This window comes from Nipponia nippon, unplaced genomic scaffold (genome assembly GCF_047370975.1).
Source record: "Nipponia nippon isolate SJK-2023a ecotype South Korea unplaced genomic scaffold, ASM4737097v1 scaffold_2, whole genome shotgun sequence".
Lineage (NCBI taxonomy): Eukaryota > Metazoa > Chordata > Aves > Pelecaniformes > Threskiornithidae > Nipponia > Nipponia nippon.
This window is the reverse complement of record NW_028262336.1, coordinates 49,939,550-50,485,096: the sequence shown is the minus strand read 5'-3', so window position 1 is coordinate 50,485,096 and position 545,547 is coordinate 49,939,550. Positions and strand designations below refer to the sequence as shown.

The window sequence follows — 545,547 nt, the reverse complement described above, 5'->3', positions numbered from 1 at the left end:
TTGACCCCTTTTTCTTTTACTTTTATCATCTATTATCTTAAGGGGGCTTATTCTGCCCTGGTCCAATTTTTTCCGCTGGCATAACAAATTCTTATTTTTTCTGTACCCCCCATTCCTGTGGCCAGCTAGTATTCTTCCCAGTAACACTTTCAGAGACTTGAAATACCTTGACAGTTTGACTTTATCAAAGTTACACAATGGGTGATGGTAGCTATTTGAGCTTGTGCTTCCAGATGGCATGGGATCAATAGATGGGATGTGACTCACAGCTAACTAGATATTTGGCCTTTGAAGCGCGATGTTGCAGGTCCTTAGTAAGTGTTCCATGCCTTATTGTTTTGAAGGGAACTGCATGCTGATATTTGGTGAGGGAGGAATGCAAACCATCACAGCTGAAGAACATTTGGGCTGAGGTTTGCTGTTTGAGTCCTGAATTTGTCACTATCTCCCACTACATTTTATAGTTCCAGCATCTAGATGTGCTATGACTTATACAGATGTCTCAGCTCCCATTAGCATCAGTGGAGTTTTAGAGAGTGATTCAGAGACTTTTGGGAAAGACAAACAGTTATTCAGATACCACTGACCATGGGAACTACATCTCCACTACATATATTTGGGCCTTAGACAAGCAACACCTACCTGGGGACACCTATATTGTAGACAGGTAAAATTAGGTCAGCTCTGTTGTATACAGGTATAAAAATCTAACTACACACAACAGTTGCATGAAAAATACACTTTCATGGAGAACTGAGAAAATATTTTCCAGCACACGGAGGATCCCTCAACTATTTGGGTAATGTTTTCTAGACATATGGTTAGCCCTCATTTTTTTGCCAGTTGAACATTATGGAGTTTTTCAGATTTAGTAACTCATTCACAAAAATATACAGCAACAAAATAATATTGCTCTCTGGGACAAAGCCCAGTTTTATTAGTAAGTAATTCAGGTTTGTGATAGAAAGCATACCGCTTCATGTGAAGACAGTGTCTCTGGCCACCAGTGGCTTCCAACAGGAACAGGGAGAGGGCTGTGATACCCGTGGCAGTCAATAGTGCAAGAGCATTTCGGATTTTAGGGAGTACTAACGAAAGGATTTTTCCATGCACATTGCTTTATTTTTGTCTAATTTTCTAAATCTTGGTTTTGTGTGTGGCAGAAATGTCCCTTGTTTAGATGTTCCTCTGTAAAAAATAAATAATCTCTGTTTTCTGTACTCGTCAAAGTGTTTCTTAAAGTGTAAAGTAATAGATGACAGTATCTATGATGCTAGATTTCTGAGGAGGACATAAGCTCTTAGTAATATTTAGTAGTTAGTGTTGGCAGTGGGACTTCAGGCAGCTGTACTACAAGGTCTGGCATCCCTGAATGGCAGGATGAGGCCAGGCCGGTGAGAGGGCGGCCAAAGGAAGAACAAGTCCCTGTGCCTGAAGGTCCACCTGCCTTAACTTCGACAGGAGGACAAGTAAGATCTCACCCAGCATTGTAACAGTTATGTTGAAAGAAATATTAATGATTGTAACGTTAAATCAAATTAAGCAAAGTCTTAGGTATTCAGCAGTTATGGAGAATTAAGAATACTGACTGAAAATCTGAAAGCTGAATTCAAATGGTTCAAGACATTTTAAATCAGTTAACACACTGACCAGCAGTTAACAGATACTCGGCACTCCATACCACAGGAGTGAAACTTTGTTATAGTTAACAGTGGTAATTACGATTGCTCTTCCGGCGCGTAACTATGCAATTATTACACTTCATTAATCACATTCAATGAAGAGGTAGTGCTATTTATTAGTACTGGCTGGGAAACCTTAACAGCTCCACTCTTCAGAGATTATTCGTATCCCCAAAAGCATTATTATTACCCTTTTTACTCCAGGCTCTTACCAAAGCAGGAAACCTCAGGTTTAATGTTTTGTAGTTACACTACCAATTACTAGATGTGCCAAGCAAACTCTCCAGTATTTTTTAGTACCCAATATTGCAAACTGTTTATACATAAAGCTAATAGTTATGATTATGTTTATTGCTCATTCTACATTCAGCAAAACTTACAGAAATGAGGAGAGAATCACTTTGTGTGAAACCTACTGGCCAAAAGCTACAGGCAGCTCTATTTAAAAAGCTTGTTGCTGAATCCTATTTTCTAATCAAGAACAGGACGTTAAATTTGCACAGTAAACGTACCGAAGCATAAAGAACTGGTTATTTAGATCAGTCTTCTGTTTAGAAAGGGAGGGAAGTCAAATTGTGTGTATCTACAAAATGCAATTTTTATGAGGGTTGAGCATTAATCCTGGATCCTGCCACTTTGCAGTTTAAATGTATTAAAAAAGCTGTTAGATAAGTCTGGTGGTTGCCAAAGCAAATTAATCAAGAAAGAAAACTATAATATCTTACTTGTTTCTGGTAAAATAGCATGAAGTTATCAAGTGAACACTGAAAGAATTTCCCCTCCCCCCTAATCCTCATTCATTTTCGTGAAGATTAATGATGAAAGATCTAACAGAGCCTCATTAGGTGCCAAAAGAAATGGCATCTATGTTAACATCCCTCCAGGAGCCGTGGCTATGACTCCAGGAAATTAATTTATAATTCATTCTAATATGGTTAAGACTTCTTAGTGTTTCTTCCTGGATGTTACAAGACAGGCTCTAAATACCAGAACTTGCAAAAACTATACAATAAATAAGATCAAGCTGTTCCTTGCACCAGAGAACTAGTATAGAAGCTGGGTTTTTTTCTCTGCTTTCTTCTGTCATCTTCATCTTGCTTAAAATACACAGTAAGAGCTCTGCCAGTTGGGATGTAAAATGACTTCTTGATTGTAGCATATAATTAAAACTTCCCTTTCTGCTTTTTTTCCACATCAGTTTATAAAGGATCTACTTGAATTTGAGGGAAAAAAAAAAAAAAAAAGACATCTGGCTTCATGGCTTTGTGTGGGCTGAAGCTAGTTATATTCCTTTTTTTAATATATATTTGTACTGAGTGAAGCCTGAAATAATGAACACTCCTTACCCACTAGAATATATTCCTTCATGCTGAGAGGTGAAATAAATTCTGCCATGATCAGTGAAAACATGCCAGAACCATTATTGCACATTGCGCTACTTTGGCCGATGACCGAAAAGATTATAGTCCTACACAAAAAACCAGCTTTTCAATATGAAAAAAAATCAACCACCCCAAACCCTTTTCTTCCAGGTCCTGCTAGTGGCTTTACTTAAAAAAATAAAACAGGTTAAGACCACTACTACTGCTACTGCTACTGCAGCATGTTGTAGAAGAGACAGAGTTTGTAATAAAACCCTGCCTATTTTTCTAGAGCATGCCAGAACTACAGGTTTTAAAGTGATGAAAACATTTTTGCTGGGTCAACATCATCACAGCCGTGCATTTATACAGTGCCCTTGTGAAGAGTCACAAGGGTGCTTTACAATGAGGTTCATTAAAAATGATCAATATTTAAGAACCGTTAAAAGGAGCAGCAAACATATTTCTTTGATGTAGTTTTAAATGCTGGAAGAGACCAGGCAGTTTTTAAACAGTGGTGGAAAGTTTAAAAATCAAATGGTGTAATTAGAAAAATTTATGAGTTCTTAATGTCTTAAGGTCACAAGGAGGGCAAACAAAGCAGCTATCTGATTCTGGTGGCAAAAGCAAGGTGTAAAACACGGCCGGTGAGAGCTGACGAGGTAAACTGGAAGATAGCTCTCCTCGCAGCGCCGCGTGAAGGAGCGGGCGGCGGGGACGAAGGGGACTCCCTCGCCTGCCATTACGCCACGCCAGCGGTGGAGCAGCTCCTTGTGCTCAGCGGTCATGCAGCGTGTGCAGTATTTGAGAGGGATCCGGTTTATTCTAAATCAATTTCCCAGAGTAAAATAAAAGGAAATGAGAAGGTTTTACAGTCTGTTTCAAAGATGGTTGTGCTTTAAGTCTGTCAAGCCTTGGTGAGCATTGGTCTGGACTGGGTGAATTTCGTTGCTTGGCAAAACATCCAGGTTTTGCCAAGCAATAAACTCAATCTTTCAGCAGCCTTTCTAAACTGTTGGGATTGGGATTATGATCTCTCAAAATATCTAGGCTGGCTCCTCCGCCTCGACTGTGCTGTACCCAGTTCCTCCGCTGCCTCTGTGGCGCAGCAGCAGCTTATCCTGTGCAGGAGCTGTTAGGGTTGAGACACTTGAGGGATTCACTCGCTAGTACCTTGCAGCTGTGAGAACGGGCTTTGAGCTGCTTTTGAAACAGAAAGAGAAGAGACATCTGTTGGGCAGCATCATGTACGGCTCTTGAGGAGGGAGGAACATGTCAAACCTTGAACGAGCTCTGAAAGCAGCTGGGATGGGGCCTGTTCAGCGCTCCAGCACACGGCAGCTGGCAGTGGTCCCTGAGGGACCACACACCCCAGAGAGAGCTCAGGAGCTCCCCTGACACCCCACCAGTGCCACGGCTGTAGTGGGGAGAGGTTTAGGAGCCGACTGTAATGAACCCATACACACCCCAGTAGCTCCCTTTGCCCTGGGGGAAATAACTTTTTTTAGAGAAAGGGTTATATTTCTGTTCCTTTACCAACTTTTCACTCTTATGTAGAGTTGTCGGTAACAGCAGTGTTACTAATTGCTAAATAAGCACATGTAAAACAGCCAGATTAATACTCTCTTAAACTGGAACGCTTGCAACAGCTACACTGTGTTGCCAGGCAGCTGCCGGGTGCCGGGCCATGCAAGGACATCGATCTCTAACAAGCAAAGTGGTTTCACTTGTACCCTGTGCATTTTGTTCACTGGCAATGCCGAACGGCAACCCAGCTATGACAGGAGGTTTGCCCCCTCAGTGGCAGAGCTCCCCCAGCCCAGTGGCCCGCAGAGCTCGAGCCACATCTGCAACTCCAGCCCCACAGGAACAAGCGTTCCTTACTGTCGCAAAATGAAACTCCGTTAAAAGAAAAACTACTGTTTGCCATGTGGAGAGGGGAGGAATAAAGGAGGAAGAGAGGGAAAAAAAAGATTACTTTCTCCCAGGCAGTAAGGTAAAATAAATGACAGCAGATGCATCTCCCTAGAGCAGCGGCACTCAGAAGTGATTGCAGCTAGACCTCCCTGCCGCGGCGTGCCGTCCCGTGCTGTGCCATGCCATTCCTCCATCAGCCAAACAGCGAGCAGGCTGTAGCACGTGTTTCTGCGCCACGTGGCCAGATTTCCCTTGCATGGGGAGGGGACAGGGCTTGGGCATGGTTGGGGCTTTCCAAGACGTGGAGTCAGGAGATGGCCAGAGCATTCTGTAGGGAAGTCTCCCTGACTGGCAGCACAAACAGCAAATCAACCCCAATGCATTGCAAGCACACAGCTTAAAAAAATCTGGGACCGAGGTAACAACAAACACACCAGTCTTTATTTCAGTCTGTGTGAGGAGGAGAGCAATATAAGCTATACTGAATGATTGTAATTTTAAGCACCTCGTGAACTTTTTAAAACTCCTCTGGCTCCTGTCTTGAAGGACATGTTAAGTGGAGAGCTTTTCTGAGCTCTTTATAGATTACCACATACAGTAAACCTTTAAATAACTGAGTGTCTCAAGCACATGGAATCGCTATATTTTGCAGAGGCTTGGGCCTTTACCAAATGTATTCCTCCGTCAGGTGGGGGACAGTTTATAAAAGCTAACACACTTTTAAAAAAGATTTGAAGTGACAGCTTTTTGCATGCCCATTATCCAACAGCTCTGACCGCTCTCTCCTGCGGTGAGACTGACAGACTGCGTGCGGCAGGGAGGAGAACGAGCAGGGAAAGCCCGCGAGAGCTTTATTACCAGTTCTATTCTACGTGTGCATAGCTGGCTTTCCTCTGCAAACAAGGGATGATTTCCTTTTAATCTATCAACGCATTTTCAAAGGGTTTCTTTTCTGCTTGAAATGTGACTGCGAAAAAATGTCAAGTTTTGCTGAACAAATTCACTCCCTGTGTGGATCCAGTCACATCTGCTAACCACAGTGATGATGCATTAGCTAGTTCTCAGCTGAAATGTTCTGGCCTTCATCCAAAGTATTTTGGTTTTCAGCCTAAAACCAATAATGTTCACTTCTAGAATGTAGTTTTTAAATAAAAAGAAGACAACCCCCCACCCCCTGTTTTTTTGTAACGAAAGCAAACACTTTTGGCTCTCCATTTTTGTTCAGTAACAAATACGATTTTTTGTCAGAAGGTGGTTTCTGTAGAAAATTTTACCAAGCTTATCACGTACCAGCTCTACTTACAGCCAGCGAAGCAGTGCAAGCTATTAAAGCTATTAAAAGGAAATATTTTTTTTGGCTATTCGGAATTTTGGTGTTAGTTACTACTGCATCTAAGTAGTCTTTAGCTGACTGGCATGAGGGACGGGAAGAAGTGTTAGAGGCTGAGAGGGAGAGTTGGCACACATCACAGGGAAGAGCTCTAATAGGGGGTTGCCATCTTGGGCAGCAGGATGATCTTGTGAGGAGGCAGCTATTGTATCGCAGAAGCCATTGCAAGGCTCGCTGCTTATTTAGCAGAAATTAAGGCCTAGAAGGAATGGGAAAAGTGATGTCCAACAGCTAGTGCCTGTTTATTGCCCACCTGTCTGGCTGCCTGTCTTTTAGGGTGTTACTGCCAATAATCAGTTGTCTCTGCACATTCATCCTGTCTTGGGTAGCAAGGTTTTCCTGTAGGAATGATAAGGAGCCTTGAATGTTTCCCATAACATTCACAATTTCTACCTTGGCATTTCAATATGCCTAAGAAGCTTTTTGTCATCAACTCTGATGAGCATAAGTTGGAGTGTTAGCATTTCCCTTGGACACAGACACATCTCCTCCCGATCGCCACACTACTTGAGGAGTGTGAAGCAAGCAGTAGAGTTCCTCACACGACAACAGATCTTGGTACTAATGCTTAGAGGAAGATTTATATCTCTTCACAAGACCTCTTAACAGCCTGCAGATTTGAAGAAGAGGAACAGAGGCAATAGCATCTTTTGTAGAGAAAGAAATACCATCCTTCTCTGTGGAAGAATCATCTCATGAACAACAGCCAACATAGCATGTTCTGCTTCCAGTCCATATCTTATCAGCTTGGCAGATTGCAGATTGCCCGCAGACATCATGTCTGGACACACCAGGGAACATGGTAATCGTCTTATTGCATTCAAGCATGCAGCATCTTGAAGTATGTGGCTCTGCCCATGCTGGAGGTCAGGCTTAGAAACTTGCTGGCTAAACAGCAGGTAAGCTGAACAGCCCTGCGACTGCCATATATGCACAGTATGTATGCATCCATCATTGCAAATTAGGAGATCCTGCATTCTCACACTGAATCTTGGGAGAGCTAGCAGGTGTATCTGCTACTTATGGAAGGCAGAGAAGTAAAACTCAGATACAGTGACCCCCCAAAAAACGAGAGAGGATACCAGCAAGAGAAAATCAATGTTAATAAGAAATAAGGAATAAGGAATACAGAAAAACAAAGTGCTGGTTTGCAAAGGAGAGGGAACTGTGGTTAGGCAAAGAAGATAGCTAGGTCAAGGACAAGTTAATTTAGACCTTGTATTGGACAAGTTAATTTAGACCTTGTATTGGACATTACTTTCCTGCCACAGCAGTTCTGCAACAAGTAGCAGTTCAAGGAGGAGGAGAGTTCAGACACACTCTTTTTTAGCTGCTGCCATGATTGGAGGTCACAGCATTAGCACCCTGCCTCAGGGAGAAACCTGGCTCATGACAGTGCAGGGGAGATACAGAGCTGGCTTTCGGGTATGCTTCCTTTCTGAATCTTCTTTGGAAAGCTAAGGAGAGGTAGATTGGAATATCTGAAAAAATGTTTCTAATACAGTTTAACAATTTGAACTTCTGAGATCGCTGATGATGTGGACATAAAGTTTTATAAGCAATTCTCTGACATTTTTTTAAGCAATTCCGTGTCATTGGAATAATACACTAGTAATTTATATAGTTTGCTCTAGCAAATAAGGCTCAAGAAAGGATTCCACAGAATGATCTGTAAAATTGTCATTTTGAAACTTGAGAACATTTTTATTCTTCCATCTAACATTTATTTCACACCATAAAAGTAGCTTATGTTCCTCTGATGTGTTTTGCATACTAGAGACATCATATTGCATGTGGATACTTTCTTAAAAATATTAACGTAGCTCTGACTTCTGGAGTATTCTCAGCTCTGGGATTCAAGCTTCTGCCAAATTTCTAGCCATCTAGCAGTTTTGGTTGGTTGTATTTACAACCAAATGGGACCATAGATTTGTCATTGGCATCAGTAGGAGCATGGTCAGTCAGACCTTGGATTATCGTAGAACAGAACGCTCATTTGTAAACGGATGCAGACTGACTTTGATTTGACTTTGGATCAGACCTCTGTGGAAAAATATATTCAGCAAGTGAAAGAAATTCACCATTATAGTAAAGTCATTTGCTCACCAGCTGTTAAAAATAAATAGCTATACAAATGATGTGCCATAAACTAAGACTACCGTTATGCATAAGAATGTGTCTCTCTTTGACGATTGCTCTTTGTTTCGTGATAAGGTGGTGAATGTTGCATGTCCTTAGGAAGGTTTTATCATTGTCGGTCACATTCTTTAGTTGTGCTTTTATGCGACACTAGTGCCACCCAAAATGCTCTCAGGTCTTCAGTAAAGGGTAACTGTCATTCTTCTTCCTGGAATACTTCTCCCAACTAGAACAAGAGGCATGCAGTTTTATGCAGCACTCCCACCACTTCCCAGGGAAACAAAGAAGTTTATCACTGAGGCAGCATTCACGTTCTGCCAAAGCACACATAACCTAATGGAAAATGTGAAATAAGCTGAATGACATGTAAGTGAAAAGCTGCATTGTCTTGTCTGGATATGGAGAGTTTTAAGTAAGATAAAAAATAATGGTGCTGACCACTTACTTTGTGTCTTTTGATGAAATTCCTTGAAATAAATCTTTATATATTTTACCTTTGTGAGATACGGCAGGTGTGTGTGTGTTTCCATTTTGTGGAGAAACAAACTGAAACACACCGAAGTTGGGAGCTATCCAGCTATGTACTGAAGTACTTGCACAGAGGTGTGACTGGAAGGCAAGACTTCCTTTGCTCTGATTCAGTAAGCACTATTCTCCTTCATCTCACCCAGTTTCCAATAAGAAGTTGTTCAGTAGAGTGACTTACAGAGCCTTCTGTTTGAATTATTTGACAGTCATCTTTGATATTTAAGGTGTGATATGTGACTCTTCATGATTTTCATTCGTATGCAAAATACTAAGTAGCAGAGCTGAAAAAGAGAAATTTTAAAAACAAAAACATCCTACTTTTCAATATTCAAGCACATTGATTTTTTTCCTTAAATCATTGACTGCAAAAACTTTTCTATGTCAAGAGCTGAAGGAAGATAGAAGAGGAGGCATTCATCACTGAGCTTTATATACAGACCTAAATTTCAGCAAGGCCCTTGATAAACGCCACTTGATTGCGGGTTTCTGCCTACCTTACTGTATGGGCTAAGAGAAATGCAGTGTAACAAATTAAATAGGAAGATGAACAACTTAGCGAATGGGAAGCATCCATATGAGAAGCTGTGTCATGCTGAATAGAAATATTAAGTGGAATCCCATAGATTGTTGGTCAGCGCTTGTACCTCTGACGCACGCAATACATATGAGAGATCCCAGGGAAGGCATGAACTGTGAACTGGTTCATCCTCTGAACAGCACAGAAACGAGAAAACTAATGAGCTTCAGGTGACATGTGAAGGGATTTCAATCAGATGTATAACTCGTGTGGCATAAGACTACTGTCGTTTCACTGACAGATTGGAAGCAATAAAAAATTACTAGTGCAATATAAAAGGAGTTCAAACAGAAAGCAGAGCACTGTGTGAAAAACCTGGCAATAGAGTACATAGCATTTCTACTTGGGGAAAAAATAAACTCACTCGGGTTTCTTCTCTCTCCTGTTAAAAGGACTAGTTATTTGTGAAGCCAAAACAGAGAATCTTGGCTTCAGAGGCATTCGAGCTGATGCCAGGCTGTAATGATCTATGCTTACTGTATGTACACACAGCATTAAGAGAAGGCAATGCTATTCAAATGAGCCTGTGGTTTACTAGATGAATTTAATTATTTCTGGTTTGGTTTTGCCCCTAGGGGCTAGTTTTTGATGGGAAAAATTCAATATTAGTACTTAGATGACTTGCAGTATACAAGCAACACTGCTGAGAGCATACCAAAAGCGGTGTTCAATTATAGCTCAGTGAAGTCAGTAAGGACAATGAGGTTACATCTGTTATTCACAACCTTCAGTGGAGAAAACTGGGTTGCACATAAACTGAATATATAGGAAAATAGAAGATGCTGAGATCAAGCATGGGTACAATTTTGAGTGGAGACCTACAGCCTCAGAGTAGTTTTTCCCTACAATAATTTCTCACAATAATAAAGAGAGAAAGTTCACAATCTCAGCAAAGTCTGTAATTCCAGACTTCTCACATCTAAGGTATTCACAGCCAGCTGTTTCAGTGGGAATGATTTTTGGAAGGAACCACTGCAAAAGTTTTGTAAAGGAGACTTTTTCCTGCATTCCACATTAAAGCTCCTCAAATTGTTAACTGCTTTTGAAAATCAGCCCTATCAGCAGAAAGCAGAGGGAGATACTTTGTGGTTTAATAGAGTGATAGGTAGTGATTCAAAGATAAGTAAATCTTTGTACAGTTATGAATCCCAGGTTAAAAAAAGCTAAAACATTTTCAAGTTTAGCCAAAGGAAAAAGCAGTATTTATATAGATGAGGTCTGGCAAGTGAGCTTTACTTAGGCTAAAGAGCATTGAGGTCAGTGCTCATGTAGATTTACAATAGTACATCTCTACTGGTACATGCAGTTGTTAGTAATTAAAAAAAAGATTATGTTTCAGCTGCTGCTTTGCCTGAATAGCTTCCCAGGCAAGCACAGGAATGAGTGGGAGAAGGAGGTGTGCAGCAGAGGGCTTTTAGCGCTGGTGGGAGATGGTCCAGCTAACGTGTGTGCACTTGTGTTGTTACCTAAAATAGCAACCAACCCAATGGAGCTAATATGAAAATGCTCTACTGAAAGGTTAGAGCGTTAGAGTGGAGCAATGTGCAAAAAAGGTCCCCTCCTTCCTCCACAGAAGGTGCTGCCACATACAGATGTGTGAGAGAAAATGCCGATGCTGTCTCTTGGTTGCCCTGGGATGGGAAAGAGATGAAGGAGATAAAGTGAGAAATGCATCTCTTATCCTCTGCCATGTTTTGTTATAATGGAGCATCTTCACATTTGGAGGACCCTTTGTGACTGAGGCACTGACCAAAAAGCCATGTGGAAGAAGAAGCACTGGGCAGTGAAGACCAACTTGTGGCCAGTATGTGTCCCCTGTGCCACCAGGTCACCAGGCAGCCATGTGGGCTTGTTGCTCTCTCAGTCATCTTGTAGATGGCTCCGGGAATGGTCAGTGAGCCCACCGCCCATGCTTCGGAGCACCTCCCTCATGAAAATGGGGTGGCATTTTCTGACATTGCCTTTATACTAAAAAAAAAGCATAAGGAGCAAAAATGGTATTAAAATGAAAGACATGAGAAATTAGCCACTCCATTAAAAGTAAAGTACAGAGAAGTTAAATACTTGTCCAAGATGTATTTTGCTACCGATGATTTTTGTCTAACTTTGAAGTGTTTTCTGATTAGTAGATTGATCTGTCAAATTGAGTGCCAAAATACCCTCCACAGCCCTCCAGCATGGGAAGCATCTCCGTTAACAAATCTATCCTGAAATTTTCCTTCCTTGGAGTTGAGACTGACTTGGAAGTGAATTTTCTCCTTCACCTTACTCAGTTTTTGGTTGCAAGTGAATTGGCCTATGGGACTTTTCACAAACCCTTATAAGTAATTAAATTAGTGCGGTTCTTCAACTGATCACCGCCTTTCTTCACATTCATCTTTGTTTGATATGGTTTCCCTTTTGTTACTTAATGATGCTTTTGGAATCTCCCATCCCGGTGGGAGGACAACACTTGTCTGGATATCTATCTTAGTTGCTACAAACCCCGTCATATTTACAAAATAGAAATATGCCTTTTTCTGGCAGACAGAGGGACAGTCCTGAGTTACATCACTCTGAATATGCATGAGTTTAAGAACATAATTTTTAATGCTATATAACTTCCACAGTAGTCATTATTCTGACATCTGAACGAGAATGATGAATGTGGCTCACTGGAAGTTCTTGATAGAAATTAGGTATACTCATAAATAAATAAGCTTGGGGTATTGCTATGTCTGGATCAGGTGATCTTTAATTACGGCTTGTTGGGTTACTGGAACTCCAAAGTATAATTTCTATGCATATCACCTTTAGCCCGATTACTCTTTGTAAGAAGTGTTCGCAATTTGACTGGGTTGTTCATTAGCCATTTTCAAAAAAAGAATGTTGCTTGTCACCGCTGATGTAACATGTCCGTGCTCGGGCTCTGTGCACTGCAGTCAACAAGGTGCGGGCCTATGTGGCGGTCCTGCAGCACAGGAGAACTGGACATTTGCCTCCTCAGTGCCACAGCAGCTCAGTCACTGGAAGGAGCTAGTAGCCACTGAAAAGGACAGACAGTGACTGGCCCCAGCTTTATTTTGAACAGACTGGCCTTGTCAGTTATCATTGGAAAACCATCTGTGAGCTGCTTAACCTTGATCATAATCTGTTTCTCCCAGTTGCTAAGGCAACTTTGTGCCAAAATGTGTTGGGGTGGATATAAATCTTCTGGTGGGACGTGACTTCTTGGGTCACAGTCCCAGCTCACTTACAGTAGGGTGTCAGTTTCTGTTTGTTCAAGGCAGTAAGGAATGTGTCTAAGTTAATTATTACTTGGGATTTCTGTACGTCTAAGACTCTAAAACAGAAAAACATTGCTAAACACTTCCGGCAGCACCAAGGCTTCTGTCATTTTTCTTTACGTAGCCCAGATTGATTCTGCCATGCATATTCACAATGAGTTGTATCTAAGTCTGCACATGGGATTATGTCATAGGATTTTATTTGGCAGGTGCAAGGTTGGAAAAATACAATTTAAATTTTTGCCCTGATTTTACATTTCCCAGGAACTAAAGGAATGTGTATAGCAATAACACTTGTTGAAACTCTGTAGTGCACCTGGAAATCAGTCTTGTTTGCTTGTTTTACTGATCTATTTACTGGTTTTAAGATGATAAATAGTAGCATATGAAGAATTTTTGTAAGGATGTCAAGTGCTTTATATAGCTTTGTTGATATAACATGAGTGCAGAAAAAAATACTTGATTTAATGCAAACATCAATAAATACAAGTCAAACATAAGCTGAATGTTAAACAAACACACTGCAATTCCAAACAAATCATAGATATGAGATTAGCTCCATCACTGCTCTCCTCCAGCTTTGCCCACTCTTTTCAGTGAGCCTGGGACATGCCCACAACTCCAGCACTGTCAGTCTGCCCACAGTTACTCATCCCTGTCTTTTCCACATCTCAGTTCCTTTCACTGACGGCCAGGGCTGGAGGTGAGCTTGGAAGGAGAGGAAGGACCCACTTTGCAAATGAAAAACACTGTATAAAAAGTTTTGACACGGGCTGTAAATATGATAAGCAATGGGAAGAGGACTCTTGCTGAACACAGTCAACATCATGGTCTACTTGAAATATCAGATTATGCCCAAACTCAGTGTGTGGGTCTTAATCATAGAATCACAGAATCGTTAAGGTTGTAATGTGTTGGGGTTTGTGGGGAGGGGGGCTGTTGGGCTTCTTTTTAAAAATTATATTCTATTATCCTATTGCCAGAGCATGTTTTTCACACAATCGCTGGTAAGACCATACTTTCTAAGACGTGAAAGGTTTTCTTCAAAAAACTTCTTTCCAAACCTCTCAAAAGCCAGTTTCAGTCACACTGGCAAGCATAATTTTATGGAGTGCTGCATCAGGACAGCAAGTTTTGGTACTGGCAGCTCGGCAGACCAATGTAACACCAAAGACCAGTTTACATCTTGCTTTCATGCAATTTTAACATAGAGACTCAGAGGAGGCTCTGAGACACAGGCCTTCATTTGAAATATGAAGTTCAGGATTCCTCCTCCAGCTCCAGCTCTTCTTTATTGCACACAAAGTATTGCCATCTGCAGGACCACACACTGAATAGCTGAGATAGATAGAAAATGGTAAAGACACCATTTTGGGGTCCACCTGATTCAGTGCAGACATCTGACTCCCAGCTTGTCACTGTGAGTTCCTTTTGTAGTCATGGAGAGAAATGGACACTTCTAGGCATTATTCATCTTATCTGTAAAGCAGCCGGCTGAATTAGGTCAGATGAATCACATCCTAGAAGCCGCTGTGGAAGCAAGCGATGGGTGACTAGCACAGACAGCCAACTGCACCGTAGACGTCTGACGTTAGCTGAGATGAGTCCTATTTATGAGGGTTGTTGCCAAGATCAAGTGAAGCTATAGATCAAAAGAATGTCTGGGTTAGCTATTGTGGAGAAAAATTCACCCCTTTCTTACCCTTAAATAGGGTTCTCAATATTTCTGTTTTTTTCCAAACTGAATTTGCCTATCATGCTACTTAGTAATTGTCCTATGGTATTGTCACCATACATGACCCACTGATTACTTAAATAGAAACTTCTGCGTATTGAAATGTCATCAGACCTGAGTCACTGACAAGACGTGCAAAGTTCTCATTTTTTAATAATTGCTATAAAGCAGTAGTAAATCTTTCTAGCAGCACAGTCAAATGGGCAACTTATCAGCAATATTCTGTGTGTTCATTTATTTAGTAAGCATGCCTTTGGCTTTACAAAATGGTATTGACACCTTACCCTTAGAAACCATGTTGCAGCCAGTGGAGTGAAACTGATGTAGAGTAAAATGAAGTGCTTGGCTCAACTGTAAAGTAACCAGCCCTAGGGACAAGGATGAAGCTTCACCTCGCCTCAGTTTTGATGGCTATCCCTACTCTTATGATGGGATTCATTGGACTCAAACATATCACTATGAAATCCAGATGCATTACATCCTATAGGTCCCTTAGTCTGTTCTTTGATGATTTAGGAGACTTGCGTGAGGGTATTAAATGTCTGCATTTGGTAAGATGGGTCCCAATTTTGCAGTTTAAATGGAAAAATGTTGGACATCGTGACAGTCAGGGAGGAATTCGGTTTTTTGCGAGTTCTAGGAACACTGTTATTGCCGGTTTAGTTGATTTTTGTCCTTTTTTTTTTTTTTTTGAATAGCATGGCGTCTTTTCCAAGGTTAATGTTATAGATGTGTTCATCCTGACAAAGTCAATCGTATTAAAAACAAATCCTATACTGGAATTACCAGTTACATAACCAATGAAAGCCTTTATTAAGGACCAGTTGTCGTCACTTCTAGTGTATATAAATCATCATTGCTCTACTGGTTTCAATGTGTGTGCATCAATTCATGCCAGATGAGCATCTGGCCCTAAATGTTCAGTACATGCTTCTCAAGATGCTATTAAGAGTGTAGTGAGAGGAAAGGGTTATGTTAAATGCTGGTTTATTTCTGTATTGGTTCATTCACAAGAGATGCACTGAGAAAAGCAAATAAATTAACATACGTCCCTTTTTTTTTTTCTCCCTAGTTCTTTCAATGTTCCTCTTGCTGGGATTTTAGAACAGGGAAGTCCAGCATGGGGAAACTGCTTGTGATGAAGGTTGGCTTCTGGGACCTATCTCCTTTTGTATCATGTTATTTCTAAAAGGATCTACTGAATTCCTTCAATGAGTTTGAACTCAGTGTCTAAAGGTACATGAATAATGTCAGCAGCATGCCTTACACAGCGTGGAGGAACAGCGAGGCTGCTATGCAGAATAGTAGAGAATCTGAAACATGAGTAAGGAAAAGATCCAGTTAAAACACATGCAGCGAGGAGAAAACATGAGAGTGTAAGTGATCAGATTATCTAGCTTAATTGCACATGAGAGGAAACCATATGGGGATCATCATCCCTCAAACTACTCCACAAATATTCCCTGATTAATCTTTTAGATATGTAAGCTTTTACCCCTATTTTGGAGATGTGAAAACTAACACAGCCTAAATAGCTGCTTGAAAGCCTGTTGAATTAGTGGGAAATCTCCAAAAAGCACTTGCTGAGTTTGAGATGAAAACTTGTATTTTCAGAATTGGCTGCTGGTTACAGAAGTCCAATTAGTGATAGGTTGTACCTGAGCTTTAAAGAAAATTATCATCTGTAGCTAACCCTTCAGGATGATGCTCACTTTGAAAATACAGCCCTGCATGTCTCAAGCTAAATACTGAATACCAGTAGCTATGTTTGAAGAGTTGTATCTCCAAGGTCTGTTAGCAATTTGCCCATCACCAGAAATCAAATTAGTTTCAGTGCTAGGATCTGAATACAGAAATGATACCCAGCCACATATTTATACCATACTGCACTTGGAGTTTTTCACTATCCTGAAGTTTTTTTACTCTTAGATCATGTATTCAAACCAACCTTGCAATTACGCTTGTGATAGGTCTGCTTAGTCTGAGTCAAAGCTTATCTTAGGAAAAAATCCTGTCTGCTCTTTGCACAAGTGGAGATGTTCACCTCTCTTGTGATCCCCAAGAGAAAGGCCAAAACATAAATTTGCAAATAGACCAGAGTGTCCTGTTGGTGTGTAACAGGCCCTGCAGACACTGGCATTTCAACAAGGCTGGTGCTGGGTTGTGCTCAGCCTCTGTCCTGAAAGTTAAGACTCTGGATCTCCATTGGCACTTTTTAATGGAAATATTCAGAATGGTCTCCATTTCTTTTCTCCACCTTGTGAAAATATGAGTTGGGCAGTACAATAAAAACCCAGCAGGCTGTCAGCTTTGCATTTGCAATGAGGCTCTGCAGCCCTGGCATGGATTTTCCAGGTGTGCCCTCCATCTGCTGCAGCCACTGCGCTCCCTTCTCTCTTCTGATGTCTTGGTCTTCTTGGGGCCTGCAATGAAACATCCTTGGCCTTGGTCATTAGAGTTTAGTTGAAATGATCTTTGCTAATCATTATCTTCAGCAATGCTAGCAGTGTTTACGATCCAGCTGTCAACCCTTCTATTCTGGAGAAGTTTTTCCCCTTGTCGGGAGAGACCACACTTTGTAGTTTGGTCTGGCCAAGGTGAGAGCCGTGGGAGAGCAGATGGGTTGAGCTTGTTAGAAATGCGGGTGCCATTTAACTAACTGCTTTCACCACATCCATTTCCATGGTGACTGCCTTTTATACCAAAGACCCACATCACTGTCACTCAGCTCAATGACCAGATCCACCGCTTTTCCCTCTCATTTTGCTTCTCTTCATCTATTTGGACACAGCGGTTCCTGTCACCCACCGCAGTCCGGGGGTAAGGGCTGGTGCGCTCTGCCACAGCTTCCCACGAGCCTGTTGCCCAGCCTTACTGTACCATCTGGCCTTGCTCCTTCCCTGAACAAAGCCGTGCTCGGTGCTGCGCTCCTGGAGTGGGGGCATCGGGGGGCTGGAAGGAGGAAGGAGAGGGAGTACTCCCTTTGATGTGCTCAGCTGTCATTAGACTTACTCAGCTGAAGGTTTTCTTCATGCAGGATCACTGGGGAATAATTTGTTATTCCTTCAGCAACTGTCTTACTACAGTTGTGTTTAAAGTGCAGTGCAGATTGGTAAGGAAAAGTTGCCTCTTTACATAAAGAAACTGTGTTTCTCACAGATGTTTGTAAGATGCTTGAGGTGTAGGATCTTTAAAAAGACCTGCTTTTCAAAAACTAGAGGCCTCCTCCTCTGAAAATCAGAGGTCTTCACTTGGGCAGAGGAAAATTGAGGTACTGAAAATGATTATATTGTTGCTTTTGAACACCTCGTTGGGTTCAGTGGACTGGTTTGTACTGTTCATCTTGTGATACTTAGTTGACAAAGAGTCTTTCTCTTACTGTCACTTCTTTTTTGCATAAGTAGAAGAAAACTTTATTTCATTACAAACCCAAAATTCGTATTCTATTATATGAATACTAATCCCAGCAAACACAAGGAAAATGAAGCACAACTCTGCCTGTCCCTCCTTACACCAGAAGACACTGACACATCGTTAACATTAGGCTGAAATCACATGTCACACTTGCTGTATTTTACAACAGGCTGCATAAAAATACTTTTTTATATTTGTTAAGGTTAATCTCAAGGCTTGTTTCAAGGTGAAGCTGCACAACAGTTTTAAAAATTGTCATTAAATCATTGCAGCCCAGACCATGGGACTGCAATCTTCACATTGATCCTCCCCTGTCAGCGGCATCGACATGGACTGGCATGTGGGAACGTCACTGCAGCAGAACCCTGCTGTGTCCCCAGCCGCTGGCCAGTGCCTCTGGTAGCTCTTAACCAACAGCAACATTAGCAGTTTAATAGCTGATCTGACGTGGAGAGCTGAAGCGGGTGAAGCCGAGCAAGACATACAGAAGAGGGTTGTATGCGTGTATGTATGTATGTATGTAAAGGGTAGAGCAAGAGAAGAGGCACAGATTCGCTGACCAAGACTACTGAGTCCCAGGAGCAGTTCTCTTTGCCAGCTGCTTCCAACGACTTTAAATACAATGGACATTTATGATAATCCATTGGGAATCTTTACCGTGATTCAGTGAGTAAACTAATCCATCTGTACTTCATATTTTAAGTTAATGGGAATATAAATATTTAAAAATATGCATACTTTGCAAGGGCAATATGGTTTTAAATACTCACACTTCTGTGCCCTTAATGATAAGACATGTTTTGAAATGACTTAGTTAAACATTGAAAATAGTTTGACCTTTGAATTAGACTAATCTAAGTAGCATTTCAACAAATGGTAACACAGACATCCTAGATAATTTATTGAAAATGCCATAGAACTGCAGTGAACTTCAGAAAATGAAGAAAGGAATTGGGCATTTTCTTTCTCCAAAGAATGCTGACACTCTGAGAAGTTTTAAGAATCCTTAGCTGTTTTAGCAAGCATGTATTCATTTCACAAATGCATTTGAAAGATCCTGAAAGTTATGAAGCTAATTTCCCATTACACTGTGTGGTACGTTTATCTTTAAAGAATGAACTCAGATAAATTATTCAAGATTTCACTGTATTGTACGTATGTTGGGTTATAGCACAGGAAATGTTTGTTTAAAGTGTATCTCACTGCATTTGTTTGCCAAAAGAGGCTATCTAAAACATAGGAGGGCTGGGAGTTGGTAAGCCTGGATTCTGCTTCCAGTTCCACCAAAAAGACAACTCTTCAGCCAAATACACATTAGGTAATTTTTTTTTAGTCTGTGTTTCTTCATCTCTGAAATGGGTGTAAAACTAGAACTTACTGAATAGCATTGTGGAAGGAAACTTAAAATTTGCATTATCCAAATCTTCAAGAATTGTAAAGCTTTGGACTCAGCTGGTTCCTTTTTACTCAAATAGATGTGTCTTTTCCTGTGGAACTGGACTGTAGCTGCAACAATCTTCTCTGGGTCTTTCTGTAATGGTTTTTTTTTTTTTTTGTGAATTATTCAACTTTTTTTGCCTCTATTTGATCTTCCATAAATGAGACAAAATAAGATAAGCCCGAAGATATCTGTACATTTTTGTTAACCATATGACCATAAGGTTTATGTATCTTTTCCTTCTGCATTGTTTCCTTTTCATTACGCTTTGTCATTGTCATTTATCAAGGCAAGTTTTAAATTTATGCTAGAAATCCTTTTGAATAGGGACCTTGTCTTTGCAGGTCTCCAATGAAAAGGCTAGCATATTCTGGAGCACATTAAAATAAATGCTAGAATTCTGGATAGTTTCTTTATCAACCTAAAGTCCATCCTTCCTCCTCTCCTTGCACTCAAAGGCAGATGGGCTACTGCTGTGGGGTCAGCTTGCCCCTTCATTCTGGATGCTGCAGATGAATGGAACTGGGCAGACTGAAAAAAGAGAGAACAGAAACAGAGACACAAAAAAGATAGCAAATACAGAACCATATTCATAAATACTTCCCTTTCCCCACCTTCCCCTCTCCAAAGACAGGAAAACAAAACCCGAGCCTGGAATAGACAATGCAGCTGGAATCCAAACTGGCACATTCCCAGGAGCAGTGGAAGGATGGCCGCTTCAGCTCCATGCACCAAGGGGTACCTGCTTGGGGTAATTGTCCTTGGTCTCCCAGAGGCCACGGACACTTTGCCTTTGAGGCCTGTTGAGCTGCTATGTAAGGCAAGGTAACTGCTGCCAGTTCAATGGGGCATAGCAACTGAACCCCTGCAGGAAGATTTTCCAAATAAATTGATGGAAAGATAGGATTATCTTACTATATGCTCCTTCACGTTTCAGTGGGGCTGAAGTGTGTTTGCAAATTCATATTTTTTCAGTAAGGGTTTAGGGCACTCTAACCCCAAAGACCGTGTACAATGGGTACAGTTATTAAAGCTCATATGCAGCAGAGTTATGCTCAGCGGGCTTAGAACTTCTCATTAAATGTTTTTTTTCAAGTGTAATTCTTTGAGCACATTACGTCAGAACAAAAGATGCTTGGAATGAGTGGGCAGTGCTTGTGCAGGCTCTACAATAGAGCCATGAGTAAGAAGGAGAGCTCTCTATTATGCACATTCCCCTTAAAACATGAAGAAAGCTGGCAAGTCCTGCACAAGCATAAGTAATACCGATGAGGAATTTGGAAGCTTAAAAAGAAAGGATATATTCAGACACAGTCATTACAGTTTCAGTTCTTTGATTATGTGGACCAGGAGTGCCAGGGATAAAAAAGGGATACACAGTGAATTAAATGCGGACTCTTGTATAGTCATTAAACCCCTGTATTATCTGTTGCAGGACCAGAATTCCGTCACCAGAGAGTTAGGCTGAGCTTTTTCCAGAGAACCCAGCTATCTCCCTGGAAGTCAGTAATATAGCTCCCTAACTGCTTGTGAAAAACCTACCAACAAAGCTTGATTAGGCATATGCTCCTTGATATAAATGGCTGAGTCTTCATCTCTGTAAAAGCCATTTATCTCTATAAACAACTGTGCTTCATTGTGTTCAGAATGGAGACAAGGAAAAAAAAACAAAACAACCCAAAGAAAGCAGTATATCTCATCATCTTCCTCGCAACAGTTGAGCAGTGAGGGTCACACCTATACATCGGGGGTTTTTCTGATTCTGTTTCTGACATGCTGTTCTCTGAATGCCCATCAAGCTGACTGTGGAGTGAGCTTGCAGGAATTTAAACAGAGGAGTCAGCTTTCTGGAAAACAGTGCTTGTGGTTTCTGTGATTTGGCAGCAATAAACATCTCCCCTACGCAGCCGCGCAGTGCTGTCCCCAGAGCACCACTCCTGACTCATGAAGCGTCATAAGAACAGACATCCCTCCATGGACATGCTTGGAAGATGACAATCTGGCAGCCACGGCCTGAGCCGAATACACTTTAGGAGCCCGTTAGTACCAATGTGTGACAGAAAAGGCTCGTAATGTCAAAAGGCTTCAAAATCAGTGATTTGTACTGCTCATTTTTAAACTTTCAAATTACAGAAATTATTTCCTAATTTGAATCTCTTTGAGAGACTCAACTAGGTAACAGAAAAGCAGGCTGTAGCCCTACCTTTTCCAATAAAGAAGGAAAAAAAAATTCCCTAGCTGTCATACTGGTTCATCAAACTTAACAGTCTTGTGTTTAACCCTGTACTGACAGTGTGAGCAGCGAATGATGCTTTTATTAACTCTACAGTCAGAATCTCTTCCTACACAAAGGATGTCCCTGGACCAAGACCACTCCCAAGAGATCCAAAGACGTGTTTGCATTAGCAGTTTAGTTCAGATCGGGGGTGTACTCGGGAAGCAAATATCCTGTCCCATGTACTGTACTTGCATTCTCAGTGTGAAGTGGTCTTGGAGCACACAAACTGGATGCCCCTCTGATAAAACCAGAAGAGGGGGTCCAGCAAGGCACCTACTATACCGCAGCCAGCGGGCATTCTGTGTAGGGCCCAAACAAGAGCTAGTCTGAAGTAAAATCCTGAAAATGTGTACAGGGTGGCCCTCAGCTCCTCTGCACCCACTGTTTCGCTCTATAGATCCACTCCAATTACGCTGTGCTACTTGCTAATGCAGAGATGCCCTAGACTTCTAAAGGGGACAGTCAAAATCAGGCTGGCATTGAGCCAGATCAGCTATTAGCTTGCCAGCCTTTGCAGTAGTTTGCATTGAGATTATGGAGAGGTGCCGAGCAGGAAATCTATGACTGCAATGTGGGTGGTGTTTAAAGCAGTTTTTAGCTTTAGGTTTCCAAAAGAGTGGTCTTAGTGACTTTTTTTGCTGCTAGATAAGATGTGTTGTTCTCTCTTTTTTTTTTTTTTTTTACACTGTGCTCATCATCGTTATGTGGAAGGCTGTGTCAGGATAGAGCAAGTTCTAGACAATGCCAGCAGAAAACAGCAGTAAAAACCGCTGTCACAAGCCATCCACATTGAAACAGAGGCAAGGTAGAGCAAGTGTTACAAACAGAGAGATCATCTGGGTGATGTAACTGGATCTGTGACCTTCCTTAACTCACAGGGGATCTTTTCTGCTCGATAGGGCCCTGAAATAGCTGACTTCTGGCTAGATTTAAATAAGCCACTTGTAAATAATTTTGTCATGTGTACTGGGAGGGAAAAATTCTGGCTGCAATTGATTTTGTTCCTGTACTTTCACAGCCTTTTGCCACAAGCCTTTGGTATTGACAGTCTTCCCAGACCTACAGTGAATTCACAGTGGCTGCCCTAAATGTCTCATGTCTGCTGTTTTCTCTTTTTCTGCATGTTGATGTTCAATAAACATCAAAACCATTCCTATCCCTGAAATATTTGCATACTGTGGAAAGTCTCTGAAAAGGCAAATGGATAAGATTGTTCTGTGACCACCTTTGTAAAAGACACTTTACTGAGAAGGTACAGTTGGGAATGAAAACCAGCTCACTATTAATCTGAGTTTATGCTGTTTGTATCTACTGGAAAGCTTATATTCATTTTAAATGGTTGGATATTGAGATTATGGAATCTTTTGCTTCAGTCAGCAGTTCCAATCTAGCTAAGAGTACTGTAAGTGATCATGGTTATCATCTCATATTAGACCATTAGCCTGTCTTCGTGGAAGGACCTCAGACATAGGCCACTGAGCTCTTGTTGGATAGGAACACAATGGTAGTCTTCGAGCTGGTGACCTATGACTGAAAGCCAAATAAATCATTATGACAAGTGCTGCTTCTCTTGAAAAAGGCCAAGGACTGATAGCGTTTGAAGAAGGCCACCTGGCAAGGTGTTCAGTGTTGGCCCTGCTTTGAGCAGGAGGTTGGATGAGAGACGTCTCGAAGTTCCTTCCACTCTGAATGACTCTGTGATGATGGTGACAAGACAGTGGAGAGGAAATATGCTAGAAGTAGCTTATAGAAAATAAGTTTATATGTGACTCTCAGAAGTCCTAGATGTGTCATTTAAATGTAAGCCAAATACTGGTTTATGATGCTGATGAAATCAAGAGAGCTGCAGGCAATTACAGTACAAGCGTGAAAGATTGTATTAGTGAATCAGATACATGGTTAAATTGGCAAAAACACATTTTGGCTCCTTCCTCTGTGATGTCCTTCCTTCCCCCTTAATACCCCATACTTGACAGCTGCAGAGAATGTAGTGATGACTTAGGTCTTGACAAAGTTGGTAAACAGAAAAGGCATTTTTTTCTTCCATACTGAGAGTGGCCAGCTATTTGTTCATCTCTCAAATGAGGAGACCCAACTGAAACACTTTTCAGTGGTCTGGAGTGTTTAAACATGCTTAATTGGCGCAGCTGCAGAAGAATATCCTCAGTTTGTTCAGTTTCAGTTTGCAATAAAACCTCAGTATCAAAGCTTGCCCAAAACAAGCCAGCTCAGGCTTGCAAGGGTCTGGATGTGGCAGAGAGGAGCTTAGTGTGGGCTGAGACATGCTGGTCTTCAGCACGACAAACTAGAGCTCACTCAGAGCAAGCGGGGGTAACTCTCCTCTGCAGTCCACCCTGTAAACATATTCTCGCTCCCCTTCAAGTCAATAGCAGGTAGGTATTTTTTTTTTAAAGAGTTGTCTGGCACCTACCTGCACCATGAGTCACCTTTGATAATGTGCCTCTTTGAGCCCAGTTTTCAGAAGTATTGATTGCTGGTGCTTCCACTGACAGTGAGTCTGGAATGGAGGGCTCTTATCTGGAGCTCTGCAAATTGAGCATCAGATGTTTCTAGTGTTTGACAGCAGAATTGGTGGTCATTTTAAAGGGTTCTTGTGTCTATTTCTGTGATTTCATGATGTTTTTACTGCAGAGCTGCTGAGAAAGGAAAATATTCATTTGCATGCTGCAAAGCATAGGCAAGGAGCCAGCTCCGTGCTATTACAATATCTGATCTCTGTAACGCAAACATCCTTCTGAAAGGAGCTAATGTTTCTGTCTATTCAATTCTGATTCACAGTTCAGCACTTTCTTCACTCAAACACCCTGGGGAAGATTGTTAACTGTATTTTTCTCTTCTCCTTTTATCTTTATTCCTGGATTAAGTGAAGAAATTATTGGTTCATGTTACAGTCCTTTTTTCCCCTTGCAGTAAATCTTCTGCAATATTTTTTGCTATTGGTATGCTGCATGTCACTTATACCCCTGTTAATTTCAGGCTGAAATTGTGAATTATTTGCATGAAGAACACTCATGTTGCATGGTATGAATCGTACCATAGGGGGTACATGTTCTTGACTGATGCACACATAGACGTATCTTCAAAGGCATTAGGATGTGCTTTTCATCAAAACCAAAGAATTGCTCTAAAACCTTTCATAACAAATGTACTCGGTTAATTTTTTCCTTCTGTTTATGAACACAGATCATAATATTTAATATAGTCATTAGTAAAATCTCAGCAGTAATTTTTTATCTGCTGTTCACTTGCTGCCTATGCATCGCAAACACTACAAAAATCAAGTGACATGGGTCACGAGGTGTGGTTTCTTCTTTCTGAGAGGGTATGAGTGGCTATTAAAAGGGACTTTTCTTCTGTGAATACAAACTGGAAAATTATTTTTCTATAAATACTATGCAAAACAAAATTCATATTTATCACTTGCATTCCCGCCAGGAAATTTAATTGCTGTTCACAGAGAACAAGTACGGAGAAGCAATTTCATTTAAATATTTAAACCTTTCCAGTACGTGCTTTATCCAGAAAAAAAAGAAAGTCACAAAACTCTTATAATTGGAAGAAACTTTGTATTTATCAGCACAAAAGCTAGTCATGTCCTTTTTATCAGTCAGTCTGCTTATGCTTTCTCTAACACAGCAGTTGCCCTCTACACCTGTAGTGTCCGTATGGACCCCTTGCCTTTCCAGATGAACAGACACAGGAGCTAATTATTCTTGCGATGATCCTCCAGGTAAAGTCTGGGGAGCATTTTGAAAGCACAGCACAAGCCTCTCCCTGCTGAACCAACACGCCTGGTGTTCTGAAATGCTGAATAAATAACTTCCCTCCAAAATCAATGCATGTTATATATTACTCCTCCGTTTAAATAACATCCTGTTTATCTCAGGGCTTCAGGGTTAGAGCTGCGCAATGTGAAGGCAAGTTATCCCTGCGTGGTTTCAGGCTTCATTTGCAGCCCGGCTAGGGCAGCACAGGTTATTCAGCAATCTTATTCTTCCAAACGCTTCTGCTTGGTCCCACTGTGGCTTTACTGACAAATTCACTCTGCTGTGAGTGACAGTCCACAGCAGCTTCAGGCAGGGCACGTAAGGCCTTGCCAGCCAGTCCTTCCTTCCAAGGGGAGGTCAAAGCCCCCGCGGCTGGTCTAGAGCCTCTCTACTGCAACCACCTCGTGGAGCTGTATCGGCTGATGTACCACCACGCTCAGTCTGGGGAGGATGGGGTTAAGGAGGCTCGGAGCTCCTGGTTTGGGGCTGCTGCTGCAGATGTGGCTGCCCAAGCAAAGGCATCTGAGCCTGTGTGGGTTCGTCTGTTCTTACCCCACTCTCGGTCACATCTTTCAGCACTGCTAGAGGGAGCTTGTACAACAGCTGTGCCTTGCAAGCTCAGCTTCCCAGGGTAGGAACTGCCAGATTAAAAGCTTCGACAGTTCTTTCATGGCGCTACAGCAAGAGCCTGTTGCAGGAGGGACAGCCACTTCTAAATACCTGTGCTTCCACAGACACATTTTAGCAAAGAGGTCAGAGCTGCACAGCTTGCCTGGGGTCTTACTAAGATCCTGCCATCAGTCCCTGCGATCTGGAGTGGGGGCAACGGGCTGCATTTCATTACATGTTTGTATTTCAAATAAGATTCAGTTTTCTTTTATGGCAAAATTCCAGCATTTATATTTCATTAACATTGATATATTGAAGCTGGAACAGCTTAATGGATGCTAATGGTCTTTGTATAAGTAGAAAAGACATATGGGTGCTCATCTAGTTCCAGCCTTGACCAGTTGCACCCGGTAGTGCAGGGGTGGTGCGCTTATGGGATACGAACAGGTAGCATCGGCCCTCTCCAGAGACAGTGCTCAACACCCCTGCTCATGCTGACACAGGAAAACATCTCTCCAGCTGTCAGTCCTTCAGCCTTCTACAAGAGGAAAAAATTCCTGTGGTTTATTGTGACTACATATCAGTTTAACTGGTGTTTATAACCAAATATTTTACCCACATAGAAAATAAATTTCAACAGTCAAATATAACATTGAATTGAAAAAAATGCAAATGGCACTAGGAAAATTGTATCCTTTTCTGTGTAAAAGCAGCAGCAACAGCAGGGAGAAAAATGTCTCATGCAAATTTTTATTTTGAAAGTTGCTATTTACTTATTTCTAAACAGTTAAGCTTGCTTTGAAAGGATACCTTAAAACATGAGGAAGGAGTGCATTCCTTTCAAGATTTGCAGTTTTATTCCTTGCTGAAGGTCATGAATTTTGGCTCTGCAACTCATTGACCTAGTCAGGAAGAGACTCTAAAAAAAATTAAGCAGTACTGAGCAGTCAATGTATCCCTGAGCATCTACATAGGAGGGAAGGTTTCTTACAAATTAATTTTCCTTGTCTCTAAGAAGCTTTCTCTCTGATTCATATGGGTCAAAAAAGTTCCTCTCATGAAAACAATTTAGAAAATTCAAAGGTAATCCAATTCTAGGCTCTCTGCCATCCAGGTGCTTGTACCCAGCAGGAAAAAAATATCTCCTTAATCCTTTTTTGTTTTTATAATTACTTGTTTTTCTGCTTCCCAGCAGTTCTTCTGTTCAGTACAGAAGTTACCATATCCAATTATACCTTTTTGTCCTTGCTTTTAAAATCTTCGCATCTTCTCAGTTATCTATTAACACAAGATTAATCACTTGATTAATCTCAGATTTTTTTCTCATCTTGCACAATGACAGCCACCAGCCATTTCGTGGCATGTTCTTTTAGATTTCTGTGCAGCCAATATATATGTGTGACTGCATAGGGAAAAAAAGAGGGTAAACTAGAGAGAAAGCAAGAGAGAGAACATTAGTATTACATTTAGCATGGTAAATGCCACGGCATTTTGGAGACCAGCTTCCACATGTGATCATCTAATAGCTTCTGATCTACGTTTCTTTGTATTTCATTTTTATGTAACAGAGGCTGACAGGAAGGGCACTTCTTGGCAGTTAATGATCACTGTCATTGACCCAGCCAATCAGTCAGTAACTGGAAATATCTGACCTTCATGTCTTCCTTCCTCTGACAATTCTCTTTAATCATATATTTTTTTAACCTTTCCTGTTGGATCTAAAACTGTGTGCTTTGATATTAATGCAATGTGCCATACTACAATGAAGAGATTTTTTTTTCCAGACTGTTCCTGACAGTTATTGTAACCAAAAGGAAAGCAAGATTTCATTCTGAAAACTCCATCGTATTTACACTGTCTTCTAATGGTTTCTCTTTCCCTCTCCTACCTTTGCTGGAGCTGCTATCACTTCGTACTGTCCACAGCATCTAATCTTCAGAGTTCAGTTCAGAAGAAGTCCTGGATTTGTCAATGATGATTGTTTGCTTAAAGTCTGCTACAATAGGGGTATTTTAATCTAGGGAATTTAAAGGTGTCCAAACCTGACTTTCTCTGACAAAAATACACCGGTTGATGAATATTGTAGCCTTTCTTTGGGAAAACGTTATTAACAAAAGTTCAGTTTTCAGATTACTTGGGTTTTATTTTTAAGCCATTATGAGTTTAAATGTTGGCATGAACATTTGTGATGTTCATAAAAGAACTTTGGTTTCTAAGCCATTTTTTGAATAGCTGCATTTATTAGAGTAAATATTTATAAACTTCTCGTCAGGGAGAAATGTTCTGATTTATTTAGGCACATTATGAATACAAAATGGAATCTCAAATTTACTAAAAGTGTGTTATCATCTAATAGGTTTCTTTAAAATCATATCTAGTCAGTAAAGCGCTGATGGCCATGCTTAACTTGTTAGCCCTCAGCGTTGAAGCACAGAGCTCAAGTCAAGCATGGGTGCTACTGCTCTGACCTGCCAGAGCCTTGGAGTGACAGCTTTGCTCCCCATGACTGAGGCTTGGAAACATATTAGCTGTGCAGCCAAGCACAACGGACATGGGGCAAGTTCAACTCAGTGACCAAATTGATTTCCATGGTCATATTTTGTTTTGTCTTCTGGTTAAACCTGTAATACTATTTCATATATAGCATAACATACACTGTAATCCACAAGAAAAAACAGGCCAGTCCAAGGGCACTGAACCAGGCCCTTTGTAAATGAAAAGTAGCACAAGTCCAATGATTTAATGGCCAGCAGTCTCTGGCATTCCCATTAATGTAGTGCCTCTAGCTGGAAAGATGCAGAAAGGTTAATGTTTGTTAACAAATTCTGGTCTTCTTTTGATAACACACAGAGCTACTCTGTCCTGCCCAGTGCGGAATCCCTGTGTTTGACTCAAGCATCACAGAAAAGGTTAGAGTTGTTTATGAACCGTATCTTTAAGCAATAGACTTTATGTATTATAGCATTCAGGTAGGTCTGGACAATATTTCTAAACTGATATGAAACTTACTTGATGCCTTTTGAATTATTGCTTGTGAAGTGTTTGTTGAAATTACTATGCTTCAGTGAATCAGTGAAAAATCATCTATCGCTGAAAAACCTGAACACCTGAGATACTACAGTAATTTTCTATACTGAAAACAAATATTGGTATAGTACTCTATGAGCATTGTGCTTGATTATCTATAATAAGATTTTGCCCTCTCCAAAGCACCACTAAGTCTGCCCATTAGCATTGTGAAAAGAATGATTAACTCATTTGCATGAGTTTTATTATGACTCTCATTCCCTCATAGGAAAAAAACTTGATAACAAACTCTACTTAGTAAAATAGTCAAAAAAGCATCTCAAGATTTTATAACTCACATTTATTAAAGTTTATTATATTTTCATATTATTTCCTGTTGTTGGCATTAGAGATCTAACTGCCTATTGTATTGGTTTCTGGGCTAGCACATTTTTCCAGCTTTCCAGTAAGTCAAGACTTCTTTGAGCATCATATCAAAATTTTGTTTATGTTTTATATCTAGACAACTAATTATTCAGGTATATCAGTGTTAATTACTGTATACATAAAAAACAGGAGGGAGATATATATTCATGTATATAAAACCAGATTTTTTTGAATGCTGATTAATCTATTGAAGTCTTGTGTTTTTTAACACTAACACTGGCAATTTTTTTTTACCTTGTAAGTTTTTTAAAAATTAAATAGCCTTTTTTTGACCTCACATTCATCCATCTGCCTGAGATTCTGCTGAACCACTCAGACTTCGACTGTGGTCTTCGTCACTATCTGTTATATAGATGACACTGGTGAATAAACGGCTGTCACAGCTGGGTTAATGTAGAATGCAGCATGCACTTACATTTTATTGTCTGAGATATTCATAAATATTTGTACTTGGTCAATATCATTATCTTTAATAAATCTGTACTGCAGGCTGTACATCAGTACATTTAGAAAAACAGGATTAAAATATATGGGGTAAATAAATATTACAATACGCCTGTTTATATTCATATCACAACGCTGAAGTTATACCTACTTTCTGAAGAACAGGATGTCTCAGCCAGGCTTCCTCAGAAATATCTTGGTTTAGAGAGGGGGATCACAGCATTTGTAGAGTGGGAGAAGATGGATAACCAAGAACAAGGATTTTCTGGGGGAGGAATATAGCTGGGATACGGTCTTTAAAGAATGAGCACAGCAGAACAAAACCGACTGCAATTTATTAAAAATAAGAGTGGTGTATGAGGGGACTGTGTAGCTAGGAAACTCTCGGTGGTCACTTCTACGTCACCTTTCAAGCTAAACTCAGCTTTGCACAGACTAAAATTCATGTATGCAAGGTGAGCTGGCCAACCTGGGCTTTGCTTGCTGTGTGGAGATGCGTTGGACCCTGGAAGGGCTCGCCCAGCACATCAGGAAGATGTCTGGAGAAAAATGAGCCTTTGCTTCTTCCCTGCAGACCTTACTCATGTAAAACTCACTACTGGATAAAACCAGGGTGTCCAGACTAGTTCATCCTGACAGTAGACCGTTTTCTGCCTCTGTGCTAACAGTGGTGGGTAAAAATCCATAGGCACCTCAGAGAACATTTAGTTGGCAGGCCTGCCTGTGAGAATGGGCTCTCATTTCTGGCACCCGGCAGCCAGTGAGCAAAATGAACTGATGTTCAAAATACCCAGCCTCCTCTCACCTCTAGAAATTCGGGGAACACGGTCTAGTATCTTGTTCACCACACAGATCCCTGCCTTGATTTGCTTGGTAACCCTAAGCAAGATGCTTATCCCCTGTCTTCAGTGGTGACAGTTACAACGATAACTTCATGAAGTGCCTTGAGACTGGCTGACAAGAAATGCCACCCATGAGCTGCCGCTAGATAACCACACCAAAGCCTGCCTCTCCCCTCGCGCGGGGGAGCGGTATGCACCGTGCCGGGCTGAGGGAACACCAGGGAGCGAGCTCCAGTTTGCAACTCAGCTAATTAAATATTAATGAAATCCTTTCAAAATAGGGAGTTTTGCCTCACACTTCCGTACGTTTAAATCCAATCTGTAAATGTTTGTTTTCCCCATTTTAGCTCTTTAATTTATTCCTCAATTTCCTAGCCTTCAAAATGATAATAAAATGTACTAGATTTGAAATAGAAGTCTCCAAACAGTATTTTGGCAATCTGTTAGGAGTTGCAATACCTATGGATTACCCCGTAAATCTAAATTATTGGCACTCATGAGAGATTATTTCCATTTACTTTGTTTTATTGTGTAATATTTTGCAGCTATGGCTGCAGTGCTGTTATTAACTTGTGATAGTTCTAAACCCTGGTAGGTGATTAGATCATTTACTATGTAAAATTCGGGGCTCCAAAGTAAGATGGTGCAAAGCAGTGGAGTCATTCATAGGAGTCCCGGCTGCTCAGCCTCTCCAAGGATTTGACTCTTACCTTGTTGGATAAATCTCAACAGAATTTTTGTTCGCTACTGGAAACTAACCATTGGTTACTAGCATTTCTTTTTTATTGACCTGCTATAACAGGGATAAGATACAGAAAACATTGCCACAACACAGGATGATTTTAATTTATACAAGGAACTTAAGGACAGGAAAACAGTCTTTCCAGCTACAAAGGTAGTTTACTCACTGCAAATGTGCTTTTAACCATTTGGAAGGGAAGTATTTTTCCCTGTTGAAGTTGATTTCTTTTCATATTAGCATGAATCACCTATGTATCTTAAAAAATAAGATACCTTTATATATTAAAATGACAACTGGCATTGGTGAAGGATAATCTTGCAACTCAGTCATTCAGGAGATATGGTACTGCCACAGATTCACTGCTGATCCTCAGGCAAGTCATTCAGTTACATTTCTTGCCTGTAAAGTGAGATAACTCATCCGGCATAGCTAAGGTAGGATTTGTCTTCTTTTTTTTCTCTCCATATTCTTGCGCATTAGATGGATTGGAATTTCTTCACTTAGGAAAAAAAGTAAAACAATACATTTGCTCACGAAGCATCCAAACAGACTTAATAAAAAAATTTTGAGAATTGCAAAGTCCAGCACACCAGTTTCCACAGGGAGGAGAAGAGGACAGATAGAAACTCAGTTACTCATTGCAGGTTGTGAAGATTTTTTTTCTGGGCAGCTGGAGCATGGCTGAGATACGCCTGCTACCAAAGCCTTTCTAAGCCCAGCTGCAGACACCGCTAATGTAGGCCATACTCATTGTTCCGGACATCTTCAGTACTGATTGGGGTTGGTAGTAGCTTGAGGGTCATGTCTTTGCAGGGTTTTATAAATGCAGATGGCCACTGTAACCACACACACAACCAACACCAGCTTTTTCAGTTAAGTCAGTGACAAAAATGGAAGAAGACTCCAGAATTCCTGGTTCCAAGTCCTGCATTTAGCAGAAGATAAAACCTCTTCCCCTAGACACTCACAATATTTGATTAGAAATTATAAAAATGTATTACTCCTGCTGTGTTATGTCTATTCGGGGCTCATTTAATGCATTTTTACTGTCCTAGCCCAATTGATCCGGACATAACTGAAATAAAAAAGCTATTTAGAGAGGCAGGTAAATGTTATGTAAAACCAGAAGCATGCCATCAAGAATTTCAGTTCCTACTAACCTACCCAAAAACGCTGGAGGGAGCATTCAGCTTTTTTTCCCAAACTATCACTTCTGGCTTAGGTTTCTGACCAGAAGTCAATGACAGCAGTTAATTCAAGTAACAATTTGAATAACAATTTAGAGGAGATGTGAATTTAACTCCCCGCCGCCCATACATCTTATGCTAGCAGAATGTGCAATGGAGGAACTTCTCTCTTCAAACAGTAAGTATTCTTATTTGGTGGGTATGCTTACAGACTGATGTAAGTGATTATCTTAGTACCTTTTTTTTGCTGGTAAGCCAAAGCAATAAATAAAAATGCCTATAAGCTATACACGTACAACTGCTATTCTAGGAGCTGTAAACAGAAAACTCGAAAAGTGCAGTTAATTCCCCTCACCAGACTCACCGGTAGCAGCCAAATATTTCAAAAGTAAGTGATCACAGGGCTTAGTTTTCTGTATTTTAAGGAAGCCAGTTTAAGCTATATTTAAATAAAGAATGTAACTTAAGGATTTTAGCAAAGAATCCTTAAACCACTAGTCCTTTTGAACATCTCATCTGATCATTTGCTCCTTCTGCATTTTAATGGCCACTTGCCAGAAATTTAGACAATTGCCCCCTTCACTACCTTTGTGGCTTATTAAGTTCTTTTTCATCCTCGTTATTCTAATAGGGCAGTGAGGTTACTACTCATCTATGGGAACACTCAATTTACCTACATACCCCACAATGGCTAATTGTATGCAACTACTCTCACCAGGGTTGACTCAAGGCTTCTAAGTCATGTATGCAATGGGATGCCTCAAGGGAGCCAATGGGATGACACATGTTGGCAAAGAAAAGTGACAGTGGGTATGAAGGAGACTCCTCATGAAATGGCGTTGCAGCTTCTGCTGCCACCAAAGATGGGAAATGTGGGAGAGCCAATTTGCGATATTGAAGTTGTTTCTTTTTTTGTCCCCTCACAGTACCTACTTGTCCACATGCCCTTTGCTGCCTTTGGCAACTCTCTGTTTTGCCTTGACCTACAGCTAGCATCAGATGTCTTTTAGAGACTGAACCTGTGAAGAAGCGTATATCTCTAAAGCCCGGTTTTTCTTTTTCTATTAAGGAAGTCTTTAATACTAATAGGTGTTTGGGAAGAGATGAGATGCAGGTTGTTAAAAATATTTATGACTGGAGATATTGTGATTTATAAGCTCTATGGCTAAAGGACTCTCTTCTTTGCATTCCTTTTTCATCTTGATAATGTTCTTTGAATGCATCCTACCCAGAAGGTCTATGTCCTTTCTGCTGTCACCTCCTGGGTGTCTGATCTACAGCCCCTGTTCTGCCCAAATTTGCCAACACAGCTCATGAGAGCAGTTGTTGGCAGGCCTTGAAACAGAAACTTTCTGTACTCTTGGACATGCCATTATCATTGTTTTTGTGGTAAAGAGAGAGTCTTTTGGAACTATCATTTGGAAGTTTTTATTTGTCCAGTAAAAAACATGTTTTCACTTTGATTTCTCTTACGTAGCAACACAGACTTAAATATCTTTGGATTATTGTATTTTTTTTTTCCCAAGGAGGACTCTAGTTATGTTTCTCATTGGTTTTATTGTTTAATTGAGTAATCTAAAGAAGCTTATTTACTTATTATATGGCGTGGTCTAATCATATCACTGGAAAGATTGAGTTAAAAAAAAAGCTGATTTCTCATTATATGAACTTCACATCTTTGTAAGGAAAAAGAAGAAAAATATAGAACATGAATTGCAACAGAAGAGCAACTGACCTTAAGAAAAATACAGGAGGTCAGCACAGGGACACTTTCACATACTTAAAGCAACAAAGGGTGACTCGTTCAAGAATTCTGTCTGCTCTTCAAAATAAAATTCATATGATCAGACATCCATGCATGGTGTGGTATGTATCCTTTGCACATTTTTGTCAGTCTCATCAAATGAGTAGCTTGCTCAACAAAGACCAATCAAAAAAAAAAAAAAAAGAAAATTTCCTTATGCTTCTGATTAGGGTGTTACATTACCAACATTTGCATCAACATTGCACCAGGTTGAGATCTCGTCAGAGCTCACAAAACTAGCTGAGCCGGGTCTTATTGGCAGGGAGATGGCAAACTTCCAGCAGCTCCCAGGTGCCGCAGAGTTTAGCAGTGATTAAAGACGTGCCACTCTTCCCCTCCGAGCCAAGACCATGACAGCTTGTAAAGCTCCAGAACTAAGCTAGGAATATAATGTCAGCTTTTGGACACAATGTAAAACTGAAGTCCTGCCCACATGTGGTTGTTAAAAATCCCTTCAAGCCCTTGGAAGACATAGTGTGATAACTCCTTTGTCCTGGACAGATGCCACTTGGGTTTACTCTCTCATCCGACAGCCGATATTCCTTCTGCAGCCTCCAGTGAGTGTGGTGGTCTGGTTTTGTGGACAGGGCTGGTGGGTGGGAGCTCTGCCTCATGCATGGCTTTCATTCTCTGTGTGCCCAGCGTGATAGCGTGCTCTTCAGCTTTCAGGCTTGCTAGAGAATCCTAGCAATGAGAGCATGCGGTTAGAGTTTAACGAGGAAAATAGATAACCTCATTACTTGAGAAGCAGAGCCACATAGGAGGTTTGTGGATTATCCTAAGCTTTTGCATATAAAATCTGTTGTACCATTCCACTCAACCACTTCAGTACTGACTACCTCTTACTGTTATGACCCTTAGTTTGTTTCAGAGATTGATTTAAAATACGTGAGGTTAACTATCCTTTGAGCATGCTAAAGTTCCTACCCCCTGCAGACTGGACTTAAAACATTACAAATCAAATGGTAGAAGAGCATGCATAGTTTGCATTGATGTAAATAGCATTCACAGTCATAGAAATGAAGTACTTTTTATCTCCCGACTGCCAAACTGGATAACTGAATAGTTCAGCTCTATAGTTACAGCATGGAAAGTAAAAGCTGTGAATGGTAAATGCTCTGAGGTCTCTAAATTACCTAAAGCAGTCTTTTAGTAGCTGTAAGATGGTTATGGTCTCACCAACTGCATTACAACCAACACTGTGTATCCAATTGAAAAATTGGGGTTTGGCAGTTGCTTGCGCAATATAGCTTCAGTTTGCTGGCCCTATTGGATTTTGGATAACACAATAAAGCTGTCACTGGTTTAGGAATATATATTGCCCGTTCAGAGCTCCAGGACAGTATACATTAGGTAAAACAGAGGAAAGCTTTGTGGACTGGCTGCACTGTTGGAAAAAAATATTTAAAAGAGCAGCAATTCAAAGCTATACAACTGTTTAAGATGTTACAAAAAATGTGATGGAGGTCAAGCAGTCAGCAAAGTGATTCTGAAATCATCCAAGGTATAAAAAAAAACCCAACAAAACTATCACCATGATCTATCTGCACTTCATCATTTGGATATCACCACTGAATTCACAGTCTGTTGCTAGAAGGTCCAAGAGTAATGTGATAAAATAAGACAAGGAATGAAGGTTTGGATTGGAATACAAATAATTTTTTTCTAAGTTCTTTTGAAGCTGATGTGGAACAAATTGCTACCTGCATTCTCTCCAGCCTTACCAATAACAAACTCATAACAGAAATAAACAATAGAAAAACTAAGTAAGTAGAGCACTGCTTTCCAGAACTCCTGCCCTTGATCCCTGCAAACAGCAGGAATCACTGTACTTCTCTTCCACAGGGTCTGATTAAAAGTTTTTTTGAAATTCTATTTCACAGCTTCAGTGTTTTGAAAATGTTGTTACCCTCAGTTCCTTTCAATAGACAGAAACAGAGATCTCCAGACAGCCATTCATCTCGTCCTAAGATAGGCATCTAAGACAGGTCAGCAAATGGTCTTCTGAAGATGATTTTATTAACTATAAAGGGAGAGTAGACTTAGACATCTAACTTTTAGAAGTCTTTAATTAGACAAGATGATTTTCTCCCATCCAGCTACTTTTAGACAACATACACTCTTTTTTTCTCTCTATTATGATATAAAATCTCACTTTTTTTTCAGTTAGAAATATACACTACACCCCTGCTAATTTTATAATCCTGCATATAGTAAGATGGACGTCATTCTTATTCAAACTAGACTGAGCTTTAAGTTAAACTGTGATATACAAAACGAGTCTTTCCTTTTCCCCCCACTGGAAATGCCAGAATAATACAGGGGCTCTGTATTTCCAGGTGTAACTCAAAGCAAAAGCATCTGATAACTCATGAAAAACACTGTACTTGTCACATTTCCAGCTCAGGTTCAGAGATTTCCAGTTCATGTCTGATTCAAAGAATCATCTAAATATTAGGATGCTCATCCAAACTAAAATGAAATTTCAGCTTCTTGAGATTCAGCTGCCATTGATGATAATGATGCCATGAAGAAAAACCCAATTATCCTGCTAGAGATGAAATACTGAGAGAAACAGTAGTAAGAATGGCACTTACAGGATTTGCAGTGATGCAAAGCTATGAGCTACCAGGGAGATGAGCAAGGAATGTGGGAGACATTGCCCACTATTCATACCAGGAGCTATACTCTGCTCCTTGCTGAAAGCATACCCCTACTCTGCAGTATGGAGAAAGTCAGATACTGTCCACCCCAAACAATTGCAGGTGTCAGTTCAAATTGCTCATCGAACGGTGATACCCCACTCATTTCATGCTCCTCACCCTTTTCTCTGTATCGCTCCTTTGTTGTGACCCTTTCTGTCAGAGATGTTAGTTTTAAAGCCAGCATGAGATTAACTACATAATGCTTCCCTTTCAAGCCTGCCTTCTCTTTATCTCTGTCCAGCCGAGCTCAACAGCGGGATGCGCCAAGCCTCCCCTGGGGACGGCAGCAACTCCCTGTAGCCTGTTTGCATAACAGCTCACTTCTCTTTCTAACATGGCCACAATAAAAAGAGGGGCCACATTGTTTCCAGAAATAAAACAGATTACTTTAATCCTAAACCTACTGCAGTGCCAGCATAATAATTCCCCTTTTTTACCACATGTTTAACCATTTATAAGGAGGTTAAAATAGCTAGTCATTTGTTTACATGTGATTACTGTTTAAGGAACAGTCCTCAGCTGGGTCTATTAAAGGTTTGGTTTTTTCCCCCCAGTTTGAACAAATACCTTCATAAAAAAAAAGAAGTCAGAAGACTACACAACTATTTGCTAGTCTCCTTAAAACACCTGTCTTTAGAGTTTTCTCTCAGTCTGCCCACTGGTTCTCCAGTCAACCATTACTCAGAGGTATGTGCACCTTCTTTCAAGGGACTCTTATTACTACATTTTTCCATGAAAGCCTACATCTGCACTCTTTTCTGGTTAACCAGCTAATTGACACCTTCTATGAGGAGGCTTTTCCCCATGTTTTTTCCCTGTATTTTTTCTCTCTGCACAATACATTGATTTACTCGTGTTTCCATTATCCCATGCATTTTTTACTTCTTCCTTTCAAGCTACACTGTAGTAAAACAGGACAAATGCTGCAGTATTGTGTCCTTAAAATAGAATAACATGGATGCCATTTACAAGTTAAATCCACCTCTCTTAACATTTCACCTCTATTACATAAGTCTCTAGTAATCTAGGGTCTCTGTAAACTAACTGTTTACATTCTGTATAGTCAACAGGGATAGGTACTTCCAGAGGGTAATTTATCCTGAAGGCAGGTGCTCAAGGCAGGCACCTGCAGAAGATACTTGGTCCTACCTCATTCATTGAGTAAACTCAGAACCTTGATGAACTGGCTTAAACTTGACATGTGACGTTTGGCACGCTCAAGTTGCAGGAGATGAGATTTACCCAGTGTGTCTGAATACTGTTAAGAACTTCTAGTCTTAAAAAAACCCAGCTGTTTTCAGATAATCTGAAATCATCTTCAAGTGAAATGAGGAGCGCTGGATCATTTATCACGTTTTTAAATGAAAATGAAAGCAATTACTGAGGAATGAGTTCCCAGTGATTACAGAATTTTGTTTCCATTTCTGTGTCCTGTGTGAAAGATAATTGCTCAGACATTGGAACAATGATTTAGTAGTAGCTTTGATTGTGCATCACCCAACGATACGCTGTTTATATACAGAAGAAATACATATATTTATTATGGTGATAAGGTGTTGCTAAGTACTGCTCAAGCTTCATGACTTGCTGAGGAGGGAGAGAAGAAGAAAAAGACTTGGTTTATCTCACACTTAAATCTACTTCTATGTATCAATTTTATCCTTTCTCAAATAGATTTTAAAATGTCAACTTTCCCAAAGTTTGGAACTGCAAGCATGCAAAAGCAATGTTTCACATGATACATGCAGAGATATCAAAATTAGTTATAAATATCAATTCACCTAAAAAGTCACCTGCTAAAGCACGTTGAACATGAAAGTATCAGTAGATGCAGGAATTAAAACTTGGAATGAATTCCATAAGCCTGTTCTAAACATAAGCTTATTTCTACTTTTGCAGAATAACGTAAACTTGTATAGATGAGAAGTATGCGACATGAGTTAGGTGATTTTCATTTGCCACATACATTTACTGCACTGAGTTTTCTTGATGGTTTCCTCCCTCTGCCTCTCACTCTAGACCTAGAGCAGGTGCTGCTAACCTAAATGCCACCCAAACCAGAATTACTTTTGACAGCAGGATCCTGCTTATGCACTGTACTTGCTGTGCCTTCCTATGACATTGTTGGAACGTTTCCTTATCTCCACCCCTGTTGCCTTTTCACACGTGTATGCAAGATTAGAGCTAAGAGAAGGAAAATATCATCTAGGGAATATTAGCGTGTGTAACTTTTGGACTGTTTGAGTAAAGGGATATCCTTACTTTCAGGTCAGCAAGCAAGGAATATAGTGGTTTTAGGATGCAGAGTTTTCAAAAATTTAACTAACAACTCTTGCATTTGACAATTGAATGGTTGTAGTACAGCATGTAAATACTGAGGGAAGTCTTGCTCCGTTAATGAAATATGCCGTGGCTCATGCCAGTGACCTGTATATGGAGTATAACATGAGGAAAATTATTTTGGAATTAATCTGGTATTATACGGGGAAAGAGCCAGGACTCAACAGGACAACAGATGCCTCTGGTTGTCTCCCCAAAATGGCTTCTGCATTTTTAACTAGTGGTGAGCTCCTTTTCAAGTTAGTGTTTTATCCCCAGGAAACCTGATTTATGATGAACCAACCTAAAGATCATGAAGTCTCAGACCACTGTAACCATGTTTGTTATCCATAAGTAGCAATTTAGGCTTCCTGCTACTCAGAGATAAAAGAACATTTTTATCAGCTTGTGCACAGAATTTGCAAAGCACATAGGAAAAGTCCCAGGTCACAACATTATTTACTTAGTGTTGCAAGTGGAGTCCCCTGGCAGCAAAAAGAGCTATGATATGGCATGCTTTTAATATTCCTCTCTTCCCATCCTTGTTATGTCCCCCACAGCACTATAGGGGAAGCTCTCATTCCCTTTATATAAACATATAAATATATTTATATATAAATAAGCATGGCTGGGTGCCTCCCTAGAGTGCCCGTATGCTAATGCCTGCAGCATGGGGAACAAATAGGAGGAATTAGAGGTGTGGATGCAACTGCAGGGCTATGATCTCATGGGATCACAGAGACATGGTGGGATTGTTCACCCAACTGAACAGTTGTGATGGATAGATACAGGTTCTTTGGAAAGGATGGCAAGAAGGATGAATTACTCTGTATGTAAGAGAGCAGCACAAATGCATGGAGCTCTGCTGTGAGATGAGTGACAAGTGATCTGAGAGCCTGAGGGTCAGGATTAGGGGGCAAACCAACATAGGTGATGTTGTGGGTGTCTGCTACAGACTGCCTGGCCAGAAAGAAGTGGTTGAGCTCTTCTTCAGACAACTGGAAAAAGCCTCACGTTCACTGGCCCTGGTCCTCATGGGGTCTTAAACCACAGTGCTATCTGCTGGTGTGTATTGACAACAGTTGATCGAGAAGCTGATGATGGGAGGTGCTTTGCTGGATGTCATACACACAAGGAAGGGCTGGCTGGGGGTGTGAATCATAGAATCATAGAGTGTCCTGAGTTGGAAGGGACCCACAAGGTTCATCGAGTCCAACTCCTGTCCCTGCATAGGACAACCTCAAAATTCACACCATATGCTTGAGGGCATTGTCCAAATGCTTCTTGAATGTTGTCAGGCTTGGCGCTGTGACTACCTCCCGGGGGAGCTTGTTCCACCATCCTTTGGGTGAAGAACCTTTTCCTAATGTCCAACCTAAACCTCCCCTGGCATATCTTCCTCCCGTTCCCTCGGGTCCTATCATTGGTCATCAGGGAGAAGAGATCAGCACCTGCCCCTCCTCCTTCCCTCTTGAGGAAGCTGTAAACCACGATGAGGTCTCCCCTCAGCCTCCTCTTCTCCAGGCTGAACAGACCAAGTGACTTCAGCCGCTCCTCGTACAGCTTCCCCTCTAAACCCTTCACCATCTTCGTGGCTCTCCTCTGGACACTCTCTGGTAGCTTTGTATCCTTTTTGTACTGTGGTGCCCAAAACTGCACACAGTACTCAAGATGAGTGAAGGCTGGGAGCAACCTTGACTGCAGTGACCATGATAGTAGAGTTCAGGAGCTTGAGGGGAGGAAACAAGGCAAAAAACAGGATTACAACCCTGAATTTCAGCAGAGCAAGCTTTGGTGTTTTTTTAGAGACCTGCTTGGAATAATCGCTGGAGAGAAGAGAGATCCAGGAGAGCTGGTTGATTCTCAAGGATCACCTTCTCCATGCTCAAGAGTGGTCCATCCTAATGAGCTGAAAATCAAGCAAAGGCAGTAGGAGGCCTGCATGGATAAACAAGGAGCTCCTGACTCAACTCAGACATAAAAAGGAAACGTACAAGAGGGAGAAGCAGGGTCAGGTGACCAGGAGGAATAAAGAGACACTGACCGAGCATGCAGGGATTAGGTTAGGAAAGCCAAAGCCCACCTGGTGTTGAATTTGGCAAGTGATGTGAAGAGCAACAACAAGGGCTTCTACAAGTACACCAGCAAGAAAGAAAAACTAGGGAAAATGTGGGCCCACTACTGAATGCAGCCAGGGATTTGGAGAAGAAAAGAAAAGTGGAGAAGGCTGAGGTACTCAATGCCTTCTTCCCTTCAGGCACAAATTGAAATAAAAAAACTTTTTTACTGTGAGGGTGGTCAAACACTGGCTGCCCACAGAGGTTGTAGAGTCTCCATCCTTGGAGATATTCAAAACTTGACTGGACACAGCCCTGAGCAGCCTTGTTGACCTTATTTTGACCAGCAGGCTTGGACTAGATGCTCTCCAGAGGTGCTTTCTAACCTCAGTGATTCCATGATGCTGTGACTCCGTCATTTAAAACTTTTGTTTGGTTTCAGTCAACTGCTATTCACGAATCTTCTGAGTTGGTGAAGCATTCAGTCTTTTTGCTTTGTGGAGAAAGAATGGGAGAGGACAATGAAGAAAGCCTAAAACCCAAGTCAGACATGTTTTGGGAAGAGACAGACACAGTTCAGGGTGAGTCTAAAAGAGACTTCAATGGCAGTTAAAAGAAAACTTGTTAAATATCAACAGTCTCACAGTTTCCTAAAGAAAGCCTGGTAGGGGACCGGGGAAGGAATTTTAGCTAAAAAGAGTAGAAAAAATAATGCAGCCTATGCATTTCATGTGGCATTACCCATGGATCTGAGCAGGTTTCATTCTGACTTGGGACCTAGCTGACAGAAGGTAACTTTTACAGAATAAGAGACTTACCATCCATTGGGACAGAAAGTGATCCATGTTGTTGGTATTTTAGATGATGTCTCATAATTTTCCCCAGTGCCTTTATATGGATATTGAAAAGAAAGCATGATTGATGTAGAACCTGGAGGGTCTTCATATCTTTGGCAAGTAAGACAAAGCAGGCCATCAGTACTCTGATTGTATTTTGTATAGAGGATGTTTTCCAGCTCAGTGCTTAACCATTAACTTCCTCAAGGTAAAATAACTACTCAGCATGGTGAATATATTGAATGTTGTAGAAAGGCAGAGGAATCTTTAAATGGCCAAGAGTAGATCATCCATCACTGCAGCCAATGGTGTGTCTATTCCAAATCCTGTCCTGAAATTTGACTGGAAGGAGTCCGTGAGCCAGGTGGTGAATAAGTTGGTTATGCACAAACACAAATCAAAAGTGGTGGGAGTGCAGAGGTGATAGAAGAATGGTAAATAGCATCTAAAAAAGTTTCAGAAATTTGCATTACTAAGTCTGCATTCTCAAAGTGCTCATTTTTTTTCCCAAGTTTTTTTAATAAAGAACTTAATGTCTACTACTGAACGGATGCCTGGGGCCAGATAACTATGGAGAGAATCTGGCACTCAAAATATAAAAAACGTATCTCCATTTTGCAAAGTTTTTGACTAGACACAGTGGAAAATAGCAAATATAGTCAATAAAAAATACATATACTTTAGCACTTCCTTGGCCTGCAAGGATAATTTATGGGCTTCAGTACGAAAATATGGTGTAGAAGACTTTCTTGGACTATAAAGCTTTAAAAAGGGGATTTTTTTATATGTTTGGTGGAGAGATAACCACTTCTGTTGCACATAAATATATATACCTACATACATATACATATATACATACACACACACAATGATGTATGAAGGTGATATTATAGTTAGGTGATATTACAGTAAGGAGCAGTGATCAATGCACCACAAAGACATAAAGGTATGCCGCTAATGTTGTTTTGAAGTTGATGGAAAAGAAACAGAAATGGTAATGCTAATCAGCCAGATGATTCAAAACATATAATAAAAATAACATAAATGAAAGGTCAAAGCTTTGCAAAAAGAACATTACGAAGCTCTTGAAAAGACCTCTGGGACTCTCAAGGCCTCAACTGATTCTTGGGAGATAATCAGGAAGGACCAGTTTTACCATATTTGAGTATGCCAAATGAATAAGCCAGCTTTGTTATCTACATTCACAGTATATTTTTTAAGGTCAAGTGGAATTGGAAAAAGTTAGGGGGTGCCAGAAAAGTATCCTCCAAAACAGATTTAAGAGTTTCCAGATTTCAAAGTTGTTATCAACAGCAACATTCACCATGTTAAAAATCACGATTACAACCACTGTATTCCTTACTTTCTGACCTACTGTGGCCAGAATAGGTAAATTCATCTCACAGCTATCAATACATAGAGTTCTTAAAACTAATAAACTGATCTCCATAATATACATCTAATATGCTGAATGTTCTTATATTTTTTTTCAGCAGCAAATTCACATCAAGCATCACACCTTTCATCCACTGTGATTTATCTATCTCACACTACTATCAGATTACTAAATCTATATGGATTAAGATCCAATACAAACTAATGCCAGCATATAACAAAGGATAAACCAACAAAGGAACTAATTGGAATTGCTGGAGTAGCTACTTTGCTGTCTCTACACTAAAATTAATCCAAACCCTAGCTTAGAAGCACAATCTTAGAATAAAATAATTGTGTAGTGACTGCACTCTTATCCCTGTTACAGCGATCTTATTACAGTGCTCCTTTAGGTGGCATTTATTTAAATTATTTGACAGTAAATATGAAGAGGGATAATGGGTAGAAAGTATTCACAAAGTATTTTCTCACAATATTACTCTCCTTTGATGTCTGTCTCTCTGGTGAATTTAGAACTTCACTTTTAATATTATTTTAATTAATTTAGAGAAAGCTCTTTGGTCTACTATAATACACTTAAAATTCTCTCAATATTACAATACTAAACTTCCTTCTAAAGGGTATTGTATTTTCAGTGTTTTCAAATCACGTTGGTCTAAAACAAATCCGCAGTGAAGCATCTGTCTAATCATGTTCTTATAGTCACATAGAGAAAAATAAAAATAATCCCCATGGCTCCAATTGCTCTTCTAACAAACTATCCAATACTTAAAAAAAAAAAAAAAAGACACTTTACAGAAAGTCAGTTTTAATGGGATTCTGGAAATTTTGGTGTTCTTACTAAGAATATTGACTATCAAAGCCAACTACTGAAACTGTGCATTGTTCAGTAAATGTTTATTTTATTTACAATAGGATGGTGTGAAAAATATCAGCCATGGAAAAAAAGAGTCAGAGTCTACAGAGATCTTATTACAATGTCAAAACAAAACATCTTTCATGTAAATTATGCTAGCATCAAAACATAAATTATGACATAGGAGTGGAGAAACTCTTAATCAACGAATGTAGAAATCTGGATTTCTTTGTCTCTGTAGCAGCATATAGCTTTAATAATAGCTATGTCTATCCTTGAATTGGCATGCAATTACCAGTTGACTGCTTCTGGAACAAATAAGCTCCAGAAGATTACCTGTGATGGTTGAAATCCAGGCTGGGTATTTCAGGAGGCAGACTGACTTGGATCCTTCAGCTCAAAAGTCTTATTTTATTCTTGCAAGTTGCAGAACAATTCAGCATTCAGGGTGATAAAATGAGTGAAATCTCATTTTCCTGAATGCTTTTACTGTTCTTATTGTGTAAAGAAGGTGTGTTTTGAAGTTAAATTGTAAATTGGAAAGTTTACATCTAGATGCCAAGGATGTCTGCACAGGACCAAGCATGGCAGCATACGTTCCTGTTGGTGAACCTTGCATACATCAGACATGCAATTAATTTAGACTATGCAGTCTCATAAAATCTACAGATTAAATTACTGCAGTCCCAAAATCAATTACAGAATAACAGCATAATTTTTTCTCCTTTTTTAAAAACTTCTGGCCTTACCTTTACCCTTCCCGCTGTCTTGAGATAATTCTTATACTACAACATCCTCAGCACCTCAAAGACTACTATACTTAATAAAAAAAATACAAAAAATCTGTTTCTTATTGCTTCCTTGAATTGTTGAATTTCTGTCCACCTCAGTGGCCTAAAATCTCTGACTGACAGATTCGAAACTCTGTATAGTGATTGCTTATGATCTGAGTAACTTAGAACTAGGAACAGGTGCTGTATCTCAAATAGGATGTAAAATTGTGTAAAACGTTTGTGCCTAGTTCTGGCAAATTGTGAGATATCAGACTATATGCCTGCAATACCCTGATTTATAGACAAGCCATTGTTGATATCTGGGGGGGGCTTTCAACTTGTATGAATAATATTTTCCCTGTCATCCCAAGGACTCTGCTTTGTAACTAGGCAACCATGCTATAGAGAGCAGCATTATAGTATAATTTTTTAAATTCTCTAAAAATGCTATAGTTATTTCTCCACATTGTTATCTAAATTTCTCTAAAATGCTGCATAAACAAACAAGTCACTGGTTTGTGCCTTTGGACTATATTGTCCATACTGACTATATTTACCGCTATTGTGGGTGATCTTCATAGCTTACTTCTGCCTTCAATCCTTGTTAGCTATTACCAGTCATTCCTTTTTCCACTTTGTGGGAGTAGATCCAAACAAAAAATATGATCAGTTGTTCTTCTGCCTCAATGATTCTTTTGTGTAGGACGCCATGGAGCTCAGCTTGGTCACCACTCCTTTTCATCTGAGAGGTCATGAGTGTTTTGAGCTGTATTGGCACTACTGGGCTAATGACTCTTAACTTGGTGATTTCTCATCTAAACAGTATTAAGGTCTTTCAGTTTTCCCACTGAGTGGACCAAAATTGGGATTTCAGTGGGAAGTTCTGTAACATATTTATTGCAAAAGATGATAGAGAAAAAGACACTGGCAGGCTGCTGATAATAGAATTTGTATCTGTTCCTCTACTGTATGAATTTCATTATCAAGCACTGGCTTTCTTACCTCTGAATTGGATTAGACCAACATAAATCTCTCAAAGTTACTACTCTTGTTTACTACCCAGAAGCCTCCACTGGAGAAGTATGGCTGCCCACTTATTTCTGTGGATGGACTTGGGAAGAGTGTGACTTCAACTTTGCACTGCGCACTCTTACGTGAAATGTCTGTCCCTAGATTAAATTCACAGCATTACATTTGACATAAAGAATCATTTAATGACCGAATCCTGGTGATGAGTCTTTTTAATTACATGAGAATCAAATTATACAGAATTACAATTAAATGCAGTACATAATTTGCAATGGATACTGTTAAACCTTGTGCTTCAGGGTTTAAGTCCATCTTTTTTCGGGTACTGGGACGAGACTTGTGTGTGTGTTTTTGCATGTGTGCACAGACATCTCCCATTTGCTATTACGGGGTTCCTTTGAAGTGTAATATTGGAACTGCCAGAGAGAGGATACTGGGTCTGGAGTCCAGCCCAGCACATCAGTTGCTGACTTCCCAGGCTTCCCCAATTCCTCTGCTTTTAAAGCAGAGGTATTAGCAGTGCTACCACAGGGGTCTTCACTCCCCTCCCCAGGTAAGATCAATGTAATGTGGTGATGAAATCTTTATCAGCTGCTTGAGATTACTCTGCGTTAAGCTTCTGCCACTGTTTCTGCGGAGGAACTTTCTCATTTGTAGCACTGGCAAAACACTAGTTTGCACAGAAGTATTGAATAGACAGTGCTTTAACCAACACACGGTAGTAACATCATGAAGTAACGAAAGGACAGTTGTCCAAGAAGCCAATTTACTGTAGTAAGAAGAGATAGATGAGTGCACAGAAATTTGTACTGGATGCATAAGGTGGATTTAGTTGGCTTCATAATGGAGATTTAGGCAATATTTTATTTACTTCTTTACACGTTGTATGTATTCATTTTGAAGATGATTGACTAGTAGATATCAGAAAACTCACTCACTTTGTTTCCTAAATACTGAAAGGGAATAAAAGAAGTACTTCTTTACCCTGAAAGTGTTCTGAGAATTATCATGTATTTGTAAACCTGGTTAAAATATAAAGTTTCCCATATTATTGTACCCAATGTTGCCAGCTCACTTGTTTATTTTTAATCTCACAATATTTTGTGGGTCTTTTCCTTAGAACCTTAATTTCTTGTTAAGTGTGATTGCCTGAAAGCTTCGATACCACTAAATGCAAGTTTCCAGCCCTGAGATTTGCAGACGAAACCTTGAAAGCATTAAATGAGAGCGCTTTACAAGCTTAGAGACCAGAAGAGAAACAAATTACAATGTACCCCTTTTTAAAATCTTGCTTTAAAGTCAGTCTCATGATGCTCTGGACTCTGATCCATCATTTCTGAATGCTTGAGCTGATAAGATCTGCATGCTGAAGTGTATAGACACAAAGAATCTGAGTTAATGGTTTGTGCCTAGGCTTCCTTTATTCTAGGTTTTCCCTCACACACATTTCCTATTTGATTTTGTTGGATATTTTGCCTGAATCAGACCATTGGATCATAAACTCTTCAGGTCAGATATCTTAGCAATCTCTGCAGTCTTTTGACCACATAGTCCTTCCATGCTCCAATTACAATTTAAGTTACAATGTAAGTAATAACCTTAATAAACTTGGCAGAACTCCTTAGGAGCTCTTTCATCTGTATTTAGCTTTCCATGTAAAACTATATCTCCATTTAAATAAGGCAAGATGTTTTGATTTGAATTCAGTGGCAAATCATTCCAGTTTGCCCAGCTATGTCTAGACTTCAAATGACTGCAGTCTTGTTACTGTACACTGTATCTCCTTTGCAAACAGGGCTGCAATTATTTTAATCCTAAAAAGAAAGAATGAAAAGGTGAAGAAAAATGTATCAATCCAGAGGACTGGACTCAAATGGATACAATGCTTACAAAGGTGTAACAGCATGCAGGAAGCCAGATAAAAGTGCAATAATGAGCAAGTGCCAAGAGGTTGGGAATCTCTTTGGTAGGATAGACTGTCTCAAGGAGGTACTGAGGAATGACGGTAAAATTGCATATGACGGTGTGCACCAACAGCTGAGTGGGGATTCAACTGTGGAAGGGCCTGTATTTGGTGTAACAGGTACTTCTCTTAACACAGCTTACAAGACCATAGTCCTCTGTTCCTGTCCTTTTACTCTTCAGTTGACTCTGGTTGTCAAACTGATGAATGGTGCCAGCTTACCTCAGCATAGACACTACCTGAGACAAGCAACTTAGCAGCACAACCAGTGTTGGAGAGATGAAGACCCACTCCTATCCCTGCCCCGCCCCCTCCCCCCCCCCAAAAAAAAAACCAACCAAAAAAACCAAACCCCAAAACAACCAGTCAGCCTTTAGATGAACAGAATTTCCCTCAGGAAATGCTTGTAGTCAGTCTCCACCGGCTTCATAGGGACCTGGAGGGAACCGCAGTTATAAGGTGACTTTCAGGTAAGTAGAGTTTGTTCCTCATAAATAGGTGGCAAACATCTTAAGCAGGAAGTTGATGTGGGTAGTCGTGACCCCTACTGCTTGATTCTAATTCATCTTCGTACTGCAAGGGCTTTTTGACAATTTGGCCATTTATCTGGCAGAGACATAAGAGGAATGGGCCCTGGAGGATGACCAGCATTACTGAATTGGCCTGACGGATAACCAAAATAATCATTCAAGTGGATGGTCTGATACAACTAAAGATATGTTTTTAATTTTGTATGCTTAAAAACCCCCAGTCTTTTGACATGTTCTTAAACCATACTAAACCAATTTAATCCTGAGGCAGTGTTAAACCAGATGTCATACACCTCCCTCACAGATGTGTTTCTTTAGGCAGTCTTAAACTGTGACACTTGGAACTCAAAGGCTGGGGCAGACTTAGCTTGGACTTTCATGGGCATCTGATTTATTTCTCCAAAGCATGCGTTGTGCTCTTTTTAGGAAGAGAGGCCTCTCGGAGGAAGGGGAGACTGTTTCTTCCCTTAGGGCTACTGAGAGCCCTCAAAAAGAGAAGGCTCAAGAGACTGCAGGACAGAGTGAGCAAGACAGTTATAGCAGGGGGCCTGGAGCACATGCATGGTTTGAAAGACTACAGTGAGGATGAGAGAGCAGCCCAGCAGGCTTTAGAGGTGAAGGGGAGAATTTCTTGAGGACCAGAGCAGACAAAGCAAGCTGTTAAGTTAGCTGCAGTCATGGACTACCCTTCAAAACACACCGGACTTGGAAGAACTCTGTAGAAAATTTAATTTCTCTATATGACTTCTTTTGGCTCCCTTTTAAAAAGCTAAGATTTAGGTTTTAGTTTTCTTTGAGGAACTCATAGTAGAAGGCCTTGGCACTTCCACCTCAGTGATTTGACCAAATTGGGGTCCTGTCGTGAATGCATGGCTAATTCCTGGCTCAATATGAGTAGAGTTTTGGCCCATATTTTGAAAGAAAGACTTTCCAGATAAACACAAAGATGGGTTGACCAAGCTGTCAAAACTACTTTTCATATAATAATGCTACAACATATTACATACGCAAAAAGTTGTTGAATCTTAAAAATCTTTTGGAGACCTGCTTTCTCTTGCATGCTTGTTGTCTATATTCCCTGACTAATATTCTTAATTAATTGTCACAGCAATGGTTTATTCTCATTCAGTGTCTTGAACTGAGGAAAACAAGTCATTATGCAAATTCTGTTAGTATCAGCCCCTCTGTAGACTGTAAAAGGATTTGAGGTTGGTTGTGAATATTAGAAAAAAGTTAATTTAAAAAGAAAAAAAAACACCTTTAAAATAAAAATAAATATGGTAATTATTAGAAATGCATATTCAAATTGTACAATATTAGATCTGCAAAATGTACCCACTGTTTAGATCTTTGAACATTACATAAAAAACAAACAAAAAGGGATTGCACATTCAAAAAGTTTGAACTAGATGATCCCTAAAACCAGCAGATTACTCTGCTGTGTCATAAAGATATCAAATACTACACACTAAGATCCAGACTTTTACAGCTATGTTTATAATTTGTTTTTCTATGCCCTGCCACAAGAAGCAAAGAACATAGTCCTAGTAGGGTATATTACCGAATTTTGAGAAACATAGGGCTTGCCCTGTCAGATCAATTACCAGTTAAATCCTGTAGCAAAAGTGGGGTTTAGCGTTTCAAAAGTAATCTGGAGGGGTTTTTTTTAGGGTTTTATCTTTTTATCCTATGGGTAAATACCTCATGGACCAGTAAAACGTGAGTGTTTGCCCATGTAAAGTAACAAAATGCAGACGTGCACTAACGTAACTTTGAAAGAATTGTCCAGGAAAAAAAAAAACGCTATTGGCATATTGTAAACATATAGTTGTACTAATCTCAGCAGAGAAACACAAGAAGCCTTTAATAGAACATTTATATGATCTTAAAACCTCATAAAGCACTCAGTGGATTGATTCAAATCTACAGCCACGTTGTAGTTCAGGGAAAATAAAGTGAGCAGCTCCTTTACCCACCACCTTCCTTACTGCTCCTCTGCAAGAAAAAAAAAAGGAAAAATCTCATTTAGATATGTGTTCCTTGCTGCATGAAGCAGCAAGCTTCTTGGCAATTTCACTGATACTTTCCTGGCTGCTAAGCTTCAAAACAGTTCTGAACCTCAGCCATTTTATGGGGCCAGCAGTGATCTGAAAATACCAATGCCTGTCATTTACATGGAACAAGTCCTGATTTCTTGGACCCTACTGAAAATCCATTCACCTGTAACTACTGAAACTAAAGAGAAAGGGCAGGCACTGGGAACTTGTGTATTGATGTATGACCATTTTTCCATGGGCTTTGTGGAAATTTGTGTTAGGTGTCTTTTTGCAAGAGCTAGGAGTATCTGGTAAGTATGTCACTGCTCTTCCATGAAACAGATCCACTTTAATTCCTTTTATTATTACATTTGGATGTAAAATGCTTATCAGTAGAAGATCTGGCTGCACATCACAAAATTTAGATCAGAATTAGGCAACCATTTCTGTGACAACCCCCACGTAGCACCAAAATAGCTACTCTGAAAAGGAGTGATATGAGGCAGATGATTAAATGTCAGTGAATTCTAAAGACTGTTTCTACTAGGGAGCACAAAGAAAGTGATCTTGCATTGTGCTCCAAAATGTCTCTACCCTGTTAAGCTGATCTGCACAGACTGATGATTCTTACGCTGTGCACTGGCTCTTTGACTCCCCCTTGACTCCAGAAGGTGCGCACGTCCACCCGTGTGATCCAGGTGCATGATCTAGGCTGAAATGGCCTCCCCTGGGGAATGCTCCGCTGCTGACCTCCCTGCTTTCAACTTCAGGACGTAGAGTGCTGCAAAGGGGTAAGGGTAAGACAGGTCTGAGATAAGGAGCATGGAGACAATACAGGTCTTTAAATTTCACCCAGACTGGAACTCGTAGCCAAAGGAGAGAGTACAGGTGTGAAACACTCTTGTCAATGTTTCTTAATGAGCTGGGTAAACAGATTTCAGTTAGCAGAAAACATGGCATAAGTGCCTTCACCTGCAGATTACTCAGCCGTGTCATAGGCCACTTGCTGATGGGTATTAGAATGCTAGTTTTCTATTTCCTCCTAACTGAAAGCATTAGGCTTGTACAATGCTGTAAATAAATAGTTTACTAATCACACTGTATTTTACAGAATACCTCTTATCAACTGCGATGCATTTCTAAAAATTGCACACACTTTCCTACGAAAACTCTGTGAACTTTATGGCATGTTATTGTCCCTTTCAGCTTTGCAGCTCCCACTGATTCCCATGATAATTCTTCTCCGGTATTTATTGTTAAGCCACATTAGGGACTTTTAGTTTCTGTTCTAGAAGCACTACATAGCCTGAACAAAATCAAAATCTGCAATGATTCTCACCAGTGGTCACTTGAATAAACAGAAGTGCCTGGAGCACACAAGACTCCTTATTGTGTCACTCAGTATGCTGAACGAGTAACTGCCTTACCGTATTTTATTCTGCAGATTTGCAGTCTTCTCTTCTACCTGGAAGAAACAGCATTCCTAATGCAAGCCACATGATATACTTGCCTGTACACATCTTGAATACACACAGTTACGCTGAAGACAAACCCTGATCCACACAGACTGGCGATTCTGTTGGTGCTATGGTCAGGAATAGCAGCTGCAGTGCGCTATAACTTGCCTAAGCTAAGAGTAATTACCCACTGCCTGAGACCTCGCATATAATTCATGGGTCTAGATTTATTAAACCTGCATTAAGATCAAAAGAACACATTTCAGTGGATAAAATATGGTGTGTATGATCTTTAAAAATATAGGCTGAAAATTTCAAAACTACAGGCTGAAGTTTAGCTCTTCAGATACTCAGGCAATTTTGTATAAGCTGCTTGGTTTTTAGAAGTAACTAGCAATTTCTTTTTCATTTGTGAATGTTTAGTATTACTGACAAGTAGGCCACCTATCTGCAAGTGCCTAAATATGGACTGAGAAAACTAGGTTTTGGCACCCAGATACAAACACTGCGTCTGTGAAGTTTCTATTCATTGTGAAAATTTGCTTTTTTTTTTTTTTCTCCTCTGAGTGTAAGCTATTTTGCTCTCATGAAATTGCTTTTTTCCCCCTCAGCTCAGATGGTTGCAGATATTTCCCAGGAAAATCCACACAGAACAAAAGTTTGCAACGTTTCTTGAGTTTCATGGCAAAGTCCTATTCTGACAGGGAAAACAAAACAAATACTTTGTGTTCACAGACAGACAAGGTGGCAAATTTAAAAGCCATAACTGAAATCATATTCTGGTACTGGCAAATAATAAGAATTAAAAAATATTTCTGAAGATTTTAAACTACGGACTATTAACAAAAATAAAGGCTCCCCATGCCAATATGTTTCTAATATAACCGTCTTGTCCTTGGTTTGTTTCAATGATGTCTTAATACAAAATAGAATATGCCTCTGTTTTTTAAAATTCACCGCACATTTGATCTCTTTAATCCCAACTGAATAACATAGTACATAATACTGGGAAGAATTCAGTGGTAGTCCTGATTTTTAATATTTTATTTGTTTTAAAATGCATACTTTGATCATTTTCTCTAAAGTTGCCACAAAATTTTCAGTCTGCAGACTATTTTGGTTAAGGTATGAAAAAAACTGATGTCAGAATTCAGATTTGCCTTGAGAAAGGGTGGATGAGGTTTTACTTTTCCCTCAATTTTCCCTTTGTTGTAAATACATTTTTCGCACGCTTACTTGCACATTAACATTTCGCATTTATTTTTTCTGATCCATCTTCATAAATTTTCTTATGATTCGTGAAATCATATTTATTCAAACAATACTTAAACACACGCTTAACTGTGCAGTTGTTTCAAGTTCTATTTTAGACTAAGTGATGCCTTGAATAGGGCTGATCTTATGTCTTAAAGATCTTCTTGATTTGGGTCTTTTGTCAGTAAAAGAGCCACTGTAGATAACTCCGCTCTTTCCATATTCTGCTTTGAGTATTACATACATATCTGTTATAGAAAAGTGAATCCTTTTTTATGAAGACCAGTTTATTTTAAAATAACTAATGCGTTAGTATTGTCTTACTCATTGAAGCAGAAAATGTTACTCTCTTTATGTTGCCTAAGGTCCCGTTCCTTATCTTGGTCTCATCTGCATATTGCAACATATGAAAACATTTTTTTGTTAAGTGTCTTTTTAACCAACCTGCTATAGGTTTGACTATGTATGTCTGGCTTCAGCAGAATTGTTGCACCCGTTGCAATATCCTTGCTTATTTTGTTCCATGTGATTCAGCATCCTTTAGGCTTCTAGATGTATTTGTTTCTTAACTGGCAAGAAAGAAAATCTTATCTGCTATTAAAATTTTCAACCATTGATGATTTAATTTTGTGTTTGTATGTGACTTGTCATGTCTACCACACTAAATTATACAGCAAAATTGAAAACATTTAGTGCTTTACAGTCTGCATGGGTCAACAAAAAAATATGCCTGATAAAACTCTATTTGATAAAGGTGCCAAAAATGATGTGTAGAAGCTGGGTGTATAGATTCGAGGTAAGCAGAGGGATTTCTTGATAATGCTGTAAATGTGGACACAGAGAAAATCTGTAACAGTTGCAGTGTTTTTAGATGGACTTGTATACAGACAGTAAGCACGAGGATAAAGAAATGGATTCTAAAAAATGTGTGTTTTGAGGCTTCAAGGCTGAAAAAAAGAATGTAATGGTTTAAAACACAAGTAGCCCACAGTACTACAGTGACATAGTCATAAGCAACTATCTTTAGAAATAACATTCAGTAAGTACCAGATCACAATGACAAAATATCTTCCTCTTGAAACTTCACATCACCAGCGATGCATTAACACCTTATTACTCAATGGATTTTATTACCACATTCCTCTAAACATTGTTGCCATTTGGATATGAGTAATATCATCAAGCACTGCAGAAAAATCATAGAACCTTCAGCTGTTATCTCAGGGGGTAAAAAAATCATTCCCACTTGATGAATTTAAAACCATCTTGAAGGTGAGATACAGCACTTGTAAGTATCTTTTTAAGATTCCAAATCATTAAAAAAAACACTTGACTAGCCTTAAAAAAAACTATAGAGATGGATTTCTAATTTACATGAGAGGAAAACTTGTGAGACCTCCAGAAGTATTAAAACAAAAACTGGACCTCAGCCATTTCCAGGGGTTTCATATTATGTCTTTGGTTTAGGATTCTACCTGTCTTCATTTAAATTATCTAGGACCAAATTTTACTCATCTTGTAAGTAATAGAACAGATATTATTGGTCCAGCTGCAGGAAAGCCCAAAGCATATTCTTCTGGTGAGCATTCAGCGTCTCAGAAGGAAAAATGAAAAACTTTAAAACCAAGGAACACAAAAGTAAATGTTTCTTCATGTCATTGATAAAGATATTTACATTGATCTTCATAGCAGTTTCCCTAGGACCAAAACAACTAGGGTATTCAAAAAAATTAAGTCTTTACAGTGACCTAACTGGTTTTAAAGTTAACATGGCATAGCATTCCTATGCACATTACATATGTCTGTCGTTTCCATTAGAACATGGAGCGTTATGAGACAAAGACTCCCTTCTCTATAAATGCATATGAAACTGCCATACTATATGAAGTTAAGGCTTTTACTGGCTCACAGTCTACACTAGGAAATCTACGATTACACAAAACATTAGTATTAAGTGTCCTAATTGGATTACTTTGGGCAAAAGTAATAAAAAGGGAATAGTAGACGGTACCAAAGCATCCTCAAAAAGTAATATTTACTATGCTGTTCTAAAAAAAGCCAGCTAAGAATTCAGCCAGGAATTGATGTCAGATTCCTGCTTTAAGATTAGGAACTTCATGTTCAATTATTGTTTGTCACTGAGATACTAAATACATGTTGTTTTGCTGGCTTTGGCTGTCTGTTCTCATTCAGCATTTACACGTACCTTTGTCATCTTCAAACGGGTTTTATTTCACCTAACTTTAGACACCTCGAAGACAGTCCTCTAGTCAACAGTAGGCACCCAGGCTTCCTCTCACTGGAGCTGACAGAGAAAATAAAGCACCTGCAAAATGCTACTTATGTCACTTTTTCTAGGAGGTTGTTTGGAGTGACGGGTGCCTGTCCACCACAGCGGGAGGGTATGACTAGCTGAGGTTGGATCCCTGACTTTTGGTAGTGACTGAGAAGAATCCCACTGTAGTAACTCAAAGGTAGAAATGTACGTGCAAGAGTTCAATCATGACATTGTCTAGTTGATGTTCCTGCAAATGAAGATGTAATACCAAAATATGATTTCAATGTACGGGTGATGGCTCCAAAGCCAGTCCAAACTACATATATCAACATTTACTCTTGAAATAGAACAATGTCTACCACCTTGCTTCTTTGGGTAGGCAAATTTTAATCTTTTCCTATGGCTCTGACATAGTTTTATATCCAGTCGCTGTGACACCAGAACCCAAAGAACCATGAACTGAAGCACTCACTCTCATACCCCAGTCTCCTCCCCCATGTGTGATTCTCACATAGCAGAGCTCCAAAAAGCTACCAGTATTTAGCACAGTTGGAAGAAGCACGCTTGTCCAGGTTCTCTGTTCATGTCTGCACATCTGGGACTAAGACTCCTGTGATACTGCTGTTAATGGACCTCCAGGACGTCGGCTATTCCAACAGTATCGCCAGAGCCATTCTGGAAAATTTGTACTGTTGCAGTAGCTTCTGCCTAGGAAAACAAAAATATAAAAGTAGCTATAAAAATAGCAATACTTCATCTATCTATTTGGAATGCCAATGAAAGAGAAGATAATTTCAGCTTCGTTTAAAATGTTAATGACTTTCCATAAAGCCCTATCATTTTGGGTACACACCCTGTGTTTACCATACTGATGTATTTATCTTTTTTACCTCTTAGTCTTTGTTTTGCTAGGCAAAGCTCTTCCAGCCTCCTCTCGTAAGACCAACTCTTCATTGCCTTTAACACTCTTTTAGCATCCTCCTGCACCTGCTCTCATTTTTATCAAATGTACTTTTCGAGTAAGCTGAGTACGGCATTTCTGATCAGATCTTATGCTTTCTGCTTTTCCATATATCTCTGCTGGAAATACCTCAGTCAATATATCCTACGACCACGTTTGCCTTTCCACCGAAAGACCCTGAAACCACAGAAATTCTAGGGACCTCTTAGACTTTCCTCACTTCTCTGGCTCTCACCACTATGCTTGAAGGCACCTTCATGTGACAAGCCTTGGAGCAGAAAATGCTCAAGACAGGAGCTTTGTTTGATATAGAACATATGTGCTTAATTTTATATATGGTATATTATTTCATCAGCTTCAGTTAGCTTTGTAGGGTCTTGGCCTATCTCCTCAGTCTATAAATAAATAATGAGAGTTTTATAAATAAATCAGTTTCTAACCAGCTGAAACTGTGTTATCTTTGTAACTTACCAATCAATAGAGCAGCGTGAATGACAGGCACAGGTTCTGCAGTTTTAAAAAAATCTGGTGGAACAATAAATAAATATAGTTACTTGTAAGAACCACATAAATATTTTGATGCACTAGCATAGAATACCTCATACAGCATTTCAGAATATGCCCAAACCATTTACATCCATGCTTGGCCAGTGTTATTTAGCTGGTGGTTCAATGCTCTCCCAGTGTAAATAGATGATCAATCATTCTTTGTTGTTATTGTTTCAAAGAATAGTTTGAAACCCAATTCACAGTGAGTGCTCGTACTGCCTGTTCTTTTTGTTCTCTTATCAATACAAGTTTTAGTATTAAAAAAGTGCATTGTATTCATCTGGCTGCTGGAGTCTACATGTTGGGGTCTACCGCCATTTCTGAACTTCTTGGTTGGTGGGAGAGTGCAGGTGCAAGCCCGCAGAAGAGACCGAAACTCTGTAAAGGCAGAAAGTAAAGAGCGTATCAATCTATTCCGTGAACAAAAACACAAATAAAAACACTGAGGTGGAGAAAATCCACTCCCATGCTGAGAATTACTGTATTGCAGTGTAGAGCTTGCGTGAAGACGAATTTGAATTTCACCTGCCTTCCTGTTCTGCTCGCTCACAGGAAGCGTGTGGATAGCTGAACTCCAGTGTCTCTTCTGAAGCCTGACAGAGGGCAAAAGTCTAAGGCAGCGTGTCTCTACTGTTCTTGCGTCAGGACATCTGGGCGTATCATTTTCCCACAAGACGTGATATGAAGAATGCTTGATTTTAATGACGTTGCCACGAACCGGCCTTGCCATGCTCCTGTCACAACCAGGAGGACTCCGATCCTCCAAGTCTCTTTTCTGGCACGGGTTGAGAGGCCACAGGACGGTGACAACGGCCAGGCAGTAGGTTTGAGAGCTGCTGCCCCTCAGGTGCCCACCACTGATGAGCACCCAGGGCGAGGGCTGAAGGCCCAGGGGCCCTTCCCCACCCTGGGGGGAAGCGTGGAGCAGGGTGATCGCTGAGGGGAGACGGCCGCAGGGAAGAGGGCTCTCTGCTTTCCCCAGTTTGGGCTTTGGAGGAGGACTCTGCGCTAATGCCTCTTGCAAGGCCCGGGGTGCTGCTCCCCGGCTGGCGAGAAGCCGCCTGCTGCTCCGCAGGGGTGCCCTCCCGCCTCCCGGGCGTGCCTCCCCCTGCCCCGCGGGAAGCGCAGCCGTGCCCAGGGAGGCCACCCGCTCAGGCCCCGACCCCTCGCCCGCCGTCCCCGCCGCCGCGGCTCCGGGGGGCCCTCCGGGGAGCCCCGCGGCGGCGGGCGGCCAGGCCCCTCGGCCCGGCCCGCTCCCGGCGGCCGCGGCGCCGCCGCGGGCTGGAGCCAGCGGGCGGCGCCCGCCCGGGCCGCCACCGCCTGCGCCCTCCGCTCCCCCACGGGAGGGGGAGACCTTGCCGGCGAGAGGAGGAACTCCCCCTTCGGCACCCTCCACCTTCCTCGGGCCCCCCCGCCTTCCTCCTCTGGGGACACTGCAAAGAGGCAGCGGAGCGCTGCCGCCTCCCCCCTCAGCCTCCCGGGGCGCGGCGCGGCGGGGGCCCGGGCTGAGGGCAGCCGGGCTGAGGGCAGCCCTCCCGCCGGGCAGCCCCAGCGCCCTCCCAGTGCCGAGGGCAGCCCTCCCGCCGGGCAGCCCCGGCGCCCTGCCGGTGCCGGAGGTACCCCAGGGCGGGCGCAAGGCAGGCGGAGAGCGGGGCGGGGGGGAGCGGAGGGGCAGGGCTGCGCGCAGATGAACGCCGCTCCTGCGAGATGCTGCACGCCCCGCTCCCTGCCGGAGGCGGGTAGCAGCCTCTGCCTCCGCCGGCGCCTGCCTTTGCAAGGGCTGTTGCTGCCGCTGGACGCAACCTTCTCCCGAGATGGAGCTGCTGCTGCCGCTGCTGCTGCCGCTGCTGCTGGAGTGAGCGAGTGCGAGGGGCAGAGCTAGTCGGCTGCATGGATGGATGTGTTTAGCTTTGTGAAGATTGGGAAGCTCTCCGGGTAGGTGTTTGCTGCCGCCGCTGCTCCGCGACCCGCGGGCGTCCCGCGGCTGCGGCCGCTGCCCCTGCCCCTGCCCGGCGGGGGCGGGAAGGGCGGGGGGCTGCCCGGCGTGGGGAGCGCCGCCGCCGCGCTCAACTTCCCCGGCAGCGGGGCGGGGGTCTGGGGGCCGGGGTGGGGCGCCGGGCGCTCGCTGCCCCTGGCAGTGGCGGGGGCCGCGCTGGTGGCTCTGCGCGGGATGGGTCGTCGCCCTCTCCCTTCCCGAGGGACGGGGAAGGCGTCCCGCGGTACGGCGAGAGCGGTGCCCGCCTCGAAACGCCGGCGTGAAGGGGCGAGCAGAACTGTTCTGCCACCGCCAGAGCGGCGAGGGGAGCCGGCGGCGGGGCGGGGGCGGCCGGGCCGCCTCCGCGGGCGCGGGGCGCCTGGCGGCCGGGGAGCGGGGGCGAACTTCTGAGGGAGCGGGGCCCCGCCCGGCCCGGCCGCGCCGCGGGGAAGGCGCAGGGGCAGGGGCTGGGCTGCCCCCCGCTCCGCTCCCCCCGGCCGCGCCGGCCCCTCCGGGAGCGATATTTTTAGAGAGGTGGTGAAATCATCGCCAGATCCCGAGCGCTGCCCCTCTGCCGTTTCACACCGTGATGGGTGCCGGGGCGCGAGTGGGCTTGGCGTCTGCTGTCCCCTGCTCGTAAGGCGTGTACTTCTCGTTGTTTAAATGGGTGCTTCATCAGGGTTATTTTTCTTTTTTCTTTGCTTTCCGAATAAACCTTCCTTTTAAGGGCCTCGGAGTTGTGGTCTCTGTCCGTAGACTCTTGCGTTCGCAGCTAGTTGCCAGGCCTGAAGCTGCATGGATGGATCAAGAAGCACAACAGCCCCTGCTAAAATGTTCTCACCGTAGTTAAATTTAACTGGAGGTGGCCCTTCTCACTAACGGGGGAAATCGTGCTTTATCTCAAAGATGCAGTGTAAAAGTACTCAAGTCGCAGGATTTTTTTGAGGCTTCTGGTGCAGATAATCTTCCTAAAGGATTTAGCTTTGATCACAGTAACGAGGAGTGTTTCGAATTCTTACGATTCAGTGGTTCCTACACCATAGTTACCATATCCCTTTCTGTTTATGAAGCGCATGCGAGGCTGAAAGCGGCTGTTGTACAGAAGGGAGAAAGGCCTTGTTAAGGAAATACAAAAGGTAGCTTGCTCCAGTGACGCTCAGGTAGGGAGCTTGTCAAAATGACAGATGGTCTTTAAAAAACAAATATTGCGTGGCTGGAAGTTACAGACTGCCACAGGTGCAGGCGTAGCCTTTGTCCCCCAAAATTCCTACCATCGCACCTGGCTGTGATTACAGCTCTGCTTGCGGAGATGCCAGCACAGAACAGCTGCTATCATTCAAGCACATCATTGTCTCATCCTGCTCGCAGCAATTTTACACGATGTGACGGCTACAACGCTAGCAGCCTGCTCCGCTTTCCTTGGGTCGCGTTCCCAGCTGATACCACTAGAGCTGCAGCAGCAGTAGCTACAGTGGAAACTTTGAGGAGAGGGAAAATATGCTTACATAGATAAGGAGCAGGTAATGTAGTATGGTAGTTCTTTCCAGGTAACTGAATTGCTTGACCTCTTCTATTTGTCTGGAAACGGTGTTTTAGAAAAGCTCCCAGATCTTCATGTCACACTTGAGCTAGAATCAAAGGGAGAGAAAGGGATACGCCGGTTGGAAATGTTATTAAGTCAGGTACATGGCAGTCTATATATATATAGAGAGAGAGAGAGTGAGCTTCCGTCTTTGTTGGTCTGTTCAAAATCTGTAGCTTTCTGCATACTTGAAGACACAGCTGTTGCCAATGCTGAGATTTGCATTTAAGTAAAGGCAGATCATAGCATTTTTCCAGAAGAACCTGAAAGTTCTTACTGAAATGAAAGCCCAAGTTTCAAAGCTTGTATCTGGCTTTGCTTGGTTCAAGGATATGAAGTGCTTAGGGACTGAGTTCGTCTTGTAGATTGCAGTAAATCATTTCTGTACTGAGTTACTCTTTTCGTTTCTAATTTTCTGGTTGTTAAACAACCTAATAGTTTACACAGGACTTTACTTGCTGTTTCCTAGGTAACAGCTAGGTATCTGTTCCAATTTTAGGAGAGCTTCACGGAGCAGACAGGTTCCAGTGTAAACCCCATTTTTAATCCCCCTGTGCATTTGGGTTGAAAAACTAGTTTGCCTGAAAATTCCAGTTCTTTCTTTGCTGTTAGAAGTGAAGGCCTTTCTGAAAGAAAGCAGTGAGATGATAAAAGAGTGTTTAACTGAGAGTGTGATCTTGCAGGCAGATTACCTACAGAAAGTTGTGTTGAACTTGGCTGGTACTGAACTTGTTTATGACTTTTTTTTTTTATTTTATTTTCCTGTGCGTTCAGATCTCATTTTAGGTTGCAAGTCAGCTATTACAGTTGTAGTGGGCAGCCTTGATTCTGCAGGCGGTGGCGTGGATAAGCTCTGTTATGCACGGCTATTGGGAGGGATACTTGTTAAAGTCACGGTATAATTTTAATAGATGTGGTGAGAATTTAAATTTTGCCTTGATCAATTAATGTGCAGGACTTTTTATCTAGAATAAGCTTAAGATGGGGTATAAACTGTTAGAAAGGTGGCTACTGGATATAAAATTTTACATAGCATACATAAAACATTATTATGTTTTAATTATCTGTGCAGTTTTTTTATGTGGTACCTGTGTGTGTAGGGTCTTTTAGAGGCTCTCACGTCTGCAGCTGCTTCAACAGTCGCCCACAGCTGCTGGGTGAGTGGGGAACAGGGGCATAATCTGGAAAAGGGATGTGTGCAGAAATGGAAGAGAACGCCAAACTGGTCTTACGACAGATGTGATCTCTGGTAATCTTTTTCTTTCCTTGCCTTTTCAGCTCTGTCGTGTTGTGTACTGTGCATCAAATGTAGATGCTTCACAGTAAAGTTTCTGTTGATTTCTGAAGACTGGAGATAGCCATCTGACATTAAAAACAAAAATATCATGTAGAAATACCGATCTCACTTTCATTGATGTAGCTTCTCTCCCACCCCCCTTTTGGAAATTCACCGATTTAGTAATGGTCTGGAATAATTGTTTTGGTATAAATCTTGTGGTGTCATTCCCTGGAGAGAAAAAAAAGTAAAATCCTTTTCTTGTAATGACTTTCCAAGTGTAGAGAATGATTGACAAGCCTTGTTTAATGGATCAGTACTCCGATGAGGAGCTGTACAAGGCAAGTGAATATTTCTGTAGTGTAGGCTGCATAAGCGTGCATGGTGTGGTAGTGTCTGTAATTTGGGAGGGAGGATTAGTAGGATAGATAAGGTGCACATAAAAATTGCCAGATTAGGTTGGATCAGAAGTCCGTCTTGCTTGGTATTCTCTCTTAATTGCTTTTAGCAGCTGCTTGGGGAAGGAGTAGAACGAGCACAAGTATGGAGCAGTGATTCTTGAGCATAGGTATCGGGAGTGGAGGAATGATGGTGCTGCTGTGCTGAATATGAAATGGAGCATTTTCAGATCTAGGTAAATCTGAGTAACAGGCTGAGTGTCAAGTTTCTAGCTGGTACTGGACAGATGATCTATGAAACAATAGGTCAGAATAGCTAATGGAGGTTAGCCAGACTTTAAGCCTGTATTTGTAGAATATATTTTTAGTTAGAAAACCCGTTTATTGGGAGTGACTGTTTTTGTGATGTCTGTAGAGGTTAGTTCTATTTCAAAGCTTTCATAGCAGGATATAAAACTTCCATATGGGAAGATGGCTGGCTGGATACCACCTGAATGTGATTGAGCGGGGTTGTGACCCTCCAGAATTGGGACACATAGCTCCCATGCCCCTGCTACTGTTTGTAGCTCTGCCAAATAACACTAGATGGAAAATAACATGATTGTCCCCGTGAGTGGCCATCAGTCTGTAAGCTGTGGCAATACTGGTAAGGGTGGGTTGGATGTCTCTGTCACACAGTTATCTTTGTGGGAGAAGTTCTGAGTTCACGCGAGCCATTTGTCACCAGAAACGAAGCCTCCCAAAAGTAAGGCTGCAGTATAGGGGAAGAAAGTAGACATCTGCACTGTCTCATTGTGGCTGTTAAAAGTATAATTAACGGAGAGTTAACTCCATATAACAAACAGGAGGATACCAGCAAGACTTGGACCTGTCCTTACCAGCGATACTCATTTGTGGTAGGTAAATCGATCATACCTGAATCTTTACTTCTCTGCTCAAGTTTTGCATTGCCATCCATTCTTGTTGAGTTTAGATTTGTTCCATTAAAAACTGGATGTGAATAGCCATATCTCTGCTGTACCCTTTGGAATTGGCTTTAAAGCAACAACAAAACAATCCCGTAACCCTGCAAGCTCTTTTTTCAGAGAGCGCTCAAATATGGCTTTTTTTTCCTGTGATTATGCTAAACCTAAGGCTGGGTTTCTCACTGAGGAGCAACCTCTTACAAAGTCCTTTTTCATTGGGATGGATAAATCTCGCATTCTCACCTTTTGTGCTTGTCTTTCCATAGCTGGGTATCTCTAATCAGGGAGATTGACTTGGTACCTGCACAAATGTTTGGGCTTTTGGGTTCTTACTGCTTATAAAAGTGAAGCAAGTCTAAACAGACTCTCAGTCTTATATTTGTTGTCTCGTTTTTCAGCCTTTGCAGCCCTGTTTGGTCCTGTTCTCTCCAGATACTGTCTTTAGATGTCCTGCCAAACTGGTGTGAAAGGTCCTTTCCTACAGCTGTCTTAAAATCTAACAAACCAGAAGCTGTTTGTAGATTCTGTATGGTAGGCTCTGGTTTTTACAGGGGAGAAGGTTGCTTCGCTTTAAGGTTTAGTTATTTTTATGTGGCCAAGCGGATGTATGTTTTTCAGATTTAAGGTTCTGAGATTAGCTGGTCTGTTGTTTGATTTTTTTTTTTTTTTATTTATTAAGGAATTTGAGAAGATTTTTGTATGATTATCTATCTTTTCTTTAGTTTATCAGAATTACATCTTTCTTTACCTGTGATTTTCCTCATTGTGTTTTTAGTTTGCTGTGATGTTTAAAAAGCCACCTTAATGGAGAGACAATTAAAAGTGTACTTAAGTTACTGATGCTATTTTACATACAATTTTTGGAAAAATTTTTCCATGAGTACTCTTTGAGATGACAATATCATAGCTTGTAAGTTATTTTCAGTATTTACAAAAGACTGTGTCAGTAAGAAAGCCTATAATTATCCTTTTTATGCTCAAAGGAGGTAATTTAATTCTAAAAAGGATTTTATTGTACTGTATGATAATTCAAATAACCATGAATTCATTTCACCTTTTTTTCTTGAGAACTGCATTACATTTAGTGAAATATTTGTTTATTCACATTACCTTATATTTTATTATTTGTCTGTTTTGTTAGCTGACACACATGATAAAGACATGCTTTAATGTCTGTGATGTTAGTAATGTTGTATGTCATAACAGCTTCAGCAGTTTAGAGATTTATTAAAACCACTCCTAATATTATGAACTGTTGTAAACTTGTCAAGTGGCCAGTGAATGATGATGCAACTCTGCTAAATATGTATGTTCTCTAAATACTGTTTGCGTAGTGATACAGTGCTTAAAAGATGTAACCAGAAGTAACCTCTGGAAATTTTTGAGAAAGAAAAAAAAACCGGAAAACAAACTCCACAAGTAATGCTTTTATTTCTCCTTCTTCTACTACTTCCTAAAGAAGACAGAATGAGAAATTTGAGAACGGATGCTCTGATTTAAGAACAATCGAAGCATGTGCAAATTCAGTATAATATTTTCATTTCTAGGAAGACTGGTCTTCCTTTTTTTTTTTTTGTTGTTTTTTTTTTTTGGAGGACTTCAATCTGTGATGTCAAATCCTTAGTGACATGGTCGAATCAAGAATCTTGGGATAGTTTCTCTTATAATTGCAGCTTGCACCGATGTTCTTGCGTGTGCATGTTTAAGTCAATCTGTTAATATTCTCATATGGTTTGAGAAGACAGAAAAAGTTGAGTTTTTTCTTTCCTCTGTATTTGCTGGTACCAGGAAAAGCCTGAGGTGTTTTATATTTGTTGTTTAGGTTTTGGGGCTTTTTTTCTTGTTTGTTTGTGTTTTTTTGTTTGGTTGTTTGTTTTTTTTTGAGAAGTCTGCTTATCTTTTCAGTCTGACAGACTCGTGTGTGAAATTTCAGTTACATTGAAAAAAATTCCTTAACCATAACAATAATACAAAGTGAGGATATGTTTCCATATTTTACAACATTCTAGGTCATTATGGAAGTGCACCAAGCTGTTAGTAGAAAATACAAACCGTGACCTGAAATAATGAGTGGATAATACATGCTCTCAGCTCTGCTGGTAACGTGGCAGAGAAGGGGTATTTTACTGCTTTTGACAGCATTTTCAAGTAGTTATGTCAGTGCATCACAACTTAGTATCTGACTGATGTGAGGAAGAATTGAGTAAAGTCATGTAGGAGCTACCATCTCCTATAAAATGAACTTTCATCTGGGAAGGATCTGTAACTGTTGAAGACAAATAATGCACAAAATCAAATGTGAAGAACGGAGAAGTAATTTTGGTTTCAAGTCCTACATACTGTGTCACGCACAAGTAGCTCTATTAAAGCAGGCGAGACCATCTGAGTATATGAATTACTCATTTTTATGACTGTTTGCACATAACCTATTTGGATCTACCACAGGATGGAAACTTTTGGTGCTGATAAGATATAAGTGTTTCAATATTGTAGGGACATGTCTTGTATTATCAGAAGTCCCTTCCTATTCCAAAGTGTACCTAAAGCTGCTTTTTATAATCATGAGTAATTGTGATTAAAATTTTCTGAAGTATCTTGAAGAAATTTGTGAACTCAAAAGGTTGTACGTTTATTGAAGGTATGTTTGAAGACTTAAAAGAATCTGTGGGACTCTGTTTCTGATAATTATTCCATTGACTGGAAATGAAGCAAGTAACAGTGCCAATAGTATAAATTTCAGTAATTAATTGCATGTTCAAATCCTACTGCTTAAAATCTAAACATGTGAAAGTACATTGGAGCTAGAAATGTGAAATACTCTGGGACTCAAAAGTCTCTCTGACCTAAATCAGGACCTGGTGTTGTAGAAGTCTCTACCAGTATTGCTTTAGTGTGGAGTCTGTAGAAACTCCCTTTTATAGGTTGATTATTGGGTATAAAACCAGGAATTTATTTTTGTTAGTTTTAATAATCAAAAAAGAAGAATTTCAGGGAGGAAAAAAAAAGTTTTGAATGAGTAAGAACACTGTGAAGAAGTAGAATGAGTGTGGTAGAGGGTAATGCAATGCTGCGTCCTGTTAAATATTTTTCATTGGTGACTTAAAATAGGAGAGGGAAGTGATAAAAAGCTGGTTAGTATCTTTCAAGAAAAGTCCCTTGTTAGATTTATTGCTTGGACAAATATAACTTTTGTTGATAGTAAGGAAGACGATTGCTGATTGACTTGGGTATTTTCACAACTATGTTAATAGCTTTAAATGAAACACTTGCTTTTCGTTTTCAAAGAATTCTATTATAAAAGCATTGTCAGTGGGTACCGAATGCAAGCTCTTTCATTTTAATTATTATAAACTTAATGAGGGGAATTCCCTAATATCAGTTTTAGCTATGGGAGTTTGGGGAGATAAGGTTCTGGAGAATAGATGGACATCTTGCAAGATTTTTGGGAGCCATTGGTAAAAAGGAGATTTATACAGAGAGTAAAAAGGTGGTGAAGACAAAGAAGGAATATTTGTGTTCTAAAGTCCAGTGTTGAGAATGAATTCTTTTATGATCTTCTGGTTCTTGATAGAGTTTATTTTTGGGTTCTGCTTGAAATTTTTGAAACTTTAAAAACCCACAAAAAGTCATAATACATTCCAATATCCCAAGTCTCTTTTCCTTAAAGATATCTATAGATACAAAAGGTATGTATGTGTGGATTGATGAAAACTACTTAATGATTTCCATTAACAATCAAAAAGTCCAACAAAGCATGCCTTCTGTTCTTCAGAATTTATTTCTGTATATGTGCTTTTTTGTTTGGTTTTGGGGGGTGGTGGGGGAGAAGACATAATTGTTGAAAATAACCTTGTTTGGGAAGAAAGTGTAAAATCAGTATTTGTAAAATTTTGTAGTAGTGATTAGTACTGATCCCTGTTTAGGATGAAGATCTTCCAGAGTTTTTTTGCATGATTTAGTTTTAGTTGTTCAGGTGAACTGTCAGTCTTTCTCATGTAAGTGCCTACAAACTTATATAAAATACTTTTTCAGCATTATGTAGCCCGTAAGGTTTTGCTTACTTTGCTTATAGATTTTGCAGTTTCATTGTTTGTTTTTAATCTTGAATTTGTGATTATATTGCTCTGGATTTGGCAGTACTCATATGTTTAGAGAGCAAAATGCCCGTTATTCTATGGTAGTAAATGCTACCAGAAGCACTTAGAGTTGCACCAACCATCTAGAACAACCTGGGCATGTGTTACAAGTCCGAGCTGCGTGTATTTCACTTGTGCTCTGTATTTGACTGAAATAGAGCAGTAGAGAACTGGAGAAGAAACCTGGAAATAGTCGGTATCTAAGAAGAGTAGTAGAGCCAGGATGCTTCATATTCTCCTGAATGCCTGAACAATGGTACTGACTTTGGCTTGCTCTAAATGAGACTATCACAAGCCTGATTTTCTTGAAGCGTCCATAACAGGAGCTATAAGAGAGCGGAGACTGCAGTTGCACAGAAGAGCCTGCCCCAGTGGTGCTAAAGTTCATATTTTTCTGTTTATGACGTTAGGCCTTTATCCCACAAAAAATGAAAAATTACTACAGCGCTACCTTCAAGGCCTTGCCTACTCTAGAAAGAATTGGGCTGTTTGTTTAACACTGCAATGCATAACAGGTTGTGCAACTTCAGCACAGAGAAGACAAGTGTCACTTGTTTTGACTGTGCGACGTGACTAATCAAGTCAAAATGTAGCTTATGTGTTCAGGTAGAAAGGATCAAAATTCACATGCTTTTTTTTTTTTTTTAAATGACATTAGGTTATGAATCATATGAAAATTGTAATTTAAAGGCATCTGCTTTTCTTGATTTTTATTTTTTGCTTGTTGAAAACCTCAGATGATGTTAACCAAAATGTTAATTTTTATCTTTGAAGAAAAATCATTTTTTTCCAGGGAGAGAAGCAGACAGTTTTCTCATGAAGTTGGCTATCTTATCTGCCCAGGTTTTTACTTTGCATTATGTATTGTACGTTACCTGTCATGTTTACAAGGGGTGCAGTCTCCTCTGCCAGAGCATAGAGTGAAGAGGGATGGAGAAGAACCACGCATGGGGAATGATCTGCACTTGACTGTTCTGCTTTGAGGGCAGGGAGAATAAGGGCTACAGCATGTAATAGGGGAGGAACAGCAGAGGTAGGAAGAGAGAAGAAACTGGAAAAAGAAAGTTAATGAATGTTGTATTGAACGAGGGCTTATTTGCTGTGAGTGAATTGAAGTAATTGTTCAAGACTAGCAGATGTTTATGTGAAGATGAACTTGAATTGTTGCCTGGGCAGGAGTTTATTTGCTTCATAAGGCTTGTTGAATTAATTGCTTAGATGTGCTGTAATCTGCGTGACTGCTATTGAAAAAAAGGAAGAATTCACTCCAGCATTGCAACAGAAAGAACTATCTTCTTTTTTTTTGTTGAGTTTCTTCTTGAAACTCTTTCTTTCTCTAAGGGGTTTCTGGTGGCTGAACTTGAACTAGCTCAACACGTGAAATAACAAGGTGGTCCCTATCTCCCTGTGTATCTGCTGCTTAAGAGACACTAATCGGGATGGTGGGTTTTCTCAGGGTGAAGCTCATCCCCTGCACTTGATGATGGCGAGCCCTGTGACGTATTTTCCCCTTCAAATGCAGGTAACTTGACTGCAAAAATCTATCGTAATTTGAGAACGTGCTTATGTTTTATTGTGGCTTAAAAAAAAATTCCCCAAAACCAGAAAGCTTTTTTTTTTTTTCATTGGTATGGGGAAGAATTAGGAGTAGGCCCTGAAGTGCTCAGAGGTGGCACTTCTGTAGTATGGTCAACCTGATGTAACTGCTCATGGCAGGAGGCCTGACAAGACTGTGGGGTCTGATCTCTGCTTTCTTCCGTTTTTGTTTTTTTGTTCCCCTCCCCCCCCCCCCCCCCCCCCCATCTTATTCCCTGCAGCCCTTTATGTACATCTTACACCATGGTGAGCTACTTCAGGGACTAAAACCACTAGAAAACTGGGCAGCAAGGTGGAAGGGGAGGAGGGAAAGCAGGGCTTTTGGCATCTGATCAGCTCTGTTACATTGCACCACAGTTGGTGGTGGGAGATGCTGTGGGAGACTGTGGAGACAGGGACCTCCATTCGGTTGCCTCTGGGAACTGAGAAGTGGGGAGGTGGTACGAGAACCCCACACCTGAGAGAATTTGGGGAGAGGGGGGTATCCTGGAAAAGATGGGTTGGAGGGGAGAGAAACTGCTTCAGCCCCTCGGAAATTTGTCAGGCCTCCTCTGGCTTCCCTGTCTCCCAGCTTCTCCTGCCTTCGGAGCCTGTTCTGCTGCCTTTGCGTGACTCGGCTTTGCCTGGGCACCTGCGAAACCAAGTGCAGGTTCTGAGCGCTAAATGCAGCTATTCTGTATCGTGCACATCCTGATGTATCGAGGTATTCCACCTCTGCTCCCATGCCATACAGTCTAAAGACACTGGCTTCCTATTAGTGTGAATTGTTTTAAAAAGCAGATTTCTCTTCATAGCTTTACCTTACTAGGCAGGAGAGGAGAGCAGTTGTCCAAGGGATTAATTTTCCTACATTGCTTGTAGAAGATGAACTGTCCAGGACAAATGAGAGGTTGTTTAATTTTTTTTATTTTATTTTTTAAATAATGAACATGTGTTCATTCATAGCAGTAAGTTTGTGGTTATATCTTTTTCATGTACATGTTTTCCAGGTTCTGGAAGCTGTCTGAAGAGATCAAAGGTTTCTTTTCGAATGCTCTATTTCTGAACTTGGAAAGAACATCTTACAGAAGCTAGTGTAGTGTGTCTGTGCTGCTTCTGAAACCACAAAAAATAATTGGAGACTATTAATGGCTTGCTTTTCAAATGCTCTTAATTTCTAAGCTGGAAATGGAAGTTTTATAGGTGCATTAATTAGCCTGAATTTTTAATTCCACTTTGAATAATATGGCTTTCTCTTTTTTAAAACAAACAGGAGTAAACTGCAAGGAGTTTCCATACAGCCGTTTTTCAGTTCCTGCTATATCTTCTGTCATTCCTTATACATATATGGCACTTCAGCAGCTCCTTCCTTGTCCATCACTTTCATGCTTTGCGATGTTTACCTATCAACCCTATCACATCATTGAAAATGTGGGCTAGAGAAAGTGGTGGTTACAGGGATCTTAAAGGATACATCTAAAGGATCAGTTTTAAAAAAAACCCAAACACAACAAATTATTCTATTGAAAGTTTTTGATTAAGAACTACTTAATCTCTTTTGGCTTGTTTTTTTTAATTGTCTAAAAATATAGTATATCAAGGGAAGTACTGTCAGGATGCACAATTAAAAATATTGTGGTTTTTACTCTTTTCCTAGATGGCTAACTTTGTGAATCTGGATGACTAATATTTAGTATGTCTTAAAGAAGACCAGTTTATAAGTAATATTCTCCGAATACGAACAGTACAATACAAGCCTGTGTTGCTTTAGTTGACATGCTTGGATAAAAAAATTCCAACATCTTTATTTTTCATGCTGAATGTATTGCATATTTGTTTACTGAAAACAAAGGGTTTTTTTTCAAAGCAAAACATTGATTCTTCTTCTCTTTTGATGCCTTTAGTAGGCGTTAAGGTACTGTGACAGGCCTTGTTGAGAAAGGGATATTCCAAAAGGGCAGTGGAAATGGCAGTGTGGAAAGCTGGCAGATTCTGTGCCCCTGCAAATTGTTTCTGTACTTGCCCTACTGGATTCAAGTTGTCCACGGTGCCTGGGTGTGCAACCTGTCGCAGTGATTGCTTAATAGATTTAATGGTAGCCTGCTACGTAAAGGGTAAGGGAGGAAGCTTTGCTCTTCCAGATGTCAGTGCAAGCTTCGTCCTTCATCTCAACAAAAGTACTTTGTATTTATTTAATGGTAGAATGTTGAATTGCTTTTTGTTGTGTTTTCTAAAGCTCATCTCGACCTCATAGTGTTCTGTGGCTTTGAAACGAATAGACAAGTGCATGCTTGTGGAAGTGTTTCCCTTTCCTTTGTGTTCATTAGCCGTTATTCTCAGAGTTTATCCTGTTTTCTCATGTTACGTGCTGCTTCTCAAAAACAGAAATTCTTTTTTCATGTTAAATGTTTAAAATGTTTCTTTCATAGGACAGGATAAAGCAGTATTAGTTTGATTTTTTTCAAAATGGTTCATAGTTCAGTGCTGCAATGAGGAGCTTTCTAATTAGAGGACACAATATCTATCCTACTGGGCGTTATCTCAAAATGGCTGAAATTGATTTTAGCTGCATAAAGAATTACTGGATCAACACGTGTTTACCAAGCTGTAATGGTAACAACTGACATTTATTCTATGCAGTGTTCAAAATACTCTTTTTTTTCCATTTCTAAATGTGGTGGTAAGCAGAAAAGAGTTTGCCTCTTAATTTCTGTGGTATGGTGTGCTGCTTTATTTCCTTTCCCCCTTTCCCCCACCCCCCTCCAATTAGTTTTCCACTCAAGCAGCTTTCTTATGCTAGATCCCCCTTTTCACGATGAGTACGTAATGCTGCCTCACAAGTTGTCATGATTGCTTGGCAGTATCGGCAGGGATGCGTGCACGCGCGTGTGGGTACTCTGACCACAGAAAGACACCTTCTTGCACCGGCTTTTTTTTGGTGTTAATTAGTTCAATATTCTGGCTTTTTAAAGGTGTTGGGGGGGAATGGGTGGTTTGTGCTTTCCTTTATACTTACGTTCAGGGGAAAGCAGTTTTGAGCATTAGCCAGCAAATTCGCTGTTGGTTCTGCCTTTAGTGTTTAGTGGCAGGAAGGCTTAAAGTTTGTGTAGTGTTATGTGAAATGATAAGGAAACTTCACTCTTGTTTTTGTGATCTTTGCAGAAGTTTGCTAAGTAAGGACAGCATGGCTACTTTGTGTTTCAAATACGTATCGTCATTTTATTCCCTCTTCACTTGCTCACTTTTACTTTGTGAACTGAGTGATACAACCTTTATAACTAAAATGCGGTGGTGTTTTTTTCTTTTTTTTCTTCCTTCCAGCCAAACTGTATGCACGCTGCATAGGCCAAATAACCCTGTGTACAGTGTCTCTTTATTCACTAAGTAAATAACAGTGTAACTTGAATCGCAGCCAAAACTTTCTTTGCAGGCTTAACTGTTGCTCTGATTTCATCTGGTAGGACCTGCTTGTCCCAGATGCCGGTTCTCTTTGTCCAGTCAACCACAACTGGCCCCACATACCCTGAGTGGAGTTAATGAATTGCCGTCAGCGCAGTGCTGCAGTAGCTACTGCTGTCAGGTTGGTTGAGGGAAGGAAACCTGCTATACATTTTTAGGTCTGCTTCCCTGTGCTGATGGAGTGCTTCTGAATGTGACAGTTCCCAGGCTTGGCAGACCCTTCAGCTGGGATGTAAAATCTGCATTACATTTCCAGATAACATGATCTACTCTCCAAACTGGCAAGCTTAGTCCAGCAACAGTTTTGAATAATTTGCTGAATAACCAGCGTTAATAATGACAAAGGAGTTCCATGTTTGGGGTTATAGGGGTGTGTAAATGCACCAATGTGCGCACACGCCCACTCAGCTTACTGTACAGCTCCTATAAAATATGTATTGAGAATCTTTGCTATATAAATGTAACAGTCATTTGAAAGGTAAAGACCATGTGTTTCCATTCTCAAGTTAGACTTTCCTATCTCATGCCTGTTGTGTTGAAAGTTATGGTTGTTCCACAGTAGAAGAAAGAAAAATACTACTTAATCTCTGCAAGTAAGTTATTTTTACAGTTTAGTGTATGGTGACTTGTTTAGTATTTTTTGACATTTATCGACACATGCAGAAAACACAGATAATCGGACAGTGATAATGATGGTGGTCAACTGGATGGAAAACTTACCCCTGTAATCATCAAGCACTGATTCTGCTTGGGCTCAATGTAAAGATCAAATCACAGAATTCATCTGTCACCTGGTAAAACATGGGAGAGAATTGTTATTCCAGAAGAAGCCACTAGTTCTGATTACCTAGTTGTTGTGTAGTTCTTTTGATGTCCTGATTAGGGGCAGGGGGGAATCAGTTAGAGACAATTTTTTCTGTTTTATTTTCCTCTTAGAAAGAACTGTGTGTTTGTCGTCTGGTTGTCTACAAGCTAATGAATGCTGACTTCCAAATGAGGATGCCAAATCATCAGCTGGTTTTGAAATTTAAGACTGCCTTTGGCATTACGTTATACCAGTTATGTATTGGGCCTTATTTAAGAATTTTCTAAAGGACACTCTATTTCCATGTGGAATTGTCTTAAAATATGCTTTTCTAGTGCATAATTAAAAATACTTACACTAAAATTAAAAATATACTTTACCTTTTGGTTTTAAAACTGTCTGCTTTCCTCTGTCCCGTGTCCCTGTAGTGATTCTGATTGATTGCAGTGGCACTTGGTGGTGACAGAAGAGTGGATCACCTGCAGTCTGCTCAGCTTGCTTCTGGATTTAGCCAAGAGTCTGCTCCCTTGGATGGGAACTGCATAAGCATTGCCGATAGCCTTTTTTTTTTTTTTTTCCCCCTTTCTTTTTTTTTTTTCCTTCTGATTTTATCTTAAACAGGTCAGAAAACCTGGGGAAATGCTTTTGCTAAGAATGTTTAGTGTGACACATCTGTTAGTTATTTGCAAGGAACTTTTCATGCATGTTGCTTAACCGCTTGCAAAATAAACCCTCGTATTTTCCTGTGTTGTGGAAAAACCTGTCAGCATTCAATGGCAGCATCTAAAAAACAGAGTGTTCATCCACTAGGTAAGGAATGGACTTGGCAGTATTTTTTAAAGAATTACTTTGTTTCCATTGTAATGAGGAATATATTACAAGATCCAGTGAGATAATCCACTCTCATCTGGAACATTGTGCTTAGTTTGAGGTACTGTTTAAAACAAAAAAAAACTGGAGGAGAGGAAAAACTTCCATATGCTTGTGAATTATAATATTTGGGAACTGATGAAAAGAAGGGGACTTTCTTAGACATATACAAACCTAAATTTTCAGATGAGGTAAAGTGGGGGATTTTTTTTTTTTTACTGTTTTTTCATCAAAAACTTTGGACCTCCAGAGCACTTAAAAAAAAAAAAAAAAAAAAAAAAAAGGCAAAACAGACTTGAGAGAGAGAAGTTTTATAGAACAGTGTATCCAACAAAAATGAACCCCTGTTCAGTAGTTCTGCTCTTCGCAAGCCTTAGATACAATCAAGAGTCGGATCTTTTTGGAACTTTATAGTCTGATCTAGCATAAAATGTATTAAATATACATTTTTGTGGCATGTAATTTAACTTCTAGCTGATGAAATTAGGCAAAAAGGTTGAAAGGTCAGTCTACTACAGATTTCAGCTGTGTTTGGTCTTAGTACGAATGCGTGGATGAGGCGTCATGGGGAAAAATCTTTAAAACACTTGCGTTTTTGCAAGTGTTCTATTCTGTTTGGGGGTGTAACATATTACTACTGCAAAGAAAACATAAGCCTTACAGCTTTCATATGCTTCATTGGGAAAAGTGTCTTCTCATCCATTTTCCACAGGCTGCAGTGCCTAACACTTAATTCTTAATATAAACTGTAATTTAGAAAGGTTTACAGACTGTAGCAGTCTGTATATGTTGGTAAAAACAAAACTGAATTTTATCACCATTTTTCCACTCAGACAGGGTAAACAGTAAGTAAAGTGTTGAGAATCTGGAAGACATGCTGTTGGTCGGCTGAGAAGTGTTTGTTGGTAAATTATATTACGATGACTTATGTTTAGATTTCTCCAGGATTTTTTCTGCAGTTTAAATGTTTGTTTGTTTACAGGAATTGCAGAGTAAATCATAAAACATGGAGGGCAAGAGGTAAGCTACCTACTCTGGAGTGTCCCTACAGTTGCTATTTGGTATGTAAAAGTGAGCTGCTGTTAGCTAGTTTCATGTATGTTATCTTGCCTTCTGTGCAGTTTTATGAGCACTGTTTCTGGAGCTGTCTACAGACCATGCAGAATCATTTGCTTTTGAACAAATCTCTTCAGAAGCTAAAATGGCTGTATGCTAAATAAGATTTTTGACAGGTGGTGAGGCAAGTGTGTAGGTGAACTCTAGAGCCCATTTGCCATGACGTGTGGTATCTTCTAAAATTTTGGTGACCTCCTAAGCTTCAGAAAAGTCAAGTACCTTTGTTACCACAAAAAAGCATCTTAAGGTATGAGAATTTACACCATGTTCCTGAGGTTATTGAGTGTTCCAGCCCAGTTCATGTTGGCTAATGCAGAATACCAGATGTCCCTGATGAGCAGATCTGGGAAACCATTTGGCAGTGGCTAGTAGAAAAATATTATCAGGCACAGTGGTGTTGCAGAATTTCTGCCCTTTGGAGTTTGTGCATTTCATATCCTCTCTGAAGGCTGGAGGTCTGAGCCAACATCTGTCGCTCCTGACTACCAGGCATTTGGATATTCCAGGGAGAAGAACTTTAGTTGCAAATGCAAGAATGAAAATGGAGCTGTGAAAAATATAATGTCTGACTGTTAAGTAGTTGTAATTAGCTGGGGCACCTGCCTAGGAAAGGGAGTCCTTGGTTTCCAGCCCTGTTCCCTGGGTTTAGCCGTGGCTTTTATTCTCTCACATTCTCACACAGTCATGCAGAGCGGAGACGGGACTTAGGGTTCCCAGCAGCCAGCAGCTTCTGCAGCTTCTCTCCAACACTGCCTCATTCCGTTAACAATTCCCAAGTCATTCTCGTGGACAAAGGTGCCTGAATTATGTTCCTCCCTCCCTTCCTCACCCTTTGCCTCTGTCTAGTCCCACTTTGTAGCATATATCCCATGTGTTCCAGAGAAAACCGTAGGTGATTTCACCTGCTCTTTTCCCACCCAGACTTAACATTTCCCCAAATATGTTTATTAGAGGATAGTCACAAATTTCCATTTGGTTGTAAATAAAGCCAGATAAAGTGTTCCAAATCCAGCAAGACTCCAAAGAACATATATTTTGACAGCTTCTACCACAATGACTTAAGAAGGCTATGCTACTGGCAACTATGGTTTTCTCAAAATAGACCTCCACTGCAGTACAACATTATGCTGGAAAAGCAAGCTACCGTGCAATTGGCTTTTTTTCCCCCCTTCCTTTTCCTCTTGTTCTTTGATGCCAAAGTCGGTACAGATAAAGGACCTAAGTTCTTGGTTTTATTATGAAAATACATATAAAAATGATTAAAATGCATTCTAAGATTGAAAATGAAGGCCTCTTATGCCAGACATATCCAAATACGAACCTTTAACGTTACTGCTTTTTTTTTTCCTTATGGAATGCGCCAGTCTGTTTGTTCTGTTACATGTGATGGTTTTCCAGAGCTAAAATTAACATTAGGATGGGCTTAAAAAATTTGCTGGAAGCTATTTTTGTGCTGTACTTGGAAGTTGAGTACTTGGTCTTTTGTGTTGAGCAGTGAAATAAGATAAATCACTCTCATGAGTACTGATCTGGGTTATTTCTATAGTGTGTTCCACTGCAGCAAGCAGTAACGTGCGGGTCGGGAACACTGTCTTTATGGCTCTGTGTTGTTTTTTGGGGATGGGGGACTGCGAACTGTGTTGGCTGTGTTCGGGTGGTCTCCCTGTCACCCTACTGTGTTTGTGCTGTGTGCTCGTAAAGCCAGAAGAGGGAGCACAAATGAAGACCTTGTATCTAAGGTGCAATGGTTAGATCCATGAGGCTGATGTGGACCCGTGGAAATACTGAGGTCACACATGTTAAGTCGGAGTGCCTTACTCTGCTAGACGCGTGTGCATAAGGAGCAGGATATAATGAGCCTGGTGTTGGTTCAAAAAGAGAGTAAATGGGCATGGTGGAAGAAGCGAAAAGACTAGGAAAAACTGTGCTTGGTGTAAGGACTTCTAAAGCAAAAGCAAATTATTATGTCTTAAATGTTTTACTAAGCCTGTTATTTGAAGTTAAGTCCAGTGTATTTGGTTTGTAAGATGAGCAGTGTTTCTCATGAATAAAGAACGATTTCTGTGTCGTTGTGCAGACCAAATACAGTGAACATGTGAGACCTTTATGCCTGATAGAGCTTATTCAAATGTGGTTTATTAAATATAGCTGTTGGGTCTTATTGTAGGTCCTATACCATGTTTGTAAGGACTTTTTTGCTTTTCATAAGCATGCTGATTTTTAGGGTTGCTAGTTTTCAAATATATATTTTTATATGTACTTTCACAAATTATGTATTTTCTTATTATAATCTGCAAACATTGTGTGATCAGCATAGGTAGTATTGAAACTAATCACTAATGACAAATATGTAAGGACACTGAGGTGCTGATTAAACTTTGCAAATTGATCTCCTTGATGTAGGCAATTGGTATTTTGGTTGTAAAGACCTGTTGACAGATACACAAACTGCTTCCTACTCAAATTAGGAGACCTTTCAAGAGTATAGTCTTCTCCTGAGTGTTTTCTGAGACTTTTAACTTTGGCTTATTCAAGGAGTGCGATATAGCTGTGTGATATTTTTGAAAAGAATAATTAAAAAAGCAGAGCCACAATCTTATTAGCCTCTTGCATTCTTTTTGTTTGTTTGTTTGTTTGTTTGTTTTCCCCTGTTTATTGTTGGGGTAGAACTCCAAATTTCATGTCTGCAGCTATTTGCTTTATTACCTTAGATGTGCCATTTCCAATGTTATGCTCGTAGACTTAACAAGCTAATCCGGGAGACTAAAGCAGAACTGTCATTTTGAAGCTACTCAGCTGAAGGCTCTTTGAAATCAGTTTAGAAAGCTCCAAGATTATTTTTGTTCCCTTTTTAATTTTTAGCGAAGATGTGTTGACATGTTATGCTGTTTGTGGTCCCTAGAAGGGATGTTATGGAAAGGTTGCCTCTCAAGTCCACTGGAGGTTAGACCCCAAATGGACGTGATTTATATTTAGGAACTATGCCAGTCTGAGGCAGACTGAGGATGACTTAAGGATGTCCCTTCTCCTGAGACATATTTTTCTTAAACTCTATAATACTGAATTTAGTGCTTAAGTGAGGAAAGATGATCCATTAGAACTGCAGTCCATGCTGACATTGCATGATATACCAGAAAGGCACCATTAAATTAGGAGTGCTAGAATAATTCTTGTCGCTTCATACAGCTTGCTTACTGTCACTCACAGAGGCTTCCAGGACTGCAGAGTATTTACATGTGCTGTGCTCTATAAAAGCTGCACTCCTACAGTGTGATCATCTCCTTCCTGTCTACTTGGGTTGCTCTGTGAGAGATTAAGGAGGAGGTGATTGAAGCATAAATGTGAAACCATTTCTGTTTGTTTGTTTTTCCCTTTTCCCTTGAAGAGGACTGAGGCTATGAAAGATCTGTGGTGAGCTGCCAAGCCATGTATCAGTGGCCCAAGGATGGGCCACTCCTCCCTCAGGATTTCTATATCCCATGGCCCTCGTCCTATAAGCACTTTGAGGTTCACATGTCAGGAAGCATTTGATCATCCCTATAGCAAGATAGTGCTGGGCTAATGACAGCAAATGGTGGTCACACAGGTTAATTTCACATCCTTTAGCAAGTAAATGAAATAGCTTATAAATCAGATTATTGTCACATTGGTTGTGCTTATGCTATATATTATGTTTTAGAATCATAGAATTATAGAATAGTTTGGGTTGGAAGGAGCCTTTAAAAGTCATCTAGTCCAATCCCCCCTGCAATGAGCAGGGACCTCTTCAACTAGATCAAGTTGCTCAGAGCCCCGTCCAACCTGACCATGAATGTTTCCTTGAATTTTGTCTTAGAAGATCCAGAAGACACTTTCAAGTTTGTGCAACATGATGGTACCTTCGAACTACCAACTTACAAGTAACTGTAGTTAGTAATAAAACGTTTTGTTTATGAGAATTTATAGCTGTCAAGGTTGGTTGGATTAGAAGGGATAATCGATGGGCTGCCAGCTTTAGAGTGAGCTTTGGCTCCCATCAGGTCAAAATGCAATTGCAACTCCAAGTGCTTCTTGAGGGATCTTGGAGAAAAATCCTGGTGTTTCTCAAGCCAAAAGATAAGAATGATACATGACGGAGGTATTAGATCTTCTACACTCTTTTTCTCTTTTCTTTCCAGTGTTTTCTGAGAGGAGGGAGTTACCAGTCGTCTTGTTCTTAAGGCATCCGAGTGAGGATCCTCTGAGGAGTAGTAGGTTGTGTGGATAACGCAACTATTCTTGCAGCTCTGGGTATAGGAGCAAATTCTGTGAACTTTTGTTGTCTCTGCTTGAATATATATTGATTTGAAGGGGTTGTGGAAGCTGACTAATCTGTAAACTGGGAATGTACTACTTGAACAAAGAAAGGTGTGTAGTGTAGTATCTGGGCAATGTGTTCATGCTCTTTCCTGTCTTGATTTATTCCATTAGTCTGCCGGCAACCTTGTACCTGTTTGTTTTGATGGCCTCTATTGATCACCTCCTTTTTTTTAGATGGCAGGTTCTTGGATTTTCTAAAGATCAGCATGCAGGTAAGTTCAGCTGTTCTGGAGTCGCTGCTTTTCTATTATGCTGTATGTTTGATAAAGCAGTTCTAACAGAGTGATGTGTTCCTGAAGCAAGTTAACACGAAGTTGTTCAGTGGTTGCTGGACATCGTCTTCCAGTTGCAGCTGAAGAAGGCACTGGTGCCTGTGTGGCCCCAAATTGCTTGAGCTTGCTCGGCCCGTATAATCAGTGCCTGTGTCGCTTGTGTGCCCTTTCCCTTTGTCCTCTGTAGGTCAAAATGATCTGGGTCATTTTACACTATTTGAAAAGTAAGTATTTTCTTACTTAATTACTACAATGAACCAGCAGACTTGGAGGGATTTTCTAGAGCATGAGGATGCAGAAAGATGTGGTAAGATTTTGTAGATCTCCTTTGCAGAGACAGATCTGGTAGGATCTTGTAGGGAAGGAGTGAGTTGGATTGTTATTCTTCTCAGCTGGTGCAGCTTGAAGCTGAAGAAGAGCTTTTGTCTGCAGTCCTGCTGTAGGCTAGTAAAGCAGCACTATTGTTTTAATAAAATGGTTTGCCTGAGAATTTGCAGCATTGCTTTACTTTCATTCTCATCTTCGCACAAGAACAGCCAAGCTTCTGTGCTCTCAATTTAAATTCTGCATTTTCTCCAGCTTTGAGTTGGAAGTAGAATGTGTGCCTTAAGCATCCATTCTTTGCTTCTCAATCTTATTTTGCAGAATTAATATCACTTAGTTAAAAATGATTCAGACCTTGCCTGGAAAAATAGCTTCATGTTCTGAAAATGGCCAGGAGTCCACTGGAGATCTTGATGAAACAGCAACTGGGAAAGAATACTGAAGACAATAGAAAAGGCATTAATTTAGTGCATGCAGAAAATCCTGTGGTTTTTTGGATTAGTATTCAAGGCACAACTTGCAGTGTCTCTTTTTTGATCCTGAATATATATAGTAGCAACATCAGCTATAAGCACATAGAAATTGGAGTTTAAGACTGAATTAGTAAGATAGCTGAGAAGGAAATAGCGAAGCAAGTGGAAATGATGAGACAGAGGAAAATGACCAGTGGGGAGAAAAATGAAATCACTTATCCTTAGAAAGAGTACACCTGTTCTTGTCCTGCTTGTACTCACTGGTAGCAGCCTCTTAAAAGTAATGGCTATAAATCACCTGAACTGCAATAGGTTATGCTAAATCGCTCTAGCTTTTACAAACCTTTCTTGTGAGATCTTGCCTCAAAAGCGTTCCTAGGCAGAGTACTGGTGAGATGTGCTTGTTTGTACACATTTTTACTACCACTTTAAAAAGAGATGTTGGCAAGCCCTGAAAGAAGACTAATTACAGCTTTGCAGTGGAGATCTTATTACAGTTGTGGATGACATTGCCTTTTGTTTTTGGAGCAAAAAATAGAAATTAGTGTGAAACTGTTAAGCAGGAAGCAGGGACTGCATTGTGGCAACGGCTCTTAAATTATTACTTCAAGAATGTCACTTGCTGGTGATTCAGGATACAGCGATGACAGGGGAGGGTTATTCCAGATGGATGCAAAAGATTAAACAGCATGCAGAAGAAATGAGAGAAATAAATGCTTGTTTGGGAGAGAAATAGCAGGGACAGAATGAGTGTTTAAAGAGAATGAGATAAAAATCAACCCGTTCCTCTGTTTTGAGGCCAAGTTGGCACCCCCCTGACTCATTAAACTGTTCTTTTGAATCCAGAAATTGGCTCTACAAAATGTCACCTCATCAAACAGCAAAGGGACCTTAAGAGAGGGTCAAAGCCAACAAATTATAAGCAAAAGCTCTAGCTATTTTAGTTCTGCCTGTTCAGTGTAGCTTTAAGTTGGAGACTTAATTAAGCGTCCTTGTGTTTGCTGATGTTTGTATATGTGCTGTACTTCCATTCTTGTTTGGGATCAAGCAGGGTGGTCATTTAATCTTAATGTATACAGAAACACGGAATGGTTGAGGCTGGAAGGGTACCTCTGGGAGGTCATCAGGTCCGACCCCCTTCTCAGAGCAGGGTGAACACACAGTAGGTTCTTCAGGACCGTGTCCAGTTGGGTTTAAAATATCTCCAAGGGTAGAGACTCCACAGCCTCTGTGGGCAACCTGAGCCAGTGTTCAACCACCCTTGTTGTAAGAAAATATTTTCTTTGTTCAAATGAAATTTCCTGTATTTAAACTTGTGTCCATTGCCCTTTGCCCTGTCACTGGGCACCACTGAGGAGAGCCTGGCTCATCTTCTTTACTCTCCCCATCAGGTATTTATGCACAGGGATACATGCCCTCGAGCCTTCTCTTCTCCAGGCTGAGCAGTCCCAGCTCTCTTAGCCTCTCCTTGTTCGTCAGATGCTCGTAATCATCTTTGTGGCCTTTTGCTGGACTTGCTCCAGTATGCCCGTATCTATCCTGTGCTGGGGAGCCAAGAACTGGACCTAGCACTCCAGGTGTGCCTCACCAGCACCAAGTGTCAGGGCAGGATCCCCTCCCTCAACCTGCTGGTGTCAGTCTTCCTAATTTAGCTGGAATGTAGATATTTCTGTAAACTGAAGTATTTTACGAGGCACGCCAGTGCTTCTTGAGAGCTCTCACCTCAGAGTTGTCATGCCATAAATCAGGCGGCGCTGTGTGAGCCAGCAGTTTCCCCTGGGTTGCCCTGCTGCTCTCATGCCACGTGTTGACTCTTCAGGTAGCTGAGAGAAAGCAGCAACTTGTGGTTTCAGCTTCTGCATGTCCTCGGCTGCCTACAGGGCAACAGCAGCACTTGGACCTGTTCTTTGGAAGAGGGTACCGGAGGGTGTGAAGTGGAGGGATGTCAGGGATCTGGGGGAGGCGAAGCACTGATGCAGCTCAGCACAGGTGACAGTGCTGTGGAGGGAAGGATTTGCCTGACTTTGTAATTTAAAATTCTAATGGCCTGTGAACTTATTTTGAGCAGTCCTGGCCTGCCTGTGAGCAAATTTTTACTTATCTTAAAGTACTTGGAAAAGACTTGAAAAATGCTTATTCATTTGTGATTTATTGCAGTATCAAGGCTTATATCCTAAGAGTGTCCCTCTGGGCCAGACCAGTCCATTAACTCATAGTGTATTTGCTATATGCTTTTGTATTTTTTTTTTTGTTTAATTTTTATTCATAGCTGGTATGCTTTCCCTCTTAACTCCTATCTTCATTGGGACTTAATAATGTATTTTAGTCTTTATTTTGATTTTTCTTTTTATTAGTCAGAGTTCTGTTTTTTTGCTTTAAACCCATCCCAGCAAAAAAATCCCCCAGGGAAATAGTTGAGGGATTTACAGAAGTTATCACTCAGGTTTGCTTAGAATTGGGAGTTGGGTAAGAAATTTGTCCAAAATATTTGTTTTTACATCTGGAAGACAAAGATGCTTCTGCCACTCCCTTCCTGGTTTACTGAAGGATCTATGTGTTTGATAGTTGCCAAATGCTTCCATTATGATGTTGGTGATCTAAATCATGGAAAGAAATATTACTATTGATGAATTAGCAAAGATTATTGGAAGCAAGAGGTAGATTTTTTTTTTTTTAAATCTATATGAATTTCGTAGAAACTACTAAACTTGTAAAGTGTTGGCTCACTAACTTCTGAATGATACTACCTTTCAAAGGATGATATTTAGGAAATCCAGCATATTTCAGTGGAAATTTAAGAAAAGCAGTTTATTGAGGTATGTACATTTTGATAAAAAACAGATTTTACTTTTCCCATTGTAATCTGCGCCTGTTTTTCTCACACTGATATTGGCATTTTGAGAAATAACTAGGAACTTCAGGAGAAAGCCTGTGATATTTAAGCTCCATCATACAATGCTTAAACAACTTTGTCAGTCTGAGTAAATCAGGTGTAAGATTTGTTCTCTGGCTCGCAGTTAAAATGAGTTAATGAAATACAAATATTTTGTTTTGCTATAGTTGAGGTTCTTGTAAATTATATCAGCATCTTAAAGTACTGGGGTTGGTTTTACAATTAAAATGAAGGTGTCACCTTAGCATAGGAAAAACCTGACAGAAAACTTGTTAAAGTGATATGAGATCTAATAGCCTAGAAGAGTGCAGTTTTGGCTGCATTAACCAAATCTGGGTAGAAGTGAACACCAACACATTAAGAATGTGATATGATAAACCATTTCTTTAAAAAGGTTTGTCTAATAGTGTTAATAACGTTTGTATCTAACAGAAGAAACTCAAACTGATACGAAATAGAAGATCTGATACTGGTACATAATGAAGCCTTAGCCTCTTTTTACCCAAAGACAGGCAGTATTTGGCAAAGGTCTTAAAGTCCAGAGTATAAAATATCTAGCACTGAAATATGACTTTTTTTTTTTTCAGACTCTCATTTTTCAATAAGAAAAAAATAGACTTGGTGGGGAAATCTGGAAGTGGTGAATGATAAGAATGTCCATTTTTTTCTAACTATTAAAAACATTTTCTGCAGTGCTCAGTGAAAACTAGATTTACTCTGAATGAAGACTGAGCAGTTTCTGCATATGTTATGTCAAAACTGGCAAATAACAATGCAGAGCAAAATGTTGACAGAGCAACTTTGTCTTTACTTGCACAGTCTTTGTGTCTTTTTTTTTTTATGGCACTGCTGTATTTCTGTGTGTGCAGGTGGGATAGTGCTCTGACAAAGATCAGCTGCTCAATATTTCATTTTGCCCATGCCACCTCTGGTTCAGATTACCTGTGTCCATATTCTGCAGCGTGCGCAGAATTGCTTGTTTCCTCAAAGCTGCTCTGTGGCACTCTTATCCTTGTATCTGCATAATTAAAACTATAATGGATTTATTTTACACTGCTGCTGTAAGATTAGACAGCTTTTTATTATCTGTTTACAGAAGGGGAATTGAGGTATGAAATGATTAAGGCTAAACCACTTGAACATCTAGGTCTTCATATGCAATATGGGACACAGATCTGATTTTTTCATGGTGCTGGACATTTTTGTAGCCCTCTCCAAATAATGAGGACAAACCTGTTTGTTTGATTGTTTTTTTTTTCCTCAAGTCTGGTCTGAAATTTATTTTAAAAATATTTATTTTCCATTATCATAGGCAAATGCCAGAATCCTTCTTTCTGCCAGAGACGGTTTTGTGCCAGCATTTGGCCATCTTCCCTTTATGTGATCAGCACGTTGTTACCTCTGTAGTAGTTGCACCTGCTTAGCACCTCTGCAAGAAAAAGCCTCAATTCAGCATCTGCAAAGGACAAGCCCCACAGCTGTAGCTTGTAGACACTTTGGCTTAAGTGATTGGGGAGATCCTATACAGTAGTTCTGCTTATTCTGTGGACCTAGATTTTTTTTTTTTTTTCTTTTCTTCTTTAAACCTGTACGTCTGGGAAATGCTGGCATTTCATATTTTGTGTCTGTACAGTTATTGTATATACATTCCTTGTTCTGGGTGGTAGGTTTGTTTATGTTATTAAACACATCATCCATTATATGGAATAACAGTAATCTTTTCATATGTCATATATTGAATCTTAAGATCCAAAATGTTAGCAGTTGGCTGTTACCTTCTGTATCTATGATTGAGAGAGAAAATGCAGGAGTCTGGTGGACTTCACAGCTGTTCACGATTGCATCTTTTGACTCCAGGCTTCTCCCAGCTTTAGTTTATTTCCAGCTTCTGCCACCACTAGAGTTCTTCTGTCCCGTCCTTCCCCCTCAGCAGTTATCTGTTTCCCTGACACTTCCACGCTACTTTTCTCTAACCCCCATTTGTGTTGGCTGCCTCTGCCATCTCGTCTCATCTCTGTGCGCCAGCGAGCCGCTGTTGCAGCACTGCGTGCTCAGTTCTTGTGCCATTCGCTGCAATGGCTCCCAGTCAAGAGGATGAGCGCCCATAAGTGAAATCCTGCTCAGCTGCTCCAGCTTACAGGTGGAGCACCCTCAGCGGCTCTCTGGAACTAGTGCATGCTTTCTTCAACGGATGCATGGACGGCAGGTAAGGAAGAGTTCCCTTTGTTTGCCGTCAGGAGAAAATAGTGCTGCAGGCCTCCCCAGAAGGATGCCTATCAGTAAGATCCTTCCCTGCCAACTCTTTTTTTTGTTTTAAAAAGGCTGCTAACTTAATTACATTTTTTCAGGAGAACAGCAGCCATGCTGGTTAGATCAATGAGACTGGTTAGCCTAGTTAAAAAACCCTGTATTTACCTTAGATGGAATTAAAAGTCTATAAACTAAGCTGTGTGCAGTGAAATGCTAAAGTACTTACTGGAAAGGGCGAGGAGTATGGAAAAGCACAAAAGTATTTCTTGCTTCCAAAAATCAAACCTGGAAGAAGGTGGTATACGGTAAGGATGGAGAGAAGCCTGATGTATTTTGATGTATGTATGATGGAAATCTGCAGTAAAATACAGGCTCTGCTAAACATGAAAAACACTGCATGGACCCTCTCTGCTTGATTTGTTGTTGTTGTTGTTGTTGTTTTTGTTTTTTTTTATTTTTTGTTCCTTTCTGAGATGCTTAGCACCTCTGCAAGAAAAAGCCTCAATTCAGCATCTGCAAAGGACAAGCCCCACAGCTGTAGCTTGTAGACACTTTGGCTTAAGTGATTGGGGAGATCCTATACAGTAGTTCTGCTTATTCTGTGGAATTGAATATTGCCGGGGGGTGGCGGTTACTGGCCCAACCATAGTAAAATGGCTGACGAAAGAAATAAGATTATTCTGCTGCACTTTCAGTCCATCTCTTGTTTTCTGTTTCCATGGATATTTTAGATTCAGGGAGGGGGGTAATGTAGAATTAGCATTTCCCAATGTATGAATAACTATACCAGAAAATTCCTATTGAGCTTGGCAATTCCTTTTAAGGTATCTGCATTTGTAGCTTCAATACCATGTCATTAGCAGTAGGACTACAGTGATTTATTATCCCTAATGTTTTGCAGTGTACAGTAATATGATTTAATAGCACACTATTCTGAATTACAATACAAAAGTTACCGGTAGCATCCTTTATAGGGCAAAACTTAGTCAAGGCATTTGGCTTTGAGTTCAGCTGGTTGCAGTACTTAATTGTGGCGATCACTGTACTTCCTCTCATACCTGTTACTGGAAAAATATTGCAGCACATACAATGATGGTTGTGTTGTTATACATGTTTAAAATCTTGTTGAAGTTGAAAACTATAATTACTCAGTTTTATTTACAGAAGCAGGTTTTATCTTTTATTGCATAAGTATCCATGGATCTCAGAGTATGTTTTGTGACCTTATGGGGTTATTTATCTTGTTTCTTGCATGCACTAGAGCTTGTGTGCTTTAATCTGTGTTTGCTGAGAAGCTGCCAAATTGCCTCTTCTCTTCTGTGCCAATCTATCTTTTTTTTTTGTGTAATCCATGTTCTGAATGATGTATTAAAGGTTTGGTAGAAAAAAAAAAGTCAGCCATCTGTATCGGTATTTGCTTATGAATCATATTTTATGGTATATTCATTAAATATATGTTAAGACCTTATAAACACTCAGCTGCTGTATATAAGAATATATACTTAACTGAGTGTTTAAATGTACTTTAACATGTTAGGATGGGTGAGATGTGGTGCCTTTTTCATGTGTGTGTTCTCTTGGTTTGTTAATCTGAGGCTTTCAGGTCCAACTACGCAAAGCGTTGACAAATTGATGGAGATTAAATAAATCTGATTTATTAAATTTTCTTGTGTATGTAAGTAGGTCTGAAGGACTGAGACAACAAGGAAGTTTCTTGTGGTACAGAAAAAGTCTTCTGAAACACTCAAATAACTAACTGTCACTGATACAAGATCTGATTCTGCACCAGAGGACTGGATGAAAAAAACCCATTGACTTTAGCATCACTAGGGCTTGTGTGAATGAAGTCAGTGCCAAGACTTGATGACAAAACGGTGCATCCAAATTGCACTTTCAGATCTTAAGTACTGATGTAAAATCAGAAGTTCACAATTAAAAAAATTAACGGGAGGCAGACTTCTTTCCACAATTACATCAATAGCAGTTTCAAAACTGTTTTGCTGCTTAAGGTTGCACATTCTGCTGTCTTTCCCTATATGAACACTAGTGACAAAAAAACCCCGGCAATTTTATCCTGAGTTTGTGAAACATTTGCATAGGCAATTTTGAAGCCAGTATTGCTGGAATATAGCTGTCTAGGTCAGGAAGGAAAGATAGTAGGACAGACCAAGTGGAAGACGTCATGTAGAACAGCAGTACATTAATTTATGATGAATTATTTCGAAGTGCAGTCTGGTTGTTAGTTAAGACTTTGCTTCAAACTTTTGTGAGAGGCAAAATGTTTTATTCTTTGTTAAAATGTATGTTTTGAGAACTATTGAAATTAGCGGAAGTATTTACTGTGCATATACACATATGTAAATGATTTCCCCTTTCTTTCTTTATTTATAATGTATGTAGAGAGTCTTCCTCATTGGTGTAGTTTATTATGGTGTAAGCCTCAGGTATAATCACAGCTCTTTTTTTTATCATGCTGTACCAATAAATTCATATTTAGAATACAGCAAAAATAAGTCAGTAGACTAAAATATTGATATAAAAACCTGCACGTAGTTGGGAACAACATTACTTTTCCCCTAGAATCTTGGTGTCTCTGATCTCCTGTAATGTGCTTGTTTTTCTTTTACTGCTTTCTCGACCCTTGATTTTGTGCAGGTTGTGTGAGGATGTACTCCAGTTAAGTGCAGTCTGTTCATGAAAACATGATAGTGTTTCGGCCCCATACACTGGTGTGGGCAAGGCACTGGGATTCAAGAAAGATGTGGACCAGTTGGCTTAAGGGAAGGAAACAGCTCATGAGACATCTAAGAAAAAGTGACCTTTTGAGAAGTCTGAACGAATCGTGCTTATTTACCAATGGGAGGAACAAATTTTCAATTATGTAAAAGACTGATGCCAGGAGAGAGGCAATAATCTGCTTTCTAATCATAGTGGATAGGACAAGAAGCTTAAACTGCAGCTAAAATGTGGGTTAGACATAAAAAAAAAAAAAGGCAAACAGAAAACAAACAAAGAAAAGGCAAAAAACTTTCAAGTGGCAAGAATTGTGAGCACTGGAATAGATTGCCTGGAGACTCTGAGGAACAAATTGGACAAATCTCTGTCTGGATTGTCTTGGAACAGGGCTTGGACTGCCTGACCTCTTCAGGTCCTCTCCTATGCCTTTTTTTTTTTTTTTTAGGTTAGGACTTGTATTCCTTAAGGATCCATACTGTCTGTAAGTCCAAATCTCGTATGAATATATGATACTCTGAAGTTCCTAGTTCTTTATTTGCAATAAAATTTTGCAGGCCAGTAAGCCCTGCTGTCCCATAGCTGTTTGTATTTTGGTATTTACACTCTCCAAATTGGGATCATTTTTGTGCTGCTTCTGCTTATTTATGCTGGAGTAGTAGCTGTTTACCTAATGGAACGGTTTCCTACAAAGCAATCAAGAAACAATTCCGTTTCAGAGGCCAGTTCTGCTTCTTCACTTAATCTCTTTTCAGATGCACCCTCGGAGTATGGGTGGTCTTAAGAAGGAGATGAATATCTGGAAAATGCCAATTTAGGGGCAAAAGATGCATTTACATTCAGTCTGGGTATATACTTGCCGCCTGTGAGTCAGCAGTGTCAAACAACTATGCAGTAGAAGAGAAAATGATAAAATAAAAAGGACAGAAGTGACAAAATGAGTGCAAATTATGTAATCAATGTTTCTTCTTTTATCTAAATAGTTATTTCAAACCTTAATGAGCTTTGCCAGCCAGCGCTAACATTTTGAAGTATTATATTAGTAAGCTTTCATTGAATTTTGTTAGTTTTGATATAGCGTTAATTTTCAGTAACACGGTGTTAATATCTAGATGACATCACAGCTACTAAATAGTAGAAGTACTGAAAAAGGTTAAATATGGATTTTAAGGTGTGCATGAAAAGAAAAGCCTTTTTATTATATGAAATGAGATAATATCAGGGAAATATGTTGTTGTTACAAGATGGAGATGCCTTGGTCCCATGTAGAAAGGCTGAGTGACTTACTGAAAATGGGGTATCTGTTTGTAATGGAGCTGTGTGATCCTGTGTGGTTTATTACTGCTAATTTATTTATCTTGGCACTGATTCATATGCCCTAGCAATTTTAAGGTCTCACAGGACCATTACATCATATAGGTTAAACTCTGTGTGATATGGGCTCTTTCGGACTTTATGCATCTACCTTTGTATTAAGCTAGTACTTGCCATAGAGTGCATCTTCTGGAAGTGTTTGGTCTTCATTTACAGACATGGAAGGACAAAGAAGCCACATTTCACTCTAACTTCATCAGTAGTTAATGATCCTCATTGCTGAAAAATGTAATTAAGCTCTATTTCTAATATGAATTTGTCTGGCTTCAGTTTCCAGGCATTGCCTCTGGTTTCTGCTTCAGAGCTCCAATACTTTATTCTTAGTGAGATGTTCATACTCTCTAATGAAGTCACCTTTCAATTCTCTTGTTCTAAACTAATCAGACAGCTCTTTAACTCTTGCTGTAAGGCATTTTCTCTAGCCCTTTGTTATTACTGTATCTATATGAATTGTTTTGGTTGTATTTTTTAAAAATATTTAAAGGAGAACCGCACATACAGTGTTAACATCTGCCTCCCCAGTGCAATACAACATACTAAAATCAATACTCTTGCTGGTTTCCTGTTGATTTATTGAAGGATTGCTCTGTACCTCTTCGTTTCTGTGTCATCCTCCTAGGAGCGCAGGTTCACCTACTTGCCCACTGGGAATTTTTTAGAGATGTTCCTCTTCAGAACGTGCATAGACATATCTACAGAATAGGTTAGAATATTTTATGTCCAGCCAAGAACTTTATATTTGCCGGAATAAATTAATTTTGCCTGAATAAACCCAAGTCATTAAATGATTACTCTGAGTGCTACTCTTGCTGGACAGAATTTTTCAGATTTTCTTTCTGTATTTGTTGACAGATCAGTGGTGAAAATGCTGATTATGATTGGATCTGCATCTTGAGTAGAAATGCACTTTCACAATGGCAGTTATTTTTCTGAGTTTACATGCTTAATATGATTTGTGTAGTGCTTTTTAATCAAACTGTTGAAAATGAAGCCTCCTCCAACCCCCTCCTATATTTCCTTTTTAGAAAGAAAATAGCAGATGATTGTTTGAGAGAGCTTGCCTTCCATAATACATCTGTGACTTTCCTGAAACCTTTCATGCAAATTTAGTGAAATACAAGGGAATATGATAGGTGCAATGCCCAAGAGCATGGGCTTTCTTTGTTAAAAAAAAAAAAAATTGTAAATTGCTACTTGTTGGGGTTCTCCTGTATTTGGTAGTATTAGCCATGCCGTGACTGCTGATGACCAGACGACCAGCCTCCGGTTCTGCAATTAGTTCATGTTTAACTGTAGTAATGAGATGACAAGCAGATACCTGGGATATAGAATGCAGCAATGTTTGTATTTAAAAGGTGATGATGATCTATTTTCATGAGTAACATCATTAGATGTTTTCACTGCTGATTGCTGGAGATCTCTTGCAGGTATCTTCCAAACTGAAGTTCCCTCTGATCAGTTTTTATTTCCAGATTTTATTTATGCATATTATCCTGTTTTCTGGTTTGACTTGGTTACGTGCAGCATGTTGCTGTTGGTAACAAGCATGGTGATCCATATGATTTTAGGTTCAGAGTTATTAATAACTTCAGCAATTGTGATTGGAGACAATCATGTTTTGGGGTTGCATCATCTGATGGCTGTTGCTATAAATATGTTTGGTCACCTGCATCATACTTAGATGCAATTTACGTGGATTTTATGGCAATAAGATGCCTCAGTACTTGGGGAAGACGGTGGCCCTTGTGTATTTTAACTTCTGGTTTAGCGTAGGTGTTTCTAAGCACAGATTTATTGTATGGTTTGGTGAGCTGGAGTCTGCACTGTCACTGTATTTCTTGATCATAAGGAAAGAGGAAATTTGTAATATTCTAATGGGTATAAAACATGCAGAATACTTCCCTGCATTACTGCGTGCATCAGAGCTCATATTTAAGAAAGCCAGCTGAAGCTGCTTTTAAAAATTGGCCTGCGATCATTGTAATGGCTAACTGCCCTTGCTTTAAGAACAAAAAACCCATGAACTATCTTCTCTTCTGAATTTGTCTAGCTTCAACTTCCAGCTACTAGGTCTTGTTTGACCTTTGGCTGCTCTATTGAAGAGTGAGTTTGAAGCTTTTGTTCCCATAGGTACATACAGGCAAGGACTGAGCTACTCAGTAACTTCCTCTTTGCTATAATAAACAAATTTAGTGTTTTGACTTGGTAGTAAGAGATGTTATTTTTAGTCTTAGTAATTCTTGAAGTTCTTTTTTGGACTTCTAACATTTTGAATTGTGAATGTTGGTAGGGACATATGATCTGTCATACTGGTGCCAAATAGAGACATACAGTGATCTCTATTTTTAACCCTCTTTCTGTCTAGACATCTAGTAAGTTATGACAGTCTTCATGCCTATCTAATTACACACCATAATTCCCTGAAATTCCAACACCTTTATACAAAATTCTCCTGTATTTGTTCCTAAATAAGTAGCTTTTCGTTATCTTTGTTGCCTGTGGTGATGTCCTTCAAATGCGTGATCCAGATCTGTCCGTCAGTGGCGTACCCTCTTTCTGTTTACCATTTCCCCCAGTCCCCCTGCCAGCTGTGGCTTGTATCAGCAGCAACTGTTCGTCTTCTGGGTCATAGGTAAACTGTTAAATAGCAAAGGGCCGAGAGCTGTCCGTGGTGGGTCCTGCTTAGTTACGATTTTGTGTTAAATAGTGTCTTTTTATAAGATTAATTTTATTATGTTTGTAAATGATTTGGATTTTTTTTAATCAAAATGATGAGTGGACAAATCATTTGTCTTTGCAAATGCCAGATATATTGCATCAACACTCTTTTCGCATTTAGTATTGCATTCACCTTTTTTTTTTAAACTGTGTACTTCCTGTGTACATACATCAATTTTAATGCTGGTAGTCACATATTCTGATTTGTTCATGTAAATAATTTTTTAAGAATTTAGCGTCTAAAACTGCTGTGTCTCAAAACTAAGATTAATGAGGAAATCCTCATTCCACTGATGCTCAGAGCAAAATTGCCATTGACTTTTGTGGGACTCATATTTTACATATGTAGGCCTATGTATGTGGAGCCTGCATATCTGGAGATTCTAAATAGCATATATCCCGCTTCATTGCTATACTTCATATAATTTATTGAACTGTTTATCTAATACTAATCTAGGAAAATAATAAGTCTCTGCCTTTCATGCTGGCCAGCTAACGAATAGTTTCTTAAGAAATACTTTGCTGTTTTAAGTATTTGAACGTGCTGTCTGAAATTAGGAGACTTGGAAAAACTGTTTGCATTTCCCTTCTGTGCTGAAAGGTACCTCGTCAGTCCTTTCGTGCAAACAAGAGCAAATGGGATTGTGTTAGTAATGACCAATATAAGGGCATTCTCAGTGGGGTGCGTAACTTACTGTCAGTGCCTAATTGGGTGTTACAGTCCCTAAAAAGTTGGACTTGGCAGGCTGATTCAGGGTAAAGCCCTGCCTGTACTGCCGCGGGGGTTCAGCCCTTACGAAGGGCTGTTTGGCATTCCCGGGTGAGCTGCCCGGAGCTGTCAGGGAGACGGGTGATGCCAGGGATGTGTCTGCTGCCCACCCTTCACGGGAGGTGGAGGAAGGAGGAACTGCGCTTGACGTACCTCTAGAGGGTGGGGGCCACTCCTTGATGGCCACTTATTGGAGCCTGTTTCTTGATGGTAAGTACACTGGTTGTGGTTTGGTCTTTTTACAATGTGTTTAGGATGGTTTCCCCTACTTTGTGTGGCAGCCTACAAATTGGGAGGCTAGGGTTCAGCTCTTCCTTCAGCACAAACGGATTCAAACCCACATGTCCTTCTTGCAGAGGAGACCCTGCTGTTGTTTGTGGGCAGATGGAGGAGGGAGGGAAGGAGGATGCCTTCTGTTCCTTCCTCTGCAGCTGGAAAATGGGCAATCAGAAAGGCAGGTCTTGGAGTCAAAGGGAGAGCAAACCCATTTTTGGCATGCAGAATATGCTGATAGTTTATTCAGTGTATGTGTAATATGTTTATTTAACAACCGGTTTTAGTTTATGTCTTTGACTATTAAATCACTTAAGGTTTGTTATTATATTATAGTTCTGCTTTATTGCGGTAGTTGCTCTTCAACTGTAAAATGCAAAAGCATTTTCCCATTTTACAGCATTTTATGATGGTCACGCCTTTTTTGGCCCCACATGTGAGTAGAAAGGCTTTTTGAGTTTTAGGGTTATCTTCTCTTTTCTTTCAGCATCCCTGTGGATAATCATCACTCTTAAGATACAAAATTATATTAAACTCAGAACGCTCTTTCTTCCTCTGCTTTTTAAAAATAATTTTTACATGTTTTTATTACTTAACTTGCTATTTACAATATTTCCTATAGATTTGTTATTGATACACTTCATCACTTTTTAAATTTCATAATTGCTTATTTGTAAGTCACTACCATTAATTTCCCAGTTGTGTTGTGTTGGAAAAAATGTTATCTTCCTACTCTTATGAAGAACTTAAAGCAATAGGTACAAAATATGTGAAGCCTCTCCACTCATCTTTTGTTTCTCATATTTAATTTTTTTTACCTGTTTTACAGTTTACTTGTAATTATACTCCATATTAATACTTCACTACTAATTGCTTTACTAGTGGGAGTCACTTTGGTGCTTCCATTTGGATCGACGCTGACTACTGTGATGGGTTTATTGTGCAGAAAGTAGATGTTTAAGTTGTGCCGCTCTCCCTTAAATGCCTCTGCCTGCAGAAAAGAGGTAGAATAGGGAAACACATTTCATTCAGTTAACCCCAAACCTCATTTTTTCCCTTGGTGTCACAACTTTGTCCATACCTGTCTTTGGGATGCCATCGGTCCCATTTGCACCTACAGCTCGGCTTTTACGGTCATGTATTTTGTGCTCTTCCCCCACGTTTGGACGTGAAGTAATGCATTATCAACATGCAGCAGCATATGAATATTAAGAAGTTGGAAGCACGAGTGAACATTAGTATAAAATGAAAGCCACCAGAAATGTTTGGCTCTCTAGTTTTCGTTTTCTTTATCCTTTTTTCAATTGGCCCCACTATTAAGCGTATTGAAACGTGTTACCGAATTCAGCATTTGATTTCTGTGAAAGACTGTTTGCCTCAGGATTCAGCTGTAGCTTGCTGCTGGAGATGTGTGCTCTGAATGCCTGTATTTGGGTCATTCTTAAGTACGCTGGAAAAGCCCAGGGAATGAGAAAGCTTCAGTATTGTCTCAGAATAACTTTTACTCTATGGGTTCTCTTCCCACCCTACAATAAGTATGGATATTTCTGTCACCCTGGTTTTTTTTGTTTTTTGGTTTTTGGGTTTTTTTTTTTTGTTGCGATGTGGGTTTCTTTGTGGGTTTTTTGGTTGTGGAGTGTTTTTGTTTGTTTTGTTTTAAACTTTTGTGCTGTCATTATCTGTGATATCTGGAGGATGAAAAAAAACCTTCCAGTTGGGAGCAAAAAGTCTGGTACATGCAATCCAATATTGTTCATAAACTTTCACAGAAAGATCTCTTAGCCCATTGTTTATGAACTCTGGCATTAGAATTGTGTTTAAAGGAACAGTGTTTAAATTCTTATTTCTCAGATAATTATGATCCTGAATGTATTTCCAAAGCTCAGGCTTTGTCCATAACATGCACACAATATTAGAGCATAATATTTATTATGTTTTTGTAGGCCCAGAGGGTGGAAGAAAGATGCAAAGTAAATGTAGTGAAGGCTCTCTAACTGATTTCAGCAGTTGAGGGATGAAGGAACATTTTCATCTTAGAGGCCGTGGGTTGAGTTTGTGAGGAATGTTTCTGGGAGGAGAGTAAGTATAGACTAAGATACCTAATGATTCGAGGTTTGTTAGTAAAAACCATGTGGAGAAATTGCTAATTTTGGGCTGGTAGGTCAGTTCTGGCAGTTCTTTCCAACGTGACAAACTTGTTTCTTGCTAATTGTACATGTTCCAATTATGTTAGAAGGAAATTTAATTGGAATCGTTCTAGAAATCTCATCCAGTAAGGAAGAGTTAGCAAATACAGAATTTTAAAATTGATATGTAGCAGCAAAAGATAAAGCAGGGAATACGACTCTAGGGCAGTTTTAAGTGATACAGTGTTATGCCAATGGAGGCAATCTGGGCACGGTAACTTCTCTCCGGTCTCTGCTGGACTCTGTACGTATGCAAACCCGCTGTGCCTTTTCTGGGCGTCAGGAGCAGTGTGGGGGTTTTTGTTTGTTTTTTAATTTTTTAAAATTTGCAAGTTCTTCCTGAGTTCAGCTGATGAAATTGGTTATGCTTCCACGATGCCAGGAAGGCTTGCAGGGTTGTACGGGTATAGGTGAGGCTGTGTTTTGGCTTGCTGTGTTCGAGCAGTGATATGGAAAGAGAGGACCCAGGCTGACTTTTGGATTAATGTGTTTGTGGGAGGAGATTTTTAGAGGAAAGAAAACATTATTTGCAGTAAATCTCTTTGTACACTTTGGGTCAGTGAGGCAGTAGAACCTCCAACACCATTAAATCTAAAAATAATTTATCAGAAAAGTTGTGTATCTCATGGTTTCAGTAGTCTGGGTGCTGAGGTGTTTTGCTTTCCTATTTAGAAAGGAGAGCACAAAACAGCTTTGTAGAGGTGTGACAGAGGTACAGGATACCAACCCTATGCTAAGCAGAAGTTGATTTGATTTTATTAATGTAAGGGAAAACATTTTTAAATGCATTGTTTGAATCCCCTGTCTTGGTTTTTGATTTTTATAAGATCGGTTAAAAATTAATGACAATAGATAATTCAAACTCCCTTGGGTTAATGCCTTTTTCAGAAGTTATCACCCATTAGCTAGGAGGCATAGGAGTGTGTCCATGCTTGCCTACTACAGTGCTGAAGACGAGTTCCCTTAAATCAGAGGTGAGCAGCCTAAGTGCTATGATAAACTGCCTCTTGGTGTAGCAGGAGTTTGTGTGCCCCTAAAGGACGGTGACCCATGTTGAGAGGGTGACTGTTCAGTCTGGGCAGTCTTGCCTCTTGGAAAAGGCAAGTATCACCAGCTGGCTCATCTGTAGTCCTCCCAAACTATAGGAAGTTGGTAGCAGGTTCATCGCAAGCTGTGGTTCACAGTTCCTTCCTCTGAATGGCACATGGTGGGGATTGGGAACAGTCTATCGCAATATGCGACTTGGAATACGTGTTTTCAATTACTGACCCATAATTTAAATCTCCCTGAAGCCAAGTGTAGAGCTTCATAGCTATGCAATTTTCTCTTTATATAAGTACCTTGCTTTCTCCTTTCCCCTTCCTCCTTGCAAACAAAATAGAGAATGATGAACACAATTGAAATAAATGTGCTTTGGGAAATGGAAAGCAGGAGAAGTAGATAGAAAGCTGTTTTAAAAAAAAGATCAGTATTATACGTGAAACATTGGAGTAAAATATTAACTTGTTTTTGGAAAACACTGTCTTAAAGTTGGCTGCTTATCCAGGAGCAGAATAAGGAGCTACCCTTTTTAGACCGTAAGTCATCTAATAAAACAGACATATATGACATACTGCTTTTAACTGATAAATTGGATAAGCAGTTATAGTTTGTCTTGGGATTTAAGTAAGATTTATATCACAAATGTTATCACTAGTAAATATGTATTAAGGAGACGTTTGTTTTGATGCTGTGTAATGCAGTGATTTGCATGGCGTGCTTCCTCCATTACTGCTTCTTTTACCCGTTCTTTTACTGAATTATTATCCCTCAGGTTTTGTTACTTCTATTCATTCAGGATCATGAAACTCATTAAAAGAAATACATGTGCATACATCACAGTTAAGAGTGAAGGCTCTTATGCTTATATTCCTTATACCCTTTTTGTCATATATTTTAAAGAAGCAAGCAGGAGAAAAGAGATCAAAATGAAAATTGGGAAGCAAGCAGCTAAAATACTTTTAATGAGAAAATCTGAATTAATAAACATACTGTTTAACTGAATTATTGTTTAACACCAACCTCTATTTAAGTGTAGTTTAAATGTTAAGAATAGGTAAATAAGTGAGACTAAAAGGGAGTATGTTTCATAAATGTAGATGAGAATATAGTGAATGTATTAAGTGCGGAGGAAGATAAATTAGAAAAAATTAATTGAATATAATTTTTTTGTACAATGAAACTCTTAAGTAAATATTTGAAGCAAAGAATAAAATTTGAAGTCTTAAAAAAAAAAAATAATCAAGTGCTGGTGGTCTATGAGTGTAAGAGCACTAATATACCCAAGAGAAGGCAAGACAGGAGGGGCTATTTAAAAGAAATGAGGAGTTACTACACTAATATTAATTCAGATATATCTAATGCTGGGAGTGTAACAAAACAAAAGTTAACTCTGGAAAGCTTGTTTGCTAGAGGAAGCCTTTACTACTAAAGGCAGTAGTAGAGGAGAACTTCAACAAACACATTAAAGATGAGCTAGCGAATGTTCAGATTTAGCCAGGTACATCTCATCTCAATGCAAGGATTGTATAAAGGAGAGGAAGATACCTTTGCCTCTTTGCCGAGGGGGCTTGAATCTTTACCTCAAACTGCTATTGCAAAGCTGATAGTAATTTTTAATTATTGTATTTTTTTTTTAGTCATTAGTCAGATGCATCAAAAACTTGCTATCTCTCTTACAGCCTGTGTCAATAGTTTGAACACTTTACCGCAAGCAGGATGTTTTCACTTTCCATTCTAAAACCTAAATTTTGTGCACATTTTAGCTCTACCTACTACAACTGCATTATATGGTAAGTAGTACATTTGACAGCTTTCAAATTTTGGCCCTAGTAAATTTGATCTCATCTTGACAAGCCTAGAAGTTTGAATGCCCTGTGTGTCTGTGGTCAAGGCTTGTTAGGTGTTTCATGTATATGCATCTGTGTAAAGCTGTGAATTCTTTGACCTCAGTAATGCTCTTGTGCCAAGTGGCTGCCCATTAAATTATGAAATGCTGTGTGGCATGTTTCTCTGAGGAAATGCGTTGCCTCGCTTCTGAGTGTATTTATTCTTTTTATATGAATAGCATCAGAAGCTTTAGTAATAAATAGCCAATTTAATTTGCTCATTGATGCACCTCTAGACAGATGGCATTGCTCTTCTTTTGACCAATACATTATAGGAACTGTAAGACCTAGTGATTAATTACTATCAGAAGTAATTTAGTCTAGTTATCTATCGATAAATCCTGACATGTGGACTTTTTTCCTGGTACTTACATTATGGTGTGGCAGTGGAGGATCTTTTTTCTTGTGCATAAGTAGCTTTCTGTCTTGACTCCCATTTCATAACGGATATTTGTATCTATTTTACTTTTTTTTTTTTTTTTTAGCAATTCAAACTGATGCCAAGGTACTGAATATATGTATCTGATTTTTCTGAGTGGCTTTGTTTCTGTAGTGTTTGGAACATAATTAAAAAAATTCTCACATGTGGGGCTTGTGTATGTGACCATTTGTTGTCATGTTTCTGAACAAATAGTGAACTTACAGAATTTATTAAAAAATTCTTCTACATTTCTGGAAAAAAAAATGCCAGTATAAAGTTTGTCAACACTGATTATTGCAAGATGACAGTTCAGCTTTGGTTGCATTTTTTCTGAGTATAAATGAAAAATTAGGTGTCTTAATTGTGTAAGAGAATGATAACAATAACTATTCCTTATGTTAGCCAACCCCCCCAACAACTACTAGTGCATAGCCATAAGAAAAGGAAAATGCTGGTTAATGCAGGACCTAATTCTTTTCCCACTGTGCCAAATTTCTAAGGCATATTTTTTTTAGAAACTTAGAGAAATCAGTACAAATTATTCTCTTCTATGGCATGTGTGCATGAAATAAAAAAAATCATGCTTTTTCATGTTAAGTATTTCATGTTACATTCAAAGTTGGAGGAATAAGAGGATGAGATCTCCTCTACAAAGAGGATGAGTACGTTCACAGCAAGAAGTGAGCTATGTATATGGCAGATCACTAATGTTGTTGTTAAAAATAACATAGGACTCTCGTGTGGCAGTTTTTGTATTGTTTGCTTCATATCTCTTACTAAAAACAGAAGTGAAGTATGATTTTGTTTTCCTCCTATAAACTTGCATAAGATAGAGCAGGAGAAAACATTTTCAGGTAAGTTGTTATTACTTTTGCTTTCATCAAGGTAATATTTACAGATGTTGCCTTAAATGCTTATGGAATTTGGAATGTGTATCAGAAATAGGGCAGTAAACATGTTTTTATATATAAATATATGTAAAATATATATGTGCAATTTCATCGAAATCAAAATACAGACAATTTGCTGAGCTGAGGTAATGCTTTAAGTATTTTTAATAATGCAATTATTAAGCATTTTACAAAACTAGATAGAATTTAGATATTAATTGCCAGATGACCAGATCATAAAGTTGCCAGATGGTATAGGGAATTAGAATAAAATATACCATCCGTACCTGCAGAACAATCAAACTGTCTTGACATACAGATGCAATTATCTTTAGGAGATACTTGAATTAACTTGTGCTGCATTACTGGGCTTGAAGGGAGGTTGTGTTGGGTAAAACTGTACCTTGTCTTGTTTCAGATTAGAAGATAACTCTGCTTCCATTTGGTGTTTTTTTTTCTACCAATTCACATCTACTGAAATCTCCCCCCTGCTTCTAAAATAAGGTTTCCAAACTGACTAGAGAATTTTGAGTGCCCAACTTGCATTAAGATCTGATTTTTGAGAAGGAATAGCTATTTTCTGAAAATTGAGCTTGTTTAAAGTGAGGTAAGTTGAGTACTTGGACTTTTTTTTTTTTTTTTAAAGTCTTTCCCTTGCCTGTCAATGTATAAAAAACCCAAAACGTTTCTACACCCAGATTTAGTACTTCCAAATTAATTAATTTCTGAAAAGGTTTGTGAAGTACACGTGAACACGGTCATCGTAAAGTAAGCACCAGGCGGTGTTCAGTGTGAACGCTTCTCCTTACGCCGTTGTGCTCGGGGTGTGGACATGGAGGCGCGCGCGTGGCAGTGCCCTCTGCTCTGCGGTCTGATTGCCCGGCAAAGAGCAAAACCACCTTGTTCCGCCCCGCCAATGCCCAGCGTGTAGCGCCTGTTGTGTGACAACAAACCGTACGTCATTCGGTTTGCCTAAACCTGTGGGTGCTTCCTGATCCCAAAAGATGGCTGTGGTGCTGTGTGAGCCTCTTATCTGGAGCCATTCGGTGTCACAAGAGCCAGACTGGGACAGTATTTAGGGACTCTTTTACGCTGTAAAGAAGGTTCAGAAGTCCTCAGGAAACATCGCAGTCTTAGCCCTTATATAACATAGACATTGTCCGGACTCTTACTTTTCCTGTTTCGGGGCTCTTGGAAGCCCTGGGGAGTAAGAGATCATTGGCAGTCCTTCAGTGGAAAAACAGGGTGGACCTTTGGTCAGCATAATGATGTCTGCTTAGCAAAACATTAAATAGCAGTGAAGGCCAGCTGTGTAGTCTGCTCTTCTCCCATCAATGTCTTTTGGATGCAGACTCAGGTGGGTGCCAGGGGCATGGGGATGTGTTGGCTTGGGGAGAGGGCTGTGCTGCCAGATCACAGCCCGCTGGGCAGCAGGAGGTGCTCAGCCTTTTGCTGCCCGGTGCGGTTGTGTGAAGTTGGTCCTGCTGGCCCTGCCCCAGCCCGCCTGCCCTCACCACATCACCTTCCTATGACAGGAGGTCCCATGCATGCAGCCAGAGCCCCACACAGGGTCTGGAGGCTTGGGGAAGAAAGCAGGGATGGGCATGGAAACAAACCCTGGCTCCTGTTTCGGGAGTTGACATCAGCGGTGGTTACCAGCCATCCCTACGTGACCTGCCTTCTCTGCGAACGTGCCTGTGACTGCCTCTGCCTCCTCTGCAGCTCTGTGTACCTATGCCAAGCCTTATCAACACACAGCCAAAGCGTGCTCCAGAACGACATAAAATAATGTGCATGAGTTGCCCTGGTTGACCTTACCAGGTAGATAAGTTAAACCTTATGGAGATGCTTATTCCCTTTCACCATTAGATGGAGCAAAGAGCTGTTCTCCCCTTCTGAGCCTCAGAGCTGAAGCTTAAGCTCCTCCTGGGAGCAAATGAAGCCTTACAACTTCCAAGGGCTGTGTGTTTGCTTCAGTTCAGAAAAATAAAAGTGCCCAATGCAGAATCCCAGTGTGTTTTACCATCTATTTAAAGTTGCAAAACTAAGTATGTGATAAATAAATACTGTCTGTAGTGAAGCAGCTTTTACACACAAGCTCAGTCTTTCATGCATGATTTCTACTTTAGCCCTCTCAACTCACCTGAAAAATTCAGCCAAAATGATCAAAGGAATAAATAATCAAATAGTTCTTTTTAAGATGTGACTTTTTGCCATCAGGAGGTGAGTATAACTGATGCCCAAGACTTAAATTATTAGCCTACTATGCTGAGAAATGTAGTTCTTGTGATTTCTAAATCATTTTCCATTGGAGCATCTTTACATGCTGTGAGGCTATACTTGATATCTTGTTTTGTGTGATAGCTGCTTTTAAAAATGTACTTATATCTCCATTTACCCTTGCTATTCTTTGTTTGGGTGTTTGTAAGGGGGGAGGGAATGAACGTGGAAAGGAGCAGGAAGAAAGCCCGCTTGTGCTTGGCTGTGGTTGAAGTAGTCTGTGTTTTTCTGTATGTGTGTACATGTCCCAGTGCATTGTGTTCATTTTGCAAGGACAGTTGCTTGATCAAAATCGTATTTCTTTGTGGTTATTTTTTTCCCCTGAAGCTTGAGTTGCATCTGGTAGGCACGGAGTTGTTTATGCTTTCAGTTTGGGACTGAGAGCCAAGTTTGGTACCTGGCTCCTGGCTAAGCCTTTCCACTCTTGGTACCTGGCAGTATGTGGTTAGTTCCTTCCAGTGCTTGTTTTTTTCCTGTTTGTGTGTGTGGTTTTTTGGTTTTGGTGTTTGTTTTTTTTTTTTCCTGCGCTGACCAAGTATTTGACAATGAATATTTGATTCTGAAATAGCTATTCATTTGCAAAGCCACTGGAGTCCCATACCTATAGCATATCCTGCAGATGGACTACTGTAAAACTGACTTTAGGTATTCAGTGTATGAATAATGGGTGAAAGTAAATCTTGCTGCGTTCAGTTTGTCATACCTTATTTGCAAGTGCGTAGTCACACTGTATTGTAATAATTCGCTAGCATATTTTTCTGTTCATGTTACACAGCATTTCTTGAGATTGTATTACATCAGACGTTCTGCATTTTTTATGAGGTAAAAGGGTTATGCCTTGTAACAAGGCATTAGATACAATTTTAGGATGACCTGCCTTAATATATAGGTCGCCATTCTTGGCTGTTTAGTTAGTTCAGTAAGAAAGGGCATAATTACTTACAGTTTTCCTTTGAGTAAAAAAGAGATGAGTTGTCTTTTCTTTGCAGTCTTAATGGTGCTTGAACCTCTTTAGGGTTGTCAGACGTCTGTGGCAAGGTGGGATCTTGTTCTGTGGAGGAGACGAAGCTGCTTGGCGAGCTTGCAGCTAATGCACAAAGCTCTGCAAATTTGTGCAAAGCAATTGCAGGAGAGGGGGTCTTCGGAGAATGAAACAAAGATGATGGGATTTTGTGCATAGTTCAGTGCTTGGACATAATCTAGTTCATTATTGCATTGACTGTAAGTAGTGTAGAAAGATCACTTCAGGCTTACTAAAAGTAATGCGATCTGTGGATAGCTCTCTTAAATAGAAGCTTCCATTGCAAACTCAGATTTTAAGTGATTTATCATTCTGCAGAGATTATTAGAGCTGCAACTCCTCCAGCTTTTTACAATACCAAACATTTAAAGAACATTCAGGTTATTTGCTTATTCATAGGAAAGAGTCAGTTGCCTATGATTCACTGTGGTGAATATTCAATCTAGTCCTTCTCTCCCTCTCTTTGTCCTCTCTTGGAGTCTAATGGGTGGTTTATTTCATTTCAAAGTCTTCGTGGATCACCTCTACATCTGTAGCTGGCCTCTCATAAGTAGCAGGAACATCTATTTGGTGATGCAAACAGAATATTATAGTATAGTTATGTAAAATTAATGAACGTGTTTTTGGTCCGGTCTTTTTATAAACAAAAAGTATAGTCCACTACTAAAAACTGAAGGAAATAAAACATTGAACTAGATTAGCAAACACCAGTAATTCAGACACCTCTCCTTTCTGTAGTAAGAGCTATGCAAGAATTCTTTTGGTTTGGCAGGTGAACTGAAGAACCTGATTTTATACAGTTTAAAGCCAGAATTGAATTTTTTTTTTTTTTTTTTTTTCCCTCCCATCTGTGACTATTTCAGACATTTCATGCTGCGGAAACAGCTCTTCCTCCATGCACAGTATGGTGCAGTGGCCAAGGCCCTCATTTAGGAACTCCAAATTCACATTTGTTCTCTAACATGTTTTGAGCAGAAATTTCATAAACAGTTATCCAGTGGGTTTTTTGGGGTGAGTGGGGTGGGGTTTCTTGTTCGGTTGGTTTTTTTTGGTGTTGTTTTTGTTTGGTTTGGTTTGTTTGGTTTTGGAATTGTGTTTTGGGAGAGGGGGGGGAAATTAAGATGAAGGTATTTGGACAACTTGATCTGGATTCATGAAAGTTTTTTAGAGTGACTGAAACTGCATATTTCTTCCAATGTATTTGTCAAATAATAAAATGACCTTTCTATCATTAAAAATAAGTGTGTTCCCCAGGTAGCGGAGAACTCTTTACCTTGTGGAAATACCCCTGAGAATGCCAAAAATATTTGGCATGGTATCTCTGTTTAAAATACAAACAATCCTTTTAAAACTTGTGTGTTTTACTTATAGGGACATGTTAGTTTCCAGTCATATTTTTGTTTATACATCTTTATTTATGTAATAAAAGCACTACTACATCCACAAGCTGTCTGTGCCCTATGTGCACGCTGTGCACCTGTTGAACTGAAAGTAGTGGAAATTTTAAAGACTTACACACTTAGGGTAATGTAACAGGGCTCTTATGAAAGGGATAACCTGATGTGAAACATTATTAGGCCATTTGTTATAACTAGCGGTGAGCTGGGGAGATGTGTTACTGCTGAAGTAAAGGCTTCTGACATGATGGGTGCTTGCTAAAGGCTCCCAGTAGCCACTGGCCTCGTGGAGTCTGCGGAGTGAGGCTTGCCAGTAAGTACAAGCACATGGTCACTGGGAGGAGGCAGTGTCTCTGGTAGAGCCAAATTGGCTTCATTTTATTCATAGGAGGAGATGTTCAGATGGCGGAGAACAGTTTTTGAATAGTCAGATTTAGTGTTCATTTTGATTTTGAGTTTAGGTAAAAGCTAATCTCATTAGTGCTTGTGACTGAACAGTGAAATGATTGTGAAATGTTCAGCTGTTTAATGGGCATTTTCTAGCTGCATTCAAAAACTCAATATATTGTGCTTTTCTCTGTATGTTTCCTCTATTAAAAATTGGAAAAAATTCTTAGCTCTCTCATTTCCTCATTTGTTCTGTAAAAAAAGCCCCTGACTTCTGCAAAACATCCTGGTAAAAACACTAACCATGATTTTTATTGAGAATTCCAGAATTCGACACTTCTTTGCATAATAAGTACCCTTGGTTGCTTTAATGCAATAACCTGAAAAATCCCTGAGTTTTGAATAACAGCGTAGAAGGACTCTTCTGGGTTTCTGCTAGCCTTAACAAACCGATGCGGGTGAAAGAATGGAGGCAGTGTCAGGTAGAGATGTCCAGACTGACAGCAGCGTATCTCTGTTGACTACTGTCGATGACAGCAGTGGATTAACTGCACGGGCTTTACCCACTGATAGAAGCTGGGTCTTTCCGATTTTATGATACGTAGAGGTTATGTACACTGAGAACACTACTGTAAAAGAATGAGCATGGCTATGATAAGAATGATAAGCATGAGTACCTTTTATTAAAATTACCTTTTTACCTCATTTGTTACTTGTTTTGGGCCCTATTGGAAATCTCCACGCCAGAGGCTGCCAATATATATGTTTCCAGTAGGATTTGATAGATCTCAGTATTTTGTGATTCTTTGTTTCTAGTAACTATGCTGTAGAATGTACGCATTTTATCCCCAGGAATTCAATCTAGTTTGCACAAAGCTACAAAAAATCCCACCTTCCTTAAAGTGAAGGAAACTGAACATAAAATGCCGCCTTATCTGTTTATTAAAATACTTATTTATCTTTTTTTAAAAAGATACGTAAGGAATTAATGATATTGGTTAAGTGTAGGAGCTTTTGTGTACACATTTCTGTAAGGATCTCCACAGGGTGAATGGCCTTTATCCACAAGTAGTAGACCTGTTGGGTGCTTGTGTGTTGAGTGCTTGTGTTTTTAATCAGATGGCCCTCTGAGCTGTTGCTAATGGTTTGAACACAAGGTAGGTCTCAACATCAAGAATCTCAACATGTCCTTTCTGCCTTCAGACTTTGGTGTATGAGTGAGGGGAAACAGGAGCTATTATTTTATGCTGGTGTCAGAATGAATTCATCTGAAATGTGCTGAACGGGTAAAATTATCTATTAGCTTGCCTCTGTTGGTATTTCCTATGAGAGCTGTTGCCTACAGCTGGGCAGAGAGGTGCAGAGGGAGGGGAAAGACTACTGATGTAACAGAAACATAGGTTTACTCTGCAGCTGACCTGAATTTTAACATGTTTTCTGTGTCCTTGTCCCCTCACCCCTGTTCCTAGTGATGTTGCTGCATGGGGAGTTGCACACCATATATGTCTGCAGAGGAGGCATTGGCTCTTAAATACCTGTAAATAGAGAGCAGCCTCTTGGATTATAGCGCAGCTGGATTAGCTGTGGAGCATTGAGGAACTGCAAAACAATACTAAGCTGCAAAACCAGGATTTTTTTGTCTGTTATCAAAGAAGCAAAAAGGGTTGGTTTGGTTTTGTTTTGGTTTTTTTTTTTTTTGGTTTGGTTTGGGTGGGTTGGTTGGTTGGTTTGTTTAAATGCATCTGTCATCATGGAGAGAGGGCAAAAAACCTTCCAAAACATCTGCAATCGCTGGTATGTGCCATTTGTCAGCTTGCTCATTAATGCAGTAGAGAAGGACTGAGCTTTTAGGTGGGGGGAGAGGGAAGGTCTTGACACTGAAATTGGAAAAGCCATTAATATTGTGACATAAGTGACCTCCGTTCATAATGGCTTCCATACCTAAGAGATGTAGTCAATGGAAGAAGCAATAGATTTTTAATGTGTACGAGCATAACCATCTACTATAGATCTAAACACCTGTAGGAGATTTTTATCACTGGCCCCAAAAGTAAGTCGTGGAGCACTACTGCAAATTACTGTAGTGGTGCCTAATCAAAGAAATCCTTCTGAGCCACAAAGTGCTTGGAAACGTTGGGAATTTTTTTGTTGTTGTTGCTTTCTTTCCAGGGGCTTTAAATGTGTCTGTGCCTTTGCAGAACAGCCACAAGCACCTTCCAGACCTGAAACAGTTGTGCTCTTTAGGATGAGCTAATCTCGGAAACAGAAAAAACGAGTAGGCTCCTCGCGAGAGGAAGATTTTGAATGGCCGGGCTGGAGCTGGTGTGCAGCCCTGGCGCTGGCAGGGCTGGCTCAGCCCCGTGCCCTGCGCTGGGGTATTCATCACACGGCGAGGGAGCAGGAGCTGGAGCGCTGCCAGCCAGGGCTTTTTGGAGAGAACAACGGCCTTGTGAGTAAGTGGGAACACCAAGGAGGAGTTGTTTATTTTCCCTTTACCTCGTCGAACCTTTACCTCGTCGAACCTTTACCTCCATTGAACTCTCTCTGTATCTGGCCCAGCTGTGGAGATGCAAGCTGTTGGCAATGTGCTGGTCTTGAAAGGAAAGAGCGAGGCAGGCAACAGCGCTGGTTATGATTTGCATGTTACATTAATTTGTTTATAATATTCCCTTCTGAAGGTCTGGGCACATGTACAGGCTGCATTAACAATGTGTGAACAAAATGTACCTGGGAATACGTAAGCTTTCTTTGGTCCACTTGTAGCAAAAGCAGTCTAAAGAGAATGAGGCAGTGGTGAAATGAAGATAAGGGAGCTCAGGGTCAGAGCAGTGAAGCTGTCGGTGAGGTCAGCTGGTGCCCAGGCTTTGTGTTCAAAACGGCCATGTCCTTTGTGATGATTTCACTTTGCTCTGCTGGGGATATACACTATATTTATGCACACAGAAGCACGCGTTGTAGCTTTTGAGTCTTTTTCATGATGGGTAATGACAGCACATAAGATAGGGTGAACTTTAGGGTTCCTCCTGAGGTTTGTAAATGCTCCCTTAGGAATTTGTATCTAAGATTTCTGTTCAAGCTGTCTTAATTTTTCATGACGTGACGATCAGTGTCTTAAGTTTGTTTCTAGTAAACTTAAAGCTTTATCTTCTACCTGAAACTTATTGTGGGCATTCCTTTTAAGGACACAGTGATTCTAGGTTGGTAACTCTTGAAGTGCAGGTTGTGTTGAGAATATTTAGAATTTCTTCAAGAAAGAAAAGAAGTAGGCCTTGGCTTACAAAGTCATTCTTGTTGTCAAAGCCCTCTTATTGTCTCCTTTGTCCGACCTTCACCTGTACAGCCAACCTCGTTATTTCGCATTTCTTGGCTTGATGAGTTCCAGTTTCATTATTTGCGCAGCTCAGGGCTGGCACTCTTCCACTGCCATTAAGAAGGTTATTTGTAGACCTGCAAGCACAAAACTTTCTGTTTTGAGGACAGCCTTGCATTTAGTTTACTCCTATTTTCTGTAAGTCAAATCCTTCATGAGATGGATGTGTAATATCTGTAATTAAAGTGTCTTCTCTACTGCTTTTTCATGTTTATCAATTTTGTGCTTGGTTTTCATCAGGTTTCTCATCTGTTACTTAATCTTAGATGTTTCAGCCTTCAACATCAAGAGCACGGCTTTTTCTTAATTGTCCTTTTTTTAAAAAAACAAACAAAAACACCAACCAACCAAAAAAAACACCTAACAGAAAAACTAGGTTGGTTACTAGTAAGACAAGGAAGGTCCTCATCCTAACTGTGACATTGGGAGGTGAAGAACAGTTTTGCTGGTAGAAGCGGTAGAAGCTTCACGTTCACGTAGAAGCGGTCTACGTGAACCAAGGCCAGTCCTATGTGATCAGCTGTCAGTGTTAGCTCTGACAATAGTAATTCTGGGTTTTTTTTGTTTGCTTGTTTGTTTTTTAAGGGCATTGCTGTCTAAGAAACATCAGTAATTGCTCCTTCTTTCCATTGTTCGTAGTCCTTGTGTGATGAATCACAAGAATTGTACATCACTGAACATGCAGAAACTCTCTGAATTTTTGGTTGTGAAATCTGGCAGTTGAATTGGTCTAGATTTGTCTGCAAATCGCGATCATGACTAAAATTAACTTCTGAGAATGTAATGAAACAGACTGAAGTCTAACTTAAGTTAGAAGTAACAAGCCAAACGTCAGAATCACATCTAAAAGTGATTTGTGTAAGGTCTGTATAGGCTGGGAATAAAAATGTTGCAATATTTCTTAAAATTTCCCAATCTCCAGTTGTTACATCTTCTCAAGAAATTGAAAATCTCATTTTTTTTGATAGCAGAGTTACAACTTTTGTTTCCCTATCAGAAGGTATCGTGTGATCTGCATGATCAGGCCTGAATCCTATATGTTCCAGGAATGGGAAATAACTGTGTTTTCACGAGTTCCCTGCCATCTCAGACATTAAATAAACCTTGCACTTTTTCCCAATTATAAGGCTTGGGAAATTAAAAAAAAAAAAAAAAAAAAAAGTAAGAGGCCATGACATCCTTTCTTTGTAATCCATGATCTTAAACTTTTAAGATAAATGCCAAATTATCATCAGATCTATAATAATGCTGCAATAACTCTGAATTGAAACTACTTTTGATTCTTAATTTCTGCTGTTCTTTCCACCAAGGTTTTTTTACATTACAAAATGAATGGCTTTCATTTTCTTCTTTTCATTTGGCACATCATTTGGTTTATTAGTAAATCAGCTGAACTGCAGAATCATAGGAAAAATATCTAAGCCGTGCTTTAAAAAGACAAGTTTTCTCAAAGTAAAAAAAAAAAAGAAAAAGCAGCCATATTTCACATTTACTCCTTTGTCTAGGGCTTGCCAGATGTCACACAGAGCTTAGGAAAAAAATATGCAAAGAATAAAATGCGTACTGATGTACCTGGGGAACGAAATAATTGCTTCATGTTATTATGGCTGTTTACTTAATCAATATGTTTGTCTCAGTGATTTTCTTGATATTCTTTTGATGGATGCTCACTAGATTCAAATGACAGCTGGCAGGTATTTTTCCCAGAAGAACCGACCAGGTTTTTTGGCAAGGGGGAAAAAAAAAATAAAAAAAATCAAATAGTTGACTCCAGCCAGTGCCAGTTGCCTTCATCAAAGACTGTTAATCAAAGTGCCAAATTTAGTTCTCTGCCATTGTTGTGAGCTATTGCTTCTGTACAGCAGATTTCACCCAACTATCCCAATTCAAAGTCGGAGTCATTGGTAGTCACTATTAAAATGTAATTATCTGCTGTAGTTCTGAGTATTTATGTTCTTCAGTTTAGGAGTTTGTGGTGCAGTTAGATAGGCATAATGGATTAATCAAATATTCTGTTTTTCATGGACATCTTCTTGTAAGGCGTCTGTGCAGAGGGATGTGTTGTTTTGTTTAGGGAGGATGTGTGCGTACACACAGAATCCTAAATAGAGATTTGAAGAAAAGTGTCATGTGCCTAGCGTGACTCAGACTGTCATTAAGTGTGTAAAAGCTTCTTTCATAATCTCTGTTTAGGTATGAAGTTTATTTTTTTGAGTATTTTTTTTTTCCCTCTAGCGTAAGCATATATGTTAGAAAACGTACTTTTATGTCTATGAGTTACTCTTTATGATCCACAGTCTTCCCTTAGAAAAGTAGGTTGTATAGCAATGACTCCTCTACAGGAATGCATTTTAATATACTGTTAATGAATACTTTTATATAGAAACTTAGGAATAGAAATTTATTAGTTCCTTCCTTTGATAATTATGGAGATAGATCTTTCTAATCTAGTTTCCTGTTACATGAATATACCACCTTCACCATTTCCTCTGGAAATTGTTACCCTCTAGCTGACTGTTCTAATTATACATCACAGTTATGTATAGTCATTTTACTTCACATCATACTCATCCTCTTTAGAACGACACTCATGGCTTGTTCACATCTAGACCATTTATATAGTTGCAGCAATGTTGCCATTAAGTAGAAATCAAATTTGTGTTTTTTCTTGAGTTGTGCACATACAAATAGCATGTTAAGTTTTCTTATTCCTTTTTCAGGTTTAGTGTGCAGAGTTGCATGTTTTGTTGTATTGTGGTGTCTTGCACAAAGGATTGTTACAAAATATAGAAAAGAAAATTATTTTCACAGGGCAATGCTTTTAAAACCCATGAGTTCATATTGTAAAGCCTGAGAACTATGTGAAATTTTCAAGAAAAGTAAGTGTGATGAAAGGAACATAAAAAAAAGTTGAGGGATATCAAGGAAAGCATCTTAAATAGTGTGGGACCATGCAAAGTAGGGGTATAAAAGCATTTACAAAATGAGCAAAATTCGGGTAGTGGTATTTAGAGAAACAGTTAATTAAAAATCCCTTTTCTTATATGAAATGGAGGACCTCAAATCAAGCGATAACTTCTTAAAACTTTAAATATGTGTACTAAATTACTTGCTATTAGACCATTTATCTGAGGTAGGGTCTTGTGAGATATGAAGTGTTAGGTTCAAGTTTTGCTCTGCTGAAACAGGTGGCACATCCCAAGTGGTGGGACACCAGTCATGGTACAAGGGCAGAGCAGAAAGCTGCTGGTGTTTTGGAATGCAAACGTATTATCCAAATGATGTTCCCATCACATGAACACGCTTGCTTTCTCTTGGAGGTCCCAAGAATTATAATTAACAAAGAATGTCAAGGAAAGAAAAAGAATTCTTATTCACTATTAAAAGTATTTGGAAATCTTATTTTTCAGTCTTCCTTTCTAGCTGTTTGCACAGATTCATCATCTCGAGTACCTATCCATTCCTCTCCCAGTATGCAAGTAAGTACAGGTAATGTAGTTAATTGCAGTGTTCCCAAGGAGAGGATTAATTTTCTGTTCTTGGTCCTTGGCTCTTTTTATTTTTATTTTTTAGTGTTGCCAGCTAGCCTGTGTCAGATCATATATCTGTTTTTCTCACCCATCCTAGCCTCCTACGCTGTAGATCAGGCTCTTCTGCTTCCTCTGATTGCCACTTCTGCCATCTGCATCTCATGCATCATGGGTTTACATGGGCAGAGGAAGGGATGAGACAGGATTCCATAATACGGTGAGGAATTAGAATATTCTTTATGCTTAGTAAAAAGCAAACATCCTGCAGGGAGGTGTAACAAGATGATAGTTTTATAGATTTTGTAGGAGTAGTTTGATTTATGCCTTCAACCACAGGAAAAAACCTAAGTGAATGTAATAGCAGAAGAATCTTACTGATATGCAGCTCCGTCTCTTGCATACCATGTTATTTCTCAATATTTGTGAGAAATTAAACTGTTAAATACTTTCAATGAAGAATTTATATATCAATACTCGATCATATGAGTCTTTGGTTTAAAACATTCCAAAAGAAAAGATTTGGGAACTGCCAAGCTTCAAATGAACAGTCAGGACTTGGGGAAAGGTGGGAGGGACGGTAATAGGAAAATGGAATGAAGAATGTGATGCTCAACCATTTGGGCCTACTCTCCCTTTCTATAAAAGGAAAAATAAGCAAAGATAGTTGATTGTCTTCTAGTATGGATAGTTGATTGTCTTCTAGTATGGTGGTGAGTAAAATACTGTAAAATGAAAAAATGTTGGAGAGAAAGAATGTGTGCTTTAACAGGAGCATTTTGAACGTAATGGTAACATACTGCTGGAAGCCTTGGTAGTTTTATAAGTGCCAGCTAGTTATTAGAGGAAGAAGAGGGGCATTTTCTTTCATGTGTGCACTTTCAGCAAAAAGAAGAATGTGAAGAAGAACCCTTTTTCTTTCCTTGACTTTCTTTGTTAAGCAAAGTTCTTGGGACTTCCAAAAGAAAGCAAGCATGTTTATGTGATGGGAGCAGCATTTGGATAATACAATTATATCATCCTCCTGCAAATCCTGAATGTTTATTTTACAGTTTTTTGGTCTTATCTAAAGACATTAGTTTTTCATATATTAAAAAAAAAATCAAACACAACAAAAATGTTTAATATATATTATATATAATATACATATATATCAAAATTAATAACTAAAATAGAAACACCAATGAGTTAAAGCAGTGTTTAAAACCTAGTTAGTGGTGCTTCTTTTTCTACGAGAAGTCAGTCCCACTGCTCAGACCTTGACTCCACCTAGAAGTCGATCTGGAGTTCCCTGGAGGTCATATATGCCAGTTCAGGGTGAAATGGCTTTGAGATCCTTTCTTTGAATTCTGCTTTGCTTTTTGTGCAGCACTGGAGTCTTATGGTTTGCTTCGCAATGATTTCTTTTGTTTTTTTGTTTGTTTTTTTTTTTCTTTCTTTGGGGTGGTTTTTTTTTTTTTGAGTTGTAGGACAGCTGCAATATGTAATTTCCCGCCCATCCTCCAAAGAAACCGGAAGTCTGAAAAATATTAATATATAAATTGTGCTGTGTCCCACTATCTTCAAGTAATTTCCCCACCCCAAGTTAGTATTAGAGAATATAGAATGGTTTCATAACTTATAGGAAAGACTTAAGTTTCAACTCCTCGTCATCATGATCTCATCTTTGTAGAGAAGAAGCAAGTAGTATTTGCTTGCTCTAGAAATAAAGGGGCTAGCAATTTCTTTGCTCCTTCTTCCCATATAGCTGCTAGCAACAGTAGTTAAGGCAAGAAGCTTTTTCTTCTGGCTTCTAAGAAGATCCAGACGAGAGGAGAAACACCATTGTGAGGTCCTTACCAGGAATAAGGGATTTAACTACTGTTTTCAGTATTATTTTTTTTAGCTGAAGGAATTAGGAGTCAACAGCTTTGCTAGTATTGACAGAATGTTCTTTGAGCTCTGAATGCTGTTATGAAACTTAAACGTTATGAAAAGATCGTAAGCTTTTGGGGCCAAGGCTAAACCAACTTGCTGGAAGCCTGGTGAGGCTGGTGCTGTATCCTTTGTTCTCTAAGCCTATTTTGTTACAAAAGCACACAATGGCCTCCAAACACTGTGATGTAATTGGATGCTGTTGCCTTGCTTGACACCATCACTGAGTTTGTTCCCCTCACGTCTTTGTATTTTTTTGTATTTTCTGGCAAGTCTAAGTCTGCAAGCTGTGCTAGGTTCTTGTAAAATAATTAGTCTTTGCATTTGAACTGCACGTATGAGTATGGGAAACACCAAAGAGTAACGTAACGCTTCCTGTCCTATCAGGAATTGTTCTTTAGCTGTGTTGGCCAACGGTATCAGAGCCTCCCTCCAGATTATCTGTATTTCATTGCCCTTAGTTAAAGCTAGTCTCACAAATAAGGAAGTCAGTGAAGATAACGATGGTACAATCAGCCTTTAACTTTATAAAAGCAGATTGGTGGCTAGATGACATACTATCTGCCACGTCTTGTATTAAGGGAAGCTGAATTAGCTATACCCTCCTTTGTTTCCCAAATGTCAACTTTTGGGTATTTGTTCTTTTTTTTATTAGTGACAGACTTCATCCTCAGACTTCAGTGCTGTCATTCTTGCTTCTCTCTGTAAGATGAAGTATCAGTAGAGAATGTAGTCCTTCAGGTTTGACCGAACTTATTTTGCATATAAAAATAATCTTCAGACACAGGGAGCCACAACATTGCATGACTTGCCAAGAAGTTCAGGAGCTGGGAATCCTGCAAAGGGCTGCATCTGTCACAGGATCTCCCGTGGCTGGTGGGAGCCGAGTTCCCAGGGACATGTAATGCCGTATCGCTCACAGCAGTTCTTCCTTGCTTCCCAAAGTAGGATCCCCCATTTGCATCTGCAGGTTTGGGGCAGCTTTCAACAGCTCATGACCACCTCTAATAGTGCGTTTATATGTTTATTATTCACAGTATGTTGCATTTCAAAATGCGAATCTGTGTAACAGAGCTCGAAACTCTCCAGTTATGTCTCAATAAGAAGACACAGCTGAAAACATGTATAAAATTAAATGGGACTGTCAAAAAACATCTGTGTCTTACAATTCTGGATTCTAGGGGAAATTCATATGGTTTGGCAGTTAACTATACAGCACACTAATGCAGCAGAATTAAACCTGAGAAAAATAGTGGAGTCAGACATACAAGAGAAAAATGACTTTCAACAGCACTGCAATGCAGATGACAGTTTTTCTGGAAATTTGAGTGCAGAGGCTGTTGTGGTGATAATCATGTGTTGTCAAGCTTACTATCCTGTCACCTGGTTTTTTGTTTTGGCTTGCTTGGTTGGTTTTTTTTTCTCTAGGAGTTTGCATTTGTTGCTCCTCTTCATGCTTTTGTTAACTTTTATGTGTCATTTTTGAAGGCATTTAGCAGCTTGAGCAAGCAATAGTGTGATTGGGAGAGGTTTGTTGAGATGCCTAGGTCGTTAATCTGAATTTAATACAGTACGAAAGAGAATAACCTTAAGAGCTGTAAATAGTCGAGAGAGATTATGTTCAAAGAGAGACTGCATTTTTTTGCTTACATGTAAAAAGTGTTTTCTGGGAAACATTTTGTAAGGTTATTCAGATACTTATTTTTCAGGTAGTAAGTTAGAACAGAACCAGATCCTTGCTTATGTTTCTTTGGCTTATGTTTCTTTGGCTTATGTAAGCAAATTCAAGCGTTACCTAATATATTTTTTTATACTTTTGAAAGCTATCAGTTGAAAAATGTGAGGACAAAATAAAAAAAAAGCCAGAGAACTGCTCTGGTACTCTGATTAGCTTTTAATAAAGGCTATGCTCAACTGTCTTTGCAGAAGTATTACTGTCACTTCATATGACAGACTGAAAACATTAAAATATATCAAGTTTGAAGTAATAACAAATCATATATGGTGCTGAGGAAAGGCAGTTAGTACTGTAGTAAATTCCTACCAATGCACAGGGAAATCTGACCAGCGACTCCAGAACTGAGACTCCTTTTTCCTTTATGCAATCTCTTTTTGTTGGAGGGGAGGAAGAGAATGGGGGAAGAAGAAGAAAAGCCTGGGGACTGTAAAGTCCATACAAAGCAAATGATTTTTTTTTTTTTCTCCTTTCTAAAAAGCATCATTCAGATAGTGGGAGTGAGAGGTATGAAAAGTCTTTGTACCTGGCAGCCGTTTGATGAACAGGCTGTCATTATTTCTGTTAAACTGTTGCAAATTTTCTGCTGGAATCTGAATGTGTAATTTTCAGCCTTTGGCAAGAGAAGGTGGCAGTACCCCTTTTGCTTTGCAATTCAGACAGTGAATGCGAGCATTCGGAAAGTTTTGCTGTATTATGTCAGTGCTCTGTTACACTGTCTATACAGACTCCCTGTCCTTTCAAATTAGTTGAGAAAATACTGGCAATGCCTATTTAAAAAAAAAAAAAAAAAAAAAAAAAAGGCAAACCGGAAAAAAACATCAAACCAAACAAAAAGTCCACCCAGAAACCAGAACAAACATATTCATACATGCAAGTGGTGAGACATGGACTACATGATTTTTCTTCTCATGTTAGTGGTTTTTGTGTTCATATGTGGAGACATGCTTAAAAACGTCATCAGCCTATGTGCAGCGATCAAGTTTGAACTTGTACCTCCTTGCGTAGCAGAAGGCCTTGGTGTAGACAAGGCTGAAGATACCTGTTGTTCAGGGATGATGTTTTTAGGTTTTTGGTGGGGGTTTTTTGGTTGTGTTGGTTTTTTTTTTTTTCCCCCCTCTTCTCTTTAAGGTGGGCATGTCCTACATGGTGTGGTACTCCCATATTCTTTTTTTCTTTACATCTCTATACATCTCCAGTATTTTTCTACTGTACTGCATATTCTGAACCCAAGAAGTTGAACATAATCAGTAGGAAAATCTGCTCGCTACTCAACTGTGAAACACTTCAACTTGTGTTGCAGACGCAGTAGGCATGTGGGACATGTGTAATGATTCCTGTAGCATAAATCATTATGAGTAAGATAGAAATGTGGAGGCCAGCTTGTCTTTCAGTGTGGTGCCTGCTAGGTAGCACCTCCCCACCTCACCCCTTGTAATCAGATGGATGATAGTGCAGTGACTTGTCACTGTTCCAGGTCACAGAAAGAGATTCTTTAAATTAGGAATTTAGGGTTCTAAACAACCAGTGGGTTAAAAACTTGTGTCCTTAAATTGGATTAAAGAGATATATACTTTCTAAAAATCACTCTTGTGTGATCTGAAAATCTTCTCAGTTCTGGAGTTCAGGTGTACTGTAGGTTCTCCACACTGTTTTCGGTAGCTGCTGTTCTACATGCAGCCTGGCTTTGTGGACTGGGACAGAAAATATGTGATATTTGATGGCAGGGTTGCCTATATGCTGAAGGCTGGCCTTTTTCTTATCAGTGGAAGCGTGCTCGGCTGGCTTAATTCCTCCTTAAGCCCTAACAATGCACACGGTCAGGACCTGAAATTTGGTTTAACAGCGACAAAGGTGCATTGATGTTGACATCTATTTCCATGGTTGTGTCAGCACTAAGATCTCTCTTGTATTCTAATGTTGTAAGAGAGAATCTTTTTTTGAAGGTTTTCTTTAGCCATCCTAAATGATGGTTCATTTGTAGCTGAACATTTGTTGTGATGTGATCGTAGTCATTTAAAAAAGCTTTAAGAAACCTTCCTCTTTTCCCCATCTATTCTGAATATTGCTGTAGGATATTGAATGCTGTTCCTGTTGCCTTAGTAAATATGTTTTGAGGAGGTTTTGATCAATCATATCACTGCTTTCTGGTTGTCCTCCAGCTGCTCACTATGTTTTGGAAATCTCTCACTTCTATGCTTGTTTATTTTGAAAACTAGAAATAAAGGCCACTTAAATTCCATTAGCAGTGTCCTATTTTGCTCTCCATTTCCCTTTTGGTATGTTTACTTTGCCTGAGGATGTCTGAAAAAAATAATTTTGTAACATTTAACTCTTGCATTGCTATTGCACACAATACAACTCTCTTTTCAATGCACATGCTCTCCTTGTGGGGCATTTGTGCTGCATTGCCAGGTGGCGCTGAGCTCCAGCCTTATGAGAGCCACGTCCTCTTTATGTGCACAGGATGTTTATCCTTACTTTTTTCCTTTCTTTTTTCCTTCTGAGTAATACTTAGAGCTATATTTTATTTGCAGACTGCTATTGAGAAAAGCATGTGTAACTGAACAGTGCAGTCTAAATGGTTAGAAGTGCAAAAGTTATTTTTAAGCATCTGTTTTGCAACTCAGTTCGTACTTAATGATATCTGAAGCATGTTTTTCAGAAGGACTCTGTTAGGATGGTTTGCTGTGTGGAAAGACTGATCATAATCTATTGAAGAGGAAGATCCCTTTCTCATAACTTTTTCTATTCAGCAGTGTGGTGAATTATGTAAAAAATTATATAATGCTCTATTAAAAAAATTGCTGGTTTGTTATTTTGCAGTTTTCTTCCCCTCCTAAGATTTGAAGAAGTGTTCTTCCTTGACTGAATTAGTTAGAGACACTCAGGCAACCGTTGTTTGGACACCATTGTTTAATGGGAACAGTAATAGAACGAAAAAAGAAAGCTGCTCCCTTGTTTTAAAAACAAACAAAAACCCCCCCAAATTAGTATGAGATCACTTGATTGTGCAGTTGATTGTCAGACATAAGAAGTGTCTGACTTGTTTATTACTGCAAGTTAAAATAACGAATGAATTTCAGTTTTGCAAATTTGCTTTTCCATAATTATTTTCTAGATTTTTGTCAAAGCTTCCCTAGATCTGTCATTTAATGAAGTTCACAGTAAACTTGCATAGCAGGAATTGCATGAAAGCTGTATGTTGATGGTTTTTCAAAGATTTACACCTGGCTAACTGTGTAGTAGCAAGAATGTTGTGACTGGTACAAAATTTCTAAAAGGAAAAAAAGTAACAATACATCTTGAAAAATTTGGATTTTCAGTTTTGGACATGTCTTTTTTTTTGTCCAAGATTCAAGGAGAAACCTGTGTTCACTGAACTGGCTAAGTAAGTAAAAAATACATATCAATAACTGCAGAGTCTAAGACTATATTTCCCCCCAGGGTGAGCATTTTTTTTGTACAGTTAAAAAGTTCAGAGAACCAACATAGTATAGTATGAATATATAGTATATAAGAGCAATATATACTATAAAAGAGCAATTAAGTAAATTTTCCTAGACTTTTCTACATACGATCAGGATACCTAATCAATTTTTCCTCAAAATGAAAGTTTTATGGAGATTATAAACAAATGTAGCTTCCATTTGGAGACAGTCTAGAAACTTTTACAGTTTGAGTTTTACCTCATTTTGACAAGTGACAGCATTTGGTTTTTACTCTCCTCAGCTTTGCTCATGTGAACGCTCAGAGCAAGCTGATGTTGTGGCGGCTGAGTGGTTCATTGCTGTTACTCTGTTCAGTGTTAGCAAGTAGAGAGCAAGGTGCCTCGCACAACCCACCTTGCTGATGTCTCCCCAGCTGCCCCTCTGCCACCCCAGGGGCCGTGCAGCCATCGTCCCATAGGTGCTGTGGAGGAGGAGGAGTGCAAGGGCAGTGGGTGTAGCGAGGCCCTGAACTGGCCCGCATCGTCCCCTTTGGGGGACTGTTGATAAGCTGTGTGGACACAGCCCAGCCTGGCTTCCCAGTGGCAGGCAGTGCCTGCGGTGGGGCTGGGTAGGAAAAGCCCCCTTTGGTTTTTTAAATTAGTTGGGCTGCTTGGTGAAGTTTGGCAAATGAGACTTGGGAGACCGTGCTGGATACCTGGTGAGGCATGCTGGCTGTTCTCAGCTTTCTGCTGCTTCAGGGGTCAAAGATGATGCACATCTTACTTGGCCAGCCTTCTTCTGTTAACACCTTTTTATTATAGGATCGTACAATCATTTAGGTTGGAAACGACCTTAAGATCATTAATTCCAACTGTTAACCTAGCACTGCCAAGTCCACCACTAAACCATGTCCCTACATTAAGACTGTAGTGTATTGTTTGCCATGCTAAATGTATTTGTAATTCAGAAAATGAAACATTTATATAAACTTTGTGTGCTAACACATGATCTAGGAGCAATGTGGACTGCTTTCATAGTGAAGTAGTTCTGCATCTTGTTTGTTTTTCTTCTAGGATGAGAATGCTTGTGAGAAATAACATCTCATTTCTTTAATTCATTTGAATGTAAGCTGCTTTGGAAGAAGGAGGATAACAATAACCAGCGATTGCTGAAGAAAAAGGGAAAAAATGTAAAAGAAATATGTTTTTAAGAAGAATTGAGGGGTTTAATACATTTCTCTAAAAAATAGGTTAGATAAAGTATGTCATTCTGGTCTATTTCAGTCACATCAGTTTGTTTCATAGGTTTGTTTTTAGTCTCAGTTCCTTCAGGCAGAGAAATTTAAGAAACATGAGATCATTGCATCTCTGAAGGTAGGCTACCGTGAGCCTTACAGAGCCTTGCAAACTCCGTTACCATAATACCTGTATCATCCAAAGGAAGACTTTTGGGTGGTTGAACTAAAACGACCTGTGACATGGAATATTGTTCTTTACTCTCTTAGGAAGTTAATATGAAGGTGGAAAGAGGTAGTGGCATGGGACAATGGGCTAAACCCTAAACCTGCCAAAGAAAGGTTAGACCAGCCCCACTGATTTCAGTGGGGGGAAAAAGGTAGAATAAAGCTGAAGTAGCTACAAAACTTTCTGTATTTGCTTTCATAAATTAGAATCATAGAATCAAAAAACAGCTCAGGTTGGAAGGGACCTTGAGAGATGATCTGGTCCAAACTTCCATAGGAATAGGAGCCTAGATGAGATAATCTAGCATGCTGTCTAATCCAATCTTGAAAACCTCCGGTGATGGGGACTCTACCACATCCCTGGGGAGGTTGTTCCAGTGAATAATAGTTCTCACTGTAAAAAATGTCTATCTTGTGTTGCGATGAAACCTCTCCTGGTGCAACTTGTACCCATTGCCCCTTGTCTTCTCTATGCGGCTCCTTGTGAAGAGAGAGCCTCTGTCCTCTCTGTAGCCACCCTTTAAGTACTGGAATATTGTCATGAGGTCCTCCCTGAGCCTTCTCTTCTCCAGGGAGAAAAGATCTAAGTCCTTCAGTCTTTCCTCACAGGGCAGGTTCTCTAGCCCATTGGTCATCTTCGTGGCCCTCTGTTGGACCCTCTCCAGTCTGTCCACATCTTTCCTGAATTGTGGGGACCAGAATTGGACATGGTACTCCAGATGCGGCCTGAAAAGTGCCACGGAGAGTGGGATGATCACATCCCTATCTCTGCTAATAATGCCCCTGCGGATGCAGCCCAGGATCTGATTTACCTTTGTTGCTGCAGCAGTGCACTGTTGACTCATGTTCAGCTTGTTGTCTACCAGGACTCCAGGTCTTTTTCAGCAAGGCTGCTCCCCAGCCACACAGATCCTAGCCTGTACTGGACTCTCTGGTTAAGTTGTCCCAGGTGCAGGACCTTGCACTTGTCTGTTAAACTTCATACTGTTCTTGCTAGTCTGCTCTTCCAGGCTGTCCACGTCTCTCTGTAAGATGGCTCTCCCTTCTGACGTGTCATCAGCAAACTTGGTGAGGGTGCTTTTAATCCCATCGTCCAAATCGTTTATGTAGATGTTGAACAGTGTGGGGCCCAGTATTGATCCCTGGGGGACAACTTGTGACAGGCTGTGAAGCCTGACTAAAACCCATTGATCACCACCCTCTGAGTGCGACCTGTGAGCCCATTTCCTACCCATCTCGCAGACCGCCCATACCGCCTGTATATTGCCAGTTTGTCCAGGGGAAGGCTGTGGCAAACAGCATCGAATGCTTTGCTGAAGTCCAGGTAAACAATGTCCACTGCTCTCCCGATGTCGACAGAAGATGTTATTTTGTTGTGGAAGGTAATTACGTTAGTTGGCGTGATTTGCCCTTGGTAAATCCGTGCTGGTTTTTCCCAGTCACCTGCTTCATTTGGTTCATTACATCTAGTTGTTTTGTGAGCAAGCTGAAAGCCCTCAGGTTGCACAATTTTAACAGCAGAGAGGCGATTAAGAAAAGTTACCTCAGAAATTGTTCTGTGAAAGTTGAAATGGTTCAGTGTTGGTAGGGCTCTCTAACCTTCCCTCCAGTTCGTTTTTTCTTTTTGAAATGTCCTTTGTAAAAATAAAAAGAAGCTTTCCAGTCTGTGCTTGATACATCAAATAGACTGGCTAACCATGGAGTAATGCTGCGTGGCACCTGCTGAGCAGGAAATAATTATGTTTTAATATATCACAGGAAAAAATACCTAGGTGTTAAAAGCAGAATATATGACATCTGTTCAGTAAACAAAAGACACAATTACAATATTTTAGAAAAATACCAAGGTGATAGCCAAAAAATAATTTTTATTTATTATAAAAAACAATTGTGTAGTACACAAGGTAATTTGGCATTCAAATCAGAGTACTTTTGAGAGAAGCACATGCATAAGAAATAGCAGGATTTTTTTTAAATCTCTTAAGGCAAAGAGAAGCTACTTTAAAGATGAAAGCATGAACCAAAGTACCTGTCCATAGTGGATATAAGATTTTCTTCCTTTTCTTCTTACGTGTTTTCATCTTGCAGAAATGAAATCCTTTTAAAAGTTACCATGCTTTAGTATAAATACAGTGATATATACTAGTTTATTAGTAGTTATATCTTGGGGTGTTTTTGTTTTTTTTTTTCTTTTCTTTGTTCTGTCCCAGGGCATTGGCAAGAATACTTTTTAGTGAGTAGATGAGGGACTAAATGAACACAAACTGTAGTTCTCTTTTTTTAAGCAAGCTTATTTTCTTGGCAGATTTACTAGATTCCATATGGGAGTGAAACAAACCTCATTGTTTTGCATTTGGTTGAGACATAATTCTTGTAGGATAATCGGTAGCTTTTGAATAAGTCTTGTGCAGAGGAGTTTGCTTTTCAGGCAGAGGAAAATTGCAAAGCACATTTCCAAATATCATATGAGTTTAAGAAGTTGAGTAGTTTTCTTTAACTTCTAAAGCAAACCACATGCATGTGACCTAGGTACATGGTTATGAAGAATTTTATGCAACTGGGTTTCTCAAAAATTGGTCTGGTGTCCTAAGACCCTACTGTGTTTTTTGGGGAGGGAGGGAATTCTCTCCACACCCATTTTCCACATGGTTCTATGTTGCACTGGAAATATTGATTTATTTTCTTCGAGGTGTACATAAAGATGCCAATAATAAGAAATATAAATCTATGGTTGAGAATGTGATGCTGGTAACATTTTGGATTTTGTTACCTCCATTCAGAAAGTCCTTTAAAAATTTTTTCTCAGCCTTGTGCTTATTCTTTCTAGGTGAGCTAGAGAAATTCTTTTTTGTTTATAAACCTTCAGTAATCGAATGGACAATGGTAAGTATTCTGCTGCTCCTCTTCGCAGAGACTTTTTCTAGTGAGAAACTAGACTAGTAAGTGAAGCAACTGGGGCTGGCAGATAAGAAGTCCCAGAGTCGGTTAAATTGACTAGCGACTTTTTTCTTTGTACTACCTGAAATGTCATGGTTTTTTACTGAAGAATTGTCCCTAAAGAAATAAAAACCACAGAATATTCTCACTGTTTGAACTGTGGAAGGCATCTGGGGGAGGGGGCAACACTCTCCTTGCTGCTGCTTCACTGTAAACCTGCAACAGAAAGGCTAACTAATTTTCCTGTGATTTTTTTCAACAAGTTTTTGTAGCTACGTCTTTTTCTGGGAACGATGGGAAGGATCCCCAGGCCAGAACAAGTTAAGTTCCTAGTTCGTGTAGAAATTAGCTCTGTGCTCTTGAAGATTACTTTGAAAATCTCTTTCCTAACATTAAGAAAAATCTGCATCCATTTACTTCCATATGCACGTATCGTTTAATTTCCAGTTGTTGTAATGTTTTATGCTGTATGACTAATATTGTAGTTCCAAAAATAGGAAGAAAACAAGCTTATTAGAAATCGCATATTTTCTAGAGCCTAAAATGAGTGACCCTTGTTTTCCCTCCAAGCTTCTGAAAAGGTCTGCAGTGACTCATCTTTGTGTGACAAAATTAATAATCATCCCGCAACTTAAACTAAGATGCAAAAGAATCTGAACTAAGATCATACATGGGATCAAATTTTAATCCCCCTCCCCACTTCAGTCCAGAAAGCAGGTACTTCAGTGCATATATTTCTTCTGTGCAGTTAATGATATCAAGCTTGCAAAGCTTAACATTCTATTGGTGATAATGGGCCGCTTCCTTGAAAAGGTGAAGTGCGTGAAACCAAAACCTGTCGTACGCTACAGAGAATAAATATGTGAGTGATGCTGGTCTTTGAAATGACGAGGAACTCTATGTTAACAGAGTCTTACTGTCATTTTTATTGAGCTTTGTTTGATGGATTTGCCCCTGCTTGAATACAAAAAGTAGTTTTGCATTCGCAATGAATTTTGTTTTACACAATCCCTGTTGTGGCAGGTTCCCTTTAAATGCTATACAACACATGGATTATAATATATTATTACTTACTGCACAGTATTTTGGTGTATGCCAAAGTCCTGCACTGCTGAGTTACATTTTGAGAAAATACCTGATATTATTGTAAGATTACTACTATTGTGATTGTGGAGTGCTTTGCCTTTTTAATGGTCCTCCTGTATTTACTCTTCTAAATCATTCTCTTTCTCTCGTCATGTGCATGTGCTCTTCCAAATTAACTCAAGGGTACTTACGAGAACTTAATTATGAGATGAATAAACTCTGAAGCATAGACTACACTAGCAGAATTGTCAGTAGCTAATAGCACTGCAATGCACGTGCCCAGGACTGGCTGAGCAGCACTTCCCTGCAAGCGCTTCACAAGCTGGGATGCCTGAGCCTGATGACCGATCAAGGTTGCTGCATTTCCTTGGCTTTAGGTGGGCTCCAGCACTCCTGCTTCCCACGTTTCTTGGTCTCTGTTGCCCATTCACAGACACGGGGCCTTACAGTGTAGGCAGCCTTTTCTCACCTGTGCCCAGCTCTTCAGACTCTCACGTGCTGAAGCACATCCTTACCTGGAGCTCAAGCATTTTACAAACAGACTGAGAACAAACAAGAACTTAGCATCTAGTCTGAGGTAGTTTGGCTAGTTTTGCATAGTAATCTGTTTAGTGAGGCATTAGCAAAGGATGATTTGTTGCTTTTTCTATGTCCAGTGCCCATTTCTGTCTCTTCCTTTATTCTAAAATGGAGTGCAGGCAGTTAGGTTAGGCAAAGTGAATCCCAGCCCCTTTGTTCATACTTCTGTGCTCCTTCAGCAACGTGTGTTACCTTGCAGAAACAGTCAGTCCTTACCTTCAGTGGTGTCAGAGAAATACAGGTGCAGATACAGTCATAAAATAGGAATGAGAATAGGACAAGGGTAAGTCTGAATTTGTAATTTGACACACATACAAAATCCTTTCAGTGGTTTGCAGAAAAATGACTTCTGCCTCAAAGAGGCATGATAAAAAACTTAGTTAAATTAATTGCATTCACCAATTCTGTCCTGGCTCATTCTTTGCTAGCCTTTGGACTAACCGGACAGTTCCTGGATCTGTTTTTTTTTTTTGTCTGTGGTTGTTTTTAAGACTGAAATCATATCACGTAGCTGGGGCTGTAGTTTTTGTTGTTGCTTGCTGTTTTTAAATCTCTTGTTTATAATAAACACTTTAATAATCTGAAAGATGGCAGTTATCCAGTGTTGGATTTGGGTGTTGGGTACTTGTGAAGGGAAAACAGGAGCAAATTATTTTTAGCTTGGGATTTTCTGATGAGCCGGTGAAATAGAAGATGAAAAGAACCAGGATCTATATAAAAGTGGGAGAACATGGGGAATGTGCAAGGGGAGGAGAGATGGGAGGAAAGGTGGTGAAACAGCACAGTCCTCAAGAAAACGATTACAATTGCCTGCTGTTCAGGCTTTCTGCTGCATAAAGCCATGGGAGCTGGCAGAGCAGCTGCTTGGCAGTCTGGGGGGCATGAGGCTGGGTGGCAGTTCTGCACAGAAATAGAAAGGTGCTTTTCGCTTTGGCGATGTGCTCTGTGAAACTGCTCTCCAGCAAAAGATCTAAAAGAGGATAAATACGTCATGTGTGGCTGGAAGTGACAGCGTGCTTTTAGCATGAGCTGCAAAAGTTATCTGAGGAAGAGAAACTTGCCAAGGTACCTGGACTTTCTACTGCAGTCAGTTGATATATCAAATATTATGTACTGTTATCATGGGAGGAGAGTCAGCAGAGTCCAGACTGGTTTTGACTGAAATGAGCAGTCATAATCATTCAGGGTGGAGAGGGAACTCAGGAGAACTCTAGTTCAGCCTCTTTCTCAAAGCAAGGTCAGTACTGAATTTGAGATGCTCCGGGCTCTGCTCCAATTTAGGTCTTTGGGCAACCTGTCCCAATGCTTGACCGCCCTTGTAATGAATCTTTTTTTTTTTTTTTTTTTTTTTTTTAGAGTGGCAGTAAGGAATAATGTTGTGGTGCACGCGTAGATGTTGGCAATAGCAGGCAGTCCATAGCAATAGCAGAAGAGTGTATGTAACTGTTGTAGCTCCGACTGTAGAACTACGAGGCAGTTGACATGGTAAATTGTAAGATCCCCCCTGAGATCATGTTACAGAGCAGTTTCACAAAATAAAGGTTGATGTCTTAACAATGCTGAAGTAAAAAGCTTGCCTCTCGGAACGCAGACTTCATGTGCATAAAGATTTTGAGGTAACAGTGTCCTAGTAGAAAAGTCTCAAAAAATCTGTATGGACTGACATGGGTGCCACCACCTGGCTTGGCTCATGGGCTGGGGTTTGCTGCTGCCTGCCTGGCAAGGAGCAGAATGAGCCAGGGTGCCTTCAGTGCTGGGTGCTGATTTGGGACAGAAACCTACATCTGGAAAAGTGATAACATCTGCTGGGCTTTTTTTGCTAAATATAATTTTCAGAGGAAAAAAATATAAATATTCATTTAAATATGCATCTCAAAGGGTTGTGTAGAGAATCACAGCTGGCCTAATGCCTTCAGGAAAAAAGTCTATTGCCATTGGTTTCTGTACATTCATCTTTTAGCTGACTTCTTTAAAAAAAAAAAAAAAAAAAAGCTTTAATATGCAACCAGTTGTGTAAATACTGTTTGAAATGTTGCTGTCATCAGTATATTTGCATATCATCTTTATTTATACTGTGTGATTGCTGACAGCTTCATTTTTATTTCTGATAACTCCAGCGGGTTAGCTAAGGCATCTTCATGTAACAAAGCTTTTCTTCTGTTTGATCGAGCTGTCACCCTAGCTCTTTTGGTCGGCTATAGCACAGGTAACACAGGGCAGGCAGGCAGAGAAGTCTGTGTTAGTGCTCTTTCCATTCCTTTTGCTGTTTCATGTTCTAAATATTTCTCTTGAAAAACAATGCTGCCTTTTGGCCTTTGATTTTCCTCTTCTGAGTAGTTCCAAAGGGCAGTGAGTTTCACAGCTTTTTTCTTTTTCTTTTTTTTAACTGCATGGTGACCTTTTCTAGTCTGAGACAGCATGGCTACAATTCTTGATTTAGAGAGCTCTTTATTCTCAATTTGTATTAACGCGCCTCTTAGCTTTCTCTCTGACAAGCTAATGAGGTTATATGTTTTGGTGTGCTTATTGTAAAACATGCTTTTCAGTCCATTCAGTCATTCTCGTGGCTCTTTTCTGAACTCACTTCAATATGTGGGCACTCAAATTGGATATTATTCTCTGATACTGTCTTGGGGGACCTACCACAACAACAGAGGTCAAACAATCTCTTTAGAATTCCAGAGTATAGATTCAAGATTAATTTTACAAATTTCCCTGAAGGTTTTCGTAGGAAGTTTTGCTTAGTTTGTTAGCTCTTGTGAGCCCTAAATCTTGTTTAGAGGTTTTTCAGACTGAAGTTCATCAATCTTTAAGTGCAGCCTTTTATTTTTAAAATTTTTGGTAAATCTGTGGCTGTTTACTTGAGCCTTGTTTACTGAAGTCTAATTACTGTCTTCAGTGATCCATATAACTGATTTTTGGGGGGCTTAATTATTACCTGGTTTTGCATCATCAGATGGCCAAGTAGTCACTTTTTTTTTTTTTTTCCCCAAGTAATTTAATGAAAACAGTGGAGATCCTAGGAAGGTGGTGTGTTGGTAACCACCACTGGAGAACTATTATCAATCAAATTTCTAATCTTGCAAAAAATGATTTGGAATTGGATTGACATAACATTTTTCCTTCAATCCATACTGTATTAAATATATTCTCCTTGGATAGCCTTTTTTAAAATTATTTGGTGATAGTTGCTTTAGCTAATAATTGTAATACATTAATACTGTGTTTTCAAAGTAAAAAAAAAAAAAAAGGGCACCTAAATGTAGGAAAGTACTACTTTTAGATTTGTATTTTCTGTGTTATTATTGTAGCTCCATCACTTACTAGCGAATCAGCATACTAGCGTTGTTTTTTGTAAAAAACCACACCCTTCCTCCCATATTTTTAGCCTCACTATCAGTAGGTTTCTCTTTTGGCCTCTTGAATGCTTTTGAACTTAAAATTTTATATATAACAGAAGGACATGTTGATGAGGAATCTGTTTATAGATGTCATGCTTGACTGAGCACATAATTATTTTAAGTTGAGCAAAATTAGTCATTTTTAAAGTACAAAGGAAACCTTTTTTTCCCCCAAGATGAATTCTAGTACAAATCCCTTTTAATACCTTTTGCGTTAGTGTTCTTATTTTTTAACGCTATAGTTGATGAATTAAACTTTTTTATTTTTTCTTTTTCAAAATGGCCTTAGGGGTATTAGAATACAAGTCGCTCTCCTTAAGTCTTCCCACTTTCAATACCCAAAAGTGCTGTAACTTTTAAGAGTAATGCTTAAAGTGCCCTGTTGTTTAGTGTAGTCTTTGTTGTTTGCAATAAACGTGAGCTATGTTGAATTCTTACTTTGTAAGCAGTTCAGGTAATTTGTTTCAGAGTTGTTAATTACTGTGGAAAAGACAGTGATATTCTGACAAAGTTCCCTACCACTTGTGCACAGCTGATCCTTCATAATTAGGCTGTAGGCATTGACTTCGCTTTCCAAACATGAATATTCTTTAGAAAATTTATACTAAAAAATATCCAATTCCAGTTCTACTTATGCATTATGCAGCCCCTCAGTGTAGGCTTTTATGTAATAAAATAATTTCTTCTTCATGAGTCCTGTGAATGCCTTTAATGGTATTTTCTCTTTTTGGTAAGTAACAGAGTTCCATGTTGAGAGAACATGGTTGGGTAGGGTTTTCCTTTCAGTAACCTCTGCCTTTTGCCTTCCTCCTTTGGCTTACAGTATGAAATGCATTTCAGAGTGTGAAATGGATTTCAGAGTAACACAGCTGGAGGTTTGTGTTTTTGTTTTTGTTTGTTTTTTTTTTTTCTTTTCCATTCAGGAGTGTTTTGAGTTTGCTGTGAGGCAGATGATGGAGCTGTGCAGTTAGAATCCAGAAAGATGGTCACTGAGGGGTGGGCTGACCTTGCTACTTCCTGGGTCTTAGCTGCAAGAAAGAAAAAAGGTCCCAGGGCAGGATTAAGTTTCAGAAACTGAAGGCCTTTGGGGTGATGCTCTGGTTAGCCTATTGTCTGCTCTCCAGCTGAGTCGGGGTCTAGCGGTCTAGCTTTCTCAATGAGGCATTTCTTGCCTTCATGTCTTGAGGGCATCTGCTGCCTCTTACCACCTTGTAGATCAGTCACAAGTGCATGGATGTCTTCTTCAGAAGGCTTACAGGACTGTGCTTTGTGTTTTGTGGAGACAAGGGATCCCATCCCACAGGCATGTAGAAAATTCATCTTTTCTTAATGTAAATGGTATAATTTGTTATCTAGTTACAAGGAAGTGAGTAGAATAAAAAATGTCTATTGAATGTTCTTTAGGTTAATGTTTTAATTTTGATGTCCTGACCTTTTGGCTTTAATTTCATTTTGCATTAATGATGTTCAGGGAAAATGTATTGAATATACAGAATGGCTGAATTTGGTTGCTATTCCTACGTCATTTTGCCATATTAAAAGTCCATTTTCAGTCTCTTCATCAACAGGTATTGAATGTGTCTTTTGGCAATTTCAGTAATGAATAAATAGTTTTTGAATCCTCAGAGGGTAAAATTCTGTCTTGCTGAGATAAGTGTGAGTTTTATATTGAGTGTGTCACCTTTGAGCAGTGTGCGTCATCATCGTAGCTTGGCCATATATAGCACATGAAGGCAGCAAGCATGTTACCTCTGTTCCACGGAGACTCAAACAGGAGGTGGTTTGCTGAAGGTCACCTGGCAAGCTGTTGGGCAAGAGAGAAAACAGCCCACAGGTTTTCTGCTCAGCCACATTGTCTGACTTCGTGGAGAGCACTTCCACAGCAAGTGGCAAATAGGCAATTTGACAAGAAGCAAATAAATGCTGTCCTACATTGTTAGACTTTTGAGTACTAAGGTGTCAGTTGTTACAGTTATGATGTAGTTAGCAAAACCTGAATTTTTAGCCAAGCAGTGTGAATCCAGCAAGACCAAAATGCAATAGAAAGCATCCTTGCACATGAAGTCCTAAAAATATAGATATTCTGATACTGACATAACCAGAGGAATGACTGATAAGCTGATAGTTTTTTTAAAATCCTGATCATTCAGGTTATCTGCAACCATCTCGGCATAACTTGAAGCTATGATAGATCTGGTTAGATTCTTTTGTACTTGATAATAGATCTGAAGCCCAAAATGATCCAGAAGAACGTAAAGTTAAAATAAAAAGTACAAATGTATTCTTCCAGACTTGCTTTTTGAAGAATCTTTTAAGCAGGGGCAATTATAAGCATGCGGGAATGATGCTGGTGACTGTTACAGCTTAATTTAAAGTCTGTTTTGAAGAACTGAATGGTGTGATTGACACTGCAGATAATATACTGAGCTATAATTCACTTCGTTGTATTTAAATAATGATTTCTGCTGTTTAAAAGGAGTTATTCATTTCATTAATCTACATGGATTGACTGTGATGTCATGGCTGTGAATGTAAGTTATGTAGCACATTTATTATTAGGAGCTTTGTCATTTTTATTGTGACAATGGGAATGAGGAAGAAGACTGAAGAGGTCAGGATAAAAAACATAACGAAGTCTCCAAAGACTGCTTGTGCATGGCGTGGGAGTGCTCTTCAGCCAGACACCCCGTTGGCTTTGTCATATTTATTATGACTTTTGTTTCTTTTTCTCCTATCAAATTCAGTCTCTCTGAACTGTTGGGGAAAAATTGCCTGCTGTGGTGATAATAAAGTCTTTGCATATTAACTGTCCTTAAGGTAAATGATTTATGAACTTTTGGAACAAATCAAATGAGTTGTTTGATATAGGGGGAAATGGGTCTGTGTGAATACAATAAAAAATACGAAGTCAGTGTCAAAGACCCCAAATGAAGTGGAATGTTTCTGTTAGCACTCTGTATTTGCTGTATCTGGGACCAGATGTATCATGAAGCTGAGGCCACAGAAAAGTCACAGCAAGAGCTTTCAAGTTCTGTAGCGTCAGCTCTGCCTGTCACTTTTTTGGAGCTGATTAGTACACATCAGGAGGAGGCAGTGGGAGGGGAATCAGGGTTCTGTGAAGGTCTGTGTTCAATGTAGTTGGCCAAGGAAAAAAGTAAGTATGGAAATCAGGCACTCTGTGAGGATGTCATGTAATTACAAAGTGTAAACATCACACTAAGTTTAAGCAGGGCTTTATGTAAGACATGAAAAGTAATTATTTTGTTCTATTCAGGTTTGGTAAGATGTTGTACAAAAGATGTGGACCAATTTCAATCCAGAAGGAAACAAGAAAAGCAAGCTGGGATCTGAGAAACACTACCTTAAATTGGATATCATGATAGGGGATTAGCATTATTAAGCCTAGGGAGGAGAAGACTGAGGAGCAATGTAAGTTTTCAAATGTATAAAAAAGCCATTGCATAATGGATGTGCATTTTGCCTTTACTGTGAACATCCAACTTAATATGGCCAGTATAAAAAAAAAAAAAAGACTTCAGCAGCTCAGTGTTTCAGAGATGCATCTTGTTACTGAGAAGAACTGCCCCTGCTGGAGCGTGGACAGGGAAGAGATTATTGTCAGGGAAATTGGACCTATTGCATGGCAACAGGCAGAGACTTTGGGCATCTGCTCTCCAGCGAGGCCTCTTTGAGCTCAGGGGTCTACTGGAGGGGTTCCTTGGTCCTCTTCCCGTGGTGCACGCGTGCTGGCCTTTCAATCTCACCTGCCTTCTGTGCAGTCAGCAGCTCTCGCTGGCCTGTTTTCTGCTATGTGGGATTATGGAGCAGGAGGGAAACTGGGGTCTTCAGTTATTTGAAGAGGACAGCTATACCTGTCCTGACAGGTCCTGATTTCAAGCCTCAACCCCACCTCGGTGACTTGCTGTGGCAGAGCACAGGCAGAGCCGTATGGCAGGACAGAGATTGTGGAGGTGGATAGTTTGCATGCTGGGAGTGGGGCAGGTGTGGGAAAGTTGGTGGCACAAGTCATGGGATAACAGGATGGAGGACTAAGGAAAGATCCTGATTTGGAAAAAATGGAGGAAACTGGAGTATGGTAGAAGTAACAGAAATAAGGTATTGATGTATTAATGTACTGGTTGGAAGTGATTTAAAAGGGAAGGTAAGAGAGGAGGTGACAAATGCAGCTCTTCTGGTGGAAGGAACAAGGCTACTTAGACAAGGAGACTGGGTTGTGGGGGACCTGGCAGCTGGGAACTGGTATCTGCTGGCTAGTGAGAGTGTGAGTGGATACGGAGCTTGCTCCTACAGAACTGAAATTGGGGCAATACCGGAGCTTGGATACACATTTGCTGAATCCCTTGACAGATTCTCTTGCAAAATTGTTTATACTTTATTTCATAGAGGTATTTGCTCAGATTGGAGCAGGTTATTAGTCCTCTTGTTGGCAGGTCTATGAAAATATATGCCTTCTACTTTGATTTCTACTTTGGTATTGTTCACTCAGATTACCTGAACTACTCTGAGCCTTCTAATATGCTGGGATTGTGATGGATAAAATGGTTTGGAGAAGGGAGACTACAAAAAACAGGTCTGTAACAGGCATTAGTAGCTGAGTATCTCTGTTCATCTGCCTTCTCCCTTTAGGAGAAAAATGTACCAGCATTCCTCAAACAACTAATGCTCAAAGAGAAATGTTTCTGGGATAGATATTTTCTGAGCAGAATGAAGAGCAAAGAGCAGGGGTTGGTTTCTTCTACCAGGTAGCAAGCAACAGGATGAGAGGAAATGGCCTCAAGTTGTGCTAGGGGAGATTTAGATTAGATATCAGGAAAAATTTCTTCACGGAGGGAGTGATTAGGCATTGGAACAGACTGCCCAGGGAAGTGGTGCGATCACAGTCCCTGGAAGTGTTCAAAAAAAGTGTGGATGTGGTGCTTAGGGACATGGTTTAGAGGTGGACCTGGCAGTTAGGTTAACGGTTGGACTCTATGATCTCAGAGGTCTTTTCCAACCTTAATGATTCTATGTTTCTATGATAATTATATATACATTATATATATATTTTTTTTAACTTTGTAATGTCTGGACCACTCCTTTCTGGCCAGCTGTGATCCATTTCAGCTTTCATATGATCTCTTTCTTTCTTTTCTTACTTAAGTCAGTGTGGGAGCTCTGTGTGTGTGTGTGTGAGTGTTTTAGATGATTGACATTATTGCCTACCTGGGGTTTGTTGCTGTTTAGTGATGAAAGCATTCCATTTCATTTTCTTTTGAGTCTATAAGATGTTTTGACTAACATTCGCACTGTGTGTCTTATTTTTCTGTAGCTAGTTAGTATACAGAAGTATACAGACAGGGTGTGTAAAACTGAAAGAACCACCCTTAAAATCACTAAGAATTAATTGAGAAGTTCATAGCCTTATGGGTTTTGCAGCTTAACCTACTCTACTGTTCCCTTAATTTGAAACTGTTTTCTCCATCTAATGAAAAATATTACAGATTCATGAGACATACAGTATCGTGCATGTTTTTTGATGCTCCCTTCCTTCATGTTCTCAGTCTCCAATGCACTGACTGCCATTGTCTGTTAATGGTGATTTTACCCCAATACAAATGCAGGACACTAAGGTCTACTATGAGTAAGTTACGTGTTGTACATTACTTGTAAGGAATAGTGGAAAGTAACTTTTATTTGAAATGCAGCCTCATTCTGCTTTTCACTGCATGTTTCCATGGGCACACGTAGGGCTGTGCCTAAACACGGGAGCAGCAGTAGTAGTGCTTAGAGAAGTACAAATACCTTGTTAATAGGAGGTCTAATTGTAAAAGTTCAACCTCACTTAAGAAAAAGGAAAGAAGAAAAACTAAGAACCCAATAATATAGAATTAAATGGAGAGTGTTGACTGACAATTAGTATGCATCTGTCTCCAAATTTCAAGCTTACCCTTGTAACAAGCAACACTTAAAATGACTATAATAGTGCCAAATTGGAGGAAGATAATGCTTCTATCTTTGTTCGTTTATATTCTGCTTTTGCAGCACTTTGGATATAGCCATCCTGTCCTTTTATACACAGACAGTTTGCCTGTTATTGGTTGTGGGAGATTTTTTTTTTTCCTTGTGGAAAAGCAGGACATAATGTTTTCAGATGAGAGAGGGAATATGTATATATTTTTTTAAACCATCACAAATCATCAGGGGACTTGGGGGTGTTTGGTGCCTTGAAGTTGTTTATGAATTGCTGTCTTTCAAAATTGAAAGGTTTTGCAGGCAGACCACGATTATCCGAAGCATTCTATTTACTGAAATACAGAGCAGGTGAAGCAGAATGTGGAAAATTAGAGGTCCTAAATTCTGTGGAGCTACTAAACATTGCATAGCTGAAATCTCTTTTTACTTTCTTGTACAGCTGACTTCATGTATCTGGAAAAGCTGCAGGACAGAAGTCTGCAGGTGACATGAACTGAATTGGTCTCACCAGTTGAAGCAGTTCAGATAAACTGATTTGGATTTTATCTTTAGGAACAGCTGTTTGCGTGAGCAGAATGGATTGAAACCTGCACAAGTGTTGAACAGACTTTGTTAGAGTATGTATTTAAGGTAATAAATGCTGTTATTTGTCACATATTAGAGAAGGAAGAGGAATCCTCTAAGTGATGAAACTGTAAGTTAGTGTTAGAAATACTAAATAAATAAATTAATAAGGCCTCTTACTTTCTGGAGGTTCTGATCAGCTACAACATGTGGGGTGTGTGTGTGCTCGTTTGATACATTTTTACTGATTGAATGTCTGTGTTCTGTGTCTAATTTTATGTGTGTGTGTGTTTCTAGCCTTTTTACCTGCACTCGCCTTTTTACCTGCACTCACCTTTTTGTGTGAGAACAACGAGATAAATATTGCTAATTGCTTAATACTTACATCTGCTAAAAGACTTTCTTAAGCTGTCAGCAGCGCACACACATCAGGGAAAGTTCAAATATTAAAGTGCTGGAACAGATTTGGCAGAAATCAAAGCCTTTTTCTGGTAAGACTTTTTTTTTAACTTCACATTAAATAAAATAGGCCAGAATATAGCCAGAAAAGTTTGGGAGCTCTCTCTTTAGTATGAGTGAATCTTTAACCTAATATTTATATCTTTCTAGCAACATAAGTTATTATGATGGTACACATTTTTCCTGAAACTTTAATTGCATATTCATCAAGGAACTGATTTGACAAAGCACTTAAAAATAAGCTTAATTATAAGTTTGTGAATAGACACATTGTCATTAGTTTTATTTTAAGATTATGTATTTGTTGTGCTCAGTCATTTTGTTGAATTGGAGTCACGAAAAAGACTTTTGCTTTCCTACTGTACTTCATTGTGTTTTCTTCTGGGGAGAAAAATTCATGGACATGAACCTTTTTTTGCTTGGGACTAATTTTGTGTGGATTCTACTCATTTGCCTGTTTTTCAGTTTTTCTGTAACAGTGGTGTGACTGAGCTGGTGGGGAGTGCAGAGGGGACAGACGCCACGCTCCTGAGCGAACAGGACACTTAAAAGCTGAATGTGCCAATTTGATACCGTGCTTTTAGCATTAGAGGCAATTTGGCAAGATCTTGTAAACAATTCTGTTGTGGGATAGATTTTCAGTTGCAAACACTTTGCCTCTAAAATCTCAACAGTTTTTTTGTTTGGTTGGTTTTTTGTTTGTTTTCTTTTTTAAACAAGCTAACTTCAGTCACCTTAAATGAACCTTGTCAGGGCAAGGGGCACCATTTTCAGTAAGCTCACAGTAACAGCAGTAAAGACTAGGTAGTCTGAAATCAGTTCATGACTCTGGTATTCTCAGCTGGAGAATAAAAACGTGTGGTAAAGCGAATATGTCTTCAGAGTCGAAATGAGATTTTAGTTCTGAATTAATCTTTGCTACAGAAAGAGAGGCTTGGCTCTTGATCTTCCTAAGGGACCTCTTTAGAAGTAAGAGAGCTTTGAATTCTGACAGGTGACTGACAGTGAAGAAGAGGCATGATGAAGCTTATGTTCTAGAGAAACCTAGTCATCTGAAAGGTCAGTTGAATTGAGTGTGGGAATAAACATTTTCCTGCTAATGCATTTTTAAAACATAAGGGATGTCAGCAAACAGTGCTAGAGAAATGGATTATAGATGTCTCAAGTTGACTTAAGAGTCATTACCTGATGGCTCTTTCGAAGACACAGAGCCAAGAAAAAGAAATGATGCTACTTGCCATATTCTAAAATTCAGAAGGTTAGATGATGCCAGGGAAATGGCGCACACACTGATTGCAGCAAATTTTTTTTTCCTCTCTTTTCTTTAGATAACTGGAAATGTTGCTTGAGAAGTTTTGGCATGTTCGTTGTCAGAGATGTTGTAGAGATGATGAGTTTGCAGATGCTGTATGACAGGGTGCTAGCAGGTGAACCGCAACACCTAGACTGGACGGTTTGAGATGGAAAGTTTCGTGTGGCATCTAGGACAGTGATTCTTATCTCCTTCCCCACCATCCGCAAGTATCTTAGGATGTCAGATAATCCAGCCTGTCATATGCTTTCATGAGGCTTTTATGTCACTTCTGCATCTAAATTGATTTCAACATATACTTATGGTAAAACAAATGCTCTATTATAAGGAGTTTTAATTGTAAAACTTTGGCATGAAATGTTTAGAGAGTATTATAAACCCAGCCCAGTGTAAAGTCTTCCTGTGGATGAGAGCAAATTCTGTCTGTTTTCCATCTGGAGCACTCGGATTCGAGAGGTTAAGCAAGTTGGCCAGTGTGATGGCTATGTGAAAGAGGGAATAAAATAAGGGAAAGAAAGGAATGGATCTCCAACTCCTTGAAATCTTGCATCTAAAACAAAGCATGATTTTCTTTTGCAGATTATAGTTTGTAGCCTGTATCCCTTCTGTATCTCACACATTCCTATACTTCTGGTTATGTTATTCCAGCTATCTGTTATAGTGTAGGCTGAAGAAAAATGTTTTCCTTCTCTTATCTGTGCTCTCAAATTCGGTATCGGTCCGTTGGGATAATTATACTCAAGTAGCTTTGATGGTTGTGCAGCTTCTTGTTTTGGCTATTTTTAAAGCCCGATACCTTGTTCTTTTTGCAGGCTTCACGACTACTCCGCTTTACACAAAAGAGCCTGTGTTTCTTTGTGATGCTGCTGCTGATCCCTGACAGATTGTGTATGTGTTTGTGGCCAAGTTTAGCTGAGTGAAAACCTGGCCTACTTTCTAAAGATTTTTTTCAGGCTGTAACAAATGTGGCAAATTTGGAAGCAGAGAAGATTGTTCAGGATGCCTTATTTGGATGCCAATACTTAGAGTGTATTCACAGATCATTAGTGCTTCTTAGCAGTGCTGGAGTGCGCTGGGTGGCTTTGGTGCTGTACCTGAGTATCCTACTTCAACCTCACCCACTGCTTCGTGAGAGTATGTGTCATAAGGGAACTGCAAAGGCTTTCCTCATAACTCTTTGCGCTTCAGAAACCGATAAATCATTGTCTTTTACCATACTTCCTTGCAGGGCAAAAAAGTGGAACGTAATATGCTTTTGTTCATAGATTTTTAAAATTTTTTGAAAACATTTCTTTTGCTCAAAAAACACAAGTAATTTTGGTTTGTCTTAAAGCAGTTAAGAAACACTTCTGCTTCAGATCAGATGACTAAAAGGCTAGAAATGTCCTAGGCCAGATCCCTAATTCATGTAAGTTACTACAGTTTGAATAAAGTAAATGAAGTGATAATAGATTAGACTGACTGTGAATCTGAATTGCTCAATAGTCTGTGCATATTTTTTTAGTTACATGAAGTCCAACAAGTCTGTTTATTCCGTTATCACTCTCAACATGGGGGATGAATGAAATCTTTCAAACTCCTGCAAAGGATTCTTCTGGTGTTGAAAGCTTTTTAGCTTCATCTGTGATGGATATTGTGATAGGATAATGCCTAATTGCACATTAAATACTAACTCTGCAGTCCTGCTCTTTTAAGGAAATAGGACAGACCTACTTCTTGTTCTTAAATGGTGCTGAAGGGCCTCTAAAGGTTCTTCACAGGTTTTTAGAAGAATTTCAAAATTCTCAGGTACAGCCCATTTTAAAAGACTTTTTGCTAAAAAAAGAGATGTTTTCATCTTTATGAGGTATATCTAATGCACTTTGTAAGGAAGATGCAATCTACCCTGAAGAAGCATACAGCTTTTATAAGCTTTGGTTGCATTATGGGTTTGATATTGATTTTAAGTATAGATTCTCAAGCTGCATTGTAACTTCTTGGCATGTAAGTTACTCTTTCTTTCAGGGTTGAGTATTTTACTATATTAATCCTTAATTTAGGATTTTTCCTCTGTAATTATTTCTTTTTCTGCTTGAATTCAAGATTTTCGTGTCAGGTACCTTGATGAATTCTGTCAAAATATCCAGTAAAATAAAATAGTGCCACATCACAAAAAATAACTTACTTGAGATTTGATAGAAGTACATATGATGATAAAAATTTGACCTCAACTCATTTTATAGGTAAGTGTAGATGGACGGGTTGTATTGGCAATGTTATAAGTGACTGTAGCTGTCAGTATGTAAGCTATGCTAGAGGGGATAGCTGGCTGTGTCCTAAGTTTATGGTTGCCATCTGGTAGCTATTCTCCTTTGTTGTTTTCCCTACAGCTTCATCGTGTGCCCTGCAGCATCACAACAGCAGATCCAGCTCCTTGCGACATGCTTTCCTGCTACAATACAAAGTCGCAAGAGCATGCCGCCGGGCCTCAAAATTGTTTTGGATTTAGTTAAAGAAATAAGTGTTCTAACATTTGCACTTGACAACGATACTGTTTTCTGTGCTCAGGTATAAGAATTAGTGCATGTAAGAAATTGTTTTCCCACGCTTTTTAGATCTTGTGTGGAACCCTACTTTAAGCAGGTGTATAGCTTAGTATATCTTCTGCTTGTGTTAAAATAAATCTCAAAAGGATGAAATGTATCAGTAAGGTCCATCTGAAAACTGTCATTATTTCTGCCTTGAGATTTGCCAGGAGGTTGGATAATAGGATGGTTGGAGTAGCAGATGGGAACTTTACAAGGCTGGCGTTGCTGGTGTACTGACTGTAGTAGGAAGGAGCTCGACCTTAAAACAGTACGAGCTCTCAGAACGGTGTCTGACAGATGTGTAAAAGATGCTGATTGATATGGAGCACAGCGCGCCCGGCTGCTGCTTGATTGGGAGCTGTCTGAACTAGTGCTAGTTCAACAGAGCAGGTATTGTGCAACACGCAGAGTCAGTCTACTTTAACACAGAAAACGTGTTTCTATAATCTGACTGTATAAATAGTAAGAGTACATATAGAGGTTTATAAAGATTTCTAAAAAATATGCTTCACTTATTACTGTGTTGAGAAAACATACTTCCAAATGAAAAAAAAACCACAAAAATGTTTATTGTATACTGTTTGTTAGACTATTGTGTCTGGTTCTTGGTTTCCTTTTCCTTGAAGTGTGAGCTGTTTTTTTTAAAGAGGGGTTTTGGTGGTGTGGGGTTTTTTTGGGGGGTTGTTTTTTTTGTTGGTGGTTTTTTGGGGGCTGGTTTTTTGGGTTTGTTTTGGTTTTTTTTTTTGTTTGTTGTTTTTTGTTGTTTGTTTTTTTTTTTTAGAGATTGGAGAACCTTGGCATGTAAGAAGTGTGTTTCCATTACTTGGCCATGTTTTTGATAGTTCCGATCTTACTGCTATGTTCTTAATTTGTGGAAGCTTGCATAGCCTTTGTATATCTGCTCCACCATGCCCTGACATGCAACGTACTGGTTTTGACTGGCAGATCAGCTGATATAAAAAAATCTTCATGAAATGACTGTGTTGCGAAGTCCTCTTTTCCTCCTCGTTTTTACCATTTGTGGATGATTTTCGGATATTCTTAACACATGTGGTGTTCACCTTTGTGTAATGTCTGGTATTTGGTGCCTTTGTTAATAACAAGACCCTTTAATAACATGTATGTTTCTTATTATGATTCAGGTGAGTTTTAATCTTTGGTATTTCTTTATTATGTTGCTGCTGCAGAGCAGTCCAGAACTTTGGCTTTTTTGCAGCTCATTGTTTTTTTCAGGAGAGAGAAGTGAGAAGGCTCTAGCATACAGTTGACTTGAAATCTGTACAAAAATACAGCTTTGAAGCAATAACTTCCTCGAATAAATTGCCTACTTGGCAATATGGGATGGATCTGTCCTTTAATACTATTAATTTGGATGAACCATTGTTTAGTTCGGAAAGTAAAATGTAAACTCTAGTGCCCTTCTCAAAACTCAAAGGGATTTAAATGATGATTACTCATATTCTTGTTGTGAGCCCGTCAGTGTGCATCTACTTTAACTGTAAATGTTAGGATTAAAAAAAAAATACTAGTCTTGCCCTCACTGGATCTGTCATGGAAACCGTATATTCTTAACTTGAAAACAATGGCCTCGCAGGCTGTGTGCAGATTGACACAGGATTTCACAAGAGGTCACAGGCTATGCAGAAAACAACTTGGCTTGGGAAGGTGTTGGTCCTATGCGGGAAGTCCCTTGTGTGACAGAATTCAGTATCTTCACCTGCAGCGCCAGAAGGAAGGTATAGTGCTCTTACTTCATTAAATACAAATTCTCAGTCTAGAACTATTTTTTTCTTGAATATCCTTAGGCTGAGATAGTGCTTGCTTGTAATTGCAGGAGGACACAGTGGCTTATTATCACTTTAACCTGTATTAGCGCTGTTTTAAAGCATCGTATTAAACGGTCTCCGGAAGTGTCACCGAATATGTATGTACTGAAAATTAATAGTAGAGGATAATCTCTTATATTACCTGAGCTAATGGTGAGACTGACTTTTCTTTTTAGTAGTTTGAAAGTGTTGGAAATAGCATGTGATGGTGTCACTTCATTCCCTGTTTAAAAATTTCTTTTCCTGTATCGATATATATGCTTAACGTTACTGTAATCTCTTTGCAACTTCTCCGAGAGTGACAGGGGAAAAGCCAAATGCTGCATGCATTTGGTTTTAGCTTCTTGAGTCTGAGAAGACTTCAGTTTCAGATCTGGGTAATTGCTGTTTCTGTCTTGTCTTAGGATGGATTATTCATTATTTTATACGTGAGCGTAAATTCTACACCCAAATGTATTTCATACTGAAGCTCTTTCTGTAGTCCTCAACATTGGAAATGAAGGACTATTTACTGCTGTATGTTTTTCAGAAATGTAAGGTTTTCTTCTTGCAAGCTATTATTCATTAAATTGCACTTAGTCCATATTCGCCAATCTGCTGAATATCTTTGTATTCATTTTTAGCTATAAGAAATGAAAAAATATGTGGGCCTTTCTTCAGAAACACACTGCTGTTTTGAATGGCCGAAAGCTGGAGCAGGATTACCGAAAATTAAAGAAGAAAAGAGTGGGCAAAATGAGTCAAAGTTTTTGTTGCACTAAGCCCAGAGAAATCCCCCAAAGCAGGAATTTAAAGCTCAAAGTTTAATACTTTTGTCAGCATGCAAATAGAAATACTACAACTAGTGTATTTTCATTGGAAAAAGAAGGAAAGGTACTGGTTCTGGGTCTTTTCAGGAACGTGCTCAACAGCAATTCATCTTTCTTCTCCAAACATTAAGCAGTAAAAGCACTGCAGATAGTATAGTCTTTCAGTGGACTTCAGAGCACAAAGATGAGCAGTTGTATATGCTGACTAAAAAGCTTATGTTTAATGTATCTGTAAGAGACAGGGATATTGTTTTTTCTTGCTCATCTTGGAGCAGACAGTAGAATATTATGGCTATTAGAAAATGCTGTGTAACAAAGCTTATGATTACGTACTGTCTGTTGTATTTTTCAGTAATGTAGAAAGAATTGCTGACCTTCACAATGTCAAATGCCTTACATTAGTACAATGATGTCTAGACCCTCTTCTTCCAAAACATGCAAATACTCCAGTGGGTGTTAAGTATGATAGAGTACTCTGTGGAAGTGAAGAAGTCATTACTGCTTCTGGCAGTCCCGTGGTTTTCTTTTAAAGCTTCTTAAATTGCACAAAATTAAAAACCTTTGAGAAACGGTACAAGCACTGCTTTGGTACGGAGAAATAGAGGAAGTAAAATGGGTATGACAAAAGATGCACTGCGTATGAAATGCCACGGTATAGAGCGTTTCAGGATGTATGACAAATAAAGGAAGATATAAAAGTAGATGATAGCATAGATCATAAAAGTGAGTGACGGGATGTAGTTTACAGAAGGTGATGCAAAGCCAGCCCGCAGAGAACATCCACACAAGAAATGTTTTCCAGCTCACTGCTAGCCGTACTCGCAGAGGGTACTGACCAGCCTTAGCAGTTGTAGGTTAACTTCAAATACCAAGTTGTATGCAGTGGCTGACAGTTTGAGCCAGAGGTTCGCGTGGTGGCGCACGTGTGGTGGCAGCTTGTGTAGGAGGAGGGTTTGCTTTGGGGCGTAATACAGCTTTTTGGAATTTCTCATTTCACTAAGTCACTGAAGGTTGGTAAGGGCCAAGGAAAGTGGGCAGAGGAAAGAATATGCTGCTGTCTTTCCCCCTCCAGTTCTCTCTCTCTCCCCTTCCCCCTTCTTCTCCCCCTGCCCCCCACCCCTTTAAGGGAGAGTGCAAGCTGAAGGAGCAGTAGGCTAGTTGGCTTGACTTCCTTCAAGAAAAATACTGGAGGAAAATAGTTACACTGTTTGAAGGCTCCTAGAAGAAAACAACCTGATCAAGAACAAAGCACATTAAACCAAGTCAGTCTGTCGCTGTGTTTGAGAAGAAAATTAGATGCAGTAGATGCTTCCTCTCTTAACTTCCAATATGACTCTTGATATAATGTAATGAACGTACCAGGGCAACGTGAATTAGGTGACACAAAGTAAAGCAGAGTACAACTGGAAAACTTCCGTCCAGTTGTCGCCAGTTCGCTTCCAAACTGAAAGTTTTGCAGAGGTCTGATGTTGTTCTGCATTTCTGTGAGCAGGCTGAGTGATGGAGTACATGTACTCTGTTACATTTCCAGGTGACGTTTCATCCTTAAGGGCCTTCAAGGGTAGGTGAGACAATTGCCAGAATGATGTAGGCAGAGCTGATCCTGCCTTGAGGAAATAGATGCGGCCAGTAACCTTTTCCAGTTCCAGCCCATTTCCCTGTTGCTGCCTGGCTCCTGCTGGTTCTCTGTCTGACAGCTTAGGGGTGGGGAAGGGCTTTGTTTGTTTGCTTTGGTTGGTTGTTTAATATTCCGACACTTCCAGGGAAGAAGAAACTTTTTTCCCTGTATTTTTGCTTTTAAGCAGAAGATGATGTCGTTACGCTAACCTGGGCCTGTTGGAGCTTTGCTCCTTGCACCTTAGCTCCTTTGCACCTTAGCTCGGTCCTTCCCTTCTGTCCGAGGTGGAGCATTGCTTTTGGAAAGGCCTCTTGTCTAGTGTGTGCATGCTAACGCTGAAGACAATTGCAACAGTTTTGTGTAACTTGGTGTAGTACTGGATTGCTGTGCTAGAACACTGTGCTTTATATACATGCACCATAAAAATGACTTGGTTGTGGTCTGGGCTAGAGGGTACTACAGAAACATAATTAAAAATTCATTTGAACATGGTAAGACTTGCGTAGGCCTGTTTTCTAACATCACCTAAAGAAGAAATAGTGTTTTGACTGTGAGTCTGTCCCCTCCAACAGAGTCAGTTCTGGTTTCTTAAAAGGCCATAACAAAACCACTAAGCTCTTGGACATTGTCTGTCTTTTTAAATGCCTGAAGTGTGATTTGTATATCTATCTTTAATTCTACAAATATTTTGGTCATCGTTGTCTGAAGTACAATGGCATTTCCTAACAACAGGTTCAGCATACAATGTGTCATTCCTTAATTACGCACTTCTCCCAAAATACATACAAGCATATATAACTGTTACCCTTCATAAGATGCATGGTTCAATTTTACTGATTCCATTGGGTCATATCAGCCTGGATTACAAGGTATAAGGTGACCTTTCTCCAACTCTAAATAGATAAGGTTGTTGGCTTGCCACTGGCTTGGAACTCTTCTTCCAAATGTGCTGTCCTGGTCCAAGCCAGATGCGGGCTTATATTTTATTTATTGTCATATTGAAAGTGCAGAAACAATTCAAGTTATTGTACCTTGTATTTGAGTGATACAGAACTATCTGTAATAGTAGTTAAAAAAATAATCACACATTCATTGAAATACTAGTGAAATGTTGCTTACTCCTAAGTACAGCTCGGTGGTCTCTTCCCATCTGAGTTTGCAGACTTCCTTGGAAGGCCGTGTGGTATAAATAGACATAAATTATTTGCTATCAGGCTAATAACAATCTTCTTGGCATCCCAATATATCTCCTCTCCCCCTCCAAACCACCCCATCTTATAGAAAAAGCATGTCATGAGGAGTCTTGTATTTTTATTAGGAAAATTTGTTATGAGGAAATTGGTACAAATTATTCCTTTTTTTCACTATGCTAGTGTCTTTGTTATATATGCCAGAACATCTCTGCTAATTTTCTCACTTAAGAATTCAGGAAAAAAACAACTAAAAAACAGGTTTCAGCATTGCTGAGCAGAACTGCAATGGTTGATGCTATGATGAAGGTTCATCTTTTAAAAAAGATTGTAATTTACGGAGTATAATAAATAATTATAGTTGTGTTACAGCTGTGAGCATGAATGAGCAAAGTACACTTTGCAGTTAAGAATCCTTTTATACTATTTGTTCTGGAACGTGTTCACAATAATTTAATAATTCAATGTTGGTCTTACTAGCATGAATTGAATTAATGAGGGTCCATTACACTGTATTTTGCAATCAAAAGCTGATGAGAAGGTGTGCCTCTTTCTCTGTCATCCTGTGCTCTGACACACTATCCGCAATACTACTGTGTTAAGTATGGCAGAATATAGATGAGCATAAAATACACAGTAAAAATCAGCATTTCAACTGAAATAAAAAGTGACTCTTTTATCCGCTTAACTAAAAGTGGCTTTTATTTTAATTATTCGTCCTCTAACATACAGGATGGCTAGTCTAGCTGGTCTATAAGGCCCTGTCTTGCATAGCCAGGAGAGGCATCAGTTCATTTGCTGGCTTGGCAGTGAGCAGGAGGTGGGACTGCCTGACCTCCAGGAGCCCCTTCAACCCCTGAAAGGCCATGCATCTCCACGGAACCCACCTGCCTCCTCTGCCCAGCTCCTGGTACTTGGGAGCAGCATCCAAGGGCTGCAGTGGTGGTACCCATGCTTATCGTGAGCATGTGGATGCTGCTGGCATGAAGCCTGTGTTGCTTCTTGGCTTTTGGTGAGCAGAAATGAGAAGAGACAGTAGATGAGAGACAAAGGAGGTGGTGGGAGAATGGCAAAGGGAACTTCAAAGCCATGGAGAGATCCCAAAAGAAAGAAGACAGATCTAGATGAGAAGAATTGAAGGAAAATTTGCTAAGGAAAGAAGGCAGGAAATTAATACGGGGAGAAAAGAATAGGGGTAAGACGCTGTATGAGTGTGAAGAAAAGAGACTGTGGTTGAAATCTGAGGAAAGGCTGAAAGGGACCGACAGCTGGTTAGAGGATGAAAGCTGGGTCTCTACAATCACAGAGTATGGATGAGGAAATTGTAATGTGCATGTTTGAAGTGGATTTCAGCTTGAAACCTCATTAAACTTAACCTCTGATTTTCTGGCTTGCTGTTGCGAGCTGATGCAGAATATTTGTGCATATTCCTGGATGCTGTTGGCTGACATTGGGGTCAATCCTCATTATTAGATAAAATATACCCTTAAAACATATGAGCTGTTGAAAACTGGCTGAAGAAATAAAACTACTAAAATCCTGGAAAATAGGGAGGAACAAAGGCTGCAGTAACATGAACATGGAAAACAGAGAGGAAAGTGAGCAAGACCGAAACAGGCAAAGCAAGAGAGGAGCCTGCTGGCAGAAAGTGATGGGAGTTGGAGGAGACTGTAATGAGAGGCAGCAGCATGTTTTTCTCCATCCTGTCATTAGTGTGGATGTTTTTGGTAAAGAGGCAGTGGCAGGTAGTCATAGTTTTGGTCTGTTGTGTAGAGACGAGGCTAGGAGACTCATAGTTTCTCCTGCTGCCTCTTTGTACTCTTGCAAGTGATGAGCAGCCAAGTACTCTCTGCACTTGTGTTCTGCAGTTTTTGGGATCTTACAGGTGGATGTAGTCAGCTTTGCTGAAGACATGTTTCCATTCATTATTTGTGATGTGGGAATATATTGAAAGGAAACAACGGAACTTCTTCCAGACTACCTGGAAGCTAGACCATGATTCAGTAGCATTTTTTTTTTCCCCATTCATTAGATAATAATGTAAAGGTTTGAAAACTGCTTTACCCTTTCCCTTTATCCTTTAAGCGCTGCTTTCGCAAATGATCTTAGCTCCGGTTCTTGGTGACAAATTAATTGGTCTGGGCTGTCACGTGGTGCTGCTGAGGTGAGCAAAACCAGTGCAAATACCACGTCACAGAAAAATGTTCCGGTACCTGTGTTTCTTCTTCCTCTTTCTTTATACTTTGGAGAGCAATGGAACATGCTGGGGTGGAGGAAACATGCCCTGGAAGAAAACGCCTGAAGAATGACTTTGTATTCACACACATTTCGCTTAATTTGTATATGTTTATTCCAGAAACTATGTAAACATATATCGTGTGTATTTGTAGTAAAAAAGCTAAGTAAGAATTACAGAAAAATCTAGTGCGGGTCTCAAAGTGCTGCTCTGAGGCAGGCTGTCCGTGGTCTTGTGCTTCTGAGGGGCTTGGGGTTCCCATTTGAGCCTGTTGGAGATGGCAACTTGTTACAAGGGACTGAGATTAGAGATATTATTTGTCTGAACAAAGGAAGAATCAGAGGTGGCTCTTTTCCTTCTTGTTCGCTAGAGCATCTCCAAAAACCTGACCCATTTTAATTTAAAAAAAAAAAAAAAAAAATTAGTTTTGGGGGAATATCCATGGCAACCATAAAGGCACATAGCACAAGAACCGTTCCTATTAAGATTGTATTTTGTGACCTCAGATTTAGGTTGAAGTTTAGGTTGCTGATGATCTTTATGCCAAAGCAAAGGTATGTATATTAAATGTTGGTGAAATACTGTATGTTGTAAGCATAGTCTGGGAGGATGTGGCCTCCGTTGTTGTGCAGGTTGGTGCCCATCAGCTGTGCCCAGAAGCATAAGGATTTGAACAGATGAATCTGACTGAGAGGATGAGAAATGTTAGAGTTGAAGCCCGGATTAGGAAAGGACATCTCAGCCTGGCTACCGGGAAAGAAATTCTCACCACTCCTTTTAGGTGATCACAAGTTACTGTTCTTATTTTTCGTGGGCTTGAGTGTGTCTGTGCTGTGCTGCATTACCAGTTGAACACTGCTTCAGCGTTGCTGGCTTCTGTTGCAGGTGTAATCCTCTCTCTCCGGTTAAAAGACAGGAGCCACCAAGGTTTGGGCTGTTTCTCCAGACAGGGCAAAACATCTTCACTGGTTTGTTTTCAGAGGCTGAAGTACTAGGGGTTATTTCTGTGCTGGAGGACATGACTTTTTAAAGAAACAAGTAGATAAGGTTCTGCACCGATGCTTAGGATCAATTCTGGTTAATTTTGAGATACACAACATCTATGTGGCTATACGTACACATGCATTGCTTTGCAAGTTTGATTTTTTTCCCCTCTTTTACAATCTCAGGCTAAAACAAAATAGGTGTCTTTAAAAATGTTGCTGTGTTTGGATATGATAGATTATATCATGCATAACTAGTTTTCTGGGACATAGATGAAGGTATCTGCCATCTCTATTTTACTATTGCTGCCAGAAACATAATGCAGTATCTACTTCTTTTAGTCATGATTTTGATTAAATTTTCTGCTTTCACAATTTATACATGGCTGTGTAACTTGGATGTACTGCTGCATTTCCAAGTAATAGACCTTCTAAAATAACACGATCCTCTCTCGTCGTACAGTCTTATATCTGAGGCTGACAATTGTTTAATCATTTTATCATTTCTTTTAATTGCTGCTTAGTAGTAACTTCTTACTTGCACAGTGACTCTGTCCTGGGGAAGAAACTCCATTTTGGTGGCTTCTGTACAACGCACAAAAGAAAAGGTCCTTGGTCAGTAAAACCATTAAGGAGCTAGTTTGTATTTAATAGATCACATTTACATTATTACTTAATGTAACATGTGCCCTTAAAGCTACAAAAAGAGGTAAGCTATATGTATTATGCTGCTTTAATTGAAAGCTATATGTATTACTAACAGTGTGTTTCAAACTTGTCCTTATGTTAATAAAAATTTAATTTTTAATTAGTTTTTTAATAAAAATAAAACTGATAATCCCTGCAACAAATTTAAAGCTCAGTTTCAAAAAGCCACCTGTCCTCAATAAACCTGAACAAGAAATACTATGTAACCAGTATTGTTACATAGTAACCAGTATGGTTACATAAATATTGTTATTTTTGTAGATTTACTAACTTCCTTTCAGAGACCTGAATACAAATGACCACAATAAAACGTTACCGCTTTTCTCCTAATCCACTTTGAAATTTTGCATATTACTAAACTTTGCAATGGTTTTACTGTCTTTCTGCAGAAAATACGTCGTTGTTGAATCGAATGGGGCTGTTGGCTGAGTCATAAGCCACCATATGATTGTGCTATCTGTATTCCTAGCTCAAACTCCGCTGTTGCTTTCAAGAGCATGGTACTAACTTGTTTCCTAAAAAAATGACGTTAAGTGGCACACAGCGACTTGGTTTCTTAAGTAATCTGTTGCAGTTTGCTTCAGGCAGAAACTTTGTTTTACTCCAACCCCCCTCCCCCCCCCCCCCCCCCAGCCCCTTTAATTTCCCGTTGTCTTTAAAAGAATTGGGGCTTTATTTTCTGAAAACGCTAACAAGGTCAAAGTTTCAGAGCTATTATTTTCTTACTGTCCATATCCTTGTCTTATATAGCAAAATAGATGCTTTGCAATTCTGAAATACAAGTGGCTTTTAGCCACGTAACTGAGCTAAGGGGAAGATGCGATGGGCAGGCTTTTTCTGATTTGTGTCTCTCTCCGTTCACTCCTTTGTGCATAGTTTTATCCGGAAGGCGGTTTGCCATCCTGAGAGCAAAGGCAGAGCGCAGCGGGGTCGGGCGGGTGGCTGCGGAAGGTGGTAGCCCTGCGGGAGAGACTCCAGCACCTCCAGTGCTGGGGCTGAACGGGGCTGGAGCAGGGAGCTAAGCAGAGCCCATTCTTTTGGTTTAGATATTTGGTATGTTTGTTTGTTTAATATGTCGATGTTTGGAGAAAGTTGCAAAGGAAACTACGCTCAGGTAGTTAGTGGTCAGTTCCTGCGTACGTGTCTGTGTAGTACGTGATGCTTTAAAATAAGTGGAAGGGTGTGAGATCAGTATCTAGACAACTAACTTCTGTAATGCTCTCAAAACCCTGAACCTTGCTCATGAATCTCACACCTCCTGTGACAGCGATTCTTCTCTGATGTGGGAGAATGAATTATTCCTCTTCCATTTAGTTGATTTAATCCTCATTTTCCTTTTCGAAGAACAGCAGTTGCAATACATACCTTACACTTCATTTTCTTTCTTCAGTGCTCAGATCCTAGGTGTGGTTTAGGGTTTATCACATTATTCTGAATAGGAAGTAGGTTTAGATAAGTGTTCCAAAAAGCAATTAGAAAGCCAATACTTAAGGGGATATTGAGCAGAGAAAGCTGTAATCTGCAACTGTCAAAACGTTTTCAATATGGAAGCATGTATCCATCATGATTTTATTTTCCCACAGAAAGGCTAACTAAGGATGTTAAATTCACAACTCAAAGAGAATGTCTTTATGAATAATATTTTGCTATAAAAATATCATTTTTATTAGAAATACTGTCATAAATATCAATGTTTCATAATATATGTTTATGGTTTATTTTTAGAGATGGTATTTTTATGAAATATCTTTGTGATAGTCTTTTACAATGACTAAGTCATCTAATGTTTAACACCGAGTGTTTTTAGAGACTTATTTCCATAAACCTGTTTAGTAACTTGTTCTGTGTTAAAGACTGTATCACAAAGAGTTCAAAAATTAGGTTCCTAAAAATAATATTTAAAAGTAACTTTTTTTTTTTGTTGAGTATTTTCTGAGGTCACAGGTATGCCAGTGAAGGATGAGTGGTGATCTGTCTTTGCGAAGGCTGCATTAAAACTGCAGGAGTTTTTCGAGCTTTTCGTTCTTGTATTTTAAAAATGGTTTCAGAGATGACTTATCACTAAAGCAGAGACAATTTTACTGGTGCCAAGTGAAGGTGTGTGATCTGTCCATGATGGTGTTTGGTGTTCCATAGTAACCTGCATGTTGATATGAAGAAGCAGCTGAAAAATTGCAAAGGCTATCTTGTCTTTGCAGGAAGTGGAGAATAATTTTGTCTGCTGAAATAACTGATGAAAAGATAATTTTTTTAACTCACAAAGCAGTGTTTTGGATTTTTTGCCATAATGCTAAATAATTTTCCTCAGTGATGGGGAATTTTTTTAAACCACATTAAAAATCAAAATACAGCATTTAACTTGTAATTGCAGTGTACTTTTTTGCATACAAAGGAGGTATCAATTGCTCTAGAATTTATTCAGATAAATGCAGTATGGCTTTTATGTGATTATTGAATGAACTTCTCTTGATTATAAATAAATAAAAATGTGTAATCAAGTTGGTTTTGGGGTTTTTTTGTTGTTTTTTGTTTTGTTTTTTTAACAATCAGCTGCTTACCCACATAAGTGTGCCAGATTTTTTTTTGGGGGGGGGGATGGGGACGGGGCTGCACTGCTAAAGCTGTAAGGGTTTTAACATAGGCATTTTTCTGAATGCAAGCATATCTTGATTATGATTCAGTCAGTCTCGTGTGAATATTATTTATTAACCCTTCAAAGGACAGGAGCTGGAAGCTTCTAAGAACAAAGATATTCATAGATGTACTGAAATTCCAGACCTCTGGGGCCAGGGCACTGTACCGGAGGGTGGGTGGGTTAGCACGGGGTGTTTAAAAAGATGATGCTCAGCTCTGATGTCTCTTGTCCTTACCTGCTGGATGGTGGCGGTGCTCTTCCTTACACCCCTCTTCTCCACCTTCTTTCATTTTTGCAGGTATTAAGTGTTTTTTCCAGTAAAATGAGGTGGAAACTACAGACAAGTTAAATATGTTCAGTGATACAGAAATTCTGCAAAGGTTTGGGGACAGATGTCAAACCGGGAACCAGGCTTTGCTTGCAGTGAAAAGAAGTCGTTCTCATGTGTGTGGAAGACTTGTTCCCTCTAGCTGTTTGTGCCCTTCCCCTTTCTCTCCAGCTGGGGATGGGAAGTGTGAAATCAGCTGGAAAACTTTTGTTTAACAAGATGGAAGTGCCTGGTGACTTTCTGCTGAATTGTCATGGCCTAAGTAAATGAATTGCTAATTAAAATATGTTATGAAAATAAGATCTAATGTAATAGAAGACTGAAGTGTAGTCCTTAAAGATACAAAATTGAGCCTTATGTCACATAATACTTGATACAGTAATAAAATACTTGATAAAGTAATAGGATATTACTCGGCTAAATAATTATATAAAATAATGGGAACTGCAAGCAAGGTTTCGGGAGGACTGTTCTGTTCCATGTCCCTTATCTAGAGGACTCTTAAGTATGTTATTTAAGTCATTGCAAAGAAGATAGCAAGATCAGTAATTACTATGGAAAGGAAAACAAAAACAAGTATCTTGAGATGATGTGGATACAAGCTGGGGTTTTGTAAGAGGAAATAATAAGTATTACAAGTACATGAGGGACTGGCAGTGAATGATAAACTTATGCAAGAATCGCCTAATGCATGATATTTTTTTTATATACCTGAGAATTAAAGATTAGATATGTAAGCATTTTGTGCTGATCTTTTATTTAAGGCAAAACCATTTGTAATTCACAATTCTATAGGTTTTTATTTGAAATCTTACTTTAGATTTGGTAGCTGTAGCAATGGATTTGGATCTGACGTAGCTTTAGGACAAATGGGTGAAATAAGTCCACCTCAAGAAATATGTCTGCCTGTGTCCTGACATGAAATTATTGTACCTTTGTGGCTTGACTTGGACTGACTTGGTCTGTCCTGTGTAGAAAAGAAGAAGATAAGATGTGCTAGAAAATAAGACATTGGTCCAATTGAATGATTTATTCTCTATTTATTGTAGACACTTTGTAAAATTAATTCCTCCGGTGTCCTAGAGTTAGGTTCCTGGAAGCTTCCTTGTGGTTTTGCTCATATATGAAGAAAACCTTAGCTTTTACAGTTTTGTGGCTCATCTGAGCTACTAAAGGCATGGTAACAAGTATAAACTTTGTTATTTTGCTCAACATTGCATGTAGTAGCATTCAGTCAGACTCCTCTGTTTCCGTGTCTCAGTCAGTTGAGGATTATAATGACCATATAGCTGATGGGCGTTGTAACTGGTACATTGATGAGAGTGATTTAATGGTATTTGTTCTATCTGAACCTTTCCTACAGCATTGCAGTGATACCTTGTCATTTTTTTTTCTCTGTGAAAATTTCAGCCTGTGAGGATATTGTCAAAATGGTGGGGATGCGGAATGCAATGCTTCCCCTGTCCCCATACATGTTGTATAAAGGGGAAGGTGGGGCATCCTGGATGAACTATGCTGGATTAATGCTTGTTTCTTCTTGGCATTTTCTGCATCCATAATCTTTGTGGCCATTTTTTAGATGATGTTAGCCTATGAAATCAATCATCAAAGTCCGAAGCATGGATTGTGATGGATTCTGTCCTTGCAGTGCTCCAGTATGCGCTGTCTTGAATTCAGTATTGTGTGAGCAGATGGTTACAACTTACCTTTCTGGTGCTGTCTTAATAGTACAAAATTCTTGTATTGTAAAAAAAGAAATAGTATTTGCTACATCTGGCTCAGTTCAGCTGCCCCAGCTTTTTCCTTGTTTCTGTTCATGAGTTGGATTAGAGGCAAGAAGCGGCAGGGAGAGGTGGTTTTCTCTGCGAAGCAGACTGCAGACCGAGGAGCAGCACAGGGGCAGCGTGGTGCCCATGTGCACAATTCCTCTTGACATTAATGGCCGTTACGAATATAAAGTGAGGCTAGCATGCAGTGATTACACATGAAGAGCCAAGTTATTATTGTTAATGATGATGTGTATACATTTCAGTGAAGGCTGGATTACTTCTAATGGGTTCTGTTTTCAGGTCTTTTGTTCAATGTGAGGTACTTCTGGCTCCTGAGTTCTTGTTTTAAATAGGATTCCCATCTTTTGCTGTCTGTGAAACATTATTCCTGGTTTCTCTCCATTGATTTATGCACTTTTATTTCTGCTGTTCCTTTTTGGGGGGTTTGTTTTTTTTTTTGGTTGTTATTTCTTTTTTTTGTTCTTCAACTGTCAAAATAAGCATCATATTTTCACATGTATAACTTGCACCATATGTAACCTATGTAAACTATGAAGGGAGCAGTCAGCAAGTAATGGTGGATCGGAAGCAAGGGAACTGGGATTTTAGAGGAGGGAGGGAAGAGGAGGAAAAGCATTTCTGCTGCTGGGGCTAAGTGTGCCCAGGTGGTTGGGAAGGTGTGACCATGGCAAGGGGACTGCCCTAGGAGGGGCGCAGCTGGGAGGAAGGATTTTGAGCTCTCTTTCAGGTAATAATGTCCTGGATGGCATGCACACTTGTACTGAATTCACCAGGTGCAGCAAAGAAAAATCTCTGAGGAGTGGTGAGACTTGTTGTCTGCCAGTTCTGTTTTATTGGCGTATGGTGTGGTTTCACCATACATATGATACGGTTTAGATGTATACTACTGATGAGAGAAATGGCCACGCTCTTTCTCCTCCCCATCCCTAGCTCCTGGCTGTGTTTCCTTGGACCAGTGTGTTGATTCAGTAGAAAGCTACTCCATCTTCCACCCTCCCTGACCCTGTGAACCCCATGTTGACACCTCGACTCTCCTTCATTCAGTTATGGCATGGCTGCATGATTGCTAAATGCAGCACAAGGAAGGGCTGGGGCTGCCCAAAGGGACTGTCCCTTTTGGTGGCTTTCTGAGTTTGGTAAAATTAAACACACAAGTCTGTGCCCTCAGCCTCTGACTCGGGTACAACACAGTGTTGTGTCTGAGCTCACTGCAAGGAGGGCATCCAGTAATCAGATGGGATCTCAGGTGAGGAGTGGAAGTTTGCCTGATGTCTACCAAAAAGGTTTGTGAAACAGGTATAATTGTCACTGTTCCTCTATGCCTAGGAAAGCTCCTCAGGCCACTCAGGGAAACAGTTTGCAGGTCTAATTTGTGACAGGCCTTATTTACGCACTTCCTACGCTTCTCCTCTTCTCTGAGTTTCTGTATGCAGCAGTCCAGCCCGAGATACCCTCTGGGATGCTTCCCACTCCACCTTCTAATGATGCTAATGGTGAAACCACATGACAGGTGATGTTTGGATGTTAGCTTGCTCATGGCAAAGAGAGTATGAGCAGCCAAGCTTAAAACAACTGCCATTTAAAAAAGAACTAAAAAAAATATCCAAATGTTTCATCTGGACACAAAGATTTAGCTGTTACGTTCAAAAAGTCTTCATTTGCTGCAGAAAACTAAAAAAAGAAGTTGAAGGAAAGTTTTGGTGGTTTTGGTCAATCTTTCCCATGGACAAAGCCCCGATATGCTGATTGCCATGGAAATGAAATTTGTTAGAAGTGCTGTTGGTGAATCTGAGTGGTGTGTATTGTTCAACTTGTTAAGTGGAGCTTTCAAATAAGAAGATAACCAAAATAGTTTACCAAAAGGAAAAAATAATGGGGAATTAGTCGTATGTCCCAGGGAGGCTTCATAAAGGATACCCTTCTTCTCTTTCCAAGTAAGAGATGGGCATTTTGAACAGCAGAGGCATTTTAATGTTTTATTGTTACTTGTTTATTTAACTTCAGTGTGTGACTCCTAACAAATCGAGGGAGGAGCCATGTTGTGAGTTAAACTGAAAACTTAATCTCAAGATCAGACATGTGAGTAAACCTAGAGGGATTTGGTCCCCAAGACATTTCAGAGCAACTCCGTTGCGTTCATTTCATTTATTTCCACTTTTTCGAAGTGCTTCATTTAGAAATTAAGTGAGGTTTAACTCGGGCAACTCTAGTTTTGTGTAGTCATCACTAGTTTATCAAGCGTGGACAGTACTTTCTAAAAGATTTTTATTACAGCTTTAATAAATAATTTCAAGCTATGTTTTTGTTTTCTTTACTGACTCAAGACTGAGAGGTTTCCAGTGGCCTTCAGGCACCTGCTTAATTTACCTAATGCACATTATGGTATTGAAAAAGTGATCTCTATCTCTGTGAAAGGAGGTGCAGATTAAAGGCTAGGAATAGCTGGCATAGCAGTTGGTTTGTGCTGATCCTTTTTTCGGCAACCACCAGCTTTCTGACAACATTTAATATTTGTAGCTGTTCTTAATAGGGCATTATTTTATATGCCTACGTTAAAGATTTCCTTTCTTTAGTCACAGTGGAAGAAGAGAAATGTTGCATTGCATTTATTTTTTATTTTGGTTATTTCTTGGTTGTGCTAAAAGATGCGCACGCAGTCAGTGCGAGAGGGAAGGATATTGGGAACAGAACTGGGTGGGAAAGGATGGAGACTGCGCAACTCAGGGAAGAGCATCCAGATTTGGTCCATGGACAGAGGGAGATAATTATGGCAGGAAGAGACAGGTGTGAGACGGTGAAAGTATGTTGGATTAGGAGCTCCTTTGGGGTAAGGAGAAGCAGAAGGTTGCATTCATCTGCTCATGATGCATACAGTTTGGCTTTTACCCATGTATCTTAAAGTTTTTTTTCCGATAGAGAATTGGATTCGTTTTCAAAATGCGAAGTAACTTTAAAAACAACCCACCTTTTTTTTTCCTTTTCTTTCTGAAAAGTACTTTGCAACTCTTGAGTTTCTTCTAGGTATGCTGCTGGCAGAATGTGAATCCTGAACCTTTAAATCTGCAGTGCAGACCTCTTACAGCATGAGGAGAAGCAGCAATTTTGATCATCTTGGGGAGCCAAGTGCTAGAAAGAAGCTTGATATATTGTTTCTTTGTATTGAAACTGTGTGGTAGGCAATAGCACAATAACGGAGACCAGGAGCTGAGTTTGAGCTTCAGGTCTGGGAGATGAGTGCTGTCTGTAGGTTAGCAATAAAACAGCCAAAAAAAGAATTACCTTGCATGATCAGTCCAAGAGTCTGTTAATTTATTGGCTTGGCAGCAGTTGCACAGAGCTGCTACATGGGTGGGATAAAATTGCTTTAGTTTATAGGGAAGGGTGAGAAATCTTTGTTGTAAATAAAAGGCCAAGGGGAACCTAGACACACGGTTAAAGCTCTGTTAAAAAGACGCAGAAGCATACATTTTCTGCCTTGATTCCAAAAGAAAGATGCGGCGTGATATAGTTGGAGTGATGTCATTTAATTAAAATTGAGCATTCATGAGAAGCAAAGGTATGATTCCCCCCCCCCCGATTTTCAGGTAGGAGCCATATGTATGGTCATTGAAGCCTTCTTGTGAAGCTTTCCAGTATTTGGGTTCAAGTTAGTGCTGGTTGCAGTTGTCATAATTTTCTGTCAGAAGGTACAATAATGACACTCATAATAAAAAGGAAAGGCAAAAGATATAGGGTAATATCACACAGTTATTGAGCAAAGATGGTACTTGGCTTTTTTTGTTGGATTTTTTTTCGAATTGATGTAATAATTTATTCAGTGAATGTTGTGAGTTCAGGATTGATGAACAAAATACTAGCAACTACAGAGCTCAACCCCACTTCTGAATCGCTTTCAGGAATGACTGCTTGTTTTGTTCTCAAGTGACCATTTGGTTCACCAAGTTAACATCATCTCCCTGGTGTAATTGCAAGAATGCCCTAAGGAAATGACACTATACCTTTCCTAAACAATAACAGAGCTGGCGTACGATATGTGAATAAGATACTCTTAAGTCCACCCATGCTCACAGTATTAAAATGCCAAGCCAGGTTTGGACTTAAATACTTGCTCTTATTTTTTGTCTTAGTTGTATAGTTATGGTCTTAGAGAGTTAGTAAAGTTAAGTGATGAATATTTTATGGAAAAAAAAAAATCTCTATTGTATTGCAGAAATTATGCTTGACTAACGAAATCCAGTGTTACTAAGCAGGCAGGAGGCAAATGCTGGTTCACTCATCTCACATGCTCTGAGATTGTAACAAGTCAAAGGATGCTTCCTCCATACACCCCAAGTCCCCCTGTCCCGAATCTCCCAGCTGTGCTTAATCTTGAGAATCAGTGGATTATTCAATTGCCTTTTTATTGGCAAAGATTAGTTTGAAAAGCCTCAAGAAGTCACCTCCTTGACCAAGCAAAGTTTGAAGCTGGCTTCAGAGAGGATCCTCCGGATGAGGGCAGATGGGTCACTGTTCCTGTGTCTTGGACACAAGGGACACTTATTTCTTGAGTTAGTGTTGTGTTGGGATAGCTGTTGAAATTGGGCTAGGGAAGGTTTCCTATCACTGTTTTGCATGCCTGCAAGTGATAGGGAGTTTGCTTCTGCTTGTGTGAATTCCAGGTCCTGACTGTTTTATTTTCTGTATTTTTGCTTGAAGGATAATATTGAGATGAAACTTTCTGACTACTAACTAAAAGTATGATTAATATAGGCCTGATGCTTTGACAGGGGGAAGAAAATCCCCAGACCAGATGCTAGTGTTAATTGGACACTGAATCGCTTGAAATCATTCATTAGCCTGTAGGTACGTTGTTTCCAATCACCTGCAGTTTCATTTCAGTCAGAAATGGATAAGATAATATTTTTTTAATTAAGGTGACATTATAAATTAACCTGTCAATAAATGGCATTAACTTTTTCAACAGTGCAGTTACAAGTGGATAGATTCGTAGCACTGTTCTTTAGCCAAAAGAGAAATATTGGATCCAGTGCTGAGTTGTTAAATACTAATGAATAATTTATTTAATGGATTTTGTCTTTCTCTGTTCACGGTGTGACTGGCAAAGCACCAGCCTTCTCCAAATGTTCCATTGTTCAGAATTACTCTGATTTTTGGGGCCTTATTGCTTTGATTTGCTACCCAGGTTGCCAACTCCTTTGCCGTATTCTGCACTAGGCAAGTAGCTTATCTGTTAACTTCCCTGATCTGGCTGAGAACCATTTTTGTATTACAGGTTTTGGTGGGGATGCGTATCGGTAATTAGTTTTTAAATTCAGTTTCTGTGGAAGCTTAGCATGTGCCTTCGGCTGTAAACCTAGTTGTGTAAATGATCACGAAAGTGAATGCGCAGTGACTCAGACATCAAAGTGAATTAAAAATATGTCGAACTGCAGACATATATTATACTATATCTGGTTGGATTCAGGTTATTATTCTCTTTTAAAAGATTAATAGGACTTTTGGAAGAAAAGTGAACTGTTTCCAAAAGCATTACTGGAAGAAAATTGACTTTCAGTGCACATCTAGTGTAAAGAAATATGTAATAAAATTCTTTCCAAGATTCGTAAACGCTTGTAGTCAGCAGTCAAAGCTGTGGATCCAGCTATTTATTACTGAACTGTTGATCGCTGAAGCAGCTGTCTTTAGAAGATGCTCTGCATGTGTAGTATCTTTTGACCAGATTTAAAAACAAAACAAAAAACCCACTATGAAGTATTCTGGTGTACTGTGCTGCAGTGAAAATGAAATTCAGAGTCCGCGGAAGCGGGGACTATATTGGGATGGGGGGCTGTATTGGGATGGGACTTTTGCTGGAAACGTTGCTGAGATCTGAAGAGGTAATCCTGAGGCATATGTGGAGTTGGTGAGCGTCATTGCTGCTCTTGTTCATGGGCTGCTGCTGCATTTCAAGCTCATGTGCTCCTGCTGCTGGCTTGCCCCATGCCCTGCAGTAATCTGGTTTGCAGGAAGACACTTGACATTTTAAGAATTTTTGTGCTTATTTTTCTCTTTGTCTGTCATCTTCTGACATTTCCACACGATTTAAAATTGTGATAGCACTGTCCTTGCATCTTACTACATCATCTGCTTCTTGAAGGCTACCAAATCTGCTTCTGTTGGAAGAGATTTTGTTGTGTCTTTTTTCTCCTGCCCTCTAGCAGACAGTTAAGTTTGGAGGTTGTTACTGAGGTCTGAGGAGATGTTTTTCCTTTCGAAGTGTGAAAGAGAGAGGCACATGCAGGAGCAGAGGCAGGAGTAAAAGGGCTTTGGTATTCATTCCTGGACCTCTGCTGGGAACAGTTGTGGGACTGAGGTCAAAGTATTTCAAGTGAAAATGTGGTTTGCTTAGTCCCTGAACACACAGATTGTTTGGCTTACCTGATCTGTCACAGACAATAGCTTTTAACTAGTCTTTAAAATCAATTGGTGCAATAATGTTTATGGCACACTGGCTTTTACTGAAAGTCTCTGTCCTGTAGGAAACCAGGACTCAGGTCCTGAATGTACATGCTTTGAGCAGTAGTCAATTATTTGATAGCTGGCTTTTTTCCTGCTAACTATTTCCATGACGTTGTATGTGGTGTTACCCACAGGCATATTGGGATGCTGAAGTGGAATTTTTTTTTAATTACCATTTTTGATTGATTTGAGAGGGCATGGGGGGGGGGGGGGGCACGAGGATCTACCAGTGAAGATTAAAAAAAAAAAAACAAAACGAAAAAAACCTCAAGCCACAAGGATCTGAACAGTGTGCTTCAGTTGCATTTATTCTCCCTTTGCAAAATATAATAATTACTTTTTAGTTCTTATTTCCTGTCTGAATAATTGCATTTTGTACTCGAATGTGTGTTCTTCTGAATTACTCTCTTCTTAATGGACTTTCTGCCTAACTGCATTTCTTCTTCTGTGCCCTTCATGGTAACATAAATGGTTGTATTTATCTCCTGTTCCGTACTTTTTGTATATTCCCCCACAGTTCGTACATTTGAGCTCCCACTTTGTTTTACCTGAGTTCACTAGAGGTACCAAAGGCTGTTGATTTTCTGTCAGTTGGCAGTTTCACCTGTTTTAAGGAAAACCAGGCAAATTCTACATTACTGTATAATACTGTAGCAGTGAAGGCAGGAGAAGAACTAATATTGCTCAGGGACTTTCAAAGGATCTGTAGCCTCGAGGAAAATGTGGATTAAATAAAAGAAATATTTATTTTTTTACATTTCTAGCGGTGGTGTGACTCACCAGGAGGCAAGAAAAGAAGCTGATTTTCCTTCAGCCTCTTGCAGAGGCTGTGTATGCACTTGGCTTAGGTTGTTGAATGGTAAGTAGAAAATTAAAGGTTGACTGGTGTGGGGTTTAATCCTAAGTGGAGGAAGCTACTCTCAGGTCAAAAAAACAGAGAGCAGGCTGTCTTCTCAGGGAGGTATGGGGGAAATACTTTGCTAGATTTTGTGCTCAGAAGGGAGCAAACCTGGTTGCCTAGTGCTGGGGCAGGCTGAACATCAGAAAATGCTTCCCTTGAGAGAGTGGTCTTCTCTCCCTCCCTGGCAAAAAGATATTCTTATCAATTTAAATTAGCACCATTTTAGCATCAGAAAAGGAGTTCACACTTGGTTTTGGCACTTGCAAATACGACTGTGAAACTATTTTCTTAGCATCAGGCACGGTTTTGCATGCTGTGTGGAGAGGTAGCTGTGTGCTGGTCTGCCGTCAGCCCCTTTTTCATCTGTCTGTTGCTATTGTCAGGCCAACTGTAGGAGTCTTAGCTTCTTCTGGTTTTATTTTTCGAATGTTCAGCTTGTCTGGCCTACCTGTTAGGGATTTTAATCTTGAAAACCAAAATCTTTTCAGCAGGAGAGCTTGGGTGTACTTTGAACTGCATATGCCTAAATGAAGGTCTGTGGCTTTGGTGGATGGATGCGTTTTGGCTACTCACGGTTGATTTAGCTGCCAGCCTGAAGTTACTAAATGAATGGAAATTCTCTGAAAGAGAGACAGCGCCAACAGGCAAGTGCCTATTCTGAGCTTGCTCATTATGCCAGACAACAAAAATGTTGTGAAGCTGCATAACACTTGCATTGTGATTAGTTACATCACTTATTCATGTTCTGCAAAATAAACACATTTAGATGGCCGACCATGACAAGCATTTCAAGAAGTAATGGTCTTTAAACATCAGCAAAGACATAATTAAGCTGAATATTGAAAAGAGCTTCACAGCTGTGAGTACAGTTAATCAATGAAATGGGTTCTCGGAAAAGCCAGTGGTGTTCCACATCAGCTTTCAGTCCTATATTTTTGGGTCCAAGAAGAATGTAATTAACACCTTACTGAAGGTGGTAGAGACCAGCCTTCTGAACCTTGATGTGGACGGTAACCACCCATTAACCCACTGCCTCTGAAGCCTTTTGGGGAGCTGCTGTGCTGTAACCCTGCTGGGGATGGGGACAGCTAATTCACAAGGTGAGATAATTTTATGTCATTTATAGGAAGAAGGATTGCTAATAGGAAGGTGGCGATGGCGTGTTCAGCAGTGACACAGTGCACAGTGGCATGGCAGTCACAGTACAAATCCTTGGGCTCTTTCCTAATAAGGGGAAATGTAATCCCGTACAAGAAGAAATTTTATGCTACTGCGTTTTAGCTATGAATGCCTTGGTCTTCAGAGCATTCACTATGAGCCTATAATGTTTTAGCCATAGTTACAAACCTTATTTGCTTGATCTCCTGGTTTTATAAACGCTGGTCTTGTGACAGCAAATTGATCAAACTCTGAGGTTTCACTTTCTGCGTGGTGGTTAAGCTGACAGAGCGAGCCACAGACAGGCTGCTGTCATCTGAGCAGGTCTGCTAATTTGGGGTTGTTGGAAAGGGACGGGAAACATCCATTGGACATTCAATTATGCTTGCTTTGACAGCACATATACTAAAATTGGAACGATACAGAGAGGATTAGCATGGCCATAGTGCAAGGATGACACACAAATTCACAAAGCGTTCCATATTTTAGGGAAGTGGTCACGGCACCAAGCCTGTCAGAGTTCAAGGAGCATCTGGATGACACTCTTAGTCATACAGTTTAGTGTTAGGTAGTCCTGCGATGAACAGGGAGTTGGAATCGATGATCCTTATGGGTCCCTTCCAACTTGAGATATTCTATGATTATATGATTCTTAGGAACAGCAGGGAAAGGGAAAAGAGAAAAAAGTCAAGTTGGCAGGGAGCGAAGTACAAGGAAACCAGAAAGCAAAATGGAAAAGAAGAAATCACATAGCAAAAGGAGAAGTTGGAAAGACTAGCAGAAGTGATGGAGAAAGATATTAAATAAAGAAGGAAAGTAAAGGTGAAGAGGAATGCAAATAAGTGAAAATCAAAAACCAGATTGGGAGAGGAGGAGTGGAAGAAGACAGTGTTTTATTAGTGGTACACTTTATTTAAAAACAAACAAACAAAAAAATGAAATAGCAGTGATAAAGAGCATCTCTCTATACCAGCTGAGCAAACATGCAAAACCCACTATTGAGAAAATTTCTAAGATGCATATTAACAGATGCTTCACTTGGAGTGCTTTATGTAAGCCATAGGCTTGCTGTGTCTTATTTACTGACCCTTCCTTTTTAAAGATATCTTGGGAACAGTGGTCTGGCAAGGTGAGGATGATGGACTTGGAAGTCCTCTCTCCCATTCTATATTACTACTCATGTACAGGTAAGCTGGTAGTCTAGGGTGGTACCAAACCTTTACCATTAGATGCAAGACAGATGCTAAATAAGTGTCTGTGCTTAAATCCCTTTAAGTGGCTTCACCTCCCCACTCCCCCCAAGCAGGACTTCTGTAACCACTTTTGTTTTCATAGAAATTTTGGCTGTTATTTTGTTTTTTCAGACTCCAAAGCCTGACATAGTTAGGCTTTTCTCCAGAAAGATGGAAGACCAGAAAATCTTGAGTTACAAATAAAGGAAGGCTACATTTTGCTATGTAAACTATGTATGCAATTTAAAAAAAAAAAAAAAAAAAAAAAAAAAAAAAAAAAAAAAAAAAAAAAAAAGGTGGCCAGAGGGAGAAGAGCCACGTTTCTGGATACTCATGGGGATACTAGTGGTAAAGTGGAAAATCCTGACTTGTATGAGTTATCATAGCTCCGCTGCTGGCATCTTTATGAATCAGGAACATAGGAAACAAGTCTGTCGTATCTTTTGCTTTGCAGTTGATTTGTAACTACTTACACCCAACTTCTCATCTCTATTGGACTCTTACCTTGGGTAAAGTGAAGAAGTAGAGTGAATGCATTATTGTCTTGAGGAATTATGATGCTTCCAAAGAAGTGTGTGATTTGGACAGGTATACAGTGGTAGAGTAACTTTCTCTCTGACCAGTCCTATTTATTACTAGGAAAAAGCACTTGAAAGTTAAAATCTGTGGTATTTCACAGAGTAAGATGTCTAAGTGCTGTTGAATTTCAGTGGGATTTTGGTGACTAGGTTAGTTTTTGAAATTTCTGGTCCTTAGACTGACAAACAGAGCTGTAAATGTCCCCTTTCAATCCTTTGTTTTGCTTCGGTTTGTGCTGTCACCCAGTCTCCTCTTCATGTTTTTGAACAATCACCCTATAGTAAATCAGACCTAAATAGACACATATCCCTAGACAGAGAACCTCTATTGGCTGTATGAGAATTAATGTAGATTAATCTAGATTAACAAAATGGTGAACTTAGTTTCCTCTGCTAGTTTAGGTTATACTTTGTATTGCCTTTTGAAGAAGCGCTTTCCAAGATCACCTCTTTGGAGAAGTCTTTGTGTCAGTCCTTTCTGTTTACATTTGGTGGACCACTCAGTTAAATGCTGATTTGGTGATCTAGTACCAAATTTCTGTGTGTACAATTGATATTTTCAGGGTATTCCTCTGCAGCATGAGAATTAGTTGGTTGTTCCCCTCCTCCCCCACTAGCTGTATATTTTGTCAAGGTTTCGTATGAACCACCAGTACATATATTCTTGAAGTTGAATTTGTTTTCTTGTTAACTGCGTGGCATCTATAGGCAGTCAACATAATTTTTTGAGTTTCTGCAGACAAGCATGCAGCTGCTGCTGCATTGGGTGGAATCCTTGGTTGGTACAAGTAGGAAAGTGCAACCTGACTTGGTGCACAGGATCGTACGTGACCCGGAATGAAACTGGGCCATGGCTGGGGCCTTCTGCAGAGAATAAGCACGGCTCTGTGACAGAGATTGGAAGTCCTAAAGTGGTTTAGTCCCTGTTTTACTTCCATTTGAGAGTTAATAGCAGAAAAGAGGATTTACTTAGAGGTTTTAACTCAGTTGGTTCAAGCGTGGTAAACGGAGCTGGGGATAACAGAACAACTGCTGTATGGTGCACATGGGTGGTGCTTCCAGTTTGAGGTCTCTGACTAGTGCCTCCTTATTGCACCTCTCTGCTTGTTATGACTAAAGGTAAAGCAATTGAAAAGAGGAGTTTCCTCACTAGGCAAAATAGAAGAGTCTTGATCCGAATACAAAACACCCATTACTTTTCCTGGAATTATTCAGCGAGGGACATACTAGAAAGAGGGTAACTTCTTAGCTCAGAATAAAAATGAACAAATCAAATATTGAACTACCAGGTAGCTGACATTCTTTCAGCTCTTAGATTTTTTCCCTCCTACATGTGTCTTATCCCATATCTATAATGTTAATTAAGTTGTATTGCAGTCAGTAGTCTTCAGCAGATCTAATTTCCATCAGATGGAATGTATGTTCTTCAATCTGTCTTCTACTTCAGATAGGGAAGAAGGGAATATTTTTATTGTCTGGGTTTTTTTTTGTTTTTCATTGTTTTTCTTGTTTTCTTGTTTTTGTTGTTGGTTGTTTTTTTTTTTTTCCTCCTGTTGATCTGGGGGGAGGGGGGTGTTTGATAAATGGATGCCTTAAGCTTTCACCCAACCTCCATACTGAAAAACCACAAAACCCCCATATTTGAAGAGGCAATAATTAACTTGCAGCAGTCTGTTTTGAATAGGAACAAATAGGGAACTGGCTGATACTGAAAATCATAATAGGTAATGAAATGTTGAATGAGCAAGAATCTGAAAGTTACACTGCTACCTAGAAAGCCCTTGATGCTCTGTTTCCCCACCAGTTAGACATTTCCTTAAAAGAGTATGGAGGTACAGTATATACGGAATCAGCAACTCTGCCTATACAGAAGGAAGATATTTTAATTCTTCCTTGCAATTGTGAACTGCAATCAATAAAACGGCGGGGGGAAGATACCAAATGAATGTGCTGGAGGACTGGTTCAGCAAACAGTTACAGACATGACTATCTTAGGTGTAACTAATCAACCATATGAGCCTTTGCCAACTTCAGTGTGTATTGCATAAAAACTCAAGATGAAGCCAGAAGGTAGAAAAATTAAACCTTGGTTCATGCAAGAATAGCTGATAGTTTATTACTCTGCCTTTCAATTTGAAAATGTTATATCTATGTTTATAATTTATAATTAATATAATTCTTTGGAGGCCATTACTTTGTCATAGCTTAAGTTTCCAAAATTATGTCCTTAAATTTACAGTTTTTCTGTGATACAATTGCTGTGTCTTTGCCTTCCTCTGGCGATGCTCTTGTCGCAGATTCCATTGGGGATTAAACAGAAAGAAATGAGGTTCCTTGTTTTTATTTCCAAAAAAGGTGGATTGCCATCTTTACATGATGTTATCTTCTTTTCTCTACTAAGAAGGTAGGTAGATAATGGAATGGCATCAACAATAGTAGATAGAATAGGACTCTGAAAAAACCTTCCATAATATTTTCTTTTTAGCATCTTACTCCACTGCTGAATGTTTTCAAAAACAAACTTGGAGTTGTGTGTCTTCCTGTTCTTTTTAAATTGCCAGCAGTCTTGCTTGATAAACTTTAAGGATAATCAAGAATTTAAGCAGAAGCATATCAGCCCATAAAGCCCCTGACGACTTCCATGATAACTCCTCAACACAACGTGCCCTGTTGTGTTGCAGCTATTAAGAAAATCTCGTTTCTAGCAGCGCAAGACCTTTCTGAAACTCTTGCCGTGCTTCGTGGGGTTATGTCGGGGGGATCCCTTCTCTGGGGTGCTAAGTGATCGGGGAGATCGATCCAGGACAGTCAGTGGAGATGTGTGGTGTATACCCACCTCCCCGAACCAAATGGTCAGACACTGCAGAATATTCCTGGGGTCAATCCTGCAGCATAAGTGGTGACAAAGAGATGGTGTTTTAGTAAGGATGTAGTGATAGAATGAGAAATACGGTGTTAAGAGGAGTGAACATTAGGTATATAGTGAAAAGAATAAAGAGAAACAAATAAATGGAGAAAGCAAGGAAGATACAGAAGCCATCAAGATGAGTTATATTTTTAAGGCTTCATTTTGTTGAACTTTTATTGTTTTAACAAAGACGATAGTGAAAGGTATTGCCACAGATAGCGCTTTTCTCGAACTCAATATTTCTAAGAGATTTTCATTTAGAATGGCAGCATCTCTGTCCCATTATTTGTAACATGCATCTTTATTATGACTAGGAAACCATATTTTTAAGAATATAAATAATAATATAAATAATAAATAAAAGAATAACTTTTTCCTTCCTTGCTGTCTTGGAATGGAAGATCTTTGCAACAGAGGCTTCTTTCCTACCGGTGTAGAAGGCAATTACCGCGTGGAGAATGCTCCTGAAATATAAATAATGTATCGATAGGAACTGTAGAACCACGTAGGTGAAGGACTAGAAAAACTGAATGTTTGCCAGGCTCTTTTATTATTTATCAAAGCTGGTGAAATCTAGTTGTCACAGCCGAAGATACTCAAAGATCTCAGTAAAAGCCATTCTTTTTATAAGTCATGTGTCTTTAACCAAAAATTACAGTTGCACTAGTACTATTCTTTGAAAGGTTGCAGGCTCTAGGAAGTGGGTTATGGTTTTGCAGTTTTGGGTTTGTTTGTTTGTTTGTTTGGGGTTTTTTAACCAGATTTTTAACCCATAGTTTTTTTCTGAAAAGTTCAGAAATTATAAATTTTTGTCATATGGAGCTCTGATACAATAGACAAAATAGCTATTTTTAATTAAAAACCTTGTTTGTATTTTTAATTAACCTACCAGGTTTTCCTCTGAGGACCACAGAGCTAGTTTATAAAATGGACTTACCGTTAGGCACATTTGAAAATCCAAGCGCTTAATGCTTTTGGAAGCCAAAATAGTTTTTAAATCTGGTTGTTAATAATCAGGAAGTTAGCTGTATGCATTATTAGCAGAATATTTTTTTTTACATCAGTATTGCATACGAGTGCTTGGCGTGGCAGGGTTGATTGGTTTTTAAATAGCCCCAATTGGGTTATAATGCATGTGTGATATATAGTGTTCCCATAGAGTACTGAACATAAATACAAGTGTACAGATAGCATCTGGCCATAAAAGAAGTGGAATGGTTGCACGCATGTTGACACACGCCAGTGAGAAGAAAGAGAGCCCTGTAATAAAATCTCATTGAGGATGCAGGAGTATGTTTCAGCATTAGGCATTCTCCTCATGTTTCACATAAATGCATCCTCCTCTCACGAGAGGAGGAACAGTGCATTTGCACCGGCTCATTCAAACTGAATGTTGGTAAAAGACGAGTCTTGAGCAAACACTGAACAGTCTGGCATTTTTTAAAGACAGGAGAAAGGTTAAGCTGTCCGCTGCTTAAACTGCTGGTTATTGGATATTTATTTGCTGACCTTGTGTATTGAAGGTGGTGAAAGCGTCATTGGCAAGATTTCAGATGGCTGCATAGCACAGGTCAGGATTGTATTAAACTAAGGCTGTTTTTACAGTAAAGTTTAGATCTTCATAAGTGACTTAGTATGTTGGTTTTATATCTGAGGATAGTTAGATTGTATTTTGCTGGGAGATAAGAGGGGTGGGATGTGCCTTCTCTGTATCCTTTCCCTTTCTCTCTCTGACAGCACTGCAGCTTTAACTTTGCTTAGAGCTATAGTAAATGAGAAATTTCACTAGATACGGCATTTGCTAACCAGAACATTTATTAAAAATAATTGAAGATAGACTTCACTATGAGCATTTTGTTTCTATTATTTTTGTTTGCTGTTTCAAAAATAACGTAGAGCTCACTGAACCCGAACTTGCTAATTTTCTTCTAAATGCACTGAGTGGCCACAGTCACTCTTTTGCGTGAAGCACGGTGTCATCTTGCAGTGCCTTAGGCATATTTTAAAAGCATCACTAGGTATAGAAAGAAAGCAGCACTTTATAGAAAGAAAAGGTAAAGCTATACGTGCACACTAGATTTAGTCTTGCATTGCTCTCACAGTGAAGAGATTTAGAAGAACCAAGAAATTTTTATATTATTCTAAATTATTTGCCTGTTTAACTCTCCCACCCTACGATAGACATACACATGACCACCACCTGTATATATAGCTGAATATCAGAAATAAATGCCTTTGCTATTTCAGCAGGGCATCTGTTTAATGGTGTCTCAAACACTAAGGAAAATCTTGTGTTATAAACGCTCCTGAAGTTTTTTTTCTTCTCTGTCTCTGCATGTGTGCTCTCTCCCTTTTTATTTTTTTAATTTTGAAGGCACCCTTTCCAGGGCTTTAATGCTGATTTATTATTTTTATTATTTCTTTCTTTATTTTTCCCTGTCTTTCCCAGAGATAGGATAAAATGTCTTGCAAGACAACTGCTGCAGTGAAACTTTGTGTTCACGGATGCGAAGTCTTGCTTGTTTAGTGAAAGTAGTCTGCAGTATTTGCTTAAGGGAGCTGTTGCTCTGAGAAGATGTTCAAAATAAGAGTGAATTACTTAAAAAGCGTGTATGCGTATGTATTTCTTTTATGTATATACATATATGCTGTAGGCATGGTGTCTAGAGCTGGTTTTGATTTGTCTATGCAAAACTGACACATATAGTAGTTGTGTAAGTGGCACTGTCTTCAGCTGGCTTAGACATTCTTCCATGGACATTCAGGATCAGAGATTCCTACAGGAATAACATGAACTTGCATGCAGCTAATTTGGGGGTTGACTGACTCCGTTTGGATGATTTACTGTAGAGATGCTGAAAGCGGTGATGTGTTTTGTACATGCTTCCTCGGGCAATTTGAATGCATTAGTGGTGTCAGGTGAGCAGCAGAAACCAAGTGGTCCTGCTGTCATTACTGGTAGTAAACTATGCATTGGATAAACAAACTTCTGAAGTCTATATGGCATTTCAGTACTAGAATGTGAGTTTTTTGTTTGGTTGGTTTTTTTAATAGGAAAAACAGTCTTGCCCTGGGCTGTGTATGCATACTGTATGGGCTGCAGTGATACTGGAAATCAGAGTAAACCTGGAATCGTAAGATTGTAAAATGTGCTCCAGAGCTAAATAAGCACTCTCTGCGTCTTTTCCAGATGTCTGTTAAATAGGTTTCCAGAAGGTGTGGTTTGACTGTACAATTGCATGAAAGTATTATGTGAGCAGCACATAGCTTATTCAGTCCTGCAAAGATTTGTTCAAATACTCTTCCCTACTGCCTCTGTTGTGGCAGCTTGTTGTGAAAACCCTAGATGTTAAGTTCACCTTCCAGTGAAAGAGGCTGCTATGGAAAAAGGCATGACATGAAGCCTACCGAATTATTACGGTCCAAGGGATTGCTTTGTTGCCTCCATAATTGTCAGATGTTCTGGATTTGACTATATTTGTTGCTTGGTACAGTGGAGAATGACAGGCAACTCTGTAATGTGCTAGTGTTTGGGGCGGGGTGGGGGGGGGAAGTGATGCAAGTTGAGACTTGCACCGCTTAAAATACTGGTTGAAAGGCTGAAAGACGCTAATGTCTCCTAGGCTGGACAGACTTCTTACTATCCCATACACACAGTGGGTTTTGATTGCATTCAGTTTTATGCTGTTAAATTCATGTCAGATTGGGGGGGATGCGTGGTTTTGTTTGGTTGTTGGTTTTTTTGGTTCTTTTTTTAATCAACCCATTTTGTACTCTTTGAAAACTGGGAGTAAAATCCCAGTATTATCTCAAGCATTAATTAACTTTGAGTACCAGAAGATAGCTTCTTGCTCTTCTGAAATCTGATGATTAATGCTTTTGTTTACTTCTGCGCGATATGTTGTTTGTCATGTCATCGCTGAAGTCCCGTTCCTTTTCTAAAATGGGTGTTCTTGGCTTTGCACAGGCAAACGGTTCCTTTTCACTGGCAGAACTGCCTTAGCTTCTTGTCCAGAATCCAAACAAAGAATGGAGTTTAAAATTTGAATTAACCTTAGAAAAATATTTAGCAATTAAATCTTAACACGGAGTTTCAGTAAGTTAGAGTGATTCCTTCCTTCCGACTACCTATAAGAAAGACGAAGGTGATGACAGCCCATTTTCCTGCATGTAAACAAGGTGCTTTCAATAGCGTTAATTAGCTGATTCTTCTGATAAACTCAGAGGGCTCTAATTCTGAAATAACACAAAACTAACCAGTCAACAGCAGCTCTGCGTGTCCATCTTTCACTGGTGAACATTTTAAACATTTGTATTCTAGGAGAGCTGTCAGCCAATTCTCAATCAATATTTACAGTATTCAGCTTTCTCAGAGAACATATAGACTGCCTCTGGGTATGTTATAACATACATGCCACCTGCGAGTGAGTGCAGCCTTTCACTGGTCATAGAGAAATGCCAAAGGGGCTGCATAGTTTCAGGATGGCGATAGAAGAGTTAGCCATTTATAGAGGACACGTTTGAGCTGTCCCAGAGAAGACCTAAACCGGTACATTAGAAGAGATGGAAAGAAAATCAGAGTTAACATTGTTTTGGGAAGGGTCCATCATTATCTTTTGGAAAGTGTAACTTCGCTGCTGATGCCTATGAAATTGTCCATTTATAGTATTGTGCTTTCACAACAAGTTTATAAGTTGGTCTTTGTATGCTTACATTGCAAGTAGCATGTCTGCTTCTGATGGATGCCCACTGAATGCAAAGGCAGACTCCGAGGAAAAGAGTGCTCTTATGCTAAATTTAGTCGGCTGCTTACTCATTTTGCAGATGAGAAAAAAAAAAAAATCTTCTCTCTTTCTGGGATGTTGAGGATAGCTAGCAACTCAGAGGTTTTCAGAAGCTCTAGTTCAGGGAAAATACAGGTATGTCTAGAAAAATAATTGGAAATGGTAATTTACAGAATATTCTTAATGTACACTTTTTTCCTAGTTACAGTTTAATTCAAGAAGGAAAATATTCAAAATTGAGGTGGTATTGGAAGTTGGTTTTTCAGTTCAAGCTGTAGTAATTTGGGAAAGTTCTTGTCATTTTTCTACCCATCTGACAGCTGCGTAGAGGGGAGAGGCTCAAAGTTGTGCTAGTGCTCTGAGAAGGAGTGAGCTCAGCCTTTACTCTTTCGGGTGACTGGTCAGTCAGCTTGGAGGTGGCCATGAGCTGCCTTTTTGCCCAGCTGTTCTCATGGGAACAGTCTCGCTCCAGGGGAAGAGAGGTTTTTTTTTTTTAGGGAAAGAGAGGCAGCTCCATGGCAGAGGACAGCTGCTTCTGCGAAGAGCCTCGGTATTTGGCGAAGAGTCTTCCTTTCAGATCCTGAAGAAGAATTTTGGATTGTAATTTCCTTTGGATTTAGAGTGTTACTATTGCTCTGTGAAGAAGGAACAAGGTCCTTGAATTGATGCAGTCATACTAGACTACTGGATTGTATATTTGGTTGAGTATATGCAATATAGATCAGTCAAACTTCATTGAAGAGGACACTGCATCTATTGGAAAATGCTGTGAATGAAATTAAAGGGTAATTATAGCTCAATATTTTTTTACATAGAGTTTCTAATAAATTGAAAAGTTATTTACCAATGAAAACAGTTCATTGAAGTTTATGCTTTACGTGTATCAAAGGGATAAGTCTATAGGTGTTGTGGAAAGTAGCAACGGTACAATGAAGTCCTTGCTGCAGATCAGGTTGTCTTGCATCGGTTTTTTCTTGGTCTTTGAAAATCCTTCTTCAGGCATGTTTTTTGTCATTTTTTTTGTTAGACTTTTTCCCACTCAACATTTAAGATGCAGAAAACGCAAATGTCAGTTCCATATTAAGGATTAGCTTTGGGCTTGGAGAAGAAAGCATAAAGTTAATTGAAAGGTCATAAATAAATTAGTGCTTTTCTTGTGTGTGTTTGTGCATATACTTTTAACAATCTGTTTGTAGAGAAATAAATCTTTAGTTTCTAAAGAAGATCAGGATAAACTTATTATGCTTGTTGCCTATCTTTGCTGCAGTCTGTAGGATTCTCCAGTTCTCAATTACTTGAGAGAATGGTTACACAATTTCAGGAGCTGGCTGGATTGCTTCAGAAACAAAAAAGATGTGCCATATTCAGTGCTAAATGAAAAGAACTTTCTAAGAATTTTAGCACCTGATATCAAATACTTAATAAAAGGAAAAGGAGAACCAGAGAAAGCGATGTTTATTTCATGAAAAGTTTGTGGCTCTTTATGGTGCTATATCTTGGAAGAAGTTTGATTTCTCGGTTTCAGTGAGGCTATAGAACGTTAAATGCTTACCCTGTGAAAAGAGGAGTTTCTTCAAGCCCAGAAAAGTGTTATGAAAAAGGTTGGTTTTTTCTTCTGTTGCAATTTTTGATCCCCTGGCACTACATTTTTCTTTGTTTCAAACAAACAAACAAAAAATCCCAAGCACATAAAAGGGAAAGGTATTGAACAATCCAAGAGTTATAACTTGAACGATGCATTAAAAGCTTGAAAATAGTTGACAGCATTCTAGGTTTGGTGTTGGCTGCACTTAAACTTGTGTTAATGCTGCTAAACCACGCAGAGATAAGTGTGCATGGAAGGGTTTGCAGGAGTCCTGGCTGAGCTGCCTGAGGTGCCGGAGGTACCAGGCACGACCTGTCTGAAAAAAAGTTCTGCGGGAACTCTGCATTCAAACAGTTGCTGTTCAGACCCATCGAAACTCAAGGATTTCTAGTAGCAGCCTGTAACATACTTATATACCCTGATGTCATAAATACTACTGTGCTTTTGAATGAAAATTTAAATATAGAAATTAGCCAAGTGATGATTTTTAAGCTACAAAATATATATTCTGTGTTTACAGAAGTAGTGAGCTAATGCAAAAGCATGTTTTTGACATTCAGGGTGACTTTTTTCTTCAAAGTTGTAGAAGAAATGATGAAAAGAAACCATAGCTTTTGTTGTAAATGCAAATTTCAGAAATATTTCCATTTTTGCATAATATGATCATGTGACTAAATAGAATCTTAGGAGCACGCTAATTAATACACATCTGTCATTTTAGAAAGAAGGTTTCCAAGAGATGTTTTTAAAATATGTTTGCTGTTAGTTAAATATCAAAACTTCTTCAAGCACTTACTACAGTTAAGTTGCCTCAGTCATGGTGAACAAGTGATCCTGGCAGCTCTGAGTCCCATGAGAGCACTGTGCAACCTCAGACTCCACAGGACCAGGGGACAGCAGTGGCGTGTAACCCTTCTGCTTCAAAAACCCAGGGATCGGCAACTGGCCAGAAGCAGAGAACCCTCTTCTGGCTGGGGCAATGGGGATATAGCTCATGGGAGCAGATGGCACTTCCACCGAGGCAGAGGACAGGGAAGGTCCAGCCATGATGTAGGGTCAGTAAAATAATCTCGCATCACCTCCTTCAATCCCCTGGGTCTGTAGAGTGATCTGAGCTGTAATACTTTTAGTTATTTGCAGTCACTAGAGCATCTCATTGGATTACAGTGACTTGGTACCATTTAGAGCTGGTATTTAAAATTTCATAAAGGCATAGGCAACCCAGAGATAATGTGAAGGAGCACTTAGTTCATATGAAAGGGCTTTGCCAAACAAAACTGCACTGAACTGTTGTGTGGTGAGGACATTTTAGATTTTGCAAAGTATTTTGTGTCTGATGTGCTATAAAATGCACATGTGTGATTAGCTATAAAAAGTTTAATATGAGGTTAAGGAGTGAAAATTTTATGTATCTTAGTTGTCAGCCTTCTTATGTTTTTGTCAGAGCTTTTTCATACGCTGTTACCAGGTGCAGTCTCTTTCCACAGATTCATAGTTAGTTGCTGGTAGGTGGAAATTTTCCTCTAATAAATGTCATCTTGCTCCTATTTTAATAATCATAAAAAAAGGAAAAAAAAAGTTTATAGTCTAAGGAGGGACATGGCTTTCATCAGGTGGTGTTTTTATTCCTCTGTCTTGGTAACTATGAAATTAATATTGAGCGGGTGCTGTGCTCAGAAAACAAATGTTGAACATAATTCTATTTTGAATTAAAGTGGCACCATGCTAGTGTGTATATCATTATCGATACTCTCATGGGTTCTGTTAAGCACATACATCAATGTTCTGGGCTGCAACCCCTTTTCCGGGACGCTAGAAAACAGTAATGGGGAATATATGAAAATGATGAAGTAGAAACTGGCTTTTCTTAGTCTTGCAGCCATGCCTGTTATAAATAGGTAGTAACTATACCAAAGAAATCACTGTTCTGCAAGGTTAAATTTGTGAAAGCTTCAAGGCGTTTTCTTTTTGCTGAAAGTCTATTTAAACCAATTATTTGAACAAGTCTGCAAAACTATTAGTAGTTCATAGAAAGTTATGGATGTCCAGCTGATTTCTGAATTGCCCCTATCATAAGCTTTTCTTTCATCTGGGCACCCGCTATATATGGTGAGATCGTGGCTTATTGCCTCCTTCAAAGGATGGATTGAAGCCATGGTGATAGCTTTGCTGTAAAAACAACAGCCAGCTGTTATGTTCTGCTCTGCTTTTGCAAGGATTTCATGTCAGATTAAATTGCAGATGACGAGGATAATGGATCCAAGGAAAAGGAGTGGGGGGATGTTGTGGTTTAACCCCAGTCAGCAACGAAGCACCACACAGCCGCTCGCTCCCCCTCCTCCTCCCAGTGGGATGGGGGGGAGTAAAACCCGTGGGTTGAGATAGAGGCAGTTTAATAGGACAATAAAGGAAGAGATGATAATAATAATAATAATAATCATAAATAATGATAAAAGAATATACAAAACAAGTGATGCACAACGCAATTGCTCACCACCTGCTGACCGATGCCCAGCCCGTCCCCAAGCAGCGATCGCTGCTCCCCTGGACAACTCCCCCCAGCTTTTATGCTGGGCATGACGTCATGCGGTACGGCATAGCCCTGTGGCCAGGCTGGGTCAGCTGTCCTGGCTGTGCCCCCTCCCAGCTTCTTGTGCACCGGGCAGAGCATGGGAAGCTGGAAAGTCCTTGACTTCGTGTAAGCACTGTTCAGCCACGGCTACAACACCAGTGTGTTATCAACACTATTCTCATCCTAAATCCAAAACAGAGCACTATACCAGCTACTAGGAAGAAAATTAACTCCATCCCAGCTGAAACCAGGACAAGAGACTTCTTAATGTATTAGAACTGAGAGATGACAGAGATGGCAAATACAAAATAAGAAACAAGATAATGAATTGAAAGAAAGGTGCCTCTCCAAAGGCTGGTGGCATAACCAGATGAAGCCAATACGCATTTGCAACTGTAACTTGTATGTTTTATGTAGATTGTGTGTTGTCTGTCTTCTGCTGCGTTTCCGCTTCAGATTGCAAAAAAAAAAAAAAAAAGTTCTAGCCTTCCGTGAAGGCTCTCGGGGGGAAAAAAGTCAGCTTCTTCAGAAAGGAATTAGTATCAAGGGATTATTTATATGTATGCATATACACAAACACACACACATAGATGTCTTGGTGGTGGGAATGGGAATTATTTTTGGCCCTCTTAAGTTTTAAATATTTAATCTGTGAACAAAAGTCTTCTCTGGAGCCAAGTCGGTTTGTTTTATATATTGATGAACTATACCTCATAACTGTCTGGCAGAGCTAAAGTGCAGTTGTTTACATCTCTGTGCTTGTATTTCATTTCTGCTCTGAGCCAAAATGCTGAACCATAACAAATCTACAGTGCAGAACACTTCTTTATAAACATTGAGCACAGTAATTTTGCGAACTGGAATAGAGTTTATTTAACAAAGTGCTGGCGAAAAAAATAGCAAATTCATCAACCCAGGCCCTTTATTCCCATCCCACTGCAGGGTGACGTTTCCAGGCTTGGCAGAGCAGGGTTCTGGCTCCCCACTTCAGGAGCATGAATTTTACTGAGGATAAAGGTTGGGCGTTAATGTATTAAGCTTGAACAGGCATCTGTTGTTATACGCAGTGACCACGGACAGTTACAGTTCTCCTTCTGTGAACCTGATGCATTGTGTGGACTTTTAAAAGCTGTATTGACAAACATGTAGTCAAGATAATTACCCTCTGGAGGCTTCATTGAGAGACATGAGAAAGCAGCTGCCTGGTATTGTAAGGACATAGGGTCCTTTGCAGCAGCGTAGCGCTGAAGTTCAATTCCTGTGACATAAAATAAGATGTGTAATTGCATTTTGTTGTATTTCATCAACTACTTGCTGATGGCAATGTGAATTTTTGATAGACTCTGCAGAGCGTGAGGGAGGATGGACTTTCCCAGTAGTGGTAACAGCGGTATTTACTGAGGCATCTCTTTGTTAGCTCTGAGCCATTAATAATGGTGAGTGATATTTAGAAACACAAGCAAAAAGATGTTTTTAGATGGGGAGGGTTTGGTGGGAGGCAGGGACGGAAAGAGGAGATCATTTTTCTGTGTGCTGTTGTATCTTCTGAAGAAGGGCAGGGTCTGTTTGCAATCTGAAAATCAGGCTGTAGTGTGAAATAGGGCAAAAATGGGTTTCCAGCTTTTAACTAGATTACTTTTCAGTGTACAGTCTGACATGGCTTGATCTTGTCCATCCATGCACATGAAAGCCTTTTTAGAAAAGAATAAAAAACCCCTGTCAGCAGCTGGACTGTCCAGGGGTCCCGTTTCAGCAGTGTCATTGAGAAAAAATTGCTTGAGGAAAATATGGGAATGAAGCCTGCTCATCCATAGCTTTACCTGTGGGTAGGATCACACCTTTTCATTATGATTTTTTTTTCCATTATTTTTGGTTGAAAACTTAGGACTCTAGTGATATTTATGCTGATTATGACTTCTTTCTGTAAACTTTTTGCTTCTATTCTTAGGTATTTTGTACCAAAACATGAAAACTGAAAGGGAAAACTTGCAGAAAATGTAGATAGCTGAACAAGAGTTTGACTAGACAGCTTGTTGAAATGTTGAAAAAATGGATATGAAGGCATTAAAGCTGATTCTAGAACTTTCCAGCTTGGTTTCATGGTTTACTTTAGTTTATTTTTAAACTTTGATGGAATTATTAGTTTGTTATAATTATTATTTAAGAATAAATATTCTAAAATGTTACTGGATGTGAGAGGGGGAAAAAAAAAGTTCCACAACCATTTCCAGGAGAACTTTAATTTGAATAATAATTTTAATAGTGTATCCTAGAACTTACCCATAACTGGGACTGCACCAGAGTGCCTGGCATGACAAATAATTTTTAGCTCTGAACCAGTTTCAGTTTGGACTCATGCCTGTTACATCTTCTAAGGGCAGAGAATGAGGATATGTGACAAGAATTTGGGTGCAGGAGAGCAGCATATCTATGGTTTGGAAGGAACGGTTGTCTTCCATAATGTGCAGTTTCTTAAATTAAATTGGAAATTAGAATTGGAGCATTCAATTCCAGTACTGAGCTTTCTTGTTTTCAGAGAAGTGTTTTTATTTTTTTTCTTCTTATGCCCTGTGCTTGCAAACAAAAGAGGAGCTGCCTGCCTGCTGGTACGAAGTAGATGAGAAACAATTTTATTTTTTTTTTCCCCGGTGAATGAAGTTCTGTCAAAAGCCAAGTAAGAAGCTGGAAAACAAAATAATTCTTTCCTCATTTTTTTTGCTTCATTTAAGGAGCTATTTGTTAGAGGGTGATACCGAATAAATCGTCTGGGTTTGCAGAAAGTATTTAGTTTTTTTTTTCCTGTAGTTGGCCATTTTAATCGAAAATATAGGTGACTGCACAGTGACTGTCAAAAGCCATATTTCTGGTGTGTTACGTGTGCTTGCCCAGCCTCTACAATCCTTGCTTGTAAATACAAAATAGCAATTGTAGACCATGATACATACGTATATATGCATGTATGCTTTCTTTTAATACAGAAACTAAACTCTGACCTTTCTTCCGATGTGTTGCCTTACTGGCTGGCAGCTGCCTGGGTGATCAGGATAAGATTGGGGCCATTGGTGTCAGGGAGCAAGGTCAGTCCAAGCTGGCATCAGTTTAGGGTAATGTAATAAATAGCTGTGATTTGTTCCTGGGAATTTTGTGATTGCAGAAAAATTATAGGGTGACACCAGCATTTTTTATTTGTTTGGGTTTTTTTATACTTGGTAGTATTATTTTCTTTTCGTAAGTGCCTAGCAAAATACTACCTGGAAGACACAGCAGTCTTGAATATTATTTTGTTTATTACAAGCAGCAAGAGCAATATCCTCCCCAAACCTCATCGCTTCTGGATTGAAACTGGTTTAGAGCTCATTATATGGCTTCAGGCAGCTGAGCCATGTGGCGCGGGAAGCCTGGTAGCGTGGTGTTTGTACCCTTGCAGGTGAATGCACTTGGCCCCTGGAAACATGAACGTCCAGTCTTGGTGAGGACTAAAATCCCAGCATTTACTGCTCTCGTTACTCCCTTGATTGACCAGTGCTGCCCTGCTTCATTTGCTGTAGCAAACCCAAACCTTACCCCTTCTTGCACAAGTGAAATTATGTCTTGGTATGGAAAGTGTGTTAACTAGCAGCTGCAACTGGGCTCTTTAGAGATGAGGCTTGGGTCTGCTCATGCTACGTCCATACAAATAAAAGGAGAAAGCACATTGTGCTTTTTCTGCTTGGCTGAGCAGGCCTTGGCAGTGAAGAGACAATCCTGGTTAGGGTCAAGCAGTTCTCCTTCGCAAGGCAGATCCAGATTTGTGTTTTCATTAGCCTGGCTTTCTGAATCTGGCGGTTTTTTTCTGTAGCTACTGATGCAAGGCCAAAGATCTTCAGTGGTCACAACCTTTTCTTTTTAGAAACATTAAAACAGAACTAAACCACAACCTTGTTAAATCCAAATCCTGAAGTTGTTGGTTGCAATAAAGGTTGAATAACATGACTACCTTTTACAATGTTTGCAGTTTCTGTTTGAGAGGAGTGGGATATCTGTCTGTCTCCTTACCTAGCCATGAACTATATAGCTGTAAAAAGGCATTAAAGGTATTCATAATACCCACTATGCTGTGACTGGTGTGGGGTCAAGTCCTGATCAGAGGGAAATGAAATATTTACTCTTAATCTTATGTTTTCTTTTCAGTAGTGTGTCATTACCGAGCAGTCCTGAGCAAAGGTTATTATTTTAGTTGATCTGCTAAGTTTTGAGATAAGTACACCAGGTATGCTGGTTTAACGAAGGCAGCTAAGGGGTGGCCTTGCACAAAACTAGTTTAATTATCTCTTTTGCCAGCTTCCTGGGTTCGGGCTCTCTTTCCTCCAGAGCTTCACCTCTGCCGAGTACTATGTTGCTTGTATTGTGGTGCTGTAAAGGGATGGTAGGAGGAGAGGGGACTGCATTGTGCTGGACTCTGGCAGTGGAATAACAACCAGATTGCTGCTGAAAGATCAGCGGTTCCCGTTATATCCTTTCCAGTTTAAACTCTTAAGTTTATCCATGACATTTATGGTATACTTTGGTAGCCCATGTAAAGTTTTCAAAAACTCATTCCAAGCTAGATATTGATGTTCTTTAAGTCTTCTCTCTCTTTAGGGAGAACTAAAGGCAACTTCTGTGTGAATTGTTTCTTGACTCTTCTAGGAAGAAGGAACTGGGCGTACCTTGCTTTATTGTGCTATTGAAAAATGTGGAAAAATAACATGTAGAAGCAGGGTGAAAGCATGGCTGACGCATAGCCATTACATTTCAGAGACTGAACCCTTTGAGTTTGGTTGGAACTTCTTAAAGAAGGTTTTTGCTTAGAGGTTTGTGAAAGCAAAGGCATATAACTTGCTATCACAAGTTGGAAAGTGAAATTTATTGCAAAAAAAAATGGTGTAAGCTGGTTTTACTCAGATGAATAACTCAATCTAGAAAGGAGTTCTCATGGGAAGGTTGTCACTGGAGGGGGATGAGAGAAGGAGGATCTCTGGACCTCTTACGATATTTTGGAAGAAAGATTAAAACAAATGCTTCATTTCCTTGTTTGTCGTCTCAAAGCAGAGTTCAGTAACCTCCCAGAGTCTGCTGTTTTCAGCAGTGAAATCTTGCCTTTACACCAAGGGTAGCAGAGAAGCTTTGTTCAGTGGTGTGCAAGGAAGGCAGTATCACAGCATAGGGTGATACACGTCTGCCCGTTTATAATTGGGGCTTGTCAGCCTTTTCAAAATGTATAATATGGCTAAATGAAGGAACTTCAAACCATCAGGTCCAACAGAGCTTTTTTTGTAGGAATCTGTGTGCTGTTGTTTGTTGTTCTTGCCATCAGTCCTCGTGGTGCTGTCATATAAATCAGCAGCCGATGGGTCTTCCTCATTTGTATCACTTGCAGCAATTCATTAGCTCTGTCTTATCCAAAGGGCTTTTATTTTTGGCTTCACAGTCTTTTAATGTGTTTCTTTCTGGCACTGACCCATAACTCTGGGTCTGTCTCTCAGATCCAGCTTGAAAATGTGTTTTCCTACAGGGTATGAATACAGTGGAAATTCATCCAGTTTGTCCAGAGACTTATACCCGAGACTTGCTGGCGTGTCCTGTGAGCTTGGACTTCTTTTGGAATGATTTCTTCAGTGAAACTGCAGTATGAGAATGCTCGCTAATGGCTTTACAGACAGAATAGACTTTGATAGTAGATTTAGACATACTCTACTCTTACTGGCTAGTAGGTGTACGACATAATTTAAAAAGCACATTATAATACATTGCAACATGGGCATCTTGCTAACAAGAGCTGCCAAGCTTCAGCATAGAGTTAAGATGCTCACCGACAGACTCCGCCATAAATTTCTTCTCTTAATTTAATTTATGTTTACCTGTCTCCTCTATAACATAACTGCATTATGAAAAGCTTCCTTATCTTTCTGTTAGTAGCAAGCTATCCAGTAATAGCAGACTTGCACGTGGCACCGATGAGTAAGTATCATGTAGGTAAACTAAATATATTTAGAGGGGTGTCTCACAGTTGTTAACATGCAGATTTAGAGAGCAGGAGATGAGTGATGGATTTAGGTAGGGAGGTGTAGGAGAGTGTGCCTGGAAATTTAAGGGAGGAGTGGTAGGTAAGACAGGTCTCTTCAGAGACCATTCTCCCTGCACGTCCCATACAAGGGAGAGAAAATGGCTCTTCCAAAAGGGAGTTCACTGCCCAAGCCGGATAGCAGCTGCTGCATCCCACTCCTTGGAAGAGCCTCTTTTTCTTTGTCAGCAATAGATCAAGCTAAAGGGGACAAGCATCACTAAACCAAAGGTTGCTTTTTTGAATACCTCCCACAGGCTCTCTGAGGGCAGCATTCAAGTGAAATATGTAAGAAGCACTTAGGGTTTCTAAGAGACATTGAGAGCCGTCTGCTCTCTCTGGGTTTGCTTGGATCTCAGAAGAGGGAAGAAACAGTGCAGTGGAGATGTGCGGATATGAGATCAAGTGGGGAAAAAAGCAGAATTAAAAATGTATTACTTTCTTCTGAGACTGGCTGTCTTCTCTGTAATATCCTTCTCCGTACTGTGAATGTGTCTGAAAGAGAGTGTTCAACAGCATTGAAAACTTGGATTATTTAAAAAGAAAAAAATCTTTGCTCTAAGGAGTTTAAAATTCATTGTCTGTTTAAAAAGCACAAGCAGAAGGAGGGAATAGGAGAGGACTGGTGGGTGTGGGCATACATTGGAAGCAGGATTGCAGAAGGGGCACCTCTGCATGGCAGGCTTCTGAAAAGGCACCTTGGCTGAGGAGAGCGGTGGTTGGTTTAGGTGGACGTTTGCTAAGAGAAATTGTATTGTGAGGGGTGGAGTTACAGTTAACTCGGCTGGATAAAGGCTACAATATGACTTTGGTTCCCTCTGTTTTCACACAAACTTTTAGTACTACTTAACATTACTTGTGGTTGTTGGTTGCCTCTTCAGTAAATGAAGTGCGTCTTTGTGGCCCCATTAGTGCAGATACATAATTTTCCAGAGTTTTCTATCTGAGACTGGATCATTTCACACTCAACTGTGTTCACATTTCCCATGCAGATGGAGTCATCGGCAGAAAGCATAATTGGGTAATATTTTTGTCTAAATTGATTTGGTTTTTGGTTTCAAAGAGATACCAAAACAACTGTAGTAAAGAAGCCCTTCAGAATCGCATTGGATTTCATGAGGATATAACATCTCTGTGATCTGTTCTTTAGGGATAGCTCAGATCTTGTGAAACATTTTTTGACATACTTGGGTTTTTTATTTTTTTATTTAATTTAATTTTTTTATTTTAATGTATGGCTTTGTCTTCAGTTACAGAGCATCTAGCACATTCTTGAAACTGCTGTATTCCTGGCCAGTATGTCCTGTCTGATGGTAGATCAGAATCAGGGATGCAAATGGCTTCTGTCCAGTAACCTGCTTTTTCCCCCAATATGGGTGCAGCTGCTCGGGCACTGAACCTCCCTGCCAAAAGCCAAATTTCAACTGTCTTGCTGTGGTTTGACAAGGATTTGGCAGGTGCTGCCATTGAGGGGACTTGTGGGGTAGGTGGAGGGCAAGGGGGGTGAGAAGCATTGCCACTGGTCCCCAGGGATGTGGGCAGCTGGGTATGCGGGCAGGGGCGAGGTGCCTGGTTCCTGCTGGGGGAAGGGAGTATGGGGAAGATGCTGCACGCTGGGATGTGCTTCCTGTGCTGCTAAAATTGTGAGCATCCAGACTTGAAAGGGGAAAAGAGGGGGGAAAAAAAAAATCCCAAGTCCTGTTAACAGGAAAAGGTAAGTGTAGTGTCACGTTGTGGATAGCCCTGTACCTCTTGTTCTTTCAGCATAACTAGAGATTTCATTTCCTGCATCATGCTGCATGCCTGGGGCTCATGGCCATGTGTTGTTGAAATTTAAGACAAGATTTCTGTGAGATGTCTCTTCCTACCACGGTGGTGCTGTCACTAAGCAGTTGTTCCCTCTGACATCTGGCTTGTCCTTTTAATTCCCACTCTGCTCACAAGGCTCTGCCAGCTGGTGGCCTGACCTGGGGGTATTCAGAGGTGAGGCTAATGTGCAGGGTGCGACCTGGATGGATATATTACTGAATATCTCCTGGACAAAAAATGACTGGAGATGGTCCTTGATGCAAGAAGTTATATTGCTTTGCAGCTGAGGCAGTTGTTGGGTGCCTCTTGTGGTGAGGAGAGACCAGGTAATCTGCTTAATAGTTACCCGTATACCTTTTAAATAACATTGCAAAACTATTTGTTCTCACCAGAAATTCAAAATCTGGAAAACAGTAACTAGGTGCTTGGATGAATGCTTAGAACAAAGAAATATTATAGGCTGCAAGTCCAAATATACACCAAATGGTCCTCTCTCTGTGTAAAATAATAATAATTAAAAAAAAGAAAAAAAGAGAAAACCTTCTCACTCACCACAAGGTATATGTGTGGGGAAAATAGATACTTAGAGGATGTTGTTCTCTTCATCATTCCAGTCCAAGAAGCTATGAATTTTCCACAGCCTTCACAGCAGTAGTAGTATTTCAGCATTTGAGATGTCCTTTTTCTTCCATCACATGCCATCCAGTGTCACATTTACAACCTAGTATTGCCAATGGAAGTGACTGGATACTGTTGCTTCTCGTTTCCTCCCAAAATGTCTATCCTAAATTTGCCTTCTGAGAAACCTTGGTGCTACAACTAAATACTTTGAAACAATGGATGCAAATGGAACACTTTATACCCAGAGAGAACCACTTGGCTCACCCATTTGCTTGGGAGTTATGCTCTGTAGTGTTACCAAGCTGAAGCAGGCAAACGTTTCGAATGTGTTCCACGCTTGGGTGTTGCAAATAGTTCCTCAGGCAGAAGGAGGAAAACAAGTTTGGTATAATCCAGTTTACCTGGCAGATTTTGTTTGGTTGTTTGGGGTTTTTTTTGTTGGGGTTTTTTTGTTGTTTTTTTTTCCCTTGTCAAAAAAACACACTAACAACTTGAGCAAGATATGGCTGGAGATGGGTGGCTTCTATACAATATCGTAATGATTCTTTAGTTTGAATAAAGGTGCCGTCTGAGAAAGAGACACAGAGATTTCTCCTTGCAGTAAATCAGCATTTTCCATGCACAACATTTCCTTCAAAGATCAGTTTCTGCACCTACCATCAGTTTCAAAACCAATTATAAGGATATAATCCATCAGGTTAAACCTCTGTTATATAGACAAATGGAAATAAAAATGTGCCTTATTTTTCTGGGATGTTCTCTGGGCAGAAATGAGTAGAAACCAGCAGTGTCTTCAGGAGCCATTAGCTCAGGCATTTGATCAGTAGCAACAGGTATTCACAGATGTTAAACCTTCAGGCATCCCTTCAATCCATGTTTAACGTCTCTGAGTTTCTGTCAACAAATCTGTAATGAGTAGACAATTTCATCTGATCAGAAGAAAAAAAAAAAAGGGCTATAGTTTCTAGGAAGCTGTTGTGTAATACTGGTGACTTACATTATGTGGCAACAGGATTTTCATTAGAGTGAAAAGCCCTGCATCAGGTCGCAGGGCTGCCAGAGATCCTTGAAGACAAGATGTGCCAGGTTCAACAGGAAAAAAATATCATGAGAGAAGAATTGACTAGTTTAGTTTCTTGATGGAAATCGATGTCCTTTTCTTTAAAAGAAAAGAAATTTTCTTCTGTATTACTGCGAAAGCTAGTGTTTGAAATACTATTGCAGCGTAGCTATTAGTTGGCAACTTGGCTTGTTCTCACGTTACAAGAATGATGCTAATAATTCCTGTTGACTGCTGTGACCTCTGCTGGAGGGAAGAGAGTCCATTTTCTTGTAGCCCTTCCACTCAGAGCCTGGCAACACATTCTCTATTTATTTATTTACTACTTGTTTCTTCCCTGCAGCAAATTTCCCTACCTGCCAGGTGGCTGAAGTGATTTGCATACTTCGTCATTTATCTCTTGTCATAAATCTAGTTCAAAAACAAATATCTGATGAAATTTTAATCTTAATAAGCTTTCCATTCTATGGTGTGTGCTTTGTACACATCGTGTGGCATAATTTATCTTTGCATATGAATGTCTGTCTTAATGTTTAAGGCCACAGCTACATTTCTGTTTGCACCTTTGCCTCACACTGCATTAAGATTGCGTTTGTACAACATGTCATGCTTTGAGTGCCTCAGAGATGTTGATGTGTAAGTATAGATTGCATCACCTTTCTGGGTGCGTACACTGAATCTGCAGTCAGATCTGCTTAGTATGAAGTCTGCTGCAGTTGTGCCTCCATCTATTTGGAAACCACTGACAGTGAAGTCATTTCAGAATAACAAATCTTTGGCTTCAGACTGTAAGAATAGCTGCTAATTTAAATATTTCGCATTCTTAAACACTGTAAACAGTGGCTTACATTTTGACTGTTTGCTCCAGTTTACTAATTAGTTTCCTTTTTAAGGAGACGCATGCTCATGTATTGTTGTTTTGGAAACCTTAGTATTTTTTTTTACCTGAAGGACTTTTTGCTGAATCTAAAGCAGGCCTGTCATGGCTTCAAATCAACACCCACCTTCACTATGGTGGCTCTGCCTCAGAAGGGTTGCAGCATGGAGCAGCAGTGAGCACGCCTATGCCTTATTTTTACAGGGACTCCAAAGCAGTACAGTGTAGCCCTGTTGTGCCAAGCCACCCAAACATTTTGAGCTCTGACCCAAAAAGCATGACTCAAAATTACTTTTGGTTGACAGCTCTCATTAGCCTAGGAGGAGCTTACTAGAGACACACGTAGGCCCATGTGGTGTTTGTTCTCTGCGCATTTGTGGGCCCTGTTGTTGTGTTTTGGTTGTAAAAGAAGCCTCCTCAGATGAGGAGACAGGTCAGCAGAGCGCTGGGTTTTGGGTGTGAGTGGGAGGCTTTCAGGGAGGGGAGTGTGAGATGGAGTTACTCTTCTCTGTGCAGCCTTTGGGTTTCTGTGCGTGCTCCTTTCTTCTGGTGAAATGGCGTCTTTCTGTGCCATCCTGGCTGGCTGTGGTGAGACAGGCATACAAACTAGCTGTTGGAGTCACAGCTGTGACACTGACAGAAGAGAAAAATAGCTGGGACAAGCAATAGGATCCACTTGAAAGATTGGGTTTGTGTGTGTGTGTGAGGGAGGGAGCTCAGGGTTTGCTGTTTCTGTCATGGCTCTGGGGGCTGGAGTGGCACCAAAAGCTGATGCAGAACGAAGCGTGAGGAGAATAATCCTAAAGAGGAAAGGTCTGGGAAAAGGGAAGGCATCTACAGAGCATAAAGGAATTTGGGAGGAATAAATGAAAAAGTCTAGATAAGCACAATTTTTTTTTCTGTTCAGTTAGCCTGTGTTTTAGCAAGCAGCACAGAGGAATCAAGAACATCCTTATTTCAGAAGGTTAAAATCTAAGCTACTGTACTGGGCAAAAAGAAGATGGTTCCAGAAGTGGTGTTGAAAGTCTGTTTGTCTCTTGCTGTTTTGATTATTTAAAGCTGGATGTCCTCATGCTGTAGTATCTTACTAGACTTTTGTGGTTCATAGGAGCTATATCTGTGTCTCCACCTTGTCTTGCTGCTTGCTAGAAGCCCTGGCCAATGCTTGCCAGGCAGATTTTACCAGGCTTGCTCCTTCAGGTCTAAAGCTTTGCAGCTTACTGAAGGAAAGACGCTTGAACTCTTGGAGACCACCGTGACCATGATGCTGCACTTGGAGAGGAATCTATAAACCCAGAGGCTGTGGTTCTCATCTTTATTAGTAGACAAGAATTAATTATAAAAAAACTTCTATGCTATTGAAATTAAAGTTATAAAAGCAATCTCCAAAAGTGGAAACAAATATAACAGTGAAAAAGTCTAATAGATTTTGAAAAATAAATAAGTCTTACAAATCTAAACCTTAGAATCCTTTTTTTTTTTTTTTTTTTAATTTTAAAACCTTTCTTATATAAAACCTTTATCCTTGTTTCAGGGAATGGTGGTGTTTGAACATGATGATATTTACATAGTAAAGTGGCAGTTATTTCCTTTTCCTACAAGATTGATTTAAGTAACATTTCTATTGTCTGGTAAAAAAATTCTGCCTGCCTGCTTGACATCTCGTCTTAAAAGCTTCTGAAGACTTTGTGACAAAAGGCAGTCTTTTAAGAATCATAATTACCACTTGTGAATTATAAGATTCATTCTACCATGAACTTCAGTAGAACAGAAGAAATACAATGGTTACTGAAATAAGAGTGCTGATGCTCAAAATATGTTACCTCCACCTCTTTTTTTGGGAGAGGGGCTCTTCCTGTAAGCCCATCTCCAACATGCATACTGAGACAGCACTCTTCTGTGGAAAGTGTTTAGATATTCTTTCACACTTGCAGAAGTACTTGCCCTTATGCAGAAATCTGGAATGCCAACGAGCGGAGTCCTTACAGCATCCATAGGAACAGGTTGCGGTAGCATTTCCGTTACTGGCAAAACACTGGAGTGCATGCAGATGCAGAAGCAGAAGAATTTGGATCACTCATTCTTAGTGTGATACTGAAATATCTAGATGGCAGCCAGTGTGACTTTAGTAGTGCCAGCAGTGCAACTTTAAAGCATCTTTTAAGAGCAAAGATTTTTTTTTTTGTATGATTTGCAGTGTTTTCTGTTGGTATGTTGTGGATGTTACAGAACCAGGTATGCAGTCATCGAGACTGCTAGTGCTGCCTGCTTTTCTCTAAACTACGCCTTTACAGAAATATTCCCAGGAAGATAACAGGAGGGCTCTTTTCTTGATGGGGAAGGACTGAGTTTCTGCTTAATCATTCTAATATTCCTTAATTTGCGTTGTGATTTGAAGAAATATTTCCGTAGGTTTGCCCTCACACCAACCAGTCATGGGTATTTTGACTTCCAAAGAGGATTGTGTACTTGCAGAATGAAGGGAAAACATTTCTCAGGTTTAGTTGTATAGTTCACATAGGTTGGTTTGGTGGTGTTTTGTCAAACTGCAAAGACAGCATAACGAATGTTCTTTTCACAGGGGAGGTCTGCAAATGCGATCTTTTATCGAAGAGCCTGCACTAGGATAGAGTTGGAAAGAATACAGCCTAATTTGCTTTGGTTCACCTGCCAAAAATGTTTCATTTGAAGGCTTTCTTCTCTAGAGGGTAGGGGGAAAGTTAGTGATAAAGCCTGATTGTTTAGTAATTTTCTGCCTATTAATCCACAGAAGTCTATTCCCTTTTTAAAGACAACAGCAGTAGTTAATTTCATTATTTTTACAGTAGTTTCTGTTCAGCTAACATAATTTTGCCACTCCACTCCAGGAAAGTGGGACTGAAGGACAGATTTGCCCATCCCTCTCTTTAAACACCTGCCTTACTGCAGTCTAGACAATTAAGTTTAATGCTTGCTTCTCAAGCATTACTTTGGCTTTGGATAAACTGATACTAGACTTGAAGCTTCCCTTTGCATCTAGCTAGTTACCGTTGGTTAGAGCAGGCAATCTGAACTCTTCCAAAACTGAATGGTGAGCTGCAATTTGACAATTAGACTTGTCAGGAAAAACATGGTTTATGTCCAGCTTCTTAGGCAATGGTAGGTTAGTTTATGTTCTCCCCCTCACTCTATAGTGCATTAAATAATGTACTATCACCTTCCGTTCCTCATAACATTATTTTCTGGCTTCAGCAGCACAAAGGCTTTTTGTGGTGACTTTTAAGAGTGCCTGATTGAAGTTACTTAGCTTTGTGGCATCTATTAAAACAAAGTCTCAGTTGTTGGCTAGTAATAGCCGACATGTCAGAAATTATGACCCTGAACCTTCAGTTGTTAGCTAGGACTTCAGCAAGCATGACATATCTGATAATGAGTACTGAAGGAAAAAGTAATTAGTGTTTCTTGAATTTTATTTATAAAAAAGACTGCGTGGAGCAACCTGACTTGAACCTGTAGGCTTTCATTTCTGTTTTTCTTAATAAAGTCTGGTGCTTTCTTTTCATTATCTACATCATAGCTGTTCAGGGGGAAAAATCAATATAATTTGCTTGTATTACATCAGTTGCCCAAATCCCACAAAGGTCTACATTAGATTTGTTTTCTTTTACGTTACAGCGAAAATGCCAATCAGTAGATTTGACTCAAGCTTTTTTATTTTTCATTTTTGTTCTTCATCTTACTTTAAGTTATATCTTGGATTAATTCTACTTTGAGGAATGTGGAAGATGTTAATTTCCCAAATAATGGGCTATTGAACCATTTAGGCTTGGTAGTGGGCAGTAATAAATTAATTTTTGTAATATTTCTAATGTGGGAAAAATATGCTATATTCTGTAAGGCTACATTTTCAACTTTATGGTAGCAAATCTGCAATAACTTTTTAATGCTGTTGGGCCATTTAGATTATCTCTTGATAGAACTGAGTACTAGATAAAACTGTCCAGCAGGAAGACTTGGATTTTTAGCACCTGCTTCATCTTCTGTGTTTAGGCATAAAACAAATTCTGATTTATTTTTTTTTATAGCAGCATGTTGGAAGAAGGGAGTTAGAGAAAATTATGTATTGTGGAGACATCCTGTATCTTTCCTCCATTGTGTAGAAACAAAAAGAGTACGTTCTGCCTATATGGTCTCAATAGTGCCAAGCAGAGTTTAGAGGAGAAAGGAATGGAGAAGGAAATCAGGATGATATTCATGTTTGGTGAGTGAAATAAATACATGCTAATACTTGAACTGGGATTTGGCAAAACTAGTTTGCTGATATGGAGGACGTATGCGTGTGTGGGGGTGACTTCTTAGCCTGGTTTCCAAAGGAAAAAAAAAGCTTACATAACTTCGCTGCCTGTTTCTGTGCCTGTCACACATTTTAACTCATTCTCGAATGTGTTTCAAGCTGGCCAGATGGGTGGTGATCTCAGTGGTTCTAAAATAGTCTGCCTCAACCTTTAGCCAAGAGGACCTATGCTGCCTTCCCTGGCGCTTGTCTTTGACCCACTCTGGTAGCAGAGGGGCAGTAGGCGCTTGCCCACAGCCCCAGGCAGCTGCCATGTGGCTGGCCAGCCGGTGCCCGCGCGGCGCTGGATTAGCCCCAGCTTGTGGTGCTCTCTCTCACTCCCAGCTATCAGGTCAAATTAACCTTGGTAGGTGTCCCCTACTAGTTTTTAAGTGTTGGACTGGGGGGAGGTTGGCAGATGCACATACAGAAGGCTCCATCTCTGTTCATGGCTGTTTGCCTGGGCTTCATCGGCAGAGGAGTATGGATGATTTCTGCTGGTGGGGGGACTGTAGGCTGGATATCTCGCCTCACTGAATTCAGACCCATCTTATGAAGATGCCATGACAAGCGTTAGTGGCTTGTGACTTTGCCCTCTGCGGGACAGAGCATCCTGTTTGCCAGCCACATTGGTCACCTGGGGAGGTCTGCTGCTTGCCTGGAGCCTGGATCCGTGGTGTTGCAGGGAGGCTGCCATGGCTTGTCTGGCTTTCAAACTGCTTCCCTGGCAGCTCATCTAGACAGGCATCAGTGAAGCAGCCAGGAAAAGCCTTCAGCAGATTGAAGGTAAGGCTCTGGGGGCAGAGGTGAGAAGGATGGGTGGCAGACTCCTCAGTCCTCCCATGTAAGGCTTGATTTTAATGAAAACTTATTGAGATGTCAGGAAAAAAATAATGCTATTGTTCAAGAAGTCTGGGGACTTTTAAAGAAGACCCACTTGACTAGGCAAGGAACTGCTTTGGGAACTGAAACTCAGAAAGGCAGCGTGCAAAAAGTGGAGCATAGAAAACCAAGGACAGATAACAGAGGAGTATAAAAGCATAGCTTGGTCGCATAGGAATGAAATCAAGAAGGAAAAAAAAAGGCTAGTTAGAGCAAAAACTAGCTAAAATAAAATAATAAGGGATTCTTAAAGTAGATTGATAGCAAAGGGAAGTTCAGGAAAGCTGTAAATTCACCAATGAATAGGAGAAGTAAGCTAGTATATGATGGTACAGAAAAATGGAAGCACTACATGCTTTATTTGCCCCAGGGAAAAGCCTGTTCCCCTGCCTTGGTATATGCCAGCATTTTTTGAGAAAGAGAGGCACAGCCAACAGCTGGAGAGCAACAGGTTAGGGGCCACTTGGAGAAGCTGGATATATTCGGATTAGTGAGACTGGATGGGAGCTGCTGAGGGTGCTGAAAGATCTGTCAGATGTGAGACCACTACAAAAAAACTGTGCAATTGGGGGCGGTCCCCAATGAGTGAAAAAAGGCTGACATTTTACCCGTCTCTAAGAAAGGCAAGAAGGAGCATTTGGGCAACTGTAGGCTGGTCAGCTTCACTTCATGGCCTGGAAAGATCATGGAATATATTCTCATTTCCAAACACGTGACGAACAAGAAGACAGTCAGAAACAGTCAGCGTGGATTTAGCAAGGGCAAATTTTGCTTGACTTGCCTCGTTGCTGCCTTGGATGAAATGACTTGCTACAGGGGTGAGGGAGAGCAGTAGATGCCTTGAATTCAGTAGGGCTTTTGTCACTGTCTCCCATTGAGGTTTCATTTGGAAGCTGAAGAAGTATGGGCTAGGCAAGTGAAATTTTAGACGGATTGAAAATTAGCTGCTGAAAGGTTAGTGATGCTTTACATCCAATTGTTGGACCTTAACAAGCACAATACTCTAGGGGATGATACTGAGGCTGACACTGTTAGGATTTTCATCAACAGCCTGAGTCATGAAGCAAGATGCGCTTCGTGCAAATTTTCAGATATGCTAAATTATGTTGTTTAACATGCTGGATGGTAGAGCTTCAGTCCAGAGAGGGCTTAAAAACTCTGAGGACTGGGACAGCAGAAACCACTTGAAGTTGACTTAGGAGAAATACGAAGTTCAGCACCTGGTGCAAATTAACCCCATGTGTTATGGTGAATTGAGCATGAGCCGTAAATGTGCTCTCATTGCAAATAAGGCAAATAAGGCACCAGGCTACACTAGAGGCAGCACTTCAAGGAAAGTGTTTATCCCCTCTACTTAGTGTTTGTGAGGCTGTCTGGAACAACCCATTCAGTTTTGGAAGCCCCCCACTTCGAGAGGTAGGTAGAAAAATTGGAGAGGGACCATTAGGAGGCCTAGCAAAATGATGAGGGGCTTAAGGAGTGTGGCTGCAAGGGAGAGGTTGAGAGTTGGGTTTGCAGAGTCTGGAAAAGAGGAATCTGAAGAACAGTCCAGTAGCAGCCTAAAACTTCTTGAAAGGCATTTACAAAGATGTTAAAGCTGATCTCTGTTCAGTAGCGGCAGATGGCAAAAAGAGCGATATAATGGCACAAATTGTAACTTGGGATCAAACAGTAGGGAGGAACTTTTTTCTGCGGGGGCAGAGCAGCACTGGAAGAGGTTGCCCACAGAAGTGGTTTAATCTCTGTCCTCAGAGGATTTTGAGACTCATTTGGACAGAGCCATGGCTGACTTGAACTGCTGTTAGGAATAGTTCCCACTTGGGCAGCAGACTGGGCAGAAGTTTGTCCCAGCCAGCACTTCTTGGATTCTGTGAAGTCTCAGAGACACAGGGTATCTGGAGACAGTTTGGTTCAAGTATATTGCAAAAAGCTGTAGGAAACCAGTCTTCATTCAGCAGAATGCTTTCATGGACTGCTTGGGTTTTTTTTGTACGGTGTCATCATCCCAGATTTCACAGATCACTGGAAAAAGAGCTTCTTCACTCTGTGTCTTTTAAAATGCTTTAAAATCATGTACAAAAGGATGGTTACTCTATTAGTATCAATATGCATCCCCTATAAGAGTATATTTTTGGCCTTAGGGAACTAGGCTTTGCATGTGGATCTCTAGTCACTGTTATCACTTAAGCTGAAATAAAGCAGCTCAGTATTTTTACACCTGAGCTATAATTTGAAAAGTTTACAATCACTTTTTTATTGGAGACATGGGTACTTTTAGCACAGGTAGTTTGAAAAGCTGCAAGTGTTGCCCATGTATTCTCAGCTCTTCTCTTCGGTCAGCGTAGACTAGATAAGGGTCTAAAGTCCTGAAAGAGTGGCCCATTTGATAAGTACTGCCTGGATTCAGGGAACCTGATGAAAACACATGTAATTCCAAGCTTGAATGCCTTCCACTGTGCTACAGCTTAGGCTCATGGTCTGCTGCAAAGAGAGCATTTTGGTTCCATTGAGTGATGGTCAATAGCAGTATTTTTATATACTTTATCTTTGGGAGACTAAGGAGATAGTCTGAAAGTAAATGTATTGCTGTCTTTTTGTCCTCTTTCGTGTTTCAGATCTGTCTGCACAGAGCGCTTTCTGTGTGTGTGCTCGCATGCTTGTAATCAAATTTTTAGTGCCTTGCTTACTTTTCTTTCTAACTCCTGCTCATATCTTCACAAAAAGCTGTCTTTGTGCACATGGAATGATTGGGTGTATGCCAGTACAATGTGAAAGCGATAAAAAGATATTTTCACTACTTCTTTAAAAGATTAAGCAAACTGCAGAACTTCCTATCGGTTTATCAGACTTCCTTTTTAATCTCATCATGATGCATGGAGCCTGTTTACTGCTGTAGCTTTCATTAGTGTTTATGCAAATTTTGTGTTAAGTCCCATCAGTAATAATCTAGTTTTTATTAGCTAGGCAGTTACACTGCTTGGAATTTTCTGAAGCCATTTTTAATAGCTGAGGAGTGAGGAATATCTGAAATACTCATTTTAGGGTGTGCCTAAACTGTAGTCGCACCTTTTCCGATACCACTGAAGTAGTTAGCTTGCTTGACAGTAATAGTGCAGTTGTTTGCAAAATCATGTGGTGCTGCCATTTATGTGGTTATTGTTACAGGTGTGGACTTAATGTAGGGACTAAAGGAGCATACGAGTGATGTAGAAAGAAGCCTCGTGGGCAGGGATATGGTGGGCACATTGCATGAGCTTTGCACGTGCAGGTTATGCACCTGGAGTGGAAGGTGTGATGCATATGCACTGACCAGTTACACTATGTATCTCCATAATTAACTCGGGGAGTCAGGGAAAGCTTTTTCTCTTGGTCTTTGCTTCTAGAACGCTGAAGGGAAATGTGGAATATGGGCATATACCACTCGCAGGTGGTTTTGCTGTACCACCCATCACTGCACCATGAGACCAAGGCTGTGCCTGTCTGGGAAATGTTTATATCTTCAGTGTATCTGCATGAAGCATAATTATCCTTTTGAATGCAGGATTGATATTCCTAAAATAGACTCAGGATCTGACCTGAAAGTTAACTGGAAATTATAAATGTATGTGTTTAGATGAATTATTGATGCATGATGACTGAAGTCCAAAACAGCTGCAAAACATGCTGTTTTAAATTGTCTCTGTTTATTTTTTGAGTTGTATGCCTAACGGGAGAATTTCTAATGCTGACATAGCAGCTGAGACAACATATTGCTAATATTCTTGATCACTCTGCTCCTGTGGCTAAGACAACTGACAGCTAATACCTATTTCAGTGGTGATTTATGTAATTTTGCTGTAATTTCTTTATGAATCAGCTTATTTTGCAAAGCTAAAAGTTGTCAGATAACAGCAGTTCTGATTTGGGATGGTTGCTTTTTAATTACTATGCTTGCTTGTGTAGCAAGCTGAAGGAGAGCACTGTCAAGTTTGAAAATTAGGGTCATCAATCTGCTTTTGTAGAAGCCCCTTCTGAAAAGCTGACTTTTTTTTTTTAGTTGCTTATATTTCAGATGTAAACAAAAATTGAAACATTGTCTTATATTCTCTAGCACCAAACCAAAATTGACTATCTAAACAATTGTCTGTTGAATACTGTTGCATAAACTATTAGTAAAATTGGTTCACACATAGCAATGGTCAATACAACAACTTGCAAGGAAGTTGCAAGGAGTGGTATGCTTGACGACTATTTGGATTGAGGAAAGAAAAGATGTAATTTGATTTAAAGCTTAGTTTTTTCTTGTGGAAATGCTACTGAAGGAAATGTCAGCTTTCTGCTTTTCCTCTTCAATTTAATCATCCTATTGTCACTTTGCAAATGAATTACATAGTTTTAAAAAATTAATCAGCTCTGTTAATAATGATGTAAGTCATAAATAAGAATCAGTAAATGTTATAAATGTCTAAGTCACTAAAGATCCCGAATCTCATTGTCTTTGGCAAGAAATTTAATATGTGGTCTTCTGCTACGTTAAGTTGTTTGTAGCCCACAGTCTATTGGTGTATGATGATTTTACTTGAATAACATAAAATCGACTGTGTTACTTATGTGAACCTCTGTTCAGTTCTTTAGCTTCAGATGTCTGTGGCTGCTTTCAGTATTCACAAAGAAAAATCACATGACTTATCTCAGTTTGAGGTTAATGATTTCAAACCTCCAAACTTGCAGGTGAATCATCTGAAATAGTGTAGTCCATCTTGGTTTCATGTACTGGGTTGTATTTTGTATTTTTGACGTGACACACCAGTTTCAGTACTTTTCTTGGGTAGTTATTTGATGTTACCATCTTATAAACATACAGTAAAACTACATAACATTATTATGTAGTTCATTTGGTAAGATCTTATGCATAACACCAGCTTTTGCAGTTCTCGTGGTTTAGGATCCTCGGGTTTTGCTGCACGTCTCAGAAGGTTCAGAAGATTGACTGCCCTGTACAGCCAAAGTGCACAGAGTATCATTTTGTTTTCACTTGCGCATGTTACCTGCATGGCATTGTATCTAAGTGCCTCCCAAGTAAAATTACCAGTAGTGAAGTCCATAGTAGTGACTGACTTTGAACTTTCTCTGACTCCTATAGGGCTTCTTTTATTTTGATGAATATTTTTATCATTTTAAAAATTAATATCATATCAATTGGGAATGGGAGACGTGTGTAGGAGATGGTCACTGTGTGCAATAAAATTTGGAAATTTTGGAAATATCACAAACACTGGAGTAAAACTGCCTGTTCCCTACAAAATGAATGATGAATTCCAGCAAATACAGAATTACCGTCTGATTTTCCTCAGTTCATGTCCTCTTTCATATGTGTTCCCACATTGGAAACTGGAGTTTGAACTCTGGCTCATTTTATTGGGCAGAGGATGATCTCTATGCTGGGGTAGTCATTGGGTGCCTTGTGGCTTTATTTTCCCAATTTTTGCTGAATGAAGAGTGGAGCTGTAAGAAGCAGCATTCTTTGAAAACAACTCAGACAACATCCGGAGGATAAGAACACAGAGCTGAAAACAACAATTTTTAAGCACACAGGAGGAACTGGGTTGCTGCATGATGACTTCTACAAGCCAGCAATACAAAAACATGTATTTGTACTCTCCTCTCTCCTCCTTGGGTTACACACATCAGCGTTGTTTGAGTTAGAAGTTGTTACTAATGCCACCTAATACATTTTAAAGAGACATAACATTGAGTGCATGTATGCATAGATTCATATCCTGATGTAGCTTGTAAGTCTGTAGTAATATTAAAACACACCTTAAAGAGTGTTTAGAAAATAGGTATTTTTTCCCCTACAACAAGGTACATAAGGTCTTCTTTCTTTTGTCTTATCTAGTTTAGATATTTTACCTTTCCTTCCTTCATTAATCAGTATGAATATGGAAAAAACTAATTATTTCAGTGAGCTAAGTCTGACTAAATCCTGTGATGCAGAACAGCATGTAGAACTCCTTGTGCCCATCCATTACCCAGGCCTGCAAGTGGGGGAAAAAAAAAAAAAAAAAAAAAGGCTTGTATATCATGGATTATTGTTTGCTTCAGGCATTCTCTGACCTACTGTATTATGATTTGGCAGCTACATAAAAAAATTAAAAGCTATTTGGGTTCTTACCAAATACATTATATAAAAATAGAAAATACTAGTCATTCAAGCTATGGAATAGCTTTAGATGGATGATTATTCTGAAGATTTTAATAGACCAATAAGAACCTAATCTAATTGCATGTTGAAATGAAGTTAAATATTTTCCAAATAGATTAGAGAAAGGGAATTGCATTTTGGCAGTGTGGTACAACACCCTTCTTTCTCATTGAGCACACACATTTAAAACCTATATAATTTTGACTGAACGAACGCCTCCCAAAGGAAATAAATATAACCAAACGATTATGATACCCACGTTGCCCGCTTAGCGAGAGGATCACCGACTGTAATGCACTGTCTCTTCAGTCTATCCGGAAGAGCCAGTTACTTCTTTGTTTCCCAGTTACAGCCTCTGCAGGACATCTGGTGGGGTAAAGGCAAGTCCTGATTGAAGTTTAAAGAGGGCCTAACCCTAACAAGGGCTCAGGGGTACATTTGGGACAGTTGCATGAACACTGAGATCTGCGCAGCCAGCAGTGCGAGGCTGGAGTCGGTAGGGACGATGATCCCTTTTGCTAGTTGCTGGAACCTCCAAAGCATTTTGGTGCCTGTGGAGCAGATGCTGAAGGACAAAGGGCTGCAAGGGCTGACAGGGATTAATCCCATCCTCCCTTCAGACCCTATATGAAAAGGACTGGAAGCAGTGATTTAGGTCAGAGCTTTTTGGTAACAAGGCAAGTCTCGGATAGAGCGTTTGACTTTCAGAGGGGTATGACCTACTTGATCTTGTCACTTCTTCAGCTATTTCAGGTCAGTACATGAAGCCCACACTTCTGACCTGCAGAAGGGGGACACACCTCACCCAAGTGAGGTGTGAATATGAATATGAAGTATTCATACTGTGAATATTAAGTACAGAGCTAGGATGTGGCTAGGGGGAGAGACTACAGCAAGAGCAATTGCAGCCTTCCCCCTTGCAGCTCTAAAAGATCTCCTGCTTTTGAATAACTCTCTCCTCATCCTTTGCTTCTGATTTTATGTTATTACACTTCAGATAAACGTGTTGTAGTTTACACAGTGGACGTAGAAAGCTGTGTTTTGTTCTGTGCCTGAAATGGCCTAAGGGTATGCTTTGACAAGGTGCTGAGAAGAGCTAATCCACGTACTGCAGGTGCAGGTACAGTCTCCTCCACAACCAGCGGAGCTGTTTTGGTGCTCTCACGCTTGGCACTGGCTGAGCACCCAAAGTGCCATGAACACTGCAGGACTTCTGATGAGAGAATTTATGAACTCCTCTGATACCAATGTTCTGAAGGTGTCATTAGAAGAATTGCTGAAATGTAGCATGTGTGTTTCAGGCAGGGAGATGTGAGGGCAGGAAGGGAGATGGAACAGTTCTCTTCAGATGCCCAAATTTTTGCATTGAAAACTTGGTAATTTAAAAGATCTGTAACCCTGAGGGACTGGTTAAATGTATTATATTGCCATGATCTTTAAATATTAAGATAAAAAAAAATACTCTTTTCTCTGTGCTTTATGTTAAGTGTTACTTTAAAGAGGAATAAGAAGAAAAAGAAGTAGAATGGGAAGAAAAAAGAAGTCTTGAAAGCTTTGTATCTTTTTTTTTTTCCACTTTTTGCATGGGATGGTTTCTCTTTGAATGGTTTCTTTAACCAGTCTGCTATTGTATGTTTCCACATAGATTATTTTCAATTAAAAAAAAAAAAAAAGGTGAAAAGAAAAGTCAAAGTTTGAAAACAAAACTTTTAACAACTTAGGATGTGTTTGTGAGGAACAGGGAACCTGGGAAGAACAATTCTGGGGAAAGCAGCATATTAATTGTATTAGTATAATTATATTAATAATAGCAGCAGTAAGTTGCATTAGTTACTCTAGAGTTAAGTGTGCTCTTATTTTTTACATATGCTGGTTGTCTTAAAAAAAAAAAAAAGACATTTTATTCTTGCAAGATTATCAATAGCTTAGAAAAGTCCTTCCATTTACTACAGACTACAGATTTGAGAAGGGATTCTTTACTGCTCATCTCATCTTTATGTCCTCACCATGACCTCAGTGGCTAAAAAGAAACCCAACCAACCAGTATGCCTCATATTTAGTGGTTAATACAAACAGCCTATTCAAGCTGCTTTTGATTACTTAAAGGTTAAGAAATAAGTTTGGCTAAATTTCATAGAAGCCCTATCTTCCCTCTGCCTATTTCTGCCAAAAAACCAAACATGCAAAAATCAAAATTACCCTAAGTTCTCTATTAAAAAACAGGTCAAAGTGACTAAATTATTTTTCTATTTAAAACTGAGTCTTTTTCAGTACTTTTTAAAAATATTGCTTTGGGAAACATGTTTTTTATTTTTAATTTTTTTTTTGTTGTTTATCTTAACTCTATCCTGGAAAATACAATGGGCTAGATAACATGATTAACTTCCTGGAAGTCCCTTTTCATTTTTACTTTTTCCACTTTACCAATATTCTAAACTTCTGTCCCAAAAACTGGAGAAAAAAGAAAATAGTGAGGGAGAAGAAAGAGGAAACCTTTCGTTGCTTTATGTGACCAAAAGAAAAATATCAACTTTTTACTTTTCAGTGGTTCACTAGAAGCTTTTCTGAAGGCTGCTTGCATAGGGTCTACCTTTTTTTTTTCTTTTTTAGTTACTAAAATTTTTAAGATGGGGGAATGAGAAAGATGATTCAAAGAGGATTTTTCATCCTGCGATTTTGTGCCTTCATCTGAATTTTGAGTTGTGCCTTTGTAATTTTTGTTTTACTAAGGGTTTTTTATGTTTGTTTCAATGAAGCCCTTTCTAAAAACAGTAAAATAGATGCGCTTTTCTGAGTTAGTAATATTTTTTGGGGGTAGCTTTCAGTATGCAAGTTGTGTAGGTAGAGTGCTGCTGATGACAGAATGTTCATGAAGGTACATTTTACTGTTGATCTACAAAAATTAAGAAGTCCATTACTTTCAATGTGCTCGACTGATGTGTCTACAGAAATGCTTCTATTCAGCATATACCAAAGGTATTGCAACAGGTTTATTAATATAGCAAAATAATTTTATTAATACTAAATTTAAAAAACATATTTTCATACTAACAGTCAATGAGTGTCATTAACCTTAGCATCTAAATACTCAAGTGTCTGTATTACTTATTAGTCTGTTCTCATGTTTATATTTACCTCTGTGGAAGGAATAGTAATTAAAGCTAATACCTTTTATTAAGTAATAAGGAATCAGAGCATGTCAGTATAAAATAAATACTCTGCCTGGAGTAGAGGAATTATCAAAAATATTGATTGGCATCTGTGGTTTTATTTTACCATATTTATGTTCTGCAAATTTTGTGGTTTCAGTTTTTTGAAAGAACTAAGATGCCACAGTTAAACTACTTGCACCTAAATTGTGTGTCCTCGAAAATGTTTTTGTTCTTTTCCTATGCCTTCACAAAGAACAAACTTATTTTTCCTAAATTTTAAATTGTGTGGTTAAAAGTTCAGTTTGGGCTAGGTCTTTATTTTTTTTTAATGGAGCATTTCATCTCCAACATTACTCTCGTGTTAGAAATTGGCTACCTCCCCGCTGCTGCAGGTAGCGTGGTTACCCAGCTTTAAAGGGAAGTTCTCTGCCTCCCGCTTAATGCGTGTGCTGGTAGGAAACCTTGTATGTATGCTACTCAACGTAATAGTTTCTGCTTCAGTAGTCAATTTTTATGCCCTTGGTGACTCTGTTTTATTTCAGAATTCAATAGTATGCATTTCTGTCCGGTTTTAGTAGCACTGTCAATGACGAGCGGGGCGTATATTCTGTCATAGGAGAGCTGGCTGAGGAGATTTGTTTTCTTTTGTTGAAGGGAGGACTTCGCACACAGCCACAGCATGTAAAACCACAGCTGGCAAGTGGCTGAAGAGTGCCCCTACTCTCCAAAGTTAGCTCCAGCTTCTTGGAAGAGGTTTCAGGGAGGTATTTTCTCTTGAAGAGTGAGAGAGGGGGGAAAAATGGCTGCAAGATTATGGTTGATATTCTTTCTCGGTCTCTTCCGACAAATGTTATTCCTGCTGTCACCTGTGGCCAAGTATTTAACAGAATTTCTGACTGCAGGCTCAAGAAACATCTTGCAAAAAATCCACTGAGATCTTCTAAAATTCTCCGACGCTGGGGAATAAAGCAACAGAAGTTCACGGATACAGACAAGAGATTCAATTGATTCTAGGCTGAATCCATCATGAATGCAAAAGTAAAAAAAGTAAATATATTCATGTGGAACTGGAAATGGTGTGGGATGTGGGAGCTTTTATTTTCCATGCAGTTTATCCTCTCTTCTTACATTTCGTAGGAAAAAGTTCCCCAGCCCCTAACTAAGGGCCAAGAAGGACTTCAGATATTCTGGGAAGTTCATCATTAACTTATATACCAATGCAAATACCCTGTGTACAGATGTGTATTGTATACCCATAGTAGTGCAGATATGGGCTGTAGATTCCCACATCTTATTGAAGAATGATAAATGTATTAGTCGTAAATACTGAGATTTTTGCTTATAAACATAAGTGGTGAAACAGCCCGTTATTAACTAAGCTACATACAAAGTAACACCACACTTTGTTATCAACAGATTGCTGTACTAATTAAGAGTATTTTGTGTGCAATTCGTACTTTTTCATGTCATTCTTCAAAATTGACTAATTGAAGAAGAAATGCCTGACCCTGCACGATATGCAAAGTATCTTGTGAACTCTGGCACTTACCACTTAAAAGGACTGCCGTATGCTGTACTAAGGAAATCTTAATGCATTTAGACATGCTAGATTACTGGTTTTGTTTAATGATGTTCAACATACACGTGAGTATAAAACGAGAAGAAAAATGCTTTTATTTGTGAACATTTTAAAAGTTTTCTACTTTAAAAAGTTGCCTGTTAAAAGTTTTTGATGTTACAAACTGATTTCAAACTATCGGACCCAAACTTTTCCTGGCTCCTTGGAAAAACACATTTTTATATTCTTAAACAGAAGAAGAAAAAAGAAAAGTAAAAAAGAGAAAGAAAGCCCCAAATAGAAACCCAACAGAATACAAGACCCCCTATATAGACTAAATGGATAGTTCTTTTCCAATGAGTTCAGGTTTTTTATATATTTAGGTTAATGAACAAATACAAAAAAATTACTAAATAATCCTAAAATGACCTGTTGGCTCAATTGCTTGTTGAGTAGTGATAATTCTAAAACTATGTGCCACTCATCTTGCCTTCTGACACTTGAGTTGCCTTTCCTTTTGAAGCATGAAAATTGAATGTTTTCCTTTAACTTCCTTGTAAGAAAGTGGAGGGGAGTGCGGTAGCATGCTTGAGAGCGCCGCAGAGCAGTTGTGGAGCAGCAATCAGTCTTGCATATTGCAGTATCTAAGTGGGTAATGGTGATTAATGTTCAGCGGGATGCTGTGTGCTATAGAAATGATGCCTCTTCCCTTCAATCTGTATGCAGATAGAGCCTTGCAAAAGCTGTAAGAAAATCAGGATGATTTGCTTTGGCACAGCCTTGTTAGCACCAGGATTTCTTACATGCAGATTGTGTGTGCTGCTTACATGTTTTTTTTTTTTTTTTTTATTATTTTTGATTGCTTGGACCCTTGATTTGCTCTTCTCTTTGCTGGAAAGCGACTGAAACTGAAAAGTTTTGGGTTTCTGGGGGTTCTTTGTTTGTTTGTTTGTTTGTTTTTTAATATGGAGTGGAGAGAGCTGGAAAGCTGCTGCTGTGTGGGTTAATTCAAAGAAGACTCATTTGAAAGGAGGGAAAGCTGGACTGTATGAATGGTCTGTTGGTTGGTACTCTTTTTAAATACACCTGTATGCATCTGATACTATCTAGTATATAAAGGTGATTGTCGCAAGTACATGTGCATTCTGTCTAACATGCTTTAACACATACATGTAGCTGGAGGGATTAGTTGAAGGGGGACGTGGTTGCAAAATCAAGTTGTTAGGAGAAATCTTTGTCCAAAAAAGCGGGTTTTATGATGTTTTATTGTGTTCAACACTGGAGTCTCTGTGAAGAGCTAAAGAAGCCGGGGCCAGCTGAGGAAGGACCAGGGGGAGCTCAGGAGCCCACGAGTGGGGAACCCAACACCATGAAGGAGCCTGGCCTAGGTGGGGAGACTTTTCTGAAGTTAGTGCGTGATGTCCTGACCCCTGTGTTGACATATGGTGTTTGGCTTTGAATTTACTCTGGTGAGGACCATCCAGTGGGACTGGAACATCGAAACGTTGCCATTGCCCCAGGTTGCAGCAGCTCAGCAGAGGTAATTCAGTTGTTGGAACTACTGTGAGCTAATGCGTGAGTTACCTGTTGGTGAAATATGATCACTTTAATCCACCCTTTAAGAAAAGATAACATTTTAAACGAAAATTATTCTTCTCTTGATGTCTCTAAGTTGTGGAAGGAAAAAAGCCCAGCAGCTACATGGCAAGGTTGTCCTGTTGTTCTGCAATAGCTAAGGTGTAATAATAACAGTGTGATGGGGCCTGCTGCTTGCAATAAATATTCTAAATTGAACAAGAACAAATCAGCCTGGGGAAGAGAGAATCAGGCATTTGACTGTTCCAGAAAATTGTTCTATGTTGTTAGTAAAATAAGTAACATGATATTGCACTGAATGGACTACAGATTAGTTGTTTTAAAATCATTTAACTAATACAATAGTCAAATAGTCATTTTTTTCAAAGTCGTCTGAGGAGCTTTTGAGACTGTTTAGGCTGTTCTGGTAAAATCAGATTTTTAATACTGGGAATATGAAAAAACTTAACAATGAACCAATTACCTGTCTGCACCTTAAAAAAAAATAAAAATCGTATTGGTAGGTATGAAAGTGATCCCATTTATTATATTCTTTCTGTAAAACCTTTACTTAGAACTACCAGTGTTTGAAATCATCACCATAGCAGTGAACGTGGCACACAATGAACTGAAAACTGGCTAACTAATAGTTTTCAAAATGTTAACAAAAAGTCGGTGTTGCGGGGGTGTCCCAAGAAATATGCTGTTAGGTAGTCTTGGCTGAGGGCAGCTTGGTAGCACTGGTGTCACAGAACATGAAAAGTCCCCGGTGTGACTTGGTTAGCCGTCGTTGTGCCATCTACGGCAGGCTCTTGTACCTCGGTGGCCTTGGTGTCTCAGCACCGTGATTGCAGTCACGTGTGTGCTTCCTCACACCCCTGTTTTGGAATGAAGCATGTTGAGCACTCGTATTTCATCCACTATATGAAGCCCAAAGGGACCTTTAGACCTTGTATTTTGATCTCCTGCTTGCTGCAGGCTGTTTAAACAGGCTGTTCCCTGACCACGTCCCTAATGTGTATGACTGAGACCCGTCTGTTTCAGAAACATATTTGTCCTCCCCATCCCTGGGAGATACCACGGTTCTTCCCCTGCTTTTACTCTTGTTTCATAGATGAATGTGAATACCTTCTCTCCTTTATATGAATTTGTCTGACTTCAGTGTCAACTTTTCTCTCTTCTTGTTGTCTTGCACTCTGAGAATGAAGAGCCCTTTCCAGAGCTGCTATTACCTCTTGGCATTCAAGTCACGTAGGTCTGCCTTTTGTTGGTGAATCCAGTCACGGTGTCCAAGTCTCATGGACCAGCTCCATCTCTCTTTTCTTTGGATACGGTTTGTGGCTCTCTGCTGCGTCTGTTGGATTATGGAGACGCAAGCTAAGCCCTGCGTTTTGCTATCGATCTCCGTGGTTCCCTCTGCAGCCGCAGGTTGCTCTTCCCTATCTGTGCACCTGGGCCTCGCGGTCGGCGCTTGTGGGCTCCTTTTGTGGGGAGACTCCTGTGCTGCTGCTGCCCGGAGGATACTTTTTTTCCCTGAACTGTCCTGTATATCAGACTTTAATTCCTCATCCCTGGATGCTTTGGCTTGTGTACATAACTTAAGATTTCAGTCAGCTCTTGAAAAAGCTTTGTTTCAATGGCCAAAACCACTAAGCAATCCCTGTTTCTTGGTATGACTGCCTTGTCCTTCTCATTTTTGCTACTCCATCCATTGCTTTCTCATCCAAAAATTTTTGTCAAAGTTTTGTACCCGTAGAGCTGTGAGATATGTGTGCTCGAAACACATTACAATATAAAATAGGGGTTGCAACTGTTCTTTTATTTTTTGTTCCCATGGAACCCAGTCAGTGAGATGGTAGTTCAGTGATTAATTCAGCTTTATTTTTCATAGTGAATTCCAAAGTGAAACCAACCTGAAGTTCACTACCTTTTGGTAAAGAAGTGGTTATTTTTCTGCTAGAAGATAATTCTCTACATGTGCCTGTGCACACACAATTAAAGTTTTGTACAGGTTTCTATGGTAAATTTTGGTCAGAATTTTACAACTTTTGAAATTTTAAAATTTTTTGTAAACAAAACCATCACACTATCAAGTAAATGAGGATTTTCTAAAGTAACTCAACATTTTTTTCTGGAAGGCTTATGAAAATGGAAACTATTTCCAGGCTTATGTAATGGGAACAATACAATTAAAAATAAATGAGCCTAGTCTTTTTTTATTAGTTCAACATGGTATATTTTTAGTTTTCTGTATTTCTTTTAAATACTTCAGTGTTTCTCTCTGTAGAAAATGTCAACAACACACTAATTAATTGTTCTACCGAGTAAAGAAGGGTAGGCTTTTTATATATGAGCAGCACCAAACTGCTACTATATATTTACAGAAAATCAATGAGAAAAATTTAGCTAGAACATTGTCACTTCCCAAAGGTAGTTAAATTTAATTTTCACCAATCAAAATGCCAACTTGATAAATGTATGTAAGACTATGTATATCAAACCACGGAGTTAATTATACTAATATAAATCACAGATAAATAATTATGTTAATTATATAATATGCCTACTAAAATAAGTTTGGCAGACCTTTTCTGTTTTTTTTAATAGTAGTCTGTATAATTTGGCTTTACTTGAAAAGATGATGGCTTCCAATAGCTCCTGGCTTTTAAAATCATAGTTGCCAGCTCATTGTTCTCCAAATTGCACTTGAGGGGCTTAATTCAAGCATTTGTCTGTTCTGTGTCAGCATCTCCTTTTCAGTAGCTGAAAATCTTAATGCCCTTCTAGATATTTCTTTGTAAAACACGCTGATATTGTGACTGTTACTGCTGTGTCCTTTTCTGTCTTAAAATACTTGTTAATGTGTTTTTAATTTTTTTTCATTTTTTTTTTCCTCTAGAACTTGCGGAGTATACAGAAAATACACATTTTGTCACTTATAGGTTAAAGCCTTTCAGTGCACTGTGCAGTACTTTTCCTCCTTCCTCTCACATGCATCTTGCCACGTCTGAAGGCTGAGAAGTTTTCCCTTAGGAGGCGGCCGCCCTGGGCTCAGCACCCAAAGCCAGCAGAGAAGCAGGAGCTTGCCCCAGCTGACATGCTATCTGTGTTGCCCTATCCAAGCAATGGTGGTTTGGCCAGCACAGCTTCTAAATTTCTCTCATCTCCCTTAAGACCAGAGCCATCCTGGTGGGATGGGGTGTGGACCTTTCCTCCCAAGGCAGGGGTGGCTCTGGGGTCAGACCAGGCTGTTCAGGGCTTGGACCAGTTGGAGCTTGAAACCCTCCAAGCATGGGGATGGCACAGCCTCTTGGGGCGACCTGCTCCACTGCCTCACTGTCATCATGGAGAAACAGTTTCTTTCCTGTGTTGGGGTCCAGAACCGGACACAGCATGTAGATGTGGTCTGACATGTGCCGTGCAGAGGGGAACAATCCCTTCCCTTGATCTCCGGGCTGTGCCCCTGTTCATACCTCCCAGGAGCTGCAGGATGCCTTTGCTGCCAAGGCACAGTGCACACCATCGCCTCCTCCAGGTCACTAATAAAGATGTTAAACTGGACAAGTCTCAGGATACACCCCTGCAGTTCTCCACTTGATGGTGGTCTCTAGGTGGACTACAACCCACTCTGCTTACCATCCAACAAGCTTCTTAACTGTCTGGTTTAGTTGTGCACCAGTCTTTTCTCTTTCTCTGCAGTCTCTCTGGAGACCGTGCATATTGTTAATAGTATTTATAGTTGTAGTACTTTTTTTTCCCCCCTTTTTTTCTGATAGAGACCCTGTATACACAAGGCACACAGAACGGGAGTGACGTAGTAACCCAGCAAGATTTACCCAAGAGGATTTTCCATACTGTGGCTCCCATGCTTGCCTTTCACCAAATGTGAACTGTTAGTTGCTGTAGAGTAAGTGGGATATTTAAATTCTTTCTGGAAGAACAGATCACTGTGATCGCTCTGAGGTCCTGCATCACGTGCTTAAGCTACTCAGGCTGTAATGGAGTTTAACAGCCTTTATCTCCACAGTGTATTCTTTTAAGTAGATACCAGACAGGCTTTACTGAATTGGCACTTAGATTTCATTTTTCTTGGTTATCTGCTATTGGACTCCTGTGTTTTGTTCTGAGGAGATGGAGGAAGCTGTGAAAGGCTCTAAGATGACATGAACTTACACATGAACTTGAAACAAATGCTGTAATTTCTGTTTTTTGACAGTGCAGACTGTAGCGAGAGTTGTGTGCTACTGACACAGTGCCTTTGAAAAGGTGAGGAAAGGATGGATTTGGTCTTGTTTCTCTCTTTAATGCCTATTATAGTTACAGCATTGGTATGAAAAAAAAAGGGAAAAGAATGGTCATGCTCTCATTTCATGATTTCAATTCCTCATTTTATGAGGAAATGACTGAATATAAAAACATTGTGGTTCCATTACAAGAAGTAATGGAAATAATTTCCTCGACTGTAGAAGTCAGAAATTTTTTATTATGAAAACAAAGAGAAAGAAGAACCTAATTTTTGTACAATGGTAAATGTTGAATAAGGGTTAGATTTATACAAGGTTAAATAATTCTGTAAACACATTAATTATGAGAATAGATGCAGGGACCAGGACTTGCTCAATCTGGAGGAGAGGAGACTTCAGGAGGACCTACCAGCAGCCTGCCAGTACTTAAGTAAGCCATGAGGAAGGCAGAACCGGGCCTTTTACTGATATGCGTAGCAGGAGAATAAGAGATTATGGTCATAAATTGAAGAAGGGAGGTTTCAGACTGGATATAAGGAAAAAAAGCTTTAACGTGAGGATAATTAAGCAGTGGAGCAGGTTGCCCAGAGGCTGTGCGGTTTCCATCCTTCGATGTGTTCAAGACTAAACTGGATAAAGCCCTGAGGAGAAACCGGGTCTGACCTTACCTTGACCAGTAGGTTAAACTAGAGACCTCTGGACATCCCTTACAACCTGAATTACTCTCTGATTGGGATAAGAACATTCTTTATGTGAGAATCATACAGGCCCAACTATAAATTGCATGGGCATTTGGCCTGAGTGAGATCTGCAGTCCATGCCCTTTGAAAAGGCCACTTCCTCCATAGCCTTTGTTCATCTTTTCCTCCATCTTTAATAGATGCTGTTTTCTACCACACTGGGTGTAATTGGGTTCTGATTTTTAATGCATTAAAAAATAAAAATGAACCTCAGGGTCAGAATTTGATTCTGCCTTTCCATAGAGTCAGGGTACTTCAACTCAAACGTATCTGGTGCCAGAGGTTAAAACTGGGAGTGCTGGTTTTATCCTGATTTTTCCAAAGAAATGAGATCTATGTGATTACATACCAGACAGTGGAGAGCAGCAGTGTCTGGGTGGCCAGAGGAGGGCAGCAGTATCACATTGGGGTCCTACTGCACATGTAGCAAGAAAAGCTCAGGGTTGGGAGTTTTGGTGTGGCTGAGAAGCTCAGGTAGGAGGGCACTTGGGACAGTGGGCAGAAAAGAGAGAGGCTAGGGGAGATTTGGGGGTTGTACGCTCCAGTGGGAAGGGTTCAGGGGCTGGGGAAGATGTTAAAATTTTAAATTATTTGTTTGTTTTTACTTTAAGAAATACAGCATCTCTAGATAGCAGGGTGCAAGCTTCAAAGATATGAAGTCCTGCAACATTCAGTAGCTTAACACCGACAAGTTCAAACAAGCTTTACAGCTAAGTACATTAGGAATTAATTGAACTGAGTGAATTTGTGGAAGTGAATTACGCTGAGACCTGTGTTTGCTCAATGGTGACACTGATTTACTTCCATAGACTTTAAATTGTTATGTAATGGTTAGCCTCAGCACATGATATATAGCAAAACCATTAGTCGTTATTATAAGGAATAATTTCATGTTGAATGCTGTGGCAGTTCATTTGATTCTCAGCTGGTATCAACTGCTGTCAATTCAGAATTCATTTTGTGTGCTTTTTTTCATTGGTTTTATACCAAGTGCATCTCTTTCTTCATATTAACCATGTCACAGGCTTATTTTTCACTTCTTTCTCAGGCTTCCTTTGGTGTTCATTTTGAGTACAGCTTTGCGCTCACTCTCTCCTGCCAGCCTTTCTGTGTAATTTTTCCCTTTTTATTATTCTTCCCAGTGTCTAGAGATACAACGGTAGCAAGGAATTTGGGTAAGTTTTTCATCATCCAGAACAAAGAATTTGTTGACAAGAGAAAACAAAACCCAGATGCCTTCATTGTCTGTGATGCTTGTAATTCTCAGGACTTTTATTGTAAAGTTATCATGGATCTGTTGTTATTATTACTATTATTAATAATACATGCTACTGAGTTTCTCTCCATAAGACAGGCTTCCTCAGCTCTTTTTATATCGGCTTCTCATGCTGCTTTCTGTGTTGCAAGAGCCACTTTCTTCTTCTTTATAGCTAAAGATACCTGGTTTGGTTCATATTCTTAAAGAAAATATTCTTTTGCATCAGTGGTACCGGTTAATTTGATTCCAAAATTACATACCTCTTAAAAATAAAGCATAACTTACCCACTTATTGCGCATGCTTAGTGAATTATGGTACTTCTATCTTGATTTGAGGGAGTAATCCTGTAATTTGACATTTTAAAAAACCTGGGTCCTGGAAACACTTCAGTCTCATCTTGCAGAGCTGGAGGTTTAGAGATTGAAGGAGCTAGGCATGGTGGGAAAAGTATGTTTTTTGGGGAATTGCATGGTTGGGACCCAGAGTTAACCCTGCTTTGGTGAGGACAGCTTGCTGAAAGCCTTGGCCTGAATTACGTTTTCCTTGTTTATGCTGCAATCAGTCTGTGTCCTCACTCTGACTTTTTTGCAGGCGATGTCTTTGCTCTGCTGACTTTTGAATACCTCCCTGAACTGAGCTGTGTCAGGATCTGACCCGTGAGGAGACTGGAATTTTCTAAGGCGAGGAGGGCAGGGCAGCCTTGTCAGGTTGTGTGGTTGCAGGTGATCAGCAGCACTTCGTTTTGGCAGGGGGCCAAATGTGCAGGCAGTTAACAGTGCAATATATAGGTTTGCATATGCACGTACTCTCACAAAACCAGACTGCTTTAAACTGAGATTACACCTGATAAATTTGAGCTTTCCCGTAATGTGAAGCATTGCAAAACAGGGAATCAGGTCTTTGCAATCTGATTAAGATCATGGTGCTGTCTTCATGCTATAGTTTTAATTTTACTCTGCTATGTAGAGTTTTGTTTGGCTCATGGGCGGACACATTTCCTTTGAAGTACGTAAAAGCTTACGCCATGTTTTGTAGTTAAAAGACTGCCAGCAGCCTGTTCAGATTTTTAATAAATTTTTTTTGGTAGCTATGTGAATTGCTCTGAGGAAAATACAAATGAGTTTTGAATAAATTAGGACTACCATTCTAGCTTAAGGAAATACAGAAACATAGCCTGTAATTGTAAAGCATTTGCAGGTCATAAAGGAGCTCGTTCCTGATCATCAAGTATTCTTGCACAGCATAGATGCAAATGGCTCATTACTCCCTCAGTAATATGGAAATTAATTTTTAAAACATTGTAAGACTGAGAATTACTGTTTCATCTGATTATTGATATATTCCAGCTCTACATCTTGCATCTTAATTTTTTTATGGAAATATGTTAATTCCTTCTCTAGAAACTGTTGCTTTGTGGCAGAGAGTTTTATGTTGTAACAGTTGTCTTGCTAGTGGCTTGATGATGATGTGTACTCTGCCAGCCTCTTCTCACCTATACTGTTTTCCCCTTTCCAAAGGGAACCAGTCAGCCTGCTATTATTATTCATTTTTGAGCTTTTCCAGTATTCTTGATGGGATGTGGTCTAGCATCAATAAAAAAAGCTTTTAAATTACCACTGATGAGAAGAAAAAATACTGATTCTGAAAAAGAACTACTTTGAGGCCTTTCTGTAGGTGCTTCAAAGTGTCATTTGGATAAACTTGGCATTGGCACAGACTTTCTGGTCAAACTACAATAGGTGCCATGATTGCAGCTGTCCTGGAAATAGGCATGGTTGTACTGCCCCTGTTAGTCTGTGTAAATGCAATTATATGTACTTCTGATTGTGAAGGCAGATCACAATTCAGAGCACTGGAACAAAATAATTACATAATATGACTCTTGCTCGTTTTTATTTTTTCATTATCTGTGCTTGTGGTGTTGGGATTTGTCACATTAACTGGTTCTTGCAGCAGTAAACATCGCTTTAATTGACATTCGCAAGGTGTATCCAAATATTTTGAAAATTTCCAAGCATTCTCTCATTTAGAGTTACTATTTTTTGTTTTTAAACTAACTAAAACTTGAAGCAAGTTTTCCAAATATTTTATGGCATTTGCATTTTGAATTTTTATCTTTAAAGGTCTAAGATTGGATTTTCAGTCTTCTGCAACAAGTTCATCATTAAGAAGAAAGGTTATTTTTCCCCTCTTGCAGAAGGTGAATGTCTAATTTGGTTTTTGGATGCTTATTCACAGGTCTAATGTGCTGAATCTGTAGTAGTATGTCTCATTTGATGAAGCTTTCTGAATAGTATTTTATGTATGTGTAATAGTAATGACATGATGCTCCTAGGTTTGAGTCCCAGCTCATTAAGTGGATGCCTTGGAATTCTAGCTGGGCTATTAATTTTTCATGTATTTATACAGTAATGAATGATTAATGTGTGTTCCTGCACTAGAGTCTAAGATTTTGAAATGGGGAATAACAGATGACACAGCATGCTTTCAGCGGTGAAAATGTTTCCCAGGGGAGCACTGAAACCTGAAAGAGTGAGTGGATGAAAAATGAAGAGTTAAGTTAAAGAAAATGCTTTAGGTTCTTGTCATTTGAAAACAGATAACAAATATTTTAACTTCCCATGAACATTACGTTGTTACCTACAGATGTAGGAAAACCTAGATGTTTAATGTCAGGAACATTGACGTGTCAGATAAGATACTTCAAAAACCTTAAGTATAGGTGGGGTTATTTATTTATTTATTTAGTCTTTGCATTCAAATGAGCTTCAATGGGAATTTATTCAGTTGGTAGCAGGGGAGTTACTTTACCAGTAGTTCCCTGCTGGGAGTTATTTTAGCAGTTCTTTGCTCCCATCGCCTTTGTGGAGATGCTGTGAGGTCTCTGCCACTTGAGATGGGGCAGGGAAGCAGCAGTAAGAGCTGTGTCTGATGTAAGTCTGCTCCGCTTGCAGGCTTCTGAGGCATGGACCATGAAATACACACACATACAGGGCCAGAAGCCAAAGGCTGCAAATAAAACAGAGAGCAAGGACCGGGATGCGCTAGGGGATGGTTTGTGCCCTTGTGCCGTTCATTCTCCACTGCTGCTGGCAGTTTAAAGTCCTTCAGTTCAGAGGTGTGTGAAGTGTGTGACTACTGCAAAGGGCACAGTATAAAGCAAGCACAAGTTTGTTTGTTTCAAAATGCCATTACAATAAAGTGCCTTTCCTGTGCTTAGTCCTTTGCTATTGTTTAAGATGTTTATATTTTTACAAACCACAGCATGAATTTTTACAAGTTACGAGGTCTCTCTTGACTGTACCTCCTGTGAAGGACTTGCTAGATGATACGTGCTGAAGTACCATTGACGCTAGATAATACCAGCCCTCAAACTGATTCTTGCACTTTATGGAGAAGTACATCAACTCCTGATTTAAGAAAGGCTTTCTGTTAACACCATTTTATTTGGCTGCATTATTTCTGCAGGAGGTATATGCTCTACTCTTACCATGTTTGCTTTTAGAGCATTTTTACTCTTTCAGCTTTCTTTGGTTCTAAGCTAATATAACAAAATATAGAATCTTGTTTGAAAAATTATACACTCTCACGCACACTTAGAAAATACTGTCTCTGGTCTCCTGACTTTCTTATCACTTAGAGGTTCTCTGAGACACCTCTCAACATTGGTTAAACTAAAGTGCTTCCTCAACAACATGCTTCTTCCAGAGTGCTGCCTTGTAGAGTGGAGCCTCTTTGAAGCTTTATTTCATTGTTGGAGCCAAGTGGGCAACTCAGTAGCATGTTACTTCCTAGCAACTCAGTAACATGTTACTTCCTAAAACTGAATTATATAGATAGTATGAGAAGTTCACAACCTTTTTTTCCCTCGTCAAGGCTTCCTTTCTTCTGAGGAGCTCTCTGGGGGATGCAGCTTCCCTCTTCTGCTCGGGAGTAATTCCTCTTCTGCATCTGTCTTCAGTGCGCTTTCTGGGAGTCCCTGAATTAGGGCTGTAGCGTAGAGCAGTTTCATGCATACACATGCACACAGCTTTGTCTTATACTACCTTTGTACTTAATATGTCTTCTCTAAATATGTACCAAATATGTATCTGTTACCTTCTTATATTTCATAGGATTGAACTTCAGAATCACAGCACGGCTGAGGTTGGAAGGGACCTCTGGAGGTCATCTTGTCCAACCCCCTGTTCAAGCAGGGACGCCTAGAGCTGGTTGCCCAGGACTGTGTCCAGTCATGCTTTGAGTATCTCCAAGGATGCAGACTCCATCATCTCTTCATGTGAATGAAATCTAATTTGTCCTTTTAGGGTACTTCAGTACTAGTGGAGATTCAGGGTACATCTAGATCAGTAAATGTTTTCTGTGATATTCACTGTACGTCCCGAATTTGATGCATTGTAAGACTGCTATGATACTTCATACATAAATGATGTGAGGATTTACTGAATATAAGCTGTTGAACTCTGTTTCATGGCTGTGGCAGAGGGTTTTCTGGATGGGCAGGGTGACACTGTGACAAGGTGTGGGAAGGGCTCAGCTCCCTGTGGGGAGGCTCTGAGGGAGGTGAGGAAGCTGCAGGAGATAGGGCATGCAGGCCTCTCCCTGCTCTCTCTCCGTCTCTGCGACTGCATTATTCTCTTCCCATCCCTAATCCTCCCTCTCAAGATCCACAGGTGTCCTGCCTTCCAGTGTGAGTGTGTGTGTGTGTGTGTGTGTGTCCCGGGCCTATGCAGATGTAGCTGATGGATGCCATGCCAGGAGCAACACCCACAGCTGGCTGTGGGCTTGGTGCAACCCTTGAGCAGCTCTGCTCTACCCACAGGGTACCAAACCCCTGGTAGCCCCTCATTGTGTGGTGTGTCGAGAGTACTGCCCACAGACACAGAAAGCTTTCAAGTAAATTTTGTCCTCCTCTTCCCTTCTTTCCCGATCTTTGCCAGATTTGCGTGCTTAGGCCACAGAAAGAAGTTGGAGAATTACTTGAGTTTTGCTTATCTACTTAAGTAAGAAGAAAATGCAGCTGGAGATGCCTTGGTGTGGTTCACAGAGTTGTTTTGTCTTCTGGAAGTGGCGAGGTGGGGAGCTGTCGTGAGATGCTGCTTCTTGACTGGCGCGGAAACCTTTTGGGTCTTGCCACTTCATTTCTTCACACTGCAGTTTTCCCACCTGTAAAACAGATGTTGAAAAACTTGCATTAGCAAGGATTTTATGAGGTTGAATTTTGTAAGGTTGCTAAGCTGTTTGGGGATCCTCAAAGTGAAATTACATTATAAGGGGCAAATAAATAATCATTTGAGCGCTTTGTTTTCCAAGGCAACTTAGTTTTAGGCTAAATAAACTTCAAAGCTGATGTGTCACTAGGAAATAAAAGATGGTTGAAAGCTAAGGAGGTTATTGAGCCAAGCTGTGATGAATTAACTGAATTAGTATGAAGTAATGGCAAAATGTCACCACATTTGTAATTACTTCTTCACAAACTTGAGGGATTGTGAAATTAATGTCAAAAGTCGGATTTTTGCCAAAAAATCCCTTTGCACGATTTACATTTCTTTATGGGAAAATAGCTAGTGCCTCAAAATGTGATGAAAATGTGTAAAATACCAGAAAATGAAATTGAGTAAAAATTTTAATGTGCAGGTTTTATTCTCTTGTATCCATACACTTTCCTTTTACAAACAGAATAAAAATACAGATTTACCAGTCATGCATATTAAAATCATTTTTGCTGTGAGAAGTTTGGTTTTTTCGAGGGCTCTTTGAGGATTAGGCTCCAAGTTATTAATCAGATGTTGCCTCAGTGATACACAGGTGTTTATTGACTGAATGTTTTGCTGGGACTGCCTATGGTAGAAAGTGAAAATGCAATAAGTAAATACTCCAGTGCAAGGAATAAAATTATTACAAAAATTCTAGTGGAAGTCAAGGAGCAGCCTTTTCCTGGGGAATAATGTGGGGTTTCTGGCAATGGAAAATTTCCCATCGAGCCTTTAATTTGACCTATTGGTATATAAGATTAGCCTGTTTGAGCCAGGTGATGAAGTCTCCGATTTCATTTCAGTTGGGAGAAGAAAAAGGCTGTGCAGCAGAGCTCGAGGAACCATCTTCTGGTGCACTGTGCACGGTCATTGTTTTTCAGTCAGCTGTTTAGCTGCAGCGTGCGCCCCTGCTTCTTCAGTGATGTGCTGGAGCAAAGCCGGGTGCGCTGTGTGTGAGGAATGTAACAGCTTTCCGTTGGGGTTTTATTAATGGGGTTTTTTTTCAGTTGCAATACGAGTAAATACAAGCTTCTGGTACAAGTTTCTGGTAAGGATAGCAATTAGATGAAGGCTACCGTATATATTCTTTTCTGTCTGACAACTGAGAATGAGAAGCAAGGTCTTGCTATCGGCATGTCAGCTTAATATTCAGGGGGAAAAAGTGTGTAGAGCCTGCAAGAACTGGCTGCTGGGCACAGAATCTCTGTCTGGCTATATTACTGTAGATGTCATTTTGTGGTACTGCTTAACAGGCTTTTTCATAGAGATGGCTATATCTGCAAAAGAGAATGAAAATAGTAAAAGTCAGTGAGGTTTTATTGATTGCTTATTGTGTGGAGGTAGTGTCGAATGCTATATGATTGGCTGATTTAAAAAATAAATGGATAGTTCCAAGAAGCAATTAGGGGGTGCGCACATCAAGAAAGTAAATGTTAATCTCTCGCTGTACATGAGCTTTAAACAGCATCTGCTCTTCTGAATATTTGCACATTATATCTTAGTGCCAGACAAATGTATTTGCTATTTCTCCCTTTATTATTATTATGTGATTATACAAAAAGCTGTCTGGATTTTATAGCCTCTGACTTTGCTGCCAGCTCTCTCTTAATTAATTCTGTCATCTCTATCGTACATTGCTTGAGTAGAGGATGCTCAAGAAGTCAGTATTGTAGCCTTTCAGGACTATTGCTCGTTGCCCTCTTCTGGTGTCCCTTACAGACGATAGTGGTGCTGTACCTGTAAGAAGTTTTCAGGCTTATTTTTCCTCTGATAGAGCTTTTGCTGTAATAATTCTGTAATTATGCTTCACGGTGATAGGCACAGTCAGAACATTAGTGTTAGTTTTGCCTCTTAACCTCTATGGATAGGGCCTATATCTGTGTTACAGATTAATTCCCAGAGCTAATTAAACCTCATGAAACATGTTTTTCAAGTCTGGCAAAACTACTGTAAGTGAAGATGGAATTGCATTGGCTGAGTGGCTTAGCGGAAACTTGTGAAGCATCCAGCATCTGTGTGCATGCCGTCTTCTGTGGTTTGGGAGCAGACTTATTCTTATTTTTCAAAAAAGGGGCTGTAAGAAAGCAACATGCATTCGGTGAATAATACTTACGCCTTGAGGTGGTGGGGTGGCAGTAGTTGACAATAAAGAAAGAATATTCAAGTGTGGATCAGAGTCAGTGCTTGAAATCTTCCAGAGGTATGAAAAACTGCTCTATCAAAAGATTCTTGTCCCGTGCAACTTTTACGGCTTTCCCTTTCAAAACAAGCCAGTTCAGAGTATAAATGTTAAGGCTTTCATTCTCAAGACAACACCTCTTTGAAGCATAAATGAGATTTGCATAGCCTCTGCTAGATACATAACATTAGTTTGGAAGAGTACACAGGTGACTATCAGCAGATAGACAGCTGATAATGCTTGCAGACTTAATTGCTTAAAAATGGTTTCACATCATCCATGAAAAACACTAATAATTCATTTAGCCGAAAGCTCAATGCACAGGATCTTTCAAAACTGTCTAATGACTCAAGGTTGTCTTTGAATTTCAACTATTTTTTTCTTAACCAGGTAAGGCTCTTAGATAATATGTTAGTCTTGCATAATTGCTCTATTGCAAGAAAAATATTTCTGGAGGATGTTGTTTTCTTTTGTTACTTCAATTTTCAGTGTAATCCTATTTCTGCTGCTATATAGAAACTAATATAGAGGATTTTTTCTTATGACATTCACAAGATACAGGATTATTTGGACTAAAGAAAAAGCCTTATTTGCTGATTCTGAGAAGGTATTAGTCATTTCAGATGTTGGTGCATTCTACATTCTTACATTCTTGTATTCAGTCAAAACCGAATATATTTTCAGATGAGACCTGCAGGGACTGCTGTTCTTGATTTCAGACCACAAACGACGGTGCTGAGCAGCCTCAGTTCGTCTCGCTAATGAGCATCTCTCTATGAATGCGTTTTGCTTATTCTGCTCTCAGAGCAAGAAGTTTTAAGAGCACTTCATCTAGCTTTGAAGAATGTCACTTAGCACTGGTTTTAATTCCCGTTTGCTTTGGTATAAGGTAGCGTTAACTTTCGTATTTGAACTACGAGGTTCTTGAGTTGCGCATGTGAAACAAAACAAAGAGCAATATTCCCAAGATTAATTTTAACCCTGGGAGTCTGGTCTTTGTAGAGTCCTTCCGTAATCAGCGGAGAGAAGGTGGCAGCTCCTCCAGGAAAAAATGTGTTCTGCCTTCCTCTTCTGGCTTGCTCCTGGAAGAAATCTCTGTCCATTGGGAGCAGAGGAAACCTCATGAGATTACTCTGCTAAGGCTAGTTCTTTTGGATGTTTCCCAAAGTGTTACTTAATAGTTAAAAAGAAGACAGATGTAAGAGAATACTTTGAATAGCAGGACACCAAATCAGTATGTTGAATGTATACCTGCATGCCGATTGTTGTACTGTAAATGCAACATACTTAGTCAAAAAGAAATTGCTGTGCATTAAACAACTGTATTTCTACAATTCAGAAAGTATAATACATCAACAGCCCACCTATCTTTTCTTACACAGGCCTCAACTAGGAAAAAAAAAATTGTCACTGTAGAATAGGTTTCATCAAAAGCAAAAAAGGGAATAAAGTTTTTTAGTTCTCTAAAATTTCTTTACAATAGAATAACCAATTGTAATCTGAGGAATTTATATCCAAAACTTGCATATTAATAGAAGAACATGGGAATCTATACTGCAAAAATTTCCGATGCTTTTTTGCTCTTTATTTATAAACAAAAAAAAAAAGAAAAAAATCAGTATAGTATTTTAATATGTGCTGAATTATCAACATAGTCATATTAAACAGTGAAGACTGTTGGCTTTTCATCATACAATTTCAATAATTACTGATTTTTTTTTAAAAGCAATGTCTTGCAGCCCAGAGTTATGCTTTATATTTTATTATCTTTTTTCCTTTAGTTGCTGTCGTATATAAAACTGTATAATATTGCCAATGTATTCCAGGTTCTGCACCTCAAGCAAAAAATGTAGTTTCAAATTATATTTTTAAAAAAGGAGCTGAGATTTCTATGTATTACTAGGTGTTTTTATATAGCATTTCATTAATAAGGAAAGAGAATGTATAATGACACATTGCATTAATTTGGCATAATTGCATTACTCAGTGGTGATGCACCTGGCGATCATCTGAAATGTATGTTAATGAAAGTTTCATAACTCTAGAAATTAGGAAGTTGTTGCCTTTGCTAGAACTGAAATTAGATCCAGAAAAAAATTAAACTGTCCCAAAAATAAATTAGATCTTGTTGATACAAGACAGTAGCATCAAACAGGCATATGAAGTGACGGTTTCACAGGGAAAAATATTTCCATTCGTATTCTTTTAATTGTAGGTGTTTGAAAGCCCTGAAGTTCTTGAAGTAGTCTTGGCATGATGAGTTAGTTGACAGAGTATAGGCAATGTAATCAAAATCCATATCAAACAGTTTATAGCATGTTTTCTACATTTTTATCATGAAAATAGTAATGCATATGTCATGGAGAAGTTTATTAATTTGCATGAATAAGTTTCTCTGGATTGTGAATGCATCATGCCATGAATGAAGACACATACGGATTTGCTCTGTACGGGTCAGTTTGTTTTGGGCAGATATTTTTCGCTTGTCCTACTGTAATCCCATTATCTCAATTTTTTTTCTTCCCATAGATGATGGAGAGTTGAGTGGGTATAATATTGTAAATAAGAATTCATAAGAACTATATTTTAATGCAGTTTTTTTAAGATGGTAGATAGAAGCCAAGAAAGTATTATATTTCTTCTCTTTTCACAAAATCTAATGTGTTACAATTTAGTCTTCCAATTAGAGTAACAGCTCAAGTTGTGTGTGTTGTGCAGTACATACCTAATCTCTTTTCTCTCCGCTGCTCTGAACTGGATAATGAACAAGGTATTCTTCATCCCCGTAACTGCCAAATATGCAGGGGATTAATGTCTAGCAATAAGTACCCATATTTCATGCAGTGCTAAATGTGCCAGCTTTCAAACTCTGAAGTGCCAGATACCTTAATGTTTGGGGTTTTTGTTGTCGTTCTGATGTCAGAGTTAAAGATGGAAGTGAAGTGAGGTTGGTTTGTCTGCACTGCTCTCGATCAGCAGAAAGGTTCATTCACTCGACCACAGTGGAAGCTGCGGCCGTCCATCAGCCTCAGCCCCTCTTGGTCTGCCTCGGCTCAGGCTCCTTTCCCTGTAGCAGCAGTGTACGATAGCCAGTCTCTAGGCATGAGACTGCTCTTTTGTTTGGGCTTTGTATTCCATATATTTTTTTTTTAATTTAAAATATTTAGCATTAAATATTATAGTATTTTGTTTGGAATATTTTTTGACTGGTTTCTTTGAGCGGCTTCAATATGGCAGAAATGCAATGTGGTACATTTGAGTAAAAGAGGTAATGTAGAGCACGTTAGAATAAAGAATATTTTTGATAAAAAAAAGAAATCTAAAAATGCTTGACATTCAGCTAAAGGATGCTGCGCTGTCTTGATTAACACAGTGCTTGGTTTATTTTCATGCAACACTACATTGATCTGCTCAAATTTAGTGAAAAATAGGGAAGAATAGGTGCAGACTGAAGCATTATAGCATCTATTACATTATCATCTGAAGTTTAACAGTAGTTTTACAGCATGAAGGGATAGCTAATGCAGGAACATCATGAAAGCTTTCCAATGAGTTGACAAATATTGTTTCTGCAAAATAATAAGAGGAAACTTATGCTTTTTATCCAGATGCACTAGTGCTGTCAGTACTATCTTTCTTGAAAATATTACTGTGCTTAGAATATAAGATGGCATTAGAAGAAATTACTTGAAATTCAGAAGCTCATATGTTTTTCTGTTTAATGGGTGGTGTTCGTGTATTGATATTAAGGGCTCAGTTATGCTATATAATCAAATTCAAAGTAACTCAGCTTCCAACTGGTTTGCTTTAAACAAAGTAGAGTTTAAGCCAGTGGGTTTGTCTGATTTCCAGGCAGAAAGTAATTTGGAAATGTTTGGGTTTCCATGGCAGATCTGAACTGTTTGGAAAAAGTCTGACACGAATGTTGGAATGCTTATTTTCCGGTGGCATCAGAAGGGCATGGGCAAGGGCTATTCTGTCCTTCAAACAAGGCAGACTGTCAGTAGCCATGGACAAGTTTTAGCAATTGTGGGGACAAGCAATATTCGGATTCTTCACTGCAGCCTCTGAAATTGGGTTGCAGATTGTATGGGGAGAAAAATTTATAGTCTTTGAGTAAGGTGTTTATATTTGCAACCATTCTGTAACTCTGTGCCTAGAAGGAGGAGGAATCTGAACTGAAGCATTCGTAGTGTTGCCTATCAGGATTTATGATATATAAATATTTTTGAGAGATGAAAGCTTACTGAACTAGGATTTTCTTCCTGTTTCACTGTCATAACACCTCTATACCTCCCTTCTCTGTTTGTTTAACAGAGAGTAGTCAATCCTATTTCTTTTCAGCGGGAAGTGTAACTTGAATTTTTCTTCCATTTCTATGCTTTGTGCTTTATTCCCTTTTGACTGGTCCATATTCTAATTGGGAAATAACCATCCTTCTCTTCATTGTTTTTCTCCATGCTTCCCCTGGAGCCACCTACTAATTCTGGGAGCCGCATAATTTTTCAGATGTGCAGTTGTTAAATTTTAACTCAGATCTGAAGCAAAGAAAGACTGGCCTGTTTCCCACAGATCCATGCTGGCCTACCTTAAGAATGTCTTAAATCATCTTATCTTCTTTTCGTTTAAGCCATCATTGATCACCTGGCAAAGTTTGTGAACTAATTTGATCTTTTGATTTGACTTCTTGCAAGTTAAAAAATTTGCACTCATTGATTTCTTCATTGAGCCTATATTTTCTGTTTTACCTATGTTTTTTTAAATGACCTCTGGGTTAGATTTTATGTCTTAAAGTGATTCCCCTGGCTAATTACCTGTTTTATAATGATAAAAAATGTCCCCCGTTTTTCATTTGAATTCATCTAGCTATCATTTCCAGCAACTGACTGTCATTACACTGTTTTCTGAGTAGATAGAGATCTACTATCAGAAGTTTCCTCAGGAATGCATTTTTACTTTAAATTAAAAAAGAAGGCAGGGGAAAGCTATGGAGTCTGCTTTATGTCTGCTTAAATCTATCTCCCTTTGGTTTTCATTTTAAACATGAGACGATATCTGGTGGGATGCGAAATAATGAGGTGCTTTAGAACTTCTGCAGTTCTTATAAATGATTATTTCATTATTGCTTGTTGATTTTCTCTGAAATGCATCTATCTGCTGAAAGCCATGGTACCGGCCACCCTAAGCCCCTGTGGCAGGTGTGTTGGGGGTGCATTTTAGGTCAAATTACTTTATTATGCAGAGTGGTTCCACAATTTCTCTTCTGCTATCTACCTCCCATTTCTGTCATTGATGCCACTATAACAAGTTTAGTCCCAGCTAAACCAAATAAATCCCGCTGTCTGATAAACAGAGAAATGAGGAATGCAGTGCCTGAGGGAATATTTCAGCTTGTCATTCCTTTCCAAGGAAAAATGTCTCCTTGCTTTACTACTGCTCCAAGAAAGGAGAAGCATACAGAATGCCCAAGATTAGTATCTCTTCTGGCGCATCATTCAACCGTTTCCCTTAACTTAGAAATAAAAATTTCGCTGATGGTATTTCATGCTTGCACTGCTTCTTTTCTGTGCAGCATCCCTGCATGACTTCATGCAACTCAGGACAGCAGCTTAAATATGGGGCTGCGGGCTGGCAGGGGGCTGGAGTTTGATGCATCTTAGATATGCTTTAGGTATCATTTTCAGATGAAAGATGAGTTTTGGAAGAGAAGGTTTTAAAAATCTCAATTAGGAAAGTATATATCTATTTAGAGAAAAATGAAGACTCTCCAAAGTGCTTTTATTATAAAAACAGCTGCCTTTTGTAAGTAATCAATAGATAATTGATGCAAGGGCTTCAAGCACATACCTTTTTGGAAAGCAATACAGTGATGTTGCTGTATTTGATACGGCTCGGTACTGTTGTAACTGGACTTCTGATGTTCTACTCAGCAAACTGAAGGATAAAGCATCAAAAGACATATCTGGAAATACAAATGTTTCATCCAGTATGAGACAAATTATCCTTATCTTAAGGCAAGCTCTTGGTGAGAAAATTACAAATGCAACGCTGCACTTCAGTGCCCTTGTGTTTGGGAAAACAGCTCTGCGGGCAGTCAGGGAAGAATAGGTCTGTGCTCCATGGGAGGTGTTTGGGGTGGTTTTGTTTTATTTGTGTGTCTGTGTTTGTTTTAATGAAGATTTAAAACCTTTGCACCTAGTTATTTACTTTCCACCCCTAGAAGGGTGTCCAGGCCATGCCGCATCCGCTGTTGTGTTCTCCACACCTCTCATGGCTTGCCAGAGGCTACGGGTATGTGGCCACCATGAAGGGAGGTCACTATTGGTGCCACTCTGCTGTCACCAGGGCCTGTGCTAGCTCTTCTTGCTAGATGTAAATAAAGTATGTTCTTCAGCTTCAGGGAGCTTTCGAAATTTCATGACTAGACATCTCAAAAATATGACCGAGTGGCCCCTATGAAGACTCTGTCCTTGTGGGATCCAAGTATCATTTGTTGCTCCTTATTGCCAAGCAAGATTTAAAAATGGATAATTCATCTGTTCTATTACAGTACACAGTTTCAGAGTATTAAGAAAATTAACCCTGAAAGAATGACACTTAGCAATAGCAGAAAAAAAGTTCTAAAATAATCTTTCCTGATACTTTTAAAATGAGCAGCTTCAGGCGGCTTCTTGAGGTTCCTCTGAACCCAAGCAGTGACTCTTGGTCCTGCAGCGTGGGGCTTGCTGGTGTCCATGGTCCAGGGACAGCCAGTGGCACCTTGCTGTGGGGAACTGGTCCATGGGACAGTGTCTCACCTGCCAGCTCGTGGCCTGGCCAGTCAGCCCCTGCTCCCAGGATTTTGCTGGACCACTGGGTTTGGGAGTGAAATAACCCTTACGATAGTGCCTTGAAAAATGGACCTGGGTGTCTCACAGTCATTAGGACATAAACTATTAACATGCCTTTTCGTAACAGGGACCCTGGCTGAGCTTGGGGTTTCCCAGATTTTTGATTAGTTTCCTTGGATTTTGCTTTATGTCCCTTCCTATACAAATGGAGGAATGAAAGGATACACCTGTGTATCACCCCACTTCTTTCCTTCTCCCTAATTAACTTTGGTCCAATGACTTTAAACTAATTAGATCATCTGAGTTGGTGCTGAGGAAGCAAGGAGACATTTCTCACGCGTTGAGTTCAGTGAAGGTACAAACTGGATATTTTTCTGGCAGAAGCTGTTCTCCTACTTTTTCATATGCTAATAGAGGGTTCAGTTTCTCTCCTCTGCCCACTGCTTCCAGGTAAATGAGTTTAAAACATTTTAACTGGGCTAGGCTTGGTAGGTGCAATATGCACTTGGACAGGTATCTTAACAGCTGACAATTTTTTTCTTAAGAATAAATGGGATAAAATGTGGCCCAGTGATACAACCGATGGCGTACTTAGAACGAGTGTTGGGATTTCACCCCACTGACCTTTCTGGGACTCGAGCTGGTTGTTATGTTCCCAAAGCGGTGCATTTTCATTCCTGGTATTTGTTTTGCTTATGCATCTCATGTGTTTACTTACAAAGTAAAAAAAGCTACCGGACTCAATGTGTTATAATAAAAAGTGAGCACAGTTAGCCTTGTTAACTCTCTCCCTTGCAAGAATTTTTGCCCTGTTTTGCTTGTTTCGCAACTACAGATTAAATTGGTCCTATTTTTGCTTCCTAGATGAGTACTTAGACTAAATAAGCAGTAGCATTTTCCAGATGAATGTAACTAAGAGGAGGCATGCAACAACTTATGGTAACTCATGGACATTCTCACTCCCATCAAGTTCAATAGATTTGCTCTCATTAGAGAAGTGAAAATTAGGTGTCTGGTTGCTTTGTTGGTGGAAGATGTGGCCACATTTCTCTTGAGGCACTGGCAGGCCTTCCCAAAGCATGTAGTGATTAGAGAATTTTCTCTGGTGGTTGCCTGCATGTGGTTCTGCAGCAGACATATGTATTAAAGCAATAGTTGTCTTTAGAAAGTTTATATCAGTAAAATCTCAGGATCAATAAGGCATATAAATTCTTGCAATCCTTGATCTATATTTAGTTTGCAATACTTTGAAAATATTTGATTACCAATGGCTTAATCTTTCAGATACCACTTGGTAAAGATGATGTGTGATTTTATGACAAAATTCAGCTTAACAGTTTCTCAATTGAACTTTTTCATATGGAATATGTTACTGTCATGTTTAAGATGTATTTTGTCTGTTTAAATGGTGTTGGAATGTTTGAAGTTTCATCATCCTGGGAAGGGAGAAGGGGAGCTAGGAACAGCTGACTTTATTTGGGAGCTAAGTAGTAACGCATGACGCCGTTTTCAGCCATGGATTTTCTTCTTTTTCTTGTTCTGGAGTTTAACTGGCTTTCAATTCTGTTTTCCGTTCAGTTTGTTCAGAGGACAAGCCCTGAATTATGGTATTTCCTAGCCCTCTGCCCTGTCCCTCACAGCACCTAGTCCCGCAGTCCTCTTGTGGGAACAATAAAGAGAGATTTCTTATGGAACGAGCTCTGGTAATGCGTGTATCCGCGTGTATGAGCACACTTTCACGTGTTTGGGGGAGGCAGGGGAAGAAGGAGGTGGTAAAGTGAACTGGAGTCGCCATTTCTCCCAGTCGAGGACTGAAGGACACTGCTAATTTATCTCTAAAAGGCTGTTTAGAATTTCTGAAATAACATTTTATCCCTTCTAGATGATGAAGAACACCCTGATGAACTCATCCACAGATGACTCAGGACCTGGAATAATTTGATAGAGTCTGATTTGAGAAGGAAGCTCCTGCAGTTTAATTCCCTGTTAGAGAGGAAGCAGTGTTTGTAGCCATCTCCATCTTACCTGGAACAGCTCTGGCTCCTCTGTGAAGGGGAGCGCTTCTCAGAGAAGGCTGTAGCTTGGAGGACGGATGCTGAATTGGTTTGTGAGTAATAAGGTTCATTCAAGAGAGGGAATCACAAATTGTGGAGGCAGTTGTGGAAGCTGGTGAGGGACTCATGCTGGTGACAGGGGTGTGGCATGTGAGGGAATTGGGAGCAGAGCAGCAGAAAAGGATGATGGACAGTGTCCGTAGGAAGCTCCCCAAGCAAGGAGAGCCCGGTGAAACAAATGTGTGCCTGGCTCTGGCTGTGTGAGGAGTCAGTAGAAGAGGAGATCAAGAGTCAAATATGGTTAGTGTGGCAGGAAGGAAGAGATCAGTTTAAATAAAACCAACTAAGAAAATTATCAAAGAAGCCAAGATTGCCGTTGGAAAAATCTTCATAAAGCATATAGCAGAGCAAGACTGTGCCTGCAGGCCTGTGCTTGTATTTAGTGGAAGTGTTTAGCTTCAGTGCCTTGGGCGGTGTTAGGGGAAGAGGTGCGTCTTGGAACTGGTGTGCCTTTTCCCTGCTTGTCCCCCTTTGCCGCAGCCCTCGAGGGAAGGGACTGCGCTTACCCGCAGAGGGAGGGGTGGCACAGAGACGGCCCTTGCTCCCTGGCTCGCTGCTTCTGCTCGCTGCTTTGCAGCTCTCAAAGCCAGCTGCAGCAAGGGGGGAAGGAGCACTGAGCTTGCTGGTTCTTCAGAGTTCGTGGTAGTCAAGCTACAGGGTCAAACAGGGAGAAGGAAGGTGGGCGAGGGATCCAAGAAATATATTCAATGATCATCGTGTTAAGCGTCTGTGCAACTGCAAATTGTTTTGTGCACTGAGCGAGTAACGAAAGACATAGAGGTGTGGCAAGGGAAATTTGGTGTCAGATGAAGGTTGCATTGTTTGAATGGAGAAAGACGCCGTTTTATGACTCCGTGTGCAACAAAGCCCATGAGGTAAATATGCCACTAAATGGAGAAGCGCTTTCCTCCTCAACAGACAGTAAATATTAATGAAGATACAGGTGGCACGCTCAGAGGCGCGCACACAGAGAAAAAAATATAAAAGGAAGTAGAGCAGTTATAAAAAGCGAACCCTGGAAGAGTGTGATGGCTGCCTTCCCGGAGGTTTTTGGCGGGGGGAAGGTGGAGGAAAATGCAACAGCAGCAACAACAAAAGAAAATCACAACAGGGTTTTATAAACCCCTGAAGAACTGGGAGACGAGACTGAAGGGAAGTGAGCAGCATCCTCTTTTTAACAGATAAAAGGGAATGTGCGGTAACAAGCAATATGGAGGTTTGATCTCTTTGCTGGTGACATTTTTGTGATTGATTTAGGGCAGTCCCTATGCGGAGGCTGTAACAGGCTGTGCTAGGTCTAACTACGACATCTTACGGCTGCTCTGGGGAAGCAGGCCCCGAGGGCTGGCAGCAGGGGAACAGCTTTTGCTGTGGTAAAGACAGCTCAAAACTTATTCATGGGGCTCAGGGCTGGATGTCAAGGACAACAAAACATTTCAGTTCAGCAGCTGCCCCATGCTTAAGGACAAATGCCTAACCAACAAGTCCTTAACAGAGGATGGTGACCCAGAGACCAGAGCTGGGTAGGAGGCATTTTAGTTTAAACGCAACGCTGCCAAATGCAAACTCAGGTTTGGCTTTTGTATGGAGGAAAGTTCAGGTCACTTAAGTGAAGCTCTTGCCCTTTCAGAGCAAGGCTGAAGCTGCCCACTGATGCCCCACACCGCTTCCTTCCCGCTCTTGGCTGGGGCTCAGCCCATGGCTCTTGTCACCTCACAGGGCTCGTGGCAGGGGAGGAGGCTTTTGCTCAGCCTGTTGATGGAGGAGCGGAGAGATTGGGAGGACCATCGTGATTTGCTTTCCCTGGAGGCAGGCTGTTGGGAGTCAGACTTTCTCGTCACTGCATCAGAAGGATGCATCTGAAGGAAGGCTGTTGCCAGCTGTGCCATGTTTCATGGCAGGTGGTGGTCAGGGTGCAGAGAAATGGCAGCAGAGAAACTGAGCAGCTCTGCAGCCATTCAAAACCATCAGCAAAAAGCGTGCTCTGAGGATTGAGTTACTTCTTAAAGGCATGATTGCAAATGTCACCTGTTTCAGAAGGGTGGTGCTTTGTGTCACCAGGGCTCTTTGAATCACCGTTGCCTCTTGATGTGGCAGTGGGATGCAGGAGTAACACAACTTGTTGCTAAACAAGGCCTAGCTACAAAATGATGTTGTTCCTAAATGAAGGACTCTCACGTCACTTACATTTTAGCTATTTAATTGTACTCTCATTTCAAATAGTATCTTTTAAAAATCCTTTGGCGTTACCCGTGAGATTGGCTGGCAAAAGATATAAAAAAGCATGTCTGAATCTGGGAGATAAATTAATCTAGATGACAAATTTTGAGATCTAGATTTTAAACTGTATCTGGGGGAGGATCACATCAAGTTTCCACTGTCCCGTAGTGTAAGAGCTGATCTGCTTTACTCTTTGAATCTGTTGTGTGTAGTTCATCCAGAAAGAAGAAGCTTACAAGTCTCTGGCTTGGCATCTGAAAAAAAATCAAGGTGTTGCTTTGAATAGGAACCGAAGGGAGCAGCTGCAAGAAGTCTGCAGCAGGGGAATGAAGGAGAGTCCGTGGAGATTTACAGAAGAAGTAGGCATACAGTTTCTTTAAAAAGTTATGCTTTAAAGGATAGGATACAGAAAAAGTCACAACTGAAGAGGGGCGTAACACCAGCAAAGACTCTTTGGCAGCGAAGTACTCAGTTACACAGTGGCTTAATGTGTGTGTTGGAAGAAGTGGAGCCTTGAGCAACATATGCTAAAAAGAAGAGATTGTGCAGATTTATTAATGTGACTTATTTCTCTTTCATTTTGATTCTGTCTATGTATTTTTTCCATTGCTGGGTAAGCAATGCAGTATTCGGACTTTCTGATGCCTTTCTACTATATACTTGAAAATTTTTTATGCCCTCTGCTAAAATTGTTGCTAGACCCCTTGCAGCTTTTAAGAAAAGAAGCAACACATTTCACTTTCTGTCCCTTGGTAAACAAGAATTGGAAAGATTTTTTTTTTTTTTTTTAAAGTTTGTGATTTGGGGTCGTAGAAGTAGATTCTTTAAAATGTCGTTAAAAATAAATACAGAAGGTCAATTAAAAGTTTGTCAGATCTCCCATTAATAGGACTAGTTTAAAAATCATTATGCACGTCCTCTTCCGCCATGGTATTTCATAGTTAAAAATTTTCCTCCTCTGCTTTGAGTCCTGGACACTTCTTTTTATATCAGAATGGAAGTTGTCATAAAAAAGCAAGATGCTAGGAAGCTTAATTAAAAGACATAATCATGAAACTTGTAATAAAATCAGAGGTCCTAGCTCTAAAATACTGAAATCGGGAAGAAGAATGCCAGTAGTGAAAAGCTACAAACATTTGGGTGAACCGAAGCGTGGTGGGAAAGCAAAGTACTTTGCAAGATGTGTATTTGCAATATTTCGCTCTTGCATTGTATGTGTGTGTATATGTATTTGCATATCTCCCTTTTCTCCTTTTTACATGCAACTACATATGCTTATTCATCAGTTGGTCCTAAGATATTTAAAGAATTTAAAAAGATTGTGCAAACTTAGTATTTGTCAGAAAAAGGGGATAAATAAATCATGTTTACATATTTTGGCAGGAGTATAATCTCATACAGTGTCCTGTAAACTTGTAGGCATCGAAATGTTCCTATTAATGCCACAGTAGATCACAAAGACCAGTTTGAAAACCATTGTGCTCTGCCTACTTGGATTTCAAATGTGCCTACGTGTCTGCCTGCCCTGACAGAGCTGATGACAGGGAAAAATTGTCTGCTGGTGACTTTTAAGAAAACAACTTTGTTTTCTGAACTCTCTCTTAAATATTTACTTTTAGGGAGGGAAAAGAAAAAAAAGTATATCTTCACAGATATATGTCTGTTTACCTGTTTAGGAATGAACATCCTTTTTATACATAAGGTAAATCAACTTCATGGCTTCAGGACTCTGAATCAACTATGTTTAACCCAGCAGCAGAATTAATGCTGTTGCAATTCAACTTGACACACTCTAAATATTTACCATCCAAACCATCCTGTATTGTTTCTTTGTGCTGTCAGTTCCGCGGAGCTAATGTTACGCTGTGTGAGATGCTAATGTGGACGGCAACATTTCTGGGCATGTGCTGCACTCCGTTGCCTGCTGTCTCAGCACATACTTGTCACGAGCTTCAGAAACCTTCCTGCTGGGGAAAATGAGAGGACCAGTTGTGCCGTGGAGTTCAGCAGCTCGACTGAGTTAGGTAGTAGGGTTTGTCATCGATCATACTCCAGGGGTAAAAACCTGACCCCTTTGAAGTCAGCAGTAAAACTTCCACCACCTTAGATGGTGGAATTTCCCTGTATCTTCAATAATAGTGTTGTGAAGCTGTAGTTATTATGTGTAAGTGCTGTCCTCCAAAGCGCATTTTTAAAAACAGTATACTGTCATTTGAGAACAGAATATAATCCTCTTATTTAAATTATAAATGAGAATAACAATTTTAATATTAAAAAGCTAGGCATGTCTAAATTTATTCTGTTGGTGGGGTTAGTGATAAATTGAAGATTTAAATGTGTTAAGGTATGACCTTTAAAATAAAACTAAATAATTCAGCAATAGTGTATTTTTTGACATACTAATTTATTTTCTCAGTCTCAAGTCACTTAGACTTAGCAACAGGTTTATAAAACCTGGACCTAGGTAATTTTAAACTTAGATTTATCTTTCTAAATCATTGCAAGCAGGTTTTTAAGGATATTGAAGCATCTAAAGGTTCAGGTGGGCTTCAACAGGAATATAAAAAATGCCACAGTGAATTAACTGCTGTTACCAGGCACTTTTTTGCCTGTTTTATAAATAACTAGGCCCTTATGAACACATGTAACGTTTCTGAATGTCTTTACAGTAAGTAAGCTGTCAGGTTCTGGCTCTGTGCTTCAGAAAATGGGTGGAAGAATTAATACATTGAAGAAATGAAAATAGCTCCGTGAAGTATAATAGAGTTGTGGGTGGTAAAAACAGCCTGCTGACCTGATGCTTGGGCTAACGCTTGCCAGAAAAGGCAGTTTTTCGTGAAACAGCAGTGCCTAGTACCCGTCCCAGGCAGGCTCTGGCATCCTCCTGGCCTGCCCCATGGGGTATGGGACTCCTGCGACTGGCTGGGTGGCCAAAAACCTGGGGGCTGGCTACTGCGGGGGTCCAGTAGTGCATTCCTGCTGCTGAAGCAGCATGGAGCTCAGGGTCTGCCAGGTCACTTGGCGTCAGTCTTGCTGCCAGCCAAGACTTCAGGCTAGTAGAATAGGTTTACTTTGTTCTATCAAGGAGAGAATTAGAAATGGATTTGCAGCAATGGAGGCAGGAGTGCAAAAAAGATAAAAACTAACACCCGTTTGACTCTCGAATCAAGCTTGGTAAGGGTTTTCTCGGTTCCTTCTGTCTATAGTCACTGTCTCGAGTAAGATATATTTGTGCAAGAAAATAATGAGAGGGTGGCAAGGATAATCTGTAATCTATAAGCTTCTGTAAAAGAGGAGATTAAGTAATTTAAGAACCACACCTGGGGGAGAAGCTGGTTTGAAATGATAATGACTTCCTCCCCAAGTTTTGCTGCTGCCCACTGTAAGGAACTTTGAGGGCTCAAGCCAATCTGGGTCTGACCACCAGTGGCCATTCTTAAGGTCATTTTTCCTTCTTCCCTGGCTGAAATGGGCTCCTGCAGCCTCCTACGGGCACCCCAAGCTTCCTCTAGCCTGGCATGGGCTGTCTCTTCTTGTGGCCCTTCTTCTGCCAGGGCTTCACCCTTTGCTCTGTGGCACTGGGCAGCAGCAGAAGAGCAGTTTTGTTTACTCCCACTTCCCAAAGCTTCCTGGTTTTTGTATTCACTGTATTTCTTAATTTGTACATTCTCCTCCCCTTTCTGTTCTTTGGTTGTTTTGTTTGTTTGTTTTTGTCCCCCTTCTTCTTTCTCCTTCTTGCAACTCAGGAACGTGACACGTTGTTTTGTTTTGCAAATCACATATTCTCAATGAATAATCTTTAAACCTATAGCTCACTAGTTTCGGAATATCTTTTGTGCTGAGGACATCTCATGAAAGCCAGACATGATACAGCTGATGGTGAGGCTGGGACCAGTTGGATTGAACAGTGTCCCTGGCATACTCTGTTGTTGTGAGGGGACCCAGTTTACAGACTGTGTTATGAAGCTATTGGGAGACAACGCAACAGAAGCTGAGACAATGCGAGTATCACCTGTTAAATGGCTTGAACCTACGTGTGTGGCGCTCTTTTAACAGCAAAAAAGAAATACAGTGAAGGGTAGAGCTGGCTAGTTGACTCCAAGCTTCGCAACAGCAGTTTCTGCACTGAAAACACTGAGGTTTATCTCAGAATTGCACTGGCTATTAAACTTTAGTGTTTCTCTGTGCTCTTGCTCACATTTTCCTCTATTGATACTGTGCCTAATTTCATTCCTGTTAGCAGTGCAATTATTAGCAAGCTCTAGGAACTGCAAATGTAGAGAATACATCATTTCAAAGAGCTGAATTGCATCTTAGTATGTGTACAGGTGCACTCCTCGGTTGGAACATGCAGCTACAAGCTGCAACCAGATTCATCTTTATCATTGTAGGAAAACCTCCAGAAGCCCTACAACCTTGTGTCAGAGAACAGTATTAAACCTGTGTAAGTCCTAGAGTCCCTCTAATTTTCTGACTGCAGGGAAACTTTCATTTTCTGCTGCAAGTTCTTTAGGAAGCTGCTTGTCAGTGGCTATAAGTAGGTTAGCTGGACCCGTTGTACTTCTGCCTGTATCCTTTTCCTTAGCTATCACTTGCAGATAGCTGAGAGAGTTTTTCTGTTACTTTCTAGTAGCTGTCACAGTGGCGATGTGGTTGCAGCTTGCCAGGATGTACGCAAGCATATACACCCGTACTCCTACCACGGTGTATAACCAAGGACTGATGTAAATTGGAGGAGGAAAGATTTAGATTATGGGGATTTTTGTCTTGTTTCATTTTTGAGAACCTGTTATTACAAGAAATTTATGAGTCCATTTACCCAGATACATAACTAGCTGGCTTAATATAAGATATTATGGATTTAGATGGCTGGAGCCTTAGTATTCCAAGGCTTTTTTATGCAACAAGATCTCACACTTGCATTTTCTCTTCTGGTTCTAAAAGTACGGTCTACCTTCAGAGTGCTTTTCAGGTAAAGAAAAAAGTGCATTTTACATTACAGGTTTTTGTTTCACAGATTTTATCTTTAAAAATCACTGGGTTAGGAAATACTGATATGAAAAGAACAAGGATATAAGCCAAAGAACAGCAAAGAATAGAATAAGCAAATTTATCTCTTTGTCTTTTGTTTATGATTAGTAGAGTAATAGAGTTCAAGTGTATAAGATTAACTCCAGGCAACTTAGTTTGCAGTGTAATACCTGTTTATCACATTGGTATATGTGAGATAAATATGCTGAAATGCTTTGAGTGGGAGGTTGGACTAGGTGACCTCCTGACGTCCCTTCCAAACGGAGTTGTCCTGTGATTCTGTGAGACATGCAAGTTGCTAGCCTGCTGATGGAGCGTGAGCACTGCTGCTTTAGTGTTCAGCAAGAGCTTTTGCTGTCGATTGTGTAAGATGAAAATGGGCAGTGGGCCCATTCATTTTGGGCAGCTGGTATTAGAAATGACATTCAAGTTAAACTCTAAGCCTTGCCGCTAATCTTAAAGGCAAACAAAAGGAAATGGCGCAGCCATGTGAATTCACTTAAAAATACACCTTTTTGTTTCTCTTTTGTAAAGCTTTTACCGTTGCTTTAACAGCTTTGTTTCTGCGGTCCCATGCATAGCTGCTTTGGATGCTCTGCTGCTGTACACGACTGGGTAATCACAAAATCAAAACAACATGGTGGAATGGATAGAGATGGGAGAGAAAGAGTAACCTGGAGATTGCAGTGAGGAATGCAGTGTGTAAAAGAGCAAAAATGATGATTAGAGATGAAAAGAGCAAAATGATGATTAGAGATGAAATCTGCTTCCTCTTCAGTGGAATAACAATGAAATACTCTTCATTTTCTTACTTTGTTTTGGCTGCCAGAGTTGTCTCCTGTATCCAAGGGCTGGCAGGACAAAGGAGGGAAGGAAAAAGTAAAGCATATGTTGCCATGTACTGGAGTTACTTAAATCTTTGATTGCTGGCTCATCAGGGCATGGTTAAATACTGCTTGGCTACCCCTGGTAGCCTAGGAGTAAAAGCTTTGGCAAAAGTCTGTTTTTTCTGAGCCTCTGGGATCTAGAGGGTACAAAAATGTGTTTTAACCCATATTGGAAGGCAAATAATGAATTGTCAATTCTAATACCTTCAACTTTCACATTATTTATTGAAGAAAATGTAACATTTTATATAAACTGCAGGCTAATATCATAAAGAGGCAGAAAAGTTCCAATTTTCAATATGGCTTTGCAATCATAAAATGCTATAGTCCAGAAAAGTAGCTGTATATATAGATAATTATTAAAATGTCTCCAGCATTTCTGTTCCGGCTACAGACTATTTTATGGTATATTATGGTAAAATGCTTTAAAAAATTTAATGGGAAGTGATAAAATATTTGAATTTTATCTTTTCTAAGTTGCACAGTCCCTCTATTGTGAACCCACAGTAACTTTAAAAGCTGCCTTTTCTGATTCTTGTCCAGAACAGTATTCTTCCTGAGAGCTGAAAAGTATAAATTGCTGATAAGCCAAAAAAATCTGAATATTTGGATTGATAAAGAACCTAAAAGCAGATTTTATTTCAAAGTTGACAATCTTAGGGAATGTCAGACTGATGTGATGCCTGATGTCCTGGTTCTGTAGCAACTTCGTTGTCAAATTACATCCTGTGGAATGGGAACGAGAACCAGTTTGACATCGCACCGTGTAGTTTGTCTGCTGAGAAAAAGAGAGGTCAGGTAATGATAGAAGGGGCATCGGCAGGAGCTTAGGAGAAGACCGTTAATTCTGTATTCTGCTGAGGTTTTTCAGACACAAATTTGAAACTAAAAAAATCAGTGATGATTGTTCCTGGCTACAGTGTATTGTAAACCATAAATACTAGGAAAAAGTGATTCAAAGATGATGGAGAAGGTTAGTGTTACTGGTGCTCGTTGTGGTGGTATTCTTGGGCAGATGGTGTTCTTGTCAAATGTTAAAGCTTGCCCTGTTTTTTGTTTTCCTTTTTTCACGACCAGTTGTAACCAAGAATTTTTTTCCTTTGCCTCCTGTCTTTCCTTTGCAACTTTTCCCTTTTGTAGCTTCTTGCATGGAAATCAGTGATTTCCTTGGAATTTCAGGAAACTAGAGCTTCTATTGGCATGTGTGTTCCCCAGTGGAGAAAGCAGGAAAAAAAGATTTTGAAAATCATTCCTGAGCTTATGTCTAGATCAAATAGCATGGAAACCAGGTCTGTCACTTATGGATGGATATTTTACCCAGCTGGTTCTAAGCTCCCCTGTGGTATGGCCTGGGATGTGTTAAAGGGACTAGTGATCTGAGATCACATCTCTTCAGTTTTGAACTGTATCTGCACAGCTTCAGTTCAAATGTTCAGTAAGTTACATGACTTAGTTTTTAAGGCATCTTTTTTTCTTGCATTCTGTTGATACGCATAGTTAAGTGTTGCACATGGCTCTAAAGTATCTAAGTCCTTAAATTACATTTGAAACATGACATTTTGGCTCAGTTTTGTTGGCTCACACTTTGTGGAGTCATTAAGGCTAAGGAAGAAAGTTTAAAAAAAATATAGTAATTGCTGTTTCTCATTTGTTAAGGTTTTACATGTGCCTTGGTTCATGACGTAATTCTGCAAAGTGTTGGTGGCTTCCTAAGAATGCAACTGCTTCAAATTTGCTTGGTTTCATAAGTAGATTTATGTTCCGGGTGCTTTAAGTAACTCGTATCTGGACGAAGGCGTCTTACCACTGGTGAAAACTTCTGACTATTACGCAAAATGCCCTTTACTTACATTATTTCTCAGTAGGTTACTATATAAACCATAATTTCCTTAATGGAAAAATACAAAGGAGCTCAAAAGAAAAGAAAAGAAGAAAAAAACCTCTCCAACCTTCTAGCATGATAGCAGTAGAAACACAAGCTTCTCTGCAGATGTTTTAAGAATGTAAACAGACAGCTTTATGTGGTTCTTTTCTGAAGTTTTTTGTACCTTTTCTCTGTGTGTGAAGTATAGAGAAGTACATGGTACAGTTAGTCTTTTAATAGGGGGATGAATATTTGTTCATATATTCCCATTTTGAGAAATTTGGTTTAAAGCCAAGTGGAATATTGAGACTTTTTTCATCTAGAAAGCAGAACAAAAAACCTTGAACTACAATTACGTGCTTATATACGGTATTTCAAATAGAGTTAAATCTAGCAGGCTGGTTACTTTGGTATTGAGATATCTGATGAATGGACTTGTTAAAGGCTGATTCCTATGTTGGTTGATTTATTCCTTATTGTTCCCTTGTGAAAAGATTTGTAGAATTTTTCTAACTAATGATTTTAAGGGTTTATGGAAAACAAGCTAAGCCAATGATCAGTGTCTACATCTCATTTCAAGGTCATCAAATTTGTCTTGTAAGGAGAAGACTCTTGGGCTTTCGGAGCTGCTTCTGGAATCACTGGGCAGTGATGCTTCTTATTATTTAGTAATTTCTGGGTAGGGAAAATAATTTCAATAACTTTTTTTTCCCCCTCCAAAATTAAGAGGATAGTTTTAATTTAATTTCATTTACAAAATAGAATCATAGAACCATAGAATTGTTAAGGTTGGAAAAGACCCTTAAGATCATCGAGTCCCACTGTTAACCTATCACTGCCAAGTCCACCACTAAACCATGTCCTCAAGCACCACGTCTACCTGTCTTTTAAATACCTCCAGGGATGGGGACTCAATCACTTTGCTGGGCAGCCTGTTCCAGTGCCTGACTACCCTTTCAGTGAAGAAGTGTTTCCTAACGTCCAACCTAAACCTTCCCTGGTGCAGTTTGAGGCCGTTTCCTCTCGTCCTATCGCTTGTTACTAGGGAGAAGAGACTGACCCCCACCTCGCTACAGCCTCCTTTCAGGTAGTTGTAGAGAGCAATAAGGTCTCCCCTCAGCCTCCTCTTCTCCAGGCTAAACAACCCCAGCTCCCTCAGCTGCTCCTCATGAGACTTGTGCTCTAGACCCTTCACCAACTTCATTGCCCTCCTCTGGATACTCTCCAGCACCTCGATGTCCTTCTTGTAGTGAGGGGCCCAAAACTGAACACAGTAATCGAAGTGTGGCCTCACCAGTGCCGAGTACGGGGCACAATCGCTTCCCTGCTCCTGCTGGCCACACTATTTCTGATACAGGCCAGGATGCCATTGGCGCTCTTGGCCACCTGGGCACACTGCTGGCTCATGTTCAGGCAGCTGTCAACCAACACCCCCAGGTCCTTTTCTGCCAGGCAGCTCTCCAGCCACTCTTCCCCAAGCCTGTAGCGTTGCATGGGGCTGTTGTGACCGAAGTGCAGGACCCGGCACTTAGCCTTGTTGAGTCTCATGCAGTTGGCCCCGGCCCAACGATCCAGCCTGTCCAGGTCTTTCTGTAGGGCCTTCCTACTCTCCAGCAGATCGACACTTCCACCCAACTTGGTGTCATCTGCAAACTTAGAGGGTGCACTCGATCCCCTCATCCAGATCATCAATGAAGATATTGAACAGGACCGGCCCCAACACTGAGCCCTGGGGAACACCACTCGTGACTGGCCGCCAACTGGATTTGACTCCATTCAGGAGTCAAATAGATTTAAGATAGTCTGCTATTATTTAAATTTTTTAACCATTTCTTTTTATTTCCCAAGAAATGAAAAGGGAGAAGAGGAGAATTCTTCATAGTTGAAATCTGAAGAACTAGGAAATATATGAGGGTGTTTTCCCTCTTCTCTCTTCTTTGCAGTACTCTCTTCTTAATTAAGATTCAGTCAGATTTTTTTGTTCTACTATTTTGTTGATGGAGTTCATCTTGAGACCTAGTAAGAGTTGCTACCAAAATCAAGCAGTAGGAGTTTAGGCTTTAATTCAGAATTAGAAAAGCAATTTTGTTTCCTTTTTGGCAATTTGGTCCTTTTTCATGGCATTCTTCTGATGCAACTTCATTCTCTACAGACAAAATGTCACCTTACAGCAAGAGCACGCCGTGAAGAATTTTCAAGTGTCCACAGGCCTGAAATGTGTGTGACATCTTTATAGAAATAGGAACCTCCCATAGAAATAACCTCCCAAGAAGTCCTTGAAAATTTTCTGAGCTGCTTTTTCTGGTGTATGATTATACAAAATTTGTCAGCTCACAGCAGGCAAGTTGTATTCATATTAGGCTTCTGAAAACATAGAAAATTTGCTGTGTATAAAAATGAGATTCCCTTTTGCTTTCCCAAATGCAGTGTGCACAGCCAAATTTTAATGAATACATACACCTCAAATTTTCATGGCATAAACCGAATAGCTATATAATAGGTAGTAAGAAAGTATACGATGTATTGTTACTTTTATCTAAAATATAATTAAACATTGCATTTCCAGAGTTCTACTCTATGCTACCATAAACTCTCATTATTAGTAACAACGCATTTAGTGAGCTAGACAGCATCTGTATTGCGCGACTTAGGGGACTTTTTTTCCATAGGGCAGAAATGGCAAAACTCCTGTTCTATTCACTGAAACGTAACAGTGAATCATGGCTGCACTTTACTGGAAAACTGTTAAGAGGACAAATATTCAGTGAGAGTGGAGGTAACAACACTTCAAAGCAAAAAAACCCCTCATAGAAATCTTATGTAGAGTAAAATTCAGTGTCTGATAATAGTTGTCATTTTGTCGGAGATAAATGCTTAAGATTGCATTGTATGAAAAATGAGTTTGGTGTCTGCTGTAGGGGAATGCTAACTGTGATATGGTAAGGTTTTCCAACATATACTAGTTTGAGAGAAAACAAACCCATTTTAAAAAGGTTTTCCAGAAAATTCAGGAAGAAATACCAATAATCCATTCACTAAATGAGAAAGAGTCAAATATCCTTCATATACTTTTTTTTTGTTGGTTTGGTTGGTTTTTTTTGTTCCTGAAATACTGACTAAACCTGAGAAAGCCTAAGGTCAAAAGCCCCATTAAAACAGAAAAAAAGCCATCTTCCAAACATCAGTTTTTAGAGACTTCTACTTTCTAGCGCACATCAGCATGAATCTAAAGCACCATAGACAACAGAAAGTCAAAGAGCCTTTTACAGGCATCCAAGTCCCAGCCATTATGTGCTGCTTTGGGTACTTTCTTGCTTTTGCAATACAAGATTCTGAAGGGGAAAGTAATTCCTTCAGGACTTTGGATCTCTAATGGGGTCAGTGTGCTTTAAATGAAAAATCCTGGCAGTCTAAAAGGAAATATAATGGAGACTTTTTTTTTTTTTTCTATGTAATGGGGGCACATCTTTAATAATAACGGAAGTATGACATAGAGGGAGAAGATGACAGGGAAATGGAAGATGTGACCTGTATCAGATATTAAAAAAAAATCACAAAATCAACGAACCAAACAAAAACAGAACAAAACAAGCAACAGACATGAAAGTGTGTTTACTGGACAGCAGTGACTATAGGGTATCAGAACACAAGAACATTTTTTGCAAAAAGGAAAAACTCAGCTGCTGCTGTGGCTTCAGATAAAAGAAAGGAAGCATCTCAGGACAGGCAGGGTGCCTCAGAGAATGACGAGACCTTGTCCCTTTTCCAGGGCACATGGAGGTGGTTAGCGCCTGGAACAAACCAGCGTTGCCTCTGCCTCACATGGTTTGTTTCATCCCTCGTCCCAATGTGCACTCTGTACTTTCGTTACCTTGTGTCATAAGATTTTTAGTTCTGGCACCATAGTGGACAACTGTAGCTCTTTGAGGAGCCACCGCTCAATACTTTGGAGCTGTCTACCTCTACCTAGCTGAAGGCAAAACCATGTGCTGTAGGTGGTACTTCACTGCACTGTTTGTGTACTTGCATCTTTGGCTGCAGGAAGTGGAGCAGAGGGAGGAAAGCAAAAGAACAATTGTGGAATGTTCATGGTGAAAAATGGTCTATGTTCAGACCATTAGCACAAAGCTTGTGAGGAAGTGACATTATGTTATTGTAATTTTGGATTAAGAGGAATCATATAGCCACTTGTGTAATGGGTACGGTGTAGATTTTGAACAACAGCAGTTTTGTTCTCCGTCGCTCTGCCCTGCCTGTGACTCAGACGGGAGTCTGGAATTGATGCTGAAGTGATGGGAGCCCATGAGGGGACTTCTCTGGTCATGTGGAATTGCCCCTTTTCCCCCCACAAAGTGGTGGGCAGCTGCCGTGCTATTTCCGGGCTTGTCTGGCAGGGGAGCAGTAGCAGGGTCTTTTTTGTGGCTGCCAAGAGATCGCTGGTGAAAGGGATCCCTTACTTTTCTGATCCAGCTACATGGCCATGGGCCCTCATTATCTCATGATTGGCAGCATTAGCAATGACTGGTGGAGGAGGAATTCATTTGAGTGCCTCCTATTCTCATCTTAGGCATAGGCTGTCATTTAGAAATCTCAGTTTTAGGCACTGAGGAGATGGAAGCTAATGTAATCTGTGTAAAAAAAAAAAATAGGCTGACAGTATTTTCTAGAAATGCATCTCCCCTACTCTGTTGTAAACTGGCATAGAGGAGTTCAGTATGAAGTTTTGAGTTGTAGGTTTTTTGTTTTTTTCTGCTCCACTGAAGGATTTAAAGATTGAGTGGAGCCTTTATCATCATTGTTGGTTTGGAGTAAGAATGAGTGGTACTTTCTCAATTACTCAGAATTTCGCAGCATCTGTGGTGGAAGATGGGAAGGGTCGGGGTGGAAAGTGCAGAGTTATTTGCTCCATCGGAGTTTGCGGAGTAGTTACTGCCTAGGTCCTCTTGCTAAGAAAGGGACACTTAGAGCTGGAGACTGTTTCTGAACAACTGGCCCAAGGCAGCCTGGCTTTAGTTGTAGTCCTTACTAGAAAAATAGATAAAACTAAGAGAAAGTACTAATTAAGACCAGATTGAAAGGGGGTGCGGGGTGGGTGAGCGGTGGGTGTCTTTATTTTCTGCATAGCATTTGTGTTTATCTGATGATGTGTGATCCAGGGAGAAAATTCAGGACAAGCCTGAAAGGTATTGCAACGTTATTCTACCTTTGCCCAGAATATGGCTGTGTGTTGCAAGATTAATGAGACGGACAGGTGTCAGAGGGCAAAAATATTTTTCTAGCACTTAGTTCTTAAGGTTAAATAAGAAAAACAATTTTGGACAGTGATTTTACCTTTAATATTTGTCTTAATTACAAACTTGAAACTCCAGGCTCCCTTGTGGGGTGATATTCCTCAGGTTTCTTTTGACTGAAACAGTTTGTAGGAGTTCAAAAATAATACATGCTTATATGAGAACTGAAACCCCCTTGCTTTCTCCTCTGGCAAAAGACTTGAAAGCATGCAGGTTGTAGAATATGAAGGGTGTCTGACTCTGTGGGTATCTGAAGACATTAGGGTTCCCTCTTGGACTTACGTGATTTAGTAATAGGAAGCCCAGTATGATAATTTTTTTTTTTTTTTTTTTAGCACAGCAGAGTGCGTCTGGGGCAGTTCATTTTCTTCTCTTGTATTTCTGATAGAACTACTTCTGTGGGGGTTTATAGGACTTGTCTGTGCAGAAACAGCAAGCTTTTCAGTGTCCTTGATCTTGGATCCAGAAATTATTGTCCATCACATCTGTCCTATTGTACAGTGCCCCTCAGGAGAGTTTCAATAGCAGGGTATGATGATTGATCTTGATAGTGTAGCTACAAAGTCTTTAAAACTTTCATTTTCTCATTTTTTTCAAGTTAAAATGGTAGGATGGAGGTACGCTTAGTGTGGTAGTCTTCTGGGACAGGAGTGGGTGAGAACTGGATTGAGAAAGCAGGTTTCTATTCCTGAGGCAGTGGAAGATTAAATATCATAGAGAGACCATTATTGAACTCCGCTTGTGTTGCAAGCGTGTCTCTTACTCCCAGGTAGACATGCCCTGCAGATACTTTAGGTGTGGTGTTTTTACTTTTCAAAACTAATAATACAAAGTGTTGTGCTTCTGGTGTTCCTCTCGGTATCTCCTAGGGATCATTGTGGCTAGACTTACCTCCTGGGGGGTGCTGTGGAGCCCCGCTCCCTTCGTAATCAACTTCTGGGAGTGTAATGTGGCTTTTGTTCAGGATGTCTTCCTTTTATGAAGGTTGGAGAGGGACTGACTTCAGTATTGGCATGTGGGAGGCAGAGAACTGGAAGTACTATGAGAATAACCAAGATATTAAATGAGATTATTCCAAAATACTAAATAGCCAAGTGGTAAACACAGCATTATACTGTGAATCTTCATAGTACAACTTCTGTAACTTTAGTCATGCACTGCAGCTACAGCTGTGTTGTTCAAGAGATTGTTTTAAAAGAAGATTAGAATATAATCCTACTATTTTAATCCAGCAGAGGAAATCCAAGGTAGATGCTTAAAAAGTTACTAATAACTAAAGAGGAAACATGCATAGAATATTAACATTTCAAATTATTTATATTTAGGAAAATTATACATACTCCACATACAGAGATTTTACACAATTATGAAGATTTCTATCAGAAACTCTATGGATGATTTCAGCCTTTGCTAGAGTCTGTGAGCTAACAGATACTCATTAATAAAAGCAACACTTGGGAGACAATAAGGCCACAGGATAAAGAAAGATAAGTATTTTTTTCAGCTGTGTGTTGGAGGGGGGTTTCCAAAGGGAGCCTCTTTATTTGGGACTATTTTGAAGTTATGCACCAACTTGAAAAGTTGGTAGGTGATCTTAGAGATCAGATCACTGAAGCAAACAGTAACCAATTGATAGATTGTATCTTCCCCAAAATTCTAAAACTCTTGAGATTAAAAAAAGCTCATTTGGTAAATATAGTGTAAAGTTTCTCACTTAAAACTACTGGTACCAGGATCTTGGAAGGTGTTTGCACTTGGTTTGGTGCTGCTCTTTGGTGTTTTGGAAGGAGCTACAGAATGGGGAATAAATAATAAGATGACAAGAATTGGCAGTTTTATTACATTATACAGGAATTTAAAGATAAGGGCTCGCCATTTGTTGCAAAGGGTTCTTCTGAGGGTGATGTAGAATTCACCTCCAGATTCCTATGCTTGAAATTCAAATTTTGGTGTCTACATGGAGTGAGATGTCAAAGCTTCAAATTAGAGTCATTGGAGAGCTAGTGAATACAGGTGGAAAGCTTGCGAATTCAGATGTCTACTTTAGACTAGAGCTGAATCTCTAGCTCTTCACTGAGACCCTAAATGCCAGAGATGGTCTTCAACTCCTTCAGATACCTTCTTCTGGATTTCTACCAAAGAGGCAACCTGACACTATAAGGACTTATCAATCCAGGCCTATGAAGATCATTTTGCAAGGATAGCGGTCTCCCTGAGGTTGCAGAGAGTGGGAATGAAGTTCACTATGACCAAGGCTAACCAGGTGTCTGCCTTCTTCAAATCATTATTAAAAAAAAAAAAAAAATATTTCAAGGTTGCTACTACCTTTAATTGCTGTTTTAAATTTGTCAGCAGAGTGCAAGTTGGGATTCTTGGGCAAGGGAGTGAAGACTACTCCAGTGATAAAGCAGACCTCCTAACTCTTTGTCCAACTTCATTCCTAAGGAAACAAGGATTTTTGTATCCCTTGTCCATGGAGAAGGGTAGATGTAAACATGATGTCTATCTTTGGGGTTGATAGGCACCCTAATTCTATATACTGAGTGTTATGCCACAGTAGGCACTGAATATTCTAAATAAAGTTGGGGCATTCCATTTTAGTCGAGCACTTTCTGTCTTGTCTTTGCCTGAGGACTACCTGAAGCAGGCATTTTTTGTTCTGCCCTTCGTTTTTCCTGCCATGTGGCCATCTGTGAGGCCATGGAATAGGCAGAGATGAGTCTGGATAAACTAGCCACTAGTTTTGAGGTGATCCAGTTTACTTGCGTTGGCACAAGAGCAACTGTAAAGTGAAGTAGGACTGTCTGATGCTGGGAGGGTGGGAATGTTGCTTTTGTGTCAGTGCCAGTTTATGCTGTTTTAAAATTGCAGCCCAAGAGCTTCATTTCCACCAGTTCAGGGAAGCACTACATTTATAACAAAATTTACATGCTTGGGCTATAGAAGTGATACAATTAAAGAGTCTACCAAGATTTCTATAGCAAAGACCTATTGAGAGGAATCTTCAGTTGCTGGTTAAAAAAAAATAATTTTGGGGCAATATTACATGCTTATTGTCTGAATCTGTAGATGCCATTTTATTTTTTTATTGAATTTTCCAGAAAATTTAAACATTTGATTTTTCAATGTTGGAACAAATGAATAGTGTTGCTTTCTGCTTTCAGCATTAACACTATCTAAACTGCTCTGGACATTAGGCTCTAATAGTATGCTTTAAAAATTCAAACTCTTCTAGTTTTGATCTTTGAAAAAGAGGTGGCATACTATTACAGACTTTCACTTCTTGTTTGTACCATGGTTTATGCTGAGTATCTTCTCCATACCATTTAATTTGCATACTGCTGATGTCGAGTACAGGAGACTTCACATATGAACTCATGTTTCAGTCATGCCTCAAGCACAGGGCAGAAATAAGGCTAACCTCAAGTTGGTCACTGTGGTGCAGCTCTTACATTCTCAGTCAGAAGGTCCCTCCTTAGGGCCCGTTGGTTCCTTGCACACCGCTGCAGTGATTAAATGAACTGATCATTCAATATGAAGCAGTTCAGAGGGATCAGATTTTCTACTTCTGCAGCAAGAATGTCAAAAGCAGGTTGATGGGATATCGTAGCTAATGCTGCCTTGTTTTCAGACCTCTGCTGGCATGATGCTGGCCTAGGCTTTCACAGTGAAGTTTGCCACCTACGAGCTGTGCTGCAACAGGCACTTCAGCACCAGGTCTGATTGCTGTGAGCAAGCAGGGGCGGCAACGGGGAGCAAGCAGCGAGTTACAGCGGTGCCAGTGCTTTCTCTGCAGGCAGGCTTGCTGAGTTAGAAGGCACATTTTCTTTATCTTTCTGGTCTTTGGAAGTGTGCAGGTCTTCCAGAAACCTAGGCAGTCTTGGTGTACTCCTTCTCCTTTGCCTGTGAGGGGAGGACGTGGCAAATGGTGATCAGTGAGCTGAGCAATTTATCCAAGATCACCTGCAGGGAGGTAGGATTTGGACCGGGATCTCCCATGGCCTGATTATCTTCCTCACCACTGAGGTATCCTCTTGACTTAAAGCCTGCCAAGATGGCTTTGTCCTTCCCCCAGGTGAAATGCCTGACCTGCTTATGGTTTCCTCCAGAGACTTTGATATTCCTTCTGGCATTTATCTCGTCTTTGCCATCTTTTGTCCCTTGTAGTGGCCATTGAACAGAATCCTTGCAAAGTGGAATAATATTCAACAAGTGGATGGAGGTGTATAAAAAGAAATATTTCAGTTTATTCTCCTATTTTTTCAGACTATACAGGCAGCTGGGAGTCACTAGTGCTACTCACCTTTGAGTGTAAAAACCTTGCTTTGTTGTTATGACATGAGTGTTTGTTATTGAATCGTGCAATGATTATAGGAGACATTCTGTGAGTATTTGTTTTTCCTGTGTGTGGAGCCACCTGGTTGAATTTGCACACATCTAATATAGGTGTATACAGTGTCTCAAGTGCTAATTTCTCTCCCACTGATTATAAGAAAGTCTGGAGGACTAGATGTATCTATAGTTAAGTAGGACAGTTATTACCCGTCATATTTGATAGGTTCTGACACCATTGATGTTTTAAGGGCTCAAAGAAAGCTTTCAAGGGAATTAAATTTGCCTTAAAATCCACTAATGTTATAATCCATACAAAGATGAGCCCTTAGTGTTTGAATGCGGAGAGTAATAGTATTGATCATCATGACTGCCCTGTGCTCCTGTCTGATAACAGAAGTTTGATGTGCTTTACATGGGAATTTAAATGTCACTGTACCCATTTTACAGATGGAGAAACTATAGCACAGAGGTTGTGAAACACATCTAATTAAAGTGAAAAGTGTTAAATGCACGAGTATCCCTTTATAGTCTAGATAAAATAGGTTACTTTCTACTTTATTTAGTTAACTGCAGTGTTTAGGATCCCAAATACTCTAAAGTGTAGCTTGAAGTCTATAGATGTAGTTAAGCCATCGTTCTTAGATTGTAGGATGGCTCCCATCTAAAGGAGGGGACCACTCTTCTCCCTCTGTCAAGCATATGGAGAAACAGGAATGCTTAAGTTCAACTTTACATGAAACCGCGTAAGAGAGTGTTGAAAGTATTTGTGTTTTTTTCTCAGATGCCTGGTTTTTAATTCATGCCTTTGATCGGGAATGGGTTAGTTGCATTTATCTGGGGTAATGTAGCATATCTGACATTTATGTGTTTCATTAGCCATGAGTAACTGTAACTTTAATAAAATTTCTAGCATATTCAACTATTAGACTTAAGCCCTGTCTTATGGCAAATACCAGTGTTTGAATATGCTAACAGAAATGTTTTTCTACTCCTTGAAGATAGAGTACTTAATGTAATTGGTAAATCAGATGATATCTAGCACTCCATTGTAATGCTCTACTTTACATGTAAATTATAGTTTGAAGCACCGTATCTTTTCTCAGTAGTGATTAATCCTTGAAATAAAGGGGGAGGGGGAAGTAGCTAGTTTGTTTTTAATGATGCATTCCCCCTTTGGGAAAGATTAACTATGTACAACTTTGTTGAGTTTAACAATTTGCAATGAATTGTTGAGTTGCCCGTGGAGACCAATTCTGCTCCTTCAGAACAGTCTTCGCCAGGTTACGTTGCGCTCTTTTTCTTTAAAGGAAATAAGTTCTTACATCTCTATTTAAGGCAAGAGGTAGTAAGTTCCTTGCTAGCATTTGAACTTAAATAACTAGCAAGTAAAACTAAGCTGTAATATGTCTGATGGGTGGAGAAAAGGCAGGGAAGGAAAAGGCAACTAATTCAAAACATGCTCTTATTTTGTGTGGTTTTGGTTTGCAGGTCTAAATTTCAGACTGTATTCAGTGTTGTGTGCTGATTCACCTTTGCCTGTCTGTGATGCACTCTCAGATGGTCTTTAGCATCTTTGGTTGCCCTGCGTCCTTTTCCTGCTCTCTGTTTTTTTCAGATTGTACATAGATATTAATGACTTGATGAATTTTGCTGAGAGACCTGTTTGTTGCCTTCTGTACCTCTAAGTCCCACAGCAGAAAGTGGGAATGTGCAGTAACATCTAGCTTAATTCCTGCAACTGAGGGGTAAAACATCAGTGCAGAAGTTGGGGTTTCCTATGGGAAACTATGGGGGATTCTTGCTAGCCATACCTTTTTTGTGTATGCAGTCAGTAGGTGGCATCTCGCAAAATGTTTCAGATCTAGTGGGGAAATACTGTCAGTTGGGAGTGCTGCTGAATCTCCCTTAGTTAGGTGAGCTGTGTAAGCTACTCCTTTATTTAAGATGGTATGACTTGGCCCTTGCTCAGAAGTGGGAATACTAGCACAGAGTGCTCGAGCAGTGATATGTAACAGTGTGTGTGCTCAGAGATACTGCAGCCTTTTAAAAGTTATTTGAAGGAAGAGCTTAATGGATAACGATCACGTGCAACACCTGCATATTGAACCAATTTAGCATCTGTATACAGAAGCGTTACAGTCTTCCTTTGTTCCGACATATGAAACAAAACATGGTTTGCTACCAATGAGAGTGGGTGTTGAGGTTCCTTCTTGTGCCAGGTAGTGCACCGTGTGTGTGATGCGCAGCCATGTGGTGGGTTTTTTGGTTCGTTGGGTTTTTTTTGGCTAAAACTGTACTGAGAACTGGCATTTGACCAGGGGATGGAGATGAATGAAAATGCTCTCTGTTGTACTGAAAACTATTGAAAATGAGTATTGTGGGTGTGGGAGTGATTCACCTGCCAAAGGCTTGGGCTCAAGGAGCATTAGAAGTGACAGTGTATCTTTCCACTTACTGGGAAAATATTACAAATGTAAGTAGGGCTGCTAACCTGTTTTTGTTTGCCTGGCTTTTGGTTGCAAATTTCACAACTTTGAAAGTATTCAGGTGCCAAGTGAATGTGAAATAAGTAAATTAGAAGAATAAATACAACAGACAAATAACTAAATAACTTCCCCCCCTTTCTCTTTCTCCCCCCCACTCCAAAATTGCAGCCACAGGAACAAGTCTTCAGGCTGGCCTCACCCTTCGGGGACCTGGAGCTTGAACCAGGGGACACCTTATGGATGGGAGATGACGGCAAACAGAGATGGAAGAGACTACTTCATCAAGTAAGTGGGCAGTGTGAGCTTTGCAGTCTGTAGGACAGTGCTGCAGCACTGCTCTTACCTGTATCTCCTTGGAATCCTAATTCCTGCTTCAGCTCTACACGGTTAATGTTCAACTGTTTTGATGTATTGCACAGAGATAGCTCTGACTGTACTTTACTGTGCCTTGTGATCACCTTGTGCTTGGTGACTTCATTTACCCAAGAAAACGCTGATAAGGGCCTGTAATTCGTTGAGGAATTACAGCAAATGTCATTACAAAAAAATAAAAATTAAAATGCCATGTTTAAAGAATGAGGCAAAAGGTCAGTTCTGACTGGGACTAACAATTCTCCATCTCTGCCATGTCAGCTCTTTTAGTTTGTCTAATATATTCATTATATTGCTAATGAGAAAGCATATATTTTCATCCTGTATAGTTAATATCTTAATTCTTAGATTTCCCGTAGTCCTTTAGCTCTGAATGTAAAGGTTTGCAAAATAAATGTCAATGTGGATGATGTGATCGTAAACAAAATTGGCTTTTCTTTTCCCAGTGAAAACCATGCATAATTATTCTTTAAAATCACTTAAGAGGCTTGGATAAAATACAGTTTGCTGTTCTAGCAAATGTACTCTTATATGGTTTTGCAACTTCTTTGCTAAAAAGGGGTGATGGTGATGAGTTAGCAGAACCATTGCTTGATTTTGCAGCATTAGTTGCTTTAGCTTACATTCTATTTTAAGGCTAACATTTTGATTCTGCTCATGTGAAGAGTTGGTAGTTTTTTAATTAGTATTTAATTTTAATGTTTATTAGTCTGATTAGAAAGTCGTAGATGTTTTAAAAAGTCTTAGATGAGAATTACAATTCTTTAACACAGAGTAAAAGGATTAGACTTATTTTAAATTGGTCATTGAAAGTCCTTGATTCACTCAAGATCCTTCATCTGCAAAACCAGAGTTGTACAGCGGAAGAATGAGGATCCCTGTTACTCTGCTTTCTCTTCCTCCCCCCTTTGCCCAGGGTGTGTGCCTTGGCTTCCTAGGAGGCGTTTGCTTTTGGAGCCCAAGCAAGATTTTTAAGAGTGTGGTGTCCTGCAGGCTTTCAAGATTTAGAGTGATTTCAGACCTGCCCAAATTGGAGCAAGTTGTCTGGGTTAATGAGGGCTCAAAAGCTGACTTTGAAATGTCATTTTCTTCCTTGAACAAGCATTTGTCATGCTTTGCATGTCTGTAAGAGACCGGGTGCAGCGCTGGACAGTGTGAAGCTGAATGCCAGGCACAATGTAACTTTATTAGCATAGGTTTTCTGCCTGAACTAATTAGGCTTGTCAAGAAGTATAGGTGAGCCTTGAAAGTACTGCGCAGATGTGACTCTGCTGCTTCTCTTACTCTAGTTCGTGAAGGGACCTGCACACCTTGGGTGTCCATTTTTTCTGCAGACTGTCGGTATGTGCTCCTCTGCGTGACTGAGATTCATGTGAACAATTAATATCCTACTTCTGAGGACAGGCACCGCATTTGATTCCTCCTCTTTTTCTCACTGGTCACATAATGGGATGCTGCACTTGTTGTGTAGCTATAAACAACTGCAGCTTGCAGAATGCGGTGCATTAGTACTCATTAATTTTGCAATTTGGGAACGTTTTCTAACTCTCAGTAGCTAATGATTATTTTGTTTATTTTTTGAATTGCCTTTTAGTACCTTAAAGTGCCATATCCTTCTCTTAAATGCAGAAAACTGCATCTAGGAACAAAAACCTATAATAGGCAGTGCCAAATTATGCCTTAAGTAATGTCAGGCTTGTGGTGGTGTTGTTTTGTTTTTTTCCCATGCTCTTATAAGGTGCTTGCTCTCTGTTCTCTTTGGGGCCCTGGTCTTTCTTCCATTTTTCTCCGCATGTGGATAACAGACTGTGGGGAAAAAAAAAAAAAAAAAATGCTTTAATGGGTGGAGGGAATGAGACCTCCGAGGAAGCTGGTCTGCAAAAGCCTTTGATATTTTGTGTCAGACTTTCTTACCCACTGATATTTCTGAGCAGTCTTAGGTGCCGGTTGAACAATGCCATGTATGCACACTTTGCACGAGTTATAGTACATATTCTCGTATCAAATGTTTTAAAGCAACAGCATTGACTGTAACACATGCACCAGCCATGTCTCCAGAGTAGTAATGAATCTTACGTGAAATGACAGTCCCCTGGGGCGCATTAAAAGCCAGTAACTTCAGAAATGGAACGAAACCAAGAAGCCATTTGGAACCGTGTATTGCTGTACCAAATCACCAGCTATCCACCGTTACTCGTGAATGTCAGCCCGGTCAGCTACTATGATGGGACTGGGTAGTTACGTGACATATATCTTCATTTTAGAAGAATGACCAAAGACTGAATACACCTAGTGACTTTGCAGCGATTCTTCTGTGGAGGTATATAGTACCTGTCCTTACAATGCCTGTTATTTGTCCAAGGAGAAGCCCTCTCTGGCTTTCAAAACGACTGCTTTTGCAAATGCTACATGAAACTACGTAAATGAAAACACTATTTACTTTGCTTTCCTTCGTTTTTCACCCCTGGATTTTAGGAATGAAATCGTGAGATGGTTGTTGACAGTTATGCCAAGAAAGGCAGGAGAGAGATCAATGAGATAGGATTTCATATTGTCTCCGAGGCTTTTTATAGCCATACAGATTAACAAATTGCATCACACTGAAAAAGCAATTCGAATCCTTCGCTTGGTTTTGATTAAAGATGTATAAACCAGGTATTATCACAATGAAATATGCGCATGGATTCTGAACAAGCAAATAACATAATTCATAACAACATTAACTGCTTTTTAGTTAAATAATTTACTTAGTGCCATATGTACATATCCATTCAACTGCAAGCAGACATATTGTAATTTTGAAATTGTGGGAGGAATAGAGCATTCTTTTGGTGAGATGGAAAGTAATTATATAGTGTCGGTGCAAATGCTTTAAGGCGTGAATGGGAAGAGATGTTTATTCTTTCTGCTGAAGCAAATGTGGTTTCTTTCAAATCTCTGAAAGCCCCTATGGCCTGAGCTAATCAGGGGCAGCTTCCATTGCCAGGCAGCACTTTTGTAAAAGTGTGAGAAGAGCCTTTTATCAAAACATTTTGAGATGTTCCTATCAATTCATTATCTCTTCTGTACAGACGGCACGACCGGGGTCATTTTGCAAACCTCTAAAATACTTTTTCTTAACTTTAGGCCGCAGTAAATTAAAGTTTCAGAACTTCACCCATTCCCTTTTAACTTGCCGCTTTTCTTTGAAATAGCCTTATGAGCTAAGTAATACATTTCACTGTGGGAGGACGGCAATCATCTAGTATTCTTCCAGCATGTTTCTGTACTGTACAAGCTGTATTAAGCTGGACCTTTAGTATGAAATAGTTTACAGTGTATATTTAACCATTTTAATGGCCAGTTTTCTTTGCATTTATTATATATGCTGTGTTGTATATGATTATGAGAAATTTCTGTAATGCTAATTTGAATACAACCATGAGACTTACTAAAAAAGCATTTGGTATGAATGTAGGGTTTCAGGGAGATGGCATGCAAAGCAGGAAGGTTTTGGCTGATTTTATCCACAAAAGGTTTAGTTTCATGGCAATCTCGGCTCACTTAAGTTGCCACTGCTACGATCTTACTGATTTTTGGACCTGTACATTTTCGCCCTTTCCCTTGTGTCAGTCTTGCTGCTTGTCAGACCTGGAGGGGAGGTTATAGAGGGAAATAAACTGTCAAAAGCTAATAAAAAAAATCAATCCTACAGAGAAAGCCATGAATTTTATGTCAGTTTAGCTCCCTGAGCCAGTCCTCCGCATGGTCTGGTAGAGTTGCAGAATAGTTTAGTATGGAAGAAACCTGTGGGAGTCAGCTGGTCCAGCCTCCTGCTCAGAGCATGGCAAATGCCAGGTGACGAGGAGCATTGCTGACACACTGAAATATCTGACTGATGTGGGAACAGGGTTGCAACAGACTTGTGTTGGCTTAAACTGCCTTATAGCTACACTCTGAGGTGCAAGTTGAACTAACATTTGCTGTCGTGAAAAGTCATACCCTTTTGATTCCTATTCTGATTTAATTCCTGAGGTATACTTTGGTATTTTTGTGGATCTGGCTTCTATCATTCAAATAAAGACCAGAGACTGTGAAATAAGTTTAACTGAAAGAAAGCGTAGCCCTTCCGGTGTGGACTCAAACCAACAGTGGTCCCCGTAAGATACAGTCAGCTATTACACTCTTAAAATAATTTTTCAGATGAGTCTATTAGGACAGCTTATTGCTGTATCCTTATTTGCAAGGTATGCTATTGGTCATGTTTACTTTAACTCTTGCTATTGCCTCAGAGAGGATGACAGGATCTGACTGTGTTACCAGTTTGGTTTGCTCCCTATTTCACTCCAAGGACCCTGACCACCTGTACTTCATGCATATTAGCTTACCTCTGTGCTTCAGCCTGGGACAAAATGAGCAAACAGCTGGGACCCCAGGCAAGAAGTAAAAAGAAGCACACCCAGAGATCAAAGCCTGCAGCGTTAGGCTTGGCTAGAAACCTCAGGTCAGTCTCTGGAGCGCACAGCAGAGCTGAGAGAGACCTGCTCATTGGAAGTCTCCCTGAATCTTGTTATGTTAGTATGATGTGGTTGCTACACCAGTTGAAACTTGTCACAACGTATTTTGGTATCTTGAGCGCCTGCTGTTGTTTTTCACTGGTGCTTTTGTCTTTAGTAACACTAAATTCTTCCAGACTTCTTCCAGGTGTATCTGGCAAACTTAATTCTTTTTTTTCCTAAGGTATGTTATCCTGCATGTAATATCAGTTCTGTGATTTTTTGGCTTGTGAAATCATTAGATTTTGGTCGTCCCTGCTTGGCTTGGTAGCTATGCTATTCCTGAAATATGAAATTTTTGAATGTCAGCTTTTGACCCACACATAAAACATAGGTAATGTGTTTGTGTTCTTTGGTAGCTAGTGCAGCTCACAACATCCTAAATTCTTAAAGCATAAACAGTACGATATTTCTTTACAATACAGCAATGCCATGATATTCTTCTATACTCAAATACTTACCTAAATTTTCTTTAGTAGTCTTTATCTTATTCTTTCAGTGCTTGCTGTGCTTAGAAGAGGAAACTCATTCATGTTTTCTGAAAGGTGGAGTTCCTCTATGCGTGCTGCGTGCATCCTGTCTGGCCTGCATGGTCCTCCTTGTACGCCCAGTTCTCATAGCCAGCCAGCCGTGTGGAACGACAGAACACAATCATTGATGATATTAATGGCATATCAATCAAGCATCCTGCTTATTAAGGGCCACTAATTTATACCAGATGCAAAACTGAGGCTCATAACCTGCTAATCAATTTACTTCAAAATAAATAAGCACAAAAGAGGATCAGACCGTTCAGCTTGGTTTTGTTTGTTTGTTTTAAATTTACTTTTATTTTTTTTTCTCTTGGTATATCTAGCCCTACCCCAGCCTTCTTGTCCATAATTTCTGCAGGTTGTACATGCCTGTAGTTTAGTCCTTTCTCAGAATATTTCTCTGAGGTTTGCTCTGTTGGAAGGTTCTGAAAACAATCAGAGGATATAAAATATAGTGAAAGCCTTGATTGTTGTTACAGTGTTGTCCATCTTCCAGGGTTTTGAAAAGGCTGATGTTATTTGTACCTTAAGACTACCTTAGTGCCTAAGGCCGTAATGAAAGTTCACAGAAGCCACCTTCTGCCACTTTACTGAATGCGTTACATTCCGTTATCTCCAAGTACAGAAACAATGTCGACTTGATTCACTGGACGATATGTGTGGCATTCGCAAAAACATGAGCAACACTGCTGCTGCTGCTCCATCTGCCCCCAGCCAGTGTGGGATCACTTGCACTTATGCAGGGTGTCGAAAAGAGGATTCGTTTCCTTCTTTTTGCAATTCAGGTTAGGGATGTGAATGGATTCGTACATTTATCCGTATGCCAGGATAAATGCCTCAAGCCAAAGGCTGACCGTGGTGTGCCTCTTCGGGCATCTCCACTCCCAGGTGAGGCGCCGAGGGAACAGGCAGCGGAATCGCACTCTCTGGCCCACTTATTCCCACATCCCTAAAAGGGACATCCAATGAGATTGAATGGCAGGCAGTTTAACAGTGATAAAAATAGTACAACCTATATAATTAGCAAATATAACTCTCAGCTACAGGTTACAGTAAAGACTAAAATGCTTCATAGGATTCAAATGTACATTTGCAATGTACATTTGTAATGAGACTTCCACTATTAAATTACATAGGATTAAAAAAAAATTAGAGCAGATATAAAATCTTATGTTTCAGACAAGCGGGTGAGTCAGCTGCTGACTGCCTAGGGCTAGGACGAAACTTCCTGTATTAATCAGGTTATTCTATAATTACAAGGTTTCTTGCACCTTCCTCTGAAGCGGGTACTGAGTGCTGTCAGAGAAAGGATACTGGACCAGGCGGACAACAGGTCTGATTGGTATGGTGATTCTTGTTTTTTCTCTCTCTCTTTTTTTTTTTTTTTACAATTCCCTTGTCACTAATACAGACTGTTGATAGGAATAGTGTGCTATTAGAAAAGAGTGCTACTATGCTCCTTTCAGACTGCATACAAATTTGCTTTCTGTTGCTAAGGGTTTGACCTGCTCAAGGACAGGATCATATGGTGGAAGGGGGAGTGGGGCTAGAAGAGACAAGCAGCAGCAAGGACACACAAACACAAGTGACTGTTTAAAGCAAACCTGAATAATTAGAAAGGAGAAGAAGGAAAATTATATAGGAACCTGTTTGTGTCAGTGGTCTACCTAGAGACAACTCAGGCATATGGTGAAAAAGAAAGTATTGCTAAATCAGCTCAACCTCCTGAAAAGAAAAGATGATTTAACAATTGTCCTTCCTTCACAGAGAACTGTTGCTCTAGCTATAAATATGGCAGGCATAAATATGACAGACAAAATGATGTTAATATCGACTGGGATAAATCATTGTTATAACGGAGGGAATAATAGCAAGGAGATGCTGGTTTGTGGGGTTATTTTATTTTGACTAGAGCATGGAAAAATGGAGAGTTCATTGCATTGTAAGGCAGCTGTACCTAAGCTATTTGGTGTGCAGTACCTCAGGAGCTAGCCACAGCAGTGTGGCTCCTTCGCTATCTCCTGGCTTGCCCTTTCCCAGTCCTCTCTGCACACATGTGCAACCATCACTTGCTGAACCAAGAAGATTCCTCACACTGGAAAGGTGGGGGGAGTTATACCAGAAGGTATGAATGTGGGTGAGGCTACTCAGAAGAGAAGCAGCTTTTTGCTCAGTCATTAGCCTTGGGTTGCCTGGATGTAATTGTACTGAAGTGGAGTACAGGGAATCATGTACTTTGGACCTCTGCTACAGCAAAGTCAGTGTTTCTGATCTAGTCCCCAGTGTTTTCTTCAAACTGGATGGGGATGCCATGAAATTCAGCGAAGTATTGCATCCTGAAAACTGTTATTCGTGTGTGTTTGAAGGTGGATTAGGAAGCAGAATAAAACTTCTGGAGCAGAACGTGTATAGAGAAAACCCAAGGTATCCTAACCCAGGGTCACAACGTACAGAGGTGAGAAGATGAAATCCTCATTACTCTTGGATTTCACATGCTTCTGGGTAGATGTTTTATATGGCATAACAGCATCTCATCTGTGCAGAAGCATTGCTTTAGGTACGCCAAGCTACCCTTCCCAGGAGCGTAAAACAAATTAATTCTTCTAAACAGTTGTGTGAGAATGATAGCCCCAGTTGGAGTCAGCTTTTTCAAACATTTCTCCTGTAGAACAGAGTGCGGTCCTTACAGAATTGGGATTAAAAGCATCAAGTTCTGGTTCTGCAAAGCCATGCAGGTGGTTGGAAGAGTAGTGGTATTGGTTTGTAAGAAGCTGTATGTCTTATCTCGGGTCACGTGCTGGTATCCCCAGTGATGCAAACATGGAGGCTCTGCATATGAAATAGAACTAGGCTAGATGATAGTCCTTAAAAATAAAGAGGGGAAAACAGCCCCTGAAACATCAAAAAGGTAGAGTAATCCTGCAGGCTGTACACTGAGGCCTTAGGGGCCACAAGCTTGAAAAAATAAATAAGGCAAAGCTGTCTGATGCTCGGTGATGGAACTGGGACCTTTCACAGCAAAGGCTACGTGAAAATTTCCCCAGAGCTTCAGTTACGGCATTAAGAAAAAAATGTGCTGGAGCTGGGTTGTAGAGCAGAAAAAAGGGGTGAGAATTAGCACAGTATATTGCTGCTGTTTGAATAGCGCAGCTGAAGTACACCAGTTCATCATAGTGTATGTACAGAATTTAAAACAAGTTATCTAATATGTTATGGCATGCCAGAAAATACCATGTTGATGATGCCTTTCCAGCAGTCATTCATACAGAACTGCATGCTGAGGTATATGAAAGCCAGCTCTGAAGAAGCTGTATTTATCCTTTTGGCTTCATTTCTGTCATGTTAATGTATTTACAGTTTTCTATGAAGAAAATCAAGTATAAGCCTACTGTAAAAGGTTCTTATCTGGATTGTTATTGTAGAACAGCAAGGTAATTTGGTTTAGAAAGGCAAGATGATACTACCAACAAAAGCTTACTGAATTTTAATTCTCATTGAGGTTTTAATTGCCCTTACAATAAAATACTGCTTAATTATACTCAAAATGCTCAGCTCCCAAATACAATGCTAAAAATCTTCGTATTATGTATGTTGTCGTATATGTATAAGATTAAGGTGAAGAAATAGTTTAACTGAACTCAAATTAATCTAGTCACTGACAACAACATGAATCACTGCAATATTTTGAAAGCCATTTATCTAATGTTCACTAGGATCCTGTGCCGTTCCACAGAAAAACTTCAATTTAAAATAAACCAATCAAACTGTGTGGCTGCGCAATTAAATATCACCATGGTAACAGGGATTAAGCACACAAGGTAAAGACCTGCTGACAGTGCAGAGATTATTTCAAGTTTCTTACTCTTCCAGCAGTAGCCAAATGAATTTACATTTTCTGTATTGAACATTGGGAGACGTAAAATGAAAGAGATTGAGGTACTTGTGTGGCATCTTGGGACTTCAGAGAATATTTTCCTGACAGGGGAAGTAATTAGCTGGAATTACAAATAGGAACTCAGCAGACAGATACGAATAAGTATTTGCTCGTGGGATTTATTTAGCATTTCATAATTAAAACCTGGAGAGACATATTATTTAGGATACAAATAGCATGGAAAAACTTTGCCGTAGTTTAAGAAATTGAACAGAATAATAACACCATTTTGCTTTTCATTTTTAAACGAACTTAAGTTCACTTAGGAAAAATGGTTATTTGCAGCTCTTCTATAAAGTAACATTTCTAATGTGTCATATACATGTAAAGTTATAGTGCAGATAGACGTACTGATATTCAGTGAAGACATAGGATGATGTTTTAATCAATCCTAATATATTTCTCCTTGTCTCTGGCTTTTTTGTACGTATTTGTGAAAAATACTGGACATGCAAATCTGCTGGTGTGTGGAGTTTTCAGCTTTTAGTGATGTGGTTTAGGGTTGGTTTGTTTTTCTTTTTTCAGATTGGCTTTTGATTCAGTTGTAGGAGAGCTATTCTGATCACAGTGGTATGGTTTCTTACTGCTGCATAAAGCTGAAATACCTGGTCTGAATTGGGAGCCATAATCCCTACCTTTGGTTTATCAGCAAGTGTTCAGTGTGATCGGGGGCTGTTGTAGTCATGGGCTCTTTGGTCTGAGAAATGGCTGCCGATGGTTTTGGGCCATGCTGATTTTCCATGAGATCAAATTTATGAGGACGTCTTCTATCACTCTTTTCTGTCAACCTGTGAGAAGTGGAAGGGAGCTGCCTTCAATGTGCAAACAATCTGCAGCTGTTCCTCCTGTATTAGGCAGATGTAGACTCAGTAGTGCCTCTGCTTTCTGAGTATTTGGTCAATATTTCGAGCTCACAAGATGTTGAGATCAAGGCGTATGCTTCCCACCAGTGCTTACTGGTCTGAGGTTGGTCTTGGGATTATGCTGTTCTCGTTCTTTGTGGTAGGATGGACTTTCCACCCTCGCAGAGCAGATCTGCTGCTTGGAAAGTGGTTTAAGAGACCTAGTGGTAGATGGGCCCACAACTGCACCTTTTCTGTGGGAAGCAGAACTCGCCAAACCTCTGAGTGCATTTTGGTGTCTGGGTTTGATTATGAGAGTCTATACAGTCTTTGGTTCCCTATTCATTTCGAGCATAAGCTTAGGTCTCTGTGTATAACAGACAGGTTTTTTTAGCTCTGCTCTTATGAAAAGGTGTCGCTTCAATTTTACTAGTTGTCTGACATCCAGTTTTGTCAGCTTTAAGTTAAAATGTCTTTCCTTGCACATTGAAATGCAATTTGGTTTTTTGTATCTTGCCTTTGTTAAAGATTCATGATAAATACTGCAGTTATATGCAAAAATCATTGCATCTGGCAAGTTCCTAAAGGGGGAGATGAATACTGAGCACATTTTGTAGGAATGAGTGTAGAAAGTATCTGTTTATGGTGGCACTCTTTTGTCACACAAAAATGCAGACGACCTGTTAAAGTTAGCTCCTGGCATAAGCATCCAGCAAATGTAGAAGGAAGAAGTAGTGAAATATTGATGAAACATAAGGTAAAATCAGAAAGTCAGGGATATATGGGAGAATTTTCTTAAGAAATGGCTTATGAGATACAGGAGAGAGTTTCTTAGAAGTACTGTATTAGATAATGCTGTCCCTAGGCTTGATCAGGTGGGAACAACAGTTTTACCTGGAGTCTAAAGAGGTACTTCATGTTTCTCTTCCTGCTTATAATCCCTTTTGTACAGCATTTTCTTTTTTGCTGCTGGGTTTATTGTTTTTGTTTAACCCAGTTAGTGCCTTGAGCTGGACAGCAGAAATTTGGCAAAAAGCCATACTGATAAAAGACATTTTGGGTTGGGCCACGAGGGGTTGATTCTGGCAGCTCATACTAATGACATTTAGAGATTTTGTTGCATGATTCCTGTTGCCAGCATCCTATTAAAATGCAATTCCACCATGTTAACAGCGTACTAAGGAACGATGAGCTAATGGTCTACCTTTGCAAAGGAAACCATAAAGAGATTAGCTCAACATCGGTGTTGTGCACTGAAAAGTTCCAACTTTGCGACTGGGAATCTTTTTAGTTAAAACATATGTATAAAAAATAGGGGTTTCCGTGCCTTCAGATACAGGCCAGGATTGTGGCTAAGTCTTGAAAAGGACTTGGCTCCCCAGAGTGTCACACCATGACTAGCCAGAAGTTTCCAAAAGGCATTGAACGATGCCCAGTCAGAGGAATCCAAACATCAGTATCCTCAAACTCTGTTTAAAAAGAGTCCTGTTAGTTTCCCCAACTAGAATTAATTAAAGCAAGTGCAAGCTAATGGGCAGATCACAGGACCAGCTGCTTTCATGGCGTGAGCCTTCAGGAATACAGTTCCTGAAGGAGGAACCCTATCACCTGAACATAATGGGTAATAGCTGCACAGCTGCTTTTTCAGCTTTGCCTCTGTGACTTGCATAGGCAATTGAGCCCTGAGGCGAAAGTCTGGGTGCCGTTAGGAAGAGTGACAGGACAAGGCTTTCTGTAGAGCTTCTCAGAGTGGGAAGCTTGGTTGGGTTGTCTTGTTCCTTTTCCAGAAGCTGCTTCTTCAGCAAGCTATACAGAGTCAATGAGCATTTCCCTGACATCCTTAGAGAGAAAGGATGTCACGACTCCACATGCTCAGGATCTGGCAGCCTAAAACAAGTTAGCCAGGTAGTGCTTAGCTTACTGATACTGTTGTTTGATTTTGTGCTCAAATTTAAAGAATTGACCAGCTGAACCTCCAGACAAGTTTGCTCAAAAAATCATGGGTTTGGTGGTTGGTTTTTTTTGTTGTTTCTTTGTTTTATGCTACAGGAGCATATGAAGTCTGCCACCTAAAATTGGGATCCTCATGTGCTTGGTGGTTATATTTTAATTAGCAGATGCTAGAAAGACATTGACTTTATTCTCATTTTTGATTGCAATGCTGAAGTATGGTAAGATTAAGCGAATTTTTCAAGGAGGGATTTACTGCCACCCTCTCCTCCCCAAATCTGTGTCAAAACTTACAAATTGCATGCAACTTTTTTTCGTAACTACATTCAGTGACAAATTAAAAAGCTAAGCAATCCACATGTTGCCCGGCTAAGTGTTGTGCATTTTTGAAAGTCATAATGATGTTTTCATGTAAATATTAATGATAGAAAAGTGATTTTCTGTTGAGGCTTTGGCTAGATTTACATAGAATACAGCACAAATGCTTGTGCTACATGGAAGAGAAACCAATAGGCATTCCCTACTGAGCTTTTAAGTTACATGGACTGCCTGCCATTCTCAGGCTGTCATAAAGCTCAGCATGGACTATCTCAAAATTTATTTGGCTTCTCAAGCAGGTTTTACAACTCAGACTGATCTGTCTGCTGCAACAGCTAAGTTGCGGCAGTTGTCAGATGCTACTGGCATCTGACTTTGCTACTTTAAAATTACTTTGGTATATCTGTGCAAGATAGCAGGTGCAGGTGGTCTAACGGCTGCATTATAGACAGGCTACCACTTCCAATAAATCTGAAAATTCTTGTTTTTACTGGAGAGCCAAATGTGGATATATATGAGACTAAGGGGAATTCTCAGGAAAGAAACTCAGAAGGAAAGGAGAGAGAGGCAGAGAAAGTCAGGAGTGTTTCATTCCTTATGAAAGTACCAGTTTCGAGATTCAGCCTGATGGCGTAGAGTTGTATGTGAGTATGAGAGAGAGACACACAGACACACACACATATATGTGTGTGTGTGTGTGTGTGTATATATACACAAATATAAATATATATATCTCCTCCATTTGTAAAATGATTCTTGCTGATAATAAGAACAGAACTGTAAAAAGTGTGTTAGGTTTTTAAAGAAGATATTTTTAATCATCTGGGTTTATATTCTAGTTTATAAAGTCTCAAATCTTAGAGTGATGTGCACGCACCTGAAAACTAGGGGAAAGGGGGCATAATTAGCTGAATAACCACATCAGGAAAGACATTGCAAAAAAGCAACAGATGTGCAAGGAAAGGTTAGAAGGACTGACCAACACATAAAACCTCTTGCAAAGCAGAAACCAGAGGGCTGAAGTGAGATCTGCACAAATTCAGCCTGAGTTGCTTCTTAAAAAAAAAAAAAAAAAAAGACAAAAAAACAACCAAACAAAAAAAACCCAAAAAAACCCCCAACTGTTAAAACACCTTGGAAAGTGGCTCTTTATCTATATAAAGTATAAGCAAAGGAGGAATGGGTGATTCTGTGTAGAGAACATACATGAATACAGTAAAATTTAAAGATGTGATTGAGGATTAATGACAAAATCTTCCCAATTATCTACAAGTATGTGTTCATAATGACTGAGTAAAGGAATCTTGATTTCTTAGCTGAATCGCTGAGAGACATCCAAGTGTTGTCATTTGGGTATGTCAGTGGTAAATTCCATTGTGGAGGTAGGGAAGTATTATTAATTGTGGCTAGACGTGTTTCAGAGGGGGGATTCAAACTGTAACAAATGCAGAAAATGCTGTTAGGATGATTAGGGGAGGGAAAAAAATCGTTATACAAGGGGAGACTAGAAGATGTAGATTTGTCTAATACAGTAAAACTAAGATCAGGAGGAAATAAACACCAGGAAGAAATGAGAACTGTTTAAGACAAAAAATAATTTGTGGTGAAGAACTAAAGGGACTGTATGTTTAGATCGCAAGGCAGAAGACCCTTAAACATTAGAGCAATGGAGTTCATTCCCAAGCTTTCAGTTATAGCACTGGATTGAATACTCCAAAATGCGTTTATGCTGATCATGGGTAAATATTTAAAGGAGGTTATATGGTACGGTTTATATGATACAGTGTAAAATAGCAAGGGATTGGAGGTGATGGCAAACCAGATCCCTTCCATTCCTGTTTTCCTGTGAGTCAAGTGGCACTTGTTTCTTTAGCATGTAGATCATAAAATCTGAGCAACACGTTTGCAAACCAGACTTTAGTCCACTGCCTGCCCTTGGAACCTTCTGCAGATATTCATGAAACACATTTAATTATCTCTGTTAGAGAGATTACTCAAGGCAATTTAGATTACCACATAAAAAGTGGAATAAAGACCAGTGTTTTTAGTAAGCATATGGGTAATAAAAGTACTTAAATGCAATGATATTCAGGGAGATGATACAATTTGACCAGGCTTTTAGATAACTGCATAAATGCTCTTCTCTAAATGCTGTCACAGAATGATGAATTATAACTCTATTTAAAAAAATGCTTTCATTGAAAGATAGGAGAGGAAATATTTTTTCCTCAAGTGTTTATACATAGTATCAACAATATGTTTTTCTTTTTCTGGAAAATGGACATTGTCATCAATCTTATTAAAGTGGAAAACACTGAAGTGGGCTGCAAATATAAGGACAAGTTCAATGAATCAGCAATATTTCTTGCTGGCAGTTTTGAGTTTTATACTGTTATCTGATAATGACCAGGATGAGTTATTAATTTCATCAGGATATATTGGCTGTCCTCTTCTGCCCACCTATATAAAAAAGTAATCGCTAGTATCTGATATCATTTTTTTAAGCGCCATTTAGGGGAATCCAGTTGCTTGTGTGAACTTCTCCATAACTATGTTAAATATATTAAATGATGTAAGGGCTGTGATGTTTTTGAGTGAGTAGACTTTTAGTGTCAATAATATAAATGGTAATGCTTTGAAATGTGCTAGTTTGACAGCTCTTCAGAGACTCAAAAAACATCAATTTGAATTAATTTGGCATGTATATGGCACAAGTTGCCAAAGCCTCCATAGTTCAGGCATTCTGCATAGTAATAAAGTTCTTCTTTCATCTAACGCTACAAGTTACCTTCACACAGGTTGTTGGTTTGGGGTTTTGGTGGTTTTGTTTGTTTGTTTTTAAGACTCTTATTTTCAGTGTTCAATATCAATAGCATACTTTTCTTGGCAGTTACAGAGAACAGATTCCTTGAACAGGCCCATCAACAACTTGGGACGTTGCAGCACAGGCCCTATAGTATCTGCACAATTACCCAAGGAAGAGCTGCACTTAGAGCACATTTCGAGGAAGTATAGATGTAAAGTAGTGCCAAACAAGTGATGGTATTGGAGCAAGACAACAGGCTACATATGGTCAGCATGTTTTGGTGTATATTTTACATGCTGCACCAGACCTCCTTTCTAACTGGGCCGATCTCTTTTTTCCCTTCTTATCCTAATGTGTAGGATACTAACGCTCTTTATGAGTTCTTGGTACTTTTCATTCTTATGCTACGTATTTTATGTGTTATTGGTTCAATTAAAGTAGCACAACTGAAATAATGCTAGTCAAATGTAGAAGATGCTTTAAGAGAGGACAAGTTGGTGGCCCTCTAGACCAAAGGGGATTTCTCCCATCCCAGTCTGATAGCACCAGGCTGCTGCAGTTCCCCATCCCCAAGTCCAGCTCACAGTGAGGCTGAGCCTGCAATCCCCATGCGCGCACATGCGTGCGTGCACACACGCTCTGTACAGACACAGCCAACCACCAGAGTCACGCATACAGGCAGCCAGTGCCTTTATGGGCACCACATCAAGATAAACAGCATGCACATAAACATGACCAGTACAAACAGCCTGATCCTATTCTTACGCATCAGCAAATCAGGGTGCTTGCTGTCGGGCCATGCATACACATGCACACACAACCTCCCCATATATGTGCAGAAATGGGTCTCTCCAATAGCTGATCCACACCTGTGGTCTTCCCCACAGCAGACTCTTGGCCCCGATCTCTCCAGTGTCGTGCCCCTGATTACTTTTCCCCATTGGTTCCACTTCAGTGACACCTGTACCTAAATTGGGAGTTTGTGACACCATCACCTAGATACCATCAGCCTTACATAGTAAGACCAATATAGTCCCCTCGGCACTGTTGGCCTTGCAAGTTCTTCTCACCAAGGGTTGGCAGGGCTCCCCTCCGACATGGTCATCTTTCACATGGCTCTTCCTCACCTGCCCGTGAAACCCAGCCAGCCCTCACAGTGCTCTCTGTAACTTTTGGCACTTCTCACTCTGCCGTGTGTTACAGCCAGCTGTTTCTCTTGACATGCTCAGTAGCTTTTCATGGTCAATTAGCTGAACCTCAATCTCTCTGCCCATTCAAAAAAGAAAATAAAAATGATCCATTATGAAAACTGAAGTTACTGTGTTTACTGTGTAGTCCCAGGAGGTGTCAGTTCCAAATTCTGTCAATAACCATCAAACTGGGAAAAAAAGAGTGGCACAATATGTCATAAGTTAGAAGAGAGGTTTTGGTCTCCTTTTTTCAGTGATGTTTGGATTCTAATTTTGCATTATAACTATTATACTCAAATCCTTTCTAACAGTGCTTCAGGAACTCTAATGTTTTTATTTATATGTGCTTTTTCTCCAGCAAATGAGGATTGCTATCTAAGCCAGATAATGTAGATTTTTGAAAAGATATACTGCTTTATGCATGTTACAAAATCTCAGAAAAACTGGAATGAAACTATCAGGCTCTGCTTGGTCTCATTCCCTTTACAAGGGCTGCTAAATATCTCTTATCTGCAGACCCTTTTTAGCTATTTGTAACTTTACCATGCATTCCTTGACTGAGCTGAAATTTTTTGTTCCGCTTGCTTTTCCAAGACCTAATTGGTATTTTGAAAAACATCATCCCTTTCCTGGAAAAACAGAAGTTGTTTTGCCAAAGGTCATTACAAAGCCTGGTTCCTAGTCTTTGAGACAGATGTTTGAAAGGTGACCCACACATCACCTTTCAACCAGGGATGTCATTTCTGATGTTGCTGTGAAGTTCTCCCATGTTAAAAGCCTTCTGAAAATTTTAGAAATTGCCATGCTGAGTAGAATGTGGAAACTGAAATCTCCAAAAGAGCATCCACACAGCATGTCCAAAAGTTGCATGGCTAAAAAGAAGTATGCCAATAATGACTGCATAACGGAGGCATCAGAATGGAGAGCTGACGAGGAAGCTAGGGAAGCGTAGGGACAATACAGTTTGAGGAGGAACTAGTGTGAATGGCAACACTTGGATTACCTGGGTACAAGACACTCATTAGGAAACAGCAGAAGAGGAGGATTAGGTGGAGGAGAATTGATCTGACAAGAAGTTGGGATGTGGAAAGATGGCGGACAGAGGAAGTAACAAATGACTTCTGTAATGTTTTTTGTAACACAGTGGCATTGACTCATGATCTGGTTATGACCTGTAATAATCCTTGCTACAGTTCTGCAGAATTTGTTTCCTTAAATATTGGTCTGGATGCTGTCTGGTTTTATTATACATTCTTTGCTTACAAATTCTCTGTATTTATGTCTGTCAAATGGATAGGGGTGTTAGGTCTGCAGCATGAATGTTAATATTTTACCTTGTCAAATGTCCAAAACACATAGCCATGTATTATAAACAGATATATAGTCTACATTATTAAAACATAATGAGGCTTCAGGAGTGGCATGAGATGAGTTAAATATTGCAGTTCTTGGTAACTGAATCAAAATCTGTCTTATAAAATGATATTATTTAGTTGTCCTGAAATGTGACTGCTAGTAGTTAGTTCTAAAGTATTCATTTCATGCTGTGTTGCTACCTTTCACAGAGGTGCTATTAATATATTGATTATGTATGCCACTGCCACTGGCAATGTGAGGCCAGAAGATGAATACAACAATACAGCTCTCCTGCACAGACAACATTTTGTTGTATGTTATTATAGACCTTTAATTATAATTGTATAAAATCCGTTGTTGAATTTAGACATCAGTTGTCATCATAGCAAATAAAGAGACAGTCTCTGCCATAAGTCAGCTTAGCTTCATTAATGTCAGTAGAGTCCCACTGATTTACACCAACAGAGATGACACAAAAGCACTTCTTGTATTTTACTGCCTCTCCCATGAGTTGCGCTATTGCAGTGTTTCATGACTCCTAGAATAACAGTTGATGTTTCCCTCCGCCCCCCCATCTTTTCCTCTCTTTGCTTTCATGTTTTTTTCAGCCACTTGAGCTTGAAAATATCCTTCCCTAGTTTAAGTGTAGAAAAGGGTTTGGTGTTGTGATGTTTTTCTATAGCTATCGCTGAGGCATTTTTATTTTTACTTTTTAATCAGACATAATAGTCACAGTGTGTTTGGGGCTTTTGTGAATGGTAAGCTGGCTGCCTGTAGCCTTTCTGGCTTCATTCTGCCATCAAACACACTTAAATGTTTGTGTCTGTGAATGGATGTCCTTTTAGGCCCATAGTAGAACCCAAACTGCAAATAATTGAGCACCTATTTTGCTTAATTAGGCCTGCTGAGTTCATTATGGGGACCTTGATGCACTTCTCTTAGCTAAGTGTGTTATGGGGTCATTTTGCTGGATCAGGGTCTCAGTTGTGACTCATGAATTAAAAAGACCTGGTCAAAAACCAGGGATCTGCCTGCACTGCAGTCACGGCCACAGTTACTGTGAATCCTGTGGTCAGCATATCCCAGTCAGCCTTAAGTGAGCTGGCTCGAGTACCAGTGCAAATCTTGCTATGGCAGCACCAAGTTTAGACTGATGTGAAGCTGGGCAGATTAAACCTGTGCTGTGCTCTGCAGTGCAGCAGCCAGGCTTCCCACAGCACGCAAGCGCACTCGCTGAAAACTGTATACGTTTCAGACTTCTCGCAGCTCACTACTCAGGTCTTCACTTACATAGATAGTTGTCCTTAATGATGGGCTCAAATTTTTAGCCTGACCTATCTTCTGATGGAAATACTCTCTAGAGATGTAGTGGTCTTTTCTGCATGGGAGAGTCTCATATTTTGTTACAGTTAACAGGCTCCGCGAGAACTTGCAGCTATATTCTGTGAATAATTGTTTTTTCAGCTTGGTTGCTAGTTTGGATCAAATAAAATATAATGTGTGTTACTGTTTCTTCTCTTCCTGGTTGTTCCCTGACTGGAACAAAAAGTACTCCAGAATTCACTTTCTTCCACACAAAATAGCCCGTTCAGAGCTAAATTCACAAAACTGCCTGAAGACAGGAGACTGCAGTTGCTTTTCAAAGTGATTCATGCCTTCGTGTTGGCCAGTTTTGTCCTCTGCCTGGTGAGGTAAGCCCACGATTCCCGCTTCCTGTGCAAGATCACCCAGCCCTTGGCATTCCTGGTCATGACGGCACTGTTTCATGTTGCATAATGGTGAATGAAATGCTCGCTGAAGCAGAGGTGGGATCAAGTATGACACTTGTCAGATGAGTCATTCGGCCTTGCTTCAGCTTGCATGTGGGTAATGGTTTGATGACACTTGACCGATGGACTTGACAGTGCAGCCTTATGCTAAGCAGGTAACAGCCAGTCTTCCTCCAGTACCACGGGAGTTTGCTTGGTGCCCAGACCCTGGGAAGCTGAGGAAAAAGCTGTTTTTTTCCAGTCCCTGACACTGCATCTCCTGGGCAAGAGTCAGTCCAGTCTGAGTCTCAGATACTTTTCTCCTCTGATGATCTTGAGTTTTTAGCTCCTTTCCTGTTGATCCCCAAGACAACACTTTAGCAAGATCAAAATCTGTACCAAAACCCACAGCAGTTAAAGCAGGACTGGCTCATTGCTTTCCAGGACTTTGGTTTTAGGGGGGAACTGAGAGATTGCATCTCAGTTGCCCTCTCTTTTATACTCTCCTATGGGGAATATTAGGAGGCAGAGAGCAGCTGCGTCACTTTTTATAGATACTAATAAATCAAGAAAAATCAGTGTTGTGCACATGTAGCAAATGTGAAAATGCAGTAAGATCTGTTCTGACCTCTAGAGAAATCTTCTTTGCTACAGAAAGCACTGGGTGTTCAACATATTTCTTTGAAAACTCTTTTTGGAGATCAAATAATTATTTTTCCATTCAGTGAAGTGGAACAAAACCCCACCTTTTAGACTCAAGGCAATAGAGGAATCTGAAATGATTAAAACAAAGTTACAAAAATTATCTACCTTGCAACAGACCATAGTTTATTTTAATAAACCTTCTATTGCATTAAAAGATCTTGTCTTTAATTTCTCATGCAAAATTGCTTATAATTCAATGATTTATTCCACATATACCCCAAAACATTTTTTCAGAGTTAATGTTGTAGAATTCTTTTTTACCCCAAACACTTTATTATTTCTTCATTTTCCACATTTGATAATTTTTTTTAAAGTAACCACTGATTTTGCATGTGTGCTATAAAGCCTCCAAGAGGGCGGTTCAGAGCTTGTGAAAGTGTGAAGTGTTTATCCTAAGAAAAGAAGCACTCATCCCTAGACATCTGAAAAATCTTGACCCATGGTCAAGCATGTCTTAATCAAGGTAAACATGAATAATAGTAATAATAGTTATTATTTTTTTTTTTATTCTGGGTCCAAGTATATAGCTAATGGCTAACACATGCCATTACTTTTTGTTGCCAGCATCGTGCCTTTCCTTAGGGGATATAGTGTTTGGGAAATGAAGTTATATATCCTATATCTGATTTATGTTCATATACATACGTATGTATATATACAAAAAGCATGGCCTTTCTTTGAGGTTGTTAACTATAAAACTAACTTATTACAAATCCTTGTTTGGCCTGTAACGAACAGCAGCACTTTGCTCATACACTGTCTTGTATTTAATCTGTATTATATGGGGTTTTTTTCCATTCAGTTCTGTTTGTTTTATAAAAGTACTTTGGGCTGTGTTATCTGGCATATACGGAGTAATGCAGGCTATTTTAAAAATGTGTATCTAAGGTTAGAGATGAAAATGTTATTAGATACTATAATGCTTTGCATTTGCAGTAAGGCTGTGTTTAGAAATAACAAGTAGATTTTTTGTTTAGCCCCAGTACTTTTATTACCCAACACCTGTGAGCAGAAGCATGAAATCTCTATGTTTTCATTATAGGTTGCTCAAAGGCATTTAATAGAATGGCAGAGAGTATTCTTTATCTGCTTGTTCCCATGTTTAGCATATACGCAGTAAAGCCTTATAGGAAAAAGTAATCAATCAGAGTTATAAATTAGACATTTTTTAATTTGGTATGAGAGAGAATTTTTGCAACATAAGCTTTGGGTTTTGCCTAGGAAAAAATATTTCTTTATAATGCTTATCTGTGCATCTAAGTGAGACTGTAAGTACAACTTTACTGGCTCAGATCAGAAGTCGGTCCAGCCCATCTTCTTGCATCTGACACTGGACAGTATCTAGCAGCAGATGCTTAGGGAAAGAGTCAAAGAAAACTTGACTGGCCAACCTGGTAAGAAAAGCTTTAAAGTAGGAAAGATGGGGGACATTCCACAACAGTTGAAGTGGTGGAAGTGGCAGGCATGCCAAGGGCCCCGGGGTGATGGGAACAGAAGGTTCATGGCAATCAACAACACAAGACTGAAGTAGAATCACCTGAAGCACATCGGCATGTAAAAAAGAAAGTGCTTGCAGGACAGCCCTTACATGGAAAGCTCTCATGCCCTTTCTGGGGAATCACCACGCTTGGGTGTCTCTCTGAAATGCCGCACACTAAATTCCCACAGCAGGGCAAAGAAACAGGAGGAAAGTGTGTGTGTTCCTGTGTGCAGTTATAGGGCTATAACCTCATCGGGGTCATAGAGGCATGTTGGGATAGCTCACACAGCTGGAGTGCTGCAATGGAGGGATACAGGCTCTTTGGGAAGGACAGGCTGGGAAGGCGAGGAAGGGGAGTCGTCCTTTATGTGAAGCAGCAGCTGGGAAGCAAGGAGCTCTGCTGTGGGGATGGGTGGTGAGCCAGCTCAGAGCTTGTGAGTCAGGATTGGCAGGTAAACCAACATGGGTGATGCTGTAGAGTGTCTGCTAAAGGCCACCTGATCAGGAAGAAGCAGATGAGACCTTCAGACAGCTGGAAGTAGCGTCACATTCACACATGTGAGGACCCTGAGGGACGTGGACCACCCTGGGACTTGCTGGTGTGCAACATGAAGCAACACTTTTGTGGCACAGGTGATCAAGGATCCAACGAGAAGAGATGGTTTGCTGGATGTCATACCTACAAACAAAGGCAGGCCAGTTGGGGATATGAAGGTCAGGAGGAGCCTTGGATGTAGTGACCATGAGATGGTAGAGTTCAGGAGCCTGAAAGGAGGGAGCAGGGCAAGAAACAGGATCGCAACCTTAGACTTCAGGAAAGCAGGCATTGGCCTGTTTAGGGATCAGCTTAGAAGAATCACATGGTATCCCATGGCCCTGGAGAGAAGAGCAGTCCAAGAGAGCTGGCTGATCTTCAAGCTTCTCCAAGTTCTAATTTGGTCCATCCCAACAATCAGGCAGCCTGCATGGAGATGAACAAGAAACTCCTGACTAAATTCAGACATAAAAAGGAAGTCTACAAGAGCTGGAAGCAGGGACAGGTGACCCAGGAAGAATACAGAGACACTGTCCAGTTATGCAGGGATGGGGCCAAGAAAGCTGAAACCCACCTGGAGTTGAATCTGGCAAGGGATGGGAAGGGCAACAAGAAATAATTTTACAAGTACATCATCAGGAAAAGAAAGACTAGGGAAAATGTGCGCCCACTGCTAAATGGTGCGTGGCCACTGCTGAGAGAGGACACAGAAAAGTGCTCAACGCCTTCTTTGCTTCAGTCTTTTCTGGTAAGACTGGCCGTTAGGAGTCCCAGACCCCTGAGACCAGAGGGATAGTCTTGAGCAAAGACAAGTTGCGCTTAGTGGAAGATGATCAGGTTAAGGAACGCTTAAACAAACTGGATGTAAACAAGTCCATGGGGCCTGATAGATTGCACCCATGGGTGCTGAGGGAACTGGCTTATGTCATTATAATGCCATTCAATTATCTTTGGAAAGTCACGGGAACTGGAGAAGGTTCCTGAAAGTAGGAAAAAACCAAATATCGCTCCTGTCTTCCAGAAGGGCAAGGAGGAGGATCTGGGGAACTATAGGCTGGTCAGCCTCACCTTGATCCCTGGGAAAGTGATGGAACAACCAATCCTGGAAATTATTTCTGTACACAGGAAGGACAAGAGGGTGATCCAGAATAGTCAACGAGGATTTACGAAGGTGAAAGCATGCTTAAGCAACCTGACAGCCTCCTAAAATTATATGACTGGCTTGATGGATGAAGGGAGAGCCGTGGGTGTTGTTTACTTTGACTTTAGCGAGGCTTTTGACAGTCTCCCATAACATCCTCATAGACAAGCAGATAAAGTAAGGGTTAGATAAGTGAGGTGGATGGAAAAATGGCTGGATGGCTGAGCCCAGAGGGTTGTGATCAGTGGCCCAAATCCAGTTGGAGGCCAGTTGCTAGTGTAGTACCCCAGGGGTTGATACTGAGCCTGGTACTGTGTAACATCTGCGTTAATGAGCTGGAGGATGAGTCAGAGTACACTCTCAGTAAGTTTGCAGATGGTAAAAATAACTGGAAGGAGTTGGTACACTAGTTGGGTGTGATGCCATTTGGAGGGACCTTGACAGGCTGGAGAAATGGGCAGGCAGGAACCTGGTGAAGTTCAAGAGGAGGAACTGCAGAGTCCTGCATCTGGGGAGGAACAACCCCACGCACCAGTACAGGTTGGGGGCTGACCAGTTGGAAAGCTGCTTGGCAGAAGAGGACCTGGGGGTCCTGCTGGACAGCAAGCTGACCATAAGCTAGGAATACACTCTCATCGCAAAGGCGGCCAACAGCATCCTGGGCTGCATTATGGAGAGTATTGCCAGCCGGTCAAAGAAGGTAATCCTTCCTCTCTGCTCAGCACTGGTGAGGCTACATCTGGAATGCTAGGTCCAGTTCAGGGCTCCCCAGTACAAAAGAGACATGGACTTACTAGAGCAAGTCCAATGCCAGGCCACAAAGATGATTAAGAGACTGTCATATGAGGAAAGGCTGAGAGAGCTGGGACTGTTCAGCCTGGAGAACAGAAGGCTGAGGGCGGGATCTTATCAATGTGTATAAATACCTGATGGGAGGCAATGGAGAAGAGGAACCTAGGCAGGGCAAGAGGCATAGAGCACAAATAAGAGCACATGGAATTCCACGTGAACACAAGAAAACACTTATTTTCTGTGAGGGTGGTCAAGCACTGGATCAGGTTGCCTAGCCCAGAGAGGTTGTGGAGTCTTCATCCTCGGAGGTGTTCAAAACCCAGCTGGACACGGTCCTGGACAGCCGGCTCTAAGTGACCTTGCTTGAGAAGGGGGCTGGACTAGATGATCTCAAGAGATCCCTTCCAGCTTCAATTGCTCTGTGATTCTGTAACTTCCCTGATACACCTTCCATCTTCCAGTAATCTGTTAGCGTGAGGCTTCCTGTGCAGAAGTTGTGCTTAAAGGATGTGTTTGCATTTTGAGCAGAAATGGGTTGACTGTTGTTAGAAGTATTTAAAGGGCCATGTTTATGAATCTTTCTACACATGATGCTTCTACTAATGTTGCATGTAGAGTGAGACACGGGACGATGATAGATTTAACACCCCAAAACTTCTGTTATCGAAGCTTTTATTGCTGTTATCAGTTAATTTGTACTAAAGCTGCTACAGACTTTCTCAATGAGATCCTATTGTTTTAGACACCGTTAAGTTGGAAGCCCCTGTAAATTAAGCAGTACTGCATGATGTTTCTAGGGACGAGAACTTGACAGGGCCATACAGCCAAGTTGTTAGAATGGTCCTTGGCATGCGTTTGCATGTGCCACGTTACACTTACCCAAATAATTCCTGGCCATAGGTTGGGGTTTGGCATGGGCTGTGGTCTTTTCCCACAAGGCTTTTTGGACATGGCACCTTTTCTTGCGAAGGTTAAGAGAATAACTACAGTGAGAACTACAGTGCAGTAATAATGTTGACACAGGCTGTTCTCTGCCGCTTGCTCTCAGTGCCAGGGAACAGCCTCTGGCATAATTAATTTATTAGTATTGCTATAGAGACAGAAATGTTCTCAGGCCAACAGTGCTTGCATATTATTTGGAAATACCTAACAGGGAGGTGAGGGATACTGGGAGTCTTTTAGTCCATTTCCAGAACAAGATTGGTTATGTACTGAGAAATACCTGGGGAATGAAAAATGAGGAAGTACTTGGAGAACACTTCTATCTTAGTAAAACTCCATTTTCAGTTTTCACTATATATGAATATCCATTTTTGTCAGTAATCCAGCTGGCTGAAGTTATTTTTTGCCAAAGGAGAGTTTCTGTTTCCTAGAGAACCCATGTTAAAGCAATTATTTCCTTTCAAGGCTTGATAAAGGATACTTTAAACACATGCTGTGTAAACTTGAAAAGGTGCACTATGTTGTCATTGAATCTTACAAAATCTATGATGTGTAATGTTATTACCAAGCTCCTTGAGGCTTTGCATTGGTTAAAAATTGCGTGGCAGCCCACAGCCACTGTGGCCATCCACAAAGGTGATGCCTGTCAATGGCAAGCTTTGGCAGGTAAGAGCAACAGTGCTGACAGGGGCAGGTATACTTAAAGAAGAGATTTATCATCTGAATGGCAGAGAGAGACAGTGAATGGGTTTGTTCTCAAGCTTGATTTATGTGCCACTGTATCTTGCTTGGCACCTTATTGTTATAATGAATTATTCCTTTAAAGTTGCTTAGAAGACGTTAGAAATTCCTTTAACATACGCAGGCACGTATTGGCTCTGTATTTAGTCTCACAATTGGTTATATCATACTTGTAACAAACATGAGCAAATCAGCAGGGCTTTTCCATGGAAGTTAAGCCTTGCTATTGAGGCAGAAAATGCCTTCTTGTTACCTATCAGTTGTATTAAAGAGGGTATCCAAAACATGGTTGTCTACTTTTGATTGTTGTGAGCAAGGCTGTGGCATTTTACGCTTTTGATATGTGAAAGTAACTAAATTTTTTTGTAGCACCGCGAGTTGCAAAGCAAAGGGGTGTAGAAACTTCAGCCATCCAGAAGCTTCAGAGGGGTGTATAGAAAGGTTCATCTGCTTTCCATATATGATTTATCATGATCTGTAGCTTACTTACTGAACAGAGCAGCCAAGCAATGCTTTCCAGCTGATATGTTCCGATATTTATGGTTGAATTTAATCTGATCTAAGATAAGGCAGGATAAGCCTATATCCAGTATATTATCCACTATCCAGTACATTAAAAACAATGAGTCAGAAAGGTCCTCCCTGAGAAACAGTGAATAAATATGTGCTGGTAGTGTTTTTGTAACTGTGATGGGTCTAGAAATAGAAGTGAGGCAGTGCTTGTTAGCAGAGCTAGTATCTTTTACTGGGATGTCAGAGGTAGTTTGGAAAAAACAAAACAAAAATATGCTTTTGGGCCACAAGATCTTCTGGTTAAAAGCTTGCCTGTTTTTCCAGCTACATAAACTGCTCTAATAACTTGTTATTAGTCAAACTGGTACTCAAAGTATTTTTTTTTGTGCCTATAAGCGTATCTTTTTTCATTTACTGCCAGTCTTACAAAAGATACTATTCCTGCCTAAATAAATAGGTACAGTACAGCCTTGCTGCTTTACAGCATGCCTTCCAGTATACCAGGTCATGAACTTGTTACAGGCAACATTATTCTTTATAGAGCATCCATAAAGAGGTTTGGTTCATGAGGATCTGAGCACTCCCCAGAAATGCATTAGGCAATTGCTGTTGGACTTTGGGTCCGGTTTCCTATATACTTGCTCAGGGGACAGGCACATGCTGGGGCATGTGCTTCTGGGGTTGCCACTGATGCAGCTGAGCTTTGCTCCTGGAGCTGGCTGGACTAGGAACCTGTTTTGCTGGACTATATTCAGATAGACACAAAAATTATTTTAGAAGTTTGAACTAGTAGAAGACACAGGCAAGTCAGAAGCTGCTTGTCTTACAGCTTGTCCTCAGTGGATGTGCTTCCCCACAGCTTGAGGACCTAGCTCCCAGTCAGTAAGATCTCAGCCCTGATTTGAAAAGACTCCGACAGCCTGCTGCTAGAGCCAAGGACATCCAATACCTGCAGTACCAGACACTGCTCAGGCTCAGAGGACACCATGCACTGTGGGTTCAAACTTGACTCTGTATGCAATGCATGCTGTACCTAGGCCTTCCAACTGATGAAAGCAGCCCTCGGGGGAGCTGCCTACCTTGTCATCTCCTGGACAGCTGAATTTAAACACCAGCGTGGTGCTCTGAACTCATCAGCATGAGTTCATTCCCTCCTGCAGGACCACTGCAATACAGTCTGCCTGATCCTGGCGTAATTGAGAAATGTGGAAGTTTGTATGGAGCAGGTGACAATAAGGGCAGCATGTTGGATCTTCATTTGCTGTTTATGGCCTTTGTGGATACCATGAAATAAGTCGTCTCTATATTCTTCTAAGACTCTAAATCATTTGAGATGGAGGTCATTTTCTTTCCTGAGATCAGGTCATTTGTCCGTGATTTCACTTTTTTGGCACAGAAACGTGTACCGCAACACTTAGCACTTACTTGTATCAAAGTTGAGCTTTCAGAGTCTGGTCCAAAATTAGGAAGGACAAAGTACTGCATCAGACCTTGTTGCTTTCTGATTCAAGCACAGAGTGTACTTACACAAGATTATTAATATATAAAAAACCCAAATATTACTTTTTTTTTTTTTTTAGTATAGAGTTATATTGGATGGAGGACAGCACTTTACCATACTTAGTAAATACAGCCCATGTTGCTTTGTGCTCAGAACACCAGCATCATCCATATGATACAATAATTATAAAAGATAAGCTTTATTTATGAATTCAGCTCCTTGGTTTGTAGACTCATCTGCTTTGAAGTTTCTTCTGATCAATCATTAGCTATTCCCATATTTATACCTACTGAAGAATTCTGGTTTTATCTTTTAAAGGACATGTCTTTCTGGCTCAAAACCCAGCCATTTTATTTCTTTAGTTTCACAGTTTTTATAGTACAGTCTGTCATCCAATTTAATATTTATCAGCAGTAATAACTGACTGCCAGGATATTTTCAATATTAATTCCGGGTGTCTGTGCACTGGATAGTCCTGCATTCAGAATTACTAAGCAGACCATGCAGGCAGACACTTTGGCTGTAACTTGTTTGCTCATTTATATACAGAAGAATGGAGATGAATAGCTAATTTTGCTGCAGAGAGTTGTCTGCTCTGAATCCCAAACGCTCCATATTTTGTAACTCCAAGAGCCTGATCAAACCATTGTAGCAGCCTTCCACAGGTAGAAGGGATTAATTGTTCCAAACTTCCTTTTCTTTCTCCCCCCCCCCCCCCCCGCCCCCGCCAACTTTCAGTAAAAGAGAACCTGAATCATGATTTAGAAAGCAAATTAAATACTTCCACTGATTTAAATTTCTCCTAGGGATTACACTGGAAGTGTAGTCTTGCCTGAAGATCCAGAAAGGAAAGCACATGCAAAGGCAAAGGAAGGCAAGCACCAGCAGAAGATCTGGATGTGCAGATTTTCCCAACCAGATTGTGCCACATTGTTGTGGTCTAAGGAATTGAGTTGACCCTAACAGCACATAAAATGCAGGTTTATGCCTAGCTGTTCAATATGGAAGCTGCATTGCAGCCTCAATTTTACAAGAGCTATGCAAAATGGGAATGAAAACTCAATCTTCTGATTGCCCTTAGTTGCAGCTATGAGATCTAAGAGGAAGAGACAGGTTTTGTTCTTGCAGAAAGCGTTCAGTTCATGCTCATGTTTTATTTCATCTGGCAACATGTACGCAGCGGTAGGGTTGGATTAGTGATGACTTTTCCTCCAAGGGTCTGGGCTCTAATGTAGAAGATTTCCCAAGCAATGTAGCCATTGTAAGCGTGAGAAAAAAGGATGCCTGTGGCTGTACACTGGCATCTGTACACGGTGGCTGTACCTGGGCTCGTGTGTACTGGAGTAATTAGAACCCTTTAAAGTTAGAAGTTCCTATGGTCTCGTTACAGTGAGTTTATAGTGCCCCACCTACATTTTAGTGGGAAATGTCCTTTCAGTGTGACCAGAAGTACAGGGAATGCAGGTTGATTGAGCACACGGAGGACAGCAGTGTTTGATGGATGGTGAGATAATAACAGTTGCCAAGGCCTCCTGATGTTTTTCTGCTTCCCACAAACACCGCCTTTGTCTTGCCTGGGCTGAATTTCACTCAGGTGTTACTGTAAGTCAGGCTGCCAGTGGACTCAGAAAGGAATTAAATGTTGATGGATGTTTGCACTAAGCTGTAAGAAAGCATCCTGGTAGGAGAACAACAAGTTGGTTTTTTGTCAGTCTCTGGGAGGAGGATGGAAGGAAGTTATGGAAGTTATGGAGGTTTCTAGAAAGTTTTCTTTGTAGTTTTTCTGGCACTGAGAGTCTGCAATGTCATGGGTATACCATGGAGCGTTCCCAATACTCCAGAAGTTTGACTGTGAATTTCCCGTTGACAGTAGTGACACTTTTCCCACGCTATACACAATTAGAAGGAATTGAGGGGCTTGCTGATGAGTGGCTTCTCCTCTGATTTCATCTCTACCAACTCTCCCATTCCTCCTTCTGTTGCATGGTTTGACTGTGGAAAAAAGTCACCCCATACTTGGTGTGCTCATGTTCCTTGGGTTTTTTCCTCTCCCGTCACTCTTCAAGGATTGTATATATGGTCTGTGGTTTGGTTGGTGCTTCGGTTTGTTTTGGTTTTGTTTTGTTTTTTTTTCCTTCCCCCAAGATGGTGCTAGTGTATCACCTACTTATGAGGATGGGTTTCTTCTTTCTCACCTGGGTACTCTAAATTGTTGCCAAGCATCTACCTGTATTTTAAAGAGAAAAACTTGTGGTTTATTTGAAAAGTGGTTTCTTTTTTCTATCCTTCTCTCTTAGGAGAACAGAAGAGGAAATTTCATTGAAGAAGTGTAACAGAAAAATTTATTGCAGAACATGTTCTATTTTTTCTGTAGTTGTAATTTTTTCTGGTTTGTTTTGTAGTTTGTTTTTTTTTTTAATGCTTTATGTATTTGAATCAGGCTAAAATCAGGAGGTAGAAATACACTTCCTACAACTGGCAATAGAATAACCTGCATAACTCTACAGAATGTGGGTACAGAAGCTTAAACGAGACTTCTTCTAAAACAGAGATTATTTTTTTCCTGCTATTTCACATATAGCAAAACTATAATGGTCAGACATAATGTACCCTGAATCACTGATGCTTTAGTGGATCTTATTTTTTCCACACCAGAGAATAAATTGTAAACTGTGTTCTACAAGGATGTGAATCTGATAGAAAATGTTAAAACTTTTCCAACATCAGTTCCTTATGTTTATGGAGATTTTGATAGAACAGTGACTAGGTTACTTATCCATCACTGGAGAAGACTTGTTATTTTCTCTTGTCAGATGTTTTAATTAATTTTAGAAAATAGTGGCGTGAGCTTTGCCTTTTTTAGTTCCAGTTGTTTTAAACCAGTTGTGAGAACATATGACTCCTGTTTCAAAACAGAACTTAGAGAGTAATTTTATTTCCAGATGTGATAGATGTTTTCTGCCCCCAAATGTGAATTATATAGTTTTTGAAGTTAAACTGCTTGTCAGAACTGAGTAAAACTTCTCTAATTAATCTTTCTGAGTTCCTGATTTCTGGAATAATAACAATTTGATTTGCATATTTTGTAAAATAAAAATGCTATATGATTAAATGATGAAAATTGGTTCCATTTATAGACTAGACTTCATGCGATCTGAAAATATAAAGGTTGGTTGAGTAACTAAAGATGTGAAGGAGTGTTTTTCTTTTGAGGCATATGTGCTTCCTACATATGCTGACCTCTTATTCTATTAAAAATTGGTCTACTAACTGTCCAGAAAGCAATTCCCTGCTGCGACATGACCAAGAAGTGCAGAATTTCTGGAGATGTCAGCAAAGAAGGATTTTATAGGTGTGTGTATATGTATCTTGCCAGGAGGCTCGCTGAGCCCGTGCACATCCCCAGAGTTAGGGCGCGGGGTGGCGTGAAGGTGTTACGACCTCAGGCTGGTGGCTGAGCCCTGAAAGTAGGGGATGTCCTTCTGGGCTGCAGTCAGCCTGGCCCTGGAGCTCCTGGTCATACAGATGCTCTAATGCAAGGGTCCATCAGAGCCTGCAAGCTTAGAGCAGCGCTGCTGGCAAAGTATGATTTAAATAGCTGCTTGGAAGTACCGAGGGCCTGGCTCCTGTTTCAGCCAAAGTGTGTTAGGCTGCTCTGACATCAGTTTATATGCCATGTAAATGAAAATACAGGCCTCTGGTGCCCCTGGAGCAGCAGGTTCACACGTAAGTCAGCAGGTTTGGCTCAGCTCTTCATTCCTTGGTGGAAATGCTCTTTACATTTACTTTTATAGCAGACATTTAAAACCAAAGTTCATTATGCTTTGTGTGGACACTAAGATGTGGCCACAATATATTTTGTAAAGAGTCGAGGGTTTAACTGATTTAACTGTGCAGAGATTTCCCACTTTTTTTTTTTTTTTTTTTTTTTTATCTTAGGCCGTGCAGTTTAAATTCTGCCCTGTGTTTTAAAGGCCACTATGGTTCAGTGATGTTATGTGAAAATTAAAGTGCTTTGGGCCAAGAATTGTGATCTAACTATAGAACGTTATTATAGAATACCCTGCTTAATTGAGACGTAGTAAATTGGGGACTTCTTCACTGGAACATGTCCTACAAAATTGATTTATCCTGATGGTAGAGACTGCAGCTTAATGGGGGGATAGTATTGGCCTAAATTTAACTACTGCTATGTAGTCAGATCATGTCATGGATGATGTTTAAACAAGTGTGTATTTCAGCACTCTGTTATTTTCTGTTCTGTTTTGGTTTTGTGGGTTTGTTTGTTTGTTTGTTGGTTTGTTTGTTTGTTTGTTTTTTCCAAAAAAAAAGCTTTGCTGAATATAGTATGGCTACTGAATAGCGCTCCTTCCTTTTAACCCTGAACCCCAGAGCAGCCTGAGCCTGAAGGTGACCAACACTTAGGAGCTAAACCAATTCACATTCACTGCCGATGGCTCAAATCCGTCCTTGTTCTTAAGCTTAAGAAGATAAGTAAGAAATGAACATATTTCAGAACATCAGGGCTTATTTTCTTCTAGTTTGGCCTATTCTGTGAATCTGACCAGAAAGCGAGATTACAGTTTGTATCTTGTATTACAGTAGACTGAAAATATATGTAGTACCAGTGACCAAGATTTTGTTTTTATTGTACTTGGTTGTCTGAAAGTCTGAGTCTCTAAAGTCTTTCTTTCAGTACTGTATTGAATGTTAGAAATGCACCGGTGTTACTTTTCATCAAAAAAAAAAAAAAAAATCAGTATTCCAAAATACTTTTTGTATGGTTTCAGTTCTGAAACTTTGAAGGCCTTTCATTATGTTTTTCATGAGATTGGGCTTTGCAGAGTTTATCAGCGTTTACGTTTCAGAAGAGAGTGATGTGTTTGTGGCTTAACCAAAAAGCAATTAATCTGTAGAATTGTTCTGAACTCCAAAGTGAGGATCATCATAGTTTGGAATTAACTGAAAACTGTAAGTCTGATAGAAGTTAATGACAAATAGAGAAGTTAATGATAAATTCTCCCTGATACACAGGAGGGGAGGCTCTTGTAGACCACTGGAGCTGTTGCAGGTATCAGTAACACTGGCTGTGGTTGCGCTCTGTATGTATGCTCCTGTCAGATCTGATAGGGCTGAATGTGACAATAACTCTCTCTTTTTTTTTTGGTGCCCTGAGTGGAGATTGAAGGGAAAAGTGAGTTCTCAAGACCTTACAGAACTGCACATTATTTTTATAAAAGTCTCGAAGATGTTGATCGGAGTTCAAAGGTGAAGCTTGTAGAACTTAATCATCTATCGGTAGAATTAATTTTTAGAAAGTTCTGACATTAAGTATATTTATGCCACTTAACTATCTCACATTCTTTCTTAAGAGTTTATTACATGTATAAAGACTGCATTTTCCATGATTCTGCCAATTATAATTCAATGATAATTAAACTTGAGTTTTATGTGCTCTTTTTGAAATGCAAAAATGCTGTACTAAAATCTTCATATTTCTGGCTCATCAAAATTAAATGCCTATTTAGAAACCTTGTAAAGCTCTAATCTGTATTATTTACAATAGGAAGAAGAGAAAATAATGAAGCAATATGTGCTGCATATATTGCAGAAGAAATTTCATTCCTTAATTCAGTCATTTATTACATTTTCTCAAAATGGTAAATTTGTCTTAAAAATTAAAAAAATACTTGTGATAGGTGAAGAATAGTAGAAGAGCAACGTGCAGTATTAAAAGAAAAAATGTCTCCAAATACCTTTCTTCTTTGGTTTTATCATTTTGCTCTGCTGATGAGACAGTGGGCTGTGACCGTCACTGTGTAGACAAGAGTTACACACCTCACTCTGCCTATTCGTTTCTTGTTTTATTTCACAAGTCGTAAAGGTTTTTTTCTCTGTGGGAAAAGAACATGATCCCAGTGTCTTAAATTTCACAGGAACTTCACCTAAAATTATGATTCCTGTTAGAAACTGCTAAAGTGAACAAAAAGTTCAGCTGTGCTGGCAGATTACATAATAAATATTTATATTAAAATGTATCAATAATCTCATATATATTTGGTACATTGGTAATATTAGTAAAGTTGGTTTAGACATTGGCTGATTATTAACTGGCTCAATAAATTCCTGTATTTTGCATGTAGGATTTTGTGATCAGTATTTGTTACTCTGTTGTACTGACTCAGCCACTGCCTGGTAAAAAGCATCCCGGCTTCACCTGGGTATACACCCTTCTCCTTTTCGAGTCCCTAACATAGCATTTTCTTTCACTTTCTTACGCTTTGAAATCAGAGTGTTCCACTGAAACCCATGACCTTCATTCCACGCTGTCTGAACTCCTGTTCTGGCACATTTAGTTTGGCTGCCTTATTAAGAGCTTCCACTATCTGTTTACAGTGAATTGGGACTTCTCGAGATGAAGAGGGAGATGTGATGTGCTGATCAGCCTGGCTGCAACTTCCATTATAATTTAAACACTGGTGTTTGACCTTTTTCTTTACCTGTAAGTAGGGGGTTTCTATCTCAATAGGCTTCCCTAGAGCAGCTGTCAACCCAGTTTAACCCAAGGGGTCTGTTTTGAAAATGTCGAGTATTGCCTTTTAGCTCCTTTACCTCTTGAGGAAGCTTGCTGGCAGTTATGAATGCAAGGAGGTAATGTTGTTTTGTACATCATTGCCATGCATACTGTCTTTAATAATATTTATATAAATACTGTCAAACATAATGGATTAGTAGTTGGGCTTTTTTTTTTTGTTGTTGTTGTAAATAGGTAAGTAGAAATTATGCACAGGCTTTAGCGAAAGGTTTTTGGATGTAATGAAGCTGAGATGTGATCACCAGCACCCCTGATTTTAAGGTATATAAAATACCTGTGGTTACTAGAACTGCTCCCACTTAGAAAGGTTAGCAACTTACTTTGAAATGAAAAAGTAGGCTTAAAAATATCATTCAGCAGTGTTGTGCTGAAGTATAGCGAATAATCTATCAGGAAAAAAAAAAAGATCAAACGTACCTGATTTTTTTTTCTTCTTTCTATATCCCAAGTTTAATTTTCACGTGACAGCTCTGTCTGGCAGCCTCGCCTCCCATCAGTGCAATCTGTCATTCTAGATTATTTCAGTTACGTTCTCTTTCTCCTTTTGCATTTGCTGAGGAGTTGTAATGGCACACTCCTAAATCAGCAGTCAAGAAGAGTAATCCTCTCTGTTTGTATGTTGTTAAAAGAAAGAGGAGAGAAAGAGGTGGTTTCTCTTTTCCCCTCTCTCCTGCAGGCCTTCTCTGGAGTTGTTACAGAATTAGACTGACTGTGAAGACTCACAAAATGGGAAGGCTTGATTTTGGGGCTTTTATGAGTTAGGAAAATCTTCATTCTATATACCGTCATTCTATATACCTTGGTTGCTTGTCGATCACTTTCACTTTACATAAACTCACTTCTGTCTGGTAGCTGGAGAAGGAAAAGCTTTTTCTTTCACTACTTGCTTCAGTGCAGATGTTGGACTTTTTTTTTTTTTTTTTTTTTCACCTGAAAATAATGTGTTTTGGTGAAGAGGCAATAGATGAAATGCTGGGCTGATGTGGTACCACCAGGCTTAGGTTCAGGAGCCCTTCAATGTAAACTGCGACAAGGAAGGAAATCAGTAAATAATTCAGAGCCCTTTCTGTGACCTGCTCATCCATTCAGTTGATGAAGGAATGAGGAAGATTAGGTTCAAAGGAGAAATGAATGTGTTTTACTTCTGTTGTAAGATATGCTTATAACTGTACTGAGCTACCAGGAGCTAGGCAGATACAGAGATGCTGAAGCAGGGGCTTTGGTATTTCAGCTGTTTGTTCATGCCAAGTCCAGCTGTACCAGGGGGTTACAATGGGCACATTAAATCTGGATTCTATCTTCTTACCATGTTATCAGGTGTTATCCGTGTTATCCACACTTAGCGTTTACAGAGAATGACCCGTGCGTGTCAAAGCAAGCCTCCAGCATTGCACCAGACCAGATATTTTTAGTCAGGAGCTCTCCTAACCTAATCAGCACCTTAGAAGCTATTTCCATGATATTTCTCCTCCCCTTTCTTTTTTTAACATTTCAGTTGGACAAATCATTCATATTGCATTGGAGATGGCAGCTCCTTTTCCTTGCTGGATGAGAAACACTGGCGGCCCTCAGCGTAGGTCTGTGCTGTTTGCTGCAGAGCTTGGCTAGGCAGGAGCCGACAGATCGCTGCTGATGGGGTTAGCATGAAACTTCTCGAAAGCCAGATGAATAGGAGTTGTGTTCTGTTTTCCAGAAGACACTTTTGGCCCAAATGAATTTGTTGTGTATTTGCAGTTCAGTAATTCTGCTTTTTTTCCCTTGCTGTCTTTAGTTGTAACAGGGCTTATTGATGCATGTGTAGAAGATAATGAAAAGCTGCATTTCAGCTCATCTTTAAAGGCCTCAACATAGTTCGCTATCCTAAATGGAGTTGCTCAGATCACATAAAGAAAAATGCCTTTAGTGGGAAAAAAACAAGGTGTACTTCAGATCCTACCCCAGTAAGCGTGAGAAATTCCTGCTTTGGAGGAGAGCCAGTAATTCTGATTTCTAACAAAAACAACTCACATGATTTCCTTTTTGAAGGACCTGGGCCAGGCAGGTGGCCAAACACCCTGCCTCCCTGAGCTGTACCACCAGCCCGTGCTGCACACGCGAGAGCCAACTTGCTGAAAGGCTCCTTCCAGGAAGGAAATGCCAGTGACTTGGTGGGGTCCTAAATCTCTATTCCAGGAAAAGGCAAGGCCCAGTTGGTGGTGCATTTGGGACACTTGGCCTAACCAGCTGATGTTAGTTCCAGCCTTTTCTGCTGCCTTGCTCCCTCTGACGGTGAGGTTTCCCTGTGCCCACGCAGCCCCAGCATGGGGCTTGCTCTGGAATTGCTTGTGGGAGGCAGTTGGCTCTTCAGCCACAGTCTTGTACGTATGAATAATTTGTGAGCTTCCTTTGGCTATGAAAACCTGCTCGAGCCAACAGGGTGGGCCACTGAATCTCCCTCCACTTACAGGCTTCCAAACTGGGAGCATCTCTGCTGAAGCCAGCGTCACCCTGGTGGGAAAAGGTTGCCAGGAAAACATACTGGATGCAGAAGTGCCATTCAGTACAGTGTGTAGCAGAATAATTACACATTAAGGGGGGGGCTGTCAGCATGCATTATAAGCCATATGTGTATGGGTGCAGTTTAGACATAGTCATCGTCAGTGCACCAGCATTGGCTGTGCATTTCAGGCAGTGAGGAAGGCAGAGGCTGGCATCATGCTCTGCTTACAGAGGAGGCAGTTCCAGCATTCAGGCGGCCAGTGTTGCTGGGACCTCCTATTTTCCTTGGGAGAGATTCTCCTTTGATATTTTTTTTCTAACATAGTCAAGTGTTGAAAACCTTTTTTTTTTTTCTTCTTTTCATTCTTGTCCTTCTTTTGTTCTGTAACTCATCTTGTGATACTCATAACTCTTTTCTGTAGGGTCCTTTCATATCTTTCATTCCAATCCTCTGTGGCCCTTTCTTTGCCATGACCAGTTTTCACTGCTATGTTTCTATGCAATTTCTGCTATTTGGCTGGTGCCTGAAAAGCCCCATCTCAGTACAGCAGGCAGGAAACTCAATGTTCATCATGAACAGAGCTCCAGAAATGCTTGTGGCCATCCTGAGAGAAGGAAAATAAAAGAGAACCTCACTGGCAATCTGTAGATACAAAACTTAAAACAAAAAACTGCTAGTCTGCAGTTGGCCCTTGAGGCTTATTTCTGTGTCTTTGTGGGATTCAAGTATAGAAGTTTGTTTTCTTCCCAATATATAGCATTCATATACAGTATATGCAGATTGCAGAAGCGTTCACATATTACACATGTAATATTTTCAGTATGAGGGTGCTAATTGTCATTGTAAAACATACTTTCATTGTATTTCTCCCAGTGCCTGCCTGAAGCCAAACATAAATCTTTTTATCCCTCTAAATTTGTATTCATGTCAGTTTTATTCACTGCGATTTTGCTTCACTTTGTCTTGCTTTAGATTGCACATCATGCCCGGCAGTGGAGGAAGAGTGGATTTTGAAATTTTTTACGTGTCAGATTTCCCTGTATCCAATTTTATCAAAAAGCTGTCACCAACTTCTTCTGAAAGCAGCAAACCTTTTTCTTTCTAATTACATTTTTACCATATGTTCATCCAGATGGCATATGCCAAACATTTTCTAGGGTGCTATAAAATGACCTGACTTTAAAGGATTTAGCTGCTGAAGAAGCTTATGAAAAAAATAGAATTGACACTGGGGCAGAAAAATAGTCCTAGAAAGAAAGAAAGAAAGAAAAAAATCTGATAAATCTTCCCAGTTATATTTTGTGCCTGTGATATTGAATTCTCAACATACACACCTGCACGAAAACAGTGAAAATGTAGGAAATATTTTATTGAAGTGTTAAAAGTTGTCTCCTTTTTGAACAGCTGAAAATAAAACTTTTGTCTGTTGAATATGTCTAAAAAGAACTCTGGAGCTGTGAGCAACTCTGGTTTGCTGCAAAATGGAGCAAAAATGAGTTTGTCAAGCCACCAGATTCTCTGTAAAGCAGCAATTTTACTTAGGAATGGAATAACTATTTGGACACTTTTTTTCTGAAATGTCATTTCCGAGTAGAAGGCAGATACAGTTGATGCATGATTTTGACACTTGTGTCCTAGTTCTTAATAATTCTTGTGGGATTTCTTGGAGAAAATAAATTCACTTGAGATATACTGAGAGGTGCCAGGAACTTGAGGAGAGAAGGAAGGAAGGAAGATTATTTTTCATATTTAGCTACTAGTTGAGATAAATAAATGAAGGTCAATTTTTCATCTTCTGGAGAGTTTGTGTATTTCTTCTCACCTGTGACAGTTTCCTTTTTACTGTCATTGTTGTTTTGATAGTCTTTCCAGATTATCAAGGGGAAAACTATAAAATACCCTCATGTTGTTATCAGTTTCCTTAACATGGTCTCGAGTCTCAAACCATTTTACTTACAGCTAATTCCTGAAGACAGGTGATTGAGTGAGAATCAAATCTACTTTCTTTTGTTGCTGCAGTAGCTTCTACGACTTCCAGTTGCAAAAGAAATTTTGAGTGCACAACCCGAGGCTCTTAATAGAGTATGAACCAAGATGTAGTTTCGGGCCAGGATGTGCAGAGTCTTGTGGTCTCAGGGATTCAGGTGCTCAATTGTAAGTGAAGGTTTGTTCAGTGTCCTTAACTTGTATAGGTCTTTTTGAAAATCACAACTACAATCAACAAAGCAGATCCTCCACCTCCTCCGAGTTAATGAAACAGGATTTTAACAGTGCTCAGCAATTTGAAGTGGCTTTGTTATTTCTGAATTAAACCTTTGATAGAAAGTCCTTATCTCCATCCTCCTCGCCCACTTCCACTCATCAGCGCGTAAGTGATTTAACATTTCCACAGACTCTTCTCCATCATTGATCAGGATTACACCTGCTGTGTTTCAAGTCAAAACAGAGTCTATTTTGTAGTTAAATTAATCTCTGTACCAGAGACATTCTAACTATTTAAAAGCTAAGAATTAAAACTCTCAAAACCGAGAATTGGTGGTAACCTTTGAAGTAGTTGAAACAAGCTGTAATATGGAAATACAAAATGAAACACCAAAATGCAGCCTGTCTCCATGCTGTCATGCAACAGACATTTGATTATGGTTAAGTTGTTTTAGCGTTTGTGGGCATGCAGCTATATTAAACTCACCTTGAGGTATCACCTTTTCTGCTCTTTTTTTCGATGTCATTGCAGAATGGAGCTAAAGTTGTTTGGGTGCCTTTGTTATGTATTTCCAAAATAATGTTTCTCATAACCAGGGTCACTGGATTCGTGCTGTGGTTTTCAGTTTCTTAGAAGAGTTAGACCCTAAGCATTTTCCTGTGGAAATGCAAACTCCCGTGTAACAAATTTCAGCCTGCTGAGGACAGGCTTTTCTGAGCTGCCATAGACAAACCTCTCAGAATTAGCCCACTAATCCCTAAGTGTCAGGGAATGACACATCAAAATCCAAAGGCTGAAAAAGCATTGTGCTCAGATACTTTGCTTTTAATTACTAATACACATTATTAAATCAAGCTCTCATTTTAATTACAGTCTTTGTTTAGATATTCCTTGGGTTATTCAGCATGTAATTTGGATGAAGAAAATACTAAGAAGGTTTCCATAGAAAGTGTTACCAAGTTAATCATTATGAAGCTAATGATCTGAAGATTCAAAGTGCCAGCCTTAAACCATACCTCCAGCTTTCCCAAGCGTGAATTCAGGCATGCACTTGTTACGTTACACTCCCCATAATGTCCTGGGCAGCTGAATTTTGTTTGCAGTGCTGGCTGCCTTGTTGCAGCTGGTCAGTGTTCCCCCAGGTACTCTTCTTTCCTAGTTTTCTTCCTCCTTCACTCACCGTAGGCCCCTTGGGGGATGAGTGCGCACACCAATTTTATGCCACCCTGCAATGCCTCCATTCTGCTCTGTGTGTCGGTGCATGCACGCTCAGATGCCTTCTCTCTGGTTTCCCCTGCTACCCTTCCTTTTGAGTAGAGTAATTGCCATGGAGAGGTTTTAAGCGTAAGTACTTGGAATTACACTTCTGCTATGATTTTCCATAGCTGGTAGTTTATCTCTCAGAAGAAGCTGGTATATAAAACCTTAGTTCAAGAAATTCTCTAAGAATTACTCCCCTTAATAATGGTAGCTATCTCCCACTGCTCACAATAAGAGTAAATCAGAGAAGATAGCCTTTAGTAAAGCAGAGACTCATCTCAGTCATTGAAAATGGTAGAAGATAAGTATCTCTTTTTGAAAAGGTGATCTAAGGGCAGCTTGTGTTTGTGTATGTGGAATAACAGTTCATACTTAAAATCCTAGCCTTTTCCCTTTTCTTCCATTTTTCCTTCAGAAAAATAAATCTTTAGGTATAATCTAAGCACGGTACCATCTAAACACATTTTTTACTGTGTTTGAAGCAAATAGGAAGTTTGCAGTGTTAGAGTTATAAGATGCTTCACCGTCTAAGTGATGCTCTGCGTAAGGTTCCCCAAGGTGCTGTTTTGAGTCCAAGTTTATTAGATTCTGGTTTAGAACTCTTAGCATAGTTATTCTTCAGGAGTCAGTGTTTTCCATAGCTGAGACGGAGATCAAATACCTCCAATTAATGCAAAATTCAAATCAGTTTTGAACTATGGTACTACAGCTGGCAGCTCAGTAATGGACTAGCCACAGGAGGAAGTGGGTTTGTCAACATACCATCACACAAAGCTTTAAGTATTCATCTAATCTCTTCTGGGATCATACTCATATATCTTGCTGCTCCCTTGAAATACACTTCCAAAGTACTGAATGATACAAGAATATCTGATGCAGCAAGCTGTGGAAGTGTGAGATGCGGAGCCTTTTTAGTTGATGTATTTGAAGGTGGATAACCTTAAAAATCCATAAAACCTGCTGCACCACTCAGAATCATGATGGACTGTTCCTTGCTGATCCTCTTGCTTAGGCTTTGAATAACTGATGCTGTGCTGCTACAGATTCTCAGTACCAGCCGATGCAATGGCTGGAGCGAGGCATCCATTAGCAGAGCTGCTCTTTTGAGCAAATCTCTATCTGTGCTCTTGGAATTTGTTATCTGAAGTGCAGCTGTTGGTGGGGTTTTTTGGGGTTGTTTTGGGGTTTTTTTCTTCATGATTTAGTTTTCAAACCAGGCTACACAACTGCTTGAAGAGAGAGGATGTACAATGGCAGGAAAGTAGTTCTCAGTGGCTCGAGCGGTATTTTCAAGTTGCTTGTTAATATGGCATTTCCTTTTTGGAGACAGCATCAGCTCATAGTGCCCCAATTACAGAAATGGAAACAGCTGTTAGGAAGAAATGATTAAATAGAACATTTTAACTTTGTGGGAAGCTTGGTAAGGCTGTCACCTAAAGGACGTGACAAATGCGGAGTTTCGTATTCTCTATCAAAGCAAAGTTCACAAGTTGAAATAGTTTTTGAAATACCAGTGACATCTCAGAAAGTGTCCCATTTGAAAGACAAAATGTTTGAATATCTAGAAGCCCAAATCATAAATAGGAGTTGATAGGGTAGAGAGTGGCTGGGAGGTCTTGAAGATAGATTTCATAAAGAGTCTGCATAAAACTCTTTGGATTTGCTAACAGTCTTTTGAATAAACACAATAGAAAATTATCTAAAATTAATTGACAAAAGCCGGGGGAACAGGAGGAGGAGGAGAATGAAGTATCAAATGTGATGCTCTACCTAGTAAAAGAAAATATATTTTCTTGGCTGACTTCACCTTATGCGGATACTAGGAGATCACAGAGATATTCTCTCTCTCCCTCCTGTTTTTGTAAGGAAGTAGCTTCGGCTACCTCTGATCATATGCATAAAAAGGCAGCATGTTACTCTTAGGCAGACTGAATCTAGTGATAGGGATAGAGAGTTTCTTTGAACAAAAGCCCTAGAAAAATCCAGTCACAGGAATAAACTCCCACTGAGAGTTTACTGAGATTTTGCTGCTCTTCTGTGTATCAGTAATAGAAGCAGGCCATGGAGAGAATGGAAATTGATGTCATGCCCAAGGTGTATGTGTTGGGGAAAGATCAGAGAAGTTTTTGCATGTCATTGGTGCTGAAAACAGGTCTCTGAATGATGCCTTTCTCCTTATGGACCGCCAGTCTGGAGTTCTTCAGGGAATTATATTTGAAAGTGGAAAAGGGACAGGAGGTGAGAGCAACAATTCTGGTCGCATGGGACGTCCCCTAACTCTCATGTTATAACATGTCATATGTAAGATTATCAAGGATATGGGAAAATTACTTGATTTTCATATTGTTAATTATTTATGAGAAGACCAACTTTCAAACTGATGATACTGCTTACTGCTGTAGAGATATCTTTCTCTCTGATGCTCTTTGGGGCGTTCTTAGGCTGGGCATCTGGCCGTTACCTTTCTCAGAGCAGGAGCCTGTGCCCTCCCTGCAGATGGGGTTGAGACTTGGCTCCCTTTGTATACTGCCTTTATCCACCAAGAGCTGGAGTTAGCTCAGCACCTGCAGATTTACCGTCTCTTGAAGATAAAAAAAGAGTTAACTTTTGGCCAGGCAGCATTAAACAAATACCATCTGAGCTCTGTCAAGACTGCAATAACCTGATACCATGAACTGTAGTCTGTCTTCATGCTAAGCTGATCAGGTATTGCTTGTTGTTTGCAGTGGTGACCAGGTTTCCTGAAGAATATGAGTTCAATTAATGGCATTTGGAAGGCTATGACACTGGAGTGGTCTGTTTGTCTGTGTAATCGGCACTGGGAATTGGCAGCTGTGATTCAATAGGGAGCTCCAGGCATTGGGTGGGAAACACAAAGTAGCTTCCAGTTCAGTCTGCATACAGCATCAGTCACATTTCAGTGTTTATTAATGTTAATTTAGAAGTCTCTGTGCTTTCAAACCATGATCTCTTTCATGGATATGCCATGTTGGCTAGCTTTCATCCTTTTTATTATTTTGTGCTTGAAAAATCAAGAGCTTTCCCTCCAGCCATGGGAATTTTTTCTTCTAGGTACAATGGGTAAGCTTTGTCATAACGCTGTAGCTGAAAGTAAAGTATTTTAGTAATTGCTGATAAATATATTTTCTTAATATCTCCCCCCCCCGGAACAGTTTAGAGTGACTTCGGAGAGTTTACCTGAGTAGTAAATATAGAGCTGCTACCTGTGCCTTAGGTAGCCTGTTTGAGAGGACTCGGGTCAGAAACTTGCTTAACATTTTAGAAAACCAAATTTAAATGTGCGTCCTCTCTTCTTGCAAAAGACTGGCAGACTCTAATTGTTATGTTTTACATTACGAGTAGGTCACTCTATTACTTTTCCCTTCCAAAAAATGAACGATGAAAAATTCAGGCACAGATGATAAAGGCTTTATTGTTGGGTTATTTTTCTTTCATATATGGGGTATGATTAAATGTATGCTGTCAAAGACAGACCTCTTTATAGGTTGATACTATTGATTAGTATTTGACACCTGCCATCAGCATTATTATTTTATGTATAAGAAAATCTAATCGAAACTTATTAAGCTGATGTTTTCGTTCCTATAGTGAGAACATTTCAGGTATTCATCTCATATCGTTGCAGAAATTGCTTGGCTCAAGTAGATACCACAAAATCATGTTTTAATGATTTTTTTCCTTTTTCCATCTTTTATTTTTTTTCACAGTCACATGACACAATCAGCCACATTTGAAGACCCTCGAATAGAAAGCTGCCAAATAACCCCTCCAACCCCTCGGAAAGTGGAAATGAGGAGGGATCCTGTGCTAGGATTTGGGTTTGTGGCTGGTAGTGAAAAGCCAGTTGTTGTACGCTCAGTAACACCAGGTATGTTTTCCCCACCTGACCCCAAAAACAAACTTGGACTTAATCTACTGAGATGAAATACAGTTAGAAATTTGAGTACTGTTAAAATATTCAGGCAGACAAAGTAATGACAAATACTAGGTAGGATTTTAAGCCTTGTATTACTGAGTAGTTTCCCTCCTTGCACTCATTTTTGAACGTTATGTAAATGTGTTAACAAAAAGCCAGTTTTAGGTTATTGCTCTGAGCCAGTACTATTGTTTGCCTGAAAAAAGCTGACCCACTTCATTCAAGGAAAGGTCTTCTCCCTGTTATGTTTATATTGGTTTGATGTCACCTTCATTGCCATTGAATCAGTGTTTTCAAGAAGTATATTGAGTTGCAAGATTAAAACTTAGATATTTTTCATTCTTTTTATCATCAGCTTCCCAAAAACTAGTTTTCTAACTATAATATTTGGTTCTAACTATAATATTTGGTTTTGAAAAAGGGGGTGTTATTGCTGTTTTGAGTTTGGTTTTTATTTTAGTGAATACTCCTGTATAGTTATATACTGGCAAAAAGCCAGGTCAAAATAGATCCCTAAACATCTTACCTGGAGTGAAAATTAGTGATGTTTGTGGTATTTTTGAACTTACAGGTGACCAGACCTGGGACTGCTCAGTCTCCCAAATAGCGAGCTCCTGCTCTCTATGCTTAAAAGTTCAGTTGTTACATAAAATTGCCTTGGAGCCAAGGGCAGGGGTTTGACTTTGCTCCTGTTCAATATGTTCTCCAGAACCCCCGCAGAGAGCAGAGGAGAGGCAAAATCGACTTTGTGAAGTTCTGATGTCATTTACCCACGTGTGTGCATTGATTATATTTGTATTGCTTTCAGATGAAATGAGCAGTGTAACTAATATTTGAACTAGATCCAGACAGTTCTTTTCTCCCAAGTTAGCCTTATTAATGTAGTTTTATGTTAAAGTTCCGTTTGGAAAAGGTGTTTATTATATTCTGTTCCAAGTGAATAGGAGAACAGATGAGCTCAGGACAACATTCTCCTACGTGGTTTTGTGTCCACTTATGCTGGATATATAAGTGAAGTAAAGTTTTGAAACCAAACAGAGAAAACGAACAGCATTAGCTCAATTGTTAAATGAATTGGTTTTGATACTGAAACATTTTCTTTTAAGACTTTATCTTCATATTGGTAATATTATTGGGTTTCTTATGCATCATCATTGCAGAGTTTAAAGACAGAAGACTAGAGAGGATATATCTTTTCACTCACAGTTGCGATGTGACACCCTCTTCTGGGCATGTAATTGTGCTGAAAAGCAAAGTAGTATGTGCATATTATAAAGCATAAACAATATGCATTTCAGCAATGTCATAATCCAAAGCATATAGACATGTACATGTCTGATTGTATACTCAGGCTAATGCTAAATATCTGTGTCTAACTGAAAGTGGCAATGCTTTTGGATGTACGTAAAACTTGTGTTCACCAAGTCGTAGGAATGCAGGGGAACAGAGACTCAGAGACTGGAGGTATAGAAACTTACTGTCTTCAGATTGAAGGAAACAGGTTTGTTTTGCCCAGAACAGAAAAGTCGGAGGAGAGACCTGCGAATGACTTTCAAATATGTAAGTGATGTTTCGTAGGAAAGAGGAATAAGGTGTTGTCCAGTGTTACTTTGCCTGGGACAGGAAACCATGTGTTGCAACAAGGAAGATCTGGTGTAGCCACTGGGGAAACAGACTTCCTGATCTCAACAGTAGTTAAACAGGATCATTTATTTACAGTAAAAGGAGTCATCCTCAGGGTGAGCTTACAAGAATACCAGACATTGATCAGGGATGAGTAAGGTATGGTTGATCACACCTTAAAGGATTAATTAGGCCACCCTTATGGGCCCTCCAGAAAATCAGGCCCTTATTTTTAGGTGGCTAGATATGGGTTTGGAACTTAACTTGAGGAACTTCCGTAGAAGCTGCTAAGCCACTTGCTTTCAAGATTTTCCTGGTGAGAAAGTACTGGTAATGTCAGAATAGTGTTAGTGTTAAACATGCCATTAGTTGAAGAAAAAAACACTCGTAGTATGGGAACAGCACAGTGTGTCTGTGCATTTACAATGGTCTGCTAACCTGTGCTTTTTTTCATTTGTCTCCAGGCGGCCCCTCTGAAGGAAAGCTTATACCAGGGGATCAGATCATAATGATTAATGATGAGCCAGTCAGCACTGCTCCAAGGGAGAGAGTCATCGACCTTGTCAGGTAGTTGATGTCCTGTCACTTAAACTATGAACCCAGTGGCTTATTGCCTGTGCAGTCATTTGATAATACAGCAAGTCTTGCCTTCTCGTGGCTGAGAAAAGAGAAGATGATATTACTTTAGTCATAATGAAGAACGGTGAAGTATTTTAGTATTGAAATGAAGTGTCCTCTTAAATGTCCTCTGGGTAGCTGAAAAAATATAATGAGATATTGGAACAGCTCCAAAATACTTCAGTATCAAAAGAGGAATAGTATTCTCCTGGTATTTATTTTTGGCATGGGTTGTTGAAAGGATAATTCCTGGAGCAAGGCAGCTCCAGTCACTGTGTCTCAATTGTTTTTTTTTACATGAAGAAAGTTTAGTCAGGTCTGACACCTGAAGAGGAAAGAAAATGTGGCAGGGTGATTTTTGAGAGTGGATGGGTGCATGTAAACGGGAGTTTGTAGGGAAGCTCAAAGAGTGTTTGGGTGGATTGCAGGTAGTTGAGTTTGTGTGAAAAGAGCAGGCAGGGCTGTGTAGATAGGAGGCAGAAAACAAGACAAAAAAGTGACTGTGGAGAGTGCAGGAAAGGAGAAATGTCAATATTTGTAATGGGATGTACAAGGAAAGAAAGGACAGGGACTGACATGCTCAGGATGTAGAAAAAGATGTGATGTGGTTCACATAATAAGCTTTGCATTTTGAGTAACAAGAAATGTTAGTGCATTGCATAGAAAAATTACTAGTAATTAAAAAATTAAACTTAAAAATGATTATTTTAAATTACAGTAGCCTGGTTGCTGGGCACCAGTTTTGTTTCTGTATTTTCTTTCTCATTGGTGTAAACTCTGAATTGGCGGGTCTAGTTGATTCCTGGGAGATACTTGGGTTTTATCTGTGCAGGTAGCTCTCCTCAGAACTGGTAGGTGTCAGTGTTGTCAGTGTTACCCATGTAATTTTGAAAAGTCACATTTGCTTCCAGAAGTTTGGACAGGCGGTGCCATGATAGTTGTACTCCTCTTGCAGATCACAATTTGAGCAAATGGGTGCTCCTTTGCTGGGGATTCAGCTGTGAATTAAACTTCCAAAGGAGATACAGAAATAGTATAAAGATGCCAGCAACACTGATGCCTTTATCTGTGTTAGGTGGGTTTGGACAAATACATTTTCAGATTTTAAAAGAAAGTGTTAATCTGGAAGTCAACTAACAGAAACACAGCACATTAAGAAGGGGCTTCGACACTCTCTTGTTTTTTGTGACAGAGACCTCATGAACTGCAGGAACTGTCCTCATCCTAATAAATTTCAGTTCTATGCTCTGCATTGACCATCAGCATAAGCCTCACAAATGGGTCTTAAACTCATTTTTGATGTCTTTGTTTCTGCACAAAGCGATCGCATTGCAGTCTTCGTTCTTTCCCTGATTCTTTGATATCTAAGTAATCAGAATTAGGATCTCTATCTCATTTCTCTGCTGCCAGCAATATGTAGTAATAACAACAAGGAAAATAGACTGATTAGGCCTGAGACAAACTGAGTTTAGTGTGTGGCTGATTCTCTGTCTGCCTTCAAATGAGAAACTGAATAAGAATGTCACCCTTCCCAATTATGTTGACTCCATAGGTAGTGTCTTAAATTAAGTGTTGTTGAATTCCAGGAGAAGCTTTTGGTGACACTTTTCTTACACTGTAAATCTACCTCTGCTCTCAAAATCTATCTACCATTAGGACTTTGACAGAGATTCATTCTTTGACGAGACTAAGAGTGAAATGTATTGGGGTTGTATATTACAGCATTTGAAATAAAGAGCTTTCTTTTCATGCCAGTGAGGGCACCTGGGATGATTAGACACTGTCACTGTGCAGTCCTGACACGATAGCAGAAGCAATTGTTTACACCAATGAAATAACGAATCCCTTCTGTATAATAGAAGATTTTCATATGGGTTGGATAGATCTGCAACTTTGAAAACACTTGCTTTCAGTTTTCAATGTGCATGGAAGCAATTTTGAAATCTTGTTTTCCAGCTGGTAGCAGTGTATCTGTGGTCACCAATGAGTATGTTTTAGATGCATATGTTAGGCAATGGGCATAATCACAAAATCACAGAATAATTGAGGTGGGATTTCTGGAGGTCATCCAGTCTAACCTCTTGCTCAAAGCGAGCTAGTGTCAAAGTTAGATGTGGCTGCTCAGCACTTGTTGAATCAAGTTTTTAATATCTCCAAAGATGGAGATTTCACAACCACACTGGGCAGATGTTTCAGTTCTTAACCAGTGGCTTTTCAAAGAAGATAGAGAGCAACTTTTACAAGACATGGGCCAACTCCCTCGGCAGCCTTAGATGCATCCCATCTAGGGCCATGAACTTGTGAGTGTCCCTCTTGCCTAAGCAATCCCTAATTCAGTCTTCGTCTACTTCTGATCCCTAGATTCTGCCACTAAGCTTGGGGACCAGGGTGGCAGACCTTGCCACTAAAGACCAAAGCCAAGAAAGCGTCAAGTACCTCAGTCTTTTCACTGTCCTTCATTAGGTTGGCCACCCCATTTAGCAGCGAGTTCATATTTCCCTTGGCTTTCACTACTAATGTAGCTGTAGAGGCCCTTCTTGTTTCCCTTCGCATCCTGTACCAGTTTCAGTGCCAGCTGAGCTTTGCAAACTCCATTCCTGCCTGGGGCTTCTCTGTTTCTCCTGAATAACATCGCTCCATTTCCATCTCTGGTTGGCTTCCATTTTGTGCTGGGTCTTGGTCAGGCGTTCCCTGTGGAGCCACACTGGTGTCGTGCTGTGCCTGCCCTTTTCCATGCAGATTGGAGTAGACCATTCTGGCACTTGGAGGAGGCTCTCCATGAAGATCACCCGACTCTACTGGGCTCTGGCCTTTCAGAGCTGCATCCCACAGGACCTTGCCCACCAGTGCCCTGGACAAGCTGAAGCCTACTCTTTAGCTTGGACTCCTTTTCCTCTTTTCCCTCAGGATCTTAAACTGTACCATCTCATGGTCACTGCAGCACATCAATGAAAAGTTGGTATTCCAATACTGTATTTCTTCTGTGATTGCATGGTCTCTTGCTGATCAGGTATAACAAGGTATATTTTATATTCATGATGTGAAATTCTATGGCTATTTTTATGCAGCATTCCCTCAAAGCTTTTTGTAAAGTCAAGAAACGATTTGTCTTTATAATTGCAGAGTGTGGAAAAAATTAATCTGCTTTCAAAATACAGACACAAAGATCATAGTATGCCAAACAGAAAAAAACCAAACTGCATGAGAAGAAAAAGGCAGATTTCATAACCAGATGAGCATCATGCTTTAATAAGCTTAGCAAGACTCAAAACTTCCAAGCAAAAGTATACACAAATGTTAGCTGTTAAGTCAACCTTGAATGTTAAACAGAGTTTTTAGTGTAATGCAATATTTAATTGTTTTCCAAAAAGACATTGTCAGGACATTTACTTACGAAAAGAGTTATGCTATTGAAGGAAAAGAGAATTTCTGCTACAGTCTGTCTTAAATCCAAAAAATAAAAAAATATTCAGAATGTCCACCAAGAAGGGTATCTGAAAAATGTCAGTTAAATCTTTTATCATCAGGAAAAAGTACATCCCTAAGCAATAAATTTGCTTTATTTCTAAATTTTCCGCAAAATAAGTCAGAGCAATTTTTTTCAGATCATTTGTTTTTCTTCAGCCCTTTTCCTATCAGCTCCAAATTCATTGTGTACTTTTTACTCCTACAGGGTTAGAAACAGTTAGACTGGTCTTTTAAGAAAGTCTCTTTTTCGTAACAGTTTTACTACAGGAAAATGCAAGAAGATAAAGGGAGCACTTAGTGCAAAATTTTTCACATTGTCTCTTTATTGCATTTTAATATTTTAATTATGTGGGGGCTTTCTAAACATTCATTACTGAAAATAAGCTTGCTTAAGTAGAAAACTGTATTAAAGCCACCTCTGCTGACTTCAGGGGGTACTGAGCAGGAACCTGGTGAAAGATTTTGGTTTGTTTTTTAAGAGTTGAGGGGTGCTGTTGTATCCTAGGAGGTCTCAGGTCTGGAGATTATCAGGGATATTAATTATAAATATCCCCTGTAGGTCATTCTCATCCATCTAATTCTTTTGGCTCTGCTTTACTGGCAACATTTAATTAGTTTTCAAATTGTCCTTTGAAAGCCAAGGTGTATATATATATAATACAGTATGGTTTGCAGACAAAATACATATGGACTCGTTATTTCTGGGTAATGTTCAATGGCTTTTGCACCATAATATGTTCTCCTGAGCTATTTTCAAGCACAAACCCAGAAGTCATGTTTATGGTTTCCCTTACAAAGAGAGGTCACCGTTATGAGCGTCACTTATGGCTGCAGTCTAGATGTGTGTTCCATTCAAGACAGAAAGTTATTGAAGTTAGAAAAAGAGGAAGAAACAAGCCTGGTTTTCGAAATGTATGGTTACAGTCCAGGCAAGGAGCAAGCAAACAGAATACTAAAGAAAGAAGATGTATTTGAAGTGTAGTCGGTTCAAAATTGTAGCGGGAGCTACTTATCTTGGTTTTCTTTTACTGTTGATACAGATTCTGTGACTTAAAGCTTTTCACACATACTTAACAACAAGTACTTTGAGATAACATTAAAGTCATTGCACAATGTAGCAATTTTTTGCCTATTTGAAGGTGAGCAACAATGCAAAACTAACATTAGAAGGTGTGTTAATGTACTGTGTCAATTAATTGGTTGTTCAGAGGTACATGTATTTCATTATCATTGGTTAATGTTAACGTTGTATCTTTTTAGGAATCAGTTTAACCAACCAAACCTTCCTTTAAAACACTTAAGGAAATATATCTAACAAATAATTTGCCTTATAATATGTTTATAGGTAATTTCTATAACATGAATGACTGACGGGATTATCTTAGATTGTATTGAGTATGCATTAGTCTACAAGGATCCCGACATACGTAAAATGTCTTTATTTAGCAAAATATTTTACTGAAATTTTAAGTGACACACAGATGTACTGCTTACCCCATAAAGCAAACTCAGAGCTGGGCATGGTAGTGGTATTTTGTTCATACTTCAATTAAAACAGTTATCCAGGCAGCCTGTGAGGAGAGATGGGCACCTGAAGAGGGTGACCCATTCGAGATACTTGTTCTGGAATAAACTACCCTGTTGCAGAAAGCTTTATTTATGCATTGACTAAAGAAGGAGCACAGAAAACTATCTTAGAATAGAAACCTGACTTCTAGGTTGCTAAATTAGGCTAGATTAGTCCATTCCTTGAAACTGTAACAGCAGTAAATTAGTATTTGACGTCCTGTGGAATTCCACTAAAAGACTTTAATTGCAAAGCAAGAACTGAAAAAGGTGAAATTCATTAAGGGCTTTTCTTCCTTGTTGGCTCTATTTTCTATTTAAGAGAAATGACTCAAAAACCTTTCTGAAATAACTCTTGCTTTGGCAAGTTAATGTCATAGCAAGTTTTCATCAAGAGGATCTGGAGGATTCTTTCAGTTCTGCAGTAGAATTCCTGTTTTAATTTTGTATTACCATAAGACTGGAGAGAAGAAACCCTCCAGGATTTCAGGCTGCATATTGCATTTTAAGTGCTAACATGAATTTAATCAATACTGACCCTTCTCACCATCGTCAGGGAGTGGATGAGGATTCTGTCGCTGCCATTTGACTCTGTGTGTGTCAGGGGACCAGTTTGCCTTCTCTGCATCATCACAGCTAAACACAAGTGCAAAAGGGAGCTCAGTGGCCGTGCCTGTCATCATCGTCTTCTCACAGCAGCTGAAAATACCACTTTTCAAATGTAATTTCTGTCTCTAGGCTTAGACTGTTTCATATATTGGATCAAGCAATTTTGGTGGACTTAATATTAAAGACATTCTTTCTGCATCAACATCACAGAGAAAAAAAAATCAAGCATATTAAGCCATTAGTTATGATACTGCTTAGCAACCAAGAATCTTGAAACCTGCTTTTCCTGAAAAACCAGTCATGCGGACCTTTTAATCTGAAGGTACTCCATTATACTCCCAGTTTGGTATATCAATCCAGAGGCTATACCCATTTTGTTTCAGGCCTTGATCTATGAATTGCTAGTGTTTTGTTTTTTAAATAGATAATGCTGAACAGAGGGACAAAATGTTGGACCAAATTATCTGTAGAAGTTTTACAAGTGACATCAATGGAGATAAGCTTTCTGCCAGGGCATTTAATTAGCTACCTCCAATCAGCTGGCCCAAGCATAGAGCTGGGAGTCAGGATATGAGAACTCCGTTCCTGTCTGACTTGAGGGGTGTTGTTAGATGTATATCTCCTACCTTTTGAGGTGTTTCTGCAACATAATACAGAGGTAACTTACATACTATAAATCAGCTGCTGCAATCTAACTGAGAGAGCACAGATTTAGTATTGTCTACCTTTTTTCTTGGCTGCCATGGTGAGGTGCTTCTGATACTTGAGTTAATATATTGAGAGCTAATTCAGATCTCTCTAGATTTTAATTATTAATCTGTAATATGGTTTCAGAAATGCTTGCCCACCTTTTCAAAGGCCTGTAAGAGTTAAGCTGAGTTAAAAGCTGTAGAGAGATATTACTTGTTATTGTTAAAATCAATACCAACTATGGAAATTGTTCTCTTTTAAATCCATTATATCTGTGAAAGCATGCAGTCTCATATCCTTGCTCTGTTCTTAGCAGAAAGTTGGCTGACATGGTTTAGACAGGTTTTATTATTATTATTGTTTTATTAGCTCAATAATTCAAATGTTTGGAATGCTGAGAACTTAATTTATAAGTTTCTTTTCCTGTTCACCATGGTGGATGCCCCCTGGAGTTAGCAAATCTAGGGTCTTTTTGAAATTCCAAGGCTTGATGTGTCATCTGGTTGAAGTGTTGTGTCATCATCTTACTCTGTTATCCTCTAGAAAGAGGAGTCAGCTGTGATAAATTTCAGGTCAGCTGTTCTGTAACAAGTTGCTTTATGGTAACTGAATGCAAGTGTATGGACAGAGATGTGCAACAGCTGTGCCCAAAACACAAGCACCTGTACAAAATGCCTTCTTCAGATGTGAGCCAGCAAATGCTGCTTTCATTAGCTTGTTCTGACAAGCAGACTTACCGCTTCTCATACAACTAAACAAAAGTATTGGCTTGTCTGCACGGAGGATTTGCTTTGAAGCCAGATGCACTGACGTGAACGTTTCAAAGTAATTGTTTCCATGTAAAGTCATACAAATGAACACCCAGCTTTGAGTTTATTATGACTAACCCTTCCACATGATGGATTTCCTCTATATTGTATGCTCTGCAATAGATGTTTATCCTTCTTTGTGCTGTTGCTGCAAGCCCCATGCATCAAAGGATTACTTCCTACTGGAATATGTAGCAGGAGGTACCTAAAAATCTCCTGTTCTGTGTTTGGGGTGGGGAAGGTTAGAAGAGGAGGTGTCAAACTACAGAAATCTCATGGTTTCTCTTTCCCAACCCCATTATCTGTCCCCTTTGGGATGACATTTCCAAATCGTAAAAGATAATATTGGGCAAGCCAGCCCTCCACATCGTGCTGTTGGTACTTGAATATTCTGTGGCTTATGTTGATGCTGTGAGGACATTATTACAGGACACTGTAATCATTATTATACAAGACAAGCGCTGTCATATGGAGCAGTTTAATCAGCAGAAAGCAGAAAACAGGGAGGAAGACAAGACAGAGACAGCTTCAGGAACTTGCTTGGGAAGCGCCAGTCTCGGCAGAACAGTTTCTGCACTGGGAGAAGCAGTATGGGCTGACAGGAGAGGATTGTGCTGTGCGTCTGGGGCTGCCAGCAAGGAGTGGCTGTGAAGCATGAAGATGACAGAGGTGCCTTCAGCACCGCGTGCACAGAACTCGGAGAGCAGCCCTGCCCTTCCCGAAGTGCGTGGCTGCCCTCACTGGGAAGTTTACGACTCCCTCATCCTGCCAGTCAGTTGCTGACTGATTTGGCACATAAGCATCAGCTAATGAAGCTATTGTAATGGAAAACATAGCCATTTTTGAGAAGATATGATAGTTGCGTGATATAAAGCCTGTGAAGGCTTGTGTTACACGCAATGTGGACAGTGGTGGCATCAGCATTCCCTTGTATCCTGAGACAGTGCTGGACACTTGGGTCACAGAAATTAACTGGTTTTTATCTGCTGCCTTAAATAGCTTCAGGATGACAGAGAAATACTTCTTCAAAAGACTGAAAGCTAGATGGCAGTATCAAGCAAAAGGCTTGTAGTTACTATGAATTATACCCAAATGCTGGATTTTGATAGAAAGATGTCAAAGGTGATGTCAAGAGCTGGGAGGTATTTTTTTGGTTGATATGGTATTTTTATGATTTTCTAAGTTGGCCCTCAGAGGGTTGTGTCTGCTACAGGTGCCTTGTATCAGGGAAAGGCAGAAAGATTTTAATCTCCTGTTTTTAAGGAATGCTGTTTTGGGGGTGGCAGTTTCATACACACCAGTGCTCATAGGAAATGTAAAAGGTAATTTAAACTGTTGAGAGAGGAGGGTGAAAAGACTGTGACCGATTCGCAATGTCTTGTATAGTTTCATGAATTTGAAACACCTGTAGTCTTTAGCTGTTAGTTCTGTAGAAGCTCCTGGCAGTGTCTGTATTTGAAGGGTTTTGTGCATTTTACAAAAACTCATCTGTTCGTCAAATTGGAGAAAATAAAGCTAGCATCACTGTTAGTGTGGTAGCTATGTATTTTTTTATAGCACAGTGAGAATGGAGGGGGGAAAAATGCAAAAATGAATAGCTTTTAAAAAATCTTGAACCATGTAATTGGAAAATATGAATAAATGGAAGTCTTAAGCCCTTCTCCTTGGGGCTGCTTAGATACTATGGGCAGCTGGCATGTTGAGTGGTGGTGTAAGCCCATGTTTGCAGTTAAGGGAGCACTTTTTTTCCCTGTCAAGGTGGAAGCAGCACTCCCTGGGGTGGGAAGGAGATAAGGAGAGTGACTGGGAAATGCATAAAACTCAGAGCAAAGTGTTATGGAGAGGTCTTGGTAGCTCATGGTCCATTGGTATAATGGTGTCATTTTAATCAATTGTATAATGGAAAGCTGATTCAGGATCTCCTGAAGACGGCAAGACCTTTCTCTGGCTCTTTGGCGTGCTGATGCTGTGTCTTTCTGGCTTCCTGAATCTCAGAGTTAGTTTTTAGTATCATAATCCTATTTACTTCCCAGACTACATTTACTCTATTAAGTAGAATAAAATGAAGAATGGTGCCTCCTGAAGCTGTGTGCGCCCATAAGGTGGCTGTCCCTCATAACATTAGGGTCCAATTACAATGGCTGTTGCTGCCCTTCCAGTTCATATCCCTGCTCTGACAGCAATGGTGCCTTTCAGTCAGCTGAAGGCATGTGGGGGTGACCGTGCTCGACACCAGTAACTTGTAGTTTGTCTATGGAGTTGGAAAACCATAAAAATAGAGAGAGATGAGAAGTACCTAGCTGAATACTAGTCTGACAAAACTCTCCTAATCCAAACTTCTTTTTCATTCAGAGATATCTAGACTTAATTGTGTTGTAAGAAAATTGGATCTGGCTCTCAGTGCAGTTGACTTTAAACTTTTATGACTCTTTTTATGTTGGCAAGGCCTAATTTTTTTTTTTAAGCTTTTTCAAAAATATTGAGAAATAAGATCAAAAGGCTTAAGATTGTCATTAGCAAGTCCTTTCTCTTTCCTGCTTCCCTCCAATAAGAATAATTTTGTGACTCAGAGTCTCTCTTAGCAGTTGATAGTATAAGGTAATTGGAATAGAAATGTTGTAGGGACTTCTGTGTTGGTTGATGGACTAGAAAACTTAGAACACAGAATTAGATCATATTTTTAATTTAGCAACAGTACAGCCAAAAAGGACTCCCAAAATTGCCAAGAGACTGAGTATCTGCATCTGACTTTATCTGATATGCACAATCAGAAGGTTAGTTAAAAGGGAAGGGGAACGGTTTTAGGTATTCTAACTCATTAGTCCCCAAAGTGAGATTCTTCAGTTAAATATTACCACTGATTGGGATGAGTCTGGGTCATAGTGGAAGGTCGAAGGACAAAAACAGTTTCTCATTAAACAAAGGCTCTGATAAAAAAACTAGTAGAAAATAAAAATGGCTAAACATAAATTCACCTTTAAAAAATATTGAATGCTTCAAAAGGCAGCTTAGCACGGTAGATTTCTGTGAGATTTATTAGTCAACTCTTCCTGGTTTGATTTCTGATGTGACAATTGATCATCTGTAATTTATTACAAGCAACACATGAAGGATAGTGTAAGAGAAGCATTTTAGCTTCCGCTTCAGCTTTTTTTAGTCTTTTTCCCAAGGATACCATTCTCTGTTTGACTTTTTGCTTGACTTGAAACATCCAAGTCTTCACAGACCTCCTGGAAGCAGCAACAGTAATAGGGGAAGGATGAATCATGTATCTCACAGCAGGTGACTTCCAAAAGATGTTGGTCTTAGTCTTACTTTGTCTTCATCTGAGGAACCAAGAGAAACTGGTTCTGAGAAACCAAGAAGTAAGAAATATAAAAATAGAGACTGCAAATACCAAAACAGAGACTGCAGAGATAAACGCAGATTACCATCAATCTCTGCTACCCCAAAGGCATATTTCTTACGTACTATGTGCTGAAATGTTAATTGTTCTGTTAGCTCTTATTCCGCTTCATGCAGACTAAAGCTTAATGTATTTTACGGACTGTACAAGGGAAAATCCCTGTAGTCCACCGTCTATATTGTTAAATAAAGTAAGCCAGCTTGGTTGGAGGTTTAGTTAAAACCAAATTTGTTCAGCTTATGAATCAAACAAGACTCCAGGAGAGGCAAAGGTCTTGTCATCTTGTATCATAGAACTTACCCATTTTATGATGATCACTTCAGCTTTTCAGCAGGTCTGTTACTCAGAAAGCAATACGCAAAAAGGCAGTTCTTCTTCTAGAGAAGAAAACTGGTTGCTATAGCAGTTTAAAATCCTTGAGGTCATCTGTATTTCATAAAATCCATAGGAGTCGTGATGTTTAATCGTTGCACTGAAATCTTTGTTCCATACATTGTCTTCCTGCTCAATATTCTTTTCTATGCGTCATTACAGTGTGCCTGAGACTTAAAAGGAAAATATCATCTGCCTGAGAGTTTATGAAGAATAACAGCAACAACTGTCCATTTTGGAAGACAGGAAAAAAATTAAAACTATTCATTAATTGAGTTTGCAGTCCAGTTTCTTTTTAATTTTTATCTTGTGTCATTCTCCTTACTGCTCAGTTTTACATGGAAATTATACTTTTGTGACAAGAAATTCCCTTTTGTTCTGCATTTTATCTGAAATTCTGTTTGTGTTCAAAGTGTTTAATTAAATATTAGAACAAATGCCTTAGTAAAGATACCGCTTTTTTCTCCTTAAAAAGTATTGAAACAATTTCTTAGTGTTCTACATCAATTATAGTCATGTTACAGTGTCCAGCAGGCTTGTTGAGTTCATTAATAATTCATACAAACTGCCGTGGGTTTAAGGAAGGAACTATGCCACATATTGACAAATGAGAGTGAAAGGAAACTCAACACACTCTTTTGCAACCATTTTTTTGTTGGAGAAAGAGGAGGGTGTATTGTTTAAGTTCTAAGGTACATAGACTGAGGAAACAGTTTGCTAATGTCTTAAGGCTGTTTGTTGGACAAATAACATATCATAAGCAGGCAGTATCTCTTCTGCATAGTATGTTTTCTGCATTTGTATGTATGCATTTGCATATGTTTGTATGTATGTGCAGACAGAGAGAGGAATGTGATTCATAAAGCTTTGTTATCATGGATTTGGGATGTGTGCGTTACTTAGAAACAAGAACCTGAGGTTCTGCAGCTCATTTAAACCAAACCCTTATCATGACATTTTATATGGTTTGTACAGCCAATCTGTTACAAGGTGAGTTGTGTTAGAGAGTTTTAAAATATTTATTTGAAATATTTCCTGTATCTCTGCCTAAAAGTGACAAAAGTGCCAATTCTGACATCATTGTGATTCTCTCCAGTATTAGAAACTCATGTCTTATTTCTGTTTTACTAGGAAAATAGATGTTAAAATAGAGAATGATGTGAACATAGCGGGTTTTTTATAACCCTTATCATTTTATGAGTATTACTAGTTTTATGGGGTTTTTTTTTAGAATATTAGTGTTCATAGCATATACAGATTAGCTATGGATATATGTATATATGCTGCATACATTTTTCTAAAGATACCTAATACAGTTAATTTAATCCCTTTGGGGATTGCCTCACCCACGGGAGAGGCTGTGGTTGTCACGAGGCTTTTGGAAGTCAGGCAGCAACAGGTGGAGCTACAGCTCCTGTGAGATGTTGAGGACTTCAGGAGGGCAGAGCTGGAGGTCAGCATGATCCAAGGCAAGCCTGGTACTTCAGGCTGACAAACTAAGCATGTCAGTATTTTAGAATAGAATCATAGAATGGTTTGGTTTGGAAGGGACCTTTAAAGGCCATCTAGTCCAACCCCACTGCAATGGGCAGGGACGTCTTCAACTAGATCAAGTTGCTCAGAGGCCCGTCCAACCTGACTATGAATGTTTCCAGGGATGGGGCATCTACCACCTCTCTGGGCAACCTGTTCCAGTGTTTCCCCACCCTCATTGCAAAAAATTTCTTCCTTATATCTAGTCTGAATCTACCCTCTTTTAGTTTAAAACCATTACCTCTTGTCCTATTGCAACAGGCCCTGCTAAAAAGTTTGTCCCTATCTTTCTTATAAGCCCCCTTTATAGGGGAATTGAAAGGCTGCAACAAGGTCTCTGCGGAGCCTTCTCTTCTTCAGGCTGAACACCCCAACTCTCTCAGCCTTTCTTCATAGGAGAGGTGTTCCAGCCCTCTGATCATTTTTGTGGCCTTCCTCTGGACCCTTTCCAACAGGTCCATGTCTTTCCTGTGCTGGGGATGCCAGAGCTGGACGCAGTGCTGCAGGTGGGGTCTCACCAGAGCAGAGCAGAGGGGCAGAATCACCTCCCTCAACCTGCTGGCCATGCTGCTTTTGATGCAGCCCAGGACACAGTTGCCTTTCTGGGCTGCAAGCACACATTGCTGGCTCACATCCAGCTTTTCATCCACCAGTATGCCCAAGTCCTTCTCCACAGGGCTGCTCTCAATCCCTTCATCCCCCAGCCTGTATTGGTACGGGGCATTGCCCTGACCCAGGTGCAGGACCTTGCGCTTGGCCTTGTTGAACCTCATGAGGTTCACATGGGCCCATGTCTTGAGCTTGTCCAGGTCCTTCTGGATGGCATCCCTTCCCTCAGGCATCAACCGCACCACTCAGCTTGGTGTCATCTGTGAGCTTGCTGAGGGTGCACTCGATCCCACCATCTATGTCATTGATGAAGATATTGAACAGCACTGGTCCCAGTACGGACCCCTGAGGGACACCAGTTGTCACTATTCTCCTTCCGGACATTGAGCCTTTGGATGCAACTATCCAACCAGTTCCTCGTCCACCAAACAGTCCACCCATCAAATCCATATCTCTCCAATTTAGAGAGAAGGATGTTGTGGGGGACCATGTCAAAGGCTTTACAGAAGTCCAGATAGATGACATCCGTTGCTCTTCCCTTGTCCACTGATGTAGTCACTCCATCATAGAAGGCCACTAGGTTGGTCAGGCAGGACTTGCCCTTGATGAAGCCATGCTGGCTGTCTCGAATCACCTCCCTGTCCTCCAGGTGCCTTACGTAGTTCCAGATGGAGCAAAAATACTGTTTAGGATACTGAGTCACCCTCACTATCCTGAAGCAAAACCTCTCAGCTTTTTCTGTCCTTATGGTGTATCCGCTGGAGTGCGACGGACTCTTGTACTTCCAGGAGTTTACTAGGGGAGAATTTGGGGGGCTGTATCATCAGAAGACTTCTGCTGGTGCGTTATGAAGCCCAGGTATCCACCCACTGGGGCTGTGGACGAAATACCACATCTGCCTCGTCTGACTCCAGCCCACAGCACTGTGCACTGAAAGAGCAGTGGTCAGCTCCTGAGCAGGCAGAAACACGTCTGGGCCAAGAGAGTGGTGGAGCTCAGGACCTGCAAGAGCATGCTCTCCAACCCCTGTGCTGAGAGCCTGCATGGGCATGGTGCAGAGGGACCTTTGGGGAATGGGACTGTAAGATCAGGGAAGAAAGATGAACTGGAAAGGGGAGGTGATAGAGGAGATTGTGGGAGAAGGTTACATATAGGGCATGAAGGTTAACATACATGGTGCCTGCCTCTCAGAGACAGTCCTGCTATCTGTTGTGCATTTTGGCTGGGGGATGGCATTCCTTCACGGTCCAGTCTTTGTGGGCTGACTTCCTTGGAAGCTGTTGATGATGCATAGCATTTGGTAGAGCAGCCTCAAAGAAATCCTGTGGTGCCTGCTGTCTTGTAGTTAACTGTGCAGTGTAGGGTTGCAGTAACCTCACGCTGGGTCTTCCCACCTCTAGCTGATGGCACCACTGTCACGTGGCAATAGCTGGCCAAATTCCAGAAGTTCAGAAATTTAGGGAAATGCCAGTTGTGCACTGGCATTGCGAGGCAGGTGCTATTTCACAGCGCAGTGTGTTGAATATGGCCTCTAGTATTAAAAGTTTTGCTTCAGAAGAAGCCTGGCCAAGGTGAAGCGCAGGGTGGATGTGCCTGTTGCTTGGAGCAAGTGAATTAAAGCCTCGTGAGCCTTCCTATCTTGATCCCCTTGACTCGCAGAACTGAAGCTCAGCCTAGGATGAAACTACCAGAGGCTGTTAAGAGGCAGCATTTCGTGCCTCAGCTTGCCATTGCATTAAATAATTCATTGAATCTGACCCTTCAGAGCAGTACGTTGTAGCTAACAGAATGAATATAAAAAGGATATAAAAAGGAAAAGACTATCAAGTGGGAGTAGGGAGGCAATATAAACTTTATATATAACCATAGGTGGTCTGCAGTGCTGTCCGTTCCTGAAAGTGTGCCGGTAAGTGGACGTAGTTTGGGAGGAGCGGCAAAAATGACCCAGAAGTTGTCCCTTTTATGAGAGACATAAGAAGCTCAGCCTAGTTAGGTTATTGAAGGAGAGATCAAGATGGCTTTATCTGAATGTGGACATCCAAACAAGGAAGAACTTGGATAGCAGGCACCTCTTCAGCTTGGCAGAAAAGTACACTCCAGCCCTAAGAAACTGCAGCTGGTAACACCGAGAGAGACGAGACCGAGCGAGCTGTGGTCATTCTCTGTCATTTCAAGTCTTTAAATGAGAATCTTATATCTGTTTGGAAAGATGTGCTGTAGCTCTGGTAGAAGTTAAGGCCTTCACAAAACACCTACCAACTGTGGTTAGTGGGGGAGTTTGTGTTTTGCAGGAAGTCAGCCATAAGTTGTGTGTTCGTCTTAGGATCTTTGAATGCACAGGAGTAATAAGACTGCCCTGTCTCATACCTGAATTCTGACTATGAGCAGCTCAAAAAGCTGTGCTCAGTCCCTGTGGGATTATCAGCCCCTAGTGGGAAGGTGGGTCTTTTCTGGGAAGGTGGCAAAGCGAGTAGCCCAGTCTTCCAGGAGTAACTTTCTGCTCTTGGGCACTTGCTCACTATCACCCATCCCCATGTTCTGCCTACCTGCACTTATCATGCAGAGTGTCTTTCAAAGGCTTGCCTACAGCTGGATGTGTTCTCCTGCCTTACAGCCTCACCAGATACTGACGCTATGCAGGACATCACTTCTTTTTTTAATGATTTTTTTTTTTTGAGGTGTGCATTATTTTGCTGGAGCGAGTGAGCTGGTTTTTGAGTGGAAGTCAAATGCTGCATGATAAGCAGTTAATTCTCTGGTACGCAGTGCTGAACATACACAGTTTACAGTGTGTTTCCTTCAGCTTTTAGTACTAATTTTTTTTCTGCATTGAATGCTTGGAAAAGTTCTGTTTTGGCAAGTATAGCTCTGAATGTCAGAAACAGTAAGAAGAAATAATAATTTGGTTTGGTTGTGCTGTGGTGATGATATGGCATAAGTGCCTTAATCTGATAGGATTTACAGATCTAAGAGTTTTTATTTGAGCAACAGTTTATTTACAGTAGGGATTAATTACTCCTAATGTCTTGATTAGAAATATGACATTTTACCAAAGGGCAGCATGCAGTAGGTACTTTGAATAGCTGCTTTACTGCACATTTTAAAAATGTATTCATATATTACACTCCATATATTTCATAGAAATCGTCTATTGAGTAAATAGTAAACTTTAAAAACCTATTCCAATATGTGCTTGTATAAGTGCTTGATAGATGCTTCTGAACAGTTAAATTGTCTCAAGCAAAAAATATTGGGATTTTGAATTGCCTGCTGTCTTCATAGTACTCTCTTCGTGACAGATTAGCAAAATCTCCATGAGAGTTTTTCCTTCAGCTGCTCCTTTAGAATAATTACAGTGCTTTTGCATATATGTCATTAACAATGAAGGAAAAAAAAAAACCTCTTGCCAAGGCCATTCATTTAGATATCTGATGCATGAGGCAGGATAATATGAATTTCCCAGTAGGATGCCAGTTGCTGCTCGTAGTGCAGCACCAATGCACTGTTCTGTTGTTTTGAAGAAGGTAATATCATTATAGACATGGATTTTTATGCCTAGCTTAATTTATAAAGACAAGCGTCAGTGGCTTTTCAGTCAAAAATACATTTGTTATGATAGCTGTTTAACAATACTGTTATTATTGTAAATAGAGTAACAAAATGCACCATTTTACAATTATTAAACATGCTAGAGTGGTAGTGATAGTGCTGTTTCCCCCTATCCTGCCAGTGCCAGGTCTATTAAAACTCCTGCCCATTAAACAGTCAAGTGCAAATAAAGCAATTCTACAGCTTTGTTAATTAATTATTTTTATCTACCTGAGATAGATGATGGATTTGGTTTTGCAGGCACAGAGAATGATGCCCGTTTTAATTTTTGTTTAGAGACAGCTCTGAATATGATTAATATTCTGTATGTTGAATCTATAAATGATGTGTCCATAACTGTAAATGCTAACATGTATACCGCCTGTTTCTAGAAATACTTATCCTTTTCTTTCTGGGAAGAAGTGGCTACTTCTTTAAGACTTTGTTAAGGGAAACATTTGACAAAGATCTCTTAAAAGCGACAGGAAAGGTGTCACTTTGCCACCTGTGCTTAGTTTTCTTGGGAACTACGGAGCGATGTTCATCCTCCAGCAAAATGGGTCTGATCCAAAGCCTGCTGAAGATGGTGGAAATCATTTGATGGGTTTCAGGGGGATTTGGATCAGGCTGTTTATGAATTACCCCATGGATTACTTGTAGTGGCTCTACTTGTAGCCTGCCAGTTTATTTAAGATATTGCTGTCAAATGGAGGAATAGCACACTTTAAGAAAGCATTTACCTGTTTGATCTAGGGTAATTCAAGGAATGGTTTTGTGACATGCCATTCCCGGTGGCTACCCATGCCAGCCAGTGCAGATCCCTTTCCCATCACTTTCCCTAATTCTCTCCTTTCACTTTCCCACCACTCTCCCTTCTCTGAAACTGGGTGCTTACCAAGGGCTTCAGAAAACACGAAGTGAAAATTAGATATTTCAAGTAGGCCAAACCCATTGTTAAGGTAATGCTATATATTGCAAAACAAAACCACAGAGGAGCGAGACAGTGGAGGAGTTTTTAGTGTGTTAGGTTTTATGAGTCTCTAAAAATGACAATAAATGACGGTTGCAAATAAATGAAACCATGTAGAGCTTTAAAAAAGTTTTGTGGTTGTTTTGTGCCTCAGTAGGATGGTCTATGCACTGGCTTTACTCCCATTTTTTCACTGCATCACCCTTTGTTTGCACCGATTTCACATCAGCGTCTCTGGGGCAGGGTGCAGAGGTGCATGGGGTGCAGCGAAGGGCTGCTGTAGCTTGCAATAGCAGCCTTCGACTTTGCATTGTAGCTACAAGAGAAAACAACAGTGGATATTTTTTATGTAGTTACTGAACTAGTTCTGAAGGCAGTTGGAAGTCCTTTTGCTGTATTTCTCTCATGAGTCCAAATTAAACCGTTGTTATGAGTCGTGGCATACCTGTGAATGGGTCAAAATCCCAGTCTTGTTTAAGTGGAAGAGCCCAGTGCTGTTGATTGCAGAAAGAGCTGAAAATCATGAGCTCTGAAAGACCGAAAATGAGAAGACAGAAGATCCACAGTTTATGATAGCTGGCGTCATGGCTTTTAAGTCATGGTAGACTTTGATACACCATTATTTAATGCATGAGTTTGACAGCACTGAGATAAAGTTTCTGATATAAATCAGTTCATCTTCTTTTTCCTGAGGCTGTTTTACTACAAAAAGAGGTTAGAGGGGGAGGGAAGGGAGAACATGCCCAGGAGAGCTGCCTTTTGCCACATCTTCTCTGCTACTTTTGTCTTCATCTTCTTTCTCACAAGTGGTACGGTAGTTTAACTATTTACCTGATAGATCATAAGAACTACCTTCATATGCATCATCACTCCCTTCTTTGCAGTAATAATAATAGTAATAATAATAGTAATAACAGAAAAGTTTTTTAAATCAAATTTCATTATTTTTCATGTTTCTGTTTTTACTGTCCTTAAGTTAGTTCGTTTAATTTTCTAGTCCTCAGTACAGTGTTAGAGCTGGAAACCCAAAGCAGGCTGAATCAGAAATGTTTCCCTATTTGAAATTCTTACCTACTAAAATAGAGCATAAATAAGTAAACCAAAATATGTGGTTAATTCATAGCACCCTTCTTTACAATACTTATTTTAATGTGTTTTGCAGTGAAATCCTATTCCTTCCTGAGCTAAGGATTTTGTGCAGAGAAAGGTGATTAGATTCAGGACTTACAGGTACATTCCATGTAACAGATATTTCAGTGGTGATTGCTGAAGTTTAGAACTTAGATAAGAAGCAAATGTCAACCAAAAATGTCAGTAGTGTGTGTACTGGGTAACCTCTCAATGTGAGCATTATCACAAGCTTTTATGAAACCAATTAATCACTTGGAAGGGGAATACAATAATTTAGGAACCACCAGACCAAATCAGATCCAAAGTCCATTTATTCCAGCATTTTGTATCTGATAGGACCGGCTCCAGTTGTTTCAGAGAAAGGTCAGAGAGACCACACAATGACTTGTTTACAGAATATTTTCTCTTGGGGAAGATTTATTTCTACAACCCTTTTAATTAGAAAAAGCATAAGCATTTTTTTTCCTCCCTTCATTTTTCTACACATCCCCTAACAGTCCTGAACACTCTTGGTAACTTCTGGTCTTTTTTTTTTTCCCTTGAAAAGCAGCACACTTTTTTTTTTTCCTCTCTTCTCTCCAGCACACTGTAGCCTACAACATTATCTCCCATTCATTGGCCATACATGTAATCAAAGATCTCCTTAATGAATATATATAATATGGATTCTTCAAGAGGAAATCATAGATTTACCACTGTCTTCCCCTTTCTCTTCCACCTTCCCCCGCTGTAGTGCATAGGAATGATTCTGTGTGAGATCTCACCCTTATTCTGCAAAGGGGAAGGACTTATATGTTTCCAGAGTAGTATAATTTTCCAAAGTACTTCTTGGTAGATGAACTGGTGGTAGGTGGGATCTGAAGGAGCTGCAATATTTCCCAGCCCAGGAGACAGGAAAAAAAGACCGCAGGTTGGAGAGGAGCTGTCTCTTCTGGCCTTGCTCCTCATGGTGAGCTTGAGGGGCAGCTGTGGCAGCCTGCCACTCCTTTTATTTCCAGGGAGGGAGATCAAAGGAGTGGCAGGTCTAAAGTCAGTGTAACGTAGATGTAGGGATCCATAAGCATCTCCAGTGGCTGGCTTTGTGTAGCCAATGAATTTGGATGCAAGCCACCAAAACATGCGTCGCCTTTGGGACACCTGGGATTTTTTATCCAGGGGGCCAGTAAAGGAAGAGCTCTTCAGGTGTCTGCTCGGACAGGGACACTGCCCCGACTTACAGCAAGGCAGCAGCAGCACTGTGAGTGAAGTACGAAGTCACCACCGCATTTGGCAAAATGTTGAGGTGCATCAGGCTGAGTAAATAGGCTAATGATATTGGCAACAGCAGCATGCAGAACAGCAAAGCAAAAGTTGGACATTTGGTCTCACAGGATGAAGCGAAGAACTAGGAGAGTGTATTGTTTCTAATTGCCTTTAAAAATGCTAATAGTACATGGTTCAAATGCTGAAATTCTGGATTTTGAGGGGCAAAGATCCCCTTCATATGTTACCTTCCTGAAACTTCCCTTCTGGAGATCAGATCTTCAGAAGAGCCACAGGGAAAGTATGAACTTTGAACATTTCTCGGGAAGTTGCAGCTGGGGAGAGGGTAGCGGGAGGAAATCAAACAAAATAAATCCTCTCAAAGCTCTCTGATCTCCCTCCTCCACTTTTCTTTTTCATGATTAGCTTTGAGAATCTGATTCTATAAGGATACTTCTCTCCCCTGCCTCTTTTCTTTATATGATTTTGTGGCTGTTGATCCTTTGTAGACTAAGAGCTCATGGCCTAAGATTATCTTCTAGCATCACTGAAATGCAAAAAGTCAGTATAGGACAGAATTAGGGAATGAAAAATATCTTGAAAATAAAAAAAAAATAAAATTGCAAGGTTTAAAAGACTTTTAATAGTTGGATCATTTTCTGTAGGATCACAGATTAATAATTTTGAACTCTTTTATATTTTTTTTTTGTTCTTCTCTTGCCCATATATGACATGAGGAATTAGTGAAATGCACCTGGCCAGTCTTGTATCTAGTTTGGGTTGCAGGTGATAAGCATTATCAGTGGTCTGTGACTGATTTGTTTAGATCTTGTTCTTGCTCTCATCTAGTTTTCGCTGACAGATTCAACCTAAAGGCCAAAATTATGCACGAGGATGGACTCTTAACTGTTCTCCTCACTTAAATGTATGCGAAAAACTACTGACCTGTAGATGTGAAGAAACTGCCAGCCAATACTCATAATCTAGCACTTTGCATCAACAGTAAATGTAATTTTAAGATAATGGTTTAATTTGCTTTTTAAAAATCACATTTGCAGTTTAATTAGACTCCAGAGAAGTCTCCAGGTTGCCCAGAAAAATTACTATGTGACTACATAATAAAGAATATTATGTCCATTGGAACATAAGAGATGTTACGATGATTTCTGTCAGACTGAATTTTGACAAGCCTATTTTTAATCTTGCAGTTTGGCATATAGCCTTTAAAGAACATGTATCCTTTGCATGCTAAATCCTCTGTTATGTCCCCTTTAAGAACTGAATTTTAATGCGCGTCCTTGGAACAAGGAATTTATTCTTGCACGGATAGATCATTGTCAGTGTGTACAAATGAAGAAGATAAGACTTTTGAAGCTTTTTTTTGATGCTTATCTTGTGATTGCAGCTGAAGTGAGGGATATCTGTGGTGCCTAACAACTTCATCAACTAGCTTTAAGTGAAAGTCCTCAACATACTAATGAGGAAACAGAAGTATAAGCTGTTCAAGAGAAGAATGAGATGGTCACCCAAGAAAACTGCAAACCCCTAAAGTTCTTTTTTATGGGAGTTATTTTGTTGAAGGGAAACCTTGGTATCGCATACTTTTCAGACTCGTTGAAGTTGTTTTGTTTGCCCATATGGGAGACATTTTAATGCAGCATACTTGAGTTGGCTCATACTACAAGAGCCAGCCCTGCAGTGTCCAAAGCCAGGTAGTGGAGTTGTGGTGCCTGAAACCCTGTGTGCAGCCCGCAGAGCAGCCTGCGGGTCGATCTGTGCTTCTGGCAGGCCAGGGTCATTTTTCAACAATAAAACTGCTCCCATACCTGATTGAAAATTCACCTCTGTGAACTCCAGCGGTTTAAAGTTGGGCCTTTAGCCCAAGCTAGTCGCCTGTAGCCATGCTGAAGATGGGAGAAACTTTGCAACTGTCCCTCTGATTACAGAAAGCGTCTAGAGAAGTGCTCTAAGCTGTGGTACCTCTTGCCATTAGACAGCTCGAGGTGAATCTCGCCACTGAAGTGCTGTTAGGAGGGGTGCTGGGGGTGGTTGACTCTGCTGGCTGGACTGAGCCTCTCAGCTGCGGTCTCTCACCTCGGCCCATTTGCAAGTCACAGGCAAGCATCTCTGCGCTCTGTCCCCAAAACCTGCCGGCAGTGAGCGCAGCCCATGCTGACGGTGCTGGCTTCTGCCCAGAAGAGATGGTTATTGACAGGCTGATTCAGAGCTGCAGCCAGAGGCAGCAGCAGCAGTGTGCCCTCACCCCTGGGGTATAATGCCTCGCGCTTAGAGAGCACTTGGGTAAGATGACTCTGCCTGCTTAAGTGTTTTGTATCAAATAATTGCTCGATGCAGTAGAGCGGCTATGCTGGGAGCAGAGGCTGTGGCCTTCCCAGGGCAGTCTCTGTGCCAGGGTGCAGTGTGCTCCCTCCCCAGCACCCTGGGTCTCGAGCCCCTCTGTGCAGGGCAGTGCAGCTCCAGCGGGTCCTGCCGTCTGCAGGGGGGCTCAGCGCTGTCCGGGGAAATAGAATCACCCTGTTAAGCCACAGGGGATGTAAATCTAGCTGAAAAAATACAAGTATAGCAGATAAATTATTTAGAAAATACCTATGAAATTAATTTAGCAAGTCGCATGAAGTCACTCCTTTTTTCCATATACCAATATCCATCTTTCCTCCTACCACCTTCTGGCTGCAGCTATATGGTGAGTTATGTATTCGCCTCCTCCATGAACAGCTTCCCTCCTCCCCCTCGCTGTTTTCCGAAAGAGCAGAGAGACATTTTACTGTCCTTCTCTTCAGTCCTGACTGTTACCCACAGCTTCTAAGGAGCAGGAGAGGACAGTGATAAAACTGGTTAATTTTCACTTTATTTTTTTGCTGCAGCGCAGAGCGTGGCAGTGCTGCAGAGGCGGTGGGCTGGGGCTGGCCTGAATGCAGCACGTGTGCGAATCGTATCCCCGAGTGAACTTTAATCTGACTGGTACGGATAACGAAGCACCGGCTTGGCTCTGCAAGTGTGGGCGTTTTCTGGGGGGGGAATAACTGATTCTGAAGAGAGCAGGATTGTATTTTTACTGCTGTTGTTTCCCATCGTATCTAGACTAAAGCTCACATTGGTACGTTCCACTGCACTGCAATTATGTCTTCGTTTTCTGTGTGGATAAAAGAATGCAACTGTTCAGCATTTTATGCTTGGTTTGTGTCTGCAGGGTAATTTTCTTTTCCCCTTTTCAAACACTCCTTCCCCCCCTATATTTTGCAATATATTTGCATTTATCAAGGAAGAATTTCTGCTTAAGTGTAATTTAAGTTTTATCTACGTGCAGTGTGCATTTGCTTTGTAACTTTTCAGTGAGACTTGTATTAGTGATTCTTTGTCCTAAGGAAAATACAAAACAAATTACGTAGTTCTAGTCATACAAAAGGGGGGAAAAAAATGAAGAGTATAACAGCATAAATACATTATTAAGTTAACAAGCATAAATATTTAGATGTATTAAATGAAAATTAATAATATGATTTTGAAAGGTTGGACAGAGGTTTAAATAGAATAGATTTTTAAAGTCATATCTTACTGATTTTAGCACAATAAATAAATACATCCTTTAAAAAAAAAGGGGGGGTGAACCTTTGAATTTTAAGCATTCTGGATATATGGTATGTATTCATAGCAGGACTTTTTAATAACTAATGTAATTTAAGAGAAGCAAGTGGTTAATTGGCTGGCAACAATTCTGACTCAATTTCTCCTCATATCAGTCTACATCTTAAATATATTAAATAATGTGTGGGGCCATATATAGCCAAACAGTTTGCACATCGGGACTGCTGCTGTCTGAATTACTGTGCCACGTGCATGGTAGCTAAAGAAGAGTAGCCTCTTTGGCTGCCCATCCAAATCATTATAAAATCACATTTGCCATCACTTATACTGCCTCAGTAGCACGTGGATATGTCTTTGGCATCTGACCAACCAATTTTCTATTCCAGACTCAGTAAGCAAAAATCATTCTGCATTAGTCTTTGCAGCTCAGTATCCATCACTTGTCTAACCTTGCAGATACAATAACGATAATAATAAACCCCACAAAACTCAAGCCACTGACCACTGAAACTTTTCTTAATGAGGAATTAAATGAATCTTGTTTTGTTGGAACATTTATTTCTTTAAACTATTTCTGTCAATCTTTAATTCTTTAAAACATAATAATAGCAATGTGTTCCATAACAAAGAATAGAGATGCTCTTAGATTGGATCAGATAGTCTGGTTCAAAAAAAGCAGATAAGACTTAAAACCAAAAATAATAGTGTTCAGGCATCTGAAAGAAAACCACCATTTACTCTTTGAATGAATGTGTTTTTCTTAAGGAACAATAATAAAGCCAATAATATTGAACCGAGAACAGTATATAATATAGTGCTTGAAAATACAATATTCTTCAGAATTTGAGGGCTTTATCTCATTTCTGAATGCATCTTCCTCCTCTTAATTTCTTTTTCTCTATCGGCTGCATTACTTAGAGCTAAGATAATGTCTGTGAAGGACTTCCGACACAAAATAGCCCTATGTGAATGTTATGCATTATTAATAAAAACTCAGATAACTCTCTAAAACAAGACGCTCGTAAAGCATTTAACATTTAATCAGCAAAATTTATCTGATGTTCTCCTTTTTGAAAAGCATTAAGGAAAAGAAAAACTTGAATAGCTACAGGAATGAAGGATGTATGTGAACACCTCACCTTTCATTACTACATACACAATGCCCTAACATGAAAGTGAAAATGACAGTGCCGTACAGAATATGAATAGCAGCTGTAATGATTTCCAATGCTTCAGTACAAATGAAAATGAACCCCTGATCATAAAAGATTATGGTTAATTTGTCACATAATAAAAATATCTTTAAGATTTTCTCATTTTTAGTAATCTTTCCTCCTCTTTAATATGTAACTCCCATAGATCTCTTCTGCAATCTTATTGATACAGGTGTTGCTCCTCTACAGTTTCTGACATCCTCAGCTATCTTTTATTTCACTTCCTTATTTCCAATTTGAAATGTGATTTCAGAGTACGTGATTTCCTTGTTTCTCAGCAAGGAACAAGAAGTTTATACCAGTGTTTATTTGAATTCATTGCTGTAATTACTTATTCAAAGTGTTTGGCATTAGATAATGCATTTTATTTAATTACTCTTTTTATTGATCTCTTAACTGCCATACTATCTAGATTGTCCAAACTTCACTGTGCAAAATGCTGCACCAGCACATACAGTAAATCTACTCTGTCCAAAGTATTTCCACCTATGACAAAAATCAGAGGAGGGAGAGACTGTTGGGAGAGTAGAAGCACTAATGAAGCAATATTTGCGTTATAATAATATCAGTATATCAACTGCCTAACTTTTGTCAAGACTTGGTAGGCAAGGAAGAGCTCTGCTAGAGGCAGGGTTTCGTTGCGGAAGGCAGCAGCGTTGCTTTGCCTGCTGCCAGAAGATGCTGTGACCGTCACAGCAAGCGCACTTCCCTTCACAGCCTTTCATGTCATCATGGCCATAAGCGGTCACTTCTCAGTCCAACTTTGGTTTCATGGTTTGTGGTAGCAGAGCTGCACCTTGCTTGTTCAATCACCAGTGCGGTTTTAACCTGGACATGGAGTTATATTTCTGTGAAATTAGCCATTAGACGTGCCATGAAGTTTTTGTTGACTTCTGTGCTACCTTTATGGCATTTGCTGAAGGAAAGACAGTACCTGATCCTGTATAAAGTCTGTTTTATTGAAGTTTCTGAGCATGCTGGTAGTGATAGACACTGTTCACACACTGCTCCAGAGCTGTGCAGTGTACAGCCACAGATTTTTCAATCCGGTACTGGAAGCCTGATTTACCATCACCATAGCTGTTGGTCTTTTGCTAGTGATTTTTTTCCCTGATACTGTGTGACTATTCAAAGAAATATTATTTCTCTTTTAGTCTTTTTTCCCCATTGTCAAGGTGTCCTCATCTAAAGCATGCTGCTCTGCCACTTAAAACTAAGAGAAGTAGCCCAGCATCGATGAAATCAAAACTTTCACTTTACATTAAGTAAAGGGATAATTGTTACTCTCTAACATAGTGTCAGCAAAAAACAGACATTAAAAATAAACCATTAGAAGAGGGAATTTCTTTCCTAAGTGAAAATTTACATTGTGTCTCTTCGAAAGAAAAAAAATAAGAAACCAACAAGGCTTCATTATGTGAATATTAAAGTTGCATTTGCTCTCTGAAACATCCTTTTCAATTGCAAGATCGTATTGTTAATCTCTCTTTTGCACTGAGACAAGTGAATAACACTAGTTTTCAGGGTTTGGAAAGTTACCTCATCATTTCCTTCAATCCTTTAAGCTTCATTATTTTGTCTGTTTCCACTATTGAAGTAAAAATTCAAGTGGCTATGTGACTGCATCAAGATGTCTAAGCAACTGCTGGAAATTCAGTAGAGCACAAGAAAGCCTCTCTTTATCTAATTCAGATAATGTAGAGGAACATGTGAGACCTGTACAGAAAAGCACTCAAGGTGTGGTAATCCTTTTCTTTCCCTCTCCCAGGTAAATGAACTCTGAATCCAGTTTGAACATCCAGATGTATTTACAAAAAATTAGAAAATTAGAAGAATGTTGTAATTACATTTAGCATTCTTCAAATTAGATTTTGCTGTTTCCAGGTATGCAACTGTAACAAAGTCCTGATGGCTCTATTTTTGAAGGTTGAAGTTAAGAAATGACGGAGTAATTGGAATAGATTTCATAATCATTGCAAGGTCTCTGGTGGCTGCACCAGAGTTGGTTCATGCCACCGTTTCAAAGCATAATCTTCCATGTCAGCATTGGGTTGGATTTTGTGGAACAGTTAGAATTCACCACGTCGTGCATTTTGTTCTGCAACCTCAGTGTTTCAGTACAGTCCAAGTTCCTGGAAGTCCTCAGTAAGTATGTTAGTGCAAAAGATAAGTGATCCCACGTTAATTGTATGGGTTTAACATACCTGAGTAGCATGTGCAAGGGGCAGCCATTGCGTGCCTGCCGGCTTCTGCACCTGGGCAGCTGCAGAATGGGAAACGAGAATTGCTCTTAGCTCACTTAGAAACCCTGCCTGAAAGGGCTCTCTGAAAATGCCCAGAAATGCCATTTTAAAGTCATTGCAGTCTGATGGAAACAGCATAGTCTGACAAATAAAGAAGAGAAATTTTCAGGAGGGTGAAATCGTGCTTTCCATGGTGAGACCACCCTGTTCTGTAACCATTTTACTTTGATAGTATTGTATAGTAGCTCCGTAACACCATTCCTGAAGATGTCTCATCAATAGATATCTTGGGGCTGGCTTATATTGCACTTTGAGTTCATTACACTTTGAGAATTAACTTTTCCTCAGAGCTTCTGAGGCTTTGGCAGTTAATGACAGGAAAACTAGCACTGAAACGCTGGCCTGGATGAATGACCTGAGAGACTAATATTATCCAGCTTTATCTGTCTTTGATCCTTTAAAACTAATGTGCAGAAAGTCTAATTAGAAGAGGACAGCTGAACAATTAATTAATAGGGGAGTAAGCACTACATTTTTCTCCTTGGCAGTATGGTATCTTCATGCAGTGTGAAGTAATTTATGCTGTGATCGTGTGGCAGTAGCGCGCTAACAGTCAGACTTGGTGAATGTCTCGGTCCATCAGATATACATGCATACCCATCTGGCTCTGAGTTTTTATACCAGCCAAAACGAGCAAATACTGATTCTGTTGGAGTAGACAGCTCCAGTGTTAGTAACTCCTAATACGTCCTCTGCTCCGTCTTGAGGTTTAACCCCAAGTTCTCTCAGGGGCTGAGGGAGACCGTCAGGGATCTGTGTAAGTAGGAAAATGGTTGCCTAAGGAAGGCAGCCCAGTCAATGTAGAGTTTTCTGCATATTGCTGATATTAAGAGTTGCACTCCAGAATTAATTGAAGGCCGATGTAGTAAGAAGGAGCTGGCAAGACATTGTGTGGTAGAGGACTGCAAGTAACATTGCTCAGCAGTTAGATAGCAGTGTAATGCTGCTGTTGATATTCAGGCAGCTTTACCAAGGCACTCTCGTAGAGCATGCACAGGTATTTACTGTTTGACTAACATTTTGGTAACAGAGTTACAAAGATTATAGCCTTAAAGTTGAGAATATAAGCAACTGGACAACTTTGGATATTTGTGGAGAGGAGAATTATTTTGGCTAGAGGTAAATGCAGGTCTTCATAAAGCACTGAAATTCAAGAACAACTTCTTTATAGGGCTCACCTTGCCACAGTGCTAATAAAAGAGAAAACAGAGTGAATTTGGTACATATGAAAGCTTGACAGATGGACAGCCTTGGAGAATGGGAGGCTTTTTTATTCTCAAAGCCTTTACTGCAGAGGCATCTGAAATGGCATCTCCTGTATGAAAGCCTACCAGTGTGCCACAGCCCTGATCTGAAGGGACCACTTCTGTCGGAGGAAGCAAGCGTAATTCAGCCTGCAGACACGGTCGCTTCTTGGCCCCTTACAGAGACTGCCAACAAGGGTTCCAATTAGTGCCAGCTGCAGACTGTGACAATTTTTAAGACTGACTTTCACACCATGCCAGACCTTTAAAAGAAAGAAGAACATTTATATAAAATGCAATTTGCTTTGACAGTAATTTTCTGTATGCTATTATTGAAGTTATTTATGTTAGAGTCAGAGAATCTTTTCTCTCAGCTGTGTTTCTGCTGCTGTTTGATCCTGCAGTGCAGTAATAATCCCATGCTTATATCTTTTATACTTTATGTGGCAGTGGTCATTTCAAGCATCTATTACCTGCACAGTTTTTAGGGCTCAGACATTCGAACAGGAATCCTGTAAAACTCCCAGATTCTTGTGCAGATTGCTTCTGCTGCTGCAAGTCCTCACATATTTAGTGGTAGACTTAATTTTAAGGACCTTGTGAAGCAGCAGGGCTATTCAAATGAAACTGTGGGGTTCAGGAGTTCACAAGTTGAAGTCGCTTGGATGTCAAGAGTATTTCACTGTATTGACAGTGAGCCTAAGGGCAGGTAATACCACTAACAGTGGTGGAGGAAGCAGCCACCAGCTTTCCAAACGTGAGTGTGATCCCTCTGCCTTCTGTTACCAGGGATTCCAACGCACCCTCCCTATCTCCAAAAATAAGACCTGAACACCGTGGTCTTTGTGTTCTGTGCTTTGTCATCCCAGGAAAAAACAGCATCTAACCTGATGCTCCCATTCATCTCTTAGGTTGTTTCTCATGTGTCTGCCCCCAAAGCAAGACCTTGGCCTCATGTCCCATCTCCTCTGTCCATAGATGGTGCAACCTTACTCCTCCTCCCCGAACTGGGACCCCACACCTCACCTTTGTGGTAGCGTACCTTATTTCATGAGACTCTTGCTACATGTCTTGCTTGCTGTGCTCCTACAACTGTCTTCTGAGACGGAGCTGGGGAAGTAACGCCATGCGTGGCGTACCCTGCCTTGCCTGTGTAGCATGATGGCAGGATAGCCCATATCTAGCTGTATACAGGATCCTCAGAGAGACTTCCTGGAGGTCAGTGCAGCCAGCTGGACAGGCAGAGACTGAAATCCCACTGCCACCCTTCAAGCAGTTCTTGTGCCATGTATTGGCAATCTCTTGAGAAAGTATATTTTTCTGTGTTCCCCTAAAAATTGTCTGGAAAATATCCTCCTCCTGGGCATGGAGAGGTCAGATTCTTCACCTGCTGCTAAAACAACATTCATCTATGGGTAGATGTAATCAAGAGGCCAGAAGCGATCTGACCGCAGTAGCATGGCTTCCAGCCTAGTTTAATCTATTGTACTTCTCAGAAGCTACTGAGTCATGGAAACATTGCCTGTAGTTTGTATGCTGCAGTGTTGCCTTTGGAAACAGAGGAGGAAGAGCCCCACACACCGTGGCTCTTGCTGGAGGAGTTCTCCCGTGCAGAGGAGCTGGACTGTGTAGGCTTTTAGCTTGTGTGTTCATGTTGGCACAGCGCTGCTTCTTCTGTGACAAAAATAGCCTTGGGGAAAGGCATAATCTTCTTAAGGCCTCTCTCCCTCTCTCCCTCTGCATTGTTTCATGGGTGTCAATGAATACTGAGTTTGTCCGATAGCTTACCAAGGTCCCCCCGGTCCACTCAGGCAGGTTGGCATCATTGCAGGACCTGGAGGCACACTGTGGGGGGCTGCATGATAACAGCAGAGGATGAGGCAACACCAGGTTAAGATGGGTCTGCTCTGTCCCACCGAGGTCGCTCCAGAAGATGTCTCTGGCCCTGGAAGTAAATCTAGGTGGACCTCTGGGGCAAACTGTTCTTTTTCACAGGAACTGTTGCTCATGATAAAAGTCTGGAGAATTGAAATTTGGAGCTTCCCTAGGTGAAGATAACTGCTGTATAACAGGTTTTATGTAAAAATGTATATACAGCTCAAATCAAAATGTTTCTTTTGAAATAATTCGAAATGTACTACAATAGAGTGACTTTGCAAACTCTTTGTTCGTTATTACTGCCTTAATCTTCATAATAATGAAAGACATTCAAATGCTGAATGATTTTTCTCTAGCCTAGATGCTAGAATTTGAAGATGAGTTCCACTTTCCTTAGCTTTAAATAGGGCATTTGAGGTAACCTGTTACATTTTGTAGTTAGTTTTTGACCCACTGATTTCCATTTCCTTACTTCAAAAATGTAGTGTGAAGCATACTGCAAATCATGGCATCACACTCCATAATTGTGAAATTCAGACCTTTCTCATCAATAGTGAGACTCAAAGTGAAACAGAGGATCCTGAAATAGCAGAGAACAAATCATTTCAAAACAAGAGTTTCAGAATTTGATGTTCAGTGTGAGTGAAACAGAGGTAAGTTATGGTGAAGAGAAAGATTTTTCTTAATTGCATTCCCTGTAAACAATATTATTTATTATATGTCAGCTCCTAATTTGTTCACCTTCACTGGGAGAGAAACCTAGTACTCCTCCAGTACGTAAAACTGCTAAAAGCTTTTAAATTAGCGGAAACAGTCATTTCCATTCTCAGTTCTTAAGAGTGAGTACAAGTAATATATATACTTTCTCTTTATTCATATGCTATATTTGCTGTAGGACACATACAAAGAACAGAGCCACTTATTCCATATTGCTCAGATACTGGGAGTCCCCCCACGTCCCTTGTCTGCCCCGCATCCTTTCCTCTCTTCCAGCTAGAAGGAAGCAGAAGAGAGACAGTGATTTCCAGCCGCAAGTTCACAGAGAAAGTCAATGGCTGGCATTGTAGCTGAATGTTAACGCCTCATGTAGCCCAAGATGCGTGATACTTAGTAATATAACTTTAACCTTTATAATGCACTGTAATTTGATTCTCAAACCATCTGTATTCTCTCCTTGTTACAGCCTAAGTAGCTGTAAGGAGTAGGGAGAACAGACAAATATAATCACTGTGCGGGGCACGGGCAAGGACAAAGAGATGAATCACTGAAATTCCCATCGCAGTTTTCGGATTTTAGCCTTGTTCTCACCATTTGATTCTAATGTCAGGAAATGGAAAAAAACGTGGTGATATTTTATTGTGGTGTTGGTCTTAGCTGGTCAGATGGCAGAGCACCCATAAAGTCTGCAGCTGTTGTCCAAGCTTGGAGTTGCCGATGTTTAGTTTTGAGTGACTGTAAAAAAGTATGTAGATTTAAAAGAGAAGTAATTAGGTTGTGATTAAGTGAGTATGAAAGGTAATAAAGTATCTGTAATATGCACTCTGTTTTTATTTTTTACTTTAGTCACATTCTTGAAGGAGGAAAGACATTTCAGGGGGAAAGTAATACTGTAATTTTTTTTTTTAGCCTTTGCCGCTGTCTTTCAGAAGTTGTTTAAAAGAAATAGCTCATGCTTAAGTGTGGTGATGTACCTCATTTATGTGATCTAATCTAAACTGTTTATATGTTCTACTGTCACACATGGACATACGTATGTACACATCCATTTAAGCTATAAAACTTAAGAGATCACAGTACACGGTCAGTGATTCCATTGTTTTTCCATTACTGTGATATATACAATACATGGTACAATTGACAGTCTCCAGTGTTGTGCAAGGTTTATCATTTAGATGTACAGGATTTGCTTACAGTATTGGAAGTAGAAAGCGATGTGCTGTGGTATGGAGTTTTGTCATCCTGAGTTGAGAAGGTTTTAAAACAAGCGGTGGAGTCGTGACTGAGTACTGCAGATCAAAAAGCTGCTGATTAAATATTTATTTCTCTTGTAACAGTGCTGTGTTTTGTATGTAGTATTTGTTTTATAGAAAATGTTTTCGCTAATGATGAGGGGACTGTCCATGGTGCTTGACACCTGCTTTGTGTATGTCCTGGTTTCAGCTGGGATAGAGTTAATTTTCTTCCTAGTAGCTGGTACAGTGCTGTGCTTTGGATTTAGTGTGAGAATAATGTTGATAACACACTGATGTTTTGGTTCTTGCTGAGCAGTGCTTACACTAGCCAAGGAGTTTCCAGCTTCCCATACTCTGCCTGGTGCACAAGAAGCTGGGAGGGCGCACAGCCAGGACAGCTGACCCAAACTGGCCAAAGGGCTATGCCATACCGTATGACGTCATGCTCAGTATATAAGCCAGGGGAACAAGAAGGAAGGGGGGGACGTTTGGCATGATGGCATTTGTCTCCCCAAGTAACGGTTATGTGTGATGGAGCCCCGCTTTCCTGGAGATGGCTGAACACCTGCCTGCCGATGGGAAGTAGTGAATGAATTCTTTGCTTTGCTTGTGTGCGCAGTTTTTGCTTTACCTATTAAACTCTCTTTATCTAAACCCATGAGTTCTCTCACTTTTACTCTTCCGATTCTCTCCCCCATCCCACTGGAGGGGAGTGAGCGAGCGGCTGTGTGGGGCTTAGTGGCTGGCTGGGGTTAAACCATGACAATGTGTAATGTGCTTGGGTCCAGATACTCCAAATGGCCTTATTATAGCCTCAAATGTTGAATGAAAGGTCCAGGGTCCAGCATCCTTCCAATGCAAGTGATTATCCTGTAAGAAACTCTTGTCCCCAAAATAAATCTTTTGACCTTTTGGTTTAAAAAAAGCTCTTGTTAGTCTAGGATGAATCTTGCCTACACTGGGACCTGGACAGGTTTAATCCAAGAGTAACGACAAGCTGAAAAACATTTTCAGAAGCTGATTTTCTTTTTTAAAGGCAACTGTCTAAGGTAACTGGATTGCAGGAGGCAGGGGTGGTGGTAATCTTATGTTGCAGGAGAAACATAAATTAGTGGGTTGAAAGTAATTGAAGAGGTCAGTTGGTCATGGAGTAGTTATCCCAGGGCTGCAGTTTATTCCATAGCTAACAACTGTGGGCTTTTCTGTCTACTCGTATGCCTAGATTAATATAGCAGTGACAAATTGGATAGATGTGGATAGCATAGCTGTGACTCTGAGATTCTTGAAATAAATTACATTTCTTATCATGCATTTTCAGATTCCCAAAAATGTGGTAGGTATAATAGAAAAAAAGTAGAGAGAATCCTGTTGTTAGCCAAAATGGAATGGAGGTTCCTTTTTTTTAAACTATAAGCTGTAAACTCTTTAAGAATAACAATGGAGAATAATAAAGAATAATTGTGGAGATCTCCAAAACTGTAGCTTACAGACCTTAAAAATGAACTGTAAACTTTCAGAAATATGAACGCTGTAAATCAAGGCTGTTTCATGATTGAATAAATAATTTCTGAAGTTTAACTTTGGAACATGTTTTATTGAAATGAAAAATAATTGTGGGAAATTCCTTAAAGTAGTTACAATTATATCTAAAGGGGATAAAATTATGCTGTTTTGTGGCAGAATATTTAATTTTGACCACATGTAGCTCCTCATTAATTTTTTTTAACTTTCTAACTCAATTTTATTTCTGTTGTTCCAAGCACAGGTAAGCAACCAAAGCCTTCAATCCCTCCTTTTGAAAAGGCTACCTATACTCTTTTAGTGTAATGATACGAATATCTAATAAGCGGAGTAAAAATCGAAGCTTAACAAATTTTTCTTTAGTTAGGGGATATCTGGTCTGACCTTGCCCCTTGCATGACTGATGGCTTTGACAGAAGTAGAATTTACTATCCCAGTTGGCCTTCAGAGATGTATTGGCTTCGTCAAGTATAGCCTGACTTTCCAGACCAATTTTCTGACTGGGCTTTCAGTCTCTCCTCTATTTTCTTTGCTTTTTGGCTTTTTAAGTTGCATATCAGTGGTGTCAATATGCATATAAGGTGACACTGTATAAGACCAGTACAGTGTGATTTATTTTAGTTAGTTCTGCTGAACAGGTCAAGCATACCAAATCAGTTGCACTTCAGTTAGCCAGGCAGTAAATCACATAAATAAAGAAGTAATTGTCTTTGAAAGTAGTAAAACCAACAGAAAATCAACTCCATCCCAACAAAATGGCAACTGACCTTTTCTTAGCTAATATTGCCCTCAGCAGCCACCTGACCAACAATGTAATAGAAGAGACATTGACTCTGATTGGCTTCTTTTCCTTCCTCTTCTGCTCTACCCTTACTTTTCCCCAGTTATCTATCTCCCCCAACTGCCCACCAATAGTCAAAGTATACATTTGTCACTTGTCTAGACCACTTGATCACATCAAGATTCCTAATAATTTCTTCTCTTTGTCCTGTAAATCAGTTGGGGTTTTTTAGAGCTGCCTATATGTTTTCCATTTACTAGTTTCATCCTAAAGAACAGGTGTTTAATTTTAAAGAAAAAACTTTCTTTAGCAATCTTGTAAAAACATAAAAATTCTAACAGGGGTATTCACCAAATCTTCATCTTTTTCCACCCATTTAAAAAGGTGAGCTAGAAGAGAAATGGGGGCTAAATTTTGTCCTCATTTTTGTCTTGAAAACACTGCTGTCTTCAGATAAATTTTGCATTAAGTGTACAAGAGCTAGATGGTATAAAAAGTGACTTGCATTTGTAAAGTAGGTGAAAGAAATTTGTAGTCTATAGATGCTGAACTGATAGGATTAATCAAATGTTATTCCATTCTTGCTGGAGAAAACCGTTATTGCAGCATGCAGGTCTCTCTGATGAAGCAAATATTTCATAGTATAAACTGTAAAGTTAAGTCAATTCAATTTGTTAGATTGGAAAAAACTTATTTTTTTAATGTCCATTGTTATTTTGGCATATTACTCATCTCTGTAGTTCTCTGCTATGTGATTGTAATAAACATTTTGCCATATTACTGCAGTTTTCTCCATTAAAAGGAAAGCTGGTTATCTGTAGTGAATGAAAGTATGAATCTTTACTTGATTTTACTTTTTTTTTTTTTATAGAAGCTGCAAAGAATCAATCCTCCTTACTGTTGTTCAACCTTACCCTGTAAGTATCGTCGGTGTCTTCTGAATTAGTTTCCTAGCAACATATGAGCTTTTTTTTCTGCCTATATTCTATGTGTCTACCTTATCTGTGCAATAAAAAGGAGTGAGATAAGGGTGATGTTTAAGACTGCGTTACTGCGTCCTGCACTCAAAGACTGCATTAGCAAGTTAAATAATAACAGTATCTTTAAACTCATACTAGGAAGATAGGTAGAGCAGGACGCCGAGTTCTGCTTCAATTTCTGATCTGTTGCAGCTCCTGGGTTTTTCTTGGTTCTGCCTCGGTCCCACAGAGTTACGTTGCTGTGTCAAACCAGCTGTACCTTAGGCAAGGGAGGGCTCTGTCTGCATCTCCAGCGCAGGGCGTGTGGAGGTGAGGGGAGAGAAGAGACAGACAGGAGATTGCATGAGGCTGGCTTGAAAGGGACTGGGAGAAACTGCAGCCCACCTTGGAGCTGGCTGATGCGACATGCCTTCGCACCTCGCTCAGCGGTTTGTGGGAGTGGGTTCATGACCTGTCAGCTCAAACCCATCTCCCATGAAAAAGGAGAGAAGCCAAGCCAGGGGAGGAAGCACATCTCTCTCTTCCCATACATCCATGCACAGCCTTGCGTACCTTGCAGGCTGCTGAGGGGCCTCAGCCATGCATCAGGAGTGATTTCAGATCCAACAGGTCCATTCAGCTCCCTGTTGGCTAGCCTGATACACAACAGTTTTGCTTAACAAGGGGTAATTGCATCCTTTTCACCCAAGAATAAGAGATGAGACGAATTTGACACAAAGATGTGAAAACAAGTTTATCTGATGAAGCTGCCAAAATATACATCTTGCAAATGCAACTTGGCCAGTGCTGTGTGGCTTCGTACTACTCATTAGCCTTTCTGGCTAGTTTAGAGGTAGTTGTGTAATTGTGCTGGTCCTGTACCCTTTCTAGAAGCCAGTCTGCACAGCAACTAAATCACAGGGGGAAAACACACATTCTACAGCAAAACCAGGCAGGGGCTGCCACGCTGCAGTACGACCACGGGCAGGAAGGTGAGCTGGGATCTGGCGGACATCAGCCACCTTAAATGAAAATGCAGGCATGGTCTGACTAAATAAAGAAACCTAACTGCCTTCAAAGCTTGCTGGATTACAGCCAGTGGTTTTGATCACAGAAAATATATATAGTATGGGGGAAAAGAATTCCTCACCCACGTGCCTTTTTTATGCAGGTTGCCTTATTTCATCCATTGATAGGCTTCATTCTTTTCTTTAAATATCAGGTGAAGAAAGGGTATGTGCTTTAGCTCAGGTACGCGTAGCCCTTAAAAGTGGACAGTAAGGTGTAGTACTACATGTCTGTGAGGTGTTGTGGCCTGTTGTTGCTGTACTGCTGGTATGAGAGCAAGCCTGTATGTACTGAACGTAAGGGAAGCTGAAACCCAAACAAGCTGTGCACTCCATGTTCAATGGGAGACCTTACAGCACAGGTACGGTCCTCCAGCCTTTGACCTGGAGAAGAAAGAAAGTCATGACGTGGTATCTTCCCACCTCTTTGGATTCAAACCCTGTTTGAGGCCTGACAAGGCAGAATCTGCTCCTCTCATTATGTAGCAGCAAAAGCTAATCAATAACTGAACTACCTCTAGATGTCACTGAGCTAGGAATGGCACAGAAACATTTTGCTGTCCTGTCAGCCATTTTGGGCTCATCTGCCCATCTTATACGTGTATTTGTGTTGCCCCACTCTGGCATGTCTGTCAGAGTCCCCAGCTTTACTTTAGCAGACAAAGCACACGTGTTTTTAGGGGTGATGGGTATTTTATCTCACATAGGCATGAAGATTGTCTCCCCAAGAATGTCCACAGAGCAGTCAGAAGATGTGATTGATGTATGCATATTGGTGCTAGCTTTAATTGACTGATTTTTATCCCAAAGTCAGGATGCTTCAGTGGCATGAGCTTAGTTGGGAGAGCCTTAACTGCAGGACTGTTGCACCCTGCAGACCTCCTTTGGTTTGTGCACTTTTATTGTACCTCCCTACCTGTCCATACCAGGGTCTTGTTGATTCATAGCATCCTTCCCTTATCACTTTCAAGCCCAAGTTTTCCTGCAGTGGAAACGAAGGTGTGTGTAGGGATGGGGAAGAGCTGGGATGCTGCCAGTCTGTGCAGCCAAGTTTAAGCCCTGAAGCAGTGCAGGGTCCCTCAGTTTATGCAAACTCTGGGCTGTGAAGTCTCCTGAGGACTCCTGAGTTGCCTTGAACATCTGGCCCATGCTGGCCCTCGTATTGCCACAACATTACTGTCGGTAGCGCCTGAGTCTGTTAGGTGGCATCCCGCTCAGCTCTGCCATCCTGGGTGTTGTTGCACTTCGGCTGTGTACCTGTCCTGGTCTTCTGTGCAGGGGGTCCTCTGGCAAATACATTTTGCCTTACAGTTTGGAAACAATATTTATGTCTTCAAAGATTATGATGCACATGTGTTTTCCTCTTTTCTTTAATTTTGCCTCCTCTGTTTTTCCTTTTACTATTTTGCCAATAAAATGGGAAAGATGAAGTAGAAACCAGACAAAAGAAAAGTAAGAGCTTTTAAATACAGACTGAACTTCTTCCCCATTCTTGGCAGAAATACATCTTTACAAACATTTCATCAATCTCTCTTCTCAATGGTGAACCTGTTTCTTTCTATCATTGCATGAAAAATATCTGCCAAGATGGATTACAAGAGTTCTGTTTCTTAATTGTTTTTATTTGCGGTATTTAGAGTGTGTTTTGTTTTCATGCTTTCAAGTAACCATCCTTTATGATTGCAGGTGAAAGTAGATGTAATCTAGATTTATAGTATTCTCTATTTCACTTAGTACTTTTTGAAAGCTTTTGCGGATCATTTTTGCTTAAGTGCATTCAATTTTGTTTAATGCTTAAACTCATTAAAATTTCATTTTAATTATGACCAAACCAAAGCATTAGGCTATCTTTTTCTTTACATCAATCTACAAATCTCTGCTACGTTGATACCACCACTGCTCATAAGGAGGTCACTGAACAGCTAAAGCAGTTGAAGCAGTTCAGAGTTTTGATTTCTGGAAGTATGGCATTTGATTACAATTTCTGACCATTTTATTCTGTAAATGGACTATCATTCTGATTGTTGCCTTATTAAGTTTCAAGCATTACTCAAATCAAATAACTTGCCTGTTTTTTGATATCTGTTCAGATTTTATGTGTAGAGATCATTTGATAGATTGCTTTCATGATTAATCTTTTAAGCTCCTTGGATGTAGTCCAGGCCTAGCCGAGATCTATGACAATTTTGCTGTGTATAAGTTCTGCAGTGGGAAAAGGATAAGATCTTTTTCTGTTTTGAAAGAGATACTTCTTGTTATAACACAGTTATATGTCTGAGACACAACGTTTGCAGAAAAACTATGATAAATATCACTTATTTATGGATCGTAATGATTGTGGCAACAATCTTATTGAGAGTCTCACAGTATTTTTCATGCTGCTTTGCCTTCTGGAGTCGTGTAACAGCAGCAACTACCATATCTAGACTTGTGGTTGTAAAGAAGGATATAAAAAAGAAACAGGTTTGTCACAAAGACTTCAAAATCTAAAGTGAAAAAGACTACCAAGGTGTAGTTTTAGAAATCATTTGGAAGTCAGACGTGAGCATTTTGAACAAGATTATTTTTAACTCCTCGAAGTTGCGAAGTTGGTGTAGCAATGCTGGCTTTTTTTCTTTGAATGTGTATGTTTTTTACAGTCATCCTGAGGACATTTTCCACGGCATAACTTCCACATCAGCTTTTTGGTATGGCAGTTCCATATATAGCTTTAATCCTACACAGGAGAGGATCACGGTGTGGTTGACAACAAACTTGCAATCGCTGCGTTGCCTCCTGGAAGGTGCTGACTGGTCCATGGCCACTGTCCAACTGCTCTTCGCTGTTTGAAGCAGCCTCCTCTCATGTCAGACCTGTGCTGCGCAGCCTTTCTTTCATCTGTGCCTGATGCAAATCCCAGTGAGCACTGCTGCTCCTGACCTTTCTTCCCGGAGGCCTCCTCTTAGGCTATATGGATTTTTCTGGAGTGTAGTTGTATGAAATACATGATCTTTTCAGCTGCGAAGACTGTGAGAAAATTCAGTGTGAGCTTCCATATTAGTTGTTTCAGCAAAGTGGAAAAGAGCCCCTCCACCCTTCACCCTGTCCATCATTTTCTCCTTGTAGTTCTCCCTGCCCACCCACCCCAGTTACCATTAGGTCTCTTTTCCCTCTTTATTAGCCCTTTCTCCCATCTCAGGTGCATTATCATTCATATAGTCCTTCATTTGTTCATTTTAGTCTGGGTTTGTATGGGGTGAAGGTTTCTTTCGTTATGAAAGGTCCTCATCCTTGCAGAGTTGTGGGGCTGAAAGTAGTATGGCATGGCTGACTTTTTTTGTACTTTTCTGCACTTGATTAAGAGCAGTCACCTGTGTATAAGAGGTAATCATGAATGTAAAGGAGTCATCCATGAATGCAAAAGGGCTGAACTTTGGAGAGGCAGGATCCCAAAAGGCCAATCGAGGGGATTTTATGGAGGACCTCCACATTTAATAAACACAGAGATAGATGCCCCAGGCCCATCTAGTCACAAGATGAGTTGTAATATCTGCACATTCCACAAAGTCTGAAGCTGACCTGTGGTTTCACTCGTGGTTTTTGGGACAATCACAGTAAACTAGGCTGTCGTTTACTGTAGATGGAATGGATTGGATTTTCTCAATGCCTGCATTAAAGTAAGGTTTGGCTATTCCTCCCCTTTCAGGTACATGTTAGATGTGTATGGGACTAATGATCAGACTGATTACCATCTAAAAATAGTAAAATATAAATAATGCAAATAGTAAAATATAATTGTCTATGATAGATCACCAGCTTTTAAGAGAGAAAGCAAATCTGACCACTATTTCAGCAATTAAATTTGTGCCAAGAGTTTAACAAACAAATACTCCTGATGATGATCTGTCAGTGCCCTGTGGTTATAACAAATTACTGCATGGTAAAATTTCTCTACATTATTGCTTCTGTGTCCCTACCTGCCCTTCTACAATGCTCTTGTGAGCCAGTGTAGTTGTTTCAGCCTTCCTCACAGCTATGAATGGCAGTATTTAGTTTGCCTTTGGGCATTATGTACTGTTCCACTTAATAAATTTAATTCTTCCTCTTATTCAGATTTTATTTGCTTTCTAAATTTTGTCTCATATAATTGCCTTTAGGGATGAACCAAAAAGTCAACACATTTTTGTGGTCATGCAGTTTTTCCTTCCTAATAAACAAAATATTTCATATTAAACTAATGACTAATTTTAAGTAACCAGCTTAAAATTGATTGCATATATACAATTTGTGGTTATTTAAAACTTCAGTATTTCTGTCAGATTTTGACACTTATTGTCACAAAGCAGGTTTTCTTTTCGCCTTGTGACTGCCCCATACTGCTGCCTTGTTTCATTTCTTTATGGTAGCTCAGTACTACCCTATCGTCTTCTAAATGCTAAATCCTTCTTTTTCTTGAGCATGAGTAAAGGTTTTGTTGTTCTGGCACCTCTACCGGCAAGAGCACTCAAAGGGGCTTTTGCAGCAAGTAAACACCATTTCACTTGGAATCTCCCCCAAATTACAGTTTACCTGCAAAAGCGGACAAAGTATTAGACATTCTTATTTTCATCAAAAACCAGTTTCCCTCAAAATGAAGGATATTGTTTTTAAGAGCTATCTGAAAATGACCTGCTATAATGCTGCTGGCAAAAGTAGGATCTAATTTTGAAAAGTCCAGAAAATGAGAAAAATAACATTTTCCAGAAAGCCTCCTCTTGTTATAGTGATCTCTCATGTTCTGACCCTGCTGATGGGATGCCCATTGATTGCAGTCCCTAGTAAGTAGGGTTTAAAGAAGGGTCTCAGTCTTCACTATCGTTTCCTCCAAGCAAATCTCTATGCAGTGCTTCATTTCTCTTGTTAGCAGTTTCTCCAGGTACAGTTGAAAAGATCAGCTGAATTTTTACTGAATTCTGCGTAAACAAGTAAAAATTATTTAAATTCCTGGTAAATTTGAGCTTTTAACAGGAAATAGTGCTTAGGCCACACAGTGTGAAGTTTGTGGGTTTTTGAAGTATTTTGACTCCTTGTTAAAATGTGTCCCCTCATTTTGCAAAAGTCACTCTAATTAAGCTGTTTTTATCTGTGGCAATGAAAATACTTCACTTGCAGTGATAAATGTTCTGCATTAGTGTAAACACCTCCTGCTTAAGGTCATTAACTGAGGATAATGGCTTCCATTTGGCTAAAGATGGAGTATCAGAAACAAATGAACCTGGCACTCTGGGAATCATTAATTGATAGCATTCTTCACCTACAAACCTGAAGACATTAAAATAGAATAAGCAGCACATCATCTTACTGATGCTTTGACAAGCAAGTTTCAACAATCAAACCCAAGTGTTTTCCTAGGTATTTGCCATACTCTTTTGAAACAGTTTCTTTCTCAAAGAGAAAATGTCAAGTGCCAAGTTGATGCAAAGGTCGAAACAATGAGATTGTGCAATTAAATGCAAAAGCTGTGCTATTACTCAAACCTTTAACCAGCAGAGAATGTTCCTCCAAATACCTGGCACAGCTGTTCAAGTTTTTCTTACACCCCTGGTTTATAGTTTGAAGCTTTTTAGAAAGCAATCTGCTTCCAGGCTCACCCAGAGTGTCTGGCAAGGGGCCAGAGTCCTGACCACGTTGCCATAGCAGAAGTGAGAAGGGAGGGAAGCCCCATGTTTTATGGCAGACCATGGTGTGCTCCCCTGGCTGTGCAATATGTACGTTAAACCCCACGTCCCGGAGGGGTTCTTGGAACTCACGTATGTTCAGATCTTTCAGTTATGTTGGACTCCCATATCACATTTTTGTAATAAAATAATCTAAGTGTTTATGCCCCTCGCAAGTGATTTTTGGGGTTGTAGAGAGGAAAAGAGAGAGGTTTTAGAGAGCGACAGAGCCACATAGCAGTTTGCCAGATTTGCTGTATGGGAATAACCTTGCCAGAATCCAGAAGAAAATTTGGCAGTCTGCCTGTAAAGAGAGGCCAGACTGGTGACTCATCTGCAATAAGAGCAAACAACTGTAAAAAGCCTCTTCCAGCAAGAAGAGTAAGTGAAAGCCACTCTTTTCCCTTTGCCCGTACAAGGGAGACCCAGTAGCCTATTACTATAGCTGTGCTGCCCCGTGGCAGTGGGAATCAACAGATTGCAGTCCATTACTTGGTTGCCTTATAGACTATCCCCCTTACACAATGCAGAAAGGGACTACGTGGAGAGAAGGGAAATTAGAAAAGACGTGTAGAATTACTATATTAATCATGATATTGTTGTATACTGTGTCTTTCTAGGAATTAATCTCTAGAGTACAATATGCTTCTTCAGCGTTTCCATGTCGTGCCTTCTTGCTGAAGAACTGTTTTGGGTCCCCTGCCCCGAGACATTAACTTTTTTTTTTTTTTAAACTTTTTTTCTTTCTTTCTTTTTGGTGGTTGTTTCAAATCTTCTGGGGGACCTTCTACATTTTTCAGCACTGGCTTTGGAAGCGGAGCTTGGTCTGATCATGGGGTTGAATTTTCTGTCATTTACTGTTACTGATTAAAAAGATGTATGGTCATACCTGCTAGAGAAGAGGTAAGAAAGAATGAACTGTAAAAGTGAAGAAGCATTCATTTTTATTTCTTGATTCTATTTTGTGCTCCAGGAATTATCGGATGGCTCTGATATTTCCTGGGAGAATGTGGCATCTTTCATTCCTTGTTCACTGGTTGATACTGAGCCTATGGTAATAGTTACCATGTTTTCGATGTGATAATAAATCAGTGGCATACAGAAATGAGCTAGAGACTTCTTCCTGCTAATTACTAGAAACAAGGCTTATGCATCACAAGAAAATAACTTCTCAAGCAGTTTCAGCAGGGATCAGAGACAACAAGAGCACGTGGCCTTGGACTACTCCATCACTCCTGCAGATTGTTAGTTGAGTCAAAATTTGAGTGATGGTGACAAGACTTGCTGTATTTACAAGGACTGCTGTCATGCCGCACTGATAATAGGAAATTATTCCAGGATCATAGTCACTGATGCCGGCACTAATTTCTCACAGGCAAAGCAATGTGAGTTAGTCTTCTCAGTATCCAAAACTAGTAAGGCCACTTCTCAGGAGTTAGAATAAGATTCTGAAAATTTTAATTCAGATTTTACTGGAACAAATGGACCAAAACCTGGCCCAAAGGAGCCCAGTGTTTTTCAGCCAAAGCCAGAATTTCTTCTGTTGCCCATTATCATGGGTATAGAGTTAGGCAATGCCAGAAGCACCGTGTTTGTAACTGACCTGAGAATAAAACTACCTTGCTTCTGCGGCTGAAAATGGAAATCCCGTTGACTGTAAATATTTAATTTCTTACTAAAAATGGGTTGTTAGTCAAACCTCTCAAATGGAGAGAGAATTTTTTTCCAAGGGCTGAACACTTGATCACAGGGGAATTAATTGAATAATGTAGTAGGTAAAAGTCAATTAGGTCCCAGAAGAAAATTAGGAATGTTTCTAGACTTATAATCCATGAAGTCCCACAAAGTGTCTGATCTATTGAAGGCAAGCCTTGCACAGGATTTGTGTAGGGGATACGTTCAGGGGAAGCCTGCTGGCCTGCAGGTGCCTTTTGGTAGTTCTAACCTGTGTTTTGAAGTGGACTAATATAGTGAGATGCCACTGCACTTGGAGAGCTCTCAGACACTTTTTTGGCAAAGGTTGCATGTATATCTCTAACTAGTGGATCATAGAATCATAGAACACCAGGTTAGAAGGGACCTCAAGGATCATCTGGTCCAGCCTTTCTGGCACAATCTAGACAAGATGGCCCAGCACCATGTCCAGCTGAGTCTTAAACGTGTTCAGCGTACTGGAGTCAACCACTTCCCTGGGGAGATTATTCCAATGATTGACTGTTCTCATTGTGAAAAATTTACCTCTTGTGTCCAGTCAGAATCTCCCTGGGAGTAACTTGTACCCGTTAGCCCTTGTCCTCACCATGTGACTCCTTGTAAAAAGGGAGTCTCCATCTTCTTTGTAGCTTCCCTTTAAGTACTGATACATGGTGATGAGACCACCTCTAAGCCTCCTTTTCTCAAGGCTGAACAAACCCAGCTCTCTGAGCCTATCCTCATATGGCAGGCTTCCCAGACCCTTCATCATCTTGGTGGCCCTTCTCTGGACCCTCTCCAGCCTGTCCACATCTTTTTTGTATAACGGGGACCAGAACTGTACACAGTATTCCAGGTGTGGCCTGACAAGCGCTGAGTAGAGAGGGATAATGACTTCTTTATCTCTGCTGGTGATGCCCTTTTTGATGCAACCCAGCATCCTATTGGCCTTCTTGGCCACAGCAGCACACTGTTCACTCATGTTGAGCTTCCTGTCCACCAGGACCCCCAGGTCCCTTTCCACAGAGCTGCTCTCTAGCCAGGTGGATCCCAGTCTGAGCTGCACTCCTGGATTATGTTTTCCCAGGTGCAAGACCTTACACTTGTCTTTGTTAAACTTCATAAGGTTCATGTTAGCCCACTCTTCCAGCCTATCCAGATCTTCCTGCTGGGTGGCTCTCCCTTCCAGAGTGTCTACTTCCCCACTCAATTTGGTGTCATCTGCGAACTTCATCAGGCTACACTTGATCCCGTCATCCAGATCACTTATGAAGATATTGAATAGCGTTGGGCCCAGTATCGATCCCTGGGGGACCCCACTTGTGACGGGTTGCCAGTTTGAAAAAGAGCTATTTACCAGCACCCTTTGGGTGCAGCCCATCAGCCAATTCCTCACCCACTGCACAGACCACTTGTCCAGGCCATAACACATCAATTTCTCCAGGAGGAGGCCGTGGGGAACCGTATCGAAAGCCTTGGAGAAGTCCAGGTAGACCATGTCCACCACTTGCCCCATGTCAACCGAGCAGGTCACTTTATCATAGAAGGCCACCAGATTTGTCAGGCACAATCTGCCCTTGGTGAAGCCGTGCTGGCTTTTCCCAATCACGTGCTTCATTTGACTTGTGATGGCCCCCAGGAGGATCTGTTCCATAACTTTCCCGGGGTTTGAAGTAAGACTGATGGGCCTATAATTACCCGGATCCTCCCTTGAGCCCTTCTTGTAGACAGCCGTAACATTTGCCTTCCTCCAGTCCTCTGGGACGTCACCTGATCTCCACGACTTCTCAAAGATTATAGAGAGTGGCCCCACAATGATATCAGCCAGCTCTCTTAACACCCTCGGGTGGGTGGCATCAGGGCCCATCGATTTGTAGGGGTCAAGCTCCTGTAATAATTCACATACTAACTCCTTCTTCACTGATGGTGGGTTTTTGTTTGCATCATCCTGGATTTTCATTCCCAATGCCTGGTATCATATATTATGCAAAAATTTTCCATTCAGTGTTTGAAGGAAGGGTCACTGGCTGGTCACTGGTTGGTGTCCGTTCACGCAAACAAGTTTGATTGACAGCAGTCAATGTGGAAACACTACAAGGAATTTGTATGTACCCTGAGAGCCCTTCTCATTGCTCCAGTCTGACAGTGTGATAACTTTCAGTATGTGCAGTATGCATCGGTGATTCCTTATATGTACGTACATATATATTATCTCGGGAACCATTATGGTTTGACTGTATTTCCATTTTTCAGTGAATGGTATGCAAAGTCTTGCTGTATACATGGAGTTCCCAGTGTGTGAGAAACGGAGAATAACTGAAAAAGGAAATAGAGGTTTTAACTTGAAATTGTGTGATATATCTTGTCATCATTTTTCCTTCCAGTCTCCTAAATCAGCTTTTATTAGTGCTGCAAAAAAGGCAAGATTGAAGTCCAATCCTGTCAAAGTGCGCTTCTCAGAAGAAGTAATTATCAATGGCCAAGTGTCGGTGAGTATTCAACTATTTAACTTCAGGAAGGACTGAGCATTTCATCCAAAGGTACGCCTCAGGGCTGGAAAGTGAGGGAATTATATGGTAGGAACACTGGTGACAGGCTTGCAAAGGGAAGGGGTTTTCTGTTTCTGAAGTTTTTGAAAGATGTGTTTTTAAAGTCCATTGGGCCCATAATATTGTGAAAAATTTCTCCCCTCTTAAAATATAATCAAAATGCTAGTGAGTGCATTTTATGGTGATAGCACATAGATGTCTGTCTTTATAGTCTTGATAGTGTTTGCTTGGGTTTTTTTTTTTCAGAGCAATTTTGTAGTAGGAAAACCCATAAACTCAAGAGAAGTAGCATGTCAGGAAAACAGATTAACATTACCATACAGACCTCTTTAAAATTTGTTTTATCTACTTGAACTTGTTGTTTCCGGCCCTCAGGGAAAGTCAGCCTCCCTTTGAGAGGCACTGAACTCCTCCTTAAACATGAACTCCCAGCTCATTTTCATAATTTGCCAGAACACCCTTCCACACGGATGTCTTTATCCAGCTTTCTTCCAGACGTAAATTGATACTGCATTGTGTCAAAAGCAATTTCTGCTTTTTAAAAACAAAAAAAGCTTTGCTTCCCTTCCTTTTTCCTGTTTATTTTACTATCCTTGTTATGAATCGTCACAATTAAGTAGCAATATTATATGTTACTCTTCTTAAATGGTGACAGATATTAGCATTTAATATCCAGCTATAAAAAGAATGTAAAACATCTTGATTGTAATTCTTACCAATGAATCTGCAGTGTCTGTTTTGTAGATTGAAGACATTAAATAGCTCAGTATATTCAGAGAAACAGTAATCTATTTTTCTGTTTTATTGAAAGTGTTTCAACTTTAGAGGTAGCATTTATTGTCAGAGAGAGAGTATTTAGCAAAAGAAAATACTCTAAGGCAGACATAAAATGTATGTGAACAGCTATATTTTTCCAGGAAAGAGACCTATAGAGTGCAGCAGTAATGAGCATGGCTAGACACTTGCAGGGCATTGCTAATTCTGCTTTCAGTTTGAGCCAACACGCTCCTTTTCAGTTGTTACCTTTCCATCTGAGTGATGTCCTTCTTTATAGAACAATATTTAGATTTCCCTTGTTACATGTTGTAATCTGATTCACTAATTTGCTTGGCAGGAAACAGTTAAGGACAATTCACTTCTTTTCATGCCAAATGTTCTGAAGGTGTATCTTGAAAATGGACAAACCAAATCCTTCCGGTTTGACTGCAGCACTTCAATAAAGGTGGGCTAGATATACCTTCATATGCAATGCGAAGAATGCCAGTTAACTCTTTTTAAGACCTTCAGTAGTTATAATTTACTTGGAATGCTTTAAGAACAAAATTACTAGTGTGTTCAGTTGGGGCCAGGCTCATAGTTCAGAAATCATGAGGTTTTGGTCCATTTTTCTGCTGCTGAAAACATATTGTTTTGTCAATGAAGAAAAAAGTAGAAGTGATCATTTTAATGTGCCTGGGGCGCAATTAAAATTGTGTAGTCCTATCATTTTGATATGCTGCCAAATACTAGCATGATTTGTCAGCAAAAGTCAGGAACTAAGAAGATTAATATGTTGGTTGCTAATTGAATATCATCTAGCTTGTCACCCAGTGAACTTGGGATGGGATATTGTAGGGGTATGCTGGTGATAAATTGCTCATCTCCGTATAATGCCCTCTATGCTTTCCATAACACATTTCACGTAGAGAAATAAGGAGATGAAGCCCTGGCACACAACTGAGGCTGCTAGGGAGTGTCTGTGACACTGTTCCACGTAGGTTCCTAAACCAGAGGTGTTGTCGGTGTCTGTCTGTGAGCGCCGTGGAGTAGCGTAGTAAGCAGCGCAACTAGCACTGTTGGGCATGCTGCTAGTCTCTCAAGCATTTTTGTTTGGGTGGGCTAGTTTTAATACATGATTGGTTACCAAATCTAGTTCACCGCATAGTAGTGTGCATGCTTGCAACACTGAGACAAGAGAGATGCATGGGTGGGAATGATCAGTGAAGGCGTGAAGGCTGGAGATGCAATTTTCAACTGCACTGCCAGCTTTTGCTGGCTTTAAGGGATTGTAAAGCTATGCGTATTTGAAGAAAGGCTGCTTTTCTGCTCACTGTGATTCAGCAGTACGCTCAATCAGTTAGAAAAGCAAGGAGAGTGATTTACTAAGGTAAAGAGGAAATTTACTCTAGTCTGAAGGCAAAACAAATGTTGAAGTTACACTTAAAAATGGGCTGCAGTATCTGTTTATAGCTCATATATATACCTTAGGTATAAATTGAGTGCAGGTAGTGGATCCAAGTCTCCCCTGTGCAGCCGTGGGATACTGAATTCCTTCAGTCCATTTGAGAATTTGCTTGGGTGAAGAATTAGGAGACATGCTTCATGTAGACAGTGAGGTCTTCATACCCTTCTAAGGCCCACGAGCCCACTTTCCAGTATTTTCTTTTATGAGCATAAGAACAACCAACCTGTTCCAGGATATTTTGCCTCTGAAGACTAGTCTTTGGCCATCCCATTACATTAGTTTTCAGTAGTTCTGTCATAAGTGTGTCATGTACTGTAAGACCATATATCTAATCTGAAGTCATTTGCATAGATACTCACGTGGGCTCAGCGACGTAGCTGTACTGATGTTGGAAGCCTGCTTTGACCTTAGTCATTCTGACTTTTTGTAGGAATAACTGCCTTTGCATCTAATTCAGGCAATTATATATTCCATAGCCTGCACAGCTATATATTACATACTCTTGCATGTACGTGTGTGTATATTCCTCATTGTGGACAGGTGGGTGTGGATTGCTGCTTCTTTTCCTAAACTGAGGTGAAGTAGATGTACCCCAGTTGAGTCAAGGCAAACGCGGTTTTTTCCACCCCTAGCAGTCCAGTAACTCACCACTTAACAACGAGGCTGCAACCAGTGCCTTACCTGCAGTCCTTGCTTTCCTTATTGCTGGGAGGTAGGACCTGGGCTGACTTTAAGTTATTGGATGAGAGGACAGGCTAGCAAAAAATTTGGTTCCTGTAATTCAGTGCCTATGTGCCTTAGCATCATATCTTAAAAGGTCCGAGACAGCTAGTGGAAAACAGTGCCATTATTTTGCCCCCTCTTAAAAACTTACATTTAATATTATGTCTCTTCATGTTACTGTTATGCCCCTTGTCTTTGAGCATAGTTTAAGAGTATAAACAAAAGTACATTTAATGTGTAAGCAATATTTCCCATTAGTCAGAATAGTATAATATTAACCTCCATTATTTAGAGTGGTTGCTTGCAATCCATTAATACCGTCTTATATTCTTTACGTTGTACAGAGTTGTCCCATCCTCCTACATACATTTTTCATCCTTCCACCAATTTGGTGTTGATTTTCCATAAACACACTATAATTGATCAATTAATCTTCCTAAACTATGTTAAAACACTTGGATTACAATTCGTCATGATCTCCTTAGTAAGTCCTATCCATCTCTATCCATCTGGATACTTATGTTTATCTAAAAAATGTTTTGGATGGATAGAAATGTTTTAATCTTTTCTCGAACATAATGTGAAACTATTTTTAAATGATGGGTTATTATATATTTCTTTTTCCTACTACATTCACTAAAGCAGAAGATACGTTGCCAGATGATATTAATACTCTGCATATATTTACAAAGCGTTATATGAAAGTAAAGTAGGGATTGGTCGGATGGTTTTGTGAGGAGGTTTGTTTAGCTGTTATTTTAGAAACAATTGTTCTTGAATTGATTACCCTTAGACGTAATCCAATGTGAAAAAAAAATAATAAATGTCTCTAAAAATTGGTATTATACTATAAATTAACACGGTCCCTGAATTTAGAGCTATTTTTCTGCACAGGTATCATCATCGTTGACTTTTCTGTCAGCATTAAAAACTCAAGACTGTCCATTAAACACAAGTACCAAGAAGTGGACTTGAAAAAAAAACCAAACCCTTGCCATAAGAACAATTAAAGGCCATTCATGTAATTTTTTTGTTGAACATATAAATTTGTTTTGTACTGCTGGGTGGCCCTGCCCCAAAAGTAAGTGAAGAGAAGAGCAGCAAGACTGTCTCTCGTTTGCTGATGGAGAGGTTTTATTTCCAGGGAGACAGAGAGATATGATTTAAGGGCCCCACAAGCATAATTTGCATGTTAAATTGCACAGAAAGTTGTCCCTTCACAGCAGTCCCATGCATATATTGTTCACATGCTTGTCTGACACCATCTCAGGGATGTTCGAATATAAAGGCGATGATTTTTCACTGGGTGAACATGTGTGATGTCCTGTATACTTGTCCAGAACAGGCACGAAACACGACCGTCCTCCGGTTTAACATCTGGGCTTCCACCCTGTGCTGTGTACATGCATGGTGCGTGGCAGTGAAGAACTGGGTCCCAAGCGCTTCATGAATTTAAGCACATTTTATAAATCCTTTGTTAATTAGGATGTCATCTTAACACTCCAAGAAAAGCTTTCCATCAAGTGTATTGAACACTTTTCCCTGATGCTGGAACAGAGGGTTGAAGGATCTGGAACAAAACTCCTTTTGCTACATGAACAGGAGACTCTAACTCAGGTTTGTGTAATGATATGTGAAAACAGATGTTAATGAGACTGATTAATCAGTAAATTATCCATCTTTTTAATTACTCAAGTGAGTTAACTGCAACATTTATAGTTCAATATTTTTTCATATCGTATATGGCCCGGCTAATAAACGTTCTCAACAGCTGGAAAATCAATGGTAACAATTCTGAGAACTACAGTCTGCCCAAATTCCTTTAAAAAACTTATTTTGATCTTTGGTTCCTATCTGATTATACAGGTCTGTATCTGGGTCACAGGAAATAATACGCTTTCTGATGAAGCCAAGTTTGGCTTGTTTACGTGGTGATACATTATGTCACTTCAGTGGTGATGAATTGTGACCCAGAAAATGCTGGTGTGACTTTCTTCCTTAGATCAGGGAGGTGTGACTAGAGGTAAAGTTGCTTCACAGTTCCCAGCAGAGGACTCTGATTTTAGCTGCTTATCATTTTGCCAAACTGTTTACCCTAAAATTTTCCATGATATTTCTATGTTTCAGGAGAATATTAGTATTTTTTAAATTTCACCTACATTTACAAAAAACGGAGAAATGAATTTTGAGATGAGATGGGGAAAAAATGTTTAAGTGCCTGAGTTCCCTTGATCGTGTAACTAGAGTCTGTGTAATGGTATGGAGGAACTTCATTTACCAATTAATGGTCTTTCTAGCATTTTCCAGCTTCTAAGCATTTAACTTTGCCATGTTAACATTCTTTTCTTGTGGATATAAGCTACCCAATGAATGCACAATATCCAGAAGTACTCGATACTGGCTCTCCTGGCCTAGCTGTCTCTCTTTGAAGTAATTGGTAAAATTCCCATTGAAATCAGAAGGATCAGAATAAACCAACACAGTGAGCTTATGAAAATCCCATTCAGAGCTTTTATTTGTACATACAGAGTATGCTTAGATACTTAGGAATGAGGTCAGAGACAACGTGAGATAAACAGACATTTTGAAAATTGTTAGCGCAAGACAGAGACTTCATTGGAGATTTTTAAAGTACAGTTTTATCATTAAAGATGGTGATTATAATGTACACTAACTCTCTAACTACATTAGCCTAATTGAATAAACTACATAAACTACATTAGTTCTCAGGGTTTCTTCTTTGAAGTTCCTGTAAAATCAGCAAGACTTTAATTTGCCATTATAATGTTGCTGCTGACCATGACTTACAATGGTGTTATTGGATTGTTACCCTTTCATCCAGTTATTCAGTAGCTATGCAGTGGTCCCCCATGAATATACCCAGATTATGGTGTTATATGCTTAACAAAGTTTTGCTGACCAACAAGCAAAGTGGTCTTTTTCATTTTTTAATGTACTGAGAGAGATTTGTTTTGGTTGGCAGTCTAGGGCTAGGTCTCTTAATCCAGAACAACCCAGGAAAATTCAAAAGACCCAATTTTTTGCAAATTGGTAGTGGGTTAAAACAAGCAAGAGAAAGGGAGAATAATAGCTGCTAAACTGTACTTCACCTGTGTTCTCAGTCAGTCTAAGAAATAAAATGTGACCTCTCCCCAAAAACCTTCTAGCTGGTCTCATTTATGAGTATTTTGGTGCTGCTGAAGCACAGCTCAGTTTGTATTTCACTTGGATGGGTTTCATTAAGGTCTGCTTTCTCTGTCCTTTCACTCTGGTTCTGAATGAGTGACTTCTGTTGCTCTGAGGATGAGTTGTATTGGGCAGTCATGCCTGTATGAGTCTAAAAGTCTTTCCACAAGATGATATATAATGTTCTTCTGTGAAGAACTTAATAAGGAGCCCGTGGCAAAGCTCTTTGCTGGATAGAATTATTTTTCTTGCTACCATGTGGTTCTGCAACAGGGTCACGGTGCCCAAGACTACAAACTATGTCGCACGACCAGGGTTGCCAAGCTCTGATATGATTATTGCACTGTCCTAGGTGACCCAGAGGCCAAGCTCACATAAGATGAGATGTCTTTTCAGGATTAGCTTTGTCCCAAAGGATCCCATTGATCTTTTAAGAAGAGATCCAGTTGCTTTTGAATATCTTTATGTACAGGTAAGTGAAAGCACGACCAGTATTTGCATAAAGGAGAATAAAAAGATAGTTGCACTCAGTGTATATATAGATTTATGTCTTCACATAGGAAAGTGTGGCTGCAGTAAATCCTGGTTTTTATTTCTGCTGCATAAAGCCAATTAATCCACTGGGGGAATGTGCAAATCTTTATCATCTGCAAAGTCCCCTTCCTTCATAAGTCTCTCCAAATAGTAATGCTTTGATATCTTTCCAAAATATATTTGGCTTTAGAAAAGAGTGAAGCTGAAGTAATTGCTAGTACTTACTTCTGGTACTGAAATATCAGACAGAATTGATGTCTGAAAAGGAACTTCCAGTAAAATGGATGAGAAAAAATATGTACAAGCACTGTTGTTCTCCTGGGTGTCTCACCAGTTAGAATCCTGCTATCCTGAGTCCAGACACACTGATACCATCCCAATGCTCTTTGTGAAAGAGGATTACTGTTCTCCCCAGGAAGGATGAAGAGAGCTTAGATCAAAATGCTCATGCCTTCTGCTCTTTGGCAGAAGTCCTTGTGTTCTTCAGAAGTGCCCATACCCTGGTAAGCATCTGACACCTGAGAGCAACAGTCCTACCTTCAGCATGGTCCTGCTTCTGAGTTCGGGGTTACTCTTCAGGCAATGTTAATTAAAAAAAAAAAAAAACAAAACAAAACTATAACTTATTTTTAGTGCAAGATTTTTGAACTTGATGCTCCCTCTACTGGTTCTTTGGCAGAGCTGTAACGATGTGGTTCAGGAAAGATTTGGACCAGAACTGAAATATGACATTGCCCTGCGGCTGGCTGCATTACAAATGTATATTGCAACTGTGACCACCAAGCAAACTCAGAAAATCTCCCTCAAATATATAGAGTAAGTTGAGAATACAGTGTGTTCTTTAAAAGTGAAACACTAGGAATAACTCGTAGATTCTTTAAGATTGTTCCTTTAATATTTCTATATGTATGCACCAATTTTAGGTTCATTCTTTGTCATTGAAATTGATTCAGGTGTGTTAAGAGCTGTATGGACTACACCTTTTGGTAATCTATGTAGGCATGTGAAATAGCCTATAACTGTAAATAAGATTAAGTCACTCATTTTCAATGTTTTAATGGTCAGATCTAAGTTTATATGGTCTGAATCCTAGGGGTTTAGTAGAGATTATTATAGTAAGATTTGGATGATTTCTTGGTACAGAAGATTGTAGGGTCTTAGATTCCACCTGAAAGATTTCTTAGATACAGAAGTATCCCAGTAAGCACCTGTTTTATGTTAGACAACATGTATTTGTAACTACAAAGAAAAAGAAAATTTCCATAGTGCAACTGTGTGTGCATCTGCTTGGATTTAAAAGAAAAAACAAACCACAAACTTTCGTTGGTTTTGCTTAGTTTGCTTGCAGAATGCAAATAATAACTGTTGCACACTCAATTTTGTAGTTTATCCACCTGAGGATCATGTTATATTGTATTATATTAATGAATCAGCAGAAATAATTACTTAGAAGTGAAGAGTCAATCTTCTATCAAAAGGGGTGCTTCAAGCAGAAAAGAAAGTCTGGTAAAAGGAGGGGAACTGGTTGGTTGAGGAGGGGGACGACACCAAAATACAGGTGACAAAGACAATGGTTGATTGCTTTGCATATTCCAGAAAAACCCTAGAAAATAAAATTAAATCTGACATTATGTTGTTAAATCTTCTGCAATTTTAATTCTATAATGGTACTTGCCTATGTAATTAAGTGGTGTTTAACAATATAGCATAGATTTTAAATATAAAGAAATTAAATTTCTTTTCTGAAAGGCATGATGGAAGAGATAGAAGGGATAGAAGTAAGATTATGTATCATTTCAAAGCATCTTTTTCATAAGTAATATGTAGTTTGAATATAGAAAATAATGTGTTATTGCAAAACTCTGGACTTGATCAACTCTCCTGTTTTCAGGCATTTATTCGCTTGGCATCATACTCACCAGTCTTTGGATAAATAATCATCACAGGAATGTGAAATTAAATATATGCGTTTTATTGCAGAAAAGAATGGGGATTAGAGACTTTTCTTCCATCTGCTGTGCTGCAAAGCATGAAAGAAAAGAACATAAAGAAAGCACTTTCACACCTTGTCAAAGCAAATCAAAACCTAGTTCCTCCGGGTAAAAAGGTATTATATTTGCATCTTAATGGAAAATATGTTTTAAAGAACAGAAAGGGTGGTGTGCATGGGAAACGTTTAAAATTAATCCTTCGGAGAAACACCTAGCCATTATATTTTCAGAGAATATAGACAATTTAACTTCTGATGCTCAGTACAACATAGCCAAGAACAATTAAAAATAATTAATTACACCCCAACTAAACTATCTTCTTACCTTAAGAATGCCAGAAAACTGGTTATTAATGCTTCATGTATGATAAAGATACATATTTTTTTAATTCATTTAGTGCTTCCTATTAATGGCAGACTTGTTACAAAAGTTATGGTTCTCTCTCTGATCCTCAGATCTGAACGACATTAACCTATGGGCCTGACATAAATGCTGTTTTTCAGGATTGTTTTCTGTTATGCTGTAGATGGTGCTCCTTACAGTAACTGACCCTCCTTGTTATTGTAAAATGCTTTTCTTAGCACTAAGGTTGAGCTTCAGCTGGAAAAAACATGTAGAAGACAACGTCTGTGAGAAATGGCTTTGTTACATGCATACAGCTGAGGCTGGTTTTGGACACCATAATAAAGTTTCTTTATGCAAGACATCTAGTCTCTCTTTGTAGTCAATGGAGAGAAACAGGCACTTCTAGGGAGCGATTCATCCCATCCCACATTAGGAACCAAAAATAGGTCAGCTGACTTGTGTCCTAGAAATGCCTATTTCTCTCCATGGACTATAAAAAGAACCTAAGAGTGACTAGTTGAGACATAAAATGAGTTGAATCCTGCTTCATGACACTTTGTTTCTGAACAGAAAAACCCCAAAACACCTGGTGCCTGAGCTAAGGGTCATTGGGATCAGCAGAAATCCTGCTCGGAGGTTTCAGATCACATCATGACTATGAACATAGCTCTGTGTTTGACCTGCGATGCTCAGGAAGAAAGGCCACCTTTTTGACTAAAGCATTGCATGTCTCCTATACTGCTGAAGCTAAAGTTTAATAATGCCAGTTGCTTATTGTTTATCCTGGTAGTGTAAATTTGCGTTTATTTTGGAAGCCATCGCTGCTGCAGGCCTTGCAGGTGATGTCAGTGGCATACAGTATGGGTTCTTGGTTAGAAGGGAGGTTGCAACAGTCCCTTCCTGCAGCAAGCAGACTTCATTGGTTTTGCTTCATTCTTTTCCATTGGAGCTTTGGAAATATGTTGTGTGCCCACCTGCTTTTTTAGCAGGTAGGTCTCAGAAACAAAGCATCTGAGCTCATCGTCACCTTCTGTCTCACTTGCAGGTACTAACGCAGGAACTGATTTCTTTCTGGGGTCTTCTGTCCCTCCGCATGAAGGGAAGCCTGTCATTCTCAGGGTTCTCCTGGTTTTTACAACCCCTGTGTATTTCCCCACTAACTGAACATCTGGTGAAGGGAAGGGGGAAGGCACTCCCACTAGTTGCTCTGCTCCGAATTAATTTCCTCCTTGGTGTCTACAGAAACCTTAGAACAGGGGCTTTTAAAATGCTGTTCAAGACCAAATAAGATTGAATTAGAAATCTAGTGGCTGAAATGAGAATAACAAATGAGATGAGCTTGTTTTATCTTATCTTTTAAAAGTCCAGATAGAAGTATTTCCACCACAGAGGTATAAGGTTTGCATCCAGACTGTTTGGGTGAAATGAACTGTTTCTTGTTTCCATTCAGTTTCATAAAATATTTCCAAGTTGTTTCTTTTTAAGTAGGTAGTTTAAGCTCAGAGGAGAAAAAGGAGATCAATTATAACATGTATTGCATGATATGATCCTATGTATTGGTGTACTGAATTTGGCTTTCAGATCTATTCCCTACTAAATATAGTGGAAGAGTTTTATTTAAATAAATGGGAAATGCAGTAATGAGGTGGAATAATATGCCATATGCCACAAGTACCTAGCAAAATATGATACACAGAGCTGACAAAAGCAAATTCTTTGTTCTCTTTCTCTGTATAGGTACATAAATGTTTAAGAACTGGTGATGATTATGAATGGAAAGCTGCTGTCTAGCCTTGAAATCCCTCAATGAACAGATGTTTAATTTGAGTAGTTTAACATTTTCCCTTCATTGGAGCAGTTACGATGTTCTTGCAGTGCTCTGATCTGCCCATACCCAAGTCCTCAGTGCATTTTAACTAAACAAGCAAGACCTTAATTTTAAGAATGGAACTGTTTCTCCTCATCTGAAACTCAAGCATCTAATGATTTAGTTTCAGGCTCTGAAGAGCTGTTACTGCAGTCTGTTCTCCTTAGACTACACAAATACATTTTCTTTCTGAATTTGGTAATGTGATGATTTCCACCACTACCTCTTACCCCTGTTTCTCCTTCCTCAGCTATCTGCTCTGCAGGCCAAGGTGCATTATCTGAAGTTCCTCAGTGATCTACGATTGTATGGAGGTCGTGTTTTCAAGGCAACATTAGTGGTAATATTTCTCTTGGAATAGACTCTGTCTTCTCTTGATTTTTTATCCAAATATCTTTTTGCAAAAGATGGACAATATAATTTTTTTAGCAGTTTAGGTTCTATTCATACACCTAAAAAATAATTGTGAAATTGAACCTAATCACTTTTTTTTCTCTTAACCTTGAAAATAACATCCCTGTTATAATTTGAATTTTTACTGAGGATTTAGACATAGGTTAGCACCCTTTTGGCAAATAGCACCATCCAATTAACTAAAGAATACTAATATTATTAGTCTGGAAAACTCTTGATGACAAAGGTTTTTTTTAACAGAAGCAAATTCCATCCTTCTCTCTGTCCATCTTACTGTCCGTTTAAAAACTACAGTACAGTCAATATCCAGGAGCAGATTCCTTTACTTTCCATTTTTAATTATGAATCAAGTATGCTCTTCTATATCGTGTCTTCTTAGAAAAACATAATAATCTTCAATGTAGAAATGCCATGCAAATGTAGCTCCATGAAAATGAAAGAAGGCAGTGGCAGTTTCTGTCACTATGCAGTACCTACCATGTCTCTTACTTTTGCTTTTTTTCTGCTAAAGCAGGGAGAAAAGCGTTCGGAAGTGACACTGTTAGTAGGGCCGCGGTACGGAATCAGTCATGTGATAAACACCAAAACAAACCTGGTGGCTCTTCTGGCAGACTTCAGCCATGTGAACAGGATTGAGATGTTTACAGAAGACGAAAGCAGTGTTAGAGTTGAGCTGCATGTCTTAGATGTAAAAGTAAGTTTGTTGTTGATTTATATTGGTATATCTTTAGATAACGATTTTGTGTTTATTTGAGTATTTGATCAAGCTATACTGACCTGAACATTTTCATGCCAATAATATTCTGAGGGCGTGTTTTTAGCTTTTTTTGTGGTCAGAGTGCATGTAGAGTATGGCTTGGGCATTTGAGACACTTACAGTGTACCAGACTGTGCTTTGAAGCACTTGTATTCTATTCTGATTTTTCTCTTGACTGACCCCAGGCAACTGACTTTGTTGTTGTCTTCCTTGATTTCCACGGTGAGAAGAGGTGATGATGAAACTGGCCTTCTTCTGAAGCTCTTTGAGCCCCTACAAGTTCCTTCTAGTGTAACAGACAATATTATTATCATTAGATAATCGCCAGCTGCATCAGACCAGTGTCCCCTGTAACCCAGTGGTTTATTTGCAAAGTTCACTGCAAGTAACGGTGTAGTGATTACCAATGAAATAAACTGTAAAAAGGCAAGGTTTTTTTTCTTAGCCCTCATAATTCCAGTTAAGTGTTTTACCTGACATAATATATTCATAGATGCTCTTCATCTACCTATAGTCATTTAATTTCTCTTGAATCCCACTTAGCACTGTGTCTGTGGCATCTAGTGGCAATGAGTGTAGTTTTGTATGTTATATTGTCCTGGTTCTTCTTGGTGTGTTTTGGTTTTGAAGTGAAAGAGCATTAATCAGGATAATCAGAGATTGAAGGAAGAGTTCTCATTATACTTGAAACTTAAATATACTATGAAAATAAATAGAGCCTAACAGTTCTTTTTGCTTACCCAGCTATACACAAAAAACATACACAAGGAATATTTTACTATGCTTTTGCTTTGCATGCTTTATGTTTATTGACCCAGAACTGTTTCCCTGTATTTAAGTTAATGAAAAAAATATTGCTGTAAATTAATCTAGGTGCTCTTTGACAGCAACTTAAGAGAAATGTACAGGTTGGTGAACACAGAATCTCTTTCACCTTACTTAGCAATGATAACACCTGAGCATGTCAGGCTACTTTACCTGCATTACTGTGCTAAACTTGTAGCCCTCTTGTGAGAAAGGTGTTATCCACTTTTTGCAGATGGAGAAAGGAATATAGAAATTAAATCCTTCCCATCTGCTTGTATGTAAAATGCAGCACTGTATGCCATAGTATTAAATATCTCCATGATACTGTGTTGTTTTATATTATAATGCTGTAACCGTTGTATTGCAAACCATGTATATCCCCATCTCCTTGCATTTTGAACACATGCAATCTTAAACCCAGAGAGACTGGCCTAACATTAAAATCACAAATCTAGGAGGCTCTGGGTGGAATTTGACAAAAAATTGCCTCTCTGTGGGGCACAAGTAGGGGTTGTCACGGTGTCCTGTGTAAGAGATGCACAGGTAGTTACTCTCAACTGATGTTTTCATGCCTTGGCTTACCCTAAGGTAGCAGGTTCATATATCCATATTCTGAATATGTCATATATGCCAATATTTTCTTAATGAATAAATCTGAGCAACCTGATCTAGTTGTAGATGTCCCTGCCAATTGTAGGGGGGATGGACTAGATGACCTTTAAAGGTCCCTTCCCAAAGCATTTTGTGATTCTGTGATAAACAGTTTGGATTTTTATTTCATTTTTGGTTCTTTTTAATGTCTTCTCAAGCATGTATCACTTGGCAGAAGCAGGCAATAAAAGTTTAGCTGTCACAGGACTGTTCAGCAGATGAACAGTAGTTCGCAGCACTGTTTTCAGCAATCTGAGATTTCTGTGGAGATCATTCATTTCTGTCAACCACTGCAGAAAACTTGAGATCAACATAGCATTTCAAATGTTAGTTTTTCGTAGTCACTCAAAAGAACAGAGATTAATTAGCCCATTGTAGGCTTAATAATTTATAGTTAACTTTTATAACTATAGTTGAATGCTTTGAAAGAAGCATGTATTGAATGGAACCTCAAACTGTAGCACAACATACTTTAAAGAAAAAAATGGCATAAATTTTTCCATGTTGCCGAAAACTGTTCATACAACATTCAGGGCACCCAGGGTATTTTGGCCCAAGATGCTGCAGCACAGGCATTTAAAATATTGTCATCAGACCTGTTGTGAGTTTGGTAGTGAGCTATGATCATCAGTTATGTTTTGGCCACAGCCTCCATCAGAATCAGTTGTCTTTTAACTAGTAAGGGGTTGAGGAAGATGGAGAGCCATCCTTGTTGCATGCAATGTTCCTCCTGGAACAAATGATGCACATCCCTGCATCTGTCTTCTGACAGTGCGTTCTGCATGCTAAATTATGATAAATTGTCACAAATCTCCACATAGCTATGAGTCACTACAAACTGTGAGTGATAAGATGGGTTGTCTATGGTGTTAATTTCTATCTACGTATCATGGTGAGGGCTTCATTTTTATTTCCTCTCTAGGAGTTGTAGAGGCTAACCACCTTAAAAAAAAATTTGAGAAGAGCAGCTTTTGTTGTTAAAAGCTACAGAGACATGAACAAAAGTTTTAGGCAAATAAGTTTATATATTGTGGCAAAAGAAAAGGGAATTAAAGAAAGTATGTTTCACGTAGATGTCTCAGGTCAGATGCTCGCTAGCCTGGCAACCATAGTTTTTCAAAGCTCTGAGGTCTTTCATTTTACTGTTAGGTCTGACTTTTTTTTCTAAATGTTTCGAGTTTGTTTTCTTTGTTGATCTCCCTTCTGAGGATCTTTCTCTCTTCTCTTTGTCTTTGTTTATCTGCTTATTTTTTCATCACTTGTCTTTTCAATAATGCCAGGCCACAAACACTGAAATCTTTTAAGCTGTCATTGTAATATTCACTGTCACTGCCGTGTAATGATAGCTTTAACCTCACTACTGTATTTTCTGAACATGAATTTTCCCTGACTCTGTTTGCTTCCTGTGTTTTGCTTCTTTACATTTGCTTAGGGCACCTCATTTTCTGAGAAGCTGCAGATTCCCATACTACTGCAGGACTCCAGCACCTGATGTACCAGGTTCTTAGCCCTTGGCAGTTTCAGAGTAACAGTAAACAGTGCTTTGGCAAGAATAATATATCTATGCAAGAAAAAGATGGAACAAGAGTCTTAAAATGGTTAGCTTCATTCAGAAAGAGAGCAAAATCAGCTGTTAAAATGTTCAGTTCGACTTCTGCCTTACTGTAACTCCAGTCTTTTCTAAATGTTTGATACTGGTTTATATTGTTAGTGAGGAAAATAAGTTCTCATGTGTATTTTTCAATGTGGTGTTTGTGATGTAATCCCTTTTGCTTCCATGTAGTAGTATTGTCAGCAGGTAAACAGATTGAGGAAGAACAGCCTTAACCAAGACTTGGTTGTATTCTTCTTAGCCTATTACTCTACTGATGGAGTCATCAGATGCAATGAATCTTGCTTGCCTAACAGCTGGATACTATAGACTGCTGGTTGACTCAAGGCGCTCAATATTTAACATGGCCAACAAGAAAAACACAGGGAGCCGAGAAACAGGTATTCATTGCACAGTATGTTAACGATGGTCCAATGTATATAGCAGAAGCCAGCTTAAGCCAGTGCACCTCCAGATAAATACAAGGCTATGCCAAATGAGATCTGATTGCTGGCTCAGACCTAGCACCACAGTGCACCAGTTCAGCTTTGTAATGTTCTCATATTCAGCCTATGATAGCATCTTAATGGTAAAATAAAGCAGGTGATGAAAGTCTTTCATACTGTAGTGAAACAGATGCATGCTCCCTGTGAGTGTTATTATTTTATATGCATGTATCTTTTGTAAGAATACATATGGTGCTGGAGAAACCAGCTGGGGATTTGGTTTTGTGTTACTGTTCCTGGAACAGCATTTGTACCTAGCTGAGGTTTAGTTTTGTACTAAAGTACCAAACTAACACTTAAAGTTCAGGTCATTGAATCAACAGGTATTTAACTTAGAGCAGAGGTGAGTTTGAAAGTGCTTTTCTGAAGTGTTTGATGACCCCACTGTCCTATTCAGAGTGTTTGTTGCTCAGCATTAACAAGTTATTATTTAAAAATTACATGACTTTGCTCTTTGGTTTCACAATGTTGATTTTATTTCACCATGCTATAGGAGCTGAAAATAGAGGGAAGCATAATCTCCTTGCTTCTGAGTGGAATTGTATACCAAAAACTACCACTTTCCTGGCTGAAGGAGATCAAGAGACTCAAATGTCCTTTGCTGATCCAAAACAGAAGGCTCTAGATGTTTCTGAAAGTCTGTTATGTCAAAAAGAACACAGACATCTGTACATAGAAAATACTTTTAATTCAGGTGGATTTGATCAGCATCTGGCCAAGCAAAGTGACCCCACTGAAGCAGAAGAAAGCAGAAATTTTAATCAGCCTTCACTGCTGTCACTCTCAGGTTTGGAATCTAGCAAGAAAGCACAGGATTCCCCCAGGGGAGCAAAAGTTTCCTTTATATTTGGAGATCACAACTTGGATGGTATCAATCCCCAGACTCTTGGCTATGAAAGGCTTTTGGATGAAAGTCCAGAAGTACTAGAAAAACAAAGAGCCATTTATATTAGTAATGCCAATGACATTAAAGGCCTGGAGTTGTCACCAGATGCTGAAAGCATTCAGTTTGCTACAAATTCTGTTTACGCAACGATAAATGATGGTAAAATATTTGGAGCTGCGGAAGGGATAGAAGAGCCTTTGCTGCATGATATCTGTTATGCAGAAAACACAGATGATGCCGAAGATGAAGATGAAGTGAGCTGTGAAGAAGACATTATGGTAGGAGAAATCAATAGGCCTGCTCTTCTCAGCCTTTCTGGTTCTAGTGATGACATTATTGATTTGACTTCACTTCCACCTCCGGAAGGTGATGATAATGAAGATGATTTCTTATTGCATACCTTAAACATGGCCATTGCTGCTCCTCCACCTGGCTTCAGGGACAGTTCAGATGAGGAAGACTCTCAGAATCAAGCAATGCAGCCTAGAGACAACAAGGAGCAAGCCAGTAATCTAGGCAATGATGACATTCCAGTGTCACTTATCGATGCTGTCCCTACTAATACGGAGGGGAAGTGTGAGAAGGAGCTAGACGATGCTGTAGTCTCTACACTTCAAGCACTAGAAGCTTTGGCTGCCTCAGAGGAACAGCAAACGAATGACAATTCAGGTTCTTTCACCATAGTTACATTTATTCATTGAAAATCATTCCATCTCATCCATTTAGCTTTGGAAATACTCCATTTCATGAGGGTTGGGGTTTTTTTGGTTTTCCTTTTTTTTTTTTTTGCCATCATTTTGCATACATCATATTCCATATTATTTAATGGAACTACCATTATGTTACTAAACTACCTGTCCTGGGAGCTGTGCAATAAAGTCAGAGTATTCTTACCAAGCATATTTTTGTCTCTAACACACCCCCTTTGCTTGTCACTTCCCAGGTGCTTCAGCTGCTGTCATTTAATTGACTCTTATTTTTTGTGGCTTGCAGGTGTAGCTATCCTGCGAGCATATAGCCCTGAGTCATCTTCAGATTCTGGCAATGAAACAAATTCTTCTGAAATGACTGAAAGCTCTGAACTAGCTGCGGCACAGAAACAGTCGGAAAACACTGCACGTATGTTTTTGACCACAAGTGAAGGCTACCAACCCCTTGTAGAAGAGCAGACTGAATTTCCCATCACTAAGAATCAGGCTGGAGGGCCAGGCATGAAGCCCTCACAGCCTTTGGCTGGTCGTCAGGCTGCAGAGCTACAGTCAAAAGTTGTGCCTTCAAAGCAGATTCTTCATTCAGATAACATGGAAATGGAGCCAGAGACCATGGAAACAAAATCTGTCACTGATTATTTTAGCAAATTGCATATGGGATCTTTGGTATATTCTTGCACTAGTAAAAGGAAAAATAAGATGACAGACAGCAAAGTAAAAGCACCCTCTGATGGCAATGCTACTGTGAAAAAGCAACAGGGAACTAAAAAAGCAGAGACTGATGAAGATCTAAAAGCTAAATTTGGAACTCTTTCAGCAAGAGACAGTCAACGCCTAAGCACTTTTAATGTGGAGAGAACTGCCTTTCGCCAAAGATGGTATGGTGCCGATGATGGGGCAGCAGATAAGCCAAGCCCAGAAACAGTGAATGGGAAGACTTTTCCAAGAGTTCCTGTCCTTGGTAAAACCGAAACTGACGGTAAGGATGAAGTGGATCCTGAGGTGGATCAGGATGATACCTCGGGGCTTAGCCAAGGTGAAAACTTTCTGTCAGATATGACTCCCGTGTCTTCAGCCAAAGACCTAAATGACGCAGAAGATACTGATTTATCTGCAGATGACCATCCTTCAAAGCTTCCAGAAGCTGAGCAGAGTGTGGCTAGACTTTGTGAATATCACTTGGCTAAGCGCATGTCATCTCTGCAAAGTGAAGGCCATTTCTCACTGCAAAGCTCTCAGTGCTCTTCAGTGGATGCAGGATGCAGCACAGGCAGTAGCACATGTGCTACCCCCGTTGAATCTCCTCTTTGTACCTCTGATGCTAAGCACATTATCTCTGACCCATCAATGAAGGGCATTGCCTATATTCCAGCAGATGAAAGAGCTGCCATTCTTCCAAACCATGGAACGACATACAAGGACCTGCACCAGCAGCCCGAAGCCGTGTGTCACAGAATGACAGTGCCTGTCGTGCATTCAGCAATTAATGCTGAACCACTGTTTGGCACTTTGAGAGAAGGATGTCATCGGATCCCCAAGATAAAAGAAACTACAGGTACAGCAGTAATAAAGCGTTTCTTATGTTTGTTTTTAAAGCTACATTAAGGTTGAGGACTAGGTGTGATGTTTGCATTACCTTTACCTGAAACTACATTGTCAAGCTGTAGCAGACAGTGGGATTAGACCTTCGGTTTATCTATTCAATTTACTTGTACATGTTGAGAGGTTCTTACGAGCTGCTTACAGAGATCAATTTTTTTTTTAAAAACCTCTCATTACAGAGAGGCCTCTCTTCCACTCTTTGGAAGCCTATTCAAAATCCATAGTCACTTGAGTTCCAGGATACTCGTTAGATTATGAGATGACTTCACAAGGTATATTAATGTAGGAGAGGAAAAACTGTGATTCATTTATTATGTATCTTATATGCTATTTTAGCAGATTGTCAAAAGCACGCCAGCATGAATAAAAAGCTCTAAATGTAAGGATGAGAAAATGTCACTATCTTATTAAGCATGTATTTACTTCACCATCTGACAGTAGGTGTTTCCTTAAAGAATAATTTACATATAGAACCATTTCCGCATTTTTAAGTTCCAATTTCAAGAGATTTTATGAACTTACTGTTCCTAAAAAATGCAGTTTTTCAGAGATAGCATTGGAAATGCTTTCAGTTGGGTTTTAAATATTTCCCTCTCCTGGGTTGCAACCCACATGTAGCAATAGTGTGTGAATGCATGAAGATCCAAAAGTGGAACAGACTAGGAGCAAGAATGAGGAATGTTATTTCTCTGCCAAAAAACCACATAACCAAACCAAAATTACCATGAATACAACTTTCCATACCCTCACAGGTATAGTTAGAGAAGGTATTTTAATCTGAAAATATTCATCTAATTATTTAAGAGAAAATATCCAATCCATATGTTGGGGAAGATTTAGGAAGTTTTATAGATGATTTTCTATTCCTTTTTTTCAATGAGTCTGCTGTGGTGGAATGAACAATTAACTATTCATAAGCTGTAAGTTGTTGATAGACTGAAATACAAAAGACATGAGGAACTAGCAATGAATTTTTTGTGAAGTATTTTGAGGAATGGAGACCACTGGGAAATACCAGGAATCCATTTGTCCTGACTGTTAAAGATATTTAAAAGTTCAGTCTCTGAATATTGTCAGGGTGATGCTTAATTATTCTGTTTGCTCTTCTACTACCCCTAGTGTAGCTTTCACAGAGCCTGAAAAGGGAAGACAAGGAGGCATGCCTACAGCTTTTCCTAGACAGCCTCTAGCTGACTCCATCATGCTATCATCCATGCTATCAGAATCAAAGGTGCCAAGTCAAAATCAAGACTCTTGTGACATTCCCAAAGTAAATCAGGCTTGTGGGGCAACAGTTAGTTTACGGCCATATGACATGATAGGAGGAAGCCTCAGGATGCCGCACAACAGGAAAGTGCTGAGGCGCAGCAGCAGCATCATTGGAGGATCTGCAGGCATTGAGATGCTGTTTGAAAAGAAGGCAGCCGCAGCCAGCTTGAAATGCCTGGATATCACCCGAAGGGACGAATCCAAATCGGAGAGAAGCGTGGAACTCCCCCCGGGCAAAAAGCTGTCAAAAAGTTATTCCCAGAGTTGTGTGTACGTCAGCACTGATCGGAAGGACAGTAAGAGGTGTTCGGGCACAGGCGCCAGTCAGAAGGACTCCAAGCAGTGTCGAACGTTGCCCTTGCGGAAGCTGGACACCAGCACCTGGAGGTGTCGTGGCCCCTTTAGCTATTGTTTCCTAAGCAGAGGAAACGATGACAATGATGATGAAGATGATGGAGACAGCCATCAGCTCTCATGTCTCTTCGAACCACAGCTCCCGTGTGAGCTCGCAGAACCAGTCAGTCAGTCATTTTCCAGTGAAAATGAGCAGAAAGTCTTGGAGTCCCCGAAAGCTGCTGAGGCCCTGCAAGATGAGGCAGTCAACGCGCATGAGAAGAGCAGTGCTGACATCCAAGGTGGCCAAATTGATGTGAATCTCAACGATGTGGCCTTCGATGCACGAATCGCGCGAATAAATGTGATGAAAGAGAAGACGTATGCAATGCCTGATGGATTTATTGCAGCACAAAAGGATGCCAATGAGCTACTCTCACTGGTCCAAGCAAGTATGGGCAAGAGAGAAGATTTACATCCAGAAACATATGACCTTAAACTTTCAAAGTACAAACAACTGTTATCTATGGAATCGAGACAGTTGGGAAGTGCCTGCAGGAAAATGGCCATGGCTGATAAAAGCCCTGAGGAAATGCTTTTAGCTATGACTTCCAGCTTTCAAGTACTCTGTTGCTTAACAGAAGCCTGCATGCGTTTAGTTAAAGTCATGAACTCTGAAACACAGCAGCAGGAAATTATAGCTAAGATAGACGAGGTTGTAATAAACTACATTTGTCTTCTGAAGGCTGCAGAAGCAGTGTCAGGCAAGACCTCCGGTGATCCTAGCATTAAACTCTTGGCTCGACATTCGACTACCATGGCCGCTATTGTAAGCACACTAACACGTTCTCTTAAAATGCTTTTAAACAAATAAAATACAAAAGTCACTTCATAATCTACCTTTGCAAAGCCATACATAAAAAACTTTTATTTACTGTATGTGTATGAACTAATGTAACAAACTCAGCTTTCTCTGTATATTTTGTTATTTTATATAAAATAGGTATGAGAGTAAAAAAAAAGGTTAAAATACTGAACACTGACAAAAGTAATGACCAGATCTGTCTTTCTGTTTATACAAAAACAAAAGCCAAAAAAACCCTCTCCCCAAGACCAGAAAAATGAACAGAAAAAAATCCCATATAGGAGCAAATTGATGTTTGGCTATTTTTCATATAGTCAAATATACGGTTGTATGAAGTGAACTTTTAAAGCCTGGTTATGTCAATGAAGTTGTTTTCTGTTTCATGCAGGTTTTCACTTGGAGAATGCTCCATGTTTAGAAATGAGAAATTAAATCATAATGTATATAACACAATATTTAATGTTTTAAAATTATAATTTTTAAGCATTGAAAATAGCAAAAAGACATTTAAAATCCAAGAGACTATTATAACTTACTAGAGAATATATATATAATAAATGACTCTTTTGTTCATATGGCCTGAATTACCTGATTCTTCTTTTCTAGGAAGTTCTATATTTAAAAAAAAAAAAGAAAAAGTATTGAAAATACCAACTTCAGAGGGTATCTGACGTATTGAACATTACAGTGTTGCATTTCAGATAGTGAAGGTAACTGTGGAAGACGGAGGACACGGAAATGAGTGTCGTTGTTCTTTCTGAAAAGAAAGTTTCATGCCATACTGGTCAGACCAGGATGTATAGGGCAGGTCTACACCCTGCTTTCCCTGGTAAATGAGAGAGAGGACCATCAGGAAATTCCTATGCTGTTTACTGTTTCATCATATATCTATGGTGCATTTGAACAACACGAACTGCATCTATTTTGTTAAATATTTTATACTTCATATTTTATGATTCTGAATGTTTAACTGTAAATAAGTTAGAAATAAAATGAAGTTTTCAGAATACAATAAATATCTCTGAAATATTTCCAGCCAGAGACAGTTCTTCTCTGAGTGACAACAGGGGCAATTTGTGAGTAATCTCTCCCATCTGAACTTTTCTGGAAAACATTTTGTAGTCTTGCGTTTGAGAGGCAGCCAAAGCAAAAGCTCGCAGTTTCACCTGGCAAATAGGCTTTCACAAGAGCATCTGTTAAATTTTTCAGTCACCAAGGAGCAGCAGCCCTAGTGGAAAGTGCAGAATACCGTTTTCCAAATTGGTGTAGGTAATTTTCATCTGTTTCTCATAATGACACATGCAAAGAGTATAACTGCTTTGTTTTGAATGCTTACCCATTCAGCTGAAGCACATGTAAAGTTTTCTCTGCTGAACTAGAAAGAGTAAACCAACAAAATTAAGTTATTGCCAAGGAAATATTTTCTTGCGTAGAGTGTTGCACTTCACTATGAAATCAAGACGTGCTTTTCCCTCCAACTGTAGAGAAACATCTCCAGAAACACAGTATGAGAAGCTTAATCTGTTGTCCATAGGAGAAAAATCTGGTTGCCTAGACCAATTCACTTAGCACGGGGACCCACTCTCCAGGGCAGCTCAGAGGTAGGCTGCAGGCTGAATTACGTTGTTGGTGGGTGACAACAGCCTGTCCCCTGTGGTGCTCACACTCAGTGCTCTCATTTTGGCAGCCCTGGGAGTGGGGCTGTGTGTGCTGCTCTTTTGCTGCGAGTACCAGTGAAATTCTTTCTGTGGTTTTTGAGTATTTCATACTGGGGAAAAATATGCTGAATTGTTGTATTGGTACATATTCCTTCACTGTTTTGTGAGTTTATGTAAAAATGTCATCAGTGCTTTTTTCAAAAATAGATTTAGGATTGTCACACCTAAGCATCAACACAGATCATAGGGATGTGGCACTTTCAGGGTTGCTAGTCCAGTCCTTTTCATTCCACTCCATTTCATAAATTGATCTAATTTTATTTCCAAGGTAAGTACGTTTTTGTCCTTACTGTTTAAGAACTTTTCTGATTGTAAACCTGCTCATTTTGCTTCCTAAGTTTAACTATGGTCTTTTTTTGTGTGTGTGTGGCCATATTTTTTAGGTTTAACTAGTGGGTTTTTTTCCTCTCCTCTTTAATGCATTTTCATAGAGTCATAGTATAATTTGGGTTGCAAGGGGCCTCTGGAGCTCATCTAGTCCAGCCCCTGCTCAAAGCAGGTCTAATCAGATCAGGTTGCTCAGGGCCATTTCAAGTTGGACACCCTCCAAGGATGGAGACCCCACAACCTCTCTGGGCACCTATTCCAATATTTGACAATCCTTATGGTTAAAAAATAAAAATTCTTTATGTCTCATCAGAAATTTCCATGTTCCAATGACATCTGTTGCCTTTCATCGTATCACTGTGCACCCTTTAGAAGAGTCGGGCTCTGTCTTCTCTGGTATCCTTGCATCAGGTAGCTGTAGGCTGCAATAAAGTCTGCCCTGAGCCTTCTCTCCTCCAGGCTGAATAAACCCAGTTCCTTCAGCCTTTCCTCGTATATTGTGTGCTCCAGCCCCTGACAGCATGGTGACCCTCCCCTGGACTCAATTGTGTGACTTCAGAAACTGCCACCATGTTCCTGTCTCAGATTTGATAAATTGGATCATCTACTCAAGCTCTCTGAGTCACCTCTTAGAAGGCAGCTGCTCTTTCCCCCAGGATTTCAGATATCCCTATCCAATACCATGTGAATGTCTTTTTCCTAATCTTCCCACACAGAATTATATGCAGGTTTTTAAATGCTGCCTTATGAGGACTTTGTACAGTGGCACAGCTGCTGGAAATAATTTGTCTGCGGCCTCCTAGAATCACATGTATTCACAGGCATATTAGGTTGGTGGATCACAATCGTCCTTTGTCAGTAAGTATTTTCGTCTTTCTTCTGCTTGTCCTGTCCAGCTAAGGAGATCCCTGGATGATAGTAGAAATAACTGTTAGTAATTCTAAAGCGTATGACCTTGCACATCAGTTGCTACTGAATTATAACCTATTTCTGTTAATCTTAAGCATTAAGGTGTCTTTGTCTTCCTCTGCAGTATCCTAATTGATTCCTGCATTAATTGTATGTCTCAACTTCATGTCATCCAGAAGTGTCACCAGTATGTACCTACTTCTTGCACTAAGTCAGTAAAGAAATACTAAATAACATACTTTCATCTGGAATATGCTATACTTTTATAGATTTTTATATATACACTGTATGTTTAGTGATTTTTTAACTTGACAAAATGACAGGCATCTTCATTTTTAAGTCCCTGAGTTCAGGCTATTTTCTAAAATAACATTTGGCAAAGAAGTTTGCCATTTTGAAATTAAGAAACAAAGCTGCATACCTACATTTCTTTTCCTTCTATTTAATTGAAATTCCATTAATGGATGATCACTGGAAGATCCAGAATGCTCCATGATGTCCTCACTGCTCACCAGAGATGTAATACTCTCTCTTACACTAGCACATTATTTGAAGCTGAAAAATGGGCTCCCGAGTAACTTTGTCACTTACGCAATTTATACCTAAGAGAGACCCTGTGACTGCACTGAAGTCCAGTTAAAGTTAGCAGTATTTTTTCAGGGATTAATTTGGCTGGATAGGGTATAACTGTAGCATTGTAGCAGCATATGTTAAAAGCCAAAGCCTCATTGCACTAAGCACTGGTACAAAGTGAAAACTTGGTTCATGTCACAAGTAGCTTATGGCTGAGCATGAGACCCTAACATTAACCAGTCTTTATAATTTACCACTCCAAGTTCAGGAGTAGTTCTGCACAAAAAGAAAGTGATCACAAGCTTCCACTGCGCTACCTGTGGAACAGCCCTACTGTGTTTTCAGACCTAGATTTGGCGAAAGCAACAGAGAGGCACTCACCATAAAATAAAATAGAATAAAATAAAATAAAAATAAAATAAAATAAAATAAAATAAAATAAAATAAAATAAAATAATAAAATAGTAATTATATTTTCCTGTAGGTGTTCTCAAAGTGAAATGTGAAATTTTCTGTCAGTGCTGATGGAATTTGGGAGACACTGATGGGTGAAAATTCAAGACTCAATAACAGCATTCCCTTTGGAGACTTTGAAGCAATGAGTTCTGGGGAGAGCAGATTTAGGCTCCCAAGATCTGGGAGCGAATCTCTGGTTTCATAAGGAAAAAAAAAAATAGGCAAACTAACTTGGTCTGTTTTACTATAGTAAATGTAAACCTTTCAATATTGATTGTGAAGTGCACTTCTGTTCTTAAAAGAAACTGTGCTATCCATGGCACTTTTTTAATGCAATAGGCCATATTTAGTTGCATTTTAAAGTTAATTTTGTCATTCTGAAAAAAAAAAGGTATTTATTTTCAGCCTGCAGAGTTAAGGAAGTGTAAAAAGGAATGTGCTATGTCTCCTACTCCACTAATGAAATCTTCTAAATACTCTTTTTTTAAGTGATTGTCCTGTTGCACTGGGTTTACGTGGATCTTATTGCTCAGATTTGGGGGATGTTTGCTCTTTCTGGTACCTGCACTTGCAACCATTTTCTCTTATTCTCAGCACGTTATATTTGAGAGATGTTACCTAAAGCCACTTCAGTTTTTCGCAACGGCAAACCAAGTTATTTCTTGTTCATTTAATCTTCATCAGTGTCTTCTTTCAGGGTTACCTTTTTGCCTTGTCTGATCTGTGAGATTTTAATTATATCTTGTCACCTAAGAGATGCCTTTACTGCCTCAGAATAAGGCGTGCTCCTGTGTGATTCCTTTGCCATACCTTTAAAAGTGGAATAGGAGGGCATCAGAAGCTTAGACAGTAGCCTGAGAATCCACAAAAGCCTCTTCCCATCTGTGAGGCCAAAACCACAAAATGCTAATATTGGGCAAGTTGGAATACTTGCCACCACTCTTGGCACCAGTGGAAGGCTTTCATTCTGACACAACCAGAAATGGTTCTCCTAAGACTTGTGCTCGAGGAAGCACTTCCCCCTAACCTTTCCATCATGTTAAGATGAAGGCAGGACCTCTCAATCTAAGTGACCAAGGGATTACGGCACAAAGTCCTTAAGTCAGCATTGCTGTTCCTTGAGGTATGAAAGCTCTCTCTTGTGGTAGCAGCATCAAGGTATTTTCCAGTGGAGAATGACCCTTGAATTTTTCCAGCTTTCCCAGAAGTAGCATTAGAAGTGTTTGCTCTGGGTTTGACAGTCTGTTTGGGCAACAGGATCAAACAGGAACTGGCCAAAGGACTGGAAGCGTAATGTCAGTATCATGGAGTTCTACTTCATCTGAACTGCATGCAAAGGCTTTCCATCATCCCTAAAGGTGTCCACTCAAGTGAGGACTTCACCACTCAACTATCCTTTTTTAAACTTGTTAAACTGTACTCGGCATTGGTGAGGCCGCACCTCGAGTACTGTGTTCAGTTTTGGGCCCCTCACTACAAGAAGGACATTGAGGTGCTGGAGCGTGTCCAGAGAAGGGCAACGAAGCTGGTGAAGGGTCTAGAGCACAAGTCTTATGAGGAGCGGCTGAGGGAGCTGGGGTTGTTTAGCCTGGAGAAGAGGAGGCTGAGGGGAGACCTTATTGCTCTCTACAACTACCTGAAAGGAGGTTGTAGCGAGGTGGGGGTCGGTCTCTTCTCCCTAGTAACAAGTGATAGGACAAGAGGAAACGGCCTCAAGCTGCGCCAGGGGAAGTTTAGGTTAGATATTAGGAAAAACTTCTTCACCGAGAGGGTGGTCAAGCATTGGAACAGGCTGCCCAGGGAAGTGGTTGAGTCTCCATCCCTGGAGGTATTTAAAGAACGGATAGATGTGGTGCTTGAGGACATGGTATAGTGATGGACTTGGCAGTGTTAGGTTAACAGTTGGACTCGGTGATCTTAAGGGTCTTTTCCAACCTTAACAATTCTATGATTCTAATGTGGAGAGGGTGTGCAGAGGTTTTCTTTCTCTCTTCCAGGATTTGATTAGCCCTTGGTAGAGGGACACAGAGAACTGGACTCATTAATTGGTAGTTCATCTACCAGGCCCTCCCCAACTTTCTCAAAAACTCTGTCTCAGCTCTACCAGTGGATCAGGAGTGGTGTCTCTTTGCTCAGTTTGTGTCCCACAACACTAATCTCACTTTCCTGAACACTCTTTCATGTGTCTTCAATGCTTTCATGAGAGTAGTTCAGTGATCAGGCTGCCTCTGGGACAACTCCCTGATGGTGTGGTTAAAACATATCTTCCAGGACCTTTGTTGCCAGTTTCAGTCAAGGTAAGGCAGGATGAAGGATGCCCACTGCAGTGGTGGGGCAGAATTTTAATATCAAGGCCTCATCCCTTTCTCAAATAGACTTCTGCTGCTACTCCTATACCTGTTATTGCAGAATGTGGGCTGTTTGTCTCATCACAGTCTTGAAATGCTTCTCTCCACGCTGCAGATGCAGGAAGGCTCACTCCTTCAGCACTCCTATTTCTCTCTAGTTCAGAGACAGCCTTATAAGTAATGGAAGGGAATTCATGTTATTAACTAGGTTAGGCTTTTGGGTTGATGACTCTGTTGGTCTTCTTTCCCTTCCTGTCAGTTCAGACTGTTCCGAGTTACCTGCTCAAACTGAAGCAGTCTGGTCCTTTGTTGTAAGTGCCTGACCCTTACTGAAGTCAATTTAACATCCGTCTCAGCCTTGAGCCAGAAGATTATCAAGATGTTTCCCTCTGCCAGGTCAGTGAGTTATGGGAATTTGAATTTGGTGTTCCATGTTCTCGTGGATTCTCCCTCTCCACAAAGGTGGCTTTCTTTGTTGTCATCTTCTCTGTTAGAAAAATGAAAGAAATTCATACCCCTGTGGTTGTTCCTTCTTTTACCTTATTCTTCAAAGACAGACCATCTCTTAAGATGCAGCCATCATTTTTGCTGAAGGTAGTGTCCTAGCATCACTTTGATTTATTTATGTTTTCCTTCATGTTCCTTTATGCTTCTAAGAAACGTGCCTTATTTTGTATCTTTAATAGGAAAAGAGCTCTCTTTGTATTTGTAGTCCAGACTTTCTCAGAACATACAGGCTGTGTATATCCCTGACAGATCCAGTGGTTGTGTAAATGGATGGTTGGGTGTTTCTGTATTTGCTATAAAACTTAGGAATTGATACTTCCAACTGATTATACAGCTTCTGTGAGACCTGAGTTACTGAACTGCTATATATCTACCATTCTTTCCCCAGGCACTGTGCCATCTCTTCTGAGCTGCCTCAAGAGCTGCCACAGCACTCGGTAGAGTCAATCTAGAAGTGCTGTTTGCATGAGGGACATCAGGAACCTCTGCTAGATAATTTATGGCAGGTAATTGTATAAAGTTGCACAGTGTGAAAAAACATGGATATTAATTTCAGAGTGAAAAAAAGGAAAGAAGACATCCTGAGCTCTATTAGCAGGGTTTCCTTCAGTGTTTTAGATGGTGCCTCTGCAGCTGAGAAAGAATTAAAATGGTTTATGGCATGCTATGTTTTTTATGCCATTGTGCCAAAGGTGATGACAACAGTGTGAATACCTCCTCCATGGTTACTGCAAAAGGAAAATCTCTGCAGTCTGGAGTGATAAGGTGTAGGTGTACCCTCAGAACAGATTTATTTATAGACCATGCATCCTAAAGAAGACTAATTACTGGTAAGTTATGTTTCTTTCTTGAAGGTGAATCTCTATTCTCTATTCCACCTGTGAATTACCATTAAAGGGTAATAGGACAGCAGTCTGTATCAACAAAGATGGAATTAAGCTTATAATAATAAACTGTATTATTGTTGTTTCTTACTACAAGCAAAGGGCCAAAAAAAGGTAGTTTCCTCTAATACGGCATTTGCAGAGAACTGGTAACAACAAATATAATAAAAAACGTTTTTACATCATGATTTGATACAGGAGACACTGAGATGTTACACAATCATTTTTACAGTGTTTTTCAAGTTGCTCTTCAGAGAGAAAAGATGTTTTCTAAATCCTTTTTGGCAGTGCATTGCAAGATTCCTCCATATTGCTTATGCCTTTAAAATGACAGCATGGGGTGACAGTAAATGTCATCAACAGCTTTATCCTTGAAAGTGTTCTTTTTCATGTGCTAAACTGTAAGTTTATATGTAGGATAGGTTTGAAAGTGGTGTATTTAGATGTTAATGGTGACAACATGAAGGCTTCAGCCAATGCTCCAGGCTTTGGTTTCAGTAGAAGTGCTGAGTTCCTTAACATAAATTAGGAAGTCTTCCGGTGTCCATGGAAGGATGTGGTCTTAGCACTACCTCATGGGAATCCCATTTTCCAGATGTCCAGGACTGTTTTTGCTGAAAGAGATATCAAAGGATCCAGTTTTACTTTGATTCTTCTATTGCCTGTGAAATGGCCACAGATGCAGCTGAGGATCTCGTCTGTCCCTGAGTCGGCAATGCAGAGGTCATGGATGCCTGAAGAATTTCCTGGTCTGTAGTTTTGCTGAGATTGATCATCCTGTCATCCTCTCTGCAATTTCTGATACCTCTTCAATCTGCAAGGATGGCCCAAAGAACTGACAACCTTCAGAAAGAACAGCCCCAACATCAAACTTTTCCTAGTACATAAATCCATGCTTACTTCTCCAGCTTATCTTCAACTGCTTTCTGCAGTAAGATGAGGAGACTGCTTGTGCTCCCTCTCTAAGTTCTAGTCCAAAGTCAGCATGTTTCAATGGAAAGCTTTAAAGCTTTCTAGCCCAATTATATACTTATTTTAAGGCTTCTGCTACAGGTCAGTTCTACAAGCAAATAAACTACAGGCATAAATGTAGTGCAGCTAATTGTACAGCTGATTTTCTCCTTAATAATGCTGAACCATCACTGTCTGAAGCAGCCAGATGTACCTTATAACTTAGTCCAGTTTCAACAGATGTAATGTCTCTGAAACATAGTTACCTACGCAGGACACTACTTGGATTAGACACTTAAATACAAGCTATTTTTCATACTAATTTTTGGCTTTTTGTAACTGTCATTTCAGTTTTCTTTCATACATTGCACATAATTATATGTAATTCTTCTTGCTTTACACCTTTTTTTTTCACCAGACCATGTTATTTCCTATTTTATTCCTCCCTTCTTTCATTGTTAACTTTTTTACACTTGAAAATCATGTCTTAAAGAGATGTACTGTGTGTTTTTCTCATCAAGGATGCTTCACAGGGTTTTGCTTTTAAAAGTAATTGCTGCCTTCTAAAAAGGAAAATGCAGCATCTTCTCTTTAAATCACTGAAACAGAATATTAAAAACAAAATATTCTTTAAATATGTGGAAGAACTATGAGAGCAAGGCAGCAACACATTCCTCAAGGAGTCAAGAAGGATAAGTATTCACCAGAACAAACAAGGGCATGCCTTTCAGCTGCTTCATTTGTACACTGATTGGACTTCAGGTAAAATGTGGTGTCTGGAAAAAAAAAACCAGCCTTTGCCTTGGAGATGCTTCTGTGGAGATTCCTGCCAGCATGCCCTCCAGAAGGAGAAAGTTGCATCTGGTGGAAAGGTTCAGGACCTCCACCAAAACTCAGAGAATGTCATGAGAAACATTGGACAAGTGAAGAGTCTCTGTGGAGGCAGCCTGTTCAGCCCACATGGCTCTGCTTGTGGCATGAAGGTAAGATTTCAAATTAAATCCTTTTTTACATTTTATAAGGTCATTTCCAATGCTGCTATTCTTCCTCCTGACTGAATTTCTTCTGCCAGTCTTACTGATTTTAAAAAAATAATAGTTTTGAATGTTTTCTCTCTCCTCTCTTGCTGTATGAAAGACCCACATAAATGAGTAAATTAACTACTGGATGAAAAAAGAAAACTGATTCTACACAAAGGCTTGTCTTGCATGTACAACAATACATCAGTATAGTCGGTAAGGTTTGAGGGCTTCTATAACAATTGTAGTGTTATGAGTAAAAATTGTTAAAAGAAACTTAATTTTGTGTAAAACTGAGTTACCCACTGACAGCTTATTTAAATGACATCTGAAGATACTGTGGTCTCTCTTTTTTTTATTTGCTAATTTTTTAAGCTTTATTTTTCCTTCCCTGCTTATTCCAAAATTCTGGAAAATGCAGTTTTCTTTGCAAAGCTTGTTGAAAAGGAATCTCATTTAAAATTACATTCTTCTTCCTGAATGTCCTTATTTGTACTTCACAAGTTAAACGTGAATATGTTGGGAGTCTTTTTCCTTGCAGAATAATTTGCACCATTTGTATCTCTTATGTCCATAGGACCTTTGGATTGAAAGGTGCCTTCTTCACTGAGTCTAGTTGTATTTTCTCAGTGCAGACAGGCAGCACCAAGACCCATCTTAAAAGCACCTGTGGTTTTGATGGTCTTTCTTTGTAGAAGGCAGTTCCAGAACATCACTGATGTAAGGTTTAGGGACCTGCTTTTAATTTCTAACCAAAGCCTAGGATAAAAGGCTAGTTATAATACTATGTTTTTATTTAAATATTTCTCTTCTGTCACTGATACTTGTGCATCAAATTCTAGATGAGATCTGACCCATCTTTATAGAGTGGTATTATTACTTCTCTATCTATGGAAGATTTCTTGTCTGGCACGTCACAGGATCCCGTTTGCCTTTCATGCCTGAAGCGTACTGGTGGCTTAGAGTCATTCTGTGAATTGCTAGTATGCTCACTCCTTTCTCCTCAGTCAATTAAAACTGATGAACTCCTAAGTTACGGTGGACCTTTTTTCTGTCCCCAGGGTAGAATTCACCTTCCTTGACTTTAGTTGTCTAAATGCTGGATATCAGATATAAATCACCTAAACAATCTGTACAGTCAGTGCAGGAAGAGAAAGAGGCATCTCCAGAGGCACATTCAAAGATGGCTGGGATAAATCACCTCCTGGATGTGCTTTTTTCTCTCTTTCTGTTGACAATATAGAGAGCCTAGACAACCAGCTCAGTCTCAGTGATGAGCATAGGGAGACGAATATCCCCCCCCCCCGCCATTTGTCACTGTACTGTTTTGAATTTTAATTCACATCAATTAGTATTCATCAAGGTCATCTACTCTTCACTTTTTCTAGTGACATCTGATCATCACCAAATTGATGATGCCTCCGATCTTTGAGTCAACAAGGTGCCTTGAAAGGCATGAGGCACATTGTTTCTCGAAAAGAAATTCATTCAAATTAAGTGATGTGCAGCTATTTCCAGTATCTGTTTGAGGATGTTATTTAGCCAGTTAGACCACATATCCCAGCTTTTTAGACTTTTTCCTTGTCTAATTGTTTGCCTGCTTCAGGCTCACATTTCTTAATATTTTGCTTAAAAAGTTTTAATATGCTGTGAGAATTTATAGGAAAGTTTTGTCAAAGTTACTGTGACTGGATAGATTTGTGTGGTCACTTTTCGTATTTTCCATGCTGAGTAATTCTGAACTTGGCTTCTTTTGTTTGATCTTTCTGCTGATTTAAGACTGAACAGAATATGAATTCCACCAAAGGTGCTTAAGAACAAAGCTACAGCTCAATTTAGCAGCAAACACTAAGGAACAGTTCCAGAACTCCTAGTAATATGAAAGGCTTACTTTGAGTTGCTACTGCTGAATATTGCTTGCTTAAATGCATTTGAAGTTTTGAATCTCGTACATTTCTTTTACTGGATAATTAGTGGAATGTGGTTAGTGAAACAGGAAAATTTAGGATTCATTAAAACAACTGGAGATGTTTCTATTAGGGATGTTCAAATGTGAGCTAGTCATGCTGGGCTCCCTTCAAGCTGGAGAGAAGTAGGCACTACTAGATGCTACTCATGTCACTTGAAAGCAGACATCAAAAACCGGTAAGTGGATTCACATCTTGGAAATGCCCATTGCTCTCTGATGAATTATTAGGGCAGCCAGAGATAACCAGCTCAAATGTTCATGCTTGCCTTGTAGATGTTGAAAGTTGTATGTTCTTAATGCCAGCAAATGAAAGAATTCAGCTGGGAAATTATAAGGGTATTGAAATTTATTGATTCAGAAGGTCTATGAAGCTTTCTTTGGTTTTCTTTTTTTTAACATCTATCATTATTTTCATGGTGTTTCCCCTTCCTACTTTTATGTCATGGTATCCCATTAGTCCTTCTGAAAAGCATAATCAAGCCAGTAGAGGACAGCATGGATTAATAACTTTGATAATACTCCACAACTTGGTGTTGATTTTATTTTGTCACCATCATGCCTATATTCATTCGAGTTGGGATGTACCAGCCTTCTCAGTCTCTCTGAGTGAGCCCCAGCACTGTCTGCCAGAGCTCCTTGTACACATACAACACACTGCCTCCCTAAGCACTGCATACCGTCAGCACTGGAGATAAAGCAATGAACTTTGGTAGCCTGAAAGGGAGTGTTTAGGTTCTGTATAAATATCAATATTTCATTTCGCACCAAACTTGAATAGGAGTGTTTAACAGCACTTCATAATTGTTCATGGTTTAACAATAGATCTTTCTGAATCCTCATTAGTATTTGTATAGAAATTACATAAATTGTATTTTGCAAAATTTAGAGTGGGCAGGATTCCTAACTACATCTTTTCTCATCTTTCTAAATCACGGATCAAGTAAATTGCAGATCAGCACAATAAATAATACCAGCAATAAACAGTAGAAAAAAGGCAGATGGAAAATGTGAAACATTATTTCAAGAATAATGTCATAGTTTTAAATGAGAAGTCAAAAGATTATTTCCTTTTCCTTAGGCAAATGCCATGTTTTTTCTTAGAACATATGTTGGTAATTTGGCAGAGGTTCACAACCTTTGCGTAGTTCTTACAATCCGATTCAAAGGCTGAGGTTTTGTACAAATGAATCTCACAATCTCAGATGGGCCATTTTATGGGATTGTAACAGCTGTTTGTTTACACTTGTTGTTCAGGAGGCACATCAATTCCCATGAAACTGCTGACATTGCATATTCACAGCTTTCGTTAAATCTCTTTCTCAGTTCAAAATGGCGAAGTATGCTATCTACCTGAAGGTTAAACTTTTTTAAAAGCTGTGAGTTTGTTGACAAAGAGCAAAGTACATTTTGATGGTTTTAAAATATTCTGCCAGCACTTCAGAAAAGAACTACATCAAAAGCAATCCAGACACGTTCACTCTTTACTTTGAATGTGCATCATCAGTGATGTCAGTGGGACTCTAGTAAAAGAGTTGTTAATTAACTTATGTCCCTTCTTTTGGCACTGCAGAATAACAGCACAAAATGTTGTAGGAGCAACCTGAAGAGCAAACATTAGCTTGTTTATTTCTTTATTAATAATTTATCTAGAAATGTTAAAGATATTTTAAAGTTATTGAATTCTCCCAACCTGTGGCAACATTTTGAGGACCAGACCCCATCAATCGTGCTCCATCTGGATCATTATGATACAGGAGTTACTGTAAGGCTTGCTCCTGCAAACACTTGACCTAGCACGAGTTCAGTTTTGGCTGGCAGCTGAGAGTGACAGTGTCCTTTTGAATTACACCTTTGCAAACAGAAAAGAGAGAGGCCGCAAACCTACAATGAAATTAATTTGAATTCTTTAAAGTTGTTTTATGAGCTCTGCTGCAAATAGATGATCAGAACATAATGGTGGTTCTTATATGAAGATCAGAAAGTAAAACAGACCCTAAAAAAAACAACCCTAACCCCCCTTATTATTCTTTTCAAATTTAGAAGAAACCTGTATGGAATAAATATTGAAAAATAGATATTATTTCAACATCCTTAATTTATTAAGGCCAGTTCCTTTGTGTGTGGAAAATTGCTCCTTTAGTTTAAAACAATGGCCACCACTTGCCTGTTTAGATTTCCCCATCTGCTCATTTCACTTAGTGAAAAGTGTTGAAGAGTCAGAACTGAGGTTTGTTTTACACCAGGAAAAAACAGAGGCTTTTTGAACTTCTTATGTTCTCCAAGGGGAAAACTATAGAGAATGCTGTGAGCCATCCTAGAAAGAGCAACATCAAATTTCTTTGACAGAAAAAAGAGTAGAATCCCATTCTGTACAGCCATATCTGGTTACTACCTTCTTCCTGTATCTTTTCTTTCTACATGTCCTGCTTCATACACCATCCTGGCGCCTGTGCACTGAACAAGAGTTCTACAGAAATCATGCATATGGGAAAGGGCAATATAAATTTTGCAGAGGCAGGCAGGTTTCATTTTGAAATGTCCTAACTTTTGGGTGCTTGACTTAGGACCTTCCCTGATTTTTTTTAATTATTTTTTTAAATTATTTTCTCGAGTTAAAAAACCCCAACAAATCCCTTTACATGCTGTATTGATATTCACGCAGGTTTTGTACTTGCTCCTCCCAGATAGCTGTTCTGCAGCCTTGCTCCTTCCATAACTAGAAACTTCATTTTTATTTCCAGATTAAAATAATACTCATCTTTTTTTGCAACTGGGGCATTTAAGCAGTTCTCTTCAACCTCTGATAGCATCTTTCCACTTCACATAGAGTTAGGTTCCCTCTGGTTCTCTTTAGCTAAATTCAACAAGCTCTTTTAGCATTTGGATATAGGAGATTCTTCAGAATCTACTTAATCAGGCCATTGATAGTCATCTATCTCTACTGACAGTACCTCACATGTGCATAATATGATCTCATTTACATTTTTCAGCATCAGCATATCAGTAGCTCCAAATCATTCTGGCATTGATTAGTGCCAGCAATTAAGGTTGTTACCATTATCTGTTGACACTGCACGTTTATCCCACTTCTATTACTTCTAGTCCCTAAGGACATCTGATTTTTCCAAAATTTTATCCTGATCTTCCTCTCTAAAAAAAAAAACAAACCAAACAAAACAGGAAAAAAACTCCAACAAAATAACACTGCTATAAAAAGGTTGTGGAATCCATATTAAGTACCTTAGAAGTAAGTTCACTTAGTGTAAAGAATTAAAGACTGAAAATTTCACTTAATGAAAAGTTTTGAGGAGTTACAGTTGAGATCCATGTTTCTCAGCATGGCTATATCACTGAATGGACAATATTGTTTAATTTAGCTGACCAAGATATTTTTACACTTTTCTAAACTTCTTTTGGAAACACTGGAGACTTGCAGGAGAATAAAAGCAAAGAAAGGGAAAAGTAACAATATAATTTTCTACTGTGAAAACGGGACACAGAATTCCCATGTTGAAAGCAATGCCGATAAAAAGCAATGGATGTCACAGGAGGTTCTTTCCCAGTCACATGAGGTCGTCACTCGAAATACATATGCTACAGACTAACAGGTATTATGCCTTCTGAACCCCACAAAGGAGAGCAATATGGGAGCTCAGCCATAGGGCCTTACTCCTGCAATACCTGAGGTGCAGAATCACAGCATCACTCAGGTTGGAAGGTCAAGTTGCTCTAGGACCAGATGATTTTTAATATCTCCAAGGATCAAGATTTCACAGCCTCTCTGGGCAACCTGTTTCAGTGTTGGAACACCCCAAGATGAAATAGGTTTTCCTGTCTCTAATCAGAATTCCCCACATTCCAGCTTGTGTCCGTGGCCTCTCATCCTATCATTGTGCACCTTTGAAAAGAGTCTGGCTCCACCATCTTCCAGGAGGTGGTTGGAGACAGCAGCAATATCCCTCTCAGTCTTCTCTTCTTCAGGCTGAACCAGGCCAGTTCTCTCACCCTCTCCCCTTCCATCATGTGTGCTGTCCCTCTAACCATCCTGGTGGCTCTCTGCTAGATGCATTCCAGCATGTCAGTGTCTTTCTTGTACTGGGGAGTTCAAAGCTCTGCACAGCACCCCAGAAGGGGTCTCAGAAGTGCTGAGTAGAGGAGGAGGGAAACGCTTGCCTTGGCTTGCTGGCCACACTGTTGCTGATGCAGCCCAGGATGCTGTTCATGTTCAACTTGTTGCCTACCAGCAGCCCCTTTTCTACAAAGCTGTCTTCCAGCCAGTTGTCCCCTGGCCTGTCCTGGTAGCTGGGGTTATTCCTCACCAGATACAGGGCTTTGCCTCTGTACAGGACCCCAGTAAACAGACCAAGTGAATCTCCTGGTCTTAGCCCAGAGGTGCTGTTGTTCCCAAAAGCCCAGCACTTTCATGTATCCTTGTAGAACAATTCACAGAATATGTGAGCACTTTGAGTTAACAGCCTGGTTAATATTTGCAGCCAGTGTTCATTGTTATGTTCTTTTTAACTTTTTGTATCATTTTTCAGTCTTGACTTGGAAGGTTTTATCTGGAAGATTTTATCTTGGAAGATTTTATTTAAGACTGGGTCTTAAATTAAGACTGGGATGAACTTACAGAATGTCTCATCAGCCTGTAGAAAGGATCTTATTATAAGGGATGGACATCTGGAGCTGTGTGAAGACAGAGCAGATGTCTTGCAATTATCTTAAATTCAGTATGCCTTTAACAACAGGCATGCCAAACAGCTGTGCTGGGTCAAATGAGAAAGTCGCATAACTGTAGATGAAAGTAGTCATGAGAGTAATATTAATAGTATTTTTAAGCTGGGGACATTTCTGTTTCACAAATGGCAAAGAAACAGAACAATGAAACCTATAAACCAAAAACCCATCAGACATACATGAATAGCTTTCAAACTATTTCAATGTTTCAGAGGAAAACAAAGATGCAGAGTTTAGGCAGTTCTCAAAGAACTGGACTTTGCCTGAAATGTGTCAAAGCCCAGTTGAACAAGCAGAGACAGGGAAGAAATGGTGACATAGATGAGGAGATACCTGAAATCCCAAGGAGAGAGTTCCCAGAGGAAGTGGAAAAAGATGACTAGCATCATACTAGCAAAGAAAGCTGTTGTCACCTTTCATTCTTAAAAATAGCACGGACCAGGAGCCTCAGTGAGCGTGCCAGTCCTGGCAAAGCAGAAGTATGGAATACAAAGATGACTTTTTTCAAGCAGATGAAACACTGGCAAAGCTCGAAGGTGGGGAAAAGCAGACAAAACTAAAAAGTAGTATGGGAGGTTCAAACTTGAGGATGAGGCCTCAGTGCCATTGGAACCTCTTTGCAGCATTGAATTGTGTGACCTGTCCAAGTAGAACAGCCCATTTTCCAAGCAGGATGGGAAAGAAAGACTAGAAATTATTCCAGTATTACATAAAAACTCATGCCATTTTTTCATGGAAAGGTGTGAACTAAGGCTAGGGGATGGGTAGAGGCAGGGATAGCCAATGTGTTCAGATTGAAGGGTATAGGGAACTTCAAGGTCTCTGCTCTATCACAGCACTGTCACCAGCAAGCAGGGACTGCTGAATGGTAATTCTCAGAAAAAAGTATTTTTGAAGAGAGGCAATACCTTTTTTCTTTCTTCTCATTAAAAGGTTTCTGATTTCACCAGGAGAAATCAAGGTATTTTACAGTAATATTGAGTCTTTTATTTGATTTTCATAGCCAAACTCTTAGTTTTAGTTGCCTTATATATTAAATACCCAGCCAAGTAGAACTGGGAAGAGACTGTGTGTGACAATTCTACACAAGAAAAATAAAACTCTTTTACAGTAATGCATTTAAGCAAGGCATGTGTCGAAGCATTAAATGAAAAATTTGTTTTCTTTTTGCCTGCTAGATCAGGTAATATGAAAGCTAGATAGCTTATTACAGTCAGTCTACTATCTTTAGATTTGAGTTGGGGGGGGGGGAGAGAAACAGTGCAGTAGTTTAGAAATATTTTTAATATGACCTCCAGTCTTCCAGAAGTGAAAGCAGCAATCAAAGTGAAATCAAATGTTCGAGTACAGACATTTTTCTCTTTTATGCACTTTTATTTAGAGCAAGAGAAGAAATGAAATGGAAATGGGAACAAAGAATGAAAGATAATACAAAGTATAAAATGATCAACAGAAAAAAAACAACAAGAAAGAAATTGTCTTGTACCCAACTTGAAATATTCTATACTCTTTACTGTAAAAATGAATAGATATTTGCGTGGATTACCGAAGTGCATATGTGTGCACATAGTTGCAAATAAGTCTTTCCAAGACTGTAATTTCAAAGATGTGCTAGTCTTCAGTCTCAGTAATTGTGTAGGTCCATTAGGTGCATTAGACTAAAGAAGGGAGGGAGAAAGAGAAGGAAAAAACACATCATTGGGAAGTAAAAAGAAAAGTTGATTCTTTACTTAAATATTTGTTTCACTGCTGCCATGCTGGATTAGACCTACACAGTTCACAGCAAGAGAAACCATTTAAGCTCTGTTGTTATTATTTTCTCTATATGCAGCTCACCCTAACAGATTGCTGCAATATCACTCTCTGACCGCAAAAGATAAAACCCCATCAGGTCAGTAGAATAATTTTTTAGGTCACAGTATATGGCAAAGAAATAGTTATAGCTCAAAAATTTGCAAATTTAGTTTTGTCAGGACTTTTTATTATAGAAGGAAAATTCACTTGAAACTGGCAAATATATCTTATCTCTGATATTTTCGAGTTTGATACTTAAATCATGGCATGACTTTTAACAAAAAGCACACAGAAACTAAGAAAAGTAATGTTTTTAAATTATTTTGGTTTTAGTTATGTAAAAAAAAATCTCTGGTGATAAAAGGTTAGAAGATAGAGATTATGTTCTTAAAAGACTGAAAAACCTAAAGTTAAATTGTACTTTCAATTGTCTTTTCTCATTCCGTATTGTCTAAAGCTACCCAGGAAAAGTAGATGCTGCCCCAGTTTGAACAGGTTATCATGTAAGCAGCAGCATCTGCACTTGTTAGATGTATTTTGTGGCTTTATTGAGATCTCTTGAGTATGTACAAAATGTGAGGGAGACCAACTGATCATTCTGGACTATATCCGAGTTAATCTTGAAACAAATATTCACTTTTCTTTCTTCTGTGCAAACATTCAATCAGTATTTGATAGCCATATTGACAGCCTGGTATTTTTAGTGGCTTGGTTACATTAGAGTAGTCTTGTCTCAGTCTGTCACCTTAAGCTTTTCAATTATTTTCAGTCTCAGATAAGCTTGACTGAAAGACTTAATCTTTTTGTTCATGTATTCATTAAAGATGGCATCAAAATCAATCCTTCATTAAGATCTGTTGAACAAGGCCAATGCTGCTAGAGAAATGTAACGCTACATCTCTATCCGGTGTGAATCAAATGCTTAATGGGAATATCTTCTGATTGCTAATGTCTCCTTATTAGCAAATGCATGAAAGGAAAATTAATCTTAGTAGACCCTTATCAGGTTAGACAAGCAAATCAGAAGACCATTACGGGGCATATTTATCTTTCTTCCAAGAGCTTGAACAATCAAGAGAAAAAGCACAGAAATAATTTAAGGAATATTCTATAAATAATATTGTGCGTGCAAATTATGAGAGTGACGGGCAGATCTGAACTTTCTCAAAGCTCATAGCTGTTCAGAAACAGATTTTAGCATCTGTTTCATATCAGCTTAAATGGAGATGAAGTGGAAAGCAAATATTTAATATGAGCCTCTGAATCGCACAATAAAATACAAAAGTTTGGTACAGATTATTTTAACAGAATTTACCTTTGAACATGTGGGATGAACTGACTCTGCTTATTCATTTTGTTACTTATTCTACTGCCACTTCTGGACCAAAAAAGCCTCATTCTAAATTCATAGATACATCTTTTAGCACATGGAAAGGCAAGGAGAGTTGGTTGTTGCATCTGTTTATTTTCAGGCAGAACTCCAACTACCATTTTTTTTGCATTAACACTCAGGATGGCATTTGTCAGACAAATACTAATCATTCCACCTTCACTTTATAGGCAACAGAAAAACAAGGGACAATTCTGCAACAGAATTCCTCTCATCCTAATGAAGATATCTAAAAGAAGCCAGATTATTTGTACCCAAGAAATGCTGGGTTTTTTCTCCACTGACTCTAAATGGGAGCTGTGTAGGGGGTCAGGGAGGCTAGTGCAGTTATAAAAGTCTAGTTTGTAAATATGTAAATGTTGATGAGATGAATCCTACCACTAATAGCAGTTTGCTTCTCATTTGCAGGAATTTCTTTGCTTTATAGCCCAGCTTTCTTTGAATGGGCACATCTTGAAATCTTTGGCTGCAACCCAGGTTTTGGAGAATTTTCAGATCTAGGAAGACAGGGAAAAATCTTGTATTACATTTAACAGCAGAAATTTTACTGGATGACTTTAAAAGGAGAGAAAGCATAAAAATCAAATAAAAGAAAACAAGAAAGCAGGATTCATGTGTAAAGTTTTCTGTGTTGTTACAGGCCATTATACAGGTGTCACTCCCTGTGTTCAGCTTATATTACATATTTGAGGTTAAGTCCTGAAGTTATGCAGACTTAAACATAGTTAGGTGCAACCCTTGAATACTTCTACTGACTTCAAGAAATCAATGTGATCCTCTGATTTCAGTGCCTCACCTCTTTCAGTTCTCATTTTTCTAGCAGCATTTCAGCTCCTATTTTTAAGTGTCCTGGCATAAGTTCATAAGGCCCATTTCAGTAGAAATGCACTAAGTACTCTCCAGCCTATTCTTTAATATTTTAGTCCGAAGTGGCATCCATCATTAGCTGTACTAAACACCTCATCACAGGTCTTAATTAGTGGAAGTTGTGACAAAAAAAAAAAGCACTCTTGGCTTTCCAGCCATTACCTACCAATAGCTTTCCCTTTCTGTGAGACACAGTCCAGTATTGTCCTGCTCAACTCACTGCCAGCATGCTTATGGAAACATTTCTTGTCAGCCTTGGTAATATCTTGCTCACCAAACCTCATTTAGTGCGAATATCAGCAGCTTCGTAACGCAACTGTTTGCCTCCACCAAGCCCAGCTCTACCACGCTTGCTTTCCCTGAATGTTCCTCTTCAGCCGTATCATCTCAATTACGTGGAGAGCATTTGTCTAAGTCCAGACTTTCCAGGTGGAGGAGCCTTGCTGCTTTGGTTAGCTCAGTTCTTTAGATACATCTAGCACTGGAAAAATATTTCCATCCACTCTGTCATGGGGGCTACTATTTAGAGCCCTATTCTTTGGGTGGCCTGCCCCAATCTCTGCTCTCTGACTGGTATGAAAATCAGGAACGCAACTGAGAATAAAAGTGGTAGTATATACTCATCCCCAAGGAAAGAAAAAACCCAAACAACCAAAGAATTTAATTAACTCCCACTTAAATGAAAGCACAGAGAAACATCATCTTCAGGGTATGCCCTAAAAGTTCAAAATAATAGGTGTAACCACTTTAAAAATGGCATTTGAGAGTCAATTCCAGAGAGAGAAAAAAATTTCCTTTTTTAATATGTAGAACCTGAACACCTTTGCTAATATTGACTGGTATTGCGAAAGGAGAGACATGGATGGTCCAAACAAAATGGCCCTAAGTGCATTTCTAAGTCAAGAGCAACATCCTAAATTCTATTTGCAAAGTCCCAGGTAGCCAAGGAGAACTGTGGAGCCCCAATGTCACCGAGACAGTCGCGTAATGCCCCCTAATTAGGGCGATGCCGCAGTTTGCATCAGCTCCCTTGACCCATAATTTTGAGGGACACCCTGAATGAGAACAGTCTAGAGACTGTTTGTATACAAAAGTGTTGAAACTGCCTGGCTAGCAAAGGCAATTGTCCTGGTTACTATTGCTACCATCTGTATTTCCTAACAGCTGAAGGTCACCAACTGGGAACTGAATTAATGAGAAAAAAAACACTTCAAACAAATAACCCTGCAAAAAAGAAGATCTTACTCTTGTCATATCCTCTGGTTGCTAGCCTTATTAGGCAGGACGGGCCTATTTCAGCAAATTTGTTCATATCCTAATATAAGAGAAGGTGTACAGAAAGTCATTGTAAGAAGCAAGAGATTTAGGACACGGCTCGTTAGCACCAGGTCTCAGGTTTCTCATTACTCTCATGAGGTCTTTCTGGTGGTTGATCTGGGAGTAAGAATCAGCTGTCCTTTGGAAACACTAAGCAAGAAAAATTCTGATGTCAGTGTATCCCTCCGCTGCAGCTGCAGGCAAGTTCCTGCCACCTCACCGATGTTACTGAAAGTCGGGCGTACATTTTACAGCATCAACAGAAGCAGAAAGCACAGAGCCCAGTCCCTTTGGAAACTCTGCTATTGATTACAGAAGTGCAGGACTTCACCTTTTATCTCTATCTGCTTTTAAGCATGTCTCCAGCAATGAATGTACCATGTCATATCTGAAGTTTGAAAAGCTGCTGAAAATCTTGGTATGTGGTTTTCATAAATTCATTTGAAATTCAAATTTCAATTGAATAACTGGTTTAGAAAAAATGTATTATTCTGCAGTGCATTGTGTGGCAATAATTATGTGACAAATTTCAAGTTACAAAGTGTAAACATTTTTACTTGAGAACTCTGAGGAAGTGCTTGTATTTTGTAACAGTGCAAGTGTTTCTTTTACCACCACCTGACTTGGAAGCAGTTAATGGAGTTTGTTCAAAATATTCTGGCCAAAAATTGGATCTGAGCAGATACCAAACTCTAAAAGTGCATCTCTCATAACCTAGAGGTAGTCCTGAAACAGGTTCTTTCACAACCTGCCATCCAGCTTTCTCCAACCAGGTCAAATGTTAATTATTTTAAAGCTGTGCAGTGGCATACAAGGGAAGAAAGCAAGTGTGCGCACATGGCAGGAGCTTGTTATCTGAGATACTAGGATAGGAAGCCAAACCCCTGAATACTGTTGGTGTCCATTCCTGATTTTGCCACCGGCTGATTGTATGATCTTGAATAATTTATTTAAACATAACAAATTAGAAGGCTTTTAAGGATTAGAGATTAGATTTAAGGATTAGAGATTAGAGATTAGGATTAGAAGGCTTTTAAGGATTGAGAGGTAAAGGCTTTTAATAATCCTTTGAAAGAAATTTTCAGTTGGTGTATATACATCCAAACTGATGTCTCATCAGGGGTTTGGCAATGCCAGATGAGATGCATGTGAAGGAAAGCAATGCTAAATAAATAGTTCTGCAACCAATCCACATTCAGTTGTGCTGGGTTATTTCCTCATTCTAGAAAGCCAACCTTTTATTACAAAAGTATGACATATAAGTGATGTAATTTTATTTCCTGAAAATTCCCTTCAAATTCCAGGAAAGAAAAACTATCTGTGTAGTGAAAATGGATGTGGGAAAAATACTTTATGCTGGAGAGACATTTTAAGCAATGGGAAAGAAAAAGGGGAGAATTATTTTCTTCTAGTTACATTTAATTTCCCACAGAATACTTTGCAGACAAATGACTGGGGCCATAACCTTCATTGTTCAAAACTATTAAGCATATTAATCTGTGAATTTATTTAGAAGTACATCAGGTTCTCTCTTAGAGTACTGGGCTTTGAAAGTTCACAATAGGTTTCACATGAGAAGCATGAGACTGATGCTGGCAGTCAGTTTATTTGCTTAGGTTGGGACAGGAGCAAGAAGAGAAACACTGCAAATGTTTACTCTGCATAAAATAATTTAATCACATCCATTAAGTCTGTGAGACTGGATCAAATCACAGAAGCCTGTAGCGTTGGTGAATTGCTAGTTATTCTGTGCAGAATTATGGGGAGACATTAATGACTAACATTTTATTAATGTTGTTAATTTAATAATTTCAAAAAAATTAAAGGTCAATAAGAATTACTGCTTGTAACACCTAGAGGGAAAATAGATTGAGATTGTTTTGTGTGATTCATGCTTTTTTCATTAAAGTTCTCAATCTACTGTAAAATCTGTACAGGTATAAAAGCTGTGGGTGATCATTTAATACATCAGCAGAGCATCTCAGATAGGAATTTATACAGTAAAACCATTTTAGCATGCATTCCCTGAGAGACTGCACTGCTCTCTGAGCCTGGGAAGTGCAGCCAATTCAGTTGGTGGCTCCACAGCTGGCCAAGAAAGGAGCTTTAGGGGCAAATCCATGTCCTTCACCATTTTATCTTTTAGAACTGTCAGTTCCATTATGCTGAATTTTTCTGCTGTTAAAATGTCACTCTTAAAAATACTATTTTGTGAAAATTGTTTAATTCTGACCTTTGAAAGCACACATTCTCTCCCCCCTGAGATTCTGAGGCTTTTTGTTTTTTCTTTGGTGTAAGTATGACCAGAATTGCATTAAAAAAAAAAAAAAGACAATACAGAAAGAACAAGACAGACAACGTCTTTCCTCCCCACCCCCTCATACTTTTTTCCTTGGAAGAATAGAAAGAATCAGAAGAGAAACATTTCTCTATGGAGATGGGAGGGTGTGAAGGTTTGTCTTCTGATTTTTGAAATTCAAGGACGTATACATGCTTTCTTTGCTCTAACAGTAAAAACAAGTAGAAGCATGCATCAGAATGTATAAGATTCAGTATTTGCAAAAAGTAGTAAATTCATTGTCTGCACCATCTTTAAACAATTTGTGAATAAGGGTCAAATTCTCTAAATAATTCTGCTAATAGTTCAGGTTTAGAAACACTGACTGGGAAGAAAGCAGGCTTGTCTTCATATTTTTGTAATACAGTGGTCAGAGCCATCATGTGGTGAAATTCAGATTCATTGTTTCTTGTGTTTTTGATGATTTTGAACCTACTTTGGGTATAACCACAATATTTGTCCCACAATTGCTCCTGTGACAGCAGTTTTATTTTTCACTGCATGCTTGAATAGGAATCTCTGGCATAGTGAAAGGGACATTATATCAGCTCCATCCATACGTAATGACTTCATTTACAAAATGAATTTGTTCTGTTTGCATGTAATTTTCCTCACTCTTGTCCCATAGGATGTGTCCTTTGGACAAAATACCCCAGATGAATAGCACTCTGGAATACTTGTGTTCTTCTCACTTTATCAGTGTTCATAAAGCTGGTTGGGTCATCTGAAAACATTTTGGGTGTCGATAAGGGCACAGATGAGGGCTTCAGAAGCAGAATTACAGAGCTGGAAAGAATGTAATTTATTTTTCAGAGCTCAGTTGCAATTTGTTGGATCTGAAATGTAATATGTTGGATCTGAAATTAATAAACATGTGGAAACTTGTGAGAGAATCAAGCTAGATGTTTATCAGCATGTTGTTGCCTCCAAGGAGAGATCTGGGTTCCACAGAGGAGCACTGGGCATTCTGCATTTGTGTCTCACTGAGTCCATTAAAAAAAAATCATGGGTTGTAGGTAGAATTTGCATTTTTTTTTTCTGCTTATGTTACAATTTGAGCCACAAAGTAGCTATTTTTTAACTTGCTACAATAAATAAGCTTGCTGACAAATTTTGCTTTTAACAATCCCTTTAGGCTCTCAGGAACAGGCATTTGACCTGCTGAATCTCTGTGACTGGAGAAGATAAGTAATACAGGCGAGTTTAAAGGGCTTAGTCATGTAGGGCTTTCTGCTATATTGTGATCCAAGCAAGTGGTCTGCAAGTCATTGTTGAGAATTAGAGATAATATTTTTTTACTGAAACCTAGGAATGGAGGTTTCAGCAGTGTTTCTCTTTCCATTTTTGGTTCCCTTTTTCTCTTCGTGTGTTTTAAGAGAGTCTCTTTTCCTTTCCTTTTCATTTTCATTCCTTCCTCAGTCTCTGCATTGTGTTTCATGGGTAACAGAATTACTTTAATATTGCTCTTCTTTTGTTAAACATCATGTGGACTGAGTACTACTTGAATCTGAAATGACCTTTGAAGAATAACAAGCCAGTAGGTTTGAAATGGGCCTAAAAGGATCCTCTTGGAGATGATCCAGTGTTTTATCATGTGAATCCTAAATACTGCTTCTTTTACAGTCTCACAAACTACAGTGCTAGAATATCATACGATGACAATGAGATAAAAAGTAATTGGGCCATTCTAATCTGACTGCGGTATAATTATATACATAAAAATCAAATTTAAATATTTGCTTAAAATAAAAAATAGGTAAGACAATACAGTGCCTGAAACTGCCTTTGGTAAACCACTGAAGAACTTCTCCATGTTCCCAACAAACTAAATTAAGCTACTCACAGCAATAAAATTAGATTGACATTTTTATCTCAATCTGAGGCTACTTCCAGGTAGCCTTAGGCCTGCCTGCAAAATAACAAAAAGCAATAATATTTTGTTCCTATGTATTCCAGAGGCTTTTGAAGACCTTATGAATGTTCATTTAATAATACTAGAATGTTTTTGCAAAGGGTAAAAAAAGAAATAAAAGTTGCATTCCCTTCTTGGTAGGTCCTCTTCAACATCTCACAGCTCATGCCTAGCCTCTGTATACTTAATCTCTATAGAGGTGGGACAAGTGGCAACGTGTCTCTCTCTATTTTGCCCAGTGCCCTTTTGCTGAGTGGTCTGGTGACTGGAGGCAGAGTTAGCAGGTTGTGTAGGAGAAGGAAGGGAAGGGATGCATCACCCTCCCCTGGTTTTAAGGAGACTGGGGAAAAATAAAGTAATGTTGTTTGGAGCTACAACTCTTCTTCAGCGCCCTAAGGATTATTCTGTTGTTCAAGGCAAAAAAAACTTGAAGAAAAGCAAGCAGATTTATAAAGCTGTGTGGTGGCAGTGATCTTCCACTCCTCCTTCAGGATCTACAAAAAGCTGGGACCAATTCCTCCTACAGAAAGGCAAGGCAGGTACCAGCCTCAGCTGAAACAGTCAAAGAAAACAGGCGTGTTTCCTTCTCCTGAGAACACAGCGCACTCTCCCTAATGAGATAATTGTTCTGTCCATGTCCATTTGTGGAACTGTTGCATTTGATTTTCATTCTAGGGGAAGGGGTGATTTAAAGAGCTTAGCTAGACCACATAACCTTTTGCATGAAATTCCATAGTTACTCCAGAAGAAAATAATGAAATTCAGGTCATGATAGCTGCGTCTTATAGTGTCCGTAATGTACAACTTTTGTAATATAGACGACGGGAAAACAGTAGCCTTGTCCCATAGACCTTGCAGTCAAGAATTTATCTCTGAAACTGTGAAAAATTAAGATATTACCAAAGCATTACATCAGGTTGCAATTTATTTATTTAATGGAAAAAGATTGCATATTGCCTTGCTTCTCTGTCTCTCTTAGAGTGTTACTGAAATGGAATATGCATGCAGCTGTGATAAGATCCAGATCAGAGTACAGAGCACCAGGCTACTGTGTGAAGGGAAAATGATAAAAATGGAGGAAAAGACACACATACTGTGAAAGTGAAGAATAGTTGGGAATATGAAGGCATACAAAATCTTTAGAGTGGCTTTTAGAATGCCCCCATCTTCCCAAGGCAATTAAAGCCTGACTGTGCTGTTTACTCAGTTGAACTTGTGACCATATCCAACCTAGTACTTCCAGTGGGTTCTTCATGGAATAAAAACCCATGTGTTCTCTCTTAAATTACAAGTACAGGTTAGGTTCTCCCTTCTACAAGAATGTTTAAGCCAAACAATAAGAATAGTAGGGCTGAAAAGTATAGAGTCACCTTACACTGAAGAAAACCATGTATAGTTTATTTTTGTTCTGATCATCAAAAACAGGACAAAGAATGACAAATTAAAACTAGGTTTTGGAACTGTGTAAGACCTGATGGCAGGAAGTAAAATCTTGTTGTACACAAGCAATTAGACTCAGGTTTAGAGAAAGAAAATTAGTCCTTTTATCTGTAGTCTTACTGCAGATTGTCAGCACTGGGTAAAATTCAGAATTTTTATACCTACAGAAAACAGACCAGCCTTAGCAGCAGCTTTGTTTTGCCCTTACTAATGGCCTTTGGTTTGCTGGACAGAAGTGTCTGAATTTTTTTTAAACTGGGCAAGCCTGTAGGGAACAAATAATATTAAGGAGTTCTCCCCCAACCCCCAATGTAGCCCTGGGAGTAGTGTAGTTTAGTGTTAAGAGGTGCTCGTTATTTCAGTAATTCTGAAGCACCTGTCACTGACAAAGTACTTATGTGCAGAACATTAACTCTATAACTAGAAAATCTAATTTAATGGACCAATTCTAAGTCCTCAGCACAGAGGCCCGTCCATGCTGTGTAGGTCATTGGAACTATTGGAAATGGGTAAAAGATTCCTAATGAAGTGTAAAACAGTGGCAAAAAGGTTTCTCTCTTAAGCAGAGAAACTCCTCTGGATGCTTTTAGACCAAGAATCATTTCAAGTGGTGAAAATGAGGACCTCTAATTTTCAGGCTGCTGGAAAAGGTGATTTTGCCTCTTAAACTTTAGGCTTGTCATGGCTTTGCTTTTGTTGCCGTTATGTTTTGACAGGTAAGGAGGAGTCAGGACATAGGAATACCAAGGTTTTGCCACCTTGAAGGAATTATTTTTATGTTACAGTTTGATATGAAATCTACTTAGAATTTGGAAAAATTATGAGTTTCTACTGCAGGCAGGCTAATAGTTGTCGGAGGAAAGAGTTTCTGAGAAACAAAAGGGATGGTTTCTCTCAGGTATCTAGCAGATCCAACTCTTGATTGCCTTCAAAAGCAATCAGCACTTGTTTGTAATCATAGAATTGTGTATGGGACTTTTGGGGGTCATCTAGTCCAACCTCCTTTTCAAAGTAGATCAATTAGACTGAGTTGCTCAGGGTCTTGAGTTTTTAATATCTCCAAGGATCAAGATTTCACAGCCTCTCTGGGCAACCTGTTTCAGTGTTGGAACACCCCAAGGTGAAACAGGTTTTCCTGTCTCTAATCAGAATTCCCCACATTCCAGCTTGTGTCCGTGGCCTCTCATCCTATCATTGTGCACCTTTGAAAAGAGTCTGGCTCCACCATCTTCCAGGAGGTGGTTGGAGACAGCAGCAATATCCCTCTCAGTCTTCTCTTCTTCAGGCTGAACCAGGCCAGTTCTCTCACCCTCTCCCCTTCCATCATGTGTGCTGTCCCTCTAACCATCCTGGTGGCTCTCTGCTAGATGCATTCCAGCATGTCAGTGTCTTTCTTGTACTGGGGAGTTCAAAGCTCTGCACAGCACCCCAGAAGGGGTCTCAGAAGTGCTGAGTAGAGGAGGAGGGAAACGCTTGCCTTGGCTTGCTGGCCACATTCTTGCTAATGCAGCCCAGGACGCCATTGGCTGCCTTTGCCACAGACACATTCCTGGCTCATATTCAACTTGCTGTCCACCAGGAACCCCAGGTCCTCTTCTGCAAAGCTGCGTTGTAGCTGGTCAGTCCCCAGCATGTACTGGTGCCTGGGTTTATTGCTCTCCAGGTGCTGGCCATTTGCCTCTTTTGAGGTTCATGAGGTTCCTAGTGGCCCATTTCTACAGCCTGTTGAGGTTCCTCTGAATAGCAGGCCTGCCCTCCAGCACATCAACCACTCTCCCCAATTTGGTATTGTTAATGAACTTCCTGAGTGTGCACCTCTGTCCTATTGTTCAGGTTATTAATAAAGAAATTAAACAGTATTAGCTCTACTATCAATCCCTCAGGCGTGCAGCAGGTAACCAGCTGCCAGTTGAACTTTGTACAGTTGACCACAACCCTCTGAGTCTGATGAGCAAGCCAATATTCCACTCCTTCCTCTCCTTACAATAACAAATTCTTCTCATTCACTTTCACTAAGCTTGCTTCCCACCTTTATGTTTTCAGTCATTTTCTGGTGAAAATCAAATTGAAAATAGCCACTTCACCAGTAGCTTCTTCTAGTTTGCTTGGTTGGGGGTAGGGAGGAGTTAGTTGGAGGGGGAACAGAGCAGGGGAGAAATAATTTCTATAAGAACTTCCTGGAATAACTGTGCCTATACTAGGAGATTTCAGCATGCCTGAGAGTACTGCTGACCTTTAGAGCATGATCCTTTATGCTAACAAACTGTTAATCTGTGCCCTGGTGTGAGCTTGGCCCTTCCAGCTAGTGCTTTCCCCAAATACTTCTTGGGGGCAGTTCAGCAGATCATCATTCTGGGGGTCATGACCAGTAGGCAGTTTGCATGCAGACACTGATTCAGAAGCTAAGAGATTTTACTTAATTACATGCTACTTTGCCTCAGCGCAAAGGAAAATTCTTGTATGTGTTTCATTCACTGGTATATAAGATTGCTGTATCTGTACATTTGCTTTTTCCAATAGATTTGAAGACTCCATGTAGCATTAGAAGTCTTTTGTAGGCTTCTGCTGACAGTTTGAAAAATCCTGATTTTTGCAGATTCTTATGGTTAAGCAAGCCTGCATCTCATTTCTTCTTGAGCTTCACAGACAGTATATACATTCTTGACATGAACCTTAACAGTGTTTCCATTGTCTCACCTTTTTTCTCCTTAGTCAACAGGGCACATCTATAGACCTTTCCCAGTCAAAAGGACCTTTTAACCATTACAGCCCTGACTTCTGCCTTTACCTCTTCCTAGTGGTAATGGTGGCCATGATTTGACCAGGCTTATTGAAGTTTAGCTCTTCCTACCCATAGCTAAGAAGCCTTAGTTAACCAATGATCAAAACAGGTTCCAAGACACAATGCTGGAAGTAACTTAAGATCTTCTGATGATGATAATATTGATATCTCAAAGGGGGATTGAGAGTTCACATCACCTCATAGTTAGTTGAACAGCACTTGATTAATGTTTAATGATTTCAGTATTTGAAATCATGCATTCTGTGCAGTTCTAAATATAGATCTTGTTGAGTTTTCACTGGGAAAAGAAGAAAAGTTATTGAAAATAGTACTTTCAAATGTTACAGTGTTTCAGATGTGGTAAATCTGTGAACAGGGTTCTATAGAGAGACATGTCAGGTTAGACAGATGCAACTGAACTTTATCACCAAATAAAGATCTTCTTCAAACTGTGGCACAGAAGGATTTTATAGCACTGTACTGAGAATGGGTCTTATTCCTCCATACAGCAAGTCAGATCAAGGGCTGGCTCACATTTTCTTTCACAGCAAGTAGGTGAAAGGCAGTTTTGAGAGAGCTGGCAGAAGGGGTTTGGAGTGCTAAAAGGAAGCATAAGGGGAAGGCTGGCAAATGTCAGTGATGTTCTGGAGTCTGGGAAAGCCAGTCAGGCCATGGGAATTTGGAATTTTTGGGGTGTTAACATGTTGGGTGATGGACAGAGAAGATTTAGGTGAGGATAAGTGGGATGTCAGAATGCTGTAAAGACTTCAGAAGGCCTGCCGAGACGCAGGAGGAGGAAACCATCTCTCTCTCCCCCACCCTATTTTTAGCTATTCCCTTGCTCTTGTGACCCCTTCCTTCTTTCTCAGTCCCCTGGTATACAAGATTCATCAGTACCACCAAAACAGCAGGGGAAACAGAGGTCTGGGTAAGCAGGAGGTGAGGATTCAGGCTATATATGCTACTGTCAAGAGCTTTCTGTTCTATACAATTGTATGTGTTAAGCAGCAAATGTCCTTTTTTGCTTTTCTAACAAAGCTAAATGTTATGTTATGTCATTGCCACTAGATTGCCAAGGCTACTGATACAGAATATTTGCTCATGGAAATAATTTAACTTCGCCTTTCCTACCAAGAGAGAAACCTTGCCCCTTTGTTAGCACTGGAGAATCCACTGGCAAAAGCTCTGCTGCGATTGTATCCATGGGTATAATGACAGAATTTATGGAGATCTGTGAAGGTTCCAACATAGCTACTCAAGAGGAATATAGGAACAAGATAGATAAAGGGGCAGAGCATGGATATTTTATTCTTTTATTTCTTGAAGAACGCAGGAGATCTCTGTTACTGTGAATTTCGTCTTGGCAAAAAATGTCCTGAGTTTTTTGTTCATTTCTTTTTCATCACATACGTACCTTATTTTTCTTTTCCTTTGGGAGATGGTTCTTTAAAGATGATCAGGAAACAGGAAACAAGCTTATAGGACTTGCAGAGGGAAAAATTAAAAATTTGAAGATTTTTTTAAAAGATTTAAAGATTTTAAAGAAGATTTTAAAATACAGAGTCATCTTTTGATATAAATAATACATGAACCCTGCACAATGATTTGATGAAAATGGACCTTGAACACAAGGCAACAAGTATACACACATACAGAGCTTTAACCTTCTTCTAAATCATAAAGTTCCTCAACTAGTGCATTATTATGTATTTTATTTATGATTAATTTTATTCATTGATAGGCTTCATAGAATATTAGAGGAGAGCTTCATGAGTAATTTGAAGTCAGGATACAAGACAGGATCAGAAAACAAACCCGTGTAGTACTTTTAGGATCTGTTATTATTACACCATTATGTTGAAACAAAACTACTGAGAAATGTATAATGTTTTCAAATTATTTCAGAAAGAAATATGCACCGACATTGTACTTCTTCAATATTTATTCCTCTCTGCTTAGCCTCATAATAGAAGTGAATATTAATGTGTGGATGGTTTGAAGCAGGTTTGTATACATATACTTTTTTTTTTTTATAACTCTCTTATTTGTTTGTTTTTCTGGTAAAGGCTCCATATTTTTTAGCATGTTAAAGTATCAAAAGTCTTTGCAAGACCTCATAGAAACGCTTTTTGGACCTCTATGACCAATGCTTTCAGCTTTTGCAAAGTCAAACTTACGTATATACACTTGAAAGTTTCTAGTTCCTTCTAATCTTGGAGGAAACCTTTAGAGTGTGAAGCAAATGTACTCAGTTTTACAACTGCCAAGCCGTGTGGGAATAGCTGCTGTATTTTTAAGTCTGTTTTAATAATTTCTTTTTGATTGGATATTAATTTTTTTTAAACAATCCATGCCTCATAGCAATTGTGATATCACATTCAACGCTTAAGTAGGTCTACTTTAAAACAGGAATGTTCTCTACATATATTTCATCCTTACAAGTCAATGACCCTTTCACTAAGCAGGTTAGCAGTCCAACTGGCAGTCTCAGCGGGCCCATGGCAGTTCCTACTTTACATAACTTGGGAATGCAAGCACCACAGCAGTCAGTGCTAGTATACTGACCTCGCACTCTCCTTCCTTCCACTTCATGAGAAGTCTGTACCTGATCACGTGGGATGAAATAATTTATTTTTAATAAGAATGAAGCTAATAAACACAAGCCACTGTAATTTCTCTCTGGAGTAAGAATAAAGTAAAACACAGTGTATCTAATCCTGAACATAAGTAATGAAGCTATCATTGAAATCCGCCTGGAATAATCAAAAAGAACCAAATATTAGTGATGTAGCTTTCATTTGGTTTGATTTGTATACGAATATAGGCCACATGAAGAAACATTCTGAAGGTGGAGTGACTTATGGTGGATTAGGGGTACCAAGTCTTGTCATGTTTAATGTAATTTTTATTTCTTGGTATTTGTTATGCCGGTGTTAGTGAAACTTGATTTGCATGCCTGTCTTTACTTAGTGAAGAAAATATTTTTCACATCAGTTTTGAATAAAACACACACCTTTTACAGCTGTCTCAAATGATAACACTATGGTGAGGTTGATTTGGCATTCTTCAGAATATTTATGGAAAAATATTTTTCCACTCCTTGCCAAATCCTTAGTTAGCATTTCAATAATAAGTCTAAATACTTATCAACTGGAAAGAATACATAGGTAGGTAAAAAGTATTTTCTGTTGTTTGTTTTTTTTTTCCCAAAAAATATTGCAAAAAGGTTTAAAGAAGCTGCCATAGAGGACTTTTTTGAATATCAAAGCAAATCACTTAATTTGAATTTAGTGTATCTCTATCATTTTTGTTGGTGAGTATAGTAAAGTTGTAGGGATACTTAATAATTTCAGATTCAGATTCTCATTTTTATTTCTGCTCTACTTTGTTAATCTTTTTGTATTTTTGTCTGGTGTTATATGAAGATTCTATCCCCATTTCTTAAATAACTAGCAGCATTTGTAGCAATTATACTGTGGGAACAGGAAGGGGAAGGGAAGTTTTGACTCAGTAATAGATGGGCTCTCTTTCAGTCCTGGTTTGTTTTTAGAGTATACTTCAGATCTCTGCCTTTCAGCGGGCTTGGGTTTTTTATCAAGAGGTAGTTGATAATTAATGGTCCACGTGCAGATCTTGTCCTGACATGGAATATTCACTCAGATGTGGAAGCAAGGAAGTCTTCTCGGGCTCACTGCATAACCACAGCCAGAGAAACAACAAGACAGCTCCTAAAAGCTTCTCTTAGTGAGTTTTACCCAAAGTTGATGGAAAGTCTATGTAATCTGAACACATCATCTTGCTTTTGAAGTAGCAGTAGTACAATAATGTTAGGAGAAGGAGCATCACAGACATCACAGCAATCTACCCTGTGACTTTCAAAATAGACTAGGGGCTGTCTGCTTTCAGGGAGACTTTCCTTTAGTTTGACTTGGCACCCTGGATTTCTATGCTGTCAGAACACAGGAACATAACGACGTGACAAAGGCTATACTGGGTCAGGCCAAATCTGACAGAGATATCTGACATTCTGCCTCTGACTACAGCCAAAAGCAAATGCCTGTGGTTGTGAAAGTATGATATGAAAGACGGCAGTCTCAGATCGTGGTCTCTTTTCTTCTCTTGTTTGCTTCTCTTTCCTTATCTTTTGCCAGTCAAAAATGTCCATGCAGAATGGTTTTCTTTTGGAAAATGTGATTTGACAGAATTGAGACACGGCATGGTGATGTGTTGATTTAGTAGAAGATTAGAGTGGAGAATAAGCAGACAGGCTTGCAGGCTAAGCTGGAGCCCTATGGCTGCCCAAACTTAGAAACAAGATGCATAAAAGACAAGCTAAAACTTTCTAAATTAGCCTGAAGCAGAATGCATAAGCTTTAGTCTTGCAAAAGAAACTGAAATCTTTGATCTCTTATCTTGAAATAGGCTATTTTTAAAGGGATAGAAAATGGTTTCCTGGACAGTTTTGGTCTTTTGCCTCTGATATCTGAATGGATGATATATATTGATCTGCTCTTTCCACCTGTTTGGCACTGATATGTTTCTTTCTCCAATAGTGCAGTCCCCAGAGCTTGTGTTCTGTGAAGTAACAGCAAGCCTGTTTGTATACAGACTTACAAAGAAATATATAATTCCAAGATTAGTCTGCTGTCTTGACATTATTTATTTGTGCAAGCGGTAACACAGAAGATGTTGAAAACTGGTGGTTGACTAACTGGAGGAATCAGAGGTAAAAGCCCTGGTACTAGAGGTGAGATGCAGTTTTCAAGGATGAAGATGATGAGCTAATGTTCCTTTGGAGCTCAGGCGGGCAGAAAGGAAAAAAAAACAGTGGAAAAGAATTAAAATAAGAGGTATTGTAGAAACTGGAAGTTCCGTAAACACTTTTAAAAGCTTTGAAACAAGAAAGGAATTAAACAAGCATATGATTGTTTTCCTAGAAAAAGTTGAGAAATTACCTAAACTAAATCTTTGTGCAAAAATTAAAATGTTTCATGATTCACTGGGAAGTCCAAATTGAAGGACCCCAGTCTAAACTCTTAGGACAAAACAAAGGGAATCAGATCGCTTCCTATTAAGTAAATGTCTTCCTTCAACTTGGAGCTTCCTAACAGAGATAAGCTGCAACAGAAACTTAAGGAACTGAGACCCCATCTTGAGAAGGAATCAAACGTGGAACAAAGCTGGCTGGACAACAAGATTTTAATACATGACAGTTCTTGAGGGTTTAGAATTTTTTTTTCTCCATGAGAACCCATTGCTGGGTCAGTCAAGGTCAATTTATCATTTACTACAGAAGAAAAAATGAAAAAAGGTGTTTTAACTTACCCAATCTTCAAAACACTTCCATAATGGACATAAATGCTAGTACTTACAATCCAAGAGAAGTGTTGACGTACGAACACAAATGCATGACTGTATGATGACATCATGATGTATGATGATGTATGAAAAACCTCTAAGTGATGAAGCATTATATTATTGTGAAACCCATAAGAAACTCCTGGCAGTGACAAAATCTAGAATAATAGTAGCATTATGGAAAATGAGATTTATAAACGATCTTAAGAAATCACCTAGTCTGACCCTTTCCTCCATAACAATACCTACAGTACCTACAAAAATACTTTCAGTAGATCATTTTCGCTACTGTTATGTGGCAGAAAATTCATGCTCAGGACCAGCCACATATCCTGGATGGTACCTTTTTAGATATGAGAATCCTAAAAGGTACTTTGTAAGCTGTATGGGAAAACTGCAGCATTATGAGGTGACATATACACATAAGTTTGGTAACCTGTCATAACTACAAGTATAACGAAATGATTGCTTACTGCAGTTGAAACATAGCCATCAAAGCTCAGACTGGAAAGATAGTGACAAGTTTTCCAGGTTTCTCAGCACCAAAAGACATTTTCTCTTGCTCGATTAAAGGCAGTTTAAGAGAAAATCTGTTAGAGAAGAATCTACATCACTATGGAGATAAGTAGGGGGCTAGGAACAGTCTAGGCCATTGATGTGAAAATGTCCTGATAACAAAGCATATGGTGAACAGTTAAGTTTATATAACTTGCAGTTTGAAAATTCTTTCTTTTTTCTCCATTGATCATGCATTGTATAAGGTGCCACTTGTTAGATGATGATTAGAGCTGAGAAAGGTGTGTTATGATGCACATTAGGAGAAATTTATGAAAGCTGTTTGGCTTAGCATCTTCCCTCAGAATAAATGTAAGAAGCTTTTTTACAGAATAAAGTAGGTGAAGCGGCAGGAGCTGTACCTGCTGACAAAGAAAAGTGGAGATAAGCGATCAAAAAGATTTCAACAGCAGCTGAATAGTACATCATAGAGCTTTGGATCTGAAAGAGAAGCAGCACCTGAAATATTCAGTATTCAGAAAATATCCAGAGGTAACATTAGAAACAATCACAGAAATTGGAAGCCATAGAGCAGAGTACGGAAGCAATGGGGATTTGGAAGACAGCTGGGAGGGAGGTGACTGGAGCTGTGTAGAAGTTGGGAACATTGAAGGCAATTTGGGAGCAGTGGGTGGCCAACACCATGAAGAACATGCAAAGTTACTGCGTGGTAGGAACAACTATACGGATCTTATGGCAAAACTTTATGCTTTCTCAGTTTATGTCTCATTTATCAACTTTGTATGTTTTTATACTTGCAGGATAGAACAAGCTTTGGAAGAACCAGATCAGCATTTGAAGACAATAGAATCACAGGTCTTAAAATGCAGAGATAATATGTTTGGACAGATGTGACTGTAATGCTGTCAGCTTCTTCTATTCCATATCAAGGCCTCCAGTATTTGCTGTTTATTCTTCAGGCCAAAGCCCTTGGAGACAAGTGATTAGAGACAAATATTAGCTTTCTTTTTTTTTAAGGGAGATTCTGAGAAAGTCTTGAAACCATGACCCAAATGTACACTAACAGTTAAAAATACACACAGCAAATAAAAATAGCCTGCAACTGTTTATTTTAAATCTCAGATTTTTCGTGATCAACTCTTTGGAGACCAGAGCCATGATTTGCTAACATTTGACAATTAAATGCTCTAACTGAGGGCAGAAATTGGTCAACAGAGTCTTTTGCAAGTTATGACTGTGAAAGGAAGGAATGAAATAGCTTGATATTCAGATTGTATTTCCAGAGACCCAACAGGGATTTTGTCAGTTCTTTTAAAAGGCTGTTTGGTTTTTTTTTTTTCCCCAACAGACATTCCCCCATAAAGATATTTTGTAATTTGGAAGGAAAAAAATAGTGAGAAGTCATTGTGATACAAAAACTACAAAAGCTCTGGGTTACTTTGAGTGACTTTTTTTCAGGGTGTAATAATTTTTAGTGTGGGAACTGTAAGGAGAGTCCTGGAGTGAGATATACGGTAAGACTTGCAAAACTGTGCACTGCAATGAAACCCAGATGGGAGAAAATTTTTCAGTTTTATGTAAATCAGAGTCTCTTGGTAGTCCAGTTTCTGTTTCTGATATTTTAAAGTCTCTTATTTTTCCTTTGCTCTCATACCTTTGGTGGAAGGGCTTTCTGTTGCAGGAGCAGAATTACATATGCTTTCTCAGGTCCAGCTGACTAGTAATTGTTGCAGTCTTTGTCCTGGCTAAACTGACCAATACTTACTGATATCTAGTTACCAGGAAACAGCATTTTCTTGTTCTTTGCTGATTATTACAGCCTACATCAGGCAAGACTGTTTCTGCCCACAATGCGATGATAAAAAGAAGAAAGCAATTTCCCGTTGAAAGTTTTACTTTCTGCCATTAGGCAGGTAGTTCCCTTATTGTTCTCATATAATTAAAAGAGAAAGAGGGGAAATAGTGGTTCTTCTTTTTCTCTAGAAAAGTGCAAAGCTTCAAGTGGTGATGACACAAACTTTTGAATTCTGGTCCCCTATTTTAGTCTATCACAACCAAAGGAAAGATAATTGTGCTTTGCATGTCTATCAGCACCATTTCTTTTGTATGTCAGCTTCCACAACTAGTTTTAATGCCTGCAGTTTCTATATTGTAGCTACAGGATAAACACTAATTAACTGTTGGGCACAAAAGTCTTAAGTGGGCTGAAAAGAATTGTCTGGGTATCCCGCTAAGCCAGCAAATAGAGGCATATATAGTAAACTGCATGTGAGGACAAGAGTTTTAACTAGGTACCTTGGGGAAAAAAAGAGAGCAGGTCAAGACATTCACCAAGTGAGCTAGTTCATTGTAGGGTTCAGTGCTGCTGAATGTATATAACAAAAAATTCTTGGCAGCCCAAGTTGTTTTTTTGTCTTCTGCAGACCATTTCAAAAGTTCTGGTGTTGTTTTGAGTCTACAGTGAAGTACAGTTTTCCTTTATTTCGTTATTTTGAAATTAAATTACCCTTTTCTGTCTAGCACTGCTTTTAGTTCTGATAATCCTGAGGTCATATCAGCAACTTTTCTTATTCACAGATTTGAAACCTGCAGTCTTAAAGGAAGCTGAGACCTCCTGTCACAGAAGCTAAAGATTTTAGAATAACCAATATTAAAAATCGCAGGGAAATCAGGACAGCTGGCAAAACTCAGAGTTGCAAGTAACTCAACAAAATGTAGCCTACAAAATTAGCTGTTGAAGAAGATGTATGAACTGGAAGAAACAAAAGCTTGACTTTCAGATGCTATTATGAGCCTACAATGCTGACAGTAAAAACCATTTATTTTTAATTACATAAGGAGAAAATACAAAAAGGGCAAAAGGGGGAGTGGGCCATATAAACAGGCTTCATATGTTGAGGTTTTGGCAATGTGTCCAACACCGAAATAGATTCTGAAGTTACGCTGCGGTAAGTCGCAATACTTACTGTTCCTGTTCTTGTCCATAAGCTGTGTCCCCTGTTCATATTGCCTCTGCAATGATGCAGTACTTAGCAAGAAGTACCCGTGATTTGTGGAAATATCTGGCTGGATGGCTTAGGCCACGGAGAATGGTACCGTGAGCAATCCAAACTATTAAACCCTAACTCCCTAACCCAAACCGTTTATTACTCAGCTGCTGGCTAAAACAGTCAGGACATATATTTGTTTCTTTTGGATTTTTTTTTTTTTTGATGGAGAAAGTTCCTTACTGGAAAAAAGTACAATTTCTTTGCAGAAATTCCATTTCATCAAAACTCCTGTACTGCTTTGAAAAATTACTTTGATGGGACTTCTTGGCCAGCTCTAAAACTGTCTGTAGAGATGAACTGGGATTTATCTGGTCATGAATAATTCCACTGACAAAGCATTATCAAACATATGTTCAAGACCTTGCTTCTCAAAGCAAAGGTTTGCTTAAGGCAGGAAAACTGCACTTATCCAATGCAATTTATTTATTTTTATACATACGAGCTAAAATTATATTTGCTGAAAGCGAAGGTCTTTTTGTTCAGTTTTCTGACAGTAGTTTGTACGTGACCCTATTTCTAAGCAACAATCGAGAAAAACAGACATGTTAATGGAAAATGAATGGTGTATATAGAGAATCGGCTGCAGGTTATTCAAGGACAGCTGTGGTAGCTGAAACTAGATATCTGTCTACCTAAACGTATACCTAGCTATCGCTGTATTTGGCGATTGCTTTTTTAGGTGAGTGTCGCCTGAACCACACATGCCCACCTGCACAGGTAGCCAAACCCCTGGTAAGCTCTTCCGTTTGTCCCTCTCTCCAGGCACGAAAGGGAAGCGGGGGCAGAGCTCTGCCCGCCTGAGGCACAGCCCGGCCTCACCCTGCTTCAGGGGCAGGAGGGCAGCCCGCTGCCGGGGAAGGGGCACGGGCCGCACCGGGGCTCGGGCAGGAGCGGGGAGAGGGCGGCCCGGCGTTGCCCGCCGCCCGGCCCGGCTCTGCCCGCCTCCCGGCCCGGCCGAGCACCGCCCCTGCGGTACCGCCCGCCCCGGCCCCGCTAACGCCCGCCGCGCTCCTGGCGGCGGGGCGGGGGCGGGCCCGAGGCCCCGCTTATTTGCCCCCCGCGCCGCGCTCCCTGCGCCCTCGCTCGCCCCCGTCCCCGCCATGCCGAACATCGTGCTCTTCAGCGGCAGCTCCCACCACGACCTCTCCCAGCGGGTGGCGGACCGGCTGGGGCTGGAGCTGGGCAAGGTGGTCACCAAGAAGTTCAGCAACCAGGAGACCAGGTGTGCGGGGCGGGGCGGGGCGGGCAGCGGCAGCCGTCGGCGGGGACCCGCGCTCCCCCCCCCGCCAGCCCGGGCCCCCTTCCCCGGCAAGCCCTCGCCGGGGGCGGCCGCAGGGGTGCGGCGTGGTTGGGCGCGTCCTGCCCGGTGCCCCAGCGCGCCCTCCCGGCTGGCGGCAGCGCCGGCAGCGCGGCGGAGCTGTCCCGGCTCGCTCGGGCTGACCCGGCTCGGGAGCGCTGCCGTCGGCGGCTCTGGCGCCGGGGGGGAGAGAGGTGGCACGGCCCCCGGGCAGGTGAAGAGCATCCTCCTGTGGGGTGGGGACGGTGTTGCGGCAGGCAGCCTGTCTGCAACGTGAGGTTCATCCCGCTGTTGGCAGATAGTTAGTTAAACCATCAGCTTTATCTTTGTAAAGATAAAATCTTGATTTTATGAACGACAGCATCTTAGGCAGTTTCGTAAGTAGGTCTGTGTGTGAGTGGGTGTAAGAACCGCATGGTGATGATGGCTTAGATACTTGAAAAAGAGTCTGGGTTAAATCACACCTCGGGATTTGCTGCGACTGGTCTTTATTTTGTATGAGCAGCCCGTTGTGCGTGTGGTGGACTATTCCAGCTGCTGTATGGCTCCCCTCCTTAGCCCAAGACTGTTGGTCCCGCATGAGGGTGGTACAGTTGTTATGACAGCCTTGGCTTACTACTGAAAGTGCAGGTGCATTAGGTTCCTGGCCAGCCAAATGCAGAAAGTGACTCTGATAACAGTGCAAAGAAATCATGTGTGAAACCGTGAGGATGGCTTGCTCGCCTTGGCTCTCTGAGAATGTGCTTGCCAGTGCTTTTTCTACCAGTTACTGCCTCTCTTTACTAGTTTGTCATCTTAGCTTTCTGACCCACCTATTTTATTTACTTATTTTTAATGAAGAATTGTAAATTGAGGTGACAGCTGTACATTCATCCCATGAGCTGGTAAGACTGTGCAACTGCTTGTCTATATAGGTGTGTGAGACTAGGCTGCCAGCTGATTCTGAAACGCAAGCCCCCTGACTGTAAGTAGCTGGCTAGTCTCTGAGGTTATTGTATGTTTATTTTTATCTGTTCTTGTTCTGAATCTCCCGAACAAGCGTGTTTTCATTGCTTCCTTTGAAAGATTAACATGGTGTATTTTAAAATTGCTCTCACAAAGCTTGTCCTTCTATTCTGTCTACGTTTTTACATTCTCAGTTTAATTGCTCTTGTTCTAGTTATGCTCACTGGCATTACTATAAACCCGCTTCCATTGGTGTTTATGCAACCCAGTGTTTGCACACTCTAACTCTTCTATTCATTCCTGATTAAATGAAGGTTTAAATCTTCTCTCAAGTCTTTCCAGCCCCATACTCACTTTATTGCTCTTTGATCTCTTTTCTGCATGATAAAACTTAATTTGTGTATTTGGTTGCATGACCTTCTTGCTAACTTATGTCTAATTTTTTTTTAATGTTTGTTCTCCAGAGACACGTATCTTTAGTTCTGCTGTTTGCTATGTTTTAAGCAGAGATTAATTGATTTAGATTTCATCCAAGGTAGAAATTTATCTCCAAAGTTTGCATATTTATTTTATGAGGTAAGTTAATTAAATTCTAGGCTTCAGGATACAATAATCTCTAGTCTATCATTCCACCTCTTTTTACAGGTGTGCAATATTGGCTTCTGCCATTAAACAAGTAAGTAGTGATGACTGCAGCATGTGAGTGGTTTGGCTAATCTAGTAGTGCCAGTTTATTTTCTTAGGCAAGTAGGGATGTAGTGTGGTATAGATATGAGGAACGTATCTAATCTAAACATTATTTCTGGTTTCTTCTGTTGCAACACTGCAAGGCTGACACTGCCTTTATTTTTCTTTTTTTTTTTTTTTTTTTCCATGAACGTAAAATGTCTGAACACTTTAAATCCTTAAGTGTTTGGTTTTGTTTTCTTTTTTTACAACTTCATACTTTTCAGATTCTAAAATGAAGTTCCTGTTTCCCCTACAGCAAATACAGTTGTACCCTCTCTGTAATGTTTGAAGTGGGTAATCTTTTCAATATCCTTAGCAACTTATTTCAGGATGTTGGCCTACTGGTTTTGTAGACCGATGTTCTTAATAAAAAAATCAAGACTAGTAATAAAAGAATTCCTCAACAGTGTATTTCAAATTAAACTACAGATAAAGTTGATAAGATACTTATGCTGCAGTGGTCCTTTCCTGAGGCATCTGGATTTTCAGTCTGTCTGTATAGCAAAGTTTCTTCGTGTGTGTATGTAAGCAAAAATTTATTTCTTCCTATATAAAGATAATCCAGCACAGTCTTTTTTTTCTTATTTTTGTTGCATTTTTAAATTTATAAACAAGTGTATTGGCATTACGAAATACATTTGCAGTATTGCAGAATACTAGAACCTGATAAAATGCTCAAAGAACCTTAAACCTTCCCAATGGCACTCGGGCAAACCCCTGTGCAAACAGATAAGCCTGGGCCTGAGGGTCAACAAACTCTTGCTTTGTCAAATCTGTTAAGTTAGCAAGTTGCAAAGAAGATTCACCTTTTGTTTAAAAACTCTGTTTTGCCGTTTGCTGCATTCTCTTAAATGTAAATGTAAAGTCTGTGTAAATTGACAAACGTGTGCAGCTCCAGGCTTAAATCCTTTTCAAAGGGTCCTAGCTGGAAGCCCTTTACTTGAGAACTGCAGTTAGGCTGGCTTACTGAATAGAGTGGAAGGAAGAGTCATTAAATATTTTGCATTATATTTCAACTCAAAGAGGCTTTAGGTCTCAGTCCCAATCCTTAGCAGATATAAGTGGGTTTCAGGAACTAAAGTTGTATCCCGAGGTTAGCCAGGGATAGGACCACTGCTGACAAGCACTGTGGGCTAAATGGGCAGGTACCTTCCCAACTCCAGAACATTTAAAATGAGAAAGGCTTCTCTTTTTAATTTATACTGAGACTAGCTTATCTAGCAATATCCCAGTTCCCTTCTGATTTAGGCATTCATTGTTCTCGCAGATCTGTAACTGAGAAAAGTAACGTCTGTGCTAGAGGGAGGGAAATGGCTGGTAGACTCCACCACCATCCCGTTTTTTTCCTCCTTCCATCTAAACTGTATGGAAATGCTTTCGTTTAGCTGACTACCAAAGTCAAGTAATCCTAACTAAGGCAGCGAGAGAGCTCCTCAGTAATATCTGGTTGTGGAAGGTAACTCTGTTTAGTATTCAAAGCTTGCGTGTCAATTAAGTGCCAGCCACAGTGTCATGGCAGGAGCTTGGGTGGCACCACCTTCTCACTTATCTGGCAAAATGTTAGGGCTGCAGTGGGGGCTCAGTCAGTTTATCTTCTTCAAACCCCACAAGCAACCGTCATCAGCAAAGCTGGGCAGGCTGGAGAAAGAAGAAAGGAATAGAAGTCCTTTAACAGGCATGGCTGTTGTAGCCTCAGCATCATGAAACAGTTTGACAGACATGTAACAGAAGCATGCAGATATTAAATGCTCTGAAGTTTTTCATAAAATTGTCTTCAAATACACTGAGATGGCATTTAATTATAGTTACCTGCACTGGGATTTAATTGTGTGTCATTTTTGGTGAGTCAACTGATAAAAAATTATCATTGAATGTACATTGCTTCTTAAATAAATATATTTTCTTGCAATATATGGTATGTTTGCTTCTCTAAAGACTATTTATTTTAACTCTGTCCTTGAAGTACTTGTTATTCTCAAAATGAAGAAACTGGAGTCACAGGTGGCATCCTCTTACACACATCTCTCCCAGTGGAAGTAGTTAGTGCTCCCACCATGAGCTTCCTTGCTTCTTCCTGTCAGATTCACTGGCTGAAGTGAGTCCTCTTGCAGATCTTCTCAACAGATCCATGAGGAAGGGAATTGAAGTCCTGCCTGGCACATGTGAATTTGGAGGCTGACTACCCGCAGCCTTATTTAGTTGCTGAAGTTGGGTTGTTTCAGAAATGTTGACTTAAGTGTATGCTGTTCAGCTTTTACAGAGGAAAATATGGGTTGACTACAAAGGGACATTGTCCGCTCTATGGGAAAAGCTGTGTTGTTGATATGAGGGCCATTTGTTTGTAAGTAAATAAATAAAACTGGTATCTTGGACTGAAATTTAATCTTGGAAGATAGGAAAAAATAGCTGATGTTTCCTTGGAGAATTCTTACAAGGATGGATGCGAGTCTCTATTTCACACCAAGTGGGGTAATGAGAACAGTCTGTTCTATGAAGTAAATAATTGAAAAAATCAGGAACAAACCTGGAAACTTTGATATCAGTGCTATATATCAGGAATGCACAGTTCGGCACATTTCCCTCCCGTCTCCCCTTCAGCATCCTCCAACTCTTCTACTGCCATTGTTTCAGATGAGACAGGACCTCGCTCCATCTCCTGTACCCTGGTTCCTTTGGGTTCAGCTGCTGTGGGGGCCGTGAGCTGTATCACCCTCACTGGAGTAGATGGTTACAGTGTTTGCAGAGCCCTAATGGTGAAGTAAGCAAGCTCAGGTGATAAGCTGGTGTTAAATCAGCTGAAGGAGGTAGGGATTGGGGATGTGCTGGGTTGTGAACTGTCTCTTCATACCACCCAGCTGCTGAGTGAGTGATTTGCAACCAGGGTTGTTGTGCTCTGCCTGAGGCAGTGGAGACAGCTGTTTCTCTCGCTCCCTGCTCACTTACACTGTTGTGTGCAAGGGGAGGCTGGAGAAACAGATTTTACCAGCTTGGTTGAATAAGATAAAAATTGTTTCCAGATTGCACGTTGTGCATGTTTTGCTTATACAGGGAATTGAAGATGCAGCAAATATGGCCATTTATTACATTGTTCATTGCTCTGAATCAGAAAAGGCCCAAAAATGCTTTGAAGCTTTTGGTTTGAGCCTTCCACTTTATTGACCTTGATATATACTGTGCACTTTTTATCTCTAAGTAGATGCTAAATGCTTGAAATTTAAAAACAAAAAATGACCCATGTGAATAATGGCTGATGATCCCATGTGTCCTTAGCTGCAGAGTTTGGTCCTCAGCCTTTGAAGACTCTCTGCATGTGCTCAGGCTTTGTTAGACCTTTGTTTCCCAATTTCTGAGTGTTCCTTTTGGACTGCATGTAGCTCAACCCAGAGCTGCTCAAGTGAAGGTGTTTTCCTCTTACGGTGGCAGGCTGCATGCCAGAGTGGAGGGTAAGAAGATATTTCCCAACTTGTGGTGCTTATCACGCCGGTGCCCACCATTAGGATCGGGCAGTTGTCAATGAAGATCTAGTTGGGGGTTGGTCTCAGAGCTGTTAATCAAAGTGGAAGAGCCTAGAGTTGAGGGGAGACCATGGGTGCCACGAGATAGGGGTTATCTATAGACTTAAAACCAGCTCTGGCATTTTTATCGTTTCTTTGTTGCTTTGGGCTTTGCTGGTACCCACTTTGTTATATAACATCACAGCAGTTGAAATATTTGCCCAGTAAGTTGGAAGTCTTGCGTTAAAAGACTTCTTTACTCTGCAGAATGCATTCCCAAGGGTAAGAGGTCAAACACACCTCTCTACTTAGTGCTTTCCATTTGCTGGGTTTCAGTGAATTGCAAATTCAGCATGTGGATTTTTTTGATCGCTTTTGAGATATTGATTCTTTTTGCACACTTTTGAGGACTTTAGACCTTAAATTTTGGCCTCTTCTCTGGTTATTAAAAGTGCCTGCAGTACATGTCTGCTTTATTGGCACCCAAATTGCTTGAGAAATCTTACTACTTGTAAGCATGGCTAGAGACATAATCTGTTGTAATTATTTAGAAAGGTACTTAGAGCACTTTTAAGTGCATGATTTGAACAGGATCCTAGTTACGGATTTACATTATTTACCATTTTAGTCTCGCTCTGCATACTTATTCCCCTGCTTTCCCACAACTGTTGTTTTCTTTTTTTTTTTAGTTAGGATGTACGCATTTAAAATTTCCGTCGCTGTAAGTTCTGTTGGGAGTGTACTATAAATCTAGCTCAGAAGGAGCTCAGCCTGCTGTTACTCCCGATTTTTAATTGTGCTTAATGGATGCTTCAGCCATTGAAATGTGTTTGCAACGTAAGTGGGTTTTGAGCCTTATCCTTAATTCACGGTAATTAGTCTGTCCAAGTTTCTGCTTATTAAACTGAACTCTCAAATCAGCCTTTGCAAGATGAAGGCAGATACCAACACTCAAACTTGGTTTTCATCATGTCCTGTCTTATGTGTGTCTTTCCCAGCTAGAGCCTTGTGCTTGTGGATTTCAAGCAACTGGTTCAAATAAAGTTAATTACTTTTGTGGGCTATTAATTTCTGTAATTTTTACTTCAAAACACGATTGTGTGGTGTCAGGGCTTTTAATGTACAGGTTCTGTTGACTCCTCTTGAACGAGAAGTTTATTTAAACTGAGTGTTACCAAATAGCTGAATTTGATTAAATTGCATAAAACAAACAGAGCTTGTAATCTTGAGGCAAGAGCTTGTTCTTGTGCCCTTCCTCTGTGTCATCACTATGTGAAATTGTTTAAATAACCCCCAAACTGTTAATTAGGTCATGATATAGATGGCCTGAGTGGAATTTAGTAGTAATGTTAATAAGATAACTGTCACGAAGTTTGACTGCTGTTAGCTTAGTGTTCTCTAATAGACACTTGAGGTACAATACTTCAGATATCTGATACTGTAGTTTATAGTCTCTTATCATTTGCCTGTTTATAGCTGAAGGGGAAAGAAAAAAAAAAAAGGCAAGCCCAAACAAAAACCCCCAAACCACCACCCCCGCCCAAAAAACCCCAACATGGTTAGTACAGGCTATGTCTGATGGAATACTTGCAACATAATGACTGGTTATCTTTTACCGTGTGGCTCTGTGGAGGTAAAATAGGCAGCTGTGTGTCTGTTGGTTGAGTCTACGCAATATCTCTCAATATCAGTCTTTGAGAAGGTAGGCCATAAGAGATACTGATCTGTTGCACAGCTGTCTCCAGTTGTTTAGGAAAAGATCTTTGTGCAATAATTTCATTATGCTATTCTCTGGCACTTTTAGCTGGGTTACTCCTGAGTGCTATGCAAGTATTAATTTAAGCTTGATTTATTTTAGGCTGCACATAACTTCTGTGTCCACTAGAAAAGTTATTTCTATATACATATACACGTATATTCATATTTCTGTGTGCCAAATAACTATGTCACTCTGGCCTGAAAAGCATAACTAAAAATTTTTCAAATGCACCAAGAGTGAAAGTAGTAGCATTTTCAATTTCTCAGATGAAAAAGTTATTGCTAGCCCAAGGTCATTGAAAAGATAGTAGTTAATGGCAATGGAAGAAGCATCACTTCAGGTCCGTTGTATTACCCAGATCTATATTTATCTCAAAGTATATTCCCTGACCTTCTGAAACCTGTTATTTCTTAGTGGTGTGCTCAGAAATGAGTGTTTTTTTTAAAGAAGCAAAACAACTCCGAGTGTTATAATTCAGTGTTCTTTGTGTATATAATGAACATTAAGATCATGTAGTTTTGTCATTCAGCAAAGTTTTTTCCTATTATGTAACGTGTCTATGAAACTAGTGGTTACTTTTAAGCTAGTGGGTAGATGCTTTACTCAGAGCTGGATTTGTGTCTTCAGAAGCAATGACAGGTTTCTCTATTTATTTATTTGGTTTGGTTTATTCTTCTGGGAAGTGGAACTCTGATTTTCCAACACCAGAACTGTTTTTTGTAGGGCTTCTAATTAAGCCTGACCAGTTCTTCCAATTATGGAACATGCTTAGTGTCTTGCTGAAATTAAGTTATGTTGACCAAACTTTTTCTGCTCCAAAAAGGAAAATAAACTAAGTAAGTATTTTGATCAAAACAGTTTTCTCTGAACAGCCCTATTCCATTGATCAAAAACTTGGACAGGGAAGTAAGTTTTATGAACAAAAAATTGTGTCTTTGTGCCATGACAAAAGCTTCCAAAAGGTTTCCTGGGTTAACACTGACATATCTGTAGATGACACTGTCCCTGACCACCTCTGTCCCTCCAGAGATCTGGGTGTTTGCTAGATGGTTTGCTTTCTTTTGGCCTTAAGAAATCCTGCTAGTGGCATTCTTAGGCAAAAAATGTATTCAGTAAAGGAGAAAAATTAACACAGGATCTTTTTATAGCTTGTTTGGGACTGCAGAGGAGTCAAATAGGGGAGCTGAGGGCATGGACTCAACTATCTTGATGGTAATAAATCAAATGTTTGCATATCATTAAGATGTTTTTAAGCAGTAAATTCCTTTCTGTGTTTTGTAGCTACAGAAAGCTAATGAGTCTTACACAGCACCCTGAAAGCTGATAAACGAAAGTTGTTCGGACTGTGTTTGACTAGAACAATCCTCAGCGTTGAAGGACCCATCAGAGAAATTATTCTACCCACATCTGGGCCATTCAGATGGTTTCCAGCTAGAAGCTTTTGCTTATTTGTGTCTTGGGTAAAGATGCAACCTTTTAAATAAGGTTGTAGCGGGGTGGGTGTCAGTCTCTTCTTCCAAGTAACAAGCAATAGGACAAGAGGAAACGGCCTCAAGTTGCACCAGGGCAGGTTTAGGTTGGATATTAGGAAAAATTTCTTCACTGAAAGGGTAGCCAGGCACAGGAACAGGCTGCCCAGGGGAGTGGTTGAGTCCCCGTCCCTGGAGGCATTTAAAAGATGTGTAGATGTGGTACTTAGGGACGTGGTTTAGTGGTGGACTTGGCAGTGCTTGGTTAGCGGTTGGATTGATGATCTTAAAGGTCTTTTCCAACCTAAACAATTCTATGATTAAATACTACCTGCATCAAAATACTTCCTTAAAAAGGGCAATTATTTTTCTATGATAATTAAGATGTTACTAAATTCAAGAAACTACTGCATTTTAGAAGAGAGAAGCATCAAACCACACCCCAAAACCAGAAGTCTGGTTAAAATTTACACCATGATGTCCAAGTATTAAAAAAAAAAAAAAAAAAAAAAAATCTTAGAGAAAAGCTAAGAGGGCTGCTCATCAACAGCTCACCATGACTCAACAACTCTCACGTTGTGTCAGTTGTTCTATTTGCTCTAACTGTGCTTACATACTTCGGCTCCTTATGATAGTATCTAGGAGTTGTTTTAATTTTCCTGTTTATTTATAAGCTTTATTTAATTTTTGAATTCTGTGGTGTGAGCAGTGATCAGTGCCAGAATTTGCCTTGAAATCTGTGGAAGAATAAAATAAATCAGTTGAATGTGGATTCTTTTTCAATTCTCGACCCAAGCAAGAGAAATCTACTGTTGAACCACACTAATGTTTCACACCTGTTACTCCAAAACTTCCACATAAAAACAGCAAACTAACCTTAATTTTTCCCTGAATCTATGCACAATGTACAAGAAACATAAAAGACTTCCTAAATAATGAGGCAATCAGACCTTTCAAACCAATGCTCTACTAAGTTAGTTTTAGTTATTAAATGCTTAAAATAGCTTGGGACCTTATTTCTTGGCCACCTGGGCACACTGCCAGCTCATATTCAGCTGGCTGTCAACCAACACCCCCAGGTCCTTTTCTGCTAGGCAGCTCTCCAGCCACTCCTCCCCAAGCCTGTAGCATTGCATGGGGTTGTTGTGACCCAAGTGCAGGACCTCGTACTTGGCCTTGTTGAACCTCATACAGTTGGCTTTGCTCCATCAATCCAGCCTGTCCAGATCCCTCTGTAGGGCCTTCCTACCCTCCAGCAGATCAACATTCCTGACCAACTTGGTGTCACCTGCAAACTTACTGAGGGTGCACTCGATCCCCTTGTCCAGCTCATTGATAAAGATATTGAACAGAACTGGCCCCAATACCGAGCCCTGGGGAACACCACTTCTGACCAGCTACTGACTGGATTTAACTCCATTCACCACAACTCTTTGGGCCCAGACATCCAGCCAGTTTCTTTCCCAGTAAAGTGTACACCCGTCTAAGCCGTGAGCAGCCCGTTTCTCCGGGAGAATGCTGTGGGAAACAGTGTCAAAGGCTTTACTAAAGTCTAGGCAGACAATGTCCACAGCCTTTCCCTCATCCACTAAGCTGGTAACCTTGTCAGGGAAGGAGATTAGGTTAGCCAAGCAGGACCTGCCTTTCATAAACCCATGCTGACTGGGCCTGATCTCCTGGTTGTCCTGTACGTGCCATGTGATGGCACTCGGGATGATCTGCTCCATGACCTTCCCCAGCACTGAGGTCAGGCTGACAGGTCTGTAGTTCTCCAGATCCTCCTTCCAGCTCTTCTTGTAAATGGGTGTCACATTTGCTAACCTCCAGTCAACTGGGACCTGCCCGGTTAGCCAGGACTGCTGGCAGATGATGGAAAGTGTCTTGGTGAGCACCTCCGCCAGCTCCCTCAGTACCCTTGGGTAGATCCCATCTGGCCCCACAGACTTGTGTGTGTCTAAGTGGTGTAGCAGGTCGCTAACCGTTTCCCCTTGCATTATGGGGGCTTCATTCTGCTCCCTGTCCCTGTCTTCCATCTCAGGGGGCTGGGTACCAGGAGAACAACTGGTCTGACTATTAAAGACTGAGGCAAAGAAGGCATTAAGTGCCTCAGCCTTTTCCTTGTCCTTTGTCACTATGTTTCCCCCTGCATCCAATAAAAGGTGGAGATTCTCCTTAGCCCTCCTAATGCTCTACACTTGGCTCTGTTGTTTCTGTACTTATCATCTAGGTTATTCTTTAAATGGTCATGTCCTTGGGAGATGGCAAGGACACAGAATATACCAACTAAACAAAAAAAATCAGTATCTAATAACATTCTGAGCTGCATCAGTGCTACAGCTATAATTACATGTTGGTTGGTGCTGACCTTATGAAGACCATATTTAGGCTGAAGTAAATTTTAGACTGGCTTGTACTAAAATAGACTTTGTATCAAGGGAACAGTTATCCAAATTGCTGTAAAGAAGTCTTACTCTAAGTGGGGATAAACCTGTGAAAGTTTGTTAAAACAAAACTTTTTTCTATTCTTTAATAATACTTTGCCAGTAATTCAAATGTTTAAATGGTCATCTCCTGCTCTTTCAGTGTAGAGATTGGTGAAAGTGTGAGAGGAGAAGATGTGTATATCATCCAGAGTGGCTGTGGAGAAATAAATGACAACTTAATGGAACTGCTCATCATGATCAATGCTTGCAAGATTGCATCATCCTCCAGAGTGACTGCTGTAATTCCATGTTTTCCATACGCCAGGCAAGATAAGAAAGACAAGGTAGGTAAGAACTGTAATTTCGGAAGGCTTTTTTTCAGCTTGTTCACTTGAAATTTTTGGAGATGAAACATATTTTCATAAACATTTAAGTGATTTAAAAGATTTGCAGGGGGGTTTTTTAATCCTTTTTTGGTAAAATGTTGAATTATATCATCTATAGGTGAATGAAGTGAGACAATAAATCTTCGCTTGAGTTTTGATAAATTGAGGTGCCTTCAGTTTGAAAAAGTAGGTACATCCTACGTGGGTGGTATATTGCAGAGTACTGTGCTAGCAAACCTCACCTTATGGGACTGTTTTTCCTGCTTTTTCTAGCTGCCTTTTTTTTTTTTTTTTTTTACCTCTATACATGAAGAGAGTACACCCTTTTAAACATTTTAATTGCATGGAATTAAATCATAAATCTGAAGTGCTGTAACCATTATGTAGGTGGGTTTTACCCTGTATGGTTAAACAGAGAGCCAAATGGAAGGAACTGATTAAATCTGCAATGCATAACAGTAACTAATAAAAACATTATTTTATGCTGCAAGGCAGATTAAAAAAAAAGTTTTTACATCTGTAATAATTATTTTTATTGATGCAGATCAAAAATTGTATGGAAACCCCATAAATACTCTTCTGATCTTAGTGCCCTGTTCCTGAATTTAGCTTGCCATAATTGACGAATGTACCAGTTCAGCCAAGTTGATAACACAGTAACAAACTCTCTGTGGCAAGTGAGTTTGATTTTAAAAAATACAGAACTAAAATTTCCTATCTCTACTATACATACAAAAAACCTCTAATATATTATGTGAATGTTACTTTTACCTAAACTCACTTGAAAAGAACTAACGAATAAATGTGAACTTGGCTTTTAAGATTGGATTGTGATGATGGTCTTTTTGGAAAATTGCCCCTCTCCAATACTTCTCATAAGTGGACTGCCCCCTCCCTTTCACTTTGGGCACCAAGCAAACCATCCTGAAAGCCTTCTGTTGTTCTTTACATTCTTTTATATAAAACATAACTAGACTGAGAAGTAATGCAGAAGCTAAAAATAATAGCAGATATTACAAAATATGTAAATGCTCAGCCTGTGATGTCTGAGAACAAAACTAAATACAGAGAAGTTATTTTCTAGTATACTTACTCTTTAAGTGCAGGCTTTCTAACACCGTACTAATATTATCAAGACCCACTTGTTATACTTCCAAAAACGGAATTCAGGAGTTAGATAGTAGCTCCCTATTCTTTACCTACATCTTTTGGAACTTCATTTTTGCTGTGTTTTTTTATTGAATAATGCTGTCCCTCGATCAGGAGAGCTGAAATAAATACTTCTTTTTATTGAAAGAGCTTGAAAGGGAAGCAGTAAACATTTTGTTGAAAGGGAAGGAAAGCATCTCACTATATTTTGGGTTCGAAATTCATTCTGGAGGATTCTGCTGGACCATCCTGTAGGTTCTTGGTGTGGGAAAAGGATGAGTTTTCCATGCATCTAGGTTATGCCTTGTCAAGGGTACCCAAAGTCCACGTGGTAGACTTCCAAGAGACACTTAAAACCCACAGTAGGGTGGCCCAGCATGCCACCCAGGAGCATTTTGTCTTTTGGAAATGCCATCTGAAGATGGATAGCCTAGGAAAGTGATTTTGATTAACAGAGATTTTGAGCATTGTTCCAGACTGTTCTCTGGGTGTCACTGAGTTCTCCTGCAATTTTAGGCAAGCCATTTCTTTTTTCTGTTTTTTTTTTGTTGTTTTTTTTTTTTTTTAAACCTCTGTTTTGCAATTGAGAAAATGTTTGCCATCTTTGGAAATTAACCTTGGTAGTTGACCTCCATGTTGCAAAATAAGCTATAATATAGCTGTTAACATTGGGCAGCTTATTGACAGGGAGTTCTTCCCTCCTGCTGTTGGATTGCATCACATCACTTGGTCTTTGACCCATGTTGAGTGCACAAGCTTTGTATGCTGCCTGAAGTGTCAGTAAAGTGCCAGCCATTTTCTTCCTATGGTTATACACAGATTTTCTTCTCTCTGCTGTAAGATATTGCTGTAGTTTGCTTGATTATGAACTGAAGCAGTATAATCTTCACTAGCTGGATGCTGTTTTCTGGTTTGAATTTAAGTTGTTGACTTTAATCCATAAAGAACTAAATAGGCCGAGTCCTTGCTGCTTGAAGTAACCCTGTATTCTTCATGCCTCTGTTGCAGTTATGATCACTGAGAACAATGAAAGTGCTCTTGATTTATTTATGTAAGGAAAGGGCCTTGCAGTAAAAAATCATACTCTGAACAAGGCCTGTGTAACTTACTCTGGAAATTTTAGCATTAAACCTGGACTGACTAGCTTTAAATGAGAAACAGAGGTTTAAAAAAAAAAAAAATAAAGCTTGATGAGATGCTGAGAATCATAGAAAAGTTGGTAAATTAATTTAGATGCAATCAAGCACTGCCATAAACTAGAATATTTCTCATACACAAGCTAGCTAATTTAAAATTAGTTCAGGTGTATCTGTGCTTTGGCCATAGTTGCATTTATGCATCCTTTAATTACGCTAACCTTCCAAGCCGTGGGCAGGACACGTTTATGTAGGATGCTGCAGAGATGCCTTTGAGATAAGTTAGAAGTAGAGTGACAGGTGAGTTTGGTGTTCTACAGCTTATGTAACTTTGTTTTTTTGATTTGTAGAAGGGGTCCGTGGAGCGTTGGGTAGGTATCCTTTTTTTTTTTTTTTTTTTTTTAAAAAAAATCTAACGCTATGCATTTCCATTAATATGGCCTTTAAGGGTGAAACTTACTGGGTTACATTATGTATAACTGGGAACATTTTCAGTTTCACTTCTTGATTTCAGTTGTGTTTCACCTAGGCCATGACAGTAATCCTGTGGAATAATTTGCTACTAGAAAACTCCTAGCTTCTAGTTAAAAATTTATCTGGACATTCAAGATAATGGCTGTCAACTTCTGAAGCTTCAAAGCATATCTCATTTTGAAATGACAAATTTAGGTAATACATTAGTGAACATTCAGTATCCACACACTTCACAACTGGCTTTCTTGGAAGTGAAAGTTCCAGTTATAAATCTTTGGGGTTTCTTGGATTTTTTTTTTTTTTTTTTTGGTTCAGTATGTATATGTGATGCATTTTGAGCAAGACAATGTAATAAGATGCTTAAAGGCAACAGAGCTTTAATCTTGATGGACAACTTTTACTTTCAGCTATGTGTCCTTTGCATACTTGTGAGGTTGTTTATATTAGCTTTGTGGATTGCCCCCTGCCCCTGATAATTTTAAGAATTGTGAATAAATTTGTAATGCATCACAAAGGAAGAAATCATTTCTATAACTTGTTATATGTAAGCGGGGAATTTGCTTAGGAACTAAAAACTCAAGTGATTTTTTTTACAATTTAGTTTCTGTACATAATGTAATGTTGTGTTTCACACTAATAATTCTGAAACTAATCTCAAATTGTGTCTAAGAATGGAACAATGAATACTGTGAATCTCTTTGTGTACTTGCCTCTCTGATCAGAAGCAAACCTTACAAACTCCAAGATAAAGAAAATCTTGAGTTCTCATCTACCTTTGTCATCCAAGTTACTGAATAAGGAGGCCAGGTTATCTGAGGTTCCCATGAATATACTTCCTTTGATTTTAAAATAATCTTCAACCTAGATCATATTGTAGCACAAAACTTATTTTATATGCAAGCAATCAAATCTTAAAGCCTTTTGAACATGTCATGTGTGTTTTCTTTTAATGCACAATTTTGTGTAAAGGAAACTGTCAGATAGCTGCAAACTTCATTTGTCTTAATCTCCTATTAGCCCATTCTTGAGAAACAGGTATTGGTGTCTGGCTATCTTTCCTTCCAAGACCCTCTGTCCACCAACACATAGGTAATCTGTGATGTGTGCATGTCTGCTAAAACAAGTTACCTAGTGGTAAAACCTTCAAGTTCTTCCTTCTGGGAAGGCAGCCTGCAAGGCCAGCAGCTGAAAGAAGTACCAACTGGTAACGTATACATTAGTATTTGATGCAGGAAAGTATTTTGGGTTTTTTTTTATGATGGTGATACTCATGATATTGATACATGAGACAAGCTAGGTGGTATTCACATTGAACAGAGATGGAAAAAAGTAAAAGCAAAATTCAGTATGCCGGATGGAGTGGAAATGGCAAACCGTGTTCTGGGAAGAATGTAATTTGCCTTTAGCAGCTAGCCTGAACTAGTTACTTATTTCTACCAGAGGGGGTGGTCCTGGTTTGCCATCTTCTTTTCTTTTCTCTTCCATTTGAGATGCCTCATCTGGCTGCTGTGGGTTCAGACAAGTCCCGGTGTGGTGGAAGTGTATAGCCTGGGAAGAAGGGACGGGACAAGCAAGGGAGCAAACCTCTGGTTTCAGCATCATCTGTTAGTCCAGCTTAGCTGTAGCATCAAACCAGATCTTTGCAAAAAGCTGATAAGAGAACATTGTGGTAGAGTCAAAAGAGTAGAAACTAAATTTTTGTTTTATTAGATGTTGCCGGAGATTTGAGAATATTTTGAAGCCCAGCTTAAAAATGTCACTTTGTACTGCTAAGATGAGCTGAAGTGATCAGGAATTCGAATGGCATGAACCAAAATTTTACTACTACTAATAAAAATATCCAGACAGCTTGGACCTTACAGAACTGACCTTAAATGAGGAACACCATAGTCCTCAGTAACTGGAAAATCATCCGTGCTGAAGCGCTAATGATAGCAAACTCTTATGGAAGCTGTATGCATCTGACTTGCAGAGATCTAGGGAAGTGCTAGCTGTTGCATATATCTTCTGTGTATCTTACACAGACCAAATGGTGGTGATGTTCTGTGAAACACAAAAACCGAATGGGATGGTTTTCAAAATGAAGAATTTCTGTAATGATAATGATAAACTTGATCCAGCCATAAGAAAGACTGCAATATCTCAGTTTCTTTTCTGGAAGTATGTTGGCAATCTGCAGGTTAAAACAGAGAAATGCCGAGTTTCCACCTAAATTAGCAAAAGTTTTGAGGAAAGTACTGGCTCCTCGATATGACACAGACAGAAATGCATCCAGGTTAAATTGGCAGTGGTTCAACTTCTTTTAGGTTATGCCCTTGAGCATCAGTGGAAGGAGAGCAGAGATACTCTGTAATTGTGTATATGGAGTGGAGGGAGAGGGGCTTCCTAGGAGGCTAAATGAGGCTGTTTGATAAAGAGATGTAGCAGGAGAGAATACTGTGCCAGCAAAAAAAAGAAAGAGTCTGACAGAGAGATGGAACCTCTGAGTTGCAGTTCTGCCTTCATGCTAATGTTATTGCCGGCTATTAGCCTCATTTAAAGACTGGCAAAAAGAAAACAGGAGGTTTTGTTTAGTATTTCTGTTACAGAGAAAGCTGTCTAGGGCAACATAGCTTTTTTCAGAGCTTAAAAAAAATCTGAAAAAACTTTGGAGCTGCTCAAAAAAAAAAAAAAGTGAGGTATCCTCCAGTCATGATTTTCCATCTTCTCTTTTTTATGTTGCTGTTTGTTCTGCATCCTTGTCACTTTTATAAAGCTCTTGACATTGGCATTAACTTTGCTAATTAGATTTTTGCTCTTCTTTTGTTCTTTCCACTTCTCTTTTTTTTTCATCCCCCCTGTTGCTTTTGGGAATTCTAGACTCCTAATTGCATCCAACAATTAAGCTTGAATTAGCAAAAAAGAATAAATAAATAGGCTGGGGTAGAAGACCCCTGCCAACATGGATCTGGTACAAGCTTTACTGTATCATGAAGAAATGCTTGATACTAACTTTGTTTTAAAGCAGTGTTTTCAAAAGTTGGGTTCACTCTGCCTTCAATCTCCGGTTTTGGCAATGTTTTTTAGAACAGGATAGTTGCTTGAGAGTTGGATGTTAATGTAGGGTAGTGGCTTAGAGAAATGGAGATTGTCTTTCTGCTGTAGAAAAGCTAGCTGAAAGTTTTGAATAGAAGAACTGGAAAATTATATCCCCAATTTTATCTGCTTGTTAGTCTAATTACTACAAAGCATTATTAGGCAGACTGTGCAAACGGATTTAGATATTCCTAAATGTTTTGCTGAGTTTCAAAACCCTAGTATCGAGATTAGCTATTGACAGGCTAGTTTGGCTAAAGTTCTGGAGCTCTTCATATCTAGAGTCCAAATATTCTAAAGAAAAAATCAATAAAAGTAGCTAATTTTCTGACTCCTTGCATTTAGTCAAAATCTTTTTAAAATTTAAATATTTGTGCTTTATTCCTCAGAGTCGTGCTCCCATCTCTGCAAAACTTGTTGCCAACATGCTGTCAGTTGCAGGGGCTGACCACATCATCACCATGGACTTGCATGCTTCTCAGATCCAGGTAACTATCAATTCTTACTAACTGTGGCTAGGAGCTCTACTGAGTTAATGTGAAAGGCTAATATTAATTCTCTGGTTTTTCTCATTGTTTTGAAAGGCTATGTACTAAGTGTAATTCTTAGGGTTCAGAGAAAGTCTCACTACCTGTTTCTAATTAATTCCCTTTTTGAAAGAGACCAGCCTTGATTTTATGTGGTGATTTTGCAGGCACTTCAAATACCTGTGCATTGGAGACTTCAGCGGAATTTGCCAAGTCTAGCATAAGAGCTCACAGAACACAAAATATACTGGTTTGGGGCAAGTTCTCTTAATCTTGGCCTGGTCAGAGATTATAGTATTGCCGTAGATAGAGTTTTGTTGTTAGAGCCAAGGGGACAATATTGTCTTAAGAGAAGTGGAGATGGAGGCTGTCAGCCCTTAGCTGGCTTACTGCTGAATCCAGCAAATCACAAAACTCTTTCCTCAGACACAGAGCAGACATTGTTTGTCATTCTCATGTGTACCTCTTTTCAAGATACCTTGTTTTTTCTAGAAAATACCTTCTCTTCCAGTTCTGGTATTCTGTTTAATCAGAATTTCCTGTTATGCTAGAAGGCTGTCATGCAAATAAAAAGCAGTTTTATTTGTGGTCTAACACAGATTTCTTGTCGTTACAACTTGCACAAAAAGAAAGATTCCATTTCTGCTGCTCAAGTAATACTAACTTGAATCTTCCCTATATTGAAATACTACTGTTCATGTCAAGCAGTTGAAATTTATGAAAGTTGAGTATTACTCACTGGATTTTTTTGAGAACTTTTCACAAGCATGAATTTACTTGAGTGCCTGAAGGTGATCATCTTTTCTGATTTTTATATCATTTGAGAACAGCTGTTCTTTATTTCACTACTCTTGGGTGAGATTTTGAGAGACCTTAATATTTGTCTAACTTCTGCTGCATTTGATAGTAATATCAGAGGGTAGAATTAGGCCAGTGTAAAATACTAATTAAAGTTCTACCATACATGAAAGGCAAAGGTTTGATTCTTTCCCTGTGTCTTTGTTCCAGGTAAGACATAAACATATATTCATGAAACTCTTTTTCTCTTTTGGACTAGGGTTTCTTTGACATTCCAGTAGATAACCTGTATGCAGAACCTGCAGTGCTGCAGTGGATTAAAGAGAACATTTTGGAGTGGAGAAACTGTATCATAGTCTCACCTGATGCAGGTGGTGCAAAAAGGTACTATACAAGCCTAAAACTGTTCCATATAGTTTGTGGTTAATGAACTAGTTTGTCTAGTCATCTTTTTTCCTCTATGAATTGTGCAAGATATAGGGTACATCACTGATGAATCCAACTGCATTGTAAAAACAGAACAACTAGTTCTTCCAATGTTGTTCATGCTTGAAAACGTCCAAGAGCTTTCTACACTCTAAAGAAAATCCTTTTCTCTCTCCCTGAATGTGGCCTCATTAGCTGAATCCCTCCGCAGGAGGGACGAGATTTTTCCTGCTGCTTGCTTCTTTAGTCCGGTTGCTGCACCTCTTCCTGCTTCGCTCTGGAATTGCCTAACTTTCCCTTCTCTGTCAAAGCATATGGCCTATCCCCACTCTACCTGCTGGCATTTAGGTAAGAGCTTGCTTCAGTCGTGTTTCTTTTTTCTTTACGTTGTTGCATTCCAGCTGTAAACCTATTGACCCCTAATTGCGCACTGTGAATGCTAGAAAAAGGGAGTGAAGTTTTGTTTCGAGTGGCAAAAGGTGAAAATAGAAAAGTTAGTTCACTGGAGTGTTTCTTCATTTGCAGCATGCGTTACTCTTTTAGCAGACTATCTTTTATTTGGTATCTATTGAGTATAAACTAATGCAAAAGCTCAGAAGCACGCTGGCTGGTGAGGTGATAACGCATGCCACTGAGGCGAAATGCTTATTCTCAAGTTTTATTGGTCATGCTGCTGCTACAAAACTGAATGGGAACAAAGACAAAGGAAGTAAGAATCCTGTAAACCATAGTAATTTAAATGTTTGGAATGTAATATGGGGAAAAATGTGAAAGACTGTCATAATTTGATTTTAATTGAAGTCCTTGGGTCTGTTGTGAGTGTTCATGTTCTAATAATTAATAGGGAAATAAGACTGATTAGAACTCCATAGTTGTTCCTGTTTAGATTAATCAAATTAAAGATGTGAAGAATATAAACTACAGAAAGCATTATAAAATTCAGATGACTCAGTCAATTAAATTTCTTCATTCCTATCTGGATACTCCTGTTTTCACTGTTGTTTTTTGTGTTTGTTTTTTTGTTTTTTTTTTTGTTTTTTTTTTTTTTTTAAGAAAAAAACACAGCCTTTGCTTGGAATTCAAGTCAAAAGACAGGAATTTTTCCCCTACCAAATATTTGTATATTATCAAGTTGATCATACGAGTTTATTTTTTGAGGACCACTCTCACTGTATTTAAAATAGATAGATAGTCTATCTTTGGTACCTTTCTGTTGTAACGCAACCAGGCAGTTGCTGGTGAAGTAAGGGAAGATGTTGCTTTCAATAAATTCACAGCTTCTCCTTCACCTCCAGTAATGTAATGGAAAGAAAATGGTTTGGTCTTTCCATTTAAAGCATGTTACACTTTCAAAATAATACTTGCGTTAATGAAAAGTGAATAGAATGTGAAGAAAGTTTGTCTTAAGATTTAAATCTGCAAGCATTAAAGAAATTTAAAAAAATACATGTTCTTGCACTCATTTAAAATATCTGAATTCTTTTTTGTTTCTTACCATTTTCTTGGTTTTTTTCCAGCTTATTACATTTTGTGACTGAAATAAGGCATGCAAATTTTATTGATATCTTAATGCCTCTGAGGTATTGAGACTTGCTATGAAATTACACTACTGTTCACAAAAAATGCCAAAACACTTGGGTTTTTTTTATCACCCAGTTGTTGAAATACAGTAACTAACAACTCCTTCATATTTAAGTGGTAAAGAAACAAAACTGTATTCTCTATTAACTGGGCATGTTAATAACCTTGTTAACAACAATCTAAACAGATTCTAAAAAGACAGGCTACAAGGTTGTGCCAGTGTACAAAAAGCAGAGTATTGCTTATTCCTGTGTCTTTATACCTACCAGCTCTGGTATATTAAAAAACCTGAACAAAAGGAATCAGAAGTCTGTAACAAATTAAGTTTGTTATTGGAGGTTTGTCTGGCCACCAGAGGTCACCCTTAATAGTTTTAAAAGACCTTTGTCAAGCAGATGTATTGCTAAGGGAATTACTAATGAAGTAAGCTACTTGATTACTAGTCAAGTACTGCTAAAAGAATTATTAATCACTATGAACTTACTTGTTTGGTTTTTCCCTTTGGTTTGGTTTCACATTTCTGCAACGGTATTTTCAGTTAGGATGTTAAAGTGCACACTGCTGTAGGCTTAGAATTGAGGCTACCTCTACTTGAAATTATCTAGTGTGACTTTGTGTTGCAGCAGCTTAATAAAAGCTTGTGAATAGCTGAAATGTTTTCAAAGCCAACCACTTAATAACAGAAACCCAAAGTCAATTAAATAAAAAAATCAGTTTCTGGAGTATAGCTTAAGACACTCTGGTTGTATTTATTAGCAGTGAATTAAGTTTCTAACCTGTCTCATTACTTGCAAAAGTTTGTGCTGAGGTAATTTGAAAGCCAAGAAACAAAAACTGTGTTTTATGACAAATACACGTGTATGGCTCTGTTCTTTCTTTTAAAATAGTTCTCTAAATGTGGTGTATTTCTTCTGTAACTTAGGGTTACTTCAATTGCTGACAGACTGAATGTGGAGTTTGCTCTCATTCATAAGGAAAGAAAGAAGGCAAATGAAGTGGACAGAATGGTCTTGGTTGGTGACGTCAAAGACAGAGTAGCAATTCTTGTCGATGATATGGCTGATACATGTGGCACAATATGTCATGCAGCAGACAAGTAAGTATTATTACGAACTGGCCCACTGTCTCGCCGTACTGTAACCTGCAGATAGCCAATGAACCCAGTTGCTATATCCTGCATGCTTATAAACCAACCTGACCTCTGTAGCATGAAGACACTCAGATAATTTATCATCAGTCCTGATCAACCGAGGAGGTCCCGGATGACTGGAAGCTAGCAAACATTACGTCCCTCTACAAGAAGGGTCGGAAGGAGGATCCTGGGAACTACAGGCCTGTCAGCCTGACCTCGGTGCCGGGGAAGGTCATGGAGCAGGTCATCTTGAGGGCCATTATGCAGCAAGTGCGGGACAACCGAGGGATCAGGCCCAGCCAGCATGGGTTTATGAAAGGCAGGTCCTGTTTCACTAACCTGGTCTCCTTCTATGACAAGGTGACCCGCTTAGTGGATGAGGGGAAGGCTGTGAATATTGTCTACTTGGACTTTAGTAAGGCCTTTGACACCATCTCCCACCGCATTCTCCTGGAGAAGCTGGCTGCACACGGCTCCGATGGGTGCACTCTGTGCTGGGTTAAAAACTGGCTGGACAGCCGAGCCCAGAGAGTGGTGGTGAATGGAGTCAAATCCAGTTGGTGGCCAGTCATGAGTGGTGTTCCCCAGGGCTCAGTACTGGGGCCAGTCCTGTTCAATATCTTCATTGATGACCTGGATGAGGGGATCGAGTGCACCCTCTAAGTTTGCAGATGACACCAAGTTGGGTGGAAGTGTCGATCTGCTGGAGGGTAGGAAGGCCCTACAGACAGACCTGGACAGGCTGGACCGATGGGCCGGGGCCAACTGTATGAGGTTCAACAAGGCCAAGTGCTGAGTCCTGCACTTGGGTCACAACAACCCCATGCAATGCTACAGGCTTGGGGAGGAGTGGCCGGAGAGCTGTCTGGCGGAAAAGGACCTGGGGGTGTTGGTTGACAGCTGCCTGAACATGAGCCAGCAGTGTGCCCAGGTGGCCAAGAGGGCCAGGGAGGTGATAGTGGCACTGTGAGGCTGCACCTCGAGTACTGTGTTCAGTTTTGGGCCCCTCGCTACAATAAGGAAAAGACCCTTAAGATCATAGAGTCCAACCGTCAACCTACCACTGACAAGTCCATCTATACAATGTCTTCAAGCACTGTATCTATCCGTTCTTTAAATACCTCCAGGGATGGAGACTCAACCACTTCCATGGGCAGCCTGTTCCAATGCTTGACCACCCTCTCGGTGAAGAAAATTTTCCTCATATCCAATCTAAGCCTTCCCTGGCGCAACTTAAGACCATTTCCTCTAGTACTATCTCTTGTTACTTGGGAGAAGAGACTGAGCCCCACCTCGCTACAACTTCCTTTCAGGTAGTTGTAGAGAGCGATCAGGTCTCCCCTCAGCCTCCTCTTCTCCAGGCTAAACAACCCCAGCTCCCTCAGCTGCTCCTCATAAGACTTGTCCTCCAGACCCTTCACCAACTTCGTTGCCCTTTTTTGGACATGCTCCAGCACCTCAATGTCCTTCTCGTAGTGATGGGCCCAAAACTGAACACAGTAATCGAAGTGTGGCCTCACCAGTGCCGAGTATGGGGCACAATCGCTTCCCTAGTCCTGCTGGACATGCTATTGCTGATACAAGCCAGGATGCTATTGACCTTCTGGGCCACCTGGGCACACTGCTCGCTCATATTCAGCCTGCTGTTGACCAACACCCCCAGGTTCTTTTCTGACAGGCAGCTCTCCAGCCACTCTTCCCCAAGCCTGTAGCATTGCATGGGTGGTTGTGACCCAAGTGCAGGACCTCGTACTCGGCCTTGTTGAATCTCAATTGGCTTCGACCCATTGATCCAGCCTGTCCAGATCCCTCTGTAGAGCCTTCCTACCCTCCAGCAGATCAACACTCCCACACAATTTGGCATCATCTGCAAAGTTACTAAGGGTAACTCAATCCCCTCATCCAATACTGAGGCCTGGGGAACATCACTTGTGACTGGCTGCCAACTGGATTTAACTCCATTCACCACAACTCTTTGGGCTCGGCCATCCAGCCAGTTTTTTACTCAGCAAAGCGTACACCCGTCTAAGCCACGAGCAGCCAATTTCTCCAGGAGAATACTGTGGGAAATGGTGTCAAAGCAACAGAGCAAAGGTTAAGTGAGCTAGATATTACTGTTGGTTGTTTGAAGTAAAGATCATCCCGTGAGTTTATGGTCTTCTGTTGCAGGCTTGCTGTTTGCATCTAGATGAAAAGGATGTCAAAAACACATGGTAGAGGGATTCATATAGTCTTGTGTTTCTTTTCACTTTGATGGAAATATGATGGAATTTTGCAGAGGTGTTGTGCAGTTTGCTATCCGCATACTAATCTGCATTAGATTCCGAAGTGTGCTTCTGGGCTGTGCCCTTTGCAGATCAAAATCACAAATTGTCTAGCCAATGATTTTTTTTTTTTATGCTCGCGTGCGCAGAGGAAGTTAATTCCTGTCAAAAAAGAGGCCTTTATTTCTTTCCTGTTATGAAAGAAGCACTTCTTTATTTACCTACAGTGGATTTCTATAGAGCAAATTCTAAAACTGTCAGCAACCTTCAATGTATCTGCAGTGTTCACTAAGAAAGATGCTTTTGCTTGAGTGATGCTGCTTTATATCATGTTCTTGGCATGAAGTAGTGCTTTTCATTAATGCCAAATCTAGGTGAGATGTACTTTGTGCTTAACTAGACTTGCTCAACAAAATACTTTGTAGACTTCTTTTTATTTCAGCAACCTAGATGCATATCAAGCCAATGAACTAAGAAATGTATTTTCAGATACAGCAGATCAACTTACTTAAGTACAGACTTAAGTACACACCCTTAGTACATACTCACCCTGTCATAGTGCATCCTACTTGTAGGTTGCAGCTACTAAATGGAATGTTGAGAATGACCGGAAAACTTTGATTCTGTTGAGTCATTCAAAATGAGAAGATGTTTCTGTGTTTTTGTCTTTTTTCCTATCTTACTGTGCTTATGCTATGATCTGATAAAATACCACTCTTCAGGGCCTCCATTTGTAAGACTAGAAAAGCAGCTAGGACATAGCTGAGCATCTGGAGGCAGAGAGGTCAGTCAAAACCAAATTAAGTGATTCTGACTCATTCACAAAGTGTTCTAGTTCTTTGATTGATACTTTTTTTTTTTTTTCCTCCTGTGCTGCATCATTTCACTGCGTGCTTGGATCAGCAGCATGTCTTCCTACAACCTTGCAGTAAGCTAGGCTTTCAATCATTAACATTTCTTCTTCCTCAGAAACTCTTTCCAAGCAGAATTGTTTGATTTGCAAATGAAAATAAAGGTGGACAATAATGGAGGCACAATGGACTTGTGAATACTGCCATCCAACCTACTTTATTTTTGCGTGATTAAGATAAAAAACTTGTACTGGAATTCAATTGTATGTTGTGCTGAAATGGTCAAAAGTGCAGCATTTTAGATTAGTATCGCTGCTACTGATAAGAACTTTTTTATTTAATTAGCAGTTACTTCTTATCTTTTGTGAGACTTATTCATATAACCTGAAAAAGTTTCAAATTTTCTGAATTATTTTGTAGATATTTCTATCTTCCTGTAGCTTCCAAGAGGAATTTGTGTGTAAAATGTATTTTACAGGGGTTTGTATCTGGCTTCATCTATAGCCATGTATGTGAACATGTATCACAGCATACTTTTCCTTTATGTTCTACAGGTTAGTATCTGCTGGAGCTACTAAAGTTTATGCCATTCTTACTCATGGCATCTTTTCTGGTCCTGCTATTTCTCGGATTAATAACGCATCGTTTGAGGCTGTTGTGGTAACTAATACAATACCCCAAGAAGAGAAAATGAAACACTGCCCAAAAATTCAGGTACAGTGGTGTTTTTGTGTCATCTGTTTAAACACTGGATTTCTATTTTACTGTTCACTGACGCTAAAATTTGTGCCTTGAGAGGAAAATAATATTCTAAAATGCATTGTGCTGCTTTGTTGTTTGCAGAACACCTTGCTAAAACATGCCAAAGAACTGTTTTAAGGGGATTCAGGTGGTACAATAGAGTATTGCAAAATATTTGGTATTTGCAACAGATTGAGTAAGCCTGCTTGTGTAAGAGTGGCAAATGTAAAATTAGCTGGGCTTTTGTTTTGTTTTGTTTTTTTTTTTTAATCAATATTGATCATACAATATTTGTATGTAGGAACTTAAGTTAGTTATGTTATTATGGATGCCACAGAAACCTTAGATGACTTCATTTGGGTTTGGTTTTTTTTTTTTTTTTAAATACACTAATGAAAATGCTCAAGGTAACAATGACACATGTTCCTTTTCAGAAACCAAACTGAAAATACAAAGCTGACTTATGTCAGTAGCTTTTACATGACGTTGTTCTGGGAAGTCATGTGTCCCTTTTGGAGTTTTTCCTTAGTACAGAATGGAGGAAAGCATAAAAGATTGGTTTTTTTAATGCAACATTGTATTTTTAAAAAGCTCAAAATTTATTTGTGTTGTGGTTTAACCCCAATTGGCAACTAAGCACCACACAGCCGCTTGCTCCCCCTCCTGCTCCTGGTGGCATGTGGGGGAGAATCAGAAAAAAAAAAGTAAAACCTGTGGTTTGAGATAAAGACAGTTTAATAGGACAGTAGAGGAAGAGGAGATGATAATAATAATAATACTGATGATGATGATGATGATAAAAGAATATACAAAACAAGTGATGCACGATGCAATTGCTCACCACTCACTGACTAATGCCCAGCTCGGCCCCAAGCAGCGATCACTGCCCCCCAGCCAACTCCCCCCAGCTTATATACTGGGCATGATATCATATGGTATGGCATAGCCCTTTGGCCAGGCTGGGTCAGCTGTCCTGGCTGTGCCCCCTTCCAGCTTCTTGTGCACCGGGCAGAGCATGGGAAGCTGGAAAGTCCTTGACCGGTGTAAGCACTGTTCAGCCACAACTACAACACCAGTGTGTTATCAACATTATTCTCATCCTAAATCCAAAACACAGCACTATCCCAGCTGAAATCAGGACAATTTTGTATTTATTGAAACAAAGCAAGCACTTAAAAGGGTATACTTCCCTTAAACTGTATTTGTGTCAAGTGGACACTGCCATCTGATGGCTAGAATAATTTCTTTTTGACAACATGCCCTGTGCTAGAAGTCTTCAGCAGTATGCCTGTGCAGCAATCTTATTTAATGCTTTCTTACTCAATTTTTGAGTTTGTACTTTGTATTAATGGAGTTCTTATGTATATGTTAAGTACCTAATGCTTTAATGTCATTTTACTTCCTAGAAGAGGTAAGAGAGCACAATGGTAAATTGAATATTTGTTTATATGTTTATAAACTGTAGAGTTTATTGTTCTTGGCATGCCATAAAATTTATCTTGATTTTCTTTCAGTTTATTGACATTTCCATGATCCTGGCTGAGGCAATTCGAAGAACACACAATGGTGAATCTGTGTCTTACCTGTTCAGTCACGTCCCCTTGTAACTGCAGGAGATTACATTGCATCTTTGCAAAGGTCCCTTCAGCTAACGCTGTTGTTCTTAACAATGCATCTCAACCACAAGAAATTAGTATCTTTGTAGAATTTCAGAGCTTGTATGTTTAATTATTATATTTGTCTTGTAATTACCATTTGTTCTTTGTAAATGGGCAATAAATCTCCATCTTGCAGAAACTTTATGATTCCTTTGAGAGTCTGGAAGTCTTGTGTGTTGCATAAGTTCTCTTTTGTGTGTCTATCCTCACTTTCTGCTAAACTGCTGCTTCAGATCTGTTTTTCTATACAGAGCTACAAACTGTTCATAGAACTTAATGGGATGTATGCATGTAAGATCATTTTCTGTGTTAAGCTAAATGCTGCAGGCTTGGGTATCTTGTATCTATTCATCTGTCAGGCAAGCAGCTGTTGGTTTTTGTTTTGTCATGTTTCACTACCATGAATAGTATTTTGTAAGCCCTAACAGAATGTAAACTTCATGTTAATTTTGAGGAACCGTTGACACATACATAGTATTAACTGTGTTTCATAGACTTCATGTTCTTTTTTCCACAAGATGTATGTGGCTGCTGTTTCCTTTTGTAAAGCTCTCATTACATTAAGTCGTTAGCTTAACATCTATTCTGTGCAGTTACTGTCTTCAGTAGCAAGATTAATGTTTCGGTATTCCTGGGATGATTCATTTCACGTGCTTCAATAATAAGGACCAATCTTTAATCATGAGCAGTTTGGTTTAAATCTCATTTTTTCTGTGTGGTTTTTGACATTCCTTGATTGTGATCGTATGAATCATTTCATAGCAGTTTTCCTGTTAATATTGTAAGGCTTCACTACGCAAAGTCCAAACAGCAAATTTAAACATACTTATATTTATACAAGCTGATGTCTACTCACATTTAGTGATTAAAAAGTATCCAAAAATACTTTTTTTTTTCAAACTGCACAGTCAATAGAGCTTCAGGTTTCTATTACAAAGTACCACAATACTTTACAGTGAAGCCAGTGAACTATGGTAGACTAACTAGTCTTGAATACTTTAACATTAGAGAATTAAAATCATTATGAAAACAGTTTCGCCTGTTGTATGCTGAGAAAGCTAATGGTTAAGTACTGGTAATGCAGTCAGTAATGGATTCTGGGGGAAAAAAACAAATCTAATATTGTAATTTTAGGTCTTTGAATCCTTCTATGAAGCCTTTCCAGCCTTCCTGCTAGAAAGGAAGAGTTTGTGTGTATTAAGATAGTGTTCCTTCACCTAGATCATGGGAAAACTCAGTTTCCTACCTGAAATTGCAGTTGTTAATTACAAAAGCACATGCCATGCTTGAGAGATGTTTCTTTACTGTGGAGCTGCATAAAAAATAGCCTTATTTCATCCTGCCTTGCTTATTCTGGGATATATTTATAATGATGCAATGTTGTATTATAAAATGGATTTTTCCATTCCATTTAGGACAGTCTTCAGACAGGCTATTCTTTTGGTTTCTCTGAGAATTAATCTATTTTGTCTTTATATGGGGGTTTCTTTTTCCTATATGAAAATGAGTAAAACAGAATTTCACCTGTACTGCTTTCAGTGATGAATACAGAAATGGGGTGTTTAAGATACTGTGAAGACAATTCAGTTCAGCCACTAGTTCTCAGAGGAATTCCTCATTACAGTTGAGTTTTCAAAAATATGTTATATCACAATGAAAATGAATTTACATTATTGTTTTATTAGGTAAAGAATTTTTTTAAATGTAAGATCACTTAACCTATTGTGTTGAAAAATATTACTTCACAGTTAAGTTGTTAAAACCAAGTCTGTGGCCACATAATTATACCAAAGTTTAGACCTTATTACTATGCAAAAGGTATACAATACTTTTAATGCACAGTATCAATTGTTTTATAGATCAGATCTTTGTTACAAACAAAAAGCTGAATTGTTTGCCTTTACTGTGCACAAGTATTGTACATAAAACTTGAAAACTACTTGTGCCAAGAGATTGCTTGTGGGTTTATTCTTTTGCTACGCTTTTTTTTTAGAGACCATGCCTTGCACAGGTCGAATAGGGAAGAATGATTCTCCTGCAACCCTTGCTCATAAATCATGTTCTAGCTGTCTTGGCCATAAGGATGAACTGTTAATCACACTAGACTGGTACACATCTTTATAATAAGATCATCCTTCTCCTTCTTTTTATGGTCTGACAGAAGGGACGCAATGTTTAATTTTCATTGGGAGTTTGAGTTAACACTTTATGAGTAGTCGAAGTGTAAGCCTATCCAAGCCATGAGCAGCCCGTTTCTCCAGGAGAATGCTGTGGGAAACAGTGTCAAAGGCTTTACTAAAGTCTAGGCAGACAATGTCCACAGCCTTTCCCTCATCCACTAAGCTGGTAACCTTGTCATGGAAGGATATCAGGTTAGCCAAGCAGGACCTGCCTTTCATAAACCCATGCTGACCGGGCCTGATCACCTGGTTGTCCTGTATGTGCCACGTGATGGCACTCAGGATGATCTGCTCCATGACCTTCCCCGGCACTGAGGTCAGGCTGACAGGCCTGTAGTTCTCCAGATCCTCCTTCCGCCTCTTCTTGTAGATGGGTGTCACATTTGCTAACCTCCAGTCAACTGGGACCTGCCCGGTTAGCCAGGACTGCTGGCAGATGATGGAAAGTGTCTTGGTGAGCACCTCCGCCAGCTCCCTCAGTACCCTTGGGTAGATCCCATCTGGCCCCACAGACTTGTGTGTGTCTAAGTGGTGTAGCAGGTCGCTAACCGTTTCCCCTTGCATTATGGGGGCTTCATTCTGCTCCCTGTCCCTGTCTTCCATCTCAGGGGGCTGGGTACCAGGAGAACAACTGGTCTGACTATTAAAGACTGAGGCAAAGAAGGCATTAAGTGCCTCAGCCTTTTCCTTGTCCTTTGTCACTATGTTTCCCGCTGCATCCACTAAGGGATACAGTTTCTCCTTAGCCCTCCTTTTGTTCTTAATATATTTATAGAAACATTTTTTGTTGTCTTTTACTGCAGTAGCCAAATTAAGTTCTAGTTGGGCTTTGGCCCTTCTAATTTTCCCTGTTCAAAACCTCACAGCATCCTTGTAGTCCTCCTGAGTTGCCTGCCCCTTCTTCCAAAGGTCATAAACTCTCCTTTTTTTCCTGAGTTCCAGCCAAAGCTCTCTGTTCAGCCAGGCCGGTCTTCCCCATCAGCTCGTCTTTTGGCACATGGGGATGGCCTGCTCCTGCACCTGTAAGATTTCCTTCTTGAAGAGTGTCCAGCCTTCCTGGACTCCTTTGCCCTTCACGGCTGCCTCTCAAGGGACTCTGTCAACCAGGCTCCTAAACAGGCCAAAGTCTGCCCTCCAGAAGTCCAAGGTGGCAGTTTTGCTAACCCCTCTCCTTACTTCTCTATGAATCGAAAACTATCATTTTGTGATTGCTGTGCCGAAGATGGCCTCCAGCCATCACATCACCCACCAGTCCTTCTCTGTTCACAAACAACAGGTCCAGTGGGGCACCTCCCCTGGTTGGCTCACTCACCAGCTGTGTCAAAAAGTTATCTTCCACACAGTTGAGGAACGTCCCGGACTGTTTCCTTTCCACTGTATTGTATTTCCAGCAGACACCTGGTAAGTTGAAGTCCTCCGTGAGAACAAGGGCTAGTGATCGTTAGACTTCTGCCAGCTGCTTATAGAATATTTCATCTGTCTCTTCGTCCTTGTTGGGTGGTCTATAACAGACTCCCACCAGGATATCTGCCTTGTTGGCCTTCCCCCTGATTCTTACCCATAAACACTCAACCCTTTCATCACCATCATCAAGCTCTAGACAGTCAAAACACTCCCTAATATACAGGGCTACCCCACCACCTCTCCTGCCTTGCCCATCCCTTCTGAAATGTTCATAGCCATCCATTGCAGCACTCCAGTTGTGCAAGTCATCCCACCATGTTTCCATGATTGCAACTGTATCACAGTTTTTCAGCTGCACAATGGCTTCCAACTCCTCCTCTTTGTTGCCCATGCTGGTGCATTGGTGTAGATGCACTTCAGTTGGGCTATTGATCCTGCCACCTTTTTTGGCAGAGAAGTCCTAAGTCCTATGTGACTATTCTCAGGAGCTTCCGTGGTTTCTAACAGAAATATCTATATTGTTTATTTGTAAAAATAAGGAAATCAATCCATATCAATTGCAGTCCCTGAAATTAGGATCTAAATAACCTCTGTTGAGTAGCAGCCCTCTCCTATAAAAATGTCATGCACAGTTTTTTAAAAGGCAATATCAAACCCTATAATAAATGACAGTACCATGTTCCATGGTCTCTAGAAGCCCATGAATCGACACACTTGCATGCTTAATATGAGTCTTGTTACAGTTGCTTGCTTGCCCTAATCTTAAGCCTTTATGCTGTATGGAGCTGCTTTCCTGCTATGTGATTTGGTCAGGTCCATCAGTGTCTGGGTTCCACGTTGTTCTGTAGGGGCTGCTCCAGTGCTCCCTCAGTGCTCTTGCCTGAGAATGACTTCATAAACCACGGTAGGATTACATACATGCAACTTTTCCAATTGAGGTGGTCCTGCGGGCTAGTCATTTCATCACTAAGAAATAGGACTTGAGGATATCCAATTCACAAGTGCCCAAACTCCTGTGAACCTGCCGGTTGTGTGATTTGCCGGCAGTTCCTGCATTAGCGTGTATCACCACTTCCAGCATTACTGCCTTAGCACTTCTCCTCCTCGTCATCCCTCAGAGGAAGGCAGCAATGCCCTCTCTGGCTACCCTATCTGATTGTCCCCTTAGGAAGGGGGAAACGGGAGAGGTGTAGTTGCATTGCTGACCCTGGAGAGCTTGGATCTTATTTCAGGTATTTCTGGATGCCTACTACCTCCTTGAAGGTAACTCACTTTCAGTTACAGGAAACAGGGCAGGTGCACGGCAGTGGGCAGGCACATGGCAGTGGCAGCATGGCGACCACCCAGCAAAAAGCAGTCTCCCCTGCTTCTCCTGAGCTTCTAGCACCGGATAGAATCAATGCAGCCATACAGACAGAGCTCCTGTTCAAGCACTTGACCACTCAGGTTGCTGGCTGTGGGATGTGTGAAGGGATATTCCTAGAGGTGGAAAGTGATTGTGAGCAAGACTGTGACAAGTGTGACCAGACTGATGAACTGCTCTGCTTGGTCACTGAGCTGCAGGAGGAGGTGATCAGACTGAAGAGTATTCCTGAGTCTGAGAGGGAGATGATTGATCAATGGAGCCATACTCTGCCATTTATGTTGCATAGAAGCCAACTCAGCATGGCCACTACAGAGGCAGGTCCTGGATCTGCTTTGTGCCAGGAGCAAGGCAGTGTCACAAGGGATAATGAGGGGTGGAAGAAGGTTACAACACGGAACAATAAGAGAAACCCCTCCTTACCCTAAGTTACCGTCTGAGATATACCCTTACAGAACAGGTATGAGGCCCTTGGTACAGTAGATGAAGTGCATGATGAGAAAGAGGAGGAACCTGCGCAAGCAGTCTTGCCAAGATCAGATAGACCAACCCCTCATAACAAAACCTGCATTAAGACCAGCACCAAGAAGAAACAACGGCAAGTTATGGTCATTGGCGATTCCCTCCTGTGAGGAATGGAAGCACCTGTTTGCAGACTGGACCCACTTCAGGGAAGTTTGCTGCCTTCCTGGAGCCCAAATTAGGGATGTCACCACAAGACTGAAGAGCCTAGTTCAAGTGGATACAAATGATGACACAACAAAAAGACTGAGGTCAATTAAAAGAGACTTCAGAGCCCTGGGAAGAATGCTAAAAAATTCAGGAGCACAGGTAGTATTCCTCCCAGTAATGGGCGAAGACCTTGGAAGAAAACAGGTGAGCCCAGGATATCAATACCTGGCTCAAGCATTGGTGCCTCTGCCAAAACTTTGTTTTTTCTAAACAATGGAAGAGCCTTCGAGAGACAAGGTATGTTGGGGCCTTACCGGACCACCTGTCCCGATGAGGAAAATGAGTCTTTGGGAGTAAGATGGCAGGGCTGATCAAGAGAGTTTTAAACTAGAATCATTGGGGGAAGGGGATACCAACAGGACTGCAGTAAGTAAGCCAAGGATTGGCATGACATCACCAGAGAGTGGCAGTCCTAGTGGGAACATTTACACTGCTCCTGGGAGCACAGAGGTCTCAGGAGCATATCTGAAAAGCACACCAATACACATAGTATGAGAGGGAAACAGGATGAACTGGAAGTGTTGGTCATCTCTCAGAGCTACGATATGATTGGTATTAGTGAGACTTGGTGGAATGAGTCACATGATTGGAGTGCTGGGATGGAGGGCTACAGGCTGTTCAGGAGGGATAAGCAGGGCAGGCAAGATGGAGGTGTCACACTACATGTAAGGGAGAGGTTTGATTGCACAGCCCTTACAGTTGGTGATGATGTGGTTGAGAGCCTCTGGGTAAGGATTAGGGGGATGGAAAACAAAGGAGATGTTGTAGTGGGTGTCTACTACCAATCACCCAGCCATGCTGTAAGCGCTGATGAGTTATTCTATAGGCAATTAGGAGAAATTTCTGGATTGGTAGCCCTTGTCCTTATGAGAGATTTCTACTTCCCGGACATCAACTAGGAATATTATACTGCTGTGACAAGCAGGTCTTGGAAATTCTTGAAGTTTGTACGAGATGATAGCTCCTTGTCACAAGTACTTAGTGAGCCAACTATGAAAGGTGCCCTCCTAGACTTGCTATTTGTGAATAGAGAGGGACTCATGGGGGATGTGATGGTAGCTGGCTATCTTGGCCACAGTGATCATGGTTGAGTTTAAAATTTTCACTGTAATGAGAAAAAAAGGACAGCAGAGTTGCTACCATGGACTTGAGGAGAGCAAACTTTAAGCTATTCAGGGAGCTATTTAGCAGAGTACCCTGGGAATCTGCTTTTGAGGGCTTAGGAGTCCATGAGTGCTCATCAGTCTTTAAGAACCACCTTTCAGAAGCACAGGAGCAGGCAATTCCACTGTGTTGTAAGTCAAGCAACCAGGGCAGAAGAGCAGCTTGGCTGAACAGGGAACTCCTTGTGGAGCTCAAGAGGAAAAAGAAATTGTATGATCTCTGGAAGCGAGGTCACGCTTTGCAGGAAGAGTACAGAGCTGTGGTTCGTTTATGGAGGGAGAAGACACAAAAGGCAAAAGCTCAATTAGAGTTGAAACTGGCCAGTGTTGCTTCAGATAACAAGAAGGGCTTTATAAAGTATGTTAATAGCAAGAGGATGTCTAAAGAAAACATTGGACTGACACTTGTTGAAGATGGTCATCTGATTAATAGGGATGAAGACAAAGCGGAGGCATTAAATGCATTTTTTTCCTCAGTCTTTAATAATATTCATAGACCTTGGGCTGCACGGTCCCCTGAGTCGGAGGACCACATGTGTGGGAACAGTGACTTTCCATTTGTGGACACTGAAAATCTAAGGGACCAGCTGTATCAGCTGAATGTTAAGTCCATGGGGCCTGATGGGATTCATCCCAGAGATCTGAAAGGGCTAGTGGCTGTTATGGCAGGACCCCTCTTGATCATCTACCAAAGGTACTGGGGAGGTCCCTGCTGACTGGAAGCTAGCCAATGTTATTCTGATCTACAAAAAGGGCGTAGAGGGAAGACTCAGGGAACTACAGACATGTTAGTCTAACCTCAGTTCCTGGAAAAATTATGGTAAGGATTATACTGGGTACTATTGAAAGGCATTTAAAGAATAATGCAGTCATCAGGCACAGTCAACATGGGTTCACAAAACGAAAGTCTTGTTTAACTAATTTGGTAGGTCACCCGCCTAGTGGATGAAGGGCTTCCTCTGCCCTTGTTGTAGGCCAGTCTTCTCTACTGTTGTCTACCATTCATCGTTTTGGTTATTTTTCAGTGCCTGCAAAAACATTTCTGCAACAGCTATCATCAGAAGGGTTCCTTCATTTTTAAAATCCCTTAGGGCTTCCGCAAGTGATTTTGTTATCATTTCCTCAATTTTGCTGTCCATTTCACTTTGTGGTTCTTTTCATACATCTGTCTACACCAGTTTAAAGAGTCAACTTATGTATTTCAAAAATTGAGCAACTTATCTCTGATAATTTCCTGGGTAAATTATGCAATGTTACACGGAACGTCGTAGTAACCATGAACACATGGGGCTGTATCAAAATTATTAGTATAAGCGTTAGCACATTAGAGAAAAGACATTACTGCAAGCCTTTAAGACTTCAAGTAAACAACCCAGCTTTAAGATAAACACAGTAGAATCCTGATTTTGATAAACAGACTAAAGCAACTTGCTGCAAGCTTTCATTTAGAAGAGAAAAAAAAAGAAAACGGAATGTTCACCAGTCCAATTTCAATCTAACTGAAAACCAGACCAGTAGATGAAGGATCGAGGCAATTAAAGACTCCTGCTCTACTTTACATTATAGTGCTTGCTGACAGAGGAGGCAAAATACATGTGTTGTTACCAGTGGGTGCTCCCCTAGCACGTGGTGCAGTAGGAAGTACTTTTCTGCTTTCGGTTACTTTGCGTTTCAGTGGAGGCAAAAGAAGTTTCGCACAACATCTGAGGGAAACCTGAACTTTTCAAATCAGTAAATCAGTGACTCCCTGTGCCTCTAAAAATCAAGTTATAGTTCTGAAGTTCTGGACTGCTGAGCTCCCCTGCATTTACCCCCCAACTTTTGAAGAGAAATATTGCTGTATTTTGCTTCCCACATTTCTTAGGTTAAAAAAAAAGCAACAAAGCGCTGTGTGTTTCTATTAGCGTTCAGCTAAAGTTGCAGTTTCACTCTGCACGGAATTGAAACTCATATGCTCTTGGCTGGGTGACAGCGAGTTCCTAATATGAAAAAAATAAAATCAACCTTAGTCCAAAAGAAAAGGCAAAGCGTCAGTACAGCTATTAAAATTTCTGAAGTTTGTAGGTATAGATTGCAAGGGAGATCTCCAAAGACACTGAGCACCTGTCAAAAATTACAGGGTGGGGTGACTGGACACTGTGCTTTAGAAAACCTGCTTACAACCAAAGTGAGTGGGCATTAAGCATCTCGTGTTTAAGCGGTGTTCCAGTGTCAAATACCAGGGACATGGGCAGGCGCTTGAAGAAATACACTTTCTCAATCCAGCTTGTGCCAAGTCATTCTCTGATTTCACAATTAATTAAGCACATTTGCTTTACAATACGGTGAATAGCTACAAGTGCATGGAAGCTAACTTTCTCTTTTGGTGGCATACAATCTGTGAAATATTTGGAGTGGAATAGCTAGTGTGGGGTGTTTGCAACGAATGCTTTCCTCCTACCAGAAATGCATTGAATGGCCTTGCAGAACGCAGCAGGATTTTAGTGAGACATCTGCAGTAGTTCTAATAACGCCCAATGAAAACCTCAGTGCATCTGGTGTGAAAAGAAAAATCCAGTTACCAGTAAATAGCAGAGGAATCGTATTTTATTACAGTACTATTAGTAATCAGGCACAAAGGTGAGCGATATAGTCCTGAACCTATAGTGAATTCATGAGCCCTTTCCCAGGCCTTGATTAAAATGCTAATGATGCCATACGCTTTCTTGGTTTCGTTTATGTCTGTGTGACTCGGCCACTAAACCCAGGGAATTTTAAAGTATGATTGCAAAGTCTTTCCCTGTTCATTCTTCAGGTTCCAGTCTTTCAAAATGGGTTCCTCAGCTCCACCACAGTCAGAGAAATTATGAACTGCTATTTAAAATGTAAAGAAAAGTATGTAGGGAAAGAAGACATGAAAAAACCACCCCACCTAATAAATATCCTAACCATTGAACTAGTCTGTCGTGCTAAGCATAGAAACTTTGAAGTAAGAAACTCTCAAACAGACACCATGTTCCATTAAATGCTGGATTGTCACCAGCTTAAGTCTACCCATGTCATCTTGAACTTGGTTCCTTCCACACTCTCCCATGCAGTTTTCATCTTTTTTGTATGCTGTTCCCTATGCCCTTACCATTATCCTTTTTGCTTGGTTTATTTTGGTTCCCTTCCGCGAAGTCCCATTCACTTAATAGATATTTCTTCCACAAAGTATTCAGCTTAAGAGATTTGTCCCAGTTCTTGAAGTTAATTGCAGCAGAAATGCACCCATAATAACAACAACAACAACAACAACAACAACAACAACAACAACAACAATAATAATAATAATAATAACAACAATAACAACAGCAACAACAACAACAACAGCAACAACAACAATAACAATAATACTACTAAACTTCCAAATCTAAAATATTGTTAACATCAGTTAACAATTTCTGTCTCTGTTTGTGCAGGTTACACTAAGAAAGGGGAGGGGGGAAAGAAGGAACTTGATCTTCTGCAAATCTTAGTTTTCTGAAGTGACTGTTACCCCTATGTAACACTTTTGTCTCTTAGCTGATTAATCTCATGCTCTCTCACCAAGTATTTTGCAATTGCCCTCCTTTGGGGTTCTCTGTGGCTTGGATATTCATCTTCTTGGAGTAGGTCTTATTATAGTTCTTCATGGTATGACAGTGTAGCTAGGTAAAATAGTTTCAAATGGAAACTGTGTTCAAGTAGCAAAGAAGAGAGCAAATTGCAGCATTTCAGACCTCCCTATTTCAGACCAAAATGAAAAAAAACCCAAACTTTTGTTACAAAAGCACGTGGATGTATGAGTCATGAGACTCATTCTTCTGTTTAAAAGGAAAAAAACAAGAGTATTCGGTTATTTTTATGGGGGGTGGAGGAGTAAATGAGGTACTGCTGTTTTATTTTTAAGTACAAATATTTGAGGAAGTAGGTTGCAGCAGTTGTTTCGCATTTAATTATTTCTCAAGTTGCAGTACAGCTGAAGAGTAGTGATAGAGTAGAGATTACTGCTGTTTTCTTGAGTGAGTTATGTCATGGTATACTCTCCTCTGCACCTGAGCTGAACCAGTGGGGACCTCTTTTATGCTGTTTTCTTCTGCTCTGATTTACAGTCTCCTCCAGCAACAAATTTGCCAGACCTGGAAGCACACAGAAAATGGTAGGTTAAACTTTCATTTTAAATTTGCTCTTACACCTCTTTGACTGGAACCGTTGTGGAAGACTTTCAAGAACGTATTCTCCTTTTCTGCTTTCTAAATATTCCAATTTGTTACTGTGGCTAGAAGCTGCGATACAGAACGACAGGAAACAAAAGCATTCATTTGCACTAATACTAACTGGCTAGCATTTATTTGTACTCCTGTGCTACAGAACAAGTACAGTAATGACTTTTCTAATTGCTTTAACTTTTGAGGTGTTCTTTTTTTCTCTAGCGTTTCCCCCTTTCACCTCTTAAAATACATATGGAACACCTACAGAAAAAATTCCTTCAGAAACACCTAGCTGTATTGTTGCTGAGTATTTGAAGAATACCCTAAATCATTATGGCTTTGGGCACGTGCTAGTTAATATCAGCACATTAGCGCTTTTTGGACTTCTTATAAAGGCCAGCGTAGATCACAGAGAGAAGGACAGTTCACATGAATACTCTAGCTGTGCTTTTAAACTAGCTTCTCATTGCAAAGAGGTTGCACAAGTCAGCGTTGCTTGTTTCTTCTAATTAAAACAATCTTTTTTATTTGTTCTGGTACTATGACAGACCCAAGGTGTTACACATGCAAATAGTTAGACACAGCACCAGAATGTAACAGTTTACAGTTAAAACAGCTAATGCATTAAAAGGGTATTGGGAAACAGAAGGATATACAAAGAAATGAAGCACAAAGATGGTAGGAGCTAGGCTGGCTCTGCAACAATGCTCAAGTTCCTAAAAATAAGACAATCCGTGAAAGCTCAAAATCTGAGCATTGTGAATGTCTCAAAAGGCATTTTTTGACTTCTTAAGAACCCTACAAACGTATTTCTGAAGGCTTTTAAGACCCAGATTCATTGTCCCTGATTTCAGGCACCTAAAGCTGCAGTGTTAGTCTCTGTGCGGTGCACAGTCAGGCAGAGCTCCCTCCATGTTCAGAGCTGAGCAGCGCCTGCAGAGGGGCCTCTCTCTCTCTTCTCTCCCGCTCTCTCTTTAATGTCAGTGCAGCCCAGGTTGATGGCAATGAATTGAGGAACTTGGGTAAGTGCCTAAAATTCAGTGCCTGAGTGCAGTGGCCGAGGATGAGTTCATGCAGAAAATTAGTGGCGATCTAGACTGCAATCTCACCTTGCCCGCATCCTGCTCTTGGGCTTGGACAGAGGGGTTTAATTTGGTTTAGCAAACCTTTAAAGGATGATTTTAATTAACTTTTCCTCAAGAGCGGCAAATTTGTGGTTTCACCCCCAGTTAGCAGCAGAGGTTTTCCGTCCTTCTTTTAAAGGAAGACAGGCTGCTAGAGTTTGATCCATGTTGGTTGTCAGTATTTCCCTTGGTGGCTGCAGGTACCGTGTCCGTGGCTGGCAAGGGTCGGCACTTAACGGTCTGCTGTGGCGTGCATCGACAGATAAAGGTCAATGGCATCCATGTGATGGAGTGACATGTCCTGCAGTGCAGAGAGTCTCTGCGGTTTCCCCGCCACCTCTCTGCCATGCTCCATGGGCACCTGCCTTGGCTAATGACCCTGACCCCTGGGGTACGTTGTTCTGGTAAAGCAAGAGATGGAGGTAGGCAGGAGCCGTGGCATCATGGGCCATTCAGTTAGGAGAGGCACTCTTTTTGTTTTTTTATTCGTCTAAGGAAGTCTTTGAATCATAGAATCATGGAATCATAGAATATCCTGAGTTGGGAAGGACCCACAAGGATTATCAAGTCCAGCTCCTGTCCCTGCATAGGACAACCCCAAAAATCATACCATATGTCTAAGGGCATTGTCCAATTGCTTCATGAATGTTGTCAGGCTTGGCGCCGTGACTACCTCTCGGGGGAGCCTGTTCCAATGCTCCACTACCCTTCGGGTGAAGAACCTTTTCCTAATGTCCAACCTGAAACGCCCCTGGCATATCTTCCTGCCGTTCCCTCGAGTCCTATCATTGGTCATTAGGGAGAAGAGATCAGTACCCGCCCCTCCTCCTTCCCTCATGAGGAAGCTGTAGACCACGATGAGGTCAGACTCCCCTCAGTCTCCTCTTCTCCAGGCTGAACAAACCAAGTGATTTCAGCCGCTCCTCATACGGCTTCCCCTCTAAACCCTTTACCATCTTCGTGGCTCTCCTCTGGATGCTCTCTGGCAGCTTTGTATCCTTTTTGTACTGTGGTGCCCAAAACTGCACACAGTACTCAAGATGAGGCTGCACCAGTGCAGAGTAGAGCAGGACAATCACCTCCCTCGACCGGCTAGCAATACAGTGCTTGATGCATCCCAGGACACGGCTGGCCCTCTTGGCTGCCAGGGCACACTGTTGGCTCATGTTCAACTTGCCGTCGACCAGAACCCTCAGATCCCTCTCTGCGGGGCTGCTCTCCAGCCTCTCATTCCCCAGTCTGTATGTACATCCAGGGTTGTCATGTCCCAGGTGCAAAATCCGGCACTTGCCCTTGTTAAACTTCATACGGTTGGTGATTGCCCAGCTCTCTAATTTGTCCAGATCTCTCTGCAGGGCCTCTCTGCCCTTGAGAGTGTCAACAGCTCCTCCCAGTTCTGTGCCATCGGCAAACTTTGATAACAAACCATCCAGTCCTGCATCCAAGTCGTTTATGAAGATACTGAAGAGCACTGTCCCCAAGATGGATCCCTGCGGAACTCCGCTAGTGACTGGTCACCAGCCCGATGTAACCCCAATTACTATAAACCTTTGAGCCCAACCCATCAGCCAATTGCACACCCATTGCATTATGTGTTTATCCAGCTGTATGCTGGACTTTTTGTCCAGGAGGATACTGTGAGAGACAGTACATGCAGAATATAGTGTGTCCCTTGGAAAAGAAGGAATGCAAAATATTTACAAGAACATATCCAGATTTTTCTTTGGCAATGTCCCTTTTCATTCAAAGAAAGACTTTCAGTTTTCCGTGTAATTGGTATCATCACTGGTAGAGTCCTTCCTTCTCCCTCCCACGTCCCTGCCCATATTAGGGGAGGAAAAAGAGTTCTGAAAAAAAAGCTAGGATGGTGGGAGCAAATGAATGCATTTTATCTTCTCCAAATTGGCTCCCCACTTACTCTGATTATTTGCATTCATCATTTTCATCCAAGTGCTTTTCTACATCAGGAAATCAGAAAAGTTAATCATCCTCTAAAGTTGATTGGTTAGACCGTATGGAAGACACTGGTGAACTGTCTTACCCAGGGGCCTCCGTCTGGGTGAGTTGCCAATGTGAATTGCTATAAACCAAATGAAGGTTATTTTGATTCTTAAGAAATTACTTCCCAAGAGATGAAAATGATGAAATGTGAATTCACAGGCATGGTCTGGTTAGTCCACGTTACCTGAGCAATCTTCCCACAGTGCACACAAATCTATAAAGGATACAAGACCACAAAGACGCAACACACAGAGAGCGTGTTTTGGAAGGTTCTTTAAATGCCTATAGGATTTTGGCTCTGAGTCTTTACTGATTATTAGTCTTTTAGGGGACACGCTGAATCTTAAGTCTGTCTTTGATTTTCATTTTTACACTTCACATTGATACAGTGCCCTCTTGGCCCTCTGTCCTTACTGGACAGTGAAAATGCAAGCTGGTATTAAACCACATGGAAGTATAGCCATTGACTGGCTTAGGTCAACCATGCATCCATTCTAACGCTTACTAGAGGAAGAATCCTTAGGATAATGTGAAATTCATACCAGGCACTTGCCTGTTAGTCAGGGCGGTTTTGAAAATTTACCAACATATGCCTTCCCCAAACTTATAATCCTAACTGTCCATCCACTTCTAGCCAGTGCGAGAGACAGGACTCCAGGTTAGCAGTATCTTTGGTCTGACCCAGTACGTGGTTGATATGATGGCCTATGAGATGTTCTCATTGCATTAAATTAATACCTCCCTATTTCCTTATTCTTAGGTACCTTGTGCGAAGATGCCAAATGTGTTGCCGTTTGTCTTGCTCTTCCCATTTCCGATGCTGCTGTCAGGAGCTTGGTTTCCCAAAAGTTTACCCTGTGATGTTACAGCCTCTGAAGGTACCGTGACAGTGGACTGCACCGATCGGCGTCTCCTGGAAGTCCCCAGAGGGATCCCTCCAAACGCTACCAACCTTACCCTGAGTATTAACCATATCCCCCATATCAATCCAACATCCTTTGCTCATCTAGAAAACCTCGTAGAGATTGACTTCAGATGCAACTGTGTGCCCGTCAGAATGGGACCCAAAGATCACGTGTGCACCAAGAGACCGAAGATCGAGAACGGCAGTTTTGCTGCCCTGACAAGATTGAAGTCGTTGTATTTGGATGCAAACCAGCTGTTGGAAATACCCCGGGGTCTTCCTGCTGCTTTGAGTCTGCTGAGCCTGGAAGCGAACAGTATCTTTTCTATCCACAAAGCCAATCTGTCCGAGCTAGGAAACATAGAAGTATTGTATCTGGGGCAGAACTGTTACTACCGTAATCCATGCAATGTGTCATTTGAAATTGAAAAAACAGCCTTTCTGGAGCTGAAAAAATTAACAGTACTCTCCCTGAAGTCTAACAACTTAACTCATATTCCACCCAATTTGTCATCTACTTTAAAGGAATTGTATATTTACAATAACATGATTCAAGTGATTCAAGAACATGATTTAAGTACCCTTCACAACCTAGAAATTCTTGATCTAAGCGGTAATTGCCCACGTTGCTATAATGCCCCGTATCCTTGTATTCCCTGCCCCAGGAGCGCAATTGAGATACATGCAAAGGCTTTTTATTCCTTGGAAAATTTAAGAATTTTGCGACTTCACAGTAACTCTCTTCAGAGCATACCCAGCAGCTGGTTTAAAAACATCAGGAATCTCAAAGAGCTTGACCTCTCCCAAAATTTCCTCATGAAGGAGATTGGAGATGCTCAGTTTCTGAAGTTTATCCCTAGCCTTGTAGAGCTTGATCTGTCCTTTAATTTTGAGCTGCAGATGTATTCTCCGTCCCTGAATCTGTCTAAGACATTTTCCTCCCTCTCTAACCTGGAAACCTTGAGGCTCAGGGGTTATGTCTTTAAAGAACTGCGAAAAGGAAATCTAGATCCCTTGCTCAGTCTTAGAAACCTAACAGTGTTGGATCTCGGCACTAACTTTATTAAAATTGCTGACCTGAGAGTGTTCAAAGAATTCCCAGCTCTTAAATTCATAGACCTCTCAGTGAATAAAATTTCTCCTTCTTCAGGTGAAAGCAACTTTTATGGGTTTTGCTCCAATCCTAGGATTTCAGCAGAGCAATACAACAGGCGAGTATTACGAGAGATGCATTATTTCAGGTATGACGAGTATGGGCGAAGTTGCAGGTCCAAAGACAAAGAGTCTGCTTCCTACCAATCTTCAGTTAAGGAGGAGTGCCTGAAATACGGAGAAACTCTGGATTTAAGCAGAAACAACATATTTTTTATTAACCCCTCAGACTTCCAGGGACTTAGTTTCCTCAGATGCCTCAACTTGTCAGATAACGCAATAAGTCAAACTTTAAATGGCAGTGAATTCCACCATTTGTCTGGATTGAAGTATCTGGATTTTTCTAACAACAGGATTGACTTGCTATACTCAACTGCTTTCAAAGAGCTAAATCATTTAGAAATTCTAGACCTGAGCAATAACAAACATTATTTTCTGGCAGAAGGTGTTTCTCATGTGCTTAATTTTACGAAAAACTTGCCCTATCTGAAGAAGCTGATGATGAACGAGAATGAGATTTCTACCTCTATTAACACAGGAATAGAAAGCCAATCTCTTCAGATTTTGGAATTCAGAGGAAATCGTTTAGATGTTTTATGGATGGATGGGAATGCGAGATACTTGTCATTCTTCAAGAATCTGACCAGCCTGGAACAACTGGATATTTCCTTCAACTCGCTCAGTTTTTTGCCTCACGGTGTTTTTGAAGCTATGCCTCCAGAACTCAAGATCCTCAACTTAACCAATAACCAGCTGAAGAGTTTCAACTGGGGAAACCTCCAGCATCTGAAGAAACTAGTAACTCTGGACCTCAGCAATAACCTTCTGGCTACTGTTCCCCGAGAACTGTCCAATTGCTCTTCAACGCTCCAAGAACTGATGCTCCGAAACAATCACATTCAGCGGTTAAGCAAACATTTTCTGAGAGGCTCTTTTAAATTGAAATACTTGGACCTCAGCTCAAACAAGATCCAAATAATTAAGAAATCTAGCTTCCCTGAAAATGTCATTAACAACCTGAGGATGCTGCTTTTGCACGGCAATCCTTTCAAGTGCAATTGTGATGCCGTGTGGTTTGTTTGGTGGATCAATCAGACTCAAGTGACTATTCCTCTCCTGGCCACAGACGTGACCTGTGCTGGCCCAGGGGCACATAAAGGAAGGAGCGTGGTTTTCCTGGATCTGTATACCTGTGAGCTGGACACCTCGTATTTGATCCTGTACGCTCTGTCAGCTTCAACTGTCCTAGGCTTTATGGTGTTCACCGTGACGAGCCATCTCTATTTCTGGGATGTGTGGTATAGTTATCATTACTGCGCTGCCAAGTTGAAGGGCTATCGGCGCTTATCTTTCCCAGATGCTTGCTACGATGCTTTTGTTGCCTATGACAATAAAGATCCGGCTGTGAATGAGTGGGTGCTGACAGAACTGGTTGAAAGGCTGGAAGATCAAAAAGCCAGACAGTTCAATTTATGCCTGGAGGAGAGGGACTGGCTCCCAGGACAGCCAGTCTTTGACAACCTTTCGCAGAGCATTCAGCTGAGCAAAAAGACCATATTTGTGCTGACCAACAAGTATATTACAAGCGGCAGGTTCAAGACAACATTTTACATGGCCCACCAGCGGCTTCTAGATGAAAAAATGGATGTCATTATCTTGATATTTCTTGAGAAGGTTCTGCAGAAGTCCCGCTATGTCCGGCTGAGGAAGAGGCTGTGCAGAAGTTCTGTCCTGGAATGGCCAACCAACCCTCGATCTCATCCCTACTTCTGGCAGTGCCTGAAAAATGCAATAGCTACGAGCAATACCCTGGCTTACAACAAGCTTCTCCAAGAAACTGTTTAGCTCTACCCTTCCCGGTAAATACTGTTATGATGCATGGTGAGCAAAAGATCCTAAGCTTCGTTTGGAGAAACTGTCGAAGCGTGGAGGATAAATGTAATTGTGGTATTGTACCCCAAAACAAAATGCACAATTAGTCCCAAAGCTGATGGTTCACTTGTTTTGCTATGACAAGATTGAACAGAAACTGCTGCCAGCACAGAGGTTTAGCTGACACGCACCTTGCTTGGCACTGATTGCTGCCCAGCAAGAGAAGATGCACTACCCACTGGAAGTCCCTGGTTTAGAACAGAATCACCACTTCCAGCTTTCAGTTCACTGGAGGCCTCCGGCATCTCCCGTGGTTGGGTCAAGTGTGGGTGAGACACTTGCTCAGCTTACTCTAGCACACAGACTGCCGGGAGGAGTTTGGCCGTGCCTAAAGTTGCTGCTGTTCAGATCACTGTAGGAGTAAATGTGATTTTAATGGAAAATGATAGTTTCTGTATTTGGTGTATTTATGAAAAGCCAGAAAAGCATTTGCCGACACGTTTGTCTCAGAAAGTGCCCTAAGCAAAGCTCATGCTTCGACTTTAGGAGTCGGGAAAATGCAGGAATGATTACCTTCTCATCTGGGGCTAACAGCTGCTGAGCCTACCGCTTTTGTCTGAGTGGGCAACAGCCCTTATCGCTGGGGAAAGGAAGTTCTGGTGGGACTGCTGTCAGGGGCTTGGATATGGCACGGGAGCTCTCCCACTGTTGGATGGTCGAAGAGCTCACAGATCTGAAGAGACTTTGAAGAACGTGTATGGGCTAAAACGGGAAGGTATGTGAGAAACAAATTCAGAAGGCCTTGCAGGCTGTGGGTCAGAAGGAGGGACAAGATGAAGGGAGTCCCTGCGCACGGAGCTCCTGCGTGGGAGCGAGGAGGGGGAGCAGGGCAGCAGATAGGCTGAGGGAGAGGCATAAGGCAGATGGAGAAAATCGAGCAAAACAAAGAAAGGAACGTAAACAGAAAAAAGAGAACGTGACAGTATTTCAGCTGAAGCCTTTTGTAATGGCAGCCTAAACATCTCTGCGTGGCATGGGTGGGCTCTCTGCTTGCTGTGATGATCTCTGTTTTGGGAGGAGCAGCGCGCTCTCACCTTGCCGGGCGCTCCTGCCTGCAGAACAGTCTGGGCAGCTTCTTCTCTCTCTCTCAAAGCCCTTTTTCTTCTCTGGCAACGAGTCTTGGTGGCAGCTCTGCCTGACGGGAAACCGACACTCTTAACTGCTTCGAACCTTCTGCAGCGATCGTGCCCTGGTAGAATTCTCAATGTTGAGGGGTACAGGATGGGTAAAAAGTAGAGTCAGCATCCTAAACCTCAGAAAGCCAACCTTTTGGCTGTTTAGGGTGCTAGCGCATGGGATTCCTTGGGAAACTGCCCTCAGAGATAAAGGAGTGAATGAGAGCTGGAAGATATTTAAAGACATTTTTCTTAGGGTGCAAGAGCTCTCAATCCCGATGTGCAAGAAGTTGGGAAGGGGGAGCAGGAGGCCAGCTTGGCTAAGCCATGACCCCTTAGCCAAACTAAAACTCTCAAACAAAATGCATAGGCAGTGGAGGCAGGGATTCACATCCTGGGGAGATTATAGGGATATAGCCCAGGAGTGCAGGGAGGAGATCAGGAAAGCCAAGGCACAGCCAGGGCTGGACTTGACGAGGGATGTAAAAAATAACAAGGGTTTCTTCAGGTACATAAGACAACAAAGATGAAAGAAACTGTACCCTCCCTGATGAGTGAAACAGGAGACCTGGCTACAACCAATATGGAGAAGGCCAAGGTACTTTTTTGCCTCGGTCTTCACCATCAAGTGCTCTAGCCACACCACCCAATTCACGGAATCCAAAGGCAGGGACTGGGAGAATGAAGTACCGCCCACCGTAGGAGAAGATCAGGTTTGAGACCATCTAAGGAACCTGAATGTGCACAAGTCCATGGGACCTTGAGCTGTATCCAAGGGTCCTGAGGGAACTGGCAGATGAAGTTGCTAAGCCACTATCCATCATACTTGAAAAGGCATGGCAGACTGGTGAACTTCCCAGTGACTGGAAAAGGGCAAACATAACCCCCATTAAAAAGGAAAACCTGCGAAACTACAGGCTGGTCAGTCTCACCTCTGTGCCTGGCAAGACCATGGATCAGATCCTCCTGGAAACTATGCTAAGGCACATGGAAAGGAGAGAGGTGACTGGTGACAGCCAACATGGCTTCACTAAGGGCAAATACTGCCTGACAAATTTGGTGGCCTTCTGTAACGGGGTTACAGCATTGGTGAAGAGAAAAGAAGAGGAATATTTGAAAATTTATCGAGTTTTTACAGTTCTTGTGGAACTGCCAGAAAAAATGCGCTGTTTACATTACTATAATTATCGTGACACAAGAAGAAGAATGAATGAAAACTGGCAAGAAACATCCTGACTTATAGCATAGGTTAATATAATATAAAAATCCTCTTTTTTCTCTTTGATCTCCCTATTTTTAAGAACTGACGTATGAGGAACATGCAGGTGTCTCCCTGTGAGAATATTTTATGTCAGAAGGGACTTCTGGAGGTCTAATTTCAACATAGCATTAGCTTAGACCCTTGTTCATCAATAAAGTTGGGGTGCTATATGGCAAACATGATATCCTGTAAAGAAACTTCATAATAGCATCTTTAAAAAAAACTCTGTGAATATCAGGAGCCCTTGGTCTGTAGTACATCACATTTTGGTTCAATAGGCCCTCCAAAACAGTGAATATATTTTTTGTCTTCCGAATAACCCCTGCTTTTTCATTTTCTCAGTCTTGTTCTGAAAGTATCTGCCTGTAGAAATAAGCTCTGGGACAGGCTGTTCATCTGAAAAAATCAGCCAAATTTCTCCATTTACTCTGAACAAGATACTCAGGTCATTCAGATTATAATTTTTCTCAGTTACCCCTGGAGGAGCTCAACTTCATTGAGTATATATGGAAGTTAGCTTCCTAATTTGGGAAGATAAATTGTGTGTCTAAATGCAAAAGACACACACATTAATCCACCACTATCTCCAGGAGTATAAGTGGGAAAAATAAAGCACAGAGAAGTCAAATAATTTCTACTATGTCCATCTGCTGCTGCTGAAACTGAAAAGGGAATCTGGATATCTGGAATCTGGGTATCTGGGAATCTGGATATCTGGATATATATATATGAAAGCAACCTGCATGAATTCCTTGCTTAGTGAGCACTTAGAGGTTATTTATACATGGGATTATTTCATTAGAAAAATAGCCAAAATTGAGAATCAAATGTGTACCTGGTGAGAAATCCTTAATTTTGGTGTGCAAAGTATGAGACAGTAGGAAGCCCTACTAAGTTCTGTAAAACTGAGGTGGGTGTGTTTGCTTTGGTGAGAGTATCTTTTTTCCAGATATACAGTCCTCAGCCAAAGAAGTGGTATCAGAATAGCCACTGATGTAAATCCATGACCTTACCTCTCTGCACTTTGTTTTCCTTCCTTTATTGTTAGCGAGACATACTGCTAATGGCAAAATTCTGAGCAAAAGCAGACCACACCCACAAAATCAAAAACATCTTTGCTGGTGCAAATTCAGAAACATTTCAAGAAATAAAGTCTCAGTCTTTTTCTAGCAATGGCATTCTTGAAGGACTGACAACAGATTTATATAATTATGGAAAAGCTGGCAAGTTTGCAAAACAGAAGGTTTCTGCATGTGGTTTCTAAATCTTTTTCTGAATATTTTCTTTCATTTTACAAGCTAAGTTCCAGTGTCATTGTCTTAGCTGTTGGGTTTATCTATGTCATATTCCACATGGTAATATCTGCAACTCGGGCATCACATATTTTATCAATATTTTATTAAGGTTCCACAAGAGTGAGAGGTTCTGGAAGTATGTGTTGCTTAAAAATACACATGCCCAGTCTTGTATTTTCCTACAGATGTAGTACTTTTCAATTAAAGAGAGAAACTGTCAATGAGACCTTTTTTTGTGAATATGTCTTCTTTTCCTGCCCTAATTTTTTATGTTTTTGCTTTGCTAACTCAAGAACTCAATTGAAATCTGATTTTTAACCGACGTCCCTCAGTGGCAAATTGCTCTCAGTGTACAACAGCAAAGGAAAAATTCCTGAAACATAAAATAAGAGAGTTTTTACCTTATATTCTTGTTTTCTTGTTTGCAGATGATTCTTCCCCATCATTTACCCAGAATATTTGGGATTCACAAGTCTATATGGAAGAATTATATTCATACAAGATTATGCTCTTGAACATTGCAGCTGAATGCTGCATTCTGTTAATAATAAAATCTCTTAACCTAATTACCTAATTACCTTGGACTATGACTTATTTTTAGTTCTAGTATTAACCTAGGAGAAACTCAATCACTAAGCTGTGCTCTTGTTTATCTATCCTGAACTCCCATTCGTGATGCAAAAGCAAGAACTTCCAAAAAAAGAATTGGATTGACCCTTGCTCCTTTGGAAAAACAAATCTTAAAGCCCTTCCATAATTCCCTGTGGTTTCTCACCTCACACGTTCCTCTCAGATGTTCCACAGCATCACTGTGACAGACGCTATTATGTCCTAAAACCCACCTTATGCAGCAGTGGCATCAGCTCATCAAAATCCCAGAGTGGCACAATTCGTCTTCGAAAGCCAACCAGCAATTTGGGCTGCTGCAAGAAGAGGAAAGAGAAGTGATGTATAGCCTATACTTAACTCCAGGAAACTTAGACACCAGTGTGCTGAAAGAGGAAGTAGCAGCTCGTGGCTTTAGCTTCCAGCCTTATATCACTGGAACCACATTTTCTGTTATTTCACCCTGGATGTCTCCTGTAATTCTACACAAGGCCCATTCTAGCATCTGGTATGAGAAAAGACGAAGCCCCTCATGTGGATGACCATCTTGGTTTTTGGTTTTGATGTGCACCTCAGTTGGGTCTCAAAAGGGAGAGGGAAGGGGGAGGGTGCTGCCAGCAGGTTGTAGGTGGGCATGTCAACTCAGCTCAGTGGTGGCTGGGAGAGGAACACACTGCACTTTGAAGGGTAACTCTAATTTTTGTAAACATTGTGAAACATGGCCCAGAGTAAGTGATGCACATAAAGAATAACTTATGATATGACTTTATTTGCGTAATACTTATGCTCCACCCTACTCATCCTATTTTCTCTCTTGTTCCAATTAAGAAAAGGAATAACGTTACAAGCATGAGCAATGCTTCCTAAACACATTCTTAAGGACCAGGAACAATGTCTGTAAGAGACTTCTCAGTCACAGCTGCCACATGCATTTAGGGAGTAAATCAAAGACAACAGTTTCCCTCTTAGTACTGCTCCTTCCCAGACTCTACTTCAGCTTCCCACAGCTGGCTGTGAATGAATCCCTGCTTTGAAGTGAGATCCAGCCATAGAAAGTGCCAGGCAGAAAAACTAATCTTCTGGACTACTGACATTTTTGGGTTTGACTTTCCTTGAGACTGATGTGGCTGTACCTGTGTGTATGCATGGGCCCTGAGGGGTGATGTGCACCCTCTCTGGCTCTAACCCTGCTCCCAGAGCACCTGACAGCAGGGGGGCAGCTCTGCAGGTGGCAGAGAAAGAGGAGCAATCACCTCTGCAAAGAGGAGCTGTGGTGGAGCTCAGCTTTGCTGCAGCTAAGCCCTTCTGTGGCTCTGCCCTTTGATCAGACAGTAATCCCAGAGCAGTTTTATATATATATATATATATATATATATGTATATGTATATATATATACACACACAAAAACACTTCAGCTGTAAAAAAAAGAGTAATTTTTAATGTCACAGACCACAACAAGGATTCTTCAAACAACCCAAGTTTCATTTATTTTTGTCAACAGCATACCAAAATCAGTTAATAAATCTCACAGAAAGAAAGAATGTGGTTTATGTATTGAAAGGAAAAAAAAAATCCTTAAGAAACAGAACTTTTAAGGCAAGCTAATATATAACTAGCTCTAAAGAAAGAGGAACCTAAGAGCATGAAAGGAACATATTTTCTCAAAGTAGTATCCTATTCTCAGGAACAAAAAAAAATTACTGACAGTCCGAGTCTGGCACTGTTCTCAAGTATTTTCTTATATTAGTAATTTTACATGCAATGAGTGACTTACTAATGTATACTGAGAAAGCAGTTGTTTCTCTTGGATAAGCCAGCTCTTCTTTTCAAAAAGAAAAAGAAAAGCTCTTCTTTTCGTCTCTCATGGCAAGGCACTTCGAACTAGTGTGGGTGATACCATGAGTGGAGGAGCAGCAAGGGAAAAGGGCAGATGCTCCTCCACTTGCTCCTTCTGTGGGCAGCTAGCCTGCATGCCATAATTAAGAGGGAGCATTTCAGGGTGTCCAAACCCAAATCCTGCCCCAAGCAGCACCCCCCAGGAGGAGCCAGGCTGTTCCTAGGAGTCCCAGGGGAGATATCTTCCTCCTATACAATCCTGCACTGGGGGACTAAACAGGGGTAGTGTGAATGTCCCCACCTGTCGAACTCTCCAGTCTAGACTGTCCTTTCATGAGACAACCTGCTGCACACTCCCAAGTGCTCTCTACTGCTGTTTCATTTGGAACAATAAAGCTCACAGTTTCGGCCACCAGGCTCAAACATTTTCTCATACCTATCCACACAGACTTTTCTGATTCTGCCGCAGGACAGAGGGCTCAGCCGGGACTTTAAAGGCAAACTTGGCACAACAGAGCCTAAGCCTCTTCGGAAATTCTCCTAGCTAGTCCTCTTTGGCTGGAGGTAGGGTTGCCATTTCACTGAGTGTAAGCTCGAGACGGATGAGCAGAAGCAGGGATTGAAGGACAAGGGAAATTCTGCAGACCCAAGACCACCTAAATGAAAGATGAAGTAATCTGAATATCACGCAAACAGCACTTAATACCTCATTGCCTTGTGAATCTATTATGTTCTTTCCCTCTCATTTCCAAGTCTTCCTCTATGTGTCCTGAACTGTGATTTGTTGTGATTTGTTTTATACTGCGTAGTGTGCAGGGAAAAAAAAAGTCTAAAATTACATTAACTCCTGTTCATAAATTCCTGATAATTTAAAGAATTTCTGATAACTTCTCTCTCCTTCTCTCCCTCTCCCTCTCCCTCTCCCTCTCTCCCTGTGTCTTGTTCTCACTCTCTCTCAAAATATTGTCAAGCCTACAGTAGAGCACAGTAGCTGTTGTGCCTTAATAATATGATACAGTTATTTTTCATGGACAGAATTGGAAAATTTCTTGTAGTATAACTGAATGGAAAATGCATGTTGGCAGAATGAAACAATACAAACTGGAGCATGACCGGAATCTGAATTTGATATATTTTTGTTCTTGGGGAAGAGTATTGTTGAGACAGTTAGTTCTTAATCATTCCTCACATTCCTCTGCCTGCTGATCACCACCTGCCCACCCACCCATTAAGTGGACATAATGATTTTACTTCTTATATTTCTTAACGCTTTTTATTGACCTCCTCCCTTATCTCACTTTCACTTCCTGTTTTACAGGGGCTTTTTCTGCAGAGCAAACAAATTGACTCAGCATTAATCTCAAATGTCTATATTCTCTCTGGTCATTATTCTTTGTCCTCATTTTAGATAACAAAATAGCTCATGCTAACTATTCAGTATGAGATATTTTATATGCATCCATATGCATATGCATTAAACGCAAGCATATCCAGGAAACATCCTCATGTCATTTTACAATGATGCAGAAGACACGCCTATATTGCATATCCAGACACATCCCTTCATCTCACTGCAGTAAAACCACTGCATTAGTTGCCAGCATCTGTTTGTCATTTCTACAGGTAAACAGTTATCTCCTTCAGCATAAATCCATATTAAATCTTTTTTTGTTAGTTATGAAAGTGGTTTGGGTTATTTTTAATTTGTGTGATTGTGCATGACAGCGTTGTGTAGGAATAGCTGTGCTAGAGAATTGCATTATGTTTCAGGTTTGTTGCTGCATGTGATCCAGTTGTTAATGTAAATAATTTTTGAATTACCAGTGTAGAGGACTTCATAACATTTTTCCTCACTAAAGCTTTTCCTTCAGGCTAATTCTTAATTTCCTGAAGAGGCTTTGAAGGCTTGCAATAGCTAATGCCAACGCTTCCTACATGTTTTATTCATGCAAAGGTGTTTGCTTGCCCTCAAGTGAATGACCAGAGTGCAATCTAAGTTGGTCACTTTAATGCAGACTATGAGCACACTGCTTAGTCTGTACTACAGGATTGATACCTTATTTTAGTATGTGATAAGTAGCTTCAGCAAGCTTTGAATTTAAGCGAGGCCTGGGAGAACTAGAGAAATAGTGCATCCTAAAATCATGACATTTTGAGAGTATCAAAGAAATTTCTCAAGAGGATTTTAGCAATTTTGAGAACCTTCAGATTTTGAGACTGGACTGGAGTTGGCACGTTAAGGTCAAAGAATCTAACCAGGAGAGGTCTCCAGCCTTTGTATAGATTAAATGCAATTTTCTCAAGTTTAAAAAACTTAAAGGAACTGCATCTTAATGGCAATGATTACTGAAGACCATACCCAGAGGCCTTCCAGATACTGTTACCCGGCTAAGGCTCATGTCCAGCAGCATCTTCTCCAGTACAACACTTTCTCAGCACCACAATCTTGAAGGAAATCGGTGGGGATTAGAATTGTTGCTTTAGTGACCCCTATGGAAAAATCTTTTCCCACAGAATTTGGGGGTGTCCCACTCTCACCAACCTGACCATGTTGTCATTGTCCCACAGTAACCTGACCTGGGTGCCATCCTGCCTACCCGTACCTCTACAGCACCTTGACCTGAGTCATAGTGCCTCAATGATACTTTTCCATTTGAACATTGCTCTGGAAACCCTCCTGTTGAAATGCATCCTTAACAAAGCAGACTTTAATTCTGACTCCCCAAAATACCTGCTGTCTGCTTTCAGAAACTGCCAGAGCTGCGAGTGCATCCCTTTTGCATCTGATTTCTTCATGCGGGTGACAGCCTTTGGAGAGCTTGTACAAAGTTCATCTGCTCTGGAGAAGCAGGATTTATCTTTGAACTACCAGAAGCAAATCTACTCACAGTACTGTAACCTCTCTCAGCACTTATTATCTCTAAAATCATTGTAGTTAGAGGAAGTCATCACTGAAGTCATTACATGTTAAGGGGTGTTTTCAAAGAGCAAACAAAGCACACATAAACTTCTGTTTACCCTTAAAAAGCTAAATGTCCTTGATCTTGATCCAAACCTTATTAAAAAAGCTGACATGTCTGCCTTCAAGGAATTTAATAACCTCACAGATCTATCCCTGAAAGAAAATAAAATGTTCCCACAAACAAAGGAAACCATATTTTTCTTAAATATATGAGAAAAAAGGCAACTTGACAGATTACCTTTACAGCTGGAAGTAAAAAAAAAAAACCAAACACCAAGTCAAATGCATCAATAACATGTTCTGATAGTGAAAAAGGGCAAATGTACTACTCAAAAAATCAGTGTTGTAAATCATATCATAAAGTCTTGATTTTGGGTCTAAAAATATTTTCTTCATTTGTGCAAATCAGTTTAAAGATCTTAAGGATAGAGCTTGTTTGAATTTGTCTTCAGATGTCCTTGGTGAGGCTTTCAATGACACTGAATTAACCTTTTCACTTAATCTGTAATATTTGTATATATCTTAATGAATTGGATTTCACCAGTTCTTTTGCATTTAAAGAATTAGATAACTTTGAGGTATTAGACCTCAGCTATAACAAACAATACTTTTTGGTGGCATGTTTGGAACAGAACCTCCTATTTACTGAAAACATTCCTGAAGTAAAAATTATAAATTTAAACTTGAATGAGATTTCTCCATCAGTAACATCTGAACTAAGAAGTTCTTCCCTTCAAAAATTGGGCTTCAGGAAGAACTATCTCATTACACTATGCAGAAATAGAGACATGTATTATATAGGATGGTTTAAGCACCTCAAATATCTGACACATTTTAACTTTTCTTTTAATGGACTTTTTTATATATCTCTGTGACAGCATTTGAAAATCTGCCAAGGAGCTTAAGTGAACTGTATCTCAATAACAACTGAGTACTCACTCTTATCTGGGAAAAACTTAGCTACTTTAAATCCATGAAGCTGTTTGATTTAAGTCAGAACTGATTACAGATAGCTATACAGTTAAAGACTACTATACAATTACACACAGCTGCTTCACACTCTGATTCTGAGACATTGCAACATTGCTGAAGTTTCTATTGAGTTAACTAACAAACAGCGTTGCAGTCCACTATATCTAGAGCTGATTTGTAACCAACTGCAAGCCTTAGACAAGAAAACATTGCTATTGGAAATTATACACATTCCCTTACATAAAAAGAGAACTGTTTTCATTACACCTGTTCATTCCAGAAAACCAAAATTCCTATTTTGTGACTGTATCATCTGCATTAATTCAGTCAACCAAGCACACACATTGCGTAGGACACAGAAGAGGCAGCAGTGACCCACCAGGAAAGCACTGAGCTTTCATCTGGCCTGGAGGAAAGGGGGACAAGTGGGTCCTTCTTTGCTCCAAGGGAAGAGTCTGGGAGCTGGGTATTGCCATGGTGAGCAGCTGGGCACATCATGTCTAGATGGCAGAAAGGCAGTGTTTGCACCCACAAAAAAACACATGGAAGATGCTGTGGCCATAGCCCTGTGGCAGCTGCCAGAGGCGCCCCTGGCCAGGAGGGAGTTATTAAAACATTTTTAATTGGCCACTCTCTATAGACTGTGATTAAAAAAAAAAACAACACAACACAGAAATGTCATAAATTTCCGTTTTGTTGAAATTTTATGCTGCCATTTTCAGACACATGCCTGTTGGGCAGCATAACCACTGTAGTCATCTTCCCTCATTCCAGTGCCTACTTCAGAAGCAGAAGACATCTTTTGGAAGGGCTGTTTTGTCTCGACCAGTTGCAAAGGGACTCATGAAAAGGTTGAATGTAGCCATCTGTTTTACCAAACGAATCCTACATCAGCGGTACACTTTATCTCATGGGCACCTAAGGCTAACTGCTAAGCTTTTTCACATCCCACAGTTGGCAAACATCTGTAATGTAAATCTTCAACCAAGCCATCTATGCAGAGCCTTGTGGTGAGTGTCCCAAACGCACACAGTGCGTGTGCCATCCGACTAATATTTCTGGGGTGGGTCAGGCTTACTGCTCATGGGCTGATTGGCTACTGAAGTTTTTTGCAGGAAATTGGATTTCCTGTGCTGTTGGAGCTGTTGCACAGTTGTGACATGCATGCTGTACACGTGTGCTACAGATTTGGCTGGTTGCCTTGCACCACTTCATATGAGCATCTGCGACTGACTGGCTAGGGATAGTGCACATCCATAACACCCACACAGCTACAGAAAATTTTTGGTGTTCGTATATTTAAAACTGAGGAGGCAGACCAAAGAGAACAAGCCTATCTAACTGACAACCTTACTTCTTTCCAGTAGTGAGATCCCTCCCCCACTTATGGCCAGCTTCTGCCTTCCCCACACTGTGCTGGGACATGCCTGCAAACAGCAGTTATCCATTCCTGAGATCAGCCTTTCTGCGGCCGGTTCCTCTCCACTGTCTGCAAGTAGAGATGATGATGGAAATAGCTCTTCAGTCAGGCTAGTTACCCTGTGGGTAAGAGCTTGTAGCAACGAGCTTGGGATGGACATTGGGTCTGATGCAGAGCAGTTCGGCCTGCAGGATTACTCTTTAACAATCACAGGTTTAAGCTTTTTTAAATTCAAAATTATCTCTTCACCATTGCAGACCAGTCGTGCACCACTACACTTGTTTATCTTCCTTCTCCTCTCTCCAGCACTACAAAATTGTAAAATAACTGGTTCCTGTTTCTTAGTTTTTGATTCCATCTTCCCTTTAACTTTTCTTTCACTTCCCAATTCAGACAGTATCCAATCACGTACTCTTAAAAAAACTTGTCCCCTTATTTATTCTGCAGGTAGCTTGACACTGTCATGTTTTAGTTAATGTCTTTGGTTTGGTGCCTAGCACAGCTAGAGAAGGAGATTTTGACATTAACTGCTTGTCATCAGACATTGTGATATATTGGAAAAGATTTACTGAAGGCAGATTTTATATCTTCTACAGTGATGTAGAAATGAAATTCTCGCACATGGTTTCCATGGACATGATGTTTACTGCAGGAACATGGGATAGTTTTTCAGTCAGCCTACTCCAACTAGTGAAGTTTCACAATTTTTGAAAGTAACAAGTTGGAATATTTCACTTTTGTTTAGATTTTTTTTAAAGATTAAGTGATCTTTTAAAGATATGAACAGAACAATTCTATTAAGGCTTAAAAATAATATTTTTCTTTTTGTATTGAACAGACACTGTCAAAACCAGGAGGACTGGTATTCAATTTCCCATGCATTGCTGCTAACATTTCCATCCTTTTTTTGCAATGCCATCAGGGAACAATTCAAGTCACAGGAACAGAGACAGCAAAAGGCAGCAAAGGTGTGTGCAACATTAAACTGAATCCTAATGAAGTCGATGGTAATTTCTCCATGACTACAATGGCTTTGAATCAGGTCCTGAGGGGCAGCTTTATAAAGTAATGTAGGTGCCAGCATTTTTGTAAATCCCACTTGATACCTATCTGCATGTTTGGGTAGCTGAATAGTAGTGAATTTCTGCACTATCAGATATCCTTATGTCTCAGACAAGGTTATATGCGTCTGCTACTGCAGTCCTGCAGTCTGCGTTACACCTTGTTGAAGCTGCTGGGCATCACCACTTTATTTAAAGTGGTTATGAGAAGTCATTAAACTCTTCCCTGAAAGTCAGCAGGTAAATAGGACTCTCTAACCACCCATCACTGATTTCTACAAGAAAGGCAAAGGCAACTTAGGAATTTCAAACTACTTGGAAATAGATGCTTTGCTGAGTAGAGTCCTAAGCAGGTAGGTGTCTCCGCATGCATGAGTTCATGATGGGGAGAGGGAGAGCTGAGCAGTGTGAGACAGCTTGTAGGAGAAGCCTACAAAGGCAGCAAGGGTAGTGTTGTGGGATGGGGAAGGAGCCAGCAAGAGTCTTTGCAGGCCCTGGCCAAGAGAACGCTTGTGCTGAGAAAAGGAAAATATCTACAGTGGCTGGGACCATCTTTGTTGTGGCCAAGAAAACAAGACTTTGTCCATTCTTATGAATAAAAGCTTGCATAACAATCAGAATAAGAAAATGCCTGACTCAAACATCAGGTTCTCCAGTTATCTGGAGTAACCTACAAAACTTGAATTTATGGCTAGCTGTTTGGATTAAGAGGAATTGCATGCATTTTACCAATGTAGTGTCTAGTAAATGGTTTATTTGTCCAGTCAGTTCCTTTTCTGGCACCTGCTGTGGCTTCATCTGCAATACAGTTACAGTACGCTTCTTTCCTTTTTCTTTTCTGAATAACTTTGGAGATCAGTTGTTGCTATCTCCTTTGAGTCTTGATGTTGTTTATAGTTAGTCTGTCTAATTTCCAGACCTTTTCCAAAGCATTTGCTTTCAAGGTCATTTAGACACTTACTTCTGCCTTTGGTGTGTTTTCAACATGTGCATTTGAACAGGGGATATGTAGGCAGTCCCTGTTCTGAGAGCCACTCTTTTGTCTGTAGCATGGTCTTCATGAAAGGTCCATGGCCATATCCTGACTGCACAGGGGAAGAAAAGATTTGGTTATACACATCTGCACACCACTGGATTCCCACTGTGAGGATATCTAGAACTGCAGCCAGACAGGGAGAATCGGTGCCCTCCAGCAGGTCCCCAGACCTGGAGGGGGAAGGTATGTGATACACTATGGAGCATGCCTGCCCCTGGCTGTAGGCACGGACAACCTGGGACACATACAGTCTAGATTATTAGTGATGAAAATTTGTTTAAGCTGCTGAAGGCGAGGCACTGCTTTGGTACTTGATGACATTCTTTTCTTCAGGTGGCCGCCCTTGGTAGGCATCCTCCTGTGAGTTAGGGTTGACTCACCTCTTGCATGGCATTGCCTCCTACTGTAATACAGTGGGAGCCACTCAATTGCTCAGTAGGTCCATTTTTGGAGGATGTTCTCGCCTGGCTGATCAGTACCTTTGTCTATTTTCATGGGGAGGGACAGTCCTTAAGGCTTTTGTCTGTACTTATAATTTAGAAGGCTTGAGCTGGCAGTACCATTTTAATATTCTGGTACAGTGCTTTTCTGGTTTGGCATGCCTGCTTCATATCATCTTAACCTTTTTTTTTGTAATAAAGTCAATGTCTGACAAAGGGATTTTGAATGAATGAGTCTGTGTTTGACAGGCAAGTTTGATTAACCCATTTGTGCAAATTCCCATTTACCTTAACTGTTCAAGCAGAACCTTGGCATAAAACTTTGATGAGGTTCATGATTTTTGTTGGCATGCAATAGACCTTCAAGATGTTCCAGAGTGAATTGCACTGGCAGCTGTCAAATGCTTCCACAAGCCCAGATAAATTTAAGTCTCTGAATACTTTTTGAAATCTGCCTCTAATTGAACTAGGCTCCACAATTTCTGGATTTAAAACCTGCTGTCAGGTTTTTTCTGGATTTAAAACCTTCCCTATTTAAGGGCATAAGATGACTGCACTGGTTGGACCATCTTTTCAAGTTTCATACCATAGCTCATGTCAATGAAACCTAGGATCATCTATAAATTGCAGATGCGTGGATCACATGAAATCACAGGCATTTCCTGCTTCAGCCTGGCATGTACCTTTCCCAGCCTAAATGATGAGTACTTATCAGTATAGGAAATAGAAGATAAGCTCAGAAATATTATTTAATGACATGTTGTAGCAGGATTTGCGGTACTAACCCCAAACCAGAAAACAAAAATACAAAAATAAGCTCAAAATAAAGCTCTCCTGCATTTCTTTTTATTTTCTGCTTGGCTAGAGCACTGCTGCTGAGACACTCCTGTTGCCATAAAACTTCCCCTCACAACCTGAGCAAACACTGAAAAGCAATTCTTTACCCCATTTTCATCAAACCTTAGCTCATGTTCAAACCTGTGTGATGACATCAGCAATGCAGAATATTTTTTAATAGTACAAAAATACCACCCTGTGCCTTCAGAAAGCAGATAAGTGCTAACACTCCTCCCATCAGAACACAAATTCGGTGGAGCTGCTTTGAGTGTCTGCTTCAGTTTATAATCAGAAGAGTGACTTCCCTAATGTTGTCTGAACTGAAAAGATACAGGAGTGAGCCTGGTTACTATAGCCACTGAGTATTTGGTTAAGTATTCAGAATACCTGTCTGCACATCAGGTTTATGAACCTTGTTCAATAAGCTAGAAGATGTTGAAGATAAAAATTGAAATGAGTGAAAACATTTTGTTGTGACAATTTTGAAATGAAATATCCTAATTTTTCATCTTGAAAAAGACTGTACAAAATGGGAAAGTAAACAACCCCCAAACTGCTATTACTGTTCCAATAAATACGTCCTATTGGATTAGTTAGTGCAAAGGGGAGCAGAAGCAGCTATTCAGGAACAATTCAGAATATCCTGTACCCTTCACTTCCGAGAGCTGTGCGTTGACGTTCCCATATGCAGAGGAGGGAACTGAATCCTGCTCACAACTCAACTATCCTATTGGCTCTGTTACTCACTTCAAATGCTGAGCCTGCACAGAAATAAGAGGAAGTGAGTCTTTTTTCTGTCTTTGCTAAATCAAGTAGCAAACTTGGATCAGCCAGAATGCCTTTTTGGTGAAAAAACAACTGCTCAAATAGTAAAGTCTGCCCTTCTACGTGAAAATTTGAATAGCTGCATTTGTGTTAGTGAATTTTTTAGGCATCTGTTTTTCTTCTTTTAGGAAAAAGAAAAGTGTACCATTGCACAAAGAACAGCGCTGCTCACTCTTCACCATCCGTGCAGAGTTTGGAGTCACCAGGTGCCGCTTACAAACCACCCCGGGAGGTATTTGCACAGAACACCACTTCCTCCTTAAGCCAGGACTGCCGCTGTCAGGTGGGAAGGAGGCTGCTGCTGGAAATAAAATGAAAATGCTACCACTTCACTACTCTCCTAAAATGGAGTCAAAGTACACTGAGTGAATAGAAGCAAAGATACCAGAATGTGACACTGCCGAAATTCTGACTCCTCGATAGCCTGAGAGGAGTCTGGCACAGAAATGGTCTGTCCAGCTGAGGCGATGAGCACAAGGTTTCTTTCATTCAAAATCTGAGATGCCAGAGGTGCATTTGGGAATGGGAAGAGACTATTTTGGATCTCTCTCCTGAATTTGGTGCTCACATCACAGCCACAGTTTAAGTGCCCAAGAACTAGCTCTTGGATTTCACTCAGTATGCTGCTCCCTCTGAAATGTAAATTTACGCACCTCAGTACTTTTAAGGATTTGAGCCCAAAGCGTGCTCTTTTAAATTGCCTCTGAGATTCCTCTGCTTTAGGAGCGAGCCAGTAAAGTCGTGCATGTATGCAACAAAGTCTTATGTCTGTGGCTATCTAATAATGACAACAGTGACTTGCACTGTGTAAGCTTATGCAGCCTTTTTGTGTTATGGGCACCCAATGCGGCGAAAAACGCCCTAAGGAGTAGGAGCATGCAGTGAATGACAAAATTGTCTGCCTTTGCAGTGGTTTTATGCTGTATCTTCTGAGCAGTTTACCAGAATATTCATCTCTGACAGGACGTCCCCCAGTTTAGAGCCAACCTGTGTCTTCTTGCGACAAGTGAATAAAGGCTGATACCAGAGCCAGCGTGGCCGCTGGGTCACCCTGGGCACTAAACCACAGCCAGATGCTGCTAGCACTGCCTGGCCCGAGGGGGAGCTGCGCCAGCTGCCTCTCTTACTGCCCTGGGCTGCCTGTGGGCAGGCTGCCTTCGCCTCTGCCCCTCCTTTCAAAACACTGCCTGGGGAAGGACACCACCAGCAGCAGCGGCTCAAGGGATCGACACCTATTTTCCAACAGCATGCTCAGTGACACCAGGAATTCGAGACATTGCTGAGCCAGACAGACAACCACACCTACCATGAATTTTACTGCTGGGTAAGTGGCATCAGCATCAGCCCTGGGGATATATTTAGCAAAGCCTTCACCTTAACAAGCAAACAGTTGAGAACAACTCTTGCTGCTGAGTCCTGAGCAAGCCTAGGTTAAGAAGTCACCCAGCTAATTCAGTGGTACCGAAAGGAATAAGAATTGTTTGTGTGTGTGTTTTTTAATGGCTCGATTAGACAGCTGTGTACTTATACTGAATGTTGATCTTCTGTTTTTCTGAGATTTATACATATATGTCACCTATCCTACAGACCATTCTGTAAACAGAACACTTCTGCTAGTCTCCTTTGATGCATTAAATGCACTTTTTTGCTAGATCTCATAGGATTTTGAGTGGAGATTGTATTTTTCCACTAGTTCATTCTTGCTCTGTAAGTATCTAGAACAACACTTTTATTAAAGCTTTTGCTTATTACTCCTTTGGCTTCCTTTCTCTCTCTCTCCCCTCTGCCTTTCATCTATATTAATTTATGTCCCAACTTTTACTATCAGGATTTGAAGAGTTTTAGGAGTTTAGGAGTTTATGTGCTCCCATCCTTTTTCCTATGCTTTTTAAAATCACCTAGAGGAATTACTTTCTGCGTCTTTTCTGATAATTTTCACTTTAAAATTTGATCCTTGGAAACTGCTTTAATAAATACATCTCTTATTCATTAATACTAAACCACCTCCCATTTCAGAGTACATAAAAAAAAATACAGGTAGCTGAAAAGTATATTATGATTCCAAAACCATGTAAACATATAATTTTTTTTACATTAAGATATGTTAGCTGTGCTTACAAATACTAATATTGTTTGAAATGTTACTCGGTTCACTTATCTGTTCATGCAAAGAGCTGCAGTTTATGTTCCAAAAAGCTCTAAACACAGTTCCATTCTCTATCTCTTTAAGAAGATTAAATTATTTTTTTTTTTTATGTTTTGGCTGAAGATTGGGTGTTATCCATTTTCACTTAAGTCCATCACTAAGAATTTTTAAACTTCTGACTTCACTGTGGACAAGCCCAAGGACTTGGAACGTACCCTAGTATTTCATGGGTTTCTAACCATGGTGTGAACAACTATCACAGAGTAATTTCCCTCTGTTTCCACTGAAGCAGGTAACACAATGTGGAAGTCCCTTGGTGCATATTGTTCCAGAGGGTTTTGCACTTTTTTAAACCGGCTTTGGAGAAAGTCCTAACAGGCTTTTTCTGGCTAGTATCCAGTGCAGCTAATTGCTATACCATGTCCTTGAAAACAAAGGAATGAGGTGAAGCTGAAGACGTTCCTCTGGAGGGGATACATACGTTACTTCTTCCTACGCCTCTGCTTCAGCAATTCATGCCCAGTAGATAGAGGTCCTTCCTCAGATCAGTCATTCTAATGTAGCTGAACATTTTTAGGGCAGGAAGCCACAAATACGCCCATTTCTTGTCACAGGCTGTATGTACAGCAGCATATTTGTTTAGACAAGGAGTGAATGCAACTGGAAGCAACTCTCCCACTTATTTGTCCTTGCTGTGCTTCGGTTCACCATGTGGAACGGTCTTGAAACACATCCTCTGGTTTCCTCTCAGCTGAAACAAAGCTGGAAGACATTCTGCAGAAGCACAGCTAACGGGCATTCAGTCTAAGTACTAGACTATAGTATCTCTCTAAAATAAACCTCCCTAAAATGCATATAATGCGGACAGTGAGTCCTGACCACCAACTGTTTTGCTCTCCAAATGATTCCTGTTGTGCCAGACTATGTGCCGATGTGACCAATCAGTCAGTATAAGCAATGTTAAATACTGCCCATGAAAACAGTCCAAGATAATATTCATTCCTTTAATGCAATCTTTTTAAACTTGGGAGGGAAAAACTTATTAAACCCGTAAACAACTAGAATCCATGATATTTATAAAGGAGCTGACAGTTTTTCTTGTGACCTTTTTATAAATGCACGCTTTGTGTAATTAAAAATGATCTAGAATGTGATTATTAGAACCATAGGACAGAATTATCATATTACTGCCGTTATTAATGGGCCATTCATCCAGCTGTTCTCTCTTGAGAAAACGTGTTCAGACCGTTTTTCCCTTGAAATACAATGGCTGCATCCAATACTATCTGTTTGGCTTGCTCTTCATGATCCTCATGGACCAGAAATCTTCTATTACCCCAGAAAACTACCATGTCCTGTAGAAGCAGAAATCATCAGGTCCTTCACAGTTTTTCACTGAAGCTTGAAGGTTTTAACAATAAATGGAAATAAATGATAATGCTGTCACTTTGATACTTGCCTATATTCATATCAAAGCAGTTTCCGATGACATCTTTCAGAAGTTCACAAATCTTAAAGAATAACCTTAACCATAATGTGTCAGGTCATTCCTATCCTATTCCTTTTTTTTTTTAGCTTAACAGAATTAGGGAAATTACATCTCAGTAGCAATCCACACAAAGTACCCAAGGGTTTTTCACCTCCCATTGCTTCACTAGGACTCCATGTCAGCAGTGCTGTTTGCACCACCAGGAGTTTGCTCTGGGAATTCCATTTACAATGGAATGTATGAGCGAGAGCTGCTACTACAGCAATCCCCATGGAAAAAAGTTTCATTCAGGAGACGGGGCTTTTGCAGGTCTCACCGATTCAACCATTGTTTCTTCTTTAGCAGCTTTACCAGAGCACCTCTCCATCTGCTCTCCTCAGGAACAGAACTTTACCTTTGCTTGACTAAATAAAGAGCGTTCATTGATGGGATTTAAATGTACTGTTCAATATGGAAGCTCTTGATCTAAGCAGGCATTACCTGAGGTGCTATAATGCTCATTTTGTAGGTGAGTCCTGTGTGGGTAACACTTCCATCCAAACATTTGCTGGTTTTGCAAAACCTTTAACAAATTAAACACTTGAATTCTTACCAGCCCTTCTCTAACTGTTGTACCTGCCATCTGGCTTCATAACATGCCCCAGCGGACTGTTTTACATGTTACATTTAATTATTTAAGGAATGAAATAGCTTTTGAAAAACTCTTGCAGAGTTTGATCTTTCTGTATGAAGTTATCTTTAAATTTTGAGAAAAAAAATATACTGAGAGTATCTAAACCTCACATAGTCTTTTTCTTCTCTAGTATCTTCAAAACGATTAAATCTTCCATGTTATGTTTTTGAAGACCTATCTGAACATCACTCAAAAACTCTGTTTCCCTAAAAAAGTCAGGCTTTTTTATTCTGGAATCAACTATATGAAACAACCCAACTTCATTGACTTTCAAAGTGTTAACAGTCTCCCAGAAATTAATTTGCAAGGTGTCACCTTTAGGACAAGATAAGACTAGTCTGTTAGAATTTGTTGGGGAAAAAATCCATTTAACTTTGTGAAAAGATGACTAGTTGAGCCTTTCATGCACTTGCTAGGACAAAAACATGGACTATTTATTTTGTCTGCTCTCAGACCACAGCATACCTGACCTTGCAAAGCACTGGATCTGAGCTTCAAAAGCATCACTTTCATTAACTCAGATCAGTTTAAACTCAGATCAGTTAATAAGCTTTGGGGAAATTACCTGATTGAATTTGTCTACAAATTGCATTAGTCAGGCTTTGAATGGCACTGAATTCAATCTATGTGATTTAAAATATTTAAATATGTCTATCGAACAGTATATTGGATTTTACTTGTAGTTTTGCATTACAATAAGTTAGAAATCTAGAAGTACTGGACTTGAGCCACAACAGGCAGGACTCGTATCTCAGCTGGCATTTATGTAAAATCTCCCTTGCCCGAAGGTTTTTAGCTTATGTTGGAATGCATTTTCTACATGTGGAGACGAACATCCAAGCAGCAATCCTCCTGAGGAATCAGCGTTCAAAGGAAACCACTTCAAAGTTTTACGGGGCAACAGATAGATAAGGGAAAGACATACATTTTTAAAGCATCTCAATAACCTAACACATCTTGGTATATCCCACATTAAACAGGTAACAAGTGCCACTGAAGCTCACTTACTATGCTAGTTGTGAAAAGCAACAAAGTGAAAGCCTTTGACTTAATGCCCTTCAGCGCTTTTACTCGTGTGATGCCATATGAGCAGAGTTTTGGCCTTATCATGACTGCTGATGTTTCACCCAGAGACTCCCGGCTCACCCTGCTGATAAGGCCTAACAGGATTTCAGAGATTTTTGTGGGATGTGTTGTTGAAAAAGGCTGTCCTCAGTACCTTGGTAATGCTAAGGGAGTCAGTCAACCTGCAAGGCTTGAAAAGACATATAGTGAAAAAGCAAACTACAAAATAATGACTTCATCAAATGGACACAGCCTGCAAACACCTTTATACCACAGACAGCAACAACAGACCACTGTGCAGCTCTGTATAACCATACAACCAATAACCCTGTGCGGGTCCTACCTGGCAGATCATTGCACATGGAGGAGATAGATAGCGATCCACGTAGCAGTTGACCTGAGCAGCGCAGGCTTGTGCTATGCCATGCTATACTACACATATGACTTGGCCTTGAGGACTCTGCTGTGCCGCCGACATCCCTTGCTGTAGGATAAATGCAGCTTTGATTGTAACCAAAGAGCCTGTAGGCAGCATCCACTTGTCACCAGTGATGATGCCACCAGCACGTCCTTGATCTTATCTTGAAGCAAAGCAGCATGTTTTCATATAAACATCCTTTTGCACCACAGTAAAAATGATGAATAGAGCTGCTTTGCTTCTAAGAAAATCCTATAAAAATGCTAAAGACAACAAGCTGGTGGATCTCACCATGGATGGGGAGTTTAGGCAGTGTGCCATGCCATGGCCAGAGGTCTGTCTGGTGCTGTATCATTTTGGGCTTCTCAGCATCAGAAGGGACCTAAGATGTTATAACTTGTTATCACTTTTTGTGGGATATTAATAACATGGTTAACTTTCTTGAGAGTGCTTGTGCCTTTCTTCCTGGCAGCTCCTGGGGCCAAACAGACACTACCTATGCTGCATCTGCAGAGATGCACACGATTTCCTATTTACTGTTATTAGCATCATTGTGACAGCGATCACAGAACATTTATTTTACTGGGATGCTCGCTACACCTACCACTCCTGCCCAGTGAAGTGCCTGGCTGCATGTCCATGGCCACACAAAACACTCCCCGTAGCACACACATTGCATAGGACACCCAAGAGGCAGCGGTGACCAAGCTTCACCAATCTTTGATCTGGCCTGGAGGAAAGGGGGAGAATCCAGTTCTGCTGTGCCCAGAGGGAAGGTCCTGGGAGCCGGGCACAGTATGTCCAAGCAGCAGAAAGGCAACACTTGCCCCCAGATTTGGGACAACGCAGCCAGCTGCTGCTTAAGAGAGATACAGGGAAAGGCATCACCTTAAGGTTCAAAGAAATTTCTGCTTTTAAGAGTGTTTACTGCTTATGTGTAGGACATCTGTTTGCTCGTTCTGAGAGACCCAGAAGTACTCTCTAAGCCTCTCTACCCTTTGCCTTAATCATCTGTGCAATACGGATAATGAGAATTGCTTTGCAAATCATTTTGTATCTGTAAAGTGCTTTGAGATAACAAGATAAAAGATACAGGGAGCCTCATCTTGCCAAGGGGAGATCTGTTGGGATCTCCCAGAACAGTGCCCAATCAATATTCAAGCTATTAAAATTATTGACGAGATATTGCTATTGATCATTTCAGGTGATTCTGACCTTCTCACACTGGCTGCATGCAATGATTAGAATAATTTTCTGAGGTTTGCTCCCCCCGTGGGCCTTGGTATTCAGCCATGTCAGCTGTGGCTTTATTTGGCTCTCTTCCCTATGTGAAACTATCACAGAAGTTGGCTGATCAGATAGCCTGGCACAGTAAAGTTAATCACTTCCAGCGCAGCTGAGGGGAATCCTTAAAGGGGCCTAGGCATATAAGCCCCAAAAGACAACAATCTTTAAGGCAACAGCCAAATATGGGAACTGAATTCACAGCCTTCAGTCAGGTTTCTCCTACAGAGCATGGGACAGAGAAAGGCACCTTAAGGTGGAGTTCAAAACAGGCAGCACATTGAGTGGAGGCATCCTTATGCCGAGCAGCAGGAGATGTGCCTTGGGAGAGAGGCACACTTGCAATCCTGCCCACCTCCTGCGATTTATGCATCTAACCACCAGTCTGAGTGGATGCTGGAGTGTTTATGTCCGTTGAGCTGAATACAACAGGGCCAGGATTGATACCTGTCCTCATGTCACTGGCAAAAACAATGAAAAAATGTTTTTTTGATTCTTTTCTGATTAGAGGGTGGGATTATGCATGGTTAGTGAATTGCAGTTAATCACTTTAGAGTGATTTTTTTTTTTTTTTTTATCATTAGTTCTTGGTCTTCTTTCCCTCCTTCGGGTCCGTTGTAAATCCCATGACTTGTGACTTTGTCCTTAGTTGTGTCTAGCAGAGTAGAAGAGACACTCAGAGGTTTCATTCAAATTCATTCTGAAATCTGGATGCAGTGGGAACAGCTTGCCTTGCATAGGAGCAAGTTATTGCCCTGATTATCAGGGAGGGGAGGAAACAAATATTCACCTTCCTTTGGTAGCAGAAAAACCTTGCACACACCCTGCTGTCAGGGTGGTCCTGGAATATTGCATCCAGCCTTTGGATGTGAGGTATTTAAACCTCTGGAAATTGTCCAGAATTCAAAGACTTGCATTTTCTTGAGGGCTCTGGATACATTTCCATGGTGGAGATTCTCTGTTTCAAGCTTCCTCCTGAAAGCTGGAGTCTGCTTTCCTCTTAGTGCTCTCCTGGGTCCAGTGTTGCTTAAGCATCTCCATTCCTTGAATCCCACTGAAGCTGTGACCTTCCTGGCTCCACAGGTAACATGCCATGATCCCAGCAACGACGGCAACATCCCACTCTTTTCACTAAAAAAGCAAAATGAAAAATAGTATACGTCAGCAGAAATCATCCAGCTCCCAGAAGGTGAGGTCCCTCTTTCTTGTTCATCCTTCCTTACGTCTCTGTTAGTCTGTTATTGTTCAGGTAAGTAAATAGAAAGCCCAGGGATTGCCCTGTCTGACACCTGAAAGCTAAGCAGTCAGCTTCTCATGCTTTAAAAGCCTGTCTGCTTCTTGCACTCTCCTAGCTTCTCTGTCTCTGTCTCTTTTATGAGGCTTTATAAACATCTCAGTGAGCTGCATCCTCACTCATGGACTCACTAATGATACAGCCATTTTCAGAGTAAATGCTATGAAAATAACTTCATAACATCAAACATAATCATAAGCTATATAATTTCCCAAATGCCACCAAAATGGAGATTGGAACAAGTTTCAGCCATTTAAGCATCTGGGCACTTTCTTTCTCTAAATAGCTTGTCCAAGGGAAGGAAAAGAAAAGGAGCTGTTAAAGCTCTCTGAAGGTGGTGGGAATAAATAATGCAGTCTAATTATGTACAAAGCTACAAGCTTTGCACATAAAATAAATAAAAATTACTTATACTTTTATTGATAATTAGTATGGGCATTTCAAAGTCATGCTTATCTTATTTGCTAGCTCTTCACTGGAAAATTGTCAGCATTGCCCTGGAGAACAATATTTTAAATAATGAGTGAAGTTTCTACAGGTGCCCATTGTGTACTCTGTTTTTAAGACCTATGAGAGCAATAGACATGAATGTACATGTACATAAGGAAAGCTTGGGGTTGGAGTTCATTGGGCCTTATATATATGTACATAAATACTTAAGGTACTAAGCAGGGAAGCGTGGAGTTGTGTGGTCCCAATGCTCAGATCATTTCCTCTCCTTTGTGCTTTACCTCCTGAATGGGTCGCCAGCTTTGTGATCTTTCCCGGTGTAACAGCTCATCGTGCTGCTATGTCCCACTTGGCCATATTTGTCATCAGAACTAATATTCCTACACCGGGTAAGTATAGAGATGACTCTGTTAAAGTCAATGAGACTTCCAGTTACTCCAGGACAAACACTAGAAAACCACAGATCACTTCTGTCTACATGCTGGCCCCTCTGGGTCAGTTGATCAGTAGATGACAGCTTCCAGTTTTGCCATTATGATGCATATATCTTTTGCTAACTTTTACTGGAATGACATTTTTTATGGCAGAGAGATAAAGAGGATGAGTATTTTCATTTTTTAAAGCACATGCAATGCTGCCAAGAATTTGAGAAATTGGAGGCTGAGTCTGCTCTTCCTTAACGCTGATTTCTATTCACACATAGCTTTGTGTGTGTGTCATTGGAATCAATCTCACAGCTCCTGACTGGAAAATCATTGAGCTTCTGGAAAAAATACTTTATTAAAATATATGCTTTTAAGTATTACACAAGCTGTGATTGCCTTACGAAGTCTCCCAGGTAACCCTGTCATGGTGAAAAACATAAGAAGTTTCCAATATTACTTCAAAGTATATTTGTTTACACAACACTGTATTTTAATCAAATATTGAGTGCTGCCATTGAAGTATAGTAATTTTGCTTTACAGATATTTTTCATCTTTGTTTCAGACTATGCTAAAATTCAAATGCTTTTATGAAATATTTTGGTATGTTTGGTTGTTTGTGATATTTTTAAATTCAGTTTTATAGCATTTTATTGCATTCTAGTTGCAGAGCACAATCTTCTCTGTGGTCAGACCAGTTGCACAGCTATTATATCACCGCTTAATCACAATTTTAATGACTATCTTTTGATGATAGTCCTTTCACCTCTTTCATTTCACATTCTTCACCTTTTTATTTCTTCTTTGTAGGTTTCTCTATCTGAATCTTGTCTGCAACATTTTAGTAGCTTCTTTCTTGACATATGCATGTAATATTTTGCATAATAATGTTCTTAAACATTTCCTATTTTTTTTGGCTCTGTCTTTGCTCATAAATAGTATTGTGCTTCAAAATACTGTTGTAGTTTTGAGACTGGTACATCTCTCTTTCAATGATACTTAACCTTCCATCCACAAACAGGAAAGGAACAAAGCTGACCAGGGAAATAAAGATGTCTGAATGCTGGTGTTACAAATTTGATCTGGCACATTCAGTAAGAGATTTTTTACTGTCTTCAACTGGTTTTGGAACATTATAATAGCAATACAAACACATTCTCATATGCAAACATATAAAAGTAAAAAAAAGTCTGATCAGAGACTCTCTTTCAGAGAGATGAAAGATTTCTAGCATTTTCGTCTTCCATTAGCAATAAATCCTATTTCTGTTTAGTAGTCTCTACTGTCTGTGCTGTTGGTATTTATTTAGAGAAGCATCTAATTTCTCTACAGTAGCAATGAAAACCCAGATGAACTCTGTAGTCCTTGTGCTGCAAAGACTTTCCATGAATTCAAATTCAATTGCTGGCCGCTCTGTTTTAAATTGTGTGGAATAGCAAAACCAAGGTATACAAATGTCTTGGAAAAATCTCAGTGCATGACTACATGTATTTATGATATGACTTTTTTAAAGCTAGTGCTAAATACCTGCTAGCAGCAAAATCAAATTCTCTTTTTTGAAGGAAACTTGAATGCCTCAGTCATAAGTCTGTTATGAATCGTACTTTGATATTTCCAAAATTTTGGCTGTGCCCAAGTATCCAAAATACCACCACTTAATGTTGTAATGTCATTCTTGGCTGTCGTATCCATCACCTGAAAGGAGAGCATAGAGATGCAACTGAACTGAAACTCTCAGACAACCACAGGAAGAAAGTTTTAGAAGATTCTTTTCAGGGCCTGAACAAGCTGATGAAAATAAATCTAGACAGGAACCACTATCCAAAGGCAATTGAAATGCCTCATGATTTATGCAAGAAAATGGTGGAAAGTGAAGATGAATCTTTTGCTAACTTAGCAAATCCTAGGGAATTGCTGGCTGATGAAAAACATTTATGTAAAATACCAGCTGGGTTTCCATTTCCTTTAACTACTCTGAATTTGAGAAATAATTGCACATTTTCCATCAGCAACTTTTCTTTCAGCACTTGCACAGTGGCAGAACTATTTGGAGGAGACTCAGCTTTACAATAATCCCTGAAGGGAAAAAAACCAAACACTCCAAGCCCCCCAAAACAAACAAAACCCCCTAAAATCCCAACCCTTTCTTCACAGAGTATTGCTTCTCCCACACCTCGTGACCACACCTCTCTGTGACGACCCTCCTCGGAGGCTGAAGCAAGCTGCCCCTTCCCTGGGGGACCCATGCCTGGGGGCCAGGATCGGCTGCCCCCCGGGCAGCATGGGGTCCAGTGGGGGGGCCCAGGCTGGTACCCAGGACATGGGTGGCATTGAAGCCTGCCTCCAACGAGACCTCCCAGCTGGCCTTATGGCTAAAACCTGCTCCTCTTGAATTCAGCTACTCAACAAAAGATACGGCCCAGGGGAGTTTTTACTGTGTATCATTTATAGCTTCTTGACTCATCTTTCCATCACGGAAGAAAAGTGCAATCCCAGGTATATAAACATGTCTAACTACTCCTGTAACCTGCTTCCCTCCAGTAACTGTATTTAAGAGGTTTGACGTTCAAGGACTTTATAATGAACAGCTAAAGCCCTTCGGAAATCTTAAAAGTCTTCCTACCTGCAGTTTTGGAATCCTATTTATCAAGCAAGTTGATCTCAGTCTTTCACTAAGCTAAGTGCAATTTCTTTGTCTGGCAGCAAAATATCACCTTTATCACAGGGTAGCAACAACAGGGCTATTAGTAGGGAATCAGTCAGAAACAGATACAGACCTGGAGTAAATAATATGCCCTTGCCAGAAGATAAGCCCAGAAATGATATATCTTTGCTGAAAACTCAGTGCAAAATCTTTGATAAATCCTTCAAAGTTCAAACAGTGCTTTTCTTCACTGACAAACAGAAATTTGAAGGTGTTTAGAGGATATTGTGTTTGAATTTCTCTTTTAATAGCATTAGCCAAGCTCTGAATGGTACCAATTTTATCTTCCAACCTAATTTGAAATATTTAGGTTTCTCCAGTTATAAACTGGACTTAGTTTCTCATTATGCTTTTCATGAACCACCTACTTTAGAGGCATTGGATCTTGGTGGAAATAAGCAGTACTTTGCTGTGGCAGGGATAATACATAAGTTGAGTTTTATCTATCTCTTTTTTTTAAGACTTCGAAAGAAACAAGACAGGACTTAAGGAGGTCTACCTCAAGTGTATGCACATGAATAAGGAAGTGCCAAGAGGACAGAATGATGGTGGAAGCTCTCACACTTTTTTGTAAATCACATGTGGATGTTTCTCTGAAGTCCTATACACCAATGCCCACAGCATGATGAACAAAAGGAGGAATTAAAGGTCCGACTGTAATTGCAGGGCTACAACCTCATCAGGATCATACAGATGTGGGGGGACAGCTCATACAACTGGAATGCTGTGATCTTGGATACAGGCTTTTTGGGAAGGACAGGCCAGGATGGTGAGGTGGTGGAGTTGTTCTGTATGTGAGAAAACATGATGAGCCGGCTGAGAGCAGGCAGGTCAACATGAGTGACAGTGTTGTGGGTGTCTGCTATGGGCCACTTGATCAGGAAGCAGAAATAGATGAGGGCCTCTTCAGACATCCAGAAGGTGTCTCACATTTGCATGTCCTGGTCCTCACCGGGGACTTCAACCACCCTGATATCTGCTGAAGGCACAACACAGTGGGGCATAAGCAATCCAGGTTGTTTCTGAACTGCATTGACAACAACTTCCTGACACAGGTGACTGAGGAGCTGACAAGGGGAGGCACTCTTCTGGACCTCGTACTTACAAAAAAGGAAGAATTGGTCAAAGATGTGAAAGTCAGGGGCAACCTTGACTGCAGTGACCATGAGATGGTGGAGATCAGGATCCTGAGTGGAGGGAACAAAGCAAAAAGTAGGACTACAGCCCTTGTCTTCCGAAGAAAAAAACTGAGGGTGAAACAGGTTGCCCAGAGAGGTTGTGGAGTTTTCATGGAGACACGTAGTCTTCTTTGGAGACATCCAAAACTTAACAGGACGCAATCCTGAGCAACCTGCCTTAGCTGATAGTGCTCTGAGTGAAGGGGATTGGACTAGATGATCCCAGTGGTTCTTTCCAACCTCAGCTACTCAAGTTACTTGGCATGGTACACTCACAGAGACTATTTTAGTCAGCAACTCTCTAGAAAAGCTCGTGTTTGATGGAAACCATCTCAGCTATTTATGGAAAGATGGAAATAACAGTTGTGGCAATCAATTAAAAAATCCTTGTACTCTGGCGTACCTTGACATATCCCACAGCAAACTTCATAATATTCCCTGCCAGAAATTCCTTGATGGTCCACAGCATTTATCCAAACTATTTATAAACAATAGTGAACTACCGTGCTTTTTGAATGGAGAGCACAGTGTTAAACCCTCAAATAAAGCATCTAAGCTGAAAAGCAAAATTTTAGGTATAATAAATAATAAATATCATATAATGAGAGTAACAATAATTTATATTACTAAAATATATGTATAATAATTTTGCCAACAGCATTCCCTCCTTTCAGGTACTTTTGCTTCAACATAACAAGTTATCCCAGCTTGCTGATGGACTTTTTTGTGAGGCCAGAAGTGTAACTTATCTCTGTTTTTACAGTCACCTTCATGACATAAAGCAAGCAACCTTCCTGTCTAATAAGTTAACTTATTTAGTGCAACTGGGCTTCAAAGGGAATCCTTCTGAATGTGCCTGTGCAATTCCTGATTTCTCAAAATGTTTGTATGCAAATGTTAACGTAAGCATCCCATGACTGGCAACTGATCTCATCTATGCAATACCAGAACATTAGGCAGGTTAGAGCATAGTGCATGCAGACCTATATGCCTGGATGAGGTTTCAGCAATATGTTGCTGTTTCTCTTTTATTATTTTGACTGTTACAATAGCCCTGCCTGACAAAGTCCCTGACTCGGCATCCATGGCCACACAAAACGCTCCCTACAACACACACATTGCATAGGACACCCAAGAGCCAGAGGTGACCAACAGGGAAAGCACCGAGCTCCAATTTGGCCTGGAGGAAAGGGGGTCCTGCTGTGCCTGGAGGAAAGGGCCTGGGAGGTGGGCAAGGCTGAGGGCCTTGTCTGGCAGAGTCTAGAAACAGCAGGGCTCACAGAAAATAGAAGCTAGTACAGCAGATTTTATACAGACTTCATTGAGTGATGCGACAGAAAAATCAACATGCGCCTTAAACTGCTTTATCTGCATGGAGAAATTACCTGAATTGTGAAGGTAGCTGTAATTTCATTGGAAAGTAGTTTTTGTATTGAAAAGACTGCAGAAGTTTGGGAGAGTCAGAAACTATAAAGCTTCGGCCTGATTTTATGAGAAGTGTGATAATATTATATACATAGAAGAACGTATGCATAAATGTTATAATATACTGGTGATTTGGGGAAAAAAACCCAAATATTATGGATTTACACCACTTAAATAGTTATGATCTCACTTCCCAGTGGAATTCCTAAATGTTTTTTGTCTTTGTCTGTCATTTAATTAATTTATTCTTCCTTTTTCATTATTCATTTTGAAATAATTTTTTACAGTTCAAATAGTACCCTGTCCACCAAAGTACTCAACCACCTGCTTGTCTTTCAGTACATTTTCCTGTCTAATGGAAACTGGATTTACACTTTCGCTTATTTAATTCCCTGAAGGCACAAAAGCAGTGGTTGAAGTCCAGACTTTCCATGGCTCATATCACCAGCTAAGTATCATTTATTTAAAGTGATTGAAATAGAGCTGTTTAATATTAGACAAGAAACACAGAGGAAGCACACAAGGAGGCACTTAGGGGCTTCATCAACAGACATGGGTTTGCTCCTTAGAATATTAATTGTGTTAGAGGAATACAACATTTCTCTCATAAGGGAGACACTTCTGTCTTCCCCAAAGAGGATATTAATATTCCTAAAAAAATAGTCTTTCTTTTTCTCCTTTCTTGATGATAACCTTATGGACTTCAAAGCTGAATTTAGCTGAATTTCCATATAAAATCAACTTCTTTGTGCTTGTCTTCTTTGCATGTAGTGGAAAATCTGCCTGCAACTGCAATGGTAGATTAGCTGGGACAGAGTTATGGGTATGTGCTTTTGGAGACTATTTGAATTAAATAATACATATAACATAGGCTGCTGCTAAACTGTTACACTTCCAGGGGGGCCTTAGTTTTATGCTAATTCGAATAATTAGCTCATTAATCTCTTTTTCACAAGCAGAAAATGTTCTCATGTGTCATTGTAAATGCTTATGTTGGCTACATTGACTCCTCTACAGTCAGAGACAAGTTTTTCCAAAGGGGTCAGACCCTAATGTTTGGGAGCATGACCATCTGCATTGACTATAAGGGCAGCCTGAGAATTTGGGCAGTTACCCCTGATCTTAAAACCAGTGAGTGTGAATATTCCTGCTGCCACTTCAATGCCTGCTTCAGATACTTACATTATATAAGGTGGTGTCCTTCCACCTCCATCATCTGTGGTTCATTCCCAAACTATTAATAAGAAAAGAGATTTTCAAAGGTTCCTACTTCCCAAAGGCTCCCTGGAAAATCTGAACCAGACTGCACAGAAAAAATTAAATTAAGGTTAGAAAAGAAAAAATGATAATTTTGAAAGTGATTTAAGAGTGATGAAATAAGGCACTAAATCTATATTTCGCTCAGCTACATGGAATTAAAGCCATGCAGTTGTGACTTAAATTTCTCCAACACTTGAAAAATTTGTTAAAAGAGTTAATAAAGTGGTTTTCTTGCTATTTTGCTCCTTATAGTTTGAGCCGTGCAGAAACAGGTTTCTACCTTGCAAAAAAATCTGAAACATTAAGAAATTATTCCTCCCAAAATAAGGAAAATTTGTCAAATCTTGAAACTTTTTATAAGCTGAAAAATCTGGGAAAAACTAGTACAAATTTTAATGAAATAATTTATCATTTAACTGCTTGATTTTAAATCCAGTCTTTACAAAATTTTTAGCAACAAAATTGATGAATGGTTTTAAAATAAAATTTCAGTTTGATGACAGAATGTGAAATAATTTAGTTTTCAAAATTTCAGATGTGTCACATTTACAACATCAAGGTTTTTTTCTAAACAAGGATTTGCCAAAACTACAGCTTTTTCACTCTCTGTTTTCACCATCCATTTAAATTTAACAAAAAACCTGTTTCAATGAAGAAATTAACTCTTCCAGATTCAGGGAATTTCCAAAAGTAGTTTCATATTTTATTTTCATTTTGTTGCTAAAAAAGAGGTGGTAAAAATAGAGCAAGTATCATTATTTACATACTCTTCTATCTTTAATTCTGGTGATGCTTAATGAAAGCTTGAGAAATCAGAAACTTTCTGACTAATTTTGCTGTGAGGTGCCACTACTGGTAGCTGGTAGAAAGAGAAAATTCCCCAGCAGTTCTCGGTGCATTTGCAATCTGCAGAGATCCCATTTTAATTTTCCTTCAGTGTTGAAGTTTACAGCCAAATGAGTTAAAACTAACATGATTGCATATCTTTCTTTAACTATTGGCCAGAATGGACTATTGGACTGGGGATCCTTGAATAGGATTTGCTCTATGATGCCATTAGTTATAGTAGCCTACGCATCAGTAATATGTTTACCTCAAAGTAGTTTGTTCCCTTTTCAGTGGAGATGTTGTCCCTCTGGTAGACTTTCTGGAGCAAGACATTTCCACAGGCTTCTGTCACAAAATCCACACTCCTGTGACTGGCAGAAAGTTCTTTTTGTGATTGATTCTTTTCATTTCTTATTTTTAATTATGGTTATAGGGCAGTTCAATAATGCATGCTACTTAATGTCATCCTGTGACACTAAAAAATGTAAAATCTATTTCTATAAGCATCACTGATAGCAACCACATAATGAAACAGGTAATGGAAAGATCTATGCAGAGAAAGTAGTTTTCTGGACCCACCAGTACTGTCATGTTAGCCCTACAAAAACAGAACTCTGCTGCATATTCTTCAGTACCATCTACTGATACAGTGTCAAAACTTGCAGTTTTCTTATAAACATTTCTGTTAAAAAGCCAAACAGACTTCTGGTTTTGCTTTTGAACAGCCTTTTTATGAACAGCAGCTTGGGAAAAATTACAGTTTTGAAACATGCAGAAGGAGTTCTCATGTACACAACTGTGTTCATGATTTCTGGTCCTTAATGATAATATATTTCTATTGCCAGGTAAATGTCCTGTTCCTATGTTGTATTTACTGTCTTACCATGCTTGTAAAGACAGTGAGATTTACCAGGACATCATTCTTGGTCCAGACAACTTAAAAAAATCATCTTCACATCTAAGAAAAGAAAGTAAAATACCAATTTAGCAAATATCACTACTTCTGCCTTGCCTTCCTTGTGGTTTACTTGCCCCAGAAGCAGGGCTTCGCCCTCTTTGAAAGACTGCTTTGACTATCTGTCTATCTGGTTTGTGAATTCCACATCACTCCCTCAGCTGCTCAGAAGAAAAGGATGTCATATTAAAGGCCATCAAAACCCAGAAATACTCCACAACAACACAGACTGCCAAGTTTTCAGATTTCAACATAAATCTTTTATCATCAGTGGTTAAAGCAAAAGTGTGTAAATACCTTATAAAAATAATTTCCCTCAAATATACTAGCAACTGATCAAATAATATTATTTTTACTTATGTTTTAATGTGACGAACTCCCATCAGAACAAATTATAAAGTCAGTCAGGGGAAATTCCCTCTAGAAATGGCATAAAATGGGCAGGTTACACCATGCAGCTCTGGCCTTCTTTCGTAAGAAGGAGAAAAGGCATATATCGGAAGCACATCAGTATTGCGATCCAGGCAACAAAGCTAGGAGACAGTGGAAAGTTATCAGCACTTCTCAATTCAGGCAAAATAACAAAGCAAAATGCTTTTTGGAGATGACTGACCCTGTGTTATGGATAGCTTGTCATGCCATGTTGGGGCCACAAGAGGAAGACATTTACTCTGTGTAGCACATGCAGCTATTTTGGCTAAGCACACTCGCAAGCTTTGCGTGGACGTGCCAGACCCTGGAGGTACCATGACCAGACCACCTGTTGGAAGACCTCTTCTGGGTGATGGAAGAGTTTAAGGTGAGGTGGCCATTCAGAGAGGAAAAAGGAAGGGGAGGATTTTCAGGGAAATGTGCCTGAATTTTGGATTTGGAGCATATTGAACAGAGCCAGTTCAGACTGGGAAGACAAATTGATTGCTGCCCCTTTTGCATACGTAGTCTGCACCTGGACTATGGAGCAGGGGAACAGGCCCAGCCTGAGAGGCTCCCACATTTTGACAGCGGGTGGCTAGCAGGGACTACAGAACTGCCTGAAGACAAAGATGTTTATGGAAGTGTCTCAGCCCAGTACCACAACATGTAAAAACAATGGAGCTCCTGCCTATGTAACTGTGGGTTATTCATGCTAGCTGGAAATTTCCTATTTGATATGTTCCAAATCCTGAGCTAACCAGCAGCAGTTGTTGTCAACAAGAAGCTTGAGAGCAGAGGTAATAGATATTTATGATGGGGTTATAAAAGTGCTTTTCAGCTTGTTGCCATAAGGAACATACATACCTGCCCAAAAGCTATTCTAGTCAAAGCACAGGGTATCCAGCCTGCTTTGGGGCCCCTTAAGGAGAACGTGCACCCAGACTTAACCCTCTGGAGCCACTGGTGTTTCTGCCAGAGTGTGCATAATGCTCTAAAAATGCAAGTGTGCTCCTCTTCCTGATGATGGGATGTGTTCCTGGAAAGGGCTGTGAGCTGATATCTGGTAGATTTTAACACTGACAAATGCCATCTACATGGAAGGCCCCAGAATTCAAAGGCAGAAGCTCTGCTTTGTACTGAAGGGTATTCCCACGACTGGTGGGTTACACGTTCTTCCCTCCGGTTATCCAGCAACAGGGGTTATCCTGCCTTCCCACTGCCACCTGTACCAGGAGGTGGGTTGGCAGAACAAGGATGTGCTTGAAGCCTGGGGCCACTTGAAAGGAAAATCAAGGATTAAACACTGAATGGGGACTTACAAAGTACCGTCCAGCTTCCCCGTGGTGAGAGGAGAGAGAGGTAGGATCTGCCAATGTGGGGAATTTCAGATGGCTGCAGAGGGTGGCTTCTCTGCAGCCAAACTGAAAATCTGCTCACGTCCAGAGCTAACAAGTAGTACCTCCAGCGTGAATCCAGAAGCTGCCCAAAGCCTGCAGCTTTGCACGACAGTTACTGAGCCTGAGCAGGATGCGTGTGAGCATGGGCTTGCACGGCCGACCAGGTATGTGGGCACAGTGCACATGGAGATGCTGGTGGGCACCTCCCACAGAGGTCTCTGTGGCCTCATGGCAGCCCTGCAGCCAGGCAAGGGGCAGAAAACACTGCAGCCAAACACGAACCAGTCTCTACTGATGCTGTAGACTTCTTTAGGGGCTATAATATGGAGAAAGTCAGCAATAGGCCTAAGGGTGATTCACCTGGCAAGCTTCAAATCCCTGCCAAAAGGGAGAGTGGCGACAGAGATTCTCAACTAAAAGACTTTGCATCTGCTTTAACCCCATTCTTGGGAATGAATAGAAACCTGAAACGTTTTAAGTTCACGGCCACAAAGCTACTGTATGCCTAGAAAACGCCAGCCAGAGACTTGCGACTTGGTGCAATTCTGGGGAACTGGAAAGAAAACCATACAGAGGAGAGTTCCCGGCAGCTTTAACATGCAATGCTGCTGTTTCCAGCTGGAGCACATATTTCTCGTGCCAGGACAACACTGTCCCTCTGAGCACAGTGATTCCTTTCTCCCATGTTAACCACTGCCAGGTTTAACAACCAGTCTCTGCATAACTACTGCTGCTATAAATGAGAAAGGCAGAGAGGGACAAGAAAAGCTTCTCTTAGGCACACAAGCATGTTGGCCCTGAGAGGACATGAACGTGGAAAGCAGATGATGGTCACGATTGCCATCTAATGGCCAGAAATCAGAAAATGGAGACTAGGGAGAGCTGATACGGGTGCAAGGCGGTGATGAGGGAGGGTGAAGAGGCAAGGGACTCACATTAGGAGTGCAGGCTTGGGGCTGAGCCTTACTGACTGCTCCTATTTCTAACTGGAAATTCAGTTTGTGGGATTAGCATCAAGAAATGGCAAAGAGTCTTTAGATTTGACACGGAACTTTCTATTGAGCCCTGCAAATTATGTGAACCGCCAACCTGTGTTTATTGTAGAGTTACATATTCTTTACTGCAGGAAATTTTGCAGAATATCTATATACTTTTGGCTGTTCTTTAGAAAGTAAGAAGTGGAGAAAGAAAGAAAGACAACTTGTTCCCGTTTATAAGGATACTGCAGACAATGCACTTCCTTGGTTAAAAAGTATTAACTGCTCACCACAGAGAATCTGTGTTTCTTTCCCAAGACCTTTCCAGTGTGTTACAAGATGGGGGAAGAGTTTTCACCTGCAGAGTGCAGTGTTTCCCTAAAAATGTAGTAGCATAAATGATCATCAACAACATCGTAAAAGGCACTCTCCCATTCTGTGTAGAAGCTGTTTTTTACTAAAGACAGCCTGTGAAAAACAATTATGTTCTCTTAAAGAAGGTGCATTTAATAATGATCATGCTCATCAGGGAAATTATGCTGTAAGGTTCATACATGCATTGCTGTAACAATCTAATTACAGTGACACTTTCTGGCAGCGTATCTATGTTTAACAAAGAGTGTAAGTATTACATTTAGCATATGAATAGACAGTGAGACTAATCGTGTGCTTAAAGTCAAGCAAATTATTAAGTTCCTTTGTAGATCATCCTCATATTTAATATCCAAATTACTGCCAGGATTATTTCCTTTTTTAAAAAAATAAAAAAAAAAGCCTATTCTTTGTTTAAAAAAAAAATTCTAACAATTTTGAAACACATATCTACTTCCCTGAAGGAGTTTCTTTTCACTGTTTAACCTGGATCACCAGCAGATTGCCACTGTAGGTTTCTCAGAAGTGTTACATTGAGATTAATCCTTTTTTTTTTTTTTTCTAAGTGGGAGGGGAGGAAAAACACTAAAAATTTTCTTTTGAAAAGAAATATTACTCACAAATTATGGTGTCTGTTCAATGAACATAGTATATCGTTCAAAAATGCAGCCTAAAAACCTTGGGAGCAATCCTTCAGGCAAATGGAATGAGTAAATACAGTCAAGCAAATGAAAGAAAAACACAATTGGCCTCCACTACGGCAATGAATTTCACATCCACTTAACCTGTCATGATGCAATTTAATAAGAATTCTGCTTGGACCAGATCTGTACTTCTGCACCTTGCAAATGTGCGTATAACCACCCTGCTTAAGAAATTAAGACACAAAGAACATCGGCCACACTCACCAAAAGATCCACCATTTTATTTCTGGTAGCCCTTCATCCACATCAGAACAGGACTACATTTCTCCCTGGCGTATCAAGCGGGAGATGCGCCTCCCTTAATTTTAATGCGTAATGCTCTGGTTATAGTCGACAGTGAGAAACAGGTAGAGGATTTATCTGACTAGCTGTAGACACTTACCATAGGGTCTTTGGCTTTTGGAGATGCATATTTCCCTTTATGGCTGCATAGACGGAGCCTGGAGTGACTGACTTCAGGTTATTAACTATTTAAACAACTGGCTTAAAGAAAAGAAATCCGAACATTATCTTTAAGAGCTTTTATTTCAGGAACTATTTGGCTTAGTATCCATAACATTCCTAAATGGGGTGAAAAAGAAAAAAAGAAAAAAAAGAAGCTCTTCTGCACTCTGTATGTCACTTTCCGTTTCTTTCTCAAAACGGATGGGGGGAGCCGAAAACGGCAGCTCAGCCAGCCTCGCTCAAAGCTCAGTGTGACAAGGTCATGCAGAGGTGGCAAATGAATGTACAATGAATTCAGCAGAGTGCTGCTGGCTGCTGCAATTCTGAAGGAGTCATGGAAGCAGAGAAAATGAAGAGAAGCAAGACTTTTTGCTTAGAAATGGAAAGAAATAAAAGTATTAGTGTTTGGTATTTCATACCTTGTTATTTTTAATTTTGTCACTATTTTTAAGCATCATTGTACTTTCAAATCCAGTCTGATATTATTGTCAGAAAACTAAGAAGCAAGCGAGAACAGTCATGCTGGCAACTATATAAACAGAGTGACAGACATGCCAATAATTTTTCTGTGGGCAGAGGAAGAATCTGGCAGGTATGCAAAAAAAAAGAAAATGGGACAGTCAGGAACATGTGAGAAGGCTTGGAGAAAAAGGGGGATCAGGCAAAGAGTGGCATCCATGACAAAAGATAAACAGGAGTTTATTTTATTTTGCACTAAAACACAGATGTATATGCACATGAACACATACACATACACTCATAAAACTGCATGGCATGGTGATAGTTTATTATATTGAAATTTTTGGGTTTTGATTGCCTGAAGAAGGTATATTGTGACCTCTAAAGTAAACACAGGATTCACTTTTTTTCTCATGGAACTGCAAGAGGTAAAGAAGCAATACACTTTTTAAAGAAATAAAGTTCTAAATTTCACAGTGCCTTACAAAGCATCACCTAATATTCAAACAGGTGTGAGTGGACTGGGGTAAGATGATGAGCTCCATATCCTGCCCTGAGAGTCACTTACTGCCTTCACAAGATGAAGTTTTCCCTGTAAGAATTCAACACCGGTTTCCACCATATCTGTTTTTCCTGCGGCAGAACTGTCTGGATGACACCATGGGGCAGTTGTGCTAATTTTAACTGCAGCTTCAGTCAGGATGTGGACCCTTTCAAGGATCTCACCGGCAGCAGGCTGTCTGCCTGAGAGCGTGATTTCTCCCTACAACTGGATAGAGAAAATACAGGAATATGTTTAAGCGTTTGCCTTCATATTCTAGCAGCACAGAGTGTTTAAGTATTTTGTAACAGAACAACTCATTTCCTCTTTTTTTCAAACACCTCATTCCCCCCGCGCTGCCAAATACACAGGAGAAAGTGTATTGTCCTGCGAGAGGCTGTGAGTAAGCTTTAAAATATGGATTAGGGAAGAATAAGAAAATATCTGTTGCTTCATCTGCCTTTAATTTTTGGCATCTGTTAATAAGATCCTTATTCAGGTGGCGTACGTTTCTGATCATTCCCTTATCCATACGATCATTATAATACGAAGTAAACAGGTTTACATGCTGGAGCATTTTGGGCCAACATTTCTCAGCAGCAGCTGCTCCTGTGGTTATTCAGTGTTTGCTGCATGGCAGCAGCAGCCTTCGTGCCGCCTCTGTCGGGAGGGTTCAGTGCCTCGGCTGAGGAGCGGAGCCACGACAGACACCACAGAGAGCCTTCCCTCACAAAAAGAGGGCTGAAATTTGGTCCCACCTTTGGACCTCAGTGGTACAATCTGTCGCCTGGTCTTGGTGATCCTTGCCACATGCTGCAATTTGAATCTCTGTCCAAATGGAGGGGAGAAGCCAGTCCCTTGACCCAACTCAGAGAGCTGCACTTACAATCGTGGTTATTGCACCAACCCTAAGACTCATCTTTTGTCCTTGCTGAAAGACCTGCTGATTTCAGGTGATGGTGTGGTGGGACACAAGCCCCTCGCTGCCGTGAGTGGAGTGAGGAGTGATGGGCGGCTGCGGTGTGGGTGTGGGGTTTGGTGGTGGACCAGGCTCAGCTGTGCTGCCAACCAGCAGGAAAGTCTTTCCTTATTCCAGGCCTTAGCAACCAAGCAACAGAAAATGAATGCAAGATCCCACTCCACTTCTGTGAGTGCTGTGGGTTTAGGCTGGGTTGGGCTCACAGATGAAACATGGCAGAAAAGTTTTTAAAAAAACAACTTAAAAAACAGAACAGAGCTTGCATTAAAAGGCTGCATGGAAAGGTGTCCTGTTCCTCCATCTTTTTTTCATGCTAACAGGAGAATTTTCAAAATAGCTCTTCAATAATAGTATTATCAATATCTGTGGAGCCACTGCCCTTCCTGAATGGCTGCAAAGGACCAGACATAAGGCATAGAGAAGTCTTGCCATTCAAGGATTGTTTCCATTAAGATACAATATGTGGCTCTTCATTTCACAAGAAAGACTTCCACTAACACCATTGTGGCCTACATGAGAAGAGGATGTTCAGGGCAGGGGATCAGCATTAGCTCCATTGATTTATTTGTGCAAATTGTACTCCTTTCCACCCAATAATACTGCACAGACTTTGACCCAGGCTTACACCCTAAGTTTCATACTTCCTCCTGAGCAGCTGATAACTAAAACTATCAGATGATAATGTGATCCTGCCTCCCTACAGTATCCAGAGCCCTTAGTCAGCCCAGTGATTTACCTGGAAAATGCAGGAACAGGCAAGAGTCTTAAGAACCCAGTATAACCTATTTCATGTGGGAGCCTCATCACTCAGTCAACAGATCCCAGGTCAAGTTATCAGATTCGCTTAGTGTCTACTTTCAGGTATGTCTGAGAATCTGGGTAATTGAGGGGAGTGGCTACTAAAGATGGGATTCATCTCGCTTAATATTAGCTATTTAAAAGTTAAGTGGCTACTGTAAGGTAGTCCTTTTATACTCCCCTACAGCCCATGGGATAGCAGAGAGAGGAAACTCTGGGGAGTGACTCATTTCCCTTATCCTCAACCTCTGTCTTTGCATGGGATGAATCACCCAAGAGATGCCATTGCACTGATTGTGGGAAGATCCTGGACTACAGCTGCAGACTGACTTTAGGCAGGATGACTTGCACCCTCTGCGATGCATTCAACAGCAGTTAGGGCAATCAGGGAGCGTCCATTATTTCTGCAAGGGAGACTAAGGTTTCCAATCCACTTCTGGTTTTTTTTGAAAAAGACTGTGTTCTCCAAGCTGCTAATATGCACACACACACACACACACACCCCGCCTCAAAACACCTTTTACCTTCGTAGAGTTTGGTAGAGAATGAGATTGCTGATTCTTCCTTTTAGTGGACACATTTCATATAGGTTTCCCATCCTGGCCGTATTTCCTCAGTTTGCTTACAAGAACGTGACACAGGAGCTGTCTCAGGGGCCTTAGTGGAGTCAGGATATTTTACACCTATTGCTTTGCCCTTATCCAAAGAAAAAAATTGGATTGGCTTGAATCCTTGTTGGCAGTTCTTTATCATGACATTATCTTCCGGGTATTTAATTTTTTTTCTGACATTTGAAGTTAGGCTGTCAGGTCTATAATCTGGTGTTTTTCTGTATTCCACCATTTAAAAATGGGTATGGTCTTTGACCTTTATTGCTTTTCAGAGACCTCTTTTGTCTTTTCCACATTCTTTGAAGAACCCCTTATGCCTAAGTTATTACTTTGATTTGCTCCATAAATATTTTAAGTCAAATTTCATCAGAATGATTCATCTTGAATACATTTATCTCAGCCACACTGTCTAACCCAATCTCCCCTTAGCTTGAACTCCACTTCTGTCTTCATCTGTCTAAATTAATGTGATTAAGTCCTTGGCACAGTTTACCTTTTAGAAAGACTAGAACTAAAAGAGACCTCAAAGAGATCTCAGCCTTCTCTGCCCTATCTGCTATTCACTCTCTCCCTTCACTTAGCAATGGGCTGTGACATCCCTGGGACATGCCTCTCGTAGAATATGCTGGGGGAACATGAGGGTGAAGTTATGAGATATAAGACTAAAACATCTGAATACTTGTGTAACTTTCTTCCTAATTAGCTGGTTTTTACCATGCTTTATAGTTTAAACAGTAATGTTAAGGGCTGATAGAAAAAGAGTATCTTTCAGATATCAAAGCAAACAGGACAGATGAGTGCAAAATGCCAAAAGTATATCCTCAAAATTCAGATCATGTAAATCTCAGATAGTGAGCTATCATCTCACCTATTTTCATGGATTGTTTTATCCCATAGGGATCCAAAGGCATAAGGTGTTTTCTCATTTAGCTTAAAATTTCTTAGAGGGGGCTTAAGTTTTAGCCACTCATATTTGCTCAGAAGTTTTTGTTTCATGAACACGGGTACTCATTGCTCTGTCATGGCCCATATTAAGGCAGACGGGCCTTACCAACTAAATGAGGGAGTGGTAGGAAATAAGACCAACAATCTTGTGAGAAAAATCCTAGGAGGTACACAAATTATCTGGGGAATGGGAGATCCTGTGGTTTCAAACCGGGCCTCTTCTTGCCCCTTGTCCTTACCCTTGCACTCATGCTTGTGTGACGTTTCCATCCCACCATGGTCTGGGTGAGGGGTGCACATCAGGTTTGAGGTTCTCCCTTGGGATGTTAGAGTAAAGTTTTAACCTCACAGAGGCTGAGTAGCTCCATCTACCTGGAGGTTGCCACATCCTTGGAAATCATGGTGCAAAGAGCAGGCACTAGCATGTGCTGTACCTCTGCTCTGCAGAGGGTCAGGGGACACTGCAAGTGCGGGAGAGGGGTGCTCAGCATCCCCCTGAGCATCAGTGGAAGGGGTGGAGGAATGGACCACCTGTGGGAAATGCCTCTGGTCCCTCCATAGTCAAAACCAGGAAACATGATTACAAGCAGACTGCATCTTCCCTTGCAGGCTTCCTGAGCTGCCCATCACAGGCTTCAGAAGTGTGGCAGCGACATTAAGGCAGACTTGGTTTTTTCCCCTGCTCTCCAGCCTGCATACATAAATGTTCAGTGAAGCATTGCCTATGTTGGGCATCTGAATTACGGCAGACTGGATTTCATCCATCTAATGCTGCTGATGTATCTGTAAAATCTCAGAGGAATATTGATATTAAGCAACCACAAGAGTGCTTTAATACATCATTTGAAAAGTGGCAGATTTATATAAACTGTTTAAGATGCTGAGAGAAAAATTACCCCAAATTCCCATTTATACCAAGTCATTTTACAGTGTCTCTTGAATTCTTGCCCAAAAAAAAGGCTTGGGCCAAAAATTTGTGTCAGAAAATAATTAATCCATTCTCTGAGGGAGGCTGATCACTCTCACTTTATACTTCATTCTTTCTCCATTACTAGCACCTCCTTTATCTTTCATTTTTTTCCTTTGTCCATTAATTGAAAACATACAGTAGCTTTCTCTCCCCAAGACAGTTTTGACTACAAGTATCAAAAGTAGTCTCTGATCACCCCATCTCAGCTGATATTGAGCCCCCTCAGCCCTCCTTATAGTCTGGTGGTAATAGAGGGATGGGCACAAAATTGACCTATTTTGGCACCAAACTACAGGACAAAGGCAAATGCTAATGGAATACTAATTTAGATATTATCCATGGCATATCTTCGCTTGTGTAAAAGATACAATGGATGCTTTTAAGGTTTTAAATTCAAAGTGAGTTACTATGGAAGCTGGGTGCAGATGGACAACTACCCAGATTAATAAGCATAAATGACTTCTTATGCTGGCTGACTTTTCATGTTATCTTTCCCTGACTTCAAAAGGGGCTTTCGATGTCAGAAAGAAGACTCACAGATTCAATGGCTGAAATAAAAAGAGCAGTCCCATATGTGACTTCTTTGTCTGTGGCTACTTCCAGATATAAAAGGAAAAGGCTAATCAAACTGCCGAGCTCCAAAAGATTGCCCAAAGCATTTCATAATGGCATGGGATAGTTCATTTTGAGCAATCCGTTCATAAGTGCATTAATGCAACTCATGCAAAACTCCACTTGGCCTTACCTCAGCAAAATAGTATCCCCTGCAAATACCCACTTGCCCAGTCTGTATTTCATGGTGTTATTTCTTTTCTCCTTAATGGTGTTTTGTCTGTCTGAGGGGAATTTGGTTGGGCTGCACGTGGTTACTCTCAAAAGAGCATAAGAAAAAGCATCCTGGTGAAGATTTAATAAAGGAAATGAAGGCACATAGAGGAAAAAGAATAACTGGGAATTTTATCATGTGTTATAAACGTGGAAGTTTATCACGTGCCCTCATGCAACAAAAGTGGATCTCCAGTGAGGGTGGAACACCGTGCATCTGCAGTTAGTAAAAAGATTTCTTATAGAACTAAAAATTAACTTTGGGAGTTCTTGTCACAAGGTATCGAGGAGAAGAGTTTGGTAAGACACAAAAAAGGTTATGAAGCAAATGTACAGTTATGTTGTTCTGTTCTCCTGAAGGAATATAAAGCCTCATGCTTCACTCCAAATGACTGTGGGGTTTCCACATCAATAATGGATGTGGAAGCATCCATAGAGCAGTCTTTGTATGGATCCTTGCAATTCTCCCATGTTGATCACTTACTGTACTCAGACCTGAATATTTACCTCCAACCTGTTTTTCCCACTGTTTCTAATCTATGGCACTATTTTTGCCTTACTATCTGAGTTCAGAGTCCCCATAAGAGTTCTCTCCCATAGGCTTTTTTTAAACATAAGGTAGTTACTGATTCTCTTTTATCCTCTGCTCTACTAGCTCTCTTACTCTAATGTGTTGGGAAGCAACATCTTAATATTTTCCAGAAGCAACACTAACAAATCATAGAGTATTTTCTGAGCATATGTTAAAACTCCAATTATAATTCAGCTAATGCACCCATATAAACCTTCAATTAAATGTATGCAGTGCTGCTTACCCACCACAGTACTTGCCTAGCAGTTCACTGTAATGAGATTAAGTGGATTCCTAGCAGATCTGCCTCTTCAAAGCTTTTGGGGTGACTTACCAGCTTACAGTATTGCAAATTAAATTGATAACAAGTGGGTACCCCTCTCCCCGACTGCAGGTTCCCCATCGTTGGGTCCCCGATTCTGACCAAGAACAGGAAACTGAAAAGCCTCAGCATTTTCTCTTGACTGGTTCCCTTCACACTCCTTGTTCTTCTCTCTCCCATTAGGAAGAAAAAAAATCCACAAACAGTAGGGTTTCATCTTTGGCTTTGTTGTTTCTTGTTTCAAAAAATGGACAAAATTAGTCTTCAAAATCTTTGTTTCACCTTCAAAATAAATGATCTTATTTTCCAAGTATTGTGTAAACAGCAGCTGTTATGCCCAGTAGTATGGGCTGAAGAAAGATGTTTGACCAAACACCAACAAAATCTTTTGTTTCTTGTTTAAGTACTCTTTGGATTCATTCAGATAGGCAACAGAATATACTCCTGCTGCTATTAATAAAGTTGCATCCTTATTTTTGTGATAACCTTATCTTATTCTGGGAGAGGATATATAATTTTAGTTTCCTCATATTAGGGAATTTTAGAAAAGGAACATACTACCTAATTACTAGCAGTATTCCCTTAACACTCAGAGCCTTCCGCATGGCAGTGTGTTGGAGTTGCAAACACAGAACAAAATGATGGGTTTAGACTCACTGCAGGAATTGGAGCAGCTGTTTTGCTCACCAGCAAGTGATAAATGAAGCTCTTGCTAAGACTCTGCCCAAGCATCAGCAGGAGAGAGTCTCTCTAGACCAATGTAAAGCATCACTCACTCAACAAGAAAACCATCCCACATTTACAGAGTTCTAGTCTCTTACTGCCTTGAAGAATTTGAAGCAAATTTGAGACTTTTTAACTTTGTAGCAAAGGTGGTGATAGCAGTAAACTGCATTTGAACATTAAGTTTGTGCATGAACCCACAGTGTGGTCTGCGTTTCAATTCAATATCATTTTTTAAAGATGGTGAAAATTTGTGGCAGGGTGGATGCTCCTCGGATGCAGATGGGAGAATTGAGCAGACACTGGGCTGTGCCTCTGCCCTGCAAACGGGCAGCCTCAGTGCTCAGGAGTGATGGGATGCTATAGGATAATGAATCTTTTCAAGAAATCCATTTTGGCTGAGGAGCCTGAATTTGCCCTCTTAAATAATTTTGTCCATGTCAGTCATCTGTCCAAATAGGAATGACTCTTCATTGCCCTGCTGCTTTGTTTTCATTTTAGTGGAGTGTAAACTTGACATGCTACATTAACCATTACTGCCTGGGTAGGATATTTTTCAGCAAGGTAAAAGATGTTACTCTGAATCACCCTCTAGCTAAGAAATATAACTAAAACCATGGAGCCAATAAAACACAACTTAATAGAATATTATACATATACTATAATATTATAATAACATATTACATTATATGATGTAATGTCATAGTAAACTGCATGTTATATGTTGTATATCATATACCATATATCAAATATCACATTACATGTTACATAATATATACATGTGTGTGTGTGTGAGTGTGTGTGTGTTGTAGGTACATATACATATATGTAAGGATTCTCATCACCACAATCTCTGGCCACATTTTCAGAGAAATAGTGGAAACAATCATATTTTTGAGGAGTCAGGCTTCCTAGTGTGCGTTAGCCATGGTCTGAGCAAGCACTAAGGGATTCCCAAGTGATTTCGTTTCTAGATCTTTGATAAACTTAGTGAAGAATGAGACACTGGGTAATCAAAGGTGCTGTGGTTCATGTGTCTGTTTCAGGACAAGTATGCATCTTTTCTGCTGAAGCTGCCCTTCAATATCTAAATGTTGTGTTTCCTTGAAGACCGACGTCCGATCTGTGCAAAACCATGGCAAACACAAGTAAAAATTCGATCCCTAGAATTTATACACATACAATCGTATTTCTGCCAAGTAAGCCAGTGTGGGAGGACTAACACTAGCAGATGTGGTGTGAAGTTTATCGGGAGAAAATTACCCCTTATGGGATTTGCGACTGTGTCGAAACCGACAGAGTAACGTCTATGCTCGGTGTGTATTGCAGAGCCAGGCATGAAATTTTTGATCTAACACATGGCTCCCTCCAACTGCCCTGTGCAGGCATGGCTTCATTTTAGACCTGGAGTCTTGGAATATTTCAGCTATTATTACAAGTATCGGCAGATGTGCAGCATTAAAAGTGTGTGTCAATACAAACCGCAGCCCACTGGTGGCAGCAGTTCATTACTAGTGGACAAAACTCTTCTTGAACAGCACGGGGTCTCTGCAGACATACCTGATTTATGGGGAGAAAACCAACTTCACATCTAGTTCAATCTACAGAGCTGCTCCGCTTTCTCATCCCATAATTCTCATTCTCTCAAGACTGCAGCTGTGAAATAAAACTTATATTACAAGTGTAGGAGACTAATCAGCAGAAGATAAAGAGGGTACGCGTGTAAGTTGAGACGTGTTCCCTTTGGGAAGTTTGATACCATCCCCAGTTTCACATCCATTCTGTTTAAGGCGCATTGAGTAACTGCAATAAATGGAAGTTGTACTCAATCCCATCCTTATTAATATGAGTAGCAAGACACCTATGGACCAAAAAATTGGAAACTACATATTTTTGCTTTCTGCTCTGGTGTGACAGTTTGCATTCAGATGCAAAGTAGCTGTGCCCCTCTCTGCAGAAAATTAGCTCTGCCTGCCTGCCTGCCTGCAGTGACACGTTTTGGCAATAATCCCACTACGTCAACATGTATTAGCCTTACTGTTGTTGTTTTTCCTGTGCATGTGTGCAGTAATTTCCTACCAACCTTAAAGCATGCCAGGGAATGCTTTTGTTTCTGTTAGACATAAACAAACTTGTACCTTGTGATAATGAGCAAGAGAGGTGACACTGGAGCGAGCAGATGCCACAGACCCTGCTACAGCCAGAAACTGTGAGTAAACTCTGAGGGCTGCTCTTCCTGCAAGGGAAAATGGACTCTGCTCCACCTGTCCCTGCCACTGCGTTTTCCTGCCAGCGACCGCGTCCTTGGGTGCATTTCTCTAAGCCTGATACTTTAAACGCAAAAATCACACACTTTATCAATCTTTAACCTCTAGCGCTGGTCCATACCCTTCTGTGTGGAATAACTTGAATGCTCCTATGGGCAAAGTGGTGCTTTCCTGAGCCCCCTGCCCACCTGCCTTAATTGCCCCAACAGTAATAATTGTCAAGGTTAGATTGTCTGAAAAAGCGAGACAAGGACAGGCCTGGGAAAATCCGAAGCGCCTACCAAGCACGGGGTCCTTTTCAACCCACACGTCCTGCACGTGTGACTTTGCTTCAACAGACATCCCTCCCAGTCCCCACCTCTGTTTGCACTCAGATATCGTAACTCTCCTCCGCCTTGAAAGAGAAATGTGAGGGCAAGAGTCTTGAAAGTTTCAGGAGCCGTGTGGGTGCCAGGACAACCTTTTCTGTCACACATGTTGGTGGGGTGATGAAGCCTTCATGCTGCAAGAGCTGTGCCTTTCATCCTCAAGAAGGTAACCCCCCCAACACACACGCACTCCTAGTCCCTGCCGCTTGTGGAGGACACCAAAGACAACTAAAATCCATGGCTGTGGAAGTCACAAGAAGCACTTCTCCCTTACTTTTTACAAACTGGCACTGTGAAGAAAGCATCACGTCAATAAAGATTAAATGACTGGATGTGCTTTACCCCAACAACTCCATCCGCCACTCCTTATCCGGTTGAAAGCTCGAATGTCAAGGAAGCGAGTCAGGTTTTGAGCAGACCTCCTAGCCACTTCTACATCTGGTTGGGTGGCAAGCTTAGTTTCCTCTTTTTTTTTTTCCCCCCCAAAAAATAAATTAAATTAAAAGGGAGTAGTAGAGAAAAATAAATCAATAGATTAGATAGATAAACCTGCAAGTAAACTTTGAAAAATCTTGCCTGCCTACAGTCTTACAAGAGACAAAAGATTGTTGCATTTGTATGGGTTTGGGGAGCTGAAAACACAAAGGAGCTTGATAGCTGAATATGCTTAAGATGGTTTTAAAGCGAGTGCCTCAGATATGGTTAGCAACATTCAGCACAGGTGGTAAAATCCACCCAAGAAAATCAACACAAAGCAATAAACCTGGGTTGAGTTCCAAGCTGCCATTAGTTTAAAGCCAGCTCAGAGATAGCTATATACAGAGCACATAGCACAGGTGTGGTCTCAAGGGCAGTGCTATTTTCCAAGCTAAATAAATTAATCCTGCTGTGTGCTCATGCATAGTGACTTATGCTGCTCTTCTATATCACATCAAGTTATGTCATGAGAACGTCAGCTTTGGAGGAAGGGAACCCCGCTGCTGGAAAAACATAATTCACTTAATTAATGACATCGGGTACATTTTGTTGCTCTGCAGTGCAGGCATCCTGGGGATGTTCACTGACGGGTATCTCTGTGCTCTTTCTTACGAGCAAATGGGTGGGCAATTCCCAAAGGGACTGCCAAAGCCCATACAATAGCTTGTTTGACACTATTAGTCGTCGTTTCATTCTGTGTGTGTACTTTGGTCATCCCTTTTTCAATGCAATTCCGATAAGAACAGCTGCCTTGTCTTTTGTACATATGGACTTGTTTGTATGTTGAATAGAGACCAGAGTATATCTAGCTTTATCTTTGCGTTGAAAGAAACTCATATTCAATGGTAACATAAAAATCCAGTCTCTCTATTTGCCTGAGATTTCTGTTTGTAAGCTCTGTTGACACCCATGCACAGGCCGTATAATCAGCCGTTTTACTTAGGAGAAGCCTAACATTGGAGAATCAAGGGGTTGCTGAGTTGCACTAGGAGAAATGATTCATCATGCTTTTGTGATGCATTATGCTGACGTTGTCATTTACATGCTTTCAAAATTATTATTTTTAGTCATATAAATGAGAACAAAGAAAAGTTGCTCCAAAATTCAGAAAGTGATGCCAAGCACTTGTGAAACTTTGGCACAGAGATGCCGTCTTCAGGCAGGAGAGATGTGCTAGGGTATTGGTTTTGGTTCTCTCAGGTACTTTGCAAATCAACCACTTTTTCTAGAGATAGCTTTTAAACATAGTGTTTGCACATGCATCTGGCAGCAAGGACAGGTAGTTTGGAAACTTTCAGTTCACAGACCTTTGCAAAATATCCCCTGTGTGAAACACGTAAGACAAATAACTAAAAGCTTGGTGGTTCCCTGCAAACTTAAAGAAATCTTTCTGAAAGTTGGAAGCATACTTCGCTTCCTTCTTCTTCATTTATTAAAAATTTCAGAACACGATGACAATAAATTCTTAGCATCCCTCAAAATCTGGAAACCACAGCTGAAGGCCTCCTCATCTTCTTTGCTTTGTTATTGACCGTATGCAGGCAGCCTTCCACTTGGAGTATCAGGTAGCCTAGCTTCCAAACTGTTGCTTTGCCACAGCTTTCTGCATGCATTAAAAGAATGGCTCAACGCTCTTCTTTTATTGTTTATGGGTATAGGGAAGGCAGGGAAAGCAGAGTCAGGCAGATTGGTGTGGGAGAGGAGCATCTGCTGCTCGAGGGTATTTAGCTCCCCGTGCAGCAATCTGAGCTTCCTGATCTGGCTTCTCCTCTCCCACAAGCACTACTTGCTTAAAGTCCTGACCTGTTGCAAAGTTCCCTTTGTCAAGCACAGTAAAAAAGGAAATGACGATGCTTGTAAAGCCAATTAGTGCCAGTATTTGTCCAGCTAGGACAGGCATTTTGCCTTCCCTCTTCTGAAATTAACCTGGGGGGGGTAGGGAACGGGAAGGCTCTCCTTTTAAACACATTGCTCCATGAATCAATCACCCTTGTTTTTTAATTGTCGATAGCATTCAGTGGAATGTGACACACCACAAATATGGTGCTCTGACGTCTGAACAACTGAAGACCCAAACCCTGATGTCACCGTCGACACCCTTCTGCTGCTGGCAGGGAGGCAGTGCAGCAAGAAAGTACCCAAAGGAATTGTCTCTTCACTTACACTCTCGGGATCGCTGCCAGCTCCTGTTTCCTCTAGCGGTATATGGAGTGAGAAAAAGCATCCTCTCTCAGAGAGTCAAGCATGTGAAAAGAAGATTTCACATGTGAAACTGAGACCTGGAAAACAATCACTTGGCTTCTCTTCCTTTAATTTATTTTCCATATGATCAAGAGATTTACATATAGAGTTTATTTTTATCTTACTAGTCATCTGATGTGCCTGGGATCCCATTATGAATAATAAGCTGAGATGGGAATTAATCTGGGGTGCTTTATCACATAGACATTTCATGTTCCCCTAATTACTCTTCTTTCTTCTTTTTTTTTAATGAATGCATAGACTCTATGGCAAAATTAGCATAAGGTTAGAAGATTTGTGCTCCTGATCATGTTTCAAAACATTCTTTAAACAGAGTTCAAGAAAAAGCCCGCTGAAGTCAATTTGAGTTAGGGACGCTTTCACTGACATCTGTTAATATCTGATTAAGCTCCCGTTGCGGGGCCTTGAGCAAGTCTTTTTATCATCACTTTTTTGCAAACGGGAGCAGTACATACTTACCTGGAAAAGAAGCGTTCATGTTTTTTACAAGGCTTCAAACATGGACATACAGATGAGACGCAAGAGCCATGGTTTACCCCTTACTACCTTTCCTACTACGTGAATTTCCTAGAACACAAGAAAGAACTTGCAGCCTTGCTCTAGTTCAAACCCCCAAAGGTGTTAGCTGAAAACTATGTTAGCGAGGGTCCAATTTCCTTCTTGCAAATGGGATCAGCAATGTGCTGAAAAGTGCTCTCCTTTAACGTGCAAATGACTGAGAGAGTGCAGGTCTAGCAGGGTACTACACCACCAAATATTTGTTGACTGAATTTTTTTTTAAATAATCATGATAAGAAACTGCTGACACAAAAACCAATAAAGCAATAAAAAAATGGAGCAGCTCATCAATATCCAAAATAAGAACTCCTAAGCTAGCTATCCTTTACATCATGTGGCCTAGGACATTTATTGAGGATGTCAGCTCTGCCCCATCCAAGTTCGCTTTGGAGGTTGTTATCCCCAGAAGTTATTTGACATGGGGCAGTCTTGTACGAACACGTACCTTCCTCGCATTCTCCAAACAGCAACAAACAGAAGCAAACATAAAAGGACATGGAGATATGCAATTTCTGTAGCTATACCACTAATACAAAACGCTATAAAGAGGATTTACTTTTACAGAAATTAGCTTATGTCCTGCCACCAAAATGCAACACCCTCATTTTGCTTCAGCGGAATGACACTGTCTTCATATATGTAGTGAAGTACATACGACATTTCTAAAAGACTGTGACTATCTCAGTATTCATCCACCAGGAGACAGAGGAAGGCAGAGAAGCAGAAAAAGTGTAAATCTTTTATGTGTCTCCGTCTCTCGGAACTATAATTGAATCTAAACCGAGCAGAGGAGCCTGGTTTGCAGATAACGGCAAAGCTCCATCTAAGGCTGTGGGTTGCACTGATTTCAGGGATCTGTGGCTCTGTCCCAAAACGAGCAGAAGCGAAAGAAAGCAGTACTGCTACTGGACAAGTGGCTTCTGAAAAATCATATCCCAGTCCCACAAACATTCACTGTTCTTTAACTTCAGGAATGCATTTCCCTCACTGAGGTCAGGGGAATACTGATTTGCTCAGACACACGGGCAAGCAACTGCAGCAGCCACAGAGGAGAACAATTCTAAAGAATATTTATATTAAATTTACCCTGACTTAAGAGGCAAAAAAATCTTTGGCAAAACTGAAAAATCAGAAGCTGCAGTATCACTGGGGATGCTGATGAACTGATTATCACAGAAATTTCACAATTCCTAGTCACGAGGTTCAACGCTCAAAAGCGTCAAAGCAGTAAAAGGCCATAAACTCATTTTACAGAACTTGCTCAAAAGCTAGCAGAGTTAGCCGGTATCCAACACAAAAGATCCTTTGGGAACGCTTTTAATGCTGTTATTATGAAAACCTGTAAATATTCCTAAATTATAGGATATATTCCTTGCCATTTCTTTCCTAAGCGATTCCTTTGGCCTCCAGTCTCGCACAGTCCCTGTCTCACAGGAATACTTTTAGCTCACACCATCGCTCTCAGTGATCATCTCCGTTTTGGAGGTGCTCATGGACTAGAGGAGGAAACCAGACTTCATACACCACACCTCCAAATGTGAAGGAGCTCACCTTTAGGAAGACTCTGGGCTGACTGGAAATCCTGGCTCGCTATAGCAAGTATTACCGGGATTGCCATGGGGACAAGATTTTACCTCCTTGAAATTACAGCTCTGGAAAGGCTATGAAAAATGGCTGGCCAAGGGGGAGAGGACAGCCACGAGACAGAGGAAGCAGCATCCCCAGGGAATTTATTGAAATATATTTACAGTTCTCCTTGTGTATATTAATACTGTTTGTGACTCAGGGCTTTTAATTCATCAGCAATAACCCTCGCATCAAATACCCTGCTGGAGGGCAGGGAGCAAGGAGCAATACGCTACATGGTTTCCATACAGATGCCGCAGAAGCAGCAGAAATTAAGCTAATTCCCAGGCGCCGGCTGCTGTTCCAGCTCACACCTTAAAAGCAAGCGTGCCTGCGCTCCCTTGCAGAGCTGCTGCCAGACAAAGGCGCAGAGATTTCCCCGACTCCTGTCACTCAGCCGCACGCACATGCACGGATACACCCCCCTGCGTCTGGCAGTACTTTCACGTGAATAATTCAGTTTATTACCCAACGCTGTAAATGCAGGAGCAAGAGTCACCCCTGCCCTACACCCCTTTCCGCCCCCCTACCCAGCAGCAATCGCCCGTCCAGCGAGATTATGCTGGTTTTAGGACCGATTGCTGCATGGGGCTTGTGGCTCGAATTCCCGGAGCGAGCCGCTGGGGACATCTGGAGCCCTGCAGGGCGGGGAGCCGGCAGGCCTGGCCCCGGCCCCGGCCCCGGCCCCGGCCCTCCTGCCCCCGCCGCAGGCAGCCAGGGCCGGGCGGGGGCTGCCTCGCCGGGGCCGGCCCGCCGCTGGGGAGCGGGGCCCGGGGGCATCTGGCCGCAGCTATTGTCTGTCCGACCGGCACCGCAGCGTGGCCTGGGGGGCGTCTTTCTTTCCCTTGCAGCGGGGCTGCAGGGACAGCAATGGGATTTTATTCTTCCCTTGCAGCGGGGCTGCAAGGACAGCATTGGGATTTTTCTCTCCCTGCAGCAGGGTTGCAAAGGCAGCGGGGGGCGGGGGCAGCTCCCGGAGCTCTGAAGGAACCAGGGTTTCGTCTTTTCCTTCTAAATGCGGAAATTTGAGTAACGTAATCAGCGAGCTGATATTACTCAACCGGGAGAGGGGCACACGGAGCTGGAGCAAAACCACGCCACGCCTCAAGCCCAGCAGAGAGGCCCGCCGCTGCGGAAGGTCGCCGGCCGCTGCCCCTGCCCCTCTGCCCCCTTCCCCTGCCCCGCTGCTCCCCTCCTGCCCCTGCCCCTGCCCCTGCCCCTGCCCGCCGCCGGAGCGGGTGCCGGGGAGCCATGGGCAGCGGCCGCCCCCCCTCCCCGGACCGTCCCGGGGGTGCCTCCCGCCGGCCGGGCCGCGGACCGGGAGCGGGACCGGGACCGAGACCGGGGCGATTTTCGGCTGCGAGGGCGTGCGGGTGTGCCCGTGTGTGTGTGTCGCTGTGTGTGCGCCGAGGCGTGTGCGCGGGGCGGGGGGGGGAGGGCTGGGCGGCGGGGGGGGAGGGCTGGGCGGCGGAGGGAGGGGAAGGAAGCAAGGGGGGGGGGGGGGAGAGAGAGAAAAAGGCGGAAAGCGGCAAAATGGTTAGTGGGTGACATCACCGCCATTTGCATAGGCGCGGGGATAAAACCGCCCCGCCAGCGAGCGCCCTTTATACTGGCGTGCGGAGCGGCGGCAGCAGCGAGCGGCAGGGCTGAGCATCACCGCGCGGCGACACCGGTGGGTCCCGCCGCCCCCCCCCCCAACCCCCCTGGGGCCCCCAGCGCGGGCAGCGCGAGCCCCTGCCCGGCACCCCGGCCGGGGGGGACCGCGGGCAGGGCAGGACAGGGCGCGGGGGCTGTTGTCCGGGGGGGGGGTGGCTATTGTTTGTCGGGGGGGGGCATTGTCTGGGGGCCGCGCCGCTGCAGGGCGGTGGCGTGCGCGCCGGGAGCCGGCTTTGTTGCCGTCCCAGGGCTTTATTTTTTAATTATTTGTCCCTTAAGGAGTTAAAACCGCGGTCAGCGCCGGGCGCTTCCCCGCTATTGTACTCCGCAGCGCGCAAATACCGGGAGTTGGCCCCGGCGGCGGCTGGCGGAGAGCTGCGCTGCCTTTGATGCTGGATTAAATGAACACTTTTTTTTTTTTTTTTAAATTATTATGGTTATTATTTTCAAATACGGCGGGGGATTTTCGGCGTGTTCCGTTGAGTTCTCGGCGGCCGCGGCGGCGGGGCTCCCCGCCTTGGGTGGGGCGGGCGGCGGGGGGGCCGGGGAGCCCTGGCCGGGGGTAACGGGCTCTCCCCTTGTGTGCGCAGGGTCACCTGCCAACATGTCCGACAAACCAGACATGGCCGAGATCGAGAAATTTGACAAGTCCAAATTGAAGAAGACAGAGACGCAAGAGAAAAACCCGCTGCCTTCAAAAGAAAGTGAGTGCGGGCAGGCGGCGGGGAAGAGGAGGGAAGGGCAGGCAGGGAGGGAAGGGCAGGCAGGGAGGGAGGCAGGCAGGGAGGGAGGGAGGAAGGCAGGCAGGGGGGGAGGGAGGGAGGCGGGAGGAGACAAAGAGGGGCGGCAGGCGGGGAGCGGGGTGCCGCGGGTGCGGGGCGGAGGGAGGGCAGGCGGCGGTGGCGGTGCCAGACGGCGAAAAACCCGAAGCCACCGCGTCGTAGCGCTTAATTTACCTTTATTTACGTTTCTATTTTGATACGCGTATATTTTGGTACATATATTTTTACAAATGATAGGAATTGTCATGTGAATGCGTTGCAGGTTCTCGATCTTTATTTTTTTTTCTCTCCTTTTCTGTTTTTTTCCCCATTTTAGCAATTGAACAGGAGAAGCAAGCGGGTGAATCGTAATGAAATCTGCCCTTCCAAATTATGCACTGTACATTCCACAAGCATTGCCTTCTTATTTTACTTCTTTTAGCTGTTTAACTTTGTAAGATGCAAAGAGGTTGGATAAAGTTTAAAATGACTGTACTGCCCCTTTCACATCAAAAAGAATAGAGAGAACTACTGACACTGAATGAAGGCGCTGCCTTTCCCTCTGCCTGTCTGGCTTTGGTCCTGGTGGCATGAAAGAGCTTGCATGTTGATGAAAGAAGAACTTGGGTGGGACTACAGTAAACTAGAGTAACACACGAATAAATGCAAAGCTGTACCGAGGTCCTGCGAGCTGTAAAATGCAGTTAATCGAGTGCCATTTTTTTTTTTTTTTGTTCAAATGATTTTAATTATTGGAATGCACAATTTTTTTAATATGCAAATAAAATGTTTTAAAACCTGGATGGTATTTATGTCCTCTATTTGGAGAACTGTATCAAAGGATATGAAGCATAAAAGCCGGTACTGAGACATGGGATACTATAAAACCTTTGGAGATGACTCAAACCTCAATCACCATTCTCATTTTTTTTGATACGTGCTTTCACCATTAGATAAATTCGCGTTCCTCGAAGCTAGTTTTCAGACAATTTCAGTAAAAAATTGCATGTCTTATAATTTTTTACCATGTGAGTATATCACTTTAAATATTTTTTCTTCAGTATTTAATGTAGAGATAGACAAGAGCAAAAAAATTTGGCTAGGTTTGTTGCTGTGCCCCGCCCATAGCCTAGCTCTTTTAGTAAGAACTGTTTGTACTGTTGCACAGATTCAACCTCAGTTGTATAAATCCATAATTGGTTTAATTAATAATTAAGCCTTGTTCTGCTGATACAGTATTTAAAGGAAGATGTAACTTGAATTTTAAGCCCAAGATTGAACATAAGCTTTTTAATATTCTAAAGCTATTTTGGTGGCTTGTGTCTCATGCAAATAAAAATCACTTTGCTGAAATGTTAAGTCATGTTTTGAACACTTCTATAATCTCTTAATGGCTACTTGATCCTAAGAATTGGTATCGAAGAATAAAAAGCTCCAGTTTCTTCACTAATTCAAAACCAACCATTTGGGGGCAAAACCCTCACGGTAACTTAAAAAATGAATTTGGCATTAAATCCTATATGCAAATCGCAACACTCCACACTGCTGGTTTATGGCAGTTCATTCAGGCCTGGGATACTTTGAGGTTATTTTTCCTCAAATGACAGCAGGTAAAATCTGTGATCTGGGGAGGGCAGTAGGAGTTGACTGTAGTAGTCAAGGATTTAATCCATTACTTCACTTTGAAGTGAGTAATTAACATCCTGGAAAAAAATGCTGTCAGCCTGTAGGAGGGTGGTGAGCATGGTTCTTCAGTGCCTTAGTTTTATCTTCAGGGCTTGAGCCTGTACTCACTTCAGCCAGTTCCTATAAAGCAAAATTAGTCCCTCTGGGGAAGCCTGAGTTTTACTGAGGCTGCTGACTTGGGGGGGGGGGGGGTCACGTAGATTTGGGGTTTCATCCTACCGCATCTCCTTAGCAGCATTTGACTGCAGCAACAAACCCTGTCCTTGAGTTTACACCAGTGAGGGCAGTGGGGCTCGCCGGCTTGGAGATTTGGTGGGTGTCCATGCTGCTGGAGAAGGAGGAGCCCCGAGGTGCTGTGTATTTGTGGGTGCAGTCCCCAGCCCCCCAGCAGTGGAAAACTTGCAGAATGGAGTGTTTGATGAGAATCTATGATTCAGGCCTAAAATGTTTTGATGCAGTTCATGAGAAGATTTGGGAAGTCCTGGTGGCATAAGGACCTCCAAAGTAATTTAAGCCAAGGAGTTCAGGAATGAAGTGAACCATTTCTTGCGCTTGTAAATGTTTCAAGCTTTCATTTTATCCCCCATATATAATGGGAAAGGGATAGAAAACTTTTAGCTGAGTTTCTGAAAAGTCAATTAAACAATCAACTCCCAGCTACTGATCTTAATCAGGTAACACAGGATGTAACATGACTAAATTCAGAAGCGTACAGTCTGAACTGTACGTGCGCAAATAAGTAGAAGCGAGCGCTTGCGTACTGTGGATTCATCTATGGGAAGAAAACCAAAGCGATGTATTTCTGAGAGAGGCAAAGCATGAGATACACATTGCTTGGCGTAAGTCAATGAAAGCGTGTGCTGTAAGCCAGCGTAGTTCAGCAAAACCGTAATGACATACAAGGCCTCTGACTTCAGAATCACAAGTCATCACAGTGATCAGAAGACGGTGCTGGCCAAAGGGTACCACCATCTGCGACGTGCCTGGGGGCCTCAGGCACATGGCGAGAGGTGGTGAGGCTCAGATCTGTTTTCAGGAGATATGGCAATAAGCTACTACTACTTTTAGGAGCTCTGTTTCTGGGATCAAGGACTGAATAGAACACAAAATCAACTGGAAAGTAAACCTTCCAGGCCAAATTCAGGAATTGCTGGAGCCTGTCATCCCCTGCTTTGCTCCTTTTTTGGCTCTTTGCCTATATTCAGAGAAAATCGTCGCAGATATTCACCACGCTTTGCATAGGCATGATTGAGGTGGCCACATCTGACACGTACTTTACAGCGATGCAGTTGATGGCATGAAAAACGAAGGCTCGGATGGATCGACTGTAATACTCGGGGCTGTGTCTGCACTGGTTGTTGGCTGTGGCTAATAAAGGAGATCAGTCTCTTCGGCTGTCAGTCTAGAAACTTTCATCAGCAACAAACTGACTAGAAAAAAAAAAATACAGCCCAGAACCTGGTTATGAAAAAGGGTCATCAGAAACAGAAAGGCACATATGGTTTTTGATCTCGCACGCTGTGCAGTCACATTATCCCAGCCCTATGAGACGAAGGCTTTACGGTGTCTGGTGTGCTGCCTCCCCGCCCCCAGCAGCGAGGCAGCTCCATCCAGGCTACGTGGTGAGTAGCTCTGCCCTCAAGTACTGAACCGAATTCTTCCTTTCTCAGTATTTAAGAAAAGATTTTCTCTCTCTTTCATGCACCTCCCCAGGTATCATTAGCTATGCATATATTGGACAGAAAGCATATGCTAACGATATCTAAAATAGATCATTGTGGTATTAAAACTAATTACAGAAATGTGGAGACTTTAATGCAAGCATTTTGGTCTTAGGCTATTTTTGTGCAATGCTGAATGTGTGATAAAACACCACTTCCCCTAGTAACCCTTTACTTCCCTAGAAACAGTGTAGAAATGAGCAGTTCCTATTGTGTATTGTAATCATATATGGCTGCCACATACAGCTGCTGCACAAAATAGTTTTATTAATAAGGAACCGTGCGCTAATCCAAGCATCGTATAAAATACAATGAGCACATAACGCAGCGTTCAGTGCAATAATGCCACAGGGCTGATACTAAAAGGGGTGTGAAGAAATAAAAAATGCAGCTCATGCTTATTCGTTGATATACAGTAGGATGACTACGCAAAGCAACCTATGGCAGTCTTGGCAGAGCTGCCTTCCGTGAGGTCATCCGATGCGCCAGCTTTGTGCATTTTCAATTCAACAGGCAAGGCAACCGAATTGTAAATAAAATGGGCTATTTTGTTAATTTGGAGAAAGGCAATTCCAGACAACATTTATCCATTAGTTGTACACTGTCTGACAGATTGATTTGCGATTGTCCCTGTGATACGATGGTTTTTTTAAAAAGCTCTGCTCTTTACCATACACCTATTTCAAAATTCTGTGACTTATGACAAGAAAGAGCCCATTTTTCTCTTTGTTTTCAGTGGAAGTTAATGACCTGAATTCCAGTATTGCTTTTACCAGGTTTTAAAAATGTCAGACCCCTCTCTGACTTTCTCTCCTTCCTGCTTAGAAAAAAAAAAAAATTCAGACATAGTGGGTTCTGAGAGATGTTTCATTTTGCCTCTGGGTTAATGAGCCTTCAGCATATTGGGAGCACAGCAAAGATACATTTTTTTCTCTTGTTTCTGCAATCATGAGGGCTACAACATTCCTTTTTTCCTTGTAATCAAAAGCTGAGGTTCTCAGGAGATTTTTCAGTTTCCTGGAGCTTGGGCTTTATGAAAACTGTCAGGCACGATGAGATTCATGCAATGTAATGAGAATTGGCAACTGGGAGAACTCCAACCACTGCTCCCTCACAATAAGAGGATGCTGATGGCAAAGCACAGTCACATCTATAGCATTAGTTTCAGGCCATGATATGCAAAGAATGGCAGAGTGAGGCTGTAAAGAGTAAATCTCTTTTTTTTTTCTTCCTTTTAAAATTCAGAATTACTATGGCCTCAGGTTTTCTGATGGCTCTGGATTTATTGTTTACCTAACATAGATTTTTCATTCACCAGTATTTTGCAAATGAATTGGTGGATTTACTCTAATTTAAATATATTACCAGCATTTGAATAGTCCCCAAATCTTCACAACATGTTCAATCAAAATATTGTCTTGAAAAAAAAAAAGTCATAATTCCATTGCCCAAAAGCTTCTTGGTGATGAAGAAACTTTTCCCAGTATTGTCATTTTAATCATTTTATCTTTGGCATGTGGTCCAGGCCTTGAAATTTTGGGCCTGGAAACAATCATCTCGTGACTTTGTGGATATAGCATATTCCATAAACAGACATTTGCGGTGCCCTTTGTTTCCGTAATATGGATGAATATTGAGTACACTTACAAATTGACTAGAGATGTGTTTGAAAATGAAGGGGGGAAAAAAAAAAGAAGAGGAATGCATTTGCATGTTCTATGATATTTGCCATGAATAATTTAGTTATCCCTAGTCTCTTCTAGCAGTTTGAAGCTACAGCAGCAACATTCAGGTCTCTAAAATAAGACAGATGAACTAGCTGGAATCTACTTCTCTCTAGACAGAAAGAAATTCAGGCTCTCGGATGGTTCAAATCTCATCTAATGTATTTTACAAATTTTCATAGATATTAGTTTATGTTTTATTTCCTATAATGTTTCTTCCTTTCCATCTGACATATAACTATATATGATACGGTTTATATTACTCAGGTATAGCATTTTAAAATGTTTTGAAATGGAGAACTATTTCTTCAAACCGTCACTTGCAGCTTTGGAATTTATCTTTAAGGCCCTCTGCACAGCTAGAGTTTGATGCAAGATGACGTAGAGAATTTTGGAGCTACATAATAATCTGAAAAATTGCTTGCTGGATTAATTTTTCATGCACCTCAGTTCACCTTACCTGCTCTGTATCATCTGACCTAAGTAAGAAAATTGAGCCAACAGAGGGATATTCTTCATCCTTGCCCCCAAACTGAGCACTGCCTCTCAGAAATGACATTGACCCACTGTGTCGTGGGAATAGCAGTCAGTATTATATACATGACAAGATCTGATGTGGTATGATATTTCCTGTGGGATGTAAATTTCAGCTTTTTGGCAAAGGGCTCATAACACTTGCTTACCACTCTGAAGGGTCCTAATTTGGTATTGGACAACACTATGGATGAAAACTAATTTTAGGTCTGCTTTAGAGGCTTTTATGGTGCTCTCTGAGACTATACAGTTATAATTATCAAAACCAAGGTGTGAACCAGGTAGAAAAATTGAAAGAAACCTTCTCTAAGTAATTTCCAGGATGTCACGTGTGTGATTTCATCACTTACAAAGGATGTGGCTGTATCAAACTCAGACAATAAAAAGAAGACACTAGTTTACACCCTGGTGTCCAGTAAAGTTGGCCAAAGGAATACCCATTTGGACTTCATCACTATTATTTTTTCAAGGTATTATGGTAGCACCTTGGTGCCTGTCATAAAACTGGGAATATGAAGATGTGTGCAGTGAAGAAACTGTTCCTGCAGGAACAGAGCTGACTCACGGGCACGGATTTGGTAAAATCAGAAGTCTGAATGGGGACTGCCTGCAGCAAGCGTGTCTGAGTTGTACACGAAGCAGACCCAAGGCTGCAATAGTGTATATAATCTGCCTTGAAAATCTGACCGCCTCCCTTCTTGCCAGATGACTGCTTCTGCCAGACTTCCTATATGCAGCTGTGCCTTTGCATGCATGCAATGCCCTAATGACTCAGTTTATCCTCACCATTGGGTTTATTACTAAAATTTAGCTTTGGTTTCTAGGGTTGGCATAGGCAGCTGATCCTCCACTGAAGAAAAGAAAGCCCAGAGAGGAAGACTGAGAGAGAATTGCCTGAGAAAAGTCCATTCTTTGCATTGCACCTTTTTCTTAATGTGCGACGAGAGCAACCACTGGTGAGGAAAAGGAAGCCATTTCAGAGTGACATCCCCAATCAGAAAAGTGAACGTGGCCCTGAGCACCTACATTCCCAAAGAGGAAACCATCTTCAGCATGTTGAGCACCCTCCAGGCTCACAGCAGGTTTATTCACACCAATTTGGGTTTTTGTGAAGAGGGACCGCGTGGGCAGATCACCCACAGTGTCACCCAGTGGCTATATCACAGGGTGGGCTGCCGGGGGCAGCCCCAGGACACTCCCCAGGGCAGCTAAGCCTTTTTTATTTTAACGTTTCTGTTCAGCTTTCCTGTCATCTCATTTCATTGCTAGATGATCTGCAAGCTGCTGTTCTAAAACAGGCCAGCTCCAGTCCATCTCAGGGCTGGTGCTGGCTGCGTGCAGTTGTTTTTGGGTACCATGGGCTCTTGGGTGCTGCGGGCTCCTGTGTCCCTGTCATACCAGCTCCAGTGCCGTTCTTCACCCTGCTCTGCCTGCCCTTTAGAGATGCCCAGATGTTGAGTGATCCCCGATCCCGTGCTTTTGCTGCCCTGCCTAAAGGTGAGAGCAGTGGGTGGCACTGGTATCTCTTTGCTGCCCTGGGGTCGGGAGGAACACAGAGAACAAATTTTATTAAAACAAGGACAGCAATGGAAAGAGAACTTTGTAACAGAGGGGACTGGTTAGTTGAACTGAAAGAAGCTGGCAAAAAAGCCTTTTCTTGTTATTTGTGCTTGCTAGTTTCAATCTTTTCTTGGAACCTCTTTTGAAAAATATATTTCAAAATATATAGGAATCTCCTAGAAAAAATACATTTCATATTATAAGCAGTGGCAACATGGCTTTTTTTTTGAGGGAAAAGGTAGACAGTGAAGCTGCTAGTTATGAAGACTCAGCCATAAAGAGAAGTACTGTAAAATGATTGAGCCCTACCAGTACTATGCAGAATATAGACGAGCCATCACCTTACCAATGCAGGCTCAGTGCTGGGTTTAGGGCTGCTTTGCGTCCTAGGAATGCAGCAAACCAGCTCATATGTAAATCCATTACTTAAAGCATCTAATTACTAGATTAAGGGTACTACACTGTGTATGAAGGCTTTTCTTGATAAGCAGCCTGATGCCTAGGTCTTCAGAAGATCTTGTCCTTAGATTAGGTCAAATGCTAGAAGGTCCCATGAGAAGTTATCATGGAGGGCATATTAAAATGACTTCCATGAGAAAGCAATACACAATGAGCTTTATACAAACATTCCTATTCCCTAGCAGTAGCAAACAAAGCATTACAAGAAATAATGTGAGTTGATGAAGGCATCAATGATTTTAGTCCCATCATATTGTTTCAGCATGAATTAGGAATAAGAAAACTCCTAGCAGCTGAGCTATACCCCACCGCTCTGACATGTTAGGGCAGGATAGATGGATCCCAGACCGTCTCGTCTCCATAGCTCACGAGTACAAAAGCAGCTCATGCTTGCTTGGATCATGCAGAGAACATCGCTCCCAGGAAGATCTTCACGTTTCTTTGATTGTTTTTTTTTTTTTTTTTGAGCAACTTTAATTACCACTCTGGGAGACACACAAGAATCTGCTGCCTGCTTTGCTCGTGGTAGTTGGCTTGCCAGCATTAAGTGGAGGGGGGAAGGGGAAGCTCTGAAAACGAGTGAGGCTATTATGGATGACACCACCGCTCAGCATGAGGGGTGAGTGTGATGCCAAGAGGAATACAGGTGAAAAACCTTTCCGGGAGAGATGCAGCCATTTACAGGGGTCCATGCATAGGCTGTGTACGTACCCATATACGGTTGCTTCCCTGATGCTTTGCTTGTTAAAGTCATCTCTGCTTTGTGTGGGAGGTGTGGGTTACACTGAGAAATGCCAAAGTAGCTCTCAAAGTCCTTGCTGCATTTTAAAGGTTAAAACTAGGAACAGTCTGGCATTTTCCTAAAGGCCTTTAAATGGAACAGAGCTGTTTAATCACATGCATTGCAGCATGAGCACCATCTCTTCTACATCCTTTTCAGCTGGACTTTGTGAGCTGATAGGCACAGAGTTTGTTTCCAGCAAAGGCCATGCTGTGGCTATCTATATACAGTTTGTGCTCTCTGAGATCAAAAAAAACAGCAGACAGTGTTCTGAGGCCAGGAAAGGTTTCTCACAATTTTAGATTTGGTAGCCTGAAAGGCTCCTAAATGCATATTTAGGGATAATGCTAATGGAGCAATTGGATGCTCACAGCTTCCCGTGAAATTTCCCTCCTTGCTGAAGTTAAAGGCCCTATAAAATGTTAAGGTGCTGAGCAGATGTGCTTGCCTTCATTTCAGTGAGCTTTTCAGGTGTTTAAGACACTTGCACATCAGGCCATTTTTTATTTGAGTGCCTAATTAAGGGTAATAATGTAGTTTTAGTCCCTTGCAACTCCCCCCAGTTTATGATATTAGCTTGTACGGAGCCTCTTAGGCAGGACTCTGTCGCAACAAGCACTTCACAGAAGGAATGGGAGTATCCCCTCTCTTTGCATGACATATGAAGTGCAGTTACATGTCTCAAGGTTTTCTCACTATCTCCTTTCACATATTCTTATTTTTTACCGAATCCTGTTTCCTTCCCTAAATTTGTTCCCCTCCCTCTGGATAGGCACCCTAATAATACCACTGTTATGTGCCCAAGAAGCTTGGTTTTCTCTTTAGTCCTCGCTCATCATACCCAAACTGTGGGTGTACCACCCCTGCCAGAGACTACTCCCTACTTCAGATTATATGTCTGACTCCATTATACAGTGTAATAGTCTGGCAGATTGCTTGGCGTCTCCAAATCGCTCACTCTCAGCGGGAGCCTGCTGCCAACTTTTTGACAGTGGGACTCCATCAAATATCTTTTGCCTGAGATGTCTGTGCCTTTAAAATACTCTCAGTAAAAGCCTCACTTTTTCTTTTCCCCTCTTTCTTGAATGACCAAAACCGGTCCCTCAGAGCTGACCCAGCAGAGGAAGCAGCGGCATGTCAGCAAACTGGAAGGGTTAGGTGCTGTGTAGGCTGCCCATCAGGAAGAAAGAGCTCTTATCTAACCTTTATGCAGTCCTTCCCCTTGTTCTTTTCAGTTTCACAACAATAAGTTTTAGGGGTTTTTTAATGAGCTTATTTATTTCTAGTACTAAGTCCCTAGACTTATCTGCTTTCATGCTGCTAGCCAGCAGTGGGAAGGTTAAAAATGCAGTCAGTTACCAGTGGCAACATACTAGTGTTGTAAATCCTGCCCACACATCTTCAGATCTACTGACATTTGAAACATCTAGGCCTTTTCTGTTAGCTATACCAGTGTAATTATGTCTCGGTATATCTTTTTTCCCTACATGTCATCCTCCAGGAGTGCTCAGACAAGTATGTATGAAGGATATATATGGAAGGACAAAGAAAGAAGGAGGCTGAAGTTATAAAGAAAGAAAGGCAGCCATTGCAAATCGTTCTCTGGGAGTTTTGAAAGAGCAATATCACATATTAATAGTTGCAATCTAATAGCAGGTTATTGATCCCTTTAAATTATTTTAGTATGTCACCTGTGAGATGCAGGTCAGGCTGTGCCAGTGAAATCAATTACATTTAATATCAGTACCGTATGCTTATCTTGCACAGCAGGGATGTGGAGGTGCTGTACATCCTTGTCAGCAGTGCCATAAGCTAACAAGACTGTATGTAGCAGGACTGTCATATATGCTAAGGCAAAAATGTATGAAATCTCCATGTGGAGGCCAGGGACAGGAGAGAGCTTTGCCGTTGATCAGGATTTGACCCGATGCAAAACTGGCCTGAATGAATGTGAGACCCCTCTCTCTCTCTCTCTCTCTCTCACACACACACACACACACACCCCACACACACCCACCCCCCCCACACACACCACACACAATGCAATTTCCAAATGGAGTGTGCTTCTAAATGCCAAGAGAATAAGGCTTGTACTATTTGGTCGAGGGTTTTCTGCCCTGACCACTGCCTTGCTCAGTGGTTAATACCACTGTTATTTCTGCAGAATTTTGTGGGAGTCCACCCCAGTACAGGCGACAAAATGGAGCCGCAGGTGATGGGAAGAGCGACTGTGACTTCAGCTGGATACATCCAGGGAAGCGGCAAGCCCCAGCTAGAGTCTTGCCTTTGGCGACTTTTTTCTGTGCAGCCCCACAAAGGAGGGCAGGGGGAAAGGGCCGTCCCCTCATGCCCAGCTCTGGCCAGTGATCTAGAGTAGCTGATCATTTTTGTTACTTGCTGCTGGGCCAGAGACAGCAAGGAGGGGACTACCTGGAGCACTGGTTCTCCTGGGACGGAGCATCCAACCCATCATCCTTCACACAGAGCTGTATCCAAAGATGCATGTGGCATTAAAAGACAGATAGGAAACGGGAGTACCATACAGTACTTAACATCTGTTCTAAAATTCCCTTTTATTGATTTTTATACAGAAGTAATATAGCTTACATCAGCACTGTATTATGGGCATCTTAATCACATGTGTCTTCAGGCTTGGTATCTTTCTAAAATGTTATCAAAGTTGAAAGAAAATGGGCCACTAGAGAGAAAAAACTAATAAAAGCTTATGATTATGAAGAAATCACTAGCAGTTTACACTCTTGTCCACTCCTGTGTGGAGGGCTATTTATGGGACGGGTGTGCTCCAGGCTGAGTAAAGGTGGCAGTAACCAGTGGGACTAATCACATGAGTGAACACCACACTGATGAACAAAGATTTGGCAGGATTAAGTACCCAGTGCTTCTCTGCTCGGATAAATCAATTTATTATGTGATCAAGGCCTGCACCTTGGGCTTTGCAAATGTGAATTATTTGTAACACCATGCTGAATTTCAGCCATATACACTGAATTCTTTCAATAGATTTAATGAAGTCTGAGAAATTATCTTTTGTGATATGTCTTCATGTTAGTGGGCTCTTACAGATTGCTTCTTCCACAGATGCAGAGTGTAGACTTTTAATCTGGTAATGGACTGTCCACTGCATTTAGCCACTATTCTTGCTTTTGACAGTAACAAGGCCATTACTACAAATTCAGCACAATTTGCCCACAATTTATTGCTTACATAGAAGGGACATATCGCAGGCAGACGTTCCTTCCTCATGTGCAAAACAATATTTCCAGTGAGGCAGACAAACTTACTTGAGCACTTATGAACTTTCAAACATTACAGTACTTGATGGACGAAGAAATATCTCCAGTGTAATTTTTCAGTATCCAATTTATTAGAGTGTATACTGTGCTGCTTAAGGCAAATGATATACACAGAAGATGAAAACTGGCTGTTAATTTGCATATACTGTTCCTGGTAATATTTTAAGAATTACTATGTATTTGACCAAGCTGACAAATATTTTTGATGTTAAACCATGCTTCAGTTTTATCTCAACAAGCAAGGAGATATTCAGCGAGCTACTGCAGACATCTCTATTGACTTTAAAAGGGAATTTGTCTGCTAATTTTGGTCTTTCAAATTGCACAGAAGTTAGATCACCAAACCAGCCTAAAATAGATGGTGCAGAAACCCTTATAACAAGAACCTGTTATTGCACTCTTTGTTTTGCGGGTTATGTTTCAAATACTCAGCTGGACTAGCAGGAGGTAGATGGATCCATGAATGGAGCTCGGAGGAACTGTGGAAATTTATATCCACCCCGAGTCTTGACACATCATTTACTGCCTGCTATTACTAGGCTTGGTTAGGAAAAGAAAAGTGCCGACACGGATAGCCTTTTTTTACAAGCAGAAAGAAAAGAATGTTCCTTCTGTGGGAGCAATCGCCGTCCCTGCTCCTCATCGCCATCCCCATCTCTCACGGGTGAGGAGGCTGGTCCCCGCTGAACAGCAGTCCTTCCTTTCCTCATCGCTCAGCAACCGGTAACACACTCGGCAAAATAAGAAGGCACCCTGAGGCTGCACTATCATGGCTTAGAGAAATGTTTCATTTCTAGCTCAAGGTTTGTCTGGAGCTAGACAGAAGTTACGAACTCAACACTTAGACACATAAGGTGCCACCTTTTGTTTCCTCTGGGTCCTACTGTGTTCGTTCTTTGCTTTTCAGGCATTCAACCATACCTGCATTATCCCTTAAGGCAATGACGATTTTTGAAAAAACCCACACTTTTAACTCAGTCAGTAGTTTAACTGACAAGAATATACATACTTTACCACCTTCAGAAAGCAGGCATGAATATATGAGAATTAAATAAAGTTTCGAATAGGCAGTGGTTTCATTATTCTCATCTTTTTATACTTTGCTCAGTTGTGACCAGTGATTTTGTTTCACAGTAGGGAGTCATATCTCAACAGCAAAATAATAGGACTGGAAATGAATAACTGCCTTTTTCCTGTGGTATCTTGCGAGCCTCTAATTTCACCTCACTTGTATCACCTATCTAGGTCTTCTGGTTAGTTTACCTTAATGGTAAACATTCAGTCATTTTAGAGCAGCAGTGGAGCTTGTACTATACAAATGTACACCTTTGTTGTGCAGTACGCTCCTTTGATTTATATTCTTGATATAATTTCAACAGGTACCAATATTAGCTAGAATTTTCATCATTTAGAAGATAAAATTTGGTACTGGGCAATGCCTTGTTTTTTTCTCTTATGAAAACTGAAATTTATAAATTTTATTTGGTTGATTACAACTCTTTATTTCAGGGTGAAAGCATAAAAACTTAGTCCACTTTAGGCAAAGCAATCTTAGTAAAAATATGATAAAATATGTATCTCATAAATCCCCCATGAAAGGAACCAAATATCAAGGGCTGTTACTATCATTAACTTCTTGCTGTTTTGATTTTCTCCCAGTAACTTAAAAGAACATTAAAACGTGTGCATGGCTGATCTCCCATATAAAACGATCTAACTGATGGTCTTAACATTTTTTTTTTAGATCCTGTGCAATTGTTTTAGTAGGGGTATTTCATATAGGTCCGTACGTTGGGTGAAAGCTGCATTTAGGAGCACATGTATGTAAGCCACAGAGAGTATTAAATTTAAAAGTGCTACGTATAGACCTTCATAGCTATGTGAAGCATTTATAGGGCAATATATACCCTTATGTACCCTACTTAGCGTTTTCCTAGCCCTGCTGCCTTTATGAATATGGTTTTCCTCCTTCTTTGTCTTTCACTTCTTGAGTTTATTCCCATATGTTTCCTGATTTACAGTGTTTCATGCTCTGCTCCTTTGTGTTGGTCTGTAAGGACAGACCCTAGTGCTCCCATGAAAGAGAAGGATCCCAGAGCATCCATGCAAACCGACTGAGGGAGGGGACTGTAGTGCATATCTCATAATTAAAATGTGTGCTCAGAGTGTTAACAATATCAATAACGGGTATTTCTTTTTTTTTAAAAAAGGGGAGGGGGGGAATTTTAATTATACTGCCACCTCTCTTGTTTAGACTGTCAACTGCCCTGAGTGTCTGGACTATCTTTTACATTATGTTTACGTAGGCTCTCAGAAATCAGTTACCTTGCACAGGTAGGGACAGATCTGCAAAAGTATCCAGTTCATTCGGATACATGTATGCATTGAAACCCTGGCTTTCAGTAGGAGTTCTAGTTGTTCTGTAAAGTTGTCCTTACAGAACTGGGCATTTAAAAATGGAGCGCAGGACAAATTTGAAAAAGCAGACCCTATGGAGTCTACCACGCTGTTCCACATGCAGAGGGATCTGTAGGTATTACCGGTGGCTTGGGGAATAAGCATCACCTCACCTCTTCCAGTAGGTAATTCAATATAGGCTTTATTCAGTGTGTACGTAGGTCAATTTTTGTCTATTCATGAGAGGCTTAGCTCATTTCTATATTACAGGGCATTCTCAGATCCCTTCCTCTTTGTCCGTTTGTTCACAGTTAGCAAAACTTCCTGTTACTCTATGACATCATTGTGTTACTTCTGACAAAAACTAGCTCCTGTAGTCCCATTTTGCATGAGTTTTTACCTGAAACTTCCCTATTGGTTTTGTTCTCATTAGCTGAACCTGTGGGTAGGTATCTCCAAAGTAGGTAGAAATTGATTCTCTTGGATTGAGTAGTTGTGTTGGATATTTTGCCCTTTGTTTGATAAGGCACAGGCAGCCTTATCACACATTTTTATGAATCATTAGCCATCAGGCTTTCATAATACTTCGAGTTAGCATGCTGGGAACTATTTGTCTGTGCACAGATTTAATGAAGCAAAAGAGGAAATGCAGCCCGAGATCTTCAAGCTGACAGAGCTCTCCTTAACAAGAACTTATTTTTGTGCTTGGCATCTCAGACCCATAATTTTCCACCTGGAATCCTGGCTAAAAAAGTACTTTAGAAAACCAAGCATTGGAATCTACTATGTGGGGTTCTGTGGCTCTGCTGGAAAGGTTTAAAGGTGTGCAAATTGAAACGGATTTAAAAGTCCCTGCCTTCTTTCAAAAGCCTCCACTAGCGACAAGTAGCCCCAGTGGAGCAGCAGCGTGTAAGGAGCACGCCGATACAGGGACCGGAGCACACAGGAGGGCACACAGCAGCAGATGCTGGTGCGATGCCAGAGGCAGACCGGCTGCAGCTCTGGCCCCTGGGAGCAACCTGGCAAGCAGGTTTCACCCGTTTTAGGTCATACTTACACATTTAGTGACAAGTTAAGTTTAAGTATTCCCACCTTCTCCTCCCTCTCACTCCTAAACCCTGCTGCATTATGTCCATGCTAGTGCCATTTCCTCCACTGAGCTGGCAGAGCTATTGGTGTGGACACATAGTGACCCCAACTGAGACGAAAAACTGCCACTCAAACCCATTTTCTTTTCTGGCAAGAGCTTTCCCTGCTCCAGCTCTCCCGGCAGTTGCATGAAGACTTGTGCCAGCTCAACAGTGAGGTGTGGGAGGGAAGCGGGGGAGAAGGACTGGGGCCCTCCAGCAGTAACCGAGACTGGAAACCCCATGAAGCTGATGTGCCTGCAGTGCTACTGCAGCTTTCCACATTAGTTGAATGGGAGTTTCCACTTTCCTCCTTATTTTCTTCTCTGAAGGTGCTAAACAGTCAGCAAGCACTCTGTCATTTTGGCTATTGTAATGCTGAAGAATCTGAGGACTCTAGTCTTTGACAAATAATGAGTATACTTATCTAAGTATACTTATAATAAGTGACAGAAAAGAGAGAATTGCTGCTACTTCAGCCCATATCGTTCCTATATGCTACCTGCTGGGTTCATCATTAGATCTAACATCCTCTGAAATAGCTGAAAGAGAGGCTAAATATGACAGATTTATTCTGAACCTCCCACCAAGATGCTAATTCCAGTTTCAGCAGCTATTTGTTCCCTTGCCTTTGGCCTGTTCCTTCTTGGATTTGCCATTCCCTTCCATTCCTGCGACATGGGGCTCCACACCGCAGGGAAGGAGAGGTGGCAGTCTTTGGGAAGGAGTTTAGCTGACTCCAGAACAGCACAGTTGGGTGTGCTTTGCACCTTCTCTGGCCTGCTAAGCATGTAATTTGCACCCTCCAAGAAATGGATTCTCCTTGACTCCTACTCCCGTGTACTCAGTGAGACCTGCTGACATGTAATGTATGGCTGCTCAAGTGGGGACCACAGGACTCGGCTGACTCAGAGCTGTCAACTCCCTGCCAAGGGGCAAAACGAGAGGTGCGAGTTACAGAAGGTAGAATTCAAAACTACGCTGCTCATGATAAATAGCAAGCTGAGCCTGCCATAAGGCAAGCAGATGGATGTGGTGCCCTTTGGTTCTCTCTAGCTACAAAAGTAATTCTTTTTTCTTGAGTCATGCCTAGCAATGGTACAATTATTTTTGGACTACCACCAGGACATCACTGATATAACGATCATGTCTGTGGTACAACCGCTGGCAATTACTTGTGGCAGCAGTATGTAGCAGCGTGTTTAGACCCATTACTTTTTATTTTTAGATGCTTTCACAGCTCAACTTAAAATTTTCTTATTGTCTAGTAAGATAGATCATGACTCTGAGTGCCAACCTGAGATACATTAAAGGACTCTGAATTTTGATAAGTACCAAAAAGCTTCTCTGTCAAAGATAACCACATGAGAAGTCAGTGGGACACTCCAAAAGCACATTTTCTCAGTATTTTTGTCCAGACACCTGGTATATTTCATAGACATTGCTGCCTACAGGTGTGTATTTTGTAAACATTGACTTTTCTTGGCGTGTTATTCAAGGACTAAGCTGGTATGAAGCTCATCAATATTGATGTGAGGATGATTGTGCATTATTGTTGTGTATTGATTGTATTAATATGTGTTGGCTGTGTAGCATTATTAGAAATAGGACCCTGGGATGCATCTTGAGAGACACTGTTGGAAGGGCTAAGGGTGAGATCCCAGCACTTAATTTAGCTGAGGTCAGGGGTCTAATTCTTAGGCAGATTGGTGCGTGAGTACAGTGCTGGGGCTCTCCATACAGCCAACAGCGAGAAACATTTCCCTCCAACAGACAGGGACCAGTCTAAGGTTTTCCATTATTCGAGGCAGGTATATAACTGCTGCCATCCTTCTGTACTCACCTCCATGTGGGCTACTGCTTACATCCTTACCTTCCCATGAACTTTGGTGTCTTACAAGCGGCCAGTGCCACCTCTCTGCTTCTGCGGTCTATCATGAAGGTGATTTTATTGTAGAACAAGCCATTAGGAGATGCTATGTATTGTGGTGACTTTTATCCTTTGCTGGAATTTATTTACCTGACAGATGACCGCAGAAAATGTCCCTGTCGTTTTAAGATCTACAGCAAGAGATCTACAAGAGACTCTGGTGCTGATTTCCAGGACACTTGGGCAGGATTATAGAGCTCTATTTTCCCCTCTTCCCCTTGACACCAGCAGTTGTGACATATGCTCAGCATTTGACATGACCACAGCTGAGCAGCTCTCCATTTAGATCTGGGCTGCATCTGCCTCCAGAGACACAGGTGGAATCTGAGCCATCTGTCTAATGCTAAATGCAGAGACAGCCCAGGGATTGTGCCCTTATATGACTTTTTCTTTTATTTCCTTTAAATAAATAGATTAACCATTCTTGATCTTCTTGCAAGTTTGAAAACAATGGAGAGTTGGAAACTGCAGCTGGGAAAATGTTTTGGGGGGCTCTGAAGTGCAATAAGGTCATTCACATACTGGAGTAAGTCCAGTAGAGAGCAACTAGGGACTGGAGCACATGATATAAAAGGAAAGGCTGAGAGAGTAGCTGGGTTTGCTCAGCCTGAAGCAAACCCAGCCTTGATGGGATGTTATAAAGAAGATGGAACCAGTCTTTCCGCCTACAAGTTGCAACTGGTTAGATATTGGAAAAAAGCTTATGACAATCAGGATAGTCAAACACTGGAAACAGAGAAGTTAGGGAACCTCTATCACTGGAGATCTTCAAAGCTCCAAAGGCCCCGAGTATCCTGATCTAACTGCAAGCTTGGCCCTGCTTTGAGTGGGGTATTGGAGCAGGTGACTTGCAGAGCTCTTTTGCAAACTAAATTATTCTACGATTCTGTGATAATTTAGCTCATGGCATGAAGGCAGAAAACTAGCAGCTGCATGGTAGGGGATAGCATGAGCGCTGGGCAGCAGAAGCCATATACAATTTATATCATATGGTCATCATGGCATGAACTATTTGCCTGCTCTTTCACCAGGTGTGTTACTAGACTAGAGCTATCACACCAGATCAGTGTGCAGTGCTTCTTGTAATGCGTTCGTTGGCTATGGCTTGCAGTCCTTCCTTTTCTCCAAGGAGTGAGATGAATATTGGCAATGTGGTGACTCCTCTGGCGTTATTTACACCAGGCAGGCAATACCCAGTCACATAACAACGTCAGTTGCGTTCATATGTTGTTATGTGCGACTGTACCCTCCTGCACCGACTACGGGTACACCAGCCTCAAAGACAACTGGGCAGTTCTTCAAATTTCAGCATTTAAAAGCTTGAGAAAATATTAAGGTGAACAAATGTGTTACTTGCATTTCAGCATTCTTACCTGATGCATTAGTATAATTTTTCAGTTGTGCAGCCCCATAATGACCATCAATTCACTGCCAGTGGCAGGGACATCCTTCTGACTCTGGTGTTTGGAACAGAGAAGATCCACCAAAGACCTCACACACTCGAGGAGCTAATGGCACTCTCTCCTGCCTAAGGCTGCAAACCCAAGCCTGTACCCATATCAGCCAGTGTCCTTGACCTATATTCCTTCTGCAGAGATCCTTGCCCTGAGATGCTGTGAGCTTGTCAACTCAGTTATCATTTGTTCTTAATTTAAGAGAGATTTGGCTGGAGTTGAGTCTATATCTATCTCAGAACCTCTCAAAGCTCCTCCCAGCCTTATTTTCCACAGTTATGTTGTATAAAACATAAACCAAAAATACTAGCTCAGCCAGGCTAATGTTTAAGGGTTCGCATAAGGGAAGGCCATGAAATGATGGAGCCAGACAGAGGCCATGAAAAGGGAACTTTGGATGTGCTTGGAGGACAATGCATATAATCTGTTTGTTATAAATGGAGGAAGTCTTTACTGACTCAATAAGTGTTCAGAAACCTGGAGAACTACATGTGATGAAGGGAATATTGAAATTTGCACTGGAAACCAACATTTTGTGCTGTCAAGCTGGCGTACCTAATTTTATTGCGCAACAAGACAATGGCAAACAAATTCAAAACCCTTGACCTGAAGTCTAATAAAACACAAGAACTGATACAGTATCAGACAGTATAAAAAACGATAAAAAATATAAACACGAAAGGGGCATGACTTCATAGAGGGATGAGTCATGGGTAATTTAAGGGACCCTGGAGTGGTTTCTGCCAGTTCTGTCAGGCACCTTGGTGAGCAACACCTTAAACCCTGCCACCACTTCTGGCCAACTGGTTCAAGAGCTCTTCTGCTGGACGGGAGACAAGCAGACGAGGAAGAAATCCATCCCCTTGGCTGTATTTAGCAACATGAGTCAGGCTGTGCTTCTCTGGAAGCACCTGTGTTTCACCTTGTTCATTGCAAGGGTAGGAAGGTGACTTTGGCCTGTGGCCACACTGTGAGGGTGGTGACATCTGGCTGGGCAAACAGCTGTGCGAGCATGGCGGGGTCCACCGGCACTGCTTTCAAGATGACTCAGAGGCTACGGGGTAGGTGCGCAATGAATGTCGCAGCTTCCACCAAGCAGGGTTTTCCCTCCATGTCGTTTTGGTCCCTGAGCCCATGGGCTTAGACTGTGGGCTGTGGAGGTGGAGTAGCTGCCGCAGCGCTGTCCCCGGGCAGGGCGCTGCCACCAAGTCACCACCCTCCACACAAACCGTGGATCCACCAGGCAATAAACTGAGTAATATCTGATATGATAAACTGAAGGCAAAAGCCAATGCATATAACACATGGCTGTACCCGGTGCTCCCGGATCTCCTTACTCCTTAATTCCACCAGAAAACCTCCATGGGTATGGTGGTCAGGACCAGGCTTTGAGCCACCCCTTAGGTGATGATGGGACTGGGTGCTGCCGCTACCAGCACTGCAAAGTCTTTGCTTTTAAACTTTTGTCCCTGAAAATGCTGCTGCTCATCTTTTAGGTGCTTATGGGATGCAAACAAAGGTTGATGGTTAACCTCAGCTGTCTTGTGCTCATGGTAGTAACCGCCAGTGACGTTTATCAAGGGTTTTGCTCTCAAGCACAGGGAGCACTGAAGTGTGACAGGAAGCGAGGAGAAAATGTGTGCAAAAACAGGAAAAGGAGGGGAAGCTGGGCGTGAATTTAAGAGGCAGGGGCTGCACTGAATGAGGCTGAAGGCCAGACTGAGCCTCAGGGTGGAAGAGGTGAGGTGGCATGTGATCTCAAATGAGATGCAGATGGTAACTACAGGCAGCAGTCAAGCTGTCCTGTCCCTTCTATCGGCAGCGCACTTCTCCCTGGCACGAGGGTGCCACACAGGTTTGCAAGGAGATGGGGCTGGGAATCTTTATTTTCATCCAGTGAAAATGTTTGAGGTTTCAGAGCTGGAAAGCAGCAGCCAGCTGGAGGATGGAGGAAAGAGCCAGCTCCAAAGTGGCTGGAGACTCCTAGCTTGGGTATTGGAGTAACCCTTCTCTGTAGACTGGTACTTGGAAAAGGTATCTGGAGGATTCAACATTTTCTCAGGAAAAAGAGTTGTCCTTGCATAGGATCGGCAGTAGTTGGAGAAAGGCCTTTCCTCTGTTCATTCTCATTGCAGGGACTTGCAGAGGACAATACTTACACTCACACCTTCTTCCCAGAGGCGCATATTCGATCTCTAGCTATGGCTTGGGCAGAACTCTGGGGCTCTGCATGTCTGCACGTGGCCTCTGAGGAAGGCCACGAGCATCCACAGAGGTGGGGAATGACCAGCCCCATGTATCAGCTGTGGTCATGGAGCGATGATCCTTCTAAACCAGGGCTGAATTCCAGGGAATGGGATGAATCCCAGGGAAATCAATAAACTCTAATTTCCCAGAAGCCTTTCATGTAAAAACTAAGCAGACGACGCTGAAAGCTTTTCAGTGCAGAGAATGATGAATGCAATCCGTTGTTGCTGCTGCTGCTGCCGTTACTATTATGACTATTAATAAAGAATCTCTCTTTCTTCCTGATCATTGCCTTTGAAATGTTTCCCTGGTAGAAGCTGGATCAACTGCTTTCCCAGAGAGGGGGATTTTGCTGACCTCCTGCACTGTGGCGTGTCAGGGCAGTATAAGGCACGGAGCCCCTGCCCTGCTGACGGGCTGCCGAGGGGGAATGGCTCTCCAGGCATCCTGCTCCCTAGGGCTGCTCTCACCAGCACCCTTCCTGCATGTGGGAGGGAGCACCGCTGGCCTGTGGCAGAAGACAAGAGTGTAACCTGTCCTATAGACGAGGATTTATTTAGTCCAGGATTTTGAAATGAGTAACGCAGCAGGCACACCCTCCCACGCCTCAGTCCTGTGGGAGGAAAAAAACAAAGTGCCCCAACACATGTGGGGCTGTCCTTGGGAAAGGGATGGATTTCCTCTTGCTGCAGGCTTCCTGCTGCAGTTGTAGGGTTGTGCAAAGGCAGGCACCGCACGGCCCGGCACGAGGCAGCGGAACAAAACTGCTATGTGTCTCGGGCACGCATAGCTGCACATTGCTATCAAGTTGTTCTTGCTGCCTGCTTGTCTTTCTGCTAGGAAAAGGTGCACTGAAAGCAAACACACTGATTTCCTGCAAATGCAGTCGTGCTGGCATTGTGCTTTGCCAGAGGCATTATTTGTGGGGCAGGAGGCATGCATGGGGGATAGGAGGCGCGCGGGTACCCAGCTGGGACAAGAGGGACATCGCCTCCTGAGCAGCCTGTGGGACATGCCCTAGCAGCCCTGCTTGGCACGCTTCAGACTTACTTAGATCCCTACAATTCAGTCTGAGGCCTGCTCTGGCTTACGCCACTCGTTTGTGGTGCCAGCAAAACTCAGAGCACCAGGGTTTCAGCTCTGATGCACTCACTGAGCCCTCACTGAGCCCTTTCGCACTGGGAAGCCCGAAGATGGACGCAGCAGAGGGGCTCACAGCAGCTTCCCGTGCCAAACGGGCACTCAGCGGCGAGTGATGGGACTCAGACCCTGGGGTGTTCGTATGCATCCGTGGGTGCTGCTTACACCAAGATACACACTAATAGGCACTCTGCTTCCAAGGTGTGAGACTAATTTGAATTCCTTGAGACACTGACCTTTTATGAGGCAGAAAAGAAGCGCCATAAGTAACAGCTTTGATAGCATTTAAAGCTGATGTCCAGCTAGCAGTGCGCATCCCAGCAGAACTTGCTTGAAAATCGAAAATGACTGCATTTTAATTTTATGTAAGGAGTGCTAAAACTACAGTTTTTAAAAGCAGTCCTTCACTCAGTGTTTACCACTTTCATGCTGAGTGCTTAATTTCTTTCATATCCTAGTTGGTTTTGTATCAATTGTAGTATAACCTCACTTAGGCAGGGATACACGTGGTGCTTTGGTCCTTCCACCACTTTGCTCCCTAAGTACCCTCAGAGCGTCTGCTGAAGCTTGCACTGCATTTTAGCCAGTTTGAGCTCAATCGCAGAATGCTACTTTGTCAAATAAAACTGTTGAGACAAGTCTGAGACGGCTCAGCCTTTTGTTTTCATACAATACAATATGGAAGTATATGCACCTTCCCTTACCAAAAAAAAACCCAAACAAAACCCAAGGAAAAAAAAAGGAGCAGGAAGGCAAAAGAGATGTTTAAAATATTTTCCCAAACTGCACAATGACGAGCGCTTCTGGGTTTAGTGCAATCTCTTTCTCTGGCCAAACATGGTAAGGAAGTGACTCTGTTCCCCACAGCACACGCTTGCAAATAGCTCCTTTCAGCAGCCAGAGGAAGTGAGAGACGGCTGCTCGTCTTTACTGCCTCCAGCTCGAGTTCAGAGAAAGCCAGCAATCTGCAGAGACGCCGTATTTGTACCAAATAAAGGACGAAGTTAGTAAAAAATTACTTGTTCCAAAGACGTCCAAATCACTGAATTGTTCTTCATTTACCCTGAATATGAAAATATAAATGCAATCAAATTTAGAATTTCCATAAAAAGGAGCCCAGAGCAAGAAAAGGGGCCTTGCCAGCCACCCCATAGCCCAGAGGGGAGATCCGAATGCCTGGGGCATGTGGCAGCCCCTCGTTATCTCCTAGGCTTTCCCTCCACCAGTCTCATCTTGCAGCTTACGATCACAGGAACCAGGCACCTAAAATTTCCACAGAGCCACATCCGTCCCCATTTCTCACCTGGGGCTCAGCAGCTGCTCTGACCCTTTACGCTAAGGCTGCACTGTCTACCCGAAACCAGCATTTCACCAGGGAAAATGAATCGGAGCACCCTATCACTCCTACATGCGCCGGCGTGTTTCGCATGATCGGGGAGCGGTGTGGGGAGGAGGAGGAGGTGGTTGCCTCATTGCCATGGCTTTTCTCTCCTCCTGCCTGTGGCTCCTGAGGCAGCGGGGTGCTGCCCACGGCCGCCTTCCCCGCGCTCAGCCCCATGCCTCTGAACTTGGCCACCTGAATTGCTAACTTCAGTGGTGTTAATCTGTGAACTGGATCCTCCCCTCTTTGTGAAATAGATGAATGGCGTATATTTTTACTGCACGGTGTGAAAAGGTTCGCATTCACTCATTTTCACTGCACTCACTCGGTTTCTGGTGAAACCTGCCCTGAGCAGAGCAAGGGCTTTGGAGCTGCAGTGGTTCACAACCACAGTGGAGAGGATTGGCCCAGCTTCTGGTGCGGCTGTAAGCGCACCCAGGGACCCAGTGAGGTGATGCCAAGCTGGGAAAGGCGACTGGGGAGCCCTACACCTGGTAGTGACCTACATTAAAATCTCGACCTGCTGCAATAAATGCCAGCTGCCTCAAAAGGGGGGGGGGGGGGGGGCAAAGCTTCAACTCTGGGGCAGAAGGTTTCCTTCGCTGTAAGCGTGTTAAGTTAAAGCCCTCTCTGCATCAAGTCACTGAAGGCATGATCGTTTACCAGTAACAGAGAGGTCTGTAAAGGCAGGGGAGGAGAGAAAATATTAGGAGCAGTGGACTTTGTTTTGCTTGACAAAGCACCGCCTGAAGCAGTGCAATGTGCTTATAATAAAGAACTTAAAGAGAAAAAGGCTGGCGGGGGAAACCTGGGACCGCTTGACAGGAGGAAGGCTGAGGTTTGCTGATTCGGACCCTGTATCTCAGCTGGGCTCTGCTCGGAGCCTCCCCGCCTGTTGGGAAAGAGCACTTAGCAATGTTTCTGAAAGATAGGGAGAGATAGCTTTAGGGACAACGGAAGGAATACCCGCAAAAGTCAGCTCCCTATTTCTATCCCATATTCAGGGCTGCCAAACTTCACATGCAACTGTAAATCTATTGCTTTCTAACCATCAAACTGCCTTTTTGTCTTTTAATAGGAAATGATCTGAGAATTTCACTGAATGGTATTTTTAGATAATTTAAGAAAAAGCTGTTTATTGTAGACCTTCATAAGTGGTTTAGTAAATAAGTATAAAACTGAACAAAAGGATGACTTGATGTTTTCAGTGGCAATTTGGCAGCAATTTTCGCAGATACAATAGTGCTGCATGCAAAATGCATTTCTTTTCATATCGTGGCTGGCATGAATCAGATATCCTACTGCCTTTTTTTTTTGCTGCAAATTCATCTCAGAAAAACTGTGTTTTGAGTATTAATAATGCAATATAAGAAGAACTCATTGGCTAATGCTCTTTGCTCCCATTAACAATAGCTTCTGGGGGTAGTTCCTCATAACTGAATAATGTATTGATTCCTAGACCAGATTCCTGCCCCAAGTTTTTTAAAGGTAATTTATGACTGTAATATCCTGTGAAGATTAGCTGTTTCAAAATTCTCATACTTACAGTTAACAAAAACAATTTATTTCCAAGTCTTACAAAGAGAGTGAGAAACAGAGGAGGGTGGAAGAAGTTTCAACAGATGTCTGCTATATGACAATTTCCAAGGTCGTCTTAAAGTTTATGACTTTCCTTTTAAGTCATATTCAGTAGCTGCACAATAGCAGAACAATTGTTTTACCAAAGTTAAACTTTTTAAAGATATTTACTCAATTCAATACTTTTTCTCCAGTTTTTTATTCGCGTATTTGCATGTTATTTACTGTTGCCATTAATGTATTTGAGAATGCATTATTCTTATCATTCTTAGTATTATTTGTATTGAGTAGAGATAGCTTGGCTTCACTCATTTTAGAGTGCACCAGAAAACAAGCAAAAATTATATTTATACCTCATAAGTTCTCATTTCAGTCTTCTGACTTTTAATTTAAAAGAATTAAAATAATAAAGCTTCCTACATCAGCCTCGCCCTAGATTACAAGAGGAGGTCTTGCCTTCACTATTACTTCTATCAAAAGCAAAAACTTGTGTTTTTAAACCTTGCAGAATATTTTACTGAACACTTGTTTTCTGTGCTTTCTGTGAATAAGTTCATGGGCCTTGAGCATTGCTGAAATTGTAATTGCAAGCATTTATGTAATGAGGTGAGTGGGTTTCACACAGGAATTAGACTGGGGAGCAGGTGAGCGTGTCAAGGGGAGCCTGGATGAGTGAGGTTATCAGTGGTATTCTTCAGGGACATGTTTGGAAACCAACGTGATCCAATTCTTTCATTACCTTGGTACAAGAACTTGGTCTAAGCTTAAGAAGACATTTGCCAGTAATACGAAGTGGCACGGGGTCGCTAATGCTGAAGAGGACAGGAGCGTCATTCAGGGAGGACTGGAGGACCCTGTGAATTAGAGCAATAGGGACAGGGTGAATTATAGAAGCACAAAGTGCAGAGCCATGGGCATGGACTCACAAGAAGCAGGGTCCCTGTGTCAGAGGCAGCAGGGAGGACAGGAGGAATGTGGATCGATCGGTGGCTGAAGATCTGTGAACCACCAGTGTGATACTGCTGGGATTCAGTCTCTAGGGACTGTGAGGAGTAGGACTGAACGGCTGGTGTAGTCCCAGGTGCTCCTTTTCTAATCCTACGTTGCTGTACTTCTATGATGCATCAATCCAAGCATATTCAGCAGAAAAAAGGAAGCTTTAATGCAACTATACAAGGCATATGTATGAATACCTGGAGAATATTGGAGTAGCTTTATATTAAAAAAATAAAGAATTTAAACTGAAATGGGAGCAGAGAAAAGCTATGAAGGTGATATGGGAACTGAGAGTAACTAATGAGATGAGATTACTGGATCTTGGCTTATTTAGCTTAGCAAAAAGAAAGTTAGGAAAGAATAGGATTACTTCTCCTAAATACATTATTCAGAGACTGCATGCTAAAGGGGAAGAAGCATGATTGAAATTAGAGGATAAGGATAGTGATACAGGCAGTCCTGGATTTAGAAACTAAACTTGTAAAACATCACCTGCCAGCTTCCTCCTTAATGAGTAACCAGTTTTGGGAAGATGTGTGAGGGGATTTCTACCTTTGCCTTTAGCCTGAGAGGCTGGCCACAGTTGAAGATGAGAAGTTGGGTGGGCACTGCTGACAGCTACTTTGGCATGTCTTGCTGATTTACTCAAGGTTAAACTAATTACCTGAATTAGGACCATAAACCAATTTTCCCCATCGGATTAGGAGGGACTACTGGGAGAGGGAAAATGCAAACTTTGCACAAATAGAGGGGAGAAATCTCTATTGGCACTTTAGAAATTCACTGCTAACACAGGCACCTGAAATGGTAATGCTTACACTTGATTTCTCAGTTTCTCTGTAAATCTGTAAGGACTGGCCCTTGTATTTGAATTAGGATGCTGAAAAGGCTTTCGTGGCTTGTGGGGAAGGTGATGACCCGTGGACTGGGCTGGATTACACCTCTGCTCCTGGTTACCTGTGACTACGGGGTGGTGGTGGACTCAGCCTCAGACAACACTGAGCGCTGGATGCCTGGTCCTCCGGAAGAGTTACCATGGTTGGGACACCGTGTGCTTGGGTTTTGTGGAAACAGCAGCTGGGGAGCCTGCGCATTGCCCCAGGGTGAGGGTGCACTAGGCTAGGTGCAGCCTCCGTGATCCAGCCTGCCTGCTTGTCTGTAAGTAATTAAATCATTCAAATAGAGGGCAGTCCCATAACAAATGATGACTTATACTTTCTAGCGCTCTTGGGGTTTTCTCAAAGATATCACATAAAAACTGAACTGGCCCGGTCCTGTGTAGCTTATGAGATAAAATGAGCTCACACATGATGATTGCCAACTTAAGTGCAATGAAGCGCACTAGGAGAAGCACTCGAGCCATGAGCCCTTTTCAGGGCATCTACACTTCAGACACAGACTGGAGAGAGAGGTTTGATAATCTGTATTAATAGACTGGGAAAGAACTACAGTTTTTTCTGCTGTAAACACAAAGGAATGGTGAGAGTCATTGCCAACGTGAAGAGCTAGTGATTATAGAAATGCAGCATAACTTAGGAGGTGAGACTGGAACTGTTGCTCTGCATCGCCCTGTTAACCAGCTCATTCACCAGGCTGCTTGCTCTTTCTTTACCCCCCTCTTCTTTCAGGAGTTCAAAATCAGTTCAGTGTGTCTCTAGACAGGAGATTTCATAAAGAAAAAGAAAGACCTTAAAACATAGTTCATTCCTCGGTGAGATGTGTCCTATCTAGACATATGTCTAGCTGAATAGCTAGGTGGCTGAAAGATATTACTAGGAATAACTGCTGGTGATGAGCAATTGCAGAGTACCTTTTAAAATGTACCCTTGTGTGGAGGCAATATTGGCTACAAAAAATGGGGAAAAAATAATGCTTTATAGATATTTTTAATGAATGCACTCAGCACTACAGTACAATACATATCAATGTAATAAAAATGGTATGTTGCAATAAAAATTTAGTCTTTTTTGAACCTGCAAAATATTATGCTGTATTACAACAACCATTTACAATAAGCATCGCACTGACTCCATGAGCATCATTTACATGCTAATATCAATGCGGCTTGGGCTTAATTCATTCTATTTCAGCTTAGGTTGAAAAGATTATTTTTTCATCAGAATCACAGGCAGACAAACTCATAAGAATATTAAAGGATATTCATGAGTGCCAAGAGAAAAAAAAAAAAGATAAATGCGGAACAAAGGGTATTTTGGAGTGACTTGCTGAAAGCAGTGTCTGAATTTCTGTGGATAAGTGTATACATCTTCTGGATGTGCAAATTGTGCCTGTTATTCTTTAAAGGTCTCCTATTTCAGATGCTTATATCTACCAAAAAATTAATTTATCCACAAAGCTTACTGTTCAGTTGAAATTTCACAGGCAAGCACCTATCTCAAGAAAGATCCATTATTTTTTAATCCAACTACGTTTTGTAGTGCTACTATTTTGTGTGGTTTGCTACCCTTGTTTTACGTAGTGCATTCAAAGAAGCCGCATATTAGCAAGGAACACTGTAAGAATCTCAATGACCTGATGTTTTTCAGTGCTGTACTTAAATGTAGTCACTGGACTCATGTCAGGTATTGTTCCTTCAGATTTGCTGGGAGAGAGAAATCTTGCTAACTTTCATAACTGTAGACACAAGTAGTGATAACGTGCAAAACTGGAGTCAAGTCTGAGAGTGGATTTGACAAAAATGTGGGTGTCTATGCACAGCACCATTTTACTTCACAATGAGATTTTAATAAGATGTTCTGAATCATTTAGTGGTAGTACGGAGAATTTCTGATTGATAAATTTCAAGGGCCAAGTTCTGTAACAGGGTCTGGAGACTCTGAATGCCTAATTTGCAACAGTTTCAAATAGCTGAATTTTCACTGCGTTACCTGTCCTGTAAATCAGCGTCCTCCTGGGCAGGGTGAACTAGCCCAGTGCGTTTTTTCTGAAGAGGATGAGGGGGAGCTCACACAAACCCTCTTTCTACATATGCTGTGGAGCGCAGGGAGCGATCTGCACTTTGGGGCAGGGACAGGCAGCCAAGGCAGTGCCATTTTGAAGCAGAACAGCTGTTTGCAAAATGAACATCTGTTCTTAGATTTGGGGGGGTGGGGGTGAGTGCGAGTCTGCAACAGGTAATATAAAGGCTACAAAATCTGAGGCAATGAGCTAACTAAGGCATATGCAATGTTATGTGTTTGATTTTGTAAATCGAATCCTCAGGCCTTGGGCCTTTTTATACTGGGTGTTGAAGAAAACACAATTTACAATTTCTATTGCTACCTTCCTTTGCTGTGCATTTCCTAGCAAACCAGCACCGCTGCCTCTTCGCCCAGGATGGATGGAGGCTGAAGGAGGCTGAAGGAGGCTGATCCATCCTGGTCACAGTTTCCTCGTTGTCCTCTGAAGGAGAGCAGTGAGTTTGTCCATCACCACTCACTCCTTTGTGAGCTTTTCTGCAGTCTGCACCTGACCTACGGAGACAAAGAACTGGCCACTGGATCAACAGCTCAGGGCTAATAATAGCTGCTGGGTAACCTTGAGAGGCTGTGGTACACGCTTACCCTATATCCCGCTGCCCTCCCCCTTGCTTCATTTTGCATCCTGCTTGAGGAGCCTGGTAAAGTGAAAACCAACAGGCCCTGGGCCCTGACAGCCAGATAATCCTGGAGCTGCAGAGGTTACTGTGCAATGGGAGGCCCTGAGGGTTGTTCCAGCTGGAGCAGCTATGGGACCCTGAAACAAAAGCTGAGCGCTATGGAAGTACATGGTGGGGACAGGGAGGTTGCCTGCAACCAGCCAGCTGTCTGTGGACTGGGCTCAAGTATTAATTTCCTCAGAGTGCTAAGGATAAAGTAAAAAGGGCATCTGCTTCAGCCTGGCTCAGACATTGTGTTTTCCCCATCTTTTTTCTCCAAATGACAGAGTAATGGTGTACCTGCCTGCTAAAACAGGGTGCTGAGCACACGGTGTGCGAGTGAAGGTGGGCGTGCTGCTCTGGCACCATGCACGAACACCGCCTGCACGGCTGGGCTCCCTCTCCTGCCCACAGCCCCGGCCAGGAGCTGCAGCCATTGCTTTTGCTGCCACCAGCAGTGGTACTTGGCTGCGATGTACCCGGGAACCCACTTTTTCATCCATCCTCCTGGGATTTATGCGACAGCCCTTTTACATCTCTACCCATGCAGACAGTCAGCCTTAAAGGACAGAAAAGAAATCCAGCTAGTGAGGGTCACTGCTTTTTGTTCTGTTTGTGCAGCCTGAGAAGTTCCCACACACAGTAATCTCCCCAGCTGACAAAAAAATTATGGACTGTACTGTACTGTATTAATCTGTGTGAAAGCTAGAAGCAGCCACATCTTTCCTAGCAAACCAGCACCACTGCTTGTTTGCTCAGGATGGATGGAGGCTGAAGGAGGCTGACCCATCCTGGTCACAGTTTTCTTGTTGTCCTCTGAAGGAGAGCGGTGAGTTTGTCCATCACCACTCACTCCTTTGTGAGCTTTTCTGCAGTCTGCACCTGACCTACGGAGACAAAGAACTGGCCACTGGATCTATCTGGATCTAGCTCAGGGCTAATAATAGCCACTGGGTAACATGACTTTCCTCAGTGTCCACAGATGAGAGCAGGGAAGACCAAACCTTAAGAGCCGCTCTGAACTTTAACTCAGCAAACATTTAAGCATGTGCCTAACTTTAACTGCTCAGATAATCCTGTGCTTAAACTTGCTGCTTATGTTGTCTGACTGTGGTCAAAAGGTCCTTGGGACGCTTGATGAATGAGGACTAGGGGTATTCAGGGAGCTGAAAATAATAGGTTGGATCCTGCTTACCTTGCTCAGTCGTGTCGTTCCATTCACGGTTTGACTGCTCATATAAATAAAATGAATAAGATTTGACCCAGGCTTTGCACCTAGTTGGAAATAATCCCTCTTCTGGGTTTTGAGAGCAGTTTCTCAGACAGCTTTTGTTTGTTCCGTCTCTGAACAGACGGATTGCCTACAAACCCTATCAAATCCTGATTAAATTGTTGTGCGGGAGTCAACAGGTACATATTAAAGAGGCTGTGAGATTACTTTCCATCCTGAATGGCAGCGCCATGTCTAATTAGAAAAAGAGAAATGAGGCTGGAGCAACAAGACACAGAGCTGCGGCAGGACCTCAGATGGAGCCAGGGGAGAGAGTACCTAATGCAGTCTGCAGACCTTTGACCGAAGGCTTCAAGGTCTCCTCTGAGGATTGATTAAGCTGCATCTTTTATTTTCCTTCTGCCTGTTTTTCATGCAAATTGAGGATGCCGTAGGAGCAAGCAGGTGGTGGGTCCTTAACGTGGCCCAGGCAAAATAAGAAAAAGAAAAAAAAAGAATTCCCTTAAATAAGTGCAACAGCTGTAAGAGGATTTCAAGCTGGAGGATAAGGAAGTTCTGAAATCTTAGAATAGGAAGGAAAGCCTTTATTTTACTTGCTGCTGCTGGTTGTACATCCTGTTGTGACCCCTCTGCAGTGTTTCATAACAGCTTGGGGACTGCTAAGTCTAATACTGTAATGAGGAACAAGGATTCCTAGTTCCTCCATGCTATCTGCCAGAATTAAAGGTCTCTTTTGTCTGGTGATGACACAAATTGTAATAGGAACTGAACAGAAAAAAGATGGGGGGCAAAATTCCCCACTGGCTGAAGAGAATTACCATCTCTGTATTCCCAGAGCTAGGTCTCATGTACCTCAGTGTATGTCCTGAGTAAAGCTCATGTGGTCCCTGGATGGAAATGGCCATGCTAATTTTCAAAAAGGGCTTTGTTAAAGTTGTTTGCACAGCCAAGTTCTGATCTGTGCTGACTGTCAGAGCAGAAAAGCAAGGACAGGATGGGAGGCTGCCGATGGGAAGGTAGCTCTGAACCGTCCCCCAGAGTGGTGTCATCTCATACCAGCCCCTTGTGGGCTGCTCTGCCAGAGCAAAACACGTAGACTTTGATATGCTGTAGCCCTGTCTCCAACTCCTCTAATGTGCTATAGGTGACCTTTACTGTACCCTTGAGCTGTGGCCAGTGGAGGTGGGGAAGGGATGGAAAAGAAAAAGAAGGAATTTTTTGGATAAAGAACTTCTTTGCTGATATACACCATGGTTATGCATGCACGCACAAACTCAGAATATTGGTTAAATTCCTTTTGGACCCATTGATTCAGCTTCCCAAACATATATGGATGTCTAATTCTCTGCCTAGTCTTTTGTACTAGCTGAGCAGGAGAAAGAGACTACAGCCTAAAGCACTGCCAAAGCCCATCTGCAGACCTGCAGCTCTGCAAGAGGCGTGTGGGTAGGAACCTAGTATTTGCACATTGATAAGGATAATAACTTTCAGAGTGGTTACTGCAGTTTAAGCTCACAGCATTTGTAAAGTAAATCTAGTTAGGCTTTGTTCACTAGCAATACACCCACACAACAAATAATACGGTAAGTGGCAATAAGATAAAATCTGGAAATGCAGCTGTGGAGAAAAATAAAATATCTGTGGGGACAAGCAGCACATAAGTCATACAAGTAGTTTTGAATCATCATATCGGTGGAGAGACATCTTGGATGGCTATACTTTATCCTACAACACCAGTGAGACAAACAATTTACATAGCAGATTGGTTAGCTAGTGTCCACTAAAGAGATAATAGAAGATGTCCAAAGAAACTAAGAATTTGGCAGAATAAAAGATTCTTAGAGCACAGCTTGTGATGTTTACCAAGGTATTTGCTCCATGGAAAAGCTGTATTTGAACAGAGCAATGCTGTTTGTCTTATGAACCTAAATTCCTAAGCAGAACAAAACAAACTTTCACTTTCACAGCACAATAGTTTCTTATGTAATAGGCCATGGTCTCCAATATTTATCAGATCTTTGCCCATCCCTTCCCTTCTCTCCTTTTACTCTTCTCCCCTTTCCTCTTTTTTTTTTTTTTTTTTTTTTTGTATTAGGAAAAGTGAATTGCATTCCATCGCTAAAACAAAATCATTCTTAGATGAGATTTCCTCCTCTGTATATAACAAACCTTTCCTCATCAAAGTTATACTAAAATTGGTCTTCTTCAGTAACGGTTCAATTTGCAAGGAAACCGCATTTCTCCACAGATGACCAATCTCATTTCATTAGAAGAAATCCTGATCTTCTCCAGCTTAAGTGCTGTGAAAAGTAATTACTGAACTGCCTGGAAGATGGAAATCATCTACTGAGTGGGCTATTAACAACATGTGTTATACAGGCTTCACAGGGCCACTCCACACATCTACCTTTTCCTGACCTGGATGGACAAGCTATCATCAAGACTTCCAGCAAAATTGCCAGCCCCTGCCAGGGGGTTGAGTGGTTGAGGGTTTTGGCACAGTAGGGAATCTTTCCATTCTGTGACTGAAGTAGTATTTTATCCCTTCTTGGAGACCCTGGATGGATCACAGCTAGACAGAAGGGCAGAGCCCTGTGGCACGAGAACAACAGACAGGTATGTCTCATGACTAAGCTCAGATGCAGAAGACCGTACCTTCTTCTGCTGCACTGCAGCCAGCTTAATGTCACCACTGAGTTCCCCTGAGTGTTTGGGGCAGTATGAGTAATGCTTATAATGCAGATGTAGATAACATGCTTCAATGGTATCTACTGCCTTTAAAGCCACAGTAAGTAAGGAGAAAAAACAATCAGATTATAAAGTCTACTGCTTTGCATGGACAAAGCAAAACACCCAAAGTAGGCTTTTGATCTATTCTATACCTTCCATGTAATCTTATTAGATGAATTAGAAATTTTAAAAGAGAGAGTCTAAACATGGATGAGAAACCAAGATGGAAACTCACTTCCATTTCACGTGAAGATTTGAAAGCAGACATCCACCAGCATGATCACCTGATGTGTCTTGAGAACAGAGCCAAAAGTAGGTTTTTTATCTCACCAGGCCAGAAGAAATTCAGAAATCTGCCTTTTTCTAGCAAAATTTTGAGCATGTTAACTGCATCTATTTTAAGCCTGAAGGGGAAGTTTTAATGGAAGAATTTTAAGGCTGAGAACCAGGGTCTGACTGGAAAAGCACAACTACATTACAGGGTTAAACTCTCATTCACCTCATTTACCCCTTATACCTTTCTAGTAGTGGAAAGAGTCCACCAGCAGAGCAGAGAAATTTAAATAAGATGAAAATTCAGAGAGCTAAGTTTGGAAATGACATAAGAAGATGAAGAAGAAAATTATTAGGACCTTTTCTGTGATGAGAAAAAACCCAATGTGAAGCTAGAAAGGAAGGACAGAGATGGTGGGATGTGAAAACAGTCATACTGTACCTACTTGGTCTTGGGGAGTAAAATCCTTTCAATGAGGAAAGGTGATTTCCTGGTTTATCTCAGCCTCTTTTTGAAATTCAGTATGAGTTATTTTACAGCAGTTCAGTTCCTGCCACAGACTGAAGTTAAAAATTCATGACTTATGGGAAGCATGCTGCTTGTGGTAGAGAGCAGAGCCAAGGTCAGCACTGCTGCTGTACCAAAGGACCAAGAATCACCACCTGGATTTGTCCCAGCACTGGCTCACAGCAGCAGGAGGGTCTGGGAAGCCCTACAAACCTTGTTCAGCACAGATAGATCCGTCCCACCTCCAAGAGGAGCACTGTTCTGAGACAAAGGGACATTGTCCAGCTGAATTGTCAGGCTTTGATTTAATGCTTCTCTTGCAACTTCTGCCATCATGGCTTCTGTCATGGCGTAGCTGTGATTGAAGCTGTGTGGGATGATCTACTTGGGTGAATGAGAGCACAGGCAACAGCTGTGATTCCCCAAAGTGAATGTTACCAGGTAAACAGCATCTTAAATTGGCATGGGCTTGTAGAAAGCTGGCTTAGGTGCTACTAGCCTGCACTGTAGTCTGCAGTCAACCCACCGTTTAATACTGAATCAGTCCATAAAATGTTTCTAAATGCTTCCCAGCTGGGCAGTGTGTAGGAGATAATGTCCCCAGAACAGATATATCAACAGACCTGTACAGATTCTTGATGGCCTGAGACTGCTCTGTGGTTTTCTGCTGGCTCAGGTGGTTTTCTTAAAGGGATTACCTTCAATGCCTGCAACAAAGGCTGATGTAATACAGGATTTTATAATACACATAGAAAAGTCTCAGTCAAAACTACTGAGGATGAAAACCCATTTGTCAAAGTAGCTTTGAAATGTTACAGGTTCACCATTTTCTTCTTTGGGCACATAAAATGGGTGTGATATAATTCTAATTTTTAGAAAACCTGAGAATGGGGGGTTGTACATATATAGTTTAAAAAAAAAAAAAAAACAATGAAATGAATGTTTCCTGGCAAAGACCAGCAGAAGGATATAGCTGCCAAAAGAAGAAGCTGCATTTGATTAACCTTTACAGTCAGTATGTACCCATGACTCTCTTCATTTGTGTCTCATTGCAGCAAATGCATTAAAAGGCCCTGATTAATGTGATTACTTTAACATAATTTTTATTTGTAACAGCCTCCAAATATAAATCTGCATATTCAGGACATCTGAGTGCCCATTATCTTCCTGCCCTTCCCGTAAGTGCCTTGTGGAGGCTGTTCTCTCAAGGATGGGAAGCGGTGTGCGCTGGGCTGCAGATGGGGCAGCAATGCCTCTCCTCCCTCCTACAGCTTTGCTTTGGCAACCCTATTTCTGACAAGCCCAGCCATGGTAACGAATGAGTGTGTATGAGGATGGAAGCGTGAGAGCTGTGTGATGGGAGGTAATTTATGATGCCTGGATGTCAATGTGATTCATTAAGCAAACCTCCCGGAGTAGGGCAGAGTGCTAGGAAAGCCGGGCAGCGCCGGGCAGAGTTGAGGAGAGCGGCTGCCCCGCTCTGGGGGATGGCTCTGCCTGGTCATGCACTCATCCATCTTTCTGTGTGGAGTGCCAAGCACTGACCTTAATGATGGCTGCAAATGGCATTTGTTTTGGGTTTTTTTGTTTCTCCCAAACAACCTTTTCTTCCTTTCTTTCCTTCTCCCCTTACTGCTGTCTTTCCTGCATCTGATTTACATTTCTTGAATTTTTGCTTTCTTCTTCTCACTAACCATCTCTTTTCTTCTCTCTCCTTCACCCCATCTCCATCGTCTTTCCCACATTATTAATTTCTTGCTATCACTCAGCCTGTGTGCTGCCTCGGCCAGGTGCCTCTGGCTCTGGAGTGAGTCTGGCAGCGGGAGCAGGAAGGGGCAGGGGGCCCTGCCTGCAACAAGCCCTGGCCCAGCACTGGAGGGGAGCGTGGGGCAGCAACAGACTCACTGGTGCATCCACACCAGAGTCTAATCGCATATCCAGGGTGGGCCCTGCTCAGATTTAGCATTTGAAGGTAGCTGTCTAGTCTGAGCTAGGCATCTCAACTTCTTCTCCAGTCAATGTGGAGAGTCTAAGGGAGGTGTCTAAGGTAGGAAGGGTGACTCTTCCCCTGGAGTTGCCCATATTTCTATTATTGAGTGACCTTACACAATCAAATTTGACTAGATATCCAACTTTTAGATGACTAGGTCTGCATAACAGAAATCCGTCTCTAGGGCATAGAAATTAATGGACGATAAATAATTCAGATGGGTGGATCGTAACTAATTTACCCTCTGAGAACTCAAGTTCTATCAGCTCTTTCCACTAAGGGTCTTAGGGCATTTCATTAATTTTGCACAATAACCACATATTATCATACCCTTCTCCTATAGGTGTCTGAATAAAATACAATCAGTTCGTGATATTATCATCTAATGGAGCTATCCCTGTGCTAAATAGGTAGAGGCTTTGTAGGCAAGTCCCACTGACAATTTATTGTATGCATCATTGCACAAACCCTGAATGAAGTTTCTCGGCATCCGATGAGTCCATGGCATCCCTGTCCCACAGCTCAGCAGCCCAGGGTGTGGGGAGGTTAAGTGATTTACCAAGTTACTGCAGAGTTGAGTGCTGGAGCCCAGACTCTGGCTAGAGTGGGTTTAGTTTTTTTTTTTTGGAGCACAAGTGACATTGCCTTCCAGAAGGAGAACTGCAATTCAGTATTTATTATCTTACAGAAAGAGCTGTGGCTGCATCTGGCTCCTGCAATGAAAAGCTGGCCATTTTCAGAAATGCTGTAACTAGCTGTATTAAGCCAAGGAGGAACTGGAAAATTTGTCTGTCTGGCTGCTAACGCAGAACAGAGAACTCATATTCCAATCTGTGAATCCTGATCAGGGTCAGATGGCAACCTGTTCAACCAGGTTAGCAGCAAGGCACTTCTAGGCATGCTCAGAGATGCATCTCTAGGGGTGGAGGAATTTAAAACAGTTAAGTATTAGGAAAAAAAATCCCTAAGAGTCAGGGCCAGTGGGTTTTTTTGCAGTGTAATTTTGGATGTAGGTACCTACATCCTCCCTAAATCCTAGATGTATTTCTTCAGAACTGGTCATTGGCCAGTAAAATGTTTTGTCCTGACAGTTGTGTTAAAAATTGTATTAAACATCTATCAGATTTGGGATCTGAAACTCACTTGCATGAGTTTCTCCTCTCAGCTCAGAGCGGCTGAACTGAGATGCACCATCTCTCTCACCACAGTATTTCCCAGCAAGATGAAATAATCATGACATGAAGCCAGAACTGAGACAGTATGAGATTGGGGCCTGATGTTCTACTTTTGTCTGCCAAGCAGCATCCTTTCCTTTCACAAGCCCTCTTCTGCTGGTGAATAGGAGGCTCTTTTTTTCTAGTATCTGTTGTCACAGACATGGGGCAACTTCTGATTCAGGCCCAAAGCTACAGTGAAGAGCTAATCTTAGTGCTGGTGTGCATCATACAGCCAAACTGCATTACTTGTCAGGAGTGCGTTCTTGGAAAGTGCAACTGTTGGTGGTACTATGGATAGAAAAGCCATTTTTATCGTAAGATTTAGTGTAACAGAGGGAAATGCATGTAGGGACTAAGAAAAACATGCAATATAAATGCACAGTCACAGGATATATGGTGTGGAGGATGAAAAGGTGGGAACAGGATCATTATTAACAGGAGATGCTGTTTTTTCAGAACAGATTGCCAATATGAAAGACCTCGGTTGCTTCATCTGTGAGACTGAAGCACCAGTACAAGTCTTTTAGTGTGAGCTCTCTTGAGATCTCTTTTTGAACAGTTACACTTCTGTTGCATCATCATGCCTGAGATGCATTAAAGTATATCGAAGTTGCAGGATGACAGCATGGTGTGATGACAGCAGGCAGCAGAGCAGGGCATTAAGTGACTGGTGATGGAGCTCCAAAACAAGGGATGGAGAAGCGGCAGAGAACTGGGCATTACTGTCCTGGGGTTAAATGAGATACAAGAAAGAGGATGTTCTTCTGATGAGTATGACAACTCGGTGAAATAAAAACCAAAGAAAGGTTTGTCAGCTCTAATTTTAAGCAAACTAGTTCTTTCTTCCTTGCTTTCAGAGCACAATACCCAGTATATGTAATTTTGTGGTTACATGCAAACAGTAAGCATGTCTACAGTTGGTTTCAGTAGAGCCCATGAGAAGTCAGATCTCCACAATGCGTATCTGTGTGTGTGTGTGTTTGTATTCCACAAGCAAGGAAAGATCCCCATTAATTGCTGCGGGCAGACTTGTGGGCAGGGACCTGCAGGCAATGGGGAGATTAGTTCACAGGCAGCTCCTCGCTTTGACAATAGAGTTCAGCCCGGAACAACTTCTTGAGCATAATCTGTTCAAAAAGACAAAAGACAGATGCCTCATTTATGTCAAGAAATTCTGTATTTAAACTATGCTTCCAAGTGAAATGTGCCCTCGAGGAATCTCTCTGGTGATGTCAGACACTCATATGCCTCGTTTCTACAGAGGTGGTGAAAATGGAGTAGAGAATGCCAAAGCAATTGGGAGCCTTCCCCCTTGCACCACTGTAATTACCGCACAGAAAGCATTACATGTTTGCCTCCTCTCCCTAAAGCGCTGCTTCATGGCACTCTTCACATGAGCAGTGAATTTCCATAAGTGAGCGGTGACCTACATTCAAGGCAGAAGCCTCGCTGCCTGCTTTCGGAGTGCGCCCTGGCTGCCTTCCAGCTCAAGCCTGAGATTCTCAGCATTTCATTTCCTGGCTCGTCCTCATCGGGTTCGTCGGGGACCGGCTTCACTGCGGAGCATCTGCATGGAAAGGTCACTGCAAAAAGAAGGGTTGGAACGAATTTTTGTGGTAGGCTTAGACACTAGTCTGACATGAGTTATAAAAATATAGCCTACAATGAAGACAAATGAATAGGTAGTGAAGAAATTAGCAGCCTGGTTAAAATCTGTGCTTGTAAGAATCAAGACTGAGATTCAGTCATTAAGTGTTTTTTTCAAACTTTGGCAAACTCTTGCCATTAAATGAGTTATTGAATTAAAAGTTTAATGTTTGCCATTGATGTTTCATCCTGCTCTGTACCTTCACTGACAGATGAAGCTACCAACCTGCGAAGCAGTGTAAGAGTATTGAATAGCCAAGCAAAACTGTCATTACAAAACCTTTTGCGAGGACAAAATGAGAGTGTGTAAGCTGACTGCACGATTAATTTATTAATGTATTACCTCAGTTCTACAACACCAGCAACCCAGCCATGAACTTCCTATTTCTGGTCTGGGTTTTGTTCTGCAAGTGAAGCCGTTGTTCAGAGGGCTGCAGAGAGTCATGGTAGGAACCCATGAATCACCAACATCTTTCAAAAGGAAGCTCTGCTCCAAGTGTGGCTGTCCCAGTGGTCTGGTGGCGTGGAGACCAGGCAGAGTGAAAGCAAAGCAGAAATTGAAGAAATGAGCCAAATCTGCTCAGAGAGAACCATTTTTAGAGAAATTCAGACCAGCTGTTCCTTTGGATTCACAAAGCACAACTTGACAAATACTTCAGAATAAGCAGCGCTGGCCTCACTAACAACTTCCACAGCTATGAGAGAAACTGAATATTAGGACATGTTGCCTGGGCTCCAGAAGAGAGTTCACCCTTCCAAGTTACCTCTGCCTAATGTGAAAATGTCCATGGGCCAAGGGAGCACATTCCTGTCCACTCCACCCTGCCACGCTATGTAACCACATAGAGCGAAAGGGGAACAAAATAAAAAGAGCAAGTCAAACCATCCACAAAAAAATCCCCCAAAATTACAGCCCAAGGATTGAAAATTCTGAAAATCTGGCAAACCAAGGGGAACTTTTCTTGACTAGTGAACAAATAGGGAAGATATGGGAATGAGTTGTTAGGGTTTTGGTAGGGCTAGTTCAGACTTCAGATCATCTGGAGCTTGTTTCAGGCAACTTACTTTTTTCTTTGACACAGACACCAGAAATGCTGACACAGCAGAATGAAAATAACAAATTACCATGACTTCACAAGGATCCTCTTTCCCAGAAAGCTGGCTACTTATTGGGAGGCTGTTGACTGTGGGGAACCGCTAGCCTTTGTTTGTTTCAGTTTTTTCTTAGCTTCAGCCAACTGGGGCAGCCATATGTGAAGCAACTTCAGCATAAAAATAGATGAGGAGTGATATGAATAACAGCGGTGATGGTAAGCTTTGAGATTTTGCACATTTCGACTCCCAGCTATTTCCCTTAGCCAGGAGGGATTTCCCACCTTATTTTGCAGTAACCTCCCTTCCCAGAGGGCCTCATTTAGTACTGCTCTGCCTGCCCGAGGAGAGCAAGCCGGGACTGTTTTGGTGGCTGGTCAGTGCAGCAGTGTCCCTGAGTAGCAGCTGGGACAGAGACCGCTCCTCCAGGCTTGTCCTGGGGAATCACACAGGGCCTGAGTGCGGTACAGCTGAGCAGTGCTGACCTGCCGCGGCTGGGCTGGTGCTGGGTGTCCCTCCCAAACACCCCCTCTTTCACTTCCATTTCTGCTTTCACAGTTCCAGTGCACCGTTGTGTTTTACTTATTTCTCTGTCTTGCTCTGTCTGCTTCTCCTTTTCTTTCCTCTCCCTCATCTCTCCTCCACTTGTTCTCTTCGTCTTGTTCAGTGTGTGCTTCCCCTCTGCTCTTCTTCAAAAATTGCTGCTACCACCCTCCATTACCAGCACTCCGGGATCCTCACTCT

At 40.5% G+C, this 545,547-nt stretch overlaps 4 protein-coding genes, 1 long non-coding RNA gene and 1 other non-coding gene across 19 annotated transcripts; all 6 read left to right on the top strand.

Annotated features, from left to right (window-relative positions):
- The first annotated feature begins 58,402 nt into the window (after positions 1–58,402).
- On the top strand, positions 58,403–370,184 carry FRMPD4 (FERM and PDZ domain containing 4). Of its 6 annotated transcripts, none has more exons than XM_087758611.1 (18): positions 58,403–58,412; positions 249,347–249,463; positions 293,378–293,538; positions 295,674–295,776; positions 331,191–331,236; positions 342,097–342,201; positions 343,376–343,483; positions 346,694–346,825; positions 348,747–348,866; positions 349,608–349,744; positions 350,909–351,035; positions 353,382–353,471; positions 354,057–354,239; positions 357,614–357,752; positions 358,351–359,412; positions 359,737–361,008; positions 362,180–363,486; positions 366,284–366,399. In XM_087758611.1, the coding sequence occupies exons 2-18, from the start codon at positions 249,426–249,428 to the stop codon at positions 366,368–366,370; spliced, it is 5,217 nt and encodes a 1,738-aa protein (XP_087614737.1). In that variant the 5' UTR covers positions 58,403–58,412; positions 249,347–249,425; the 3' UTR covers positions 366,371–366,399. The 6 variants fall into 6 exon arrangements, with proteins under 6 accessions (XP_087614737.1, XP_087614735.1, XP_087614732.1 ...); XM_087758609.1 differs by lacking the exons at positions 58,403–58,412; positions 366,284–366,399 and adding exons at positions 58,991–59,527; positions 370,113–370,184; XM_087758606.1 differs by lacking the exon at positions 58,403–58,412 and adding an exon at positions 58,991–59,527.
- On the top strand, positions 163,054–163,160 carry LOC148055782 (U6 spliceosomal RNA). The gene has a single exon (XR_015705212.1). It is a non-coding gene; the product is annotated as a U6 spliceosomal RNA (small nuclear RNA).
- Positions 370,185–403,679: 33,495 nt separating the features above from the next.
- PRPS2 (phosphoribosyl pyrophosphate synthetase 2) lies at positions 403,680–446,026 on the top strand. 5 transcript variants are annotated; one of them, XR_015704781.1, is made up of 10 exons: positions 403,680–403,906; positions 414,961–415,144; positions 417,822–417,842; positions 421,410–421,508; positions 422,605–422,729; positions 425,275–425,448; positions 429,154–429,313; positions 430,855–430,978; positions 441,953–441,999; positions 445,937–446,026. XR_015704781.1 is itself a non-coding variant. In XM_087757809.1 (8 exons), exons 1-8 carry the CDS (start codon positions 403,785–403,787, stop codon positions 430,945–430,947), a joined length of 978 nt encoding a protein of 325 aa, XP_087613935.1. In that variant the 5' UTR covers positions 403,680–403,784; the 3' UTR covers positions 430,948–431,683. The 5 variants fall into 5 exon arrangements, 4 of the variants coding, with proteins under 4 accessions (XP_087613935.1, XP_087613936.1, XP_087613937.1 ...); XM_087757809.1 differs by lacking the exons at positions 441,953–441,999; positions 445,937–446,026 and having other exon boundaries at positions 430,855–431,683; XM_087757810.1 differs by lacking the exons at positions 417,822–417,842; positions 441,953–441,999; positions 445,937–446,026 and having other exon boundaries at positions 430,855–431,683.
- Positions 430,894–453,359, top strand: TLR7 (toll like receptor 7). Of its 4 annotated transcripts, none has more exons than XM_087757807.1 (3): positions 430,894–430,978; positions 441,953–441,999; positions 445,937–453,255. In XM_087757807.1, the coding sequence occupies exons 2-3, from the start codon at positions 441,997–441,999 to the stop codon at positions 449,075–449,077; spliced, it is 3,144 nt and encodes a 1,047-aa protein (XP_087613933.1). In that variant the 5' UTR covers positions 430,894–430,978; positions 441,953–441,996; the 3' UTR covers positions 449,078–453,255. The 4 variants fall into 4 exon arrangements, 3 of the variants coding, with proteins under 3 accessions (XP_087613933.1, XP_087613934.1, XP_009474558.1); XR_015704780.1 differs by lacking the exon at positions 430,894–430,978 and adding an exon at positions 453,264–453,359 and having other exon boundaries at positions 441,730–441,999; positions 445,937–449,879; XM_087757808.1 differs by lacking the exon at positions 430,894–430,978 and adding an exon at positions 453,264–453,305 and having other exon boundaries at positions 441,730–441,999; positions 445,937–449,091.
- A 12,442-nt stretch (positions 453,360–465,801) lies between these two features.
- On the top strand, positions 465,802–501,946 carry LOC148055781 (uncharacterized). 2 transcript variants are annotated; one of them, XR_015704956.1, is made up of 3 exons: positions 465,802–466,154; positions 472,989–473,094; positions 499,598–501,946. It is a non-coding gene; the product is annotated as an uncharacterized LOC148055781 (long non-coding RNA). The 2 variants fall into 2 exon arrangements; XR_015704957.1 differs by lacking the exon at positions 499,598–501,946 and adding an exon at positions 473,950–474,030.
- A 1,205-nt stretch (positions 501,947–503,151) lies between these two features.
- On the top strand, positions 503,152–505,250 carry TMSB4X (thymosin beta 4 X-linked). Its single transcript, XM_087758945.1, has 4 exons — positions 503,152–503,170; positions 503,601–503,704; positions 504,279–504,392; positions 504,787–505,250. Exons 3-4 carry the CDS (start codon positions 504,293–504,295, stop codon positions 504,819–504,821), a joined length of 135 nt encoding a protein of 44 aa, XP_087615071.1. The 5' UTR covers positions 503,152–503,170; positions 503,601–503,704; positions 504,279–504,292; the 3' UTR covers positions 504,822–505,250.
- The last annotated feature ends 40,297 nt before the right edge of the window (positions 505,251–545,547 follow it).

Coding starts and splice junctions, on each gene's coding strand:
- FRMPD4 (XM_087758606.1), top strand. CDS start 59,487: ATGGATGTGTTTAGCTTTGTGAAGATTGGGAAGCTCTCCGG. Junction 331,237..342,096: donor CTGTTGTTCAACCTTACCCT/GTAAGTATCGTC, acceptor TTTTCCTTCCAG/TCTCCTAAATCAGCTTTTAT. Junction 343,484..346,693: donor ACTGCAGCACTTCAATAAAG/GTGGGCTAGATA, acceptor TTTGTTAATTAG/GATGTCATCTTAACACTCCA.
- PRPS2 (XM_087757809.1), top strand. CDS start 403,785: ATGCCGAACATCGTGCTCTTCAGCGGCAGCTCCCACCACGACCTCTCC. Junction 403,907..414,960: donor TTCAGCAACCAGGAGACCAG/GTGTGCGGGGCG, acceptor CTGCTCTTTCAG/TGTAGAGATTGGTGAAAGTG. Junction 421,509..422,604: donor TGCATGCTTCTCAGATCCAG/GTAACTATCAAT, acceptor CTTTTGGACTAG/GGTTTCTTTGACATTCCAGT.
- TMSB4X (XM_087758945.1), top strand. CDS start 504,293: ATGTCCGACAAACCAGACATGGCCGAGATCGAGAAATTTGACAAGTCC. Junction 504,393..504,786: donor CCCGCTGCCTTCAAAAGAAA/GTGAGTGCGGGC, acceptor TCCCCATTTTAG/CAATTGAACAGGAGAAGCAA.